This window comes from Anoplopoma fimbria, chromosome 10 (assembly GCF_027596085.1).
Source record: "Anoplopoma fimbria isolate UVic2021 breed Golden Eagle Sablefish chromosome 10, Afim_UVic_2022, whole genome shotgun sequence".
Taxonomy (NCBI): domain Eukaryota; kingdom Metazoa; phylum Chordata; class Actinopteri; order Perciformes; family Anoplopomatidae; genus Anoplopoma; species Anoplopoma fimbria.
Genome location: NC_072458.1, coordinates 8,778,369 through 9,208,541, shown reverse-complemented (window position 1 = coordinate 9,208,541; position 430,173 = coordinate 8,778,369). Strand labels below are relative to the sequence as shown.

General features: G+C 42.8%; 5 protein-coding genes across 14 annotated transcripts in view; 2 read left to right on the top strand and 3 right to left on the bottom strand.

Annotated features, from left to right (window-relative positions):
* Window positions 1-3,554: 3,554 nt before the first annotated feature.
* On the bottom strand, window positions 3,555-23,170 carry LOC129097102 (TGF-beta receptor type-2-like). The gene is made up of 7 exons (XM_054605832.1): window positions 22,843-23,170; window positions 19,804-19,945; window positions 18,799-18,989; window positions 14,041-14,816; window positions 13,092-13,233; window positions 6,230-6,354; window positions 3,555-4,746 (listed from the first exon to the last, which is right to left on the bottom strand). The coding sequence occupies exons 1-7, from the start codon at window positions 22,913-22,915 to the stop codon at window positions 4,567-4,569; spliced, it is 1,629 nt and encodes a 542-aa protein (XP_054461807.1). The 5' UTR covers window positions 22,916-23,170; the 3' UTR covers window positions 3,555-4,566.
* Window positions 23,171-43,858: 20,688 nt separating this feature from the next.
* On the bottom strand, window positions 43,859-316,510 carry rbms3 (RNA binding motif, single stranded interacting protein). Of its 5 annotated transcripts, none has more exons than XM_054605449.1 (16): window positions 316,385-316,510; window positions 314,196-314,383; window positions 259,944-260,126; window positions 202,098-202,255; window positions 185,553-185,611; window positions 168,867-168,958; window positions 119,121-119,278; window positions 113,975-114,054; window positions 90,672-90,778; window positions 83,022-83,065; window positions 79,067-79,163; window positions 74,853-74,903; window positions 62,266-62,376; window positions 53,810-53,899; window positions 51,904-52,028; window positions 43,859-50,909 (listed from the first exon to the last, which is right to left on the bottom strand). In XM_054605449.1, the coding sequence occupies exons 2-16, from the start codon at window positions 314,367-314,369 to the stop codon at window positions 50,840-50,842; spliced, it is 1,599 nt and encodes a 532-aa protein (XP_054461424.1). In that variant the 5' UTR covers window positions 314,370-314,383; window positions 316,385-316,510; the 3' UTR covers window positions 43,859-50,839. The 5 variants fall into 5 exon arrangements, with proteins under 5 accessions (XP_054461424.1, XP_054461426.1, XP_054461428.1 ...); XM_054605450.1 differs by having other exon boundaries at window positions 50,824-50,913; XM_054605451.1 differs by lacking the exon at window positions 259,944-260,126.
* A 57,490-nt stretch (window positions 316,511-374,000) lies between these two features.
* Window positions 374,001-378,504, top strand: LOC129097261 (eomesodermin-like). The gene is given in 7 exon segments (XM_054606063.1): window positions 374,001-375,059; window positions 375,062-375,554; window positions 375,965-376,119; window positions 376,798-376,919; window positions 377,143-377,301; window positions 377,443-377,504; window positions 377,611-378,504. Coding segments are annotated over 7 exon segments (1,959 nt in total). The 5' UTR covers window positions 374,001-374,845; the 3' UTR covers window positions 378,365-378,504.
* A 6,739-nt stretch (window positions 378,505-385,243) lies between these two features.
* On the top strand, window positions 385,244-422,177 carry LOC129097260 (sodium bicarbonate cotransporter 3-like). Of its 6 annotated transcripts, XM_054606062.1 has the most exons (26): window positions 385,244-385,418; window positions 398,631-398,712; window positions 400,166-400,315; window positions 401,778-401,916; window positions 402,573-402,733; window positions 402,934-403,122; window positions 404,110-404,481; window positions 408,491-408,606; window positions 409,305-409,462; window positions 410,077-410,164; window positions 410,340-410,486; window positions 410,747-410,850; window positions 412,648-412,822; window positions 413,460-413,593; window positions 413,787-414,032; window positions 414,482-414,587; window positions 414,848-415,009; window positions 416,769-416,882; window positions 417,124-417,285; window positions 417,737-417,988; window positions 418,194-418,262; window positions 418,599-418,772; window positions 419,041-419,178; window positions 420,219-420,343; window positions 421,353-421,469; window positions 422,068-422,177. In XM_054606062.1, exons 1-26 carry the CDS (start codon window positions 385,377-385,379, stop codon window positions 422,147-422,149), a joined length of 3,804 nt encoding a protein of 1,267 aa, XP_054462037.1. In that variant the 5' UTR covers window positions 385,244-385,376; the 3' UTR covers window positions 422,150-422,177. The 6 variants fall into 6 exon arrangements, with proteins under 6 accessions (XP_054462037.1, XP_054462035.1, XP_054462034.1 ...); XM_054606060.1 differs by lacking the exon at window positions 404,110-404,481 and having other exon boundaries at window positions 408,491-408,564; XM_054606059.1 differs by lacking the exon at window positions 404,110-404,481 and having other exon boundaries at window positions 408,491-408,570.
* A 4,845-nt stretch (window positions 422,178-427,022) lies between these two features.
* Window positions 427,023-430,173, bottom strand: part of LOC129097298 (homocysteine-responsive endoplasmic reticulum-resident ubiquitin-like domain member 2 protein) — a 7,512-nt gene continuing 4,361 nt past the window's right edge. Inside the window, exons 8-9 of the mRNA XM_054606109.1 lie at window positions 429,926-430,040; window positions 427,023-428,076 (exon numbers count right to left, since the gene is read on the bottom strand). Coding sequence (XP_054462084.1) covers window positions 427,909-428,076; window positions 429,926-430,040 — 283 coding nt within the window. The 3' untranslated portion in view covers window positions 427,023-427,908. The remainder of the gene's footprint in view (window positions 428,077-429,925; window positions 430,041-430,173) is intronic.

The following is a 430,173-nucleotide window of genomic DNA, read 5'->3' as shown; positions in this document are numbered from 1 at the left end:
TACTGCCCCACCCCGACAACACTACATGTGATGCTGCAGGTACGGGGGGGTTAACCGGTTCTTATGGAGGAGGATGCACGCGAGGCTGTCTCGAGCTCACACGTTGTGACAGGCGAGCGACGTGGAGGACTCGACGGAGTGAGAGAATCTAACTGAGACAAATTAGTGAAGTTAAATGCTCTCCATCAGCTGAGGTTTAAATGCAATTAGGTCCAAAACAAGATCCAAAATGACTCCAGTGTTTGGTGAATGGTTAGTGCCACTGAGTGTGACTCTTAGTAATGGAAAGACCTGTCACATCTTGAGCTCAGCCCCTTCGTTTTCACACTGCAGTGCTTCCATTTTTTTCACCCTCAAAGCATAAATGTTAGCTCGCTGGATCCTACACTTCAGCACTCAGTCGGCTCAAGGAAGCACTAATGATGTCTTTGTATGTAGCATCCTGTAGAACCACTACGCCCTCTACTGGTCCAAAGATAAGAATGCAGGTGTCAGAGACATTCAAGGCAATAATGTACTGTAGTGTTGCTGGCAATGTAGGGAATAGGTGTGCACAAGCTCCCATGTTGCCTTGGTTAAAACACACACTGGGATGGTAGCAGACAGGAGTATTTTTACCAACAGACTTAGGATATACAGTTAAAAAATAGAAAATAAACTGAAAAACACAACATACAATGTCAATTATTTGTTCTCCTTATTATGACCTCAATTGCTTGAGGTTTGAGTGAATTCATATGCAAGGTGCAGCATTGCGAACTGACATAACAGGATTAAACATAACAGGATTATCGTGCTACATGATTTGCATTGAATTGCTTTACACGTGTCCAACACTGTTAACCAAACTGCTCCCGACTGTGTTGACATTTTCTGCAATACAGAGGCTAAAACTCATTTGAATTTGCTATTGAACAAAGTTGTTCTTTTACTGACATCAGCTGCAGGAGGCATTTAGAGGCATTCACTTTCTTAAATATGCGTCTCCTTTTTAAGAACTTGACTCCTTTGCTGTAATGAAAAAATAGATAAAATTGGTCTCACATTATTTCATTGTGAAAAATGAAGAGAAATGTTACTTTTGTTACTTTTGACACCCCCTGCAGTAATCCATTTCTAATGTAAAAATTATAAATCATTCATCATCAGCATGCATATCCCCCACGGCGGTGTCCAATTTATCTGTAGTGCAACCCACAGCGAGCGCGCCTGTGGCATAGTTTATGTAAATAAATAGAGCATGTTTAGGAAGGCCAACGGAAATCTTTCCTGTGAGACGACAAGTCAGCCCACTGTAGCTGATAAATCACTTTACAACCGTTCCCAAGTGTATTTGTTATCACAGTCTGTGCATTTTCAGAGGTGCTGCTTTACAACTGCAGCCTTGGTTAAAGCTTTGTTTGTTTTTTAATTAAAGAAAGACATTTTTGACATAACGGAGTGAGCGAGGAGTGATCACACAGCACACGGATTGAAAACAGAGATTTAAATGCTGACATGAGCATATACATAAACACAAAAACTGATTTATAGTTAAGTTTAAGTCAGAGGTGGCCAAACTACAGGGCCCGTTGCCTGTGTTTTTTAGATGGTGGAGGTTTTAAGAAAAAGCAAGAATATGGTTTGAGCATACTTCTAATAAATTGCACTGTTTGTACATTGCACCCCATAGTTTAGATTCCAGATGTCGACTATATTTAGTGACTATATCTACCTCTTGGCACAGAAACCCACATTTTACCATCTGCCTGTTCTGTTTGTTACATCTTACATATATCAGACGAACAGATTCACATTTTATATTTAGCATCAATATCTTTATAGTGGGCCCTTAGGCCATGAAGATAAACCAATATTTGGCCATTTCTGTCTGTTTTCATTTAACAGATTTACTCTTTGGCCGTGCCCTGTTTTTGAGTGGAAAAGTATTTTATTAATCTCGATCCAATTTAAGAGCAGAAGATACAGAAATACTTTTTTGTAATATCTGGGCTCACCAATGTCAATTATTTTGTTGTGTTGCTAAGTTATTTTAATAGAGAATGAATTTTCCATCACACATTTTTCTTACAGTGCAGCTGGTTGAAAACTACGCATTAACTATTGTCTTTCTGTATACGGCCCACAATCGAAAAAGATTTGGGCCTAAGTGGTCACTCTTTTTTAACAGTATTGCCAAATAGATTCTGGGAGCAAGTGGATACATTGAAAGCAGCTTCCTGAAAGACACAGACAGACAGGCAGAGACAGAGACGTACAGCAGCATCGACAGGTAGGCAGAGAGCCACAGACAGACGCATATTCCAGTCTGAGTCAGCTGTGGGCTCGGGATCAAAGGTCTGCCGGCATCATACACTGCAGACACACTCCATGCCAAACACTTTGAGGACCTGCTGAACCTCCCCGAACCCCATCCAGCACACAAACACACACACACACACACACACACACACACACACACACACACACACACACACACACACACACACACACACACACACACACACACACACACACAATGTCAAACCATTAGACACTGTCTGTCAATCAAAAGACAACTGCCACCATTAATTAGTGTGACCACACAGTCTGAGAGATTTGTCATATTTCTGGATAACAACCCAAATTTGAAACATCTTGGAGGCCTCAATGTCATGAATGAAGGATGAATGAGTGAATGCCAGTGTGTGCGTGCCAACATGCAAATCTCTTGTGTATAAAGATATATATGCGTGATGCAATATTGCAGACTGATGGATATTTACACACATCCACGGCTTTGCAGTGATTTAAGTTTGTGTCACAGAGCATCAGGACCGGAACATAAACTCCCTGTTCCGAGCCCGAGAGCAGCTGATGGGCGATATCACTCCGGGACTTCAATGAGCTCGTCATCCTGCAAGGAGCTGGGTTCTCCGGTGATAAATTTGTTTATATTACTCCATGCTAAAAGCATAGTTATAGTGCGTAAGGTGTATTAAAATGCGTACTTTAGTCAGGTATCACATAATACTTGCAATATATTTTTTTACTATTGTTTGATATAAGTTCTCAGTCACAGGAGAAGACAAGAAATTGTTCAAAAACTAGTGTTTTAGCTAAGAATGTAGTACTTTTAGTTAAGTATATGATGGATATAAACACTTCTTCCACTGCGGAACTAAACATGCATGCTGGAGGTGACGGCCCACATGTTTATATATGTGGGCGGTTGCCAGAGCCGGAGTGTCTTAGTATTATAAAGCTGCTCAGACTTCTTCTTCAGATTCACTGTAGGATCAACAGGATTAGCAACATTAAGAGGGAGTCATTTGATTTTTAATGTTAGAGAGACATAACAGAGCTTTAAGTATAGCGTTTATGTAGGATAGCATCAATAGCCGGAAACTATTTATTTTGGGGTGTAAAGCCGGTCAGATTTGAGTTTGTTCCCAATGTGAAATCAACAGTCGCTGCCAATCATGTCACATAACTGCCTTAGGGGAATAAGTGGCACCAAACGTCAAAATATGAAGTAGTATGATAGTATTAAAAACACCAGATTGACACACTGAGACCTGTAACACTTTTAATTATGGCTTTACAATTTTGTAAAAAAAATACTTACATAGATCATAATCAGAGGGAGCAGAATTCCCCTTCCTATCACAAAATGTATAGTTCAGCATTTATAGCATATACATAGGCAGCAAGCTGGAACATCCTGTTTAGAGTCAGTTAGAAATGTCTCTATTCCCTTTATTCTCATGGTTTCATTAATCAACTGAGCTCAGACTCTTCACGCAAACACACACACACACACACACACACACACACACACACACACACACACACACACACACACACACACACACACACACACAGACACACACACACACACACACACACACACACACACACACACACACTCTTCCTTTTTTTCCCTTTCAGGCTAGATTTGCTGTCTTTAGTTCAGGGTCATTTCCATTTCTTGCCACAAGAAATTCTACTTGCACCTGTCCTGCAGACATATCCAATGACACCATTCAACCTACGAAAACATTTAAGTATGCAGTCAAGAAACTATAAGTGGGTTATTAGTGTTATTAACCGTCTTAATATATTACATTGATCCATTTCACCCTCTTTTCTAAATACAACTGTCACTTTATTTCCTATACCTGAAATGTATTGTCAAATATATTTAAAAAAAGACACTGAATATATATCATTTGGTGTGCATAGATATTGATAAAGTGCAAATAGCATTTGATTTAAAAAAAGCTTAATAATGTAATTTCCCTGTTTGTTTATAACTTGATCCAGTCTTTAAAGCATGTAAAAGAAAACAAATCAAGTCAGTCACTTGTTTGTATTCATTCTGGTTCTGATCTGTATATAGAAGTCCATCTCTGTATCAGTTCTGTTTCATCGGCGTGATTTTCCAGTTTGCTCCTCCGTCACACATTTCTGACGGACCCATAGCGAACTGGAGAACATCCACTGGAAGTTCTCTCTCTCTCGCTCCCAGATGCTTGGCTGTAATTCCTCTGCCGCCCTGGTGGGGGCAGTGTTTCTGTTGAGCTCTTACTTCTCATCCACCATCAAGATTTCCTCGGGGAGCTTCTCCTCTGAGTCGGAGCGATCCGACAGCTTGTCCAGGTACTCCATGTCGCTGAAGCGCTCTGCAACACACTGGGCTGTCAGACGGGCCTCCGGGTCGTGGTCCCAGCACTCGTCTATGGAGGCGCACACCATCTGGATGCCCTGCATGGGGAGCGGTGGAGCCCACATATAATCAGTCAATAATACAGACCTGCGGCTAGTCTGACTGAGACAGGATATCATCACCTGAAGCTCATCGACGAATGTTCACGTTTATTTATGTGAGTAAATCTGTGTCAGTGCTAAAGCAGCTGGCGTGCAATAAATCCTGCTTTCATTAAGGTTTTAAGGCCTATTTGACTCCTTTTTCACAATACAAAACAGAAATGTCACAAAGTCAAAAAGTAAGCTTAGAGATGCCCTGTGGAGTTTTCTTATAAACAAAGAAAAGTAATTTTTACGTTTAGGTTAAACAGCAAAACACATTGTGTCCTTCAGGTCTAACAAATGTGGTAAGTGATTCTTTAAAATATTTTAAATTGTGCATTATTTACATCCGTGTTTACCAAAGATAAACCCGTGGCAGGAATATGGAGGTCAAAAACTCCACATGGTACTTGTACTTCAATAGAAGAGAGGCACGACTCTAGCAAAATTGTCAAAATACGTACTGTATGTAAACTAATCATTGCAACTTATCTATTTATACTCCACAGTTGCCATCATTCCTGCGTTCCACACATTTATATGATACTAATGTGCAGACTTTCTATGTTTTAACACAGCAAATGCAGGCAGAAGCTCCAGACACCATTGCATGCGAGTATTGGCAAGTCATTTTTTCAATTTTCCTCTGTGGCCCGACATCACAAAATGTCCAAAAAGCATCGCTGGCTGGTCAAACGCAGCGGCTGCTTCAGCTTTTATACCGCTACATTAAAAAGGTCTAGTGTGTAGTAATTAGTGGCATCTAGTAGTGAGCTTGCAGATTGCAACCAACTGAATACCCCTCTGCTCAATTCCTCCCTTTCCAAGCGTGTTGGAGAACTACAGAAGCCTTCAGGTAACGTAAAACAGAATTCTCTCTCTAACGCCAGTGTTTGGCTTGTTGGCTCTGGACTACTGTAGAAACATGGCAGAGTTCCTATGTAGTTAAAAAACGCTTATTCTAAAGTCAGAAAACCAATTGACTCTTTCAGTTTCAGGTGATTATACACAAATGCAAACATAGTTATGAATAGTATATTTCATTTCTGCTAATAGATCCCTCTAAATGCTACTCATTGGATCTAGAATATTAGGACAATGGATGGACATTTCTTTGTTTTGGTGTACCGGTAACAACACTAAATACTGTACAAAGAGCATAGGTAGACTATGTGTTGTTGTTTTCCTCATGTGTTGTCAATGTTTTTTCACTTTGTAGCTTGTCCAACAGGATTTGTTTATTTATTTATCAGTTTGATTATTTAAGGGGATTTTGCACATAAATTCAACATGAACACATTTAACAACATCAGTGTAAATGGGCCCAGGTCAGCTCAACGGAAATGTTTTATCCGTAGTCACAACTAAAAACTGTATTTTCACACAGCAGCAGTTTGCCATGGACAGCATGGATGTGTGTGTGTGTGACGCCTCTTACTGTGTGGTCTATCCAGCTGTTGGGGATCTCAGGTCTTCCTCTGTCTCGGAGGACACTGTCCTTCATGCTCTCTACACACGGGTGTTCCCTCAGGTTTCCAAAGGGTGGCTCGTACTCTTTCACCTCTGCATTCACGCACACGTACACACACACACAAGAAACAGGAAGAGAAAAATTAGCCTGTGACATTATCAAACAGGTGAGCGTTGGTTATTTTATACAAGTAATACACTTTGCGACAGATTCACATCTACTGAAAGATACAGCTCTGTTGAATAGAGAGACGAGATCAGATGGCGGTGCCCCACAGTGCACACATCAACAACAACCGCTCCAAGGATTCACTGTGCGCTCTAAATTAAAACTGCAGGTTGCATACTTTAAATAGCACTGAAGCAGCACAAACTAAAGAATAAGTGGCTGCTGATAGAAGGGGGCCGAGGGGAAGATTTGCTGAAGAGACACACTTATTATTATCACATTTTTACCCTCAGCGTCAACGGGGGCTTAAAGTATCTCACCAACGTAGCTCTGGCTTTGTGTCAGCTCTCTCTTACACAACAAAATCCAGAGTGCTTGTCAAAAGCAATTTACCAGTTGAGTTTACTCAGGGCAAGATTTCAAAGCACTGGCGGGGAGGATATCGCCTGAACGGTGGGTCAAGAGTTTCCAAAGAAAATGCATGAATTTAATGCTTCCTCCGAGTTAAACAACAAATCAAAATCTCGTTGAGGCGTAGAGGGCTCGTACAAAGAATCCACCAAGATAAGGAAAGCCTCATGAGGCACATGGCCGTGTGAAAATTTTGAAGGGAACAGTTCAAGTGGATTTTCAATAATTAAAGGACGACTAGGACATGAAATAGCAGAGGACGCATTTACAAAAGACAGACAAAAGCCTTCAAACAGAAACAGAAACAGATTACACAATTTCCACTTCTTTATTTTATATTTTTTGCCTCAAAAGCTTTTAATCGACCGTCACTGTTGTTGAACACGGTGATCCCTCAAATGTGCTGCAATAACGTCATTCATAATTTCCCCCGTTAGAAAGACAAATGTGTACTTCTAGAGAACATAAACTGCAGTACAATGTTACTTTGACTAGGAGCTTAAACCCAAACGAGTGAAACGAGCTGTGTTGTTGCACAATAACTCTTAAGTACTGTTTTTAAACAAGAAGTCATAAATGTATGACTAATGACTAACAATGATTATGGGAATGAAAACGAATGTGCAGTGTAACAGTGAAACTTCTTACAGGGAAGTACTGCAAGTGCTTTTTAGTGTCATTAAGCTAGAATATACAGTATATGGCGTATAGCAGCGGAACTGCTTGTTGTAGGCCCTTTACACAGCAGCCATTTTGACAAGTCATTGCAGGGTAAACACAGGTGTAGTGAATAACATTAATTATGGCCCTGCTCCATTTAGGTGGGCCAGGGTGCTGGTATTGTGCAAGCTGGCTCACTGGAACATACTAAATAGAATGGGACCATAATTAATTTAAATCAATTTCACCTTGGCTTACCCTGCTATGACATGTCAAAATGGCTGTGGTGTAAAGGGCCTATTAGTCTACTGCAACGTGGGAGTATTTTACTTTATTCAGATATTGCATTTACATTTAATTTTAGTAGAACCTGTTCCTGTAGTTACATCAGTTATCATTTCTTTTTGTTTCTAAGCGTGCATATGAACCTAAAGCTGGACTTGCCCCCCTTTGGGCTCTCAAATACTCAAAGAATACACATACAAGGCAATCCCAGTTACCGTTTGTGCAATTAACTGGTGGATAATACAGTATACTCTGCTCTTCATACATACATGCTGCAAACATAAACTGAATGAAAAGCAACATGCAGATTTGTCCAGCATTTATTTTTTTTTTGCCATATGTTAATGTCGCCCAGGGAGTTTACATGACTGCTACAAAGCAGTGCCGACAGCAGGAGTTAGTGAGCTCTGGAGTAACGAGGAAAACACGTTGTCTCTGCTAGTGAAGTGACACATCTTACACACAGACTATTATGCAAAATAAATCTAAAACTGTTAGATAAAGTGTTGGCTACTAGAATGGCTCATCCACTACTTATTAAGATGAACCAGATATCAGTTTCATTTCACTCTTTCAAAACATTTTAAAAAGACGCTCACAGGAAATGTATGACGCCCGCAGACAGGAATTGGAGGCTTCTGCTAAACAGACCGTTGCAACACAGGACTCTTTTCAGAGGCTGAAACGTCTTTTTTTTTTGCCCAGCTCTGGTTTGGTAAAAACATAACCCCACCCAACAGTATGTCAATATTTTGTTTTGACAGGTCAGAGGCAGTGTTTAACTCTGTTTTGGGCTGAAAATCCACTTTGGGCAAACATGTTTATGTGTTCATCTCCAAACAATGGGCCCAAAATATATAAATCATACTACTGAGCTCTTTGCTGTGCAAACAAAAGTGTGTATTCCAGGATGGAAAGATTGGCCAATCCTGCTCTAAAAGCAAACCTTAAATTAAACTCTGAACGAGCAAAAACTATTGAAAACACAACACAGGGCGAGCCAGGAATGCTGTGGTTTGCAAAAGTCACACATATTGCATATTGACAAGATTTCTACAAAGCATTATAACAAGTTCAGCTCAGTAACAATGAGGAACTTACACTATGTCTCCCACAACAGCTGACATGTAGTGATGAAAAAACACCCTAAATGTCTACTTTCCATGCCAGTTGTCAGCCATGTCTGTAGAAGCTGTCTAGGAATCTGCAGCCAAAAGAAATTCTGTTAAATTTAGCTACAACGGCAGACTGGGGAAATCTATGACAGTAGGCCATGTTTCCTATGTCTATATGGCTTCTTTCATGTCTTTCGGGTAATGGCCACATGCTGACCTGATTCTGCTTTGATTATGGCTCTATAGATTAAGATATCAATGGTCAAACTGCACAAGCAATCCAAAAATTACCAAACAAAACAAACCATTCTAAAGGATTACAGCAAAGTTGAGCAAAATCAAAACCAGCATCTGATGTTCATGTTCTGCTGTCCTTTCTGAGTTAATTATTTTTGTGTAATTACGCTCAACAATGCATTAATATTGGAAAAAAGAAAACAGAAATCCTGTCACCTAAACGCATCAATAATGCAGACAAAAAAAAAAAACAGATCAGAAACGAGTATGCCAGGAAATAAATTAGTAATGTGATCACAAGACCATTGTCTGTTTCCCAAAAGTCTGTCTGAGTCTGCGACAACTGCCTGACTAATCCAGTCCCAGCCGCCTCTGCTGGTTTTCATTAGCTGCGGTGGCTGTGACACTTGTTTTGAGTAACTCACAGGTTGTTAAAAGTCATTTAGTACAGATGTATGTGCATGCTAACGTGTAGCAGAGCTTACTTTCTCACATATGGCTTTGGCTTACCCTGGAGGTTTACCCTACCATTAACTATAGCCGATACATGCCCTCAGCTTCACCTAACACCATTAAAGAAGACAACTATGTTAGCTTGTGCTGGATGCAACATCGGTGAAATAAAAGATTGGGAACACACATTTTGTCCCCAATTCATCCACCATCAAGTGGTATGAAATCCTGAATAGGTCCTCAAATGTGTATTATGGTAGACTCCATGACCACACGCGCACACGCGCACACGCACACACACACACACACACAGGACCATCAGGCCCTCCAGTCCTGGAGGAGTTGATGTTCTGACATCTGGAGAGCAGCTGCCCTAACCTCTCCTCCTCTCCGCTCTAGCCCAACCTCTCCCCCTCTAGGGACTGAAGGCATTTCTCCGTCGGCAGCTCCACATTCAACACCACTCCACTATTATTCCCCTACGTGGCTCCACCCGCCTGAGGTACGCCCTCATAGTCTTTCCAAGCCCTAAATCTGGACCAGCTAAATTATACAGGAGAGACATTTTGGGGAACAGAGCCAGAGAAAAAAAAAAGGGCCTTGAATCCAGCTTTCCCTTCTCTGAGAGGTGTGTTGATCTCTCTGTTTGCCTCTCACTGTCTTCATAGTCCTGGAAGATAAAGAAAGCCGGGTGATGGCTCATGGCTGGCTGACTGGCGCTGTCGACAGACGGCTGTGTTCTTCTCGCCTGGCAGATCTGGGATCAGACTAGGCCCCAGGAACTGTGACAGAGTGGCTACGTGGCTGCCTGCCACTGAGACGCAGAGCGCTGAGCAGACATCTGTCTTCCACAGACACACACAGGGCAGGTGGCATCGGAGAGACTAGAGGAAACCAGGGCTTCACCCCGGCCGTGATTATGATGCCCTGGGATGTGTCACTCTGAATTTCTGTGTGTGTGCCCGGGTGTTCAGATTTTGTCTCAAAAAGAGGCGAGTTCTCAGGGTGTCATTAGTGACTCACCTGCCTCCGGGGACAATTTGGCAACTTCAGGAAAAACAAGAGGCCAGCAGCGGGAAAGCTTGAAACTCACAGCAGCTCTACTCTCATGGCGCTCTGATTGCAAAATCAATACCATGTCTCTGCCAGCATACCATCCACAAGGAGGTTTTTGATTTTTGGCTGCCAATGGAGCCAAATCAAATTACTGCATCTCATTTCTGCAGCTTCTTCTTCTTTCCACCTCTCTCAGGGTCAATCAAGGCAGAAGGCCAGCAGTGTTTGTGCAACGTTTCAACGCGAGAACATCTCCTTGGGTTTGAGTGGGTTACTTTAAAAATGTTATCCAATACAATTACTTATTACCTGTTAAAAAAGGAACCAGTGAACTTATCCAAGTATCACAATATAAAAGTAATATAATCTGATTACTTTCGTTACTTTCGATTACCTCAATAGCAAATATGCAAATAAAGACTAGAAGAAAGAGACATTTTGAATGTCAAGCAGAACAGCATCACAGTACAGTGAAGGTTCTGCCTTCAGCTCAAATCATTTGTCAAATCAGTGTTACCGGATTTTAATGTGGAGCAGCAGCTGAACCCATTTAAGTAAATCAAATTAACCTATATGCAAATATCTAGGGTTTTAACCAAAATATGATTATGTGTTATTGTGGAAATGTAATTTACGGTGCTGTTAGATTGACCGCCCTGTTTATGCAGGTGCATGTGAGAGACTGATGCAGTTCCATTAATCTGTTACTCCCTAAGCCTGGTTTTGGCCTTAATGAACTACAGATTTCACCCCTCTGATTGTCTAAGGTAGCGGGTGGATCGTGGAAAGAGATAAACAGAGGAACACATGCATTATTCCAGCTGCTTCTATTGTTTGTCACCATTCTGTTAGATTGGTGGGACGGTTTCCCCTCTGCTTCCCATCCCTCCAGTAAATCTAGTCTTGCTTGTCCACCCAGTCTGTCTATGCCATCACGAGTAAAGCTGGATAGCTGTCTGTATTGATTCGGTGCAGTGGGAGGGTGATTAACTGCTGCTTCACCAGCCCAGTGGTAGAAAGAAATAGACAACAAACTGAGCAGAACTTTTATGGGTAGGGACACTAAGAAAAATATTTAAAGAGGGTCTGAAATAATGTGTGCTGCTGTGTTCCTGTTTTTCTAGATCTATAAAAAATGCAAAGTAAGGGAATGAAATAAATGAATGAAACGGATGGAGGAGGATGAATTGGATGAATAAAGCTGTTGTCCCTCAAATCCCTCAGGAGGAAAACCACGAGAAGCCACACTAACTTCGCCTGGATTCGTTTAGTCCGTCTCTACCGACATGTATCCTGTCTGCACCGCTCTCAAGAGACACTAGCCACAAAACATCCTCATATAAGGGAGACATCCATACTTACAACTTCAGTCTAAGAACAGTTTGCTTCGGGGGCTGTGTTCTTTGCAAAACAGGAAATAGTCTATTTTCTTTTCAAAAAGGTGTACCCACAGGGCACATATATATATTCCTGCTGCTGGGAAAGAAAAGCAAAGGGGGACTGTGGGTCACTCTGCCATGTTTTTACTTCAGAGGACTCTAGGGCAGCGCAACTGTGCGATACGCTTTAAGGAGGGCCCCCGTGGGGTGGTCGTGGGGGCAAAACAGGAAAACGCCAAAGTAGAAGCGCTCATGCCCGAACTGGGCTTTCAATCACCGCTCTGACACAATGGAGACAGGAGCAGAAACAGAAACAAACCGGACCACAGAGACACTGAAGGGAAGTGAAAACAAACGACTTGAGTGTCGACATGAAATACTGCCTCGTGGTTCGCCTTCAGATAATCGGCCGTTTCTATTATTTGCACATATCCTGGCCTTGTTTTTGCTACAGAATGACAAACACAAGTAACGGTACATTAGTAAAGTGAAGGCTGATCCTTGAGACGTCCCCAAGATGGATTGTGTGTTTGAGACTTTTGGATTTTCTTCCCACAGTGATAAATGGGTCGTGGAAGACACACAGTGTCACACGTCTGGTAGGTGAACTTGGAGTTTGTCACCGAGCTCCCTGATTTGGTAGAGCCTTCAATGTGCTCGTTCTCCTTAGAGGTCAAGCAATATTCCTTAGTATTTTGGAGGATATTTACAGCCCTCGCAGGAGATTTCATCAATCAGTGCTTCTATTGATTTCCTTTAAACTCAGCGGCCCGGGCTAATCTTTAATTTTCCAAGGAAAACGTGGTTATGTCTATTATTAACTAAAGGTCACATGTGATGTTTGCTGTGTGCGCAGTGAGGGTACCATGCTACTGTATCATGTTTAAAGCAGGAGTCCACAAAACACAATTGATCATGATAAATGCACACAAAAAAACACTCAGAGGATGGTGCTGTGGGCAGCGGAGTGGAATATAATTAAAGGAACAGTTCGACATTTTGCTTTAGAGGAGACAATACCAGCAACACTTCATCTTACAAACATGGGTGTCTGATTAATCTTACCTCCAATTGCGCTGCACCTGGAGATGATCTCCCACAGCACAAGAGCCATGGAGTAAACATCGGCCTGCTTGAAAGACTCAATGTTTTCCAGGTTGATTCTGGACTCCAATACCTCTGGGGCCATGTACCTGGCTGTGCCCACCTGAGAAAAGACAGGGTGAAAAAAGATTGCAATGTCATTAAAGTCCATGATGCCACAGAGGAGTTGTTCAATAAAAAAAAAGCCCGGCGAGAGCATCTGAGCAGCAAGAGTTATTTTCCTACATAAATCAAGGGGGGTAATTGGGTGCTGTAGTAAGTCATCACATCATATTCATCTGAATCAAAACATGCTTGATGTATAAAATAATTGGAAAAACAAAAAGGTAGCTCTGAGCTCGACAACACGTCTCTTGTTTCCACATTAATTACCAACTTGGAAATTGTGTTCACTGGCGCTTCCTCAAAATGCATTAAGGGCTTTACAATGCATTAGGTGTGCTGTGCAGCGTGGGGTGAGGCCCTTTTTATAATGAGTCATTTTCATAACAGAGTCTAATATGACTCTGGCCTATTACATCAGCACAATGAGTCCATTAAGAATCAATCAAGCCTGTTTTTCTTGTGAATATTATGGAGCGCCCACCTCAGAGCACTTACAACATGATTTCTTTTCTATCAGCGCTATCCATCTGGGGCCAAGATATAGAGGGTGCCAAATATTTAGAGATGGTGTCCCTCCCTGTGTGATGACGGCCAGGAATGAAAAATTTGATTGATCGTGAGGCTCTGTTCAAGGTCTGATAAATATCGTCAAAGAAATATATGGCAGGGCTTGGAATGGCCAGTGTCTGGGCCGTAAACGCAAATTATAACAGGAGAGGATTTTCTTTTTAAATCTCTGAGGGGATCAAAAAAAAAAAAGGTTAAACCAAATAAACCCCTAAAATTTATGATTAGAAGCCTTTACCTGTCCACTGTTGGCCAGCTCATCCACAGACAGAGCATTGTCCAGGCGGAGGGCGAGGCCGAAGTCACACAGGCAGCAGGTCAGGTCGCTTTTCACGAGAATGTTGGAGCTCTTAATGTCCCTGTGCGCGATAGGCACCTTGTAGCGACCGCAGAGGGTGTGGTCACTGTGAAGGTGCGCCACTCCCTGCGCCAGCGAACCCCCCAGCAGCCACAGGTCGTGCCAGCTGACGATGTGGTGGATCAAGAACTCCTGGAGGTTCCCTCGTGGCTGGTAGGCCGTGATCAGCCAGCACTGCCTCTGAGCCTTTCTGTCCTCTGCCGTCAGGAAGTGAAGCACGTTCTCGTGTCTCAAGTCGGCGTCTGAGAAGATTTCCTTCTCGTTCTTCCAGGAGGCGTACTCCTCGTACTGGAAAATCTTAATGGCCACCGTCTCGAAGCCCTGCTCCTCGCCGACAGAGGAGCCCTGCTTCAGCTTGGCTTTGTAAACTTCTGCGAAGCGTCCCTTTCCCACCTGGACGTCCAGCTCGATGGGCAGCAGCTCCGTGTTGTGGTTGAGGTTGTTGGCGTGCGTGGAGCTGCTGTCGGAGCCCTCGTCGTCAATCATGATGGCGTGAGCGTCGCTGAAGTCCAGAGGACGACCCCTCCTGCGCTTGGAGCTGGCTTGCCGCTGGCGGTAGACCCGATAACAGTAGAAGGAGGTGATGACAAAGACAGCCATAACCAGCAGAGGCACCAGGCTCACTAAGATGACCGCCACCACCTGGGAATCCATGTCTGAGAGGACAAAAGCCAAAGGATTAAGATGAGGAAGACACCCACATTCCTATAGATGAGTTAAAAGCTGTGCTCATCTATTACATTTTTACATTAAGAATAAAAAACAAAAACAAAAAAAACACTGTAATTGACATTAACACATAAGTATCCCCCAACTCAGGGCTACAGAGCTGCTGGTTGGCATCATACAAGTGATAATCCGTAAATGTTGTGTTTAAAGCTTTATTAATCTGCTTCTAAGTGTCCCAAAACAATGGATGGAGGCTTCACAATTCATTCTTGACCTTGAAAACCAACAGTTAACGCAATGATCTCAATCTCAAATTCTGTTTAGTAGCTCTTTTGGATCTTTGTTTAACATATGATCTTAATATGCAACATACATTCTAAAAGAAAAAGGAAATACCAACAATTTCATGACCACTGGGCAAACTCCACCTGCTGATCAAGATCATGCAATGTGATAAAAAGCTCCAGAAAAGCAACCATACGGAGGTTATTTTGTCAACCAGTGGTTTAGTTCAAAATAGGTTTTAAAATTGTGAGACTTCATTATTCTCTCTTCTCGGTGTGATGTTTTAAAACTATTTTTTTTCCACTTTTGCTTTTTATAGAATAAGCATTTCCATTAACCAATTTGTCTTCCAAAATACAAAAGCAATCCATCTCGAGCTCTGTCTCTGTCTCAGCATCTTATGTAAGAGTAAAGTAATACTCTCAAGAGCAGCAGAGGAACCTGAGCCGTCCCAGTGGAATGTCTATAAGCATCAGAAAGCTAAAGTTAGAGTTTGGGCCACAGAGGCAAAGTGCTCCAAACCCTGACCCAGTCAACCACATATTGTGTCTCTTTATAGTATTCTTATAATTTGTGTGTCTGGGAGCTGCTATGGTTTTGGCAAACAGTGAAAGTTTATGCTTGTGCTGTGTTTATGGTCCAGTTTTTGAAGCTGCAGTCATAAACAGGCCTATAAAAACTATATCACCAGACACCCAAATGGTCCACAGTCTGATGAGTTCTAAATTTAAATAATTTATATTGTAAAGATGCTAAACTGCCTGCCACACAACTTTCCTAAATATACAACAATAAGCAGCAACCACTGGCTTTAATTTTGGTTTCAAAATGTGATACAGCAAAGGCTTCAAAGCAGAAATAAACTCACATTTTCCCCATTTTGCAGAAGACCTGATAAGTGAAGATCTGAGGAGCTGTGTTTGGTTGAAACAAGGGGGGGATGGCAAATGGGGAAGGCTTCTAGCAGACTACCCAGTCATCACTCTGATTCTTTCTTTTTTTTTTCCTAAACAGGAAACCACATGTCTGAAATCCTCAACCTGGCCCCAGCCAGCAGTTTGTTTTTATTTTCCTAGAGTGAGAAACAAACCTGTCACTGTGCCTTGCGGACTCTCTCAGCTTTGGCCAAAACCCTCACTCAAAAAGGTATACTTCACTCCAAAAATGACCATTTCAATAATAATAACCCCGTTTTACCTTGAATTCTTGAAGAGAACTCAAGAACTTTCTCGCATTCGTCCACTGTGGACGAAGATTCAAACAGAGTTTTTTGATTATTTTAAGTAAATCAGGGAAGGTTTAACAACAGAAAACTATGTCAAAACATCTGTTTACATGTATTCAAGGTTACATGGGGTGAGAAATTGGTATACAAATGGTCATTTTGGGGCTGAAGTATTCCTTTTAAAAAGGAAAATATTCCATCAGTGGCAAAACTAGTGAATTACAAATAATCTTAATCTTAAATTTGGAGAAATGCAACCAGCTGGTTCAAACATCTTACATTAAGATATTCTTTGAGTTGAATGTTTTTGCTCTGAAGCAATTTTTGTTAAGTGAAGTAATTAATTAAAGGAAAAGTTTTCCGTTTTGCCCAGAGTTAGAGAGATTGGTACACGGCGCTCATTTGTCAGTTTAGTATGAAGTTGGAGACAAGCAACAATTAGCTTAGCATAAAGACTGGAAACGGAGGGAAACAGCTAGCCTGGCTCTGTCCAAAGGTAACTAAATATCTAACAAAAAATAAAGCTCAGTGACTTCAGACTCCAGAAAACATTTGCTCCCGTTCAAGAAATAGTCTGGCACATAGCCCCAAGGAGAAACTTTTAATTTATATTTTTACACTTTAGATGTACTGGCAGATGGACTTTGTTACTTTTGAAGAGAGCTATTTCGATTTTTATTACTTTAGGCTAAGCTAAGTTTACTATATCCAAGCTCCAAGTTAGTTCTCTTTTAGTTAGCATTCTTCTTTACATTTCCAATAGTTTGTGTAAATGTATTTCTGGTTCTGTTAAAAACACCTTTGGCCCACTTGTCAGGGCAGCAGTGGTGTGCAAAGAGGGTTCGCTGTTACCATGGCAACTCTGAGGTATTTAAACTGGTATGTGACAAACAATTTAGAATTTCCTGTGACTTAAGTAATGGCTTTCCTAGAGGTTTCCTTCAGTTATGGGAAAAAGAGTAAGTCAAGGCTTAGCCAGAAAATCTGTTTTTGTACAGCAGGTCATTGGTCACTAGAAGAGGTACATTCACCCTCATTTACTGGCATTGTTCCTTTGTGGTTCTTAGCTACACCGTCCCATGTTAGTCACAGACAGTGCACAGACATCCTCGACAGTAAGCTAATGTATTTCCATTACGTGGTTTGCACTGTGCAGATGCTTTCAATTTGGCTCTCTGTGCAGAGCCAGGTCTCAGAAGTGTACCTCCGTGTTATTATTGCCTGGATGCTGTAGTCAAAATACATCTGATTCCAGGGCCGGTGGTGTATCTGGATTCTACAAGCTAATGTCTCCCAAACCTGTTTGTAATCATGTATCTGGAGAGCGCTACAGAGCACACGTGTTTGCATTCATGCGTGACGTCTTACATGACAAGCTGATAGAAGCTGGCATAATACCGCTCGGCCCGCCAGGACTATGACGTTACCATGTTATGCTGCACAGATGTAGGAACCAAAGAGTCCCATTTTAACATACATTAAACAGTGTTACTGGACTATTGCTCCACTGTGAAAGAATGCTAGAGATGGACCCATAACGAACTTATGTAACTTTGCACTTAAAGAAGTAGGAGTCAAAATTGTGAGAAAAACACTTTTTTTGTGACCCAGTGTTAGATGAGAAGAGCAATACGACTCTCATGACTGTTCAATGTAAGGCCAGACAGCAGCAATTTGGCTTAGCTACGTTAACTTCACATGCTCCAGTCTTAATGCCAAGTTGCTGTAGCTCCATATTTAATGTTGAGACATGATGGTATTAACCATCTCAACTAAATCTCTGCTGGAAAGCAGACAAGCAAAAATAATGATGTATTCATTGAATTTTAGGGAGAAAGGTTTCTTGGTCAATTCAATTTATGAAACATTAAAGGGGACATATTATGAAAAACTGCATGTGAGTATCTGGAGTGCGTACTAACCCCAAACTGTGAAATTAGACAACCCACAAGTCATTTTTTTGTGGGTTGAAAGTAACATGTGATTCAACAAGCCTTTTAGATGTGGCTCCTCTTATTATGTCACATGCAGGCTCATAAGAATATGCCGCCACACATCAGAGTTTCTCCACCCACAGCTTGAGAACTACTTATGCAAAGGTGCACCATATTTTCTCGCAAGCCAATCAGAGCAGACATGACTTTTTCGGAGGGAGGGATTAAAGAGAGAGAGAGAGAGAGAGAGACTAAAACTAAGCGTTTCAAACGGAGAGTAATTACAAGTATATTCAAACAGACAGTATGAGAAAAATAGTGTTTTGTTTTTTTACATCAAAGCATGTAAACATCTTCGAGTAGGAACCAAAAGAACAAGTATGAACCTGAAAATGAGCATTATACAGTATATATTCTTAAAAGGCACAATCGAAAACAAAACACGTGGGTTAAAGAAACTCACTAAGCTCAAGTGTGGTTCAAAAATAAAGGATTAGTGGGCGAAATAATTGTGTCTTAACTTACAGGAGTTAAAGAAGATGATCTCATTGCACTCGTCCTCAGAGCAGGAACAGATGAAGAACTCTGAGCCCATGCCCTTTATTTCTTTCATCTCACATTTGCTGTTGTTGTAATCCTCCAGGACCAGGCCATGCAGCTTCTGAGACCGCACGTGGCAGACTGTATCAATGGTGATATTGTCATCTTTGTTCCTCCTTGGAAAGAGAACAAACACATACACAGAAAATACTGCTAGTTACTGGATGAAGTTTGATTTGTAGTCCATGCTTAATCTTTTTTGCAATGAAGTCCCCTTTTCAGAGATCTGTATTATCATGTAACAAGGCAATGACGGCAGGTCTGCAGATGTGCAAATATTACGATTTTTAAGCAGCACAGTGATAAAGTGGTAACTGTAAATGGGATATTTGTCTCTTGAAGCATTCCACGTTCTCAACATTATGTAAATGACTGCAATACAGAGGTCACATTCACATTCTTGGAATACCATTACAAACAGGAAACAAGAAAACCCCTGAACTTGCAGAAATATGCATTTCAATGTTGCTTCCCTACTGGGCAGCGTTGGGCCGGCCAGCTAGGAAGAACGTTTTAAAGAGGTGCTGCTTTCCATGTGCCATTAGCTTTCTGCTGACCTCAGCTCAGAGAATGCCTGCAACATCGCCAATATAATGAGAAACAGCGGCACAGCCTTAAGCTTTTAACAAAAACACAAATCTGCTTCCTCCTGCTTCTCACGTTCGGAGTCAGACTTGCTGCTGCATGATGGATGTTTGGGAACCTCACCAGAATGCTGACTGACAAAGTGTTCAAAGGCAAGCGTCACGTAAAGGAGGACATAATGGAAGTAAATAATGCCCGGACTGATTATTAAAAGAGTATTCATTGTACATGTAGTATGACCCAAGAGGTGAATATGTTAAATGCTCTTTTGACTTTAACTTCACTCAACTATAACCCTGGCTTTTATTCGTAGAGAAATGTGAGTTTAGATGAGTGGCCACTTACCAGACACTGACACACACATCTTCGTCGTTGGGGCAGATGGAGGTGATTTCACACTCGGCCTTGCAGCTCCCTTTACTTGTGCAGCTGGTGGCCCGCACATCACAGAACTTGCACAGCCTTCTTGGCTTTATTTGTTTGGCTCCTGGAAAAAAAAAAAAAGGAGATGTGAGAGAGGAAGGACAGTGAGTTGAGTACACAAAAAAGGGTCAGTCGATGCTGTAAAAACCAAAAAACACAAGCTCATTTTCTAATATGATATTGGGTTGACTAGGCTGCATTTGACATTAAAAAGGAAAAAACAGACAACTCAGAAATGCAAAACACAGTCATGATGATCTATAACATGAATATACATGATATTTATCAGCATGAAAAGCAAGAAAAGTTCAAATATAATTAAAGGGTGGGTGTCTTTTGGAATTTGCTGATAAGTAGATGCAGATTTTCAACCAAAACATTGGAAAATCCAAACTATTTCATCCTAGGGGGATGGGCAGATTTTTTTCCTGTGAAGTCGGAATAATAAGGGCAGCGCACGGTGGCATCCACCTCCTTTGGTCTTGTTCAGACTTGATTTTGCCGGCAGGCAGACCCATGTCAGTGAGACAGACAGGAGTGTGTATTGAGTGCCTGTGGGTTTGATAATCATCTAAGGAGACAACTGCCAGACAGGCAAGAATAACAAACAAAGGAAACACGGATGCATCTCCTCGCTGAGGAGTCTCTAATTTGTAGAGCCGATGAGTCGGCGCCCCGTCTAGAGAGGTGTGGTGCCAACTCTGTTCATAATGATAAAAAAAAAAAAAAAAAAAAACGGTATTATGAATTGTGGTCTCTATATGTTTGGAGAGAGAAAGATATGGGTGGGTGTACAGGTTGGCGAGTGTTTGTATTAGTACAGAAGCTCTTTGACCACAGTCTGCGGTCTGTCCTTTCATTTAGAGGCTATTAGTGATTAGAAATCAGTCAGGTAAGATGCCTCTGTTTGGCACAGAATAGAGAGATGGAGCAGCAAGAATGGTGAACAATGTCTCCTATCTGCTGCGATTTTGCTTTTAACCAGAGGGAGTACTCTCAGCCACACATTAAGTATGAGTGGAAAGTGGATCTTGTGGCCTTAAGAGTTGGAAATAATCCTAAAAGAGGATATTCCAATTTTCCCAGGATTAATCTAACACCAGTGGTTGAAGCATCCTCAGGGAAAAATGTGTCTCACAGACTATTTTGTGGTGAGTTTGTACAAGTGCACACAATGTAGTCTCAAGTGGTACGATGGAGTTAGGCCACTCGCTGTGAGTCTATTGAGTAAACAGAGCGGGAGAGAGTGAAAGACTAAGTGTGTACTCCTTCCAGAGCTTAAGAGTCCTGAAAGATAAACTGAAATCAAAATAGCCAAATCCCAACAAATGAGGAGGAGGAGACAAGAAATGTGTGACAGTGCTGCTATAATGAAACCACATAACCACAGGTCGACTGTTTTTAGACTTCCACAGGAAGTCCCACCGGTTCCATGCATCAGGTAACACCACTCGTGACCAAACCCAGAGAGAAAGTGGGTTAACTTCTACATGCTGTAGTTTGAAAATTACCCCCGGAAGAAGCATTGTAAATAAATGTGCGTGAAGTAACTGAAACGTGTAGCCAGTTGTGTAAAGATGGCATTGACAAGACTTTGATCACATGACCTCCAACGTTTTTGACTGGGGAAGTGTAAGCGAAAGCAGACTGTTGACAGAAGACAGTGAACAAGTCTGTCCAGCATCCGTTTCACTCTGTGACTTCACACCGACTCGAGGGAAAGGTGTGTGATGAAAACGCTCTTGACCTTGCACAAAAAGCCCACTGTGCCATTTCAACCCATTCTGCAGGGGAGGGGGTTGGACCTGCAGCTCGCAAGCAGCATAAACACTCTACAACCTGCAGCGTGAAAGAGCAGCAAATCTAGAGCAGTGTACATCGACAGCTTCCTGTTTCTGTGCCAGCGTGATATACTTTCACAGGAGTTCTAGCAGGATATTGCAGACTGGTATTGCTTTCTGGCCTTTACTGGGAGACTCTCACACAAATAATAAAAAAAAAAAAGAAAAAGCATCAAAATATTATACTTGAACTCCAGACTAAACTTCTTGACAGAGCAATTTGGAACTTTGCCTGGCGGGCTGGCGGGGTGTTTTGAAGTAAATCAGCACTGAGGGGGGATAGACCATGCCTGAGTGCTCAGTGGTGGGAAGGTGGTTGAGCCGGAGTAATTATATCATTAGAGCAACTCCTCTGAAAGAGCATGTCATTTAAACCCAGGAGGCGGGCAATGGAAGGGATGAATGCTAGTAATTGTCACCCAGGGCTACATATAATTGCAGAGAACGGGGGGAAAGAGGATTAGAAGCAGCCAAAGCCACTTGGTGCCGCTGGGACTGAGTCTGAGACAGATGAAGGTAAAACGTTGTCTTCCTCGGGGGGCTGCTGGACCAGATAGCAAAGAAAGATGGAGATAACCCATCTGAGGGAGAGGGGGGCTATTAAGGCTGTGACTTGTAACAGGTGACGTCCTTTAACACAGTGTAGCATTCACAGTGAACAGCTAGGTTAACACACTAAAGGTTATCGGTGTAAACAGAAATGTATTTACTTCTTCTCTATCGTCAGTACGACACAGAAATAGCAGACATGTTAGTAAGTACATACACTGCTCGTTGATATATATATAATATATATATATATATATATATATATATATATATATATATATATATATATATATGGCACTTAAGTCTGGATAACCTGCGTACTTTTGGAGTTTCTGTTGTTTTTATTAAATGAATTTGACTTTTTGTTATTAAAAGCGATGTAAAGTGTAGGCTACTACAGGCCCGTGTAAAGCACACCCGTGTAAACGACAGTGAGTATAGTTTGTCAGATTTCCCCCAAATCAGCCACTTCTTAGCGCACACTGACGCATCACGGATCCCCCCGCAGCTGTGCGGAAAACGCAGCCGCGTCTCCGACAACTTTTCTCGAAGTAAAAAAAGTTCAACTCACCCGCCTCCTCGAGCTGAATACTACCAAAGAGTATCGCTCCACACCAAAAAGCGGAAAACCGAAGAAGCTCCATTTAGAGACGGACTATACACTCCCCTCTTTATCATTAATTAAGCGAAGCCTTGACACCGGGGTTAATATCCAGAGTACGCCGACTCTCTTCGGTCCGCCTGTTGCTTCCACCACCCCCTCCAAAAAAACGCCTTCACAGCTCCGGGTAGAAGCAGCAGAGTAAACACACCAGGCAGGACTTGCCCTATATGACTCACACAGTATGTGCACTTTCATGAAACAGGAAATCTTCAGAGGGGTTGGACAGTTTTTTTTTTTTTTTTCTTCTTCTTCTTCTTCTTCTTCTTCTTCTTCTTCTTCTTCTTCTTCTTCTTCTTCTTCTTCTTCTACTACTTCTCAGTCATGCTCATGTGGCTCACAAAGTCTTGAAACCATGTCATTAAGAGGCTGAAACCCTGCAGAGCAAGACTTGAAATGACATACTCTGAAATAGCTTAACCAGAAGCTTCACCTAAAGGCTACGAGCAAATGCAAAAACACCCTTATTTACTTCAGAGCAGTCACACTCTATAGATCTTATTTAGAGCTGTCAATTCTCGAAAGAAAACTTCTTGGTTCTGCTCACATTTAATTTAATTTTAGTCTTAAACACTAAACGCGTTTAGGTGCCTGTTCAAAGTCACTAAATTACATTCCCCTGTTTTTCTGGAGGTGTTCCAGGCTCACAGTTAATCTGAGATGACATGAGAAGTGGCGAGAGTCACTCCATATCTCTGGTGTTCGTTTTTATTGAAGACACACAGAGGTTAAGTCCGCTATGACACCCATAAATTACCCGACTATTGCCGGGCTTTGCCGACATGTGTTTTTTGCTCTGCATACTTCAGTCGTGATGTCAGCTTTCTGTCTTGACCCTGTGACCCCGGAGCTTATAACTCTCCACACAGGACGCCTACTCCTCCTTTACACCTCCGGTTTCCACAGCTCTTGTGCTGCTTTGCTCGTTGAGCCTGTTCTTAGCGTATAAGACGCTGCTTATATCTTCAGAACTTGCCTGAGACTCATAATGTTTTTAAGTTGTCCGTATCAAAGTAATCCAGTGATGGTTTTGTGTGCATCTGTTGGTACATTTTTAAACAGGAACTGAAAATAGCTAAACCTGTATACTTTCAATAATGCAAACAGGCTGAAATGTAAACAAATGTTGGCTTAAATAGAGGCTTTGGGGGAGTTTTTGTTTAGCCCATTTTACTGACCCTATTTTACTTTTGGCTCTGGGTGGGTGTGCGTCTGTTTGCTCGAGCCTTCATGCCAGACAGCCGTTCAGCACTGCAAGATGGGGTCCAAGCCACAAGGTGGAGACCCGACAGCGCTGTGGGCCCAAACCGGCAGTTCCCCACTGACTTCAGCACATGTGGGCTCCCAGAGGGTCACGACATCCTGCTCACTGACCACAACACCCAAACAAACGCCTTTATAAAACTTCCCCTTCTTCTGCTTCAGTTCAACAGGAAACGCACCTTACTCCTGTGTGTCCAGGCATATTTAAACGTGATCTTTTTTTTAGTGTCACTTCATGTGCCTCTGTCACTGTTACTTTTAGCTTTCCCCCTGCACAAGTTTCTCAGTGTTCCTTTGCCTTTGAACAATCCCCCCCCCCGGCCCAACCTCAATGCATAAACACAGATAAACAAGCGGCAGGCAAACATCCTGAGTGGTATTATGCTCAATAGCAGGTGCTCAGCGTTCCTGTAAACTGCTTGGGTTGAGTGGAAAGGTAAACAGAGCGACCTGATGCCAAATCTCTGGACGCATGCCTTCAGATAAAACCGGTGGCAAACAAGCGCTGCGTGCAGCACATTACAAAGTGGATGTCAGTCTCTTTGCACCATTTCTCTGCATCTGTAGGAAGAAACGTGGTAACACGAGTGCGGTGTGCCTCCCACACAAAGGATTATATGCATACATTGTATGCTTATTTCTGATAAGATCTCTCCCCCGCACTGAGTGCCAACTTGAGGTGTGCAACAAAAGGAGAGACTGAATGAGACAGTTCTGAGCAAAGGCAACAAATACTGGAAAGTTAGAAGGATGCTGAATTGCTTTTTGGAAACAGTGAAATTATTATTTCAGCTCCGATTCCTATTTCATTTTCTCTGGACAATAGGTCGACCATGTTTGGTTTAAAGAATGTTTCTATATATTTTAAATCTTGTGTTAAGATGTCCTAATTAGAAAGAAGATAATCGTTTTAGTTTGAAGCTGCATAGTGCTACAGTGTGCCTACTGTATGAGATTAGTGCATTGCACACCCTGTTCTTAGTACCTAAAATTATACGGTAGCACATTACACAAGGGATGCTTTTTTCCCCCCTTTACAGTAAAATTTAAATTCTGAGTTTTAGATTATGGATGAGAAATGCAAAAAACTTAAAAGCAGGTTTATTCACGTTTATAGTATTGCAGGTTGTAATTTTAGATATTATGTTGCAAAAGTGAAAGGAGCCTGGCAAACAAACATTTCACAAAATATGAAAGTGATCTTTAATTTTCACGAGGAAACTGTTGGTATCTGTTTGACAGGTCAGTGTGTCTCCAAATGTTGTTAGTAAAGAACAGCATGTGCTTTGAAAGAGGCTTTAAAGCAAGTGAAATATGATTAAAGATATTTTTTTTCAATGGGGTTGAAAAAGCCCCAGTCATCAACATAAGAAGTCTGACCCTCCAGGTGACCTTGAAGGCAACTGATTTATAAATATACTGTGTACCCTTGTAGGTGTCTCAAGCAGTTATATTAACACGTCCACTCTCAACTCAGGAGCGAAGGGTTAATCACTGATTTGCTGATGTTTGGTCCGCTGGCTGTCAAAGCAAGCAAGCTGCTGGATCACTGCACCCACTGCCAGCCAGCCATCTCATGCCGTATGCGTATGTAAACCACTTTCAATCAGGACTTTGTTACAGGATAAAATGCACAAATACAGCTCACGCCAGAGGAAAAACATCTTTAAACACTGCTCTTGAATCCCACAAGCTTGGGCACGTGTATTTGCACAGCAGAGACAAATGTAATACAACTTGCAAATTGCTTGTGAGAATAGTGGCACAAAACAATCAGCTAATTTAAAATCTTCTTCAGTTACCCTGCACATGACTAAGAGACCTGCCTACGCACTCGGTATATAAAAACCTTTTTCCAGATTGTGGAGGCTTTTTTTCCTTCTTTTAGATGTCAATCCGTCAGGTGAATGTGCCTCAGGATGTGCCTCGTCAATCATACAGGTAACACCTTCGCCCCCGGAGAGTTAACACAGTATTACAGTAACGCTGCACAAGATACAGGATGGAGCAGCTTTCTTCTGATGATTTGCAGATGAATGCACATCCGTCACAAGACAGATGGCGCAGGAAGTGAAAGGTGAAATCAAGGTAGAAAGAGAAAGTAGAAGAGTAAAGATAGAATAATGCGTCTGTCTGTCCGTCCATCATTTCTGTATCTAGACACAGCAGTGCTTTGAGCTAAAATATATTAGCATGCTTACAATGCTAAAAAAGCTGATGTTGGTTTAGTGACTTGCATGCTAACATCTGCTAATTAGCACTTAACCTAAAGTAGCAGCTGATGCTGATGGGAATGTCTTTAGTATTTCAAGAATTCGGTCATCAAGTAAAGTATTGGACAAATTGAAAGTATGCTTGAAAGTAATTAAAAAGTCAGGGGGAGCGCTAAAGTTGTAAGGATTCATCCTTGGCACCATGAATGTCAACATAAAATTGACTCCATCCATTGGGCTAGTTGTTGGAACATTTCTGTTTGGACCAAAGTGGTGGACTAACCGACATCCTGATCCTGGAGCCATACAGTCAGCATGTGTGGTTACATTTTGTTTTAAATCATCACCAGCATTCATCTCACAACTGCAACTCATAAGAGGGCTATGAGTAACACAGCATGCATACAAACACACTTGAAAACTGCATTTTACCACATATTCAGTCAAAGGGTGAAGAACTGAGGAAATCTGCCTCAACACGGCTTGCATGTGGCCTTGTGTGCTCACTCATACCGAGTCATGCACTTTAACACACACACATATACACACACACATATATACACACACACACTCCCACACAATGAATTGGCAGAGTTTTCTTGGTGCTATTGGTAAACCTAAGGAAGTCGCTATTCCATTCGGATAACAACAGCCTCTCTCTGTCTTCTCCCACCGCTGTGAACGGGCTTCGTCTCCCAGCATTAGTCAGATGCTGTGAAGGAAGGGAAAGTTTATCTTAAATTCTCAGAAGGTTACAACCTTTGGTATCACAACATGTTTAGTGCTATTGTTCCCCATCCGGATATTGATAGGTGTCCAAAACTGTGCCAAAGCCAGTTCCAGAAAGAGAACACATTGAAGGGGGGGAGCGGAGGCATGTGATCAAACGCAGAGGCCGTGTGACTCCATCTCTGTGTGACAGGCAACATCCTGTTTCTTCATGTGGCTCATGTGGGGAGATGATAGAGTGATAGAGGTAAGATGATATACTCTATCTGTACACACTATACATGCTTGGATTCTATGCGCCTTGCATATTTACCATCCTGGATAGGACATATAAAATAAAAAAACTGAAACTCTTGAAACATTAAAGCAACCCCTCACGGTAAATTCAAAAGACCACAAAGCAGCTAAAAGAGGAAAGGGGAAAAAAAAACAGGCAGGCAAAAATAGCTTCCTTCCTCTCCTGGTAATCTCTTTCCTGAGAGTATAAAGCCACACATCAACCAGGGGCTTATACAATAGATCAGTGGTTCTCAACCTTTTTCAGTGATGTACCCCCTGTGAAATACTTTTTTAGCCAAGTACCCCCTAACCAGCGCAAAGCATTTTTGGTTGAAAAAAAGATGTAATACTAAGCGCTCTGCCATCAGAGATTTATTAAACTGTCAACACTGACGATTGCATTGTTGCATTAAATTCAGTTTATGAAGTTACACTTATATTTTATTGAATATTTATTAAATAACAATTTTTAAAGGATTTTTGAATGGATGCTAATTTTAAATATATTTTTTTAAAATCTCGCGTACCCCTGGAGTGCCTTCACGTACCCCCAGGGGTACACGTACCCCCATTTGAGAACCACTGCAATAGATATCCAAAGTGTCTAACTGCTCTGTGGGATCACACTGTGGTCTGGGCAGTGTAGGGTTAAACAAGCCTGAGGCCCGTGTCCTGCCATCAGTCCCTCAGCCTGTAACTACTTCTGCGCTGGGAGCAGAGAGAATATGATGAAGATGACGGTCATGCCATTCACCAAACCTTGATTACAGGGAACGGAGTATTTCAGCAAAAAGGGGGAAGATTTAGTTGCCCTTTCCCAGATTAAATGCTTCAATATGAAGTCCCTATAATGTAGCTGGAGATACAGTTACACACACAAATGCAATCAAAGTGTGTCTTCTGCTGTGAGGGAGCGAATGCAGTATATCAAAGAATTTCATGCATACTAAAAAGGAAACATATGCACCGCATGCAAACCCTGCATTAATGAAAGCCATGTGAATCATAATGTTCTATGTATCATATCACCGCGTTTAGACACAGTTATACATGACCAGTGGTGGAAAATAACTAAGTAGAAGCACTAAATATTAAATAATATAAAATAAATTACTAAAAGTGCAGATACATTTTTGTGTTTTTTTTAGGTTTATCCTTCTGAAGCTTCCCGGTGTTGTTCCTTTTATTTTCAAATCTGCAAATTCACATGTTGGTCAGAGTAGGTATGTTTTAGAGTCAAAAAATATTTTTCCCAAGCCATTTTGAAAGCGTATTCTCACGTGACCTGATGTAAGTTTGTGCGTGATGATGCTGCTACATACATAGTACTTATATATCCTTATACTCAGTGTATTACATACAGTAACTTAGGCGGTCTTCTCCCAGTTTAGACGACCAGACAGGAGTACCAACAGAGAAGCTAAGCAATGTACTGCTGTGTACAACTCAGTAGTTTGGTTCTGCAAGGTACTGCAAGGTAAAATGACTGTTTTTGAAGGCTTTGGAGCAAGCATAGGTAACAGTCAGACAGCCCCTCCCAAAGTAGCCTGAAGGCGATATATTGCTCTTTTCAAAGCCACAGGTCTCCGTTGACAAATATCTACCGAAACACTGGAGTGTACACTAATCCAGGGACTTTTTTTTTTTAGTTCCTTTTGTAACATTAAAACACTGCTAAGATGTTTCTGCATTAGTAATGTATTGTATATAATGACATAACTGATGAATCAAATCTGTTTTATGGCCCGCAACTTTTCATGTACATACCTTTACTTTCCAGCCTCAGCAAGCAGCTGTTTTCACCCCACCAAAAAAAAACCTTAAAAAACTTAGATAAACCGACTGCACACTACCTGCAAAGAAAGACAAAATTAGCTGCTAGATGGTGAACACGGTGGAACCTTTAGCTGCTAAAAAATCTGATATTTCCAACAGAAATTTGTGAAACATTTCCCTGGCAATGGGAATTTTATACAGAAGTGACTTTAACATGTCACAGTAAGAAAAGCACAGGGGCACAAAACAGAATGATGGCCGAATTCCTTTAACTTCCTTAGTTTCAGGATCCTGGTATTGTGCATGGTGGCTTATTGCACTTATATACACCGTCATGACTTACTGGGACATTTGAATAGAACAGAGACATTGTTAATGTCATTAGTAGTACCTGTGTTTTCCCGCTGTGACAAGTCAAAACGTACTTTTACTCAGGTTGTCTGCAAGAGGAGTTTATGCATAAGAGTACATTTTGTTAAAAGAATATGTGTAATAAGGTCAGACTTCTGTAGCTCATACTGACCTCAGTTTGGTAAATGCAAAGACTGCCAACATCAAACTTTAAAACTGAAATATCAGTGGTTCACTGGTGGTAGTGATACACAAACAGCATCCACTGATTCACAGTCGGCTCATTGTGGGATGCAGCTTGAAGAGATGGGTGGGGAGGGGATGGGCGTGCATGAGAAGAGAAAACCCAATGCTCAATGATATGCAACAGGCCGCACTCCAAATAAGTTCAGGGAGCGAGGCCCAGTGATCATGGTTTCCCAAGAAACCCACTTGTGACAAACATTCAGAATCAGAGCGTTTTGAAGGGAGAGTCCTCCCTGGTCTCCGCAGCCGCATGCGTATTTACAAGCATCTGCTGATTCCCCCTGATGAGACCAAAGATTCCTCTGTGTACTTCCCATGGGAAAGGCTGCATCGACATGGAGATGAAACAACATTCCAGCCAAACGAGGATTCCGCAGTTAAAAAAATGGTAGCAGACGCTATGTTAATGTCACGTTTCGTCCCAGAGGGGCCCGTTTGGAGTCGCGGGGTCTCTCGGGGCGTTGGTACACAAACATGAAAGAATTTATTTGGAGGATATCAAAACAACATTTAAAAAAAACTCAAAGGCAAAGTTAGACTATCAAACTGGTTTTCTGACATTATTTCTTTTATTGAAAATCAAATATTGTCCAGTCAAAGTTCCCCCTCTGAAAGCATGGACATCTTGATCCAAAATATATCACAATCTGATAATAAGGCCAACAGCAGCATGTGAATCATTACAGATTTGTGTAAAGCTTCCTGTGATCTTAACATCCCTGATGCTGTTTACCCAGCAGTGATAAAATGGAATTATTAAGGGGTTTAAGGATAGTCAGTTGATAAAATATCAGCAGAAATGATTGCCTCTGATATAACTAATCCTGCAATGACCAAGCAGCCTGCAGCCTAACAAAGCCATAGTCTCATTTTCCAATCTATTCCTATCTATTGCATGTTGTCCAGTACGCACAGACGCCATTAAAGATCAAATCAGATGCAAATGAACTGCTCAGCTATCTTACATCTCAGGCAAACAGTATTAGTTATTAGATAAACGCTGTATATTGAGGGCAACTTAACAAACTCCTCTATAACACTGACTGCTGTGCTGGGTGGTTGGGGCCAGTGGGTACATGTTGGGTGTGCCAGCACAGGAAGCAGCACTCATCCTGTGCCACCTTCTGCTCTTGTTGCAGGCAGGAAATACCACCATGACCCGACACTGATAAGGACAAGGAGCTGAACTGTGGGCGCATGGTAAACACTGCTAGACAATAGAGGAACCATATACTCTGTGGTTATGTGTGAAGGAGTGACAAAAGAGATTAATAGAAATGGGAAAATAAAAAGGAAGGTTTTAGTTTTTTTAAGTGCAAGGGAATGGTATGTATGCCAACCCATCAAATACGGCAGCTTGGTCAGAGGCCCCCTACGTGCCAAACTATGGCGCTCCATGTACCCCTGTATTGTCACTTTAGAACGTGCAGGGCTGCCACTGGTGGGACGAATAATTGTGTTGGGGTGTTGTAGTGTCAAACGAACTCATGTTCCGTGTGAATCTAAACGCACTTACGACTTAGTTAAAAAATGGATGTAAAAATGGAGAAATAGTCAGCCACTTTACCACATGTCATTTTTACACACTTTATGTGCACAAAAAAACAACAAGATATGATTGTGGTGTTCTGAATTGTATAGCTATGAATGAATAAATACTTAAGTAGTAAATATGAACCTAATAAGCATTAATGTATATTCATTCAAACCATGTTATACTGTAAATCTTGACAGTAGAAGTTAATGACAAACTCACTTAAATATTTCCTGCTTAGAACAACATTACAGTGTGACATGAAGCAGTTATTATTAGTTTATATATTGTGACAGATAAAATAAAGTGTTACAGATATTGAACCATTTTAGTGAATGTGACCCAAATGTGTTTGATATCACTTGCGGAAACTCTCATCAAGCATGGTCATTCTCTTGGCACAGCGAGAACTATGTCAAATATTTTCAGATGCAGTTGAAACGCATTGCTCTGACGTCAGTAGCCAAATGGATTTAATTTAATGCCTCATTCCAAGAGCTTTCCCTCGGCCGACACAGTCCTTTTCCCTCACCGCTTTGTAAATTTACCGTGACTGTGAACATGCATTTATTTTCAGCCAGTCCATGGAAATTGAGGCGAAGCTCAGCTCTTGTGGATGACTTTGATCATGGAAAACCTGCTTGCAATTTCTTCCTTTTATACAAACTGTGCATGACATAAAGCGAGATTGAATCTCTGCATGTTCCCTCGGAGCCTGTGCATCAACACAGCATGCAAATGACAAGAAAATTACATCCCTCCTCTAATAGAGCCATTGTAGGCTTTGCTCAGTGCATCCACTGTATTGCAGTTCCATATAGTGCAGCTAATGAGGCTCAGAACAAGCTGCTGATGGAATATCATAACATATTCTCCTCTGAATACAAGCTGCACATATTGACAGATGACAAGGCTGAATACTGATGTCTGTGTTGAATACATTGCACTGACTTTTTTCCATTTGGACAAAGGCATCATTTTCACATTTTCTCATCAGATCTGATGAAGTTCACTCCTACTTTTGGAGCCAACCACTTCTTTTTTTATTGCCAGGTCCCAGTGTGCTTATCCAAACAGAGTGACTGCCAGCTTTCTCACTGCGAGGAATTTCCTTGCAGAGCGCTCCCACCACCTCTCCTGACACCGGCATGATTTAGATATTTCAGGGAAATCAGATTTAAGCTCTCAGATCTGCTCCGACGCAGCCATGAGAGTTTTTATTTATTAATTTCACTTCTTTTTTTTCCTGGAATTTCATCATGAGGTCCGATCTGAAATATAATGTTTCTAAGATGAACAGGACTCTTCCTGAAAATGAAGATGTTCCAACCGAATGCTCATCCTCCCAAAAGAAGAAAAACATTTAGAAATTTTATAGTATTTTTTAGCAAGTTTCTATAATGTTCCAGTGATTTAAAAAGGCCAGAAACTGAATCAAAAACAAAACAGATATGCAATGATTGACAGGATATATAAAACAGAACCAAGCTTACCTGGCCCTCTGTCTTTAGTATAAAATCCCATCTTTCCTGTTTAGTTCTGCAAATGGTCGCATCAGTGACTGAAGAGTACAGCGGAAAGAAAAAGTGTGTTTACAACATTGTGAAAAAAAGGGTGTTACAACATAATCAGCTGCTTCATGCACAATACCAACATTGTCAGTGATGTGCTGGCCTTTGTTACCACGGATAACAGAGCCAGTCTTTTCTCCGTTAAAGCTGCTCCCTCTCTCTCGTCTTTAAAGATCAGAACTTTAAGTGCTTTAAACTCTTCAAATGGCTGAGTATTCATGAAGTTTTCTTTCTAATGCAAGATTAAGAAATCCATAGTCGGAATTCAAGGCCACCGACATATTTCATTGAATTTGCAACATTTATACATCTCTTTCAGGCAGCAGAGCAGACCAGCCCTCAGCCATAATAGATTAGCGGAGGACGGTTTCCCTAAATGTGCTTTCACTGTGCTAAGATTAAATTCTGAGTGGGAGTAGGCAGAGCAGTCCAGAGCCATCCATTCAGGACTATATATTCCGGCATAATGTGTTCTACATAAAAGGCCATTTCCTCCACAGCAGCCCATTTTCATGCACGCTGGCCCTGTCCTTTAAACCCTGCAGAGGAAATGGACCACGCCGCGTCTATTTCCAGGACAGCCTCCGTGGTCCAGGCTCATTAAAATGCATTACCGTTATGGCTCAACTTACACCTAAAGTTGCTGCGTAAGCTCTTTTGTTTTAAGTGCAGCTGCTAGGTGAGCCGAATTTTTCCCTACGATTGGCAGTAACCTCAGTGCATGGACACATTGTTAGAGACGGAGGAGGTGAAAAGGTTTCCAATCTGATAAGAGCAAGTGTGGATATATGTGCTGGTCAATCCGGTTTGATCGTGTGGAGATTTTCCGACTGACCCAACCACGTCTGCACTGCTGGTCAGACCACAAGAACAATGATAGCAGCAGCTGTGCGTGGTAGGATTGTTGCATTGTGATCACAGGAAAACCTCTGCTGCTACTGCTGGCTGTTTCTGTCCAGAGGAAAGACTGTGGTCACCTGGAATCAGCCACAAAATTGCAGCTCAAGTTCAAGGCTCGGATTTTTCAAGTGGGCCTATTGTGTCTGAGACAATTTGTGGTGTGCTGTAAAAGGAAAGCGCAGTGACGAAGTATGTAAAATATGTGTAGAGAATAGTCTGCATGACTATAAATTATGATTCCTAATCTGTAGCCAGTCTCTTACACATAGAGGGACATGGTAGTATTTTGTATTTCTTTTTATAGGTCGAAAGGTCAGGAGCAATGGATAAAAATCATAAAGTGTTAAACTCACTATAGAAAATCCTTCCCTTATAAGCTTCTTTATAAGCCACAGCTTAGGCTTTGTAGGATACAGAATGATACATTATGTCAGGCAGTGTGGAGCATGGATACTGCTGCAGAGTCGGAACTCAAAAACATCCACAAAACACGCTTTTCTGTTGGATTTGGGGAGAGTGAGTCGCTCTTTATGTCGTTTCAACACGTTCTCAGTCTCAACTCGTCACATACGAACGCTTGTGTCCCCTTGTTGTTCCTTTTAACTCACTCTTTAGTGTCTTTTTTCACCGTGTGGTGAGTGAGTGAGTGGTTTGGGGCTTAGCTGGCTTTCCCCAAGCAGAAGACCCACGAGCAGTCAGAACAAATTATATTTGTTGGAGAAGTTCTTGTTGAAAAACTAAACAAATTTGAAGGTATTACACTTAAGAGTTCTCAGAAAAAGACAAGAAACAAGGGTCTTTCAGTCCAACAGATGCTCAGCAAAGCCAGCCCAAACACTGCTACACATGTGCAAACAATACACCTGGGTCTCTGAGTTAATTTTTGAGCCCCGCCCACCTCCTAACAAGGGCCTGCAGCTGTAGATTTTTGTGACATTCACATCCACGTCACTGGCACAAAATTGGACAGATATGTGAAGGTGAGACACCAAAGCTCTCTTTTTCGTTTCTTTTCTTAACTGCCTCAGCCAATACGGGACTACAATGGAGTGCAGCACCGTTAATGCCTTTGATGAGAGACAGTTTAGAGCTCTCATGTCTGGACATTAAATATGAAGCCACAGCCTCCAGCCAAGAAATAATCTGGCACATAACTCCCTTAAAATCACATCTTGTTGGTTTTACACTGGTTTTTTGAATGAATCAAACAAACAAGAGTCTGTTAATTATTGAGCTTTAGAGTTTCTTGTGGATTTATCCTTTGGACAGAGCCAGGCAACCTGTTTTCTAGTCCTTGTGCTAAGCTAAGCTAACCGCTGCTGGCTATAGCTTCATATTTAACTGACAGACATGAAACTGGTCTGGATCTTCTCATCTAACTCCCTAAAGAAAGCGAATATTGCTATTTCGCAACATGTAAAACTCTCCCTTTAAGACGTCAGTAAGAATGAATTGGTTTCATGCAAACAGCAACTCAGTTTATGTAATGTGATATATTAAGAGAGTGATTCTCATCCTGGGGTCTGTCTTCCTATCAGCAGTGACACATTAAGACTCCAGAGAGACATTATTTATTTATTTAACTTTATAGAGACACTCACACTCATCCAGCACTCATCTCTCATCTAACGAGGCCCCTACCTCCAGATGTTTTGACTAAAGCAGCTGCCAGCTGTATCCATCAGGCATATCGTACAGCCTATAGAACCTGCACTCTTTCCATGCCTTCCCCATCGCTCTCTCTCTCCTCTCTCTTTCTATATGTCACTTTTAATTCCTCTTGAAATCGTTCCGTAGTTTCATGGAAAAGCAGTAAGGAATGCCCTGGCACTGCTCTACAGCATCATTAGCTACAGCAGAGCCCTTTTCCTGCTCCAGGCTGCACATCTTAATCTTCACCACTGTGTACACTTGTTGTCCAAGCTAGTACTATGGCAACAGAGCTGCGTTCTGCTAGACCACTGCTATGATATCTGGAGTTAGAGAGAGAGAGAAAAAGAGACCAACAGGAGGAAAAGCAATAAAGAGTGAGCATTAAATTGCCAGCTCAGCTCCCAAAGTAGAGAAGTGAAATGCGGAAGGACTCTGAAGGGAAAGTCGGGCACCTCTGCGTTGCTCTGTTGGTGTTGGCCGGTTTTCATCTTGCTGTGATGGCTTCAGCTCCCATCATTAGCCATTTACCAGCTCAACCAGGGGATCATGTCAGAAAATAGGTCCGGGCCTGCTAAAATAATGAAATAATGTGATTAAAGCAAACCAAATTGCTTATGACAACATGGACGGGAAGACGTCCAAACACATGGAATAAGACAAATACACGTCATTTTTTTTTTCTGCCACTAACTCACCATTAGAGCTGATTTTTAGAGGCCAGTAGATGTTTTAGGCTCAGCTCCTATGATGATGGTGTAGGCATCGACAGATGAGTGAGACTTCACCTTCACATCCATGCTGCTCATTCATTATTTATCAGGGCTAACAACACTGCACACATGGCAGGGCCTCAAAGACATGTAGATTCTGAGCCCTCCTGCATTAAATGAATGGAGCCAAGTCCTTGGCAGTGGAGGCGGGATTTGAAAATGTGTTCCTTTGCAGAGCATGTGAAAGCGTGTACTTTGCTGTGTTCTTTCAAATTGCAAAGAGCCATGAAATTAGAGAGCTCTGTTTACTGAATCAAAGATCATTTGAAAGTAGTGCGACACTGGATCAGATAAGTGTCAGTTTAGTCTTATTTTGGAGTTTTGGCCACCATCATTCCAACTCCGTTTCTATGATCTCTGGATATTAAGTTTTACAAAGAAAAGCAATGGACAACAACACAAGCAAACAAAAAAGGTCACCAGTTGGACAATCAAACTAGAGCAAGGATTCACTGTCTGTTTGTGTGTCCATCCAGTCTACTTCACACTCGGCCGGTGTATTGCTCGGGACCAAATTTAGAAATGAGCACTAATGAAGCAGCGGGGCGAATCTTCAGGGCTCAGTGGACTAAGTTGACCATTCTACTGTACAGGCAGCGGCTCATTGACTTTGGTTCACTTTTGCTGTTGAATATACAAATGTAATAACCAAACTCTTCTTCACTTCCCTAGAGAAAGCAAGTAGCGCTTACAGGAGCCAAGCAATGGACTTGTTCCGAATGGGCACTGCGTTAATATTGTCTAAATTGCTTGTTAGAAAGGTAAAATACAAAAGTTATTGCTCATGTTCCACTTTTTATGTCCCAGAAACTGGGGTAGACACTTTGGTTTACTCTGCTTTAAAGCTGTGGCAACATCTTCAGATCCAAGCAATTAAAGATTGATGGGTAACAAGTTATCATAACTCAACTAAAACAGGTTTATTTTTGGCCGCTTAGCAAAGAGTCGATTTTAGCTCTGATTTTTGTGAACCAAAAGAGTGAAGTAAAAATAAAAACAATGAGCGGAAAGAAACTAAAAAGCTCTGTAGACCTGAGATAAACCTCTTCTCACACTTCAAGTAGTCATGTGATCATTGTCAACATAATAATATTTCCCACGGTCACTTTTAATAATGGTGAATGCATTGTGACTGTGTCAATCTACTCCACTCAAGTCGGGGTTGTGATTCATCCCGTTTGACTTGAATAAGTTTGCGAAAAACCAGTCCAGACAGATCTGAAGCCAAGATTTTGAGACCACTAATCTCTGCTGATGCTCCTCAGGCCTCATGTGTGGCTCACACATACACACACACTCATACAGATGCATGCCCAGACAAATACTAAAGCAAGAATGATGTCATTCATGCATACATCCATGCCGGGCGACAACATTCCTAAAAAATGAATTGCACAGTAAAACGCAGACATGCAGACATGGAGAAAAGTTGGCACACGTACACATACAGAGTTAAAGAGCAGCACATGTGCGAGTACTTAACGGAGCTCTGGCCCCCTCCTGACTCCAGCCTCACCTATGTCGAGTTTCTTTGTAGTTCAGCGGAGGGTTAGCCCGCCGCAGCCATAACATGTGTAATGTACCAGAACTCTGGAGAGATTAGAAAACATTCTGCTGGACTCAGGAGAGTTTGGCGAGCAGTGTGTTTGGCTGTGTGTGTGTGTGTGTGTGTGAGAGAGGAATAAAGCTTAAGCAGTATATCAGTGTAAGCTGTGTGAGGTGTATGGGTGCATGCGTGTGTTTGCAGGGTATGGGCCACTGACCCGGAATAATCAGCACCAATTTCTTTCCTCTGCTTACAGTCTACACCCCTTTGTAGCGTCTTAAATCCAGAACCGCGGCAGTCAGTCAACACCGACCTTTCACAGACTCACAGCACTCCTAACATATTTATAGTGTACTATTTCCCCCCTGCTTGTTGCCCTTAACGGAGCCCACCTTCCATTGTTATTCCTTCTGGAGAGGGCATGACATTTGTGGTTTCACGAACCATTCTTTCACTACGCTCTCATAACACGCAGCCTGACGAGGGCAAAGGGTTATCCAGTTGACAGATGAGCTGAACACCCAGTGGTTTGAAAAAACAGGAGGAACAATGACATCCGCGGCATTACAACATATTAGGGAAACATGATATAAATTATACTATTAAAACAAAAATATTGTTACACATCATGTTGATATTACACGTCAAACTGTATAACAAACTGCACTGGAAGGAGGGACAATTAAAGAAAGTTATAATATGTCCTAAATCTCTAAGGAAAGTGTTGAAAATAAGATTGTGGTGATCTATTTTCTAAGTCTGATCTAAATTGTTTTCTCCCTGTGGGTAAGACTTAGGAACATGTGAATAAATAGTTTTATAAGTTCCTTCACTTTTTTTTTCTGATTGGAACGAAAGTTTAAAACTTACCTGTAAGAAAACATGAAAGCTTTTGTCCTATTCAGAACATGGGCTAGTGGTTCACCTCAGCCTCTAGTGGCTGAAATAAGTATGACAATAACAAAATTCACCTGCCAAAGCTTTTTTCCCCACCTGTTCTCACAGATGAAAAAAAAGAATTTGGCAAAATTATCCTGTGAAATTGAACAGAACCTTGTTTACTACTTGTGTGTAAAACGAATGGAGTGCCCCTTTAAATTGAAATTATTTAATTATTATTTGCTTTTCCGCCATAGCGAGCTGTTGCTCACTGTTAACAGTCTTTATGCTAAATCTAGCTCCATACTAAGTGCACGGACATGAGAATATGTCTTATTATTTAGATCTCAGCAAGTTAGCAAATAATTGCGTTTTCCCAAATATCGAGTCAGACACTGTTGTGATTTTTGTTTGATACTAGTGATGTCCTCTGGAATTACACAACAGTCACCTTGACAACAGGAAATAAACACATTTCACTAAAGGGGTTTTAGAGGCCTTGGGAGCTGGAGCTGTGTTTTACAGCCACACATGTCAGTAGCTAACACGTGTTTCCTTTACAGTCCTACAAACCTGCAGCGCCGGGGCGCTGGGTCGGCCCCCGGAGCATGTGTGGTCCTCCTCCTGTTACTGGGAGGACTGTTTATCCACCTGCACAGTGTTACTGCAGATCACATCGCTTAGCCTGGAGGTGATGGGGAGCCATTAGGACTTCATCCTGCAGCCCTCAAGGTCCGATGGGCTGCACGGGGAAGAGAGGAGGTGAATGATGAATCCTCATCTCTTCCCTTTATTTCTTCCTTTATCTTCCTCTTCTTGTTCTCTCGCAATTTGTCTCTCTCTGTCTCTCCCCTCTACTGCTCTCCCTCTTCTCTGCCACAAATTTTTTTCCATTTCTCAATACAGATTCTCACTACTTCTCTCCTTTCTTCTCTTCCTACTCTCTTCTCGTTTTTTGATCGCACCCCTTCTCATCACCTTTTTATTCTCCTTCCCTTTAAAAAAATAAATAAATATATTATCTTCATTGATCCTACTGCCATTTTTCAGCTCTGACCTCCTGTTCCTCCCCTTTATCTCCCTCTCTGCCCTTGTCCTTTTCACTCACATGCACACAGACATATTAAATGCGTATCATCATAGCGCACACTAGAAACACTCCCATTCATTCATTATGATTAGCAATTCTCTCTCAAGGGTAAATATATTTTCCTTCCTGGGCAATGTGGTTTTAATATTAGCATCTATACAGTTAAAATGAATTGCTGTAAGTTTTCTGAACATATTAGCAGCTGAACTCTTCAGTCCCTCTCTACCCATCTCTTACACACACAGACACAAACACAAAGTTAGACTATTGTAATTGTTTTCTGTTACCAATTCAGCTTCAGTGGGAGAGGGTAAAGGTCAGCTCTCATGTCCGGCCTGCTGGGAAGCTCCTATCCAAACACATTCACTCACAAAGACATGGCTATTCAAACTCTTATTGTTTCCAGAAATGGAATTCAATTTGATGTTTGGATTTATTTTTTGTTCAACTAAGTGCTTCAGCTCTTGTGTCTATCTTTTGGCTCAATATTCTGGTCAGAGCTCTGCGACTCAGATAAAGGCCTCAGTGGCAGATGATACTGGCATAACTCCTCTTACGACCTAAAACCAGACACAAATCATACAGATCATGCAGATACGGATGCACCACAGGATATAGCCTATTTAACAGCTAAGTTTGCTCTGTTAGAAAATACAATCTTCAAATTGTAGAGCTTAAATAAGTGAGACTGTAGTTAATTGTAGATATTGGGGATGAGAGATGACTTTCCCCGCTGCGGGACTAATAAAGGATTATCTTATCTTATCTTATCTTATCTGCAGCCCAGTATCCAGGAATAAACGTTGGCATTGTACGTTTCTGCAAAACGTAGTACAACGCGCAGGGTTTCAAGGTACAGTTATTGATAGGAAACATATTTTTGGTCAGAAACGTCGGCATTCAATGTATCCTGGGGTTTGTAGAAACGTACAACGCCACCATTTTTGATTCTAGTATTTGGAGTGCTATTTTACACTTAAATACAATAGCACATACAAATAAATCCTTTAGATATTCAAAAATGACCAATTCGATTTTTGTTTTATTTTGGTCGCAGTAAGTCAGATGATAATGCAGAGTCAAACTGATTGGTTACATAAGAGTTAATTACAGGAAGCGGCGCATTAATGTAAACATTACAAGGCACTGGCTTTCTTCACATCCTCAATTAACACTTATTGTCATCAGCACATTGAGACCAGAGCTCGGCCCTTTACCCACTGCGGTGCCACCTGGGGAACAATGCCTGCTGTGCGGCCACCAGCATCTCCTGGGATACCATTGTTCCACTAACGTCTTTGTGGACTTCAATAGGCTTTGGCCGGACTCCCAATTCTTGCTACACAATGATAGTAATTCATCATGGGAATATTGAAAGAGAGCCGCTGACTGACTGACTTCTACTGTAGATGTAGGCCAAGACATCCGTGGTTTTGAATTTGTTCTCCTGTCAGCTTGAGGAGAACATCTGGCCAAGATGTTCACACCACCTTGATTCTGAGTCTCCACATTACACACCGTAAAGTGACCAGTTGTTTATATAAAGATGATTGATCAGTGCAGCTTTAAACTAGAGCCTGGACTTATTTAAAGGATCATTCTAGTTCGTACACTTGCATCTTATTATATGTAGTTTTGGGCATTCTTTTTTATCAGTCCTGATGACATTGCACTCACAGGAGTAGTTGCTGAGATAAGACAGGTTGTAAACAATCAAAAAGTTTAGACAGATGATCTGAAACACTTTGTTTGGGGGTAAAACCTAGCAAGAGTGCACCTGTAATGTCTGTAATTATCCCTCATTTCACAGGAAATTTGTAGGCGCTCACTCTGGCAAATACCTGGAGGTCAATCTATAAACTGTGATGGATGTATACAACCGGCAACTGGTTAATATTTTACTGCTTGTCTTCATTTTCTCTCATAAACTAGAATCATCCATAAACAATTTCAGATTTGTGCCAAGATTATAGACATGTTACTTATGCAATATTTCTTCCTGAATCTAATAGACCTACATAGTGTATAAATATGAATCATCAGTTCCCCACTAATGAGATATCCACATTTAGCTTCTTGTAATGAGGTTTACTGGCCTAATGTTGCATTCACACACTCCTAGATTAAGCGAATAACGAATTCCCCCTCAAAACAGACCAAATCCCTCTCGGGCATTATTTAGATTTTAGCTCAGCAGTGCAATACCCCCTCCCTTTGGTTAATTATCTCTCTCTTAGTGGGTTATAAGCTAATAAGGAAGCACCAGGTGTGTTTGTGCTTGCTGACGATCACAGATTCTTGATTGGATGCAAAATGGCTCGGACCGCACCTGGAAGCTCAGGGTCTTTAAAGGTCCCAGACCTAATCAACCCAATTTCACTGAGTCCCCTGTTTGGACTGGTCTGGAATAAAATCAATTGTGTTCAGCTAGCTGGAACCCTGTCACCCCAAAAGGTCTGCTCCTCCTGAGCCATAAGAACGGTTACAACAAATTTACTGGGGCTTGTTTTGTGCAACACGATTCACATTTATTACATCAGGGCATTTTAGAGAGTGTTTGTGTTGCAATGACAACACCCTAATGAAGAGAAATGCAAATGAACCAAAATGTGAATCAATTTGCTGCTGTCATAATAGCAATTATTGTACTTCTAAAAACACTAATCTTTGAAGAAATTCCAAATTCTCTCTCTTTTAGGTCAGCAACATAGAAATATTGATCATTTAATCTATGGTCTGCACCCTTTAAATGGACATGGGATTTATCGGGTTTCTATATAATTCTCAGTTGTCAAAGGATTTGCCAGCCTTATCAACACCAAATACTGCATACAGAGCCCCCTAAAAGAGTATGTTTAGGACAAACACATCTGAATGCACGTCCAGGCTTTTCCTTCCTAATCTTCGTATATATTCAGCAGATGGCAGGCGCTTGATGGGGAAGACTGGTTGTGTAGCGACAGTTGTGTTGTCGTGTTTCACCCAGTGGAGATGCCCTTGATCTGTATCCGGTAGTGGTGTGTGTGTGTGTGTGTGTGTGTGTGTGTGTGTGTGTGTGTGTGTGTGTGTGTGTGTGTGTGTGTGTGTGAGAGAGGAGGGGTTCTCGGTTCTCACTCCTCTGTGAAATAAACACAGCAGATAACATCTGTGTTGGTATGCTGCACCCTTGTGGTGCTCAGCTGCTACATCTCTATAAGCCCAGATAAGGAGGCTGCCTGGCTCCAAGGGAGTGCGATTGAATCTGTGGCATTTCACTCGATAAAGGATCCCACTGCATTTTACCCGATTTAACAGCCTCCAGTGAGTGGTGGAGGAAACCATGGTACCACGGAGAAGTCTCTTAGAGCAGCACAATGTTTTAAATTGCTCCAAATGTACCACACCGACGCTTATCTCTGTCAGGCCCTGAGGTACTTCCTTGCATTCTCGGATCAGCAGATGCAAAAAAAAAAAGGGAAGCTGTGAATCCTGACAGCCTGATCATGCAGGTTCGAGTGCACATGCACACCCACGTCTCAGTCCAATCCAACCAGTCGATTGTTCTCTATTAAGATGTCCTTTGTCTCGAGTGCCGGCCTTGTTGCCTTGATCTTGCACAGACGTCTCACGCAGTGGAAACTTGGCTACTGTGCATCCACGGTATTGACAGTACAGGCGTCCCTAGGAGGTGACAAGGACAGCAATTGATTGGGCTTAAATGAGAGCGAAGAGGAAGATTGATTGCCATCGATTCACTTCTTCCTCCGGCAGGCTCCTCCATCTTTGATTATGACCACTTTACGCCCGATCAAGTGTGTGCGAGCTGTGATGGGGGAAATCCCGTTGAGAGGTATTAGCTCCATTTGCCAAGGCTGTAATTATAAGAGGATGTGAGGGCCCAAGGTCAATGCGCAGCAGGGGCCGCCAGGCTAGGTGATAATAATAGGGCTTCCTCTTGCTTCCCTCTTCAATTTAGTCATATAGATAATAGGCAATGGGTAAGATGGTGTGTTCTGCGTGTGTGTTTGTTCCTCAGAGGATGCTCGGTGCATAATAAATGTTTCTGTGGACAGGAAAACAGCTCGCCGTGATGAAACATAATCATTTGTGGTGCAGCAAAAAAGAAAACAGTGCTTCTTGGTGCTTTTTTTCCACAATTTTTTTTATTGAAAGCTTCATCAGAGAGAGAGAAAAAACAAAAACAACAACTCATAAAACCCAAGTCAAATCCTAACATCCACAGATGTACAGATAGTTTCTCAAAGATCACACACACTGAGCAGCGTGTGCGAGACATGACCGTGTCCTCCCCGGCGCTGAAACAGAGAGAAGTGAAAAAACGAAACAGAAACAACAAAAAGAGAGAAAGAAAAATCTAATTAAAAACCGCTCTGCTGTCCTAATAAATAGTTCCTTTTTTTATCTGATAAATTAATCCCGTGCCTAACGCACTCTCTGTGCTGGCTATCTCTCAACAATTTGGTCGTCCATTTCCTAGTGATTGTTGGATTTTCTCTGGGAGCTGTTGGACTCCTCGAGGGCTGCACTGGCCGGCTGTGCTCCTGGCGTTGTGTGGCCAATCGATAGCTTTCATCAAAGGTGGACCGAAGCATCAATTAAAAAGCACAGGGCCTCGCTCATGTGGGGGGCAGTTTGAGCAATTTCTCCCACTGCATTATGTGTGTGCAGATGTGTTTGTGTGTGTGTGTGTGTGTGCTGGTCTGTGATGAGTAATTGAGCCACGGTTCTCCTTTACACTCAGCAGGAGACAGGCTGTGAGAGTTACTCTGAACTACTGTTTTCCTAACACACAAGAATCAATGTGGAATGACTGCAACCCTGTTCACAAGGAACCTCGCGACAAGTATGACATGTAATACATCTGATGAGTTTACTGCTGTGACGGTGTGGAAGCCAGCATACATAAATTACTTTCTGGATCATGTCAGGTTCAAGGATGGCGGCAGTGATTGTGAGAAACAATGAGTTGAGGACGGAGTTTTTTTTTTTTAAACGCAGTAAGCACCTTGACTTGAAAAACTGACAATGGAGAACACCAGGTGGTAGGTAAAGTCTCAGATTTACTTTGTAGAGAGTGTGTGAGCTATCCACAGAGGACTGACGGGGAAAAAATGTTGCTTTTCCCACGTGTGTGCTGTATTCTTCCTTCTTCCTGTATTAAATAGAAGGTGGAAAGCAATTCTGAGCATCTGAATACTCTTCCTAGATAAAGTGAGGAAAAAATTAATTCAGATTATCCATTTTCTAAGTCTGATCTAACTTGTATTTATGACTTAAGAACAGGTGAACAAGATCATTTTTCTAAATTGCTTTTTCCTCCCGTTTAATCTGTGAAGAGAGGAGGAAAAATAAATGTTTTGTAAATATTATTTTTTTCAATATCATTTTCCAAATGTATGTTGCTGTAATACTCATTTCGGCCACAGGAGGTGTCTCTCCATGCATTCTAAACACAAGGTACATATCGTGTGTAGGCAAGTTATGTGAAAAAAAAAACATGGGGTAGTGGTGAAGTTAAGCCTCTTGTGGCCAAAACGAGTATGACAACAACGCGCAGACACACAAAAATGCTAAATTTATGCTAAAATTTACTTAAACAAATATGTCACTATAAGGAAAGATTATCGTGGTAAAACCTTTTTTTCTTCACCTGTTCTTAAGTCACAAACACAGAAGATAAAGAAATCTAAATCAGACTTCAGCAGGTTTTTTTCTCGGCCTCTTAGGGATTCTGAGCATGAGGCACCAGATGAGTGAGATTTACTGCATTGTGGCGATTTTAGGTCAGACCATTGTTAATCTCAACACTAAAAACATTTAACATATGATTGCATAAACTTTGTTTTGTACTTTTTTTTTTTGGCACTACGGAAGCAAACAATACCATCTTGACACTGAGACAAGCTGGCAAACCATTAAGGTGTTAGAGAGTACCATTAGGGACATTTTGTCATGTTGCAAATCACAGCCTGCACATTTGGTAGATGAGTAGGTGAGGTCCTAAGGCGATGAGAGAGCACCAGATTGGAGTCTGAGAAGGATGCTGATGGAAAGGAAGAGAATACAACCGGTGCAAACGGATGGAGGGAAAGTGGTGGCTGGGTATTTCTATTAACAAACTCAAAAGATGGAGGCGGCAGAAAATGATGACAGTCTGTGAAGAAAAAGGTCAGGAAGAGCCCGTCTTGGTGGGATGGAGTACGGAGGGAAAAGTGTGCGTTGCTAATTAGCGATGGGTCGAGCTTGGCCGCCTCCTGGAGTCCTGTACAGGGGACGGAGAAAACTCCAGGCTATGACCACTTCTGCCCGGCAACAGCAGCTAATGATGCTCCAATCTTTCTTTTCCCCCTACACACACACTCTCTCACACACACACACATACTCTCTCTTGGTATAGCTGACTCCTGGTTTGTGCTGACACATGGGCTGACTGGGAGCAGAGCGTTGCTGCTACAGCCTCCTTAAAATTGCAGGCATGCCTTCTGTACTCCTCAACGAAGGTATTGGTATTCTGGAAAAGTACATTATGCCATTGTGCTATTAAGAAAAAAGCCATTTCTGTTTGTTCGGTCGGGTAATCTTTCAGATCTCTGTGAAATATTGGTGTGGTACATAAAAAAGCAAACATCTGCCTTAACATCTTTTTTCTTTCTTGAATCTCCATTAGCAAAATAGAGCTGCTATTCTTTGTTGTGCATTTTCTCTTTCTCGCCATAATCTCTTGGCTATTTGTAATCCCATTTTCCCATAATGCCATTACTATTGAATCTCAGGACATTTGTGGGACGCCCTGCTCTCCGATGTGCAACTCCTGCATCACGAGTCCTATTAAGCTTCAAAAATGTCTCCTGTACCCTATAAAACAGCAGACATAAAAGTCTGGAGAACTCTGTTATAGCTTCGTATATGCCACTGTATTCGCTAAAAGTTGAACTGTTGAGTAGGATAACTATTCACACAGGCACACTGACACACACACTAGCTTAAAACTGGTAAAGTTATAGTTTAGCAGCTCTGTTCACACTTGAAACGACTCAAAAATGGAATAGTGAGTTCTTGCAACAATGACGACTCATGAGAGATGTTGGGAGGAGTTCTAAAACCCAACACTTGTTAGCGGTTTAAGACTGTGATGTGGCACAGACTTGTTCATGGGGAGATAACAGCGAACCACAGCCTCGAGGAGGGTACAAGCAGATGTTGAGTGGCAGATCAGATGAAAGGAAATGGGCAGGTGTTGATTTGATTGGATAATATACAGCTGAACGGTCATTGAGAAACACTTTGAATGACACATGTGGCTTTTGACCTCTGTAAATAAGCAGGTATTAACACCGACTGAGGGAAAAGAAAATGAGGGTATGGCTTTAACAGTGTGGTTTAGGAACCTGTGTGCCTGTTTCTTTTGTGTGTCATTAAGTGGACAGGTGGCCTGTTAAGAGCGAGGTGACGGCTGAGTGTTAAACAGTGGCCGGCTCTTCACAGATATCAGGCAAAAGGCAGAGACCGCTTCTTCTTTAGCACCTAGAGTAGCTTTGCTTTTGTGCAGCATTTCTTCCGCACAACTGACTCAAACGAGCTCTTCCATGTGCTTTACTTGGTTTTCTTTTTCTTTTTAAACTATCACACGGATAATTTGGAATCATTTGGAAGCTTCATTAAAAGGCACTCGATGTACGATTTGATTGTTGGTTACAAACATCGCCTCGCATGGTGCAGCAGCTTGCCCCTTAATGTGCACAATGCGCCATTGTGGCCCAAAATGCATCGCTGGACTGGAGATTTGAACGAGCCACATGAAGTGCGAGAGCTCGAGTGCAATTGTCGGCAAACAAAAAAAGCTCCCTCTCTGTGTGGAAGAAAGGGGTCTTTGGAGGGACACTGAAGTGGATCCTATTGCCCCGGAGGGAGACAAATTGGGCCCGTCAAGCCTCATTGCGAGAGTGACTGAAATTGGTTTGTGGTTCTGCTTCTGCACCATCCAATAAAGAGAAGAAACCTCAGAGAGAGTGAGGGGGGGGAAGAATGAGGAGGAATGAGAGCAAAAGGAGCCTGGCTTGGCCGTGGCACATTAATGATGCCAGTGAGGATGGGGAGAGAACGGAGTCCTTTTAGCGCTGCAGCCCCACAGTGGGGCAGACGACGGGGCATGGGCCAGTAGAGCAGAGACACAGCACTCTGACACACAAAGGCCCCTCTAATGGGGGCAGAAACGGCCGCTGTCCCACAGGCCATGTCTTCAGGGGGACAATCCTCAGAGGTGAAATCATTGAAAACCCCACACAGCTCTGGGACAGGGAGACCGGATAAGATGTGACGGGGCTGTTTGTGCAACAAATTGGGACAAGCGGGGGAGCAACTGACACTCAGCGGTGGTGGCCGAGGAAGGAGCTGCCATCAACGTCTTGTTACGGCTGGTGAGGAGCCTAGTTACCGGCCTCCATTGCAAATGATCTGTCCTTTTAAACACACTTCTTCCACGGCTTGTTAGTGTCACAGAGTGATGGTTGTCACAAAATGCAAATGGGTCTTTCTTCTGTTCTGATGCGGTTTCAAAGGAATTGTGGGCCATTTCTCCACAGTAACTTCCTGGAGTCTCTGCTGGTTGCCTGTCAAGCTTACGGTGAATACAAGACTACAGCAAATTACTACGCCTGGTCAAGAAATAGTCCGGCACGTAGCCCCCTGTAAAACCACATGGTGTGACTTTTACACTTTGTTTCATGTACGATCAAGAAAACAAGATAAAACGTTTTAATTATTGAGCCTTATAGGTGCTGGTAGGTGGATATTTTGCCCTTCGGGCAGAGTCAGGCTAGCTGTTTCCCTCTGTTTCCAGTCTTTGTGCTAAGCTAAGCTAACCAGCTGCTGGCGGTATCTTCATATTTAACCGTACAGACGAGAGAGGGAAATCGTATTTCTCATCTCACTCACGGAAGGAAAGCAGATAATTAATTCTGAAAAATGTCAAATTATTCTATACTCTCTTTAAATACCATTAAGTGCCATAAAGTTTATGCAATCATTGCTAAAGACTCATCAACATCTTACCTGATGTACCAATATGCAGCAAACACCACTCATCTGGTATTCTGGGCAGGGTAATACTCAAAAAAGTGACCTGTGTTAGGTGATAGATGACAGAGATTAACAAGGAGATCACACTGAAGCTCAGTGTACAGAGGAATGACTGAGTTAGCTACGGCTGAAATAGAAAGAGATAAAGAGACTAAGGGCAGAAATCACTAAGGGGACGAAGCTGGAAGCAATGTGTTGACAACCACGGAGCATTCCACAATCTGTTTCCTAAAGTTTTCCCTGCAGGATCTGTGAGACAGAGAGAGAGAGAGATAGAGATAGAGAGAGGTGGAATGCACCGATGGTGTGTGAAAGCATCGTAAAAGTTATGTGACATAAAGAAAGGAAAAAGACAAGACGAGGAGATGAAGAGAAAGGACGTTTGGTAGGACTGCCACTGGTTGCATCACACTTTAAATACTGTTTGATGTGTGTGTTTGTACAGTAAGTGTGTGTATGTTGAGATGTGTTCGTGTGTGCGTGTGTTTGTTTGGTGTGTGTGTGTGTGACAACCGTGGAAAACTAGCTTAAACCCGGTGGAAAAAGATGTTAAGAAGGATAGTAAGGACTGGTCCGGCCATCGAGGTCAAATAAAAAACAACGACAACTGCAACATCAACAACAACAATATCAACATTAACATCATCAACAACAACAACATCAACAACAACAAAATCAAACAGAAAAATGAAAAAAGAAAAGGAAGGAAAACAACATAAAAACAAAACTCTGGTTCAGAGTGTCTCTTCATCTTTGGTATAAAAATGGCCATCCATGGGCTGCATTTGATCCACAACTAGGAAAGACTACAGAAATTGTCAACAATTTCTTCTATTGCTTTTGCACTGATTGGTTTAAACCGTAAGCTCCTACTGAATCTACTGTTTTCATTTCACTGCCAGAATTTTTTTCCATATTTTTTTTTAAATCTTTTTTTTTAATTTTGTATTTTTTTTCTACTTCTTTTTTTTCTCCTTTTTGCAGTGTGACAAGCAAAGCGGGCTAAAAACATCTTTAAGCTCATAAAAAAGGTAAAATGTGGCAGATAAAAAGCACTAATGTCATTGACAGCAACTTTGCCATGTAAAATAATAATAATAATAATGATAATAAAAAACAAGTTCAGCTTTTGCAACAGACTGCATCCACAATGCAGCATGTTTTCTTATGTTTTCATTTTTTCCTCATTGTGAAAAATCTCTTCAAAGCTCCCCCCACCCACCCCCACTCCAAGTCTTTTTCCCCAAACAGACATTTTGTTTTCTTCTTACACTTAGTTACCTCTGACATAATAATTATCAAAGTTTTCTTCTAATGAAGAAAAGAAAAAAAAGCTCTTCTCTATTAAATCTGTACAGCTTATGTGATAGATTCTTTTTTCCTCTTTAGAACAACTCCTCCAGTGTCTTGTACCCTCCAAGTGGTCCAAGAGACTGATTTCGTTTGCTTATTTTTATTTTTTCTAACCAGACGTCAGACTTAAACTCTGTAAAAAGTTTCTGCCGCCCTTCAAATTAAGGCCATGAAGATTCAAGAAAGAAAAAAGAAAAAAACACTTTGTTTTTTCGAATATATCTAGAAAAGTAAAATTTAACACTAGAACATAAAAAAGAGTGAAAAGAAATTGTAGCTTAATATCTGAGGAAGACAATCTCTGTGTGTATCTCAAACTTGACTCCCATTTTCTAATTACAAAATAAACTTCATCGCCTACCTGCGCATTCAACCTTTTTTTTCCGTTTCTTATTTTTTTTTTCTTCCTTTTTTTTTTATTGGTTGAGAATTTTCTTTGAGAAACTTTTCAAGCTTCGGCCCAGCCCTTCCGGCAGGTTCCCAGACTAAACTATTTCACTTCTTTGCACTGCGCCCAGCAATTTGACCATCCCCTTTCCTCAGCACTCTTTGCCTCCTTCTCTCCTTCTTTTTTTTTCTTTTTTTTTCTCGTAGGCCAGGTAGGAAATGAAAAAAGTGTCTCTTTTTTTTTGGTGCCTGGGCAATCTGGAAGCAATCTCTTTCTTTTCTCTTTTGCTCACATACACAGTGCAGCCACCTTCTGTCTCAAGGCAACGCTGTCACAGGAACATTCGCTCAGGCCGTTGCTATCTGATGAAAGAGGAGAAAACAGAGAGAGAGAGGGAGAGAGAGGGGGGAGAGAGAGAGAGAGAGAAAGAGAGAGAGAGGGGTGTGGCATTGTAATCAAAGACCAATATCACAAACAGAGAAAGGCATCAGAGCTGACAGCTGACAGCGCCGTCAGCAGACTGAGGCAAAGAGAAGCACGTTCAACGGCTCTGAATCGGGTCACAAAAGACTGCTGACAAAATGACGAGCGAATGACAACAGCAGCCAGGAATTATTTGAGTAATTTACGATGGCACCACTGCATCTCTTAGCACTCACATTTCATTGAGATCAGTATTTCATACTGTGCTGCTTTACTAAAACAATTTGTCAAAGAAAAATAATAGTCGCTATTTGATTGCTTTTGTTACTCAAAATTACAAAACCTCTCCAAAATCAATTTTTATAATAACCAGATAATTCACAGACCGGAAGCCTGTCTTTACAAGTTTGAAGTGTTGGTGACAGAATTTATGAAAAATAACATTTTGGCAAAATCTCTGATGACAATTTATATTATCTCACAATATATATTGTCATATCGCCCACTCCCTATGCTTATGCTTAAAATGAGAATAATGTGAGAAACATTAATAGTAACTTAAAAAATGATTAATAATAAATAATGACTAGAAATAGCGTTGCGTACTCTCCAGTCATTTAATAGTTTACATCCATGTCTGTCAAAAATGTAAATAATTTCATAATTGTATGATCTTTGAATTTTCATAATTAGCATGTGAATTCTTGAATTATGGCAAGGTCACAATGTCCTTTGCCCACCAAATGATCAGTACAGGTGAATGTTTGAGCCAAATTTGAATAAATTCCCTTCAGTAGAGATATCATGTTTAGGAGATTGGACCGTACAGACAAATAGAAAAAATAGTGCCTAAAAAACTACCCTGAAAGGAGAGAATTCCGTGTTAAAACGGTTAACATGCAACTGTCCTGCTCCACTGTTTGACTCACTTGGACTGGTATGAGTAAGCAGGAACATGGTCGGCAGCACTGTCCACCTGGATCTGTTGCTGCTGGCCCGCCACCTCCTGTGACGAGGGAGCCACCGTCTGGGGGGAGGCGTCCGTCACCACTCCCTGAGGACACGGCACGGCAGGAAATGTGTCAGCTCTGAACTTTAACAAGCATCTCACTGCAAAGCTTGGCACTTCCTGCTGAAAAGTACGTGACCGGATCGACTACTGCTACTACTCTGCACATGCATGTGTACTACTGCATGGCCTTCTGACCGGGAATGGTTAAAAGAGCTTTTTCTAACTTGAATCAAGGTTGTAACTATAAAGCCCTGTCTGACAAATGTGTACATTTTGGATTTAAAAATAGCAAATAATAATATATACGAACAAAACAGTTTTGACATGACATAAAAGTTAGACCAAATAAAACAGTTGGGCTTATTAACTTCTTAGACTGACAGGTCTATCGCTCTGAACTCATACTGTAGATAAGATATTCTCATGGATGCCAATAAACTGCCTGTCAGAAATGCATGCAAAATGATGGCAGAGACATCTTCCATTCATGCCTTGCAAAGGTGCAGCCGTAAAAAAAAAAAGCTGTTTTGAATTTTAACACAAATGTGCGAAGGCACTGTAAGATAAATATAAAGAATATTTTTCTTTTATATAACAATTAAACATTATCATATTAAATATAAGTATTGGGAGCAATGCGGTGAAATAAAATACACAACAAAGAACAGAAGTAACATCACATTACTGTGTTTTGAAATAGGAGCTAGTGCATAGGAGTGGAATATGTGCGAATGACCAAAAAGATGTGTGCTAAATACCTTGCAGACTCTTACATCTATGTTAGTGGTAAAAAAAAGATGGCTATGTGCGCTGAATTCATCAAAACAACCCCTTTGCCTTTTTTAGGTGTAGCATTACCGATAGCCCACATCATGGAGACATCTCCATCACCTTAACAAGCTCTCAAGGATACCGCGTCCTGTCCATACATCAGCCCTCCAGACACAGGCTGATGCTGTGATGTACACCCCTGCTGCTGACGCTGGCATTGAGAGGACTGCGGTGAGGATGAAATAGGTACGAGGCGCCACGGGCTACGCCGCAACTACATCTTTCTCCTCCGCACTACTCCTTCATGAGGAACTTTCAGAGGAGGGGGAGCTTGGGAGGGGGGTTATGAGAGAGAAAGGAGGGGGGGACTAATGGGTCTGTCAGGGGAAACTGTCATTGTCCGTGGTTGGGGGGTTAACCAGAGCGCCGTGGCTGACGGATGTGTGTGTGTTCCAGCTACCCACCGGCCTGGACCGGCTATGGATGAGGGGGAGAGAGAGAGGGAGAGAGAGAGAGGGGGACAGCACCGCCGGCACTGTGTCTCACTTCAGCTCCTGTCATCTGATACACGACTGATAGTCCATCTGAATACGGCCGCACTGTCAGCCGCCAGACAGCCGTCCCCCGCTCTCCTCCACCGGCCCGCCCGCCTCTCCACGTTCATAATTTCTCAGGCTGGACTGCTCCGGAACCTGCCAGCAGCTCAGACAGCCGCCGAGGAAGTGACAAAGTCTGTGCTGCACTTCAAATGTCTTTCCCAAATACTATAAAACTTCTGACTCATCTTGCTTTGCTTGCAGTTTTTGGCTGGTGGTGCGAGGCCATTTGTTCAGAGGGAGCCCGAGCCCGAGGAATTTACGGCGAATGTAATCTGTCTATTTAATGACTGTTTTGTAGCGTTGATGTGGTGAGCAGCTTTTTGTGATTCTGAAGTGAGAGCCTGTGGGTGTGAGTGAGTGTGCTGTCCGGCGTAATGATGTTCCCCCTTTGGGGTGAACCTGGACACGTGTCTGATTGTTAGTAAGTACCGTGTGCATGCGTGCGGGTCTTACTTCGACAGGGACGGCTGTTGGAGGCACAGGAGTGTACTGGGGAATGTAGGTCCCTTGCATAGGCGCCGCGGCAGCTGCAGCAGTCATGTACTGAAACACAAACACAAGACAATAGCTTGTCAAAACACACACATCACAAAACAAAGACATTACATGGTGCAACACTCACATTCATGACAAATAAAAAGACATTTCAGATATCCATCACTGATATCACAATTCCCCAAAAGTCTAATTTACTGCAATTATCTCTCCCAGAAAACCACTGGGAATGTGAGCTTGCTGTGCTCTCAGCATCCTTTGGAGGGCACTAAAAGAATATGTGTGCACTCTCAACAGAGCAGAGCAGAGCAGAGCAGAAGAGAGTGTGTGAGGGAGACAGCAGAGGAGGAGGATGAGGATGAGGAAGAGATGTCCAGCTGTTCCACCAAAGACTTCACAGGCAGGCAAATGCACCGGGCCACAGCTGAGAAGAAGATAAAACAATACAAAAAATAGAAAGCTGACTTGAATAAAGGAAGAGAGAGAGAGAGAGAGAGAGAGAGAGAGAGAGAGAGAGAGAGAGAGGAAAGAGAAAGCAGGAGGTCTGTAGCCTGTGGCCTATATTCCTTTAGACATGCCTGCCCCGGCTTTTAACTGGCTGCTAGCTCGCTCCATGATGGCCATTTTACAGACGTGACACAAGTTGGGTTACATGACAGCCACGGGGCTTTCACATGCAATATGAATGAGGACACGGCACTTTGTGTGGGGCTTTTTCCCTTTTCTTTCCTGGGACTTGCTGTGAATGCATGTCGTGAATGTGTGTGTGTGGGGTTGAACTTGCATGCCAGTGTGTGTGCTTCTTTGTAATTAGCGCATGCCTGTGTATAGATGATGACTTATCGCTATTTGTCTGTCCAACTGTGCATGTGGATGTACAAGTCGTGCAGCTGGGTGTTGGGAAACATACATGCATGTTTCTGTGTGTGTGTGTGTGTGTGTTTGTGTGAGACGGACAAAGACAAAGAGGCTTGGAACGATAATGCTGCAGTACAGCGCCAACGGATGTGATCCCAGATAAAAGCCACCGGGCTGCCTCTCCTCATCTTCCTGCTGCTTTTCCGGTCCAAGGAAGAAAAAAAAAAAAAAAAAGCAAAAGGAAAGTACAATCCCTTTCTTTCTGTCTTATTTTTTTCCTTCTCCTTTCAGTCCCCCTGCCAGTGCTAAAAAGCGTGGCGGCAGTATGCAGCGGGAGGCGGTAATGGAGGGGCTGTGCCGGGGCTGCGGAGCTCTTTCTTGGCCGTGGGCCCGGCGGTGCTGGTGAAGTGTCATTACCGGCAGCGTTGCTAATGGATCGGGTACGGCTCCACCGCTCACCCCTAATGAGAGCAGCTAAAGGCCATGGACATGGGTGATTAACTCCCCCCACCGACGCCGCACACGGCCAGGAGGATGCCCTGGGATGGATGTTAAGTGTGCGGCCGCATGTGAGAGCGGCGGCTGTGTGAGGCGACGCGCGCGTGCAAATTTTTTGAGGTTATCACACCTTCAGGGGCTGTCACACTCAGGACGGGGTGAGGCGGCACATCTAGACTTCCTGACACATTACCACATTACCTCTCCGTGTCATCCCTTCTTCCCTCTCACCTTCCTGTCACTCTCTCTCTCTCTCTCTCTCTCTCTCTCTCTCTCTCTCACAACCTGCTATTGTCTAAAAGGGCCTATCAGGTTCTGTTGAAGTGACCTTCTCCCTGGTGAATCCAAACCACGCATACCAATTTTCCGCAGGACTTTTTTAAGTCTTCGCCTTTCCTTCCCATTAACTTATTCAGTCGACTCACCTGTGAGGGCCTCCGCGAAAAAGCAAATGAAGGGAAGCATGAGATAATTAGCATTATCAAAATCTCCCTGTCAAAGGCACGGTGTCCGTCTGAAATGTTATATTTCTCTACAGGGCTGCAAAAGGAATTTAAATTAGACTCAACAGGAAAATTTAATAAGATAAGATTTTTTCCTTCCACCATAACCATTAGTTAACCTATCTGATGTGGCAGGTTGAGCAGGGTATGCCTCCGCAGTCGCTGCTGTGGAGAGTTCGGGGGACGTCAAGCCTGGCTACTGTGAACAGGGTTGCTATGGCGATAAAGATGATTTTTGTCCAATTTCAACTCTTTTAATACTTCCCTGTCCATAGTCAGGGGACAGGTTTGGGCAATATAACACATCCCTAATTGGCAATAAATGCTGTTTCACTCTCACAGCCACACATACCTATGCACATGCACACACACACCTGCGACTGGAGCAGATGGCGTGTGCGTATGTTTGATGAACGGGAGGCCTGAATAGTTCCTTAACGAGGCTGGTGTGAGTAGACTCCTTAAGTTATCTTCTCTGCCATCAGTCTGTATGACATACAACTATGAGCACTGTATAAAGTCACACCGCAATGCAGCAGTGCCAGGACCAAAACACGTAGACGTACTTCACCATAAAGTGAACCACTCTGGCACCACAGTGGTTTGGGCCTCTGCACCGAATACGATTTTCTTCTTTCAACTTCTGCTTCAAAAAGAAGAAGAATCTGTAAATCTCTAGAAATTGTAGTTCTAGCAGAGGTGGAATGTAGCAAAGCACGTTAGCATGCTTTTTAAATGTTCAATGAATCATCCGCACCTCTGTCTATCACTCTATCACATGCTGTCTGTCGCTTCCTTTGCTAGGTGGAGGATAACAATTGGTCAAGGCAAGAGCATCCAGCTACTCAGTGCGGGTTATTAATGGCAGAGAGGCGTGGGGATGGGCTCTGATGACTATTGATCTGAGCTGTGAGGCTCCATCACAATGGAGCTGCACACCAGCGGCTGTGAATCACGGTGCTGTACCACTTCACCGTGAAAAGCCCTCCATATCTTGGCCCCCAGGCTTTGTTAACAACCCCCTGGCAGAGATTTATACTGGTAAAATCTGTATGTTTTGTTTGTCTCACGCATGCATGGAGGGATGTAAACGCACAAGCAGGCACATGTGGGCACACGATACACAGTACTGCCGATGGTTTCACATTATTCCACTGATCTACAGGTTTTGTTTGATTCATTGTTTATTAAAAAAATAATTGGTCCAGCTTCAAGTTGAGTCAAATACTAGAAGTTTTTTGGAGAATTATCAAATAGTTTTGCTTGAAATGCCCATTCCTACAAATCATTCAACCTTTGTTTTTCATCAGAAAATGACAAGATGAAATCTTGTGTGAAAAAAACAAGGAATAAAATGACAAAACTATTGTTTTGGCTAGAAAAGAATGACTGAAATATATATATATAAAAAAGAAAATCTAAAATAAATCAAATTTGACACAAAACTAAAGACAAAATAAAAGAAAAAATAGCCGACAAAATTAAAAAGAAAACATTGTGATTACTTTTCAGCCACTAAAACTGGACTTACATGTTTTGAGTTGTCGTAGAGTACAACTACCTTCAAACTTTGAATGATAAAAATTAACAAATTGTGGCTTAAATTTATAAACCTTTCTGTGTCAAGACTAAGACTATATCTAAAATAGATGCCAAAATGATCACTGATGATCAACGCTGCCTAGTGTGATAGTTTGATCAGAATTCACAAGCTTCACGAACAGTGATTGACAGCCGAGTTAGAGACCTCTCTGCTCTGATTGGTTGTTTTCCTTCTGGCACAGTGGAATCTTACAAATCCCATAGGGAGCACAAAAAGGAGGCAGAGGAACCTGATATTTTCTGTCTTTCTCATGTACTACTGTCGGGATATAGTGATAGTTTGATTAAATATGACAAAAAGTTATTTTTATCTAAGTTACCAACTGTTACCAAACTGCCTCATGAATTTACAGCTGTTCTTTATGATCAAGATACAGAGTTTCAGGCAACGATTTGACTGCACTGCAGAGACTGGTGCTTGCTGCAAGCTTGTGCATTTAATGCACATATAAATTGGGAACATATTCAAATTCAAAAGTTCAGCAAGAACATCAAATTCAGAACATTAAAATTCATTCAAGAGCAGCACAACTCATTGACCATACTCCTTGGCTGCGAGCCCTTAAACACATTCAAAGCGCATTGTAAATTTTATAAATGCCATAAAAAAAAGTTGTCCCTCCCTTAACAATTACCGTCAAGGTCCTACAAGGACTTAACTGCTCAGTGGTACTGGGAATCACCCAGATGTCAACATGTGTTACTGTTCGGATGCGAGGCTACAAATTAAGGGAGTGCATGCTCGGTAAACTTTCCCCGGGTGAGTAAAGGTTAAACACAGCCATGCACGGCTATGGAAATGTAGAGTAACATACTGTACTTAGACTCCCCCCTAGAAAAACCAAGGGAAACAGCCCAGATAATAGAGGAAAGCGCCTCACACAAATCTGTCTTCCAGGGACACAGAAGCTGTCAATCACCACTGTCACCATGACAACAGAGACCTGGGTTCTACATGCCATGACAGGAAGAGGATGGAGAACACAGAGGGAAGGTCACCTCTTGTCATGTCAAACACTATGTCGCTCACACACACACACACACACACACACACACACACACACACACACACACACACACACACACACACACACACACACACACACACACACACACACACACACACACACACACACACACACACACACACACACAAGCAATAGAGCATGTGCACTAAAACCCGCGCCCAGCATCTAACAGGCATGAGCAAACACAAAGCATGACAGATAGACTCCTGCTAAGTGGTGAGAGCAAGGGGATAGTAAATAAATCAGTAACGGAGCAATATGCACCAAACATGGTGGAATAAATCAGTGAGGAGCAAGGATGGCATGTTTATGTGTGCCATCCATAAACAGTGAGCCTGAGGTTCTTTAGCATTCTGTAATCAAGCTGTTCAAGATAGACAGACACCAAAGCGAGCTGTGTGACTATGGAGGTTGTTGGAAAACAGAATCATTTTCTGGCGAAGCAGCTGAATTCCAAAGCAGTGACCATCAGCCGGACGCTTGGCAAGGTTTTTCCTTGCCACTCCTTTTTAAAAAGGACAAACCCTCCGTGCCTATCCTAGCTGCAAAATAACACGGCGTTCTCGGAAAGCTACGGTCACCACACCAGCGTCGCAGCTTGGGCGGACCGGGAACATTTGGTTCCTTCCTTGGAACGAGAGAAGAAAGCCACAGCCACACACAAGCAGCCGCAGTGAGTCCTGGAACAGCCAAGAGTATTCTGAGGAGTGGCGGAAGTCGTGATGGGTTGTTGACTCTGGAGACGCTACTCGTGGCAGGTGCTCGTCCGTGGTGATGGTTAAGTCATGTGACCAGTGGAGGGGGGGGGGGGGGGGGGCAATCAAAACAACCTCACCGCCATGCGTGTGCACTTGAGGAATGTGCTTTAAGAGTATGTGGTGTCCAGTCCAGTTTACTGCACGGATAGTTACAGATGCCGGTTCCTAACCCCCTTCTTTAACAGGCTTTCTCAATCAGGCATTATGAAAGGGCTTTCACATCTGGCTTTAGCGTAAGCTTCATAGAAAACACGTCTCAATTCCCACTGATGATCAAGAGTGGCATGCCGTGTGTGCAGCCCAGCCATATAGAGGAGTTATGCTACGCAGCACATCGCCTCAGGAAAGCTAAGCAGGCAGAAAGGGGGAGAGGCAGAGAGAGTAAACCTGGAATAAAAAAGAGAGAGAGTGCCTTAACCCACTTTCTCCTATAATACAACCCATCAAACATCAGAAGCCATCATCATAGATTAGCCTGTCTCTAATCCTGGCTGTTAGCACAGCTGGGGCCGATTAGGGGGGGGCATTCCTGACGGAGCCAACATGGCGTCACAGTCGCTGACAGCTCACCTGGAAACACATGGATAACTGTACAATACTGCACTGTTTCAATCATACACACACACACACACACACACAAAAACACACACGCAGAGATCAAACGTAGTGATGGAGCAAAGCTGCCTGCTTGCCTGCCCCCGGGCAGCAGGGTTAGGGCAGGAAGTCAGGCTTCAGAACTGTGCGACACCTCTAAGTCGACTTGATCCTAAAACAGGGGGGAGTTCCTGGTTTAGGGGGCGGGCAACTGTTAGCCAGTGTGTGTGTGTGTGTGTGTGTGTGTGTGTGTGTGTGTGTGTGTGTGTGTGTGTGTGTGTGTGTGTGTGTGTGTGTATGGAATAAAGAAAACTGACAGAGTGGTAGATGTGTGATTTATAAAGTGAGTGAGACAGAACGTGTGAGAAAGTAACAGAAATTAGAGGTTGGTGGAGAACAGTGGGTCCTGTCACACGGTTAAACTTCACAGGAAATCTGTTTAATGTGGAAGATCAGGGAGGATACGTGCTCTCTCCATATCTGGCGGTGAACGCATGCAGCGTAAAACAAATAATACGGCAGCTCCACGGCAGAGCACATGTTGCGGCAGACTAAGAAGGTTTAGCTTTCTTGAAAAGAAACGTAAAAATCCATCTCTTACTCATTGTGTTCTTTGTCTTAGAACCAAATGAATAACGTTCCCCAGAGATTCAAAGGCCTCCACTTGGTCATCCTGACCCCAAACCTACAGTGTAATGGACACCTGCCGATTTCTCTCTCAACGTATCACTTTCTGTCTCAAAGAGCAGATGTAGACTTTTATATGGTTTTCACTGCTGGACTGGAATGCTGAAAAGAAATAGCAGCAAAACCGCTAGCCACAAATCCATTTTTAGTGCACCTTTCTGTGGATGGATTTATAGTGTAAGGTAATACAATATAGTAATGGCTTAATTGAGTCCTAAAAAACTACAACTGTGTACATGCTACTTCCTGCATTTATTTGGGTCTATCAATCTAGCGACAAAAAAACAAAACAGTATGATGAAACTGGTTAGCGTGCTTTCCATATTAATGGTATTTTACAAAAGACTCAGATATGCTGTGTAAATTGATGTATTCTTATTTGACTAACCCAACATAATTTCCCTGACGGAGACATGGCGCTTAACATTAGATAATATTGTGTTTGTACCAGTGATTGTCTGCCATATCTTTGACTGTTTGGGATGGGAAAGTGTCTAGTTTGTACCCCACAATTTGCGAAACTCTCGTGAGGTGGTTAAGGTTAAGTATTGACCTCAAATTGACCTTTGCCAAATCCCACCCCTTGAACGCAGACTGGCCAATCATAGCATTAGATACCGCTGGACATGCATGATCAGCTTATTCCCATTCAGTTAGCAAGACATTAACTGGATTATCTTTGTCAGAATGGTTGTGTTACAGTTTGCATTTGTATTGTAGATCTGAAGGTCTTGAACCCACCCGTTTGTAAAGTGGACATGTACCTCTAAGGATTTATTCTGCTGACAGGTGTTGGTTTGGTTACGCAAAACACCAGATATGCGGCAACATCAGAAACGTTAGTCGGTGGCAGGCTGTCAAGGTTCTCCTAATTTGTGAGGCTCAACATCTTTAAGTAACATAAATTCAAAATGCTCTGCAATTCCCATTCCCTGTTTGTACTGAAGCCCTTTTTAACTGCCCTCACTATGTGTGAAATAGTATTGGACAAAAAGATAAAAGACAACAAAAAGATGCGATAAACAAGATCTAAGCCAAATGTATTGTAACAAGGACAAAAGTACAGACTTATTGTCATATTAGTTATATTTTCCCTTTTGCCAGGAAGAAACAAAATTAACACCAACCAAAGATCAACACTAGTTCCCCGGTGGGCGTACAAGTAGAAAAAATACAAAAGAGTAACAGTAAAAAGAGAAAAATATTAATCAGTTAGCCCAACAGTTAATTAACAATTAATCAGCCTCAGACAGCTAAGATATAATGTGAATCCTTGTTAGCAATAAACTGATCACAGAAAACTAAATTTAACAATCAGCAATCACACAACAGCTGCACTAATAAACGTCCCTACAGATAAGACAGGGCATTTAATGAGTAGATTAAAGATGCCTGTAAATATTTGCTTGGTCACAGATTGGTGGATGTAACAATGAAACCAACTTGTTTTCGTAGTAATTTGCTTCTGCACTATACTTTTGCTCTGGTTTATGCTTTAAGATGCTTGTTTAAGAAAGGACATGCGCTTATGACTTCTGGTGACTAGTAGTTCTCTTGAATACCTATGTTGAATACACTTCCTGTAAGTCGCTTTGGATAAAAGTGTCTGCTAAATGACTGTAATGTAATGTAATGTAATGTAACTGTCGGTGGAAAATATTGGAAATACACATTGTTTTTTGCAACAAAACAAAAATGAATAGGTGGGTAAAGTTTTGTTTTTTTCAGCACTGGGTAGTGTGTCCCATAAGGCTTACTGCTCTGATCGCACAGTGATATCAATATGGGAGTTCTCTCTTCTGGATTCTGGCTACAAGAGGCTTGTGTTTGTGCATTTGTGTTTTGGTGTGTGCATGGCTCGTCGTAGCACAGCGAGGCGTACTCACACTTCCTGTAGTGCCCAGGGACAGATGGTTCATCTGCTGGGCGAGAGGGCCCATCATGCTGGCAGGCTGCATGGACATAGTGTGGTCCATGGCTGGCGTGATCACTGCACCCTGGTGGAGATGGGAGAAAAGGTGAGGAGAAGGTGAGACGTGAGGAAGAGCCGCCGACAGGAAGAATATTGTGGATGTTCTTTATTCTGATTAGCTTCCATAGAGTTGTTGTCAGTCCTCTGGGAGTCCACGTAAAAAGGAAGGTATATATAAGGGTGTTTACGCAAGAGGATAGGGTGTGGTTGTAAGGGTTAAAAGAAGGCCAGGCAGGAAGATGAGGTTAGAAAGGATAAGAAAAGAGAGAGATAAAGTCAGCAGGAGGACAGGAAGGATCTTTAAAAACACAAAAGCAATAAAAACAGAGGAAGGGAGAAGAGTGGGGCTCAGGCCTGTGTGACACGAGGACAAATGCAGCCAGAGAAGAAGAAGGGAAGTGGGACAGTGTACATTAACAGCAACAGAACACGGGGACATTTTCAAGATCAATACACACTATTGTCTTTCGGTGGATCAAAAGAGTCAATATCTGCTGCTGATGTATCAACAATATGGGTTTGTGCGGTTCATTGATTGAGGAGAGAGGATGCCTTCCCTCTGTCCCTCCCTCCCCGTCTCTCTCTCACTCACTCACTCACTCACTCACTCACTCACTCACTCACTCACTCACTCACTCACTCACTCACTCACTCTTGTGCCTCCCCTCCTCTTGGTGTAATGCGCTGCATGTTTTTCCCTAACAGGCGGATGAGAACGGTAGAAGCTTCTTTTTTTTCCCGCGGTGCAGAAGAACACGAGGGAAAGTCATGAAACCATTGTTGCACTTTCATCCCTTGTCATGATAGCTCCATTTCCCCAGCTCCCAAGCCTCGGGAGGAGCGCGCTCAAAAAAACCCAGGCCCTCTCCCTCCTATCGGCTTGCCTCTCTCACTTTGTGTGTCTGTGCTGTGAGTGTGTCTATGAATGTTTGTATGGTAAACCTGCAGCACACTGTGCGTAACAGCATTCATGCACGAGTGTTTAAAGAGGCTGACTGGTGTCTACGTGTGCGTGTATGAGCGTGCAACTCCGGCAGTGTATGTGAGCGTGCGAGTGCATGTGCGCACCCCACTGGTGACTCTGTGTGGGCCTATTGGAGAACAAACTGTGCAGACACAGCCTGTCAGAACCGCTCTGCTTGTCTACTCCCTGCATTCACAACACAGGCAGCCATCTCTCTCTCTCTCTCTCTCTCTCTCTCCCTCCCTCACCCTCCCTCAACCACTCAATATGCTAGCTTCATGTGATCCTTCCCGGAGTTTCACCTTAGAATATAAAGGAAGACGCGGGTTGAATGCTGAGATCAGTAGTGGAAGGAGTGTTACAGTTGCACCAACTCTGTGTAAGTCTCATTATTACTAAGTGGCCATTTACAAATCACTAATTTAAAACAGTTTGCACCACACACACTCAAGGGTGAAAGGGTGGACGGGGACTGGGGTTTTGCATTCTACGTAAATACATATTATAAAAACAAAAACAAAATAAAGCTACTTTAATATCTTGTTGCCCAAACCTTTTAGTATAAACAGTTCTTTTTACACTGTTTTTATCAATTTACAGCTCACGATGTATGTCTTTTCTGTTGATTGGACAACACTACAGGTGTTTACTTGCAGCACATTTACATATTACTAAGACTTTACTACTGTATCAAACACATTTCTTGAGATTACATGGTGCAAACCAGTGAATAATTACTAAGTTCTTTGGAAAGACTTAAAAATTTTGACTGAAGCAATGCTGCAAAGTTAAACTCATTGAGAAGTTAACAAGTAGATTAACTGATCTCATGTCTTATCTGTTTTGTGTGTAAAATCTGATCATGCAAAAGTAACTTGTGTGGGTAGTAACACACAGGTGAAAAAAAATAGCAGTTTCCATGAGTTCACCACTTGCTGTGATAGACGGGAGAAATACAGGAGAGGGGGAAACGAGGAGACAGGACAAGAGACAGCGTGGGGACAGGAGAAGGATGATTAAGGAGAGAGCTGATGGAGGTCATGAGGAAGACGGGAGCCAGAAGAGACGGCAAGAGGGGAGGGAGGACGGTGAATTGGAGAGAGTGGCTGAGGGACACGAAGGGGGAGAGCACAAGACGACAAAGAGAGCGAAAGAGGAAGAGAGGAGGCGCGGAGGAGGGGAAGGAAAGAGAAAGAGAGGAGCGAGAGAGAAGCAGCAGGAGCTGTGGGCTACCTGTTACTGATTCAGCCTCTGACAATGCCTTTATAATGGGAAAGGGAGAGCAACGGAAAGGCTTAATTCACAGACGTGTCAGGGAGAGTTAAGCCGATTTGTGATTTCGATTTTCTGTGTTTGTGAGACTGAGTGTCTGTGAAAGAGAGGGTTTTTAGTGTGTGTGTGTGTGTGTGTGTGTGTGTGTGTGTGTGTGTGTGTGTGTGTGTGTGTGTGTGTGCGTGCGTGCAGCGTGTTCCCCGTCCAGAGACAGACTAGAGAGGAGAGAAAATGAGAAGGAGACTGACACAAATAGACAATATATGTTTTTGATTTGCCGGCTGAGTGTGATAGAAAGAATGGATGCTACAGACGCCTCTCAAATGTTTGACAGGATGTTTACAGATCTCCTCGATGCATGCACATGTTTAGGTGTGTGTGTGTGTGTGTGAAATGTGTGTGCATCTGTGAAAAAATCCCCATCTTGCTTAAGATGGTATTGATCCTGCTCTATACAGGAGACAGATGATATCAGACCCCGGGTTGTTAAATACGTTGATATACACTCAGCGACCAGAGACAATGTACAGTAAATAAGAAATCTTGTAAAAAAGGAAAAAAAACAGCAGTGTTTTTTAACGACCACTCATTACGAGTAAATAGCAGCACTCCGGCTGATGGAGCCCTGATCGGTATCAGCTGATATTCATTACCTTGTCTTTAGAGTTGCTGATCAGAAATAACAGCTGCAAAATGGGTAAGGCGATACATAAATGTCACACAGATAGAGAGTGGTTATACTGCCTGATCCATTACGGTTAATGGATCTCCACCCGTGTCTAGCCCTACACAGACTCAAGATGCAGTCAGGTATAGGCAGCATGTTTTGGTTAGTGGGCTTCGGAAGTATTTTTGGTTCTTGCTGCACAGAATATCATCTGGTTTTGTGAACATGTTATGAGATATTGTCTTTTTCTTTGCAGCGATTTCACCGAAAGAGATGTAAAATGGTCTTTTGTCATATTAAAGTCTGCTTTGTCAAGCAGGCGGTGACAGATTTAGAAATAAAGAACAAAATAGCTAATTTTGGAGGGAGTAACAGAGTATTACAACATGTCATGAAGCTCTACCTCAAAGTAAAAAGACAAAAATCTTCACAGGCTAGAAGTGTATCATTTTAAGTGACAAAGAGAAAATGATGGAATTTTACAAATAAGGAAAAAAAAATTGTTTTTTCTTGCAATATGTTTCTGCAGAGGCTCTCTATAACATTCTGAGAAAAAAATATGTATCATATTCTGAGGCCTTTAAAAATCTGGTTCAGTATCACCCTCTGCACAGCTTTTGCTCATCTTTACTGCTGCTGCAGGTACAAATACCCAACACAATTGCCTATCTACACCGCGTTTTTTGTTGTGGCAATGCCCTCGCTCCGAGTGAAAACATACCGAGGCCTCAAAATAAAGCTCATACGCCGATCCTCATCTTAGATGGACTACAACTACAACTACAATACAATACCAGAAAGGTGCACTCTGTAGAGTCTATACTATCCACTATCCACTCGGTGTGTCTGCAACGACCACTGCTGTATGGTGTGACTGAATGAATACAACAATTTGCTAATTCCCCCCATCTAGACACCAACTGACTGTAAAAAATATTATACAATTAAGTGCAGCAGAATGGGGGATTAGACGTGGACAGACAGGGAGGTGCACACTCACTCACGGATTCGCGCACCGCTTGCATGTTAATATCGCAGAGATAATAAAACTTCATTTATACAACAGTTTTAAAACAAAGCTACAAGTACTTTACACGATTGTGGGCCCTGATGTTTCACTCCTTACAAGAAGATATCCGTACTGTTCAGACATTGTACTCAAATTCACTAATAGCTAGGTAGGAGGTAAGAATGGGACACAATGATGAAAAGTTTTAAAAGTATAAGTGCTTTCTGACAGGTAAAATGTGTAAGTTGGCGAAGAAAAAGGACCATTAAAAGCTTCAAGAGTGTCAAACAATGACCGAGGCTGTGTTCCACTCAAACAAAGCATCACTTGTGTTGTCCACATGAAAGAGGACCTGAACTTGACTCAACACATTCCTCACTGTATTTGACAGTTGGTTTCTCCATGTGACGTTTCAGCGGTTTGGATACTGATGCTGGTAGTGTGTTTTGTGTTGAGGTAAATGTGACATGCAACACTACAGGATACTTATAGAGGTGCTGCGGCTCCACGCCGCAGGGTTTTGAGTAACTCTGCTAAAGCTTCAGTACTGCGTAGACATTTCTCCATCTCCAGTGAAACGTGCAGACACAGACACAGCTTGTTCACTCAGTCATTATTGGTCTGGAAAGCCTGGTGTTATAGAACATCTGCTGATGATTGACTGGTAACTGTATACAGTAGAGAAAGCCAGTGACCACTAACACTAGATGCCTGCCCACCTGAAGGGTACATTCTGTAGGTACCGACACTGAATCCATAGAGGCCACAAAATTACACAAGTTACTGGAATATGTATATGCAGTTGTCTTTCATCCACATGGTCCTGCTTGATCTGAATGTGTGTATGTGTTTTATTTATTAATATGTTAATAAGTTATCAATATGTGTTCTGTCGTGTGTGTGCATGCCTGCGTGCATCGGTCTGTCCGTCCATGGCTAAACTCACATACTACTGAAGCAATCAGTCTAATATTTTTCTTGTGCTCATTTATGAGTATATGCTCAAGGACCTTATGTGGTTGTGGTGATTCACAGTATTTGAAAAACTTTATTATTGACTGTTTTATTTGACTGCTGACTGCTCCATCCTCTTAACCGGCCAGTAAGGGCCGCAAGGTTTTTGACAACTACTGCAGTTTAGAAATTATTTTTTCCACTACGGATTAAGAATTGTTCCTGTCCAGATTTGCATGCCCGGGTAAGCGGCAAATGTCGGCCCAGTAGCATTCCTGGTTTTCGATCAACACTGATGCATTTGATCGCGGTTCAATGGGGCAGTCTGTTCGTAGACAGAGGGTGGCTGAAAGCATTGGTGGTAGCAGACAGTGTACAGGTTGCCCTTGAATAATCACTGCAAACATACTCAATATCCCAAAATTTCCCTTGACCGGCTTCCCAGCTTCTGGGTGAAAGTGGAGGGAGAGTCTGGGATTAGTCAATTGTGGGTTGTATTCCTTCAATCAAACATTACAGCAGTGCTTGTTGCACACAAACCTGGCTGAGATTTTACTGAGTGTACCTTTCAAGTCTTGGTCTGTATTTGTGCTCTATTAAGGGCAACAATAGCCACCCATGACTTTTGTTTCACCACCTACCTCGACTGTAACCACAGTTTTCAGATACCCTCAGGGACCTTTCTATTCAGGAAACCCCCAAAAAGGGAGCCAGCATCCTGGGTCTTTCAGTCTAATCCGCAGGATGAATCCCTCCTCGGGGCTAACAGACTACCAGGGCTGCCCTAGTATTACCAACACAGTCTGTCTACAAGACACAACGTGCCATGGACTAAGCCAGGAAGGTGAGCTGCTTTACCCAACTGAAGGAGCAGAAAAACGGTAGTGCACACTGATGAATAGCAATGAATGAAGCACAAGTTGACATTGATGCAGATAGTGGCTTATTGTTTCCTCTCGCCATCATGCTTAAATTAGATTTTTTTTTTTTATTACGATTTTGAAAAGAGTAATTGCAGACCCAAAGAAACCGACAGGGAACTGTACTGTGAAAACGAAGCAGCCGAGTGGCCACAACAATGGATGTTAACAGATTAGCATGTGGAGCAAGAAACCGATTAAGGATTTCTCACCTCTGGCAGAGATGTTTATCTACTGTGTTACTATTTGTCCTCCACAATGAAATGACAACAAGAGGGAATGATGGATCAATCTCTGGACACTTATTGATTCATTCTATCTGTCAATCATGTGCAATATCTCAGAGGATGCAGATTGAATTACAATGAAATGTTTTTACCCCAGAAAATCTGTGTTTTCCAATCACACCAGTTGGAACGTGAGGCGCTGTAGGCTACAAATACATGTCAGATTATGGGCACATATGTTACTGATTGGCCTCATTGAGATTGGTCATAGCATTGCTGTTGCTTTGTTGTGCACAAATTAATTCAGTCCCTATGACAAATGATAATGACTATAAAATACTCATAGTAATGAGGTCATTGTCAGAAAGAATCCACTTACTTGAAGAGGATATTACAATGGATTTGTACTGTGTGTGTGTGTTTGTGTATGTGTATATGCTCGCGTACGAGAGAGGATAAAGATGCTAGATGAAGCATGTAACAGTATTTGTCATGTCTCCATGGGAGGTCCATTCCTCTCCACGCTCGGATCAACAGTTCTCTGACTGCCTTTTATAGACAAATGGATCATTTCACACTCAAAGATCTCTCCAGAATATTAAGCCTATTTAGAAAAGCAAAAAAAAAAGATCAGAAATCCAATTTTAAAAAACACAGCAAGCTAGTAAAGCCTGTCCACCAAAGCAAATCAGCTTTTGTCTCAAAATGTGTTTCTGCTGCTATCGCAATATTTTTTCAAGGTAATACCAAAAAGCTTATAGTGAAAATACAGCCGCTCAATCTCTCTCTGTCAGTCACCCCGTGGCACTGCAACAATATCTCTCTTATATGAATGCAACTTTAACCCTGGACAGATGATTTTTTTTTTTTGCTGGCAGTAGCTGCAGTTGTACTCTGAAGGGGCATTAGAGAAGAAAATGATTGTGGGGGGTTGAAGGGAGAGAGAGAGGCAGGAGGGATGGAATGAGACAAAAACAGGGAGATGTATAGAAAGAAGTAGAGAGGGGATAAGGAGGGGAGAGAGGGATGAAAAGATAAAGAGAGGAGAGGAAAAGCAGCGACTGCAGCTCAAGGTCGACTGCAGCCGTCTCAAATTCTGCCTCGCCAGTCAAATCCATGAGACCAACATAATGTTCCCCTTCTGAATCCGCGGAACGTTTTACGTGTGAAGTGGGGAGATGGGTATCACACGGCGCACCGACTCGCCCCATCCGATGAGGGCCGATAGTTATGGTTCAATTCTAAGAGGCCCAGAAAGCAGTTATTCAAAGCCGAAGCCAGGGAGTTCTCTGGCTGGGGTGCAATGAGAGGAATTCAATAATTCACCTTCAGTAGGTAAGGGCTAAAGCACTCCGGCAAATACACACTTGAAGCACATACAGTCCACAGTTAGGAAAAGGGGGAAATTAAGGATGGATAAGTCACGGGGAAAGACAGCAATGCTGCGCTTGGCTGGCTCTGCAGCTATTCCCGCACTCTTTGGCAGAGGCAAGTGAATTCAAGCCTCCGCAAGCGTGATTAATGATCTCCACGTAAGTGAGATTTACCATTAAGAATGTGTTGCTGCACTCAAACAATATCTGTGTTTAGAGCAGCGATGCATCTGTGTGCGAGCTGCATCTGCGTATTTGTCTTTTGGGGCAGTTGGTTCTTCAGTTTTATCCTCTTCTATAAGGTCTGCTGACCAAATAACAAAAGGCAAGCGGTCATGCTGTTCTGACATCCCACTCCTACACTGCCAAAACAAAGCACAGCATTAGAAGATCTGAGAGACAGCATGAGGGAAGAACAGAAAGAGAAGACAAGTGATGAACAGAGGGGAAAAAGAAAGAACGACGTCTGGAGGCAACTCATTTTTAAAAGTTCTACAAAGTTCCACGCCCAGTGCATTCTGCCCATTAATTGGGGATAAACTAATTTTGAACACTTTTCTCTCCTCACGCTCTCTGACTTCCTGCCACCAAAGTGCCAGTTCCTCTTGGGTGATGAAGATCAGTTTCGTATGAATGGACTTGTCAAACTTAATCTAGTTAGATAGAAAATAAACACCTTTGCCGAAGCGGTGCAAGCTGCAATGTTCTTTGTTTACTGTGCAATAAGCAAACTCTGGGTCAAGTTGTTCTCCACTTCAACATACATTGATTCAATATCTCAGCTGTTATTTCCCACAATTTATGGTTTGACACAAGGGAGTTTAAGATTGTAAAGGAACTGAGAGGCTGTAATAAAGAAGAAAAAAAACATGTAGTAACACAGCAGCCGCTGATCAACATGGTATTTATCCATAAATCACTCTACCAACCCTTTACATCATTTGATAAACAAGCTAAATGTGACCTGGTGAGAGATACTGTACTTTTAAGGTCAGGAAATTATTTTATTTATTTACCCCTGTGGAAGTTCCTCACCCAGACAATTTACTTTGATTGTGTTCATAGCAGGCATTAATAGGATCACACAATGCAATTACAGATGTACAACTCTACACTTGGCAGAGATAAGGCAAAATAATCAAGTTTCAGAAATTGAAATGTACTAGTCACACTTTAGTGTCTGTTTTATAGACAGCTGACAGGAAGTAATACTTGGACCAAAGCTGTTTCCCTAGCAACAGAATTGCAATGAAAAGGTCTATAGAAGTGGATGAGTGACCGAGGGAGTGGTTTTGGACACAGCTTGAATATTCTGCCACCAGCAGTTGAGTTTAGTTGGACATTCTGTTGCTAGTAGCGACCACTGATGTATAGTATCTGCACTTGCACTTTAATTGGCACAGTTACTGCTTACCAAGCTAGCCAGCAATTAACTCTCTAAGGCAGTATTTCGAAGGACTCTTTGTACCCTCCATTAACACCAATAAAGTTTTGTAGCATTTCAACCTACATGGCTACTGTGTTGCTAATATGACATTGCAGGTAGCCCAATTGCTTATTTATTGTTTGACTGACTGTTGTGTGTTTTAAAATTCACAAACGTGTCTGTTCTATTCTATTCTGGTATCTAACTGGCTGGCTGTGACCCCTTCCCCTTCCATGCTCCACTGCCTCCATATTGCCTGGACACCATTGCAAAACGCTCCAATGGTTTAACACGCAACACGTGGTGGGACCGGCCAAACTGCAGCACAATCAATTGGTTTTTAATGCTTTGAGTAGGCCCCGGAGCTCTTGAAGCTAGCACGCTCGGGTAATTTGATGTTAGTCACTGAGCTGGTGGCCAGATGTGTGTGTGTGTAAGGGGCAGTCTACTGTGTATGTAGCTGGTAGCGGGTTTGAGCGTGGGTCATAAAGGGAGACAGATTGGTAGCTATGATCCAGCGAGGGCAGTGACAGCTGGGGTTAGCGACTAGCAGCCGTTTGGTGACAGAGCTGGAACACAATGGGGACGGATACGGCCACATGGCTACTTCTGGCATGAAGGCATGATGAGATGTACACACCAGTACAATGCAGCTACTGACTAGTGACCGGTGCCAATGGCTCCAAGAGGCCTCACGCCATAAGGCTGGAAGATGGAGGGCCGTCAGGCAGCCGTACGCTCTGGTTGTGAACAACCAGTATGGACCACACATATGGCACTGCATAGCACATACAGTGCACACAAATATGAATCAGGCAAGCATGAGCAGTTACACTTACATAGACAATGAGGCTGTCTACCATAAAACAAGAGACTAGAGTCTGCTGGAAGATGAAGAAAATGGTATGCACATTTAAAATTTACAAATGCATTGGTATAGTCTAAATGCACGGACACATAGATATATCTATATATATATATACATGTGAATGTGTCTACAGAATTACACATACACATTTGCACATGTTGAGCAGTTAAGCTAATAAAAAATGTCATTCTTGTCATTCACTTTGTAATAATGTCTACCACCCAGCAGCTAAAACAGTCAGCTTGTTAACGAGCTAACTTTATTCCTGTTTGAAACAAGCATCAGCAGGAAAGTGCAGTCCTGACAGCAAAGGGAAGAGAAGACCCGGCGAGTTAAGATACTAGCAGGACAGGCAGGTGGTCGCGTGGCTGAAAGGCAAACCGAGTGGCTTAGAGGGCAGCTGTGTGTGTGTGTGTGTGTGTGTGTGTGTGTGTGTGTGTGTGTGTGTGTGTGTGTGTGTGTGTGTGTGTGTGTGTGTGTGTGGGCCTAGCTGGTGGCCTGCTGCGACCAGATTACATGTTCACTGTCCCACAGCGGGAGTGGAAGTGAGATGGGTAGGACTGAGTGCTAAATGGCCACAGCTGGGAGCCACGCGGCTGGTCGAGCACTCCTCCAGTCAGTGTGTGAGTGAGTGCTGGACCATCAGCTGCAGAGTCCAGTGTTTCCCAATTTGCTCAATCACAGGGACTCGCAAGCAATGTTTTTTTTTGACTCAGGCTAACAATGCTATTGAAACTTCATGGTAGCTTGAGGTAAACACATTTTTTTCAGTGAAAGTAGCAACAGAAACAGCTTATAGAAGATACGAGTTAATTCCAATTTCGGATGCCTCTTAACATTTGCACAACATGAAAATGTGCCTTGTTGGTTAACTCTTGCCAACAACAACTAAACTGACCAAGGAAATCACAATGTTAAATTTTGTCAGGGATGATAATCTATAAAAAAATAAAAATATACATTTTAAAAACTAGTGATGACATTACTGTATATTGTTGAATATATCTACGTAGAAAACCTAATTAACAATTATATAGGTTCATAGTATTATGAGTAGGGGTGTCACGATTCTCCAAATCAACGATTCCTGCAGGATACCGGTAAACTACACTGTGTCATCTTTAAATTGATGGGTTTAAATTGAACGCACCCAAGTAGACAGCGGTGGAAAAAAAATTAAAGGGGAGAATCGCTGATCCTGCTTTTGACTTCATAGGTCAAAATTGTAAGCTCATTGTGATAGATATTTGATTTAGAATGGTGACTAATTATAGGGCTTTCAGGTTCATATCTACTCACAATACAGTATGGGACACTAAAGTGTTTGTTTCACCCTATACCTTCCCTGTATCACACAAGATATGATCATAAATCCTCATAGCAAGGCGATACCTATTCACCTGCATGCATGTTCATTATGTCATTAGTACAGAATGGTGAACTTTGATGCAACAGCATTAGTTAAATCATGCAGCTGTATGAATTATAACACTGTACTATACTGCACCTCATAGGAGTACAGCTCCTTTTAACAATTTGCATTACTCCACTGTATGAAATACTTGAGCGCTCTCTGTATTGTAGTGCAGCGCACTGTGCTCTAGCACACTTTAAGTAAGACGTCTTTTTAGCTAATTTGTGTCTGTGGAACAGTTAAACGATTGTAAAAATCAAATACATGTGCCCTTGTCTGGTTCAGTGCTTCAGGGGCCATGAAATGCCTCAAGCAAACGTTAAAGCCTCTGGCAGAATGATTAAAAACCTCTAAGCAACCAAACGGGAACACTCATGGAGCTAGGATCAGCTAAAGCCCAACCTTAAAACAATTTACCAAACCACTAATGCTCTTTGTTGCTACAACATTAGCTACGCAAATCTGGGATGTATTCCAAACAATACTGTTGGCACATTACAGAAAAACATGGATCCAAAAAAGTGAATATAAAGACTGGGCTATTAAGAGTCAGACATTCTTGTCTGACTTGTTACTAAAAAGTGAAACATCCATCAAATTACACTAGCAGTAGTAAAATATGGTTTCGCCAGTGAAGAAATTAATTATTAACTCATTAGTGTGGATATTATTTTCAGACTTGCTGAGCTTCCAAAACTACATAATGGACTCTCAGAAAACCAGCGTTCTGTAGTCTTCAATCACTGACACATGACTGGATACCGTTGGATGCAATGTGACTACCTCAGTTCTACTCTGGCAGGATGTGTTGCTGGTGAACTAAATCTAATTAATAATAATGTTTCCCTGTCTGCTGTCTGGGCTGGTAACCCCGAGCAACAGTCTACAGCCCGTCTGTATTGTGTTGCGGTCTGGTAAATGATGCTCAATGGCTTCCTGGCATATCCAACACCTATAAACTCCCAACCAAAAAATAACTATTAATTAGGACAGATGGAAACATGTGGTTATCAGAAAAGGATAATATGCCTTTATAGTAATTTCAGGACAAAAGTGGTGCAATCATTTAGCTATACGAAGTTTTCATGTGGTACTTTCATTGTATGTGCATGTATGCACATTTAGTAGGTTTAACAGTTGGCCTTCAGCAGAGAAAGAAGCTTAAATGTTTTTTCCAGACAGAATCTATTTTCTGATCATTCGTATTGCTCTAAATATATTTAAAAAATCCCCCATGTTGTAAACTATTTTCAGCAGGGATGTGAAATATACTTCTTTTAACGAGTTCCTCCTAAAACCTTTCAACAACTCTGGCAAAAATATGCATTGAGGAGAAACTGAAGGCTAAGGGTGGGCCTTAATGGGAAGCCAAGGGCAGCTACTGCAGGTGATTGGTAAAGTACTTACTGTTGGTTGCATAACATATTGTTGATGAGGCATCCATGACGTACTCTGGACCTGAGGAGAAACACATAAAGTGTGAAATGATGGTGACAAAATACATTTTTCTAAAACTTAGTCAGATCCAAGTAGTATCCCACATAAAGCCATAAACGCTGTTCAAATATTCACAATATGTTCAAATACTCTTGAATCTGGGAGGTTTAAAGTGATTGCATTGGTTTTCATGCACCAAAATGGCTGAACTTTACACAGATTTTGTGACAGAAGTTGTGCCAAAGAATTACTAAAAAGAATTTCAAAGTCTGGAGGCAGCAAATCTCCCTCCTGCCTGCTAATAATTGCCAACAGTATGACTTGTGCATGGAGCACATGAATTAGGTTCCTTCTCTATTACAATAATATCATTAATGCTGCACCCAGTGCTGTTGCAAGAGGGGTGAAACATTTGCGGGAAAGACTGATAGAGAGGACCCATTTCAATAGTCAAATTTATAAGCACACAGAAAAGAGAAAGTAAAAGGAATTTGAGTGTGATGGACTGATATTTTCTTTGTTTCAGAGGTATGCTAAGCTATTACCAGAGGAAAACACAAACAGACATGCATATTCACAAATGTGGACGGGAAAGTTAAAGAGACGGTGAAACAGTGACAGAAACAATGATCAAGAGACAGGGGGAAATGGAGGAACAAACAGAGCTTTTAGATGTGCTGGAGAGAGGAATTAGACAGCTTGTAGCGGACAAACACACAGGCTGGCCACTGATCCTGGTAAAATGATTAGATTAAACAAAGACAAACATGGAATAATCTGCTATAAGAGCAATCAATCCTCTGTGCCAACCCAAACGCGTGATTTGGATCCACACCTAAACAAGCTTGATATTCTACAACGTGAAGCCAAGTCTGTTTGTTTATACATGGCAGTATTTGTTCTCCCCAGCTGAACGGGACAGCAGATAGACACAGAGGAAGCTTATCTTTAATCACATATATTCATGCAAGATGGGGCATGACCATCATGTGATTTATTTAATAGACTTTATTCTGACTCAGTGCCCCTTCGTGACTTCGAGCCGTCCCAGACCAATGTTGAGAAATGTGGTGAAATCTTTGGTTGTATTTATTATAAATTATAATTTTGGATCATTATGAATTCACTCACGGACGATTAAAAGCTTTGATTGTCAAAGTTGAGATTCCACAATGTGATTACTTCTACGACCCACGTTGGAAAACCAATCAATTAGAATGCAACATGAAATGACAAAGAATACACTAGAAAGCTGGTGTAATGAAAACATTTATTTACTGTTTTTGTGACGTCATGATAGACGCGAGAATCGCAAGATCACATATCTCACAAAAAATCCATCATGTCACGCTTCAAGTAACGTGCGGACCAATCAGAATCTTGTAGGAGCTACTGGAAGCTAGGGGCGTGGCTTAGTTGTGCACAAGACGACACAGAGAGGTAACTGAACGTTCTGAGCTTAGCACAGATGCTACAATAGCATCAGTTATATCAGAACCAAAGAGTATTTCTGAAATTTTGAGAAGAGCAAGGAATAGCACTGAAGGCTTTTCTCGATGGAAAATATGTTTTTGCTCTTCTCCCGACTCGTGCCGATAAGAGTTTGATTTGACAGATGGTTCATCCAATCACTTGCCAAGTGTTTATTTGAAAGTGCCTGCCCTTTTCCAAACAGTTTCCATTGACTGCTTCTCAGATGGTTCTGTGTAACAAACCATCTGGCGGGTCAGGTTAACGATTTACCAGACGTTCATTGTACCATCTGACATGTTTTAAAACTCATAGAGATTGTAAACCTGACTGAGATTAGGCCCATCTTGCACACTGTTGGCAGTTACAGATTAAATTAATAGTTTGCATGGGTAGAACGCAGAATGAAGAGCATTGAAAAACAGCTAATTGGATGCTACAGACTACTACTACTACTACTACTACTACTACTACTTATAACTAGATATATACAGAATTGGAGAATAGAGTTACAGAACTTCTCTACTGTGAAATGTTTGCTGTCAGAACGATGGAAGAATTAGATTGGATTGTGTGTTGTGGAGATCTGCTTATTTGGGTTCAAAGTTCAATTTTGTTTGACTTTTGCCACAAAACTTGTGCAGTGTGTGCCACTATGGCTCATGCAGCTGCCTGAGAGAGCACAGCCTCTCTCCCTCCGATGGAAATGATGGTCTATTATAGAACAATATTGAATTAAACAGACTGCCACAGGCAGACAGCTATTTGTGCAGTATGGATGTAGGGGTGTAACGGATCACAAATCTCACGCAACTGATCAGCAGAAAAAAAGGAGCAAAATAACCTTTGTTGTAGAGTTTTTGTTGTTTTGTTAAAGCAACTTTATTTTCACCACTGTCCTGAAAAATAATATAAATGGCTCTGAAGTCATTAGAAACTGTCAAAAATTCTAATTTGTATCCTTTTATTTTTTTAGAGTCAGCTACAGTGATTATTTGAATAAGAACTTACATTCCAAATATTAGGATGGATGGATGTTATAATGTGCATAACCTAAGAAGCTCCCAACCTCTGGCTGAACTTTACAGCTTGTGTTACCATTTAAAACAGCCTGTCAGCCAATCAGACAAAAAAAGGTAATTCAGCCAGTTGGCCATCGTCCTATCCAACCAGTTAGCCAGTTAGTAAGCCAGCCAGCCACATATTTAGTCAGCCATTGAGCCAGTCTGCAGAGCCAGTGATGTAAACCAGGAAACGGCTGGCTGGCGGCACCAGCTGAGATCTTGGTAGAGATCTGGCCTCGGCTGGCTCCTGTCATGTGGATCATCAAAGCTGTTTTTCCAGGAAACAAAGCCAGTCATCATTCGAGCCCACTGGAGGCTTGAAAGAACACCAGAACACTGCTGTTGGCATGGTTCATTTGCAGATTCGATAAATCAATGCTACCAAACTAGTAGCTCTAAAAACTCAACATAAGAATAAAAGAAAGAATGGCATTTACATTCGTTTCTATGCAGCTTGAGATTTTCATTACAAAGGCAGCAGTTTCCATCATAAAAGGAAGCGATTTCCTTTTGTTTAGCGTGTGTTGCTGCCTGGCTTGTCTTCTCTTTTTCTTTTTCTCTTTGTACTTGAACAGAAGATGAAGGACTCACCTTCCTGCCGTGACTGGCTGAAGGGCAATATTACAGGAAGCGATGGCAGAGCTGCCCGATATTGAAACTGTGAGGATTAATATTCCTCAAAAGCCTGGCCATTGTTTTTGATAAATCAATTTGGGAAGCCTTCCGAGAGCGGATTAGAGACGCGCCCTGGCCCACTTTTTCTCCCTCCTCCTCCTCCTCTCCCCCCCTGCCCCTCCAGCGCAGGTACTGGACCAGAGTTTTAATCAAGCGTGCCTCAAAGACGGGCACAGCAACCTTCAGCGACACTCCTTGTCTGCACCCCCCACCCGAGCCCTTCGCCACCATTACCACCCGTGCTATCCGTCCTCCTCTCCGTAGTTGTCTCTCCCTCCATCTGTCCCTTCTGTTTTCCCCATCTATCCTTCATCTCCTCTCTCTCTGCATACCAAACGGAGCCGAATGTTAAGCGATGGTGTCTGAGCGAGAGGGCACGGTGGCAGTGCCTCTTGATGTTCCGATTCGGCAGAGGGTGCTGCGTGAAATGCGCGGCGACGGGAAAACGGTTAACGCTCTTGACATCTCACACAGCCAATTTTCACGTTCCTGTTCTGTTCTCTTTCATTACTCCGCAGATCACAGCCATGAGGAATGTGGAAATTCACTTTGGAAGAGGAAGGGATTGTATCCAAGTTAGTAAAAAAAACAAAAAAACAACAACAACTTTATTGCATTAGCAGCTGAGGGAGCACAAAAGAGGTCAGGAAACTGGGAGCGAGGAAAGTGTTGTTTTTCATAGACACTTTAGTTTGTGATGGGTGATTTTATTTTTTTCTACCCTGTCAGCCTTTTTTTTAAAATCCTTTTTTTTAATGCTTGTTTTCTGATGCCTGTTGTGTTTGCCGCCTACGAAACAGATGTCAGCGAGCACAGCTGGAGTGGCGGAGAAACGATGAGAGAAGAAGAGAGAACCTCACGCTGTTTTTGCAGCCCGCCAATCTCTCCCATCCCCTTACACAAAACAAACCCTCCTATTACGCGTACACATAGACGGACAGCAATCTACCCATAATACAGTGCATTATGGCCCACCTGATATGTGGAAACGGGGGAAGCAGCGATGAAGGGCGTGATGGAGGTCTGTGCAATCATGCGGTTGGTGGCGATGCTGTAAGGCGAGGAGTAGAACCTGAGGAGGGAGAGAGAGAGAGAGGGAGGAAGGGAGAGCGGGGAAGGAGGTAAAGAGTAAAGGAAGAGGAGAGGATACAGCAGAATTAGTTTGTCAAATTCATAATAGGTATATGGAACATAACGTAAGCATGAAATTATGTTACCTTGATATAAAAATGGTGTATTAGCTGACAGATATGTGTCTATACTAAGGTTTGTTTGTCTATAGAAGAAAGAAACATCTTGTTCAGTGCAAACGCATGGCCATATATTGTATTTTGAACGCCACATAAAAGTTTCATGAAGTGTCTCATAGCGTTCTCAATTGAAAAGTCGGGTTTTATCACATCAGATTGAGCTTTGTCATTGTATAGAGTAGGAGGTGTTATTTTATTTTATTTTTTCCAATGTGGACTCCACTGTACCGTGCTGCCTGTCTGGCTTTAAGCAGCCCTCTTGTAGGCTGAGCTTGGGGAAAACTCATTGCATTTAAAAAAGCTATAAGGTTTGACATGAGCTGCAGAGAAGCGAGGTGGTCGACTTCGCTGCTTTATCTCATTGCTGAAGGTTTATAGCAACCGAATGGCGCTGTGATCCCCTGGGAGGCTAAGTGGAACATCCAACAGTCATCTGAGCTGAAGATCATATTACAGTTTGAATAGACCCATTCTATTTCAAGATACTACATTAACTCTTTATGACGTGTACCTCACTATATTTTAATCCAAATGTTCTATTTGAAGACCCCAGACCCGCTCAAGCTCAACACAGCTCGAAAAACAAACTTAACATTGTTTCATCAGCTTGATTCTACATAGCTTAACCTGACCCACCAGATGATTGTCAAACAGAACCATCTGAAAAGCAGTTATTGGAAACTGTTTGGAAAAGGGCAGGCACTTTCAACAATATATGTGGCAGGTGTTTGGATGAGCCGTCTGTCAATCAAACTCTTTTGCTCGTCCAAGCAAGTCGGGACAGAGCAAAAACATGTTCCAATTAGAAAACCTTCAATGGCGTCCTTTCTCTTATTTCAATGAATTAATACCCTCCAGTTCTGATATAAATGATGCTATAGAAGCATCTACTCAAACATCTTTGGGAGCCCCCATTGTTATATTGAATTGAGTTGCCTCTCTGTATCGTACCACCTTCATAGCTGTATGCAGCTCCTTACGCGATGACGATTGGTCCGTGCTCACTTTCTAGTAAATATATATTTTTTAATTTCTCTTATTGGAGTTATTTCATTTGTTTGTTCACAAGAGGTCAAACCTCACTTGGGTCTAAAATATTGTAGACTTCTTATGACTTTTGTGCAAACAAAAGAATATTATTATATATATAGACATTTGTGTGAAATTATCTTTATTAGCATATAACTTTTTGAGTTCCAAAGTAAAAAAATGTGTTTTGTGAGGTCTCAGTGACATTGGACCACCAAATTATTATCAAATTAGTTTCAGGTGGACGTTTGTGCCAAATATTATGAAAGGAGTTCACGAGAATGGACCGGATGTTGGTACGTGTGAACGGATGGACGGACAACCCGAAAACATTATACTGAGGAGGCATATAAATTATGATTTTGCAGTTATACATTTTTACACATACAGTGGTGGGGTCTGTGAGACTCAAAACGATAAATAAGTATTACCCCAAGTCCCCAAAGCACAAGGGATAAAGATTTACTCTGAAATACCATTCATGCCTTACTTATGAGATGCATAAATAATAAAAAGTCTTTTAGTTATGTCTTTAGGTTGGATTATGTCTCTTAGGTTGGATTTTGTTTTTATATGGGCAATTTTCTTTTTCCCTATGAAGGTATACAGTAAAATACATTTGAATATTAATAATACATTTGAATATTAATGCAAACTAGAAAATGTAAATTTTCTAATTTGCATTAACCACAATGTATATATATATATATATATATATATATATATATATATATATATATATATATATATATGGGTAATTTGCATCTTAATTGATTCTAAATTCACTAATCTAATGTGCCCTGCAGGCTTTCCACCCACAGGGATTGGCATTGGGGTCAGGTGCAGATGTAGGGTCTTGTGGGGGTGTACAGCCAAAGAATATGCAACTGCGGTTGTTGCTACGAGCCAGATATGTATTCTCAGCAGGAAGTCAAACCCTATTCAGTTGTTGTTGGGATGAAGATGTTTGCAGATGATGTGGTTGTTTTGGCTTAATCAATCTGCTACCTCCAGCACCTTCTGAGGAGGGTTGTACACAAATGTGAAGCCCAGGGAGAGAGTCAGCACCTCCGAATCGGAGGCCATGGTTCTCTGCCGCAAAGTGGTGGATTGCTCTGGGTGGGTTGGGAGTGTTTTGTGACACCAAGGGAAGTAGTTCAAGTATCTCCGGGACTTGAGGATGAAATAGAGCCTGAAATCGGCAGGAGGGTAGCTGCAGTGTCAGCAGTAATGCAGGAGTTGTACCGGACTGTTATGGTGAAGAGGGAGCTGAGCCAGAAGGAAAGAGCTTTTCATTTAACAGTCGATCTATGCTCCAACCCTCACCTATGGTCACCTAAGAACTTTGGGTAGTGACCAAAAGAATCAGATTGCAGATTCAAGTAGCCAAAGTAAGTTTGCTCTATAGGGAAGCTCGACTAAGTCTTAGGGATGGAGTAAAGACCTCACACATCCAGAGGGAGCTCGGAGTCTAGCAGCTGCTCCTTTCATTCAAAAATAGCCAGTATGGGTGGTTTGGGCAACTGACCAGGATGCCTCTTGGGTGCCTGCCTGTGGATGGTTTCTAACTGGTAGGAGAACCCGGGGTGGATCCAGTACACACTGGAAGGATCACTGTATCTCATCTGGCCTCACAATATCCCTGGAAGACTGGCAAAATGTTGCATGGAAGAGGGAGGTCTGGACTAACTCGCCACCATGACCTGGGCCCAGATAAGCGGCAGAAAATGGATGGATGGGTAATCCAATTTGCACTTGAATTTTGATGCACCAGTAAGCACAGTCTGACAAATGTAAAGTGGCATTTCTGTTTTACATTTTCTGTTCAACTGCATTTTTATTTTCTACTTTGCATTAATATATGAAATAAATTGACTATATACTTCTACATTCTTTGCTAGCTGATTCACTTTATTTTCCAGTTTTTTTGCATAGCATTAGCACTTGAATAAAACTGACTTCTTTAACATTCTTTGCTACTTAATTCAGCCTATTTCCCTTTTTTTCCTAGAACATGATCACAAGTTTTTATTTTTTCGAGTGAATCATTTCTTACCCAGCAGGGCTGTTGCTTAACACAAATATCTGCAGGATTATAATTTGGCGGATTTGCAGCAGAGGAGGCTTTTACATGGCAGGCTGTGTGTAATAAGTGATGCTATTCATCCAGTTTTTTTTTTTTTTTTTTTTTTTTTTTGGTTGAGATTGACTCCGAGTCACTGGGGGATAAGTGGTTTAGGAAGCAGGGGATGAGAAGCTTCCTGTGAACGACTGGGGCCAGAGGGAGATAGAGAGGAGCCTCAACACCCTCCTTCCTGCCTCAGTACTGCAGGGAAAAATAAAACATGTTGCCGGGTCATTTATTTCCACAGCAGCATTAAGTCATGACACAAAGACACAAAGACACAGGAACACACACATACATAAAGAGCCAAACAAGCTCACTCAGCTACGCTTTGCCATTTCTCACCCGACACGACCAAAGGAAACCAATATTTGAGGTCCATATAAATTTGCCCTAATCAAACAGTAACAAAGTGCAGCCACTACATTACTCTTTATGTATGGCAGTTGTATTGACTGGGGCCCTATGAGCCAAGAGGTGAGTGTATTAGATGGTGCCAAGGATGGATTGACTGTCGAGCTCTTACCCATTCTGCATTGCAGCTGGATCATATGTTAACGCCATCCCAGTCTGAAAGAGAGAAAAACAATGACATGCAGGATTAATCAAAAATCTAGAGAGCTGGATCAGAAATAATATCAAATGAGATGAGGCTGCAACAAGAAAAAAGGGGGAATTACAAAAACATAATGTTATCTTTTTTTGTCTGTATTTTTATTCTTACCATTAAAGGGATTTCTCAACGTTTTGGAAAATGTGCTTATTTGCGATTTTCTGAGTTCTTCTGAGAGTTAGATGAGAAGATATATGTTTTTACATTTGTTTTTTGTACAGAATAAACAAATGAGATTTGCCGTGTTAATTAATGAGCTTTCTTGTCATTTAAGTTGCTGCAAGCGTATTTCCTGAATTGCTGAACTACTCCTTCAAGTCTTGAGACAGGTGCGTGAGACAAAACAGTGAAAAGGAACCAGAAAATCCTGCAGACCATTTGTTACGTGGTTGATCAACAACATTTCAGTAGGTAGACCTTGTAAGGAAGGATTAATATCTTGGTCTAAATGGTGCATGTACAATGTACGGCAATCTGTCACCTGTGTGTTATTTTGTTCCGGTTATTTCTGTATGTCTCAGGGAAATCTGTCGATATCTTCCTGCACCAATGTCACCCACATAATTTGCCACACCTTTATTGTACTTGGGGGTATAACGCGATTTATACCCTGATTCTCTTTGTTCGAAATAAATGTAATCAAATTCAACTCATTTTCAAATTGGAAAAACTGACAAGTGACAAAGCCAATGTGTGGAAAAGGCTCCGTCAATAGGACAAAGTGAATTGGTATTGAAGACGCCTCCTTTTCTATTTCAATCACGTACCATCATGTATTTATGAATGAGAGGAAATGAAGAAATGCCCTTTGGAGAGAAAAGGAGTGAGCGGAAAACTGAGTTCTTTGTCTGCTGATGGTGTGTGTGTGTGTGTGATCGTGTGTGTGTGGGGCCCTCTTAGAGTCCAGGAGAGAGACCTGTGCGCCGCAATCCGTCATCTGCATTCCTGAAGGTTCTCTCCCGGAGGAGAGCTAATCCGATTTCTTTTAACGGGAGGCTGCTGAGGATGGCAGATTTCATCAGCATACACACACACACACACACGCACACACACACACCGCGTATACACACTCCCTTTTCTTGCCCTTTCTCTCTCTCACTTTGCTCTCCCCACCCTCTCCTTTCTTCCTCCATCATCTTGTGTTCTCCTCCTCCTTACCTTTCGCTCTTCATCCCTCATCTCTTAATCTACCCTCCTCCTGTCTTTCCACTTTTTTTTTTGTGCCCTTGTTCCTCCAGAGGGCTACCTACACTGAGCTATACTGTTAAGGGAATAGCGGCTCAGAGGAGCAGGGGGGATCAGTGAGCCTGGACCAAAACCTACGACAGTGAGCAATAACAGATAATCTATTCAGAATGAATGGAGATGTGTGGACGCATAGTTAAAAAAAGCTTTCAGAGACATTTTATGTAAAGCTGTAAAGGCCGGATGAAGGGACATGCATCAGCCAGTGTTATTTGAAAATCGACTACTTTATTTGTGTGTTTTAACCTTCAGAGTTCAAAGTCCCTGTCTGTGACTCCGAATGTGAAAAGGTCTTTGTAGTTATACACCGTATTTAAACTAAATGTGAGATTAAGACTGCTTTTTTTGCGTGTGCGAGTGTGTCTGTTCGCACGTGCGTTAATAGCTGTGGCAGACGTGTCCAGCTGTCTGGTGAGGCTGATATCTCCCTTAAGGGCTGCCCTTGGTTCCATGTTCTGATGAATTCCACAGCAGAGAAGCTTCTGAGCGGAGACCCTGCATGGCCAATGACTGATTACTGATGCAGTCAGCTTTTGGCTCTGCCGCAGAAAGGAGATAGGAAAAGACAGAGCCAGTCTGTGTATGCTCCTTTTTTTTGGTCTGAGCTTGATATAAAGACTGAAAAAAAAAACCTTGATACTGTACATATCCTGTGGACAGAGCTTGGCCCTGAGAAAAGCTGCCAGGGACTGGCCAGGTCATCAAAGAGCTAGCTAAAAGAGCGCGCTAAAGTAGGTCCAAATTGAGTTAAGACTTTCCCACCTCATGCGTAAATATGATAATTTAACAGACACTTTATAATCTCATTTGTATGAAACATAAACAGCTCATTACACTGTGTAATTACTCATAACCATAATCATAACCCATTATCAGGAATTTTCAGGTATCATTATACCTCATAAATTGCCCTAAGGATCTAGATTTTAAAATTCCCATAGTTGTAATACATCATAATCTTAAAATAATGCATTATACTGTGATTGAAGGTGAGCATTGCTTCAGTAACGTTTTGTTCTTGGATAGATTTTCATTTTACGAAAAGCAAACAATGGCCTCTTAGAGTAACTTACAATCACATTATTTATAAAAATATTATAATAAATATGTATTATAATATATGAAACAAACTAAAAGCAGCAGAGATGACTCAGTTGCTGCTTATTGAAGTCAATCATTAATTAGAGTTTTGCAGGTTGTGAATAATGTGCATGCGTTCATATCTTTGCTCTTGGGTGTACAAAATCCATTTAGTCTTACTAATGCATTTTCAATTCAAATGTGAATGCATTTTACCGAACAAATAGAGCAGCTTAAAAAAAAAAAAAAAATAGTATGTGCATGTTAGCATTTCATGTGTTTAACACGCACACCCTAACAAAGGGCAGGTGAGGACAGCCTGTATCAGGCAGCTGTAAGGACACCTGTGCTATACTGTTCTAATGCTGGAAAAATGAGCCGAGCCACCCTATCTGTGTCCTCTCTCTCACACACACACACACACACACACACACACACACACACACACACACACTGACCCAATCCCTCCTTTTTGACCTCCGTACACAGATTCTCTCTCTATTTTTTCTCCCCGCCTTGTGGCCACACACACACACACACACACACACACACACACACACACACACACACACACACACACACACACACACACACACACACACACACACACACACACACACACACACACACACACACACACACACACACACACACACACACACAGACATCTGTCAGGCTTTCACACAGAGTGGAAAGCCGGATGTTTTTTTTCATCTTCACTCATTCCCCTAGAGTAGTTGCTTGAGAAGTGTGACTTTGAAAGTTTTTGTGTGTAGAAGCTTGTGTCGGTGAGAGAGAGCGAGAAAGTGAAAAGAGAGAGAGAGAAAGAATGAACACCCATGGTGCGTGTGTGTGTGTGTGTGTGTGTGTGTGTGTGTGTGTGTGTGTGTGTGTGTGCAGTGTATAAAAATGCAGTGACTAATATGTTTGTCAGCATGAGACAGCACTTTCTAGACTCCCACTTTGGGTAGTTTACAAGAAAATCTGTCATATATATTTCTCAATCCTCACCATCAGCCCACCCTGCAGCACTCAACCCCTTGTAACTCCTGACTGATCGTGCAATGTGTTCCCTCTCTCTTTCCCTCTCTCAGTCTCAGTGAATCACTCGCTCTCGCTCGCTCCATATGTTGCTGTGGGATCTGGGAAGACTTCAAACACGGCGGAAGAAGAGGAGAGAAGGCAGAGTGTGACACAGAGAGAGAGAGAGAGAGAGATGGCAAGAAGAAGAGCAGGAGAATCAGAGAAAGAGGCAAAAGCAGAGTGAGAGATACTGTAGAGCTAGAGAGAGGAAGAAGACGTGGAGAAAGATAGAAAGAGAGAGAGAGAGAGACATGGCGGCTGCTCTCCTTCATCTGCCTGCCGCGGGGAGTGAGGTGAGGAATGGCCTCAGCTCTGATAAACGGACTAACATGTGATGCCTATCTCACAACTCCCCCTGCCCTGCCTGCACAGCTGATCAATGACCACAACGATGCACACACACACACACACACACACACACACACACACACACACACACACACACACACACACACACACACACACACACACACACACACACTATCCTCATAAGGGCCTTCCTATTGGCTCTAATAGGTGTAAATGCATGAGGACTGGCATCGGAGGAGCCAGACCATTTCTTGAGGAGGTCTGACTTGCATTGCGATCGGATCTCAGCAAAGTGTGAATGTAGCGTTTAAGGAGGAAATCTGTTGAAAGGTCGCCCAAATCTTTCTTATTTTTGCCCTCTCTCGAGCGAGCCAGGCAAAAAAAGCTACAGATGATCACCTCCTTCTCATCAAAGGACAACAAGTAGCCAACTAGCTAATTAGCATATTGAGATCCAGGATAATGAGAATGCTTATTAAAACCATGTGTGAGTGCAAAAAGGCCTAGCGTGTGACAAAATGCCAATATCCAGATAACATATCAGATTGCATGTTAATACCGAGTCTAATCAAGGTCTAGTCCTTTACCTGAATGTTAACAGTCTTTGCTACGTGCTTAGCATCACACCTTACACTTAACCTTATTCTTTCAACTGGTGATCACTTTTATAGACGAGATAAGAGGCATGTAAAATAGAATATTCATTTTATATATGTTCAGAAGAATCCAGGATAAGGCTCTGCACATTAAGGCCCAACACAAGCTTTCAGTCAATAGACCTTCGTCAGTACAAATCCCTGAGCTCATAATGACACCAAATAGAGCGCACCTGTGCTGTTTAATGCACATACACATGGGAAATGCTGTTCCAAAAACACTGATGATAAATCAATACAGAAAAGCAGTTGTACAGCGAGTTTTCTTTCCTACATGTTTGATTTCAACGCATTGGTACTGTATCTTAAAATGTGCTGATGTTCCCGAAATGCTAAGTTATCAACCATGTGTTTTGGAGAAGAACATGCAACAGGGTCAGGATGCTGTTGGAGTGGGAGTATAAATGGGGATAATGCAGAGGAGGGATGTTTCTCTTACTGAGACAACAGGAACTACTTTAAATGCCACAATTTAAAAGTGTGTTGAGACAGAAAGCAAAGCCCAAACAGCTTTGCATTTGTCTCAACACATAGCTACCGTGTGTCTCTGTCTTTTGAAGGTTAGCTCGTAGTTTAATTTCTTTTTCCATGATGGTGAAAGCCAAAACTGATAGCCATAGGGAATGTCTATGTGTGTGTGACCAACCCTGTCTGCTTTAAATTCAATAAATAATGAATTATGGTTATTTTGATCAACACAAAGAGGAAACTTTTAAATTGAATGTATAGTATCTGCAAACTGTTCAGTGACACTGAATATCCCTGCAATATGTTCACTTTTAGTGTTGGCCTTTAAATATGATTAAGTGTGATTAAGAACTTCAGGGTTATATTGCGGCAACTCAAAGCACTTAACCTTAGAGACAGATTGTGGTCTTAATTGAGTATCAGGGAAGTCACTGGTGCCTTATAACACGAGGCAGGATGCATTTACCTTTTAGGGTTAGGGTACATTTAATGTGTGCTGAAAACATGTGATTCATCAAGCCATTCAGATTTGGCTCTCCTTCCTATGTCACATGCAGGCTCATTGGAATATACCGCCCCCCATCTGAGTATCTCCACAAACAACTTCAGAACTATCTTTATATTTATAAATTTTATCCATCCAGCCAGTCAGAGCAAACTGGGCTTTTTTTGGAAAAAGTGTGTTTTATGTTGTAATTGTGACTGGTAGGATAATGTGAAGACACTGTATTGACATATTTATAGCTAGCATGCAGTCATCAAAATTCAATTACACATCAATGAGCAGTTGAGCAAACTCACCGCCCACTACAGCTGCTCAACTGGCCATTAATGCAAATATTTAATCAGCCCATCACGTGGCAATTACTTGTGGCATTTAGGCATGTAGACACGTGATGTAAGTGACTTTGAACATGACTTGGTTGTTGGTGCTAGACTGGCTGATTTGAGTAATTCAGAAACTGCTGATCTAGTGATTTTCCCGCACAACCTTCTCTAGGGTTTACAGACAGTGGCCGGTGGATGTTTTCATGAAGGAAATTGTTTCCTCCAGAACGTATTTGGAAAAGCAAATTTGTAGTAAATAAAAATATCTTACAGGAGGTAGGATCTGTGTTTCAAAGTTTCAAAAGGTAATATGTGTTTAATGTTGAGGAAGTACGGGCAGAGAATAAATTCAGGAGGTATGAGTGTGAGACACACACTCATACATCCACGTTCGTCTCACTTTACCTCAAGTCAACTGAGCTGACCCTGTAAATGTGTGTTGGCTTGCGAGGGGATGTAGCAATACAATTTAGGTTAAACACGCTTCACTGGCTTATAGTTGTTAGCTGAACATGTGATTGACAGATAGACACACACACACACGGCTAGTGTAATACTCCACCAGCCTCTTCCCAAAACACACACACACACACACACACACACACACACACACACACACACACACACACACACACACACACACACACACACACACACACACACACACACACACACACACACACACACACACACACACACACACACACACACACACACACACACACAGAGACAGAGCATGTGTTTTCTGAAGGACAAACATTTAATCTCTCCTGGTCTCATCTACCTTGCAGTTTCAGCACAACTGTCAGCCTCATTGAATGTGTGTGCGTGTGTGTTCACTGTATTCTATATAGTCCAGTCTAAAGCGCTCCTCCACTGGTCTCCTCTGTGTGTCCTTCCCAGTATAGCTGGTCGGTAGCCTACAGTATGAAGAGACTTTAACCTTGCCTCCATGTGTTGCTGATGAATATGTTACCATGGCGCTGGATCCAATTCCGGCCTTCTGATGTATGGCGGGAATATATACGTGTTCAGTGAGGCGTTTGGCATGAGATGCAATTTAGGTGACAGCGCCTATACATCCGGGGGCAGTTTGATCAATATCTATACTTTTCTTTTCTTTTCTTTTTTTTAACGGCTCCATAGCTTAGAGTAAAAACAAATGACAGGCAGTAATGGTTTACATAAAGCCAGATGTTGGCAACTTCTCAGGTGGCCTTGTGAGCAGGGTGGAGCCTGTTATTAGAAATAGCATTACCTCAGAGGTAAATGCCTTGCGGGTAAACCACTTGTCATGCTGGAATGGAAAAAGTTTGGCCAACTGAGATTTTTTGGCCTTACCTGGGTCTCCTGGCGATCAATTCTTAAAGAATAAATGTTGCATTTAAGGACATTATGTAAAATTGTGAAAAACTGGGTTTTTACACCTGTCTCAATGCTAGAGAGAGAGAGGATGTGGCCAAAAGCTCAGGATAAATCCTGTAAATGGATTTAGTCATAACAATAGTTTTGTTAAATTCTAAATGATAGGTTGTCCTTGATGATTATTAATATTGATATTGTGGCACACCAGATTTATTTGATAATTTACTCCTATTGTAATTTCCCCCAATTTTATCTAGTATGCGGTTAGTTCTGCACATGTTGAGGGGTGATGGCTCATGCATTGGTGTAACATCTTAAATGGCAATTAGACTTTATATATAGCGCCTTTCTGGGCTTCCAACCACTCAACACTGATGACAGAGGCTGCTTTACAAGTAGCTCATCAGGATGTTAACTAAAGTTCATTCACACAGCGATGGCAAAGCCTTCAGGAGCAATTTGGGGTTTAGTTTCTTGTCCAATGACACTTCGACCCCCCCTGAGCCACAGTTGCCCTTACTCATCTTACCTCGCCTTCTCTGTGCCACGGCCTCCCGTTCTGAGGGTACTTGCTCTGGCTCTGGCGTTTCTTCTGCCCTCCGTCGGCAAATTTGCACAGCAAAGGCTCCGTGGGAGCTGCAGAGAGAGAGAGGACAAAATCACATTAGGAGGACTGAGTCCTGTGACCCATCAAAGAGACAGAAGCCCTTTTGAACTGCGTCGCATTTCTCTTCTCCTACCATCGCGTCTCTGTCCCCCCCCCTTCCCTCCCTCCCCACCTCCCTCCATCCCCTCTGCCCTCCTATGGAGCTCCTAGAAAAATTCCCAGACCGACGATGTTGGCAGGCCCCCCTGCTACCCCGCGGCCCAGGCTGGCAGCCCATGAAAGAGCATTGCAGGGTATTGTTGAAATAATAATCACAGTAATCGCTCTTGTAAATACCTCTGAGATGGTAATGCAGGACCGCTCTGTCAGCCCAAGCTTTTTTTTTTTTTCCTCTAGAAGGCATTCCTGATGCGTAATCCCTCCGTGTTTCACTTTAACAGGCATTTTTGTCTTTTAATTGAAATGTTATGCCTTTTCCCCCCTACTCCGCAACCATCAATGCAAGTGTCTCACTGGGCAATGTTGTTTGAGGGGAGGCTGTCATAGATAGTACTGCGGCTGTTCTCTGAGTGAACACTGGGGGCATCCTAAATCGTGAGAATAACATTTACAGAGAGTTGATTAAAGTGCTCTCGCTACAGAGCTGGCAAGTATCTATCATCAGCCAGCAGGAAAACATGACGTGAAAAAGCTGTTATTAATCTAATCAAAAAAAAAAGAAAAGCTCTCAACCTCATCCAACCTGCCTCTGTATCAACAGCCTTTTGTATGCATGATTGCTGATAACAGGTTGATGAAAGTGTCCTGATGACCTACGCCGCTATGGAGATAACTTCTCAAAGGGCACTCTCTCACATTAGAGCTGCAGGTGAGCACCGACAGAGACAAAAAAAAGCATTCAGGTAGAGGACTCTCCTGGTGAGAAAATGTAGCGAATGATGAAAGAAAGGCTCTATGAAAGAAGAGAGTGAAAGGAAAAAAAAAAGAAAAGCAGATAGGGAAAAAGCTTTTCTCATGAGAAACGAGTGGCTCTCTTGGCCGGGGATCTGGGGGTCTTAACAGTGGCTGTCCCATTTTCAGTCTGCGTCAGCAGGATCAGAATCTTTTTGGAGGCAGACTGTGGAGAGATGAAGAGGGGAATGAAGACAGCTGGGCCAACTAAAAGAAACACAGGGGTAACAGAGAGGGTGAGAGAAACAAGTCAGGGGGGGAAAAAATGGTAGGAGAGTGAAACAGATAAGAGAAACAGGTGAGTGACCGTGGGAGAAACAAGGGAAACGGAGTAAGGATCTACACTGGGATCAAACACTCGTTCCCTGTGAATACAGCAACAGTGCGGCACACACCGAGCTTGTCCAAACACCTGAACTGCTGCTGCCCTGCACCTGGTGGCTTAGAAGGGACCTGAAGGCCCTCCTGTCATCGCGTTCGCATTACAGGCCTGGCAGCTCGCGACACGGCCGCCCCGTGACCACACAGGCAAACTGTCTGAGGGAGAGGTGAGCAACGTGGCCTTTCAACACGCCGTACCGGAGATGACACCCACCGAGAGAATTGTTGATGGTTTAATCTCGACTCCCAGATGTTTGGAGGCACTTGGGCCTTGATTATATTGCAGCATCACAAAACAGAAGTGAAGTGAACAAGTGAGTGTTCAAGTTCAAAGTAATATTTAGGGCGTTAATGAGCTAACATGATAATTTGTCTATACATTTACATTTTCTGCCACATTCGAGAGCATTATTTTGTAATTATACTGGGTGCCTGAGGGGGTTGGTGCACATACAAAATGCAAACAAACTCTAGAAAAACAGGAACTTAAAATGTGTTTATGTGGCTTGAGGGTCTACAATGGGACCAAACTTTTCAGTCAGCCCAGGAGAACGTTGCCGGGGAGGGAGAGTGAGAGAGACGCTGCAGAAGAAAAACAACAAAAGCTCTTCCAAACCTCTCCTCTGGCACTCTGGGAGATAATTAGCTATCGGAGAGATTTGCAGAATCTGACACAGAGCACGCTGACGCTACCCCCAGTGACTGCATCCCCAGTTCCCACAGCGAGCTGGCCAATTTGTTTAAGACTCCGGCCCAAGATCAACAGCCTCACACCGCCCCACCCGCCCTGTGATCACACTCACCCCTCGGTAGCCCCGACGCACACACACGCACACCCTTAAAGCTGCTCTGCTACGACCCTGGAAAACATGTAGAAATACCCACAGACACACCATGATAACTGCTGCCAGCCTAAAACCTTTCTTAGACCTCTAGCCACACACCGTCATCGCTGGCACAGCCCAGAATAAACTAGGCCACTGGCTGTTCTTACTAGCATGCTGATGCTGCGTCTTTTGGGAAACAGGCTCCAAGTACAACACAATTCCAACTGGCTGCAGTATGTGTCGTAGGAGGCTGTTTAAAAAAAAAAAAGAAGCTGCCTTATGAACCAATTTGCTGCCCTTTAATGGTCCTAAATTGTGGGGAAAAACACATAAAGTGCTTTTGGTCAGAGGTCAACAACTAGGTGCTCTTCGGGAACTCCTTATTGTTTTTATGTGGTTGCCGTAGAAACTGGTAAACACGATAATGAGGGGTGACCGCAGTCATGCAGTACGCACATGCATGTGTGCCAGCAGAACTCACAGACACGCATGCACACAAAAAAAACGTGAACAGCGGCGCTAGACAGCTAGACAGCTAGACAGCCTCATGTGATCACGGCCTCTGCTCAATCACACTCCAGACTCTGTGTTTGGCTCTAATGAGATAGTCGTGGCTTTCTGCTCATCAATAGACACATAAGCACCCAGTAAAATGAACCAACAAGTACATGCAGATGTACTTCTGTAAGAGACAATTACAATAGCCTAATAAACTGAGGCTTGTTACAAGTTTCACTTGTGAGGGCAGCGTTGCATAAATAATCGTCGCTGTTACTGGTGTTTCCTGTGGGCCGGCATCCGGGGGAAATCAGCCCTTTGTCTGCAGAATAACAGCCAGCGAGAACACCTTCATCCATGAATGCAAATCAGCACGTGCATCAACATCTGAATGTTGTGCATTCATTCTGCTGCTCAGAATCAGATTGCACATCTATTTGGCCTAAATGGTGAAATCAATGCAGGAATGCCCTCGAGCTGCTGAAGGAGCAGGGTCAAAAGGGTTTCAGTGAAACAGACAGCTTTTTCACCATCAAGACAGTTACAAAAGAGGCTTCTCACAAGGGCTCGGAGGCAAACTGGGCTGGCCTTGCTTTGCTCTTGGTCTGTGCAAAGCCCTGAAGAGGGCCGAACAGAGGCAACTGTTCAGCCACTTGTACCGAAATATGTCAATCTGAAAGGCTTCAGTGAAAGGAAGCTTTCCACTTCTCAACGACAACTTTGGTTCAAGGTCCCCAAAGGTTTCCTGGCTTGAAGTTTCCTGAGCTCAGCATCTCTTAAAAGTAATTCGGGTGGCTCGCTGTGTTTTACTGCAAGGACGTGTTTGGAGGGAATCGGGAAAAGGAAGAAAAAGGACAGTATTTTTATTGGAATTCTGCGGTACTCTGACGCTGCTCGAGGGGATCTCTAATTGGATCAACAACTGTCTGATTCTCATCAGCCAGCTTGACCTGTCTGCCCAGACTGAGGAGGCTGTGTCTTATGGGAAAGCGAGAGAAAAACATAAAGAGTGGGAGGGAAAGAGAGACATGGTAAGACACAGGCAGATACATGAGGAAGAAGGCAGCACAAGGGACAGTGTTCTAGAAATAGATAAAGATGAAGAAGCTATGATTAAAAAACATATTACAGGTGCACTGGACAAACGAGTGGAGTAGCATATATGTCGCCATTTTCAGAGTCAAACGGGCGAGCTCAGAATGGCCGCCAACCGGGAAGGCAGGCGGCAGCAGCTGCCCTACGGGGAGGGCTTTGACGGATCCCAGTCGATAGCTCTCACAACTGCCACGCTGGCCTCGCATCCTTCAGTGCGGAAATGAAGACAGTCCGCCAGTCGTTTTGCTGACAGGGAAGGCACACATGGCTCAATGACACGGCCCGATAAATGGAGAGGGCGCCGAGAGGAGAACGAGACAAAGAGGGAGAGGGCGATGGATGGAAAGGCGGATACAGTTTCATAGAGAGGCAAAAAAAAGACATGGGGAGACATTGACGGAAACAGACAGAGGGGAGAGGGACTCGGCGATGGCAGAAGTGACAGGGCGCCGTACAGTTTTTCCGCCTCGCGATCTATATACTATATGGAAGAGTGAGTGAGTTAAGTATAGGGAGAAAGGATGTCAACAACGCCTCGCTTCTCACTCTGCATCCGCTACACATGCTCTATGGCTATTGATCAGCCTTCGCTCAGCCTTCCCCATAGAGGGCTCCTGCGGCACGCCAGCCGGTACAAGACCTGAGATGATACTATGGATTACGGGAAAGGATGTGGGGGGAAGAGCCCTGGATGCGGGCGGTAGAAGCCTGATCGATGAGCTATTGCGCACTTAACAAGAGTAATGTTATGTAGGGAGTCTCTGACATGCTAATCAATCTCTCACTCTCTGAGTTCGTCTCCCTCCATCGCATCTCTCTCTGTCGTGGTTATGTGCTGTCGGCCCATCTACCAATTTATTTCGTCCTTTCTTCCTATCTATCCTATCTATCCATCTATCCATCTATCTATCCATCTACCTATATACCCATCTATACATCTATCTATCTGTTCATGCACCGCTGAGCAGACTCTCATCCCAAACCAGATTCAGACAAATAAAGCAGATGGATGAGAAGAGCTCCATGTGTCTGGCACACAGTGAGTCTTAAAAGGCAGTAGACAACTACAATTGACTGAGGCCATCTTATGGCGGTGGGAGTGCAAAACAAGCAAACATAGCTTTTAGCTAGTCCTGGATTACGCAGACATCGATGTATAAAGGTCGGACAGATAAGGTGAAGACAACTCTGCATGAGTGCAGCAGGAATTATTTTAGCTGATGAAAATATTGGTCGCACCTCAGAGTACAGACTCTGCTCTTACAGTAAATGTGTGAGCAGCAAGTGCAGCGCCAAACAGGCGTCGGGTTTCCAGCTGCTGGCCAACTCCTGTGAGACGAGCTCTGAGGTTCCAGTTAAACAAGAAATTCATTTCTAGCTTAATCAGCTAATTCCACTCGTAGTTGCCATGGTGAGAAAACAAACGGCTAAAAACGACAGAGCTGTGTGTGTGGCTACAAGCTAGCGCATGTGTGTTGGCCAGCTTTAATGAGCGGCTCACAATCCTCCATCCATATATTGAAATAACGTTTATTCAAGCAGACAGTCCTCGCCGCATTCATTCCAAATAGCATAGTTTAGTGTCGCTGGTTCCTGCAGTCAGCTGTAATTTTAAAGTGGCCAGTGGCAGATGTTTCTAATGTTAAACCCACACATGCTGCTCCACATTGCCAACATCTTTGCTGCTGCAGTAGGTCTCAGTATCAGTGGAGGCTTTATACAGCTGGCCAGGGTGGCAATTACACGAAGCCGCACTGTGGTGGCTTCAGAATTGTAAGAGTATAGTATGAGATTGAAAACACTATTTGAAGAGTGGATTTGAAATAAGATCCCAGCTAAGAAAACAGTACAATGTGCAACCGGCGACGTGACGTCAGTACGTCACAGGCCAGCAGTGAGACTGGCTGTCTGGTTTGGAGAATCTTCACATTAAACAGCACATACATGAGCCTTTTTTTATAAGATAAACTGTTGACTTGTCTCATTTTTTAGCCGATCTGATTGGACTAAAGAGATTGAGACAATTACAAATATGAGGTTGGTCTCCAATTCATGTTCAAATAACAATGACTGATGTATGCACTGAGATCGCGCTTAGCACATTTTATTTAGGTTACTCCCAACAAGCTAGCAAGTGAATGTTTGTGCCATATTTGAAGACATTTGCTCAAGGCGGACGTGAGGTCACAGTGACCTTGACCTTTTACCACCAAATTCTACATCTGAATTCATACTGATGAAATTGTGTCTGTCTGATAATGCTGCAATTATCAATACAAATGTAACAAAAATGTTTGACAATGTTGCAATAACCAACTCTCCCATGAAGTGAATAAGAAATAAAAATAAAGTGACTTCTAAAAAGAAAGAGACTTCCCCCAGACAGTGTCAAAAAATATCAAGAACTGTTTTCATGGTATTCTTAACAAGCAAGCCTCCATTGGTTCTCTTTGGCCTTCTGGCATAAAACTGGTCGTGGTGGGGCCTTAGAGCTCTCCTTTCATGGCCAACCATTTTGGCAGACGGACTTAAGATCAGCTGCTGGTGTACCTTGCCTGTGGGGGTTGACTCCTGCTTCCACTGTCTGTGTCGCTGCCTGTGTGGGCAGACAGCGAAGCCAGCTCTGTCCCTGTTAGCAGAGTATTATAACACTGCCAACGCCTCCAGTGACCCGTGAAACCTCCCATCTATAGAGATGAATCATACAGATGGGGGCTTTGTAATTCAACAGAACTGCCGTCCACCAGACCTACGGCAAATGTTTCTCGCTATATATGACACATAAATCGGTTTTGCTGCTCTGAGAGTACACCTCAGTAGATGCGATGAAGTCCATGTTCTTTAAGCGTGGGTTTCACGATAATGCCAAGGTTTCATTATTTAAATGAAGCATTCTAACTCAGATTTACACAGCTTCGACATAGTGTTGCAGCAAAAATAATTTAGGTATATTTATCAAGAAGAGATTTCGCTGATGGTGTTCTCCAGCACTGTGCTGCTTTACATTCATAGAGTTACACAAATTGACACTCAGAGAGCTTTACAAGCAGCCCTCTGTTGTTGGCCAGCAGGAGACTCAGAAAACAAACTGGATGTTAGGTGCGTAGCTAAACGATACCTTGCCTCTCATACAATTTCCCAGATGGTCCAGGGATTCAAACATACGATTTGTTTTTGTTTTAAGAAGGGTTATGTAACCTTTAGGCTACCGTCGACTGAAAATTGATAATGACATTTGAACAGAGGCGGAAAATAAGCTTCGAGCTGCAAGCACAAGAAAGCCACATCAGTTATAGTCGCATGGTGAGGCATTAAAAAAAGAAAAGGCTGTGTGTTTGTTAACTAGGTTTCAACCGGAGGGGCTTCCAGTAACAACGGTATGGACAGGAAAGAAAATGAAATTACAGCACAATAAATGAATTATCAATAAAGAGCCCTCGATACTGTATCTGAGGGGGGGGATCAATACGCCACAGCCACGGCCGCAATGTGGGCCGAAGGCGGAGGGCAGGCCTATAGCCGAGGGACCAGCCAGATCAATAATGTCACTGGGGGTGATTGACGATCAATGGTGCCCGTGACGTTGATTTATGATCAATGAAAGCGGGCACTGGACTAATAAGGGGAGAAGGGGCAGAGGGTCCACAGCCTCCCCTTTACTGTAACTGATTGGGGATCGATGTGGAGTGGCACCGCGGCTGATTAGGGATCAGGTGACTCTGTGGTAGAGGAAGGCAGCTATGCGTGAGAGGATTTGGTTGGCTGCGTGGAGACCAGCCTGTCTGAGCCGAGCAGAGCTGCAGAGACTGTAATTAAAGCTGCGCTGAAAGGAGCTTTCCACTGGTTGATAGAAGCTGCAGGTGCAGCTCTCTTTGCTCTTTTCGCTGTCAAAAGAGCAGCCCTGCACACACACACACACACACACACACACACACACACACACACACACACACACACACACACACACACACACACACACACACACACACACACACACACACACACACACACACACACACACACACACACTCCTTACAGGCTCACAACCAAAGACAGCACAGGAAGGGCTGCGCTATGTTTCTGCCATTCTCGCTTATAAAAAGTGGAATCTGTTACTCTCATAGACATCCTCCGTCTCTTTTGCCTTGTGTTCTCACAGTCTTCTGCTATTTTAAGATTCTAGTATTGCTTTATGGGGATTATTGCTGCTATAACCCAAATGGTCTAAGTTTTATTGTTGAAAAAGATATGTTCAAAGCGTAACAGATTTCAGTAATCTCATTATTTTTACTGAACTAACAGATGCTATGTTGTCACTTGTGTTACATTTTTTTAACCTCCTTGTTTATTTTGCCTTTAAATTAGATGGGATGTAGGAGTAGATTATTTTTATGGAACATTTAGTGATCCTGTCGGCCTGGTCTCCTAAAAATGACGTTCCCATAGAAAAAAACTGTCAATTATATTTCAAGGGAATGTATTTTCTCCTGGAGTACAGGGTCTGATGGGTCAAACACGTACTTTCACCAAGAACTGTTTGTTCAGTGTGAAACCAATGGGAACGTACTTATTTTAACCCAAAACAACCTAACCAAGTAGCTTTGTCATCTAAACCTTAACGGAAAATCGCCAAGAGTGGTTAAAACACTATAATGTTGATATACATATTTAGAAATATTGATATGAAGCATGTTCTTGGTTCAGAAACTTCAAGATTCAACGTATCTGTGGTTTGCAGAAATGTACAGTGCCAACATTTTTATTCTGGCAGCTGGATTGATACTGCATAAAGCAAACAGGTATAAAACATAACAGTACTGTGCATGTATTTAAAGCTATGTTTAAGTGAGACGCCATTCGTCTTTTTAGAATGCTATGTGACCAAAATGCCTGTAGAATATTAAACAAAAAATGTCTAAAGTTTTCCTACAACATCAGCAGGCAAATATGTGTTATGAACTGTCTCGGTAATTTCAGATTAGACGTGCAGCCGGCTTCATAAAATAATTATAAACCTAAGTAAGGTCCAAAGTAAGATGGCTAACCCGCTCATCTGCTCTCTGTTTGACAGACCTCTGTACTTCTGAACTTCAAACAGTGCATCAGACATTCCCATGGCTCATAATTCATTCATTTCTTAGGTATTCTCTTTGTTCTCGAGCAGCGTTGACACTAATCTTTCCTAAAAAAAGTAGCTGACTACAGAAGTGGCATCTTATTTTTCATGCACACTGAATATATCAACAGTTTTTAAAGGAAATTGTTGTATTTCCTGGCTCATCTCCTTAAATTGCTTTGGATTCTAAAGCTCAGGTAATTAAGTGAATTCCAAAAAATACAAAGAAGACAATCTTTTGCAATTTACTAGAACAGCATCATTACGTGTCTGCCGTTTATAATAGTAATCTAGTGATTCTGTCTCCTCTGACTCATCGCTATTAGAGCGTTTTCTCTCCCTCCTTGAAATTTAGTTTTAAAACGGCCAATGGGGTGTAGACTGTTGATGCAGGAATGCACCAAAATAATCGGTCCAAACATGATTAAAGGTTTGAACCCTAGAAGCAAAACAATCTCTGGCCAAAATCTGACCGCCCTTCCTTCCTGTGTCAGTTACAGTTTCCTTCTCAGTTGTGGAAGAAGAAAAAAAACTCACAAAAAAACATAAAAATCAAAGTGTGAAGGCCGTCTTGACAGCAAATTCCTCTGGGGAAAAATTACACACTTGGCAAACTCTTCAGCATTATTTATTCTAGCATCAGTAGCTATGTGCCTTCATCCCCCTTGAGAGAGAGCGATAACCAGAGAGAGAGAGAGAGGTCGACCTGTGGAGAACAACTTTGAGTAAGTCCTTGCCTAAACATCTCAGAAGTGATGAAAAGGCTTTGTTTTTCCCAGTCTGCGTTAATGGGCCCCGATCGATGTGGGAGAGCCGTGTTTCTTCTCCACATGTCCTGCCCCCCTGGGGTAAACACAGGGAGGTAATGTGGGAGGGGAGGGGTATTGACACAACGTCGATATCTCAAGGGTTCATGGGCACCGGCACTGTGAAGGTAACTCCTGCTTACTGGAAAGTTGAGTCTGACTATCTGGCGGTGGTGGTGGTGGTGGGGGTGGGGGGTTCATCATCAACGCTGCATCAAGGACAGCAGTGCAGGCTGAGTGAGTCATTGTGGACCGTATATTAGTACAAACACTGTTGTTGTACTGATGATATTCATCAGCGCTTATTGATTCCACTCCAAAATAAACCACATGCACACACACACACACACACACACACACTAAAACACAAACAGACATTAAAACACACTAAAACTCACGCACGCACAGACCAATGCTTCCACTTAAACAATGTCAGGAATGTGAGGGAGCGCAACACTGCTGCAGAGGGCGAGCACACCGCCCCGTCACCAACGGCAACCAGCCCGCCAGCCGCCATGATGCGCAGCCTAATTGGGGGAGCTGATGAGGTCTGATGAGGCCGGTACTTATTGAATTCCCCGGCCTGTTATTTAGATAATGCTGGAGAGGGAGCGGCCTCCGTCATCCCTCCCATTCTCATCCATTCACCATCCCAGCAGGGGGCTGCCGGCTAATCCACTCTTGTTTGTAATGGCTGTGTGAACTGAGGGGATTTGGACACGCTCTCCCCTCGCTAGCACACATCTAACAGTCTCCGCTGTTGATTTTACCGCATAATGGGCCTGTTTGATGAGTTAACCAGATCCCGACACCCTTCTCAACCCCCTTTTGCCTGTCTTTCTTTCTCATATTTAGAGGGGGACACTGTTGAATAATTAGACTTTGCAGCAATCTTCCTTTTTCCCCTTTCTCAGCTTTTCCAAAAGCAATTACCAAACTTCAGATAATGGCTGTTCAGTGTTTACTAGTTTACAATGCATGCACTAGTGAAAAAAAAGAGAGGGGAAGGGTGTGAATGAAGTGTGATGGAGAGAAAGAACCCAGCGGAGACAAGAGGAAGTTGCAGAACAGATGGCTAGATGGCAGGACAACAAACTTTGAATTCTGTGCCTCATGCCGGTGAAGGAGATGGAGACCGTGAAGTCACAGAGGGGTGCCAAGAGTGCCGCTCAGTATGGGACAGCGCATCAAAACGCATTAGAAGTGACAAAAAACGCCCGTGATTAATGCCACTGCTGCACAGCACTGAAAAGGATCTGAATTACAAACGTGAAGTATCTATGGAAACATTCTGCAGCTGGGTGGTCGGACTCTCATCAGTACCAGCTGCAGTGTGGAGAAGCTCCAACAACTAGACACTCCTCATGAGAAGCAGATACAGTTAATACAGTCACAAAATCTAACTTAATGTATAGATGTCTTGTCTAATGTGTACACAGTAGGTTGGATCTTGCTTACAGTACTTTTCCAGTGTTAAAGGAAGGTAATTCTCATATTTTGATACCTCCAAAAGCTCCAGCTAACACACTGTAACTATAATTTATACCCTATCCAAACAAAATAAACCATACACACATGATTTCCCTGAATTACTGGTCCGAGGAATATCCTGTGACATCTACAAAAACAAAAAGGCCATATTTATACGGGTCAGTTGTTGTGGCCTTATAGATCAGGGTGGCAATACTGACGAGGGGGGCCATTAAGGCAGCAACATTTAAAAGCTTACATGGAGAAGGTACAACGGCGAGTTCACCAGGGGCACGGCGAATCAATACCAGCTCGGCTCAGAAATCTGCTGTATAATCCTTGATCTCCAAGGCCATTCGCTTTGCAGCCTGAAATTGGATACACCCCGGCTGCATCCATCCCCCCACCTCCACCCCCCGCTGCGCCGAGCCCGCTGCTCGCTCTCCCGCAAATGAGACATGCTGAAAAATTGATCTGGATGCATCTGTGGCGAGATTACGTCTCGGGGCTAAAAAGGAGATATGACTAGCTCAAGGTAATTCATAAATCTGTGTGTCTATGTGTAAGAGGATCCAGACAGGGACTGGTGAATGGGAAAACTTAGCGGCAGTATTATCATAACTACATCACTGCTATCTGGCAGAGTGCTGCACAAAAAGGCCATCTAGTTACCACTTCTGTAAAAGCTGGTGAAGGCCACACATCAAAAAAATCCCTAGTATATACTTCTATATGGCACAAACCGCAGGTATGATTAACAAGGACGTCAGGAAAATAAATCATCTTTGTTTATTTCGCCTGGGAGCAAAGAAGCCTTTTGCAGTATAATACCATTTATTTGATGAATGATTTGAGTGGAATATAATATAATAATAGAGCAGAACTGTATTGTTCAACCACATGTGGAAATTAGTCTTTTGTGTGTTTTTGCCTGTAACCACAAATCCTTTATATTTACGTGACTGCTGAACGTTTCCTACCTTCAAAAATTGACTTTCATTTATTGCAATTTTTTTGTAAATCACATTATCGCCACATTGCAGTTGCAAACATTAATTTTCTATTCATTCATTTGTTCAATCAGTTTGTATTTATGCAGGGTGGTTGCATGAGAGCGGTTAACTCTTTTAACATTTAGTCAACATTAAATGTTGAAATGGTGAATGAAATGGCACCAAGCCAGCATTAAACTACAATTATCGACCAGTCAAGTTGCAGTTGACATTCATATATGTTGAAAATTACGGGAATTTTATCCAAGTAGTGATGTGTGTCATAATTGTCATAGTTAGCATAAGAATTCTTGGCCAAAATGTTTGATGAGGTTGCAGTGACCTTTGTCCACCAAAATCTTATCAGTTCTTCCTTAAGTCCAAGACTTTTTTACACGTATGTACGTTACAGTACAAGCATCAACTGCAATTAACAATTGAATGTTTGATTCTTATTATTTGCCTTGTAGTGAACTGTGTTTCTTTGTAAAGTGATTCTTGTGCAACTTCTTTATTATTCAATATCAGATTTGAGTCGGCTTTTTACTCAAACTTTGGCAGTATTTTCAAATGTTTTCAGACCTCTCAGACGCTTTGTTGCTTGACCCTTCCTTCTGCCTTCTGGCATGCGAAAAAAAACCAAACAAAAATATTCCACCTCGACAGAGAAGCCGCACTACGGCAACAGCCCTTACCACTGCGTAGCAAGTAAAGGAATGAAAAGTGCAATTTCTAGGCAGGGTATATCTTTAGGTACCTCTCTGCTGCAAGTGCGGACCGCCTGATTTTTTTTTTACTTCATTCCCACGGCGGTGTGTATTGTTAGAGTGGCAGTTGTTGGACTCTCTGAGGCCTTTAAGCACTCTGTTTTCCCCCTATTACTTGTGCCCGGTGGGGGAACAGACAGTTGTAGCGAGATGTGGCGCAGCGCAGCAGGGGTGGTCCCCAGATACCACAGATTCATACTTTCCACCTGACGCACAGGATAGAGAGAACAGAGAGCTGGCAATTACCAGACTTCTCGCTATATATACTGCAATCCTGGCCAGCTCCGCTCTGCTGTACTCCACTCTGAAGGCTGTCTCAGGGCCAAGCTGGAGGTAATGAAAGCAACACACTCCTAATGGACTATTGATGTGTGTGTGTGTGTGTGTGTGTGTGTGTGTGTGTGTGTGTGTGTGTGTGTGTGTGTGTGTGTGTGTGTGTGTGTGTGTGTGAGTGTGTGAGTGTGAGAGTATGAGAGAGAGGAAGGAGTGAGAGAGGCTCCAAGAACAAAGGTAGGAAACAGAGACTGTAAGAAATCATTCCGTTGGCGTGTCGGAGTGCTTTCCTTTTTCTGCGTCGTTTGTGTTTTTCCGTGCAACTGCAGAAAGTGTGCATCCATGTCTGTGAGCTACTGTAAATCATCTACATAAGCGGAGCGAAAGCAGCAGAAAGAAACCCAAAGGTGTGATCCAATAACCACGGTGAGCAGTGCCGCCAGCTGAACGGAGACAGACAGAGAGACAGTGTGTCTCAGACATGAGGTCACTCCGAAACCAGGTGTGTTTCCATCGTCCTTCAGCTCGAACACAGACGGCAGCTCTCATATAAACACGCTCATTTACAAAACCACAAATAGCTCCAGGTGACAAAATAAAAAAAGAGGAAAATATTGGCAACTCTGACACCATCGTGGTGAGATTCATCAAATGGAAGGCGTCCCACGCCTGCTGATCATCCATTGGCAGAGCATGTAGGTGTGTACGCACTTTTTTTTTTTCATGTGTCTCTGTGTGTGTCCCCTATCCCCGCTGGCAGGCAGTTGGATGAATGAATGGGCGTCGACTCCTGGAGGTCCGGTGGCGCTACAGAAATAACTCTGCTGACCACAGTGACCTCTGCTTGTTCCCACACAGCCCGCGTCCTGTTCTAATGGAGGCCCGTGCTCTATTTTTGGGGGCAGCAGATAGATTTATCTCGCTGCCCTCTGTGTCCCGGGGACGCTGACAGTGACGTGGTCGGGTGTAACTGATGCCTGCTTCCCTGACGCAAGCACTTAGAGGATACAATTAGTCTTGAGGTCAATTCTGGTCAGTCAGATGACCTGGCTGTAAGTATTTCTCTTCACTTTCAAATGTATACCTTAAAATGTCTTTTTGCAGTGGAAAAATACAAAGCTGTAAATGATCTGTTTTTGCGATGCTGTAACTGATAAAAGGTGCAGGAGATAGAGAGGAGTGAGCCACAGAAAGAACGCCTTCTGAATTGCTTGCATACCACAGAGACCTCGGAGCATGATCATCCTCCTCAGCAAACTTAATCTTCATTCTGGGGGACGGGCTGGCTGGCCAAAAGGCTATGAGCTCAGTGACCTACTGTATCTGCTGAGAGGCTGAATATTACAGAATTGCATCGCCTCACCTCCTGCATTAGATTAAGTTGACTGATGGCAAAAAAAGTGGAATTTAGGGATCGGTGAAGATAACGTGTGCATCTCAGGAATTCATTCCTAGGACTGGTGGAGAGCCCAGTTAGCTCTGGGGAGAAGTATAAAAAGAAAACCCTAGAGGTTTTTGCTTACGACTGTAAAGTTGGCAGAGTGAGCTCCTGAGCATGCCAGAATATAATTCACTGGGGAAAAAAAACTATGAGAAACGCTCCCAAAGTCCTAAACAACTACTGTGCAAGACATTCAACCAACAATTGGTCCACAGCTGTGTTTCACTAGGCAGAGCTAGACGTTAGCGGAAACAAAACAATCTATGACTTTGCTGAATAATACAGCAGTGTTGTAGTACTCGATTGGTCTTGGTCCAGACCACTTTTTGAAGGTCTCAGGGTTTTGTCCAGGAATCGACTGCATTTTCTACTTGATCTCATCTCGGTCACAGACAAAGAGGACTGTGGATTTTATTTAAAGACCACAACTGCAAGGAAATCCCTACATTGCGTGTGCATCATCTGATTTTTGTCTAAACGCATCATCATCATCAACATCTCTTCTTGTTCTTGTCCTGGTCTCTATTTTAGTTGGTCTTGACTACAGCACTTAAATACAGCAGATGAATGTGTGATTAGCCCTCAAACTCCATGATCAACATGGTAGCGTTTGCTAATCAGCACTATATAACCTCTTTTTCGGTGCTGGAGGAAACATTTAGTTATAACAATTAATCTTCTCTGGATCATAAATGTCTTTGAAAAAAAAAAACATGGTCCACATCACAAATGTCGACCTCATGGAGGCGCTAGAAAAAGTCAGGATCAACAAAGTCATTAGGATTATTAATGTGGGGATCATGAATGTCGATATAAATTGTAATGATGATCCAACAAATAGTTCCCGACATATTCTAGTGTGGACCAAACAGCTGGACAGACCAGCTCGTTCTGCAATGAGGCAACATGTGAGAGAAGGAATTCTTATTTACTTTGTGTATTATAAATTTATGCACATTTTAAATTCAAGATCAATTTTGCAACAAGGGTTAGTAGCATTTCTAAGCCAACCAATGTTAGCTCTCCACTTCCATGTAAAAATAAAAAACTGTGTCGTTACAGTCCACCGCGAGTGAACCCACAGCACAAAAGAAACAAGAACACATCAATGACATGGCTGAACGAATATCAAACAAAAGAGGAGAGGAAGAATGTTCTTCATAAATAAAAGCAGCCTCAGGTGCTCATTCCGCTCGCACTAATATCATGTGCACTCAGCTGTATCCAGTAACATAGATGAGCACCGGGGAGGGGATGAGCAGGAATTTGTGCAATACCGACATGCAGGAACGGCGAGCAGAGGAAGGGAGGACGTGCGGAGAGAGTGAGTGATGAAAGACAGCGGCGGCACAGAAAGATAAGAGAAGGAGGGGACGGATGAGAGAGAGAGTAAAAAAAAGCAAGGACAACAAAAAAGTGCAAGGAGAGATGTGAGCAAAGTGAGGAGGGAGAACGATAGAAGGGGATCAACATGGTGGACAGCTGGGCCGGGGTCACGTGGGGGTCAAGCTCAGGAAGCGGTCGCACGGCCAATGTCATCCTTTCATCCCTGCAGATGCAGCAGCCTAAACTTTACTCAAATTTAACCTTCCAAAAGCACGGGTTGTTCCAACTTTCACTCCTCTCTCCTCTGCTCTCCTGCGCCACCCATCACTTTCTTCCCCTCTCTGCCCTTTTCCATCTGTTCTCTTTTATCTCCCCCTTTTATTCCTGTCACATTTCCTCAGCTCCTAATCTATTTCTTCCCATCGCCCTCCCGCTATATTCCTCTCTATTACTCTCCCTCGTTATGTGTCTTTTTTTTTCTCGTGGTAACTCTCCTACAGTCTGTCTGGCTCCATATTAGATGTGGTTGAGTGGAGAGCAAAGTCAATTGTTACTGCCTAAACCCCTCCAGGATTCTGTGGGCTCCTCTCCTCTGCCTAAACAAACTTTGAAGCCAATCAAAGGGCTTATATTATTTTCTGTGGAAGGGGGACTGCAGCAGGTGAATGCTTTATATTTCTGTGACAGATCCACTCACGGTGGCTCCTCTCTCTCCTTCTCCCCCCTCTCTGTGCTAACTGCTGGCTCCGCTCATGATTGATACAGTTCAGTGGTAAACCAAACAAAGCGTGACAAATCCAGATTATTGTCTGTGGGCGAGATAAGGTTATAATGAGAAAGTGCATCGGGGGAAATTGATCCTTTTTCAGGAAGCTGTCTGATTTACTGGGGATGCCAATAATAACTTCCTGTGTGTGCTGCCTGTAATGGGAGGTGGGTAAAGTCAGGAGTAGAGGAAGGGGGGGGTTCATGCTAAGACGACAGATTTCATTACGATGCAATATCCTGAGACGCACATTTGAGAGGGAGGATTGGTGGCTAATTATTATCCGAAGCACTGTTTATTGAAAAGCTGTCTGATTGTCATGGCGTATCACAAACAGAGACAGAAATATGGCTAGTTCACACTGGTTGATGGCGGCGGTAAGTGAATCATCAATACAAAATGGATTTGACCTTTTGTTCTGTCAAAAAAGAGGAAGGAAAACATTAGATATAAACAATTCACAGATCAGCACCCGGGCCTGGCACACAGATGCATCGTGGGAACAATGTGCCTTGGCATGCTCGGAGAGGCAGCCATGTCTGAGACGCGCTGACAGCCAAGCCACCAACCTACTTGGCTAAATCTACACGCCATAGGGGAGAGGAATGGGCCTGCTGACAGGCCGGTTATTAGCCAGGGGAATGTGGGAGGGATTGCAGAAATTAACATGGATTACTCGAGTATGACTGACAGCTTCAGAAGGGCTTTTTTGTGACTTACCAAGTGAATTGGGACTAGCTTTAATTCAGCGAGGGACTCTTTAATACCGTGGGCTGTCTCTGCTATCTCGGCGCCGTTGCCTTGGTGAGGACGCCAACAGGGACGGAATCTTTTTCTGCAATAGCAACCCCCCCAGCAGTAGCTCTCCCGCCCCTTGGTGGCACAGGCCCTGTGTTCTGCAAATAATGAGGGGATGTGGCGGAGGGGCCAGCGCTGTCTTCTGGTCTGTGTTTTGTTTAAAGGCGTGAACTGTGCTTGGCATAAGCCTGACAGCTGCGTTGGCTCTAAAAAAGCCTGGGCGTCATCCGGATCTCTCACAGATCGGGGAAATAAATCAGAAAACTGGAAATGCGATTGGGATTTTCATATGCAATCACATTCATAAAGCGGGAGGGGTGGGGCGCTTTACATGAGAAAAGCACTGGTGCTTCCCACAAGTCTCCATGAAGCATATGGCTTTGACTGTGGGCCTAAAAAAACTTTTTATGTACACATTAGAATAGGGTCCTTTTGAACTGAAAGACAGTAAGGGTGTGAGTGATGAGAGACAGAGACTGTGGTTTAAAAATAAATTGTGAAAACAGATAAAACTAGAGGGAGAGATGCCAGAGTATTGTAAAAAAAAAAATAGAAGCAGGAAGGCTTGTACATATTGCATGTTTCCGTTTGGTTCCATGTCCCAGGGCCACTGTGGCTGCTTCCTGATGTGGTTTCCATTATTTATCCAGCATCTATTGGACAATATTGGAGCCGACTCTCAGGTCCGCTGCCATATTGGCAGCAGCACAACGGAAGGGAAAAGGAGGAAGCTGCAGCGTTACTGCACATTCAGTCTGGACTAGATCTCTATTTGCACAGTTAGGCATTCATGGGAAACGCTGGATTCACTGAAGTCTGGTGCTGTTATTTTGGCAGCGTTCAACACTACCTGTGTCTAGCCCGTCTGAAGACACTCCTTCTTGTTTATTTAGCTGTTGTTTGATTGCTGACAATGACATGAGGTTGAATCGCACAAAGAGCAGCAATTCGCCTGAGCAGCACAGAACATGTACCAGATGTGATCAATTTCCTGTCTACCACGGCTCACTCACAATATGGGATGTACATGGGATTACTCACCTGCCAAAACAAACAATGGCTAATGTGTCTCCGGTTCAAATTACATTTACCATAGGGTGTCATCTCTAAGCTGTTTAATGCATTGTGGGACGAAGGGCTTTAATCAGCGAGGCTCGGTGGAGCCAGCGGATTAAATCACTTTTTATCTGCGCTTCCTTTGACTTTCCCATTGCTCAGGGTTGCAGTGTAAATCATAATGTGTCCCTGTTGGGCTCACTTCAGTATGGTTTATTGCTGTAGTCACATTTCATAAATTCTATTTATTCTGTATTGAGTAAATCCACTCGCACTGAAAAACAAGGATAACTCTAACATCCTCACCTCCAACTACAAAGTTGATCCTTTCTCAGAAAGGAGTTTACAGTGTCTGCAGTATCTGTGTGTGTGTATCTTATGTACTTTTAGACACACGTACTGCAGCTATGTGCATGTGCATCGGTGCATGCAGTATACGTCTATGTCAATAGGTGGATATACACCCGCCTGTGTGTATTTGAGCACACGTTCACTTCATCCACTGGGAGTATGTGGATGACTTTGTATCTGTGTGCGGGCGTATGCGCGCTCACAGAGACGTGGCCACAGCGACGGGGAGAAAGCGGCTGCCGCATTGCACAGAATAGCTAAACAGCTGTAGTGCTCCATCAGGGCTATCGATCATGTCCCTCTCTCCGAATCACAATCAGACGTGGGCAGAGCAGAGAGGCTAGGGCTGGCCTCTGCGACTGGCTACGCACCGCTCATATCAACCAGGCCTCGCCAAACAAACCTGGCCTGGATAGCTGATTAGATGCCACTATATAGGAGAACCAGTGCTCTTGTTTCTGTAGACGCCGCTGGAATACACGGACAAGTATTCAAATAAAGTTCAAGCAAGCGCTCACTTGTTTTTTTTTTTACAATGGTGTGTTTTATTGCTTATGAAGAATATAACTGTCCATCATGTTTAATGCACTAATTCCTTATGATGTCTGATTACTAAAAGTATTGATACAACACCTCTGAGGAACAGTAACACGAATCAAAAGTGCATTAAAACATATAGTGTCCAAACAATACATGTAACCGCTAGTAAATTAGACATGGTTTCATCCAAACTTAACAAGTAATAATAGGTAAGCTGTTTAAGTATCATTAGCTACCATCTGCTACCATCCCCCCACACTGTAAATCAGCTCAACACCTCATGTAATCACAAGGAAGCTAGATGTTATTACATTAAAATTTAAACAGGAAGTGCATGGGAGCTGTCTGTGCTGCATTAGCTGCCATCTGCTAGCATCTCTTCAATCCTGTGTGCTGTATGTATCTCCTCTCTGTGCGGTGGCGTTATCTGCGACTCCGTTAACTTCCTGCCAATATGGTGACTTTCTTTCTATTTATCCCCCCCCCATGGTCAGTTGAATTTAACAGATGACCTGACATCCAGATATTTGCTTCCTGGTTTGGGACAGCAAGGTTACAACTCAATATCCTTTTGTATTGCCACCGGACACACCTGAGTAGAAGAGGGCAGCTATTACAATACCAACCCCCAGCACACACACACACACCTTGACACAGTGTGATTGAGTAGCCAAGCTGGAAATGTAGAGGCTTGTCAGATACGGGCTTCAAAGGATTGGTGAGCAGGCGCTTTACATCGAAAAGGGCGTGCTAAGAGTGTTGTGGTGCGTGTGTGTGTGCGTGTGTGTGTGTGTGTGTGTGTGTGTGTGTGTGTGTGTGTGTATTTGTGCTACCACAGTAACTTTGTGGACTATGTTTCAAAAGCTAAATGGAGGGAAAAAGGGGGATCTCATTAGCATTATATGGATGTTGACATTCCATTCAGGTCAAAGTTAGTAGTGCATGACTATATTTGTGCTTATGTGGTTTGCGTGTGTGTGTGCATGTGTCAAGGCTCACAGAGTGTAGTAGTCATGGCTGTCACACAAGTATACACATGCACGCACCTGCTGTGCTGTGTGTGGGGCGAGGGCCCCCCAGGGGGCGCTGAACTGTCAAAGCAGGATGGATGAAGAAGCTGCCCTGCATAGCAAGGGGCTCTGGGGAAATACCACCAACATGACACACACACACACACACACACACACACACACACACACACACACACACACACACACCACACACACACACACACACACACACACACACACACACACACACAGTGCACACACACACAGTGCACACACACAGCTTTAAAATGAATAAATTTGAATGTGCACCCATGAATCAGAGAACAGAAACAAACGTAGTGAGAACACAACGTGCACACTTTTCACACACAGAAATACATATTTAGGGCTATGCGCTGCCTGTGTGAGGAACATAAACAGCCCTGGGTCCTCCGCAAAGGGACATCTGAGTTCGATAACAGAGGAATGTCCAGAGATCTCCATTTAGCAGACATCAACTCAACATGGACAGTGTCAGAAAAAGGAAATAAAGTGCACTTCTAACCCTCTTATATATTGAAAACTTTGGGAAAAGTATCAGAGGAATGACAGAATGGGCCTTTATCGATCAGTATTCATGAATATCTAAATCTGAAGCGTACCAATACATGTCTTAGGGTACAGTTTCAGAATCGAACCAATTTACAGGATAACACTGACAACTAGTCTGGTTTGCGTTCCAAAAAATTGTGGTGTGAACAAAAGTCATGTGGTGGAAACATGGTTCCATTATTGCTCATACAGTTGGCTCCTCATATGACTTCATGCACGACTCAACAGCTGTCTAATAAGTTAGTTCCCTAGTCACCAAAATACGAAAAGCATAAGTTTTTATTAATGTAATGTTATGAAACATATGGTTCACTCCCTATGATTGGTTCGAATGAACGACTCCAGACAGCAGCCTGAAACCATCACTTTGAGGCCGACCAGAGTCCGGAGTTCACACCAACTTAAACAAACCGCTCCAAGGGGGTAAAAGCTCCAGGGTTCGTTCAACACGACTTAACAAGGCTGGTGTGAACATGCCTTAAGCAATAACTTTTTTTTAATTACAATTTGGGTGATATTTTATAAATTTTGGATATCTTTTCTATCAGGAATACCAACATTGGAGTCACCAAGTTAATTCCTGTGATCTGGAATCAATGCGTCTTTGCTAGAAATAAACCAAGCAAGGCAAGAGGTGTAGTCAGACAAACCTGGTCTCCAAAATCAGGTTTCCAAATATCAGGAATCACTTTGGTGAGTACACATAAGTGATAGTGATAGAAATAGTGGTCAAAATCACGAAAAAAGACCCATGTTGTAATAAACAGAGGATTAAACAGCAAGAACACAAGGAACAATAACAGCTTTTTCAAACAGTCAGAGTCCTGTGTGTGTACACATTCAGGCCTACATGGAGGGAAAGGAGAGATTTCATGGACCCTTTAGGAGGGTCCATAGTAGCAGCAGACCAGACCAGACCTTGTAAACTTAACTATTCTTAATTCCACAGAAGGATTTCCTCGATCGGGGCGGTAAATCTTCATGCTTGGCACTGCCTGAACAATCCATTAACAATAATAAAGCCCGAGCAGCTGGGAGATAGACCCTTAAAGGGGAAGGTCAGCCTGATATGACAGCTTTAAAGGTTTCCTATTACGGCTCAACTTCAATATAACCACTCACCTTGCCTTTAATGGCTGCTGGCTATGCAGTGGGCTGGGCATATGTGGAGATTCTAAATCCAGTCTCTCTGAGATATTACAGTGTAGTGGAGGAGCGATTTATGGGTCTGTTTTTCAGTCCCACTGGTTGGAGGTGTGAGTATTGTTAATAAAATTGCCACAGGGGTGAAGGAGATCTCATCGGTACTGCCCTGTCTGGCCCCCACATCCTGCCGGGACGCATCAGAGGCGCCGGGCGCTGCAGCATCTGGCCCCCGAAAGTGCTTAGGCGGCATGTTTTTTCTTCATCCTGGCCTTTCTTTCTTTCATATCTTCGCTCTCCTTCCATCTTGCTTTACTTTTTGAAAACACCTCTTGTTACCCCTACTCCCTCTGAGACTTGCTCTGTTTCCAGGACTTCCAATGTGTCTTTTTGTTCTAAACTTTTTGGACAGTGATGCCACTTTGGACCCTGAATAAAAGACACATCTCTTTGCTAACGAATACATTCTGGTACATCCTTGTCTAGATTTTGTGACGTTCTTTCCTTCACCCTCTTTTTCCCTGCCTGTTTTCTCCTTGGCCAGCTTGTTCCACTGTCTAGGGCGACTGCAGAAAAGAACGATAGGAAGGAGAGAGGACACGGAGGCAACGGAGAGCAGGAGCAGGAGAGGAATGAGGGGAGAGTGCAAGCTCTTAAGTAGATTGCAAAGAACAGCACAGAGGCGTGAGCGTGAATATTAAAAGGGTTTTCTTCTGCCCGAGAAGTTTGAGCCTGCAGCAGCAACGGCGGCACCAGGGATGGAAAGAGATGGTGACAGAAAGGAAGAGAGAAGGAGAGAGAGGATACCTACAGAATTGTCAGCTATTCAGCCACGACAGCTAGCTTCAGGTGTCAGAAACAACGTTGTACACAATCTATCAAGCTGTCCGGCCGATCCGAGATGAGAAATTACCATAATTGAATTAGAAAGCAGGATTCTCACAGTGAAAAAGGGTGATGATTTTCCAAGAAAGAAAGTAAAAAGGGTGATGCAAGAACAATGTAAAGCAAAGGACGGGAGACTCACCTGGAATGCCTGGCGGGGTTTTCAGGTATTTGCCGTTGAAGTGCTGTATCACTACTTCACATTTCTCTGTGGACTCCATCCTGCAACAAGAAGTGATACATGTGGTTTCATTTAAAAACACTCACTATCCATTTGCAGCAAAGGTTGACAGTCTTCCCTTAGAAATAAAGTTACTTAATCTTGACACTAAATGATGACAAAAAGGGAGTGCTTATGGGTGAATATAATGATTTTCTTATGTTACAAATGGAGGCTTCTTTATGGCACTTCACACTCTTACTATCGCAAACAGATAAAAATACCACCAGCAGGACACACAGTTTACCTATCATCTACACCACGATACTGTTTGTAAACCAAAATATATCAAGGTGAGTTTCAGTCCACTGAGAGCAGGGCTGCAGTCATAATCAACTCAACATTGCTCGTTTCCATTTTTGCACCGGAACCCTTCACACGTAGAGCACAAAGTTAAATACCTCCACCGATGACACATTTACAACAACAAGGTTTCCTGCTGGCTGGGTAGTATCACTCGGTTTATTCTTAAAAAACTTAATAATAAATAGTGACACTACGCAGAGTCAGTCTGTCTATGTCCTGGGGAACGTCATGAGTCAGAAGTTCAAAATGGATGTAGAGAAAGAACAGGTGATAGGGAATGCAGGGGTGTAGAAGAAGAAGTAGAAGGAGAGGGATGAGAAGGTACAGAGAAGGGTAATGTCGTGCTTATGGATAGTAATAACTCTCTGAGAGAGAGACAGAGAGCAGGAAGCTGACTCACTCCCCCTCCTCCTCTTCCAACCACTGGATCAAAAGCAGCTGGCCAGCAGGAGGGCTCTGCTCTCTCACATCATAAGAACACAGACACCAATAAGCCAAACACACAAGTACAATGTCCAACAAACTGGAATAAGTCCACAAGTGACTCTAAATAACTGTATCAATTGACAACCATTTAAGTTGGCATTGTTAGCATGCGAACATTTGCTATCTAGCACAAAACGTACAATTGAGGATTATCTTTGGTTTAGCAGGTATTTAGTCAGGATCTTAAGTATTGGAAGGGTGGATATTTTTACCTGCTGATGGTGCTACATTTAAAGTCAGGGGTATCAACGAAGTTATTAAAAGTCATCCTGAGGGGAACATGAATGTGCGTACCAAATTCCGTAGCAATCCATCCCTATTTTGTTGAGATATTTCACTAAAACACGAAGAATGTGAACCTCATAGTGGCGCTAGGGGAGAAGTCAGGTGATCTCATCCTCTGTGGAACATGAACGATGGTGTTAAATTTTATTACAGCAACATAAAAACACAGCATCGTGCATGAATTTTTCCCCCAGTGTACATATGTTACTGTGCAGATTACTCACAAAGGACTCATATTAAAATGGGCTTTTAAATGCAGGCTTGAGTGATTGCTGTGCCTATGCTTATGGTAATAGGCTCTTGGAATGTGCAGAATTCATTGCTTTCCACATTTTCATTCTTTATTCGCACTCACCTCCAAGAATACTCATATCATCCTGTCAGTCTCTCACTTCTCTGTCCTCTGTCTCTCTCATGCTTCCTCCATCTCTACCTTCATCCTGCTATTTTTTATTTTTTAAACCATAGCTTCTTTATCGCTCCCTCCGTCACATCCATCTTACTCCCGACCCGTCTGCACCTCTTCTTTTTGACGTCTCTCTCATTCCTCCTGGTCTTTCAACCTTGGTTTTTTCTTCCATCTTTCAACGTTACCCCGTCTCTCTCTCTCTCCGTATCTCTCTCTCTCCCGCTCCATCTCTCTCATTTTGGGTGCCCTCCTTTTCTTCCCGTCATTTTGCTTCTCTGTGATCCACGTCAACATCTTTCACTCTTTTCCTCTCCCTACTTCTCTTTTTAGAGTATGTAATCTTTCACACTTCCTGGCATCATCCATTTCTCACTGACCCCGTACCCCCCCTTTCTCCCCCATATCTCTCTTTTCTTTTCCCTCTGCCCCCCCTTTTAGTTTGGGAACACTGGTAATACAGTAAGCAGCCAGTGTGACTCAGCTTATCAAAACTGGCCTTTAACACATCACGAGCAATCAGCATGTAGAAATCAGATCATCAAAAACACTGCCATTCATGTGATTAAAAAGAGTTTGTATATAAAGGCTGGATATGGTCTAATATCTTTTTGAATTAATTTATTAGGTAGATTTTCATTTAATAAAAAAGAAATTAGACCTCTCAAATTAAATGTCTTAACACAAGCAGCCATGAATGTGCTGTGCCTTAATAAAACTGGTAATATTATAATGTAAATCAATAATAGTTTGATCAAAGAAAGGAGAGTAAAAAGAGTACAAACAGAAGGCCATCTTCTATGCCAGCTTTCAGTGCCTGGCAGTACACTTAGTGGTAAGGACACATTTATGTCAGCAGAAAAAAGAAATCTGGATTTCAGCATTCAGGTTTAATATTCAGCTCTACATTTTCCCAAAAAGATTCTGCAGTGGAGATCTTTTCCTCACAGAGGGCCCAAAATATTAGTAGTTTAACACTTTCTACGAAACCCATGTCTATAATGCATTATATACATATTTATAATGCATTATAATCCTCTATAATAAAGTATTAGGTTATAAAGTCACTCTTAGTGTTCATTGGGTGTTGTAAGTAAAGTACACTTGCTGTGTGTGTTTATTATATATTTTACTTTGTGCTTATGCCACTGGCACATTGTTTGATGACAGAATCATGCCAATAAAGCTCCTAATCCATGTCCACGCACAACACAGTCACACAAACCTGCCAATAACCCTTCCAGAATTATTTTCACTGCAGGAGGCAACCCGGTGACACAGCGAGGAGCTGCATGGAGCAAAGCTAACCTCTTTATCTCTTTTGTTCTCTTTTATTAAAGCCTAACAACCCCATACACGGTGCACACTCCACTTAGTGCTCAGTGAAATAATGATTTATGTGGCTGTGTACAGCATATAAAAAAAATAAAAGCTGTTTGGGGATAATTTGTTGTGGTGTTTTTTTGTTGTTGCTTCCATCATTAAAAAAGTGGCTGAAAACCAGCTTGAACCCATCACTCGTCCTCCAGAGTTTCAAGAGATTCTCTTGACTGGACGCGTTGATGCTCAGCCCTCCCTCGCTATTCTCCAGCGCTCTTTATCGTCCTCCTCACGCGCCCTCTGGGTACTCGGCGCTTGCCTCCTCCTCAATGCCGACTCTCCTTCACTCTTTCAAGTAGGTATAGTTCGACAGGAAACAGGTGGGCAGACGAGGAGTAAATAAGGCAGACGGGGCTGTTAGGCAGTCGTCGGGGCAGCCGTTCAGTCAGGTAGGCGGCGGGGCAGGCCGGGCTTTTCTCTGTGTGCTGCCGGTTAATGGCATCAGGTGCTGCTGTCTGCAATGATTAGTGCCGGGGCTGGAGTAATGGGCTCTGATAACAGTAATGGATCGGCCCACAAACACTTAGCTCAGTTTACTCTCTCTAATGCCCCTCATGGCCCAACCCTCAGCAGCTGTCTGTCTGTCTGCCTGTCTGTTGACACAGCTAAGGGGAGCTCTACAATTCATAAAATACATTGATTTCTTTTGTGCCTGAATCTCTTTCCTGCTTCTTTCTCTGATCTGTACTTACACAATAAAACCTTCTGTACCTCTCTTTTCATTTTTTTTTTTTATACTCCATATCTAACCAAAAGCTTGTTCACTTCTCACATTTGCTTCCAGACGCCCACACTCGCTCGTTTCTCTTTCTATTCCTCAATCTCTCTCCGTTTCATACTGCCTTCTCCTTCCCACCACCTTGTCTTTCTCTTTATAATAACCTCTATGATTAGTTCTTTTTTTACCTGGCCATTGTTTCACACTCCTGTCCCTCTCTCTCCTCCCTTTTCCATCATGTCTCAGTTCCCCCACTGAGGGCTGCTTGAACAGGTGGCCTGTGGCAGGTTGTTGCTGTGTTCTGCTTGTTGGTCTGCAGGAGGCTGCCTGCCTGTCTGTCTGTGTGCGTATGTGTGTGAGTCTGCTCACGAATGTCGGTGTTGGTGTAATGTGCACACGTGCATGCACACGCATTCAGGCCAGTCTGTGCATATGCTCATATTTGTGCATAAGTGCCTGTTTGTGTGTTTGTGTGCTCGTCTGTCCAGCTGTAACCCTCAGTAATAGAGCAGGGAATAGGAGAGGAGTTCAGCCAGAGCGGGTGATTAAGAAAAATCCCTGCAAGATGGCGGCTCTGTGGCCTCCTCTGGGTAAACAAGGGAGGAATGTGTGGAGAGGAATGAGAGCCTGGTGGCTGCCGCCGAGGACAAGGACAGAGCGGTTTATGACTTTGGGGGATTAACAAGCTGAAGTGGAAACTTTCCTAAGTAGAAAAAGTAATAAACCGTACAGTGTTTGGATTGGTGGTGGAAATATAGCAGCCCTGGCTACTCTGGACTAGGAGTTAATTGCAGGTATGTGAGAATGTACAGGTCCAAGCACCCATTGGTATACTAATGGATGCTTGGACCTGTGCATAAGGGTTCCAAACTGGTTCTTCCTTAAGGGCTGAAGGTTCTATGCGGAACTATTTGCTTCTGAAAAAAACATTTTTTGGAGAAGCTCTCATAAGCCAAGCCAAAGAACCCTGTATGGTTCTCGTAAACATCTTTATTTCTAAGAGCCTATAGGCATGGGCGCTCATACACAGAAGCACACACACTTTGATGCACACACATGAACAAAGACAAACTCATCCACTGGCAGACAAGCTGAAAAACAAATCACCTTTTAAAGTTTCCCCTGCGTGGAGGCAGGATGCATCTGACAAGGGTCTTTTTAGAGCGAACGTGTGTATGCACATAGTAAGTACAAGCGCGTGCCTTTATGCCGGTGTATGTTTACGTATTTTGGGTCCATTTGTGTGCACTTCAGTCTGTGCATTTGTGAGAGTGTTTGCACAACTACCATGGGTCTAATCCATTTACAAATGATTCATCGTTACTGCTGCAGCATCCGTACCAGAAGGGCGGGAAACACAAAACCACAACAAATATGTCCGGTAAGTGTGGAATAAAAATTTGACCCAAGTGCAGTGTGAGGGCACATGTCCTATAATCCTGTACTTTAACATCAAATACTGCTTCTAGAGCATCACTTTTGTTTACCTGGCGAAGCCGACTCCTCTGCTAACCCCGTTGGCATCCCTCAGTATCCTCGTGGAGATGACGTGACCCAGGGGCTTCAGCATGTTCTCCAGCTCCTGCTCATCCATGGACACCGGCAGGTTGGAGATGTACAGGTTGGTGGGGTCCTGCTCCTGTTGCTGCAGGGCCAGGAGTTGGAATAGTAGGGGAGGATAGATAGAGGAGAAGAGGGGGTGGGGGGAAGGAGAGGAAAAGATGAGAAATAATGTATCACCAACAAGTGTAGGAATCATGAAATATACATCAGCTCTGCGTCATGGGCAATCACGTAACACGTCTCAATGCTGCCGACAGTGGAACCAAACTCTGGCTGAACTCACATGATGTTTGACCTTATTGATGCTAACATGCCATATGAATACACCCATGGCTCACCATGCCTCTGGCTCTATGTGTGAGACAGACAGTGTGCAGGCTACATTATGGATTTGTGTGAGTGGGAAGTATAATGACACTGCAAGTCTATAGCAACATATTGCTGTACATGTTTACACGTAGTTGTGGTTAAAGTTTGTATGGAGTCTTCTCAGTATGTTTAATTTAAACCAAAGTGCTACAGGCAGAATAAGTAGGATTTGTATGTTGCGGTTGCAACATTAGAAGTTGCTGCTCCACCACCACTCAATGACACTAGACCGATAGTTTAGCAATCTTCAGTTTAGCTAGCTAATGGGAGAATTTATCTTAGCTTTTGACTCAGACGAGGCAGGCCAGGGCAGGATGGGGGAGAGCCCCAGAGCAAGGGTCCAAGAAATACCCACAAATGTCCTGACACAGCAGTGAAAATAAATAATACAGCAAGAAGGCAGGGTCTCTGTAGATACTAACACCACCACAAACATTTAGCTGATTATCATAAGAGATGATTGAGAGGGACTGATTTAGTATGATTCTACAAAATTCTCCCTCCCAACTCGTCAAACAAGGCAGCTTGGTCAGTGACCCTTACGCAAAAAATGATGGCGCTCAAGGTACCCCTCCAGCGACTGTTTTGGACGTATCAGGGATGGCACAGCAGTTTCCGCTTGTTACATGCATAGTGTCTTTTCAAAATAAACTTAAAATGTAGGTTAACTCAGTTTTTAGATTCACTTGGTTATGTTAAGGCAACAAAAAACACTTGGTTAGGCTTTGGAAAAGATGGTGGTTTGGGTTAAAAAAAGCTATGTTTGTTGTGTGAGCCATGTACCTGGCGTTAGTTAAGTCAATAGGTTACATAACAAAAGTATGGTAAAATATGTCAGTGTGGAATTGGTTTCACACTGGACACAAACAGTGGCCTTCCCAGAAAAAAGTCTGTGTCTGTTTGACCCATCCATCGAAAACTCCTTTCTACGTGGACTTCTCGCTCTTTACACTTTGTCAGTTGCTCTGACAGTCTGCCGATGCAGATAGGTTTACGTTGGAGTTATCATACAGACGCTAATAGGTGCCTCAGTGTGTCAGTATCAGCCGCAAAGAGGTACTGACCAAGCACTGGTATTTGACTCTGGGAGTGAAAAAGTGTTGGAAAATTCTACTCTTTGTACATTGATGTTGAAAGAGGAATAGCGAGTGAAAACCTGTGTAGTGTGTATTGTACAGCATCATTTTCCTTGTTTTGCCCAGAGGCTGCTGCTAGCTAGGTGAAGCTGCACAGCTGGCGGTGGGTTGAGCCTGAGGTATCAGAGGGCCCTGTGAGCTCTACAGCAGAACAGCTGGAAACAGCAGCCCCAGTCCCGCCAGTTATTCAGTCACTGTGCAAGAGAACCACCACGAAAGTCTACCATCTATCCATCCATCTATACTGCAAGTCAGCCAAATTAAACATGAAACTACATTATGTCATCCTTATCTCTAATCCTGTATCTTTATGATGCTGTATGCACGTCAGCACATTCTTTTCTAGCATATCAGATTGCATTCAATCCATTCAGGTAGTAAGAAAACTATCCGATCAGGCAGCCTGATTGCGATCTCTCACCAGCTGTCATTCATCACATCTTTATCCAACATCCACATCACCAAACCTTTCATCCAACAGCAGCCAGGACCAGTAGGTTAAAGCAAACATTGGCAAAAAGCAGTATTACAAAAAGGCATCCATGCTGTGGTTGGTGGCTAACGTATTGTGAATAATGCAACATTTTAAATTAATTTACATCCACTTCCTTTCACAGGTATTTGCAGAGGATTCATCTTGTATCATCTATTTATAAATTAAGATTCAGTCAAAAGAGTGTAATCAACTTAAAGATAATTAATAGATGTGGATCTTTTGGATACTTGTGAAAGGGTGACTGGAGGCTGCACTTGAAATTGATGTATTTAATGCAATGAATGAAAAGCAGACTGTGCTCTCACCCTGAATGACAGCCTCTAGTATCAGAAGGTTACATGGTAATGCAGATTTCATCAATAATGTGAACAGCGGGATGCCTTTGAAAGCAACATTGCCATTTAGAAAAGCAATATCTCTGTGATCCTTGGGCTCTGTTATGCAATATTAAGGAATGCTACTAGATCTATCCTGAATAACTATAGCATATTACAATACTTTAGCAAGACATACATTTAGTACAACTATGGGATGACAATCCATTTTATAAGTTGGATCTGGCAATAGTCTTATTAACTTTTAAGGAATACTTCACCCACAAATTGACCATTTGTTATTCAATTATCAGCCTGTGTTATCTTGAATTCTTGCCCTAACACAACTCTTGCAGTATAATCCAAGTCTCAACCAGCTATATGCTCACTACTTCCCAAACACATGCATCTATGCTATCTTACTATATAAAACATTTAAACGCTTGCGTGGGCGCACTGCTCATCCGTGGGCGCACTGCTCATCCGTGCAACGCGTCCAAAGTGTTTTACACATAACAATGTTTGATTCAAGATTTCACGGTAAGTAAGGACAAGTTGAAGAACTAACTGACTTTTGCTCAAAGAATATTAACAATATGTACATAACTATAACGCAGTTTTTACTCCTAAGCCACATGGATACTTGTTTAGCACTAGTTTGATTCCAGTTGACTCAGCGTGAAATAAATACCTCAAAAAGATCAGAAACATGTTTTTTCAGTGATCTTTTCTCACACGCATATGCAGCACTGTAAACAGCATCTTCAGCAGAGAAGTCTGTCTTCTTCTCAGTCGGGGGTTGTGGAGATACTTCAGTTGCCGCCTGCATGTAAACACTGTCTTTGAGAATCTTTACAGACTCTCTGTGCTTCGCCAGAGGCGACACCGTCTCACTCTGTCTTGTTTTGCTTCCCGTTGACGACGGAGGAAGAGGTTAAGGGAGAGGAGAGGAAGAGCCTCCACCGGCGCCCTGCCTCTGTCTCCCCATCTGTCAGAGGAGAAGACCGGTGCCTCCTCTGATTAATTAGCCGTCTTATCTGACAGGACATGTTTGATCTGATTAAAGCCTTTGGGAGAAAGCCGGTGCCCAATGTGAAAAACCGCAGCTCTTTCTCCTCTAACCAGGAACTCAATTACCCAACTTTGAGGCTAACTGCACTCCTCCCTCCTCTGCAGGTTTGTCACATTTACGTGCTGCAGAAAGAGCTCACAAGAGTTTGTATAACACAGGATTTGGCAGTGAATGAGGCTTAATTAAATCTGCCCGTAAAAAAACGAAAAAGAAAAACTACTGTACACGTGTCACTCTGGTGTGTTTATCCGTGCAGCTGTGCTTTCCTTTGAGTTTCATCAGTTATGTGAGGCGACGTTTTTCAGGATTATGTCAAACAGGCTTGGTATTCCAATGCAGACAGGAGGTCTGGATCAAAGAGTTAACTAACCGACTCAGTCACTGGGTTAAGCCAATGACACGAGAGTGTGTGTGCGTGTGCGCGGCTGCTTTTGAATGAAAGCACCGTCTCCCATAAAGCATGTGACGGCACACGCGAGGCGAAGGAGTGCGACAGGACGTGAAGAGGTTATTTGTGTGCGTGGGCTAATAGCGGAGGGCTCCGTTTGCTGGGGGGATTATCGCGGGGAGGCCTCGTCTACACGCGGCCGCCTCGCTAAGTTTTCCTCTTTGATGACGTTCCGCACCACAAAGCCCTAAATACCCAGATGAGAAGGTTACGGTGGGGGAGTGGAAATGGGAGCATTCTGACGGGGAGGTGAGATGGGCCGCCCCATTCCACAAGAAGATTTAATTTCCTTTAATGTCAGTCTTCGCACACGCTCTGCTGTCAGGCTATGAACGAAGCGGTAATTAAGGTGTGTGTGTGTGTGTGTACGTATTCCATCTCAAAGTAATTATGCGTGTGCGTTTGTTCCATCAAATCTATACAGTATAAGGCTGTGCCTGTTTCTTTTGTTGCTTTTGTTGTGTGTGTGTGTGTGTGTGTGTGTGTGTGTGTGTGTGTGTGTGTGTGTGTGTGTGTGTGTGTGTGTATGTGAGGGGGGGGCGTTTGTGTCCGTCCCTCGCCATTGACCGGTGTTGTAGAAGGCTAATGGAAAGGCTCCAGGCTGCACAGTGCATTTTGTGAGCATAATTCCTTCACCTTGCCACCAGGAGGACAGGAGGAACCCAACTGTGTGTGTGTGTGTGTGTGTGTGTGTGTGTGTGTGTGTGTGTGTGTGTGTGTGTGTGTGTGTGTGTGTGTGTGTGTGTGTGTGTGTGACAGAGGAGGGGGAGTCGGGCGACGTGTCATTTCCCGCTGACGGATGGCCCACTCGCTAGAGCTGACAGCCCTGTAGCTGTTATTTCATGTCGACACCCTGCTCTGTTTACCTCACTGTAATTTCTGAGAACATTACCATGCTACAGGGGGAGGGGGGGAGTATTAGCGGAGAGGAAGAAAAAAAAAAAGATGGCGGTGATCTGGGTTAAGCAAAAAAAAAAATTGAATTGGAATAAGAGAAAATAGGAGTTATAGATCACGGTGCAAAAGGTGAAAGAGTGAATGAGGTAAGAAAGAGGAAGCTGCAGAGGAAGACAGCTGACATGACAGGCAGATATAACACATTAAAGGGAGCCCTTGTTGCCTTTGACAACGCTTGAGGGAGAAGAGACGTCAGCCGTTAGAAGTCTAAGGTTCCGCCTATGGGGCTCTCAGGGCTGTATCCATTTAACTGATAATAAAAGTTAGATGGGGAGATATGTTGTCTTGACCGGGGCACTCCATCTAACGCCATGTTGAGGCTCGGAGCTGCCCTCCCTCTCTTTTCCTCATGACACATTACCTTTACACCCATTCTGTCTTTCTTTTTCTCCCCTTTTCATACCACTGACCTCTCCATAGCCTTTCTTTCTCTAACTTTTTGTCAACACTTTTTATCTCTCGAGCAACCTCCTGACTTCTCTCTCCCATCCTCTCACTCCCTTATTCCTGCTTGTCCCTCCTACCCCACCATTGCCATCTGATCCGCCCTTCTTTCTTCTCTCCTCCGCTATTCGTTCAGCTGGCTCAAGACATTAGAGCGGTATTGAGTAATTGGCTCCGCGGGCTCTTCTGCTTCTCCTCTATTCTACCCTCTGAGGCCGTGTGCGCATGTGTATGAGCGTATATCCAACGCCAACCCTTGGTTTAACACTGCACCATTCACTTCCCTCAGGTGTGCCACTATGGCTTGATGTGTGATTACCCAGCAGCCTGAAGGAGCGCAATTAAACAAAAAGACAATGGGGGGTTCTGTGTTGTCTGGTCGGAGAAAAGAAAATGCAAGGAAGCAGTAGTCGGTGTGTTGCTGCTACCGCTGCTGTTGGGATGTGTTGCTGACAGGTTTGCAGATGCCAGAGGGAGCGTTCCTGTGCTTCTTGTATATAGGTTGAGGATCTGCACTCAGATCTTGCTGTGGGAGCCTGAGTCTGCATTCAGAAGACAAGCTATCCAACCAAGTGGAGGGAAGGAAAAGACGGGTGGGGGCGTATGAGCGCATCAACTCACTTCAAAAGTTTCATTTGTGAGGAGCCGGAGAATTCAGAGGTAGCAACTACAAAGGAGGCGTCATTCTGTCAGCCGGCTAGTCAGCTGGTCAGAGAACAGCAGGCGAAAAGTCAGGCGGGCAGCTTACTGCCCTTTGATGAGCGCTTCCACATTTACTGTTGCCACTGATGAGCGGATGGCAGGATGACGCTACTCTGTAGAGGCTGTTGTCAAACACTCCTTCAACACTCTGTCGGTTTTTTCCCGAGCTCCTCTGTGACACTCGGGCTTCAAACCCCGTCCACCTCCAAGACTTTAGATTACAGTCTGTCCTCATCAAAGCCCGCCTCTGTCCACTGACGAAGCCGCTAACAGGAGATACAGAGTCAAGCTAAAGGAGGCTTTAAACTACAGGGATTCATGGTGGTGCTCAGAGTTTGGTGGGGGAAATACATTTTGTAAGTTGCTGCACACAAAGAGCAGGTTATTTCTATCTAAATGTTATACTATATACATTGTAAGAAGTGATTGGACGAGTTCTTTGCTAATGGGGTCCCTGTTAAAGCTTTATTCATCGATAGAAAATAGTTCAAACTAAAAAAGTAATTGTCAGAGATACATGCGAGTTATACTAATGTACATTACAATCCAACATATGCTCAAATGTCTCCGACCTACGTGCGCTCAGTCACAGAACAGCATGATATGGAATAAAATAAAGGTGGCGAGAGCGCAAGCTGGTAACACGTGAGGATGGGGGGCTGACGAAATCCACATTCCTGATTCAAACCTTCTGTAGGAAACAAATTGCTGTGAGGCTGAGGATCGGTGCCATCACCCAGGGCAGCCATTTTCAATCCAATTACCATATTACATCTGAACAAACAGCCCAAATCACCATCATTTAAACATTGTTTTAATAGTGCTGCGATAAACGGATGTTGGCAGGGGTTAAAGATTCAGAATGAATACATGCTGTGTAGGCATACAGTGGTCAGCGTTGGAAATGACTTAAACCTTATTTTTCTTTCATAGATTACATCTTTTCTTGCATTGCTGAAATGAACTTGGCATATACACCTGTAGTGATTTGAGAGGAAGTTATATTTCTGTTAAAATGTGATACACATTACAAGTACAACTATCAAAACCTGTATGAGAATCTATTAAAGAGGATGTGAGAAGATGAGATAAGCAATAGAACACGGATAGCATTGCAACTCCCAGATATCTTATCAGAGAGTTTCAATTTGTGTTTTTTAAATGAATGAATTTCCCTCTCTTGATCTTCTGATGTATGTTAAATCAACCCCTACTGTTCTTGGGGTTTATTTTGGGAGGATTTTGAAAGCCCTGAGAGGAATGTGAGAAAAATAATCCTTTTCTTTCTTCACCTGTTTCACAGATGATCTTTTAAAGGAACCTAGAAAGATTATGCTGGCAAAACCATTTTCACCTGTTCTTAAGCCATAAAACAGGAGAGAAAACGATCTTTCATCATCCTCACTGTAAGTAAGCAAACTGATCAGTCATTTTATTTATTCACATTAGGATGCTTAACAAGATCATCCACCTACTAACAGATGGTTTCTTATACCAATTAATTAACCTCTCAGTACCATTTTCAAAAAAATGTATTCAAAGTCTATTAAAAGGCAAAATCATTATTATACATTTAAAAAAAAAAATGTCTTTTCACAATATACAGATGATAAAGATTGCAGAATATGAAGCTCAGGAGCAAGATTAGAGGTTCACCTTGCTCACGCAGCGTTCCATTTCACTGGAATACAATGCTACCTGATTAAATAAAAATCTTACAAATTACCATACGTTGCTGCAGAGCACAGCTTAATACATCACATTATTCAGCCACGGAATTCTTCCCATGAGTGCAATCCAAGCCAATGACAGCTAAGTGTGTCCTAGCAGCCCAGAGGCACTGAGGTGTTTAGGTTGGTTTTAAGACCCTACACTCAACCGCTCGCATAATTACGCACACCGGACCTGCACACCACTGCATCTTCTACATGCACACACACACACACACACATGTGCTTTGAACACACAGACACACACACACACACACACACACACACACGCAGTCAATCTTTGTCTTATTACTGCTCATGGAAAACGGCTTTCTCGCTCCTCTGTATAATGCTGAGATGATAGATGCTGTGTAAGGAACAAAAGTGGGTGATACATTATTGAACCTCGGAGTTTGCTCACACAGCGGTGGGGCTTTGTTTTACCAACTCTCTCAGCTGGGACTACTCTCTGCCGACGTTGCTGGTGAAATATTCATCCAGCATAAGGCACCAAACCGGTGTTTGGTATGTGCTTCCATGTGCCATTTCAAGGCGCTGGTGCATGTCAATTTCAAGCAAAGGTACAGGGAGGATCATCGGCTGTATGGAGGACATTCAAGGTCAAACCCTTCAGATGAATTTTGATATGGTGTGAAATCTGAAGTATTTTATTCTGTGGCTCACTAAGATGAAATAAAGATGGAGTGCCACTTCAGCTTCGAACACTGAATAACTTAAAGTGTAAGTTGATGTTATTCTGTATCTTTTCCAGCCCCACAGTGACCCTGGTAATGTTTTCAGGTCTCTGTGCAGGTCTTCATGGCAAAATGTGGATCTGGAGACAAATACTGGAGCCGGAACTACCACAGAATCTGTTTATAAGTCAGTGGACAGGTTGTGTTACAGGGGGACAAATGCATTCACAAAATTTTACAGTTGTGTTGTTAGGATCAAAATGTAGGTTGAGTTTAAAGATAGGTGTGGTCCGAGCAAGGGTGAGTTAGAAACTTGTGATCTCATCACAAGGTTTCTTATTCTTTCTGTCGACCAATCCTATGAAAAGACCAAAACCAACAATGTGTTAGTTCATATCTCAACGCTTCCCTACGATGTCTGTGGCCTATCTGTACCTATCAAAGTCTTTCACATACAGCAGGTCGCTGTCATTTTTTAGCAAATGTTACTTAGTAGCAAATAGTGCATTTGTTGGGGATTTATTTCAGCGGCTGATTAACACGCATTTGGTGCTCTGGTGAGTTTTTCCAGCACCATTTTCACATGCGCATATTCTTGGTGATGAGATAAAATGTCTCCGAGTGCAACACCGTGGCTCACTGATGTGTTTTTAATAATTTCCCGACAGCAATGGGGGTGTTTAGCAGAGGAATATGCCACAACAGTCTTATGCTACAAAGGTAAGGCTTGTTTAAATGAGAATTTAATTATTATTTTAGAGATTTTCAAGTGATTTGTTCATAAGAAAAAAAACCAGCCTTATCCTTTAATATTCCAGAGCATCATCTACCATAACGAGCATCATTTTCTCTCTTTTACAGATGTGTGATGGAGGGATCGTGCATTTGCTTTGCAAAACAGACTTAACACCACTAAATTATGTCTGCCATCAGTGTCACGGCTCATACATTTTGATGCCAGGTTAATGTGAATTTAAATGGGTCGATATGCGCTTCACCCGCTTAATCACGACCCCCTGATTTGATTTTGTCTCTCCCTCGGTGAGCTAATATTCCAGAGATTAAAATTTCATGTGGAGCTCATATCAAAAATTCATTATTAACATGGAAGACGGGCACACCCGCCTTACCCCTGTGCTCCAGCAAAAGGAGACAAAACTCATGCATGCATAGTATAAGTGGGCAGGCGCACATGCATGCAAAGATACTCTTTGCTGCGCTTCCCACGAGGACTTCAAGTCAAATTCATCCTGCCTTTGTAGAAACATTGAGGAAATTCCTCATAAGCTGTGGTTATGTCCTCGGCCACGCTCCCAACATTCACTAATGTCTCCCCGGTTTCATAATACGTTTTCATCAGCGTAACCTTCATATTTTTCCATTACGGCGTTTGCAACAACAGCTCATTGTGTTGTCGCCGGGGTAAATGCATTTTTCCCGTCTTATGCATCTTTCATGATATCATTTCTGAGATTGAATTCCTCCTGGCTGACATCGTGTGGAGGCGGAGGGTGCAGGTGATGGTTTTGGATGGCAGGAAGGGGGTGTTAAAAGGAAATGGCGGCGAGCTGTTTAATTTCCACTGTTGACCAACGTGGGGATCTCTGTGGGCTGATGCTGATGTATCTGTAAATTACCGATCACTTCTGGCTCTGCAGAAGAGCTCTCAGTCTTTTCTCTCTCCTGCCTCTTTCATCGGTTTTGTCTGTTAACAGAGGAAACTGTTCAACCTCTCTTCTTCAAATCACTGTTACACTCATTTTCCTGTTTCTATGTCGTCCGCATAGCTGAGAACACACAATCATTTACTTTGGGCAGAGATGAGATAGAATACCAAACTCAACACATGACATCCTGTAGTTCTTGTACGGGGTGTGCCAAAATGAGGCTTTGATATTTGATGGAGGATTTCCCCAGTCACCGAGGAACGTAATTCAAGTCCATGGAGAGCTAGTGGGACTCTAACAACGCAGCAGCATTCTGCGTGTTCCATTCCATGTCGGCTTTGTGGAAATGAATGCTTTAAAAAAGAACAATGTGCTTGGCTACTTCTGTTAAGGCGCGTTGCACAAACGTTTTGACTGTTCGCCTTCCTACTATGTGTTCACCACACATGATGAATGTCCACTTCAAACCCAGCAGTGCCATTCATGTCAGGGTCAGGCCTTTCCATTCAGCTACTGGATGAGGAGGAGTGCTAATTTTGATCCCTGAACTATAAAGCGAAATGTGTGAGTACCTAGTTCAACTACGCAAAATGGTTCTACAAAGACAACAATTCAAAACAAGCATAAACAGTTTAACAAAGGATTTTGGTTCTACACTAACTATTGGTCTATGTTGTTATAGTCTGTGGAGCTGGACACCCATGGACTTTAAAGGGCTCTACACACACCCAAAGATTGACAAAATATAAATAATTTTGGGGGAAAAAACTGTATTTATATCCATATATCTGCATTTAGGTGGAAAGTTAACACACAAATAATACTTTACTGAAAAAAAAGACTTAGCTTCAACATCACTAGTTGCAGGATATCTAGTATGGATTGACATGTCAGTAATAAACCACAGTCACTGTGAAAACATTTCACACAATTCCTTGACATTATCTCATCTATTCATGGTAGGACAACCATAAAAGGTTAAGAACTCTTCCTCTAGGTTCACATATATGCTGGACAGTGACCTATGCAGTTACGACCTCCTAAAAAGCCAATGTGTCTCCAACCTGCTCCCCTCTCCACCTCAGAGCGGCTGTCTCATTCAAATCCCACATCCCTAGATGGGGTTCACCGCATCATCAAAAATCGCCACGCATGTTAACACCGCGATGCAAGGGTCAAAAGCTGTGGATGTTAAGTGACTTCAAAAGGTTGCGTCCATACGCCCCTCCCTCTGCCAGTCTCCTCACACACATGTCTGCGTGACGCATATTTTAACCAAACCGGCTGGGTCAGAGGATTGAAGTTAATGGACAGGTAGGAAATCACATGCACCTCAGCATGCATCTCAAAACACTCTCAAACACACAATAGCACAGAATCGCAGCTCAATCTAGTTTATAAAGCAGACGCATACGGTGTGTTGACAAGCCAGATTCAGTGTTAAGATGACAGGCAGGATGTGTGGGTCCTTCAGTAAAGTGGTACAGCATCATCACAAACCGGGAGAGTGACAATCTCTTTGTTTCCCTCCACACTCCATCACCTGCTCTCCAAATGGAGGCACAATGCAATTTTCACTTATGAATCTACTGCAAAGCAAATGGCATACACTGTTTGCCTGCTCCACAAACACACCCTGAATAACTACCCTGGGTCATGGGCTCATTTGTTATTCCTTAATGTGCCACCGCTCACCGGGGAACAGTAAGGCTGCCACGTGAAACTGCACCGCGCCGCGAGCGTCATATGTCTAACTGCAGCAGAAATACCTCGCCTTAGCTCTGTCACATCCGCGCAGAGGAATGACAACGCGGTGGAGGCGAGAGCCAGGGAAATATTGAAATATATATTAAAGAATTATTTCTCGATGGAAAACAGCAACAACAAAAGTAATAATAAAAAAAGCAATAATGGAAGTAATGGAAGTGCGGGGAAAGCCACTCAGAACAAATCAACATTTATGTGGCATCAGTCTGGTTCAGTGGTGGAACTGTTGCAATGATTTTCAATTACAAAACTCTGATGTGGAGTATTAGCTCCCGTTCTATCACAAAACACAGGTTCTCGATGCTGCTGGTTTTGAAATAAATTGGGGAAAAAAAATATATCCGCCGATTAATTTCCCAAAATAGATCGTCTTAATGTAAAACACAAGCTGCTTTAAATGCACATAAATGTCACTTTCTGCCCAATAGCTGCACAATTTGTTCAATTACATGTTGCATGATGAATGTATTGAGAACATACGTTGAACATTAAGAATATCTTGCCCTAAAGTCCATTCATTAGAGGTGACAGAGGGGTCACCAAAACTGGTCTAATGAGGTGTTAACATGACAATACAAAATATATAATAACATCACATTTACAAGCAAAGAAATACTATTTATAGCATCTCAGTCCATAACGTACCCACATTTAAATCTCAATAAAATGAGCTATTAACATGTACGTTTATGATTGTGGCAAAAATGGTAACAAAATGAAATAAAAAGTGCACACGCTATCGATACATGACAGAAAACCAGACGGTGTTGACAGACCACCACTTAATTACACATCTTCCTTGTGTTCTACACCGGAGCCCTTTTGTTTTTCGGTCCGTTGACAGCTGCCTCTGGGCCCTCGTTAATATGCATACATTTACATTCTGGACTTCAACATAAATATTTCGATTATTATGCAGTGGCCTTGACACAATATGGTTATGAAAGAATTACTTTCTATATGACACATCTAAGTAAGCAAAAAATAAATAAATAGCTAAATTGCCAACATCCTTATGACCTTCACGTATTACGTAAAGGTAGAAAATGTCAGACTGCGCAGCGTTCTTACTCTTAATGTGCTGTCTCTGTGTTGCAGCTTTTACAGCTTTTTCTCCTTTTTTTCCTAAAAATGTATTGCTGGTGACATTCAGTTACTAGATTAAAACTGATACCTTGCATACTTTTTCATGTATTTTTCTCATCTTTTATAACATAATTATAGAGTTCTGCCAGGTGTGTCAACAATGACCACTACTGTAATGTTTGACGATTAAATACAAACCACAATTGCCACCCGTCAAGACCGCAAGCGTATCGGACACGTTTTTCAATGGCATGTCTAACGCTGTAGATATACAGCTGTCTGCAGCAGTCAGTCCTGCTGTGTGTTTAGTGCGTAAGCTGTTAGCTCTACTAGCCCCATTAGCTGTTAGCTGCTGCTGCCCACCTGCCAACTACCCTCCTACCAACATGAGAAGAGACGCTTCATTGTAGTCAGCGCTTGGTTCAGTTTGTCATTTGTTGAGCTATATAGTTTTACTAGTCATACATACACTGAATACATGCAATTGTCTTACCTAGGCATGCAAATCAAACTAGGAACAATTCTTAATGTGTACTGGAAACAACAGTCCAAACTGAAGTGAGGATTCAGCAGTTACAAAACAGTCCAAAAAACATGTTTCCAAGAAGTGTGAATAACTGCAACAACAAGACTTCTTTCAGCATAAAGTCATAAATGAGCACAACTAAATATTAGGCTGACGTGTCCAGCTGTTTGTGAGATTATAGACGCGGACAGACAGTCACATAGATGCACATTTAAGCATTCAAACACACGACTGAACACATAATCTCTTGGAGAAGTTAATATAAAACACATGTACTCACTTTGAAGTCTTATTATCAACGACTCCTTTTGGTGCATGTGTTGTTACAAGCTTATGAATCAGTGAAGGGAAATGCCTCTTGGCCATACAGCTGCTACTACCAAAACCCTAAAGGGTGATAAAAGCTTCATCGTTCCTAACCTGCAACCATTACACAACAAAAAAAATTAAAATCCTCTGTGGTTATTTCCCCACTGCTAAGTGATTCTGTTGACCCATCAAAAACAGAAGAGTCAGTTTCCAAACCCAAAACCAATCCCCTCGGTGTGTATTTCAGTGAGAGCGTCATTAGCAGCGGATGACCTATATAGAGAGGGCGGCTGCTTTGTTACAGTCTAATTCTCACCCTAAATGGCCTGGAAGAGGGCTGGTTCAACGGGAGATAATGTGTTTGTTATGGACACTAATGATACAGCGGAAGCAAACTAACGACCCACCCTGGGTGTCCCACCGAGTTCAGCTGCTTCATCACTCCCATTATATGAAAACTTGAAAAAAACTCTCCTCACGGGCTTCCTCTTTCTGGGCAGGGAGGGACAGAATTTGGGCAGGAAGAGATAGAAACATAACTCTACAGAAAGAAAGAGAAGTCTGCTCTCTTACCTAGAAGTTGGGGAGAGGAAAAGAGGAAAGCTTGGAGGCTAGCAATAAAAACGTAGTAAAAACAATAACGACTGGCCCAGCACTTTTATTGATGCTCAGGTGGAGATGGGGTAAATAAGCCTGTTAACGCCAAAGTGCAGTGGTGACACAATGCTGTTATTACTTCTCACAAATTCTGACCAAATGTTGAGTCAACACATTTAATTAGTGACTGCAGTTAAAAAGCTCTGATCTACCTAAGTCTATGTGTCTAGCAATACTGTCGAAAATGCGTATACTCTTAAATAGAAGAAGTTATGCAGATGCAAAATAGTAAATTAGCAGTATTGCATGTGGAAAAGGTGTAAAACTGTGACAGATGACAATGCTGTGTTCACAGAACCATTCTCCCCATTCTTACAAATATTAAAACCTTTGGGTATTCTTGATTGTACCAGAAGGGTCTGTATTTTCAGCCCCTGATATATTCGCTTTTAGTTATGATTTAATGTGCGCATGTCGGCTAACCTGCGTAGCCTGTGTTCACGTCTTCAGAATTTAACACTACATGTCCACAAAATGTAATGAAGCCCATGAGCGTTGTTGGCAGGATGTAAAGCAAAGTCAGCAGCAGTTCCGACAAACAGCATCAACTATAGACTAAAGGTTTGAAGATACAACCGCCGGTTATACCTTTAAATCATCCAGGTACACAGACAACTATGTGAACAATGCCACTCCAGTCATGGTTGCTTTTGCAAGTATATATGTTGGTAAAAAAACTAGTACATCACAAACCTATGACCCCTTTGACTTTGATCCGAAGCATCACAACTAGGACGACTATACCACAATGCAACTGCACTAGAGAAGAAGAGATCTGTTTGTGATTGTGAACTAAGGACAACAGGACAGGACAAAGGGAAAGCATGAGGGATGGCTGCTGGGTAATCAGGAAGGGAAGTCCCTGGTTTGTAAGCCAACAGCATAGACGAGTCTAGACAGATGTCACAGGTCTTGGCAGCAGAGGCAGGGACATCAGTGTCCACATGACAGCATGACAGAGTGAGTGAACTCCAGACTCTGGAGAGACGGAGAGAGGGTAACGGAGGGAAGGACGAGACAACCTGTAAGACTCAAGAGGGTCACCTTATTCAGAGGTCATCGGGGGTCGAGAGGGAGAGAAGGAGCGAGGGGAAAAATCACATGCAAGGTGACTTTAAATAAATCAGAAATTGGATGTCAACACCTGCTTCATGTCTCCGGATAATTACACACTGTCACATGTGTCCCTGTAGGTTTCAGCATTTCCATAATGAATCCATCATTAATCATTGCCATCCAAGAGGACTTCATCGTGGTCAATGCCACTGTCATTACAGTAGTCTAGATCTTCCTGCTTGTGTCGGCGTGTGAGGACGTTCTGTCTGTGGCTTCAAGATACTGAAAAAATAAAACAGCGACCTAGGAAGCGATGTTAAGGCCCATTGCACAAGACTGCACAATAAACACACCAAGGTAAAGTCGGAGACACAAGCCTGCTCTATAAATCCTTCAACAAACGTCTTTGCTCATCAGTGTGTTATCTGGACGGCATCTAATGAGCTCTTAATTTGAGAGCGTCTGCATCATTAACGGGGCCCGCCGTTTGATGCCACAGCTGTCAAATAAGACTTTCATCCTGACATGACGGCAGGAAATGTGTGACGTTCCTGTATGTGTGTGTACTTGTGTGTTCCTATTCGCATGATGTTTCGTGCGGGACGAACGTGACGTGAGAGACGCATCTGCTCGAGGAGATTAAAGAAAAGTAATGAATGAATGATTCCATGCTGTATGGTGTTGAGGCAACGGGCGGAAAGACACGGACAGGCACTGAGGGAATCAGAGGTTCACAGAGAGAGAAATGTGTTTACCCTCCCAAACAAGTCTTAAAAAAAGAAAAACAGGGCAGCCCGACATCAGTCGGCTGTGAAAACAAATCAAGATGACCCGCAGCACTGGCAGCTCGCTAGCGTGTGAACGCTGTCATTCTGTGTATTGATATCAGGGATTTCTACGGGGGCCTGCAGGTGTCAAACATGACTTCAGACAGGGGAGGAGGGATTTTTCTCATATGCCCTTTTACCAGATTAACACCCATTAGCCTGACCTTGTTGAGTGTGTGTCGCATGATTACGCGGTCATGTGTTTCCACCATTACCGACCAGTGTTTGACTTAAATCTTCGCAGCTGTTTCCGTGAAGCCCTTTTTTGTTGTTGGTTACTGTTGTTGTTGTGTTTACCTCAGGGCTGCCCGGCTACACTCGCATTCCCGCTCTTGCAAGTGTGAGGGGCTCGCCATGTTCCACTCTCTTTCTCCACTTCTCTGCCTCTCTCTCTCTCTCTCTCGCCCTCCTCTCGCTCAACATCCCTGGCTGCTATAATTAGAGTAATTGGAATCAGATGATGCTGGTTTAATTGGAAAGGAATGCAGACGGGGGGCCACGGGGCTTTTCCGCACGGGAAAAAGAATCAGCTGGAGGAGAGTCCACTAGAGAGGAGGGAGGCACGGTTGAGGACGAGGTCCACAGTCACGCATTGGGTTGCTTCAGTTTTAATGAAATCGGCGTCGTAAACACACAAACAAATTAAGAAGGCGTGATGGAGCCTGAACGCCATCGCATGCTGGCAATACTCAAACGTATGATGTCATGTAAGGAAATAAATGAGAACGGAGTTTGGCGAAACGTTAAAATTACTAGAGCATGATTTATACCCAGTAATGAGTCAAAGTTAAAATTCAATCTTCTCATCTGACAGTGGGTCGGGCTTTTGGGCAGAGCAACACACAAACATTTCATAGTGAGGGGTCGGAGCCGCGGGGCGGTAGCAATACACATCGCATGATGAAAGTTGGATACACACTTGCCAACAAAGGGCCAGAATATTAAAGGTTAGAATCCATCGGTGAGAGGGCAAGTTTCATTTAAACTGTGCCAGAAGCAAATTCTCTTTCCAAGTTGAAAGGGAATGTGAGAGAGAGAGAGAGGGGGGGGGGGAGCAGGGCGCTAGGCTGGTTTCATTCTGCTGAAAGTCACAGTTGAAAGTCAGCCTGATTGTTTGCTGTTTGTGCGCTGTGGCGTGGGAAGAGTATTAGATTCCCTGCAGGCACCGGCAGCTTAATGAAGGAAAGAGACACACAAGAGCTGGGACTTCCTCTTCAAACGCTGCAGTCGGACTCCTCGTCCAAAGGGGGCAGTGTTGCCTCTTATGTGTGTGTTTTTTTTTTTTTTTCCGGAGCGAGATTGTGCGTATGTGGTCTTTTGTTTATCTAGTTAAAGAGCTGGAACTGCATGAAGTCAACAGAGGTTGATTTAATTATCCTCACAATCCCCGCCGTCTCTGCACAACTTATTTCTCTACCGGCGGAGTCTGCGCCACGTGCCCGGCGAGCCTAATAGGAGAGGCTCGTTTGTCAGGTTTCGAGCTCTCCATCTCCGGCTCCATCTCATTACCCTTAACGTTGGGGGAGGAAACGGGGGGAAGGTTTGGAGCAAAAAACTGCGAGCATGCCTCCGTCTCTCTGTCTCTCACATTAGTTCTATCTGTCCATGTGGGCTTGAAATGTGTGAATGCAGCTCTTTTGTTTTTGTCTGCCGCTTTTCTGCCGGACTGCTCAGAGCCTTTGTCTTCCTGCGATGCTCCCCAGATCTCAGTTCGTTACAGAGCGTAATTAGCGTGGCGCGAGCGGGCTCCCCAGCCGACGCACAAAACTCATTAAATTCCACTAGCCTGCTTTTCTTTTTTTCTTTTTTCTCGCTGGCACGCTCTCTTCGCCCCATATTAATCTTTCTTCTAACCCAAACTTTAATTCTCTGAGAAAAATGTTTATGGGAGGGAATAACTGCTACCGCCCCTCACATGCAATAACAGTGTTTCTTTTCCCTCTTATATTCAATGATGTTTTGTAACGTTGTGATCCAAGGTCAGGTCTAATGAGTGTCTGGCTAATCACATGCAAGGTGCCACGGTGCCTCCCCGACGAGTGCAGCAGGTCGAAGAAGATGAGACCCGCTGCTCTCTCTCTCTCTCTCTCTTTCTCTCCGTCTTTGCCTCCATCTCTCCGCCTGCATCTCCAGACAATGACCAGACTCATTTCCAGACTCCCTCCCGCAGTCTCCCTCGCTCCTAACAGGGCCACACAAACAAGGTCATTCAGACCGCTGTAAGAGGAAGATGTATCATTTACTGGGAGATGGATGACATGATGTCTCCGCAAAAAGCTTTTATTTTGACCAGAAGTATTACTGCAGCCCTCCAGCTCCACCCCCCTCCCTCGCCTCTAATTGAACAAGGAGGCAAAAGACAACTGCCACTTGAGCTGCAAAGGAAATTGCCTCTTCAGTACAGCGAGGAAATACACTAACCATTGTTGAAAAACCGGGGGGTATACGTTCAACAAGCTGGCCTTAGAGGGCTGAAGACAGATTGGAGTCGGGCGTCTTTGATGACTTCTCTGGCCAACGGTGCAAAGGGCAGTATCAATCTGACACTATCATACTTTGGATTTATTTTAAAATACACCGATAGAGATCAGTTAAAAGCAGGGTGAACTACCGCTTTTCCATTAGCATTAAATATCTTGCTGCTGGTTTCTGATGAGCCTCCGACAGGGCATGTTCTGGCAGATCTGACATCAGACTGCAATGTAGCACAGTGTAGTTCAATGAAGTATTGTCTTTTGTTCACCTAATGTTTTATTTTTATTTTTTAGCCACGCTAGCGATTTGGCTTTATGGATTACAGTGTCTGTCATTCAGTTCACCATTTTGGTCTAGTCTGAAATAGCGCAACAACTACTGAATGGATTACTATGGAATTTAGATAATTCCCAGATGATGAATTATCCTGTAGATATTCCCTGACTTTCCCTCTGGTGCCAACATTGTTTTGAAAAACGCTTTGATAGATTTTCATGCAATTTAGCACAAACCTCCATGTCCTCCTTAGAATAATTTTAGGAACCTTGGGGATCCTTTCACCTTCCATCTAGCGCCATTATAAGGACAGCATTGTAATTTGTCCAAAAATGTACCAAATACCTACAATCCGCTTAACTTTATTCAATGGTCTTCCAGCACTAAGCACTTCACGACAAGCAAAGTACAATACAGAGCTGCAGAATTTAAAGATAAATTGTAGCAGGTGATTGCTGAACAGCTTGACATTGCGATGATCACAAAACAAAGGACGTGCAAAAGATTAGGCAGTAGTAATTGTGCTTTAGACAACCAAAGATTATTGCTTATGTCATTTATTCATTAACCCTGTTTGGGACTGCTGCTGTCTATTGCACCAACTTAATTCATTTAGTGTTTTTCCAAATAGCAAATTTTCGCAATGAATACCAAAATGTATCAGACTCCGTGCGCAAGGTTTCTGTGCATAACTAATTTTATCGGTCAACAGTTTTAAAAGACGCATATGTAAAATATGAAATTGGTGTGGAAAAGGCCTTTAGCCTTGTTAAGGTGTAGCTATGGAAAACAACTAAATTCTAATCTAATGATTGAGTATTTGAATAAGAATGCTAGTTTATTTCATTTAGGTTTTTTTCTTAATGACCTTCATCAGCTATATGAAGCATCATTATATAAGGTATATAACTACTCTTTGACACACATGTTACACATGCAGGTGTGCAATGTATTTATTTTGTCAATAACAATTTTAGCAAATAAACTTCTTCTGATAAGTGATTTTAAAATTATGTTCCATTGCAGTTTAAGTCAGAAGTAGATTCCGAGCGCTAGTGTACCACAGCACAGCCTCGTACAGCACTACAGCATTGTGTGTGGTATGACTTTCAGGTCTACATCAGTGCTGTTGGGGTAGAAAGAGCAGCGATGTAGCCGGGCAGACTGACAGCTCCTGCAGAGCTTTCGGGCCAGACGAGTGCAGCCAGCGCTCCCGTGGGTCCTACACCTGCCAGATGCAGCGGGAGGCAAGCGGGTGACAGCGGGGTATCAGAGCCCACGTACCCCCCTCAGCCATCCCCGAAAAGAAAAACCTCACCGGGGCTGGCGGAAAGACAGCTCTCACTGGGACTTCCACCTGGCTTCCTAGCATTAATTTAACCTGCTGATGGGTGACCGGCTGCATTAACTTGACATTTGCAGGTGCACATCACGTCAGATGATAGAGGATAACAGCAAATTAGCAGAACTGTCATAGCGTCACAGAGTTTTGCTTTGAGTTTTTATATTCTATATATGATTTTCTTTCCTTTTTTTTGAAATCATATTATCTTTTCATCACGGCGATGATGAGTTTTTAATTAGCCATAGAATTATCTGCATCAAGAGCTGTGACCTTGAAAGGGCAGAGGCTGATAACAGAGTTGATAAATGAAGCAGAGTTAAGTAGAACAGAGTAGAGGAGCAGAAAGTAAACACTGCTTAACAATGTACTCAGAGCACGGCCTATTATCTAAATCTGCATCTGAGACATCAAAGCAAATATCTAAGAAAAAAAAAAAAAAAAAGTGAGTCCAGACTCCAAGATATGAACTTCCACGGCTCCCACGACTCCTGTTCTCCTGTCGAGCTCGCTCAGTCCCATTAGCAAACTGCAGGTTCTGCTCATGTCTAAAGCTATCCAGGCAGGTAGCGGTCCTCAGTTATGGCGTTGGTTTCCCCTAAACTCTTTGAAGCCACTCTGGCCGTAAAGGCGTCTGAAGAGAGCGATTGCTGGGTGCAGCCCTCCAGGGGCTCATTAGTGAGGAGCGGAGCTATTTGAAGAAGGCCGTGTATGGGAGAGGGCAGGGAGAAACAGTGTGTTTTATTTTCATTTTAAGGAAATATGTTTTGTTACTACTGTTTTCCTGACCTCCAAAAAAACAACATATATATATATATATATATATATATATATATATATATACACAAGAGTGTGGAGCTGTAACAGGACAGACTGGGACAAACTGGTCAACTATGCTTGTTGTGGGCATCAGTAGTTGGCAGGGACGGCAAAGAGCTGAAGTAGCAACCTGAGCCACGGGGGGGAGGCTGGATGGGAAGAATGTGATGTGTTGGCAGGTTGCAAAGGAGACAGAGAGAGAAAGAGAGACAGTGGGAGAGGGACGGGGGATAACCATAGGATGCCGTCTCTTAGCTCCGGCAGACGCTCACTGTGGGATTCTCAGCAGGGCGCCATCACCGATGTGCTATGTCTGCACAGGCTGACAGGTACATTAGAGTTTGACTACTGCTACCTCAATCTGACCAAAGATGACATCGTAACCATGACGGGGGCCGTCTGCCTGGAGAAGACGAGGACTTCTTGAAATATCTTGGTCTCTGGTATGGTTTCTCCTTACATGCAACACTTTTTAATGCATAAACTAGTGGCAGGAACATGGTAAATTTATCAGGGATCATATGATGCCTTGAGAGAACATACCAACCAGAGGCTAAGCCCCCTACAATCCCTTCTTTAACATACTAAACTTCTACGTCCCGCAAGATGGCCACCCTTGTGTACTATGATTTCCCACGCACAAAGATAAATTAGATAAATTAGAATAAACTAAATTAGAATAGATCGTGAATTAAGAGCTCGACATCAAACAGTCCTAAATTGGAATGTTAGTTCAACACACGTCAAATATCTCTTGATAAAATTTTGATATTGTTTTTGCCTGAGCATGTGTCAGAATATTTCATCAACTTCAATTGACCCAAATCCATACAAATGCATAAAAATACATTCATGAATCTAGTTTTCATCTCCATTTTGTCACATACCAAGAAGAAGGAAAAAAAAAGAAACCAAGTCGGTGGTGCAGAAAGTGCCAAAGCGTGAGGTGTTCGTTAACTGGAAGATCTTTTCCTTTAAAAAGACCCCCAGCATTTACATTCCCCTAAACCCTCGCCTTTCAAGCCGAGCCTGCTTTCAATATCAAAGCTCCTTTTGAGAGCCTCTGGTGGAATGATAACAGAGAGAAGGGGACTTTAGTGAAAGTGTAAGATCTTGAAAAGAGGGAGAGATGAGGAGAAGAGGGGAAGAGAGACTGAGGGGGATGGTGGGAGACGGGAAGACAGCATATCAATCGCCCCTTTAACTGACAAGTATTCTGGAGTGAGGTTTTTTTATTCCTTTTTTTTTTTTTAAATCCTTTTTTTCTCCAACATGCGAGGAAATGTGAACATGACGCCCAGAGCGTGATAAAACATCATTAGGCATCCATGAAAGAGGCTCAGAGTTTTCGGTGACAATGGGATCCTGTCAGATATGGTGAGGATTGCACACAGCGGCAGGGTGAAATGACTTGTTAGGGAAGAGGGAGGCCTCTCTCCTGGATGACATGTGTGTGCTTGCATGCAGGCGTGCATGTGTGTGTTTTCCTGTGTGTTTGAACATGAGGTGCATGTTCTGCGTCTTGCAGGAATGTGTGCCAGCTGAGTGCACCTGGAAGCTGTTTTGAGATAAACTGAAGCTGTTGGGGATTACTTGGGACAGTGCAGCATGCATGCCAATCTGTGTGAACATGTGTGTGTGTGTGGTTGTGTATGTGTGGGTGTGTGTGAGGTCTGCAAACCGTCATTTATATGTGCATATGTTAAGGTATTAAAGTAAAGAATATAAAACGAGGCACATAACCCTTCCCAGAAAACAAAGTAATTGCAGGCTGTAAATAAGGCAAAACACTGACAACTTTCCACTGAATTATTTTTGATGGAGCCAGAGTTATAAAAAAAAAAAAAAATGTGTACCACATCGGCTGATGAAAGAGAACTCAGATCTGCATCATATTACAAATGTTACTTCATTCGTCAGGCTTTCGGTGCACTGTTTTGTTTCCGTGTCCTGAGTCAGACACAGAACAGGCACTTAAACAAAAGCAACTAAGCAACCATGTGGCTGTGTTTTGGTTCTGTTTTGTTCTAATCCACTTTGTTCTACTCGGGTTCCTGTCCAATCGGATCATGTTTTGCTTCAATCCTAGCCACATCCTCGGTCGAATCAGATTTATATTTAGAGCCCGAAATCTCTGAGGACTTTAAGATGCGTGCAGCACACGTCATCCTTTATCCTTGGACCTGAACTTATCGTGAACAGACTGACATGCAATACTGTAGGTGTAGCCGTAGCAGGATTAGAATTACAACGTGGAGATACAGAATTACAATATCAATGCTGGGTGACCACTGTGTTATATTCTCGGCCTCGGGGGGGGAAATATACCCCCCCTCCACCCCAACGTTTCCCTCCGTTCTTCCAATCATCACTCACTCCAACGCTGTAAACATCACCCTCCAGGTTGTGACACCAACAAGGGGAGCCCCCTTTCAACCTGAGGAAGCTCAACGCAACAGGGGGACTGTATGTGGGATGGTGTTTTTTGTGTGTTGTGAGAAAGAGAGAGAGAGAAAGAGAGTAGGTGTGGTAATATTTAGTTATGTTCAAATATCTCAAATATATATTTTTTTCAAGTCCCTGTTTTGTTTGCCTTGAGAACAATGGGACAAAGCCTCTAAATACAACAAGAGTTTATCCAACAGGAATTATAAATGCCCAGCGTCACCAGTTTGCTTTAGTTTCCTAGACCCGAAACTTATCCAAGCGATACACTGTTCTTTCCCAACCATAACCCCCCCCCCCCCCCGGCTTGTTCTAGATATGACCTCCGCACAGATAATGACTTCTCCTGCCTCTCTGTTTCTGTCTGTTCTCAAACGGTTCCTGTGCCGGCAGAGGTGGTTTGACCCCAGTATGGTCCCTGGCTTCCTGGATATTTCCTGGAAAGCCTTGGATAACCGTACAGGGCTCGGGGGGGGCACAGCCCACCGTGGAGGGCTGGTCTTACTCCCAGGCCTTTGAGACCCTAACCTGTGAAACTTTCTCCTGCACTTGAGAAGGATTTATCCTCTCTTTCTCTTACTTAACTACTTTCTTGCAATTTTCTCTCTTCCTGTTTTGCTTTTGGCGCTCTCGCCTTCCTCTGTTATTTGAGCCATGTGGATGCTCACTCTAATGCTCTGAGACTTAACATCTGATTTTTAAGCTCAGACTACTTGAGTTCCGTATTTTTCCTCCACCTTACAACTACTGCTCCCGCTGCACACATACACAGTCAGCAGACAAGGGGTGAAAACCACCAGACGTCTGTCAATTTTCTGCAAAGAAACAACAAACAACAAACAGAGTAACAGAATCAGACACAACACCTCCTGAAGCAAAGAAATTACAATTTTATTCTTTTGTGCTTCTGTATACCCAGGAGGAGGAGGGGGTGGAGGTTTCCCTTTGGGAGGGAGTTAACGACATGGTGAAGGCTTTTCAAATGGAGGGGAGGCTTGGCATGTGCCACTGTAAACAAGCTGAAATGCTGGGAAATTCAGAGAGCGAGTGGTGCCCCGAGTAAAGCCGCTCCAACGTGACGCACTGCTTTTGATGTGCCGGCCAAGTTTTTACTTCCAACCATTACGACACTCACCCAGTCAGTCGTACACGAGCTCGCTCACCCACACAAGAAAACACACACGCACACAGAAACAGCGTGCGATGGGAACAGATGCATGCCATGCAGTCACACTTGCGCAACTGGTGTAGATTCACCCACACGGCGTAGACGTAAACACAGGCGACTTGGCCCTGCGTAATCACTGTATGGTCACTGCTTCCACTTTAGGCTCATCGATCAACACTGTTCTCAGGCTCGATTGTTTTGGCAGGCCGCTGACATCTTAAACTGAGTGTTTTTCCAAGGTGCTACCAATTCATGCTGAAATTTTTCCATTAAAAACGTGGGTCCATCTGCGTTCTTTTCTGTTTAAAAGAAAAAATGAAAACGCCCACTCAGCCATTAGCAGAAAGCAGAGACTCTACCAGAGTAAACTCATCAGTTAGTTTATGAATAATGTGAACCCTAGCACTGGTTTAGTCAAAGTTAGCTGTGCCAAGTTTGGAGGTTTTGGAAAACTGAAAACGGTTAACTCTGATTTTTTTGTGGGGTTGTACATTTACTCCAGTGTTCTGCGGGGTAAAATTACAGTTTTTGTGAAAGGAGTCTGATGGCTTTGATGAATATATATTTCTAATATTGCATACACTTAAATTGATACAGATTTTTTTTTTTTTTTTGGGGGGGGGGGGGGTTTAGGTGGCTAAAATCTGTATTTTATTTTAATGTTGGGATTTGAATACATAAGAAACACCATTGGTAAGCAACAGACTGATATGAAAACCCAAATAATGGACCCGCCCTGGGAGAATAGATGGTGGACGGGTATATTGGGGACACCTTCCACACAGTCCTTGGTGGCGAATTTAAAAATGTTGGAGATAAAATAACTCAGAAAGTAATTGGAAACATAACAAATAAAGCTGTTGGATGATTCTCCTGACGGTGAAATTCAGCATATATATCACCATGGCAGGTACCGAAACACTCTGGGATTTGTCCAAACTAAACAAGGGGGGCTAAGAAAACTGCTGGGGGTTGCATTTAATAAGTTTTCTCCACCACCATCAACACCATCTTCTTCCATCCACATCCAATCCACCTCTCCTCTGGCAGTGGGTATATAGAAAACTTGCTTCGACCAAAACATGATGAGCCTACAAATCTCCTGCGGCTGACGGAGGGAGATGTCTGGCGTCCCGTGTAGGAGGAGACCAAGATTTGATTACACTCTGTCACAGAGAGCTTGGATGAAAAACACAGACCTCTGCCAGAGCCAAAATGGCGTCTGGGCTGAGAGAACAGGCCTCACTCTGTGACTTGGAGCGCACACCAAACCATAGTGATGGAGAACTCAGGGAACAAGGGCTTTTCAAAGTCACCACAAAGTAAAATAAAAACTTAAATACTGTTTGTCTTTTTTTGCTTTTAGCTGGGGGGTTTGTAGCCTTTTACCAAGCCTTTATTTTATTTCTATTTTCAATAACTTAAAGCTTTCACAGGTCATGGTAAAGTTTACACTATGCATGTAAAATAATGTTGGACTGAGGACTGTATTAAGGGCGCTCTGCCACGTCGTATGGAAAACCATGTCAACATCACAGGCTCTGATGGCGGTTGCTCATGGTAGCAAGGTGTATCTACTGGATTAAAAAGTATAACCTCATACCATAGCAACAGTGCTAAAAGAAGCAGATTCGACTGCCGCCCTGCATCACTTCAAAAATTAGATAATACTTTTACAACACAACATTTTCATGTTTCATCTCCGTCGGCCTTGATGTTCACCAATGACACAGAATTCCTGGTCCTGTTTGATCAACTTTTGAAAAAATGGAATAGCCATATAACTTGGCGAAGGCAAACATTCTCCTGATATACAGCACATAACATCTCAGACAGCTGGACAGATACAGCACGTAAATCATCTCTGTCTGCTCGTATGGATCGTTTTCTGGCTGCCACTGGCAGAGCCGAGAGCAGAGACCATCTGGTTTCCCTGTGTTTACTTCTTTCTTGGTTCAGTTTAACATTTTGCTGGGAGACACCACAGACAGGCCCGCTTTAAATCTTAACATCCAAGCCCGTTGTGGACATGTGTGTGTGTGTGTGTGTGTGTGTGTGTGTGTGTGTGTGTTTGTGTTTGTGTCTGTGTTCGTGTCCATCTGTGTGTATTTAGATCACAGGATCCAGTTAAAGAGCAAATTTAGCTTTAAGTACGTCCTCCGTCTTTACCGGTTCTGCTCTGCCCAACATCTTTTGAATGAGGACTCACCCACATTACTGTTCAGATATAAAACTTTGACTGGAGAAAATACACACAATTCTGCATTTGCAGAAACACACAAATACGCACAAAAAAAGCACACAATAATTGCAACTACTTTCCACCGTTGGATTGAGTTAGTGGGATTAAAAATACATCGTTTTGGTAATTAAAATAGCACGTTTCCACGGCCAGCCGCGTTAGCCGGATTAGCCGGGCTGCAGAGCGGATCCCAGGAAGTACGGGGCAAGGTCAGACGCCCAGCCTGCCATGTGATGTGATGATGCCCTTTGCCCGACAGCGGATGAGACACACACCAAGCTGTCAGGGAGCGGCAGGAAGTAGGGAGGTGGAGAGGGACGGAGGAAGGAAAGAAAAGGGAGGGAAAGAATGAAAGGGTGAGCAGGAAAAAGGCCAGTATGGAAGATAGGGACAAAGATGAAAAAAGAAACTTCTGATAAAATGGAAGAAAGAAAAAGATGAAGGTAAGGAAGGGCTTTGGGGAGGGTATTATGTAAATCTAAAATATATAAGTTGGAGGCCAAGGTCAAAGCATTACTGCTGCAGAGGGGGTCAGGTGCAGTGATACGGTGTTGGCCCGATGACAAGGTCAGTGATGGTTAGATCCTTGACGTGACAGTCGAGTGTGGAGAAAATCTGATGAATGAACGCATCACAGTCCATTCCAGTCTATAAAGGGAACACAACACATAGCATCTCAAGAAATGTTAAGGCTAAATCACAATCTTGATGCAAATTAAAAAAAACTGTCAATGCAATTCTTCACTTCTGAAAATAAAATGTGCTACTCTTAAGTAGGACCACACTTTCACATGTTGTGTCGTGTGTGCTGCTTGAAGTGCTTCTTGTGAGAAGCTGTTATCTCCTGTGTCTGATGCGTAGTTTACCTTTCAACAAGATTATTTTACAGACAAGAACGACCTGTATCGCCCGCCACGTTGTCCATATTTGCTGTAGTCATTAATCATGACTGGCTGGCAGAGAAAAAAAGCGTCGTCCAGCCGGGACTTTTTCTGAGAAGTTGAACCTTTTCCAGCCTTAGGAGATCACTCTATAGAAAGCTTTGCGATGAAAGCAGCAGCGCTTTTTGTCACTCTGACAGAATGTGCAACACATAATGTAGACGGACGGAGAGGCGGGCAACAGAAAAACAATTGTGAGCCACCAGAGTCAGTACCAGAGGGCCTGTTAAGATGGCATCAGCCACCGCGGCCTAATAATTGGTTGGGCATGACGGAAAGTCGAGACCCTGCCAGCCCGCCGATGATGAGGTCATGGGACTGGGGAGCTGGTGGGCAGCCAGTTAGTCATGATCTTGGCTCATCCATCAAAGTTGCTAGGAGAATAAATCTTAAACTGACAGCCGTCGTAGCCGAGCTTGAGCAGCAGTGAGGCTGGCAGTAAAAAGTCCAGGCAATAAGGTGTGTGAGGTGGGGTGTGATTAAAGCTCTCTGAGCTGAGGGAGAGAATGGGAATGGCAGTGTTTTACACGGAGAAGTAGCTCCGGCTAACTGCAACCATTAAGATTCAGTTTATTTACTGAGAAAAATTAAGATAAGATTAACAGGCTGCAGCTCCCTCTTTTTATAGGTCCTCACCATCTGTCTCCTTCTATATCAGTGTCTGTGGCACGGCCATTTTTCTTCCTCTCATTGCTATTTGTTCTATGGACGGGCATTAGGGCCGCTGCTCTCACTATTATTTGGAACTAATGTAGCTCTTCAGTCTTAAAAGAATCAAGACAGACTTTGAGACGTATTCCCTTTAAAACTCCACTGCACGAGTTCATCAGCTTCGGAGCATTCGAGTGGTGAATGTACCATTTATAGATGGTGCTTTGGACGCGTTCAAGTCTCCTAAGGCCGTTAAAGTCTAAACAAAGAAGATGAGGTGTCGGCTCCCCAGAGGACGTACGGCGCCGGGCCCCTTTTACACCAGCATGTCACCCATGTGCTGAGTGTTGTCTGAAAAGGTTGAAAGCTCTATCAGCACAGACCAGGGAATTGAACTCTCAACCCCTCTGGTAATTTTGTGAAGTATGCAGTACGACGACTGCGCTGTGTTGCTGACCAAAAATGTCACCCTGCCCTTTCCTCTTGTCAGAAGAAGCCTGTCAGAGTCCTGGGGGCACTAACTAATTACTGTTCCCTGTGCTGGATGGGGGGACGTGATGGGGGTGTATGCCCCTGTGTGGGTCTGTGATGTCTCTTCAGAGTGTGTGTGTGTGTGTGTGTGTGTGTGTGTGTGTGTGTGTGTGTGTGTGTGTGTGTGTGTGTGTGTGTGTGCACTTCTAAATGACAAAGCACTTCGGTAAGGTCAGACTCGACTTGTGTATCGGCTCCTTAGTGAGATGACAAGCAGATGTGCAACAAACAAGTCAAGCAACAAGCTTCACTAGCTGTGACAGGAGGAGGAAATAGAAGAAAACAAGGTGTTTTTTCACAGGATGACAGAGACTGGAACCCACACCTACAAAAACATAGACGATTAATTGCCACCATGCAGCTTAATACACTTGAACTTCTCTGAAGTGAACTAATAACCCTCATTCTTTCAATTCATGAAAAAACTAGTCCTTGCCCTGACTGACGTTGCATTTTGTTAAGTTTGTGTCTATTATCTTCGCAGTCGAAGATTAAACAGTTAAATAAACACGAATGATGGAATTTCATCTCCATAAAGTTAACATCCCTGTTTCTATCAATGAATAAAAGAAATTGATGTCTTTGACTGAAAAGGTTAAAAAAATAAAAAAATAAAATGACTATTCTAAAACCTACACCCCTTTTTTGGGGAATGATATCGAACGACTTAACGTATGCAGGCCTTTATTCCTCCTTGGCCATAGTTAAATGCAAAATGAAAAACACACACACACCTCAGCTAATAACACACAGCCACCACGGGCTACACCTGCTTCAGTATTCAAACCGCGCTTCAGACCTATCTGGCTGAAGTATCGAGTCATCAGCAAGTTATCAGCCTATGTGGACAGAGAGCTTCATTAGCACAAACCCCGCACGCCAGCTAACGCAGCATAATTTTACACCCCCGCTCAACCCCTCTGTGTGTGTGTGTGTGTGTGTGTGTGTGTGTGTGTGTGTGTGTGTGTGTGTGTGTGTGTGTGTGTCTGTGTATGTGTCATGGTGTCATCTTTAAGTGTGTCTCTAAATGTGTGTGGGTATGTATGCAGGGATGAAGTGATCTCGCCCACCTTTACATATGTGGGGGAAGAAAAAGAGGTAGGTTTTAGCCTGGAAAGAGTTTCAGGTTATTTAGGATCGGTACTTTTATGTTATACTTTTATTATATACAGTGTTTATATTTAGTTTAAATTGGTGCCTCATTACTTTATTCTTCAAATTTATGCAGAGTGACATGTTTGGAGAGGACTCCTTTCGTGTTGGTAATAGTGTGAAGGGATACTGTATGTGGTGCAAGAGCTGGCAGGCCAAAATGATTTAGGAGTGAGTGTGTTGTGTGTGTGTGTGTGTGTGTGTGTGTGTGTGTGTGTGTGTGTGTGTGTGTGTGTGTGTGTGTGTGTGTGTGTGTGTGTGTGTGTGTGTGTGTGTTGCAGTGGGAGAGGCATACTAGTCAGCAGAACAGGACTGTGGCTCAGTGTTTGTCCCTGCAATGTGTTTAATGGGCCCTCCACACATAGCACTTCCCGGTGAGAATGATGCTAATTACTGTACAGCACCTTGCCACACACTCCTGCTGCTGCTCCTCACACTCACACACACACACACACACACACACACACACACACACACACACACACACACACACACACACACCTGCACACAGATGTACATGTGCATACACATGCACATTAGCACACAAGGTGGCGCGCACAAACAGCAAGGAGGCCTGCAAAGATTCACACGGGTGAGCAGGCAGAATGCAAACACGACCACAAGCAAAAGAAAAAAGCTTGCACTCAACCGGGCGTGCACGTGTTTTTACAAAAAACACACAGGTTCACACACATGCGCACACACTCCGGAAATAAATAACAAGGACACAACACTCAGCACATTTCTGCCCCCGGCCCACTCCTTCACCGCTCTCTCACGTCACTTCACTGTGTGTTTGCGTTTCACTCCTTTCCTCATGAACATAACCTCCATTTTTCCACTCTCTCTCCATCCTTATTCTTCTCTGTTCTTCACACACAAACACAAGTTTTCCCATCATCTCATCGTTCCCACCTGGTCTCCGACGTTTTTAGCTGCTCCATCTTTCCTCCTCCCCGAGCGAACTCTTTGACCCATCACTTCGACTTCACCTCATCACCCTGACCCCTGACACGCTTTTCAGGATAATCCCAGTTCGCAGGTCGCGGCCGCGCATTGATCCGGTGGGAAGCGGATCAACATCTTCACTCGCGTTAGCTCGGCTTCACCACAAAGATTTCGCCTTGAAGTCGAACTAAGCAACCATTAAAAAGCTTCTTATTCAAATGGATGCAGTGCGGCAGACTGTGTGTGTTTGTGTGCATGTATGTGTGTTAACCCTAAGTGTATGAGCAACTGTGTGTGCTACGCCTGTTTTCCAAGTGTTTGGAGGTGTGTGGGATAGAGATACACACACACACGCGCACACACACACACACACACACACACACACACACACACACACACACACACACTAATAAGATGCTGAAAGCGGTGCAGGCCTTTAAGAGAGGGTATGGGTGAGTGTGTGCTGTCCAGGACTGCAATCAATTACAAAGCGTTGGGGCTGCATGTTCTAATCAGAAGCATAAATGTCAGCTCCTTTCGCCCGCACACGCCTCCATTTGCATCCATTAATGCAGTGGGGGAAAGGAAGAGTGTGAGAGAGTGAGAGAAGCTGCCTTGGTGTTTCATATTCAGGAGGTGAGAGCTGGCAGGATGGTGAAAACAGCTTAGAAGCAGAACCGGTGATTACCTTTCAACTAGGTAAAATGGAGGTTTATTATATGACTGAGAGTCTGTCAATAATACCCGTGAGCACGGTGCTTAAAGAAATGCTTTTCCCTGTTTGGTATTTCCAAAAAAATCTGTGATTCTTAACATTATTTTCACAAATGAACACCACTTTTGAGAATTTTGAAGCGTGAATGAAATTGGCAGAAGTAAAAAGCTAACAAAAGGCAATGAATGAACTACCCCACGGTCACATGAGCGCCAGTTTAGACCACGAAGCTTTGAATGTCTGTGTGATGACGTTTAGTCGTCTCATTTACCTACTTAGCAGTTAGCAACCGCCTTTTTTAAGACAAGTTAAAGCTTCAAATTCACATTTTGAGTATGTGTTTGTTTGTGTATGTATTTGGGGTATGTACTGATGTATTTCATATCATAGAACAAAACGTTAAAATCTCTTAAGCTTGTGTTGTCCACAGATCTTATTTACCAAAAACCCATTCAAGTGAATATTGACTTTGAGACGAGGGAACCGGAAGTACAAAAACGCTGACTCATTTCTGGGTTCTATGACTCATTCCTGCAGCACTCTAAAGATTATACATCTGGGCTTTTGCATACTCATGCATGGGTCACAACTATGGCATTTGTTTTGATAGGAGAGGCATGGTTCTAATGTTGCAAATCATGAAGGCCAAGAGTAATTTGGTTGAACCGAGCATTTCAATTCTAGTAAGGTACCCGTGGTTGCGACTCTTTGTGCCTCATCATTGTGAAATACAAGGTATGAGGGGTGAATGATTGGAGAAGGAGAGGCCACAAAAAATACAGAAAAGAATAATAAAGAAGGGTAATGCCTGAGGGCAGAGGAGGCCCATTACTACGTCCTCTCTCCTGAGAAGAGGGATGGAGTACCAAGTGCAAAACCCAGACAGGCAGACGATGGAGCAGCAGCTGTGATAGCAATTAGACCCTTATGTATTAAACATACCTTTGTAGAGAGCAAAGAGAGGAGAGAGGAAAGGAAGAGAGTGAATAGTAGCCAGCGGAGCATCTGAATCATTTCGCTTCCTCTCTTCCTTCCTCTCCCCCCTCCTGCCTCCCTAAAACGGTGAAAGCTATTCCCCGTGCTGCCGTACGGCATCTCAAAAAAGGTTCCAAAAGTGATTAAAAGCCTGACAGAAGACACTTGTATACATCCGCACGGCATGTAAACAGCTAACTCTCCCTCGCGGCGGCCACAGCAACCGGCTCCCTCGCTTCCTGTCTCTTCCCATGCCTCCTAGCCGGGGAGGAGGCAGCGGGTTCACATGCAGCTCCCCTCCATCCTTTTGAAGACTAATCGACCCTTCACTTGAGCCTAATTGATGTTGCATTGGTGAGCACTGGCTCTAGGATTATTCAGTCAAACATGTTTAACTGGTTCCCAGGCTACAGGCTGGAAAAACATCTCCACTGATATATATTTTCGATATTTAACTGATGAGATGCACATATACGCTGTCAGTATCATAACACATGGTTTTTGCCCCTTGATTGATTGCTTGTGTTTAAGGTTGATTTGTTTTTTTATTGGTTGTTTAATTGGAACTTGCAGTTTCTGCCATTTAATCAATTGAAGATGAAGATTAAGTATGAAAACCAGCAGTAAAAAAAGAAATAAAAGGAAATGAATACATAATTTATTTTAATCAGAAATTACTGTTAAATACTTAACTGGTCAGGCAATACAGACTTTGATATTCAAGGCGAAACACAAAAGCATTGCTGCTATTAGCTCCTTCTTGATTGACACCCTAATTCACACGTGTTGCCTTGTTTGCGGAACGCTTGATGGAGGGGCCATATGTTTTGTGAGATGAGGTTATTCATAGGTTGTTGTGTTAACCAGGAACGCTGTTGAACCTGTCACTTCCTCTTGAGCTGACAAGCTTTATTAGGGGAAGGGGAGGACGCTCCTGTTGAATCCTCCTCGCTCTGCGGCATGCGGCATGTTTTCAAACTAGATCCGCCGCGCGGAAGCTTTTGTTCAACTGGTGCTTTGTTGGTACAATGGCTTTAGTCAGTCAGTTGTGATGGAATCATATTTGAGAATAAGTGTGTGGGCGAACAGGGACACATGGCATAATATTGTGAGGAGGCAGATTGCCAGCACTCTAAAAAAAAAAAAAAAAGAAAAAAAAAAGGGGGCCGATTGCTCACTTATGGATGCTTGCTGTGGTATCACAACAATAAGCTGTTTTTTATGGACGCCTGACTGTCACCCACAAATAAGCATATGGCTGAAACTGGGGGAAACATGTCGGCACTCCCAGAGCAGTCCCACATAGACACACACACAGACACAGACACAGAAAGAGACACACTTGTGTTTGGCTGTTGGTTTTGACAGTTTACGACCTAACCCCCCCCCATTGTTAAATTAACCGCAGAGAGAGGGCTGGTCGGCTGGAGCCACAGTGCGAGGCCTACGCTGGCCCAGAAGAAATACAAAAATAAAATAAGCCACAACACAAACTAAATCTTGGCAGGGGATGGAGAGGCTGTATTTTTCCTAAAACTGATTACCTTCCCTCCCCCCCAGGCGCTCCCTCTCTTTCTCCCCCATCTCTCTCACTTTCCCTCTCTCTCTCTCTCTCTCTCTCTGAGACAAGCTGTTCCCTTGGCAGCTGTTTCGACAATGCAGATCCCCAAGCGCAGAGGGAGATTGGAGTGTATACGAGTGTCTATATGCATGGGTGATGGGGGTGAGGGTGGGGGGGGGTCACTAACTGAGGAACCCTCTACATGCAAATCAGCCAAGAAACATGCCAGGATTTTCCCCCCCTTCTTTTTGTTCTCTGAGGACCCGGGGATGCTGAAACTGAGCACGATGAGCACTCAACACCAGTGTCAGATGCCGGAAACTCCAGTGCTTTCTGAGGGCCCGGCCTTTTGTTTGAGCGCCTTCCGTTCATGCGCTGGCCATATAGTCATGTTTGTCCAGGTGTAAGCTCTCCTGGCGAGCTGCTTCCACCCCCGACAGTTACACCAGGTTTTGTTGACCTCAGAGACATCCCCAGCGAAGGTTCCGGGATCAGAAAATCCACCAGACAACCTTGCAGGTAGCCTATATGCACATGTGGCTCAAAAAAATAAACGTGCTATCTTCTTATATACATACCATGTGTTTTGAAAAATTCTATTAGAGGCAAAAATAAAAATGTGACTTTAACTAGGCTATCCTGGCAGGACTCATTAGAGGATAGATGATACTTCTCTGTCTAAAAGAGTCAGATGTGGCCAGGGAGCCCACGGGCAGGAAACAAACACATCACAATCCTCCTCTATAATTGGGCAAATGAGAGATGTTGCCATTGGACAATGGCGCTGAAGCAGATGGCAACAGAGAGGCACTGTAAAGCTCCAACTAACCCAAAACCTGGCCGTCTCTCCTTTACAGTGTTACTCCAAAAAGGTAGAGAGGCAGGCTTCACTTCAACAACCTCTACAGCTTGTCAGTCTTACACACACAAACACACACACACACACACACACACACACACACACACACACACACACACACACACACACACACACACACACACACACACACACACACACACACACACACACACACACACACCAAAGGCAAATCTCTCTTGTCTCCCATCAAAGCACCTTTTCCCTCCAAGACCCCCGCTGAGCGTGCTCGCTAAGAGCCCTCCTTTGAGCCCCCTAATGCACGGGGAATCAGATTAGGGCCGTCGATGTAAGCCTTGAATTACTCACGTTATGACTTGATTGGCCAATAATTTGATTGGAGTCACATCTCTACTTCCTCTGGTTCTTCAGATCCCATCTTCCCCATCCCTCCCTCTCTTCCCTTCTTCTTCTTCTTTTCAACCCCCCCGTCTCTTTCTCACTCGAGGCAACAACAACAACAACACTGGCAGTCAGCTTTCAACCGTTTCCATGGGGATCGCGAAACTGACTTATCAGGGGAAAAGAAGTCCTCTTACTGTAAGTCAGATGCAATTTAAACCAAGAAACAAAGATATCTTATTCTCTTGTGACTGCAAGTCTTACTATATAATAAATACTCAATGGGCCTCATGCAGGAAGCGATATAAGAACAAAATTCCTCTTATTTTTTGTAGGAATCCACGACTTGCTCTTATTTTGTTAGTACCCATTGGTTTCTGGGATCTACTAATATGTTTTAAATTTTGCTTTTTTCTTAGGTCAGAGAACAATTTAGGAGATCGTTTAACAAGATAATAAAAATATATTTTTTACAGTCCACAAGTTTGTTCAACACAAGGACACATTTTTTGAAGTTTATTTAACAGTACCTCAATTTCGCTCCTGCTGAAGTTCTTAAACTAAAAACTAGATATACAGTACCAGTCAAAAGTTTGGCAAACCTTCTCATTCAACTTCTTTGAAGAATCTAAAATCTAAAACATATTCTGGTTTGTTGAGCATTTTTTTGTTTACCACATAATTCCATATGTGTTCCTTCATAGTTTGGATGTCTTCAATATTTATCTACAATGTAGAAAAAAATAAAAATAAAAATAAAGAAAAACCACTGAATGAGAAGGTGTTTCCAAACTTTTGACTGGTACTGTATATTGATAAACAGCCCAAACACGGCTACCAGAGTTATGATATAAAGCTAGGTCATACTTGCTAGTAGCTATTGTATGGATTACTGGCATCCCAATAAAAAATACAATTGCCCTCTAACAATAATGACAAAAGACAGTAGCTCTGTAGCTCATGGACCCGATAATTATGTGTGAATTTATGCTATATAGTCAGACCACACAGGGATTAAACCATTACAGATGGTAGCAGGTAATTTACATTTTAATGCAGAGTTCACAGTCATACTGCGAAAGGGAACATGTGAATTCATGTCACAAACTAACAGTGGGTGGTAGCTATACAGGAGGAAACCGTGGTATCAACATAAGTCAGAATCAGTGCTGAGGAGTAAATTTGCCCATACAGCGGGTGAACTTGATTACTCATTACACAGTGCAGAAATATTAAGGTTCTTCAGCTAAGCAGTACAAACGAATAGAGTTTATGGGAAACAGTCAACTATAATAAATGGAGACGGTAATGTCAGAAATGTACCATATCCTGCACGCTGAAGGTGAAACGTGTTCTTCACCCAACAATATTACAGGTCATTGCCCACACTAATTATTTCCTGGATTACACATTTACAAAAGATGATGTTCCAGGAAGGGAGGTTTCCTGCTCTGTAAAAAATAAACTAAAACTGCACTTCCTCTTGAGATTGTGCTATTTCAGAACACAGTTGGTACAAATATAGGTCGTCAGTCAGTCCAGATAGGGAGCGTAAAGCATCACTGTATGTTAACCTAATCTCTCAGAGGGGCCTCAGAGAGGCTGATCATTATTTAAGATGGCTGTGCCTCCCTACCTGCTAGCTCTTCCTTTTTCCCTGACAGTTATGAGGCGTACGTACCCTGTTAAAAAGCGCTGCGGTTCAGAGGTTGCCATAGTGAGGACCATATCACTGCAATGAAAACATCTGGCATACAAATCCCTGGTTTGTTCTCATGAGGACCAGCAGAGACTGAGGAGGCCAAAAAGGCTCTTGTGTTTAGATATCCGGCAAAGGAAGTGTATAAAACACCAGAGGAAGATGTTAACTCTGCTGTCAGAAAGATACAGCGCACAAGGAGCAAAAAAAGGGAAGGGAGTGAGGTATTAGCAGATCGACTGAGGTACAAACAGCCTGGAGTACATATTTAAAGGGGTCTCCAGTCTTATTTCACTAGACGGAGGCAAACGAGCTGATTCTGTTTGACTGCTAACTTCAAAATGAATCTGTGAAGAGTGCGCGGGTACTGCTCGCAAATTAGCCCGGGAGACATTTTGTATCTATGTCACACATCGAGCAGAGAGAGAGAGAGGGATGCGGATGGATGCTCCCTCTACTGAGAGGACGGTTTGATGGTAATCACATCCCTGGTTTTTCCTCCCTCTTCTATCTCGTCTACCATTCTCAGTTTTGACTTCCTTCGGCTGTCGAGCTCCTCAGGAAGAAGGCAGCCATCTGCTATGAATCACACCGTGCGCCGAATCAAATGTAGCAACACAGACTTGAAGCAGTGTAAACACCGGCATACGCAAATGATGGCGGCAGTCGCTGGCGGAGACAAAGACGTTCCCTTAGAGCTAAGCGTTGACTCCTGTGAAAAGTACACATCCAAGAGAACGCACACAGGATAACAAAGCATGAAAGTTAAACAAACTTCAACGCTGCATGTCAAATATTTTGACATGCAGCATTCACGAAAAAAAGTGAAATAAAAGAATCGCAAATAAATCACAATAATTACCCGTGACAGTCAGAAAAAGCTAAGACGGAGCCGACAAGACGTTCCGGGGAGAGCGTCTTGAAATGCTGTCAGAGAGAAAGGTCGCCACCTTGATCGTGGCACGCGATAACTCGGGGACAACAGCGCTGAGATAACCCACGAGATAACGCAAGGATAAAACCAGAGACGGCAGCGAGATAACCCTCACACGTACACACAACCCTCAAGACGCCACGGAGAATGCGGAGATAACACTGAAAACAATGCCGTGGTATCACAGGCAAAGCGCATCAAACCAGCGCGGGGGCCAAACATCAAACATACGGTAAGTGAAGGAGACGGAACAACAGCTTGGAGTGGAGGAATGAGAAACGGCGACGGATGTAACAAAGAGGAATGGAGATAAGAGGGCCAGCAGAAAAAAATGAAAAATAGGATGATACGACGAACCAGCATGCAGACGCATAACTGACATCACAACGCAATGCAGACAAAATATTGATACTGCGTGGAGTCACAAAAAGGGCAGCAGAGAATCAAGTGACTAATAGATGAGAGTTGATGTGAATTAATGTGCGGAGGAAGAGCAAAATTGCACAACAGACTCTCTACAAAGGCATTCTCAAACAAACCGCTTTATCATTAGGTAAGAAAAACTATGACTTAGTTTTTAAAAAGAAAAGGGCTAGAGAGCAAAGTTGTTAGTTTCTTCTGTCTTCTAGAAAAAAACAAAACGAGGAGTTGGGTTTTTCGAATGTGCTGATGCTTTGTTTTTGATGTAAAAAGACTTTGGAGGAGAGGCTGCAATGATGTGAAATCACCTCAGAGGAGGCTATGACGCCCGTGTGCCATACATCTACCTGTCTGCTCTTAGTTTCTCCTTCTGAACTGCTGACCATCTCGTTCTCCATCCAGACCCTGGAGGAAGAGCTGCGCAGGTAAAAGATCCTCCATGCCAGCCTTCTTTAAGCTCAACTCTTTCTGTCTCCTATACTTAGCAGCAGTTTCCTTCCCTCTCCAGTCTCAGTGTGTGTGCACATACAGTACATGTGTGTCCTGAGATCTTGAGGCCTAGGCCCCTATCTGAGCTTAGATAAACTACACTGGCCGTGACTTTATAGACCTCTGAGACCAGGCAGAGATCCCCTCCTGTGTCTCAGCAGAGCGACAAAGCATTTTCTTCTACTCGTTATCTCTTTGACATGCAATAAAGTCGAACAGAAAAAATAATGCACATCATACCTCGAAAAAAAAAAAGAACATTTCGCACCATCAAGCGTGTTTGATATTTTGTCGTCTCCGTTTCCATCTCTGCCGGTCTTAATCTATCTCTTGCACGGCCGTGTCCACACACTCACACATTTGCACACACAGGGACTCGCGGGAGCAGTGTCAGTGAGATGAAAAGGATGAAAAGGGACCCTGATACTCTGGCTTTGCTCTTCCTCATTAGGCAGAGAGAGGCACTGTGTTGGTGTCAGAGAGCTAGTTCATCAACCCTCAGCAGGACGGAGCCCTGATCTGATCTGCCCTGCTCTGCCTGGACTCACTGCAGACCACTCATGTATGATTGAAGCCGCTGCAAATGGAAACGGTCGGTGTGATTTAACATGACAAGCCCGTAGAATTCTCTGAAGAGGGTGATGGGGGTGCATTAGAGAAAAGGATGGTAGAGATGGAAGGAAAGAGGGGGGAGTGGTAATAAAGGAAAGTTGTAGTTAATGATATGAGGACAGCTGGCTAAAAGGGAAGGAACTGATAGTATGTATTTGAAAAGAAGCTATTAAGTGAATAAAAGATCTATAATATGAGCTGGAAACCAATCTTATCACCTTGTTTTTTTTTTGCTAGGAAACACATTCATTATATATATACTCAGAAATAAGAGTACTAACATTGTACTTTCTTTTACAAATGCATGTACTACAAACAAAAGTACATTGTGATATTTCCAAAGGTCCTGGTTCCAAAAGTAAAACTCTCATTCATTGTTTCTTTTGACAATGTCTAAGTCATCAGATTAAAACATTCAAACTGCAGAAAATATCTGTTTTGTTTTTTTACTTTAAGTTGAGTCAAATGGACCTTGGTCACTGTGCTTAAAATACTGTTTCATACACTGCTAACAGTGTGTTGAAACTAAAGACAACAGTGTTAAGAAAACTAAATCAATTCTCTTTTAAATTCTGGGTTGATTGTGGAGGAATTAAGAAAAATTGGCGCCATTTTTTTGTCCTCGACTGTACGAGAAAGCCTTTTTAATTCCCTTCCTCTGACTGGCTTCTCTTCAATGGCAACAGTGTCACAGGCTCATGGGTAATTTAGCATTTAGACATGTCTGCCATGCAAAAATTAATTACAGAAAATCTCCGAAACAAAGTACAAAAAAAAGAAATGGTGAACCTGACATTTATAAGATCGTTGACCTAGAGTGTTTTTTTTTTTTTTTAAGTAAAACTGAGTATAGAAAGTACTGAAATGGGAATAGAGATTTTGGAAAACAGCTCCTCCCACTTTTCAACTGTATTGAAGTGCAGCAATGTCTGGCAGAGCTCTAAGTGTGAGCGCTGTTACAGGCTCATATCTGCTGCAGCCCTCAGAACTACCATTAAATATGATCTATGTGCAGCGACTCTCAGTGAGATGGGAATGTGGACTCACACAAGCGTGCGACTGGATGTAAGCGGTGGCTTAAAGTTGGCGTACAGACTTGTGCCGCTGCAGTAGAAGGGCTGCATTAATCAAATGAAATTTTCTGGTGAATTAAAGATGCGTTTAAGGCCCTATGATTTAGTCACTTGTGTGTGTGGAAACATCATACCATTACAAAGTGCTGCCACTGCAAATGTGTAGTTTATTCCTTACATGTGTAGTTCTCAAAGTGGCATTTATCCATGACACTTGATTTGGAAGCAAATATATCAATGTAATAAGGACAGGAACTGTATGTGTTAGTTTCATCTCAATAAAAACATCTGATACTTTGTGAAGCATGAGAAAGCATCTGTTCTTGTCTCACTGAATTCTATTGGCTTTTTTGCAGGCTTTTTACAACGTCTGCCATCTTTTTTCACTTTAGTGCTGTCACTGTTGCTTTTGGGTTTGCCCTGTCCTCTTAATATTTTTTCACCAATTTTGATGTCTTGAACTCTCACATCCCTAGTACCAGCGATCATGCACAGAACAAACACATTTTTGATATACTAGATAAAAAAAAGTGCATTTATATAGAATATTTTTGTTTCTCTGTTTGCTACCTTTGGACACTTTTAGAAAATAAGAGAACAGCCACTGTACCGAGTGATTATGCAGTGTGTGCAATCTGCTACTAAAACTATATCTGTCAAATCAGTGCCTCAAATCTGCCAACATGCTGCCAGATAGTGCCAATCTTGCAGTTTTAGATAAGTAAAATGATTAAATGAATAAAAAAGTAAAAAAGCATAGTGACCCTGGTGTTGCAAAGTGGATCATAAAAATAAAACACAACTATTCTAAAGCATATTGATTGTCATTTGCTGTGTGAAAGCTTGCAGTGAGAGGAGTGAAAATATTCATCACTGCTGCATTTATGCATGCATTCTCATACATGTCATATGCTTTGTGATACCACATCTTTGCACATAATGTAATGATTTACTGTTTCTTTGATACCATCTATATGTGTGGGTGAGAGCAGGTGTGCCTTTGTCTTGCATGTGTTATTTGGAGCCACTAGCTATACACCTGGTGCTTCCCAGTTACTGATGGATGCACCATCTTGTTTAGTATTAAGGTGGAAAAGGCAGGTTTCTGAGACAAGATATACGAGCGCAGCGTAAAGAAGCTGACAACAAAATATAGTTCATGAGCAGCACTCAAGGTAAAATTATACTTCTTCAGGGGATAGAAGGTAAGTAGCCTTGAAGTAGAATTTCTGACACATAAAACGCAATGAAAGAAAAGGTGCTCAGTGCGCTCGCTTTATGTGCATCCACATCCTGCTCTCGTAGCGCTGAGTGCCGAGAGGCCCGGTGTGGTTGTTGAGTTTGAACATCACTAACGTGCGCAGTGAGAGCACTGTATAGCAGAGCTAAGTACGCATGGATGGAGGGATGGATGGAGAGATGGCGGGATGCAGGGAGGACCGGGGGGTGCCTGGCTTTGAGGAATCTAATCCCCGAGTTAATTGGTATGACTGATGAAGACAAATTGAAATGGGTCAGCTGAATCAGGGAGGAGAGGAAGGGTGAATGTGTACGGTGCACACGTAAAGCATATAAACACGAGCACACGGGTGCGTCCAGTAGATAGCTGTGTGAGTGAGCTGACTGTGGAGAGGATTGCTGTTCACCGAAATCTGGAAATGAACTCGCTCCGGTTACAGAATGCACCAAAACCCCTCTTGGTGAAAGCTTTTCCTCAACCCCGAAGCTGCACCATTTTTCCAACGCTCCCGTCTATTCACAGGTGGTCTTCTTGGAGGCATGCAGAGTAACCAAATGCAAAGCGTTTCACCTCTTCTGTGTGTGTGTGTGTCTGTGTGTGTGTGTGTGTGTGTGTGTGTGTGTGTGTGTGTGTGTGTGTGTGTGTGTGTGTGTGTGTGTGTGTGTGTGTCAGTGTGGAACGCCGTCCCTGGCGGGCCCCGCTAATTGAGCCAGATCAATTCACGGAGACGGCGAGCAGGTTGGCACAGTTGCCACATCAAAGGCATTCTAATAACTGCACACTGTGGCCATTACAGAGCCTGAAAAAGAAAGGAAAAAAAAGAGCCACATTTATGTTTGCTTCAAAAGCAAGCATGGCAGCGGCGAATGTACCCAGAATTCCACGCCTTTCGCTGATCTTTTTCAACACTGCAATTTCGACACATGGCTATTTTGGAGCACATTTTTGGGAACAGAACAGAGAGTTTTCACACATACATAAATACAACCACTCTAAATTGTGCGTTAATTAGATTCTTTTTTTTTTTTTTGCTGCTACAGTGGAAACCAATAACACCACATGCAAAAAGAGCCTTACATTGCAGTAATACCCACATGATTCCTCTGTTTTACGCAGCAGCAGTCTACTCTGCATCCACTGCAGGATTAGTAATGCGGATACTGTCTAATGCCAATTATCCCTGTCCGTCCTCTTCCTCATAAGTGATAAGTTTGTAACTTTGTTCATTAGTGCTGGCCTCTCTCCTGCTGTCTCCCTCTCAACTTCATATTTCTCACACTCTTTCCCTACCTTTTTTGGCTTCCATCTGTTTTTTATGTGTGTTTTTTTCCCCACTTCATCTCTCACTGATTTCTACTTAGCCTCCGTTTCTCACTCCCCCTCTCATGCTCGCAGCTCGGTGGGCACGTCTCTGCACTGCTCGGCGAAATAATTTACCGCACGCAGAGCTCCTAGCGGATGATTGAAGCGTAATTAGACGGCGGAGACAGCGGAAGCCAGCAGAGGTGCTCGGGAGCCGGCGCTCGTCAGATGGTCCGTCTCACTCTCACTGGCTTTGCCCTTCAAAACTATCACTTCTGCGGTGAGAGCAGGGGAGGGGACTGTGTGCTCAGCCCTGGTGCAGCTACGAAATGACACATTGGCAAGTGATTGTATCTTCTTTTTTTTTTTTTTTTCTTCACAAGTGAGATTATCTGCACTGCACTGCAGATATTTCCACGGGTATCAACCTTTTCCTTCAATTGTGTCCATGTACATTTCTTTATGAAGGGCAAAACAAAAAAAGTTGCCTCTGAGGCCTGTTGAAACAACACTGAAAAAACGGCGTAAACTCAATGTAAAAAATTGAAATATCTTTAAACTGACAAGCTTATCTGCTGATTTATTGAAAAGAATATCAAACAAAAAGCAAGCACGCTCAGCTAAGGGAATAGGGAATCAACAAGATGCCGGAGGAGCATCATTATACAGTCAGGGAGATGAGGATAGGAGAGAAACATGCAGCTATATGTAGGGAATGTATGATTAGCTTTATGCTACACAGTCTCTGAAAGCTATGCTGTCACCATGGCACAGTGTATGAAGCTACGAGTGCTTGCTAACGGATAAAACTATAAGTGACCGAGCGAAAGGAGTGATGCATGCACACTATATGCCTACGTGTTGACGAGCATCTTTGGGATACTTGCACGCTGTATTCCAGTTAGGAGGGAAACGAGCTGCTGCAAGTGACTATAATCACGAGGACGCCCTTGTGGATGGCAGCTTCGGGGGGAAAGTGCTGATCGCCACACTGTGCTCTGACACCATATGCTTCGCGAACAAACACTGCGGCGGATGTCAGAGGGGAAAATGGCACCGCGTTCAAGGTGGCTGAACATCGAACGGGGAGGTGAGTGATGCTGCTGAGTGAGCACCTGTATCCCCAAAAGTCTGTCCAATTATCCTGCTGTATTCACGATACAATGCATCCATCCCCCCTTACACATTTCCACAGATTAAACCAATGCTTCGGGGGGTGGGAGGTGGGGGGTGGGGCTTCGCTAGGCTAGCTGCCGTCAGCAACCAACTGTAACGGCTGTCAGCCATCCCCCTTTGATCATCGCCCAGAGGTCACCCTATGTTGAGCCGCACTGTGGGGTCCCGGGTGTCAACGGAGCTAAGGCGTCAGAGGAGTCACCTTTAAAGGATAATAAGGAGACTGCTGACTGACTGCAGACCACCCAGAGGGGGGATCCGTGCTTCTTTGCATGAATATAAATGTAATATTGACAGGAAATCTTCCCCAGGAGAGAGGAGGAAAGGAAAAGACAAGCCGGGGAGACGGAGCAAGTGAAAGGCAGTGAGAATAAATGAGAGGGTGCAGGAGGACTGAACACTCCGGTTGGCTTCACACCGTTTAACCGTCTGAAGCATCCGCCGGTGACTACTGGTTGATGGGTCTGTGTGAGCATCGTGTTATCGTAAACATTTGGGATTCACTTCATGGAGGCACTTTAATGATGCTTTTAGCATAATTTCCCTACTGTAATGTGAAGTGAAGGGCAAGCAGCGCCCTTTTGTCTGCCTGTAGCTTCTATGAACCGTATAAATATCGGCCATTGGAACCAGAAGGCACATTGCACTGAGCCTCCGCCGCTTCAAAGCAAGGCATTGACAATCTCTAAAATCAATATCACCATCAAGTAACAATAGGCATTGTATTTGTGTAAAATTGTGTGAAATGTTACTAATTTTATGATTTTCTTCTTTTTTTTTCTGTACAAAATAATATAAAAACTACACTGGAAGGAAACCGCATTTGACATGCCAGGAAACAAAAATAGAAACCAGGAAGGAATTTTACCTTTGAAGGATAAAACATTAAAACAACACAACCCACATGCATCTTCACAACATCATAGAATTTCTGGTCGGATCCAAAGGTGTCAGCTTCCAGCTTATGTTGGCCCTAATGTGTGTAACATCAAAGCAGGGTGTACATTGTCAGAATCCATATGATGTTGGAGTTGTTTTGCTAATTCTTGGCTCTCCACACAGAGAGAAGAAGAAAAAAAAAAACAAGTAGAAAAGGACAGCTTTGTTTTCATCCGGGCTGTTATCAGCCGAAAGCCGACTGCAGCGAGAATAGGGAGGGATGATTTCCATAAAGACTGGCTGTTGTCTGAAAGCAAGCAGCTGTCAGGCGGAATTACCTCTCCGACACAGACACCACAATCGAGGGCACCCTTCCCATAATTCAGTCTGATTGGCTCAAGGGGAAAATGGCAGCCTGCGGAGAGTGAGGCGAGCGGCTGGTTGACAGGTTTGCATCTGCGGAGCTAGACGCGGCGTTTACCTGTTATCATTCTGTCTGCTCAACGTGTCAGCTTTCACAGTTCGGAAAGCTACCCGAACAAAGTGACATGGAGAATGGAGTCCACGCTGAGAGGAGGCAACTGCGGGCCTATACTTAGTATCTCTCTCACACACACACACACACACGTTTTTGTTAAATGCATGGATTATGTTTTTTAGATACACTGATGTCTTGACCTATTATCCTGCCATATATACATTAGTAGACCAAATAGTCGCTTTTATGGAACCTTAGTTTAAAAATAGTTACATTAATGGTTCAAATTAAAGGGGGGGCTTACTCCCCTAACTATGACTTGGACCCCCTGATCTCCCCAGGTGACTTAAACATCCTCCCGATCATTGTATGATTCACACTCTGGTTACATTCTATAGTACATTTTGGTTAGTATTTGTTTGCCTTTTTCCCCAAAGGCTTGATGAGAAGGTCAATGCCACTCGTTTGTTTTGGCTCCAAGTATGGGGCTCGGTCTGAGAGGCTATTAGCTTAGCTTAGCATAAAGACTAGAAAGAGGTCGAGACAGCTAACCTGGCTCTCTCCAAAGTTCAAAAATACACCAAACAAGCAAACAAGCATCTTACAAACAGTAACACAATCTTATTTGTTTAATCTTCTAGCATCCAGTCTTTATGCTAAGCTAGGATAATCACCTCCTGGCTCTATAGGCAGGAGAGCCTATAGAGCCAGGAGATAGACCTATCTATATTTTCATCCAACTTTTGTGTTTAGAAAGTGAATAAACATTTCATCGAAAATGTCAAACTAAACTATTAATATAGGGCCATACCTATTTCCAGCCAAATCCTGATTTTTTAGTAAACCTATTTCTTGAAAACTGCGACTGTAGTCTGGAAGAAAGTAAAAAAAATGTAATAAATTCCCCCCAAACATAATTGAGAATGCAGATTAATTGTATTGAATGTGATCTTGAAGGAGAGGTAACATGACCAAAATCAAAAAAGTCTCAAATGTTTATTTGGTTGTGTGATTGTACACAAAAAATAAAATCCATGTGTACTGTATACAAGCAGACTCGCACACGGATGTACACTCAAATACACACATGTACTCCACACCTATGCTAAGTGCTCTTATCTGTGACTTGTGTAGAGGTGAGTGACAGGAAGGGAGGTGCAGGGGGGAAGTGTCCTTTAGGTATCTTAATTATGGCTCCTCTCCTCCCTCTCGCTGTCACCGTCCCCGGGGGAGGGCAAGACAAAAGGAAGGCAATGTTTCATCTCTGCTGCCTTGGTATTTCAAATTCCAAGGGGAGTAAGAGGAGAGAGACAGCGGGGTGTTACATTGGAGGAAGAAGAGGAAATCAAGTGACGCTTCCCTCTTCCCCTTCGGTTTCTCTCTTCTTGCCTCCTTTGCAGCTGTGCTTAAAATAAGGCACCTTAATAAAAGCGCTTTAATGGCGTCAAGGCAGGAAAAAAAGGCGCAACTTGATTACCGTGACGGTTTTATTTAATGAGCTCAAAGCCTCTGGCTCCGACTTGCTATTCGTTTATTACTTTGTTGTGGAGAGATATATGTGACAAAATGGAGCTGGGAGAGTGAGGGAATGAGGCTGAATGCTCTTATTGTGGGAGTCGTCTGCGGTGTTGGCAATCGTCTTTGCGATTTACACCTTCCTCGAAGCGCACCTGGGTTTTTTCATCCGGCCCCACCGGGGGAACGCCGCTCCGCCATGACGGAGGGGAGGGTGTCAGAGACACCTTGGCAGGTAGGCAGACACAAATACTGCCTGCTGTTAATTATTGATGGGAATAAATTGCACTCATTGGATATCTGGCAGGGGAACACACGGTGGATGTGAATACAAATGTGTCGAACGAATGTGAGAGAAAACGGCGGTGAGGGGGTTAGAGAGAATGAAGAGGGGGCAAGGTGGGGGGTGCCGATAGAGTGATGGGAGTGATACCTGGTAAAGAGACATCAGAGAGATGGAGAGGGAGTCTATAAAAGCAAACTACTCCTTAATGTCTCTCACAAGTGTGATAAAAGCACAGAGCTGTGGCACAGAATGCTGGCCTTTCTATTTGTGTGAACAGAACAATGGAACATAACAAAAAAAAAATATTAAACACAAATGCTAATAGGAAATGATTTTGTGAATGTGCCCACACACGCACACCAATGCAAACAAATATCCTTAAAAAGGTCAGCTCTTTAGATTTGGGACACCTCTCTCATGAACATATTGACTGAGAGAAGGGGAACAATGCAAAGCAGGGCTGTTAAAATGAGCCGGGCAAAGAGCACGGGCGTCTTATCTGTATTCTGAGAGCCCGGCCTCTTATAAATATTGGAAGAAGGACACTGGTGGGGAGAGGAAACGGCCAAATGGTGCATTTGAGAAATGGCACACCTGAGCACCGCACGGAATATCATCTCCTCCTGTCAGATCTCATCCCATTTGATCAAAATAATTGCCACCTTCATCGTTATCATCAATTCTGTCATCTGCGCTGGAGCCATGGCCATTCCCCGTCTCATCGGGGCTTCTTTGGCTTGAAGGGGGGGGATCAGATCAAATGCTGAGAAAATCACTCATAGTCATCAGCATATTCATTGCTTTAATGCTACTGACATTTTGCCCACCTATTTAAATATTCTGACAGCAGCGAATCCTGGGCCGGTACAGAAATAGCCCGGTTTAGCCATGTGACTCGTCTATCATAGATGTCCGGAGAGAGAGCCCCGCTGTGCTTAAAATCTGTGATGAGTTCCTCTACATCAGCAAGGGAATGAAAGATTTAGAAAAGACAGATGAGGATAGGACAGCTGCTAGCCTAGACTGAGGGTCGACATGCATTTATAATATAATAGAACTGATGTTCTTTTGGGGACGGCCAAATATGCATGAATCAACATTCAGTCCCAATCTTAATATCCGGTACAAGATTGTGAGGTTAAATGGTGAATAAGCACACAACCCCGCCAGTGTGTTCTTACTCAAAGCCACGCCTCTCCATGTGTGTCTATGTCTGTCAACCTGGCTCCGTTGTGCAACTCACTGGGGCCCTCTTTGTACTGAACTCAAACAGCTTGTCTCATCTGCTTCCACTTTAGCGGGCTAATAATGCTGCACAACACGGGACAAGCGGCTGGTCAGAACTCAGTTACAGCCGGGCCAGCCTACATGCTGGCATCCGAGTTTAGTTTGCTGCAGAACAATGCCACGGACGCACATGCTCCCAAACATGACCGAGTCCACGTGACCACTTGAAACAAGGGACCACATGTGCAGAACAAAGTCTCGATGCTGGATCGTATGAGACCGCAGCTTTGCCCAGTCACAGAGTGCCGGTAAGATAGAACAGAGCCCAACGTGCACCGCAGTCGCCTCCCAACTTGTCATATAGCCGTACAAACGCAGTTACAGGCCCACATTTAAGAGTCTTCTTGTATTAGAGTGAACGAGGTGGTCATTAAACAGCAAAGCGCTGCAGGAAAATTAGTTTCTATAAAAGTGTGTTTATGGACAAAACCAGTTTTGGGGAGCTTTTACATACATCAAAGTCTATGAAGTGTGTTAAGTGTACAGTATTAAATCCCCGGAGGGGGGTGACACACGCAACAAAGGTGCTGATGATAATGCAGGAGGAAGAGGCGGCGCTAAGTTGTTTTTAAACACTCCTTACCTTGGCCATTTGGGCCTGCACCCCGGTGGCTTTGAGAGACGACACGGCCTTCTGTGCTGCAGCTGGGCTGTCAAAATCCACAAAGCCATAGCCTGGAGAGAGAAAGAAAAGAAAAGGAGGGAGGGAGGGAGGGAGAAAGAAAGTCAGGCATTAGTAAAGACGAAATGAAGGCCGATGATAACAAGGAGAATGACAGGCGCTTGGTAATTGTAGCAGTAATAGGTTGGTAACATGACTACAGAGGCTGCCAGTTCTCATATCTGGTGAGCACTACATTGTTTGATAATTAGCGACACTGACGTTCATAGGGGGATGCTATGCATCTTAATTAGTAGCATGGATGAGTGGTTTAGTAATAACAAACCCCGGCACCCTGCCCACCTCCACCTCCACACACACATACACGCACATACGCAAACACACACGCACACAGAGAAGCACTGAGTATCGTGCAAATCAAGAAGATAGATCTGTTCAATGTACACTGTTCTTACTTGTAGTTTAATGAGAACTGTAGTTTAATGAGAACGCAGAGAGGCGCGTCGATTAATTCCTCACATAGTTTTCGTACTTGTTCAGCCTTTTGATTTTCAGAGGCTGTGAAGTTGGCCGGCCCACATCATGTTCCTGAACACCCGGCATATTTAACATAGCCTCATTTCACAGCCTCTGTAATCCCCTCCTCGGTAACAAATCTCTCAAAGGTCGACAGCGTGCACCAGAGATGCTGCCGTCTCTGTTACATAAACACTTATATTTCTCAAACGGAGCCTTTCTGTCCACCTGCTTACCGTATTTGTCCCTCTCCGTCTCCTAAACCCTCCCTCTCTCAACGCCTCTCCCCCTTATATTTTTTCTGACATTAACAGCCACCGGCCCCCATCTGGAAATCCATCACTGGAGGAAAGCGGAAGGGAATGAAATCTGCGGCTGTGATTTATGAGTTATTGTGATCCCGACGTTCCCCGGGATGTATCGGAGACGGGGGTCACGTCTGTGTTAATTAAAATTTGGTAGCGGATTAAAAGCAGTCAATGGGTGCCCTATGATCCACTGTTTCAGAGAGAAAGTGTAATTAGAAAAGGATAATGGGTGTGAGGCGGGAGGGGGACTGGCTGCTGCGGTTGCCCCATCATGTTACGGTCGATTGCGCTCTAACACGCGTGTGAGCACACACATGCACATAACGCCTCACTCTCTCACCATGCGTGTTGTCTCAAAAAAACCCATCTCACTTCTCAGATATTCGAGGTGTGTGTCTGTGTGGTGGTGGTGCTGAGCAGTTGGGGTCATTTTCCTGTCGGATGGCGGCGGAGGAGCGTGGAGTAATGTGAAAATTATAACCTGTGGCGGAAGAGAAATCAAGTGCGAGGACTGATTAATGGCCAGCTGTTAGAGTGGGGCTGGGAGGGGCGGCTCTTTAATTGTGGAAATATGAAGAGCGAGAGCTAAACGATTCAAATGGAGGAGACAGTCAGACAAAAATATACCCTTTCTTTTAAAAATGTATAATCTCTTATAGGAGACCCCGGGTAGACAGTATACCCAACCATTTTATTATACAATTTAATTTAGTATAGTATTGCATTTAATTCATTTCTTTAATACAGTATTTAAAGAAATCACAATTTGAATCACATAAGATCAGCTTATAAAAAGGTATTTTAATTTGGAGGATTGAACAAAATCAGAAACACAAACATATTTTCTGTCTTGCTTTATCTAACCAAGTGAACAGTCTTGTGGATTTTCTTTGGCCAGGTTTTTGAGATTTCTGCCTTCCCCCGAATACAACAGAGACAAACTAAAAGCAGTCTCCCTGTTTCTGTGGATAAAACATCACGCTTTGAACGTTTTTCATAGGACTACAGATGGATGACAAACTACCATCATCACAGATTTGGGCTACCACAAAATGTGCCTTGGCACAGACTGAATAGTCGGTGGAATTCTACTGGAGGAACCAAAATAAAATCCCTCTTTTGGTGTTTTGATGATGGTGGTTGTGGTGAGTGACGTGTAAAGGGCAATCAGTGTGGATAGTGCTTTTTGAAGAATTTTTAACACTCGTTTCCGCAAAACTCCTACTGTCTACAGCATTTAAGTAAGGCCGCCTGTGTCACAAAGAGCTCTGTTTTACACTAGGTATATGCTGAATGAAATCTATCAATCGATAAATAGAAACAATGCCGTTCTTTTTCCGCAAACTCCTCATGGAGCCATCTTGAAATCAGTTTTTGTCCAGTAAATTCATCTCGGTCGGCAGAGGGAAAGTTTTCTGTCCACTCTCCTCTCAGACAGCTGAGGTTTTCAGTGAGGTTGAGATCTGGTGCCTGCCGAGGCTTTAGCATGTGATTCATATCATTGTTGTTCTCACTGAACCGCTCACTGACCCCTCGCATGGAACCCATTTTATGATCAGGGTTGTCCCTTTAATGTGTCACATGTCTGTGTTTCTCTGTTTATAGCAAGGTGGTATAATTGTATTTGGAAAGACATGTTGCTGTTGAATCTCTTAAAGGCAATGGATGCAGAAAACCCAGATATGGATCTTTACAAATATGGGTAAGAAAAACAAAACTACCCGCATGGCTACACACCACAAAAGGTAAGTGCTTTTGTAAAAATGTTATTTGGGTGAGCTAACCCTTCAAACAGAACAGATAAAGCATTCTCCGTAGATCTAAGAACATATTAAAAGCACATCAAGAGAGACACACAGATTGTTACTAGGGTCCTCTGGGTGATGGCTGGTTCTCTTTAATATTCTGAATATACATGGGACCCCCCCAATTACAAATTTAATATTCACCCCACTACCACCTGGAGTGCACTTATCAAACTTTTAGCAGGATGAGGATTTTAGAGAATGCTGACCTATATTCAGACAGCTCTGGATGGATGGAGAGGTGAGGGGGAGGCAGGGAGAAAGAGAGCGAGAGAAAGGGCGGGTACAAAAGAAAGGCAGCGTGAGGGAAGGGGGCTATTTGGAGTCAGCTGAATGCACTGAGGAAGACTGACTTGACACTCGGTTATAGCTGCCTACAGTAATACTTCCAGTTTGCTCTTCCCCTGTGCAGTTACTGTAGCAGATACACACAAAATGATTGCATAATACGGCAGGTTTGAGCCGCAGCCACGGGGTGAAACTGTTAAAGGCTTGTTTTGTTGGGATGAAACATAATAATTGAGAGACATGGAGGCTTTGTGCTTTTATCAGATAGAATGGCTGTGGAGGTTATGGGAGAGTGAGAATCTTTGTATGTGTTTGCGTATATGTGTATGTGTGAGCTTCTCCGCTGTAGGTTTATGCATTCTATTTAGTTACTTAAGATATATTTAGATTAAGGAATTGGTTTGATTTTTTCCCCCACCTTTTTGTTGGTTATGTATCGTTAGCACCTAAGGACAAATGTCCCTTCAATATTCACTATTTGGGAGGACCCACTGTGTTGTTAACACAGTGGGTCTGTCACTGCTCTGTCACTGCAGAATAAATGTGACTTAAATTAATTCTATTTGGTCATTACCAGTTGGACCAAATGTCCATGGGTCAAAACCAATATGCCGGTTTGTTAGCAAAAATTAATTAATTGCACTGCGACTTCAAGTTTTAAACATTATAAGCACAGTAATAACTGTAGTATCGCAATGATTATCCTAAGTCATATGGACATTGTTTAAGGGAATGACACTTACATTTGATTTATTAATACTTTACAAATAATGTAAAAGCTGAGAGACCTGGTAACTCTTCTTTTAATGCCAGCTCACGCTACTTTAGCATCTTTCCCTGCAGTCATTTTAATAACATGTATGGCTGTAACAGTTTTAAACATCCCCACTCAGGTAAAGAGATCCATATAAAAGGAATCAAGTCATATCACACTAAGGTGGTCATTTATCCTTTCACTTGACCTTGTGGTAAGTCATAGGCTGGACAGATGAATAGAGAACTGAAAACTCATATCCCTGAATACAGAAGCACTATTTGATGCAAAAATATGAAACATCCGATAGCAGCCCTTCTTTTTTAATTTGCTGTGATTGAGAAGGTGTCACTCCACCCAAGAGGAGGTGATGTGGAACATTATTGGATCTAGCGTCACCTCATGGATTGAATATTGATTATGACTTCAGCTGTTTTCTGTAATTTACTTCTACTTATTGGATATTTAGATAAAGCTGTTTATGATATCCTCTAGAGAACATGTTACATTTTTGCCATAAATCTATAGTATTTCAGAATATATACAAGCAAAACAATGTATGGAAAATTGAAATATCCATATATGGAATGAGACATATGGGCTCTTGTCATTGAGTGTGAAGCCTTTTGATCGGCTGTAGCTCCAGTCACTGTTGGTTTAAAGTTTTGATTCGCCTAAGGCGTCTTGATTTATCCAGTGTGTACAGAACTATGTTTGTGTGTGTGTGTGTGTGTGTGTGTGTGTGTGTGTGTGTGTGTGTGTGTGTGTGTGTGTGTGTGTGTGTGTGTCTGCAGGTGCATCTACTGTTTTTATGTTGTTTGGTTAGTCATTGAGCAGAAGAAGAAACAGTCCATTGAGTTGTGAAGAAGAAGCGGGTTCAAGAAACGTTACACTCGATTGAAGCCATCCCATCTCACAGTTTTAACACACACACACACACACACACACACACACACACACACACACACACACACACACACACACACACACACACACACACACACACACACACACACACACACACACACACACACACACACACACACACACACACAGACACACTTAGACACAGAGGATTGTGTTTTTGAAGCCAAGTACATGCTGTCCTCCTACTGTATTCAATGCGGGTTCCCATCTTAAGTGGGATGCAGAGGGCAAGGTGTTGCTTTGAAGCCTCTGCAACAACACAAACATCCAATCGATAGCTGTCACTTAAAAGCGGCTCAAAGTGACTGACTGCATACGTGGCCACTGATAATGGTGTGCTGCTGCAAACTAATGTGCACACGGTGGCTCGAGCTCGCGTACACACAACGAGCACACTGGCAGGATGACACAGACACACACACACACACACACACACACACACACACACACACACACACACACACACACACACACACACGCTGTATGTACAGAAACATAGACTGTCTTTCTGAGAGGAATAAAGAGAACATGAGCTGCCATATCATATTTCCTGGTCTGGCTCTAACAGGGAGCCTGTCAAGATAAAAGGACCATCTTCAATCAGTTACTACAGCATGGTGCTATGCTACCACTGCTTCTACTCTACTGCTGGCCCAGTGACTGTGCTCGCATGGATGTTTGTTGTGTGTGTGTGTGTGTGTGTGTGTGTGTGTGTGTGTGTGTGTGTGTGTGTGTGTGTTTGTGTGTGTGAGGCAGGGTGCTCCCTAACGGAGGTGTAGGACTACAGTAGAGATGATGCCACCTTGGGCTACGCTCAGCACAAAAGTCTTCTGTGGAGAGCGGAGATAAGGGACTCATTACAGTGCGTGTATCGACGTATCAATCATCCACGCATCATTCATGCGCCGTCAAATTATGCTAATCCTAATTACTTCTGGGGAAATTACCATTTTTTATCTGCTAATAGTGGGGATTGTTTGGGGTTTCCTTCCCACTATATCCACCGCCATTTTCCCCCAATATTTCCATTTTTCACATTCTAATATTCAGTGCTAATGATCCCATTTTGCACAGCATACAATGGAATAATAATGCCCTAAGTATGAATAATGAATCAACGACAAGTCACGGAGCATTACAATGGCGTACGGGCCAAACAGTGTAATTGTTTACGTCCTTGTGAGTCATCAAGAGGAGGTCTGAAGCTGCTGTTGCACATGGGAGATTAATCATCGTGGTTACACCAATGTTAATTCGTAGTTTGCATGTATAAAAGTAATTATGGTTAATGGAGGAGATAGATGCAGCGCGCCACGGACAAATATGCATAACAATGCCTGTAATATGATTCTTATGATTCATGGTGCAGCAGTAGTACCGCATCACATTCCATCCTACAGTACGTTCATTGTTTAAACCTTGCTCTGCTTTTCTGCTGCCAACATGTGACATTTTTTGAGAGTTAATACTCTAAATAATTTGTCATTTCATTCACTTCTTCAGATTAATTTATAAATATTTTGAGAATTTAGTCATTTATTAAAGAAAAGAGCCAAATATTTAGCAGTTTCTGCTTCTAAAGTGAAAAGTTTAGGGCTGCAGATGACCATTCATTTGTTGATCATTTTAATAATTTAGTTTATAAACCAGTCAGAAAAGAGGCCAAGGGGATTGGAATTAGATTTTGAATATTTATATCAGTTTTTTTGTCTGAACATTTCGAAACCCAAATATATTCAGTTTACAATGATCTACAACAGAGTAAAGCACAAATTATCACAATTGAACAAATATGCAAATATTGGATTTTTTCTGTCAATCAATTAATTGCTTCAGCACTCTAATAATGTTTTTTTTTTCTTTTTTATTATCAATTTAAATATTTTGGGGTTTTGGAGTGTTAAATGGACAAAACAAACCTGAAGCAGTCATCTAGGGCACTGGGAAAATGTGATGAGAAATTTATTTTCTGATTTTTTTTTCTTAACTTACTCAACTACATATTCTATGTGGTCTATGTGGTTATTAAGGGAAAGAAAGTTTTGTCCTCACAGAAACATTTCAAAAAGAAACCTACATACATGAATGAAAAGGAGCTGTTGAAATATTTTATTGCTGGTACATTTATAGATGTCTTTGGTCAGTTTGGGGGTTTGACCAGCATTTCTGCCCTGCAGGAGGGGCGGGTGGTGCTTCTGTGAGGCTGCGGTGAGCTGTGCAAACACTGAGGGGGGGTTTTAAATAGCGAGATGGCATCCATGACTAACTGTGGCCAAGACCAGACCGCCTTGGTCACGCTCCAAACCCAGAGGAGAGCATCCTCGCTGGGACTGCATTCCTCTGTCCTTCTCCATTCATCCTGCACCACCAGTGGCTGACTGATGATACATTTTGTGGCTACCCTCCACTAAACCCTGCACTGGTGTGTGTGTGTGTGTGTGTGTGTGTGTGTGTGTGTGTGTGTGTGTGTGTGTGTGTGTGTGTGTGTGTGTGTGTGTGTGTGTGTGTGTGTGTGTGTGTGTGTTTGAATATGTATGTGGCTGTGTGTATGTGAGGGTAAGTGAGTAAACAGGGGAAGACCATAAATCTATCTTTCAGTTGAAGGTTCTCCCAATGAGAAACATCTGCAAACCGCACACACACATATATATATATATATATATATATATATATATATATTTCTTTTTACTTTGCGTATTCAAATTGTAGCTTTAGGCAAGAGACTTACCACATCGCAGCCGTCACAGCATTAACACCACAGAAGTCAGAAGGTAACACTCAGTAATTCCAAGTCTGAACGATTTTGAAAATATATGTAATATTCTGACGGATATCGCTTGATCATTATTCTCATTTGTCATTGAAAAACATATTAATACTATTAGGTTGTGATTGTTGCAGGCTTTTGTATCAAAGCCTTATGTCTGCAGAATATTTTGTGTAGGCCAGGGCATCTCTGCAGCACCACAATATTTCATTTAAAATGGTATTTTGAAACACGTTTCACCTTTAACAAATTTTGCACATCCAGCAATTTCAAATTGCTTTAGGCAATGTAACGATCAATTGTGCAACCCTAAATAATACCATTAATACTAAAACCTCATATACATGTGACATCCTATGGAATAAAAAAAAGATTTCCATCTGCAACCTCTCCAATCCTGAAGCGTTTGTGCAAAACATGAACCTAAAGTCACATCAGGAGGATCAGCAATAACATGCAAGCACAAACACATGAAATCCCTCTCATGCACCCACGGACTGAAACTCTAGGACGGACTCAAAATTAAGATCCTTGTTTACTGGTCCAGTGTCACCATCCTGCCTTCCTTGCCCTTCGAGACAACACTATTTGTAGTAAAATGACTCACAGAGGCCTCCTCCATATTAGACACAGGCGAGGAGATAGCGCTACAGGCAATTAACTTATCAACCCTGCAGCATGGATTTATAGCTAAAGCATTCGTCTTGGGCTGAAGCAGCCATCCCATTGGCTGTATTGTATTTCTTGTCATCTTCTCTGCAGGTGTAGGAGTGTCCTTGTCAGAGAGCTGCAGTCGGGATGTGCAGAGGGCAAAGAGCCAGGGCTCATGGCCAAAGGGGCCACTGGCAGCTCATTGTGCTGAAGACAAACTGAACAGGAGGTTTGAAAAAAACAAATTACTCATCCAATATCTGTGTAAATGGTTCAGATGAGCTCGGTACAGCAGCGATGCACCTGCAGACTCGAGAAAGATTGGATGGAGGTAAGGGATGAAACTGTTTAACATTCCCGTGACCCTGACGCCTTGTGTCGGCAAATGAAGGGATTCTGTCGTCATAGAGACGCTAGATGGCTTTCATTTAGAAAAATGGAATAGGAAGTGTTGAGTTTAAAATATATATTGACTTTCTTTCATCACTGTGACAAAAACTTAATGTTGCTTTTCTTTAGAAACTAATATCATATTTAGCGGCAAATCACCCAGCAGTAAGTGTCACCATGAAGTAACTATGGTTACACTGAATCAGGGATGAAATGTGAAATCATATGTTAGATTAACATTTTCTAAAGGTGGAATTTTAAAGTATTTCAACATCTGGGTTCACATCTCAGCCTTTCTTTCTTATTCATTTATCTCGTCATAATTATTCTTCCTTTTTTACCCTCGCTCTTTGTTCCTTAATTAATTCCTATCCGTTCACACTCGGCTATAGCATGGCACCATATGGCTTCTACAACACTCCCAGCTATAAATTCAGTGTGACAGTCGAGACACCATTTAAAATATGTGTGTTTTATATGAGGTCTACAGTTATGTTAAAATCCACGATGCTGTGCTAAAACATGGCATCAAGACAAATGGTATCAGAAGCTACCTAGCTTCCAGGAATACAAGATTATCTTCACAGACCTGAAGAGGCATTCAAAAAATGAAGTATTCACACGTTGAAAGAATGTCTCCTCATTGCTGACATCCACTGATGTAAAGTAGCAGAAAAAGATGTCTCCTGAACTGTGCAGATATGCTCTTTATACAGATAACATCTCTGCTCAGCTCCATCAGCATGCTAGCTTAATGGCAAGCGCCGACGTGTTTGGTGCAACATGTGAAGAGCACTCATGAGAGGTTTGAGACCAAAAGGGTGTTAATTACTTGTCAAGAGGTTGTTAAAACGAGACCCGTGGCAAAAAAAAACAACTAAGTGGCTATACAGAATGCAGAACCACCAAAGAACACATGCACACACACACACACACACACACACACACACACACACACACACACACACACACACACACACACACACACACACACACACACACACACACACACACAGACAAACACACACACACACACACACACACTCTCAGGTTAGAATGTCAAACAACCCTGCATAGCTGCTCATTATGGTACCTGTTGATGTGGAAATGCCCCAAGCGGTATAAGCACATTTTGACAAAAATGCAGGTGCAGTCCTTCTTTCACACTTCTCTTTCGCTCCACCTATAGAGTGTCTTAAAATAACTGCACTCCCATCATCCCAGGGGATTTGTACCGTTAGTATTGGTGCTGGGTGCCATCTTGTGAGCCACCAGTTTTACCCCCCTTTTTGAGCGGCAGGTAATATGCAATGTAATCACGTCAGGTACCTAAAAGCGCCACCAGCGAGACGAGGGGACCGGGTAAATATTTGAACAAAGCCAGATCGATGAAAATCAAGCGCCCCTCGTAGCGTGGAGCAAATCCTCCAGGTAGAGACCAACATTAGAAATCTGGACAGAGACAAAGTGTCCCGTTCCTCTATGCGGCGCATTCCTTTTCTCTTGCATCTGCTAGTCATTCAGGAGGAACGGCCCGGCCGCCCCCAGCTGGCCTTCCTCTTCATTGCAGTTATGATTAATGCCTTCCTTAACCAATCAAGGGTGTGATCATTAGTCAGGGGGATGTGCACGGGGGGCCAGGGGCCTTGGCAGGTCAGTGGACGGCCGAATCTCTCACTGAGGGTTCCCTCCCGCCATCCACGGGTTAGGTCCAGGATAAGAGATGACTGGAGGTCCGCCCCCTCACCTTCCACCAGTGCCCTCTGAGGCATTTTGTCAACAAACAAGACAAAGAAGGGAGCCAATGACTAAAGAGGAAAAAGCCTCGGTGGTGACATCTGCAACAGATAATCCCACGTTAATTACAGAATTTTCGGTCTCTGTTTGGATCCAATGAATGAACAAATTCCTCCAATTTGAAAAAAAATGTTCTTGGGAAACCTTGGTCTCTTTTGATTCGTGATTCTGCGGCCCATGGGTTTTCACCTCACCGCGACCTCAACCAGAGACACACGCAGTCGTTATAAATATGCACACATGTACGGCCGACAATTGCGCTGCATCCAAAAACAGCACAGGAAGTGGAAGGGGGAGAAGGTGCAAAAGGTCAGAGCTCAAGGAATGCAGCGCTGATGGCCCGGGCCGCTTCTATTTACAAAAAAAACTTGGCCAATCAGATGCCTACTTGGTGGTCGGCCAACTTGGAAATTACTGGAATGGAGACTGAGGGGGGATAGGGGAGGAAAGGGATATTTATGTGTGTGCGTTTGTGTGTGCATGTGATGCTAACAAAGGCTGCGGGTGTTATCCAGTGAGGCTCTGCATGCTGAATCTGTCCAAATCAATGTGATTATCCCTCAGCTATTGCTAATTAGAGTCATTAATACGCAATGCGAAGCAGGAAACGACGCACGCTCCCCCCCCCCGCTCCTCCAGCCGATCTCGCCTCTTTTCTGGAATGGGCTTTTAGGGAACTGAGGCATTTGGAAAGAAAAAGGTCCGCTGTTGGCCACATTTCAGTCGAGATTCTCATCTGCACATAATTCACTTTCAAAGGGCAGAGGGGGCGGCAAAGAGAATCCTTAATTGCGCCGGCACCGTGTACAACATAGACAAATGTTTATATCTCAGCCCTCTAATGAGAAACCAATAACGGATGCAAAAAGCACTCCCCCCCCCCCCCTCTTCGCAACCCCAACCCAAACACACAGATACACATGGACATGACAATGAAAAACAGGCCCTTTTGGAGAGCGTCGCCTCATTCATCAATAGCCCTTATGCTCGCAGTCATGCAATACTCCACTCAGGCACTGATGCAGCAATAAATCTGTTTTTATAGAATGTAACATTGCCTATGTTTCTCCATTAGGCTGATGCTGTGGTACGGCCATTGGATGCTTCAGATTGTAATGGTCAAGCTTCTGACAGGCTTTTAAATTGCACTCAGCCAACAGTGATTCAGTAATCAAAAGGCAAAGAGTTTTCAGGAACAGTTGAGAGACATTCTGCTGTAAATTCATTATAACTACATTTTCTTTTCAGATGGTTATTAAACCAAACATATATTCCGCTTTAATGTATACGATCAATTGTTTGGATACTCACTGAGACCGAATAGGGAGTTTGCCTGTTTTACATCAAGTCGCCCACATAATAGAGTAAAGGCGACAGTGATTCTTTCAAGATGCAAAGTTTATGTAATGCCCTTGTGGGTTTTTAACATCCTCATACAAAATGGATTGGGAGTTACTGGGCGAAGAAATGAACAACAACAAACTGACGAACACACAGCCAGTAGTGACTATCTCCTCATCTCATCCATCTCCCAACAGGCAGTGTGGCGGTCCGTCGCGGCAGAGCGCCAGTCAGGCCGGTGAATCTCGACGCAGCCTTATCTCCCGGTGGTGGTGGTGGTGGTGGGGGGGGGGGGTCCTTTAAAAAAGGGCTGAGGTCATTTCCTCTGCCTCCGGGCTCTGGCAGGAAAAAATAAAATGTCTCCATTCGGTCAGCCCCTGTTTTATTTCAAACACAGCCGCTGCCTTTTTAAGAGGCCCTTGTGGGCATGGAACAGCAAACGAGCGGTTTTCGGGTTCCCCCCGCAATCCATCCCTTTTTTCACTCTCCCTCTGCCATTCTCAATCCCCCCTTTACTCCGTCTGTGCTGCAAACCCCCCAAATCTCGTTTCTACAGTAACTGTGAAAAAGTGCAGGGAGGGATAATATAGACAGACAGTGTGTGAGATCGAAGGAGAAAAGTGGAGACAAATAAAGGGAAGGAGGAGCCGTGTGAGAGTGCGGAGGAGCATGAGAGCAAAGCAGAGAGAGATGAAGAGCTGAATGCCTCCTCTTACCCACAGCCCTAAGGCCCCTCTCACAACTTCCTGTTAGCATTTCTTCTCTGAGCTGGGTTACATCCAAAGCATGTGTGTGTGTGTGTGTGTGTGTGTGTGTGTATTTATCAGCATGCACGGTTTGTGCATGGCGTGACTGTTTTGAGCCTTTGCAAGAGAACAAATGTGTGTGTGTGTCTGTGTGTGTGTGTGTGTGTCATAGAGTAAGGCGAGTAAGAGAGCGAGAGAGTGAGTCAGCGCTGGGAAGATAGAGAGGCTTATTGAAAAGGCCTGCGTGGTGCGGTGGTGGAGGAGAGCAGCCAGAAAAAGGCAGACAGCCAGGCACACACGCTGTGATGTGAGGAAGAGGATTGATAGATCTGTTGCATGGCCACTGCTGCAGCAGGAGCCCAACACACCTCGGGCAGATGGATGGGTGGGGGTGGGGGGTTGCGTGCGGGGGTACGATCAGTCTTTGTGCGAGGGTGCCCTTTGTGTTCGAGTGTGTGGGAGAGGTGTATTACATGGTCTTTGTATGTCGTTTTTTTTTTTTTTTTTTTTTGTGATGTGGTACTTCAACACTCGTCCACCGAGGGGCAAACGTATAGATGGATGTATAGTGGGGGGGGGAGACAGTGTGTGTCTGTTCATGTTCGTGCTTGTGCGCCACACCTGTGTTGGCTAATGTTTGCGTGTACACTGAAACACGCATTTCCCTAACACCTGACCTGTAAGTACAGAGAGTGTCATCACTGTCGGCGTTTCAACACTCCCACGCTCACTATTCCATCTCACATATCATCAGCCATCCACCTTCCCATCATCTCTCTCACATTCAATCTCATCTTTTTATAGGTGTTTTATCGACCGGACAACTAAAACACGTCTGCTATAGAAAGGCGGCAATTTACAGTTAACATTTACGTGCTAAAGTGTAGTGAAACTATTTTATACAAAGTATGAGGACCTTTTCAAACTTTACAGCATAAACATTTGTATTTTCTGTTGTAATGTTAGTTGATGCAGTAGCTGCCAGGAAGTTAACTTGGACCAAAGCTGTTGCCCTAGCAACAGAATGGGGCGGCTGTGGCGTAGTGGAGAGCAAGGTAGTTCTCCAATCAGAGGGTCGGTGGTTCGATACTTCGGCAGTCGATGTGTCCTTGGGCAAGACACTTAACCCCAAGTTGCTCCCGAAGGCTTGCCATCGGTGTGGACTGGATGTTGCATGAATGTTAGTTAGAGTCTGATGGTGGCACCTTGCATGGTAGCCTGTCATCAGTGTGTGAATGGGTGAATGATATGTAATATACTACTGACTGTAAGTCGCTTTGGATAAAAGCGTCTGCTAAATGACTGTAATGTAATGTAATGTAATGGCAAGAGGTCTAAGGGCACAGAGTGCATGTAGGGGCACATGAGTGAACACATACCAATCCCTACAGTAGCTATATAATTATTTGAGTTGTTGGCATCTAACTTGTTTTAAAACCTGTTCACCAACTCTTTAGTTTATATCAATGATTTCTTCATGCATTGCTCATTAGGGGTGTGGTATTTTAGACTCTAAGATCCATTACGATGTGATGCAGAAACTGAACTTAAACAGGAGTTTGGTTTAATTTTAGTTCAGTGTGAGTCTTTACTGCGTGTTTCTGTCATTCACTATTCCCCCAGTTTCTCTCCTCTCCTCTAATCTCTTTGTTTCACATAGGTTCTGTAGGGAGATGATTTAAAAAGTCTGCTAGCTGCTAGGCTAATTCATGCAGTGTGTAATGCCAGAAGAATTCAGTTCCCTGTCATAGAGCTGCTATGGTAAAACCTTATTTTTGTAAATTATAGCACACATCCAACGCACTGCAGAAGGATTTAGGTTTTGTTTTCGTAAGATATATGTGCTGGGTCACACAAATATTTTTATACTCTCGACTGCTGTATTCTGAATTTTGGAAGGCTTTTCTGAATAATAAGGGAGATCGGATTAATGATTGCTTGTATTATGAGGTGATAAAGTATGCATGTGGAGTGATGTACAAAATGTAGGATTTGATACATTGAAATGCCTAAAGTGAATCGTAATGGAATCAAATCGTTAAGCCAGTCAGTATGAACACACATACCACAGCGTGCAATACATACAGTACATCCTGCCAGTAATGATAAATTGTACCAATTTGATTTCACCATACTATTCAAATGTGGTAATATGTTTGAGAATTGTGTGTTTCACGATATATAAAGTCAAACTAAACCAAAACTTTTTGAATCAATAAAACGTAGGGGAGGAAAGATATCCGAGCAGAGAAGAGAAGTTAGCGAGGAGGAGATATGATCCCCTCTTTTTTTTTGCCGATGGGCTGATTGTCGATCTCTCTCTCTCTGGCGGAGATGACTGGTCCTGACCTCTTCTCTATCCCATTTCTCTCACGTTGTTTATGGCAGCGCGCTCACTGAGCTGAACTAAACACAAATAACAGAAGGGGGAGGAGAGGAGGTGGAGCAGAAGAAGAGACCGGAGGAAGAAGGGATGCTCGCTGTCTGACGGCGGCACAGCAGTGATAAGCCCCCGCCCTGACATTTAAACAAGTGTCGGGGTCGCGGGGATCAAATGACTGGAAACAATGCGTGACTACATTAGGGCGATGTGTCGATATCGCTTTGTTAACGGAGCGCAGACACACGCCGGCCCACCAGGCTTCAGTGAACCTGCGTGGCTCGTAATTGCTCTGATACCTGCTGACCTCTCAGGAGATAGCGAGATGTAGAGCTGCGGCGTCAGAAATGATGTTTTTGTGCTGTTTCACTTCTCCTGAACTTTTCTGTCAAACACTATAGAACTGTATTTTTCTCTTCAAGGCTACTCGGTCCTCCTCCTCACACTCTTGCCCTCTCACTGAATGCAGAGCAGGACTATGCTTTCCAGTAATAAAATACGTCTCTTCCAATACAGAAATTGGAAGAGGTTTACCTCACCTTAGTCTCGCAATACCAGACAATCTGAGACCTCCGCCTAGCAAACATCTGGGGATTTTTATATGAAAACCTTCGCCTTTGCTGGATTCAACACATTCAACCGTTAATCTACATGGGTGGGGACGCACAGGGATGCCACTTTGGGATAACACACTTTTAGTTGAAGCTGTCTAAGACTTGATTCAAGGGTTGGGAGACTGAGATTCTGGAGGACCCAGCGACCACAAGTAACATTTTGGAGACGTTTACTGGCTGGAGGAGAGCTCAGAGATTAGCATGTTAGCGGAGCAGTTCTGCGGATGTGTTTCTGCTACGACAGACTAAACGAGCACACGACTCGAACCCCGTTTTAGCAACAAAACCAGTGGGATTGTCTTCATTCTCACAGTTGAGTGAAGCATTTAGAGACAGACTTGTGAGTCTAACCTTCCTCTACATGTTTTTCCTCTTTTCCCAGCTTCACCTCCCTCAACTCCTCTTTACACCATCCGTTGCTGTGTCCTGCGACCTACAGATACATCCTTTATACTAACATGTTTTTCTCTCTATCCTCTAACAGGAAAAGGTTATTTTCCTCAACATTTTGACCCAGAGCATGCCTGGCAGGATAAACCCAGGTGTGGAGCAAGGTTAAGAAGGCGGCTTCACCTTGAAAGGCCACACTTCAGAGCCGGGAAACCACAAAAAGCAATTAAAAGTATTGATGGAACTTCAATAGCTCTTAAACAGTGCTGCCAGACACCTCGGGGCAAGTAGCACACTAATCTTTTTTTTTCTCCCTCATCTATCTATCGCTTCGTTCTCTCCCTCTCTCTCCCTCTTTCTTCGCTGGAGACTAAGCTGGTCTCCATCATTACCGACTGATTGCACACAAAAAGAAAAAGCGTGTAAAATGTATTTACGGCCATGCGAGGCAGGTGGCTGAAGTGAAGACGGAGCCAAGACCCCGAGAAGGTGAGTGTGACAACAATTGTAAACAGTTAATGAAACCCCAGCTACCTTGTTAGGCCTCTAATTGATCGAGTATGCGCGGATGTTCAAGCATGTAAATGTGTGCAGTGTGTGTGTGTGTGTTCCAGAAACAAGTTCAAAATGAGCCGCTAATGTCATTGCTTCATGTGCGCACCATTTACTGTGCAGACCCTAATGGACTATTTCCAAAAAACACACAAAAGATTGTCTTCCGTATAGCAAAACAGGAAATGGAAGAGGAGACAGGGAGGGGACATCGGAGAGCGGCTTCTTTACCAGAAGCCTTCCTGCAGCGTTGAGCCAGCTCCTCGCTAAATCACTGATTTACGGTGCCAGGCTTCCTCGGATGATGTCTAAATTTACGGCTCGGATCGCTGTTCGCCGTGACAGGACATGGTCTTAAGAGTGATGGCTGGTGCACTAAAACAAGGTGTGTGTGTACAAGACAGACAAAGTAATGACTTACCTTTGCACTGGTTGGTGTTTTTATCCAGGATGGCCTTGGTTGACACTATTTTTCCATACCTGTAAAGGGAAGAGAAATGAAATTGAGTGTTTTTGACCTACACCCCTCTGACTGGCAGGGCAGTTCACTAAGAGTGCCGTCCCCTGGTAAAAGAAGATGTCTTATTTTCCAACGCTGTGCCATTTAGTTGCAACTAGCAATTTGCAAGTCGCACAAATGTCAAAAGCCATTGGAAAGAGAAATCACTTGAGGTTAATAACATTATGTTTATGGCTGACTTCAAATGAATGTGCAGCCCTCTGACATTTGAGAGAGTCACTGAACATTTACAAAAGGTCTAAAAGCACACAAGTGCAGCAAACTCTCTTAAAAGCTAAGTCGTTAGTGTACAGTACAACATATTCAATTATGATTTATTCCTTTCACACCTGAAAACTGAAACTGTGAACAAAAAGCCCAGTTTCCCAGCAGTGAGGTTTAAAATAATACAAATTTATTCTATTGCATACTAATCTGGTTTGAAACAGTGTGTAGATACTTCTGACAACCCAACATCTTCAGTTAGCACTTAAAAAAGTGAACACATTATCCATTACGGCAATTTCTATTAATAAACCAAACAGCAAGCATTTAGTATAAATCTGAACCTTGGATAAAGCCAGGTTGAAAATGTTGTTGATATAATCATTTTGTTGATATAATCGAGTCAAAAGTTCATACATATGGAATTTAAGATATCTCTTTGTATTACACCATAAATCAAAAAACGGCCATAAAAATCTATTTTTGCAATGTTTTCAGGAATAAAATGCTATATAAATCATGCTATAAATGATATATGAACACCCCCCCGTGAAAACCTTCAAGATAAAGATAGGAATGGAATTGTATTTTATTGCCACTGAAGTGGAGAATTCTGGATCAGAGAGAGAAAAAAATAACAGCCTTTAAAAGATATGTATTGTAAATTTCCATACATTTTGAAGACATTATAATTGGAGAGGGTGGAAAAGTTTACTATTACCATGGAACCTCCCCAATTGATTATTTAAGTTAAATATTTTTCGTACTACAAGTTTTCTTCCATTTAATGTTTAAATACACAAATGCAAATTTTGGGGGGAATTAGGAGAAGACTGCAGATGCAAATAGACAAAGTCAAGTTTTCAAAAATTGACCAGTGCAAAAAAAAGAACTGTAGTGTGTCCCCTTAAATGTTCTATTGTATGATCACTACACAATCGATCCATCCTTTGACATTTAAACTTATCATTGTATGACATTACTGATTCAGCCTTCTCAAGTATTCTTTCGGATGATGTGTATCTACATTTATTCATTTAGATTTTTTGATATATTTTTACATCTGGAAGAGCTCAATAACCTTAATTTGTATGAATGGTGGGAGGTGCTACTGGTGCCCTCTGATTGGTTGATTTACTTTTTCCCGGGCTATGTTTCATGTATTTGGTATTGATGCGTATATAATGTTTGCCTGATGAAGGTTTGTAAATAAAGTGACCAACAAGATTTTTGAATTATTTCTCTGATATGAAGATGTAATATTTGTCTGAATTCCAACACAAAAGATGAAATGGTTCACAAGTGTTGACTGTTGTCTTTATGTCACTGCTGTCTATCCTTCAAAACTGTGAGGTATAACGTTCCATTTCTCCACAGTTCTGCATGCACAGTGGGTTGTATGTGTTTTTGTTTTTTGTTTTTTTTAGGGAATTGAAAGATTGACCTTACTGACTGACTGACAGTGAGTTATTCTATCTGCTTGTCTCAGCTAAAACGGCAACATTCTGCATTGTGTGCAAGGGGAGAAGCATTGTAGCACCGTCAGTACAGCATGTGTGTGTGTGTGTGCCAATCAGCATGTGTGCATATACTGCACGTGTGTTAGTGTGTGTTAGTGTGTGTGTGTGTGTGTGTGTGTGTGTGTGTGTGTGTCAGCGTGCGTGTGAGAGCTACCTCGCTTGTACAATGACACTTGCGTATGTGATGCATACATGTTTGTGTATAAATACATAAGTGAGAACAATTCCCTGTGTGGCGAACACACATCACAATGAGTGAGCAGAATGGGAAAGGTGTTTGCTGTGTACACACACACACACACACATTCTGTAGGGAAGAAGCAGTGGTGCATCCTGGCCCATATTTCACCAGCAGGGGATAATTGTGCCATTTCTCAACGAGTGGCGGAGACTCTATTTACTGCATGCTGCGGTGGGGTGGGTGGTGGAAATGAACTGATGAGCTCTGAGAGGAAAACTACCAGCTCACACGCACACACACACACACACACACACACACACACACACACACACACACACACACACACACACACACACACACACACACACACAAATTCATGTACTGCGTGAGTACACACGTACACAGACACATACAAATATGCACACACAGAGAGAGAGAGCACTCACCAATCAGTGAATTGTCTTTCTTCAGCAGATAAACAGGCCATTTTAGCTATAGGGATCCATAATCTACCCCAACAGAACAGGACTAACGCGGGACATTTGATCACATGGAGACGCTCTCAAGCATAAGTACACAAGACGAACATGGAACGGTGCGTGCTGTGTGATTAGAGAGCATGCAGAGCTGGGTTATCAACTGCAGTATTTCAGAGTTTATTGAGGGAACAAACTAGAGAGAAACGAGGAGTATGATTTGGGGATTTGAGTATAATCTTCAACAATGGTGTAAATCATTTTATAGAACAATAAAGCTATGTATCAACATTTATTTCATATTAGGGAACTATTCTTTGATACAATAACCAAACTGATTTAACACTGGGCTATACTGACAATCTCAAAAATTGTGATGTTGAAAAAATAATACCTCAACTATCAGGACACACATTTTAAAATGTGAAGTAATAGTGAAGATGAAAACCACTTCATTTTTAACTGAGCCAATCAATCAAATAGGATCATACAAGTAAATCACTAAATCATAAAGCAGTCATATTAACAGGGATGTCATGATACCAGAAGTCTAGTCGTCAATACACCAGTGAACTTCTATAATTCTCGATGACAAATTTAAGAACAAAAGAAAAAACAAAACAATAAATCCCATGTACTTCAACATACAATCCTTTATAACCTTTTTTTGTTTATTTACTCTGAATCCAAGATGACCCTCCTCAAATTTCAAGCAAAATATAAATTTTACAAGATAAAATTTGAACACACCATGATCACATTATAGTTCACCTTGCCCTAATACTCATTTTTTTTACTGAATAGTACATGAACGCAGTAATTTAACTCAATGCAACCTCCGTACGTTAGCTGTTAGTTCCCTTACTTAGCCAAGCTATACTGGTAGGGTGCTGCCCTACGGCTGCTAGCAGCTAACGTTAACTAGCTCTCCTCCTGCTGATTGCAACACAGATTTGTTTTTTACAATGTAGCATTACCAAGAACGACAGCGACACCGATAGTCCTGAGCCTTTTCCCAGATACCTATCGTAACTGCGACACAAAGAAAGATGCAGTAAAAAGACGAGTACCATTGCCTTTTCAGAATTCTGATATCACCTCGGTGCCGAAGTATCGCTTCTTGTCAGATCCATAATCTTAAACGCCTGGAGGAGACAATTTTAATGTATATGTCAATGTGATAACTAAAGCTTGGATTCTATCACAATATTGATATTGATCAAAATTGATTTATTTCCCAGCTCTACATGACAGCCACTGATCTAGCTAGTATGTTCGTCCCTGTAAGCGTAATGGTCTAATGGCACACAGGTGTCCCCCTGCTTCAGAACCTAAGAGAAAAAATGTTGTATGCTTTCAGTCTGGGAAGCGGTTAAAAAGCTCAGTGCTTTTGGCACCAAATTGGGGGAAAGTTCTCATTAAAAACTTTGTTTGGACTCCGGGGGAAGCAGAGAGACAGTAGCTTTCCAATGCCAACTCATCACCGCTTGCCTCATTAAATGTTAAAGATGGCTCATCAATGCATCCTTTCCGCGGTCCAAATGCACACCGCAAAGACACTGCAGCGGGATGAAAAAGGCGAGGTGGAAGGAGCCAGCTCCCTGCCCATATAATGGAGGCATACTGGAGACGGATGGAGAATAGGATCAGCCTGTTCATGTATGTGGCGCGTGTTTGTGTGTGTGTGTGTGTGTGTGTGTTTGTGTGAGTGTGGCTGCGGACGACCCTGCTAGTGGCTCCTTCGCCTCTCTGCCAAGCAGGCCTGGGGAGGCTTTGATGTGACAGAGGCAGTCCCTGTGAAGCACAGGTTTAACACTGTGATGCTGTGGCCGGGGATGCAGAGCCTGTCTCCACTAATCCTATTTCAATCACTCTCGCAGCCTCTTATCTCTGACTCCGCTGGCCCTCGGCCCTCCCTCCTCCTCACAAATCTCATCCTCTCTCTCTCTTTCTCTGAAGGCCTCTTTACCATCCTCTCCATTTCTCCTTTCCTGCTCTGTATCCTTCATTTCTCTCCTTTTGTCACTCTCTTCCTCCTCCCTCCTAATAGGAATCCCATGGCAATCATTCTGATGCAACATTGGATCAACCCCGAGAAAAGAAGACGCCAGAAATGAAACTGCCTGTAAAAAAAGAAAGAAGAAAAAAAAAATAGGGGCTTTATGAGCTATTTTAGGCCGATGAAAATGTACAAATTGCGGTGGATGTAAAACATGTCATTCGTTTGACAGCTGTCTGGGCACCGAGATGCGATAAAACTGAAGCTGAGCCGAAAAAGCTCAGCCGTGTTTTTTTTAAAGAGGGCAGCTGCATGCGCGCGAGTGACATCCCGGCTCTTTTCTCTCACTCTTTTGCGCTGGATGAAACGATCCAGGCATATTTCATTTCCGTCATCAGAGCTGGGAAAGTGAAGTGGCTCTTTGCTGTATGTGGGCAGAGCGAGCGAGAGAGAGAGAGAGAGAACCACAACACGTCACTGTGGTGATGTTGGTACACAGGAAAGCAAAGCGCTGGAGAGGATAGATGGACCACCCAAGAGTTGTGTTGACACCTTGCTCTCAGCCTTTGGACACACTCTCCAAAAGGTTTGTGTGTCGTTAAACTACACAGAAAAGCCTCGAACAGTTGGTAGATGAAACCCCGAACTACGATCTAAGACCATCTGTGCTCTCCAAAAAAGTCTTTGTGTAAACGCTTGTGTGTCTGTGCGTGAGCAAAATGTGCCGTATCTGCATGTGACTGTCCGTCTGTGCCTGCGGAATATAGTATTTATACCATTTGAGTTACCACTCTTTGAGGGTTAGGGTTTTTTAAGGTGTTCAGCTGTGAGACTGAATTGTATAAAAGGCAGAAAGACTTTCCTTCGGGCCTGATCAGCACCTCTGGAGCACCTGTGCAGGGGGGTTGAGGCAGGTGCAAAAAGCACACTGCGGAGAACAATAACCTCAAATCATCACCTCCTGTAGGCCTTTATGCTAAATAATTAGCAGAATGTAGAGGGTGCTGCAATAAGAGGGCTACTCGTGCAGGAGCAGGTGCAGCAGACACCCACCATCCAGATTTACTATTTGCTCCGTGCTGCAAATATTACCCAGAGAGGTTTCATAAGGTGCAAGAAGTACATTGTGTCATTGCATGAGTAATAGTTACACTAGTGCCTTTGTAACACATAGCAGCCTTTAGATATGATATTTCTAGCAATTAGTTTGGATGGTGACAACCTTTACACCAATTCCAGCTGACGAAACGGTGATAATAAGTTTGTAGGATGAGCTCCAGTAAAGTATTGTTGTTTAAGCCACCAACTGTATGAAAAAAAAAATCAAACTGAACATCTCTATGACATAACAGAATATGGATTGTGTTTTTGTGTTTTTTGGATTTGGACTAGGACTAGCCAAGTCATCACTGATTTCCAGTTAGTAGTAGGTAGAACAAACATTTTGTTTACTCCAATCATCAGTTAAAGTATTTGCACATATATTGAGAATTCCATCTATTCTGGTAACGCTCGAGACAACCTTCGATTTCATTGAATGTGTTTTATCATTTCGTCGAGTCTTTGATGCTCATGCAAGAGACAGGTGTCACAGAGAGGATGGAGAGGAGAAAAAGATGGAATAGAAACATGACTTCTTTATACTTTTATATCAAAGATAAAAAAAAAAGGAGAAACAGGATGTAAGAAGGAGCAAAACAGAAAGAGGATGACAGATAAAGATGCAAAATCTAAGATAGACAGCACATACAAACACCCAATTGAGTTAGTGAGATGAAAAAAAAGTAAAAGAGTATGTTTTGTGAATTTTAAAGTTTGCATTCAAACTAAACATACATACAGTATTCGTGTGCATGCCTCGTCGCTGAGAATCAGTATTTATTATCTTGCTTTTCTAAAGGCAGCGTGTGGCAGCTGCCCTTGAAGCTCGTCCCCCGTCTTAACCCGGCTAACGTGTCCCACGGCTCGCACAGCTCTGTGGCTCAAACAGAGGTCAGGCCCCCCTGTCCACCAGGCTTCTTTATGATAGAAATATTAAACAGATGTTTTTGTGAAATGTTGTTGCAGTTGCTATGCGACTATTGGAAATCCGTATGGCTGCAGCTAACCTTAAGCCTCAAATATACGTTTTTAAATGTTTTTGGGATTTTATTTTATTAAGGTGGCCCATTAGTTTGGTGCCATGGCAACTAGCTAGTCTTCCTGGGGCATGTTTCGCACTGTTAGAGCTGAACTGAGGGCAAAGACATACAACAATAACACCAGAGAATGATTTTCTAAACTCTTAATGAAATTACTGCATATATTTTCATGGAGTTTACTTCCAACTATTAAAATTTCAATACTGAAGCCCTCTGTGGGAAGGTCAAAATGCATTAAAAGCAGCACAGCATACCAAGCATTTAAAAATGAGAAGCATTTCTCTGGTGGATAAAATAAGAATGTACAAAGAAAAGGGGGAAAAAAAGGAAGAAATTCAGAAAGAGACAAAAGACACAGAGGCAGAGAGATGAATAAGATGACAGAGAGACACAGTGGGAGGACCAAACAGAGGAGGGCAAAACTGTCCTGATGGACACCTGGCAGGGAGCAGAGCAGCTGTTCAGTCCACCAGCTCTGACTTGATATCAGTGAATTCTTCTCATGACCTCTGAGCCTCTGAGCTGACAGGTTGGTGGTAATGGCCTTTATCTTTGTCCCCGCACGGAACTGAATGGAGACTATGACACGTCCCAGCAAAGTGAGTCCAAAGTCGATCCCGCTCTAAAGCACGAAACTTCTGGAAAAGTATTCCATAATATTGTTAAGCATAACTGTGTCTAAATTAAACTCTTTAGTTCTACAGTATTCAGACAGGCTCATGACCATTTCAGAGCAACACATTTTTAGTTTAACATGTGACCGTGTTAACGACTCTCAGCCTAGCGCGCTCCTGGTTTTTGGAATTCTGTTTGAATGTTTGATGCTGATAAAGACGCAGTGAATAGGATTTAGTGGCATCTAGTGGTTAGGATGCAGATTGCAACCAACTTAATACCCTTCAGCTCACTCCTTCCTTTCACAATGGTGGCTTTAAGGGAAAGTAACAACGCCAAAAGGCTCCAGCTAGAGCCAGTGTTTGGTTTGTTGGTTCTAGGCTAGTGTAGAACATGGCGGTGCAGCTTGGCGGACCCTGTGAAGAGGAATGCTCCCTGTGTGCTTGTAAACAGCCCATTTTAAAGGGAACAAAAAATGCAATGAACACCAGGGGCGTCTATGGCTGCATGGCTATTAAACAAGTTGATTACCAATGGGCTAGACAAAAAAAAAAGCTTTTGTTTGTAGTGCCCATTTTGAAAGTCAGAGCTCTGAGTCTTTGAACTGGTATTTGAAGATTTGTACATGACCACAGATAACATAGTTGTAAGCATGAAGTGACTCGTATGGTCATCATTTCTCCATGGTGCAACGTGAACACTCTTGGTTTCTCCACCAAATACTTGTATATATCTTGCCACTAAATATTGGGCCGCCTGCTTATGTATTCTACCCACTCACTAACACCAAACAGATCTGGAAGGTCAATTTGTTTAGGATGCATTTGTGATCTTTACTGATTAAGGCCCCTGCATGGTTTGAGTAGCGATTGCACATCCCTGTACGTGGTACTCGTTACGTACGTCAGCATTGCTTAAAAACTATAAACGGGTCTAAAATAGCATAACAGTATACATATCAAAAACGTTGTGTTGGCAAGCATGAGCAGCAATAAATCAAAAAGCCTCAACAAATTGGATAATTCCTTTCCTGGATTTAACGCTCTATCTTTTTCTTGGCAGAATTTCATCCTGTTTTTTTTAGGTGCTGGGGTTCCCCCGTGTTTTGTCGGTGGGTTTGTGGTAAACTGCCAAATGCTTACATTCAGACCTTTAGCGTCTCTGAATGTGGGAAGCATCTTAGAACAGAAAGGTTATCCGACCTGAAGTGGTTTATTTATTTTCCTATTTCCTCCAGTTCAACAAATGCTACATTTGTGGAGTTAAAAAAAAACACCACATAGGTCACACTGCATAACATCTAATCTATTTGTACAGCATATTTACAATCTGGTATACTAAGACTAAAACAACATGATCATGAAGCTTGAAGTGCATTTATTTCAAACAGATTTGAGTGGCTGCAGTGCTTTGGCCAGTGTATCATCGCACCCGTCTGTTGAAGTTGGCTGTGGTCTCCCTCTGTGGTCATTAGTTGTCATCAACTATTCTGATTTCAATTTTTCCATATTTCAGTGCTGATGTGGTTTCTTTTCATGACCATTCATTTCACCTGGCAAGTGTGAAATGGATGACAAGTTGATTAGAACCATTCAAACTTTCCCACCTCCTTACATAATAGGAATAGATTATAGCTGCAAGCAGCATCACGGCCACTGGGCCCCAGACAGGCAATTTATAAAGGAAATGGAGGTGATTTAAAAGTTGTATTATGTGTTCAGAATTCATTGTTGGAGAGTTAAATTTAAAACAGTTTATCTTCGCATTAAGGGATTTTCAATGAAAGAATTCAGATAGCCTCCATCGGGATAAGTGTTCCCTCAATTTAGTCTATGTCACTTTAAAAGAAACTGGATTAATCTGCTAAATGTGGGCTATTTGTATTACTTTGAATGTATTCTGTTTATGTCCTGCTGTGGTACTTTCTCATTAATAACCAATGACTTGTTGTTTTTTCATTATCAATTGAAGATATAAAACTCTTAATTTCGCCAGAATTATATATTCCAAGATGAATTGAAATAATTTACCACACTTCCTCACATAATACAGAATGTATTGGATCTAATAAGAAAGCTAACACACAAGCTAAAAAGAAAGATTTCTAAAAATCTAAAAAATAACAGTACAACAATTTTGGTGAATCTTTAGTTATAGTAAAGAGAAAGAAAAAGAAACCAAGCCAACACATTTGTAACTGGCAACTCCAGTCTTCACAGTAGTGAGTCATCAACAAAAGTGTGAACATAGGTCAAAACAACATGCCGATGCTGAAACTCTGTTATAAAGCCAGCAGTGCCACAAACAAAAAAGAACTCTGATTTGTTCTCAAAGGGTCAAACTTATTTTCCAATACAAACACTGTGATGAATCTACTGGAACTCACTACTGGTCTGCAAGCATGAAAAACAACCACCGTTGAAGATAAACAACTTTAGACTGGTTTAGATTAGATATGGATATGGATGGAAGTGTTGACAAAATTGGAGCACAAAAACCAAAGTGACATGACAAAGTTTCATTGGGAGGTTGTGTGTTGGACTTTATCTTGGTCCAGAGCCAAGACTTCCTGGAGTTTACACTGGTTGCCTGGTAACCTTTCACTGACGACAAGACTATGGTTGCAGAATTTAGGGAAATATGTACGGTGGAAACTTCCCATGGGAATTTATGGGAATCAACTGAAAATAACGGGAATAAAATGGAAATATAGGGACTATTTGTTCAGGCGGAATTTACCATATCATATGCAGAAACAAACCTTTTACCACATCATAAACAGACATAATCCCTTAATTTGTCAAATAAATCCAGTAATTTGTCAAATTCATACAATGTGAATTGTTGTTTTTTTAATTATTCTTGTTTCTTTGTTATTTTATTTATTTGTATTGGTGTTTTTGCTTGCTATACGTGAAATATGTTTATTGACGAGTTATGGTATTTTATTTTGGAAGCTCAGGCATAAGGATATTGAATTTGTTTTAGTTAGACAGTTGAGGGAGGAGAGATGTTCACCACAGAGAGAGGATGCCCTCAGACTGGGCCTGGGAGAGGGAACTACAGACCGGTAGTGTGTGTGTGTTACCCGGGGTGTGCATTGAGAAAAGACAAGACAAACTGTAAGTGACGGCGGGAAGCATTAGCCTGTTGTTCTGCGTGTAGCTAGTTACAATCTCTCTTTTTCACACACACAAACACACACACACACAAGCCTTCTTCGGAGCCAGCCTTGAAGTATAGCCCCGGTTTGTTTGGAAGTGTCCAACTTGTCAAACCCTCATGCCATGCATCGCTGTCTGACACGCACAAATGAACACATCTCATCTGTGCTGGTGCTGCTTCTGCTTTCAAGCTACTGCTTCAAATGAAAGGGGAAAGTTAGTAGTGGGGAATGGGGAGGAGTGAAGGATGGAGAGTTACAGTCAGAGAGTCCATAGATCTCAGGTTTTGTACCCTCTCTTCAAGCAGTCTTTTTGTATTTGGGGACTCTGCTGTCGCTTCATTTGGAACTTAAAAACTGTCCTTTTCTGTTCGGCTGGAGTCTAATAAAATGTAAAACACATCTAGGGGTAGTTGAGCACAGAAGACTGTTGCACAGACTCACATGTTACAGTGAAAAATGGATTGGTTGCCATAGTTTTTGGTAGTAGTTTCAGGAGGTGAAACTGAGGGGAAAAGAAGAAAAATGTCCAGAAAACTTGAGTGTTCTTAAAGGACTGTGTGTGTGTTTTGTGTGAATATAAGCCCTAAAGTCATACTAAATAAGCAAAATAGCAAAAAAATGCTGCTCAAGACAATAATTGTTGGAGCATAAACTGTTAACAGAGTCGGCTTCAACGCGAAAGTGGAAGAGAAGGTTCTTTCCAGCTTCTAAATAGGCAAACTGTCTACATGTCATGTATACAGTAATGGGGGGATAAATAATTCAAAAAACTAGCCTCAGGCCAAATCAGCTTCTTCGCTTGCCCTTGCTCTGAAATCGATGTTTGGGGAGGAAAAAAGGCGTTGCATTTAAGTCAGCTGGAGCAGAGAAGTGGAGAGATTAACATAATGAAGAGATGTGAGGGAGCAGATGAGAAAGAGAGAGAGGATGGGAACATGGAGGGAGAGTGTAACAGAGGAGAACACTCAGCGAGAGGAGGATGGGGGGGGGGGGGGGAGAGAGAGTGAGGAAGGAGTCACACATAGAAAGAGTGGGTATGGAGAGTTCCAGGAACAGCAGATGCTTCCACTCAGCGTGAAGCTGTTGCTGTAGGAGTAGTTTAGTTTGGGCATTCCTGTGGCTGTCTCGCTACTTTTCAGAGGTCACGCACCACTATCTCTTTACAACGTGGGTGACGCACAACTCGACGACATGGTTGACCAGAGTAGGGTGTGTTAGGGGGTGGGAGGGAGCAGAAGGTGGGGAGACATTTAAAGCAAAAGTGAAATATAGGATTCATAGCGGAAAAAACAAAACACGTTGTTTGGATTATAATCCGAGCAATACTGGATTTTGGGACCGACACAAATACTATTGATCTAAAAATATGATAATCCTGATATATCTTTTTAACATAAACACACACAGAAACATATTCAATAAGGATCTCTAAACTTTGGTTATTAAAGAGCTACCTCAGCCAATGCTGAAAAGACAGCATTTGATTGTCCTCTGGCTGAACGTGTCTGTGGTGTGCTCTGACTTCACCCAACAGTGATGTCACAGTGTACCGACACACCCTAGGAGTACACTTCTACCTCCCTGCAGCAAGGTTAGAGGCTGAACCAGTGGAGGTCAGCAAAATATGATTTTTAGGTGGCTTTTGGGTTGATCTTTGAGGAACTATGACCAAAATATGAACTCAATAGGACATTATACAGTAAAAGAAAAATAAGCTTGTCCAAAACATAACACTTGGCAACTATTGGTAACCATAAAACAATACTGGGTGGTTAGTTTGAGGAACACATCCTTTTTCTATCTTGATATTTTATCTTGGCATTTTTTGGTAATGCTACTTCTTTTTATTAATTGGCCTACATATATATGGAAACCCCCAACAATCTGATATGCTACAATGGGCAGATAATACTTCCACTGTAGTTGTCTACTGCAGTTGCACTGGTGGAAGGAGTGATGGAAAAATTCAGGCTTTGATAATGGACCGGAGAGTTTTTGCTCATAATTCTGCTTCCCCCTGTCAGTTTTTTTGAAACAGAGCCATGGGACATGCCGGCTCTGATGGCTAGGCAGCTAATGTCAACACTGGACCTCAGAGAGTCATTAGGGATAATGTGGCACTGCTGAGTGCCCAAGCCTCTGCTCCATAAAAACAGGTGGTCCCAGGGTCACCCCTCCTTTCTCTTCCCCCTCACCTCCTCTACTTAGCATACCTTATGGCTCCCTCCTCTCCTCTCCCCTCCTCCTCCTCTGGCTCCCCCTCCACCGTTCCCCCAGCACACACGGGAAAGGTTATTTGGACAATTGGCGGTGATTAGCTCTTGATTTGGCTCACTCTGTTCGTTTGATCAGACCGTGGCAATGAAAGCGAGAACGCCAGTGTGACTGAGGGAGGCGCAGCTGTGGTTCGGCCATGACTGATATTGGGTGAGGAGAACCAGAAGGAGAAGGAGGGGAAGAGAGGAAGCAGATGAGAAGGAGGTAGGGCTGGAGAGGAAGAAAAGGAGGAGGAGGAGGAAGGACTAGGGGGTTTAGGGACCTCAAAGGTCCTTTGCTTTCTTGGCAGTCTGAGTTATGGATTCGGGTTGCTGGCAGAGAAAAAGTGAACTGCTTTTTCCCTGTTATTTCAGGTGTGGGCCCTCGTAAAGAAAAAATAAAAAGAAATCCCTCTTGTTCTTCCTCTCAACCTTTCGTCCAACAACCTGCTTCCATCCTCTCTATGCTTCTCCTGGGTGGTGGATTGCAAAAAAGAAAAATGTGGGTGCTGCTTGATTGCTGGCCGGGGAATCGGTTTATAAAGTCTGCTTTGACCTAAAGTGTTTGGGGGCTGTGTTGGCTGTGCTTGCTGCACTGATCTTCGGGTTGGATGGGGGTTGGTGGTTGGGCTCAGGGTTGGCCCGGTGCCTCAACCGGGCTGGTCCAGCCAAGGAATTTTTCTCACAGTAACGGCTGCTCTATCCATCCATCCATCCACGCATACAGCCAGCCAGGCAAGTGGGAAGGCCTCTCGCTCTGTGGGTGTTTAGCCAACAAACCCCCACTCCACTCCTTTGGCCTCTCCTCCACAGCCATATATCAGGCTGACGGCTGCCGAAAAAGCCAACATCAAGCCAGCTGAATAAAACAGAGATTAAGCACAAACCCAAATCCATTTAATTACCCGTTCAACAGCTCTCGGCGTGCAACTCCAACCGCTGTGAGAACTTTGGTGTTGTTCGGTCTTTACTTTTTTTTTCTCCCAGTGACCACAGGGTGGTTGAAGGAGGAGGCTGGTCTCAAATAAATCTTGGCCTTGGTAACTCAGATGATCGCATATTCAGTTGTTGTAAACGACATGTTTGTGAGTCTGCAATTAAAGCCTTGGTTACCAGGGTGTGTAGGGGATGGAAAGCCAGCTGGACCAATCTGTATTAACAATGACATGACGTCACATCTGCAGACATCCTGTCAGCACAACCCAATACTTTTGTTGTGTCTTCAATGGTAGATATTTTAAGTCAGTAATAAGTAGATTACTCATCGAAGAAATAATATCCAATTAACCCTGACCAAAATGAGTAAATGGTTCACAAAAAGAGATTCACACTTATGCGTTTCTGTAATTCAAGTAAGAGCTCTGAACTTTAGGAGGTTGGGAGGCCTTGATGAGGGTGACTGAACATGTGACAGGATCTGCCAATGAAATATTAAAGTTCACAAGGATGGGGTTATAACCACAGTGGATGGCATTTTTTTTTTTTTGGCACCTCTCAGGCAGTGTGCAACAGCCTCCAATAAGCAGCTACGATATGGCCCGTTGTCAAGAATTCTTCAGCTTGGCTGCTGAATGTTTGCTTTTGAGATAGTGCTAAACCGGGGCAGAAAGAGCTGCTTTTCAATGAGTTTACACAACAACAAAAAAAACAGGCCCAACGGTCCCATAGGGTTGGGGGGGGAAGCTGATATTACCGACAGCCAAGAGGGGGAAGCGCTGGGTGCTGGAGGAGGACTGGGCATCTGGGGCAAAACCTGAGGGGGACCCAGGGTGCTGCAGACTGCAGAACAGTCGCATTGACCTTTTCTGGATTGCTGCCACCCGCCTGCCACTGAAACACAGTCGGGCTAATTAAAGTTTCAGTGGCATTGGATTTTCACTGGCACAGCACCTCGGGCAACCTTGGGGGCTCTTAGGCAGGCGATACACACAGAGGGGAAGGATGGGAGATAGAGAGAGAGAGAGAGAGAGAGAGAGAGAGAGAGAGAGAGAGAGAGAGAGAGAGGAGCCGTGTAAACAGTTGAACAAGAGGACAGCCGCTAAAGGGCAGCAAGGCAGATCCAAGCGAAAAAACAGACAACGTCAGTGGCTTTCCATAACACACGGGAGAATCGCTACATATCAGAATACAAATCTACAGTCGCAAACATGCACACTACCCGGGTATTTTACATAAGCCCCGACATGGTTTGCCCTTCCAAATAGTTACGCTCAAAATATACAAGATCATATGGAATTAGAAATGAAATTGAAACTGTCCAACTCGGAACAACTGGGTGAATGCGAGAGCTAAGCGAAAGATACGCGATGTCAAAACGCTGAGTGCTTTTCCAAATCTTATCGGGGCCGCCTCTCAGGCTAATGGAATTTTGATGGGTCAGTATCAAGAATAAATGCATGACTTATGACACAGCTACCGGGAGCATTACCAAATACGCCGGACAGCATGTTCCCGTCTCCAAAGGATCATTGAATAATTGGCCGCGTTTGACCGGGACATTTCTGGAAATATGGCCAAGAAAAGGTTATGCAACCAGACAGACTCGCTCATGGCCTGCATTTCACAATCTACTGGCCTTGTCTCCGTTAATGATCTTGACCCCCCTTTCACCATTCGAGAAGCCAAAGGGCCTAATGGAGCCGAACAAAGCTGCTTGTGTGCGTCTGTGTGTGTCCGCGCGTGTGTGTGTGTGTGTGTGTGTGTGTGTGTGAGAGACAAAGACACAGGGAGAAAGTAAGCCCCTGTGACTGTGTGTCACAGCCTGATGAGGTCTTGGTCTGTGATTCCTGGGGGAGGTGGTCCAATCTAAGCTTTATTAGGCCTTATTGAGCTGTGTGCAGGCAGGTGTGTGTGTGTGTTGTCTCTATCAAGAACATTTGGCAGAGCTTCATGAGTACCTTTGTGTGTGTGCGTGTGTGTGTGCGTGTGTGTCCCTAAAACACACTCAGTCGGTTTCAGTTTAATGGGGTGTGCAAGGTATTGTACATGGGTCTCTTTTCATGCCTGTAATTTTCTTCTCAGAGGTGAACTCTTTGGTTTGATCAGTTTGGTATTTAAGAGCTCTAATATGAAGTTTATGTCCACGTAGCAATGCTCGTCTACCCCTATGAAAACTGCAGGTTTTAAGTAGGCAGCAGCCTGTTGTTTACCTTAAATATTTTGTTACTTTGTAACAAATATCCACAGCTGCACAGTCGTGTCTACGAGGTCTCTTGAATGCATAGTTGCACTCTTTTATCATTAAACAACAGAATGAGCCAGTTTTGGGCTGGCGAGCTGACTACCACTGCTGGCCAGTTGCACCGCGCTTCGATTGACATTCAACTTCATGTGCCACTGTGAAACGCTCCCAACGCAAATTGGTTTCCCATCGTGTCCAAGTACAACATCCTTGACCAAAAATGTCTCCAGTGTTATTATTCAGGTAGCTACTGAAAATGATTTGGACTGCGGGGACAAGCATGTTAACGTTTTCAGCCTATGTGAAACACCTCTATCATTTCAAATTGTGATCCTGTTTCTATTAAATGCTTTTAAAGAGGGCAATTTGTATATATATTTCTATGTATATACACATACACACACATATTGAATTTAACCATAATGATTATAGACAATATTTACTTTTCAACTGAAGAAAAATTATGGAATAATTTGGTCCTTTAGATTAACACGGACTATATGGAAAGATTAATTTGGAAACACAAAGTTTCCACATTAAAAAAAACTCAGTGGATGACAGTTATGTAGGCTGTATTATAAGGTATATAGTTAAAGGCATACTGTACGCCATGTATACAGCCATGAGAAGCACATCAAGGCCAATTACACCCCCACACTGGCATGGATAAGTGCGACAGGAGGGACCTCTGTATTTAACTGTACTCACGGTTGGCAGAGTTTGATGAGGTCCTGGTCGGTGGTCCCAGGTGGCAGGCCTCGGATATACAGGTTGGTCTTACTCAGCTGCTCCGCCCCTCCCTGGCTGCAGCTGTTGGTGCTTGGGCTGGGAGGAGCCATGGGATGAGGGGGTGGAGCATAGGACTGCTGCGGGGAAAAAAGAGAGGAAAGATTTAACATCAACAGCTAAAAAAAATTGATTTCATTTTTAAGACAAGCGAGGTGAGGTGCGACAAAGAATTGAAATATCGTAAGAAAGCTGAAGAAAGTGTGAGAAAGAATGGGAAAAATAGCAGGCACCATCAGTTCAATGTCATGGCAGTAACTGGTAGAGAGATTAGGGGGGGGGGCGGTAGTGAGGCTGAGAGGAGGCTCGATCAGGGTCACCACGAGATGAAAACATTCAACCCACCAGCAGAAACTAATGAGCAAAATTTAAAGAAAACAAACATCTAACCTCAGCCTTGATTGTGAAGAATACATTGCATGAAAAACATTCCCATGTGGGAAAAAAAAAAAAGAAGTCTCAATGACAAAGAAGTCGAAAAGAAGCTCTCCAGATGAGAGGACACATCGCTTTCTCCACTTTTTGTCGTCGACCTTTGCGCGGAATGTTGCAATGAATTGCATCTGAAGTTCTTTGTCAGTGAGCTGGTGTTTTTTTTTTTCTTACAACATGAGACTGGAGTCAAGAGTGCAAGCATTTCTACATTTTTTATTTTAAGTAAACATTTCACCAAGGCGACTCTCCAAACGTTACAGTTCGTAGGGCTTCCAGCAGCTTACTATGATTTCTAAATGAAGGAAACTTCCTGCTTACTAGTCAAACCCTCCAAAACCAGCTGTAAAACTATTTGCACCTCCGAGGGTGTGCTATCTATTGTCTGTCTTCCAGAATAATCTCCATCTTCCAGAATGTATTCAAAACTGTTTCAGCTATGTGATCCTCCCTTTCTCTCCCCCCTCCCTCACTCTCTCTCTCTCTCTCTCTCTCTCCCTCTCCCTCTCCTCCTCCCCTGCTCTCCTCATGCGCCTGTTGTGCTGTTAGTGTAGATTTATGGTGTAGGAGTCAGGGCCCCCTGCTCACAGCCCATTTATATCTCTATTGCAGGGACACTGCACATAGTGACAGGAGGGGAGAAACAGGGCCCTGTGGGCATGAGTGGAAAGAGAGAGAGAGAGAGAGAGAGAGAGAGAGAGAGAGAGAGATACACTACAGGAGAGAAGAGAGTGAGCGAGAACGGAAGAGAGAAAGAGACGATGCACACTGCAATAAAGTAAGTGAGTGATGGATGAAACGGAGAAAAGAAAAAAATGGCGAGGGAGAGAAGGGGGACATGACTAAATACCACCACCGGCTCCAGTTAACCATCTTAACCCCTTATCCTCCCCAGAGAGAACCTAAGGACCCCATACCATGCTGCAGAAACACACACACACACACACACACACACACACACACACACACACACACACACACACACACACACTATAACACCCACACACACACTATTAGCCCCTCCAATCCGCCCCACACGTTAGCGGCGGCTGCCCAAGCATGGCTGATTTGATGCGCTATTTTAAGCGTGTGTGCGCCGTGCCAGCGTGTTGCCTCCTGCTCTTCAAACAAAGAGCCGGGGTCCCTGGAGCGTGAAGAGGGAGCCAAGTCCATCAATGGACGGCCAATTACCACGCTGAGCTAAGTGGAACTGATGGGCAGCCGCTCGCTGTGCTGGACGAACACACACTGTGTACACACACACACACACACACACACACCCACACATATGTCACGTGATGACACAGAAACACCTACGAAGTAGCCATGTACCGCGCACCTTTGGCAGTAGAGCTGCAACAATTAATCGATAAATCAACTAGTTGTCTACTGTTGAATTAATCACCAAATATTTTGATAATTCATGAATCAGTTTGAGTAATTTCTTGATGGAAAAAAGACAAGCTTCTTTTATTCCAGGTGCTTTAATGAGAATCATTTCTGGTTTCTTTCCTCCTCTGTGACAGTAAACTTAATATCTTTACGTTTTGGACAAAACAAGACATTTGGAGGATGTAATCTTGGGCTTTGGGAAACACTGATTGACATTTTCACCTTTTTCTGACATTTTATGGACCAAACAAGAAATCAGCTAATGGATAAAATAATTAACACTTATTAGGCAATTAGTTGCAGCCCTAATCGCCAGGGCTGCTTTTAATCCTCTGGGGCAACTTTAAATACATTTTCTAGTAATTCTCTGAATACTGACCATGAAAACGCCTTGTTGTGTGGACATGCTGCTTTTCTAGCTGTTAACAGTTTCCTACATATCTGAGACCATTTAACTCCTTCAAATGCATAGGCCTAGAAATGAAATATGCATGATGTGTTGCTGTATAAGACCTTTTATTGTTATTTACAATTACAATTTACAATATTTATTTTTATTGTTCCTGATTTTTTACCAGGGTTACGACTTCAACCATGAACACCAACCACCTTGGTTCAAATCCGTCCATCCTTCGTCTCTCTCCCTTGTTTCCTGTCTTCCCTCCACTCCTGCTCTCTAACGCAGAGGAGTTAAACATGACAGTTTAATGTGTTTGTCGTCAAGCCTTAACTCACTTAACTTTAATTCCGCAGCTGTAAAGTTCAACTCCAAAGCTGCCATTTTTGTGACTTGAGTCCTGACTCAAGTCTAAAAGTAAGTTTGATGTCCAAAACACAGGCTCACAAACTCCGCCCCCTCCTGCAGCAGATTGTGCCTCCCACTGCTTTGGTAACCTTGGTTGCACGGGCTACAATCCCAACTAGTCTCCAGTCACATAAGTTTTCCTGCAGAGGCAGTAGAATAGAAGAATCTTAATCTCTCCACTGCTCCATGGGAGTTATTTTCTCCCACTCAAAGTTGCTGGAATGTGCGCAGCTGCAGTTCCAGCCAGGACTTTGAGGCTTTCACCTTACGTCCCCCCCCTCCCCTCCCCTCGCCTTTCCGTTTTATTTTCCCCCTAGTCCACTGTAGCTAACATTAAAGTACTTTAAATAACTGTGCGACACCAAGAAATTCACCGGCCCAAACAGGAGGAGCTACACAGAGACGCAGTCAGCGCTGAAGGTTAATTGAAAGCCTCTTTCTATGTTTCTTTCTTTGTTTTAGCCCTTCACTCATACACACAGCCCTCTTTCTCCTCTTCTTCCTCCTCCTCCCTGGGCTCCAGCCTTGGCTTGCATCCTGGGCTTTGGAATTCATGTGTCCCGCCCTATTGATTTGCTTTCATTTTTTAAGGTCAGAAGCTGAAATCTTACACAATGAGGCATGGAGGGTCAAAACCGGCCCATTACTTACAGTGTTGGGCGAGAAGACAGAGAGGGAGGTTATCCAAGGGGAGAGGGAAAAAATGGCTGAAAGGGTCCCCCTGGGAACAAGAATGGAATGGGTGCAAAAGATCTCAGAGGAATGGAGACTGTGAGGGTGGATAGTGGGACGGGGTGAGTGGGTTTAACATACAACTTATGGATTTAATGCCGTTTTTTGTTTTTTTTTATCCGGCAAAAATGTATGAAGGGAGTTTCTCTTGCACTTTAGAGGAATGCAGAAGTTGGATAAGCAAAACGGAAAGGAACTGCCTAAAGAGCAGGCTCTTCAAATGCTTGTGTGTGTCTACATGTGTAATGTATGTACGCACATGCGTTGGGTGGGAACTTTGAGAAGCGTGGGAGTGAAATGAGCAAACACACATCTGCACGCACGCATTCCCACCAAAACTGTTTCCCAGTTTTTTGTTTGTTTGTTTCTAATCAAATTCTCTCCTGGATTCCTCCAGTTCACCCCCACTAGAGGTTAATAACCCAGCTTGTTTGTCTGTTTCTGGACGGTTCCGTGACTGCTGTTTACCCTCAGCCTGTCAGCCTGCATGATCCGGCTTTTCAAAATATATAATAAATACAGGCCTTATGTGTCAGAATGATGAGGATTGAATGCAGCACTTGACAAAAGGGGGTCTAGCTGCAAGAGAAGGGAGGGACGGAGTGATGAAGGAAAAGGAAAAGGCAAGAGAGAAAGAGTTAAAGAGAGGAATAGAAGAGAGTGTGGGAGAATAGCTGGTTATGACACTTCAAAAACCTCCAGGTGGTAAATGAGAAAAAAAAACCAACCTCCATTCTCCCTCCTCCCCGCCCAGCTGTGACATGCTGCTACAGAGGCTTACTGGGGATTTCAATTTGCCGCACTGTATTTTAGACGGGCAGAATGGTTTACACAGGCCCAATTTACAGAGCCAACCGAGCAAAGGGGTGGGGGGGGGTGTCACAGCCTCTGTGACACGCCAGCCATTGTTTACGAGTATATTAAGTGACGATGATAAATCTGATATACGTTACATTGGCTGATATTCAAACGCCAACATTGTTTTTTTATACAGATCATAGCAGCCCGCTCTGTCACTGCGAGTAATGTGTAAACCTGAACCTACTGGTTATCTACATGTTAGTGTTCTGTTTGTACAGCATCTGCACTCTGTATTAAGCCCTTATGCATTGTGCTTACACACATGGGCTATTGCAACCTTGTTTTCAGTTTACTGCATTTGTTGCTGATCCATTAAAACCATGTATCGCCACAATATCGACAGCCCTGGTTTTTTTTTTAGCTTTGTGACAATGCATTTTTCCCAATAAGCCAATGTTTTTTATTCATGTTTTATTTAACTTTAGAAGTGGGAGAGGTTTCTCAACCCACAAGGGATTACCTCAGTTAATCAAAAAAAAAACTACTTTAAAAAAACAGACAGATTACCATATTTGGATATTCAAGTATTTTACAGGAAAATACCAATATTTTAAGTTAAAATGAGGACTGTAAATAAAAAAATTTGGGGGGAAAAAAGCAATGATTCCAACGTTATTTCAATATGTCACATGGCATCTTCACAGATGGCAACTGGCGAAATGGTTTCACTTTTTTATTTTTAAGTTGACTATATCTTTGGATAAGGTGGCTCCTTACTTGTAAAAAAACACTTGTGAAAACATACCATCTGAGAACACAATGTTTCCCAAAGAGAGCAGAGTCCGGCCATAGCACTAATTAGACTGAGAGCAGGGCTGTGGCTTCTCTGCCTCCCTGCACTCTGCAGGGCAGCGCTGCGACTGGAGGAGAGGCGGCTGTGCACCACCGTGGTAATTGGCCCTGATTTATAGGAGGCCACAGCAGCCAGCCAGGAGCTAGCTCAACACTGGCAATAGGCCAGACAAGGCCACACTGTCGATATCAGTAAACCAACCCAACCCGGCTCGAACCCCCCCTCCACGGCCAGCACGCCACTACCGGGGATCAGCTGTCACCATGCAGGACGGGTGCGCATGCTTATTTCTATTCCTGTGTGTTCCCTTGTTTGCGTGTTCAAAGAGTCACTCGAGTCAGACCCACTAACACACACACACAGACACAGAAAAAATAAATAATAATCTGCCTCAAAAAATGACAAGCAGTCTTCTTAAATTGAAGAAAAAAGCCTCTCAGCTCATCCTCCATTAATTCATGCTGGCAAAGTCTCTGCAAAGACTCTTAAAGACAAGCACAGTCCCAGAGGCGTCCCTTCCAAACTGCCAGAACTAACAGCAAGCTCTGCGGTCCGCCGCGCTCGCATCAGCCTCTAAGCGCTAGAGGAACACAAATCCCCCCGTCCGTCCGTCCTGGAGAGCTGCTTTCCAAACCTTTAGCCCTTAAACATGTTTGTTGAGAGTAGATGGAAGGGACGCTGAGAGACAGAGGAAAGAGAGCCTGTCCTCCTTTGGCCTCCTGAACAACAGGATATCATGGAAGGAAATATAGGAAGAAAGAGCACATGAGAGAAAGACAGATCGAGGTACAGGAGTCATTTTGATTCTCTCTGGGCTCACACCAGCCTGCGGGCCTTGTTCCTCAGTAAAAACAACAAAGCCCTGGGATCTGGGACAGTGGTAAGCCAACACCGCCGCGGACAATGATGCAGGGGGCTAATTTTAAAACATGCTGATTGGTCCATCTCCAGCAGCACTCAGAGCAGTGGATGGAGCTCCCTTTCTTTTTGCTCACTGCCTTATTCTCCCACTTCCTTTTCTCATGCCTTTACACCCTCTCTGTCCCCCCTACGGGCTCTCTTTCCCTCTCGCTTTTGTCTTTGGGGCAGATAAGAGAGGGAGGTTGTCTTCCGGGCAGAGCCCGTGTGTCTGGATACAGAGCCCCAGAGTTAAAATAGAGGCCATATCTTTCCCAGGAGAGGAGATAGGATGCATACATTTTATCTGACACAGAGGACAAGAGCTATGGAGGTAAACAAGACGTGCTTTATGTAGCGTCACTGTTTTAAAACACAGAGTCATCTGTTTTAGCTGCAAGGGGGGTGACATGATGGGAAAAATAGTCCCGGGGCTGATAGCATCATTTTACGATGAGAAATCAATTGGAAATGGTGCATTTATGTTAGAAAGTGATATAACGTGATTTTTATCTATTGTAAATCTGGCATCCAAAGATAGCACAAGGGTGGAATTGAAATTACAATGCTTTTTAAGAGTTTCATTTATTAACACTTTTTTGTAAGAATTTAATTGGTACTCTCATCTGGAGAAGTACTGTTGGACTAACAGTGCAAGCCTATGACCTAGAAAATAGATTTTTTTCCCAGGCAGAGGTGGGGAGGTTGAAATCAGTCAAAGCTAACACAGCAATCCCTGGGCTTGTGTTAGCTTACATGAAAATACAAGTGTGAATATATTTTTATATTCCTTTTGATACATTTTGACTTTTGGGCAAAAAACTGAGACGATTACACGTTGCTCACTATGTGGTTGTTTGAGAGATTGGAAATTCTTAATAGTAATTGGAATATCAGTGCTATGAATGAAGCTTTGACCTATTCAGGAACAGCCCTAGTAAATACCCATGTACAGCATTCCTTACTACAATGACGTGTGTTAGTAACTAATACTTAAAAATATCCATGATGCCCTGAAACATAGCAGGGTGATGTTTGACCTTAGTACAGAGTCTAGAATGTTTCACTGAGTTAAATCATCAGCTAATATTAAATGAATATAACATAAATGTTGAGCTGATATATTCAAATATAAAATAATTAATGGGATATCTTTCCTTCTCTTTGATTACAAATTAATCAAAGCCCCATGCATTCAACACTTTAAGGTCTTTGATTTTAAATTACCAATGTACATTTGACAGGGCTTGTCACAATAATTAATCAAGCAGTAATTAACCGCTCTTCTTTTCAAACATATTTAGAATCCATTTGGAGCAAGTTACATGGAGCTAGAAACTCTCTTAGTGAGGCCCTCCATCACCTCAGGTTCTTGTTTAGTGCTTGCAAAGTGAGAAGAACCTGGGACAGCTTTCTATGTTTATACCACTGCTGGGCCAACCATAAACTGGGTTCTCTGCGGACATTAAAGGTCAACCGGTGTTTAGGTGACATAACCGGGACTGAAGTGTGTTTGTGGAGGGCGATTACGACGGTTTGGCTGCTAGTGAGGTGACCGCCGCGGAGGGAACGGTAAGAGAGAGCGAGCCGTGGGCAGAGCATAAGGGAAACTCGGTGGACATAAATATTTGGGTTGATTTGTCATGATATTGGCCAGCTGGGTCTGTTTGCTAGCTAGTCGGTGTGGGAGTGGAGACCGCAGGATGGATGGAGCACCAAAGTGGGAGGACAGAGGATGATAGAGAGTGAGAGTCTCAAAATTGAATAATCCGTACACAGATAGTGTTTCCAGATTGGTCCCGGGTCATTCATTTAGATAAACCCTACATTTTGAGCTAACAAATGTGGCAAGCTATTAGCTTTTAGCTAGCTATTAGTGCTTCTATTAGTCTTCTAAATGTCTGTAAGGAGTATAACATTCAAAAGATGTCGTCTTTAAATACCTTTTTTTCTAAACCAACAGTCAAAAACTCTGAGATATTTTTTTACTTCACATTAAAAAACATTAAAAAAACAAACAAATCTTCACCTTTAACATTATTTCCATCTACTAATCAATTTATCATTTTTAGCACAAAAGTAGTCTGAACTTGCTTTAGCAGCAAATTCCAAAAATAAATGTATCACTATTTTGTCGCATATGTAAATTATTATATTACTTCTCCAGTTATGTTTTTCACAGGAAGCACAAGCACAAACAGAGGGCTGTGGAAGATGTGGAGAGAGCACTTAGACAAATGTCTACCAATCCAGTCACGCACATGGGCTGGCATCCTGCCCCAAACTGCTCTCCCAGGCTGCATAACGGAGAGAGAGAGAGAGTGGCAGAGAGATCCTGAATAACAAACACACAACCGGGAGTCTCTCCCTCAAAAATAAGGCCAGTGTCAAAGATCCCGCATGCTACTAACATGTTCATTCTGGGTCCACTTGCTTATATCTGGCAGTCCAGGAAGACCAACTTGTTTGGCTGACTGCCGTTTCTGAATGACTGACTACCAGACAGCTGACCGGGTGATGAGTTATTGCTGAAGTCTGGATGCCAGGGGGAGAGAGAGAGAGAGACACACAGAGAGAGACAAGGGACAGATTGATAGAGAGGACGCTTGAGCCGTCCCAGAATGCCATTTGTTACGCCGTTCTCCAGACAAACAAATTTACGTCTCCTCTCCCAGAAGGTCAACTGTGCTCAAATTCATAAATAAGGCTGTAATTTGTGCAGGAGCAGCAAAGAGGCTCGAAGGTCCCCAACAGCCCTAGTGCATGAGTTACTACCCGACGCCGACTTCAGTGTGCCCACAGCCATATGTTCTAAGTTATATGTAATGTTTGCATAACTGAGCAATGTGGTCATTGCTTTTACAAATAGCAGGCTCACACAGAGTACTTTTACACATTAAAACGACTGCAACCAGGACTTAATCAGTAAATGCTAGTGTGCCTAAATGTCTTTACAAGCTATGCTTTGTGTACGGAGAGAAAAGGTTGAGTTTGATAGAGATACAGTGTTTCAATCCTTGACCTTCATCAAGCATCAAGTCTACAATATGTAACAACGTCTCTACGCTAAAGCCACTGGCAGCTACAACAAAGTAAAAGTGGAGCCAGATCGCAAAGAGCAATGTATAAAAGATTAGACGGGCAGTATGAAGTAATCTATTGTTATCAACGAGAGAGGTTCAAACAGAGGAATAAGGAAGGCAGATTAGACAATAGCCAGTCCAAGTCTCACATCCAAACTGGAAATCTCTTCATAAACATGAAGAAAAATAAATCATACAGAAATTTGTGAATGTTTTAAAAGTCTTCTAATGAAGACAAGGACAGCAGAATCAATTACTATTAAGGGAATATGAAGAAAATGTCAAATATTAGACAATTTGCCATTATAAATTTACTCAATGACTTTTTCCTATTTTCATTTCTATCCTATTGATATTGTCTTTAACCTCATTTTACGGTTGTTTATCTTTAATTATTGAGCTAATAATTGTCCTAGTTGTTTGGCTCTTCTTGTGATTAGTCGACGCAGACCTTGGCTTTGATATTAAGCAGTTGTTTCATATTGTAAATGCCAAAAAAGATCCATGACACAAATCTATAATAGAGTGGGTTCTGATAGATTGTTAGAACTCAACCTATTCTTTCGCATTATTTAATGAAACCATGTTCCTCTCTATCGCCATTATTCTGCACCTTGTTGTGTGAACGTACTGCCTGTTAATGTGTTCTATGCCTGCGGAGGAACTCAGCCCTCATACTATGTACGAAAACACGCAGATAATCGTAAGCAAACCGGCATTGACACGCAGAAAGCAGAAGCATCGCACCCGACGTGAACCCAACCGTGCAAAGATGAAAAGATTCAATCCACACAGATGCTGGTATGTATAGAAATATGCACAGGAGAGAACATACATCCTCTTCTCTTTGAATATTCATTTTCCCCTTCACATGCAAAGTAGCTGCACTGGCCCTGGAATGTCACTTTTGCCCCCCCCCCCCCCCCCCCCCCAAGGAAAAAGACTCACTGAAGCGTCTCTGACAATTGCCAGACTAAATACTGGCACTAAACACCAGCCGCTGTTGTGGCAGGAAAGCTTGAGACACAGGTGGAGTAAATCAGCTAGGGGCATGGAAAACGGTCGTATTGTAGGAGTTTATAGAGTTCATATTTTATGACGTACATCTGAAAAACACATCCAGGGGTTTTCACACAGAGATTCTAACCAACCGGGCCTCGATGGTCAGAAAAAGAAAAGCCAGAAAAATCAGGTCTACAAGTAGGAGCAGAAAGGTGGTGACACGGACTTCTAAACGCTTAAAATGGACACATTCTGGATTTGTAATACATAATTATTAAAGGAAATTATCAATTGCTAAAATGATTTGAATGGCGCACAAAGTAACTCAGGTATCCAGTTCTTTATGACAACTGCAAAAAACATTATTGTGTGAAAAACAAAATGCCTTTTGAAAGGGTACATTATCCAGCAATTCCGTAATTGCGAGGCGAGCTGTAAATGAGATTTTGATGGATGTGAACTTCTGGATGCGTTTGAGAAAAGGTCGTGCAGCAGCAGGCAATCAAACCGACAAGATTTTTTAATTATTTTTTTTTCAAATGAGGTGGAGAAAGAAAAAAAGAGCAAGATGAAAACATCTTCTTCGGATCTTCTGCATGTTTGAAAATGAATTTCCATCCAAATATTTGCACAACAAATGTTACAGTTTACGCTCTAAATATAAAAGCTACATCAACACCTGAGGGCGAATAGTACATCACAACTCATACTGTAAACTGTCCTACTTTACCACGTTTTTTTCCAACTTTTTGGCTACATATCTTGGCAAGGACCGTCTTACTGCATCATAGTTCTTGTCTCGGTGAAGCTGGAGTGTCTTAAAACTCCCACCTTTGTGGCTCGGCCTTCAGACGCTCCAACCTCAGATTTGGCACACGGCTCACTAAACGCTTTCCTGACTGCGGGGCACTTTTTTGGTTTAGTCACTTTGCTGTGGCCCTGGATGAGATCTAATTTGTCACATTATTTGCTGCAAGTTTATACTCTGAAGTGTGCTGATAGTGTACTTCAGGCAATGACTCATCATCTTTACTGAAACGAGTGCACTCAGTCAAAGTCTAACTAACATGTTTCCGTTCGGTTCAGCGTCATAGTGTTTTGACGAGGGATAAACGATTCCTCACAGTCTTAGCAGCTTTGTTTCGTACATTGAACCGTCTCCGCCGCTAAACTGCCGTCATGTGGCTCATCTTGACCCCCCCCCCCCCCCGCTCCTGTTTCCCTCTCCCTAACCCTCCATAACTGAATCTATCCCCCTGCTAGTGCTCCATCCATCCTCTCTTCACCCTGTCCAATCCTTTCAGTCAGCTCTCATCTATCCCTAAATCCATCCCAATCCTCATCTGGCTGCTAGTCCTCCATTTCTCCTTCCTGCTCACCCCCCACCCCCCACTCTCTCTCTCCGAGTCTCTCCCCTTCCTTCTCTCCACCCCCTTTCTCCCCCCCGTCTAACAGCCCGTTGGGGGAGTTTTAACATAGTGTTGAGCAGAGTTTAGTAGGCCAAAGACGACGACTTGCCGGAGTCTGCACAGTGCGTTGAGCAACTATCCCCCCTTGAAGGAATATCAGTGTTACTCAACACAAAAGAAAGAAACCCCCCCCCCCAAAAAAAAAAAAAAACCTGTATCCGCCCGCCTCCTCGGGCCTGAGCTCACATACTGCAGGGCTGCCGTCTATGCAGAGGATTGTTTTACTCGGGGTCAATGTGAGAACAATGCCGCAGTGGAACAACTTTGAAATCACTGCTTGCTATTCTGCCTCTGTTCACCTGGATATGTCATAACCAAGAAAGACGTGTCAGGATAAGTAAGGTTTTCACATCAAAGACAAGGATCAAACAGAAAACCTCCCACATAGCTTGTATTTTTTTTTTTTTTTTTTTTTTTTTTTTTTTTTTTAACCTATCAGTCTATTTCATTTTTAATTAATATTCTCAACACAGGCGCTTTCAGTATTTCTGTTGGTTTGGCGTATTGGCATGACGGCTGAGTTAGGGACGACTCAGAAAGGGCCCGTCTCCGGGTGATTTAAAGGGAGAGAGTCAGCCTCTTCTGGGCAGACTGTCCCGAGCTGTCAATCCCATGACTTACTGGAAACCAAAGGGGAATGATCTGTGCTTCCCAGCTCACACGGGCAGAGTTCAATCAGTTTGGGGTGCAGAGCTTTATCCAAAAGTGTCACAACGGCGTGATAAATAAAGTGGAGCGCTGTCAGGCCGCCAGCTACAGCGAGAGGTGTAAGACACAAAAGGCTGGGAGGTACGGAGGGAGGGAGTAGAAAAAAGAAAAAATGGTAACATAGAGAGAGAAAGATGAATAGGGGTGCAGGTATTTGCCAAAAGGAGAAGAGGTGCAGTGTCTGGGTTGTCCGGACCTCGGTAGTGTGATTTATTCATGAGATAAGTCACCGTGGCTGTGGAACAGGTGAGCGTGATGGTGTAATGTTCCCCCCCTTTGCCTGACTGCTTGCCTCAGTGACTCGGGACTCGCTGGACGAGTTTAATGCGTGCAGCACTCGGACATGGTAAAGGATCACAGCCGGCGTAGACGAACACAGGCCATCTGGGTTCAAGCAGGTTAGAACAAACGCAACAGCGATGCTATCAGACATTTTTATTTTTTTATTTTTTATATCTTCTAAAGGAAACTGGAAGTTATTCATTCTTTCCACTTAACAGTGGGTGGAAAAAAAAAGTCAAGGATTGTGCACTCCACACTTTTTTTTTTTTCCATCGCTCATACATTCCCATTGAAGTCAGACAGAAACGAGTGTTCGCCGGCCCGGTCTTTCCTTATGTACTGTATCTATTCACAGAGCTTCTCAGAGGTCTAATTTAGCATCACAGTGCCGACCGAATGGCCATACATTTCAAGAAAAGATGTGCAATTGTCCCAAATCAGCAATCCCGTTGCAAGCCACTTCATGAATCAAAGCCGGGGATTATGGCTCTTCTTCCCTCTGACAATTGCTTTTATGCTCTCACTCAAAACAACTTTCTGGAAAACGCAGAGTAACAATAGCAATAAAGTATTTTTTTTTACAAATTCAAGAGGCTATTTGGACTTCTTTTCATGATGTCACCCTTGTGTCTAATGCACACACGTTTGTAAGAGATTGAAAAGTAGTCGCTGGAACATTGAGCTTGTACTGTGGGATCCCCTCTCAGCTAATGAATCTGACAATTGGCTTTTATTTCATTTCAAATTGACATCTTGCGTGACGAAAATGATCCCCATTCAATTTTTTTTAAATTCACCCTAAAAAAAAAAAAAAAAGCCCTTACAGCTCTGCTTCAAAGTCAAATACAATTGAGTTACAAGTTAGTACATTCTGTTCAGCGCTATGTTTTTCCAGCACAACGTTTTATATTTTCACAAGGCAAGGGCAAATTGCGAGGAGACGTCAAAGATGAAAATCAGCGGCGGTCTGGCCTATTGTACTTGATAAAGGGGTTCCTGAACTATTTATTTACCCTCCAATGGAGACTTTTCATGAGATGATAGCGGCGGACTGTCATTGTTATGTGCGGGGCCGGGCTCTGAGAGAACAGCGCTCGCTCCATTGTACCGCTGCGCAGATTACCACATGAACAGGAAGCTCCTCGGCTCGGTCGTCTGCCAGCAGCGGCAGACCACCTCTTAAAATACCCAAGACAGCGGAGTCATTGTGGCGCTGAATATGCAGGGGTCTGGCCACAACCGTGGATGGACCATTACCATCACAATGATCCTCACGCTGTGTTTTATTTTAATAATTTCAGAGACCCGGCGGATGACAACAAGGAGGCAAGGCTTGCCACACACAGAATGCAGTCGACAGGCCGGGGTGGCATTCCTTGTTTTTTTCTTAAGAAAGAATGTGCTGGAAATACAGAATTAATTAGTTACAGGCTGCTTCACAAGAGGCCCGACTTTACTTGTTACAATTCCATCAGCCCCAGCATTATTTTAAGACTCATCCTGAGGCTCATCGGTCTGTTTCACCAAAGCAGAACTACGGTAAACTGAAAGGACGCCAAGGGATACGTAGTTACACTTTTGGTTAACCAGATGGAAATTTTGAAGTAATTAAAGCAGACATTAAGGAAAGCAGACATAACAAAAAGGCCGTCAATAGACAGTTTAAGTTAAGTGCGTAGTGAAGGCTACAGCTGGTTGGCAGGTGTAGAGAGGATCAAATATAATGAGGCTGAGTCACGATTTGGAAAAAGTAAACAACTCATGACCGACTGACGAGGAAACAGCAGACTGCAGCTCCGCTTTGGTTCCAGTCTGGGCCTGGTTCTGGTTGACCCCCTCTCCAGACTTGAGGAGAAAACGTAATTTCTTGAAGACCTCTGATCGGGGTTTTGGGGGGGCACAGACTGACAAAAAGACTACAGGAATAATCCAGTCAAAGAGACAGAAGGCAGCTCATGAAAACTGAGGGGTCTAAATCTTTAGACTCCAGCACTTCTAAGTGAGTCTATTTTTGCTTCCCACGACTAAATTTAGAGAGCACATTTAGCCAAAACTTTGATTACTGACAACAACTTTAGTGGCTGACTTTTTTAAAACTTTCTATCCTTTTTGGGAACTTCAGTTGGCTTGGTATGCTTGAGATTAGGGATGCTAGTTTAGATTTTTTTCTGACCGTGAATAATAATTTACTGTTAACCAACAAGATTAGTGCATTGCATGCAGAGGTGCTATGGTTGAAGTGCCTTGCACGACCTGTTGCAACGATAACTGTTGCACAACGGGTTGAATCCATCATTAGTCCCCAGCTGTAGTGTATGTTCAGAACAGGCAACTGTCCAACAGTATCCGCAGAGATACTTTTGCTGAGCTCCAAGAGAGCTGCAGAGAAGCTCCCGTAAAAATGTGACTAGGCAGCAGACACCGTGGACGGAGGCTCCAGTAGTCTGATATAACATCAGAGCGTGAAAGTGGGTTTTCCAGTACCTCACATCCTGTTACAACAACAACGACGACCGCCTTATGAATCTTCTGCCAAGGAGCTCCTTTTCGTCATCAAACTCTTCCATCATGGTATTTAGTCTATTTTGTATTAAATCACGCCTATCAAATAAATGAAAGGTGTACTGTGTACGTATGAGAGCTGCCCACACTGGAACGCAAAGCTGCAGGAGTAAAAATCAGGGATTAGAAGCCACAATATTGCGTGCATTATCGTGCAATTTAAAGGTGGACCTGCCATAATCATTTAAGTATCGAGCTGCTCCTCACAATTCATTTTTTTTTTTTACTACTCAACTGATGGAAATAATCGGTCGACATTCTTAGTCAGCTAACGGTAAAACAGTTAACTACTAACAACCCTATTTGAGATATAACAGCTCTAGTATGGCTCTTCAAATAATCAGTACAAAATAATATAAAATATATCTGTAGCTATAAAATATATATGCATTTACCTACCACTTTAAAAAGGTATATCTATATTTGTACACATTTCTATCACCTATATTTGTAGTGAGTGGATAAATAGCTCTTCAATTATCACTTGTCACCATCATTCTGAAGAATCGACACTCTTAATCTGTTTTTGTGTTATTTTGACTGTTGCCTTATTGTCATCCAGCGTCCAAAAAGAGCATCTCACATGCTCGCAGTGTGTTGCATATTCTCAAAGACTGTTTAAATAGCTGCTTTGTCAAGCACAGAGGGAGAAATTGAATGTTCAAGGGAGAAAAGAGAAGAGACAACACACAGAGAGAGGGAAAGAGGACAAACTGAAGGACATCATTTCTGTGCAATTTCTGGATTTCTAGGCTCAGCTCGGTATTATGCATCGTTGTATATGCGTTTCCCAGACAGGGAGGTGCACTGATAAACGAACAAAGCGAGGCTCTTGTGCGAGCATTAAACTATTTCGGCCCGCCGTTTTTTCCAGAAAACAAGGGCGCAACAGAGATGAAAACACCGAATCTAATGCCAGCTAAAGGGCACTTCAGCTATTCCGGTGACAAACAGGACCATGGCTAATGTATATAACCAAGCGGAGATTGAACCAGCCATTTCAGCGCAAGCAAGCGGGCAAGCAGGCAGTCAGGATCTCTATTTAAAGACATCTGAGAGACCAGCCTTCTCCTCCCGCCTCGTTCCCTGCAGCAGAACAATAAATAACTAAATCACAACACACTTAAAAGCCCCGCCGTGCCACAATATCCACATATATCCTTCTCCCCACAGTCCCACTCCTCGCTTAACTGCTACGAATTATTTCAATTCTACGAGAGAGAGAAGAAAAAAAAGAAGTCATTCACATAAAGTAATCAGTCTTGGCTCACTCTTTCTCCCCGCGACAGCCTTATTTGACAACTCTGCTACATTAAACAGCCCACTGGTGAAAAGAGAGAGAGAAAAAAATAAAAAGGAATGCATCCAATTATTCATGCATAATGATAGCTCTGTTATCCAGTGAGGCGGGGGGCTCCAACACAAAGCAGTTCCCCCTTCTCCGTCTAATACATCTTAAGCGCCGACAATCGCCAGGAGTCACATTTGACGGGCACCTAATTTCGCAGCGTTGCCGCCGTTCCTCACGAGTAACGGCCCATTTGCAGCGTCTCAGAGACTTACAGTATTTATGATGAGGTGATGGGAGCCGGGAACGTTGACTTGGTGTCCCCCCACCCCCCGCACCAAAAAAAAAAAGCAGGCCTTGGCCGACGCTATCACAGGGTCATGTTTCAGCCGCTGAATGGAGAGTTAACAAGCAGGACCCCCCCCCCCCCCCCATATGGCTGAGAAGACCTTCTATATAGACATGAGCTCAAGGTTCACTGCACCTCATTGCCTCGGCTACTACCAGGCAATAAATTCTACAGCGGGAATGAATTAGTTGACCTTGAGGGTAGCCGGTGTTGGAAGTTGCAATCCAATACCGTACATTATCCTATCTGTCACTCTGGTTCTTTCCCATTTTTTTTTTTTGTTCTCCGACTCATGCATGTCGTTGAATAAAATGCTGCATTTATCCAATTTGTGGACGGAGAATCAAAAATCACCGCCAGAAAACCAAACGTCGGAGCTCAGTGTTGTGGAGGTTATTTGTACTTAAATTGGAACGGCTGATGGTGCAGTGCACCGACGGCTTACGCTGTAACAAATGCAGCTGGTGGTGCTCAGGTGGCTCGGCCCTCTCTCTTGCCCGCCGTCACTGCTCCTAGTCGATGGGCCGCACTTAATAATTCATGGACTTTGAGGATCGGCATGCCCTAATTGGTGGGCAGGCTTAATACTCTCAGCACTGCTGGGACTGAAAAACAAGAGCAGCCAGTTTTTTTTGTTCCCTTCCAGGCACACTGAGGAAAAAACATTGACTTGCCTCACTTTGGTTTCAAGTTAAAAGGCCCCTCCTGAAATCCAAGAAGCACCTTGAAGCACACCAGCTCTGGCATGCGGGAGCAAAAAAAAAAGCACGAGCAGTCGAATCAGGCTACCTTTTACATGCTCTGAGAGTGAAGTGTGGCAGGGTGCATTCACCCTTCAAACCCAGACCGGCTCTCCTTCTGCTCCTTCTTAGAGCGGGATGAAGTGTCGCCGGGTGCCGGGGTAAAAAGGACACCTTAAAAGCGCGTTTCGCGGTGACGACGATGCCACTGCATAATACATTGACGTCTGTTCGACAGTCAGCAATCACCGGGAGAGGCTTAGGGGAATTCACTTTTGCATTGTATGTATTATGTAAATGTATTATACATATATTTATTAGTACAAGATGGTGCCGTTTGCATTTTTTCCTACAAAACGGGCAAAAAATAAATAAGTAAGACAGGTGCATGGAATACCACTGAAAGTTTAGGGCCGACACATGCTGACAAGACAGAGCTCACTGAAGTCAGAGACTAGAAGACTTAACAAAAGGTGACACTAAGAGAACCTTAAGGGGACCGTGTGCCTGTATAAATTAGGCTATGCAATGACACAAACTGACAGTATATATAGTATATATATCAAGGTAGCTCTTTTTAAATATCTGGTTGTGTTAGGGCATTGCGGGAAATATTGCAAAATCAATTAGCAACGCATCTGTTGTTTTTTTTGTTGTTGTTGCATCATGTACTAAGTAATTTTCCAGGGATTTAATTCAATGGATTAGCCCACAACAGACATTCCATGTGACTACGTTATCCGCAACCAGCTGCTCAATTGAATGGCTGAGAAATTCACGACATGAAGACGTATATTAATATCACAATATAAAATTACCACGAAAAAAATCCATATCAGCCATGATACATAGTATACTGTGATGTCTTAACACAGGTATCAATAAACACACAGATGTCTAAATCTTTTACGTCACTTTTGTCTGCACTACACTTCCTTGTTTTCTTGCTCATCAAAACATAACCTTTTTTTGTTTTTCATAATGGCTTCTCTATTTGAGTCTAATTATTTAAAATTCTCAAGTTGCCAGCCATCGTGGAATGAGCAACAGAATTAACTATCTGCTCTCAGGAGCATCACACTGAAGACTCTCAGCAGGTTGCTGATGTCTGACTGTAATCTTCGATGTCTCTCATCATCTCTGAAACGCAAAAACACAATTTTATCTGACTCGCTTTTAATTTTCATCGTATATCCGCTGCTAGAAAACGCTCCCTCTGCTCCGCTTTACATCCTCCTCTCTTTACAACCATTCTGTCAGTTACTACTATGCGAGTTATGCTTGAATCTTGAAACTCAAAAAGCTTGGTTGCTGAAGCAAAGAGGTTCTGTCGGGGACTAAAGCGTGTGCTGAATAGTGGGAGGGAGAACGTAAAATGTGTACGTGTGACAAAAAAAAAAAACAGAGAAAGTTAGAGAGACCTTCAGCTAATGCTTTTGACCTTGAGAGGCTGCTGACCATCCACTCTGAAGTTGCTCCGTGAGCCGTCTGCCCCGCGTCCCCACCCTTTTCCTGTTTCTCCCCGCATTCACTTTTATCGAATTACAGGGGTGCAGTCTCACTCTGCGCCATGTTTAAAACGGCACTAATGCATCTCAGCGTGAGGTGGCGTAGCTGTGTGTCATAGCCGGTGTGTTCCAGACAATTACCACCAACGGGGGGGACGGCAAAAGGCCCAAATGGAGAGCGGAAACCAAATAGGTGTGGAGAAAGAGCTCCTTTTGGATGACTCATTAAACAACCAGGCTCTCAGACTCCGTGTGATTTCAGTTCCCCTCAAAATGCCGAACGATGTCGCTCGTCTGTAGCCATCGATTCCCCCCCCTCCCAAGCTTGTAATTGGAAGAAGAGCGAGTGTAATCTGAAACCACTAGATGAGGGCAGACATCTTTGGTTGATAAAACCATCCCTCTTCAAGAGTGCTGAATCTGAAAATGATCATTTAAATATAATGTAGTGCTATTGATTTAATCCTAATACAGTGATTCAGTGTAGCAAATAATTTCAATTGATCATCTGCGGCTTTATGTTCGTCATCTCATAAACGATCTAATAACAGTGAGAGGGATTGACATTTGATAATATCAGCAGTTATCTTTATATATTTTATATATTTCTCTTTCTTTTTCTAAAAACAGAACAAAGTGTTCTAATTTTCCAGTCTCTACACAGTCAAAGAGCACGAAGGGGCTAATGTGATTAAACAAATGTGCCGCTACCGCCGGCGAGACGAAAGAAAAATCCTCCTAATCCGGGTCAACACAGGTGAAAACAAACCAGGTTTTATTAGAGGAAAGGTAGAAATTTGAAAGCAAAGTTTTCAAAGCCGACTGCTAAAACACGCACCCTATCCCAGCGAGGAGATTGGATTCCAACTGCAGGCTCAGGGCAGCAGCACCGGGGTCACTACACAATCTGCACGGGTCACAGCCGAGGCAGCGCTACAAGCCGGTTTGACGTTCTGCATTAACTCACCCTCTCTAACCCGCAACACAAACCTGTGCTGCTAAACGGAGAGCGGGGGGGGGAATAGACAGAAGAACAAAAAAGGGAACCACAAACAATCGTAGGGAATATCTTATAAATATATCTGCGTAAATTGTGAGAGAAAGATTACATTGAAATATAGGGTTATGAGGAAATCTTCAAAGTCGATCTTTTCCAAACTGAAAAAAACTACAATTTGGATTATGGACTCAGTAAATAGCATTGTACTTGTATAGCACCTTGCTAGTTTTCCGACCACTCAAATCACTTTAACACTTCATGTCATTCACACTTTCACACCCATTAATAAACCGATGGAAGGGGCTATTAATGTACTGTAAAGTACATACATAAATGTACTGTACTCCTCTACCTCTTCTAAAATGTCTGTCAACAATGAAACCAAAGCTGTGAGATGTCATTGAGAGGCACATATGTATGTTTGGGTATCTGGAGTCTCACAAACAACCTAGTCATTTATCTGTGGGCTGAAAACATGTCGAGTCTCAAGCCAATCAGATTTGGCTCCCCTTTCTACGTCACATGCAGGCTCATTAGAATTTACCGGCCCTCATCTGGGTATCTCCACCCACGGCTTGAGAACTACCTTTGCAAAGTTGTGCCATATTATTTGCCAATCAGAGCAGACTGGGCTTTTTCGATAGGAGGTCTGAAAGAGACAGGCGCCAAAACGGAGCGTTTCAGATGCAGGGTGAATACAGGTATATTCAGGCAGACATTACTAGAAAAAGAATGTGTTTTTTGAACATTAAAGCTTGTTCACATGAGCAAAAGGTAACCCAAACACCTGTATGAACACGAACATGAGTATTATATGTCCCCTTTAAACGATGATAGTCTGTATAGAACAACATATTTGAGGTTAGGATCATCTATACTGTTAAAACAGGCTTTGGAGAAAAGACATACATGTTATTATGTCTTTACATACACTCACAGCTACTTTCTTTCCCTCTCACATTCTGTGGTTTCAGCTTCGTGTTTGCCCGGCTTAAACATCTACATCTGGCCACTGGACCTGATGGGATGCATTCAGACTGCGTAGTGTTTGGAAACATGATCGCGAAAAAAAAAGCGTATGTTTGGCTCTGGCTAGCATATACAAAAGCATATAGAGCCAGCTAGCCGCCACAAGCCACAGCTTTATTTAAAAAACTTCTACCCGACCTCAAATGACTTGTGGAAGTCAGTTCCTGAAGGAAGGTTATTCAGGGTAGTGGAGTGCTCAAAACATCTGAAACAGCATTACAGCCTACAGGAACCCAGCGCTCACAAGGGGGGGGGGGAATAAAGGCCAATCTGGTATCGACTTGCTCCGCTTTGTGTCAAGTGGAAAACAGAGAAGTGAATGTTTCTGGTGGCATTTACACTGGTGGCACTGTAAATGTCTCGCCACGGTGATATTGGCAGCTGCAATGTCATTACAGTGCTTTAGTTTGGGTCTGAGAATGACAGTGCTTGTATTCTGGCGTTAGTACAGGTGTAGCTGTCTCGCAAGCCCAGACTTCTCTCTACGCTTCATTTCACCCCATTTTACCACTGGGCCTGCGTGGGGGGGGGGGGGGGGGGAGTGGTTACACTATAAAGACTTACAATAAGAGCCACTTTGTACTAACAACTGCACATTATAAAAAAAAAAAAAAAGACGTCATCTGAGCATTTTTGCCTTAAGGTTATTCTTTTTTTAACGATATCTTATTATATAATTACTCACATTACATTCTAAATCCAGAGCGCTCCGTCTCCGACTATGAGGACCTCACAGAAACGGCATATTTGTGAGAGCTGTGATGTAGATTTTGTGGTTTCTGCAACAATGATCACCTCTGTCGGAGGCTTCATGGGGGCTGTTGATGACCGCCAACAAAAACAACAAACCACGCCAGCGCAATTATGCGTGTCCATTTGAACATTATATGCGAAGAACACGAGATGCGTGGGAGCGAGGGGTGATTGTTGAGTCCTGTGGGGGTGGGAGGTTTTGCGTGTGTGTGTGTGTTGGAGAAATAATGCGTGCTAGTGTGTGTGTGTGTTGGCTGATTGAATGCGGGTGTCTGTGTTGCATGCTTGTGTGACAAGAGAACAGGAGCCGGGATCTAAAGAACACATGTTTAGGGTCCTTTTGAGAGCAGTGCTTTGAGTTGACAGAGTTATTTGGGTTTGGGTGGGTATTTCAAAGGGCTGCTCAGGATAAAAGACACGTCTCTAGAGCTTACCGTTGCTACACATTTTCCATTTTAAGATTCCAACGTTTCAGAGCCGTCCACTTTGAGAGATTACAGGGAACATTGGAGAACAGGCTAACTTTACAGTGGATACTTTTACGCCATTTGCAGGCCCTCAGGGACAAGTAATTTATATTGTTGTGGTAAAGTTCAAATAACATTCAAGTTTTTGTTTGATTTGTTTGTGATGTATTACACTTTTATTTTATTTTACTGGAATAGCCTCCAATATCCTACCACGGCAACGGTGAATAGTCGAAAAAGCTGTTGCATGACAACCTCATAACATTATGATGTAAGTGTTTGATTCTTGCCGGAAATTAAATTATTCCAAGTTCACTTCTTGGTCCCTTTTTACAGTTTTGGCCATCATTTCTGTATATTATGATAGAGGTCAGGCAGTCAGATGATTGCACAACAATAGCTGAAATCTGTAGAATTTGATGGATGTTAACAACTGACTGTTTGGGTAATCGTTTTACCATTTGCTTTCTCTTCCAAAGAGAAACTTGTTTGAACAAGCACAAGTGTCTGACGTCTCACTTCCTGCCACGTCTGGCGACTTTTTAGGGGAAGCTGCCATGTTCCCCCGTCTCAACAGCATCTGGGTTAGTACAACAACTGATGGCCAACGCTGTGGAAATAAGACCGGAGTTGTAATAAACGTAAACGCTATAAAAGTATACTTTAAAAGCTGCGTTCATCATTTTAAAAAGCTTTATGATCCTAAAGGGCACATAAAAATGCTTCTTGTATTTCCTGAGATGCATGAGCCTCAAAAAGAAAGAGCTGCAGTGGGATACGAGGTTTTATTCTGATGTCGGTGGAGGGATGGAAGCTAGCAGGCTGGCTCAGTCAGTCAGGGTGACCTCATGTGTTTGGCACAGGGAATGCCTATCAGGTTTCCCTCTGCGCAGATTCCAGCTCGCTCACTCCACACCAGCCCCAGGACCAAACCCCCCCCCCACCCCATCACCAACCCTGAGGCATGTGTGTGTATGCCTGAGTGTGTGTGTTTGTGTGGAAGGGGGAGATAATTGCATGTCTCTCTGTGTGTGTGTGTGTGTGTGTGTGTGTGTGTGTGTGTGTGTGTGTGTGTGTGTGTGTGTGTGTGTGTGTGTGTGTGTGAGAGAGAGAGAGAGAGGTAGAGAGATAAATTATATGAGATAAATTATTCAGAGGGAAAGACAGACTGCAGGAGGGTGAGCTGTGTGTCAGACCCCTCCGGTGAACTCAGTGAACTCACCAGGGCTCCCACCCTTCCTCACACACCCCCCCCACCACCACCACCACCACCACCACCACCACCACCACCACCAGCTTCCTTAACGTTACACGTCCGGCACTCATGTTTCCTCTCAGGCTGTTATGTATGCACATGGTAATGTGGGCCATTGTGTATGTTGGGTGTTTTGAAAAGTGTGTGAAACTTCTCTGGCATGCAATGTTAAGAAGAGGAAACTTGTTGAATTCTAATTATATCTATAAGTTCAAATAAAAATCAAAGATAATTTATATATCAGTAATTATTTGTAACGCTAAGCTAGAATATTAGAACATGTCATTATGGGTTAGGGTTCAATAGCTTTTCACAAAATCAGGATTTAGTTAGGATCAATAGAAAATAAACTTCTCCTGGAGCCCCACCTCAGCAGTTACTCTACAGTAACCTTGTGTGACCCGCTGTAAAACAATGGGCTAGGTAAGCAAACACTACTGGCAACAATCGCTATGGTAACAACACAGCAAAACACACCCGGCGAATCCTCTTAATAAAGCCTCAACGGGCTCAAAGGCTTCCCATTTCACAAATCACTGTGGCAACTTCCGCCATGCAGTCACACCAGCAGAGAAATGTACAACGTTAAAACAGATGCGGCACGCCGGTTGATGCTGCCACACATCAGCCACGAGAGCCAGAGCGTCATCCGTAACCCTTGAGTGGGGAATGATGGAGCAGGAGGGAGGTGGAAGGGGGTGCCTGATGGAGCTCCGGCTGGCTGTTAAAACGGCTTTCTATAACTAAACAGATCAGCAGATCGTCTCTACAGGAAGTCTACGTAACTGGGGCACTGAGTTCTTAAACAGAGCGTCGGCAGCCGCCTCGACGATTACGCCGGGTCTGTGGCGGGGTGGGGGGGTGGGGTGGGGGTGGGGGGCTTTGGCTCGCCTTTGCCGGATTGTTTATGCAACGTTCCTCGGGAAGGCGGGGTAACGTCAGCTTAGTGATTAATTGCCGGCCCAAAGTGCTGAGGACACAGAATCTGCTTGAATGGCGCCGACTGCAGATCCAACAGGGGTTTTATTGCTTTATCGGCTGAATCCTAATGTGACCCTCTTCCCTCCGACGGTTCCAGTGGTGCTGGAGAATCACGAAAGATTCGGCATGGTGCCACTTTGGCTAATCGCAGGACTTACTTTAAGTTCTCACTGTTGAATAGTTCTAAGTGTATTTTCCATTGGTGGCCTGAAATAATGAGCATTTAGGAAATAATTCAAGTGCAGCATGTCTGCGTGGGGCTTCGCTACAGATCTCTATGGGTTGATATGAAGCTCTCTATACAGCGTTATTCCTCCCAATATGTTGGGGAGAAGCGTAACATATGGCGGTTACACAAGCATGCAGCTGTTGTTTTTTGGGGCTACAGATAAATAATGGATACAAGTCTTCCACAGGGCACTCAAAGGCAGCTAATGAGAGAAAGAGTGCAGACGGGGAATTAGTAACTAACTGTTTTTCACGTGAGCCCAAGGACAAAACATTTTTGAAAATAATACAGGAGGGTAAAAACATTAGTATTCATCAAATGTAAAAGTACTCAAATGCTAACATTTGCATTAATTCAAAACTTTTACCGGTAATAATGTGCATATTTTAATGCGGACACAGAGTAAGAGTAAGACCTGTGCTACTTGCACGCATGTGAAAGCATAGATTCCTGCCAACATTTCCTTTTTCACACACACACACACACACACACACACACACACACACACACACACACACACACACACACACACACACACACACACACACACACACACACACACACACACACACACACACACAGTCTGTCCTACTCTCTCAAATGCGAGTGACCTTAATAATTTAGGGGCAAAAGGGGACAGAGAGAAAAAGAGAGAGGAGAACCATTTGCTTCAGTGCAGGTTATAGAGGGGGAAACTGGTATTCTGCTCAAACCCTCCTATAGGTTTGTCATGTTTTAGGTGTTCATCCGCCGCCAACTGGTCCCTCATCCTCTCTTTGTGCACAGGGAGCTCTGTGAGGCAACATGACTAACTGTTGATAAGCGAGAGGACCAGCATCTTGTACGGAGGCCACATATCATAATGACACTTTTTAATTCTGTTGCCAATGGCTGTTTATGTGCTTCTAATTACTGGCAAAGAATAATAATCTCTCCTCCAATTGGACTCTTATCAAGCTGTGGGCTTTCTCCTTTCCATTCATCCTAGTTTTTGACTCCGCTGGCTCGGCTTGCTCCCTGCAATAGCGTCCTTGCAATCTAATTCATGCCGTCTACCTGTCCCTCTCAGTTTTTTCCACATAGTCTGACTAATGCGCACACACACACACACACATACATGTTGTGGCCTCAGAAGCGACTGAAGCATGGGAAGGGTCTGCCAGATAAAGCATTCAGGCGAAATCTACGAGGGTGGCTTGAGTCATTTAACTCAAATAAAGCCTGGGAGAAAGGCCTGTTTGCTCTTGGTAATCCCCACTTGCTCAACAAGGCTTCGCAAGGTTCATCTGCTGCGCTAAATTGGTGCACGTATCGTTATTTGTATAGGAGATCATTGTGGCTGGGTGAGAGGAGGAATGCGACAGGACTGGCAGCTATTCAAGCCCTCATGCCTATTTGCTTATCCTCATTCATGGCAAAATTGGCTTTTTCCGGAGCCATTTCTCAAGCTATGCGTGACATGGTATTTTCATTGAGCCTGCCACTACTAATGCAGCTGTGTAGAGTAAATATTGCAGGCAGCCGGTGTATGTGTTTGGGGAAAGAGGCGACCAGGGCCTCCTACACTAATCACAGTGGTAAGGCTACACTACCATTTGCATGTCTGTGGCCGGTGTGTCCTCCGGTTTCCACGTCTGGATATCTAGGTGAAAGACACCGGGTCATCGGTTTGTGCAGCCACAATGGAAATGTAATGCAAATTCACTCAGAGTGAGATCTACACTGGCAAAGGGTTTCCTTTAGTCAGAATATGGCCATCAAGGTAAATGAAAGACCATTCTCTTATTACGACTTTTGATTCTCTTTTCTGCCCAAAAAATGGGATCAAACTTCAAAATATATATAGTAATGAAGTGCGTATATAAAAATGATACTCCATGTTCAGGACTTTCCAGGAAAACACTTTAATGGAAGACACACTATCGCCTACATAGTAGACTGTTTTGATTATGAGCTCATCGCTATTAGGCACTCTCAGTCAGCCATAATGCGTCTCGTTATGGGGCCGGACCGCAGGCTAGGATTACAACCCTTTAATAAGATGAAATAAGAAGAGAATGACAAAGCTGTCTGTGGAGAGTGACATCAGGATCAGCATGGGAACATTGTCTGTACAGAAGTTGTCACATACAAGCGATCATTTGGTTAACATATTGAATTCACAACCACTGCTAAAGACGATAAAAGAGACATTTGGGTCTCGTTAGGTACGCTCTTATTAAAGAGGGTTCCAACAGGATTCTTCCCAAAGGGCTGAGGTTCTACACTGAACCCTTTGCTTCTGAAAAACTCTTCAGAAGCAAAGGGTTTTTTGTAAGACTAAGGGTTCCATTAAGATGAGTTTCAAAGATTGCTGGAAGTATGAGTGTTAAAAGATCCTCCAAGCACACAACCCGTAAAAAACTGTGATTGTGAACCAGTACGGTTGTAGGTAGAGCTGCACCACATCACCCATGGCCCTTTAAGAGGCGCTCACCTTTGGAACAATTAGTTGGTTCTAGATAAAACCCTTGAAATATAAAAGGGGTCTTGGTAGAACCCCTTTGGGTGGTTTCTAAATAAAACCCTTGGAATATAAAAGGGTTTTGGGTACAACCCCTTGGGTTCAGAAGAGGGTTCTGGGTGGAACCATTGCACTATAGAAGGGTTCACTGTAGAACCTCTCATAAGGGGTTCTGGGTGGAACCTTTCACAGATGGTTCAAGGTTTAAGAAGAAGGTCTAGAACCCTATTAAAGGATTCCAGGTGGAACCTTTATAAAATGCTCTACCAGGTACTAAAAGGGTATACCTATGGGGACACGCTGAAGAACCCTATATGGTTCTTGTTAGCACCTTTATATCTAAGAATGTATGAACATATGAAGCCTGTCTCAGCCTCCCTCAGTCGTGGAGGTGAAAAGTCATTTGTGCTGCAGTAGAAGCCATGCCGAGGTTCCTCTGGAGTGCAGCTCCTCAAAGTGTACGCAGCAGACATTCGTTAAAAATGCAGGAGCAATTACCCCGGCTGGGTCTGAGTCAGTGAGCGCTTCCAAGCCGAGCTGCTTCGCCTCCTCCTTCGCCTCCTCCTACCCTTTCTGCTGCCACACGTCGCTAGGCCAGCAACCTGAGCATTCTTCATGTGAACCGCCACGGCAAAAGGTAGGGCAGCAGACGCAGCAGACACCGAAGGCTTCAGTTACACGAGAACAACAAAAGCCCTTCTCTGCCTATCTGTCTCTCACGAGGCCTCTCTCTGTCTCGCCCCCCCTCCTTACCCTTCTCTGGCACGTGACCTGCAGCCTGACATCCTTCACCACCAGCTACGCCTCTTATCCCGACCCAGCTCCTCTTCTGCCTTTCATGCTCTCCACTATCTTCCCCTTAAATGAGGCCAAAAGAAGATACTACCTGCCTCCCTCGGAATTTCAGCTATGTGGTTCACATAAACAACGGAGCGATTTAGCATTTTAGTAAAACAAACTGTGAAATGACAAAACCAAATATCACATTAAGAAACTGCGTCAATCGAAACAAAAATCCTTATTTTGAAAAATATATGGATTGTTCACATTATACAGGCAGTGCTTTTTCCTGTGCAGAACAGTGCTATTCTCAGACAAAGGTATTGAACCACCACACACTAAAATGATTCAGTATTATACCCCCTTTAGCAGACATAATTCAGTATATATTGAGCTGTAACAGGAGCCAACAGAAGTTTCAACAAAGTTTGTAATCCGTTTATCTCTTTTTCAACAAAGTTGATAATCCCTGACTAAATTTATTTACTTAAAAGTATTCCCTTCAGTTGAGAATATTGACCATATTGAGCCAAACCAATGTTACGGGCAAAGTTAAGCTACAGACCTAGTGATCAGACTTTTATATTCATCATAAATACAATTAGAGTCACTTGAAATGGTAAAAGGCTTTAAGTGTGTTTGCCTTTTACTATGTCCCATATGTTCCTCTGTATGATAATATGGGCTGTATGTATTAAAGGGGTCCACACAAGAGGTGTCTCTGCAGCCACTCGTGTCATCCTGCACAGATGGCGGGACACCATGCCCAGCAGACAGCAGGGGCTCCCGGAAATAGAGGAAGAGGCACGCAAAAAGCGATGGAGGATGGGAAAGAGTAATTACAAAGAGGGACAACATGAAAGAGAATCTAAAGATGAAGGGAGGCCTGGCCAAAAATAGGAGCGATGAAGAGTGGTCTGAGCTAAAGTGCGGGGCGTACATAAACAGTCAAAGAATGAAAAAAAGGAGAAAATTGTGAGCCTTTGCCCCACCACCCTCAGAGGCAAAAGGGGGAAGACAGAAAATAGAGCGTGAAAACGCCAGGCGAGGCCTCTGCCAGAGCGACAGAAGAGTGGAACAGTGGGCCAGAGTCGACAGCTCCAGGCAGATACTATGTTACAAAAAGAAAATGCAAGAGAAAACAAGAAAGAGGGGAAAAGCAGGTGTATTTGGAGAGTCCTGCTGAGTTGGTAGGTTTGAAGGGCACATCATGTGTCTCATTTCATCTAAAGCAACATCTTCCCCGTCTCTCTCTGTCTCTCTGTATGTCGACTCCGCATGCATCTTTCTCTACTACCAAGATACAGAAAACACACAGAAAATGTGTTTCATTTCAGTTCCCCGCAAGGAAGAGCACAGCATCCCGGGACTCTAATGCACTTAAAAGTGTGTGTAAATTCAAGCCGCGATATGCACTAAATATTAAAGACCACCTGTGGTGAAAAGTGTACATCCGCAATGTATTTGCTGCACAAATGTAAGGTTTGTTCTGTGCGTTTGTGTGTGCGCTTGGCTCGTTTCACATCAGTAACCTTGGAAGCTGCTGGGGATTCGGTGTCTTAACCCTGGTTTTTTTTCCCGGTTGAAGGAAACTCGACCTGCTCATTCCACCAGCGTCCTCCCCATATGCCCCATTTCACCAAACAGGTAGGAGTCCCTCTCTCTTGCAGGCACAGACTGGAGTCGCCCGTTATCTCCAGATGGTCCCGGGGAAGGAGAGCTCAGAGAGGGGATCCCCCCGGGGGCAACAGCTCCACCACTGAGCGCATCATTTTTAGATTTCAGGCATTCGTCTCGAATGCTCCTTTTCACAGCGACCTCCAAGTGAGTGAGCAGGTACTTTGTTCTGTGTCTTGCTCAAGGACACTTCAATACAACTATGGACTATTGCGGGAAAGAAAAATGTGACCTGGTTTTTGAGACTTTCATTCCAAGCACTGGACCACTTGCTGAGCATACAGTCTTGCCGCATTAGTATCCAACCTGTACCTTCATGAAGTGCAAACTTATTGGTAGACTTCTTTATCACACATTCACACGCAGGTGCTCATACGCCATCTGTGCTCGTAAAACCACGCCGTGCAATGTCAGCACACACGTAACGTCGCCTCTGCATTTATAACCCCCCCTGTGCTCAGAACTTAATACAGGGCTCCTACACCCCATCTGCCTATGGAAAATAAAAAAAATATGCTTGCCATTTAATTCCCTTCGCCTTCGTACGCCCCTCCTATGCGCTTCTGACTAAATGGATATCCGTGTTGAGAGAGCACTAGCTGTAATGAGATGTGGACGGCGGCATGCGGAGCGCCAGGTCTCAACACCCAGCGCTGTGGCGGCTTATGAGAGGCCGCGGGGAGGCAATAACACGGACACAAACCTCAACCTATGGGTGGGTAGATGGGGCTGAGCTGTCAGCTGAGAGATGAGAGGAGTTAAGAGTAACCCCCTGCTGTAGTGTGTGTGTGTGTGTGTGTGTGTGTGTGTGTGTGTGTGTGTGTGTGTGTGTGTGTGTGTGTGTGTGTGTGTGTGTGCGCCCACGTTTGTGCATGTGCGCACAGGGCCAGAGCAAATAAATGGAGTTGTCTGCCCCATTGACTGACAGTTACACATGGAGGGATTGTACTGCGGGATAAAGCTGTAGGCACGGGCAGATAAAAAACCAGGGGTATTAGTTGATTGATGATCAAAAGGCCGACACACCATGTGAGGAGAGGGATTGGGGAAAAAGTGGAGGAAAAAAAAAAGATAGAGTTCTTGCTAAAAAGCCTGCCAGTAAGGGAGAAAACGTGATTGGTTAAGATTTACGGTATTGTGTTTCGGGCAGCCAGTCGTGAGGCATGTATCAGGAATTACAAGTGAGGTAAATGACTTACACTACCCCTGTGTTGGTTCTAATCACAACATATCGTCCCGGGCTCCAAAATAGGGCCGGGCTTTAGTCAGTGTAATATAAGAGGTGCATTTTTCCAGCCCTAAAAGCCCTTGATAAACTCTTCAAAGCAGATCCACATCAGCGGAGACAGAGGGGACTAAGCTGCCATAGCTGAGTTTTTTTTGTTTTTTTTAACGTCACTGATAACTGATTTAATGAAAGACTTTAGAAAGTGGTCCTTGCTCTCCGCCTTTGATTTTCGTTTGCTCTCTACGTGTCTATGTATATCCGTCTCTCCCTTGTTGTCTCTGCGCGTCTCTTTATCCTCCGTCGCGGCTTTAAAGGAGGATTTAGATGGCTCTGTTGTTATTTCTGGAGCACAATGGATCACCCCGTGTAATGTAACCAAACCCTTTTCCTTGCTTTTAACTGGCCCCTCCCTGTAACATCCAGCCCCCCGCTCTCTTTCTCTCTCTCTCTCTCTCTCTCTCTCACACACGCAAGCACCTCTTCCCTCCATCTCTCCCTCTCCGATTCTAAAGAATTACACAGAGTGTAAATGGTGCCTATGGCGGGGGGACAGAAACAGGCACGGATCCTCTCAAAGGGCTCCATTGACTGGTGTTTACTTTAGGCCAGGGACTGCTAAGTCTACCTCCATCCGCCCCTCTCGGCTTCTCAGGTTCTGCATGTACTAGTCCCATGCACGCTCCCAGATCACAGTGCAAGTCTGTGCGTGTGAGTGTGAGAGCGCTGACATTCGGCGTGTAATGACCTAGCCTATCGGTGGTGTAACAGCGCAGAGGTACAGCGGTGTCAGGCGCCTTGTGTGCATGCAGTAACGGCAACGGCTAGATTTCACAACAGAGGCAGAACTTACTGCAGGTTTCCAAAGAAATGATCATTAATTTGAGAGCCGTGTGCGTAATAATGAAACTGAAATTGAGAAAAAATGAGATGCACCGCACGCCAAGACCAACAGGCACTTAGCACCCCCGTAAAGCTGAAATTCATATTCTTTTCCTAAACACTATGATGAAATAACAATAATTGAGCCGTGTGCTGTAATTGTGGAGGGGAGGGGGGCAGGGCAGTGCGAGGCGTGTTTTGCTGTAATTTTCCTATTTATGATGCAAGTCTATTACCTATCATTAGAGTTGAATGCACGGCAAGCTGTGAACAGCGCCACGCATCAAACCCGCGCGGAAAGACACCGCGGCTGAATATAGAGGCTGAATTTCAGCAAATGACTCCATGGACTGATCGGCTGGGGAATAGGCAGAGATTGGGGCCTTTTAAAGGATCCTCTCATCAAAGCAGCATCCTGCCAGCTCCCCACCAGCCGTAACCTCATATAAAAAGTCACACATGCTGACAAGCCGACGTGCACACACAGACACATAAATCCTCTTTCGGGAAATCAATAATTCAGCTAAAGAGAAGCACATGCTACGCCCCGCTGCACTAATCAATAGAAAGCCAAATGTTATCTTTTCATCTCATTCTCTGACTTTCACATTCAAATCTGGGTTTAGTAGCTCATGCTGGACAGCATCTGAGAATGCCATTAATTTGGAATATGACACAGACATACAGAGGGTATAAAGGGATCTTGAATTCAGCACGCACCTCAGTTTATTCTGATAACGTTAGCTATGTCTCCGCGGTAACGGAGTACAGATGTTCTATGAATTTCCAATGCACAGAATCTCAAATATGTCATAAAATGGAGGCGTGAGAAGGAGAATGGCAACACTTAAGTATGAGTTACGCCTCACTCCCCCTCCCTATCGCTACAAGATATTTATGCCCCCCCCCCCCCCACCACACACACACACACACATCTCTTGGGAGAATGAGGCCATACCTTGAGAATGCAGCAATGAAGATAAATAGAGAGACCTGTGGGGTTTAAACTGATGACTAAATTGGAGTGTGGTGTGCGGAAAAAAAATAAGGGTGCCCTGCCAAGAATTTGTGTGTATTTTTACGTTGGCCGCGTGGAATGAACCTTTCAGCCGAGGTCTTTCTACCCTTTCTGCCAACGAACCATCAATGGAGGTTAATGAGGGTGTTAGATTGCTCTCCACAGCCCCTCGGCCACATTGCCCAACACTCTGGCCCCTCTCCCCCGCCTCCCTTCCTCCTGTTGACCCCCGGTCTGCAGCTCCACCGTATCATCCTACGATGGCCTCTGGCTACGCTAACTAACCATGAAAATTAATATGAATGCTGGCTGCTGATTTTTCGCTCACGGAAATGCGCACCCCTCTCGCCCGCCCACGCCCAAACTGGGGCCTCGTTTGCATGACACAGGACCCGGGCGGCTCGCTCAAGGATACATCAATCGCTGACGGTGGCAAGATCGGATCTGCGCTGACCTTGGGAGTGAACTGCAGCATGGGCGAAGGGGGGGGCTGTTGCAACAGAGCAGGCAGGCAGAAAGGCGGGAGGAGGGAAGACGGGGGGAGAGAGAGTGGGAGGGAGGGAGGGGAGAGTGGAGGGGCATGCCCTGATTGAGAGGCCCCCGAGATGAGCAACTCTGAGATATGAGAAGGGGGAGGGAGGGAGGGAGGGGGGGGATGATGGAAGGAGTAGCGGAGGGGGTGGGAGGGCGAGGGAAGCCATATGGCAGCAGCACAAATGTATTAAACTATAAATCAGGGTGAGAGCTAGTGGACTGCCAGGTGGGGCTCCAGGCAGGTCGTCCCTGCTGGAAGCACAGCGCTTCATAATCCAGCTGCCGGGGAAAATGGATGAAAACTGGTCGTTCGCTTTATTGTGCTTTATCAAACTATAACTCTCTATCTGCCTTATTCCCTTGTTATAGATAGGGGTAATTTGCCACATTTTAACGTTAATTTCTCTGGCTGAGTGCTTGGAATTGTTCGGCACTGCTGCCAATAAAACAGCTGGGTTTTGGAACCAATATCAACACAATGCATTTTTTTTTTTTTCACAATGCTTCGGTGTTAAATAACAAGTTAGAGAAGTTCCCAAATTGAGATCAGGAAATAGCTGATTACAGAGTAAGCAAACAAGCCTAAAAAAATCTGTCCAATCATTTAAGGCCAACTTCCAATGCTTGACACGTTTTGATAGCCACAATTTGGGTCGATACCGTACTGAGGTTTGATACCCTGCACTGCAGTTTCTATTCCTCTATGCATGCAACAGGAGATATTTAACATAAAAATGTGAGGTAAAGAAAAAATATATATCACGTACAATAGCACTTAACCAACCAAATGAGACTTAACTACTGCACAAAGTTCACATCGTCACAATAATGGACATAATTTAGCGTTAACCATGTGGTAGAAAAAAACAAATAGAGTAATCCCCCAAAAGGCTTTCCCTTTTAATCCCTTGATGAGGTCTGGCTGGTGTGCCCAGCCAGTGTCCTGGCAGCCGTCAGGGCCCACGCCTGGGCTTCCATCCCAGAGGCACTGATGCATACTACAGCTAGAGCAAACACGGGCAACCTCCCTCATGACTGCTCTCCGTCAGAGCCATACCGACCGTCACCGTTTTTGTTTTTTGTTGTTTTTTTTAAATGAAAGGTTCATAGCCGGTTTGTCCTGGCTTTGTAAAAAGCACTACGGTAACACATTTGTGCTGGTAAGTGAATTAGCATCTTCATAATTAAATGTTTCAATCAGAAACGTGGCTTTGAAGCGTTCAAACAATGGCCTACATTCAGCTTGCAAATACTTCATTAGGTAATTAAATTTGAATCATTATTCTCTCATTTGTTTTCAAAAGCTGTCTGGCAGTTATTTCGAACAAATCAATCAACTAGTATGCCACCGAGCTGCATCACATCAAGATCTCATCAGTTTGCAGGTGAGTGATGGATGGAGGTGACTTGACGGCTCCCAGTAACGGTCTGGTTGGCTGGACTAACTCGAGCCTTGGTCCCTGATTCTTTCCTCAGAGACCCCAACACACACACACACACACACACACACACACACACACACACACACACACACACACACACACACACACACACACACACACACACACACACACACACACACACACACACACACACACACACACACACCGACATAGACGTCCGAACTCCAACAAGGTACCTGCCATCTGAAACCGCCACAGCCAAGGCCGGCTATCCATCAAATTTGATCTCAGCTCAGGGGGGTTGAGAGGTTGGGGGGGATGAAGAAAGGGTGGTGGAGGAGAGGGGAGGCTGAAGAAGGAAGGGGTGGTAAGGTGAGGTGAGGTGAGGTGAGGGAGGCAGGACAGGAGTGTAGGAGTGGATGAGTAGGCTTGAGGAATGCCAGCGGAGCGGAGGAGCACCGTACCTTGGTCTGGAGATAGTGGGGGTAGTAGTAGGTGTACTGAGGGTACATTGGTTGCTGCTCCAATCGCTTGCCCATGTAGCTGGAATCCTTAGCACTGAGGCAGGGAATGGTGACAAGGGGGGGGGGGGGACGGGACGCGAGCTGCCAAGTAGCTAGCAGTGGGATGGAGGCAGTGCGATTCCTGTCTCTTCGCAGTCGGCACCGCTGTGTCTCTAGCAGGTCCTCCAGGGAGAAGACAGGGGGGTTGGGGGGAGGGGGGGGGAGAGAGGGAGGGAGGGTTTCGGGTGAGAACTGAGCTGAGAACGTCTGCCTTCTGATGGGGAAGCTCACCGGTCCGGAGCCTCGGTGTCGGGGCGGATGCTCACTCAGTCTCTCTCTCTCTCTCTCTCTCTCCCCCCTCTCACTGCTGGGATCAATGGAAATATTTCCACAAGTGCAATGCCGTGCCCCGCGAGTGGCCGGTGTCGGATAGTAGCGCGCGATCAGAGGGTGAGGAGGTAGAGGGGGGGAAGGAGGAGAAGAGGAGGCGCAGGTGGCAGTGGCGACTGGAAAAAAAATGGGAGAAGAGGAGAAGAGGAAAAGGGATGGCAAGGAGAACGGGAGAGGACGTAGAGGTTCACTTCTCTGTGGGAGCTGTTTCACTCCGGTCCTTCGCCGGGGCTTTAATCTGCCTCTCTCTCAGACACGCTGTGGGTCGGTGGATCTCTCTCTCTCTCTCTCTCTCTCTCACTGTCCCCCTCTTGCTCTCTCTCTCTCTCTCTCTCCTCTGTAGACTGATCCGACGGTGGCTGCGTGCTGTCCTGTTTGACAGAGAGTGTGTGTGTGGGGGGGGAGATATCCTCAGCACCGGATTGCCGACTGATGCACTTTGTGCAGAATCACAACACGGAGAGCCGGATGGGCAGACGCGCGAGAGAGAAAAAAAAAAAAAAAAAAAAAAAAAAAGAAGCAATCTCAGTAGCCGGAGAGGGGGGTGTGTGTGTGTGGGGGGGGAGGGCGGTGATAACACGGAGGAAGGATCCCAGTTCCTAAAATGATGTGGCGCGACTGGTGTTAAAGGACTAAATCCACCGGTTGGTTAGCCAGTCCACTGGGGAGCAGGGAGCGGACGGGCGGTGAAGCAGCAGCGCGGTGACCGTGTCCCAGGTGCCCCGGTGCAGAAGAGTCCCTCGTCTGCGATCCTCCCTCTTCCTGCACTTGTAAAATGTGTTCCTTATTTCGTCCTTGGCTCTCTCTCTCTCTCACTCCTCTAAGCAGCCTGCCTCGTTCTCTTCCCCTCTGTCACACAGTTGCTCTCTCTCTCTCTCTCTCTCTCTCTCTTACTCTCGCGTGCGCTTTCTCTCTCTCACTCAGGCGCTCTCTCGCTCTCTCTCTCTCCTCCACACTGACAAGGGGGCTCGTCCGAGGCTGCGAGGCAGAGCAGACCGCCTCCTCCTCCTCCTCCTCCTCCTCCAGTCCAGCCAGTAGGAGGGTCTTTAGCAAGCAAGAGAGAGAGAGAGAGAGAGAGAGGGACCCAGACACGGACCAGCGGGCTGCAGCGTTTTCCACAGCCTGGGAGAAGGCAGGGGAGAGGGGGGGAGAGGGGGGGGAGAGGAGGGGAAGGGATGGCGTCAGCGCGAGCGGTCGATTCCCCCTACTGGCTGCACGCGGAGCTACTGGCTGAAACACACTGATCTCACATAAACACTTTCTCCTAACGAACTAGGGGGATTTAATGTCAAAACAAGTCAAGTTGGATTAACCAACTCCAGTGTCCAACTTCTTATAACCTGTGAGTTTGTATATTTTAAGGAAAATGCCTATTTTCTTTTCTTTGATCATGTTCTTACCACTGATATACTTTTACTTACATGGATTAGATATTTAAAAGCTATTTTTTTTTTACGATCTGGGTACAAAAAGTACATTTTTGTACCCAGAGTGATTAAGTTCTCGGGTAAAACCAGTAAATGTGTGTTTACAGGGTCAACAAAGAGGATGTGCAGCAAGTCTTCCCTTTTATAGCTAAGATCATAAACACGACATGAAAAGGCAGCCAACCGCAATCTCCAAGTACTCACAAAGGAGGTAAAGGGGAAAACCACTTCCTGTGTAACATCAAAAGATGACAACAGATGAATCCTCTTTTCACTGACCGTGACCGAGAGCAAAGGCATCACAAAAATGTCCCGTCGGTGAGCGTCTGCCTGATCGAGAGTGACCTCAGCTCAACTCATACTTCTGCAAAGATAAAAAAAAACATGCACTCAAAAGCATGACGCTCAGAAAGTCCCACTTTTTTTTTCTTCATCTCACACACACACACACACACACACATCACACACACACACACACACACACACACACACACACACACACACACACACACACACACACACGTGCATGGGAATTTACCTTAAGTCCTCGTGGGTATGTCAGTGACTCAGATGCCACAAGTTCACGAGTATTGTTTTACACTTAATTAGCAAATCACCTTGTTTCTTCATTCAAATCACCTGACAGGAGTCCTACGGGGGGAAAAAACGCAGCCAAAAACTACACCATGAAATGACTGGACTGAAAACAATTATGTTTTGGCAATTTCCTCATTCGAAAATAGTCCTCTGACGTTGATGAGTTCACTTCTGTGGTTTATCGGTTACGCTTGAGAGCATTACACCAAAGACCTTCTCAAACTTTAATAACCCAATTACAGATTTCTAGTGCGACACTTAGATAAGTGAGTTCAGCTACGGACAACACACTGTCTTCACTTCTTAGTATACTAATAACTACTTTTGTTGCATCAATATGTATGACATTGTAAGTGCTGTTGCACTGCAATGATTATTTGATGAATGTATTGATCAATTGAAAGTACTTAATAATTTATCATTTTAATAGTTTTATAATACAAATTATTTCAAAGCGTGCAAATTTGCTTTCTTAGTCCATGAGCTCAAACACAAAAATGAAGTATGGAGCCTTCGAAGGGACAGGGTAGGGGACAGAACTGAGGTTGAATACCAAAATATGTACTTTTGTAAGATATTGCAAATGTTTTTCATTTAGGTTTTATTATTTACAAATAATAAAAAGGTCAATGTACTTATGCAAGATATTCATATATGTCACTTTTGAAGAAGACAAATGAGACAAGAATTAGCTAACTAGAACAACCCGCAGTCCCTCTGCTTCACTACTTTGCTGGGAGGAGAGCAGGCGGCAGCTCCGCCGGAGATGGACCTTCAGTTAGCAACTTGTGATAACGGCAGAAAGATAAAACTGTAAAAAAAAAAATTTTATTAAATTCAGTGCCCCATATATTTTCCAAGCTACTACTAGCTCTCATTGGGACCCTTAATGAAAAAGTTTTGAGACAGAACTCCAAACTTTTTATGCAAAAGCAAATTTTTTGCTCTCAACCATGTCCCCTTAGAGGCTCCGTAGTTTCCACAATCTATACACACAATGTTGTGCAAATGCCACATATCTTTATGAGAGCTATGTGTCTACCAGGGCCCAGTGCATGTGGACCGACCCAATCAATACCAGAAGAAGAATCCCAGGGACAAAAGCTCTGAGGGAAAGGGCATGCTTTTTTACAGACATAGAGAGGAAAATATAATTATCAGATAGGCCACTTTTATCTGTCGGAGAGAGATGAGGCTGATATCGATCGCGGATTACCAGATTAACAGCCTCTGGATCAACTAGACACATAAACTGTCAGCATCTGGGGAAAGGCAGAGAGTAGAGAACAAAGACAGTGAGACGGACAAAGGCCAATGGAGAGAGTAATAGAAAGAGAGATACAGAGAGAAAATAAGATAAAGACACATTGGGAGACAGAACCTGAGGGAGGCACAGAGGCAGAAAGGATCCATGTGTCTTTATAACACTGTGTGTCCACTGAGCGACCAGGAAAAGACATCTCAGTATTTCATAGATAAAGCTCATCATTTTCTGTTTGCACTTAAAAACAATGAGATCGAAGCAGTAGAACGGAGTAATAGGTCAATTTAGTTGGGTTTTCACACAGATTTTGTCCACATGTGGCTAAAGGTCATGTTTCCTGCTGCAAATGATGCCTCGACCAAGAGCAAAGAATGCAAATTAGTCCATCAAAGTAATACAGTAAACAATGTGTTCGCACTGGGCTGTGTTTGATGTGTTATTTTGTCACGCAGATTTTTTTTAATTATCCATTTTTTTTTCTTCTAAAGGGTGAGATTTTAATGGTATTCCTTGTCATATATGGCAACTCAATGTTGTAGTGTTTTGGTTTGTTATTAAAAAAAGAAAATACTTTTTACACAAGCAACTAATTAAATAATAGAGAAAAAATCTGTAGATTTCCCAGCAAGAAAATAATCGTTGTAGCCCAATTATTTTTGACAAACTTACTATATTATTGACTGCGCGAGTAACTTTTTCCAAAGTTTATTCAAATTAGTGGACACCCACCGGTGGAATTGTGCCATTATACAGACGTTGGTCAGCTAACCATTAATATTCATTGATCCAATCATTAAGAATTAAGAGCCGGGAATTGAGACTTGACTCTTGAAACCAAAGAATTTGACCTGTGGCCCTACAGATAACACTAGAAACCACCTCGAGAGCCGGCCGACTTGAACTTTCAGCCTCTACACATGAGTCAGTAAAGGTTGAGTTTATAGAGGCAATTTCTAGAGAAAGCAGTAATGCCTGATGTGTGCAAATAAATGTCAGCACTGCGTCACATTCTGTTGATGCGGAGCACGAAGACTGGATGTGCGTGTTTTGGTCTGGTGAAGCGCTCTGGTAAGAATCAGAGGGGACTGACATCACTTCATCATTTCATGGGAAGAGATGACGGGTGAGTATCTCTCTGTTCTTTTATAATTAATTCGGATGCATCATCTTGCAGAGTCATCTTCACGTGATTGAGGCATAACGTAGGAAGGAGAACAATACGTCATAGAAGCAGGTTTAAAGTGATTTCCACACAGATTTGTATTAGTTTCGTTGTATTGTGTACACTTGGGCTTGCTACCCAGAACAGCACACTGAGAGCCAGACTATTTCAAGCTGATTTGCCAAGACCAAGCTCAAACTGTGCCTCTCTGCCGATTTAAATATTTAAAGAAGAAGAAGAAAAAAAACACGCTAATAGATATCCGACAAATATTTTGCACCCGGGTCTGTCAAACGTTCTCAGAAAACAAAGCCAACGCCATCTGCTGCTCCTCTGTTCTGAGGTCTGTCTTTGATGCCCGTTGATTCACTTTCTAAATTGAGAGCGTTAGTGAGTCATTCACAGCACTTTAAAATAGAGACAGAGGGAGACAGCTGAGGGTGTATCATGCCCCGAAGGTGTTAAGTAGTCACAATCCCTCTCTAAAAGAATCAGACAAGTCTAGTAAAAGGAAAAAAACACAGTATGGTGGCCTCTGAGCAGAGCAGTTCAACAGGAAGTGGTAGGGATCTTCTTTTTTTTTGCCTTCATTTAACCAGATCAGTTGGATTTTTTTACTTGGCAAATTTGCACAGCAGTAAAAGCAAGATATTTTTGGGGTGAGATATTTCAATTATATTAACATGGAGGTATTGGTGTCGTGAAGAGCTGCCCTTTTGTTTATTGATTGCTCTAATAGCATCATTATTCTACTAATGTCTCTGTTAAAAAATGGAGAAAGAGTGAGAGAACAGGGAGGTAGACGTCGTTGAAACGCGAGATCATAAAAAAGCTGAAGGGATAAGTTGTCCTCTAAACACAAAAACAGTGAAGAAAGAACTACAATGTAAAAATGCTCCCATACAAAGGGAGATCCTAGAAAGTCCACGGCTACTTTTGCCCCGACCCCCTCCCCGAAACAAGACTTCTCGACTTCTTCAGCAAACCTCAGAAGACAAAGCCTCTTGGTTTATGCAGCAGCTTGGACAGTCCCGTCATGAGTGTTTCCCAGAAATGGCCAGATGCGTGGAATTTGAGGGAAGGCTGGCCCAGCGCCAGGGGAGGGGGAGGAGGGCTGGAAGAATGGAAGCAAGAGGGGGAGAGGAGGTGGGGGGGGGGGGGGGACTGGAATTGGGGACCAGCAAGGGCCCTGGTATTCTTGGAAAAAAGCCTTTGGCAGTGGTTCTATTGGGAGATACCAAAGCACCAGATGATCATCTTACATGTTTTATGTAAACCTACTGATGCAGCATGACTAACCAGCTCCCTCCCGGGGCTTTTTTTTTCTCCCCTTCACAATAAAGTGAAGATGAAGTATCTTAACAGTCCAACTATGACAAAGCATCTTCGGCTGTGCCCGTGTTATGGATTACAGCAGAGATCCTCTGATTATAGTGTACAATAATTTGAGAAAACATGACAGAATGTTGATGATCGCTCCAATTAGGAACAGACTGATAAACAGATGTTGCTTGAATACCACAGAAGATCACTTAGTACAGATGATAACGTTTGTGCGAAACTGTGGTATTGCTATAAAAAATAAAGTTATTTTCTTTCATTAAAAAGCTAAATCTAATTTAGAGAAATTCGAAGGCATGCTACGACACATTAATGCCAGACTTGAGATCAGGAGTCAAGAAAAAAAGAAAGAATCATTAATAACTTAAAATATCTAAGAATGAGGTCTACAAGAAAACCCACTGATTTAGGAAGTTTTGCTACAATAGAAAAGTAAAAAAGGCACCAACCGCAGGAAGACAAAGAAGAAAGGAGAGGCCAGAGTGACATTCAATTTGTCTTCATACTGTTTCTAGCAGTTCATTCCCATGGAGCCATGACTTATTTGATTATCTGATTAATAACATCTGAAATCAGCAAGCCAAATAGACTAGAACTGATTTTCATATAGTCACAATGACAAGTTACATGTGCAAGAAAAATATACATCTCTTGAATTGTAATCATAGTTTCAGCCTCTAATAAGAAACATGAACTGAAAATATATTTTTTGTGTTTTATATAGTAGAGCTACAGAGTCACTTGGAAACCAATGTAAACAGACTCAACGCTAACTTTAAAAAGTGGCAGGAATCGGCTCTTGGCTGCCGAAACTGAAATTAAGGTTGCCATTTTTTGTCACGTCATGTTTTGGGTAATTGAGACACTATGCGGTTACACGTTAGCTTCATAATGAAAATGTGACGTGTATACATTTGCAGTATAATCCTCCGAGATACTTCACCTACTGAGACTTTACAAAGTTCCTTCTTTTTTTTTTTCTTTCTTTCAGGTTCATCTGGTTCTTTGTCAGTTGAATGTATTTGCACCTATTTGTGATGTTGACGGGTTAGTCAAACTTTTCACCCCTCAGTCAAACAACTTCATTTGCTTCACTATTGTCTCTGAAACAGATTCCTGTGTGCACCTGAGAAAACACACCAATGCATGTGCAGCGTTGTTTGGTTGTCTGACTGGAACAGCAATATAGAAATATCTGTGATGCAACAAATATTTTAAAAAAAAAAAAAAAAAAAAAAAAAAATATATATATATATATATATATATATATACTTTGGAGTGCAGATTTGGCTGTTTGCCCTCCGTACTTTTTAAATGTTCAAAATTGGTTGCCAATATACCCTTACTTTCCAGCCCTGCACATTAAAAGATGTACCTCCTTTAACAGCCACCGCTCCCCTCTCCTAAACTCTGAGAGATATGTCGGCATTATGTGTGTAAGTTCACCACATCTCTGACACACGCAGTTCCTTAATACATTCTTATCAGTGCACTTATGGATGACAGCCTGAGGTAATTCAACACATTCCCCCTCTGAGAGTATAACGTTGCACAGAGCAAGAGCAGAGTGATATAATCGGGGAATGATTGCAGAGAGCTTCTCTGCTATTTTATTTTGCTTTATATATGATGGTCCCATCACCAGGTTTTTTTTTTTGTGCCGTTTAACTCATACTTCTACATCACGATGTGAAGAAGGGCGGACTGATTCTGGACCACCGGCGCTGCGCTGAGAAATTTGATAAACACCAGGCCGACTTCCAGTGAGTCATTAGCTTCTATCACAACACAGAGCAGAGCGATGCAAACGTAATGGGGAGGAAATATGAGACCAGGCGTGCATGAGTAAAAATGACTCACAGTGACTCGTACTACACCCAACGAGGGGACGGGCAGTAGACCTAAAAAAGAAAATAATTGCCTTCACTTAGAAGATCTCTATTCGAAATGTGTAATGTATATACAAGTCACGCCGAGCGACTCGTTTCCTGATTATCGAGATTCTGAGAAAAGATCAGAGTTGATTTTGTACTGGGAAAGGAATCCCACAGCCAGGGTGGATTAATTCACATGTGTTTGTATGTGGGTGTGCAAGTGTATTTTGTTATTTAGTGTGAAACTACATTTAAAGTTAGGTGGTCTACTGCTGTGGCAATTCTGTGTGTGTGTGTGTGTGTGTGTGTGTGTGTGTGTGTGTGTGTGTGTGTGTGTGTGTGTGTGTGTGTGTGTGTGTGTGTGTGTGTGTGTGTGTGTGTGTGCGCGCCGGCATGAGCAGCAGTGAGTGTCTTGTTATTCTCTGTGTGAAAAAATAATAAAAGCGAAGGTCTGTGAGGAAACTCAGAGGGTCAAGGTTACTCTGACACAGAAGGTGAACACACTTGAGTGGAGCAGGGAGATCATGCTTCCTGTGTGGCTCCGATGCTAACCCTAATACAACGCATAAACTGCAACCGAGAGCCGACCATGTCCTTCTGTGAACCAGCTAGACTCCCACTGCCAGGGACGGCGCGGCGGCTACATCCCCGCAGATGAGGAGGAGACGGCGCCAAGAAAATCTCTGCATAATAAGGAATTAAGTGCTGCACAGGCGGAGAGAGTGTGAGTTTAAAACAATAGATATATTTACCATGTGGACGTGCAAAGCCGCAATATTCAAAATCCACATTGTTCAGAATATGTGAAAGGCAGCAGACCCCATGGAGGAAAAATAAAAAAAGGGGGAAAAATGACTTGCATTGCAGAGAGACATGGAGAAGGGGCCTATCAAAGCTTCATCACAGCACTCAAAGTGTCATGTGCATTTTGTTTTATTCATTGTGTTAATGTCCTAAATAGATCTAAGTGCTAAGTCATTCATTCTCCTCAGTGCTACTGTGTGCTACTTTTTTTCCGTCTTTTTGATAATGCTTATGCGTAGGATTTTTATACAAAAGTCCTAAAAGATGCTTGTACTTAACGATGTGTGTGTGTGTGTGTGTGTGTGTGTGTGTGTGTGTGTGTGTGTGTGTGTGTGTGTGTGTGTGTGTGTGTGTGTGTGTGTGTGTGTGTGTGTGTGTTGTGTGTGTGGTTAGCTTAGCATGGCACACAGGTTGAAGGGTAAAAGAGTGAAGTAATCGAGAAATGTGCTGAGGGTTCAGATAGCGATTGGAGATTGGGAAAAAATACTTATTGCTACCAGAAACAGATCGGTATTGGCGTATGAAGCTCGATGCTGCCTGCAATTGAGCCGGATGGGATGGGAGGACAGCAGCAATGTTTTAAAGCACTGCTGAGCCATCCTGGAATGAAGTGAAATGACCGCATGTCACACAGAGATGAGAAGTGAGAGGGAGGGGACAGGCAGAGTAAGAAACAGTGCAGAGAGCGGGGGGGGGGGGGGGAGAGAACAGAGTGTGTCGTTCTAAGAGGAATATTTCAGGGTGGTAAATGGAGCAGAACTCTATTCCAGCTCCTCTCTTAACCTCCCCCGGTGTCTCATCCTCTGCATGCAAAGCATGAAGCCCAGGAGACAAAGAAAACAGAGAGCTGGAGAGACGAGCTTTGGGACAAAATAACACTGAATTAATGGACAAAGGCATTTTGCTCATGCATTTGTTTTAACATAACAGAAAAGACACGGAGGCGTGCGAGCAAGTGGTAAGAAATTTGCTCTGTTTATAATTGCCATTCGGAGGTTTAAAGAATGAAAAGGTAAAGACCGTTGACCCTGACCGCACAGAAAACCACCAGGCTTGTCGTCCAATGGGATACGTTTCTGCTGAATTATAGTTAAATTATGATAGGTTACCTTCAAAGCAGCAATAATCAATATTTCTATATAACGTGACTATGGGGTGAAAGGGGTTGCTCGTGAGGATGAACTCACGGAGGATTATCCCCAGACGCATCAGTTTCTCTTGGTTCTACGGAGTATTTAATTTCATTGTTATGATTTTCCAGCTGCTTCGGTTCACCCTCAGTGCACTCGTAGCAACAAATGGCAGACAGACATAGTTAGCTACTAGCTGGTGAACATAGTGGAGCATTTAGCAGCCAAAGAGCCAGATTTTTCCCTCAGGTGCTGGTGGAGAACAAAAACGGAGCTAGGAGGAGCGATAAATACAAACTTACATTGATTAGCATATCTGCTGGATAAATAGGCAACGGTTTGCGAACAGATGTTCAATACCACCTTAAAATGGTGATAATATGTCAGTGTTGCATTCACAGCTTGTTTCCGCTGCCCCCTAGTCATGTGAGACTTAACTTAAGTTGGTGGAACAAAGCCATTATTACAGACTGTTGCACATTAAGTGGTGACATTAATGTTAGCTGTACATGTCTTCATAAGCTAAGTTACTTTAAGCATGCCTTACATACTGTACATCATGGTGCAACTCAAAATGGGTATCCTATCAGACATGCAGCCCAATCTTTGGAACATTATCATGGGATTTGTCCGATGTAATACTGCCAGATTGTTGCAAAGTACTAGAAAGCATGTCGAAGATAATTAACAGCATTCACGTTATGGTGCAACTCCAGAGGGTCACATTTAGATATCAGTGTCTGAGACTTTCAGGGGGATGCACTGCACACCTTTATAAATAGTATTACTGTACTCTGAAGTCATCAAAGTACACTAACTAAAAGGAGCAAAGCTTCACCAAACCTTCCACCTTTTGCTAAACCAAAGGTTGACTGCTGGAAGTGGACGAATGGACAGGGAGAGTTATACTCAATTCTATCTTTCAACAATAATAGTTCACTGTTAAAAGGATGGGGGATTGTAAAATAGTGAGAGGAAGAGCGATACTAAGAATACAACATTATCGAAAACGCTGGAACGAAGGAACAGCTGACGTATTCTACACTGCGGCCTTTGTCCTGTCACACTGCACTTTTATTAAAGCAGTAACAAAGCCTGCAATAATGAATGCCTTTTATTCCCGGTCTCCGTATGTGGCTTGACATGAGCTCTTTCCTCTGACAAGACTTGTTCAAGCGCTGCGTTTCTGCTGCCAAAACAACACACGGTGGAACTTTCAAAAACAACGCTGTGCTGTTGAATAAATCACAAACACCCCTGCAGCTTAGCTCAGCGGCGAAACCTGACACAGTAACAGAATCACGGATTCAGCCATTCTCCCTTTTCTAATTCAATTCTCTGCCTGCGTTGAATCTAGAAAAACGTTGACTAAAGGTTAACAGCATCACTAGCAAACTAGTTCATTGCAATGCTCACTACACAACAGAAAAATGTTTTGCTTGATCCTTCCCTCTAATGGGGTAAAATTGTCATGGTTGGCTTTGGAACAGGCCACGTTGTTAGATAAATCAACAGTGGTCCCTAATTTTTGTTCTGAGGACGGTGCTGGAGGAAAGTTGATTATGGGAGACTTTGGGGTATAATGTGTAGGGCATTTAGAAAATGTAATCAGCAGAACAGCAGCTGTAATCAATAACACTATTGATTGCTGCATTGCCCTAGTATAGTTCATACTTGGTTACAGAGATGGCTGATTGAGAAACTCAACTAAAATGGAGCCATTGTTGATGTTATTTGTTACAACTGCTCTTTTCCTGTTGAAGTTAATTGTCATGGACACCGACTGGTATTCACAGATGAGGGGGCGGCTGTGGCGTAGTGGAGAGCAAGGTAGTTCTCCAATCAGAGGGTCGGTGGTTCGATACCCGGCTTCGGCAGTCGATGTGTCCTTGGGCAAGACACTTAACCCCAAGTTGCTCCCGAAGGCTTGCCATCGGTGTGGACTGGATGTTGCATGAATGTTAGTTAGAGTCTGATGGTGGCACCTTGCATGGTAGCCTGTCATCAGTGTGTGAATGGGTGAATGATATGTAATATACTACTACGCTTTGGATAAAAGCGTCTGCTAAATGACTGTAATGTAATGTAATGTAATGAGGGATGATTAAGGAATCAGCTTGAGGTGTGCTGGAGAGAGGCACCTGGTGGACAGGTGAGGAATGGCACAGAGGTGGTAATGCAAATGCAGGAGGGAGAAACCAATGATTGAGGTGAGTTTCAGTGCATCACTGTTACGGATCAACTAGTTGACTAGATCACTAGCCAAGTTACAGTACTAATCAAGTTTGCTGCTTATCTGCTTCTCTTTTGTCCTAAAACCTGAACATCTCTAGCATAACAAAAATGGCCACATGTGATCATTCTACCCCATGCACTTGGCGTATGTCACTCTCATGAGACACATTAACAGTTAAACAAAATAGAAGCAGATTTCGGTATGATACAATCAAACACATGTACAGCATCCTCTAAAGGAATAATAGTGTTAAACCAACACCTCTCTGACATAGTCTCAACAAAAACTGAACATAACAAGCTTGATAAAGGTAGAACTTGTTACAAAGCTGTTGTATTGCATTGTATTGACTTCCTATTGTCTGGTACTTCTTGTATGGTACATTTTTACCATATTATAAACAAATAAATCCCCATGTGTTTTGTAAGTGCTCATTGTGAATATGCTTGGACCCTGATGCTCTTAGCTTTATTGTTTTTCTATATTTAGACGAAATACCTTTTAAATCAATATAAAAGATGCCATTGTCTCAAGGGGATGCACAATCTGTAAATCTGCTTGGAATTTTTTGCATGTTGGAAATTACTTTCCTATTAGACGCCTCCCCCACATTCTTAGAGGCTGTCGGTTGACAAGGGAGGGTCACCGCTTGATAGAGCTCACCTGGGCCTTCAGGCTGTAAAAGCTGTCCCATGTGTTTACTTTGGGTTCATCCCAAGTCTAAAAAAAAAAATCCATGTTCCCCTGCCTTGTGTCTTTTTCTTGCATCCAAGTCCAAGGAACCCATGCCAGAGAGAATAAACGAAGAAATGCCTTTAGACAAATGAGACGTCCTTTCCTTGTGTCTAATGACAGCGGCCGCTGATCACAGCTGGATGACTGGTTAACAGCTGTGGAGACTTTTGATTGAATTTGTGACTGGACACATTTGCACTGTGCTAATACTACTAAAGGCAGACAGATATCACTACCAGATCAGCAGTGTTTTCTCTCTATGCAACATAAAACTTAGTAGTGACACACTATAGTTTGATACTGTGATGTATCAGATCAGTCTGATCAGCTGCAGCATCCAACAAGTCACAAGTATCCAATGTGTCAGCCTGTAAAAGACTTCCATGAATGCTGCTCTTGAGTATCCTCGCTCATGGCTCCTTCAAGCAGAGATAAGAGCTCTAAGACGGCCTTCAAGATGGTTGAACAGAACAACTTCAGGTTCAAGCAAGGATCAAGGATCTCCTTTTGTACAGCTTGCAACCACCCTACATTGCCCCTTTTAGTTTGTGTTGTTGCTTATGCACCTTCTGCAGCACACATGACACCCCTAGCAAATTTGACACGTAAAAAAACAATAATTTAAATAAATAAGGATCTGCAAGTAACAGTTGTGTTACCAACGTCGCCTCATTTCAAGTCAAGAAATACCCTGCCTCCCTTTAAATAACATATGCATAAGGAAGCTTTTTCTTCATACAATGAAAATGTAATGGCTTCAGCACTTACACTCTAGTCTCCAGAATGCATTGCAAGCTAAGTGGACTAATGTGGCTGGCATCATTTAAAAGAATGGTGCTTCAAATCTAACAGCGAATGAATGCATATGCTGCAACTTATTAAGCCTCAAAATAAATATCTTCTCTATGATTCTGTGTTACTGACAACAAAATCTTCAAGGATCTTTTGAGGCTAGATATGTGGATTAAGGAATTCATGTAAGGCCCCCACTAGTATATAAATTATATCATCTGATTTTGCTTAGTTGATGTGTTGGAGTGTGTTCCTGTGTGTGTGTGTGTGTGTGTGTGTGTGTGTGTGTGTGTGTGTGTGTGTGTGTGTGTGTGTGTGTGTGTGTGTGTGTGTGTGTGTGTGTGTGTGTGTGTGTGCGTGCGTGTAGCCATGGGCCTCACGCCTTCATCAGAATCGTAGAGGCCTCATCATCTCTTTCCTTCCCATACGGTTCATGTTCAGCCATCGCTCATGTCCGTATTGCATGATTGCACTGAAGGACCAGCATAATCAGCTGTAATACTTTACAGATGTTATGAGTATTTTAAAAGCCAATACTACAGCCCCAGGCAGCCGTATGTGAAAACCCATCTGTGCGCGAATGTCGGTGCGTGAGAGTGTGTGCGTGTCTAGCTGAGAACCGGGGCATGATCCGAGTGAAGTATTATGTATTGAGGTCACATCTAGGACTCAGGATGTGTGATTTATGTTCCTCTGCCTTGCCCTGTCATTGACTAATCACCTGAACAGAAAGTAACAGGTGCAAAGTAATTTTCTGAAGAGCGATTTCACAGATAAGACGCTCCAAATTTGCTGTTGAACGCGGCCAAGAAACGGCAGTAAGCCAGGAATGTCATTTAAATATGACAGTCCACATGATCTGAACAAGAGGAGACACCCCTTTTAAATCCCTACAAAGAGCTGCCAGCACCCTTCCTAATCCACCCTCTAACATCTCCCATTGTGTCCAACATCTAATATCAACCATGAACTGCTGCTTAAATCAAGACTAGTGGCATACCGCAGCCAGGAATTTGCATGGACCGCCTGCTCTTGTGAAATAGGAAATGAAACATTGCGGAGGCATGGAAGCTCTGTCAGATTCTGGATATTCCTGTGGTCTGGCTCTCAGGATCCTGTGGCCCGGGCTTTTAATTCCTAATGGTGGAGAACGCCAAGCTCTGGTCACGACAGGAAATGCCTTCTAGGTGAAACATCGGCCCAAAAAGCATTCAGTCAGAGGTGTCAAACAGACACGAGGTTTCCCTACGAATGGGATTGGTGCACGGGTAAACAAAGTGCTTTGTCATCACGACCATGTTCATTTGGTCGGAATCCAGTCAGCTGCAGTAGTATTTAACAGTATTTTCTTTTCTTTCTTTTTTTACAATCTGGAACTGATTTGGTGGAAACTAGTCGTTTGTTTGAATAAAACACTTTGAATGCTGGAAAATGCACCTGTTAGAAAAGTTTGATCTTCTGGGGTTCTTGCTGTTAATTTAAACATGTGAAAACACAGTGTCATATACTAATAGTAATTTACACCTTTTTTTTCCCTTACGTTTTTCACTGGCACATTCAACCTGTGCGACAAAAAAAGAAAGAAAAAAAAGATTACTGATATGCGTTTCTTAATTAAGTACAAATGTGAAGGTTCTGTGTTTCACACCACTGCATAATGTTAACAATATACAAACTGACAGGCACTGGGGATACTAGCTTCAGTTCACTGTAGCAATGCCTTACAATGCAAAGATAATTACTGTTGTTCACTTTATGCAGCTAACAACTTACAGAAAATGACTCAGAAAATGCATTAGTGTTGGCAGGGGTTTTAATGGTTTGATGCATTTGCCTGACTAAACATGGGGATGGATCTGTTGCAGCGACTTGATGGTGTTGATAACGTCAAACTGTGTGTGTGTGTGTGTGTGTGTGTGTGTGTGTGTGTGTGTGTGTGTGTGTGTGTGTGTGTGTGTGTGTGTGTGTGTGTGTGTGTGTGTGTGTCTTGCTGTGGAGGCGGTGGGGACGGTCACAGGAGAGGGGGTGCACGCTAAGGAGTGCCATAAGAAGCAAAACGCACATTGGTACCACAGAGACCCACTCACGTCACTCTGCCTCAGTGTGCACTGTTGAAGCAAATTAAGGAAGCCTTGGCAGCCTTTTAATGGTCTGTCACAGTCTAACAGGTTTAGAGCGCTTACAATGGACCCAGGCACTAAGCCCGACAGCTCGCGCTTAATTGTTCAGAACCTGTGTGTGTGTGTGTGTGTGTGTGTGTGTGTGTGTGTGTGTGTGTGTGTGTGTGTGTGTGTGTGGAAGTGTGTGTACTGTAAGAGTCATTCTGTGCCTGTAACTAAAGTCATTGATTCTCATTATGAGGACAGATAAGATAGAAGCTTCCTGTCCGTCACGTCTGTCAGGTCCGACTGGTTCAATAAAACGAGTACTCCAGCTGATAGGTTATGATTAATGCGGCGCCGACATACGTGTTTCGGACCCCAGTTATTTTAGATAAAGTTAATTCTGTGGCTTTTTCCACAAAAAAAGGAACCATGACATGTCGTGGCAATTTCAAATAAACCACCCTCAGACAGAGGCAGTCATGCAGAGCACAAAGACATAAGTAGATTGAGTTATTGACTCAAGCAGCCGACGATAAACAAAACATCAAGTGTCTAAATTTTCAAGCGGTGCCTGAAGAAATCAACAAAGCAAATAAAACCATTTGTTTTTCACTCTGCAAGCCACTCCGTCAGCAAGCAAAATGGCCCACAAAGGATGATGTGACGGGGCTTTAAAGAAAAAATAAAATCCCTCTTAAATGATTGGAGATTCTGAGCTATGTGACCTAGAATATGTTTGACAATTTTCTTTTAATTAGGCCTTGAAGACACGACTCATTCCAACTGCTGTCCCGAGAGCTAAATTAATTACTGAGACAAAGCCCATTCTAGCTCATGGCAAAGATGAATCATTGCAGTATTTGGGGAATGAGCAATGCTCTTCATTCAAGGGCTGATGAAAGAGACTCAGACTCTAAAATGTAAGCTGAGGGCCCCCCCACCCAGCCAGCCGCACCACACAAGAACAGTGCACATGGGCATCTGCATTCTACTATAGGAAATGCACCTTTTATTCAAATCTTCTCTTGGCAGGAAAATTTATTTTGAAGAATGCATGAAAAAAAACCTGTCTATATCACCCGTCCCTAACTTCCCCTCTTCCGCTCAGTCACACCTTACTTGCGTCCTCCCCCTAAATGTTCTGACCGTTTTGCTTTCCTGGGTGATCCACAGATAACAAGCCTCAACTCAGCTGCCGTGTGCAGGCCATCAGCCAGCGGACGCGCCCTGCCGGCAGGCAGGCCATTCATTCAGCTAAATGACTGTGTCATCTGTCAGCCTGTAGAAATGGGTGTTTGTGAGTTATGGCTGATTAAGCTAATCACAACACCAAGGGTTGTGCCAGAGCCCGGGCCTCCCAAACAGAGACGGATGAAAAGGTGAGTCGGCTCCCACCGACACACCTGCTGAATATGCAAAGATTGATATCTTTAATATACTATAAAAACAAAAACAAATGGGGAATGTTCCTCTCTGTCTCTTCTCTGTGTTTTTCAGTCCTTGTGAACCTGGAGATGTGCAAGGAATCCCTACTAGCAGGTTTGTATTGACTGAATGATCGGGCGGCGTGTGCACGGCAAGTCTAATGAGCTAACAACCTGCGTTTGCTCGGGCGACACCTCCAGATTAAATTGAAGGGTTCACGGGGATGTCCGTGTCCTCGGATAAAAGAGTGATAACCCACTCAAATGTTTTCATTAGGGGAAAAATGTGTCTGTTATCTATGCCTGATAAGATGAGAATTCCCCATACGGAGGGAAAACATATGGAAACGATCGGCCCAGCAAACATGTTCTCGCAGCGATTCCCCCAGCGGTGGAGTATTTGTTATCCTGAAGGAGAGGAAAGCTGGCTCTGTCCTCTGCAGCATGTGTGTAGGTATGTGTGTCTATCTTTATGTTATGAAGAGAGATGAACTCTGCAGCAGCACGTAGACGCAATGCGGGCTGGCCCTTGAGTGCAGAATTCATCCCAGGTTTTTTCCTCATATATCTTGTCACAACAAGAGAAAAGTGCTCCAGCTCTTGTGCTCTCTGACTCACATCTGCATGAGCTCTGATTAACTGGATTTGAAGCACACTACTGAACGTGGACGCAGTTAGCTGAAGTAGATCACTCTGGTGATGCAGATTCTCCCAGTTGTGTCCCAGTATGAATAAAGGAATCTCTGTCTGTCTGTGTCCTTCGCATATCTAGAGAACCGCTCATCGGATCAACCTCACAATTGGCAGGATCTATTGTTGGGGACCTAAGGACGTGCAATGTGTTGCAATTTGGACACGAAAACCTTCAGTATGAATAAACTTTGAATAAAAAGAGCAAACAACGCTCTGTGCAGTAGGAGGGGTGGGGCTTGAGGGCTGGTTGAGTCGAGCAGGTCGTCCGCAGTGGGCCTTTACAGGCCGTGGCTCGTTGAACGCATTTCACTTTTGCTGCTGGATAATCCAACATTACAATTGAACTCTTCCTCACTTCCCTTGAGTCAGGGTCCGATGGGTAGTTCTCAACAAAACTGCAAGAATCACTTCCAAAGGTCAAGCAATCGGCCGTGCTTCGAACAGCCGCATGCTCCTCTAAACGTTCATGCTCCCGACAACGGCAATGACGGGTCCCAGCGGGCCCTGCAGTAGTACAGTTAAACAGTCCAATACGGCTATTAAGCCACAACAAATGCATGGTCATGATTCCCAAGCATGCGTAACACGAGTAAGCTCTCAAACACAAGTTATATCTGGACTGGATGGACCAAAATGATTGAAGCGATGTCAGAAACATCTGGATATCAAGCACTTTGGAGTTAATCTGTACAATGAGGAGGCATACCATCAGAACTGAAACAGCTCAATGGTCAGACAGAAAAATGTGTTTACATAAGGAATGAAAATTGACTGAGAACACATGCTTTTTTTCAGCAATGTCCCGCTGAGTCCTTGCAGTCACACACGTTGAAGAGTCGCAAAAAGGAAAAAGGCTTGCCCAAGAAAAGGTCTCAAAGCTAAAATTGCCATATCAAATATCCCAAGAGCAACACTCCAGGAGTGGAGTGGAAACTCAATTTACAATGTCTACACTTTACCTGACAGTGTACGGTCACTCTATTATTGCCGTCGCCCATAAATGGGCTCTGTCACACCAATTAGCGGAAAGTACCTACACGGAATGTTTCCTTTTCTTTGCCATTGTGCTTGTGATCAATTCTCCATAGACCAGAAAATCTATAATGTGCGGCTTAGTCACAGTCAAGGTAATGGGAGTCTTTGCAGCCTATGTGGCTTTAAGTAAAGAATCCAATAACACCAAGTGCAATCATTAGTTTGTCAGATTTTATTACACTAAAGAATCTGAAGGCTGGTCGGCTCACCACAGCTGTTACTGTATCCCACCTGTTTATGGCTGTTTGGTTAACAGTAATAGTGATGTGAGGTGAGACACTTGGGATCGCCAAAGTAAATGTGTCTCCTCCTCTGCAGCTTGGTCTCTCCTGTCTGAGCCCGTCTTAGCCTGTCTGCCCTGCACGTCTTAGCATCCCTGTCTGCCTGTCTACATCGCTGTCTCAATCCCACATTCTTTAACTCCTTCAGCATATAATCAGTAAGGCAAAATTACAATGAACATGAACGATTTTACAAAAAAGGTCATTAACAATCAGAAGAAAATAAACAGATTCTATGAGGCTGAACTTAGTAGCGATATTCGGGTTGACTTGAGAGTTAGGCAGGCTCTGGTGGACTAAATGTACAATATCACAGGCTTGGGAAGGGAGGTCAAAAGGTGACAAAGCAGCGTTCCTAATAAGTTATTAATAACTAAAGAAACATTGTGCCAATAGTCCACCTTCTCTTCCCATCTCTCTCTTTTTCTCTCTCAAATGCACACCGCAAGTCAAGCACCTCAGTCCTATTGTCTCTGTTCTCGGTTTGCGAGTCGATTCAACTGCTATTGATGGATTAACACATTTGTTTGCTTCGGGTAAGGCAGTGCGGATTGGCAACAATAACGTGTCAGGTGGGTGCGGGTAATATAAAACCCTGACCTGTGCATCAGAGCAGTGCGTCTACTGATGCAAATCCATGACATGACAAAATGTTTACCATGTTCACTATATAAATTATGTGTGTTGTTAACATGCTCACATAAAGATGCTTTGCACCACCAACCACCCACCTCGACTACCTCTCAATAACTCTTTAGGATATCACATTTCCTGGACTTGAGAAAAAATGGGTTTCCATTGAACATAATCCAGGCTGTAATTGTGTTTCTACAATATGCATTTGGCAGCGGAGATTCTCAGTATATGAAAGTATTTTGTAAGAGTTAACATTGCATATTCACAGGAAATAACACAATCTCTCCCTTTTGACTCTCTTTCTAGTCACAGCTCCTGACTTCTACATGACTTTCTCCGCCGCAGTTTTGTCATACCACCTTCCCCCCTGAGGGATCCTCATCCCACCATATTAAGAGTGGAAATGTATCCGCTTCCATTGTAATTACAAACCCACTGGAGGCAAAGCTTCTTGATCTCTGCTGGATCCTTGCTTGCTTTTCTTTCTTCCCTTTATTTACTCACCTCCCTCAGCCGAGAGGACAGACGCATGCTGAGCTATCAGTTCTGTTTTTCTTCCCTTTTCTGCTGGGCATTCTTTTGCATCTAATATACGTGAAATCACAATAGCTTTTAAGGAGGCAATAAAAACAATGACATAGATGGGAAAGGGTGTTCGAGACGAGGAGAGAGTCTGCATTAGTTTGTTTTAAATTGAGGGCATTGCTGTTCCATATACAGTATGTGTTGAATATGAGAAGCAATAAAAATGCACAAGGCAGACTCAAAGGCTGGAACGCATGGTTCCAGCCTTTGAGTCCGCCTTGTGCATTGTGTTCTCTGGATTAGCCATCTCCAGGCATTTCACGAATCCTCCTTGAGGCCAAAGTGTGGACACAGCCCAGGACGAAGGCTTGATAGTGGGGGAGAAATTGCTTTCTGCGGGGACGGAATGAAAACTGCTGAAAGGAAAACAAGCGTCCCTGCTGTCCCATGAAAACAGGCCAGATTAAAGCCAGCGGGGTCCACTACGGTGTGAAGCTGGAGGGTCAAGATGAGGACAATCGTTCAATGACCCTGTAGTGATTTGAAACTGAATCCAAGATCAGCTAAGCGGGTACTGGGTGAGAAAAAAAAGTGGTCTACCAACAGCCCACAGCACAACAAAGTGGAAATAGAGAATAAAAATAAAAAGAGGAAAAAAAGGCAAGACAGAGGCGTGTCTGTTGTGAATTTGCGAGTGTGTCTGTTTCAAATCTATTCAGGGGATTTTTTTTTTTACACTATCAAACTCTTCTTCAGCTGGCTTTGTGATACACCCAATGTGTTTATCCCGAGACAAAAGTACTATGCTACGGTCAAAACAGTGTAAAAAAAAGTATGCCATGTGATGTTATCGCAGACTGAAGAGGCTCACAGGCTTCTCTTCATCCAGTTAGGTCAAAGAACATAGGACACTCCCGTGTGAGGATGTTGATGTGCTCCTTGGGGGTGTGGCAGGGAAGACCAGACAGGACCGTGATGTTCCCAAAAAACATGTGCCGGGCCCCCGCCGCAACTAAGCCACAGCCACGGAGTTTATGTCTGTATTGTGGAATGTTCTCTGTTGTTGCTTCCTGTTTGCGCACAACACGGTTCAAACCGCCCCTGCTCCTCTTTGTTGTAGCTAGCAGAAGCGATGACAGTGGGACAGTGGTATTGGTGGTGTTTGCTGGTGACACACAACAAGCCCGAGCAGTCAAAAGATAATTCCTTCCTGCTTATTAAAGAGAGCCTCAGCCTGAATGACTGTGTACCTTGATATCACGGGAGTAGCATAAACGGAATGCTGGGTTCAACCAGGAGCCAACGAACAGTGATGATTATCATATCTAAATCCAATCCAATTTCTTCATTCTTTGCATGCAAGCGCTTCAGGGGAGTCTGAACATGTTGGCAAGTAGGCAGCTGGGAATTTAAGGGGCGCCTATGTAAGATGAGAGAATATCAGAGTGTCGTAATGGAAATAAAAGAGAACGAGAGAGAGATTTGGTGTGAAGCCTCGTAAACGTATTTATTAGAGGAAGAAATACAGAGGTGTAAAAAAATGTGCCAAATCTTTGTTTTTTCAGCTCTGCGACTGTGACGGCAACACTGCGATAATAAAATTCCTCAATTTGGTCTCGAGCCGGGTTCCAGTCACACCCCGAACGTCGCATTAGAGAACCAGATCGCACCAATAAAGTCAAATCAAACGGATTGCGGAGCAGCAATTAATTTCGAGGATAATGACAAGGGAAGCCTTCCAAAAGTGTCTCTACCTCAATTAGTCTCTCATTGCACTGTCGATGCAGAGGATGGATGAAAGAAAAACAAATTAAGTTGCAGAGAAGAGAGAGATGGAGAGAGAGAGAGACAGAGAGAGAGGGGTTAAAGGAAGAGATAAAGCAGAGGCAGAAATAGGGAGGGGAAGTGATATACGCAACAAGGGCTTGTGAGGAAAGAGTGTGGGAAAGAGAGAGATTAAAGGGTTGGAGAAAGGAAGGGGAGGAGGTGGAGAAAAAGAGAATTTGCTGTGTGCATAAGAGCTTTCCTGATAGTAACGGCCGCTAATGGACACTACAGAGAGAGAGTGATTAGAAATGAGAACAAGACAGAGAGAGCACAGAAGTATTCTAAGAAACACAGAGAGACATCGAGGAGACAGAAGAAGAAGAAGAAGAAGAAATCTGCCGTACTCACAGCTATATTTGCCGGGCAGTAGGCGTAGCTCTGGTGATGGGGGTGGTGTTGTTGTTGGTGGTGGGACAGGTAGTGCTGCAGACTTGTGCGGGTGTAGGAGGTGCCGCTCCAGGCCCCCTGACCGCCTCCGCCGGATGCGTTTGCCACCTTGCTGCTGTGGTAACCTCTCACCGCTGCACTGGGCTGATGGGAAGGAAAGATGGGAAATGGAAATGGGGGGAAAAAGGGAAAAGGAAAGAGGTTAGTGTGGGTGAGAGAAAGAGAAGAAGAGGGGATCTGTAAGGGGAGCGCAGTGACACATGTTACCGTCAAGAACATGAATAGCATAACCACGATCAGCCTGCACCATGCAGCGGGCGAGCACTGACAACTGGCTGCCCGCTCACTGACCTGTATCGAAAAGGGAAAGCGGGACGTGGTGTTGATCTAAAAAATCTCCATACCAGAGCATCGAGATTGTTCTCACACTTTCTTCTCACTCATTTTCTCCCTCCCTCACTCACTCACTCTCTCTCAGCGAGCGCCAGATGTTGTGAAACCCCCCCTCCCCAACCCCCTGTCACAGTCGAAATGTGTTCTCGCTGGAAAAGTGCTGATTGGTTTGATAAAATGCCTTGGATTACAGGCTGGCAGTGGGGCTTTTCCCGGTGTGGCATTATGTATTGGGTATCAACAGGGTCCAGGAAACACAGGGCTGAATCTGCTGACAGGAGGGCTTATGCCGCTCTGAGGAGGGTTACCTGAGCTGTCACAGCCATTGGAGCAGTGAAAAAAATATTTAAAAAATACAGGACACACAAATGCTGATCCGGGCCATTTTACCCAGACACAGGGAAAATACTATATATTCAACTCTGGTTAGCAGTGCCACTTAGAGTTTGCTATTACATTTAAACAGCAGGTATTGGTATTATAGGTTCATAGTGTTTGCTAGCTTGCAAATGACAGAGAAGCACACTTGCTGTAGGAAAACCATGTCGCTCCAAAATGAATTCAGCAGAAAAACTAAAAGGATTAGGTTTAGTTTTATGGGTTGATTCTCGTACATGATAAGCTTTGTCCAAAGCCGGAAACATGGCAGTTTTTAAAGCTTTGTTCAGACAATAAGGATGCGGAGAGCGGCAGACTTTCGCCACACTTCTACACATACTACATTGAGAGGCATTCTAAACACGCGGCGCTCTTGAAAACAAGATGGCGACCTCACTCAGTGACAGAAAGGGCTCCTTTGCTGTTGTATTTGGCTGAACAACAAGACAAAATCGGTGTGTGCAACCACTAAACGAGAGTAGGACCAAGGACGTGGAATATTTTTTTTTGAGCAGGAACCATTTCCCGATCTTCCAAAATGTGAGCACTTTCCATGTATTTGCAGTTTTACTTTATTATAAATTGAAAAAAATGGGGTTTTGGACTTTTGGTTTGGCAAAAAAGGCAATTTTAAAGACACAAACAAAGGGTCTCAAAAATGTCCATGGACATTGTCTACTACTCTCTGACATACTGCAGACAAAACAATTACAAATGATTCAATAATAAAAAGTCATTTTTAGTTACCGCCCAGAGAGTTTAATACAATTAGTGTTTTAAACAGAGATTTTGAAGTAATGTAGAAATTGTTATTTTTAACTAATGAGCTTTTTATTAGATTATGAATGCTGCTCTGATCTCTCTGATACAGATTACACTTCTTTTGCAAAAACACATAAAATGTGACGCAATCTAAAGACCATTTCTCCGTGCTTTGATTTACATTTGCGGACGGTGTCCAGAGCAAAGACTACCAACCTTGAATGAAGCACATCTGTACGTCACTAGTGAGCATTAACAGTCCCCTTTAGCCCCTTTTGGATTTTCACTGAGGTCAGAGGCCATCCCACACAGGGGATACTGAGGGGGGAGAGCGCTCGCAGCAATATAGACTCACAGCTGTGCTTAGAAAGCTTGCCAGTCCCGTATTCCTCGCCACGAAAGAACCGGAGGGGGGTAACGTAAGCCAAAGTTCTGTCTAATACACACAATATATATAACGACAGGCTTAAGGTTCATGTTAATATGAAACAGGAGGAGGCTGTCTCCCCCCTGAAAGCAGGATAAATGCATTTATACAGTGCAGCAGAGAGTGCATAGAGGAGCATGGAAGAGGCTCACTGGTATACCAAAAAATGTAGGTCCTGAGAAAACACAATAGACAAATATGTGAAGCACTGATTTTGAATCACCAAGTTTTGAACAGCGTAAAAAAAAAAATGGAAATTTCAGTTGCAAAAAAAAAAAGAAAAAGAAAAACAGTATTTTTACTTGCTTTTGTCCGACACATCAAACGCACTGAGTTGTTATTTTCTCTCAGGCCTTGAATGACAGATTTAGTCATCGGGGTCAAAATTTGAGAACTGTGTGTGGGCAGAATATATTGTGCTAACAACACATCAGCATTTCAAGCTGTGCCTCACTGATGCAAGTTATTGAGTGCTATAGAGACATTCCTCGCGCTATTATACAGCCACTGTCAAAGTCAGAAGGGAAGGAACAGCCCAGAGTATGGTACATTAAGCTGCATGGCCATGGCCGCTGCTGTAACGCAAGTATTCACCAGTTCACGGAGTTTAAGTGCTGCCCCAAGCCATGCAACAACCTCCACTGAGGCCTTATAAATGAGGATTATTCAGCCAGAGAGGAGGCGTTTAGAACTAATGCATCTATGCCCAGGTGTTTTGTTTAAGACTGTATCTCAAGGGAGACATTCAGTTTAAATGTTTCATACATTTAAGTTACATGTGATAACGGAGTCATTGATGAGAACGTTTCAGGGCTTGTGTTGCTGAGCTGCGTAAGTGACAAGATACATCCACCCTTGATATCACAGGGGCTGGGCTGTGTTTTAACATGAGGCCGGGATCCAGGGGTCTTGACATTCCTCGACTGGAATGCAAGATTGGTCCCCGGACTCAGATTCATTTCACAGACTTTCAGCGGCTCGTCAGAGAGCTACACTCTGCCCATATTTCTCCATTTTATATAAGGGCCAATCGGATCTGGTTACGCAAGGCTTTCCCTCCTCTGAGGGGGAATGTTTTAAATGCAGGCAAACAGATGTGTGTGATATGTGTGATGTGTGTGTGTGTGTGTGTGTGTGTGTGTGTGTGTGTGTGTGTGTGTGTGTGTGTGTGTGTGTGTGTGTGTGTGTGTGTGTGTGTTGGCTGTGTGCTGCCAGTGATTTGTTCAAAATTTGTGTTTTTTAACAAAAGGAAAATCACATCCTTGGTTTGTCTGTGCTCTTGCGTACATACCCTTGTGAGAAGCAACATGGCTGCACTCACTGAGCATTCATACTGTCCAAAAAACATTGATAGTGCAACCAGAAAAAAAAAGCTAATTATAATGGATTTGGTAACCTCTATTCATATCCTTTGTCCCACTTTTATTTGGAGGTAATAACGCTTTTTTCTTAAAAACTAGTTTGTGACAGGCGGCAACCTCTGGTTCTGCAGAGTGAAGCTAATGCAGAAGTGTCCTAAAACGTGCATTCTCTCTACTGGCTGCAAAAAGAAGTCAGATTGTATGGAAGTCTATGAGAAAATGAGCCAACATGAGTTTATGGTCTCAATCTCTAGTTTCGACTTGAGCCACGATAATTGGGAACATTTTGGCTAATAGGCCAAATTGGCTTCCTATTTGTAATGTTCCCGTGGCTGTATTGAAAACTCACTGAATTAGTATAATAATAAATAAAACTTAAAAGCATAATGATGCTCAAGCAAGTTCTGGAAGTGGAAGTACATTAATTCTATGATTTGGAAGAGGATTTATGAACGCAAGTCACATTGAATCTAAAGATATGTGCATCATGTTTGTGTGCGCTCAGATCTGACTGATTTGAGTTATGACTCAAGAGGGGAGCTCACATTTTATAGAACACTGGCTCTATTTCACCTCAAGCAGAATCTCTTAGTTTGATGAACTCTGATCTAAAGCAAGTCAGAGAACTACAGCATAAGGCTGGGTACTAGATTCAATGTTGGAGATATTTGACTTCTTTGCTAAATCGAAAAAGGAGTTTTATAGAAAAATCTATATTGCTTAAAGCCACAAAAAAAAAAAAGAATTGTCAAAAAATAAGATATCCAGGCTAAAGGAGCAATCAGTCATCTCTATTATTGTTTCCTGAAACGTTTAAAAACATCTGCTCCTCTGTTCCGGCGAGTTAACCTTCGATCATAACACACGCCATAAATAGAGGGATGTGCATTATTTTCTTGATACAGGAAATCCATTTGGCTTAACGGAGAAGAGAAATGTAACTACTTCAGCAGGTCCAGAACGTTATCAGCACCATTTATTACTAAACATGCATGTGGAGGAGGAATGGATGCTTCACCTTCAGCTATGAAAAAGTGAGTGGAGGTTGTGGCTCCATTAATACGCTGAGATGAACCAGAGCATAGCACCTCTCCGGCGTCCATTTGTCAGCGGTTAAGTGATTTCCTTCCCTCTCCTCGTTCTCCCTGACGACACTGCGTGCTCGAGGGGATGGACCTTAAGCGAATTATAGAACTCTTGTGCGTCCTGCTCCTTTTATGGAAAAAGCTTTCTTTATAAAAATGTGCAGCACGACATGGTAAAAGGTATTAAAGCGTGGGCCAACCTCAATTCAGTCAGCTAAAGGTTAATTTCCTTTTCCATAGCTGGATTTTTAATTCAGAAAACGAAATCACATTAGTCATTGAATAAAATGAATAACTCGTCGGATGAACTGCAAATGTATTGCTCTTTTAGAATACAGTAAATTAAATCCAGCCTGGCCTCGGCGCTAATGGTAGTGTCAAGTCCTTGGAGACGGATGTAAACAAAGTTAAACTGGCCTATTTTATGATTCCTGAATTGCAAAAAGATAGAGAGAAAGACACTTCTTCCTCATTCACAGGAGTCATTTCTCTGTGAACACTGTGTGACCCCATAACTATGATGAAACCTCCTCAAGAGGTTTCACTCTAAGGAATAATATGGTCATACTGAACAATTCCTTGCTTTCCAGGAATTATTACCGCCATGAAATCTATAACACAATAGAACAAAAACACACTTTGGTATGGTGTTGATAAAGCAAACTGCGGCGTCTTGCAGAGACAGGGGATTGCTTTTGTGTTGCAGAAAGTTTAACGGGAATACGTCTCCAAGCCGCTCTGTGAAAATCTGCAGTTTTATGGTTTCAGCTCGGTATATCGACTTTCTTGCAGGAAGAATCAATCGCCCTGAGGCAACATATTGTCTTTTGTTATACGTTTGGTATTCTGTTATATGATTGTTATTTTTTCCTGATAACGCATCTAATCTTATCTTACAAAGTGTAACCTTTATCTAGAAGGTGTAATACCATTGATGAGGGTCTTGCGTCAGTGCTTTTTCTCCTTCTTCAACGCATGGAATAGAACTATACTGTGATTATCTGATCCTCCTGAAGGCACCGTGGATCCATGGGTACGGCAGGGCAGAAATTAGGGTTTCCCACAACACAGATCCAAATCAAAGTCCTGGTTTCCTGTCGGCCTAAATGTGCTTTATCTTGGCTCGTCCCTTTTTTTCCCCCCAAAGACAAAAAAGAGCCTTTTTGGTCTCCTGTCATCTCCATATAACCATTTCACATAAAGCACATGTAGAATAACAGACAATCTCCAGTGCATGGGCGTAAAAGTGTCCCAAAAACTCATCAAACGAACAAAAATGAGGTCCAACAAGCGTCTAAATAACTGAGCCCCAAGGCATATTTGAAATGAATGTTGAAATGAATGGTTTAAGGGTGCGAAGTTTCAACACAAGGACCAAGAAAGTCATCCCAGATGGCATTAGTTAGGGGATATTGTCTTCTGGAGGGCCCTCCACGCCTGGTTGCTCCGTTTGGCCGGCTATGAAAGAGATGCAGCTTTCCTTTGGCATCTCTGATGACTGCCTTCCTGGAAGCTGTGTTGCGTGAAATGGCCTCCTCTGTACCAGCCGCTCTCCTTTGCCAATCCGTATCCTCACACACACACACACACACACACAAGTCGGCTTCCCGCCGCCAAACACGCAGGCTCTGGCTGTCACTCCTGGCGAAAAACACAGCGGACGGAGGTGCGACGGGCTCCTGTGGGTCACCAGCAGTTCCACCTGCAGTCCCCAAACGGACACCTCTGTTCACCCACCCTCATCCTTTCTCCAAGGCTTGCGGTACTAAGTTCAAGCGTAACCAAGGCAACGCAGTGGTAGGGCATGTGTGGATTTTGGCGTGTGGGAAGTCTTGACAGGTTTCATGCTGCTCTCGGTTGAAAAAAGGGGACGGAATGAGCGATTTAGCAGCTACCCCCCCCTGGTGTTTCCACGCTCACTAGCAACGGGGCAGAGAGGGCCGGCAAAGGCCAACACCACACACTCCGTCTCCGCCTTCCTGTCCGTCTCCATCTTTTCCCCCCCGCACCTCCTCTCACAGCGCTCTGAGAAAACACTTCTGCGATCTAAGATGAGAGTCCGGAGGGACCCGGAGTAGGTGGTAACCAAGGCAACTCGGTCAGAGGGTGACATTATATCCCCCAGACGGCTGACAGCCACTCATAAAAGCATGTACAGTACTGTGCATGGGGTCAGTTAAGTTTAGGGAGGGTGTTTACACTGTTATGATTTCTGCACTGACCTCAGTGTGACTCAGAAACCGTTGTGACCCTACCTGTTTGGAGCCTCTGCTGAAGAGATGAGGAGGGTACACAACGCACCATCCTTAAGCTGTAAACTTTTATTTCAAGGTATTAGGTGGCACAATACACTGTTTATGTATTCCAGCTCAAAGAGGCTGTGTTTACTTCTTTAAGAGTGAGTCTTTTCAGGTGTAAAGATGGGATCGGGATGTGAAAAGGAGGTCCAGAGGGGGCACACAGTGGGAGAAAAAACAGAGGACAGAAAGAAGGATATTCACTTCTTGACCTCTGAGAATCTTTGACTAACAACACTATGACCCGTCCACACTTTACTCGAAGTAAACCCCACAACTTTCTGTGTCTGTGATCCTTCTCTCCAAATATTTTCCTTGGCCTGACACATGTTTATGCTCTGATGAACCGTGAGCCTGGGGGCTGCTGCTGTGAGGCGGATGTAGTGCCTCACATTTGCATCTTGACATCCTATGGGAAGCAAACAGAGAGACATGGGGTGGGGGGGGGGGGGGGCAACCTCGCTGCTTTGAAGGGGCCTGATTCTGATAACACCTACACTGGTGGAACAAATGCCCAAAGCACTCTGTGCAACATTTCCCACTACCTCCCCTCGATGTCTCACTGTGCTTGGACTAACAAGGAGACACAGCATCCACCTCCTCAGTGGAGAGGGGACATAACATTTACACAGGGGAACTTTAAGGGGAGATGAAGGAAAATATCAAATATCATCCTGAATTGAGCGGAAATTTTAAATATTGTACATTATAATAATAATATTTAATGTTCAAGTCATTTGTCAAGCAAACCGTTTGCCAGATGTGAGAAAAAAAGCAAAAAAACAAGCAAACTGAGTCTTAAAATTGTTGTCATGATTCAGTTATATTGTCGCAGGTCAATATGTCTAAGACCTGAGTGAATCCAAGCATACTCGCTATCAACTCTGAACAGATGGTGCAGTTATCATTTTGGAAGAACATGGTTTTTTTTGAGGCAAGAAAGAGAGTGAGAAGAGAAAATGGCATGTATTGCAATGTGTTTGACCACTAAATAAAAAAACAACTATTGAGAGATAAATTCATAGTTAAAATACTTTTGATTAATTTACAGCTGGTTCAAGCTTGCCAGATGTGAGAAAAAAAAACAATTAAACTGAATCTGTTGTCATAATTCAGTTATATTGTCGCAGGTCTTACGACTAATTTATAATTTTATGGATTTTTTTATATGGAAATGTTTGTCCCCTATGGACATCAGAGCAACTTCTTAAAGTTTCAGTCATTTATCACAACAACAACAACAACAACAACAAAAAAATACTGTAAAAACTTGTACTGATTTTAAAACACTAAGAACACCAAATATATGTTTTGAAACATATGACTCCAGGATGTAATGTCCAGTACTCCAACCTGTTAACAGCAGTATAGAGACGGGCTGTTAATGTCTGCTGCTGAACTATGATTACAGCTGCTTACCCACTGGGGCAGGCGAGCCTCGTCCGAGTGGATCTCACCTCCAGACAAATGTTTCCACACTGACATTTCAGTCCTCTTCTTATGTAGGCCGTTGCCTTTTATACACCCACTTCTCCGGCTCTGTCACTTTGTCTGTTCGCCTCGCTCCATCGCAGTCTCCCTCTGTCTCCCTTTGTCTCTCTCTGTCTAACGCTCTCTCCCTCCTTCCATCACTCTATAAACTGCGGGGATGATGGATGCCTCTGATTGCCTGAGGCCTCGGAGTCCAGCGCACTAAATCCAGAGTGCTGTTTGGAGCTCCGTGCCATTAAAGCAAACACCTACACAGTGCAGAAATAGACACACATGATCACTAAGTGAGAGGTGGTCCGTGCGGTCGGAGGACGCTGTGGTAAATGAGCGCAGAACACGTGTAGGGTGTTCTTAATTAACACTAAATCAATAACAATCAATGGCGTTTGTTTTACTAGTTAATTATTGCTTGCTGAATTTTAACAGCTGATTTGCAGCGAGCGTTGTTCATTTAAAGTGCAAATTACTTGAAGCTGCAAGTAGTTTCAAACATCATGATTCCCATAAATAAAATTACTTATACTGCAATTTACAATAAATGGCTATAAAAGCACAATAGCTATAATAAACTTTGAAATCTCACAGGAGGATAAGCCAACCAGTCAGCCAGCAGCCCAGTTTCTTTAACTGGTCACACTAATACTCCACAAGACAAACAAATCAGAGGTGAGCCAACATGTGGAAGGAAATGCTTGTACAAACAAGAGTAACTGCGTGTTAGGACAGAGTTATTTCAGTCTGGACCAAAGTGGAAGAATGTCCGAGTGACATTGCCGTCCCCGGGGACATGCCACTGAATAAGTAGTCACGGTTATCATTAAAACACATTTTTATCTTGATATAGATTTTAGATGATATCACCCAGTACTTGCTGCAATCATTGTTCTTTATCATAAGCTACATATAAGCCATGCAATATGACAATGAAATGAGTTGTTGCACCACTGAGACCACATGTATCTACACAGTGTAGCTCGCGGCGGGACGAGGCAGCACTTAAAAGTTTTTCAGTGTTTCTGTCATTGACGCATCCGTCCCTGTTGCCCCAAAAGTGAGAGGCCGGGAAGAGGGAGTAAGATGAGGGGAGACGAGCGTGGCTTTGAGGTGACGTAGAGTCTTCCACGGCAGGCTCTGTCTCGCAGAGATCGTTTAAGTCCGAATCACAAGAAAGACTTTGCATTGTAGCTTCCTCTCTCTCTCTTCCCCCTCTTCTTCTGCAGTGTCCTTGGCTTTCTGTTCCCTTCAGATGGGCCCCGGCTGGTGTAGCACATTTTACAGGATGACGTAGACCCCCCTCCAGCTGCTTACTGCTACTGCCACTGCTGCTATTTCTAGGCCTGTACCCCCCTTTCCACCTCGAGGAAACCCGGATACCACCTTCAAACGTGCACATCTGTCTGACATCATGGAATGCATCAGTAGTGCAGGTACAAAGACAAAAAAAGTTGTTGACTTATATGGGACATAAATGAAAAGGGGCAAAATAACAAAAGGTTGTGCGTATTTTGTGTCATGGGCTTCTGTCCTTTTCAGCAGAGGACAGGCTGCTGAGCACAAAGCACACTCGAGAAGAAAGCACACACGCACAAACTGGAGACAACAGTCGCATTGCTCATCTGAACGACAACCCCCCAAAGGGGTCAGGGTCAAGGATGGACAGAAGACGCCATTCTCCTCTACACAGTTAGTCTTTTCTCCTCTCAGGCTTGAAATCTCTTTTTTCCGTTTTGTTGTCTCTGTCGGATCCCCGCAGAGGCTGGAAATGAAGAATTAAAGACGAGAGCGCTCGAAAAAAACAAACCAAGTTGCAACCAAGTCGCCGAACACTGCAGTCCTCCAATAACAACACTTCTTGATAAAAGTCTATTTTCTCTGCACACTGTCTCCACATGATGTTATCATTTTTCTTTAAATTCAATAAAGTCTTCTCTCGCCGCCCGCATGAAAAGTGTATAGTTTTTTTGGAGATGAGCACACAGTTTTGTGATAGTTTCCCATATGAGGCCGCCTCCTGCAATATGACTTGCTGAGATGCTGAGGATGTACTGCTGCGAGTAAGCATTTATGAGCGAGGATCGTTATTAAAACTTGGGCCTTGTTTTGATTTCCACTAAAGAAGAACAAACAATTATCCGCTTAGTAAAGGACATAGAATTCTTCCAGTGGTTAAGGTTTGGATCAAGTTTGTTTAATCGGTTTGTCCTCAGCAATCACAAAGTAAAACTATTTGTGGAGGACACATGTTAACACCTTTTTTTCTATCCCTTTAGCCTTGCTCAGCAGCCTTGTGTGAAAACCGGGTGAGTGACCGTGAGGCAGAGAAAACACTTGAGTCACACTGAACTCAAATGTTTGGGAAGGACATGAAACAAACATCTTTTTATTCTTGAATACAATGTTTTTCTTTTATTCTTAAAAAATACACTTAACCAGACAATAAATAGCTATTGTGTGAAATAGTATTTGCCCGATTTGAAAGAGCGAGCCACTTTGGTAAAGTGTTTACACTCCTTTTAGTAAACTTCATTGCCAAATTAAAGTGTGCACATTGGGTCTCTTGGTCTGTCAGGGCAATAAACACCTTTAGAGTGGCGAATTTATTTTACAATGCATCATATCTCACGCTTCATCTCCTGCATCACATGAAAGGCGGGCCGGAAAAAGGACTACAGCACAACAAGACAAGGTGGAAACTTAACATAATGCAGGACAGTTTATGATCAAAAGTTGTGACCAAATTGTTACAGGGGTGGTCACCCATAGAGTCTAAGATTTGAATTCCTGGATATTAAATGTTCATCTGCAATTTCCTGTAGAGATCCACTAATACTCGTTCTTAAAGTACACTGCAGTAGCAGATCGTATAAGCTACTTTTGAGACAAATCACTGAGGAACAGGGCTGTCCCGAATAACATTTTTGGAGCTTTGGATGGGTTTACATATTTCATGGACTATTTGGGATTTTAAAAAAACAAAAACAAATTCATTTGAATAAAGATTTTGGACCATGGCAATGGTTGAAGCTTCCAAGCATTCCAGTCAGCCTTATTGAGGACTCCTTTGATTCTATAAATTCAACAATGAGATAATCAGATTTGTTGTTGAAGTTGTTGCTCTTGATCTCTCATCTAAAGTCTTATTGTGCTACAGTGGGTACGGAAAGTATTCAGACCCCTTTAAATTTTTCACCCTTTGTTTCATTGCAGCCATTTGCTAAAATCGAAAAAGTTCTTTTTTTTTTCGCATTAATGTACACTCAGCAACCCATCTTGACAGAAAAAACAGAAATGTAGAAATTTTTGCAAATTTATTAAAAAAGAAAAACTGAAATATCACATGGTCATAAGTATTCAGACCCTTTGCTCAGTATTGAGTAGAAGCACCCTTTTGAGCTAGTACAGCCATGAGTCTTCTTGGGAATGATGCAACAAGTTTCTCACACCTGGATTTGGGGATCCTCTGCCATTCTTCCTTGCAGATCCTCTCCAGTTCTGTCAGGTTGGATGGTGAACGTTGGTGGACAGCCATTTTCAGGTCTCTCCAGAGATGCTCAATTGGGTTTAGGTCAGGGCTCTGGCTGGGCCAGTCAAGAATGGTCACAGACTTGTTCCGAAGCCACTCCTTTGTTATTTTAGCTGTGTGCTTCGGGTCATTGTCTTGTTGGAAGGTGAACCTTCGGCCCAGTCTGAGGTCCTGAGCACTCTGGAGGAGGTTTTCTTCCAGGATATCTCTGTACTTGGCCGCATTCATCTTTCCTTCAATTGCAACCAGTCGTCCTGTCCCTGCAGCTGAAAAACACCCCCATAGCATGATGCTGCCACCACCATGTTTCACTGTTGGGATTGTATTGGGCAGGTGATGAGCAGTGCCTGGTTTTCTCCACACATACCGCTTAGAATTAACGCCAAAAAGTTCTGGGTTCTTCTTTACCTCTCTCACCAAGGCTCTTCTCCCACGATTGCTCAGTTTGGCTGGACGGCCAGGTCTAGGAAGAGTTCTGGTCATCCCATACTTATTCCATTTAAGGATTATGGAGGCCACTGTGCTCTTAGGAACCTTGAGTGCTGCAGAAATTCTTTTGTAACCTTGGCCAGATCTGTGCCTTGCCACAATTCTGTCTCTGAGCTCCTTGGGCAGTTCCTTCGACCTCATGATTCTCATTTGTTCTGACATGCACTGTGAGCTGTAAGGTCTTATATAGACAGGTGTGTGCCTTTCCTAATCAAGTCCAATCAGTTTAATTAAACACAGCTGGACTCCAATGAAGGAGTAGAACCATCTCAAGGAGGATCAGAAGAAATGGACAGCATGTGAGTTAAATATGAGTGTCACAGCAAAGGGTCTGAATACTTATGACCATGTGATATTTCAGTTTTTCTTTTTTAATAAATTTGCAAAAATTTCTACATTTCTGTTTTTTTCTGTCAAGATGGGTTGCTGAGTGTACATTAATGTGAAAAAAATGAACTTTTTCGATTTTAGCAAATGGCTGCAATGAAACAAAGAGTGAAAAATTTAAAGGGGTCTGAATACTTTCCGTACCCACTGTACTTCAGACGCATACCAACGCACAGTGGACAGGCTATGACTTGTGTTGCTTGGTTAAACAGAACAGACACACAGGTTTGCATCCCATGACAGTTATGAACATGCCAGCAGTTTGGGAAGCGTGACACTGGAACTTTACTTGGGTCTTGGTGAGCTGCAGCCTTTATTCATGTACAAGCTGAAACTTACGCTTTACATTTACTCCTATGGCTCCCCTCGACTAAAGAGATTCTTAGTCGGCTAACACAGATATTATTTTGTTGACAATTTCATTAATTGATTTGATCGACAGATCTGTTCAACTTCTCTTCCACAAAGAGTCATGCAAAAGCATCACTTTGAATCTTGTGTTGACCAGCGATGTGCTCATTAGTTACCAGGAAATAAGTCATTCAGCATGAAAAAAGCATGAAGAACTACTAATCAACTAAAGAGATCTTAGTCGACTGAGACCAAAATGAAAACTAAAACTTGACAACGTTACTGTTCATTTCTCCTCTGCTCCGATCCCCAACACCTTTTCTTCTCTGAGCGCCTCCAGCGTCGCTGTCTCTCCCAGCGCGTTTGAAACACATTACAGGATAATAAAAAATCTATACAGAAAAGGAAACTGTGGGCCCCTTAAATTTCTCAAATGAGGCTTTATTGGTCAAGGTTTGCAGAGAGGGTAACAAAGATGTTGTACAGCAACAAAAGCTGTAGATGTATCAGGGAAGTCCATAACACTGCCGCAGCCTATCCAAAGTGAAAGAGAAACAACCGATGGGGAAACTCCAACTCGACGGACCCTGATGTAGCTTCATCATTCTCTCACTCCTCAGACTTTCACTTTTATAGAGCTGGCCCCTGCTTTGCTGCGGGCCAGCCAACAAAAAAAAGACTGATCCTGCCACTCTGCGCCCCAGTGGAGCATAACAGGGTACGCATGTAGAGTCATGAGCACATTCCAGCCCTCCTCTAGACTGCTGACACAGGGACATGTCAGAACAGTGGCTCTTGGCCCCCTGAGGAAGCTAGACAGCTATACTGTCACTGTTTTGATAGGACTGTACTGTGATACCAACGCACCATCACCTGTCAGATAATGCCGCTTTTTCCTTTTTTTCTGAGCGCTCTATCGGCCTGCGAGGGGGGAAATTCAACCTCCGCAGCCATTTAGTAGTGCTGGTAGAGATTGATGCTACTTAGTCCCTTTTTCCCTCTTAGCTTTAAGGGCACCATCAAAAACAGTTTATGGAAGATGCAGTTCAAAGTCCCGGAAAGCACCAATGTGAGGAAGTTGCTGTTGCACTTGAACTTGTGTGCATCCAGTAATTAATTAAGCTAATGAAGAGCAAGCACTCATGTGCCTGCCCAGCGGTGATAGAGTGTAAAGAGAATATTTGCTACTCATGGTGATAGTGATGGTGCTCTGTACCAAGAGCTTCATGCCTCCTGCCTCACTGGCACCAGAACGGGTTCCTCTGGAACATCCCAACAGTCGCAGAACATTAATCAGAGGGCATGGGAGGAAAAATGGGAGGCTGAACATCAAGAGATCCACAAAGATCAAGTCCAGTTTGCAGTTTCTACACAACATACATAACATTATGAACTGTATGTTTATCAAGACACATTTGGAAAAGGTTACATTTGCAGAATTGTGATGTTTAAAAGGTGCCAATACGAGATTGGGAGCATTTCGACTGTCTCTCAACATGGCTGAGCCGAACACTTGCAGCTAACAGTGCAAACAATGGCAACAGTGCTGACAGAGCTAACAGTGTTTACTAGGAGGAGAACTGGAGGGTGGGTTTTATGCTTTCACAAGACGCCATCAGTCGGTACGGTGTTATCAGCTGTAACCTGCTTAGGAGCACAGTGCAGAACGGTGGCAGTGAGTTAGCCAGCGGCGTACGCTACGTGTGGCCGGCCCGGCTATGTCAACAAAGCGTGTCAACACTAACAGAGGAAGAACAACCTCATCTCTGCTCAAGTAGGCATTACTCCCCTATATCTTTAGAGGGACAATAGTTGTTAAATGCTATATTAATGCTCTGAAAATCTAAATTAGCACAATTAAATAGAAACATTTTATAGCAGGAAAGCCCTCTACTGATTTTCTTGGCAAAACTCAATGCCCATTGCTTCCCGTTAATGGACAAACACTATTTGGACGTACATGCATACACTAATTTCTGCTCAGTACAAAGTGTTCTTTAGTATAATCCAGTTGGCAGATCATGTAAAGTGAACATCATGTCATGAACATTGTGGAAAAGAATAATGTGTCACCTAATGAACATCACTTTTTGCTCCTGTCGTCATTTCTCAGGGGACAAATGATTTGGTGCACACCCGAGTGTTCGCCAACATCCAGCAAATGGCCAAACTAACAATAAATCAGAAAACACCCAGGAACACCGAGTCAGCTCCAGAAACTTCATGATTTATACTCGTCCGAGCCATCAATCTCAGTAATTCCGTCAGAAAAGCAGTAATGGCTTCCGAATCCACACCGTGAGTCTTCCTTAAGCTCATAGGGTCGAATGAAACCATAATTTGAGGTTTTTGGTTTATGTTTGCTGGTCAAAGTCTTCAGTGGCAAAAGACGCATTTCACTGCACTGCACAACAAAAATCCTCCTACTGCAGCATGTGTCCTCTGGGGCCGAGAGAGGCCATGCAGGCAACTGCAGATGGAGGATCACACTTTCCACATGCTCCACACCCTGTTTTATACAGCCTCTAAAGCTGTGAGAAAGCAGGCTAGTCTGCAGCCAGACTGACTGTAATTACACATAGTACACATACATAGCCGGGATGTGTTTGTGTGCACGTGTGGGCCCCGTGTGCAGCAAGTAACAATAGATATTGCAATAAGATTTCAAACCCCTCTGAGTTTTCGTTGTATTGCCATTTCGCCTTATCATCCAAATCAGAGCACAATACACACTCGGACCTCTCTCAGCACATCCCATCTCTCAGGCAGATAAATGAGAGTGATTTCTTTTGACAGCTCTGGTATGGAAATGTTGCTACGGGCTAAGAGAGGTGACATGATATAGACAACAAAGTCAAGCGAAGAGTCTGGGAGAAACAAGGAGCCCCTGAAGTGAGTTTTGTTGAAGATGTGATAATCTGTCAAAGTGCCAAAAGAAACTGACGTGACACAACGAGGCATCAAAAAACACCCACAGAAAAGAGGAGAAGTTTCATGGATGCACAATACCTCAATGCAGCTTAGTTGACAGTGTTGTTGGTTTTTTTTTTTTAAATCTGTGTGGAGTTTATTAATAATTGCGGTTGCCATTGACTTGGACTTTTTTGTGTGGTAGGATTCGCGTAGGATTCGTAATAACGCGTTGCTTGTCACGCTAATGATGATTCTCTCTGACCAATCAATGATCTGCACTGTTCTAGCACCACTTTCTAGTATCAACTCCAATCGGCTTGAAACCTCGACCGAGGTGTTACCAAGAATGGAATTGTTCTATTGTTACCATTCACAACTTTTGCTAATAGCGACGCAGAAATAAGGATTCTAATGTGTCACTTACAGAACTGCTTGGTGGAAACATTGCTATATAGCATGCAGTTAGACATGACCAAAGTAACTCAGACGTAGCTTGGGTTACAGACCATCACACGCTGTGGCATTTTGTAGAGCTTCCACCCACAGTGATAGTACGTGTGAATGACTGCTTGACAGGTCAGCAGCTATTTGACAAGGGAGTTCAGACGCACTTCGGAAATGGCATCCAAAATTGCAATGTGCGCTTTCTGCTCTGGAATTTAACCTTGTGCGACCAAATCACTTAAAACACAGCGAAGCCAGAAAATGGATTACCTTGCAACATAGCAGCACTCCTATGGGTAGTATCAAATATGTCTGCCTGAAGGCCATTTATCAGAGGCACAGAACCTCACAAGTTGACAACATGAGCTGTTTCTAACAGTCTGTAGCTCCGCCTGAAGGGCACAGGTCTGAGAGAGAGCAGGATTTGTGTTAGGCACTCGGCTAAAAGGCTAAGGTCACAATGTAAGGAAACCCAAGACATCCATCTAATCCTTCCTACATAAATGAAAGAATCCATGACCTCTACCACAGCGCACGAGGAAGCGCGTGAGCAACGAAGAGAGCAGCATAAACATCATGAATCATTTAGGCGATGGTGATGGTGAAAGGGGGCTGGGTCAGGCGAGAGGACAGGGAAAAGGGCAGCAGTTTATTTCTATCACGTTGCCAGAGAAATCAATGATCACTAGTAAATTCAAAAGATACAGATAATGAGGGATGATCATGTACGGTATCTTCTGTATTCATTTAGGTTTTCTTTAGTAGAACATAGTTGGGACTTCCACAGCAGCTGGTGGCACATTACGCCTTGATAGAAGCAGTAGATGTCAGGCACTCAGAAGTAGAGTTGAGGAGAAGGAGAGCTGTATTGCGGCTTTGAACATTAACCTCCCATACAGCCCTGAAACCTCCTACTGGTTGAGCGGGGATGAGTAAGGATGACAGGGATGCCTAATGTGACATTCATTAATGATATGCTACAGGCCGGAGGCTGAGGCAGGCCAAGCCCAAATTGAAAAGTGCTGAAGCATAGCTGTGTCGGATGCCCGGTTTCCTAGCCCCCGTAGTCCGACTGATTGAATTCCTGCCTCGCCCAGTCAAAGAATTCCTAAGCTTCCCATATTCCCCCGTATCATGCGGGTGGGTTTGGCTGGTTGACTTTCTTACTAACCTGCCATGAAATGTCAATTCAAAAGCAGCCCACAATCTATGGCAGCTGTAAAGAAATCGAGTTTTGCTTTAATATTAACCGTAACTTGAAAGACATCAGGTGACAGTGCGTCAACTCTGACTGTGTGTCCGACAGAGGACATATCTTTGATTAAATGTATTCATCCAATGATTATTGAAGCATGTTTATAATGTAGCAAAGGGAATATATATTCCTTTTCTTTAAGATTATTTACATATTTTGCCTTTATATGACAGGATGTCCACATATTGTCCATTTTATAATCTTTGATAAACTACAAACATGGTACCCATGCCATGACAACTAAATAAATAAATGAAGTCATTTTACAGTTAGGAAAATAACAACTATGAAATGAGTTAATGCCGCTTTTGATAGACAACAAAAGTGGAAACCCAGTATTTGATTGCATCAAGTGATTATTGTATTAAGCTTATATTTGCTTCTTTTTCAACCATAACCACCCAGCTATGATTGTCTGCATACGCATATGAATTTTAATCCTCAATTATAACAACTACACCTTCATTTCACATACTGGTCAAACTCCCTGCTGTGTTCTGGAGCTGTTCACACATCAGCAGAGTAAAAGGGTCAGGAAGTGGAGGTATGGTGATGTAGTGCGATGCACACCGGGAGAGCAGAAAAAACTGTTTGCGTGTATATGCAATGACGGGATGATTTGAGGTGCGAGGCCGTCGGAGGGGACGACTACAGCTGCTAATTAGAGGCGGATTCTAACACAAGAGCCTTCCTCTCCAGCATGGAGGGCCTTGTTAGCTGACAGTCGAACCCGAGTGCTCCGGCTGAAGGGGTTGGCTCTTCCTCCGCCGACATCGATAGGGGCTCCACGGGAGGCTGAGGAAACAATGGTGTTGACAAGCAGTATCAGGCCCAGCAGCATGAAGGCAGGGCATAACGATTCCATTTCCCAGCCAATTCCATTATCAGGACACACAGACTTTACTAATGCCTGAAAACAAACAATACACAAGCATCCTTCTAATTAAGCCCTTGAGTAGCGCTGCTTAGTGCACCGGCATATCTGTGTTGGACGCCTGCGAACAGGCTGATTGGATTCATCAGCACTTCTAATGGGCTCCTGTTTCCTCCCATAGGCCTCCAGAAGACTCCTGGATTCAATGGCCCATCCAATACATTTCACGTTGAAAGCCCTTAGAGGCAGATTGGGGTATTGAGGCTGTCAGTTATTTCCTCAGGAGTACACGCAATCCGACAACAGCGCTTGTTGATGACGGTGCAGAACAAATATGTCAAAAATGATAATCTCCATGTATTGTGATGCGAAATATTGTGATCCTGATTCCACACCATCAGACTCAGTTTCAGTACTTCGCTTGAAATATGTCCATGTACCTAACCTCAATATATATTTAGCTTTTTAATTCTAGTCGGGTTCATGCTTTCACTGGCTTTTTTTATGCACAGGTGAACCAAGGGGTCATAGTAAAGATGTGGATTCAATTAAGTCCCAATTTTATTACATTTTCAAGGAGGTTAAAAATGAGAGCAACAAGTTATCATTCCAGACAGGCTCTCTGTTTTTTCACAAAGATAAAGATGTTAATAAGCAAAGGCCGAGAGAGAGAGCGCGGCCATGGAAAGACAAAAAAAGTCAGTGAAATAGACCAAAAATGGTCATTTAGCCCAACGCTTGAAAGAGAGGTGGACTCACAATACCCCGAGGTGATCGAAATTAATTAAATGTTAGACCGCAACGCACATTCACACTGTCCGCTCTCTTTCAGAATGAAGCAAATGAATGAGGTGATAACCTAAGAGCTCTCTGAGCTTTTTATTTTGAGGATGACTGTTCACTTTAACGCTTCCTTTGATGAGACAGGGAGCGATACACACATCAGCGAGGATTCATGTCTGGCCAGCTGCTAATTCTTTCCTTTTCCGCTTCATGAGTTGAGCAGCTCTGAAGCTCCGGTCTGCTTGCGAGACAGAGAGGACATTTTGCTCTTCATGAAAGACATTTTTGTAAGTAACTCTAATGAACAATTCATCAAAACAATCTCTTCAAAGCGAGCGACTATGTGTCTGGTCACTGCAGCTTCAGAAGCACTGGAGCTGTCAAGCATCTTGAGCACGTACTCAATATGAAAAGACCATTATCCATTTAAAGCCATGATACTCTAAGTACTATTGACCCCTCCCCACCCATCAAGAAGTTCAGCTTCTGTCATTTTCCTGAAGCACAATGAAGTAGCTTCCACTTTCGCTCATGTATTTCCTTCAAGGTTTGCCCTCAAGTTCAACGGCCCTCTCCAGCACATTCTTTTCAAACGCGGCCGAGCAGAGGAGTGGAAGTACACACCACTATGAATGTACACGATGGATCCAGCAAACCACCTGACCAAACTGTGTATAGTTGCCCACAGCATTCCTTTGTTAAACAATAAATGTTTGTATGAATTGATCAACAAATTCAATATAATAAAAAAAGAACATGACTGGATGAACACGGCCCCCTGAAACAAAGCAGGCTCAAAAGGGAAATAAGTCTTTTTTTTCCAAGTATGTTGGTAATGAGAGAATTGTGTCTTACTCCCCACCCTCTTTTTCCCCCATCACTCACATACAGTATAAAGGCCTTTCACCCAGGAATGTGGAGGTCTAGCCAGAGCCTTCCGCCATCAAGGCTTGTGGTTGAGTTAGAGCTCGGCGTTTTAAAAAATGGGGCATCTGAGCTGGTCCCTCCCGAATACGCTGGAATGGACCGGGTAAAAAGCGGCCTATTTCCTTTCTCCAGAAAAAGCAACCTTTTCAGTAATGGAGTCGCCTGCTACACACTGAATGAAATGCGGAGGGGGGGGGTCTCAAATGTGACGTACATATTGAATCCAGCTGCGCTAATAAATTATTACATCTATCGACTCTCTCAGGGTGCCTGTGGACTGCAGGCAGAGAACCCTATGGATACTCTGGTGCTGTGTCAGATACGGTGTAGGTTAGGGTGATTACGTTAAAGGTCAGGGTCTTTTTGCACCTCGGTAAGGGAGGAATGTGATAACAATACAAATATCATACAAGTCCGCACTGGCCATACCAAATGGCTGTGCATTCTTCCAACAAAAAAAAAAAAAAAAATGAGATAAATTAAATCTCTTTTTGCAAAGTTTACAATCTCATAAAGACAGCAGGGTGTGCCAAGTGCTGTCAGTGGCATTAAAGGTCTCCTCCTCCACATCCACTTCCTGTGCACATCTCTCTGCCTGACAGAGCTAGAAGGGGATCAGGCCGGTCCTCCCTCTCTTCCTCGCTTGCACTATGGGACAGATAGTGTAGATAAAAAAGGGGGCGTTTAAGCTCCGCCACTTGTGGAGAGGTCTCATCTCCAGCCTCGGGTGGCGTTTATGCGCACAGCTAAGATTGAAAGGCGAATCGCAGATACTGCTTCAGGCCCAGCTTCTTTCTAGAGGCAGTACCGCTGTTGTACACTTCTATGCGTGCAGGCGTACAGAGGGAGAGGGAGGAGAGTAAACAGAGAGAAGGGAAGGGAGGGAATGGAATGGGAGGGGAGGGGAGGACAATATCTTTATAACAAAGACAGAAATGCTCAGGCTTCGTGGGAATGCCTCCTAAACGGTTGAGATGTGTCACGCCGCGAGGGCAGAGTGTAAAAAGAAAAAGCTACGAGGTCGACGCAAAACGCACGCAGGCAAAAATAAAAAAGGCTAACTCCCTCACATTCATCAAGAGGCTCAGATTTGATTTCAAGCCAAACACAAGTCTCTGTTCCTTCCTTCCTCGCTCTCTTGCTTCCTTCCAGGCAGACAGACGCACAGACAGATACAGTCTATCTCTTCATTCCCGGGCTCACATCCTGCCGGCCTCTGTGCTCTCTCTCCGTCTCCGACAGAAAGAAAAAAGAAAAAAAAACGTGCCAGCAGTAATTCCAACGCTCATTATTCTTCATTACAGAAGAGAAAAGCACCCAGGGCTAGATCATATTTGCCGTTAACTAAAGTTTCGGAGACAATTAGCTCAGGTTGTTAAAATTAATCATTGTTACAGCCATAATCTCTGAGGCCAGCAGAAGCCCTGGCATTTATGGTTTGTTTATTTGAGCGCCTCCTGTGGATATCGACCCTGCCCTGTTGTAAACAGTCGGATAAGGCCTTTCTACGATCGTTGGCTGGATTTACTTTCTGCACAGGGACGAGGCATCCAATTGTGACCTAGATTAGACGGGCAGAGAGGGGAAAACACAGGCTCCCTCCGTTTAATGATCACAGCCGGTTTATCTGAACAAACTTCTTATTATTTCTGTTGGATCACATGACGATTGCAACAGTTTTCCTCTGCGATATGAGGATAATATATTATATATGTCTCGAAATTTTTGTAATTTCCTTGTCTAGAAAATCACTAACAGCGGCACATTCTGTCTACGACTGACTGTAAACATCGGAGCCAATAGGATCGGATGGGAAGTTCCATAACGCCAATCTAAGCGGTCTCTTTTTAACTCTTGCTGAAACAAGCTGAATGAAATATGCTTCAATCCACATGCCTTCTATGCATTTCTTTTTCACATTTTCTCACTTCAACACCTTTTGGTTTGTGCGCAACTAAATACAATATCTGGCTCAAATGATTTGGCCCACATACTTTTTTAATAGGCCTCGTGGTCTGCCTCTTAGCAGCGACCAGAAACTAATAGCCCCGGTCACGCTGCATGAAAACCATATAAACATCCCCGGCCCGTTTCACAGAAATATACACTTGCATTCAATCACTTTTTTTTCTACTTTTTTACTCAAGACATGAGATGGCCACTCTCTCTTCAAAGACGCGGGATGGAAGTTGAGATCACGATACATATTTATGCCGTTACACTCGGCTGTTTATGATTGGTAATTTGCATTAAACCTTGCCTGGTATTTCGTTAGGAGACAGAACACTTGAGAGACATATGGCGGAGCGCTCTGCGGATATAAGCATGAATATCCAAAACCTGGGAAGGCATACAACTCGTGGACGTGCACGTGATTTCAGGGACTTGGGTTAGAACTCTGAGGACCCTGGTAAGACCCAGTATAATACACCGCATCCCTTACCGAGAGCATCTGCAGCAGGTTGACGAATTTAGCATGGATGTGCTTCAGGCAGCCATAAAGAATTCTATTATTGCCCTAAAAAAAAGAAACAAGTATCTATATGGAAATTTTCTCAGCGTAATATATGGGTCTGCTGGATGGTTACATGATAATCCCAGTGTAATTAATGGTTCCTCCGGCAAGGGGCTGATTAATGCAGAAGCAGGCATTGGGCACATATGGATTTTAGTGCGAACTATTGGAATATTTAATGGACATGGTAAACACGCCTGTTCTCCCACGGGCATTAAAGAGACCACACACAAGGGATTTCAGTTTTGCACTTTTTGTTGTCCTGAAGCCAATTTGAAATGTTATTTCTTTCTAAAATTTTGCATATAAAGAAGTAAACACACTCAGAAACTGGTTAAAATGACAGAATGTGTTTTTATCTATGAACTAACGCAATCACAGGAGAGAAAAAGAGGAAAAAGAAAAGACTTAAAAAAAACACATTGCTGTTTCCAGCTACACGTAGACATTATTTAAATGTGTTTTTTTCATGCCCTATTGTGTTTCTTTAATAACTTGTCTTAATGCATTTTATTTCTTATGTAAAGCACTTTGATTTAGCCTGTTGTTGAAAGGTGCCATACAAATAAACTTACTCTGCTTTTAAGGTAGTTAAAGTAAATTGGGTCCTCTTGCTGAGGGCGCCTCGGAAGCTTCCATTAAGACAGAGTGAGAAGTAAAAGATGATGAAATAACACATTAAAGTACCTACATTCAAACAAAAAATAAAGCCAGATTAATTTGTTTTGTTTATAAAAATGTCATTATGAACAATTTCAATTATGAATTTAAATATTTAAATATGCTATTAAATGTGTCAGCGCTGGGCATTAAACACTTGCAAAACATGGCTGCCTAGTATGAGTAGAGCAATGCTGCTGCAGTGTGTGAAAGAATATTTAGGACCAAAACAACCTGTGCATCTTTATTTTTTTGCAGGAAAATCACGCTGCTGCCTCTCTCCAGTGTGTCATCTCACTGCCTCCCACCTCTCCATCACCCCTCCCTCTCCGTCTGTTATTAGCGGCTCTTTAATAATGAACCCAACGGGCGTCCCCTTCATTAGGCAGGCATGGGGCAAGAGAGGCCAGCGAGCCGGGCTGACCCCGCTACACTGTCCTCATCGGGGATCTGGCACAGGAATTTTAATAGGAGAGCAACGCGGGCAGCCAGGTCGGTTCCAGGAGGCACGCTGTGCATGCCAATCTGAGCTGACCAACCGAGCTGCGCCGCCAGCCTGACGCTCTGTAACAAGCGTGGAAGGAAGAGGGAGGAAGACTTGGAATGGACGGCGATTGGGAGAGCGGCGGTGAAGGGATCAAGAGGGACAGCGCCGAGGTGCTGAGCAGCTATTCAGGTGAGAGGAGAGAGGAGGTGGAGGAGGATGGAGAGCCAGGGTGACAAAGGCCTGCTGACAAAACAGAGACAATCACAGTCGTGCTTCTCATACTAATAAAGCAGCTATGGTTCTTGCTAATTAACTTTTTATTTTTATTAATGCTTAACCCAACAATTGTTATGGGAGGAAAATATGAAAATGCAGCTGTACCGTTGGGGCCTGTTATGAAGCTTGTTAATTGTAATCTGAGACTAAAAAACGCTTCCGGTGGATGTGTCCCTCAGGAGACAGAATGAGCTGTATTTCATGTCCCTCATATCAGCCACATGAGTGTGAGCTACATAAAAGGGGGTGAGCTTGCAGTGGGCTTTTAGAGCTACTCTGCAGAGCCGGGAAATAAACCCCTCGCTCTCTTCCTCCATGCTTAAACAGTCTGCCTTTGAGCTACACTTTATATCACCCGTTTTAGAATTTCCAGCGCAGGTGATTTGTTGTGTTTTCACCACTGGGCCGGTGGACTTTTTCTTTTTTAGCCTCTCCCCGCCGTGGTAATTGCCACACCGACCTTGATGCAGATAGGATAAATGAAACATATCCTCTGTCAAGACTCGGCCATTAGTAGCTCCACGGAATTACCTCATTTCCTCTGTGATCTGGGTAAACATTTCTGATTCAGGGCATGCCCGGCTTTTCTGCTATACTGCCCGTGACTATCTGAGGAGAGCACTCACGCCGGCGCCTCATTGCAAGAAGATACTGTATGTATTCCTATTATGGTCCTATAGCTCGATCCATTTGCACTATAAATTGAGCAGACCCAGCTTTCAGCCAAGAGCAAAACAGCTCCTCTGGGAAAAGCTGAGGCTGTTTGATAAACCAGACACATTTTTTTTTCTGGGTGCAGATTTTGAGATAAGAAAAAATGACAGCGGAGAAGTACATCAAAATTTTGCAACCCAAAGTAAAGTGTTCTATAAATGCACAGGGACTGGTGGGTTACAGCTGAATAGAACATCTTAAGCAGAGACAAATCATCACTGTAGATACATTGCGCGCAGACGCTAAATAAAGCACTTTGAATGATTAAGAGGGAAAAGCATCAATCGAAAATGAATTTGAAGATACAGGATCATCAGAAAAATACCATCTTCATGCTCTGCTTGAACAGGTGTTGGTTTCCCAAATCCAAATAAAGATTGTAGCCTAGTTTGCATAGCTGTTGGACTGTAGATCAATTGTCTGTTTGCTAAGCCCCGCCTTCCTTAAATTCTTCATTTTTCTTCAAACAGTCCTTGATTATAGACAGTGGTAGACAAAAGCCGGCTTCTCATTTCTAGCATATTGTGGGCTAAAAAGATGATTGTTCATAAGTTGGTTCAAAATGTCTTAAATGTTCAAATGAGTTAAAATGAGAGTCTTGTAAAAGAGGTCTTAAAATGCACTTGATGGCTACATACATGATTTAAAGCTCACGTGCTTAACACAAAGTCCCCGTCCTCACTAGCAGAAGATCACTGTAGAAACATGGAAATAAGAAACTGCAGCATGCTGGTATTGCAGTGTAGAAGCTAGTTAGTCCTTGTATTTAAGTATGACAAGGAAAAATGTAAGATCAGACATTTTGTATCAACATAACTGTATAACAGTATGTTATCACTTTCAACATGTTCACATTATCACTTTCACGAGAAAAAGAGGTTTTTAGGATGAAAACAAACAGTTGTGTTGCTTGGGTAGCGATGGCTGGAGTATAAAATTCCCTTAATCCAATAAAGAGGGGGACGGAGCAGATAGTGTGAGTGTAAACTCTGAAATCATGACCGGACATGGACAACTCGCAGACCATACAGCGCTGTGGTAGCGACCTGTAAATCACAAGGTAGCCACCCCTTAAAGCATACTCTGTTTTATCATCTATTTTACTCTAAATGGGACCATTATTTATGAAAAATAAAATGAACATCATGCTGTATTGAACATAGACTCGTGTTGACAATTTTTATTGAGGGACTAAATCAAGTGAGAAGTAGGGTCATTTTCTCATAGACTTTAATCTCACTTATTTTTTAACCCAGAGTCATCGCCCCCTGTTGGCCATTAGAACGAATGCAGGTTTAAGGCACTTCTGCATTGGCTTTACTTTGCAGAGCAGGAGGTAGCACCTGTATGTAGTAAAGTCATTAGTTGGACATGCTAACGATTTCAGCTTACATTAAACACACTGTTTAGTCTATTCTTTTGCTCATTTGTTTTGGGGTTTTATAATGGCTTTCCCTTTTCTTTAAACATTTTTTTAAACAGGATGCATTAACAGTCCTTCAAAGAAACCACATACCACATTTTCAAACATAACAGCCACATATCTGCCTCAGCACCACCGAGGCACACATTTTCTTTTAACAAATATTCAGATGAAGTCAATAAATCTGCAGAGGGAACAATAACAATACACAAAAACAGAAAAAGCTAATAAAAATAAATCATCCCTTCTATAAACAAATTCTCTTTGACTCTGTTCCATTACTGAGCATCGACTGTGGCTTTCACATCAGAATATGGACTAAGCCCTGTTCTGGCAATGCAGTCCTATATGGTGCATTTTTAGCACTGACGGCAGCTATATTTCAGATGAGATCACACTGAAAATCCATAAATACATCACTTGTAATTGTCCACAACCTGTCAGTGCCACAATAACAATCTGCTTCGTCATGTGTGGAGGACAAAGACTCTAATGAAGAGCGTCGTACTGGGCCCGAGTATTCTTCTCATTTCTTGCCCTGTCAGCTTTGCAAATTAAGAATGATGTTCCTATTTGTCTTGCAGTTTATTTGTTGCAAAATGGTTGATTTGGCTCAAGCCAACACATGGCGCACAGCTCCTCCCATTAGTCCCAAGGCAGTAAATACTGTAGTGAGAGCTGCTTTTTTGAAGGTGGGAATAGGAGGTGCTGGGAAAGAAATGAAAACATTCGAACGGTTTCATTTTTCATGAGATATCTGACTTTTGATCAAAAGTGACAACTGAATCAGAATGACTGAACAAATAGCAGTCCTTCTAAAGGATGACAAACATTCAAACAGATGTTACCATCCTTGCAATTTAAGTCCATTAAATGGGACATTATCCTGCACCATTGTAATGATCCTGGCACAGGTGCTGCTGAAATCTGCCCAACTTATGAGTCACCCAAACTGCGGTATCTTTGTGCAATTAACAAGGTGATCTCGTCGACAGACTGTGTAGTGGTGGGTCATCAGAGCCTTTGAAGGTCGTGGCCAGACGATACAACTGCAAATTATCCGTTACGAAATGATGGCGGTGACCTCATGGCATCACCAGCAGCAGCACAGTGAGCTCATTTTGTCTTTGAATCCTGCCAGTAGTCTGTAACGACGGGACAGATGGAGAAGTGGGCAGCCAAAACAACCTGCTTCCTTGTAGGGTCGACTACCCTCATCACCCTCTCATCGAACCGATGCAAAGCACAAAACTTCAGTCTGTCGCCGAATTAATGTTAACATAAATTTCCTTCAGCGTTTTCTATCTTAGTCGGGCATGATGTGAGCATATTGACTAGGTCTGTAAGGAGGTCTGTAAGAAAAAGTTAGATACACTTAATTTGCAATTACGTTTTGTGATACTGTATCACTTCTTGAAAACACTGTATTGGTTTGTTTACTGAATGAATGTTTACTTTAGGGGTGCACCATATTGGAAAACTGACATTGCAAAAATTGCATGCGATATATATTGTGATATATATGAAAAACAGAAATATTCTCCCTACATTTTGTAAGCATTTTCACATTTTAAAGTTAAAAGCATCAATCTGGAGCACTTTGACAGCAAATCTAAGACAATTTTGGTCTCTAGTAAACAATTTCGGCTGGGTTTGCCGACATCAATGCAGACCCGTTGCATGTCCTGCGCTTTGACTGATGCACATTCCCACATCGATGCTGGAACAATATATTGTGCTGCCCTAGTTTACAAGCAGAGTCATGGCAGACAATGGCTCAGAGGGACCAAAAAGTATTGCTATGACGTTGGATGTTACAGGGACTGTGATAAATGCAAATGCAGATCCAACTGTTCTGATAGTATAAGAAAGTCAACTTTTTTTAAACTCAGATCAGATGCATATGGGGGGGGATTCTTTATACCATGACGGTGCTCCTAAAATTCAATTATATATCGCCATACATCGACGGTATTGTAATTTAATCACAATATATTGAATAGTAACCCCTGAATTATGATCTGTATCATTTCGCCAGCACAGCATTACTCTTGGAGTTAGCTTTACCCTGCAAATATGGACATCATGAGTCAATTATGCACACTTCAAATGGTTAACTTTCGACAAAGCCGTTCATTTCCAAAAATGTATGAATGTGTGCATTTTAAGCAAACTGCCCTGTATATAAATGATTGAAGCAAGCAGCGCTGAGTAGCCAAAAAGAGACAATCCCTGTCTTCAATGACATTATTTGATCCAAAGTGGAAGAAGAAGTGAAACTTGTCTCCGCGCGTGCCTCCGCATTTGTCTTAACATGCACGGGTGCATGCATGTGAGTGCGTTGGTGTGTGCTAGTGTACATATTGTCCACGTGTCACATCCATAGTCTCGTATGGGTTCCGATGCATCAGATTACCCCATCACAGCCCGCTCGTTCCAGTGAGGCCACCGGTCCGACACTAATCCTCCTTTGATGAGTCGAGCTTCACAGGAGAAGCACTGACATTTCGCACTAAGGCCTTCTCCCTTTCCTCCCGCCACGCACGGAGGGACCTCGGCTCCGGTGAGATGCTCTTTCATCCCGACCTCGGTGAGATGAGGGTCTGGATTCAGATGACTGGTGAATTAGACGGAGGCTCACAGGAGACTGAGAGAGTGATGTCTGGGAGAGAGACTCAGGAGACGCGGCCCAGGATCCGGGGTCAGCGTTAGTTAGGCATCTTGGAATAGCTTTTAGTAAAAGGCAACTTAACGGGACACAGCAAAAATGTTTTATCTCTAACCTTTAAATGAGAGATTTTTGGTTCTACTCTTACAGATGTGTTGCTGAGATATTACTTACCCAATACAGATGGTGTTTTGTGCAAAAGAAAATGTAATGAAAACTTAATGACGTTAAATAAACTGAAAAGAAACGTAGATGAAAATGTTGTGCACGGATTACAAGATACAATTAAAATGACAATTCTTATGGAAATGCAGAAGGTAAGTGCACAAATAAACAGAACAAATAAAAACGAGCCCTTCATATTTATCTAGAGAGTTAGTTTTGCTATTTAAAACACATTAGGGAGAGGCACTTAACATCAACATGCACGGCGCATTAAATTACCATCAAATGGAGTTCTATCAGCGTTAACCAATGATCACTGCCGTGTCATTATGTTGAGAGAGGGAGCAATTGTTAAAGTCAGTCATTAATGCACAACCCAATGCTGGCTTCTTGCGGATAACAAATGTATTCAAACTTTCACTTAGGGACGAAATCGACAGTCAATGTGAAAAGAAATGATGAAATGTCAAAGTGCAATTCTGTTGTTGTTGTTGGGTTTTTTTCAATTTGCAGCTCAGCATACATTGTAATGTGCTAATGTATGCCACAGTAGCAGCTATAACATCCACCTTTGAACACTAACCTACCGGAGCAAAACAACTGACAACAATATACGAAAAGATTGTTGACAGGGAAAAAGTGTTTATCTCTATGATCAGAAAATAAACTGCCAGCAACTCGCACTGATTAGATTTTAAGACTCCTCTGATTGAAGCTTTCAAATCCGTGGATTTATCCTCTGAAAAAATCAAATCAAATGAATGCAACTGTTGGATTGTAAAATAGTAGTAAAATCTGTGATTACTTTTCTCACATACTGTAGTATTATCCCACCATTAGTTTCCTGTTGAATAACGGAGCAAGGACAAAAATGCTGAGGCTTGATTTTTAACAAGAGAGCAGAAGCGAAGGAGAGCATATATCCCAACAACAACAACACTATTGCACCAGCTCCCAGTGGATTTTTAGAGTCGTTATCAAAACCCTGCTGATAACTTATAAAGCACTGAATTACATTACTGGGCTTACATTACTGGGCTTACATTACTGGGCTTACATTACTGGGCTTTTACGGTATGTCCCTACTCAACACTGGGAAATTGTAGGTCGTGTGAGAAAAATAATAAAAATGTCTATAGAACTCGACTGCAGATTAAATGCGATCAATCATTTGCCTTTCAAGAGCCAAAATAACTGTTAAGCTATGGTGCTTTGTTAGATTCCATGTGTGTGTTTTAAATTGTTCCATTTGTCTGACTCAATAGTCTGTTATGAACGCTGCAAATCTTAAGCTGTTGCCTTTGGGAAACCAGGGCCGATCTTGTTGCTTTGATATAAATGGGCTGATTGGATGCTAATAGCTTCCTTCTGAATGTTTCAGAATTAGCTTTTGAAAGTGAAATAAAAATACTCACACTTTTTTTCAGTTGATATTTTGTCATAATTGCTTTGTCGTTGTCATCTATCACTGTTTAATTAATTCTAACCTCAAATCAGCTGTCTCCCAGTTTCTTTTTAATGCAACTTAGTCAAATAAAGTGATAGTTATATTGTATATGTATCATATAAAACAGCGTGCTGAATTTAAACCCCTGATTAATAACATGTGGCTGTGATGTTTTACCTTATCTAAATACTGTTGTTTACCACCTCTTGACTGTTTATTTTAGAAAAATAAAAACAGAAAATGGATTTTCAATTGCAAAAAAGAAGAGAAATGTCAAAATATGAAAAAAAAAAAAAAAAAAAGAACTAGAAAAAATATCTAAAAAGAAACATGTCCACAATAAATGTTGCATTTTCTGAAGGGGGCAACAAGTCCAGTCTCAGACTGAGACAAATAACGCAGACATCTCATGCTGTATTCCCACCAGGTATAACCAGGTAGTCACGCTGTGCTAACCACATTACACAATAGCTGCGCTGCTGTGGAAACTGTAATACAAGATGAAAAACCCTCTCGCTTCCACAGCACAGGATCAATATCTTCATATACACCTTTCAGAGGCATGTTAGCTTTATGAACTAAAAGCTCCGCCGTTGCTTCTGCCTCCACTCCGGGAACTTTGCACTGCGGACCGGACTGATTTAAGAAATAATAAAAAATAAAAAATAAAAAAATGGACGGCTATTGATTCCCCTCAGCAGAGGCAGATCAAGAGGTACATTTATGATCAGACAGGGTGCAAGAAATTATACCGGAGCACAAACCCGCTATTGATTGGACGGAGCACTGTGAACTGTTAAAAAGTTAACCACTGTGTACACAATTTTGCAATGTTGGTGGCAAGAGACGAGAGGGACACTACAGGCAGGCAAAAAGGACTCTGTGTGTGTGTGTGTGTGTGTGTGTGTGTGTGTGTGTGTGTGTGTGTGTGTGTGTGTGTGCGTGTGTGTGTGCGTGTGCGTGTAGTATATCCAGAGAAATTCAACCTAAACTTAGAACTTAATCATTCCGATCATTAATGTGAATGAGAGCTCATCTATCAACTTGATTTTTTTTCTCACACTTTCATCACCACAAGTCCATAATTCAGCTTGATATTTTCTGTCACTGCTGATAATTATTTGCATCAAAATTTGCATAGCTAATTGGAGCGTTGGAATTTAATAAACTGGATTTAACTTAAATGTACACAAGTGTGTCTGAGTGAATCTGTGCATGTTAACTCCCTGCGGGTCCCCATGGAGACGTCCTGCTGGAAAACTGCAGCAGTGAATCCGTCTGCAGCTGGAAACACAACAACTAGGACGTCACAGATGGAGACACCATGGGAGATGAGGGAAAGAGGTAAAACTCCACACACACTTGAGTGTATCAGTTTATAAAGTCAAATGTGTTTTTGTCTACATTTCCCCGTTACATTTATCTCCTCTCATGACATTTAACAGTTAGTAGCGCTGACAGACCTCCCTCTAATTGTTTAGAAAAAGAAAATAAAGCGTAAATAGTGGATACAAGAAAGAAAATATGTGGTCATGGAAGAGTTGTTTGCTAAATTAACAAACTGGGAACCCCATATTTTGGTTGCTGGGCTTTAGCTGGTGTTGTTTATTGATGAGAATCTAATAGTTCTAGCTTACTGAATTTCATTTTCTCTCCCAAGGCATGAGAACTGATATTTTATGAATTTATTACCGGTGGTATTAGCTGGTCAGATTACCTCTCAGACAAGGTTTACTAATTCCAAATCAAGGTGTCTCTTTATGTACTGGCATTTACATTTGTAGTTTCAAACATATAGTTTAAGATTTTCAGCTCATTGCTTCAAAGTTCCAATATTTATAAATACCAAATATTTCTTATGTCCATATGTCATTAGTTTTCGTTCCTAGGAGAAACCACCTACTTTACCAAGCTTAACCATTAATACAAACATTTACCATTCATTATATTAATTATTACAGATTTTTATATAGATATTGTTACCACAAAAAAAATGTGTGAAAAGGAGATGCCGGATGCTCTTGGAATGCCATTTCATTGTAGCTTCAGGCTGCAGCCTTTGAGGTATGCCAATAATGATGCAGGACTTCTACAAAGACTGCAAGCCAAATTATGTATTTATTTATTTATTTATCACCAGAGCAACCGAAGCTCCAACATGATAAACACAAAGTGATATTTTGCATAAAACAAGATTGACTTGTCTGGTTCATTAACCAACTGAATAGGTGAATGAGTGATTAATTGAATAAACCGATGACAGTGTTGTGGAGAGCACTCCTCTGACTCCTCCTGCCACAGCAAGGTGCGTCACTGCCTCTCTCTGGTACTGCGAGGAAGCACACACCTCCCTAACAACCACCCTCGGCTCTTTACGGGTCTATGTCACAACTGAACTGGTCTCTGTTGTCACTTTGCTTGAAGCAATGCACCATAAAGATATTCCCTCTTTTTGCATATCCAGCTGCAGTAATTCACCAGTAGAGGTCAGAACAGGAAGCTGACGCCCCTGCAGCAGGTAAACTCAGTGGCTCCCTGAGACTTCATGGCCACCGGTTGGACACGGAGTCTGTCGCACGACACTTGACGGTTGGTCTCCTTAAATTTTAAGAAGTGCTTCACTCATCTACAAATGCTGCAGAACCTCCTAATCAGGTAACGTGAGCCATCTGCTGCATAGTGAGCTGAGAGGAGAAACCGATTGTACAACAGCACTGCTTGCTGTCTCCGAGGCATCCGATTAGCGATACTCTGGTGAAAGGGCCCATTTATCCAAAACACAGTTTACGGGGCGGAGGTGTGATGACGTGAATCAGACACCAGACGCATTGACGCCATAGATTTGACGTCACTCAGTGGAATAGATCTGATAGAAAAGACAAATAACTTTTACAGGTTGAATAAGATTCACACGGGTGGAGTGATGATCAGAATGTGATGGAGGTTCAAACAAAGCTGTTATGACGGTGGTGGTCACTCTATTCTCTGCCCTCTGTCTGTGTGTGTCTGATAAGAAGGCCCCGAGCATCCTGACAAAATCCACCTCCTTTCTTTTTATTTCTGTATCACAGGAACTGAGAGGGTGTAGTGGGGGTGGTGGGGTGGATTAGGGGAGAAACCGCTCCACCCTCATCCCCCTCCCCCTCATCCCCTCCTCTCCTTCAGCCTCCCTCCTGGTCCATCCCCTTGTTCTCTCTTCCGTCTCCGCAGACTCCATAATGACATTTGGTCACTGTAAAGAGCCATGATGGCGCTGTTAACCGCGAGGAGGGAGGTGGTTGTCACGGTTACCTGATGCAGCATGGTGCTGGACCATCTGCCATGCAAAAAGAACAGCTCCCTGCTTGCTGCTGTAATTACAGAAAACCCCAAGCAGCCAGCGAGCCCTGGCACACATGAGGACAAGGTGTGTGTGTGTGTGTGTGTGTGTGTGTGTGTGTGTGTGTGTGTGTGTGTGTGTGTGTGTGTGTGTGTGTGTGTGTGTGTGTGTGTGTGTGTGTGTGTGTGTGTGTGTGTGTGTGTGACAGCCACAATCAGAGCCAATAGCCAATGTATAGGCTTAAACAAAATGGTGACATTTATGTTCCACAACAGGATGTCCCAATCCGATCAGTGCAGATCAAAGCGGTTTTGTTTTTTTAATATATCCCGTCCGTTCCAGCCTGGTCCATTCCCGCTCCTTTGTTTGTTGTAACCCATTGTGCTCCACATACACCAGCTGTCAGAAACTCCCCATCGTGCTCCGTTAAAACACTGGAACTGCTTCCTTACATGCAGGGCTGTGAGCAAGACAACCACCAAGTGCACAAACAAATAAACAGCGGCCAGAAGTTTCAATTAAAGCTATCCACACCGACGGTGAGCATTAGGGAGGAAAGTTGCTTTAATGGTCCATTTGCTTCGATTTGCTCTGTGAGACTTTGCCTCCGCACCACACCTGAAAAGTGCTGCCGTTGGCTGAAAGATATATTTATACTTGCTATTCATGCTGGGAATGACACTGGCTGAATAAAATATTATAGAAAAGCTGTGATGATGGTTATATTACTTAATGCAACAATACTTACGGCCAAGTCTGCACTGTGGAGCTATATTATGTCGCTACATCAAATTCAGATGTCACTCTCAAAACCGCTGAGACATGCTCGTGGTCAACAATTTCTCTTAAAATCTAATTCTACCTTAAAACTTTCCCTAAACCTGAGGTGAATATCCATTTCTGTGATTTCCCTTCTTGCTGTGTTCTATGATATTTTCTGTGGAAAATTAACATTCACAACCTCGTGAATAATCTTTTTTCTTTATTTTTTTTGTGATGACCAAATCCCTTCTGATTAAATACTGCTGTGGAATAAAAACTGTGTTTGAAATAAAGTGATACTGTTTAGCTTTAGTGGTTTTATGATTCATCTGTTAGTCATATAGTAAGCTTATTGGACTCGGTTTCAGCACCGCACCCTTCTACAGTATTATCCATTAAACATTCTGCTGCATGTAGCACAGAATACGGCACAGTACTGGTTTGCATGCCTCTCTCCACATGGATGATATGGATTATTTTGTGGTCATTTTCAGAGGGATTACTGATGGCCGTTACAGTGTATCAAGTTTGTGATATGTACAACATTTTTGGCAGGATATATCCACTAATATTGGCCTGAGTGACAGATTTGGCCCTCAATGCGCTATTTCTTAAGTCCTACTTAATGAGACTATGATAGGAAAATAAAAAATGATTTCTGCAGAGAGCAATCAGCAGAATCATAAAAAAAACACACAAATGGCGCTATAAGAATACTGACATTATACTCCTCCATAGGCCTGGTCCATAGCTGTTGATGACACTCACTGTTGATGACAGTGTGAAAGCTGAATCAGATCCTCACACACAATATCTTGTCTCACTAAATCATGATTGTAGACTTTGTTTATAGCTCTGGGGGAGTGCCGTGACTCCATGTTATCATTTGGGCTAACTGTCCATATTTCCTCTCTGACAAAATTCAGAACTTTGGAGATCTCAGTTCTCATCCATAAAAGAATGATCACATTTATCAACTGGATAAATTATATGTATATATGAAAAAATCTGCCGTTACACACTGCCGTTGACTGCCTGCTGACTCTTCACTTACTTTTCCCATTTGCAGTGTGTTTGGCTAACAGCTAACACAACTACCAGATCACACACTGCTGTACCTCGCCAAAACTCAGCCGCTGCTAAGCGGGCAGATAGCTTGGTGAGTTTCTTTAGTTTTTTGACTGTATGACGGACCTTATACCGGGATTTTGAGCCAATATCCTGCATACCTCGCAATGAATTTAGTTTTTCATGTGTGTCTAGCCAGTAAACATTGTGATAAGCCAATTTTCATGACATTAAGATTCATACAGATATGATCATGAACAATATTCAGCTCAAAACTGAATATTGAACCAACTGCTATCTTTTTAAAAACAAAACTACACCTCACTGATATAGTGAGGGTGAGTGCACCGGACACTTAGGAGCAACGTTCACAAACTGTTCCCGTGGGGTTGGTTACCAAGGGCAACAGCGTAGGTCAGAAACTGGTGTCACAGCGCTGCAGTGGCCAGGCGAAGGATTTGGTGAATAGCAAACTACTGCTGCTGTACTTTTTATAATAAAGTGCAGAAAAAGCAATTAAGAGCCAAATGTGGTTTAAATTGCTTGGTGATCCAATTAAAACCGAAGGCCTGCAGATAGCAGCCTGCTCCTAATGAGGTAAAATTAACACCATTAACATTGCCTCCTCCTGACTGTCTCCCGCATAAGAACTCCCCCTCTTTCTGCCTTTTCATATTTTTCTTCCTGTGGGCATGTTCTGTTCTGAATGTCTGTGGAAAATAAATATGTGTATTTGGAGTTATTATCGCGCTTTAATTTACCGTAATGAAAGTACTAGCCCTCGCTGGCGGATGAGCCATTTTAATTTCAGCATCGAATGCAGGCCTGCATATTAATGACCTTATTTGCATAAATCATGTCACTCCACTCGGGATTCCAATTAAACCCTTGATTAATTGCTCGGCTGACCCGTTAAATAGAATCCTTTAAGTGGTTCAACAGGCCACCAAAGTCTGTTGACACACACACACACACACACACACACACACACACACACACACACATACACAACTGTACACTCACACATGATTTACTCTGAATAAAATTAATCAGAAGAAAGGGATCTGCTGATTTTGAAATGCGAACATCCTCTGGGAAGTGTGAAACCTGCAGGATGAAATGCAGAGTGAAAAGCCCAACACGCCGAGTCAAAACTCAGTTTAGGAAAGAGACGCTTCGACCTGTGAGATAATGACATCAATGTCACTGGTGGAGATGAAAACCCCACCCTACTCAGGAAGGTGTTTGAGTGTGAGACACATTTTTCTTTTGCTATCATCTTTTGGCTTGCAGTGCAGAGCAGGAAAATTATATTTTATACAACAGAATGCATAAAAAAAAGCTGGTTTACACAGATTACGCTGTGACTTAAACTCCTATTATCCTCAATAAATTAAAGATGATGTGAAAGACTAAATTAAAGTAAAATAACGACAGCACACACACATTTTCGTATTCACTCCTCTCCGTTAGGACAACTGAAAACACCTCTGTGTTCTTGTTGCTGCTGCCCTGCAATCTGCTACTGTTTGTACACTCCAGTGAAAGGTCACATATACTAGTGTTTTTATTTTCCCTTAAAGCCCTATAAGTGCTGCTGGGATACAACTGCATAGTGTTTAAGACACAGCAGTAACAACAGCCTGAAAACAGCCAACACATGAAGTCTAATCACAGAGGCTGCTGTTGAAGCATAATCCCCGAGTTGTAAAGAATGTTTAGGAATCGTGCAAAGATCAACGCCGTGTCAAAAAAAGCAGTGCATTTATGAGTGATGTTCTGAAACGTTATTAAAAGAGAGGAGACGGGGTCCTCTGTCAGATTAGAATGAAATGTGAAACAACGTGACGCCGGCAGACGGATTGGACAATCAAACACACCGGCTAAGTGAGAACAAACAACAGCTTCCATATCAATAAATGACATTTTGATGACATGATATTCTTTGATGGTGCCATCAGCTCCGGGCTGTGCTGCAAATTATGTTTGGAGTTGTCACCATGGCAACAACAACTATATGGGAGTGTTGGAAACCAGCCGTCTGTTGGCTGATCTCAGTTTTGTGAGTGTGTCACAAAAATGTTTAAAACTAGATGTTGTTCACAATATAACTGTGTTTCTTCATATGGAATGTAAATTATAATACATACATCATAATAGAGACAATTCTCCAAGCACTTGAGCATACCAATTAATGGATTAGGTAATAAATCTGATAGGATGTAATCTGATTTGAGATGACTACAGTATCTCAAACAAGTTTCAGGTTTTTTTGCACGTTTTCAAGCAGTGTATTAATCTGTATGGGGTGAGGAAGTGAATGACAAAGATTGGTCGTAGCGGAGCTCCACATCAACCTCAGCACCGTCAGCTCTGCATGCCCGCTGTCTGTCACTGGCTCTCGGGTCACAGAGCTGCCCTCTGGCAGCCTGACTGACAGGGAGGGGTGCGTGTTTGTCGGTGTGTGTGTGTGTGTGCTTGTGTTCGTGTGTGGTTCAGTGTCTGGCCAATACATTTGTCAACCACAAGCTGCAACAGATATTAGCTTAACACAGCTACAGTCAGGTCCATAAATATTTGGACATTGACACAATTTTCATCATTTTGGCTCTGTACACAATCACAATGGATTTGAAATGAATCAATCAAGATGTGCTTTGAGTGTAGATTTTCAACTTCAATTTGAGGGTGTTTACATCCAAATCAGGTGTAGCAATTACAAGACATTTTATACGTGGTCCCTCCCTTTTGAAGGGACCAAAAGTAATTGGACAATTGGCTGATCAGCTGTTCCATGGCCAGGTGTGTGTGTTATTCCCTCATTATTTCATTAACAAGGAGCAGATAAAAGGTCTATAGTTCATTTCAAGTGTGCGATTTGCATTTGGAATCTGTTGCTGTCAATTCTGAATATGAAGTCCAATGAGCTGTCGCTATCAGTGAAGGAAGCCATCATTAGGCTGAAGAATCAAAACAAACCCATCAGAGAGATAGCAAAAACATTAGGTGTGGCCAAATCCACTGTTTGGTACATTCTTAAAAATAAAGAAAAGCACTGGTGAGCTCAGCAACACCAAAAGACCCGGAAGACCAAGGAAAACAACTGTGGTTGATGACCGAAGACTTCTTTACCAGGTGAAGAAAAACCGCTTCACAACAATTGGCCAGATCAAGAACACTCTCCAGGAAGTAGGCGTATCAGTGTCAAAGTCAACAATCAAAAGAAGCCTTCACCAGAGTAAATACAGAGGGTTCACCACAAGATGTAAACCATTGGTGAGCCTCAAAAACAAGAAGACCAGATTAGAGTTTGCCAAAAAACATCTAAAAAAGCCTGTACAGTTCTGGAACAACATCCTATGGACAGATGAGACAAAGATCAACTTGTACCAGAATGATGGAAAGAGAAGAGTATGGAGAAGGGAAGGATCTGCTCATGATCCAAAGCATACCACCTCATCAGTGAAGCATGGTGGTGGTAGTGTTATGGCGTGGGCATGTATGGCTGCCAATGGAACTGGTTCCCTCGTATTTATTGATGATGTGACTGCTGACAAAAGCAGCAGGATGAATTCTGAAGTGTTTCGGGCAATATTATCTGCTCATATTCAGCCAAATGCTTCAAAACTCATTGGACGGCGCATCACAGTGCAGATGGACAATGGTCCCGAAGCATACTGCAAACGCAACCAAAGAGTTTATCAAGGCAAAGAAATGGAATGTTCTGCAATGGCCAAGTCATGAGCATGCATTTCACTTGCTGAAGACAAAGCTGAAGGGAAACTGCCCAAGGAACAAGCAGGAACTGAAGACAGTTGCAGTAGAGGCCTGGCAGAGCATCACCAGGGATGAAACCCAGCGTCTGGTGATGCCTATGGGTTCCAGACTTCAGGCTGTCATTGACTGCAAAGGATTTGCAACCAAATATTAAAAGTGACAATTTGATTTATGATTATGCTACTTTGTCCAATTACTTTTGGTCCCTTCAAAAGGGGGGGACCATGTATATCATTTGTTGTAATTGCTACACCGTTCACCTGATTTGGATGTAAATACCCTCAAATTAAAGCTGAAAGTCTGCACTCAAAGCACATCTTGATTGTGTCATTTCAAATCCATTGTGATTGTGTACAGAGCCAAAATGATGACAATTGTGTCAATGTCCAAATATTTATGGACCTGACTGTATATCAGTATCAGTGTATGCATTGGCAGATATTTAAAAAGAAATGTCAGAGCATACAATATTTTATAGTATTTATCACTAAGCTGTGTATTTTCCAAATAACATGATTTTGAAACTTCATATATTTTTGAATTACTTTTATTTATATATATATATATATATATATATATATTTTATTTTTTTTTTTAGTGCTGAAAACATTGGTCAAAAAATGTATAAGAAAAATTATATCATTCACTTTAGTTTTAACTTTGGCTTTGTCAAAAATGTTATGTTATGTGCTTGTGTAAAAAAAGAGAAATGTATTTATTTTTTTCTTTTAGGTAGAGAGACAGAGAGAAAGAGAGAGGGAGGTGTAAGGTTTATGCACCTGACTCCTTGCTGTACCTGCTGGACTTGGCAGAGACAGTCGCCGTCATCCGACCGTCTCCTCTCTTTCGTTTGGCTCAGGGCCAACCTGCCCGGGCCGAGCCAGGCACATCGGATTAATATCTGCTGGTCTGTTACCTGGCTCTGTCCTTACATCACTGTCCTCTGCTGCTGACTGTTCAGTGAAGCTGAGGCCACGGACAACACGCATGTCGCATTACACACACACCGGTGTTCACACTGAGGCAGCGTACTGGAATTCAGTGTCTTTGAAAAAGGTGTATTTCTGAACACTACTCTTGCTATTACAACATTTTGCACTCAGTCTAATGTTCCGGTCCATACAGTGTTTCATCAGCACGTTAATTCTCCATGAATTGATCCTATTTTCAAGATATTGAGCTCCTTTTTCCGTGCATCTGCATGTAGAGTATTGCATGTGCAAGTTTTTCCTGATCTGCTAGCCATACTGGATTTCAGCCATTGGCCGCAGGGTGCCAAAGTGAGAAACATGGAGTGAGAGGCTTGTGATTGTGGAAGCCTGCAATACACACTTGACTTTTTGACTTCTGTCTTGGATGATTTAGGCTGATATTTAAAATAATGAGTAATTGTATTATAAGCAAGCTTCCTGTTGTTCGAGGCAATGAAGATAAATTAAGATACGTGCAGTAAAAATCAATCCAGATAAAAATCTTCTGTATCTGTGTCTGCATACTGCGTTCACTCTCTAATCAGTACTTCTCGGCTTTGTTCAAGTCGCAAGCATTTCATATTTTGTTACATGTTTGCTGAATAAAAGGAATATTTTCAGAGAAGATACAGAAGATTTCCCCAAAGACGTCCTGAGGAAAAAAGTGAGAAATTGTATTATTTTGGAATTGTCCCTGAATTTGCTTTGCTTGGCCTCGATGTTTCTTCAATATCAGAAACTCCACACAAAAGCTTGTGCACTCTGAAGTATTAGAGGATCTCGGAGTTATCAGCCTACATGCAGGAGTTCTATACAGTAGCTTGCCAGTTTTTACTCTGGGAATTTTATCGTCACAAAAGTGGAGCCGCCTCGGGGCCCTTTTAAGCTTCCCTCATTTCATTTCCATCTCTATTGCTCTCTGAGTTCAGTTACATTTGGCTGTGCATCACCATGGCAGCGGACACTGGCCCTGGCGTCTGACTCAGACATCATCCAGAGCATTTCAGCCCTGAGTGAGTCATAATGAGTCCCACTCTCCAGCGCCACGCCGCTGAAAATAGGCTCACTTTCCTCCTTAAGATTCCTCTGGGGAGAACGTCTGTGATCATCTCTCAAAATGCTCCTTTCATTCTGCAACAAACATGAACCAAAGTAAGAAAGAGCTAGGAATGCTGGGAACCAGCCAAGTGGAGGAAGACAGTTTCTCCTGTGAACAGATGTGCACACAAAGAAACACAGAAACTGTCTCTCTTTTCGTTCGTAGCACGCTATGTACATATTTTTACAGTTTTTTACAGTTTTTATAGAACTTAAAAAGCACCTAAGCTTGTGCACAAAGAGAAATGTAATTCACATTAAACAAACATTTTCCTAAAATACAGTATTTGTATATATTTTTTTAAACTTTACAAGAAACCAAAATGAGATGCACCACAAGTTTTTAAATATAGAAATAGATGCAGAAAGTGGTATTTTAAACGCACCTTCTAACAAATCAAGATAGAGCCGTGTGCAGAAGGGCTGAGATTAATTTGGTTTGTATGCAGTGTGTGTGTGTTTCACATGGGTTTCTATGACACAGCCTCCAGGCCCACAGTTCTGCTAAATGAGAAGCTCCCTTTTATTGTGATGGGAGGGGAGGAAAGAGGAGACACAATGAGGGGGGGGATATTTCCCCGCCCGAAATCTGTAAATGAGATTTGCTAACCCTGGGCACGTCATTTATTCAGGGTCCTACGTCTGAGGAAAATAGTCATTTCTGTGTCTCTTTTTCCTCCGTCTCTGATATCTATTCCCTCTAAGATAATGTGGCGTAGTCTCTGTGCTGGCCTGTCACTCATAGAGACCTGTGGGTCGTTAACCCTTTACATTCTGCTGAACATCTCTTCCAAATATTCATATTACATTGATAAAGTTAAAATGTCAATTAAGATGTTACGTGATTACTTGTTTTCAGTGGCACAGCTTACAGGGATATTATGCAGCAAACCCAAAACATTTAAACATACAGAGAGAAATGAGAGAGCGGGTAACTCCAGTCCTTTATCATTTTGGGGTGTCGTTTATGGTGTTTTTGTATTGTAATAGAGCATTTATTTTATAATATTTAATTTTTACAACTGAAAGTAACAGTCAATGTCATTACTTTGTAAGATAACTTGTTCAGTTTAGTTTTTTTTTATGGATGCATACTTTTATTCAGCAAAAATATTTTAACAGACTCTCTGGAATAGTGTCATCGCCTTAATATGTTATACCTTATTTATGTGCTTGTATCTGCTGTCTACAATTATGACTAGGCTTCACATTATTATCCTTTGAACTTGTGGCCTACAACACATCTGCTGCATGACCCAACCCTTTTATATGATCCATGTGCACACAGTACACAGGCTAAAAGAGGTTCCAAACAGCATAAATGTGAGTAGCCACAGAGCACAAGCGTGCAACAAAGACTAATCTTTCTATCTGTCCAATAAAACCATCCTAAGTGCTAAAAATAGGTCCATTCAGAACAGCGAAGAAAGACGATCTGCTCCCGCTCTCCTGGCACAACAGGCGCTGCTCTCAATCCATTGCACCACCCTTCCAATGGGATTTGCCAACCCTGTGAAAATGTGCCAGTGACCCAGTCTCCTTGCTTTCACTTCAAGGCCTGTAAAGGTCTCTTAAGACAGCGATTACCAGCATTACAAGTCTTACTCAAGTCTGCTGGTGCAGGGAGATAGAAGAGAGGTAATTATATATACGAAAAAAAAGATGCAGAGCACTTGCATAGTGAGTAAAGCAAAAAAAAATAAAAATGTAAAAGGTTTGCTTTGAATCGCTATCAGTCTACTACTTAGAGGAAAGTCACCAAACACATTACTAATGAGAATACAATGCAACAAAACCAACAGGAGACTGATGTTAATCAAGCAAACGTCTAATCAGGTAAAATACCGTAAGGGAGAACACCTGTGTGGGTGGACCACGGGTTAGTAAGGCCTTTAACCATGACCTTTTACACTGCTAGTTTCACTAGTTAGTAATCAGTGTTTACTTGGCAAATAAAGGAAGAAAGGTAGGGGACATTTAAGGAGACAGGCTGCTTTAAAACTGCAGAGGAATAATGGACTCGATGGCAGGAAGAGGAGAGTGTGATCGGGATTAGAAGGCAATCTGGATTAGTCAGAGGCTCTGGGGCTCACACTGCTGCTGCTGCTGCTGCTGCAGTCATCGGATGACACATGCACAAAAACGCCAAGTCAGGCTGAGAGCCTGGGACAAGAAATGTGCGTACATGTTGCCTTTTGCTTTTTTTTTTTTTTTACAGCTCGCTTCTACTGTCTGAAATCGTCCATTGTGATCTGATTGTGTAAATCTTATCAGACGGAAATCCCTTGAGAAGCAGACGAGATAAATATTGCCGTACACTCTCACGGTTGAATAGCTCTTTGCATTACTGTCTATAAATTAACAAAGCACTGGCATGAAGTCAAATATGTATTCTATCCTTTTAAATACAATTGGCTCATATAACAAGCCGACTAATAATACTTGAGAAATAACTTAATTACCACTCACTCTCCGCAGCACTCTAATTATAGCCTTTACAAAAGAGCAGCAGTAATGCACTTTTAAGTGTAATGAGAGTTTATCTAATTAGGCCTATCACACACAGGCATGGGCACACACACACACACACACACACACACACACACACACACACACACACACACACACACACACACACACACACACACACACACACACACACACACACACACACACACACACACACACACACACACACACACACACACACACACAGGTGAGAGAACTGTCATTCAGTAATTAGTAGTGGTGATGAAACCCTCTATTGCCGTTTCATTTGCACACCGTCACAGGGCACTGCCAGCTGACCTGTGTGCTTGCAGACAGCTAAGCCTCGCTAACAGCTTTCAAAATCGTAATATCTTCATGACACAACCGTGGCACGGCACAGTGTGATACATTGGCTGGTACGCCATTTTATAGCCACAATTAGTTGAAAGACAGTACAGTATTTTACCATTATCTACTCCTGCCTTAAATCTCCATCTGTGGTGTTAATGAGTGGGAAGGCGTGGTCCAACTGCTGAGACTAATAGGGATGGTCACACAGTCCAACAAGGTGTGAACATATATATTACATGCCCCAGGGAAGATAATGGAGGTGTTTGCTCTTATTATCACAGAGCTAATGATGCCCCTGTGAGCTAAGCCAGCCAGCCAGCCATCACAGAGTGGTTCAGCTCTTTATTTTAAACCCAAACAGATGTACCTCACTTGGCCTGGACCCCAGTTGTGTGTTTGAACTTGTGTGATATTAGAAACAAGACTCCCTGCTGTGCTAGCAGGGTTTGTGAGATATGGAAACCCTTTTACATAAAACAAACAAAAAAAAGGTTCCACATCTGGTGCAGAGGGAAACCAGAGGCCTGGGGTTGAAATGAGGTAATTTAAATATATCCTCAAGAGTTTTTGCAAAGGTGGGTTTGTTTGCTCTCTCATTTTCACCTGGATAAATGTACTTTCGTTGCCAAAATCTCCAAACTAGATACATGAACTCCCTCATTAAATCATTTTCACATGTGGCCAAAAATGTCATGGGACATTGTTAGAATTTTTGCTGATTTTCAGCACTATATTTATGGGTTATGGTCATGGGGTTGGTATGTCTATAACATCCACAATAGATGACAATGCTCATTGTGTGCTGTGCCCAGAGGATTCAGCCCCCTGTAGTGTGGCGTTTCCGGCTTGGCTAAGGATTATAGTCAGTGATGATGAGTGGGAAGTCAGTGAGGGATCATGTTCTTCGCACTAGTAACAAAGGTAGAGATAGCTGGGATCTGGGGATAGCATGAATCCTCTAGCAAATTGTTGTTTATGTCAGATGTATATGAATAAAACTTCTGTGTGCCGCTTGCTTGAGTTTTAGGCTTTGTGAAAATGTGAATTTCGTAATCTAGGTTCATCTAAGAAATCTTCACAACACATTCAGGCACTTCAATTTAATAAGCAGAGGATTATTGTACTGAATATAAAGAATGTAGTGATTCAAACTAAGTACAAAGGCTTTATCAAATGTCAATTTTTACAATTAAATCTTCACTTTTTTTGGGATCAGGATTCAAAATACTTTTTTATGACGTAATCACCCTAGAAAAAATGGGGTGAAAAAATAGATTGATGTTATTATGGTTATATACATGTAATGCTGGTGCTGTTAGATTGCTGCTAGACCACCTCATTAATACAGACCTTGCCTTCCTTTGTGTGTGTCACTCAATAGAGCAAACTGTTTCTTTCTAACGCAGTGCAAAACATTTCCGAAGGTCTTAACACCAACAAATATGAATTGAAGCAGATATTTCCCCTGATTTTCTTCTTTCTACCTTTGGATTTAACTTTCTCATCCTTACACATTTTGGGTCGATTACAACCATAAACAAACAAAAAAGAAACGCGCATCGAGGCAGCTTTCTTAGCCATGTGCATTCACCCTACCCCATACAATTGTGGTTTCAAATTCAATAAAAGATCATTTGTAAACTATTGTCATATGTGCCCTTGATGAGATTATTGTTTTGAACACATCACTAAATAAACCACACTCCTCTTAAGAGGAACTATTGTCACTGCTTTTATTTTCATGCATTTTTCTATTTACAGTATGCACATTCATTTGGGCTCTGGTCTGTGTCAGCTTAACTAAAACCACTTCCCTCAGCAACATCTCCCCGCCAACAGTTCTTAGTTTAGTTTCAGTCTTTTTTCTCCTATCATCATACACTATTATTATTATTATTATTATTATTATATGTGTAGAAGAGGGTAGACATGCAAATTTTCAGCACACAATAATATTATTGTAGTACAGATGTAATAAATTACGTGAGTAAAGTTTTATATTTTGTGGTTTCCATTTTCATTTCTTATATGTTTAGGGTTATATAAAGCAGTATTTATTCATTTATTTTCAATAAATTTGTAAAGCAGCTAAAAAGGGGAAAGAAAATCATATTGCTTTATTGCTTCCACAAGATGTTATGAGGTCTGCAAACCAAGTCTCATCCAAACACTGGAAAATATTGATGCTAAGGGCTTGATTATAATTAATCAAACGACATTTCCAAGTAGAAACAGATTGTCGAAATGGAAATGTTTGAGCGCATGTGTCACGACTAAACAGAGAAGCATCTGTCAGAGCAGACAGAACAGAGCTGAGGTCATCTTCGCATGTGAATGCTCTTGTCTCAGAGATGTCATGAAAAATACAGCTATTCTATCATGGCAGGATATTTCATACTTACAGTGACAACACTGTGATGAGTCATTATCATCTAACAAAGACAATACTTTCTTGTCTGAGGTTGTATTTTCACACTTTGCAAAATTGGAGTAATACAGACAGTAGTTTTAAGGGAAAGGAGTATATGTGTGATTTGTGAGTGTATATAACACTATTTATAGACGAGTAAACAGATCTATCGGTTGTGCAAGAAAAATGAAATGGCTCCAGCAGGTGACTTCAGTTCTGGATCTGATCCACCCTCAATTTTCACACTTACTGTTGTTTGACTTGAGCTAAAAACCAGGCACAAAGTGAAGGAAAACATTGTTTTTGTAAGCAAATAAAAAGTATAAGCAGTTTGATGGCATGGCTAATATACATTTAATCCAAGCAGGATCCATTTCTTTTTCTCCATTTGTGCAATCGGTTGCAAAATCTACTGATATCTTTTTTGTTCTTTAGAAAATGGCAGGAAGGCTTTTAATTACGAGGGTGTATGCATTCTTGTTTTTGGCAAGACACGAAAACGACATTGGCTGTAATGGTTTCATTCAATTGTAAAGGCCTAAAAATAACATTAAGATAAAATACTTTTTTTCTTTTCTTGGAAAACTGAGCAATCTTAAGAAACATAGATTCACAAGAAACAAGAAAGAAAAAGTCATGCAGAAATATGAGAAACATAAAGTACAGAACAGGGCTCAGTTTTTTCCTGCTTTTCCACTGTTTTTGAACACTGAAAGTGGCTCACCTTAAAGAATAAAATTCTTCCTCTCATTCATTGCGTAGAAAGATCAGAGTCTTCCATCTTGATGAGTTTAAAAGTGTTTGTCAGTACGGATGTTAAGAGGATCAGTTCAGTGGTTGTGCAGTGAGTTTGCAAGGTCACTACAAGGAGACACAATTTACTCTTGAAATAGGAGAGAGGAGGAAGAGTTTGTAGTAGAGAAATACGGGTTCTTGTAAAACCAATGACTGGGGGAGCATTTTGTGCACCAACTACCCCAAAAACAGGCCACATACTATTTGGGTTATAGCAAAATATGTAATCCACTAACATTCCCTTCAAGACAGTGATTCTCAAGCTTCATATTATGTTTCTGTAATTCCACCAGAAACAATGGCCTATTGAACATGTTGTGCATAACAGCTTTATGACTTTAAGAGCCACATGATGTGCAGGCTTTTGCCAGAAATTAGAACATTCAACATATTTTCTGGCAACGTATAAAACTCTCATATAAAAATTCCACCCTGGGAGGACCGCGATTGACTACTGCTAAACTAGCACATTTGGCAATTCTGCACAAGTCTTCCTTGACCTTTCCTTTGCTGCCAAGTCATCACAAACTGAGAGACTGTACAGTTCCCAGCCTTGACACTGAATCAGACACACAAACCCCTAACTACACACATGCCTCTACACAGCTCCAGCGTAGCAGACACACAGCAAACATCTGCGGGGTGCACAGTTCATTAAAAAGTGAAAATGCAAGGGGATGAAATTCTTTTAATCACAGCGAAGGACTTTCCAGATGGCCATCTAAGCAGGACGCTCTCGTGCTTTCGTTCCCATGCCAAATTTCTAGGCTACAAATCAAACTGCACGTCCAACAAATATTTCTTTAGGAACCAATTAAATGCATGACAACAGTAATAGTTTTTTTTATTACTTATGGAGTTAATGGCTTAAAAAAACTCCCAGGAAAAATAAAAATCTGCTTTGATGCATTATATTAAGAAAAGAATAACAATCTCAACACTGTACAGTCTTAACACATACTGTGCATAATCACAAACAAGCACGTGTTAAGGAAACCACCACCACAAGTCTCAAAGGTGCCCCTCTTTTGGGAGCAACTGTAAACAAATCAGTCGAACCCTGTTTACAAGCCATTTGTGAGTGTAAGGGGCTGAAGGTCAACCAGATAGGATGTTGAAGTCAAGGCAGGACTGGAGCCATGGCTGGTGAGTCCAATGAGCCCCTTAGGTCATCTGTGTCGAGGTGGGATTAGGAGCGGTCGGTGATCCCATCAAAGCAATGTGTCACCAGCCCCGTGTCTTACCACTGAGCCACACACAGTTGGGCGAACACTGATCCCCTTAACTGACTCTCAGCGGGCCCGGCAACTAAGGCGAGCTGACAGCGGGGACTATTTTCGTGCAGGAATCAGCCCTGTATGGACAGGGCCACAGATAGAGATGGCCGGGGCCCCCATGCCATCGCTCTCCATTACAGAGAATAAAAAAAAAAAAACACAGTGAGGAGCCCACTTTTCCACTTTGCAGCAGAGAGCAACCTTTTTGCTCATGACAGCTCCCAGAAACAGATGAGGGATAAATGTGTTGTGACAGCAGTTAATAAGGTCTTGTGGTCTGTGATCTTCTGGTAGTGTTCAGAATGCCTGTGTGTGTGTGTGTGTGTGTGTGTGTGTGTGTGTGTGTGTGTGTGTGTGTGTGTGTGTGTGTGTGTGTGTGTGTGTGTGTGTGTGTGTGTGTGTGTGTGTGTGTGTGTTGTTCTGAGTGCCCATGTGTCTGAGTGCCCATGTGTTCTTTGCACAGAGGAGTAAAATGCAGTGATGAGAGATAAATAGAGCCGCTAAAAGAGGTTGCGTCTTGATACATGACTACATGATACACGTTTGACATGCTTGATCATCCCTCTCTTCTTTTGTATGACAGATTAAAAGAGCCGCTGGACTATAAATAGTAAGCCAGAACACAAATAAAGTCTCCACAAATAGCCAGAGCCAGTCGTGAAACACATGAAATAGCGGACCGGTCGCTCTGATTAGCATTTCCTGAAGTCTATGCTGTTGCTACTACTAAATAATCTACTGTACAGTTTTCTGAGAGAAAGAGCGAACTAAACAAAATGTTGCATCGCCATCAATTCAAGTCCACATGCGTCTGGCAAGTTTAAGTTTACAGTAGGCATCCATTCAGTGATCACAAATGAAGGAAAGGATTTTTTTTTTTAAATCTATTCTGAATGCTTTTTCACCTTCTCACTAATGATCAGCCGCCCCTAATACATGAGATCACGGACTAAGGCTTGACCTAAACAAACCAGGAGGAGCTAAAACTATTACCTCCTGCTCTGGACGCTCCAGAGACCATGTATTGGCCTCACCTCCCCTGATAGGAATGTAGCACAGTATTTTCAGTGTGAGAGAGGCACAAGTTCTTAAAGTTTATAAAAAAAAAAAAAAAAAAAAAAAAAAAAAAAACTGGCATATCTTTTTGCCTTATTTAGAACTCATTAGTGGTGTGTTATAGTTTCTGAGCTCAGGCATGGCCGACCAGTATCAGTCACTTGTTTACACTTTGAGTGCTGATGTAAACACTGCACCACCTCAACTCGGGGCTGGTTATTTTAGTAGTGATCCCGCAGCGCTTCATTACAGTTTTGCAAAACTAGCAGTCTGCAGAGGTTTCATCAAGCTGTCTGTTAATTTTTGGGCAAAATTTAGGACTTAATTTGCAGAGGAGCTTTGAAAATGTCCTTGTTCTCTTTGTCTGTCCATGAAATGCAGTACGAGTATGTTTATGATAATGTAGAAAAAATCTAAAATAAATGTCCTCGACCCAATGACAAAGTTGAGCTGCTTTTGGATATAGGCCTTTTTAAACAGCAAACATTTTGACGTATCATAGTATGAAGAACGCACAGTATATTCAGGACAGAATTGTTAAAAAAATGATTATATTAGCTGATAAAGCTCAGGATAGCTTCACAGTACAATGATCATCACATAAGATACACACATACAGTTATACTCTTTCTCCCTGCAGCTCTCTGCCGTCACACTCAAGTTAAACGTCACCTCTGTGCAGGGCAACCGTTTCTAAAGGTATTTTCCTTGAAATAGGCTGCTGCATGGCAGTGAATGTTTGTGCTGTCAAAGGATCAAAGCATATCTAAAACTATTACAGCAACAATTTATTTGACTTGCCTGACACAGCTGAGCAGAGAGGCCACTCATTTCCACAACAAAACTGAGCAGTCAGGACTTTTTTAAGGTCCCTACTACTGTGAAGCTTTTGAACTGTCATGCTGGCCGCTCCACAAAAAGAAATCATCTGGTTTTATCAGGTTCAATTTGTTGCCGTAAAAAAAAAAAAAAAAAAAAACAGGCTGACATTTGCATCTGTAAATGTACAGTATCTGACGAGGTGCCAGCTCTCAATTTGTCCGCTTGCAAAGAGCACATCTTAATGTGCAGTTTAATGTGCATATTACAGTAATTTGTGCATCGTGCCGTTTCCATTATCAGGCATACTAGAATATTGATCAACCTGTGCTTTAGGAAATCTGCAGAGGCTTATGGGGCAGACTCCTGGCCTGCTCCCTCCACAAACCCATCAGCCCACCTCCACCGCCCATTCCTATCCGGAGGAGGGGTGTGGGATCGATGGCATGCCGGGATGCTATTAGGAGCTGAGGCGGCTAGGCAGCCAAGTAGCCACGACTTCAAAAGCAAAGTGTGGGAGGAGAAAATAACACAAGGTAATTATCTGGCCCCGCTAGCCACCACCGAGGTAATCTGTAGAGTGGAGGACGGGGGGGCGGCGGCTGTGGAGGTGGTTCACAATGTCTGTCCATATTTACCTCAACTCACTGCACTCTGCTCACTCCAGCAATGCCGATGGAGGAGATACAAACTTTCCCTGGCACACATTTGTTCATTTTATTTTTTAACTTACATTTATTACCTGACATCTTTATTCAGATCAACCTGCAACCTTCACCAAAATAAACAAGAGAATGTAAAGGCAACATAGCTTTTTAAGCTTCATAAAAAGACACACAAAAAAACTAGCAATCAGAGTGAATCACATCCCATCCTGTCACTCTGCCGCTGAAGCCAAATTGCCAAGCAAGGTGAGAAGCCATCTGCTTTTCCAGTTAACTTAAAAGTCATGACGAATGAGAAGCAATTAGGCAAATGCTTCAAGAGCATCTGGACCACAAGTCATCGCAAAGTCGAGAAAAGTTCCACTTATCTGACTTGCGCTCACACAAGTTGATTTTATTAGTTAACAAACAGGAAATTCATTCCAATCCCGACTAAATGACATCTGCACGGATTACATTTTTTTCTGATCGCTCATTTGGAAGTGCACACAAAGTCTTCAATTGGAGCAATTTAATGTAATTTGCTTCCTCTGTTCCTGAATGTCTCTCATTTGTGTAATCAAATAACAGCAATAATCACTACGACTATTCCACTCCACGCCTAAAAGCTCAATCCCCAACGACTCATTTCTAATGGAAAGAAAACACAAATTACCACAGCGAGGAAAAGATCGCTCTGTTTAACATACGAGATGAAAAAAAACAAAAAACTGCACAAGCACAGACACAAACACACACTCACACACGCTGTAATAATAGAGAACAATTATAAAAACTGCAGGATCAGCGGGCTAACTCCTACGTGCGGCCATCAGGCTTTGTGCTTGCCGACTTATTTCTGCTTCCAGAGCAGTTAATGAGTTAAAAGGTCAGTAGGCTGTTGACACCAATTAGTGCAATATATCAAATCAGCAGTGTATCTCATCATCAGTGGTGGTCGGCTGATGCTTTGAGATTTCAACAAAGCTAATTGCAGAGTAATGAGCACAAACCGATGCTATCACGGTGAGGGAAGCTGCGAGAAATAATCCCTTGGGGTGGTTTAGAGGTCATGTACTGCCCCTCAGCTGGTGCCGCGGATCAACACATGGGTCAGGGTACAGCGCAAGGGGCAGGGGTTATTGTGGAGGTTTAAGTGCATGGTCAGCTTTAACACCTTCTGCTGAACCCTTAAAAGGAGGAGGACTGATCCTGGTCTTTCTTGAGTATTCTTCTGTGAAACACACGGTTGCTGAGGGGATCGAACCCAAGATGTTTTTCAATTTCCCAAATTTGTGACTCTGTATGTGCTGTAAATCCAAAACACGGGGCACCCCACAGAGTGCTGATCTATAGCTTGCCAACTGTAGCAAGCTATAGATTAACTAGCTTATAGCTTTTGTTCTCCAAGTGGAATATAAAAGTAGGAGAAAAATGCCAAATGTTAATGTTGCACGAGAGTCAAAACATGAGACATATTCACTTTTATAATAGTTTGTATTGACACAAAAAGTGAGGAGAATACAAATTTCGGTTTCATGTAATTTTCTGTCACGGATCAACAAATATGATTCAAGATAAGAGTTCAGTCAGGGAGTCATGTGGTGTGATATATTAAATCCTGGGGCACATTCAGCCCAGACAAAATATTCACTTGTCATTTACAGACATTAGATACTTCAGAAGCAGCTGCAAAACAGCACTGCATCTCAAACCTATGTATAGTCTAATTATGGGAGTATTTTATTTCATTTTGAGTGCACATTAATGCAGCGTTTCAGGAATGAGGCAGATTCATCTGCACATGAACAAAACTAAAACAAAGACCCATCTTTGGGTGGGGACATGTCTAGTTGAGGGGGCCTCTCAGATTTATTATGGACATGAATAACGCTGCTCCAGATTGAATGATGAATTGGTTAAACATTATTATAATATTATTTCAAATTTTCAAGAGTTTTTGATATTATCAAATGCTTCAAATGCCCTTTTCCTTTGCCGAGGTGAAGACCCTGAAGGGCTGTGTCGAGTCTGCTCAAAAGGACTCAAAATTGATAGAGCAAGCCATGACAAGCATCCCATTCAGAGCTGCCAGTAGCAGTCAGTCCAGTTATGTAGTGAATGTTTTTGTATATCTGTTGTGCCTATAGAGCCTCTCGGGCTGATTGACAGAAAGAGGTTCAGGCTCCTGCCAGAGAAGCATGATTGACGTCCTTGAGATGGAGGAGAGCCAGTGAGGACTTTTTACTCACTCTTGGCTCCAAGATGGCAGAGGGGTTGATATGTTTGAGGATCAGCGCTCACATGTAGAGACTGCACAGGCCACTTAGGTTTCATGTAATACTGAGGAATTCTAAATACATGGCATATCTGTGGTTTGCTGAACGGGCGTATGTATCTGAACAAATTGCATCATGACAACACATAACCTACTTCCTTTGAAACCACAGAAGCCAGAGACCAAAAGTACCTATAGTTTCACTTTTTCTTGCAACAACACTGAATGAGTAAACAGTTCCTTCCAACACTGGATAACACATAACTTTCTGCACTCATCAGTGGTCCTTTCTGCATGACACACAATGCAAACTGCATTGCAACCTGGCTTTTTCAGCACTACAAGATATAACAGAGTGAATGTGTAGGACTATCTCCTTGTGAAAGTATGTCATCCAGAGTAGCTCACCAGACAGGCAGGCAGGATCTCATCTCTCTCTCACACACACACACACACACACACACACACACACACACACACACACACACACACACACACACACACACACACACACACACACACACACACACACACACACACACACACACACACACACACACACACACACACACACACACACACAGGTATGAGTCTGCAACTTACTTTTTGGTCTTCATTCTGATTTGCTGGCTGCGCATCCTTACTGTGGCTGTCAGCAGAAGACCTGCCGCTGGCATCCGTCTGTCCGTCGTCGAATTCATTCTGCTGATTGGCCCCGGACCGAGGAGAGCCCAAAGGGCGGGGCTCCGGCTGCTGAACACTACTCTGGACCTCCATCTTCCTCTGCAGTGCTTTGAAAAGGAAGAGCAAGATGGAGGAGGATAAGGTGGGAAAAAGGTGGACTGCACAAAGGATTCATAGATTTGTTCTCACAACCATCTCACCCACACACATACACCAATCAGTATTTATTTCCTTGACTGCTGGTTTCTACTGTGGCTGAGCGCAGGAGAAGCTTTTGCTAGATTATATAAAGACGCAGTGCAGGTAGAAGAACTTTTGATATGAATCTTAATCAGAAACGTAAAGGGAAAAGTAGATACCCTACTTAGGGTTACAGCATTTATGGGAAAAACGGTAAGTTTTCTTACATGAGGGCTTTACAAAAGATCATCCTAAAGCACAGTAGTTAATGGCAAAATATCTACTTTACAAAAAGGAAAATACAAGGATTTATAAAAGTATGTAAATGTGGGTAACCTCAATTAGCTAAAGATAACCGAGATCAACGATATGTAGGTATTTAGCTTAGCATTTACATAAGTATATTTCATTTTTGTTTTGTTTTTATTCATTTTAAGGACTGCGCCTAAAGCTCCAGCCCACTATAACTATAACTGCAGCTTTGTGTAATGGGAAAGGTTGGTCAAATAAATGAAATGTTAATGTATTATGGCCCCTGGATTTATTTTGTCCTCAAACATTAAACACTGTATAATCCAGCACTATTATTAACACATAGGCCTAATGAAGAAATATGTGTCGGTCCAACATTATTAATATCAAACAGAAATCTTTAATATGAAAATGAACTAGAAAAAAAAAATCTGCTATTTAAGAAAGGAAGGTATAAACCTTATTCACACAGACATGTTTGACAGGTCAAAGCAGGGGAAGCACAGGTGTAATCAATAATAACAACAACATTGAATGATTATTGTATTCCGGCTAGGAAAGCTGGTTCCAGGGAGCTGGTGTTGTTCATGCTGGCTTATTGTCATGTCTATGGGGCACTTGAACACAAAATGTGTTTCATATTTGCTTTTTCCTGCAATGAAAAGTCAGAATTTCTGTTGAGGAAAATGATCTATTCAACAAATCTGTGGTTGCCAGGTACTGTACATACATCTAGGTCCATTCACTCAGTATAAACAACCAAAGACTTGTTAACTATGCTAAATGAATGCCTATGGGATAAATGAATCCCTACAAGCTCCAGAGCACTGTACTGTAGCAGAACCCGACCTTTGACCTCATATCTGTCTCTGACACTGTAAGATCAAAAACTATTTTTTCTCAGTAATGACTAATATCCTCTAGTATGCATTGAAGTATTTATAAGCAACACTATTACAATATCAATGCTTGATTGTGTTGAGAAACATGAGGGCTGGGTGCAAAAGAAATGCATTCTAAGTTTTAAATAAGGTTTCAATATATATTAGAAGCAAGTGCATAGTTACTTTAAACAATAAATGTGGTCTGCCTCATAAATACACGTCCCCAGGGACTTCTAAACATGCAGAAAGCTGTTTAGCATTGAGAGCAGCGAGACAGGCTGCAGAACCTAAGCCCCTTGATATCACAGGTGAAACGCACCTGCCGGCCCGTGCTAATTAACCCCTGTGACGCACAGTGTCACGCACGATACCCACAAGTACTATAGCATAGAGGAGAACACGTACAAAAAGCCGCTAATTGAGAGTAAAATGTCCAAAACTCTGACTGATATGACGTGTGTTTATTGTTGTACGATACAGACATCTTATCTGAACTAACCCAGCAGGTGAGGCCCGGGGTCAGCACTGAACTGTAAGACGACTGCTGCATAAACGCTTTAAGTTTGCTCCTTCCTGAATGTGCATCCGCCCGCTTTGCCTTCAAATGAACAACTTGAACATATGGTGGAAAGGTGTCCCGGGCTTCGAGTGACTGATACGCATCATAATGAGGGCTGGCCGACGCTAACCTGGCACCTCGGGCCGTGTCCGTGTTATAACGGGAGCTTCAACAGCCATATGGCGGCGGCGGCACAACAACACCAAACAAGTCGCAAAGGAATGCCGAAATACCTCTGTCACTTGGTGGCTCCTCGTTATGTCAGAAGCATATCAAGAGGAGGACGCGGTAGTGCAACTTGCTTTACATCTCTGTTGCTGCTCTGACGCGGAAAGCCACGGCTGTCTGGGGCGAAACAACAGGCAGCCGGTTCATTTAGTTGTGTGAGAAGTTATTCCGTCAAATAATAAGCAGAGAAGCTGCTGGGGAGGCAGAGGCAGAGCACGGCGTCAGAGCCGCTCAACCAGCCGCTGCTGTCACAGCGGGGCGTGTCCCCGGCGCGAGCTGTCACCAAACACTCCTCCCACATCCCACATCCCCGGGTACACAGAGCGCGCGTGTCAAATATGGTGCCTTCAGGTGCTCCTCGAAAGATCCTAGAGGAAGAAGTTTGTGTTATTAAAACGCAAAGACGTGCCCCCAACCTGTCCAAAAAAGCAATTAAAAAATCTCTGTTATCAGGAAAATTCACATTCGGATAAAAGTGACACCTTGTGGGAAAATTGATATTTACCCTGTTTGCTAGTCGGCCAAGTTCATCAGTAAATAAATGAGTTGGCCGACTGAAAAGAAGCAAATACTTCAGAGCCCCACATCATTTTGTTCCTTCGATTATGTTTTTTCCCTTTTCATGTCCCTTCTAGGTATCCATCAAATACGAACAAAGCATAAAAGGAATGTTTGTGTTATTGTGTATTATTTATTGTTTATTTGACATTCTAAGTATGTGACATTATTTTACAACTGTTTTCAATTCAACATTGAGATGGCAATAGGGAAATGTGTCAAATATATATGATATATATATTATATATATATATATAATCGGCGTATCAATAGTATTTCCTTCAGTACTTGAAAACAGCAGAGGCTCTACAACCGTAGGAGTATCAATAGTATTTCCTTCAGTACTAGTTAGGTCAGTGATAGCTGAACAGTCGGTGCAATTGCTGTGAGTGAAAATAGATTTATTATGTGACTTTCAAGGTGTAATCGATTTATTGCACTTCAATAATAATAATTGTGGTAGAAATAAAGTGATCGAACAACACCACTTCGAAAATGTAATTTATTCGGTGTCAGAAATCGCCTATGGAAATTAATTTACAGCCATAATTATCTTTAAAGTAATGCTTTATAGTTTAACTTAACCTGATTTAATTTGACCTCAATGATACTTCTACTGCTATAGCCCATAAACATCTACCATTTAAAACTGTTTTTAATATGTAACGCTATGTAATGCTTTTATCTACTGTAGTTCCCATCATGTTTGGCTTAAAACAAAGTGACGACCAGTTTTATGAGCAATTCAACTGAAAAGGGAACTTTCCTTATCAGATTGTGTCATTTGTAGGACAAGACTGCTCTCTTACATTAACTTGTGACCCCTGTGATTAATCTTGAGATCCCTTGGGGGATTCCAGCCCGAAATTGGGAACAAATTGGCAGGAAATGATTGTAGAGAGATCACCAGTAAGCCTCAACGATGGCCACAAGGTGGCAACATAAACTCAATAAACACTCAGTGGAATGAGGCATGTTTGAACCAACTCAGTTTGGATTAGGATATAGTGATACCCACCAAAGCACACTCTTTCAAATGATAAAACAAAATGTAACTTTTGGGTAGTGTAACTGCTCTGTGGTCCACTATGTCAGGAAGCCTGAGTATTGTAGTTTGTGTCAGGAGGGAATGATTATACTCCAATAAGTGCCATGCACCGTATGTTATTTCTTCAGCGTGCAGTAATTTAAAGCCTTTCTGTGCTCTTTGATCACTGCTAAGCTGTGTGTGTATTGTTTAGCCTAATGGGGCCTTCCAATCTGCTGAAATGAGCCATAACACAAGGGGCCCATTGTGCCATCTTCATCACCTCCCTGTCCGACTCAACTTAAAGGCCATACTGGTGCACGGTCTCATCCAAGCAGAAGGGTATCTCACCCAAACAAACAACTGCTCTGACAGGCGGGCCCTCATCTGTTCCGGACGGAGCTGCCGTCGTTGCCAGAGAAGGCAGACAGGCAGTCGGAGAGGCAGGTGGATCAGCAGGCGCCTCGAGGAGCAGGAGCCTCGTACACCCGGGTTTCCTCTGCGTATCCAGGCGGGCATGTGTCCTCCATCGGAGCCAGCATGGATACACAGTCAGGCATGTCAGTGGCCCCAGCCGGCACAAGCAGATGTTTTCTGGGTATTGTTGTTCCGCTTCTCTGGTAATTGTTTTCCTTCAGGGCCAGCCAGTGCGACAAGGTGCCAGGCTTCGATGTGGCATGGAGTTATGGAGAGATGGAAAGACAGAGTGTATTATCAATCAGCGACGGATTTTGGAGGGCTGCTCCGCACAGACTGTCCATCTTTTTCCCATGCGCTCCATGTGGCTTGAATTACAGCAAGGCAAACGGAGAAGAACGGTTTATCACAATCATGAGGACAAAGAATGTGTTGATGATGATTTGGAGCTGTCATTGGTAGCTGTAGAGGTATTTGTTGTTCAGTTGGGTGGTATAGTGAGTAAAGAATACGCAAGTCAGATTAAAGCACAATAACTGCAAGGATAAATAACTTGTGAATGGGTTTGTTTGTGTCACACACATGTACAACTGCTAGTGTTTGTCGATTTTGCAGCATCCTGGTAATGTGAAGTCAGTTTACCCTCGCTGACATTTAACAGTGTTCAGAAAACAGCTAATTCACTCCAACTGTGTTAGACACTGGGTGTTATCCTGTGATCCCATGTCAGAAAGGCCCTCTTAATTAGCACAGTGAACGTCTGAGACCTTATTATAGGGTCAAATGTTCTGCAGACCTGGTTTAGAGCAGGGACAGAAAAGACCCACTAGGGGGCACTTTGAGACTTTGGATCAAAAGCATGAGCTTCAGAGACGCTTTTGTGTAAAGTAAACTGTGATACTACAGTTTTATGGGTTTATGAGTTGTACATTTTTGTGTACTTAAAATAAAAAGTAATGCATTTTTTTTGCCTGGATTTACATGCTACCATTCATTCTTACCCCTGGAAGTCGTCTATTGTGCATGGTAGGAAATGTTGATTGCGTTCAGATGTTTTATTTTTCATGGATGATTTTATGAGACTTTTCAGCTACTAACGGGCCCAATCCATCATTTGTGCTCTCTGTTTTTTCAGTGTGAAACCCAAAAGCTATTCAACATCCATTTCCCTGGAAGGAGCACCAATTCAAGAGAGGGGTCTCGAGGTATGGTGGCCCTGTTCTCATCCGTTGTCGTGGCATGTCACACTCCTGGGAAGCTGCAGATTTCACTAAAAGGCTTTACAGGCTGACGCAAGATGTAAGTAATTTGGTCCAATCATGTTTTCCAATTTTATATATATATATATATATATATAGTTATATATATATGAAATAAATAATTGTAGGTGTTAAGAGCGCTGTTAAGAGCATGTGGGGAAGGCAGACAGAAAAAGCTTCAGCCGTGGAATCTGCTGTTCACACGCAGAGCATTGGATGAAGACTGTATTTCATAATCTGCCTTCACTGCCAACAGACGCAAGTGAAAATAGAACCAATGTCACATCTGCCTTTTCACTATTTTTGAGGCCGTACAGAATCCCATTTGCCTAATCCCGTCGTGAACATCAGCCATGCCAGACAGAGCGTTTAGTCCACGTTTGTTTGGTGTTTGCTGAGCCCCTCCACGCTGCAGAGACGTCTGACAAATGAAGAGGCGTCTGAGGCCCCCGTGGCTGCGGGGTCACACAGCAGCCTTGTGAAGTCGTGGCGGGTTAGGACGAGGCGCAACAGTCCAGCCTGATTACAGAGTAGCACCTTTGGCCTCAATATTTCTCACACCCAGGATGAAGGAGTTGCAGCATCTGTGGGATAAGCCTGTTTGGGATGAGATGGATTTACAGAGAGAGAGAGAGAGAGAGAGAGAGAGAGAGAGAGAGAGAAAGAGAGAGAGAGAGAGAGAAAGAGAGAGAGAGAGAGAGAGAGAAAGAGAGAGAGTGGTTCGCATACCTGAACAAAAACACAAGAGGGTAAAGTAAGGCCAGGGGGGTTTAGATTTGTACTTTTTTAGAATAGTCCTGTTGGATAAACAAATTTTACAACATACATTCATCATTTGGATCTGGATTTCGATCATAGTGTTTGTTTGTGCACATGCATGCCTGCTCCTCGCCACTGAATCATACCTGTCAAAGTCCCATCACCGATGACTCAGACCCCACCCACTGTCGGCGTGATCAGCAGCTCAGACAAAGTTCAAACACCACGCTCCGGATCATCACCAAAATACAGCTGCTGCCATATGAGAGAATGAGCACCTCTGAGTCACACAACAGGACCTCGAAAAATCTTAGTCACACATAGTTTTTTTGTCATCATTGCTTACTGGTCAATGGAAAACTCCCATAAGAATCACTGTTTTCTCATGGTAAAACACAGAATATAAAGGTGAATTATGTCTTATAAGGTGAATTTTTTTATTTTTTTTATTATTCATAATTTTAAAAACAATGGAAAATAGTAGTGATAATGAGTACAATTTAGCATTTCTGCTCTGTTTGTACATTTGCGTCGTCCATATTCAGAACAAAAGCTCAACGTGTTCCAAGAGTAGTGCCTTTGCTAAAACTAGCAAGAGGACAAAAGAACTGCGCCTGCTGATATACCATGTGTCAACCTCCCTATGTGTGTGTGTGTGTGTGTGTGTGTGTGTGTGTGTGTGTGTGTGTGTGTGTGTGTGTGTGTGTGTGTGTGTGTGTGTGTGTGTGTGTGTGTGTGTGTGCGTGCGTGCCTGCATTATATGCGTCTATGCTCGTGTGTGTGTATGTGTGTGTGGGTGCCTATGAGCAAGCACATGCATACATTTGTGTCAACCACAGTGTGCAAAGAGGTGGCAATCATTTTTTTTTCTTTCACGGGTGTGAACTGTAAAAGAATTACAAGCCAATTAGTTTTATTATGGTTTTAAAAGCTCTCAAAGATCCACACACTAAATTAGTTTAATCTATGAATATAGTTTTCTGAAACATAAAGAATAATTTACTTATTAAATAAAAATGTCAAAAAATATATATTTTGACCAAGGAGATTCTCTTACATTTTTGTTTAAGGTTTGAACAACTTTTAGCTGCACAGTTTGACTTTGTACAGGTAAAATATTACCCATCACCAATGGATTTGGTGGACTAACCCTAACTTTCTCATACTGACTTTCATTTTAGTTTTGTTTTGTAGCTCGTCGGAGAGCCATCACAGCTACTGCACATCCAGTCAACCACAGCAGCTGCATGTGTGTGTGCAGGCTGCGTTGCTTCATGTAAAACTGCGCGCCCAAGTGTTACTTGGTGTGTGTTGATGTTTCCAAGCTGGGTTGAATCATTAGGAAGTGATTCTCTCTAACAAGGGCTTAGGAGCTGTCAGGAGACATTCACAGGCAGGTTTCGCCATGGAGAGTGTGAGGAGTCTTATCAGGGTCTTAGCTGTTTTGCTGCGCCTGTTTATAAAGAGCCTGCTTTATTTGGAGTGAATGCATTCTAGCAAGGTCTCCGCTGTTTCTGTGCGTTGATTAAAAGTGTTTTCACGATTACCCGTAGTGAGTCTATTCCAGCCTAACAGGGTTACTAGCAGTTTTAATGAAGGGGAATAATCGTTACATGTGAAAGGGGTTTCTGTCGGGGTCCTCGTGCTGCCTCTCTCTGTCTGCTTGTTGTGAGTGTGATGGGGAACTTTGCCTCCATGGGGTTAGATTTCACTTTGCACTTGTTTGCCAGTTTGTTTGGTTTGCTGACATTTTTTATTTGCTGCAAATTAAAAAAAAGATGTCAGACTATTCCACTCTACCGTTATGTCATTTTTATCAACGTTCATAATAACACTTCCCTACTCTGCAAAACGTTCCCTCTGTTAAATCTGTACAAAATGTTGTAAACTGCGATGAGAGTCATATATCTTTATTTTTGGTCTCTCTGCAAGCTCGGGTGTTCTGCATCTCCCTTCCTCTTCCTCAGTCGCGTTTGCTCGCACACTCGCTAATGTGGCTTTTTTGCTCTGCTCCTTTCGTTGGCTGTGGTCAGCGTTTGCATTCGCTGGTGTGAGTGAATTTCTCACAGCTTCTCGTGAATGTGTTTTTTGAAAGTCCTATTCAACATTTGGTGCAACTATAATCGGCACTAAGCCACTACGCTCATGCAGACGTGTCTGTGCATTCACACATTCAGGCCTTCAGAAGTGTTGTGCCATCTCTTTTTTAATTTCTTTCGGTCCAAGTAGGGACTAAAGTAAATGTTTTGAGTGGATTAAAGGGATTCTGAGTGGAGGCAGACAGTGAACACTGAACATTTCATTTGACAAGCTTGCGTCTTGCACGTTTTGGTTTTACTCAAAATATAAAGGGTACAAACAATAATGCAACACTGTGTTTTAAAGAGCAATACAGAGTGTATCACAGATAGTATATATTGCTTTGATCTTCCTAAAATATTACAGAAATAAATAATTAAACCTTTAAAATGTCATAAATAATCCCAACCTAAAATAGTTAACACAGTAAACATTTACTTGTCCATATGACACCTTTGTAAATTTCACTATTTGTTTATTCCTTTAAAAGCTTCTACTTTTATTGCATGCATATTCAGTAATAATTGTAGAAGTGTGCTTTGGCACCATTGAGCTTCCTCTTATCAACAACCTACCAATGGTACTCTCACTTCTCTTTTCTTTTCTTTATAAAGAACAGCCTGTCGCCTTAAATTTAAACATTAGTTCGGGCCTTAGCTTCAACTATTTGTGTATGCTGGAGAACGCGTGGCGCTCTGCCCCTGGGCACAACATCTACTTCTGTTATCAAATCAAACAATTAGATCTCCAGCCCCGTAGCAGAAAATTACATTCTGACACAACGGTGCAATCTTTGATTAATATATTGTAACATCTGCCTCCGTGCTACGTGGTTCTCTGATGGGGCCCAATAGATATTAAATGGATGACTTGTGAAGCTATAATGAAGTGACTGTCTTGTTATCGACAGGGGAGCCTGCGATGCTTTAGTGCAAAGTATAGAGCTTCCAACGGAGGCCCTCCGGTGCACAGATTATTACACTGGCCGTTAAAATGAGCTAATGTTCTGCTGCCAGTGCACCTCTCCAAAGGGACACACGCTGAATTCCCCCTTCACAGCTGCAAAACAGAGGTGTAAATTAAAGCCAAACAAAGTACAAAAAAAAGAAAAGAAAAAAAAAACTAAAATCCTAGGGCCAGTCAACAGTATTTCTGTGATTAAAATGTGGGATTTCCTCTGTTTTTGGTGGAAACGGATGTAGGTGTTAGGCTTTTCTCATTGTGTTATGTGTGACAGATGATGCTGGTGCGGTTTTTGTTGTGAACTGTGTATTTGTGCCACGGACATGTGAAGTATTTTCTTAAAACACATTTCCACCTCAAAAAAGTCACTGATTTTATATTTGTTTGCTTTGATATTTATTTGATCTGTTTTTGGCTGCTTTCGCGATTTTATTCTGAAATGAGTCAAACATGATCCAAAGTGTGTGTGTGTGTGTGTGTGTGTGTGTGTGTGTGTGTGTGTGTGTGTGTGTGTGTGTGTGTGTGTGTGTGTGTGTGTGTGTGTGTGTGTGTGTGTGTGTGCGTGTGATGAACTGTATGTGTGCTGGCTTTGTAAAGGTGAGCATGCAGGAAATGAGCGGAAGTATATAGGGTTTGTTGCTGCTGTTTATATCTCCAGTCCTAAGGTGCCACCTCTTCCCAGGTACTTATTAGCAATGACAGGAGATGTCTGATTTGACAGGAGTGTGACAGCTGTAAATTTCACAAACACATTATCCAACTCCACATGTTAATCCAATTAATTTTGAACATGTTCTTCTCTCTCTTGCTATCCGCCAGCAGAATTAAATCAAGGAAGGTTTGAGATGCTGGTTTAGCATTTCACAGAGCACATTATTTTATTTTCAGCCAAACATTTTCATTTTTTATTTATTTAATTTGTGACAAGTTACAAAATATCTGTGTATTCCCAAAATCTAATTTTGAAAATAAAATTCACTGACATGGTGAAAAAAGAAATAGCAAATACCAGAGAAAAAGAAAACAACCAAAGTAATGGAGACAATGTGATCATTAAAGGGTATCTTTGGGGGTGGGGAGTTGAGAGTTAGGGGGATAACAGTGAAAAAAGAATATTCCACTTTGAGAATGTGCAAGATCTCATGCAGTTGCCTCTCTCTCACTCTCTCATCCCTCCTCTCTGTTGGCGCTAAATCACACGTTAGTACAGCCAGTGGATGTGTTGACAGTTTTACAAACAGAAATGTAAAACGCCATACTCAAGGGGGTCTAAGAGATAAGGGGGGGGGGGGAGCGAAACAGGGCAGGAAACGGAACAAACATGGCACAAAGAAGCATTAAATGCCTCGTTGAAACACCTCGTCTGTTTTTTTTATTTTAATTACATAGGGTATGCCACACTGTCAGCTATAGCCATGAGTGGTGTTGGGGCACGGAGTGTAAGCCGCTCCATACTGATGGGAATTCCTACAGCTCGTTTCCTGCAGAGCATATGTAAAGTGTGAGAATAGTATAGAAGCGAGGTTGACACATTAACTGGTGATCCCTGTGCTTACAACAGTGATAGTTCTCCATCAAACGAACCCGCCCGATCAAACCCTGTCAAACTGTCAGCTGACTTCCCAAAATGAAACTTTTGCCGCAGTGAATCCCTGCTGTTTCGAGCTCGCTTTGAATAAATATGGAGCGCAGAAGTGAGAGACATTCCCGATGGATTGTCACAGCACAGAGCTAGGAGGTTTAGGGACATATAGACACAGCCAGGGGTGTTGTCAGGAGAGGCAGTGTGGATGGGTGGATGGGTGGTTCGGGGCCTGAATGACCATGCAACACGGCAAGGATTACAGATATATAAATTGAGTCAGAGCTGTCTAGCTTTCTAGGACCTGATAGATACAAGCTTGTACAAGCATGTCTGATATAAGTTTTCTTTGTATAATAAAAATCTTGTATTTCTGGCCCATCAGAATGTGACATGTACAAACTGGATTATTTTCTCTAGGCCAATCCCTGCAGCAAAAAAGATGTATCTCAGTTGGACATTGCTTCCCTCTTGCTGTCTCTTCAGTGACATGAAAAAACAATGCACCTTTGATCACTTCCGTAACAATCTCGCGCTAATACACTGTGATTTTCTAATGGAGGACAGGCAGGTGAAGATTCACGTTTGTTTTCACCAAAGACAAGCAAAAGGACACCAGCGGCAGACTTTTGGACCCCACATTTTGAGCATCCCTCAGTGGATGCATTTTGTGTGTGAGTGTGTGTTTATATTATGTGTGTGTCTACATGTGAGGGAGTTCGCTTGTGGCTAAATGCGAGGCTTTTTTGTCATCAGATGGAGTGGGGTTGGCGTGAAGACAACGATTGGCCCCAACTGGTCCCGGTGCTGGTAGGACACAGGCCTTGCCTCTCTGAAAAGGCATCATTAGAAAGTGACAAAACCGCCAGGGGCAAAACTGGCCCCGGCACAATGATCAATTCGGCAGACAGGATTGAATTATAGGGGGAGGGCGAGGTCTTTAAAGGAGGGGAATTGGAGGGAGTTGGTATAGTACAAGGCCCCCTACTGCTTTAATTACTGATGTGTGCGTCTCCCAATTAACAGCGCACCTATGGTCCGCATCACTCCGGGGCCTGCACAAAGCTGGAGAGAGGAGAAAGAACATTCTGCGGAGAAGCAGAGAGAGAGAGAAACGCAGAGACTCACAAACCGGGGCTGCTCATTAGCAAATGGTAATCAGCGGTCGAGAGGTTGGGCACTCACCTCACAAAACGCCACATGTCAATTTGTCCCCTTCCATTCATGAGCCCACTCTCTTTCTACCCCGCTCCCTCATGCTCCCTTGTTGAGGAGAATTGGAAGGAGCGCCGTGGGGGGAAACACTCGAAGGGAAACGTAAACACGAGCCCGGAGTAGGGGCCGCTTAGTCGACAGGAAGGGGGGGGCACGCCGTCGTAAGACATCAGCCTCGCTTCCATCGCCATTTATTTTCATCTTCACATCACATGCGTTCTACATTTACACATACAGCTGTGACATGTGGGCATGGAGGTCCTCCCTGCTACCATTTCTAGCATTATGAAATGTGCTACATGCTACGATGAAGTGTAATGTATATGAATGAAACACTTTCACTGCCTATGGCATTAGCAGTTTTGCCCTAAAGCTGAATCTGAGTCACAGTGTGACACCGAGCCGCTCTTCTTTTCATAGTCACTGTGTTGTATAGTAACAGTAGTGATTATACAGCCTGCTCGGATAACTTGCCACCATCTCCTTTACCACTAAACCATAATGTTCACACACACACATTAAATCAGCAGTTTGACATTTATCACATGAGAAGATGGATTCGTGTTCATATTTAGACAAATGTGAGAGGTGTCAGTCTTCTCGTCTAACTGTCAGCAAGAAAGGGAATGGGTGGCACTTTCTAGGGCGGCCATGTCTATAATGCGTTATAAAGACACTTATGTGTGCTTTTAGCTTACAGTCATAAGCACTTCTTCATTATACTTTAAACAATAATCAGAACACATTATAATGCATTTTTTAAGGCCAAGTATCATAGTAGTTCATAATTGCTCGTCACTCACTGATATTTTTTGCAAGCCCCTGTCTATAATACATTATAAACATACTTATTATGCATTTTATGCTTACACTACATATTCCATGTCATTTAATGCATTATATGGCACTATAAGAAGATCATAATGTATTATGATTATGCAAAATATAATACATTATGATCCTTAGTGAGTGAGTGACCAGCAATAATGAAGTATAACAATACTCAACCTTATAAAAAGCTTTAAAATGGGATATGATTGTCTTTTTTATAGCATTATGAATACTCATGAGTGCTTATAGTTATGATTATACATTGCAATAAGCAGATAATGCATTATAGGTGTTTTTATAATGCATTAGAGACACAGGCGTCATAGAAAGGGATACCTCTGAATGTGTCAAACTATTCCTTTAAATTGCTATCACACAAGAAATGTCTCTCTCACAAAAACCCCCAAGTGTTGTAGTATAAAGGTCACAGTGGATAGTTTGTGATATTTAGGTCACACATAATCATATTTATATCCTTTAAGGTTTTCGAGTGTTTTCTAGCTGATCTACCACCGATGGTGTTGTAATGTTATGATAGCTGACCGAGGTTAGGGTTAGCTATGCAGCTGTGTTTAGCACGGACCCTGTATTTCTTCAGCCCTCACACAGTGACAAAGCACTGCACCCGACACGGTCCACTGGGCAACGGGAGAATATCTCATGCACCGAAGCCCATTTCATCTGAACTGAAATGCTCTCACATTCATGCTCCCACATTCAAAATTTAAATCAGATCTCCCATCAGTCGAGTGGAAACAATGCAACCCTCCATCTTACTTTGAAATGAGACCTGGTCGTCCTCATGGATTATAGGTGGCTCATCACCGGTAGATATCTCTAGAGATCCATCTCCATCCGATCCTTCTTGTCTCCATCTATCTATAGCGTTCTACCACTCAATCTATCTGTCTCTGTACTCTCTTCCTCTGTATGTGGATGAGATCTATTGGGGTAGAATGAAGTAAGATTATACATATTTTAATCAGAAGGATCATTTTTGAATGAAGCCTCAAAGCATGTGCACACATCCTCAACAAGGTATTCATTTTGAACTTACCCCGTGCTATATTGCAGCATCCGGTGTTCAGAACATTCAAGACCTGGTGGATAAATATCTTTGAAAAAGTAATTCCTCTGGATGAACATCCATAAAAAGCAGTGAGATAAATAAAAGCAGAGCATGGGTTTGATGTGTTTAGCTATTCCACATCCTTTGCACCTCCATTTTCTCATCAGGGCAGCTTCAACAAGGTTTAATTGGTATGGAAATAGAAGTGGTGAAAACATGACAGGAACTTCTCAAGCCCGGCTATTTAGACCCATTATTACTGTATACTGTCCTTCAACCAATTATCGCCAATTTACTGCTCTGCAACCCCCTACCAGCCTCCTCCCTCATGATTTAAGCGGGCTTCATGCAGCTGCAGAGAGGCAGCTCCAAGTCGATAAATATAACTTGTAATCCTGCATGGTGCAAATTGAGTTTCTATTGGAGAATAATAGTTTGAGGAGCTTATTTGAGATTTCAGGCCCCCCGCCATCACTGCCCCATCTACTACACACTATGATACATGCTCAAATCAACCAGCAGTGCTCCCCATTAATCACTGTTTACCTACATCCACTCACTTAAGGTTGCAGTTCTTCCCTATAATTTGTATCCATACAACTCTGTACTTAATGGGGAATTATGTCATCTCATGCACAGAGAGCCACCTCAGTCTTTGTCTGTGAAAGCCTTTCTGTGTGAGCTTTATTTGCACATAGCCAGGAAATGTCACCTTGCAAAGCATATTCACAGCTCAAGCTGTGTGTGTTTGCCACATAACGCGAAATGACTGGACCTCCATAGAGGCAGATAAAAAGACAAGGCGAGTTACATCTGCATAAACAGGCTGCTCTTTCACCTTAAAGCAAATCCATTTTCAGACATCTGCAGACACGCGTTTGTGTGAAGTTAGGACGTTACTGTGCAGCTTCTTTTATCCCAGAGGTGAAAATAGCTTAACAACGCAGCTAAATCTCGAATGCACAACTGCATTAGCGCATCACAGCTACACTTCCTGCAAGAATTGGTCCCCGGCATACTCCTTTGGCACGGCCTTCCCACGGACCAGCTTGTTGTCTGGGCCATTGTTAGCACAGGAGGCTGGCCTGAGCCCCGAGGGCTTGGTCAGCGTTTAGGGTGTTTTGCAAGGTGGGGCGGAGAGGGAGGGAAGGGGTGAGGCTTGTGGGGGGGAGGCTATAGAGATGGGTGCAGGCCAAGGCTGGGCAGGGCTCAATGCCAGGGTCTCAGTGGGACACCCTCCTTTCTGGGAGCCTTGCTCAGCCCCCTCCTGGGGCCCCAGCAGGGTGCAGGGATACATGGTCAGTGCAAGACAGGTCCATCTGCCCCACTACCTCTGTTCCGCTTATGCCAGCACCCTCCCATCACCTGCTCCATCGGCACCTTATGGAAATGACCTACTGCTGCCTGACCTAGCTGACACGCATGGCTCACCTTCAGCATATGCCACCGTGGCTTCTCGGTCCTCTGTGCTCTGGTTTATGAATGGCTGGGGCAACTTTAAGACTTGAATACAATAAAGATATTACTGAGAAACTGGCATGAGAAATGGCTTCTCACACCAGCAATGTCTTATCCTTTTGTAGCCGTGGAAAAACATCAGCAAAGCAGAAAGCAAGTTTATAGTGAAGTGTGTCTCTGATGTGGTAGCGTGTCAGAGTGTGTGTGTGTTTGTGTGTGGGGTGGGGGGGATTTCCTTGTATGCATCTTTAATTGCTCCTTTTTTGTTGTTTGCAGATGCAGGGTGGATTGTTGGCCATCCCAGAGCTGCACAGAAGAGCAGGGTTCTGCAGGTGACTGCTGTGCTACTTCACTGTGATCCCACTAAAATTTACAGCACAGTCTCACCAGCAAATGAAAATGTGGAGCTGAATTCTAAAAATAAAACGTCCTGTGTTTGAAAAGCAAACACCTTCTTCAAAAAAAAGCTCTGGTGTGAAAAAAGAGAGCGCTGTACTTTCCGGCAACTAAAAAAGTTCTGAGTTGTTGGATGATTTCTGAGGATGCAAAACAGCCGATATTCCAAAAGAGATATAAAAATCTAAAGATTGATCACTGTTCAGCTATAATTGTAATGCCTCCACTGAGGTTATAATACCATAGAAGAGGAAGAAATGTTGGGGTACTGTTAAAACCACTTGCATTTAGAGCGTGGTATAGCCTTATCAAGCTAGCATCTATTTCCCTTTTTGGGCAGTGTGGTGGACAGACATGGTTTATGTGACTTTGTGTAATAATAATTTCTGTCTTTTTCGAGTTAGAGGTGTTAAACGTAGCAGGGCTGAAAAGGAGAACTTCATCGTTGAGAGGTTCTTCACCCTCACTGGGTGAAAAGTTGCTTGATTTTCACTGTCTACCAGTTTGCATTACTTGATGCTCTATTCCTGTGTCTCTGAAGCAAACATTTTCACAGACAAACTTTTCTTTTGGCCTTTTGTTTCTCTGATACCACAGATGTCCATCCTGTCTGTCCTCAAAATCAGCAGCTGTCAGTGCTTTCTCTGAGCAGAGCGTTCGTTATTTTCTCTTTAAGTCAAGTGAATTAGTTGCTGCACGGTGTGCACAAAAGACTGAAATGATTTTGTTTCAACACAATAAGAAAAACTCTGGATTTAATGGCAAAATGCTGCCAAGCAGCATGAAAGCCAGTGTAAGTTCTGCATGGGGATGTCAAGATAATATGCAGCCTCAGTCTCACTAGTGGACACTGTGTCCCTTTTTTCCATATAGTCTATGTCTAGTTGGTTTTAACTGTTAAAATGAAGAACAAATGCTGTTTTGTGTTTTATGCCCAGTTATGTTCAGCAGCTCCTCCAACCTTTTAGCTAAGAAGAGGGTGCTAATATGCTCTCATACTTTAGCTCAAACATAAAATATCTTTTACTCTTCCCTTGTCAGCTGTCGTCAAATGCTGCAGAAAATAAGATAGCCATGCTGATCCGTAGCCATATTTCCAATCATAAACTGAGATTTCTCACCCTCCATCAGTGGGAATGAAGAGATTTGATCTTTACAATAGGAGCTCATTTAGAGCACAAACAAAATGAGCTCTCTTGCCTCTGTGAACGGGGCAGGCGGCGAGGCCCATTGTGCCGCGGTGGCTGCCACCGTGCTGAATGCGGTGAATGGGGAGCAGTCGTGCCCTCTGTGCAGCCCCAGCTGTCTTTCCACTGATAGGGTGGAGGAGGGGAACGGCGAGGTGTAAGGAAGTTCAGGAGGCCCCCGAAGATTTATAACAGAGCCGAACAGACTGTCGTGGTAGTCATCTTAACTAACCGACCGAGCAGCCAAGCAGTGGGCTGCGTGCGTGAACACGCAGCGGTGGCGGTGGCTCAGAGCGAGCTAATTAATGCAGCCAAATGAGATCAGCGGTAGAGGCCCAGGCCAGGGCCATACTGCTAAATAGCTTCCTTCAGTACGGGTCTGTGTGGTGTAATTACCACCGGGCCACCTCACAATGCCGCCTCTATGTCCCACTGAAAGTGATTTCATGTCCCTCATTCCCCCATTAGCAGTATGTCTTTCAAATGTGATGAGAGAAGTCTGTCAATGGTTATTGTGTGTGTTTGTGTGAGAGAGTGCCAGTTTGCTTTGAATATAATGGACAGCTTGGTGGAGGTATTGAAGCCGGCACATGTTCACTGGATGCAGTGAATGTGAGGCTGCAGCCCACCAGCTGTAATGATGGACTGATAAGCAATAAATGAGTTTAACCTGTTGTAGTGATAATTGTAAGCTATACGTTTTGCTTTTAGAGCAGGGAAAGTCAGCACAGTAATTAAAAGAATGAAGAAATGTCGCTGCAGTAAAACACTTGTTTCTCATTGTAAATAAATATTGATTTGCTATACATGCAACACTACTTAATTGTTAACAAAAACCCAAATTATTTTTTTTATTGTTCTTTTATGTTGTGTTATTTTTTGTGCAGGTTAATGGTGTGGAGTAAGTAGTGCAGAATAAGCGGTGCATCGCAGGTGCTTATATAGCACATGACAAGTCATTACCTCATAGCAAAATCAGTGCTATAATCACCCAAAATGAGATGACAGTGGTGCGGAAAGAGCTCAATGTATGGAAACAAGACGCTGACAGCTTCCTCTGTCTCTTCTGGGTTCAAAGCTAATGATGTATTTTGTTAAGAAAAAGGTGCAGCATTTTAGCAAAGAGAGCCAGTCGGGTTAGCTCATTGTAATCAATTGTTGATTCATCCATTTACTCATGTGTATTTCTATCATTTACTGCATAAGAACAAACATCACCCAGGCTTATTTTTACCTTATTGGATTTATTTAGGTTTTGATTGATAGAGAAGAGAGCCGACAGTCTGGTGGGAGATAATATGTTCCTGATTTAAATTGAGATATTAAATCTATAACAAAAATAAAACACTATTGATGTTCAGCTTAATTGTAAATAATAAGTAAGGGTGGAGTTGTCGCATACGCAGTGGATCAAGAATATATGAATTGTCTCCCCTGTCTCTCTCCTCATCCATATGCTGCGGCTGTCCGCCATCATAATCCCCCAATTCAAGTCAGCATGAATATAGACACCAACAACCGTTTGGTGTTTAATGTAGCAGAAGCATCTAGCTGGCCGCCACTATAGTGCCACCCTGACACTGTCAAAGGTGCCACGTTTAGCCCCAGGCACTACTACTCAATCACTGCCTGGTTCACAGGGGCCAGCACACCAGCAGGGCCCACTAATGCTTTACTAACTCTCACCGCCTCCCCCCTCCTCCTCTCCTTGTCGGGACAGGCAAAACCAGCGTCTCCCTCACCCCTCGGTGCCTTGTGGATTGAGCTCATCCCCTCAGCACTATAAGGGAGAGAAGGCAGGCCATGTTTCGCTGGGCCCCCGAGCAGCAGCCCTCCGCTCAGGATGGAGGGTCCCGAAGCAGGACACTCACCGACTGCTACTGGAACCCCCCTGACAGGACATGTGTGGTAATGGGCTGCTATGTCCCAGACCTGTCACTGTGGAGTCCTGCAGGGTGCGCTCACATATGCCTGAACTCCATCTGCAAGAAAAAAAACAATACATTCTCATTTAGTGAAAAAGCAAACAATTTTTAGAATTGAGATGGAAATGATTTATAAGTTAAGATTAGATGCATATGACTTTTCAACCCCTTTTTGTGGTGGATGTGTGCCTTTCATTGCCATTTTGTAGGAGCTTACAAATAATTGCAGTCATAGTTTAACTAATGCGCAATATGGACATTGAATATAAAAGTAGGGTGAACATGTAGTGCCATAATTCAAACAGTGAGTTGGAGAGAAGAGAAAAAGAAGCACAGAATAAATAGAAAAATAAGAAAAAACCATTACAGTGAGTGGATGCTGTAGACAAATAAGAGCATGAAAAGATAGTAGATAAGAGATGAGTGGAGGAGCATGGCCGAGCCATAGAGATCAGATCCAGTATTCACAGGTCCAGCTGGATGGGAGGTGAGAATTCAGGGTCAGGCTCCGACACGACTCCCTGACTTCTAATTTGGAGATTCTCATTTTCAGTTCCTGAACCGAGGGCAAGAAATCGTACCTGTGAGAAGCCTTCAGGCAGAACAGGGAGAGGTGTGGAAGAATCTGTTTCTGTCAGAGAGGAGGCTGCTCAACTACTTGCCTTTGCGCCATCTGTATGTCTACACAATCACAGCTGAGAGTTGGACGTACTGTATGTGCACTTGGCAAACTTGTGGCTGAAAGGCTGCACATTTATTTCTTGTGAATAACTTGATTCAACTCTGTCGCCACACGGAACGCTGATGTTGGATGATTCAATTACAGCTTTTAAAAAATCATATCTGATTATATGTCAGATACTGTTAGGAACATATATATTGCTTAGCGCCATAGAGCTACATTTTCTTAAATGAGCCACAATTTCACACTGGGTGAAATGTTCCTTAAATACCATGAACATGGGCACTGTACAAACACCATAATGCTGCTGTAACTACTCGCTAAAGTATTAAATGTGTATTAATCCACAGAAAAAAAATAGTCCCCAACAAATGCACCATTTATTCCTGTTTGGGGTAAGTTTGTTACAAACTACAGTGCCCAGCTGTTTTATGACTTTATTGACCCCATTTTAAAAGGATACATAACTGTTTTAATAGATTCACTTTGTCAGGAGCGATGGGCATGAGTTTGTGTCAGGGAAGGGTAGTGTGGACTCAATAGCAGTGCGACTGGACAAGGAATATAGTGCAGCAGATTTATTTGTGAGTGGGACAAACAGCAAACAAACAGGCAGGATAAGACTCAGTGGGAAACAGGCAGGGGATCAGGCAGACGGAAACCAGAGGAAGCGGAGGCTAAACGCGTGGTCGGGGACAGAAGGCTAAGGTGGCTAACCGAGGCAAAAGCAAGGTAGAAATCCGGTGGTTGGGGACAGAAGGCTGAGTCGTTGACCGGGGCACAGGCAAGGCAGGGAAGTCCAGACAGGCAGGGTCGGCAACGGGAAATCAGTCCACAGGAAATTGCTGGAAGGTCTAGCATGAATACAACGAACGATCTGGCAGCGAGTGTGTGACTGACTGGGGTTTAAATACTGCAGGGTGTAGGTGCAGCAGAGTGAGCAGGTGAGAGGGATGGTGCTGATGAGGTGGGTGTGGCAGACAGGTGCACTGCATGAGGCTGATTAGGTGAGTGAGGGAGAGTGTGGTGAGAGAGAGGGGGCTGGGCTGTGAGCTGGAAGTGGAACTGGGAGTGGCCGGAGTGAACTGAGAGAGAGTGACAGGCAGGTGAACAGAGTGAGCCAATTAGGTGAGTGAGACAGAGTGACAGGGAGTATGGAAGACAAACTGTTACAGTTTGAGTGCAACAGAAAAGGTAGGGAAGCCAGAAAGTGCAGAGAGACAGATTCATTCGCTGTTGGTTTCAGTCTTTTCATGAGATTTGTTGACAATAACAGAAATACAAAGAGCATATTGGCAGTGTTCATTTTTGAGGTAAGGGTATGTTTGGGTCAGGCAAGAAAAACTCTAAATGTAGTTAGTAATATGGCAGCAAACAGCTATTTGTTATGTTAAGTGGAGTAATGGTGTCCTGAGCACCTGACCTGTCCTGTCGCTCTCCCTCTGTGTGTGTGTTGCAATCCCAGCTTCACTGTTCTTTGTTTACTTAGTCGTGCCAGCTGGGTTGAGAGTCCTAGGGCAGTTCAATTTATCAAGGAAGATTTACTACATGACAATGACTTATTTCAGCTTTATTGATTATGTCTACCACAAGCTTTTACCACAAAGTTTTAAATTATTTAATGTGAGGATGAACAAATTGTAACTTTTGTCCCTCAAACGCAGCGGCCTAAAGCGAAAACATAAAGTAAAGCGCTGTGTTATGAAGAGGGCAGTACAGTCATGCTATCATCATCAAACTGAGTTGCTGCTGACCACACACACACACACACACACACACACACACACACACACACACACACACACACACACACACACACACACACACACACACACAACACATTTTTATCACGTTCACATTTCAGAGCAACACAGATTTCTCCACCATGATATGCTACGTGCCATGACACACTAGGACACACATACATCCCCACCCCCCTCTTTCTGACAAACACACACACACACACACACACACACACACACACACACACACACACACACACACACACACACACACACACACTCTCTCACACACAGCCTGGCTCAGTGTCCTGAGCCTCTGACACTGTTGTCTCATGGTTTCAACGATGAGGTCAACTTGTCAAAGAGACAAGTGTGACCTTTCTCTGTCACGGCCACCGCAGCCTCGATATCAGATTATTAGGCCAATTCTTCCCCATTATTGACACATACAGTCACATGTACACAGACACATACACACACACTAACACACACACACACCATTTAGCTTATTATAAACATTGGCTGGGTCTCAAAATATCTAGAGACCTTTTGATGAATTGGCTTAGTAAATGAATATCTTGGTCTGCCTGATGCCTTCTTATCTTTTTTATATTGTTGTTGAATTTTACTTAGCCTCACTACAGACTTTGAAATCTCTGCACACATCACGAGTCAATGATTACGCACAGAAGTCCCATCTCTTAAATCAACAGATTTCTTCCATTGAAATGCTCCTGAGTCAACTTGAATAATAATAATGTTGGCAGGGCAGATAAATCACTCGTCACTGAATGGGCAAAACAAAACAGACCTAATCTGTTCTACTTGTGAGCCATACCCAAATGGGATGTAGGTACATCCGTGCTGCATAGGTTGTGGAAAAAGCATGGTGTCACCACTAATTAGTAATGCAAGCAGGATTATTAGGAGTCCATTTGTCGAGTCCAAAGTCTACAGCTTCAGTAAATTGCATGCTTAGAATCAGTGCAATTATTTTAAGTGTTCTTTTGTTTTGCTTTGAGACAGTGAGTTTCATTGCAGTGATTATATTTACATTTGAATATTGTGTTTCTTTCATATATCTTTGTTTCAATTAATTTCTAATAAGTTCATCTGTAAAGCTACGACTCAATATACCACCATCCCCAATGTGTATCATCCACCCAAAGCCTCAGTATCTTTTTTGTTTATTTGTCCTGTTGTGTTTGTCTCCATTTAAATTGCTTTAGTACTGATCTTTTTTTTCCTGTTTTGTTCTTACCATCCCACACGTTAAAGCCGGGACTTATTGTCTCAGCAGGTGTCAAGGGATTTGGTCGGTCTCATGGTCTCTTTGAGGAGAACCTTCCTCCCTGTTAGCCCCTTCGCTCTGCAGGGCTGCAGGGTTCACTGAAGCAAGGAGATGACATCTTCCCTTTCCAAAGAGAGCACCACGTCTCTCTCTCCAGAACCTCGTAGAGGAGACACTGTGCAGATACACACACACAGACACACACACACACACACACACACACACACACACACACACACACACACACACACACACACACACACACACACACACACACACACACACACACACACACACACACAGAGTCCCTAGCCACACACTCTCTGACCCCTCCACCCAGAGTCCTGCTCCTTGTACTCCCGGCTCCCCCCACCTTCTCCTCTTCGCGGCCTCTGAGGAGAGGAGCTGTATTGAGCGGGAGCTTGAAACCATGCTTGTATTGTCAAAGGAGTTGCCGGCACTTACCTCCACTTGAACATTTAGTGCTTTCTTGCTGGGCCTGGACAGAGAATAGCACTATAGGGTCACCGATGAATTGCTATTTCTGGACAAGAGATAAACACACTGCTTTGTAGGGATTATCTCTCCAATCTGTGGTGGCAGAGCTGAGATTTTGTGAGATGGGTTTGAATTTGGAGCATTGTACTCAGTGTATGAGATATGTAAACGCATGAACATTATGTCAGCAATGATTTAAATTAATTACAGTCCCTTATTTTAACCTATATTAACTGTTGATGGAGGGAATGTCGAAATCAGTGCTGTTTTTTAGTCATAATCAGAAGTAATATCAATAAAACCTCATATGTCATCTTTCCTATAGATCTGATGATGTTGCTCTTAGAACCAAAATCTGTATATACATGTACATGTTGACGCCAGTATTTCTGTTTCATCATGGAAAGTGAGTCTACTGTTTCAAGACTTAATGATATATTTTACTTGCTTTTTTTCTTTACATATTTTCAATCAAGCACACTTAAATATAAATTATGATTAAATAGATTTATGTTGTCAGTTCAAATTGTGCATCTATTATATGCTTATTATTTGACCCTTAAGCCCTCTGGTGGATCAACGTTCATTCCAAATTCAGTTGCCATGATGAAACTTTTGAATCAATAAAAAGGAGTTTCCACATTTTTTAAATAAATTACTTTTATCAAAAAGAACGGCTGCTCACATTTAATCATGCTGAGAAAATATATAGAAAAAAATATTAACGCAATATCTAGATAATCATCTAAATATTGAAAACGTAGTTAAGATTCCAAATTTGATTTATGTATTAAAGAGTTTTCAGTGCGTGCAGAAGTTTAGCTATTTGTTCTACCAAATAATCAAATTGAAATTCATATGTGGGCTAAGACTAGTAACCTATGAGAGCCTGGGAGTGTGTGAGACGCCCTAAACAGCTGTCACTGTGCATGTGTGTCGGTCATGCATGTGTGTGTGTGCACATGTGGGTGTCTGTGCATTTTAATAATAAGGTGTTGACTCTGCCCTCTAAGGCTCACCTGTGGGGATTCCCAATGGTGTGTGTTCGGACCTGCGCCCATCAATGTGTGTGTGTTTGTGTGTTTTTGCACATACATGTGTGTGTGTGTGTGTGTGTGTGTGTGTGTGTGTGTGTGTGTGTGTGTGTGTGTGTCACGTTGGGAAGCGCGTATCAGTGCACCACAGCCCAACACCTGCCAGAGGCTGCGGCTGTTTATGACAGAGGCTGTGTGAGCTGGAGAGGACGCGGTGGAGCATAGCCAGCTCTATGCAAGCACACACACACACACACACACACACACACACACACACACACACACACACACACACACAAACAAGGCACACAGAAATTTCCTGTGATTTTTATTGCAATAATTCATATTGTGCAAACACAAAATTCACACAAGCAAACGCTTTTTAATGGCCAGACATCACACCTATACTGTAAAAACTATGAGAAAAACACTCCCCTTTACACACACACAGACATCACACACACATACACACTGGTAAATGTAATAACCACAGGGCCGGTGTGATCTGTGTCTCTCTCCCTAGGTCTCGCTGGCTGTGCAGGTCCCCAGCAGCTCCTATATTACAGCAGTAGGCAGGGGAGCCTGGCAGAGCCACCTTCCTACAAAGTTCAATATAAACGAACAGTGGGATCTCCCAGGGACCTGGCAGGAGAAAGCTTAGCAAAGTTAAAGCCTCACCAGCCCTTCCCGGCTGCCCATGCCAATGACACACAACACACGTGTACGGTACATATGGGCATACTAGGCTGCACACACTCACACAGTTGTAAACACACTGACAGCCCACCTATTTCAAGAGTTGTGGTACAGGCCATACAGTGTCTTTTATCTTATGATCTTTTAGTGAATATGTAAACGTGTGCAATTTGACATGTAATTTGATAATCAAAAGAGAACACAAGCCATCTGAAATACACAAATAAAAGACAATAACAGATATGATTTATCTTTCGACTCTTGTGGAATCCTCACATTAAAACCAGAGCAGAATAAGTTACAGGGAAGACCAAATTAATTCTGATTGTTTGACAAATGTAATTTTTTTTCACGGTTGAGAAGTCCTCAAAGTGTTCAAGTTAAACATCTGCAGTGCCACGACGACTGGACAACTCCATCCCAGGATGAAGATCATGTGATATGATCGAAAGCCCCGAACTTCTCATCTTTGTGGTGAGATTGTTAAGGTGAGAAGTCAAGATATTTTTTTTTGATGCTTTTTTTAAATAACGCTAAGAAAAATTATAATAATAATAATAATAATAATAATAATAATAATAATAATAATATTACCAGAATAGGCAGATACATATAAACGGATATCAAACATCTCCAAAAAAAAGCTTTCACAAAATTAACAGTTTTAAAGTTTTATAAGTAGAAACAACAAAAAGAACATCAACATCACAATCATAGAAAAAAGGAGCATATCTTTATGTTGTGCTACGTAACCAGCTTATAATTAGCTCCAATTGGTAAAGCATACAGCACAAAAAAAGAGATAATGATGCAAATTGATAAAGAGCATATATTTGCTGCCCTTCACTTAGTATTGACAAAGCAGTTTTCAGTTGTAGGATTCATGAGAGGAAATCACTTCCTTTGCTGGTTGACTCTCTGTAAAGGAACATGAAAGAGAAATCCTTCCCCTCCTCCTCTCCCGCTCTCCATGCGCTCAGCCTTCTCTCTCTGTCTGCTTTGCGGGGTTGCTCCCCTCTTCAGATGGCTGTGGACGCAATAATGACCCAACAGATGGGTTTATTAGAGGGCGGTTAAGGCAGCCAGCGGGTGGTTTGTTCAGGGGGAACCGAGAGCCGAATCGCCAGGAGCTCTGGGTGAAAAGGAGACTGACAGGAAGCAAGTGACTCTGCCTCTCTACTCAGTTGTTGATCCAATAGGCACAGACTCTTCCTCCTAACGATCTCGGCCTTTAGAACCAGCGACTAGTTGTACTTGTGTGTGTTTTTCGGCTAAGCCTCTACACATGTATACTCCTCCTGACGTAATGCACCCACATTTTGCATTTGTACATTTCCGTACATATGCCTCACCCTGGAGCATGTGCACGCCTTTTGACATGTAAATGAGATCAAGCTGGCTTTGTTAGCTACCTGCGTGTTAATGCTTGTTTAGGATGTCATCTGTCTCTTTTTGCCTCTCCATTGAGTGGGGCGGGTGGCGTGCTTTGTGTCGCCAGCCCCCAGGTGTCGAAGGAGGTCCTTCAAACCCTCGTTAGTGTCCTAGAGTGTGCTCTGCTGGAGCATGCCTTTCCGAGATCACAAGACAAAATGGGCCACAACAGATCCTTATTATTCCCTTTGCACTTCTTGGTCTCCCCGACACTTGTTAGCTTTCACTGATCAATGGACGCTCAATAGAGTTGATTTAGCGAATAAAGGCAAAGAGTGGGACATTAACTCAGACATATGGATGGGATTGAGCCATCAGTGGGAAGGACATGAGTAAATGAGTCTCTAATTACCTGATTAAAAGAAGATCAGAAGTTATCTTTCCACATTTTATCATTCATTATTAATGATTAAGAATTACTTATTTATTTAAATTTAAAATTCAAGACAACAAAAATCTTAAATTGCTGTTGCCTCTGAATGACATGCATAGAAAACATATTTTAAAAATATAAAATGTTAATAAAGAAAGAGAATACAAATCTTTCCTGGCCAACAGGGTCATTGTGCAAGCGCAGCATCTACCCTCCGGTGCCGCGGCTCAGGTAAACACTTCTGGCTCTGTCAGCAACTTTGCTGTTTTTTGCACTATTAGCGCTGTTTGCACCATTAGCACAGTTAGCTGCAAGCCACCGGTTCAGCCATGTGGAGACATGCTGAGAGGCAATAGAACTGCTCCCAATCTCTTAAATTGCACCTTAAAAGTGTAAAAACTAATAAATATCAAAATGGCATAACTGTAAAATGAGATTGTAATGTGCACCGAAAATGTGTGTGTGTGTGTGTGAGGGGTCTTGAGCCAATCAGGCCAGGACGGTTTGCCAGTCAATCACAGCGCTGACACATTAAGACAGAAAACCATTAACGCTCACATTCACACCTACGGGCAATTTAGAGTTGACAATTGACCTAACCTGCGTGTCTTTGGACAGTGGGAGGAAACCCACCACTGGCACGGGGGGGGGTCATGCAAACTCCAATTCGTTTGATGGTGCTAACCACTGCACCACCGTGCCGCGCTTAATTTGTACAGTAGATTTAAGTTCAACCTTCATTTATACAAGGTGGTCCAATGAGAGCAGTTCACTCACCAACAATTTTATTGTCAGAATTTTTACTTTATCCTATGGGTGAGGGCAACTTTGGTATTTTCCAACCTGAACCCTTTTTTCCCTTTTTTTTGTCTATATCCCTAATAGGGGCAACATTTTTTTTTTAATTGGTCCAGTATTGAGGGAGAGCGCTGCAGCGGACTGCAATGTCCACTAAAAGTGCTTGTTTTTGCCACCAACCGGCTCAGAATGTAAGTGTCTGACAACACTATGCTCAATATAGAAATAAAACATTTCTCTTTACATTTCTCTTGATCCGGTCTGTGTATAACTGTGTCTAACCACATCCTGCTAAAGGAGAAGTCTTGTTCTGAAATCTTGTCATAACTGACTCGTTGGCGCAAGACAGCGGTGGAAATGTGAGTGAGAGTTGTGGAGAGAGGAGTGTCAAAGGGAATACGCGAATGCTCCTCCGTGCTCAGGCGACACACAGAGGAATCGCCTCGGAGGATATTTCTCTGCTCAGAGACCACTCATCTGAGGAGTGTAAGGCACACGACACCTGGAGGGAGAAATCAAATGCTTGTTAGGGGGCGCGGTGGAGGGCCCTTCACGGTCTCTCACCTCCGAAACCTCAGCCCAGGACCTCCCCCCACCCCAACCCCAGCCGGATGCTGGTGAACCCCCTCTCCTGTATCCTCCTCCCCTCTCCTCCTCTCCAAAGGTCATCCAATCCTGGCCACTGCCCCACTCCAGTCCCAAAACCATGAAGAGAAACAGATAAAGGGTATGCACGCTGAGCTTTTAGCCCCTTCTCCCTCTCTGGGGGTGTATCCATCTCCTTTGTTGTCTCACTCTAGTAGTGTATACTACACCTTCACTCTTCAATCATTTATGGAGACCATGTCCTTATACAGTATGAAGTCACCCTTCATATAGCGTCTGAAGAGTTCACTTCATGTATTTGACAACTATAGTTACTAACGACTTTGCAAGTTCAGATTTAAAATATAAAAATACAGATCAGTTTTTTCAGGCACTTCTGTAGATTAAATCATGTAACAGTATGTAAATCAGTTTAGCACCTTAGCTCGACCAGCTACAATATTAAAATGCAGCCTACACATGAATGCATGGGTATGAATAATCAAGAAATATAATATGAAATGATATAACATCCACACTGAAAAGGGACATTCCGTATATGGGGTCCTTTTACTTTGGATACATGTATTATATGTCGTAAACAATACAACATTGTATTAACTGTATAGGCTCATGACACATGTCACACATGATACATTTTACTTTTGTTATAGGTCTTGTGAAAAATGTATGATAAACTGCATTATTAAAAAGTAATGCACTTCCATGACATTAGTTTTTTTTTCTCCCAGTCTGATATATTGATCCTCTTTGCCACTAGATGATTTTACATTAGGTAAATAAAGCCCCAAAATGTATAATGTAAGAACAAATACACCATTTCAAGTGACGCAGTGTATTCTAAACTTTACTTGTATAAGTGAAACGGATGTAGTGGAGTATAAAGTACAATATTTTCACTGTGAAGTAGAAGAAGACATATTTGCATAAAATGGAACTCAAGTAAAGTACAACTTGCAAAATTGTACTTGATCTGTAGTTGAGTAAATGTACTTTGTTACGTTTCACCCCTGCCCTCTGCCCTCTGCAAACACGATTTTAATGCAGGACTTTTAATCTTGCAATGGATTCGTTTTACATTTGGGTATCACTGCTTTTACTTAAGAAAAGATCTGAGTACTTCTCCTATCGATGCTCAAATGAACACAGCCACACACACACACACACACACACACACACACACACACACACACACACACACACACACACACACACACACACACACACACACACACACACACACACATTCATGCATCCAAAACAATACACCTTGTGGACACCCCTGCACAGACACGATTCACCCGTGTCTGTAATCCTCCTAATCTGTCACCATGACCCAGGGTAATGCCGTGTCACCACAAGTGTTTGGCTTTGCCTTTCAACTCGGCCGACTTGACACCCCGCGTCTCCTCAGAAACTCACCCGTACCCTGGCTGCAGCCCTCTGGCCTCACCCCCCCTCCCCTACCACCACGACACTGTGCCTCCTTCTGCCCTGTCTCAAGCGGCTACCATCGTCTCAGCCACAGCTTGGCCTGGAGCCGACACCGCGGTGCACGGCAACCCTGATTCAGGTGGCGTAAATATAGCCTGGCCTGACACTGAGTCGACGCTACATGCACCTGGGATGTAAACAAACTTAAGCATCAAATAAAAAATAAGAAAAAAGCCTACAGCATCGCTCACAAGAGCTTACGATATCCACCCTTGACAAAAGACGATGCCAGGATCTCTCGCGTCTCACTTTTTGCCTCTACTCTTTCTTTGCGTGACACGGCCGTTTGCACCGAGCACCAATTGGCATGACAGTGTGACCCCCAACCTTTTTTATGCTTGTCCCCACATCCCATCCTCATCACATCCCTGCTCCCTTTTCCTTTCCTTTTCCCCTCATCATCCATGTCATCCCCCCCTCCTCCTCTAACTCTCACCCACACCTCTGCTCTTCCTTCAATGACAATATCCCGGTAATGGTGGCCTTTGTTTTTCTTGGCCCGGGCGCCTGGATTTGTCAGGACGCATTTCCTGCCCGCAGACTGAGGGGGCTGCTGCTGCGTGGCAATCTGGGCTCACTTCTCAGGCAGCTAAACCCTTTGACACTGTGCTTTTTAATTAAAATTACATTATGATTAATCAGGCAGAAGGAGGGGCCCTCCCCCTCACTTGCACTCCCTCCACCTCCTCCTCCTCCCTCCTCTCTCCTCTCTCCTCCTGCCCGGTTTCCAGGCAGGTTTGATTACAACCTGTGACGGACGGTCCTCACTGCCAAGCCGCTAAAGATGTGCTGGCAGATGCGGCGGCCTGGCCAGCTTGTCAAGCCCCGGGGTTGCAGGCAGCCAGGGAGAGAGGGACGCAGAGATGGAGGAAGGGAGAGCGGAGGTAAAAAAAATAATAATAATAATAAAAAGAGCAGAAGGAGCAGTCATGGAATAATATGGCAAGGACAGTGTGTGTGAAGAAAGACCAGGTATGTGACAAGAGAGGGAAATAAATGAGGAAGGAGAGGAGAGGCTTAAAAATCATCCAGACACTCCAGAGACTGTGACAAGCCATCAGGCAGACTGACAGGCAGGCAGAGCTCCTGTATGGCCGTATTGATCTGGAGACCTCCGTTGTGGCACACAAACAGAGGATGAGACAGGAAGACATGAAGCGGGGAATCATTTCTCTGCTCTGGATACAAGAGCCTATACTTAACTCCAGTGTCTAGGCCGGTACTCTGGGTCCTTTATATCGCAGGCCCTGCAGCGGCACGTAACCTGGAGCGGTGTGTGCTCACATGTTTGCTCACATGTTTGCTCACTCAGGCTGAAATAGTCATGTTAGAAGTATGTAGAGACATAAAAACAAAAGGCAGAGCCGATGAAGGGCATGTCAATGAGGAAGAGCACAACAGGCACTAAGGCAGAAACACTCTACACGGGGCATTTGAGTACTGTCGTGTTAGATGAGTGATGACACAGCATTTTATTTAGTATATTTTAAATAGTTTTAATCATTTTAAAAAAATCATTTTTTAGGTGTCGTTAATTATTATTTTTGCTCCCTCCATGTGTATGTATATAGCATTTGTTAAGAGGAGCTGCATTACACTCACTGTAAATCAGGTCAAATTGCCGTTAGCACATCACATACACTGCCGTGACCCTTGCATGATCTGCAGGAGCCGCGAAAAAGAAATGTCATTTTGCGGCCACGTCTTACAGATTGAACATGTGTGGCTCAGTGTGTTTGTGTACGCACGTGTTTGAGGGTTGTATTTGTGTGCGTGCATTTGTTTACGCATGCTGGTGTATGTGCGTGTGTGTGTGTTAAAATAAGGGGGTGCTGGTGATGAGAGGGGTTGAGTAGGCGAGACCGGCACAATATCAAGCGCGCCTCCAACCCTCACAGAAGTGTAACAGAGTTTGTAAATCTCAGACAGGATCTGGAGAGCAGGCATTCTGCTTGTGTGAATCTTATAAATGAAATCTTATATTCTGTCAAAACTGCATTGAACCATTTGTCTAACTCAACATGTTAAATGTTAAACATGTATTCATTTATTTTCCCAATACTTTTCTTTTCATTTATAATGAAAAGCATTTCAAAATTAATCTAATTTTCTCAATAATTATGTAATTTCTATTTTACAGTGAAATTAATTTTCCTTTTTCTGTTTTTTATGCCTGTCTCTCTGCATAGCTCTCACCCATTCAGCCCCCCAAGCTTAAACAGGCCTGTATTGAGTGTCCTGTGGCCACATTGACAGGCAGTATTAAAAACCAGTAGGTGGTCTTTCACTGTCACTGGGCAGAAGCCCCTCGTCACAGCACATTAATTACACACTCTCACCAGCTCAAACAAGCCTCGCCTGTTCATGCGTGGAGATGGATTAAGACCAGACCGAAGTGTCTGTCGTTCAAAATCAAGAATTTACTCTGCGCGCTAGCCCTCGAGTTGCCGCAGCTTAAACATTTTGTTAAGGACATGCAGTGATGATGGCAATAAAGGGAAGTGACCAGCCACTATTTTAAAATGTGAAAATGAGTTGCGTCAACTTCAGTGGACCTTGTGATGCTTCTCGATGAGTGGGCTGGAAAGAGTGTACAATCTGGTTTGCATTTGCGGTTTTTCCATTAACTCTATAAATACCAGTGTTGTGGCTGCTGCGCATGTAATAAAATGTCAGGGAGATATTTTCTGTCAATCCGTCCGTGATGGCGCTCATCACTCTATATTCACACGTGTATACACATGTATTGGTGTGTTTGGTTGTACATGTACATACAGGTATACAGTGTGTATGTGTATGTGTGCATGTATTGAGTGTAGCTAGTTGCATGCAGGTGTGCACGAGTGTATGCATGGATTGACACAGGATCCAGGACCATCGCCTTCCTCCGTCTGACCTGACCCAGCCATGAACCCTGTTGCCCTTACAATCCATACATATCATTTACCCAACGCCCTCCCTGTCGTCTCGCCTAATGCACGGAGGCGTGAAACACCTCGTAATGCTCAATCACAGCGGGGCACGGCATGCTAGGAGCCATCCAGAGTGACAGCACAGGGCAAAGGAGGCGGCCGGCTGAGGGACGAAATACCACATCGCCCTCAGGGAGAGGAAGAGAGGGAGGTGGGGAGGGGGGAGGAGAAGAAGGGTGAAGGGCTAGAGGGGTTTGGAGGCAGGGGAGAGGGGGAGGGGAGTAGGGGTACAAGTGGGGGTTAAGTTGGTCTGGGTCCACGTCAACAACATGCGGATGAATTTGAAAACACTTTTGGTTCTGTCAACGTTTTCCTAAGGTGAGTTTTGTAGTTCACTCGACAAAAATGCCAGAGAGTTCTTTGTTTTCTAACATGTGCTTGAGCATAATCTACTGATTGATCTCTGGTGTTACATGTCAACCAAGACAATTCCTGGACAGCAGGTCTGGGTCCCTGTTAGGTCTAAGGTACCTTGACGGTATTGACCGAAATAACCCAAGTGGTAACGCAACTTCTCGAGGTCAAACGCCCAGATCTAGAAGAAAAAGACTAATTGCATGATTTTGTCCGCAGCCAAATACTGTAAACTTTAATGCGAGCTGTGAATGCCTGCACACTGCTCTGAACACTGAGACCGCTGGGCTGGCAGCTAGAAGTCAACAGTGCTAACAACGGCAACAATGCTGGTCCTGTCACTGTTGGTCGGTGGACAGTTTTATCAGCAGTAACCACTGCATGTGCTGTCCGGGGATCAGCTATGTGGACACACACAGAGCTTCCATCCACATGATGGATATTGAAGAAGTACTCTATAGTTTAGCGTACTGGTAATGGTACTGCCATCGTATGATACCCAGCCCTAAGCCCTGACTGTAAATGTAAATATATAGCGGCCGCGCCTGTTAAGCCTGATAAGCCTGAAAAAAATATATCTAATCGCAAGGTTGAACATCATAGAAATTGGCCGAGTATGGATGTGAGGCCAGCAATTTCTCAATTTATCTGCCACACGGCCTGGATGCTCAAGAAGTCCTAGACGGGATTCATGATGGTGAGGATACCATTTTCCTGCAAAAAGCGAGTGTAGTGCTGGGATTCGCAAGTGAAAAACATTAAAGGGAAGAGAAGATGAGAAGGAGGAGGGAGGGAGAAAAAAAAGATGGAGAGAGAGAGAGAGACGCAACAGACGGAAGTCACACTTGTGAAGTTGGAGGTGTGAAGGAAAAGACTTGATCGTGTTCAAAGGCAGCTTTTTGGACTGCTGTTTTAAAACCCATCAATGTGCTGCTTAACTCTCTCTGTTCCGAAGTAGCAGATCTGTTTTTTACACTTTACTAACAAACTTTGGTGCAAATATGGAAAAATAGAGCACAGTGTTCTGAATATGTGCTGCTGGTGTTAGGTATGAACTATAATTAAAACTCATTATTTAAATTAACTGCATACACATCAAACATTGAATATCTATGGCCCAATTCTCTATATTTTATATTATCAAATGCAAATAGTGCGTATACACTGAACGTCAGACACCTCAGCCATCATTTGAGTTTTTCTGACTCACTGGCACCTTTTCTACTTGTAAAAACTTAACTAGCTAGCATCTGAAGATTTTTACACATGGATACATAAGCCTCAGAAAGTGTGAGACACTGATGTTGGCAGAAGGAGCCATCTGATGCATTGAGAATAACACAGCTTTTAGCTCAAAGTCAGCACAAAAATCGTATGAAATGTAAACAAGAGGAGAGTTCTGCTTCCACCCTGGCAGAGCCTCCCTTGTCCTTGTCCGTGCCCTGTGGACTCATGCCCAGGACCTGGGCCTCTCCCAGGCCAAGCTGCCCAATGGTCCAGTTAATCATATGCAGCGCCACGAGGAAGCTTATGCTGGCCTATGCCAGTTTATGCCTCAAAAACTGCAGGGCGGCAAGGCCAGAACCGCAGCGAGGGGGGCCCGACAGACTGGCTTGGCATCGAAAGGCCTTGGCTTGGATTTGAAGATGAGTGGACTCCTCAGAACCTGGGCTGGTTCCCCCCTCTGAACCCCTCCCTGTGTTTCTCCCAGTGTCCAGGTCCTGCTGTGGGGCCGCTGACCCCGCTGACTGTGTGGACAGAGACCCTGCTGACCAACACAAACACTGACATTACTGCCTCTCAGCAGGGAGACAAAAACTCTGAAGGGCAGTGTGTGGGTTTATGTGAGTCAAGCATGTGTCCGCGTGTCGCTTCTCAAAGTAAAGGAAGCATCATCTGCTGCCAGACCCTGCTGCCCCTCAAAGCTTAACCTTCTAGAGAAATTATATCAATGCTTGTTTCTGATACAGTTTATGGACTGTTCATTTTTTTAAACGTTTTGTGATTAATCCTCTCAGCCCTCTGTTTATTTGGCTGCGCTGTAAACATGGGACACAAGTTGCTACTTTTCTGTTTTTTTATTGGAGTTTGCTAATCCGAGAGGTAGAATCATGTCATTTCAAACAGATCACTGGAATCGATAGCAGAAAAAATTCACTTGCTATTTCCACCGGTAATCTTGGGTGTAAATGCTAATTCAACCAAGGGCGGAGCGGATGTCTCGGGCAGTTTGGGGGCATGCCATTTACAGCAACTACAGACCATTTCACTGTTGTAAAGGTAAACAGTCCGAATGTGCAATCCCAGTTTATTTCCTGTTGCAGTGTAATGGAATGACATCAGCTGACAACAGGTAAACGTGGACCCAAGCTGTTGGCTAGCAATGCAATTTTGTGAAACAGGTAAGATATTTACCATATTCACAATCTAAATTTAGTTTAGAAGCATAATAGCTCACTGTAAGCTAATTAGCACTAAACTCAAGGAACAGCTGAGCCAGGTTGGGTAGTTTTGCACGTGTTTGGGCATAAATCAAAACTTTGGATAAATATACATTTTGTACTGATGATCACCAAATGTCAGGGTTCAACGCTGATGTTTTTTGTTTTACATGTGCCCATCTCACATGTGCAACTGCCAACAGAGATGATAACTCTTTAGCTACTTCTATCATCAGCTCCGTAAAATAAACTATGTGTTTAATTCTTTTTTACAACTCACCTGATTTTCTAGCATGACGTGGCATTTTACTTGCCCCCGGCAAGTGAGCAATATCTAAGGTTGAGCCCTGACAAAGCTATTACAATTCAGTAAGGCATGAGACGTAGACATCATGGTGGCGCTAAAGGAAAACTCGTGAAAGCTCCACAGCTTTATTGTCTGAGGATCATGAATGTGCCATTGCATCATATAGTTTTGGAGACGTTTCAGTGTGGATCAAAGTGCTTGGTCGTAGGACCAACGGACCAATATTGGCATCCATAGAGCCACAGTGGTAGCATGGCAAACAAAAATCCCAGTTTACAGTAATCTATGCAAGAACCAGTCATTAAAAGGGGCCTTGTTGTCTTCAAATAAATGCTTTTGGGAGTATGCCAAATCCAACTAACCACCCCTGCCCACTCACACACACAAACTACTTGTACACATGCTTTTAATCTGTTTTCTAAACAGCTGAGTGACCTTGTGTTGCGCCATCACAAAGCAAGCTGGAGGTGTGAGCCTTCAGCTGAGGAGACACAAAGAAGTCTATCTGCCTTTGACAAACCTAGATTTACAGTTAAGCAGTACTTGTTATGTGTGTGTATACTGTATGTCCAGGATTAGTTTAACCACCAAAGTACCAAAAGTAAACATTAACTTACATTAATGCATGCATGATGGTGGAAATAAAAGGTGTGGTGTAAATAGGTGGGCGTAAATAAAGGCACGAGTGCATATTATCCGTGTATTCATGCGTTTTAGCCACAAAAGAGCAGCGCGGATTGACAGCGTAGTGGGGCTGGCCTCTGGCCGACTGTGACCTTTGACAAGTCTCTGTCACTTCTCACCTCCGCAAGACGAGCGCTGTCATACCAACGCACACGACACAACACGCTCCTCTCCTCCCCCCCGCCCATCCTACCGTCTCTTCGATTAAATGCTTAATGGATGTTTTAGTACTCTGCCACTTTGATGACAGCATGCTAATCCGCCACCCTCGGATCTCTGAGAAGCTGAAGGACAAGAGGAGGAGGAGGAAGAGGAGGAGGAGGGGATATCTTACAGGTTAGGAGGGGCACTGACAATATAATCATGGTGAGACACTGCAGCGTGAGGATTTTTTTTTTTCACTTTTCACACGCGGCAGACCCAAAGGGGTGGTCCTGGTCAGGGCATCTAGCCGGAGAGCCTGGTCTCACCTCACTGACATGGAAGCCACCCTGGCTGTCACTTTGCATCTCTGACGCCTAGAGAGGGAGACCATGAGCAGCCTGACAGGGGCAGCGGAAGGTGAAGAACCCAAAATGCTTGAGACACACTTGGCTCAGAGCCAAACTCTACTCCTCCTTTACTTTCTATGGCCCCCGAAACTAACAGCCTCATCCTCCTCCTGACACTTCAGAGTGTCTATGTGGACTTTTATACTTTATGATCTTTCTAACCTTTACATTTTGGGAATAAAATCTGAAAGGATCTGATAGACCTATTAGTTTCTCTCCTTTAAGCTAATCAGGCTTTTTTGACACTACTGTATGACAAGTGAGAGAATATTTTTGAATATGTCTGCTTTGTTAGACAAATTTCACCAGAACATTCACTAAACATGATTACAAAAAAAAGAATACAAAAAAACCCTAATTATTTAGGACATTCCACACAGACCGTAGACTCAACCACGGGGGGGAGAGATGCTGAGGGTTCTGCAGAAACCCACCCACCCCTAAGTGGGTGATGTGTGTATGTGGGAGCTACGCTGGTTTCATACTGTCATATTGTTACTTATTGTTATTAAGTGATTTACAAGGTTGCAAGGGCAAACTAAAGTCACAAAAGTGTAATTTAGTCAAACCATAATGCTGTGCTTCTATTGGCTAGGATTATAATCAGCTTCTTAGAGAATTAAGTTAACTTCATACATTCCTCCCTGTATTCAGCCCAACAGTATAAATGAAACAAATGAAATGGGAATATTGACGATACATCCATTATTTACAGGTTATTGTTTTTTAATGATGATGATGAATGCTTTAAAAACGAAAAACAAAAAGTAACGCCTGGGGATTGCAGATGCTCACCAATAGGTTTCCTCACAAATCTCAGCATTCAAGAGTATTTGATTGGCATCACGTGACTTATCAGAAATAAAAAAAATAAAATAGAAAACCACAAGCCTGGGTTTGCCACACTGCAGTAAGAAAAAAAAAAACCTGCACAAAGAACACACCGATGTGACACCGGTGACTAATGTTTTGATACCGTGTGGGCGTTGCTAAGCGAACAAGGGATTCCACATCTCTTGCAAAACAATGTGAATGTTGTAAGTGTATCAGAAAACAGTTTCAGTGGTCTCTTTAGTTTGGATTTCATTTTTGACTGAAAACTGAACTGATCATGTTTACAGAGTTCAGTGATAGAGCAGGAAATGATACAAAACCATTTGAAGAAAAATGCAATTGCCCTTTACATTTCAATTAACATAAAACAGTAGAACATAACCTCATTAGCATACAATAATGTAATTAGAAACAATAAAAAAATTCTCTTTGGGATCCATCAAATTTTTGTGATTTGATTAAAAGAACTAAAAGTTAAGAATTTTACTTATCCAAAAACTTGTTTCCTGCATGCGACTCGCTCATCCGTGATTGAAATGACTGCTATGAGAAAAACAAGTGTGACTGTTGCCTCTCTGGTCCTCACAGTCAGAGGCCTCAGGAGACGTCTAAACTAAAAGTAAAAATCAACACTATGGTACCCTGTTGCTGCATATATCATTAGTTGGTGCATTTCAGGTGAACAATATGAGACGGGGCACATTAAATGTGACGTTTGTGTGTAAACTTTCATCTCCCAGAACATTTTTTTCTAACCCTAACTCCCAGAGAACCAGCTCGAGCTGGTTCATTTCAGTTGTGGTTTTATAAGTGAAGGCGGATGGGCCAACGGTAATAGATGCAGCCGAGTAAGAACAAGAAAATCTTCCCCAGCCACTCAAAATGCTTTTCATGCCTCTTACAAAGCCAACATTGTTCCATGGCATTTCTTTTTTCAATTGACACTGACAATGTCTATGATACCTGGGACATCCTGTATTGTACTTTGCTATGAAGAACCATTTACATTGTGACATTTTTATAGTATTCAGGTCTCAAATCAGTATTGAGAACATTGTACAATGAGTAGGAGGCAGTTGGGAAAGCATTTGTAGAGTTTCCAAGACTCATAGCCAAGATTTTTATTTTATTTTGATATCTGTCCTAACTGGGGGTCCTTGAGGTGACTAGATGCGTCCTTTGTAAGTAGCAGCAATCTGTATCTGCACATTTGCTGGTTACACGTACCCATATGACACTTCCAAAATGACTCATATGGGTGTTTTCTATTTAATCGCCTCTGTGATTATGATCTAGTTGAATAACATAACGTAAATTTTTTTAAATAATCTAAAATTGTCTGTTGGCAGAAGACAGGACACTAACAAAAGTATCACGTTACATTCAACCGACAAACCCAAACTCCAACCTGACAGTTGTTCCAGCTGTTAAAGAACACCAGGCTACTTCAGTTTATGCCTTTACTGTTTAGCCCATTCAGATCCCCCCTCAGCATTCCAATGGACATAACTTTTCTAGGATGTCTAGATCTATCATCACTGTCATCTGACTCCAACCAAATGCAGTGACTAATTTGATTGGATGTAACCGAATCACAGTGTGACACATCGTTTAAAGTGGACTGCAGAAGAGCAACGCCCCCTTTTCCAGCAAGCATGGCTGACCAAGAGAGGGGGAAGTGTAAGGTACATTTTGATTAAATAATCGTATTGTTTAAGTACCTAACTTGAATTTAAACTGTGAAATGTTATGGTACCGGCAAATATGTTCCCATACAACGGAGCTCCATTTGAATTACGTTTCAAAGGGTATTTTATTGTGGATTACATTTGCCGTTGACATATAACAAATAGGTTTCAAATGAGTTGAGCAAAGATTCATGTGCAAAGGAGGTTGTGGTGATGGATGGGTCAGAAATCACAGGGCTAAACATAACTAACCCAGGAGACGGCTGTTTGAGTCCCGAGTGAACTACTGTAGTTCCCTAAACATAACCAAGCACCTCTGTTGCATTTTGCTTGAATTTTGTCATTTTAAGCCAAACCATAATGATTTCTTTTTTCAATTTACAATGGTAACCACATGTTTCAAACTGTTCAAATTGCGACCCTAATGTGAGGGAAAATATGTGTCCCTTGAAATGTAATTTAGAGTGCAATTAAGTTGGACAGGAATCCAATTTTTTAGAAGATAGCACTGTATATGCATGGAGAAATATAAAAACAAACAGCACTTTTATTTTCTTCTTTTTTTGGGGTTAAAAAGCCCTCCTTTGTTAATTGTTGTTTTTAATTGGATATTTTTTCGCATAGAGATTCTCCGTCCATTGAAATAGACAGGGAAAAAAACACAACACATTTTCAGTGCATTTAGAGTAGAATTCTGCCTTTACAATATACGTTTAGTGTTTGGAAGAGAATTGGGTTCTGAACGGGTTAGAATGGATGGTCAATTGTTTGAATACTGAGTAAAGCAACAAGTCTAGAAATAAAAATAAAAAACACGCCGCTTGTTCATTCCCCCGGAACTAAAAATAACGTTTTCTGATGTAACAGCACTATCTTCAGGACAACATAGTTTGTCTGTTCCCTCTTAAACTGCTGTTTGAAAAACACATCTGGTGTTAGTTAAGGTTTGGTTATAGGTTTAGGTTCCAAGTCGCATTCATTCATACACCTGCACCCTTCCATTGCTGATCCCATCATTCTGCAGCGCACAGTTGAACTTGTGCCCCCTGCCTTCTTGTTGACCTCCTCGGTAGAGTGCTGTGAACCCACCACTGCCCCCTCCTTCCATCCACTCCTCCTCCTCCTCCTCCTCCTCCTCTTGTTCCAGCTCTTTCAGCGCGGCAGACTGTCGATCCCGCCTGGCCGCCCCTTGCCGTCTCACAGAAGTGCGAAAATAAGATGGCATTGGATCTATTAACACATTGGGCTGAGTGTTAGTGAGGGGGCCCCAGCCGAGACCACTCTCCCAAGGTCCGCCGACCGCCATTCTGTCCCTGCTCTGGCCGGGGGCAAGATGGAAGGTTGTGGAAGGGGGGGTGGTGTAGTGTGTAGGCAATTAGAGATATCTGAGAGCCATAGGAGGGGGTAACGAAGAGGCAGCAGCGGAGCCTGAGTGTTCTGTACCGGGCATGCTGACACTTGTCCATTTGAAATGTCACCTGTTCATCAGCAGCACTCCTGTCAATTGATGGACTGATTGGAGCATTGATCGATAGCTGCATAGATAGAAAAGCCCGGCTTTGCACAATAAGATTTTATTAGGGGGTGTTTCATACTTTGTGTGTGAGAGAGAGGGAGACATTTCATTCTTTTTTTTTGGACAGTATTGGCATTGCTAATTTTTTAAATAGCTTCAAAATCATTATACTGTTGATAGGAAAAATCAAAAGAAGGGGTTTTAAGGTAATTTGATGTACTTCTTTGGTAAAATGTGAAAGTGTGAGAGTGAGATTTTTGAAGGAAGAAGCCCCAACATGGTCTTATTGTAAATGTTAGATTTCACCTGTATGGACACCATCATCTAACACAATAACAAAATAGCAAATCAATGGTAAGAAATGCATTATTATAGCTGACTTAATGTTATAGCTAACAGCAATATTAGCTTGTTGTAGCACTAGCTAGCTAGCTGGCTTGAATTCTTGGCTATGAGCATCCGTGGTTATGTGTATCTGATGTAACATTTATGTGTCAGTTAATTTAAAGTAAGAACAACAAAAATCCCTAAATCTGAAAATATAGTTAAAGTTATGCATAAATACCAAGTTTATGAGGAAAAAATGAAAAAGATCTGCACCCATACAGCCCAGAGAAAGTGAATTTCTTGTTGTAAACAATTGTAAAGAAAAATGAGTTTGATATCTGTATAATTCGGAGTGTGTTCTGCATGGGTGTATTTGTATGCATGTGTTCGTACCGGAGTGCGTGTCAGTAGCTTGGGCCTGTGTGCAAAATCACCAGTCGGCATATTTTCTATTCATGAAGGTAAAACATAAACTGCCACAAAAGCTGCCATTTCTCAGATAACCTTGTTCCAATGTTATGACGACTTTACATGTGCTCGCATCCACAGGATTTCACTCCTGAACTTGTTGGCACGTCGAGATGTAATGTGTGTCTGTCTGCGAGTGTCTCTACCTCGGTGCGATTGCACGCCCCCAGATCTACCAGCTCCGTCACAACAGCAACGGAGAAAAAAGATAAATAAATAAATAAACCTCACAACTTTTTGTCACACTTCAATCACATAACATTAACCGACCGCATGTTCGGAATTAATAGACAGTGTTTGCTGCTATTAATTCGACTTTTCTGTTTGAGCAAATGATGAATGAATGCGCCCGCACACACAGTTGTAAGACAAAAGGAACAGCGGCGAGGCTTTTATATGTGTCCATTTTTATATGATTTACAGGATTACCGTCAAATATATCGTCTATTCTGTTTGTCATCCTGACAGTGGAAGCGAATTCCACCATCGCCCCTCTGCTGTACAGCATGTGGCCCTCCCTCAGAGGGGCTGGTTACCAAGCAGATTAGACAAGATATTTACAGGTGTGAAAAGATGCATTCTTATAATACAGTGTGAAATTCTTCTGTTAAGTGCGCTCTTTCCAATAAGCATGTTCACAATGTGCTGAGAGAGAGGAAGAGAGACAGAGAAAGAGAGAGAGAGAGAGAATCCAAGAAGCGACTTGTGTTGTTTTTTGGCTCTGTATTTTAAAAGGAGCTGAGGCGTAGCTGAGCGCAAGTCTTAAGAAAAAGTGATAAAATATACAGCGAGAAAAGCTTTCAAAGTGTCGGGAAATTAAAGCGGAGTGCAGCAGCAGGGCGGGGGACGCGGGGTGGGGGGTTGGTGGGGGGGTTGGTTGTCGGGTGGTGGTTGGTAGAGCAGCGCTCAAGATGACTGCAATCTGCTAATGTGACTCCAGAGTGGAGTTGTCCTCAGAGGCCTTGGAGGCATCACATCAGCTGGACAATAACTTCGCAGGTTAATAATTGTTCCCGAGCGGGTGTTTCTTACACAATCTGCAACTTTTTGGTGGAGTTATGCTAGAGAGAGGAAGGGGCTACAGCAAGTCTTTGCTTTGTTTATCGCCTGGCGTGACCCCGCAAGCTCTGAGGAAAGAAAGTGAAGAGGAGGTAGAGGATGAGCGGGCACTCGGTCAGTCCAAAAATTCAGCGGAAGGGAAGAGGATGGGAGGTTGAAGGAGGGTGGTTTTGGGTGAAAGCAAAGGGAGCGTGGGGGAAGGGGGTAGGATATGGGGCATAGTCATGTTGTGACCACACGCCCTCACCCGTAGAGCGTGGCTCAGAGCCCAGACAAGTCTACGCTGGGGCCTGCCCGCCTTGCTATGGAGAGAGGGTCATTCTGTTCAGGAGTCAGGAACAGCAGCGCAGGGATCAAAATGCCGCGGTGCCAACTCTCAACGCCGTGAAAAAAACGAAACAAACGATCCTAGCTGGTAAATTCCTGCATTTGCATTAATGAGTCTCAAGGTGGAGAAATGTAAAACAAGTGTAAAGCAGATGAATTTTTCAGGGCGAAATACATGATTCAAATGCTGGAAAATAAGTGCCATCAAACAAGTTTTCTTGCAATCATTTTAAATCAATGATAACAAGAGAAAATATTCATATAAACAGGAATAAAATATAGAAATGGTTGCTTAAAAAAAAATCAGCACCAACTTCTTTCCATTTTTTTAAATAAAAAAACATATATTCCTCTTCTCCTTCTATACCGAGGACTGTGCGATTTTACCAAAGAGCATAGTGCACCAAAGCTCTTACAACTATCGCTTCTTTTGATGCCTCGCTAAATAAACGCTGGCTCCCCTTTTATCCATTTCTGCCAGTTGTATTAGCAGTTTGTACGGCCGGCGGCCCCTCTCCCTGCAGCCCTCTCCCACCACTCGAAAGCAGTGACACACGGCTTGGCCGAGCAGTGGGGCAGAGAGACCCCCCTAATTAATTGGAGGCAATCTTGCAGCTTTCAACCAGCTTTACATTTATTTTAATGAAAGGATTAACACAGTGCATTAAGACGTATTTAACCTCCAGCACTAGCTCTGTTTCAATAAGTATTAAACAGGCCATTAAATGGAGTGGGGAGCTCAATTAAAGCAGACAAAGGCCAATGTGCTGAATGCGGAGTGAGGGGTGGATCCGGGGTTCGTCGTTTCCATTTAGCATCTGCCCAAACAGCTCATGGTGAGCTGGAAGAGAAAGAGAACTGACGTGATACGGCCCGCAGATTGCTGAAGGCCCATAACGGTCAATGAGGAAAATAGGGACTCAGATAAAAATATACATTAACTTAATAAAACGTTAAAACTTTATGCAAATTGTTGTCTTTTTTCTGTAAGGTGACATTGTTTTAAAAAAATGTATGTAGTCTACCCACATTAGAAACAGGAGCCAGGAATCTCAGAAATCTATTTTCTAAGTTGTTGATTTTACAAAACAATCAACCGCCACCATGTAAGCCGTGCCAGAGCCCCTGCTGAACAATGATGGTATTGTTCACTTGGAAAAGAAAACTGGCGTGGGCTGCTGCATTTATCAATTTTCCCTTTCTCCTTTTTTCGCCCACTACTTGTTTGTCATGGCATGGCGAAGGCCCATTTTGGGCCCAGCAGGTTGTCCTGCGCGCATGGCATCACCTAAAATTAGTTCAATCAGCGGTGGCCTTTTTTTGCAGCTTCGCCACTGTGGATGTTTGCGGATCCCAAAAAAAAAGAAAAAAGATTTGGCTCACTCGCTTTTCATGTTTGTGACAAACCTCGCTTTTTCTCTGTTTTTTGTTTTTCCTCTGTGGAATTACATTAAATGTAAGGAGTGTTCATTTCACAATGAAAAGAGGAATCATCTCGAAGTATGACGCCTTATACGGTTGTCTTAGATGTAAATAAATCAGTCAAACATCAAAAGTCGATCACCGTATTCAGCACGTACGTCGAAGATAACACAAATTAGGAAGTGGAGTCCGCTGAATAGAATTGTTAAACTCCTCAACATAACAGACAGTCATGCAGTTAAGTGTTAATTAGTTTTCAGATCCATCTCTCTATCATGAGTGTATTGAGAATGACGTGGCTCAGTAGTTAAATACATTCACTATCGTATATCATTAGCCCCCCCCTCCCGCTGCAGGATGTGGTGGAACAGCTTTTCTCGGGTTGTCTTCCATTGAGATGATTAGCCTCAAACTACATTTCAAAAGTGTTTGTCAGGGCGCGTAGCATGCTACAGCGGATCCGAGGAAACAGATGGATTTGCTCATGGTGGAACAGACTGAACATGGTGCGCCTTAAATGAGCGCTATGCAACCATGGCACAAACCTTCAGTCCATATCACTGTACACTGTAGATCCCCCAGCATTCATGGTAGCCTGCAGGCGTGCGTTATGGTGCCCTGTCTGCAGCCAGAGAAAAATGAGACTGACAACTAGCAGTGAGAGTGAATTACGAGGGCTACGGTTGAGCAGACATGGATTGGATCACTCCAAGTCTCGTTTGATGGTTGTTTTTTTTAATGCTGGTGGGTTGTTAAAACTCATATGAAGATTGTTAGCTCAAAACAACATGAGCATTCCCTTTAAAGCTTAATAGTTGGGAAAAAATGTGAAACCAAAATGCTCAACAAAAAAAAACGACTCGATACCTTCACTGATCAGCTCTGCGCTTCACAGTGAGAAATGTGAATATCATGTCTACTAATGTATGGCAAAGTGATAGTTCTAGTTATTATTTCAATTTTGCAGCTGTTTTTCTCATTCAGAATTGTTGCCATTGATGTTTTATATTGAATCAGTATATGACAGAACAAATAAATTGAGGCTGTAAATGTGATTGAATTTTCACTTTCACTCAGAAGTTCCTGCAAGTTTATTTCATGCACGCACATCAAACAGAGGTCGCCCTGAAAAGTCACTCTTTGGATGACTGCTCACCTCTGCAGTGATGGGTCGGAGGGAAATTATGTACGAGGGGGCTTGGAAATTAGGAGTCCCCAGTTTAAGGGGCTCGTTTGTGATAGTTTTGCCTTATGCGAAGCGAGGGTCAAAGCGTACAGTGGGTGTGTTATTCTGCACGGATTGTAAAGCCCCCTGAGGCAAATTTGTGATTTGTGATATTGGGCTACTTAAATAAAATTGACTTGACTTGACAATATTGTATTGATCTGCTACGGTTTGATTTCCACAACTTTCCATCATTATTTCACAGCTTAGGTGTTGCCTGACACGCAGACCTCTAGACCTCCCATCCAACACACTTTATTGCTGAAAGAGCACAACAACTCCATATTACAGAAAAGAGAATTATGTATCTATTCTATATTTAAATATATATAGAATGGATATATAATTTCATTCATGTCTATACCATCTTTATTACATGCCTCCACTTTTCAGGACCCATGAAAGAGTTTTCAAAGTTTGGTTTGAAGGGGTTCTCAGAAATCCCTAGAGACGGAGTACATTCAGGCTTTAACAGAGCCAAGACTGGCAAATACCACTCCTGCTGTGTTCTTTGCACCCCAGTCGCAGCTCTCAGAGGTATCCCCAGCCTGTTGAGCCTGTGAGGGAAAGAGAGAGGATCAAATGAGAGGAGGAGGAGATAGAGAACATATGAAAGTTAGAGAGAGGGGGGGGGGGGGGGGGGGAGTTCTGGAAGTGTAAAACAAAGAGATGAGTAATGAGGTGAGACACACCTCGTGTAACGGTTGCCTTCAGTAGACTCACAGCTTAGCACAGGTCAGATTTTTTTTTAGCTCTTTCTCTCCCTCACTGAGAACTGTCATTAAGTCATATGATCGTGCAGAGTGTAAAAATCCAGTCACTCGCTCAGCACAGTGCTAACTGTGTGTGCGTGCATGTGTGAGAGGGCTCTTCTTCTGGCCACACATGCTTGAATATAAGTGTTTCTCTGTTGACATTGTTGTTTCCTTCAGTTTACAAGTACTTTTGGTTACGCTGTCCAATGTTAAATTAATTTTTTTGCAATTGCAAGAGTTGTAAGAACAGTAACAAGGACATGATCATTCACCGGCTTCCCACCAGCAACCGCTGCCAATGTCTTCTTTGGCATGCAAGGCTGAGCCAGAGGTACCGCTAGTGGAAACTGAAACCCGACCTTTGCCGTGGTTGGTAAGAACTTATGCCACCTTTGCTTCCTATTCAGAGCTATTGATATTTACATCCAAATGGCATATCCATAGCCATACAATCAATTATCAGAAACACTAGCCAATCAGAAATTATTTTAGTTATTGACCACATAGAAGGGGAAATGTGGAGATTTAATAAACACAATTATTTGTTCCTGTTATCATTTTAATGATGGAAACAAGGAACACAAAGACCAATATCAGATATGTAGGAATATTGTAGGAATTATCTGCCAAAGTGTCCCACTTAAACTTGGGTTGTACAGAGAATCAAGTCACTCAGTGCAAAAGATTAAAAGAGGAATTGAAATCCTCCTCTACAAACTTCTACAAACTCCGTCAAAGCTGCCCGGCTTCCCATTGTGTCGCTGTGCTGAACTGTAACAAAGTTGAGATGGCCCAAGCCAAGACTTGAGGCCTCAGCTGTGCCTGAGTGGAGCCAACGCATGGTGAAGGCCTTCACTGGGGTGACGAGAGCAGGGAGCAGGGAGCCAGTGCATGTTAGCTAGCTAGAGCGTTTGGTAAAAGTGCAGACAGCTTGGGAGGTGCTAATGAATGCCGGGCATTGCTAACCGTACTGTACCCAGGCTCCGGGCGCAGCCTGGCAGCCTCCTGTCCCTCCTGCCCGTGCGAAATGTGAAAGATCAACCGGTTGGAGGGAGCAGAAGGGAGCAAACACACACACACACACACACACACACAACACACACACACACACACACACACACACACACACACACACACACACACACACACATCACTATGCACACACACGTAGAGACATACACAGAGTCACACAGACAAAAAAGCCATGCACACGCGGGGACGCAGACAAGAGCACCCACACTGCGGCACAAACACACTCCGGGCCTGGCTCACTATGGTATCACATCACGAGGGCTCCAGCCAGGCCAAGCCATGAGGCCTCAGCTGAGATGATTCAAGGCTCCCCGCTGGGTCCTCACTCAATCAGCCAGGTGGAGGCTCCGCACCAGAATGACAGCAGAGCTCCAACACTCCACGCTACAGCCTCTCTAAATGTGGAAATGAATTCGGGTGTGTGAATGTGTGCTCATCAAAGTAGTATGAGGACTGTGTATTTTCAAGTTAGAATTACAAGACAAATATATGTAGTTTGTAGTCATACGACACAAATGTTGGAGAAAGTTGATCTTCAGTTATTTACAAGTCTTAAATACTAATATATTATTATACTAATATTCATATTAATGTGTTTCTAACCAGTGGAGTATAAACCAAAAAGAAAACAAAATTAAAGAAATATAGGAGTACAGGAATGCATGAATTATAAAGGTTTTATAAATTAGAGGGAGCTGGAGATGTTTCACAACTTTAAGAACAAATGAATTGACTTATTATTCCATTAATTGGTTCCACCTCTCCCAACTCTTTTATAAATACATAAATTCTACAATTTGATAAAGACACCTAAAGTTTTCTGCAGCAATTTTTTGTTCAGGTCTTAATACTAGGAAAAAAAAGGATAATATATCAAATGAAAGTGACAAAATACTTTCGGAAAGTAACCAATAAATTGAAAGTGTAACATGTTACCCCAACACTACTCAGAGGTAGTACAAAGCATTATGTTACACCTAGAAGTGTCTAAAGGCGCCAGTGTTAAAGGAGACGCTTCTCTGTTGATGCTTTGTTCATAACATTAACTTTACTTAATATCTAGCTGGCCACAAATATGTTTCTGATACAGCCGATAATTATTCTGAATCTTAATCACACTTTATCACCTGGGTCTAAACATAATACATTGCTTTACCTCTATAACTCTTTATTTGAAAGGCATAATCAAATCAGACTTCAATTAAAAGAAAAATTATAAACAAATTTTTTTTAAAACCAAAATAAAAAGTCTGTATAGATCTTGATGCAGGTCAAGTATAATTAACCAAATAAATAAGGGCAGTGCATAATCGACACAATTTAGAGTGTTTTACAAATTTGAGCACCAATTTATGCCTTTATTTCAGTCATTGTTACTTTTGCGAAACATAACCTTATCTACTGTAATATAGACGAGAAAGTGTGACATCATTGGGGTCGCACGGCAGCCTTCCCGTATTCTGTTGTGCTTGGTGTAACTATCAAAGGAGAGCAATCCTCGCATGAGAGTATTGCAACATTTGAGAAAAAGGCTAGAGCTAGTGTTGTACTGCTTATATATGAACGACTTTGATCCTATAGCGTTGAAGAGCTGCGTGTTAAGTATAGAAACTTCCCTCCCGTGGTGACCCAGCTCTGGGACTGAAAGCTGTGAACTCTCATCAGGAACACATCCTGATAATGGAGGGATCAACAGCTCTGATATGTAAGTACATGGGGAGTTTTGTTCCTGTTTCGAAAAACCTGGCAGGAAGGCTCTGCTCTATTCTACACATTGTCTCTGTGAATTATACCCAGCTGTATACGATGAATCATACTCACCATTTCTACTCATGAATATTCATAACTCGTGGTTTTGCATATACCTTATCTAAATGGATGGTTGTGGATGTCAGTGTCACTGTAATAATCTGTGTCCTACCATCTGTAGCGTTCTTTCGTATTCAAACAAATGGATTGATGATTTTTTGAAAAACTTTTTATTCAGCGTGAAAAGAGAATGCGCTCATGATTTAGGTGTACAGGCAGCCTTTGAATATTTATATAAACGCATTTACAGCAGGTCATTGAATTTATTATGGTGCAAATATTACTGTATTATCAAGTTTTAATATGAAACTCCCACCTGACTTTAAGGTACAAAATGTAATGCCTCTGATTTTTCCTCCTCAACTTTCTTCTAACAGGCCATCGTCAGTAAGTTGAGTCTCATTAAATGCTCTTTGCGAGTTGTCTGGAGATGTATCTATTCATTAGCTTCAAAAGGGTGTCATGTGTATGAATTATGCTAACAGGATCTAATTAGCAGATGCAAATGAGGTTAGTCAAAATTGTACTGAAAAGACAGAAGAAAAGCTCCATGGGATAGTTGGAGCTCGACAGCTCACCAACCGCCCCCATGCTGGGCACCAAATGTGATGGTTCGCCCCTGCTGCTGATCTATACAGGAGGCAGGACTGAACCATAAACACGGACGTGGGGAGGGCAGCTGTTTATAGCGCAGACATGCACCCCCCTCCCCTTCCCCACAAGAAACAAGTTACACAACCAGCTGATGGAACTCCAGAATCCGGCGTGAAGAGGACTCAGTAATAGCAGCCGCCTACCAGCTCCTGCCACTCTGACATCAGTGGCCCCAGACTGTGGAGAAGCTGGCAGGACTCGGGGAGCATGCCTTCTGGCCTCGGCAGAGAGGAAGGCCAGCAGGCTGCAGCACAACACACATACCGTACCCACACACACACACACACACACACACACATACTTCACCCTGCAGTGGGAGTCATGGTTAAACTAGCTCACATGCACGCAGGGTTAGAGTGGGGGTTGGGGTGGGGGGGGGGGCAGCAACTAGTGACCCTGTTTATGGCAGGAATCAGAAAGCTACAAAGAGCAGAGATCGCTGTTAATTGGCGTGAGGCGGATGATGCCTGCCTAACCCTTGTGTTGAACCCCCGAGTCTATCGGCCCTGCCAAGACTGGCAGAATTTCAAGAGTGAGCAATGCAAGCTGGGATGAGATTCAGCTCCCGTTAAACTACAAAATGCCAGGTTAACTTGAATTGTGTATCCAATCCCATCTATCTTATATTAGATGTTTCATCTTCCTCTCCTCTAGTTTACTGTCATGTCTTCACAGTCTACTTGGCCGTAAACCCATAAAATGTCCCACAATATGTAAACACAAAATATAACGAATGATATTTGGAAATTTCAAGCTGACAGGTACTGAAGACTTTTTGAGAGAACTCATTGGCAATTCTGCATACATTTTTGTGCTTGACACTGTTTGAATTGCTGCATTCTGATGAGTTTGTCCATTCAGTACCTCTCTCACAGATAGTTTAGAACCAGACTGAAAGGACCTGTCAGTGGGATGGATATTTAAAGAAAGCCTCAAGTCTTGTAGTTAAAGTCACATCACTGTAACAAGCTAAAAACCAGCCAACACAAAGTCATACCACTCGGTATTGCGCTTGCTGGCTCACTGTCAGCCTGTCAGACTTCAAGTCTTTCTGGGACTCTTGAATAGAACAGAGCAATCGTAATTTAATAAGCCGCATCTGTGCGTTTCCTTTTACGGCAAGTAAAATTGTGTGAAAAAGGCCTATTGAGCCATGATCTTGTTTTTTCTTTAGATCCTTTCCCATTTTATTTTGAAGTTCCCTGCTTCTTGTGTCCTGTGTTCGTATGATTTCATTTCTTTGTTTGTTTTCCCCACCATCGTGATTACCTGCCCCCCCTACTTAGTTTCACCTGTCTCTCATCAGCCCTGTAGTCACCTGTGTTTATTCTCACCTGTTCCCACTTCCCCATTTCCCAGTCCCTATTTTTACAAGCTCAGTTAATTAGCTCTTTGTCGGTGTGTCTTCGGTTACGTTGGGAATTTTGTACCGGTTTGCCCTAGCTTTTGCCTGATATTTCCTGTCGTTATGTTGGATTTCTAATTGTACGTTTTTTTTTTTTTTTTTTTTATGAAATCATTACATAGTTTGTGCTGTATCTGCGTCTTTCTCAGCATTTGGGTCCATCCCCTATTGCCTGCTCTCCAAAGCATGACAAAGGGGAAATGTTGAAATGTTTCACCATCAAATTATGGTTGTTTTTTCTCACAGTATGAATGATAAACTATGTAAAGTAAAACTGATATTCCGTTTGAAAACATTTGCAATTAAGATCAAATCAGAATGATGTGAGGGCTGGATGGTAATAGGTTTACAACAGGTTCGAATGATATCTTGTAAAAAGTTGTCTTTTAGTTTTTTGTGTTTTTTTATGAAGGTCCAGCAAAATGAGTGATTGGTGAGCCAGCATTAGTTTTTTGCTTCCAACTGTTTATGAGAATGGCCTGCAAAAGTCAGTGCAGTGGCCATGCTCACAATTTGCAACATTTACACTCTTGACGTATGTCTGAAATATTATACTGCCGCTACAATTTTACTTGACAGTACAACTCCCTCTAAGTGGGTTTGAACAAGATTCAGGGAAATCCTGTAGAGAAAGTGAAAGAAAAAATAGCTTTAGGGTGGTGTGAGACCACCCACTCACAACCTCTGCTCTGGGTGACTCACCGCTAAACCACTGCTAACCACACAGGTAGTTCGGTCCTCAACATCATTTTAAGCAAAATGAAAGTGGGTAAATTTCTCATGGGTTATACACTGATTTGCCCCCATTTCTCCCCGGAATTATCTCTTTCTATGATGAGATTCTTGTATTTAGGCTTACCGGTAGGCCTTTTACGCATGTTCACGCAATTGTGATTGTTCTCTAGAAGGACATCCTCTTAATATTTCTGACATCTAACAATTAACATAGGCAACAAGCAGCCCCCAAAGAAGCCTAACAATGAACATAATTAATTGCAGTTCACAAGACGTGAAAACAAAGCAAAAGCACTTTTCTGCCTTGTTCATTTTGAGTGCAACAGATCCCCTGTCTTCACACCTCCCACATTGGTTTAACGTGTTGCATTGTCCCCCCACACAGCTATTCACGTACACACACACACGAGAAACACTCAGAGACCCACACACGCTATAACACTCACACAGCTATACGAAGACCACATCAGCCTGGGGCTCCCCTTTTGTCTGCCTCTGCACAAAAGGTGTGATCGCTCCTTGTGCCGGTGAGGAGGTGGGGGACATTCTTTAACCAGGGGTGGAAGGTATTAGCCTGGTGTGTCCTCCTCTGCCAAATCATACTTGGACTTGAGGGTTGGCCATCATCGGGGATCCCCCATGCACCCATCCGAGCTGTGAAGGACAGTTACACCAGCCCTGCACTGTCATGGGTTCATGTCTTCGTCCTTCTTTCCATACAAAAACTAAGACTGTAAAAACTGCAGCAAAAAGGCTGAGAAACTAATTCTGACTTAACTCAATGTAATAAAGGAACAGTTGCGCACTTTTTTTAAAATACGCTTATTTAGCTTTTTTGCCAAGAGTTGAAAGCCAAAGTTAGGTTTAAGTAAAATACATATGGAGCAATGGAAAAGAAAAACGTCACAAAAGTAACTTAAAAAAATTAAAACTTATTTGGGACACAGGTCTCGACCCTGGTCCTGGTTCAAGACTTGTTTGTTTTAGCCACCTACCTGTCCATCATAAACGATCTCTCGCTGAGTTATACAAGGTGCTTTTACATTGCATTCAGTTGAAACTCAATGGCATACAAATGAAACGCAAAAAGTATGAAAGGCGTTGCATTTCATGCAAAATGACTTCATGGTGTCATTTACACGCCAAATTATAACAACAATAGGGAGCTCAATGCCAGTTTGTCACACAATACAAAGAGACATGGGACTTGCATGGCATCATTCATTCCCATAAATCTCTGTCAGCATCTGTTTCCGTTCTGACTTTGACTTCAAATATTTGCAAACCAAGGAAATAACACCTCGCTTTTTTAATAGTTTCAAGATGACTACAGGTTATTGCAACTCATTCAGACACTGAAACATTATTCATTTCATACTGTGTGCGTAAACGAACGTCAGAAAGCTCAGCTAAAAGTCTGAGTTTTTTTCCTAGTGGCATCAATAGCTTCAACATACACCAGATTTTTGGACCATTACCACTGGGTTTGGGTCCAGCCCGTCTCGGCTGGTCTGTTCTATCAAGGTCCACAACCATCAGATGAACCTCGAAACAAGCGCACCCCCACGTCAGACAGAGTGTTTGGTCCATGTGTCTAGACCTCCACCATGTCTGACCCGCCAGCACAGAAGGACACACAAACACTCGACAGACGAGCATGAGGAACAAACACAGGCAGCCTCCGTCTACTCCACCATGTGACTTGGATATGCATGCTCACTGCTGTTCGTAATTTCTTATAACTGACACCCACCCTTCCACATCCACATATACACTTGTCAAATATGACACCTCTACCCACAAGGGGGAGACCAGGTTACCAGCCCTTCTTCTAGTAAGCCTGACTAAACTGTCCCACCGAGCCACACATGAGTGGGCCTTCCCTTCACCGTAAACAACTTCTGCTTTGGTCCCAGGCCCTCAGACAGGAGGGCCTTTAGTCCTCTATGTTTCTCCCTTGCTCTCCAGTCAGAGAAGGAAACCAAACCATGGACCACTTCCATGATATGTGGGAGTCCCTGCTGTTTCCGTGGCTGCCAGGCAGGCAGCCTCTTTCCTCTCCCCATCGGATAGTTTGGCTCTGTCACCGCGGGAGCCCATCTGATGTGGTCCCCCCCTCCATCTGACTAGCAGCTCTCTTCCCCGGGCCCAGACGGCTGGAGGGACGGAGCCGACGAAAGGGGCCGCAGATTGTTGTAGACCATTTACATGTAAATACAGAGCCCGGGCCCGGGTCTGGGTTCAATATTGAAGGTGTCCGCTGCACTGAGGTCCCTCTGTGTGTGCATATATGAGCGTGTGTGCATACGCGCCGGCAAGGGTATACGACCGTGTGTGCGCACGCACGTGCGTGTGTGTGTGTGTTCATGTATGTGCATGGCATGATCCAGTACATCTAAATTATACAGCTGCCAAATTGCTGCAAATGTTTTAATACAAAAGCATTCTGTGGTCTCTAATTATATCTAATGGCTGCTGGATGCATTTCTCCAGAGTAGGAATAGGAGCCTTTTCAGAGAATGATTTGGCTTTTAATCAATTAGTTTAATATCTAATTGCAGAAAGCAATGAAAATAAATAATAAATATTGACTTGAATGTGTCCAGTACCCGCATAAATGAGGCCTGAACGGGGGCTGTGAGGGTGTTTTTTGTTTGACAGACAGGGGCATCTAAGGGCCTTCTAACACTGTGAATGTAGCCCCTACTCCCCAGAGGAGACTGAAGATGCCGAGGCTACATCACTGTATCACCGGGGGGGTCAACCTTAAGCCATTAATCATGTCTACATAACCTCCCTCCCACTAGCATATGCCTCTGACTGGTAGACAGTAAGTCAGTTAGGGCTTTCCTCTGTGTCGCTCTAGAAGCTTTCATACCGGGAGAGAGAAGTGTTAAAACTCTACATTCTCACTTCTGACTCACTGATTTAACCACATTGAAGCAGGAGCAGCAGCAGAATACTCCTGTGGTGTAAATCTGTTTGTGTTCCCTGTCCAAAAAAAAGAAGAAAAAAAAAAGAAAAGGGTCCTCCTGAAATGCAGTTTCTGAGTCAGGGTTAGCAATGTGATAAAAGCCCAGCTTGTTTGGCGGTAATAGTGCTATGGGAAAGGACGGAGAACCAGGGGTGAGCCGGGGTGGGTCTGCTGTGTCTCGGTGGCTGGTTGGTTGGTTGACGAGCTCGTGTGTGGGACTATGCCCCCCGCCCACCCCCACCCCTCACCATCCCCAGCTCACCCCAACTATCCTCGTGTGTGCCTGCCAGAGAGGGAGGCTTAATGCCGAGTCGATACAACTCCGCCACCCTCCCTTACACCTCACGTTCCAGGGAACACATATATCCAGTCTACGCTGTCAAACTTTTAGCACCTGCTATTTTGCTCCGGTCCCTTATGTCAATGCCTCTGGTGTTTTCAGGAGGACGGGCCGGGAGAAGTGGGTCAACAAAGGTTGATGCTAAAATGGGGATGAGGGTGAGACTCGGGCCATCGGACTACAGTCCGCTGTTGGCTTCTTTTTCTTTTTTTATGCTTGTGACGACACAGTGGGTGAAAGTAAAAGGGTGGATGTGTCAGAGTCAGTTCATTGATCTTCTAACCCAATTCAAAGACCAAAAAAACATCATGAAGTTAACACCCTGTTCGAGGTTATTACTTTTTTAGTGTTAAATATGAAAGATTTGACAGAAATTGTCTGCATTTATTTCCCATTTTCTCAACATCTGGAAAACATCACTGGACTAGGAGACTTCAAAACTTCCGTAAGCACGGCAGCGCCAGGAGATAATGTATTTATGAGAGGATAAAAAGTCGGATAAGAGAAGCACAGCTACCTGGAACTCGTACTGTGTAGCTGCTGCGATTCCCTACAGGCCCTGGGTGACACTTTCTATAATGCAGTAATCCAAAAATCATGTTAGCATGCCTTGGGGAATCAAATACAGTGAGTGCAATCCTATTTCCCTGAATGCAGCCAGTACACCTTATTTTTCCAAGATTTGTCTTAACACAGTGGATTATCATTGCCCCCTGAAAAAAACCTTCGCATCACAAAAGCATTGGGCTCACATATCCCCGGATACATCTCTAATCCACTGCTCCTTCCACGGGCCAGACACACACACACAAAAAAAAGCACACACACATGCATGCATGCATGCATGCAGCAACATGCTGACATTGAGTCTTATCTGTTGATATGACGCAAAGTAGCATCCGATGGTTTTATGCAATCTGGTGTACTTTAATGTCTTTTGCGGAATTCAAACGTGCTGCATATATAGAGAGAATTCCCGTGGGTCTCACTCACTGACTGCTTGCAGATGGGGAAGATTCTCATTTCATGATAATTTGCTCTGCTAGAATGACATGGGAAATAGCCTACATGACATCAAACATGAATATACTTTACATATTCTAATGTTCTTTGAGTATAGGTTAAAAAAATGCATTATGCCAACAAAAAGAAGTGAATACAAATACATTTTGTCCAGGCAAGATGAGAGAACCTTGTGCTGTTTAAATCATGACAAAAAATGGCGGGGACAAGGAAATAAGAAAAAGAGAGTAATTGATGAAAGCAATATGCACCCGCATGGAAATTCATTGAAGCTGTCACCTTTGTATCTTTGAAGACAGCAGCATGTCTGTAACATAAGCTTTCCTCTGCGCGGAGGCTACTGCTTTGATTAAACGCTAGCAATCCCCCCGCACACTGGAAAATATACTGGGGGACATCTTTGATAAACTTGTGAAATAAATTCTTTCCAATAAAAATGCTCTGGAGGATGATGATTTGCGGAGGAGCGCAGCGCTGGCACGGTGCACATTGCACTCGGTTCGTTTCCCAGCACCCCTCCCTCCAGGGGTCTCGGTGGCGAGGATCTCTAATGAGACTTGCGTTATTAATCCTTGCAATGGGGTACATGAATTCACTCCCGAGCAAAGGCTTCAGCAGCCACCTTGGCCCATAAAACCTGGAATGTATTCCTTTCATGTGCTCTGTTGATGATCTACTCTGACAACAATATGGTAAGACTTCCCTTCCCCTGTCGCGCGGGCCCAGGCCCGGGGCCAAGGAGGGTCATCTCAGACACACTTGGACTTTTATAGGTGGTCAAGAAACATGCTGACAGGTCACAAGTGGGAGCTCCTTTATGAGTGGAACCTAAACATCCACCTCATTTGGAATTAGTTCATTTATAGGTGGCCTGTAAATCACATTTATTTTGTTTTCTACATAGCTTTCAAATGGCATCTGAGTCTTTGGGGTCATTTTAGAAAAACCAACCTACTTTACTTCAGACTGCAGCCATTAAAACAACAGCAGCAAAGAGTTTTGTTTCTGCACGGGGTTGCCTGTGAAAGATAAGCTTAAAAGTTGTGAAACAATTCTTGCAAAGAAAATTTCACGTGCCTTGCTTTTTGCAGGTGGTGTGAAAGCCAAATTTCCCTCAAAAACTTTCTCTTGACACCATTGATCAAAAATTTGCTGATAATGCAAGGGCCATATGAAATGAGAGATTGCACGGATGAGGCGTTGACAGCTCAGGTGTGAAATGTTTGACTTTTTTTCTTCCTTTGAAGTATAGGTATTTAGCCTCTAACTATAGAACGACAGCCTGCAGCAACACTGAGTCAAGAGAGCAGCACCTCTGCTGTGTCTGTGAGAGAGAGAAACTGAGAGAGAGAGGTCATTAACACACAGACATAAAGTATATCCTTCTTAATCCTGGTTCAAGCTCACAGGCTCATGGTGATCCTCACAATGCATGTACTTGGTAATTTTTCTTTTTGCATCCAAGCATATTGGCTCAAAGCCTTTGGGATTCATGGAAAAAAACGGGCCTTCCCAACAGTAGCTTCTCCTGATTCTGCTAAAATGAAATTTTACATTTCACAAAACCCCAAAAGCTGCTCAGGTGGCACCGTCTCACAATGTTCCCTGTGGAATTCTGCATTCGTCGCAAAAAGGAAGAAAGACGATGATTTGGTTATGTTTGAGAGACAGGTCAAAAATAAATAATAGAATTGCTTCTTTTTCGAGCCATTTGGAAAAGAAAATGCTTGATCTCTATTGTCGAATGTTTGGTGTTCCCCGCCTGTGTGCGGCAGTCAGGGACGGCTCTCCGGTCTTTGATTGACAGACTGTGTGCTGTGTGCATGTAGCTCTGGTCCCCTGATGGCCCAACAGCCAGCTCCACTGTCCCATTTATGACACCAGCCAATCTGCCTCCAGCCGAGACTCTCCCACAGCTTTTCACAGATCTGTATCCCCATTTCCCCCAAATTCATCTCACCCCTTACTCTCCCTCCAGCTTTCTTTAAGACACACGTGCACAGACTGCCCAGACACAGGCACACACACACACACTTACACACACACACACACACACACACACACACACACACACACACACACACACACACACACACACACACACACACACACACATACATGTGAAACACAAGCTGAGTTTGCTGCAGTTGAAGATGATGCAAGGTGAGATGCAAGTGGAAAAAGTGAGAGTCTGCATGCTGCTCTCTTACAGTGTTGAGTTATGTGAATATAACCAACGATGGGAAAGTTCCCTTAGTTATCCTGGACGGTCGCTAGAGGGCGCTGTCACCGCTCCACTACTGATGAATCCTCTTATGATGAGGACGGGGGCCGCATGAACGACGTTTTTTGGTGCGACATGTTTCTTTGATTATTTCTGGTTTCGGGAGCTTTCGATCTCTCTCGCTAGCTCCTTCAGCGTTTGTGTGTGTGTGTGTGTGTGTGTGTGTGTGTGTGTGTGTGTGTGTGTGTGTGTGTGTGCGTGTGTTTCAGACATAGACATGGGCAATTTACAATTAATTTATGATCAATAAACATGTTTTATTTTTGTTCAGTGACGATGTCCCTTTATTTTTTATTATTGTTGTAGGTTATTTGCTGTTAGTCATGCAGCAGACTCGTGCAGTTTAAGTGCATCCTTTCTCATCCAGACCTGTATAGGCCTACCTTTATTTAAATTCCAGTGGTTATTAAGGGAGATTTATTTACAATAGTTTAGAAACGGCAGCTTGCCTCTTTGAAACCACGTTCCTTAAAATGTGAGAAAAAAAAATACAAAGACATAAAATACAATTTGTCAGATAGCTCATGCACATTATGTAGCAATATGAAATTTATTTCACACATCCCAAATTTACTCAAACAAATTTGTACGGTTTTATATTTTAAATCAATCAAATCAGAAAATAGATCTGTTTTTTTGTCCGAATATCCAGATACTTTTAATGCAATCTCTCATTTTTTGGTGTGTTAATTAGTGACCAATTTAACAATAATTCACATGTTGGATTAAAACTTCCAAAAGAAGGAAAAATAAAAAAAACACCTCTATTTCTATTTTCTTTAAAGAAAAATCATTATTTGAAGGGTATTAAAGCCCCAGCATCCAAAATACACCAGTCACCTGAGAAAAGGAGAAGGAAGCTGTAATAATATTCGCTTTTTTTTCTCTTCTTAATCCGAGAAAAAATAAATTAAACGAAAAATTAATATCGTCTCTGTTTTTATTCCAGGTGTTCCTTTGCAGTCCGTTTTTACGGTCGATAGTTGTATTAGAGCAAACACTGAAACCCTGGAAGTGTAAGAGGCGACGGAGGCCAATTATAGGAAATAAGGTGCACATGTGATTTTTTTTTTTTTTTCTTAACGTGTTGAGAGTGTTTGCAGGAGGGGAAAGGGTCTCGGTGTTTGGCTGCTCATCGAGGATAAGTCTTCCTGGGTGAGTGAGTGAGTGAGTGAGTGTGGAAGTAATCTGACAAGCCGTATGTGAATGTACATTTTACAAGATGACGCGAGACCGAAACTGAAAGATTATCGGGGATTAGAAGCGTGCGCGGTGGGGAAAGCGAGACTGGTGAAGCACTTATTTTGGTCAATTTGTATTTTTGAGTAAAAAATGTGCATTAATACTGGTTGTCGTTTTAGCCTTTTAGAATTTTTTTTTATAGCAAACTGAAGTTGTTTTTTTTTGCACTTTGCTATTTATTGTTTTAATCTTGGATGTGTGGCGCGTGGAACGATCGCCTCTTCGGTCAACTCTTTACCCGGGACGTGAGAGTTTAAAAAAAAAAAAATAAGCGTAACAACACTCGTGGCGACTTTTCTCCTGATCTTATTTTCCACCAGAAGCTTTCTAATTGAATTAGAGTAGTGTGTCCATTGGCTCCGGAGCCGGCTGGTGCCCCCGCGTGCTTCTCCAAAAGCTCCTCCCCTCTCGCTCACAATCAGTTGGGTGTGTGGAGAACTACGTCTTATAAGAGCCGCCGAACATCCCGTGTCCAGCCTAGAATCTGATCCGAACACCCTACAGGCGAGGAGACGCTTTAACCTCCTTCCATCAGTCGTAAGGGAGGGAGGCGTGCAGAGCCAGAAACGACCCGGGCGCCGGTGGTTTTGCTGTCGCCTCCTTGGCTGAGATTCACCGCCTCTGGAAACTCTCAGAAGTCTTTTTTATTTATTGCAAAGGTCTAAACAATGCAGTTAGAGAACATCCTTCCCAGCGCCAGCATCAATTTACCCAAGACCTTTTACAACCTCTCGTCGTCGGACAGTGCCAACAACAGCCCGAGGCCGTCATCGCAGCTTGACTACCAAGAAGTGGACCGGACTGAATCAGAGTCCAGCAGCGCCCCTAAGAAGTACCTGAGCGGGGCAGGGAGCGGGATGCTGGGTGAGGGGGAGGGGGACCTTTCGCTAAGACCGGGCCCGATGGGAGGAAAGGCTCCCCGGTGCTCGGCGAGGACGAGTTGACGAGCGGTCGACGATACAACATAGATGAACTTGGCTCCGACAGATACTTCATCTCGTCCACCCAGGCGAGTTCCGACATGGCAAGCCCCTGTTCCCTCTTCCCTTACGCAGGACAGACCGGCTCGGTGTACACCGGGTCCAGCAGCTCCAGGTACCCGGCCTCGCTTCATTACGGATCCGTCCTGCCGCCGGCGGGATTCTCCTCCTCGTCTGTGTGCACCGGCAGGAGTCAGTTTAGCAGCGGAGGGTACCAGTTCAGCCAGGGTCCGGGCTGTTTGTACCCCTCGTATCCCGGGCCGGGGACGGGGATTGGCTCCATGTCTCTGCCGGGGTCTGCCGCCGGAGCCAGGGCGCAGGTCTATCTGTGCAACCGGCCTCTGTGGCTGAAATTCCACCGGCACCAGACCGAGATGATCATCACCAAACAGGGCAGGTAAGCAGAAGGCCCGCTTTAAACGCACGACGGACTGCAGACAGTGTGCAGAATGTGAAATTCGTTTTAATATTTCCAGTCGGCCTGTTTAGACTCTATTTCTCATAACACCTGTCATTTTTATACCACTTTTTACGCATGGCCAAAATGTTACGCACACAAGTCATATCTCTCTTTTGCGCATTTTTATGTGGTTTTGAACTTTTAAATTGCAAGTTTTCGTTTCTGGTAAATTGTAAATGCACAACTACACAGCAGACCAAACATGACAATGATAAAACGGACAATTATTTCTAATATAATATTAGATAAGCACTTTGACAAATGCTACACATGACAGGAGAGTTTTTCCTGCCTTATGAGTACAGCTGTTAATTATCCTCTTTTTTTTTTCATTTTCCCTTTTCTAGACGGATGTTCCCATTCCTCAGCTTCAACATCACTGGACTCAACCTCACGGCCCATTACAATGTGTTTGTAGAAGTTATTTTGGCTGACCCGAATCACTGGCGCTTTCAGGGGGGAAAGTGGGTCACCTGTGGGAAAGCAGACAATAATATGCAAGGTGAGTTAGAGATTTAAGAAAACTCAATTTTCTCTGGCAAATATGTATTTTGTTTAACAAAAGATTGGAAAATAAATAACTAAAACGAAATTAGAAATAAATAATGCAGCAATTCAGCATTCAGTCCTGATGGCTTGATGAAGTGTGAATCAAATTTGGGTGTCAAGAATTATATTATTTTTGGAAATAAAGATCGTTTTTTTTTTAAATGTATTATAATTTACACAATTTGGAAAAAAATGTTTTGACAGGTTTAGATTATTTTATTGTTTTTAATGCAATCATTTAGACTCATCTCGGAGAACCAGCTCAAGTGTGAAACTTGTCTTTTTAATGACTGTTACTTGATGCATTAAAATAATTTAATTCTTTATTTGATCATTTATGGATAATAGGAATATAATTAGAAGAAAAATAATAATTTTCAGAATCTTTTAAAAACAGAACTTTCCACTTTTGTTTAAATACATTTCATCAGTCCATCCAGAATCTACTGTCAACAAATGTTTTCATTAAATTAACCTAAACAAAATAATTCATGTTTTATGTATTTAAAAAAAAGAAGTTATTTTAGATCATTAAATACAGTCGTTGATGTCTAATGTCAAATGAGGATTTGATTTCTTATTCTTTCTGTTTGCCATATTACTAACTACGTTATTTCATTTTAAATTTCAGGTAACAAAATGTATGTTCATCCTGAATCTCCGAACACCGGTGCTCACTGGATGAGGCAAGAAATCTCTTTTGGCAAGTTGAAGCTGACTAACAATAAAGGGGCCAACAACAACAACACACAGGTTAGATATTGATTTCTGACATGCTTCAATTCTTCATTCGCCATTATTGCTTCTGACTTGAACTAACTGAAAATTATTATGCAAGTATTATAACTTTCAAGCATGACTGCAATCTTTAAAGATATTCAATTCATTTTATTTCTAATTAAAGAGCACAAGTCGATTCACTCGGCCTGTTGTGACATCTCCGGCGTTGCACTTATCACACGTCTCTCCTCTGCAGATGATAGTCTTGCAGTCGCTTCACAAATACCAACCTCGGCTGCACATTGTGGAGGTGACGGAAGACGGAGTGGAGGACATGAGCAACGAGGCCCGAACTCAGACCTTCACCTTCCCAGAGAACCAGTTTATAGCCGTCACTGCGTACCAGAACACAGATGTAAGCACTGGAATGATGCATTTTTTAATTTTGGATTTAGAATTTATGTAGCTGTTTAGATGCAATGCATGCATTAATGTTTAGTTTTACATATCTCAAATTATTGATGAAAGTTTTTTTGTTTGTTTGTTTGTCTTTTAGATCACACAGCTGAAGATAGATCACAACCCTTTTGCGAAAGGTTTCCGGGACAACTATGACTCGTAAGTGTCTTGCACTTCAAGCGGTGTGGTTGATCTGTTTTTTCCGGTGCCACCTTATTTGATGCAGGCCGCTGAATTTTCTTGTGTTCTCGTTTCTGTCAAACAGGATGTACACGGCCCCAGAGAGTGACCGGTTGACTCCGTCCCCCACAGACTCCCCTCGCTCCACCCAGATTGTGCCGGGGGCCCGCTATGCCATGCAGCCTTTCTTTCAGGACCAGTTCGTCAACAACCTGCCTCAGAACCGCTTCTACGCCAGCGAGCGAGCCGTCCCCCAAACCAACAGCCTCCTCTCCTCGCAGAGTGAGGACGTCAGCGCTGCGGCCTCTGCCCAGCGCTGGTTCGTCCCCCCGGTCCAGCAGCCGGGCTCCAACAAATTGGATCTGGGCTACGAGAATGACTATTCCACCAGCAGCCTGCTGTCCTACGGCATCAAGCCGCTGTCCCTGCAGACGTCCCACGCCCTCAGCTACTACCCGGACTCGGCCTTCGCCTCCATGGCTGCGGGCTGGGGCACCAGAAGCTCTTACCAGCGCAAGATGACCACGGGCCTACCCTGGTCCCCCCGTCCAAGCCCCCCAGCCTTCCCGGAGGACCAGCTGGGGGTCACAAAAGACAAGCTGCCCGAGGAGAGCGCGCCGCCCGCCTCGACCTGGATCGAGACGTCCCACTCGCTGAAATCGGTGGACTCTAGCGATTCCGGTGTGTACTCCGTGGTGTGCAAGCGGCGCAGGATGTCCCCCGGGGGCTCAAGCACAGAGAACTCCCCCACCATCAAGTGTGAGGACTTGACCACGGAAGAGTACAACAAGGACAACCCAAAAGGCATGGGTTATTATGCATTCTACACAAGCCCCTAAGACTGTATTTATTGAAAACTCAATATAATTATTTTGTTCATTACTGCGTGCATTCCATTCCTTGTTAATGTCTGTTTTCTCTTTTCTCTAAAGGTGCCAAAGCTTAGTGTCCCCCCCCCCCCCTCCCTCCCCCCCCCCCTACCCCCCAAGCAAGCTGCACATGGTTATTTCCCCCAGGCCAGCCCCTCTCACATACCTGAGCAGAAACATGCATAGTGATTGTTGTTTTTTGAAAAAGCATGTCCCTTTTTATTCATTTATTTTTTACAACTTTCCTTTTTTACAAATGTGAATTTTTTTTCTTCTTTTTTCTTCCCCCTGCGTATTTAAGTCATTTCCGTTGTACAGTATTCGTGCACTTTAGAATGTGATGTATCTTGTACAAATTGTCTTCATGGAGGTGTTACTAAATGGATAATAAAACGGCTTTTCACAAAGCAGATGTCCAAATGTCTGTCTCGGTATGTTTTAACGTCCCATGTCCACAGTGTATGAATAAGACGTTCTTAAAAATAAACTATCAACTGTAGACACAATTCTACACATGCATTATTAAATGTACAGCCGCTGCTGGAACTGAAATAACTGGATCTGATGCATTTTCTGAAGAGAATAAATCCAAAGTGTGTGTTATGCAGTGAATAAGTAGTGGGACCTGTAACCCTACTGTATGTTATGGCTTGTTATAGAGGCTATGAATTTGGGCCTCTAAAATAAAGGCTCCCCTGAGTGGTTGCTTACAACAAGTTGACATAGCAACAAGTAGCCTACTATATAAAATAATACTATCTGAATAAGACGATGCTTTCAAATGGAGCGGCGCGGTGATAAAATATAGCAAATTTAGCGTTCAAAATGAGGTATTTTTAAATATCAATACACATTTCTCCTGAAAGCAATTTAAAACCAAGTGCAGATGAGTAGGGAATTAATTTCAATCAACTTTAATTTGTTACTTCAAACAACAGAAAAAGATAAGGGCATGGGATGGCATATAGTGTGTGAAAGCCTACTTCTGTTTTAAGGTCACAGTCAGTAAGCACTATCATGTTTTATTCTTCATGTTTTCCTTAAATGGTGTTTATGCACAAAAGAGCTGAGCAATCCTTTTCAAGCAACAAATGAGTGCAACGAGGTAACACCACAGCTCACAATTCAAGTGAGCGAAGTGTGATTTAAATATGAAATTTACATGTTTTTAGGTGACATCACTCACAACATAGACCCAGTTAGGTAGAAAGCACACAGTCCTACCATTCCTTCTGTTGTTGCCATGGTGTTTTCACGCATTTTATCATTTACCCAAGTAGTGCAACTGCATTGCGAGGCATGTGTACTTAGAAGATATGAAAACATGCTAGAGAGAAAAATGGTCCATCGGCCACCCAACTAAGGGCAACGCATAGCCCAACACCTCTATTTATACGCCTCTCAAAAGTGGATTAGTGGAGATAAATCCACGAAAAGAGAAGTCATAATATTCACACAGAGACTACTTGGCTCATGTTCTCAACACCTGTTTTTCTTCAAGTGAAAATACTTCAAATCCTCCCCCATAAGGACTCCAATTTGAATTGATTTGCATACTCGAATTCTAATTAATTCTGTTGTCAGACTCCTTGACAAAGTGAGGAGTCTGACTAACTCCAATTAACACCTCCTAACAAGGTAGAGTGCTTGATTGCCCTGGCCTCTCAGGAAAGCTGTAAGAAAAAGGCTCTTGGGGGGGTTCCAGCCGGGAGAATATAAATGTTTGCACTTGTGCGTGTCAGCAAATTGTATTTCGGAGCATCTGACGATTTTTTTCTCCTCCTTTTCATGCTGCCCTGACCTCTGCTCATCGGTGGTCGGGAGATGGATTGTGACTGGACAACTACGGCGACTAGAAAAGAGAGTTGCAGTAATGTGACAGTAATTGATACATTGACGATCGGTGGGGAAAAACAATGAGAATTTGACATGCCTGTAATTCATAACCCATTACTGACATACAGTTTAGTGGAAATGGCGTGAATCTCTCAGTCAGAATAAAGAAATTACTTTTTGGGTGCTAATTCTATTTTAATTTTACCATTATTTAGCCGGGATCATCCCCTTTACATTTTGAGTCCTGGCCAAGATGGTGAAGTTTAAGTTTCACACAAGCGCCACATAAAAAAATAAAAAAAGACAAACTAAAACGAACAAAATAGCAAAAGGTTAGAAGCAACAGAAAAAGTTCCTCTTAAAAGTGACAACAAAACAATCCAGTAAATTGCATCAACCAAATAATTGTGGTTCAGGGTCAGGACCAGTATATTCATTACTTAAATGATCCTTAATCCTGTTGTTAAAGTCTTGCTTATAAAATAATGCAGTTTTCAGATGATAGTATGTGAACACTCCCGGTGCTTTGTATTAAGCAAGAATTTGCATGGGCGATACGTATTTCACACCGATTATTAGAAATACTGCAGTTTAACTTCCAATTAACATGCGATTACTGGAATTTATGGGTTTTCCAGCACACATGCAAACTAACCCAAGCACACATTCACGCTTCAAGGTGCATCTCTGTTTAAATGCCTCGTCAAATGCATGTTGGCACTGCATATGTAATGTCTGCCATCCTCCCACCGAAATGAAACCTCATACACAGCGACAGCCTGACTTACATACACGGTAACAGCTACATGTATCTTGCATCTGAAACTACAAACATCATCCTCGGTCTCCACTGCAGCTCTGTCGACAATCATCTTATTATTTATTTGATGGACATGCCAGGTGATTCGTCGGAGCTCTCAACATCTCCAAAATAAAAACCTGGCAACAAGTCGATAAATTGTGTCTTTCTCAACCCATTCATGCAAGAAGTGTAGTAATCAATAGACACCTCTGCAGCGTGCTACCACAAATTCAGACCATGTTGACTCGCTATATGCGCATTGGGATAAGACCGGAAGAATTGACTACCGTTGTTAACATTGCTTGCTACAATCACATTAATTGACTGGGTTTTGCTGCAGTGTCAGTAGTACAAGGCCTGGCAGAAACAAGCTAGTGGTTTGTAGGATTTAAAGCGCATTAGTAAAACTTCTTCTTTCCTCATGTGTGTGACCAACCTTCCCTCAGGCCGTCCATCGGCGACCACGTTGAGAGTTCATGTAAGAAAGGCCAAGGAGGCTACGGAGACATTGTACCCAAGGAGGGCTGACATCTAAACACAGATGAAGGCCTGAGGCACTTTCCTCACCTTCAGTCACACACTATTACTGCTCTCACTGACTAAATGCAGCCACAGGCAGACGTGTGTCTGGGTCAACAATTTTTTAAAGACACCCCCCCCCATTTTTAAAAAGTACCCTACAGACCGAGCACGAGTGAGACGGTGGTGGTTATGTTTCCTCTTCACACTACATTTCCCCTTTTGATGTGTTGATAAATGTCACCTTTGTTAAATGCTTATCAAGCCAGTTAGCATTACTGTGGAATTGTTCCTCAGGGACGGTTTGAGCCTCGTGTGGCCACTCGGCTGTTTTGTGATGTATTCGCGCGTGATCTAGTAAATGGCTTTTATTTTACAAAGACTTTCCTAAACATCTTGAGTTTAATGTCATTTAAGTCGACATGAGTCAGATCTTTTTAACTGTAGGAAACGATGCATGCCACTGCAGGCGCACACAGGCCCACACAAAAAGCAAGGAACAAGGTCCAGTGTGCTTTATTTAATTGTAAAACTAGCCCAAAACATATAGTATATGTACTGCAGATATCCTCTGGCACTGCCATGAAATATTCTGTTTTATGTATAATGAGCTCATGTTCTTTGTGTTTTCACGTAGAGGTCATGGCCATCGACAGCCCTAATGATGCTGACAAAGGCTCTCCTTTTAGCTCGCTCCAGGTGTCGGATGTACACAACACAATGCTTTATTTAGTCTCACTGTCTGCTTTGGACCTGGTTAATCAGCAGTAAATATTGGAGGAGGGGGGGCTTACTAAAGTATGGGTGTAATGCTCGCAGGTCTGCTGGAGTGAGACCCTGGTGTGAGATGAGTCTCAAGTTGGCCGGGCCACAACTGTTTGCAGAAGGGCGTCGAGTGTTGGCACAGAGCGCGGAGGTGAGAGGAACCGGAGGCGAGGCCGGGCCCCTCGCGTCGGTGCCCTCAGACGGCGTGTGCGGCGCGCAGCCAGGGCCCTGACTCACTGGTGCATGGATAACGCTGGAGAGAGTATCCCGCGGCTAAGCTGCACTTAACAGCACATTGATTTCAAACCCCCGTGTTCCCTCTCGAGGGCAGTGGGACGCACCTCAACAGGCCGGACCCCCCCACACCCCCGCCTGCCCTCCCTTTTTCTTTTCCCCTTCTGACCACCACCACCATTTACCATCTCCGCAGCCTACCCCCTCCCACCATCTACCCATCCCTGAGTCGATTTGGGTACACCATGCTGGTCACTGGCCTCTACTCCCCCCACCAACCCCACCCCCTGTGAGGGTCCCAGAGGAGTTGAACAGGTTTCAGGGGCACTAAGGCTCCGGCAGGACAACGGTCTTGAGAGCGATGTCTTGGGTTAGGGCGTGCAGAGGCAGCGGCGTGGAATAGATCTGTGGTCAAAATCAATGCATTGGCACTTTGATGGAGCGCTCCAACAGATTTGGGTATGTCACATTCTGGTCTTTCTCTCCTGGCGCCATCAGAGGGCCTCGACACTGGAGAAAAAAAAACATCATCCACTAAACCTTCTGGGAGAGAGGGACTCTTAATTTCTACAGCCTCTGGGACAAAACATGACACAGTCAATATTCATTTGGTGGCTTGCGCCTAACATGTTTCTCTCTCTGAGCTGCTGCCTCTCGCTGCTCAATGCTAAATGAAAAATGTCTGTGTAACCTTTGCACAGATTGAACAAGTTCTGCAGCCATTACATCTGGATTTTACATTTGACATTAAGAGACGAGGGTTGTAATTCTTCCACTGCAGTAAGTTCAGTGAGACTACACTATTCTTTCTGCTTTTTTTTTGTCTTTCTTTCCAAAGCTTCGAAAGAGAAAACTTTCTTTCCCAGCATCACCACACCTTGCAGTCTGCATCTCTTTCTGCGAGTTGCCCCAGCACAGGTGGATGCCAGTGTGGTGCTTCTTCCACTTGTCTAACTTCTGACTCATATCCCAGCTTCATTATGCGGATGCATGTTTCAGGAGCAGTACACAGCACTCTTCGTTGTGCGCTAATGGGCTCTCAGCATCTTTAAGACTCAGGGTACAATTAAGAGGTGATAGTTTGATCTCCCACCTCGCAGTTCTATTTCGGAGCTGCCGCGTGATTATGCCGGAGGTTGATGGGTGGGTGAGGAACGGGGCTCTATTTAAAGGAAGACACCCATGAACACAAGAACAGACTACTTTTGCTGTTTGCCCATTGCTGATATATGTTCCAACTATATTTGTACTCCGCTGCGACACAATCACACAGTGATTTTGAAATCATGTTTCTGACGGGTGGTGTTCACCGTAATTATGGTTGTTAACTTTATATTTTTTACGTATGTAAGTATGTGCTAAATCCCACAGCTTTATAATTTACAATGACCTTTAATGACGTATAAAAATCAACTACAGTTGAGACTAAGAGTTTCCCATCCCCACTCCAACTTGATATACCATATTTTTTATTTTGATCTATCACATCATAATCACAACATATTTCTGATGGTTTGAAAAGTCCATTAGGGGGTTTCACTTGACAAATTATATTTATCATTAATGACCAGAAATAAAAGAGTGAAACTGAAAGTGTTGCCCTTTAAAGAGTGAATTAAATATGTTCATGTCTGGTGGCTGACTGCTTTATTCCACAGGAGAAATGGTTGATACAGCATTGCCATCTGCTGGTGAAAATGAATTATTACAAAGTATCAAATCCTAATACATGATAAAAAAAAGGTAGTTTTGTGGAAGATGGATGACAAGCATGTCTCAGGAGGGTGTATAATAAATAATAGGATTTCATTTTAAATTTGTGCAAATACAACTATTATGCTTTCAGTCATTTTGTAATATAAATATCTGAGGATTCGCAGGCATAGGCGGCCATGTAATTTTTGTCACTAAAAGTGAACTATTATATTAAAATCCTTTATAAAGTTAGTCAGTGTATATTTAAAAATCCACAGGGTTTGATCTTAGCCATCATAAAACTTATACAACTTAATACAACCTTACTCTCGTAACGTCCTTTTGTCCGTCCTGTTATCCAACATTTGTGATTTCATTATATTTAGAAGTGAATAACTTCAGGTCATAATAAACATCTTATTACAATATATTATTACTTATGGAATTTCCTTTTTGAATGTACAGGTATATTGCATATAAATTGCTGTACATTCAATTTGGTGTATTTATCAAATGTGTGTGTTTGTCACAAATGAGATGATGGTATTATTTCACAGTGTTAATACTGCTAGTGTAAATTAATCTCTAGATTTTTTTACTTTGCCTTTTAGTAGCTCTTAAGTTAAAAGACTATGGTAAAATATATTAAAAAATAGATCCTGTGATAGGATCCAAAAATTCAAACCTTATTAAGGCGACATGCCTCATTTTCATATCCAGTTAGTTTTGAATAAGTTGTATATATTTTAACTATTCTCGTCGGTACAACTTACATTTTGAATCACCACGGAAGCGAACAGTCCCAGCAAGTTCTACGAAGTTTAAAAAACAAAATCACTAAAAAACAAAAAACACTAACCCGCTTGAGACTTTGCGGGAGCACGGAAAATAGCCCCCGCCCCCATCGTGACGTATCTAGATTTGATTGGCTGAGAACGCCGGGTATCGCACGCGCATTGGCAACCAGTCACTGTCAATCATTCTAGAGGCGTGTCCTCGCCGTGTCGTCAGGGAAAGCGGAGCCAGTCCTCACAGTTCACGCGCTAGTCTCTACCGGCCCGGGCTCTTCCGTTACATCAACTGTTAAAAATAAAAGAGCTATAGAGGGCCAGAAGACCGGCGGCAGGTGAAATGGACGAACCGTCGGAACAAATGCGGCCCCTTCTGAGAACAGTAAGTGCCCGCCCACCGCAGTTAGCCGCTAGCCCTCCATTATGCGTGTGTGTGTGTGTGTGTGTGTGTGTGTATATGTGTGTGTGTGTGGCTCTTTGTCCGTGTTTGCCCCTTGTTTGCCAGGCAGCCGCAGAAGTACGCGGCTCCAGTGATGCTCGGGAGTCAGATTCAGCGAGGCACCATCCGGCAGGCTGGCCGCTATTGTTAGCCGGCTTTCTACTTCTGACACGTGGCATGGGTACAAGTGGTGTTCGGGTCTCCCGTTTAGGTCATCCACAGCGTTCATCTACACACAAGCTCTTTAGAAATGTTTGGGTTTTTTTTTTTTATGCCGAAGTTTTAGGTCTTTTATTAGTTCATCTCCTCTTGTTTCCAGACATATATGAAATAGCCGACGGTACGAGCAGAGTGGAGCCTCCTAAGTTAGTTGAATTAATGGATATCCTGTTTCATCAGTGTTTGTCCACCACGCATTTCATAAACTAAAACGTCCACACAACGAGATGAAAGCCTTTGTTGTTGCCTGGGTAGGTCCGACGATAGTTTATAAAGCACGTAATTAAATGACGTTTCGTTTGCAGCAGTGTTGTAGCATTTCCTCCGTCACGTTCAACAGGTCCACCCGTCCCTTACTACACAATAAGTGTCCCCCGGTTGATACGACCTGCAGGCACAATTAAAGATATAAAAGGCTCATTTGCATATCAAATGCGCCCAAAATAGAGCAGCCTTCCTGTGTGACATTTCCAAGTCAGGAAACGCTGCTAATTTTACTACGAGGGCTTGTCCAACTAGAGAGGAGAGTGGGGGGGATAGACATGGGGCTGAAAGAGAAATTGTGTTGGAACAATATCACACACGTCAGTTAAAGTTGGTCACATCTACCAAAACTCTCTTCAATGTGCTATTTCAACCTGAGTTGTGGCTGAGTAGAGACTCACATCCTGTCTTTTTGCTGTAACTTTTACTCTCACAGACAGAGGTATCGGCATCAAACACACACAGCACTGTTAGACAGCCCCAAAAAAAGAAGCCTGGATTCAGCGCTAAGTTTAAAATGCATGCTGACTGTCTGCTGTGTACTTCTTCCCCAGGCATGGACGTCAATACCTTCACTGTGACACGGAGCCTATAACTGCAATTGTTAAGCTTTGACTCTGGCATTTAGCTAATGTGTGCATGTTTACCACACAGGAATCTGGTTTCAACAAGAAACTCTTGTTATATTCAGGCTTGCTGGTTGACCAATGCCGTTGTGAGGAGTCTCCTCTGAACTGCAACTGAATAGAAAGCTGTAATTGTTTCGGTTGGCCTCAACTTCTGTACATTTAAAACAACTGTGTTGGAGTCATATCAATGGACCAAGGGGACTCGTAGCATGCAATGTCACTGAGCGGTTGTCTTTTCGGCTGCCTTTATGCCACCGATTATCATCTCAGGCCGTTTGTGGCATTTATAGAAGGCTACTTAGACGGCTTTGTGTTTAAGTGACCCGTATTAGCCTCAGGGTCGAAGATGAACTTCCTTCTCCGCCTGCGTGTGTTTTGCATGTTTAACTTCATGAGTGCTAAGTTGCCAAAGATTAGACGTATCTGCATCACAGGGTAATGGACCATCTGGTTCAAACTTGTAGCAGAGAGATGTGTTTGTTGTGGAAAGGCTGATGATCTAGACACTAAAAGAAAAGAGAAGGGTTATAAAAGCAGTTTTATAGTTTGGACCATTTGGTTTCCCTTACTGTTTGGTCCATGCGTCATACTTTGCTCAATAAATGCACACTGTTACTTACTTTTAACGTGAACTCTGTTTTTCAACGATTTCGTCTATACTAATTTGGCTCTGCCGTGCGGTCTCTTGAACGTAAGCTCAGGTGTTTGCCAGCTTACCAGGAGAAGAGGGATTTGTGCGTTCTGCTGTTCCACTAGTGAAAGATGGGTTTTAGTCCAGCCAGGGTAGGCTCTGTGAGCTGGACTATTATTGGCTCAGCACTTACTGCTGGGGTTAGTGAGTGTTTTATTTAGCTTACTCACTGTATGACATTGCTTTGAATGGTCAATTACATATAATGAGCCTCTTTGCCAGTCTGATGGTGCTGTGTACTGTACAGCTACACATTAAGATAATACGATAAAAATAATTCATTCCTACCGTACCCAGCTATAGGCTAATTGGTGTGCACAACAGAGAGCCTGTTTGTTTATATTGTACCAAATGTTCTGCGAGAATCAAATCTACTTTCAGAAAGTAGTATGCGATTAAACATGCCACAAGCGTTTAAGTACTTCTTGGGACAATAATCGATTTAGTCCACTACATAAATAAGAGAGTTACACAGTTATGTTTCCTGTCCTGTAGTTTGTTTCTTACTCAAAGAAAATGTTGCATTTCATTTTGGGATTCTTTTGCTCTTCTACACGAAGGCAAAAGAGCAAGCTTTTCTAACTACTTTGTGCCTCACCTTGACACAGTTCAATGCATTTACATTGTCGAGCTGCTCTGTAGATTAAAAAGAAACTGTAGAAGTAGGGGAGAGCGTCATTCATTACCTTTTGCCACCCACATTTCCCTAACTAGCAAGGGGATTCAGATCAGCCTCGGGAATACTCCTGGGAGTCACAATCAATCCCTCAAAGGTCATTTCATGAATGTAAAAGAAAGGAAAAGCAGATCAAAGGGCCCACGATTGTACTAATCTGCATGGTAGTTTGCCTTTGTCGGTCATGTGAACAGAGAGGATTGGAGAGTTCATCCAATTACAGGAAACGTATCAACCCCATGCTGCTAGGTGTGGAATCAATCTGGATGGTTGCATATAATGGGAGCTTGGTCCCAAAGCCTCTTTCTTCTGCATAAATACCGGACTGTACACATGTAACCATCTGCCAGAAAAATCTTTAATCTCTCTACGTTACGAGAAGCGGAATTTATTGGACCGCTGTGCAGATGAATACGTCAATAAAGTCATTTCATTGATTATTTGATTGACAAAAAAACAAGAATGCTACTTTTTTGATAATTGATCATTAATTTGTTGTTTTCGAACAAAAATGTTCCATTGTCTTGGTCAAGCTTCTGAAATGTAAGGATTATTGCTTTTTCTGTCTTTCATGAAAGTAAAACTCAATATCTTTGGGGTTTTTTGTTCAGGTTCATATGTTTTTTGTTCGTTCGGAGCAACGCATGATTTTATTTACAACTTTCCATAGACTACATTAAGTTATCCAGTAACAATACTACACATCTGGGTCTGTTTTTCTGTTCTCCTCTTGGTGCATGCTGTCGTCTGTGGCATGCCAGTGACCTAGATGTAACCTACAGAGCAGCTTTGTACCAGCAGCATGCTACTATTGCACATTATTACAGTACTGCCTCTTATCATGACTCTAATTGAGATGTCACCATAACCCTAACATGGGCAGCTCTTGAAAAGCCATTCAGGAAACACTAGTTTGGTCTTGAAAAAAGGCATTGTGAAGACATCACCCTGGGCTCTGAAAACTTGGGAATTTGACCTTTTTGATGTTTCATAAACTGAACAATTATATATATTCTGATTAATCAATAACAAAAATAATTTACGGTCGCAGCCCCATTCATGCAAGTTATTATAAGCTTAAAGTCAGTTCTTTCAAACATTTGCAACATGTACGATAGTACGGTCTTGCTTTTTGTTCAGTCTCAAGACCTCAGGTCAAGTCAAATTTGCGTGTTGGCTCAGCGAAGGTTCAGCCATTAGATGGCACTCTATTTCATTTCATGCCCACTTTATGGGGACCACCATGGGGATAGCTTAATTTTAGGTTTGGTTTCACCTTTGACTTTATTGTTTTGTGGTTAGTCTACTCAGCATTTACTGGCACTCTTATGGATGCTGCATTCAAAGGGTCTCTCTGGACCGTGATCCTCAGCGTTTGCTTCCATTAGAAAATAGTTACTGCTTGGGTTTCAGGAACATGTTCCTTTTGCCCTACTCATGTAACAGTTTCTGTTGTAGACAGAACACAAATGAGCCATAGTTCTTTGGAAATTGTAGGTTGTCGAAAGACATGTGCAACCTTCAGGCTACGATAAGGATTGTGAATGTCAAAAGCCACGGAGATATTTTAAGTCTCAATGAATACGCAGCTATCTCTCCCTTTTCAAAAGCCGCTATCTGTCCTTTTTCAATTCAATGCAACGCAACCTCTGAGAAATTCTCAGCTCACACGTGTGCTTGTTTCTATTTATCTGTGTTGGGGGGGGGGTGAGTTCTTAATTTGTGACCTGAATACCTCAGCGGGTGAGCATTTGAATGTCCTCCAAATGTACGTGTGCGTCCTCTATGTGTATGGGTGCGTTTTAAAGCTCTTGGCCGGGAGAATGAAATATTCATGGTGGTATGGCGGGATTGGCTGCCGAGCAAAGAGCGCGCTGACAGGGTAGAGCATAGCACCGTGTGTTCAGAAGAGGCTCGCTCCCTCTCCCTCTCCTCCTCCTCCTCCTTTCTCCGTATAAAGAGATGAGCAGAGGAAGAGGGAACGGACGAGTGCGACAGCGTCTCAGCACACACACACACACACACACACCTTCCCCAACAGAGATAGCCGACACAGAAGGAACTGGCTGACATCCTTGCTGCCTGTGCTTTGCCGATGTTTTAGTCTAAATGGATGAACACAGCGAAGGGGAGCATGTGCTTACGGTACGTCTGGTCGTGTGTGTGTGTGTGTGTGTGTGTGTGTGGGGGGGGGGTTACGTTTGCATGCACAGAGCCCCTGGATCCAGTTCAAGTGTAGAACATGACAGCCAGTGTTATTGGTATTGTTTTGTTTTCTATTGGTTTGTCCTCTTGTGTTTGTCTACGGTGGAGTCCAGGTGTCCGTGCCAATGAATGGGGCAGGTGGTCGGCACAGAGAAGCTGTTGCCCTAATGTGTCTTTTCAAATGGAAACGTTTTCCTTTCTACTCTTTAATCGCCTTCATGGAGCAGGAAAGCGAGGGAACCGACGGAGACAGTTATGGCTGCTTGAAGGAGCGGGACAAGGAGAACAGGAAGGGAGAGAGATGAGGAGTGTTGGGGAGAGGAGGGTGAATAATGGGTCTGCCAAGGTAGCTGAATGCAAAACAAGGTGCATGCTGTCAACAGAGATGATGTTTATAGACTGGAGTGAATTTAACTGAAATGCTTGTTTCCATTCAGTCCAGATAACATTACAAAGCGCGACAACGACTACCCAGAGTGGGAGCAATGCACGAGGAGGGACTGTTGGATTTAGGAGGAAAATATTTGTGAGGCGGGGATGTTTTCCATCTTTGTGTCTGCGAAGTCTGTGCATGTTTGGGAGTATTGGCTACATTCAATGGAAACTATGATTAATATCTGTTTGTTTCCTGCTAAATTAGCTGTTTTAATCTATAATATTAAACTACATCTTCACTCAGGAGACACCAGGGAGAGGTCACAAGCTTGTGACTGCCTCTGCCTTCTTAGTTATGCCCTGTCCAAACATGGTGATGGGCTCTGAGAGGTAAATAATTGAATAGCTAGTCAGCAAAAGATGAATGTTGCTGCCTGATCAAATTATATAATTATTATCTGTGTTAGATAAAGATTACCCTGCTAGGCACCATGGATGTGTGTGCCTTCCTGAAAAGATTTCCCCAATTAATATATTACTTGTGCACATAATTTCTTGTAAATAATTTGGTTAGCAGTCGTCTACAATCCATCAAATTGTCTTTTCTGTTTTCAGACATCATTTAATGGTTACATAATTTACCATTAATTGGCAGTAAATAAATGTCAATATTCTCGTCCGTAGTACGCAATTGTGCATTTTGGCAGCGTGACACAGAGAGATGGACAGGTCTCTCACTATGTAACGCCTCTCTTACGTCAGTCTCTATCGATTGGATCGGGTCCCAGTAAAGCAACGCTGGCAAGGGGCTGAGATTAGAGGGAACCGGGCCTGTTGGCTTGTTGGGCGGCTGGTTGTTTTATTAACTGTCTGGTTGGATGAAGAGGCGTTTGGCAGCTGCGGGGTTAAAATCACTCCCACGCAAGCTCACTTACAGAAGAGAGGTTAACCTTTATGTTGTCAATGATTAAGAAAATTACTTTAAAGTGTAAAAGATGAAACGATTAGTCCATCGGCAGAAAATAAATGGGCAACTACTTTTTTTATTAATCATTTAAGTCAACAATGTCAAAAAAAGAATTGGCTCCAGTCTGTCAATTTTGAGGACTTATTAATTTCAATATCGTATAAGATAAAAATAAACATCTGAGTTATGAACGCTTGGTTGTACCAAACAAGCAATTCAAATGTGCCCCTTTCAACTCTGTCAATAAAATCATGCTAAATAATGAGTAAATGCCCATCACAGTTTTTCCAAGTTATTTCCCTGAGGAGATTTTCATCTCTAGTAGTGCCTTCTTTTCTGTGAGTCTTACTCACGCATGCACACAAGGATACACATGCATGCGCACGTGCATGACATGCCACACATTCCTGTCAATGGTGTCATACGATCCCACTGATCTACAGGTGTCCGTTATGTGCCAAGATATGCAGCGAAGCGCAAGAGAGAAGTAGACTGCTTTCCAATAAACAAGGATTTAAATAGGTCAAGTAACAGTGGACATACAATTAGTTGATTAATCAACATATTCGTAAAGGTAAGTTTCTCCACCAAAAAAATCACACAAAAGCACCACTTTAAATCCAGCAAGTTTCCCAGCAATGAGCTCATAAATTTCTTGGAAATAAGCCGCAGTAAGGAAAATGCCACAGGGTATTAATTGAGAAAATAACCCAAAGAAATGCTCTAAAAACACAAACACAGTACTTACAAAAAAAGAAATGTGTTACTTTGAATATGTCAAGTTACCACTATTGCTACTAGTTGCCAATATGAAAAATATATATACCAAGCTGCTAATTAAATATAGCCTGTAATTGAAGAAATGCAGATTTGAGACACAATGTCATGAAATGTTTATTCAACTCTGGCATTTACTGAGGCTTCACTTGAATAACAATTTAAGGTATTGTAAAACGACACAACAAATGCCTTTTAGAGTTATTCATATCTTGATGACAAACCCCTCCGTATACATACATTAACAAAGCCTGTTCTCACCATTTAACGTGGCTCATATCACAACCTTCATCTTGTACTCCGGAAATCCTTGTATAAAGTTCAATGGCGAGTTCAAATGGAGTGTTTTCTTTGCTATTGGATGGAAACATGGTAAGCCTCGTGTTTACTCTTAAAGCTTCATGTGAACCATAAATCCTCACTCCTGCATAATACCCTATAATACTGGCTGTAAAAATCCTCATATACATATGCACACGCTTACAGTAATTATTTTAACAGCCCTTTATGATTTCCTTCATGGATACAGCATGGAAACTAAAGTAGATGGTGGCACATTTATATTTTTTAATTACTATTATTGAATTATGTTTGTACTGTCTATAGCACATAATAGATCTGTCTTTATTAGCAGCTTTATCAATTATTAAGCGGGTCTTTCTCTCTGATGAGCAGTCATGAAAACACTTGTATTAGTAAGTTGCATGGAATTTCTGACCATTTTTAAAAACTGCAGCAGATCAAACTGATGTTTTTGGTTTTGATAGGCTGCTACCACTTCATTGGCTGCCACTTAAGTAGCCCTCACAGTAAAAATGTACAGCAAACTACAAACTTTTGCAGCAACATTTCAAGTCCGTAGCTTGTGAGTTTCATGCTCAAAATACTTTTTGAGTTTAACTGTAAAACTAATAGCAACTGGGGTCATTTTTTTTGCCTAACTTGTATCATTACTATTTTCCTAATCTTGTTGTACTTCATATTGTTATTTCCTGACTGATCTGGTTGGGAGGAGATAAGTTGGGGTGGTTGCAATCTCGGAACCCAATGTATATCAGTCAGATCAGATATGCTTCTGGGGACAAGGGGCTATATTCTTGAGGTTCTGGTGTAGCCAGTAGATATCCTTTTCCATGCCCTGCTCATTGTTTACAGTCCGATTAGTAACCTGAGATGCAAGACTAGGGTCGGAGTTGAGAGACACTGCGTAGCTGGCAGTTTACATTCAGATTTTAAACCAATGCAAAGCGAAATCATCGACAGACGATAGCCTGTGGGTTCTGCCTGTATTCCACCTCTTTTGTTCTCCACATGAACTGTTTACTTTATTCAACCACAGCCTGTTCGAACATAAAACTAAAAGAAAAAAGATAGATGATTACATTACATTACATTACAGTCATTTAGCAGACGCTTTTATCCAAAGCGACTTACAATCAGTAGTATATTACATATCATTCACCCATTCACACACTGATGACAGGCTACCATGCAAGGTGCCACCATCAGACTCTAACTAACATTCATCATCCAGTCCACACCGATGGCAAGCCTTCGGGAGCAACTTGGGGTTAAGTGTCTTGCCCAAGGACACATCGACTGCTGAAGCCGGGTATCGAACCACCGACCCTCTGATTGGAGAACTACCTTGCTACCTTGCTCTCCACTACGCCACAGCCGCCACAGATGATCCCCAGCCGCAGATTTTCACCATTTTATTCTAACAGCATTCCCACAAGACGCCCATGTGAGAAAGAATAGAGGATGAGGGGGCCGGATTGGAGAACAGAAAGATAAGAAATGATGAAGTTTAAAGTGACACTTTCACTTTAGGATTTGATTGTGTTGTCTTGGCAGGTTGTCTGCTGGTGATGCCTACCTCTCTCTTGATTGTTATCTAAAGTGTTTTGAGAAAAGCCAGGCAGGGTTTTAACACGCACCAGACTCCATGCATGCTTTCGCTTCTTCTGAACTCAGACTAGAGGTGACGTGGTGTTCCCTGGTGACAATCAAGGGGCTTGTGATCAGAATTCCCCTCCGTGCTAGACATCTGTTTTGCCAGTGGTAGTTGGAGCAGAATGTAGCGCATCCCATGAGTAATGTTTCTGTCGTGTGGCAGCACACAGGCCATGAAACACTGTGCTAATATTTACGGCTACAGTGTTTCCTAGATAAAGCTCATACCATGGTTACATTGTTTCCATCTATCTTTGTATCTGGATCACTCTCTGATATTTATTTGGCAGTTTACTGTTGTATTGATCCAGATCTACTTGGATCATCTGACCTGCAGCTTTGCTCATCACTCATTAGTTTCAGACAGGTTTGGTGCCATACCTAAAACACACATAGTATAATATTGCTCATTACCAGACACTCTCTGGATGCACACAGGAAAGCAAACAGTGCTAGGCCCACAGTCTGGCTTTCTTTTCTGTGTAGATGTAGCCAGAGATGTGTCTGCCTTTTGTCAACAACATCTCTTGATGTTGCCGCACGGTAGCTTTTCTTACCCAGCTGGCAATTCTTCTGCCCTCCCCACTGGCACTGCTCCTGTGGCCCGACCACAGCTGTGCTTTGTGGGCATGGCATGGGGACTGCGGGTGATAGACTAGGAGTTTATTTTAGACAAAGCTGTGTGACAGGTTGCATCATATGTTCTCATATGTTCTTTCATACAGTATAATTAACAGATTTGTAGAAGTGGTATTTTAAGAAGCTTAAGATCAGATTCATGAAGCAGGATTTCTTTTCACACCAGCTTTGTGTGCTCTGCTTGTAAACATTGGTTCATGTGATTCTGGCAGAGTGAGAAATTAGAACAGTGTCTGGTAGCCAGACTTTGTTCAAAAAGTTCATCCAACAATTTATTTTAATTAAGTTTTTTTTAATTTAGTTTTTTCTAATAAAATAGTTATTTTAAACACATCGCAAGACTTTTAATCTTGGTTAATCTTTATTTTACATTTATAGCAAATTAAAAGGCTTTTTATATTGAAAGTAATTACTACACACTGCAATCAAGTACAGATGTAATCACTAAATGCATCAGCTAGTGTGACTGACACAAATTACCCTGAGGAACCATTCCAGTGTAAGTCACCCGTGGTCAGTTTTACTCGCCCTTGGTGTGCTCTGGAGGGGGGGAAATAATTCCAGTAACTAGAGATAGATTAATTTCGGGCAGCTCTCCTCCCTGTGGCTGAATTATTACCGCTCCTCATGAAGGCACTGTCAGAGAGCAACACGGCTCATTATCATGCAAATCCACTAGCAACTGAAACACAGGCACACAAGTGCACACGCAGACACAATCACAGATGGCATCATTCACCGTACGTGGGGTTCTAACAGGGGAATGGTAATGTATGTGTGGAAATCTGAATTTCATTGACGACATATACATAGTAGGAAGCTAGTAATGAAACAGGGGAAGCAGGAGACAGACAATGAGTACGTGCTTTCTATCAGAATGAAACTTCAGTGTGGTAGGCTGTCGGGGCTAAGACACACACCAGGCCCTGATGTCATCCACGTATCCCGTGTCTTTTTCAGCATGTGGCTGTCATTGCCTTTTTGTTTCCACACTCTCCTGCTTGGCAGCAGTGCCTCTCTGTGATTGGTTGAAGGAACTGAAAGGATCATCCAATTGGGGATTGTGTTGCATCAAAGAGTTTGTACACGAGACTGGAGACCGGCGCATTTGTAGTTGTTGCGGTGCAGTGTCTGATCATGTTCCATGGTCTGTGTATAGACCGAATGTTAGATATTTAACATAAATCATAGACGTGTATATTTTTTTTATCACTTTGCTGAATACAGTCTAAAAATGAATGCCTGCGTATTTCAACTGAGCCCAACTTGTCCCAACCTGTTATTAAAACAGAAGCTTTTCAAAAAACAGGACTAAAAGAAACCGTTAGCTAGGATCCCCACTATGGACCATATTTGTCATATCATTTTATATATCTCTAATCAGGCTGATCTTATCAGCCTGGCTGTCAGAGCCACCACTGGCTAACAGCCACCCTGTGGTGTTTATAGACCCTATATGAAACAGTGTCTAAAATAAGCCTTTCCTTCCTGGTCTCGATACAGCATCTCTGTGTGTTCTTAGAAAACAGCTGGACATATTAAGGTTTTTAAAGGTGTGAAATTCAGTGGGGGGGAGGCATTTAGTTCTGTATTGGCCACACATGTAGCAGTAATTGGAGACGGTGTCTCTGTGGCTGCCAAAAATATTCTGGCTTTTAAAGTGCTAGTGAAACGGAAGATAGAGAATCCTTAGCTTCTCTACTTTTACATTCTTCACAGTGAAATACAATATTTGAGCGGTGTACAGTTACAAGAGGGATTTGAATTAAATCCTTGCATTTGAATAAACCCAGATAGACTTGGAGTTTAGCGCAATACAGAGCTACAGAGGACTGTTGGCTCCACACACACACCTCCCTCACCTGTTGTCAGACCCAGATGAGGATGATGATGATGACGGAGTGATGAAAGGGAAACTTAAACAACTTTCAACCAGCTCTGTGTCACTGCAGTGCGGGCAGTACATTCAGATGAACAGCGCCCAGCCTCCCTCCATGCCCCCAGGCAGCACCGCATTCAAGTGTACATCTGAACAAAGTTTGATTTAAGATTGAAAGTTAGCTAGGATCGGGTTTCTTAAATGTTGAGGTGAAGCGTGCTCTGCTGATGGTTAAGGCTGTGAATTTAGATAACAATACTATGCGTGTCTGGGTACTGTAATTGGAGTTTGAAGGCACTATAATTTGATAAAGAATATTAATAATATGCACCTTTTTGCTGCTACGCATCCTGACAGCTTTGTCTCCTCTAATTGGATCTTTCCATCTCCTGATTTTTCCATGACATTGATATCAGGCTTATTATTTTCACTAATGTCATAACCTTTTTATAATGAGTGTAGCCAGCCTCTTGACGTTGCTGTGAAAGTCTCCCTTTATGGCACAGACCATATGAACATGTTTTCCAATACAGGCTAATTAGTTTGTGTAAAATAGCACACATATAAACACATAGACAGCCTAGTAGAGATCCAATGATAACAACAACACTTCAAGTTATTGAAGAAAACAGATTAACAAGAGGTTAATCTGCTTGATAAACTAATCTATTATCAATCGGCCCAATCCGACCTGTTTGTCAGAGTATGTAGCCTAATCGTGTTCTGACTACATTTTAAGCAAGAGATCAATTATCACACTACTAATCATTAAGTTAACTGAATTATGTTTTCCTCCAGATCATGGTCTGAGCTGTTTCTCTTGACTGTTTAATGGAGTTGAAAGCAGCTGTCAGTGTTGGCCTTTTGCAAAAACAAAGTACTTTGTTTTCTGTACTTTAACACATAAAACCAGAGATGTTGAGGGATTTGGAATGGGGTGAGAAAAAAAAAAAAAAAAAAAAAAAAATCAGCACTCCCTTCATATCTCTCCACAAAAACTACAGGGCGATTAACGTATTTGTAGTGTTTGAGGAAAAATGTAAGGATCTCCATGCTGTGTTGTTCCCACCAGTCTTATCACAGCCAAGCCAATCCTCGCCAAGCTACTCGGCTTAGTGGAAAAACTGCAGTCTGATAGACAGGGTTCCCACGCGTCCTGGAAAACCTGGAAAACAGTTGACCCATTTTCCAGTCATAGAAAACACATGGAAAAGAGAGGAAAAAGTCAAATTACCTGGAGAAACTGTGTGTGTCAACAGTCTCCTATTATTAAAATGAACTACTAGGTTATCTATCAGAGCCCCTGAAAACGGAAAACATTGGCATCTGAAAGGGCGGACTTATGTTCAGGATCATATTACTGTTGAAATGTGTTTATGGACGTACTTTGGGCTATGATGTAAAAACACTGTGAGCACACCCCCAAGTCATGTCACATCGTAACACATGCAGGTCAGATGACATTGCTACTCAAATGGCCAAAACCGTTAATAATGTAATCTATATTATCTTGCAAATGTCAATAAAAGCCAACACTCATTGGTATGTTTTTATCAAATTATTCTATGATCAATTTGTCATAGTTTTTAAGTACAGAGGAGCATTTCTCTGCTACATCTTACCACCACACCAATGATCCTATGTCTTCCTTTCCTGTACAACCTACCAACTTTGATTACTTTGTGATGAACAGTATATTGGAATTCTTAAAGGTTGGACTAAAGCTGAATTTTAATACATTTTCTGTTTGTCATTGTTCCTAACATTATGCTCCCGAGCAGCGATAAGAGGTCTTGTTGAATGTCTGATGTGTCTGTTATTATCTGTTTATATTTTTGTCTGTCTCTTATACTCTCTCTCTCCTCCTGTCGTTCTCAGGGTCTAGATGAGGAGGCAATAGTTGACCATGGAAAGTCCAGCTTCACCACTCAAACAAACTATGAAAGGGAAGATTTGGAAAGTAAGTTTAAAGCCACCAAGACCGAAAAATGATTCCTGTCATGAAAGTGCTTTTTTTTTTAAATTGTTGGGAAGGGTAGGTACCTAAGCCTGCACATGTAAAGTGGAAACCATTGTTGCCTTTTCTTTTTTCTATTAAAATCAATGCTTTATTTTATTTTCAGTCATTAACTTGCCGCTGGTCACTTTAAGTCTGAAACAATTAATATTATTATATATTTCTTTATGGCCCATGTGATTAGACGATGAATCAATGAATATCGTAAAATAATTGATAAGATCAGAAGTGTCAGTGCTGTTCACATGTAGAGAACGTAGCAGTGCAATATCTCCTTCAGCCCACTGCTCTTTCTTTATGTGGGTCCACCACCCTTCACATCCTCCATCCTCTATTCAATAATATCTCCATTTATCCCATTCTCTCCTTTGTGACACCCCTGTCGCCCTCTGCTCTCTGTCCAGCTAAACTGTTTATTTTCACGCCATCCTCCTCTTTCATCTCCGGTGTCTTTTCTCTCCATCGCTTCCTCTCCCTCTCTTTCTCCGTCTCTGTTTCTCCTCCATCTGTTCTGCTCGTGTGTGCGCTGCATGTCACTTGTGCCTTGAGTGCTGCATCTTGGGTTCGTTCCTTCTGGGTTCCCTTCTCAAATCAAAGAGAGATGACTCATCTGTGAAAAATGAGTATTGGCAGAGAATGTAGGGCAAAAATAGGGCGTTTGCATTTCAGATTACACGTCCTGTATGGCAGTAATAATAATGAGGGGAAGTAAACACTTGGGAGGAAGCAGAAGGGTGAGAAATTTAAATGTTGTACTCTGGTTTCCTTCAAGTAGAATATCTTGAGCACTTAAAAGAAATCGAAATAAGTCTTTGACTTCAGTTGTGAAAGACCGGGACAGTGACCCATTTATTCTAGACTTAAATTGTTTTACAATGAAGCCTTGGATTTTGAAATTGAATCTTCTATTGCATTTTGAATTCCATTAATATTTTTGCTTTCCTCCGGGAAGAATCTGACATAGTTCTTCCTTTCTCAGTGTATTAGCTATACTTACTAACAAAGGCAGAATTTAGCCGTACATAATGGGGAGACTTCAAATTCAACATATTCTACAGTCAAACACTTTCCATCAGATGTTTTAGGTGGAACCTGTCTGACTTTTATTTATTTAGCTGAGGTAAAGACACAATGTGAAAACAACTAGGTTCTACTCTTTTTCAAATATCACAATATATGTTTTCTCTCTTTACCACCTAATTGGTGGCATTCTGAGTCAGTTTGTATAATACTGATGATGTAACTTAAAGAGCGAACTTTATTCTCTCTTCTATGCTATGTAACAGTTCTTTTGTTTACAAAATGCTCTCCTGCTTTTTTTTCCTTTTCCAGTCTGTGTGAGAGTGGGTGTACAGTAAAGGGTGTCTAATTGGTTTTGCACTTTCCTTCTCCCCAGGCCACAGAGCAGTGTATGTAGGAGTCCATGTTCCTCTTGGAAGAGAGGGCAAACGGAGGCATCGCCACCGAGGACACAAACATCACCGAAAGAAGAAAGAGAGGGACTGTGAGGAGGGGAAGGAAGATGGCAGGGAATCCCCCACATATGGTTGGAAACATTCATCCTGAATGTCTTAATGCTTTCTTTAATATCAAACCCCACACCACCTTTTTACTACACCTCTCTCTAAATCCCTGCCTCTATTTAGTTTCTATCAGTCAGTACTCTACCCTGCAGTTAATGTCTACATTTAGAGCCTTCAACTGCGTTTATTCTTTCACGCACAGGACTCGCCTCAGGCAATAAATGGAAAACTTTACAATCCACAATGGACAGACCTAGCTTCCATTTGGCAAACTTTCTCAGGTGCCACTGGGTACGGGCCTCTGACACTGATTGAAGGCAGTGACATTTAAGCGATCTGTGCGTTTGTTGGTGTGAGAAATTGCTGCATCACCTCAACTGCAAGACTTATAAACTACGAAACAATGCTTTTAACTGTGAGGGGTTATTAAGGGCATATTCTCATGTCCCCAGTTTTTCACCAGCAGGCACAAATATCAGAAATTATAAAGTCCCCTAATCCTTTTATGACGACAACCCACAGCATCACGATTTATAAGACGTTCTCAAACAGCACTTTGCTCATTTACACAGTTCTACCTAAAGCTAGTGCTGATCATCCTGCTAGAGCAGAGTCACACGCACGCGCGCGCTAGAGCAGAGTCACACACACACACACACACACACGCATGCACACACACACACACACACACACACACACACACACACACACACACACACACACACACACACACACACAGTTAAATGTAGCATCATGATCCCTGCAATCTACTCCAGAAATGACAAGCAAACACCCTTCAAGGTCTTTAGAGGTCAGCAACATGAGTTTTTTGACCCAGAAAAGAGAATTGTCAATGGGTAGACCATCTTTATGATCAGGTATAAGTATGCAGCAGCAGCATCAATATGAAGTGTACTCGCATGTGCATAATACGCACCAGACCACCACACAGTGTACCCATGTGTGGACAGAAAATAACTCCCTTTTTTTGCTCCCAGTCATTCCAGCTCTGCGTCCCTGTGACGCTTAGTCTTGTAATTTGCCTTATCGATTTCCGTTTTCCCTCTCTGGTTCCAGATGTCCTGATATCTTCCCTCTAATTCAATCAGACACGAAAATAAAATAGCTGGAAAGCATGCAGGTTTTCATTATGCTCTCTCGAACACTTTCTCAGCATCAAGCCTGCAGATGTATTCCTTCTTACGTTGTCTTATGAAAAGCAGTTGTAGTGGTCTTTCTGCACCCTACCCCCAAAAAGGTATTCTCTACCAGCTTCAGAAGGCATTAAGGCAAACATTTTTTTATATAACGGATCCCTAAAAACTTCTGTTTCAGTGTGAAACCATTGGCAGGACTGTGCATCACGTCATGTTCTAACAAAAGTAAAAAACTCCACAGGGTACCTTTTTTATTATTACCTAATGCCTGGAGAGTTTTACTGTTGTTATTATTGTAAACATTGTAAATATGACCCTCTTTGTGCAGACACACCTTCCCAGCGGGTCCAGTTCATCCTGGGTACAGAGGACGATGACCTGGAGCACGTACCCCACGACCTCTTCACCGAGCTGGACGAGCTCTCCTTCAGACATGGCAGTGCCACTGAATGGAAGGAGACTGCCAGGTCAGAAAGCAACTCAGGGAATAAACAGCATGACGACAACCGCATAGAGTGAAAGCAATACTGAACGATGGACCTTTTCAAACTCGACAACATTAACATTCTAAATGGGCCCCTTTGTAGTTCCTGTTGCAATGCTTGTTGATGCATTAGCAGACAGGTAGTAATCTTGGACCAAAACAGTTGCCCTAGCAACAGAATTCCAATGAAAAGGGCTATAGAGCTTTTGGCTTTTTGTACAAAAATATTTTTTTAATGCATCTATACAATAGCTTTGTAGCAACATTTTAGAATATCTTTGACTGACAGCCCTGATTAGGTATCATGATCATGGTTATTAGTCAATATTAGCCTCGGTGGCTACGCTTACAGTACATGTGCACATTGCACATTTTTAATACCATAAACAAGGCAGTCTCCATTGGAGATCTGAAGAGACCCAGACTAGGCTCAAACTCAACCTCAGGGTCATTTTACTCAGAACTTGAAGCTTGAAATTATTATTGTGACTTAACTTGGCTTGCATTCAGAGCTCTTTCCCTCACTGTTAAAACTTGAACTATAATGCAACTCGTATAATTTTTTTGTCAATTAAAATGAGGAAATTCAAGTTCAATTTTGAAATCCGTGTGTGTTGTGCTCTTGGTGTTTGTTTACAGGTGGTTGAAGTTTGAAGAGGATGTGGAAGACGGCGGGGAGAGGTGGAGTAAGCCCTATGTGGCTACGTTGTCACTACACAGCTTATTTGAACTGCGGAGCTGCATACTCAACGGCACAGTCATGCTGGATATGAGGGCCAACAGTATCGAGGAAATTGCGGGTACACTCTTCAATACTCATTGAAAGATGCATGACCTATTCAAACCATTTTACTGTATTTCTTATGTAGCATTGTGGTGACTACTTTGAGATAAATGCAAATAGCTTTTCATTACTATGGTAATATATTACCCAGTGGTCCATACATAATCTCATGTTCTCCTTGCTGTGTGTTAACAACCCTGTCTTTGTACCACTCAGACATGCTGATAGACAGCATGGTGGCATCGGGCCAGCTGAAAGAAGATTTGCGCTACAACGTCCGGGAAGCCATGCTGAAGAAGCACCACCACCAGAACGAGAGAAAACTCAGCAATCGCATCCCTCTGGTGCGCTCCATCGCTGACATAGGCAAGAAACATTCTGACCCGCTCTTGCTTGAACGAAACGGTGAGATCCGACGAAGCACTCGAATTTCTTTTTCCTCCATCTTTTCCACCACTTGGGGGAACTATTCCTAAAAAAATCCACTGTTCAAATCCCCCAATGCCATCGTAGAAGGTGGATGGTAAAAGTGAGTAAAAAAATCTAGAGAATGATCTCAGTCGGCCCCAATAATGAAAGAGAAATCTGGGTGCTACTGACTGTGCTAACCCGTATGGCTGGCCTGGCTCGGGGTATTGAATTAATGATTGTTTTCACTCCAAAGGTTGACACTCAGGAAATATTGCTTCACCTGCAACTGGAGTCAGCATTGTGTGTGTGTGTTTATTCTTTTTTACTGGGCATGGCCGCAGTGGTGTTGATGTGTGGTGTGCATTTTAAGATCCCGTGGTTTCTAAGAATGAAAGAAATATCACATTCTCAACTTCTGTGCCTGTGGTTCTTGTTGGGCTTGCATTTCAATGTCATTTAAAAAACGCCAAGGTCAAAATTACATATGTCACATTGATGGCTGGTGATGATGTACGTCTTGTGTCAAATGAGTATGTAGGGTGTAGGATTTATGACTGGTCTTTTGTGGTAGAGCACACGTTTGCTTACTGTGCACTGACATCGTGCTAACTCATCCTCTTCTGCATGCGAGTCCCTCTGAACTGATTTTTTGTTTTGTATGATTCGTTTGTTTGGAATTGAATGAGACAAGCTGTTTGGCCCTAGCAGACCCTCCTACACGCCTCACTGAGTCATTCTTAGTGTCTTCTGCTCACAGCCATGCTTTCTCGCTCAAGCACGATCCTCTTTAACTACACCTCTGCCCCGCTCTTGCTGCCCACCCCCTTCCGGCTGTGTCTCCTCCGGATACCACCTCTGTGATGTACTCCTACTTCATATTTTTTTTTTCCTCTCTGCTCCATCCCTTATTCCTTTTCCTTCTCCTCCTCCTCCTTTCTCTCCCTTCTCCTATTCCCTTTCTGCCATTGTCTCCTCTGTTAGGAGAGGGCCTGTCCTCTTCACATCTCTCTCTCCACAAGCCAGGGTCAGCCTCCTCTGTCTCCAACCTCTCCCAGAGGCGAGAGTCCAGGGTCTCCGTCCTGCTCAACTATCTCCTGCCCTCCTCTTCTTCCAACACTGGGCAAACCCCAGGCCCTCCGCTCCTCACCACCCCTCAAAGTACCCCATCTACCTTCCGCCACTCCTCCCTAACCCACGGCGCAGGCCTTGGCCCTCAAGGCATCCCTGAGGTGGTGGTGTCGCCTCCCGAGGATGACGAACCACCAAACTCTGCAGAGGAAGAGGCGTCATCACCAGAGCTCAGCCGGCGACCATCCTCGGCATCCCAGGGCTTCGAGCTGATGCCCTTAGAAGGCAAATATCTGTGTAGCCTGCCAGTGTGAGTCACGGCTTGAACAGAGAACACTAGCACTAGCATGAAAGCTCTGCTCCCTGTTTAAGTGACAGTCATTCCAAAATCAAAAATATATATTTTTCCTATTACCTGAAGTGCTATTTATCAATATAGATAATGTTTGCTTAAGTTATTAGACATCTCAACGGTCGATATAGCCAAAACTAGACAACTCACACCCAAATAATCTAGATTGATTAAAATCACTGAAGGTAATAAGGAAAAACATGTATTTTGGACTTTGGGGTGAACTGTCCCTTTAACTTCCAACCCTGCGGCCATCTCATCAATAACCCACAGCAAGGCTCACTCGCTAAGACGCTGTTCCCACTGTATTTATCCACAGTCTTTGACACTTCTCTCTGCCTCATGATTCTTGCTTCTCTCCCTTCACTGTTTGCATCCATTCCACTGACCCATTCTTTTCTACTAATATCTCTAGTTCTCTGTGCTCTCTATACTTCTTTTTGCCATCAAACTTCTCTCTGTTTCTTAACACATTTTCAAGTCATTCCTCGGCGTCTGTGACTTGCTTGGCCCCGTCCCCATTCACACCTCCTACATTGTTGTTGCATGGCTGTCTTCCAAATGGTTTTGGATTGTCTTCCTGTACTGCATCATGAGTCCTGTGATGTTTTATTGCCATGGTTAGCTTTCTTCCCCCATCTATTTGTCAGTCAGGGCATTTTTTATGTAAGACCTGTTAGAAGGGATGTCCCGATCACTTTAATTTTACTTTTTGTAAAACTCACAATTTTTCTCACTTTTTGTGAGTCATTGAATCTTGGTTATCTGCTATCTGCTTATCATCCTTATAATATAGGCACATTATACAGGTTAAATAGATTGATATCTACACCAAGACCATGTAACTTGCATCAGTGTTTTCCTATTATAGTTTCCAAAAATTTAAAGCAACAACAAGTAACTTTTTGTTTGGTTTTTGTTGACCCCTGTCGACAAATGCAATAATGATTCCTTGAGCACCACTGCCCTTTGTTGTAAAGGTCTTGATCTGGCTAGCATGTGAATTTATTTTGGAATTTATTCATACCAGTCTAGGAAGAAAGGGCCAATTGAGGATCAGATTTAGATGTCACGCAACTTGTGCTTTTCCCATTGCATCATTTGGCACACAAAATTATTTTACCCGATTAAGAGTAGTGAGGGTAACGGGTGCCAGCAGCATGGCTGAATATAAGCCAAAGATCAGGTGGGTGTTATGGTACTGTATGTACTATCGTATTGGCACCTGCAGTGACTTTTTGTTATTCTCAAACCAAGCCCGGTCAGTTTATTAATAGACTGTATTTGTGTTTCAGTACGTGCGTCTGTGTTTGTCTCACTCTGGGCTTGGCTCCATTTCAAAGTACGGGTCATTACAACCAGCGATCACTCGGTGGGAGCTGTGCCTGAAAGGTTGGGGTGGTCTTATTATAGCCGAGGAGCTTCTGTAATTGTACCCTGTTCTAGGAAAATACACAGTATTTCATGAGAAGCGAGCGTCTTGACATCAGTGTGTGGGTTTTTATTCGGGGGGGTGGTTCAAGCCTTCATCATCGCATATCAATAATACTGTAGGTTGTTAAATCAGCTCTGTTGTACAACGTTGACTTAGATATATAAACTGTCTGACTGTGTATTGAACAGATATATAGTATTAGACAATCAAGTGCCATTTAGAGTAATTTGTCTGGATGAGTAACAGGTTAATAACGTGTGAGGAAATAATTGTAGTAGTCAACGGCGTGCCTGCCGTTTTTTTTAGACATGTGCTGTAATGGTATTGACTTGACAGCTCGCTATTTATACATTTACAGGCCAAGGATCCATTGAGCATGAGGTCAGGAGACGGAGTCACTCGTACACTCGTAAATTGTATTGGCCTATGTTTTAGAAGAAAGTCAAAGAAAAATGCTTAGAATTTGAAAAACTCTCAAACAGGGCCTAGAATAACATGGAGCGACCATGTTATTCTAGGCCCTGTTTGAGAGTTTTTCAAATTCTAAGCATTTTTCTTTGACTTTCTTCTAAAACATAGGCCAATACAATTTATTTTTTTAAATGGCCACATTTAGACTCATTGTAACCTAGTGTCCTTGCATAACCCCTTTACATTAAATACATGCAGATATCCGTAGTATTACTACTATATAGATACAGTATAAAAATACATTCATCATCTTTTCACCTTTTAATCAGAAAAGTCCCAGTGCCACCAGAAATGCTGTATCATTTTTGTTATTTATGTTACTGTTTTGCATATGCGTGGGGGAGCGCTATGACGCCACGTTTTTGAAGGACCAGTTTGGGGAAGCATTCCAGGGCTTAGCTTCCTGAATGAAGCATGTTGGCGATCTGCAACCTAAGCTAATCCCTCCCTTATTCCAAGAGGCTTTGTCGGGTATGTGAGCAATCATGCTCCTGTTCAGCAGTCACAGCTACCCAGCATCCACTGGGGTTACACTAGGGTACAGTTCAAGGGTATGGATCACTGGCCAAACCACATGCTGTTTCTACATGGCTCTTTTTAATTCTGTTTGGGATTATTGTAAATAAGAATGCAGTATGCTGCTTAAGCCTCTATTAATGTATTTTGTTTGACGTTCGCTTGATTACTTCCTGACGGCAAAATGAGAAATGTGTGTATGTAGAAAAGAAGGTAAAAGAAGTGTTACATCATCATTTCAGAGGATAGCATGGAAATGCTATCCTTTTCTTCAAATACACGCCTCCCTCATTCCATCTCCAGCCTTCATGTCACATCAAGTGCTAGCGTTTCCTGTATCTGGTGTGGCTCAAATGGCATAAGCAATGTTGAAGTGTGCAGCCAATTATGCACAGAAATACCGGAGCTTCACCACTTGAAGGTGCTAAAGTCTAAGGAAGGTGAACTGTCAGGCACATCAAACACATCCCCTCATATTTGCTTCAAAGCTGACATTAATTCAAGCAAAGCAAGACTGACTCAAGCATAAGAGTAATGAGCTCAACAGAAGGGGAGCAAATAGGAACAGTGCTTTTTGAAATCTATCGTCTTCCCTGTGGAGAGACATCACAGTATGACAGCTTAGTACCAAATCATATTTAGTGAGAGTTGTAGTGGAAGCAGTACTTTAACTTGTATCCAAAAATGTGAAATATATTTAAAGGCAAATCCAATGACTGCTGTTTTTAGCTACATGTGTATTATGAGCTCGATAGCCTATTTGTTGTATTCAAGTTAATCATTATCATTGTAGAATACTGGATCCCAACACAAGTACCATATGTATCGTTTTAGCCACCTAATATGTGATGATTTAGACATGTGGTGACACAGGAAATCAATGTATTACCTTGTAACATAGTTGTTGTTGTTTTTTTTTATCACATTTAATTGTAAAGAAATGTGGTTGATTAGTGGATCATATAATGGAAAATATCTCAGAGCTGATACTAACCTGAGAATTAAGGAAATGAACTGGCTACATTCTGGCATTAACACTAAAGTGGCCACTAAGACTGACTAATGAGGCTAAGTGGTTGCATATCATTGATGCAGTTATTAATTTCCCTGCTCATATGACCAAAACAGATTGTAAATATCACACAAAAACCGTACTGATTGGTTTAATTTTGTGACTTCATGATTTTGTATCAGATTTATTTTTATTTTTTTTAGCAAAGAACTTGCTCTGATCAAAAATGAGTACAACACCTGTGAAATTGCTATCACATTGTATATCCCAGATGAAAATACCTTGGGCATTTATTTTCCAGCTCCTCAAAATCTAAAATCTGAGTAAACAAAAATGACACATGGCATTTAATAAATAGCCTTTAGTAATGAAATCAGAAATTGCATTTCATGGTGACGCACACTGCTTTCCTCAACTTGTAGACCTGACTTTGCTTTCCAAGTACTGACGCATTGTCCATCAATGCTTTGTCTCTCCTGCCTTTCTTTTCCCCCTGTCCTCCCCACAGGACCACTGGTGTCTCCGAACTCTCTCCCGAACAACCTGGATGGCAACAAGGCCGTGGAGAGGAGACCTTCCAAAGTAGGGGTCAGTAGAGAAAGCAGCAGTGTCGACTTCAGCAAGGTAACCTAACCACAGTACTGAGCACAGAAACAGTTCGTCATGGTGGAAGGGCCCATGAGTTCATCACTGTCTTTCTTCAGTCTCTGGACTACCACAGACATTTCAATGGTCTGTGTTGAAAATTGCTTGAATGACCGCCACCATTACATACCCATCAGTGCTTTTCTTTCAGGCTCGGTAAAAGGCTTTACCCGTAATGACTAAGAATTGATCAACAAAGTAAAAGTCTTTCATCGTTATGTAACTGTGTTTAGCTTTTAAAAATCCTCCCTCGCACGCCCTCCATTCATCCTACCATTTTGTTCTTCATCCATTCAATAAAATGGCAGGCTGCCATAAGTAGTTATCATTATAAAACCATCCATTATGACTGCCAAAAACAAGGTGCAGTGTTTATATGAGTAAGAGGACACGAAGGAGGGATGAAGGCACAGTCTTTTATACACAGGGATAAAGAAATTGTTGCTGTGCTCAGATCTGTATGTAGCATTGCACGATAGAGAGATTATTCAGTAAATAAGACAGCAACTGACGGTCTTTGCTCAGTACTATGAAGTCCTATATGTAGCTACTAACTTGCCTTCTCTTTATTGTAAAACCGACCTGCATGCGAATCCCTCCTACTTTCTCTGTGTTTATTATAATTATTTTTTTTTTTTTAGCTGATTCTTGATTTTCATTTGTCACATTGGTTTCAGGTGGACATGAATTTCATGAAAAAGATTCCTCCGGGTGCCGAAGCTTCCAACGTCCTGGTGGGAGAAGTGGACTTCCTGGAGAAGCCCATAATTGCTTTTGTACGACTGTCCCCTGCTGTCCTCATCACAGGCCTCACAGAGGTGCCGGTGCCCACGAGGTACACTCATTTGGAATTGAATGATATCATGATGACTGAGACTTTCACTCCAAGAATTCTGAAACTGTCAAGCTGTTATTCTCTGGCAGCAACTCAAAGCAAACTCATTTGTTATTCATTTGTTAAAGCCCTATTCACATGTGACTAATATGACCTGGGGATTTACTGTGGTTCTGAATACAATAAATCCGTGTCCACAACCTTGTTTTCCCTCTCTGTAATCTCTACAGTTACACGAATAACAGTCTGTAGAACACATGTAGTTCTAGGAAGCTCTAATGCTCATTACACACCAGTCACAAGAATGTTTAAATGTGGCCTGAGCATGGTCAACATGACACATGGGTTAAGCCATAGACCTCACTACAGACGATTTCACTGTATTCCTAGCAAACATTGATGTAAACAATGTAGGTATCCAAATATTTATTTAAATGTATTTATTATGTGTTTATTATGCTCAAGGATACCCACAATGCATTGAAGTGAGAAACAATGAGTGTTGATTTAATTGTTGATGTGAACACTCCACAGAGTAGCTTTAATTTAATATGTGCTGTTTTGATTAGTATTGAGATCGGTAATATTCATATGATTATGTTTCTTTTTCAAAGGTTTCTTTTCCTGCTTTTGGGTCCTCATGGCAAAGGGCCACAGTACCATGAGATTGGCCGATCCATGGCCACACTCATGACGGATGAGGTGAGACAAAGAAAGAGGTCTTTTTGGTAACTTGTTATTTCAGCTTGACATGTCCTGAAACTGTAGCAAAAAAGGGATGAGGTTTAGTTTGAATTTTTGGGAAACTAAAGATGCATGTTTGGCTGTTATCTAATTTTTAAAAATTGAATAACTCATAATATTATTCATTTTGTAGATTTTCCACGATGTGGCATACAAGGCCAAAGACCGAACGGATCTCCTCTCGGGGATAGATGAGTTCCTTGATCAAGTGACTGTCCTGCCTCCTGGAGAATGGGACCCCACAATCCGGATTGAGCCCCCCAAGAACGTCCCATCTCAGGTTAATGACGCTCTCTGTCATAGATTGTTCAATACGTACTTACAAAGGTGTGTGTTACAGACAAATGAAAATGAAAATTCCATGTACAACAAACATAAAGAGGTACTGATGCAGAGATCATTAAGCAGCTGTTTTTCTGTGAATCACACTTCACACCACTATAATCACAATGACAGTGCCCCCTTATGGATTTAAAGCATCATGACAGATAGAATTGTGTGCAACTATGTCATTTTTAAATGTCTTGACTTGACCCGCAGATGAAGAGGAAGAGACCGTCCCAACCAAACGGCAATGCGTCTCCATCTGGAGAGCAGGAAAAGGAGGAGGACCACGCTGGACCTGAGCTGCAGAGGACCGGAAGGTGAGTTTGTTACCTTTTCTTGGCACGCCATTTAGTTTAAATACGTTGTGGATCTTCATAACAGTAGTTTCTATTATATCATTCGCTTGTTAAATATATCATGTTGATAATGTTGTTACAAAATGCTTCTTGTTAACAAGAGCTGCAGGATAAAACTCAACAAGCCCCTTTGCCTCTGGACAAAAAAACAAAACACTTATACCCACAAACATCTGTCTTTTGGCTTAAGTGAGAAAATCTCTCATGTCCCTTTGCCCCCAGGAATGAATGCCGATTGAAAAACTTAAGAAGATACAATGAGGTCCTTAAGTTACGGGGACTCATTTGTGGTTACAATAGTTACAATTTCCTTGCTGCAAACAATCTTGACGATGAGATACATTGCCAACATTTTCATGATCTATAAGCGTTCAGTAAAAGCTTTTAATTATTTCTGAGATTCCTCACATATCATTAAATTAGAATAGAATTTGAAAAAATTATAAAAATGTAGAATTTGATAAACACAACAATACTATATGTTCTAAGCAGTGACTGGCTACTGTACTCAGTAGCCAGTCACTGCTTAGTGATCTCAGTTGCTGACATTTATGGGTAACTCCTGCTGGGTCTCTGGAGACAGGACAAATGGGGAGAGAGAGAGAATGTGTTTATTTGAAACCTCAGACAGACACAAACACACACACTCTGCGCACACACACACACCAGTTGTGAGGCACTGTATTATTTACAGTTTCACTCTGCTTTTCACCGCTACTATAAAAGGCTCATGCGATGAGGGAGCTGCTGGAGGACAAAGGAGTGCAAGGAAGTGTAAGAGGCTAATATAAGGAAAAGCTGTCAGAAACCGGGGCTGTATAGAAGAGTCAGCAGGGGCAGGCAATAGAGGTTATTCCAGAGGTGTGGGGGGGGGAAAGAAAATGTAAGAAGACCTCAGCAGAGCAATTGGACAGGTGTAACGGGAAAGAGAGGAAGATGTACAAGGTGAGACATGGAATCCCTCAAAAGCAAAGTAAAGAGAGGCAGACACATGAGAGCACTATCACAGTGTCTAGGTTTAAGATAAGATAAAATAAGATAATCCTTTATTAGTCCCGCAGCGGGGACATTTACGGGATTACAGCAGCATAGAGTATAGTGCAAGGGGTGGAATATTCCAAAGATGCACACTCAAGCCTCAGCATCAACACTGGTAGTGTCATTACCATTTTTATTCGTGTTCACGCAAACGCTCCTTACCAATTAACGGTCAGAGAGGCCTCAACACGTAGTAAATATTAATTCTTGCTTAATTAATTTTAATCACATTATATTAAGAAACACTGCATTTGAATAATTCTTACTATAAAGCGAACAAGGAAGGTTGTGTTAAACAAACACAAAATGACAATTTACAGGGTGTTAGTGTTAAGAGACCTGCAGAGCCACTTTATGGCTGCAAACATTTATCATTTTTATTATTCATTTTATAACCATTACAGCACAGTTGGCTTTTACCTTTTGCTCTATTTTATATCTGAAACAATCTCAATGGAATTAATAGACAGATTTTATGTGACACTAAACTAAGTGTGTTCTCTTGCCGTTCTGCCTGCCTAACGCACTGATGTATTATTAATTCATTCATCCATTTTCCATAACCGCTTATCCAGTTAAGGGTCGCAGGGGTGCTGGAGCCGATCTCAGCTGTCAATGGGCGAAGGGCAGGGTACACCCTGGACAGGTCGCCAGTCTGTCGCAGGGCTGACTATTATTAGTATTATTAATTAATTTATGTTATCATATGATATCTTCCAGGATATTTGGAGGTCTGGTCCTGGACGTCAAGCGGAAGTTACCGTTCTACTGGAGCGACATCAGAGACTCCCTCAGTCTGCAGTGTCTGGCCTCCGTCCTGTTCCTCTACTGCGCCTGCATGTCCCCTGTCATCACATTTGGAGGTCTGCTCGGGGAGGCAACAAAAGGCAACATAGTAAGTCTAAAAACTTACTATGAGCCCAGTGGGAATCAAACCCCTTACCCCTGGTTGTGTAGGTGCCAATATACTATAACAACCAGATCATAGTACATTTTTGCTGTAATATGAGAGTATATAATTTACTTTTGTGAGTATTGTTCTGGCAAATCCCCATAATCTTTCCCCACTTCACCGTGATATCACATTCTCATCTAGGTGGGTGTCTATCACTGTGAGGTCTTAATTCACTGTCCAAAATAGGATGTGATAATTATTCAGCCTCCCATGCACTAATCTGTTATTATACTGTAAGCTATATAGTGTCTCTCTTTTTATCGCTCCCTCTGTCTGCCTCTCCCTCCTTTTTAACCAGATGCCCTTACTAGGACAGGGTCTGTTGACATAGGCGCAGTCTGTGTGCTGGTGTGTGTGATGCGCCTGAGTAAACTCAGCAAGCGAGGGCTACACACAGATATGACGAAAACATTCAAACTGTTTGTGTCTAGCCTCTCAGACGCAGTCCCCGACTGTCTGTTTAATCAAAAGTCTCTGTGTTCTGGTCGGGGGTCTCTTCTCTCCCTCTCTATCCTCCTTTGGGTGGTTTCACCTCCCACATCCTCCCTCACTCCCTCCCTCTCCTGTGTTTCTACAGAGTGCCATAGAGTCTCTGTTTGGGGCCTCACTGACGGGAGTGGCGTACTCCCTGTTTGCAGGCCAGCCCCTCACTATTCTTGGCAGCACGGGCCCCGTTTTAGTGTTTGAGAAGATCCTCTTCAAGTTCTGCAAGTACGTTCAAGCAAGTTTGATTTATGATACAGAGTCAAAATACTGATAACACATAATAGTCAACGTAATTTGCAGCATTTTGTGTTTAAGTTAATTAACTCTCTTCTGGATTCCAATCGTCTAATTGCCCCTAATACGCATGTGTGTACTTTAATCCACTCTCCTTCATGTCACCTTTGCCTGCCTTCCCCAGGGACTATGGCCTGTCCTACCTGTCGCTGCGGACCAGCATTGGTCTGTGGACAGCCTTCATGTGTCTGGTCCTGGTGGCCACAGATGCCAGCTCCCTTGTCTGCTACATCACCCGCTTCACAGAGGAGGCCTTCGCTGCTCTCATCTGCATCATCTTCATCTACGAGGCTCTGGAGAAGCTCTTCCACCTGGGAGAACACTACCCTATCAACATGCACAGCAACTTGGACAACCTTACCCTGTACTCGTGAGTACTAAATTCTCAGTAGATTATTTTTTTGTCGATCTCTTGTTTAAACATTGAGTTGAATAAACTATGAAATTCTCTGATAAACATAATAATGAGAGATAAGATAGGACTTTATTTATCCAGAGTGAAATAGTTGGGCAGTGGGGCGGAACTAATCCCCGTCACGTTACAGGTATTTTAAATTGGTATTCTTACATTATTTTTGTACTTTTGTATTATTATGCACATGATAAATATCCCATTAAGAACACACTGTTCTTGTTGCTGTAAACTGTAATAGTAGTGGCTTGAGCTGTTCCCAGTTCATGTCTTCCCCAGAGCTGAGAGGAAAATTAGCCCCTTGCAAAATAACACATTTAAAAATTTGCTGCATCCTTTGTTTTAAAATGAACCAAATTTAAGCTAAGCATCCGTACTTTGCTCAGCATTTGTTCTCTTTTCCCCAGGTGTCAGTGCTCAGCCCCGGTGAACGCCTCGGAGGAGCTCATGCAGAAGTGGAACAGCACCGGATACAGCTCAGACTCTATCCAATGGAGCAGCCTCAATGTGTCGGTGAGACCAGCACACAGTGATCTCAAGTGTCATGCAGGAATCACACCCATGTATAGGATGTGTTGAGCAAACCAACATTAACAACCTTTATCCTGTTAGGTTCATACAGTCTCACACTTTTACAAACTCACTAATTCAAACCGATTAAGTCCGAGTCATTAACATTAAAGCAACAACTGCAACCACTACAAATTCTGTGACTGGCCTCCCAAAAAAAAACCAACAATAACAATACTAACCTAATACTCCTTTTTCTCTAGATGTGTAAGACGCTCCATGGGGAGTTTGTGGGTGATGCCTGCGGTCATCAGGGGCCCTACATCCCAGATGTTCTCTTCTGGTCCATCATCCTCTTCTTCACCACCTTCTGCCTGTCCTCCTTCCTTAAGCAGTTCAAGACGGAGAGATATTTTCCCACACTGGTGAGGTGTTTGCTACATTTGTAATGTGCACTGTCTTAATACTACTCTTAAAGGTATAATATGTACATTTTCCACAATTATATGACTAAACCTATATGTAATATATTTTTCTTGATTTGCGTACTTGCGTTAGCCTAAATGTTTCCAACAATGTTGAAACCCAGAAAAATCTGTAATTCTGTTCAGGGTAATATATATTATTTGGTTGACTGTCAATGGTGTCATATCCCCTTTAACCTGAATATTACATTACATTACATTACAGTTATTTAGCAGACGCTTTTATCCAAAGCGACTTACAATAAGTGTATTCAACATAGGTATTCAAGAGAACTACTAGTCACCAGAAGTCATAAGTGCATCTCCTTTCTTAAACAAGCATCTAAAAGCATAAACCAGAGCAAAAGTATAGTGCAGAAGCAAATTACTACGAAAACAATAATTGCAACAAACTAATACGAATACAATAGGTGCTACAAACTAATACGAATAGGATAAGTGCAATAAACGAGTACGAATTCAATAAGTGCAGCGAACTGATACGAATACAGTGAGTGCAACAACTAATACGAATGCAATAAGTGCTACGAGGAAGGCTCAGGGTAGTACTTCCTGAAGAGGTGAGTTTTCAGCCTGCGCCGAAAGATGGGCAGCGACTCTGCTGTCCTGACGTCAGTGGGGAGTTCATTCCACCACTGAGGGGCCAGGACGGAAAAAAGCTGTGACCGGGTGGATCGGCCGCAGGGACCTCTGAGCGACGGGGCAACCAATCGCCCCGAGGCAGCAGAGCGAAGTGGTCGGGCGGGGGTGTAGGGCTTGACCATGGCCTGGAGATAGGAAGGAGCTGTTCCTTTCACTGCCCTGTAGGCTAGCACCAGAGTCTTAAACTGGATGCGAGCTCTTACAGGGAGCCAGTGTAGAGAACAACAATATGAATTGAAAGTATCAGTCTCGTTCAAAAGTGTGCATGCTAATTTGAAAGCATTGTGGAATTTTCTGTAGATTACTGTGCTAGTTATGAATCAAGTTTATGGTCAAGGTTATTTTATTCAAATTTACAAAAAAAACTTTTCTTTTGTGCTGATTTTGTAGGGCCCATATAGGGCTGCACAATTCCAAATCGCAATGTGTCAAAATACAACTTTTGTGATGCAGAGATGTCCTGGTCTACAAATCATATTCCTCAGACTTCAGACAAAACTTCTTTGTTTGTACAGATCCCCTCAAAAATCACACCGTAATCATTTTAAAGTATTTGAATAAAAACAAAAATATTATGGAAAAATGTGCATACCCTCTATTATCACAGATAAAATCGCAATTGCAATATCAGTCAAAATAATTGCAAGTACATATTTTTTCAAAACTGTTTAGTTCCTCATCCCACAAGTCCTCAAAGTCCAGAAATGAATTACATACGAGAGCAGGGTGTTCTTTCTTCTCTCCTGTGCGTGCTGTGCAGATCTAAATTAAAGCACCTCACGCTCTGTAAATGTTTACATTGTGGCAGTCATTATTATGCCTTAGCAGGCTCATGTACAGAAAGAAAAGACTTTGTTGCATCCTCCCACACAGTGCCAGCTAATCCATTATCACTTGACCTTCTGTGTGGGCAGACGCTTTTTTTTTACTGTTGACATCAATATAATTATTACTTTGTTGGATCTCGACAGTGACCTTAAGTAAAAGGACGTCTGTGTGTGTGACAGTAGAAAATAAATAATAACTCTGTGTTGCTTGTGTGTGTTGTGTTCTGTAGGTGCGATCCACTATCAGCGACTTCGCTGTGTTTATAACCATCATGGTCATGGTGTTGGTGGACTATCTGATGGGGATCCCTTCTCCTAAACTGAATGTCCCTGACCGCTTTGAGGTAGGCTTCTATTCTGTCTGTCTTCATGCATGACTGTTCAAATGACAAAGTGATGTCAGACATGTTTATCTCGTCTCTAATGTCATTCTTATGTAAGCAAAGGTCTAAATGTGTACTTGAATACATTTACACCTGGTATACTAGTACTTAAATAATGTTCACATTATCAAATATTAATAATAATAATAATAATGCTATGCCTAATATACTAAATGTAGACCATTCCTGCTTTTCCCCGTAGCCAACTTCAAAGAACAGAGGCTGGCTGATGGACCCGTTAGGAGTAAATCCCTGGTGGACGCTGCTGGTGGCGGCGCTTCCTGCCTTGCTCTGCACCATCCTCATCTTTATGGACCAGCAGATCACTGCAGTCATCATCAACCGCAAGGAGCACAAGCTCAAGGTCAGACCAGCCTGTGGGGATTGACTTTTGGCAGTGTTACATCTTAGAGTTACCTGCAAGTTCTCTGAGGTAGAATTTTCCTAGAGAGTCAATTCTATTTATTTCTGTGGTGGCGTCTATCTCCGTTCTTTGCTCTTGCTACAACTCTCTGTTCCTCTGCAGCTCACTCATCTCTCTCCTCGTTCTTGTCATCCTTAATCCTGGTTGAAGCTAACATATTCTCCTGTCTGTCCTTCTGCTGTACTTAAGTCAATCAACCTTGAAAACTCATTAACAAACATTTGAAAGTATTCCAAGAGTGGATTAGAAAATGATGTAGAGATTATGCTCCTGAATCTTGTAATTCTATTTTGACTTGAAGTACATTTGCTCCCCAGTAACAAACACTCATCACTGCTTCCCTGGCTATCAAACTTATCTGCTGTCTCTCGTCTCCCTGTGTGTCCCACAGAAAGGCTGTGGCTATCACCTGGATTTGCTGATAGTGGCAATAATGCTGGGTGTGTGCTCCATTATGGGCCTGCCGTGGTTCGTGGCTGCCACCGTCCTCTCCATCTCCCACGTTAACAGCCTGAAGGTGGAGTCTGGCTGCTCCGCCCCTGGAGAGCAGCCCAAGTTTCTGGGCATCCGGGAGCAGCGGGTCACTGGATTCATGATCTTCGTCCTCATGGGCTGTTCTGTTTTTATGACATCGGTGCTCAAGGTGAGACATGGGAGAAACACTGGAATTATTCTGGCCTCACTTTATAAAGTGAATGAGAAGTAGCTAAATATCAGTTGAATATTTTCACCTGTTTTCACTACTCTGTTTTGTCAATTTCTCCTGGTGCAACAAATGCCATGATAAAAGTTCCTTTCCTGAACTGCAAGTTGAATAATTTTTGCTGTTATACTTTTGTTATTTACAGTTTATTCCTATGCCAGTCCTCTATGGAGTCTTTCTCTACATGGGTGTCTCCTCCCTCAAAGGCATTCAAGTAAGACTTTAAGACGTTTTTTTCATCAAAAATATCAACTTGAACAATTTACACTTAAGTCAAGTTCTTGTCCATCCCTTCCAATACCCCCCTGTCTCCCAAGAACTGGACCATTAATACATTTGTGTAGAGCCAGATGAACACACACAAATACACATATATTAATACATTGATATAACTATGTCGTAAGACTCTACTCTGCTGGTCTTTGTAGATAATAAGCCTTTTATTCTGACCAGAACAGCAGTCATTAGCAGTTGACTGCCCCCCCAATCATCCCTCGTCTTCCTCATAAGCATTTCTTATCTCTCACTGAGCCTCTCATGTTCTCTACAGTTCTTTGACAGAATCAAGCTGTTCGGCATGCCTGCCAAGCACCAGCCCGATCTGATCTACCTGCGCTACGTGCCGCTGTGGAAGGTCCATGTCTTCACTCTGGTGCAGCTCACCTGTTTGGTGCTGCTCTGGGTCATAAAGGCCTCCGCAGCAGCCGTCGTATTTCCCATGATGGTAATGACCTCGACTTCACACTTCATGATACGTTATGTTAAAGACAAACACTCTTGTGTTTGATTGTGTTAAGCTTGAGAGGAGGAAATCAGATTCCTAACATCACCAAACATAATTGTTTATTGTGGTGTCAGATTAAATTAAGATTTGAAATATTTTCTGAGTGTAATATGTGTTTTTATTCAGTTTGATTTTATTCAGTTTGATTTTATTTCTATTAAGTTATGTTAAATCATTGATGATATCTTCTTTATCTATGTGTCTTCAGGTTCTGGCGCTGGTCTTTATCCGAAAGCTTCTGGACTTTTCCTTCACAAAGAGAGAGCTGAGCTGGCTGGATGACTTGATGCCAGAAAGCAAGAAGAAGAAAGAGGACGACAAGAAAAAGAAAGCACAAGAAAAGCTGGTAAATCTGGAATGAAATGTATAGTTTTTCTATTCTTTAAAGGGGCAATGTGTGAGATTTGGAGCACGCTCCGAAGAAATAGGGGTCAGCATTTCACCAACTACTACTGGGTCCAACTACTAACGGCAGGACAAAAATAAGCAAAATTCAACCAAACTGCTGACAGCCGGTTATAGTTATAGTTTACGCTAGCCATCTGCATGTTTACTGTGCTGCTGACTGGGGTCTGTATGGTCTGTCTACATTTTGATAGATTTTTATTGGATTAAATCCAAAATGGTAACTCATTTTTTCATTTTGTCCTCCCTGCGTTCGTTCTGCATGCACTCCACTTCAACTTCCAAATTGAAGAAAATCTAAACTAAATGAACTCGGACTTGGTTTTAGTTACAGAACCAGGCAGACAGTTTTTTCAAAATTTTCAAAACTACAATATAATAACAATATTGCTCTTAATTAGTAAATGTTCAGTAAATGTTAAAACATACAATAGTACCTTTTGTACTCAAAATTGCACATTGAACTTAAAACCCTTCACAAAAGGCATCAAAATCCTTGTTTTCTCCTTGAGTGACAGTAAACAGAAACGCTAGAGCGTCACAAATCATGTAAATGGCGTTCTCAGTCTGGGAATCTCTAACGGTGCTCAATACAGTCACTCACATTTGAGGTCAAAGCATAGTGCTTCAATTCAAGTGGTTGATGTTTATCACATAGCCTCCGGATCTTCATTAAAATATTTGGAAATTGTCAGAGTTGCAATACTTTCAGCAAACTGTATACTATACAGGTATAGCAGCCATGCAGGCATTGCTTTGTAAAGTAGAGGGAACATTTAATGCATAGCCTGAAAGTGGCTGCTGTGAGTCTCCTGTGGTTATGTTTGTACATAAATTAATCTATTCTCCCATAGCACCCAACCTTTAGAGTGAGCTATTAAAAGTGTCATGTTTAAGAAGATATGACTGACAGTTGGGACCCAATACCGTACCTGTATATTTTACCTACCTCACTCCAGTCACTGCTCCCTTGTGATTTAGGCTTCCACTGCTGCTTTCACTCAGGAAGAAGAGGCCAGACTGTACAAAGAAGAGGAGAGGGAACTGAAGGTCAACTTTGAAGGCTCAAACCTTCTCAACATCCCAGTGAAAGCACTCTCGGGGAGGTAAGTGGTGCAATGTCAACGCACGCTTTGAAGCCCAGCTGAAGGATGAAAAGCAGCAATTTAATGCTTAGTGACGCATCGAGTATATTAAGTCTATTTTTAATCATAGACCATAAAATCACCATCTCTGGTGTGATGCGGTACTCTGACTCTTATGAGGCAACAAAACAACATTTGTATGATATCTTAAAAAGCTTTATGGACTACATTTAATATAAATAGTTTCCCAAAAAAAATACTTTTTATGGCTGAAAACCTGTGCAGAAGCTTAGAGAAAAGATGAAGCTCAGAGTAAATATAAACTAGAGCTGTAAGCACATTTTCTGATGCGCCATGTTGTCATGTACACCTTGTAATGGCAATTGTGACACTGGTAGTCAGCTGTGTGTTATTATGTCCATCTTGAACAGATCATACAGAATAGGACTATTGGCCCACAGCCTCCCAATGGAAGACGAGGTAGCAGGGTTGTGTGTCTGATGTAAAACATCTGACCCACGTGGCTGCGTTCTAACCCTCCTCACTGATACTCAGACAGTTAGCGCATGGCCACAACTGTCATCCCCCCGCTAGTTAAAAACATCAGAAACAATGGCTAATTAAAACACACTGCTTTGGGTGTTGTGTTCTTTCTTTTTTATTTTGAGGGTAATATGGTCTGTGATCAAACGTTTGTCGAGTTGAAATAGTCTTGTCTTTGTCTAACTAACTAATAATGTGAACACAATCAACTAAAGACAAATGACGTTGGCCACCAATGCAAAAGGCCTACATTTCTTTATACAAGTAAACATGGAACATTCTGTGTGTGGCCTCTCTGGTCAGTCATTTTGTGTTGTTCATTTGTTTTAATCTCTGATTCATAAGCAAAGTTTGTGTCCGCTTGTTTGTCCTGCACTAAACCTTTCCTGCTGATTTCATATCTACATGCCTGTCTTCTCTTTGTGTTGCGTGTGTGTGTGTGTGCGTGTGTGTGTGCGTGTGCGTGTTTGTATTTTTTCGCATGCAGTTCTGAATCTGACCCCTTGGTTTTAAATATCTCTGATGAAATGGACAAAACGTCAACATGGAAAGCAGTGAACTCGAGTGCAGAGTCATGTGTCCAACCTGTGAAGCGTAGTGAAAGGTAGCTATGCCATCTGCTGGAGTTTTCCAGAGCCCACCCCCTCCCCTCCCAACTGCATTACTTTTGAAATGATAACGTAATGTCGACAAACAAAATAATGTTCTCTGTTAGGGACTACTGAATTTTATGACTCTGCAAGATTATTTTCATGCTGAAATGAAATAAACGAAAGCTTATTGCTGCCTGGAAGATGGATCGGTTTAATATTTAAAGCAGGATAGAAATGTCAAAAACATACAGTGTTGGAAAAAGCAAATATAAGGGTTCCTTCTTCTTTCCACTAGTTAAAGCTGTTAATTTGAGTATGTTGACAGGAATGCTTTATGAGGAAATCCATAAAACTTTTAATCCAAGTTGACAAATTGAATCTAGAATTCTCCCAATGAGGAGCTGCATATTTTAACACAGTCCTCACACGACGCCCCATCATCGAGGTGTACTGTAGGTGGTAAAAGCTTGTTTTAAGAGCACTGGTAATTGGGCACTATCACTCCTCCACGTGACAAAATCCCACATTTTCAGTTGCTCTCCACGCTCAGCACCAGCATGAATTAGCACTCATCATTTGTGTGTCTTTTTCTTCTTCTCTGTGTAACAGCCAGGAGAAGATGGCCTGCGTTAGAGTCGACGTCAGCCCCGAAACACCAGGAGGGTGCTCCACTACCGAGACCTTCCTGTGATCAACGGAGGCCCTCCTCCCGTCTCGATACCTCCTCCTCCCCCCCCACCACACACACACACACACACACGATACGTTACCCCCCCCCCCCTCAAATTATCAATTTGTCACACATTAAGAACCACAGATGCCAAAGGAAGGGGCCTCACTGGTGAGGATCTTGGACTGGTTGAATTTAATTTTACTTTTATCCTACTGTGTATTTTACGTTCCGTTTACTGTTATTGTTTTAGCTGATTACCGTACTGTACATTTTTTGGGGTTCTGTGTTGCTCATACACCATGAGTTGCCCTGCACTGTTTGTTTTCATGTATTTGAGGTTGGATTAAGACCCGTCACCTATCTACACCAGCTTCAAAACTCGGTGCCAGCTGGTTCCATTTCACAGAATGAATGGCACAGTAAAAGACACAAACCACACCGGAGGTACATTCAGAGAGATACTACTACTACACCACACTATACTACACACATCTTTGTAGATTGTGCTCATGAATCATCTCTCCTGTGTTCAGGGGAACACTCAGTATTGACGTCGCTGCTCTTAAGTCGGTCGGTTGTTTTCACTGTAAACCTCACTGTTCATATTGTATGTTATCTTATAGAAATATGTATGTACTGTGTTCTTTTAATTTGTAACGTTATAGGAAACCTACTTCAGAGGCCATATGAAGTCTGTACTGTACAGTAAGCACTTTGCCAGTATAGTTTCTTACCAAAAAATGGATTATAGTGTGTTAATAAAACGCTTTCTCCTCCCACCATTATCTATTAGAGCCGTTGTTCAAATGTCAGTTAAACAACTCAGGAATCTTGAACGATTTCTGACTGTGGTAACTTGATTTTAATTTAATTTTTTGTTGCAAGGCAGTGAGAATCAGCTGTCCACTGTATTCCTTTCATCGCTGGTATCACAACTATTTTAACAAATGCTGTAAATCATAAAATATACTAAGTTGTTGAATTTAGAAAACAGAATACTCATGACCCAGTTAGATGCACCGGTTTTTATACTGTCTGTATTACTGTCGGTAATAGTGTGTATGTGTGCGTGGCGTAAAGATATCTTGGTATGTTTAGCGTTGCAGATCATTTTATGCAAAATATTTCTACAGTAAATGTAAAAAAAACAAAACTATTATATTCTATGAAGTTGTTCTTATTTTGCTAAGTGCAGTCCTGTTTTAGCAATAAGTATCCCATACAGCGCAATGTATGGACTCATGAGGCCCTGGCTTAATATTCAGGCAAAGAATAATTGGTGAAATGTATTTTTTTGTGTCCTTTTCAGCGGCTCTGTCTGTGTGTAGCTACAGTGACTCTACGGACGATAGCTTACGTGCCTTGTCGAAGCTCTTTATGTGCAAAGTCTCATACTGATGATTTAAGTGTTCGGAACAGATGTACAGGTACACACACCTGATGGCACACGAATGCCAAAGACAGACCATCATAACTCTCCAGCAGTGAACCAGTGCACAGCTACGCTTCTGTCTGTCCTAGTGTTGTTCCACGTCTGTGTGAAAGTCGTAGCCAGAGCCACCGACTCAAAACGATGTAACTCCATTTAGCCTCCATTTGCAAATGTTACTCTTGATACTGTTTCCGTGTGTGTGTGTTCTACTGTCGCAGCTCTAGTATTTGCTCACATTTAAAAAGCTCTGTTATCGATATTGAGGTACTGTTTCTTTGTTTTGAACGATCAGTGAATGTCAGATTTTTTTTTTTTTTTTTTTTTTTTTTCTACCGTCAAAAATGAAGTCATGACATTTTGCCAAACCTCTATTTTCAAAAAAATCTTGAATTTGAATTCAGTCAGAAGTATTTCACAAGTTATGTCCTTACACATACGGACTGTTTGATATTAAAAAGTGTGAGTTGTCGATCGGTGGAATTAACACAACAAAGTGAACATCCACCAACCAAGTACTTTCACATTTCAGAATGTTTATTTTGATTAAGGATAACCTATTTTCACATGGCATCAGTTTCAACATTGGTGTATAAACTTATAGAGGCGGATCATCTATGTCAACAACATAAATGTGGAGATTTTACACTCAATCATCACTTAGTAAAAATGCATTTGTTCTGATGTACAGACGCACAACATCAGCGAAGCACATAGCATCTTGTTAAATTGAAGGATGACTTTTCTGTCATGACCGATTTGGTGCAAAGCAATAAAAGTGAATACATGATGATTTGCTTCTGTCTTCATTTTTAAAACCACGCTGTTGGCTTTATGGGAGATAATGCTCTGTGACTCTTGAGTGTTTGGTAGTTTTGTTCTCAGGTGGTGAAGAAGTGAACACGTCTTTAGCCTGGTTCTTTCTTCAGACTTTGGACTCCCATCACATAACTGTCTAAAAGATATGTCTATGTACTTAGTTTATACCTGTAAATTACAGGCTCTAATGGACTGTACAGTCAAAACTATGGCAGGACCAATTCACAAGGCAGACATCTCCTAGTTTAACTTATTGCAGCTATATCAGTATAATTCTGGCCAATAACCAATAAGACACTGATATACAGAAAAGCTAATTTTGAGGTTTAGAAATGGTCCATATCACATAGTTTGAGGACAACAAACTATGTGATATAACACACTCCCAGAGCTGCGAGGTGGTGGCACTGGCCTGCTAATTTCCCCAAAATGGAAATACTCTCTTGTCTCTGTTCCACAGTTCTCCCCGTCCTCTTTTGAATTTCATGCTGTTACTGTCACTTATCCAGTCAAGCTCACCATTGCTGTTGTGTATCGCCCACCAGGCCCTCTTGGTGAGTTCCTGGAGGAGCTTGACACACTAGTCTCGCACTTCCATGGCGATGGCTCCGCACTCATCATGCTCGGTGACTTCAACATCCAGACTGATAAGTTAGAACCACTGCTTTCCTTCCTCTCCTCCTACCCACAAGGCCGGCAACCAGCTGGATCTTATCTTCACTAGACGCTGTTCTACTGCTAACCTCTCTGTCACTCCCCTCCAGCTCTCGGACCACTACTTCATGTCCTACTCCCTCTCCTCTCCCCCCTTACTTCCTCCACCTACCCACATGGTTTCTACCCGTAGTCACCTCCGCTCCCTCTCCCCCGCTGATCTTTCCTCTTCCGTTACCTCTGCCCTCCCTGACTCTGAATCCTTCACTCTCCTATCCCCCGATACTGCTACTGATCTTCTCCTCTCCACCCTTTCCTCCTCTTTGGACAACCTCTGTCCCTTCACCTCCAGGCCTGCACGCCCAACTCCTCCTGCCCCATGGCTGTGGGACTCAGTGCGTACTGATAGACGGAGCCTAAGAGCGGCTGAGCGTAAATGGAGAACAGGCAAACTCCCGGAGGACCTTCTTAACTTCCAATCTCTCCTTTCCACTTTTTCCTCCTCTCTAGCTACTGCTAAAGCGGCTTTTTTCCGCTCTAAAATCCTAACCTCTGCTTCCAATCCTAAAAAACTCTTTGAAACTTTCTCTTCACTCCTCCAACCCCCACCCCCTCCTCCTACTTCCTCCCTTCTCCCTGATGATTTCGCCAACTTCTTTGACAAGAAGGTAAACGATATCAGATCCTCCTTCTCTCAGCCCCCTCTCCTTGTCCACACTCTCCCTCTCTATCCTCTCCAGCTCTTCCCCCTCAGCTCCCCCCTCCCTCTCCACACCCCATCTTACCCTATTTTGCTCCCCTCTCCCCTAACGAGGTCCTCGACCTTGTTACATCTAACCGCCCCACCATGTGCTCCCTTGACCCGATCCCCTCCCCTCTTCTTCAGTCTATTGCCACTGAACTCCTTCCTTTCCTCACCCACCTCATCAACACATCTCTCGTCTCGGGATGCTTTCCCTCGGCTTTCAAGACTGCCAGAGTCACCCCCCTTCTGAAAAAACCATCACTTGACCCCTCTGATGTCAAGAACTTCAGACCGGTTTCTCTTCTACCCTTTCTATCCAAAACACTTGAACGCGCTGTCTCTAAACAACTGTCTTCCTACCTCCACCAGAACAACCTCTTGGACCCCCACCAGTCCGGGTTCAAGGTGGGTCACTCATCAGAGACGGCCCTCCTTGCGGTGACAGTCGCTTCACGCCGCGAGAGCGAACTCTCTCTCCTCTGTCCTGATTCTCCTGGACCTGTCAGCGGCGTTTGACACGGTGAACCACTTGTTTAAGAAAGGAGATGCACTTATGACTTCTGGTGACTCGTAGTTCTCTTGAATACCTATGTTGAATACACTTCCTGTAAGTCGCTTTGGACAAAAGCGTCTGCTAAATGACTAATGTAATGTAATGTAATGTAACTTAAGTTTATTTTTCAACTATAAAATGTCCCACAAGGTACATATCTTAGTCACAATTCTTAAATACCCAATCTGAAGCAGTCTTTATCAGATATGTGCACGTTACATAGGGTGGTTCATGACTGTCCTATTTGTTACATTTCATCATTTAGACAAAAGGTGGCAGCAGAGATCTGTCTTACATTACATTACATTACAGTCGTTTAGCAGACGCTTTTATCCAAAGCAACTTACAATAAGTCTTACACACCGGGGTGGGAATTACCACCAGTTCTTTTGGTTTTGTAGGAAACCTGTTAGAGAGGGAATCTTGCAACGTTATCCCTGAGCAGAGGTCCAAACAGCCATTCAGTGAATAAACCTTACTGCTGGATGATACCCATGTTATATCTTTAATACTACTGATGCTCATTATTTTTGAGCATATGCTTGAATTTAAAGGGAGCACTAGCTTCCAGACCGGAGCTTTGCACAGTGAAACTACAGGTTAACTGATTCCATAAAGTCAATATGTGTGTTGCTCTTTGCTTAAGTGATAATCTGGAGAAGGAAAAAAAAAACAGTATTATCCATCTAAATCCACATGACTACATTGCCATGAATGAAGTTTTAATAAACATGATTATTATTGGTACAGAACATGTCAAAAGGTAACAGCATCAGCCATTTTCACTCACTCGAGAGGTGTAAGTTTTGTCCAACATGAACTCTGAATTGCGGCAGTGCAAGGTCTCTCTTTTTCCGCTCGATGCCACTCCAGTCCCAACAACAACCGTCCTGTTTGATATTCCAGTAATGGTGGAAGATCAATCCTTCTGCCTCGCTCAATTCTCACTCCAGTTAAAATAAAAATGAAAAAAAAGTCACACTTCTGTAGCCAACATCACTCTGGGATACACTTCAACACAGTACACAATGTGTTCTGACACATTTTTCACTCCTGTAAATTACCACAGGCGCTACATGACTCTTTGGACTAAAGTGGCCCTTTTTAAAATAAATTGTCTTATTTGTATATAACATGACAAAAGAAATCATAATAATTCCAACAAAACTATTTCCACAAACATTGCAGCTTCTCAGAAAGGAAAAAAAGAATAGATATAGGTTGTTAAACACACAAATGCTGTAATTAGAAATGTGCCTGTTGTCCCTACTTTATAAATGCAGAAACAATGCATTGGCAGACACTTATTATTTTTACTATGTTTACAAGGCATCACTAGCCATCCTTGCGGTTGAACTAATGTTTGTGTCATTTGAAAGTTAAAAATGTTTTTACCATTTCTCATGTTAAATCAGTCCTTGCGTTTTGGCTCAGAGTCTTGGATATGTAGTAAAGTACACTATTTGGAAACTATAACACGGTACTGCAACAGAAACAGTTTCCCTAAGCAGGCAGGATACTCGTCTTCGTCTTTAAGAAACAATGTGCCCTTGTGGAGAACTGTGGCGGCTCGTGGTTCAGTTAGCAGCGTTTGGCGGTCCCTCCGGGATGAGGGACATGAAGAAGGTTATGATGAACGACCATGTGGAGGACAGGAAGCCCGCGTTGGGGGCGCTGTTAGGATCTTCTGCTCCTTCCTCTCCACTTTCCCCATCGTCGTCCGAGCCGTCATCTATCACTCCTTCCTGTATGGGATAAAATTAAATGAGGGCAATCTGGTGAGATAAAGTAGGTTTAACACTAGCATGTTAGACATATTTGACTGTGAAATGTAATCGACACTATGTAAACTTGAGCAATAGCTTCCAAATGCAAATTACTCTCAATGTCTGACCAATTTAGACCTATCATATGCAGTATTTCAAAAGGAGTCAATTTTGTTCCCTGATGAAATTACCATGTAACCATCACTCAGCAAAGTCAAAACAAAAGTTGTATCTACCTGTATTCTTTTAACCATAGTTCCTGCATATAACTGCTCACAACAAGTTCGGTGGATTATCTTAGGTAACCAGGTCACACTTTCTGGAAAGAGACATTGCTGTTGAGTGTTTCATATTACAGTTTTGGTGCTTTGAGCACCATAAGCTAAGTGCAATATAGTCTTATTATATTCTTGAGAAGGCAGACATCTCTAGAGCCGATATCTTCAAAACTAGGCAACTCCCATCAAAACAATCTAGATTGATAAAAAGCAGTAAAGCTAAGGAAAAATATGTGTTTTGGATTTTGGGATGAGTTGACCCTATTATTAATAGCCACCTGGTGAGCACACTAAGTGACCCAAATCAAAAACACCTGATGATGTCGCATCAACTACAGGTCTGGCTAACGAGCAAAATGCTAAAATGCTCATGGTGGATCCTCGAGCAGTGACTTCTGCGTTCACTTAAGACCTGTACCTTGAGTGAGCTGTGTGCGAGAGCCTCGTTCAGCTAAACAGGTTTGAAAACTCTGAGGAGACGTTCAGACAGGTGAGTAAAACACCAAATGTACTGATGAATGTAACTTACTCTCCAGACGAGAATGTCCACTACTGCTGCGTTGCCTAGCAGCGTTGTGTGCGCACTACATGTGTCTAGAAACTGCAGCGTTTATGTTGTTTATAGAGCTCCATGTTGTCTGCGTTGCTGATGTTCAATTTTGCCTTTTTTTTTTCCATAAGAAGCATTAGGCTGTTAAATAAAAATAATGCTTGCTGTTGTTGTTGTTGTTGTTGCACCCGCCGAGGTGTCCATAGCTCTTTGTATCTCTTGTTTGTTACTTTAACAACAGATTATACATTTTTGATACTTCATTGAGGATTGCATCGTATATTTAAAAATTGATAATCTGTTGTATGCACAATGGCATTTATCGTCAGTTTGGACATAATCGGTTATGTGTCACACTGGTGTGGTCGTTGACATTTAATGCAATTTATTTAAACGGCAATAAAACCTTCCCTTTTAAAAGTTCCCTTTTAAAAATGTAAGACAGTAACATTTACTCAGGACACATTTTAACTGACCTTCTTTTCCCCATTTTTCAGTACTTGAACTTGAGGACAATATTCTCGTACTCTTTACATCCCCGTCTAAAATGTCACTACAGCAGCAAAGTTTAAACTACCTGTGCATTCTGTTTTTCAGTTCATGTTAATTTTAGTTTAGGTTATAAAATGTCAGAAAATAGTGAAATCTAGCCCGTCTGTTGCAGAGATCTGTTTTGTCAATCTATAACCCAAATATATTAAATTAACATGATATGATCCCCTTCTTTGGAAACTGGGACCAGGATACGTTAAGCTTCTGTGCTTTATAAATGGTTCAAACAATACCTCGTTAATGAAAATAGGTGGTGGGTCCTACTCTACTTAGCACATTTATTTCTAGGACAGCTTATTCTTAGTTTCAATGTACTTTGATTTTCTGTAAAAATCCTGTAAATATTTAAAAAAAAACTGTCATATCAGTGAGCGACTTGCACTGCAGATACAATCATGCTAAAGATAAAATGTTTTATGTAAAGCTGAGATGGACGAGAGGCAGCTACCATTTCCTGTAAGTCCTGGTTTTGTAGCTCTTCCTCCATGTCGTCCTGATTGGCTCTGTCTCCAGGAAGCTGGAGCTCGTTCTCCAGGTTGAAGGGAAACCAGCCGGCCTGATGCCTGCAGACAGAAACAACATACTGAAGTTACAAACTTTTTACTTCCTGCTAATAACAATTCATATCCTAGCCAACAAATGAATAATGTACAATAATAACCAAAAGCCCAGATTGCTGAATCAATACACGGCAGC

What these genes read in the sequence shown, in the direction of transcription:
- LOC129097102 (XM_054605832.1), bottom strand. Translation starts at nt 22,915, where the DNA reads ATGGAGCTTCTTCGGTTTTCCGCTTTTTGGTGTGGAGCGATACTCTTT. An exon ending in GATGTGTGTGTCAGTGTCTG is followed by an intron (nt 18,990 to 19,803) that starts GTAAGTGGCCAC and finishes TCTCTTTCCAAG; the next exon opens with GAGGAACAAAGATGACAATA. An exon ending in ACAGCTGGATAGACCACACA is followed by an intron (nt 4,747 to 6,229) that starts GTAAGAGGCGTC and finishes CTCCCCATGCAG; the next exon opens with GGCATCCAGATGGTGTGCGC.
- rbms3 (XM_054605449.1), bottom strand. Translation starts at nt 314,369, where the DNA reads ATGGAGGTCCAGAGTAGTGTTCAGCAGCCGGAGCCCCGCCCTTTGGGC. An exon ending in CCCCCGTTTCCACATATCAG is followed by an intron (nt 74,904 to 79,066) that starts GTGGGCCATAAT and finishes GTTTCTCCTCAG; the next exon opens with GTCCAGAGTACGTCATGGAT. An exon ending in AATATGTTATGCAACCAACA is followed by an intron (nt 62,377 to 74,852) that starts GTAAGTACTTTA and finishes CATCTCCACCAG; the next exon opens with GGTGCAGTGATCACGCCAGC.
- LOC129097260 (XM_054606062.1), top strand. Translation starts at nt 385,377, where the DNA reads ATGGACGAACCGTCGGAACAAATGCGGCCCCTTCTGAGAACA. An exon ending in CAGTATCGAGGAAATTGCGG is followed by an intron (nt 402,734 to 402,933) that starts GTACACTCTTCA and finishes TGTACCACTCAG; the next exon opens with ACATGCTGATAGACAGCATG. An exon ending in CGAGCTGATGCCCTTAGAAG is followed by an intron (nt 404,482 to 408,490) that starts GCAAATATCTGT and finishes TCCTCCCCACAG; the next exon opens with GACCACTGGTGTCTCCGAAC.